The 576,716-nt window shown below is 40.2% G+C and overlaps 9 protein-coding genes and 3 long non-coding RNA genes across 22 annotated transcripts; 6 read left to right on the plus strand and 6 right to left on the minus strand.

Annotated features, from left to right (window-relative positions):
* Window positions 1-1,912: 1,912 nt before the first annotated feature.
* On the minus strand, window positions 1,913-3,048 carry LOC144991904 (uncharacterized). Of its 2 annotated transcripts, none has more exons than XM_078946111.1 (4): window positions 2,939-3,048; window positions 2,783-2,841; window positions 2,566-2,715; window positions 1,913-2,488 (listed from the first exon to the last, which is right to left on the minus strand). In XM_078946111.1, the coding sequence occupies exons 1-4, from the start codon at window positions 2,941-2,943 to the stop codon at window positions 2,043-2,045; spliced, it is 660 nt and encodes a 219-aa protein (XP_078802237.1). In that variant the 5' UTR covers window positions 2,944-3,048; the 3' UTR covers window positions 1,913-2,042. The 2 variants fall into 2 exon arrangements, with proteins under 2 accessions (XP_078802237.1, XP_078802238.1); XM_078946112.1 differs by having other exon boundaries at window positions 2,566-2,728.
* Window positions 3,049-11,885: 8,837 nt separating this feature from the next.
* LOC144991901 (uncharacterized) lies at window positions 11,886-13,054 on the minus strand. Of its 2 annotated transcripts, none has more exons than XM_078946107.1 (4): window positions 12,917-13,054; window positions 12,760-12,818; window positions 12,537-12,686; window positions 11,886-12,460 (listed from the first exon to the last, which is right to left on the minus strand). In XM_078946107.1, the coding sequence occupies exons 1-4, from the start codon at window positions 12,919-12,921 to the stop codon at window positions 12,015-12,017; spliced, it is 660 nt and encodes a 219-aa protein (XP_078802233.1). In that variant the 5' UTR covers window positions 12,922-13,054; the 3' UTR covers window positions 11,886-12,014. The 2 variants fall into 2 exon arrangements, with proteins under 2 accessions (XP_078802233.1, XP_078802232.1); XM_078946106.1 differs by having other exon boundaries at window positions 12,760-12,836; window positions 12,917-12,970.
* A 3,204-nt stretch (window positions 13,055-16,258) lies between these two features.
* On the plus strand, window positions 16,259-17,492 carry LOC144991903 (uncharacterized). The gene is made up of 4 exons (XM_078946110.1): window positions 16,259-16,387; window positions 16,563-16,621; window positions 16,689-16,838; window positions 16,916-17,492. The coding sequence occupies exons 1-4, from the start codon at window positions 16,383-16,385 to the stop codon at window positions 17,359-17,361; spliced, it is 660 nt and encodes a 219-aa protein (XP_078802236.1). The 5' UTR covers window positions 16,259-16,382; the 3' UTR covers window positions 17,362-17,492.
* A 2,488-nt stretch (window positions 17,493-19,980) lies between these two features.
* LOC144991908 (uncharacterized) lies at window positions 19,981-21,202 on the plus strand. Of its 2 annotated transcripts, none has more exons than XM_078946114.1 (4): window positions 19,981-20,118; window positions 20,216-20,274; window positions 20,342-20,491; window positions 20,611-21,202. In XM_078946114.1, the coding sequence occupies exons 1-4, from the start codon at window positions 20,114-20,116 to the stop codon at window positions 21,054-21,056; spliced, it is 660 nt and encodes a 219-aa protein (XP_078802240.1). In that variant the 5' UTR covers window positions 19,981-20,113; the 3' UTR covers window positions 21,057-21,202. The 2 variants fall into 2 exon arrangements, with proteins under 2 accessions (XP_078802240.1, XP_078802241.1); XM_078946115.1 differs by having other exon boundaries at window positions 20,216-20,273; window positions 20,347-20,491.
* Window positions 21,203-31,907: 10,705 nt separating this feature from the next.
* On the plus strand, window positions 31,908-33,122 carry LOC144981369 (uncharacterized). Of its 2 annotated transcripts, none has more exons than XM_078946116.1 (4): window positions 31,908-32,046; window positions 32,148-32,206; window positions 32,277-32,426; window positions 32,548-33,122. In XM_078946116.1, the coding sequence occupies exons 1-4, from the start codon at window positions 32,042-32,044 to the stop codon at window positions 32,991-32,993; spliced, it is 660 nt and encodes a 219-aa protein (XP_078802242.1). In that variant the 5' UTR covers window positions 31,908-32,041; the 3' UTR covers window positions 32,994-33,122. The 2 variants fall into 2 exon arrangements, with proteins under 2 accessions (XP_078802242.1, XP_078802243.1); XM_078946117.1 differs by having other exon boundaries at window positions 32,148-32,205; window positions 32,282-32,426.
* An 882-nt stretch (window positions 33,123-34,004) lies between these two features.
* Window positions 34,005-41,467, plus strand: LOC144991909 (coagulation factor XIII B chain-like). Its single transcript, XM_078946118.1, has 11 exons — window positions 34,005-34,150; window positions 34,616-34,795; window positions 35,512-35,691; window positions 35,878-36,075; window positions 36,820-36,996; window positions 37,591-37,761; window positions 38,860-39,042; window positions 39,118-39,309; window positions 39,382-39,558; window positions 40,463-40,642; window positions 40,993-41,467. The coding sequence occupies exons 1-11, from the start codon at window positions 34,081-34,083 to the stop codon at window positions 41,181-41,183; spliced, it is 1,899 nt and encodes a 632-aa protein (XP_078802244.1). The 5' UTR covers window positions 34,005-34,080; the 3' UTR covers window positions 41,184-41,467.
* A 9,653-nt stretch (window positions 41,468-51,120) lies between these two features.
* LOC144991912 (complement factor H-related protein 1-like) lies at window positions 51,121-68,641 on the minus strand. Of its 2 annotated transcripts, none has more exons than XM_078946128.1 (9): window positions 68,461-68,641; window positions 60,251-60,430; window positions 59,811-60,008; window positions 57,389-57,571; window positions 56,494-56,676; window positions 56,176-56,370; window positions 55,918-56,097; window positions 54,964-55,137; window positions 51,121-51,569 (listed from the first exon to the last, which is right to left on the minus strand). In XM_078946128.1, the coding sequence occupies exons 1-9, from the start codon at window positions 68,528-68,530 to the stop codon at window positions 51,376-51,378; spliced, it is 1,557 nt and encodes a 518-aa protein (XP_078802254.1). In that variant the 5' UTR covers window positions 68,531-68,641; the 3' UTR covers window positions 51,121-51,375. The 2 variants fall into 2 exon arrangements, with proteins under 2 accessions (XP_078802254.1, XP_078802253.1); XM_078946127.1 differs by lacking the exon at window positions 68,461-68,641 and adding an exon at window positions 62,752-62,891.
* Window positions 62,824-308,475, minus strand: LOC144991910 (complement factor H-like). 6 transcript variants are annotated; one of them, XM_078946119.1, is made up of 25 exons: window positions 308,311-308,471; window positions 307,119-307,301; window positions 306,806-307,000; window positions 306,548-306,727; window positions 295,728-295,901; window positions 294,793-294,975; window positions 294,481-294,675; window positions 294,223-294,402; window positions 285,013-285,186; window positions 284,080-284,262; window positions 283,768-283,962; window positions 283,510-283,689; window positions 103,638-103,811; window positions 103,155-103,319; window positions 102,730-102,903; window positions 102,461-102,646; window positions 102,182-102,346; window positions 101,822-102,001; window positions 101,490-101,675; window positions 100,613-100,786; window positions 99,468-99,647; window positions 99,136-99,321; window positions 98,259-98,432; window positions 94,362-94,535; window positions 92,251-92,703 (listed from the first exon to the last, which is right to left on the minus strand). In XM_078946119.1, the coding sequence occupies exons 1-25, from the start codon at window positions 308,378-308,380 to the stop codon at window positions 92,510-92,512; spliced, it is 4,404 nt and encodes a 1,467-aa protein (XP_078802245.1). In that variant the 5' UTR covers window positions 308,381-308,471; the 3' UTR covers window positions 92,251-92,509. The 6 variants fall into 6 exon arrangements, with proteins under 6 accessions (XP_078802249.1, XP_078802248.1, XP_078802245.1 ...); XM_078946121.1 differs by lacking the exons at window positions 103,155-103,319; window positions 103,638-103,811 and adding exons at window positions 281,202-281,366; window positions 281,746-281,919; XM_078946123.1 differs by lacking the exons at window positions 92,251-92,703; window positions 94,362-94,535; window positions 98,259-98,432; window positions 99,136-99,321 and adding exons at window positions 62,824-62,936; window positions 66,690-66,865 and having other exon boundaries at window positions 308,311-308,475.
* LOC110014716 (uncharacterized) lies at window positions 245,011-245,437 on the plus strand. Its single transcript, XR_002289714.3, has 2 exons — window positions 245,011-245,152; window positions 245,231-245,437. It is a non-coding gene; the product is annotated as an uncharacterized LOC110014716 (long non-coding RNA).
* Window positions 249,302-250,236, plus strand: LOC144991913 (uncharacterized). Its single transcript, XR_013655581.1, has 2 exons — window positions 249,302-249,951; window positions 250,030-250,236. It is a non-coding gene; the product is annotated as an uncharacterized LOC144991913 (long non-coding RNA).
* On the minus strand, window positions 262,188-268,434 carry LOC144991914 (uncharacterized). The gene is made up of 2 exons (XR_013655582.1): window positions 267,791-268,434; window positions 262,188-264,606 (listed from the first exon to the last, which is right to left on the minus strand). It is a non-coding gene; the product is annotated as an uncharacterized LOC144991914 (long non-coding RNA).
* A 4,212-nt stretch (window positions 308,476-312,687) lies between the features above and the next one.
* On the minus strand, window positions 312,688-324,139 carry LOC144991911 (complement factor H-like). Its single transcript, XM_078946126.1, has 17 exons — window positions 323,926-324,139; window positions 323,535-323,723; window positions 323,283-323,388; window positions 322,522-322,598; window positions 321,052-321,234; window positions 320,066-320,248; window positions 319,754-319,948; window positions 319,495-319,674; window positions 318,173-318,346; window positions 317,637-317,801; window positions 317,202-317,375; window positions 316,934-317,119; window positions 316,655-316,819; window positions 316,293-316,472; window positions 315,954-316,139; window positions 315,076-315,249; window positions 312,688-313,138 (listed from the first exon to the last, which is right to left on the minus strand). The coding sequence occupies exons 1-17, from the start codon at window positions 323,993-323,995 to the stop codon at window positions 312,945-312,947; spliced, it is 2,781 nt and encodes a 926-aa protein (XP_078802252.1). The 5' UTR covers window positions 323,996-324,139; the 3' UTR covers window positions 312,688-312,944.
* Window positions 324,140-576,716: the final 252,577 nt, after the last annotated feature.

The raw sequence follows: 576,716 nt of genomic DNA on the forward strand, positions 1-576,716 counted from the left end.
TGCGTTTTCTCCGGGATCTCCGGCTTCCTCCCACCATCCAAAAACATGCTTCATAGGTTAATTGGCAACTCTAAATTGTCCATAGGTGTGAGTGTGAGTGTGAGAGTGAATGGATGTGTGATTGAAGACATTCTACCCTGCGACAGACTGGCGACCAGTCCAGGGTATCCCTTGCCTACGCCCAAGTGGCCGGGATAGGCTCCGGCAACCCCGTGACCCCGAAAGGGAATTAACGGTCAAGAAGATGAATGAATGAATGAAAAAAATGAATGATGAATATATTATTTATGAGGATGAATTGCACAACATGCCAATATTGCAGAACATATTTCACTTTTCTTTTTGCAAATAAGTGTTCATTTGAGTTTCTGTTGTAGTTTTTGTTTGATTTTTTTGTTTGTTTCACTGCTGATCGATCAAACGGGTGTTCGTGTAGGCTGTTAATTGTAAGACTTGCTTTGTGAAGTCTTCATGTTATTTCTGAGAGACAGTATTGCCATTTTCACTTTTACGTGTTTCTTCCATCTGCCGACGGCGTCGCCGTTTCTCATTTCACCCGTTTTTGTGCGTACGCCTGGGTCAGAGCTTGCGTGAAGGACCGCACATTTTCCCGTCAAGTTTGCTTTTTATAAATCTCAACTATTGCGTAGAGAGTGGCGTACGCCTTCTTTTGTGCGTATGCAACGTTTATAAATGAGGCCCCTGGTCTTGGTATGAAGCGGCAAGGGGAACCAGCCTTGGCTGAGGCCCTGCTGTGGAGGTGCCCACACTGGGCTGTGCAGCTGACCCTGGTGCAGTGTGGTGTGGCTTAGACCAGTCACACACACACACACACACTGAAGGAGGAAGGTTTGGGGAAGAGAAGGTGGGAGGTAAGAATGTGTGCCCTGTCTAGGCTACCCCACTTTAGTGGGACACAGCCTGGGTATATAGATGGATGGATGGATGGATATATGGATGGTGACAATGGAAAAACTCAGTGTAACAAAACATTTTACAAATATTTAATTTTCTGGTTGATGGTATTAATGCATTTTGGGGGTTTTGTTTATTGAACCAACTCACAAATGTCATCTTAGCAGCATTGTTAGCAGGAACTAGCAGAAGAGAACACATTACTCGTGTGTTTGTTTCACTTCACCGGCTTTCAGTTGAATCAAGTTCAAAATCACCCTGCTAACCTATCAATGGTATGACTCCATCCTATTAAAGACCTCAGTCCCTTACCAAACACTTCACTCACAAAATGCAGAACTGCTGGTGGTTCCCAGAATTTCTAAAAGTACGGTTGGAGGTAGAGCCTATAGCCACCAAACCCATTTTATGGAATAAGCTCCCAGCTCATATAAAAGAGGCAGTCAGTTTCTATAATCAAAGTTAGGCTTAAGACATCCTTTTTGGACAGGCTTATTCCCAGACTAGCCAAGAGAATCTTTAACTTACTAAGATGTTTGAATTTAACTTTACAGTTAGGAGTTAGTAGGCTGCTAGAAGTTTGGAGCTGGGGAAAGTATGGTGCATCAGGGTTCTGTCCTCTATTCTCATCTACTCCTCCTCTCCTCTATTCTTGATCGTTTATCATTTAGGTCTCCATGCTTCATTTTGGTGCAGTGCGATTCATGCATTGTCCCCCTTTCCCACTCTCCTCTGGGGGAGCGGGAGTGATTCCCGTTGTCCCATCCGTGCTCGTGTACTGGACCCTGTCTCTGGCTGGTCTGGCACCCCCAGCCAACCAACAGTTTGGATTGCATTGATGTAAAAAAACAAAACAAAAAAGGCTTAGGCCATTGTGGAAATATTCCAAAATAGTCTAAACTGATGGGACTGAGGCAGTATCCTTTATGCCTTTAGTCTCAACATGTAGATTCTCCTTAAAATTGTAAGGAAAAATTTTTTTAAAAGGAAACAAGTCAACAGTTAAAGATCCCTTTATTTGACATACAGAACCAGCTTTTCTAAAGGTGGCCCTGAGAAGTCAGTGGTTGCCAGCTGCTCCACAGACCACACATGCTAACTTATTGACAGCATCACCACAGGGATCTTCAGTAGCCTCCTTTGACTGGACCTTTGCCATGTTGAGATGTTTTACCCATGTGTGGAAACACTGGTTCCTGAGGCTGCCGTGGTTCTGTTGGGGTGTAGCGGAACTGACTGAACAGCAGCCGCTTCTGGTTGTAGCGAGAACGAGACTTTGAAGCGTACACCTGATCCTCCTCACTCACTGGGGTGAAGACGGGCTCGTCCTCATCCTCGCCATCAGATGAAGAGCTCCAGCTCTCCTGCTCAGCCCCTCCAGTCTGACTGCTCTGTGCACCGTACTGCTGAGAGCCAGAGAAACTGTGGGCTCCCCCAGCAGTGTAGGGGCCACTGTAGCTGCCGTAAGTGCTGGATTGTCCTGTAGGTTTCTGATGGGATGGCTTGGATGGTTCCTGTCCAGAGGACATTGCAGCATACCATGTGGCCTCAGAGCTGCCACTGTCTGAAGGACCTGGAAGTAATCATTTTAGTTTTAAGCATTCATCAGAAGACAGATCTGTTGCAATCATCTTCAGTAAATGTTATCACCTCCAGCAGTGTTGCTGCCATAAGACCAGGGAAAACTGCTGTAACTGTCCAGACCACCAGCTTGTTCAGAGGTTCCCTCATAGACTGGCTTTGATGGAACTTGTCCAGAATATGAGCGTGGAAGCCACATGGGAGAAGGAAAACCACTGCCTGAAGAGAAATGCTTTGATGTTAGAAATTGGCATCAGTTCCTGTGCTTTGAGTAAAGAAATCTTACCTCCTTGTTGAGGAAAGCAGCTGATGCTTCCAATGAGCAGACAAGAAATCCACAACACCCTGCAATGTGACAAAGCAAATTTTCATGTTTTCTCAATCAAACAATCCTCTTGAAATGGAAGTACAACATTAACAAGTTAAAGCTCAACCTACTAACCACATTATGCAGCAGATTACTGGACTGATGTAACTCAAAGCTCAGTGACATTTTTAGAATAGGAGCTGCTTTTAAGAGATTATTCAACCTGAAGTTGATTGTTGAGTGGAATCAGCTGCAACTGATTTAGTCTTCTCTATGGTGACAATGGAATGGAGTGTGAATCAGTTGTTTGCAGATGATACTGTACTAGTGGCTGACTCAGAAGAGAGCTTGGCACGTCTGGTTGAGGAGTATGGAAAGGTTTGCGACAGAAGGAAGTTGTGAGTTAATGTGGAAAAGAGTAAGGTGATGAGGTGTACGAGGTTAAAGGGTGAATGTAGATTGAATGTGGCATTAAATGGTGGAGTTGTTCGAAGAGGTAGAATGTTTTCAGTATTTGGGGTCGTATGTCTGTGTGAATGGTGGAATAGGGGGAGAGGTAGAGTTTAGAATAAACGAAGTACGAAAGATATGGGGGGGAATGAAGAGAGTGTTTGAATGTAGGTCACTGGGAAATGATGCGAAAAGGAGATTGTATGAGGGTGTGGTGGTGCCTGCAGCGTTATATGGGGCTGAAACATGGAGTCTGAAAGTGGTGAAAAAGAGGAAGCTGAATGTAGTTGAGATGAGATGTTTGAGGAGTATGTGTATATATATATATATATATATATATATATATATATGTATGTATGTATGTATGTATGTATGTATGTATGTATGTATGTATGTATGTATGTATGTATGTATGTATGTATGTATGTATGTATGTATGTATGTATGTATGTATGTATGTATGTATGTATGTATGTATGTATGTATGTATGTATGTATGTATGTATGTATGTATGTATGTATGTATGTATGTATGTATGTATGTATGTATGTATGTATGTATGTATGTATGTATGTATGTATGTATGTATGTATGTATGTATGTATGTATGTATGTATGTATGTATGTATGTATGTATGTATGTATGTATGTATGTATGTATGTATGTATGTATGTATGTATGTATGTATGTATGTATGTATGTATGTATGTATGTATGTATGTATGTATGTATGTATGTATGTATGTATGTATGTATATTTAAGACATTTTACTGTTCAAGCAAATTCCAGTAGTTGGCACTCCAAATAATCCTGTAAAAAGGGTCCAATGGAAACGTGACCTTAAATATTAGAGACAGTATTTCAAAAATCTTTGCCCAATAAGGAATGATTTTGTTGCAGTCCCAAAATGTGTGGGACAATGAGGCAGGAACATGTCCACAAGGTTCACATGAAGGGTCCACTCCTGAAAACATTCTTGATCATTTTTTCCTGGACAAGTGCAGTCTGTGTAGGATTTAGAACAGGATTAAACCATGTCGGCTGCACACTGATGAGGAGTGAACTTATTGCTGAGCCTTTATTCACTGTTCTTCCCTAATTGTTGTTTTCAAGTCCAAACTCCAGGCTTCTTTCAGATGATCCAATGTAGCAGTACATTCAGTGTTAAAAAGATTATGATACATTATAGAAATTGAACCCTTTTTCAATGGAAAAAATAAATTTTTAACACATAAAGGATTTTACAAATATTTAATTTTCTGGTTGATGGCATTAATGCATTTTGGGGTTATGTTTATTCAAAAAACTCCCAAATGTCATCTTAGCAGCATTGTTAGCAGGAACTATCAGAAGAGAACACATTACTCCTGTGTTTGTTTCACTTCACCGGCTTTCAGTTGAATCTAGAATAAAGTTCAAAATCCCCCTGCTAACCTATAAATGGTATAACTCCATCCTATATTAAAGATCTCATAGTGCCTTACCAACCAAACAGAACACTTCACTCACAAAATAATTCTAATACCTGTCCTTACTATTAAGATGTTTGAATTAACTTAATAACAAGAACAGTTAGGTGTTAGTAGGCTGCTAGAAGTTTGGAGCTGGGGAAAGTATGGTGCATCAGGGTTCTGTCCTCTATTCTCATCTACTCCTCCTCTCCTCTATTCTTGATCGTTTATTTATCATTTAGGTCTCCATGCTTCATTTTGGTGCAGTGCGATTCATGCATTGTCCCCCTTTCCCACTCTCCTCTGGGGGAGCGGGAGTGATTCCAGATTCCAGTTGTCCCATCCGTACTCCTGTACTTGGATCTGGACCCTGTCTCTGGCTGGTCTCGCGCCCCCACACGTCCCCCAACTTCATCTGGATGAAGCCCATCTGCTGGACCATTCAGATACACAGATGTAGAGTTAGATAAGCTCATTCTTTTTTAGGAGTTCTGGTACATCGCCTGTCCATCCTGGGGAGGATCCCTCCTTCATGTGGGCACCCCTGAGGTTTCTTCTTTTTTATTTTCCTAGAATCCATATTTTAGGAGTTTTTCCTTAACGAAAAGAAGGGTTTAAGGACAGGGATGTCCAGTTAAGTTTAGTCTGTTTATTTGATTTAAGCCAGTATCTATTGAATTCTTTGACTTCATGTTCTTTATGATTTCGTGTTTATTATGCAATTACAGGTATGAAGTTCATTGACACGACTAATGCTGTAATATTGGGCTATATAAATAAAATTGAATTGAATTGAACTAAAGTTATGCTTGAGGTTTTAAGGGTTTACTCTGAGTAAACAGCTTTTTTTTAGATTTCTAGTATTCTTTTTTAAGGTGGTTCTAGTTAGAAAGCTATTCCTGAATATGGACAATGATGAAAAACTGTTAGCTTGTACCCAGTTTACACACAGATTGGATTTCAATGAGAGTCAGGAGTCCAAACTTATCTTTTACAGTTTTACTTGCACAAGGAGTGACAGAGAAATTACTAGGGATGGCCCGTTTGACACGGGGCTTCGGAGCGCGGTTCACCTTCATGAAACAGTGTTTCGGCACAATGTTTCGAAGCGTGTGTCAACCAGCGCAGATCACGTGATTGATGACGTATGACGCGCCAAATGCATCATTCACCTGAACCAGGTTTCAGATCTCAGGTGTGTTTGATCAGAAGGGCGTGCTGTTGTCTATAAATACAGATGAATCCCAAACAACGTTTCCCGACCAGTTCTGTTGTTTCCCGTGTATCGTAAGAATCAACGTCATGGCACCCGGTAAAAAAAACGTTCTGTGGCTTGGGATCATTTCAACTTGATTTCTCCAAATAAGGTAATACACTATTAACGATATTTTATTAGTAGCCATTGCTGATTATGTCAGTTTTATAGGTATGTCAGTTGAAAGGAATCATTTTTATTTTTTCCATTTCTTTTTTAGGTGCAATGTTTGATTTGCAAACATGAATTTGCATATAATGACAGTACATCCTCCATGATGCGACATCTCCGCTCCGTTCATCATGTTGAAACTCCGCAGTCGGCAAATCAAGCCTTCAATCCACCTCATATTGGTAATAAGAATATGTTCAACTAATGGCACACTAAGGAAGAATTAAAACAGATTGTTACGGCGGGTGGTTGGGGGAGTACCCAGGCGCAGAGAGGATGAAGCATAAGGTCAAGGTGGATAGGGGCTTTAATAATAACAAAAGGCTACAAACCAAAAACCACCGCATAAGCAGGCTAGAAAACTCGAAACAGTATAAAACACTCGAAACAGGGGAAGAGCCGAAATATAAACTATGGACCAGCACAGGAGGAAGGGAATGACAAGACTTAAATACATACAGACAAACGAGACACAGGTGAACACAATCAGGCAGGATGGGGAACCAAAGTAAAACTCACAACAAAACAAAACAGGAAACCCTACAAACTAAAACAGGAAGTGAACTGAAAACATCACAGAACAAAAAGGAAACAAACCACAGGGGCAAAGAAACAGAAACCGTAACACAGATAGCTCAGTGGAAAAATCAGTGACATGAGAATGGTGAGGTTGTCTGTTCGAGGCTCAGCTTCTACAATTAATATATTTTTTTTTATCTTCATATGTATATTTTGCAGTGTCAAGAAAGCAAGAACTTGATTCTGTATTGGTGGATATGATTGTAATGGATGCACAACCATTTTCAATTGTTGAAGACAAGGGCTTCAAGGTAAGGTGGCTAAAATTATATAGCATTTACATTATTTATGTTTTTGTGTACATAATATCAGATCAATAAAGTACAAGATCATTCATCAATATGGCCTCCCACTACCTAATATACATGATTTGTAAACATGTAATCTTTCTTCCAGGTGACAGGCCTGGTTACAGACTGTGCTCCCAACATGGTTGCATGTGCTAATACATTACTGCTTCGGCACATAATGTGTTTTGCACATATGCTTAATTTGGTGGTGAAAAAGTCCCTTTCCCAAACCCCAGAACTAGAGGATATCCGAAGTAAGGGGCGTAGGATTGTCGGTCTTTTTAAATCCAGCACCACAGCGAAGGAGAAGCTGTCAGAGATGCAGCGACAGCTGGCCAGGCCAGAGCACAAATTAATACAAGAGGTGAAACATTTTCTTTTTTTTATCTAAGATTTTACATGTTTTTGCAGTTGTTTATTGTATTACTTTCTTCTCTCCTTTAAAACGTGCTTGCTGTCTTATCTTAGGTGGAAACAAGATGGAACAGCACATTTAATATGTTGGAAAGGCTGTTTAACCCTTTATAGGGCAAGTGACTGTTTTTGGTCATTTCCGCACCTGTTACTTATCACGCCCTTCTCCCGTCTCAGTGAGTTCAAGAGTCATGGGATCTTTCCCCATGACTCAGTAAAGATCATCCTCCATTATAGCTTACTCAATTGTGCAACTTGACCAATCAGCAGAGAGCAGGGTCACATCAAATTTCCCTTTTTCTCCAAAATGAGAAAAAGTTGCTTTTGCAGCTCAGTTCACTGGACATTTTCAAAGGAATCGTCAAAAATAACCATGGTAAGTTGATGAAACTCATACATTTTATTGTTGAATAGTTGTGTTAAGTGTTGACATATAAGTTGTTTGGGGAGAATTTATTGAAATGAGTGAAAATACGGCATGAAAAATGCAGGCACCATATTTGATCATATGCCCTTTTCACTAAAAACAAAATTTTACTTGGTATGTCTGTTTTTGGACATATGCCCTATGCATCTAACAAACCATATTAGTGCATTTTCTTTACAAATAAAGAAATACAACTTAGAATATTATTTTTTAATGTTGCCAAATGTTTTATATCACTATACAGTGATTCAGAGAGAATTTAAACACTGTTTTTAGTTTATGAATAGTGATAAAGAGTGATTTTTGTCAGTTTATGATGTTATGACACTTGTTTTATTGCATGTGTTTAATTTTTAGCTTCCATCAATCTTTTATGGCAAGAGGAGGGAGACTGCTGTTGTGCCAGTCCACCCTGACATTAGTGATGATGATGAGGATCAAGATGATGATGTGTCAGACCCCGACTTCGCCCCACCCACCAACAACCAGGACATTCCCAGACACTCACACACAAGTGTCTTCTTTCTCTTTCGGCTTTTCCCATCAGGGGTCGCCACAGCGAATCATCCTTTTCCACCTCACTCTATCATGAACATCTTCTACCCTAACGTTAGCCAACTTCATGTCCTCTGTTAAGACATCCATGTATCTCCTCTTTGGCCGTCCTCTTGCCCTCCTGCCAGGCAGCTCCATCTCCAACATCCTTCTACCAATATATCCACTATCCCTCCTCTGAACATGTCCAAACCATCTCAGTCTGGCTTCTCTGACTTTGTCGCTAACACAGGCAACGTGAGCCGTCCCTCTGATGTACTCGTTCCTTATCCTGTCTAACCTGGTCACTCCTAAGGAGAACCTCAACATCTTCATCTCCGCTACCTCCATCTCAGCCTCTTGTCTCTGTCTGACTGCTACCGTCTCTAACCCATAGAGCAGAGCTGGTCTCACCACTGTCTTGTACACCTTTCCTTTGAGTCTTGCTGGCACTCTTCTGTCACACAACACTCCTGACACTTTCCTCCAACCGCTCCAACCTGCCTGCACTCGCCTCTTCACCTCTTTTCCACAATCCCCATCACACTGAACTGTTGACCCCAAGTACTTAAACTCCTGCACCTTCTTCACCTCAGCCCCCTGTAACCTAACGCTTCTACCTTGATCCCTCTCGTTCAGACACATGTATTCTGTCTTACTACGACTGACCTTCATGCCTCTTCTTTCCAGAGCAAACCTCCACCTCTCTAGCTGTTCCTCCACCTGCTCTCTACTCTCACTGCAAATTACAATGTCATCCGCAAACATCATTGTCCAGGGAGATTCCTGTCTTACCTCGTCTGTCAGCCTGTCCATCAGCATAGCAAACAAAAAAGGACTCAAAGCTGATCCTTGGTGTAGTCCCACTTCCACCTTGAACTCCTCTGTCTGACCTACAGCACATCTCACCACCGTCATACTTCTCTCATACATGTCCTGAACTACTCTGACATACTTCTCTGCCACTCCAGACGACCTCATACAGTACCACAGCTCCTCCCTCGGCACCCTGTCATACGCCTTCTCTAAATCTACGAACACACAATGCAGCTCCTTCATTTTGGGGAAGTGTGTGAGTGTCTATTCAACACTTTTGTTATCAGCACTTTTTGTTATTAGCACTTTTTGTTATTAGCACTTTTATGTTCTAAAAGTGATGTTCAAATGTTCAAATACATAATATGTGTTTTTCTTATATTTATATATATTTGTATGTATACTTATTGGAATTTGTTTTACCACTCATGGGCAAGTGACCAAATATGGTAACTTCATTGGCATTGATTTTCTACATGAAAATAAAAAAATTGAAAAATGTCACCAATGATATGAAGTCTTGTTATGTTCTCCAATAACACTCTAAGGTTGAATTTTAGAGTATTTCATTGAGTGCCCTATAAAGGGTTAAGGAGAGAGAGCCACTGGGGGCAGCTCTGGCCACCCTCCATACGGACCTTCCTCCACTCACCTCAGAGGACTACCAGGCCATACACCACTGCTTGAGCGTTCTTTCACCGTTTCAAGAGGCCACAGTTGAGCTTTCGACAGAAAAACGAGTGTCCGCATCCAAAGTCATTCCCATGGTCAAAATGCTGAAACATTACATCTCAAGGTGTGGTCAGATCACACACCCACTTGGTGAAAAACTGTCCACTAACTTGAAGAACAATCTCCATGAGAGGTTTTCAGCTCTGGAGAAGGTCACTGCTCTGTCAATGGCAACCTTGTTGGACCCAAGGTTTAAAGAGCTGGGGTTCTGCAGCCAAGGCTCTGCCCACACTGCCATAGAGCGACTCACTAAAGAGTGTGCTGCAACAATGCAGGCGCAACTTCCAGAGGCACAGCCACAGTCGCCATCTAGAGAAGGTCCTTCAAGTCAGCAGGAAGATGGTGGTCTCTGGGCCCTGCTGGACAGGCATGTGGGGGTTCAGCAGCAGGTGACCAGCACAACTGCCAGTGCAACAGTGGAGGTTCAGAGGTACAGTAAAGATTAGAATCCTCATCATAACTTCTGCTCATTTTAGACTGGTGCATGACAATTGGCTATTAATGTCCTTCTAGGTACTTAAAAGAACCTCACATCCCAAGGACTCAGGACCCACTGAGATACTGGGTTACCCACAAGGTTTTATACCCACATCTCTACAAGCTGGCAATGAAGTTTTTATGCACACCAGCTTCATCTGTGCCTTGTGAGAGGATCTTCTCCAAGGCTGGCGAAATCGTCAGCCAAAGAGGAAACAGGCTGAAGCCCAGCACAGTGGAGAAAATTCTGTTTTTAAATAAAAATCTATAACATGTATCCCACCCAGTCATGCTAGACCCTGGTTCACAATCACTCATTCTCACTTTATACATGGCATTCAAAATGTAACACAAGCACTTCTCACAAATCTTCAAACATTGTCTTTGTTTTATTTCCACACTGAAGTGTTACAAGGGCAAGGAACTTAGTGGAGTAGATGATATGTCCTGTCTGCCACCAGATGCCGCTGTTCTGTGTGGTTTCAAAGCCCCAAATGCTTCATTCATTTTTCTGGCACATTTACACGAAGCCCCATGAGAGCTTCATGGGGCTTCGATTCCCATCCCTAGAAATTACATTTGCATCTGCCCACTGAAAGTGTTTTTCAAAATCACAACCATAACTGTTCCGCACGCACTCACAAGGAAGGATCCCTCCCACAACTGCATGTTTCCGACTTTGATTCTCCAGTAGTTGGTGTGAGAGCTGGGTTTGTTTTGCAGACACTGCAGTTGGAACAGCAAACTTGCTTCATAAATAAGGTCAGTGTCTGACAGTTCTATAAGCTATAAACTGAGCCGATTAAACCATAGAAACAAAACATTTCCACGAAGATTTGGTACTAGGAATCAATCCAACAAAAAACTTTCGATAAAGGCATACACATTTCATTAACTACCTTAAAGTGGAAATAAATTCACTCGACACAAAGTATAAACAATGAAGCAAACATTTCAGAAAGCAAAGCAAAATTCCAGAAACCAAAAAGGTCAGATAAGATGTTTTAGTTTTGATAAAAAGGGAAAGCAGAGGAAGCGCAAGGGTCTCTTGAGGCAAGACATTGCCACACCCAAGAATCCCTGGTGTAAAAAAAAAAAAAAAAAAAAAAGTGATGTCCCCTAGATACTTTCCGTTTTGCCAGTTTTTATTTTTTTTATTTCTGGAAATTGTTTTAAGTTCCCTTTCAAATTTATTGTTTGAATCGTGCTTTGTTTTTAGGATTTTTTTAAATTTGGTTTGATTTATAATATGCCTTAGTTTTTCAGATATTGTTTGGAGCTTCAGGGTGACTTAATTTTTAGGTTGGATTATATTTGTTAAATGATGTCATTAGGCCATTTGTTGGATTTGTGGAAATATTCAGAAAAAGAAAAATCCTGATCAGATCACAGAAGGAATGTTTGTGGGAACCCATTCAGAGTGTAAAGCAACACTGGTAAAATGCACAAAAAAGACTTGCATTTTTAAAGGAAACAAGTCAAGAACAGTTAAAGACCGCTTTATTTGATTTACAGAAAGAAACAGCTTTTCTGAAGGTGTACCTGGGAAGTCAGTAGTTGCCAGCTTCAACACCAACCAAACAAACTGATGGCAGCATCACCACAGGGATCTTCAGTAGCCTCCTTTGACTGGACCTTTGCCGTGTTGAGATGTTTTACCCGTGTGTGGAAACACTGGCTCCTGAGGCTGTCGTGGTTCTGTTGGGGTGTAGCGGAACTGACTGAACAGCAGTCGTTTCTGGTTGTAGCGAGAACGAGACTTTGAAGCGTACACCTGATCCTCCTCACTCACTGGGGTGAAGACTGGCTCGTCCTCATCCTCGCCATCAGATGAAGAGCTCCAGCTCTCCTGCTCAGCCCCTCCAGACTGACTGCTCTGTGCACCGTACTGCTGAGAGCCAGAGAAACTGTGGGCTCCCCCAGCAGTGTAGGGGCCACTGTAGCTGCCATAAGTGCTGGATTGTCCTGTAGGTTTCTGATGGGATGGCTTGGATGGTTCCTGTCCAGAGGACATTGCAGTATACCATGTGGCCTCAGAGCTATCACTGTCTGAAGGACCTGGAAGAAAGCATTTTAGTTTTAAGCATTCATCAGAATACAGATCCATTGTGATCATCTTCCGTAAATGTTTCACCTCCAGCAGTGCTGCTGCCATAAGACCAGGGAAAACTGCTGTAACTGTCCAGAACACCAGCTTGCTCAGAGGTTCCCTCATAGACTGGCTTTGATGGAGCTTGTCCAGAATATGAGCGTGGAAGCCACATGGGAGAAGGAAAACCACTGCCTGAGGAGAGAGAGACAGTCATGATTCAGTTACAGCTGTACAGTTCCGGTTCTTTGATTAAGAGTCACTTCACCTCCTTGTGGAGGAAAGCAGGTGATGCTTCCAATGAGCAGACAGGAAATCCACAACACCCTGCAGAAATTAAACACACTGAATATATTTTACACAAAAAGTCAGCCTTAGATAACTGTCTATTCTAGACATCCTATAGTACAAGGAGACACCCATACCTCATTCTACACTAGCCCTATAGTCCTGAAGAAGTGCAAAAAAATAAACCTTTGACCCTAAACATAACTTGTAAGATCTGTTTTTAACTGTTCATGGGAGTAACCAAGCTAAATGCTGATTGGAAGCAGCTGCTTCTGAACAGTGCAAACTGTCCACCTGATATCTTCTAAATGTTATTGGGTCTTGGCAAAATGCTGTCTGCAAAATTTTTAACCTCTTCTTTACCTCCACATTTTTTCTTACCAATAAGTACTTTCAAATATTTCAACCCAACCTAAGATCTTTATTTGCCACAGTAAATCTTTTTGAACTGAGTGGAAGCCCCATGGGAGAAGGAACACCACTGCCTGAGGAGAAACAGGCAGGATTCAGTTGCACCTATACAGTTCCCGTGCTTTGAATAAATAAATCTTACGTCATTGTTGAGGAAAGCAGCTGATGCTTTCAATGAGCAGACAGGAAATCCACAACACCCTGCAGACATAAAACATGTTTCATATATTTTTGACAAAAAGTCAACCTTAGACACTTTCTATTCGAGATAATGTCAAAGAAAATGAAACATCAATGTTCACTGATTTGCACAGGGGGTTCGGCAGAGATATTGTAGCGATCTGGGGGTTAGCCCCGCCTTCATTCCCTAAGACTCATGGGAAGTGGGGAGTTTTGGGGTGAAAACCTTGAGTGAGAGGGCTGGAAACATAAGTGACGTCCATCCTGTTTAGGCTGTTTGTGAGTGCTTGCAGAAATGGGCTTGATGCCGAAAAAGAGAATGGACTTATCTGCCTATTGTTTCTCCTTAAGACTCTCCAGAGTTGTTCCTTGTATGGGGCACGGACAGCTCTCCAATAAAGCCACTTCGTTAGCAACTTGACTTTTGATTCCCCGCTAAGTGACGCAGCGGCAGGGTTGTTACAATATTTATGCCAGATGCCTTTCCTGACATAAACATCTTTTTTTTTTTTTTTAAATCCGGGTTGGGGACCGGCACATAGTTAGACAGTAGGGAGGGTCTTGCCCAAGGACTCACACTGGATCAAGCTCATCCCCCTGGGAAGCAAACCCTGGTTTCCAGTCCTACAAGCAACCAACTGAGCTATCCACTTGCTTCAGTGATGTTGCAATAACCCTTGTAAGTCACAGCAGCTATCTTGGCGGTGTGGAGTCAATATCAGTCAATGTCTGAATTTTAAGCTGGAGCAGAAGGCAGTTTGTTCAATGAAAGGCTGGAGAGCTGTACAATGATAAGTGTGTGCAGACTAAAGTCAGGTATGGTGGAGGTTCCTTGATAATTTGGGACTAAGTTTTTTAAAAAGTTGGAGATTTGACCAGGATGAATAACATTCTCAATGCTGAGAAATACAGGCAGTTACTTATCCATCATACAATGCCATTAGGGAGGTGCATGATTGGCCCCAAATTCACTCTGCAGCAGCACAGCAACCCCCAAAAAACACCCAAAACAACAAAAAAAATTAATAGGTACTGGAAGAGATTAATTTAGGGCCCTTCAGAGCCCTGATCTCAGTGTGTCTGCGATTACATAAAAAGAAAAAAAAAATGGGAATCCTTAAATCCACAGATGATCTATGGTAAATCATCCAAGGTTTTAAAAAAAAAAAAATCTGACAGCTGAGTTGCTTCAAAAACAGTGTGCAATTGAAGCTAGAATACTGATGCTACTTTGAAGGCAAAGAGTGGTCACTCCTTATGTTGATTTAATCTTTTGTTCATTCACTGCATTTTGTTAAAATTAAGTCACCATTTCTTTTAGCTACACATAAGGTAAAAGCAAAAATGTTTTCTGTGTCACTGTGACAGTGCTGTGAAAAACTAGGAGTGCACTTTGACTGGTTCAAAGTTTTTTATATAATAAAATACATGAATCTTTTAGCTTTTCTCCAACACGTGTTATTGGGTGTTCCAAAATAACAGTGAATTTGCAAGGAAATTTCATTGCTTGGCTCCATTAGTGGCAGGGATTTTCTAAAGTGACTGTATTGTTTATAAAATGACTGTACAAAAATAATAAATGTATGAACCATACATACACGTGTCGTCTGCATTGAATTATTAGGCAGTTATTGGCAATTTTCATCCATGCCTTGAGCAGTCTGATGGCCTGGGAGAAGTAATTATTGCTAAATCCCCCTCTTGCTCTCTGTGGCACTGTGGTCAAAACATCTAAAAGGCCCTATCTGGTAGCAAATAAACATTCTCTCACTTTGACTTGCTCAGCATAATAAAAAAAATGCTTCATGGATTGTTTCTAAATTGTGTAGCCCTGTGGAGTGTCAAAAATTCACGGTGTATGCTTTGTCCAACATTGTCTGGGATAGGCTCCCCTGACCCCAATATGGTTTAGGGTTAGAAAAATATGAACATGGAGTAGGATCAATTCTGACACTGGTAGGTTTAGAATGTAGGGATTATGACAGTCAATTTAAATGTTTTATTTTATTTTATTTACCAGCCACTAAGAAATCTAAAATATTTGTATTGAGTTGATGCCCCCACTGGGTTTTAAACTATAAATAAAATGATTCAAGCGAGTTTGACATGTTTGAATTTAGACAACCTATGTAAACATTCATGGAAATGGTCAAACACAGTTAGTTTCCATGTGTTCACCCATAGGTTGACCCACCTGTAAATCAGATTTTCTCTTGGACATGTATTCATTTGAAATGCCAAAAAAAAAAAAAAAAGGATTTGGACATATAATGCACCCCAGAGTTTTCTTTAGAACAAAGCAGCAGACATCCTGATTTTAAAACAAAGGTTATTTGCAGTGTCAGGTTGGATTTTTTTTTAACAGGGGAGTCAATGGTAATTTTACCTCCTCCCAAACCTTTTGGTAGTCACCATCCTATTCAAGATCAAAGTTATCAAGACTACAACGTCCTTTCTAACTTCTCTGTTTTTGGACCACTCCGACAATAATACAGATTCTTGAACAGTTTTGGACTTTGTTTTGACAAATTTGATCTTGCTACCGGTATATTTCAAAAAGTAATTCAATTTTGGCCAAACAATGCCATGTGTAAGAAATATGCTTACACGAGAAGAACATATACTTCAATGCACAATTGCAATGCCACATTCACAAAATACTTATAATATAAAGTCGTATTGTAGCCAACAAAAGAACAATCTATGAAATAATATTTTAAAAAATAAACAGAGAGGAAAGTAAGGTACAATTTTATTTTGTCATCAAATTTAACTAATTTGGGATCTTAAACAACAAACCCTAAAAGCATTGATTTGTTCTCGGAAGCATCCCGTCTTTTCTTGTGTATCATTGCTAGTCAGGTCAGGTGGACTGCTTGCATTGTGCAGCAGCAGCTATTTCTAATCAGCAATTAGCTTGGTTAATCCAATGAACAGTTAAAAGCAGCTCCAGCAAGTTGTGGTTAGTTTCTAGTTTCTACACAGTCTGTGAGTGCAGGCAGCTGTTGCGCAATGAGGTATTGATGGCACACTTTCAGAGCCACTATTGGTTCCTATTGACACTTAAGATGCTACTAGAAGTCTCTTGAAAGCTTTTTGCTTTATTTACAAATGGAGGAACAAGGGTTTTTTTTATGCTAGTTTCTGATCTTCATATGCAAAACATTTAAAATGTCAAATTTCTGTGTGCAGGGTGTTGTGGATTTCCTGTTTTTTCATTGGAAGCATCAGCTGCTTTCCTCAACAAGGAGGTAACATGACTAAATCAAAGCACAGAACTGAGTTAAACTGCAACAACATCTGACCAATCTTCCTCAGGCAGTGGTGTTCCTTCTACCATGTGGCTTCCACGCTCATATTCTGGACAAGCTCCATCAAAGCCAGTCTATGAGGGAACCTCTGAGCAAGCTGGTGGTCTGGACAGTTACAGCAGTTTTCCCTGGTCTTATGGCAGCAACACTGCTGGAGGTGATAACATTTACTGAAGATGATTGCAACAGATCTGTCTTCTGATGAATGCTTAAAACTAAAATGATTACTTCCAGGTCCTTCAGACAGTGGCAGCTCTGAGGCCACATGGTATACTGCAATGTCCTCTGGACAGGAACCATCCAAGCCATCCCATCAGAAACCTACAGGACAATCCAGCACTTATGGCAGCTACAGTGGCCCCTACACTGCTGGGGGAGCCCACAGTTTCTCTGGCTCTCAGCAGTACGGAGCACAGAGCAGTCAGTCTGGAGGGGCTGAGCAGGAGAGCTGGAGCTCTTCATCTGATGGAGAGGATGAGGACGAGCCCGTCTTCACCCCAGTGAGTGAGGAGGATCAGGTGTACGCTTCAAAGTCTCGTTCTCGCTACAACCAGAAACGGCTGCTGTTCAGTCAGTTCCGCTACACCCCAACAGAACCACGGCAGCCTCAGGAACCAGTGTTTCCACACACGGGTAAAACATCTCAACACGGCAAAGGTCCAGTAAAAGGAGGCTACTGAAGATCCCTGTGGTGACGCTGTCAATAAGTGAGCATGTGTGTCTGTGGAGCAGCTGGCAACTAATGATTTCTCAGGTTCACCGTCAGAAAAGCTGTCTTTCTGTAAATGAAATAAAGTGGTCTCTAACTGCTCTTGCCTGTTTCCTTTAAAAACACCAGTCTCTTGTGTACATTTTACCAGTGTGGCTTTACACTATGAATGGGTTCCCACAAATTTTCCTTCTGTGAGCTTATAAGGATTTTTTTTTTTTCTCCTATTGCCACAAATCCAAAAAGTTTGTTTCACAATCCAACCTGAGAAGTAGTCAGCCTGAAGGTAAACAATGTCTGGAAAAACTAAAGCATATTAGACTTTGAACCAAATTTCAGAAAATGATTCCTATAAAAAGCTCAATTCCAAAAGAACTTTAAACTAAATTTCCAGGGGGGAAAAACTGAAAGTAGCAATGGGACATCAAAGATTTAACACTAAGGATTCTTTGGCATGGCAATCAAGAGTCTTTTAAGCTTTCCCTTTCAACACTAAAGTCGACTCTTAAAACCAAAAAGCCTGGTTTCCAGAATTTTTCGTTGCTTTTCTGAACAGTTTCCACTTTAGGGTAATTGAAATGTGTATGCCTTTATCCAAAGTTTTTGGTTGGATAGTACCAAATCAGACTGGCTCTCATTGAAATCCATTCTGTGTAACCTGGGTACAAGCCAACAGTTTTTCATCATTGTCCATATTCAGGAAAAGCTTTCTAACTAGAACCTCCGTTAAAAAAATACTAGAAATCTAAAAGCTGTCTACTCAGAGTAAACCCTTAAAACCTCAAGCATGACTTTAGTTTAATTCAATTAATTTCAATTTTATTTATATAGCCCAATATTACAGCAATAGTCGTGTCAATGAACTTCATACCGGTAATTGCATAATAAAGACAATAAAGAACATGAAGTCGAATTCAATAGATACTGGCTTAAATAAAATAGACTAAACTTAACTGGACATCCCTGTCCTTAAACCCTTTTCGGTAAGGAAAAACTCCTAAAATATGGATTCTGGGGGAAAAAAAAGGAAAACCTCAGGGGTGCCCACATGATGAAGGGATCCTCCCCAGGATGGACAGGCAATGTACCAGAACTCCTAAAAAATAATCAGCTTATCTAACTCTACAACTGCATGTCTGAATAGTCCAGCAGATGGGCTTCATCCAGATGAAGTTGGGGGACGGCTGGGGGCGCGAGACCAGCCAGAGACAGGGTCCAGATCCAAGTTCTGGAGCACGGATGGGACAACTGGAATCTGGAATCACTCCCGCTCCCCCAGAGGAGAGTGGGAAAGGGGGACAATGCATGAATCGCACTGCACCAAAATGAAGCATGGAGACCTAAATGATAAATAAACGATCAAGAATAGAGGAGAGGAGGAGTAGATGAGAATAGAGGACAGAACCCTGATGCACCATACTTTCCCCAGCTCCAAACTTCTAGCAGCCTACTAACACCTAACTGTTCTTGTTATTAAGTTAATTCAAACATCTTAATAGTAAGGACAGGTCTTTGAATTATTTTGTGAGTGAAGTGTTCTGTTTGGTTGGTAAGGCACTATGAGATCTTTAATATAGGATGGAGTCATACCATTTGTAGGTTTGCAGGGGGATTTTGAACTTGATTCTAGATTCAACTGAAAGCCGGTGAAGTGAAACAAACACAGGAGTAATGTGTTCTCTTCTGCTAGTTCCTGCTAACAATGCTGCTAAGATGACATTTGGGAGTTTTTTGAATAAACATAACCCCAAAATGCATTTATGCCATCAACCAGAAAATTAAATATTTGTAAAATCCTTTATGTGTTAAAAATTTATTTTTTCCATTGAAAAAGGGTTCAATTTCTATAATATATCATAATCTTTTTAACACTGAATGTACCACTACATTGGATCATCTGAAAGAAGCCTGGAGTTTGGACTTGAAAACAACAATTACGGAAGAACAGTGAATAAAGGCTCAGCAACAAGTTCACTCCTCATCAGTGTGCAGCCGACATGGTTTAATCCTGTTCTAAATCCTACACAGACTGCACTTGTCCAGGAAAAAATGATCAAGAATGTTTTCAGGAGTGGACCCTTCATGTGAACCTTGTGGACATGTTCCCGCCTCATTGTCCCACACATTTTGGGACTGCAACAAAATCATTCCTTATTGGGCAAAGATTTTTGAAATACTGTCTCTAATATTTAAGGTCACGTTTCCATTGGACCCTTTTTACAGGATTATTTGGAGTGCCAACTACTGGAATTTGCTTGAACAGTAAAATGTCTTAAGTTATGTTACCCTATTGGCTAGACGTCTAATCCTACTTAATTGGAAAAGCAAATTTCCCCCAACACATCTTCAATTGGTAAGAGACATAATGCAATACTTAAATTTCGAAAAGATTACATTTTCATTGAGACAGCAAGAAAACCTTTTTTGTTGTTGTTATTTTGATATTGTACTGTTTGTATTTATTGCTGAAAAAAAGAATTATATATATATATATATATATATATATATATATATATATATATATATATATATATATATATATATATATATATATATATATATATATATATATACTTTCCATTGTCACCATAGAGAAGACTAAATCAGTTGCAGCTGATTCCACTCAACAATCAACTTCAGGTTGAATAATCTCTTAAAAGCAGCTCCTATTCTAAAAATGTCACTGAGCTTTGAGCTACATCAGTCCAGTAATCTGCTGCATAATGTGGTTAGTAGTTTGGGCTTTAACTTGTAGATATCGTTCTTCCATTTCAAGAGGATTGCTTAATTGAGAAAACATGTAAATTCGCTTTGTCACATTGCAGGGTGTTGTGGATTTCCTGTCTGTTCATTGGAAGCATCAGCTGCTTTCCTCAACAAGGAGGTAAGATTTCTTTATTCAAAGCAAAGGAACTGATGACAATTTCTAACATGGAACCATTTCTCTACAGGCAGTGGTGTTCCTTCTCCCATGTGGCTTCCACGCTCATATTCTGGACAAGCTCCATCAAAGCCAGTCTATGAGGGAACCTCTGAGCAAGCTGGTGGTCTGGACAGTTACAGCAGTTTTCCCTGGTCTTATGGCAGCAACACTGCTGGAGGTGATGACATTTACTAAATATAAATCACAAACAGATCCGATGATTACACAAACACTTACTATGGATCACAACAGGTCTGTCTTCTGATGAATGCTTAAAACTAAAATGATTACTTCCAGGTCCTTCAGACAGTGGCAGCTCTGAGGCCACATGGTATACTGCAATGTCCTCTGGACAGGAACCATCCAAGCCATCCCATCAGAAACCTACAGGACAATCCAGCACTTATGGCAGCTACAGTGGCCCCTACACTGCTGGGGGAGCCCACAGTTTCTCTGGCTCTCAGCAGTACGGTGCACAGAGCAGTCAGACTGGAGGGGCTGAGCAGGAGAGCTGGAGCTCTTCATCTGATGGCGAGGATGAGGACGAGCCAGTCTTCACCCCAGTGAGTGAGGAGGATCAGGTGTACGCTTCAAAGTCTCGTTCTCGCTACAACCAGAAGCGGCTGCTGTTCAGTCAGTTCCGCTACACCCCAACAGAACCACGGCAGCCTCAGGAGCCAGTGTTTCCACACACGGGTAAAACATCTCAACACGGCAAAGGTCCAGTCAAAGGAGGCTACTGAAGATCCCTGTGGTGACGCTGTCAATAAGTGAGCATGTGTGGTCTGTGGAGCAGCTGGCAACTTATGATTTCTCAGGTTCACCTTCAGAAAAGCTGTTTCTGTAAATCAAATAAAGTGGTCTTTAACTTGACTGTTTCCTCTAAAAACGCCAGTCATTTGTGTGCATTTTACTGGTGTGGCTTTACACTCTGAATCGGTTTCCACAAATGTTCCTTATGTGAGCTGATCAGTTCCCCCCCCCCCCCCCCCCCCTTTTCCTTAAAGAGACTCAGAGCATACCAAACTCCCTCAGTCCCAGCTTTTTTTTTTTATTTTTTTTTATTTTTTTTATTTTTTTTTTTTTCCATCCCACAAATCCAACAAATGGCATGAAATGAAATTTGACACAAATGCAATCCACCCTGAAGCTCAAAACATTGTCCGAAAGACCAAATAAAAGCATTTTAGAATTGGGACCAAATTTCAGAAAATGCTTCCTAAAACCAGATTTCCAAAAAAAGGAAACTTGAAAAGCTATGGAACATCACAGATTAGATGATCAACACCAGGGATTCTTTGGCATGGCAATATGTTGCCTAAAGCTTCCTCTGCGTTCCCTTTTTTTCAAAACATCTAACTCAAACACCTTATAGGTTTCTGGAATTTTGATTTCTGAAATGTAATGTTTGCCTAATTTGTCGCTCTTTATACTTGGCATCAAGTGAATTTCCTTGCACTTTAGGGTAGTGGATGAAATGTATGCCTTTATCCAAAGTTTTAGTATTTGGATTTACTCGGTGACTGTCAAGTGAGCATGTGTGGTCTGTGGAGCTGCTGTCAACTAATGACTTCTCAGTTTGCCTTTCAGAAAAGATGTTTCTGTGTATCAAAAGGGTCTTAACTGGTCTTTACTGTTTCCTTTTAAAAAATAATTTTTTTGCCTTAAGATTTGAAAGAGAATCTACATGTAGGGGAGCAGCCAAAGTGTTTTTTTTTTTTTTATAACTAGAATCATTCATTTGGTGACACAAGCATGAAATTAGGTGTGAATGTGCCAAGTAGGTCATGTTTTAAGAAAGTACTAGCCATCAAGAATTCCAAGATGGCAGCCATTATTTCCAAGATGGCCCCCAGTTAATGGAAAAACAATGTTAAACCATAAAAGTCCTCAATGTTTCACATCTTGGTGCAAAATTGATATATTTGCTTTCTCTGCATAAGGTAGATTTCCTGCACAAATACTATTTGTACGCTTACAGCATCAGGAAGCATTAAACGGTCAGAAATGCCATTGCTTTCTGCCAAAAAAGTCCTCAGAGTAGAAGATTAATGTTAGTAAAAATGATAAATTAAAGTATAATTGTTACCCCTTAAAAGGACTGCTAATGCCGGGGTGGTAAAAAGGATGAGCTCTTATCTAAAATACCCCAACGGCTTGCGAACCATAAAGCCTCTGGCAGTCAAGTCCCACCCTCTCGTGGCAGGGGTGACATCGCAGATAGTGGTGGTGCGTAAGGCGGGTGATGCCGCCTGAAAACCATTTAGCTCTGGGTAGATGAAGCTCAAAAGCCGAGCAAAGGCAATTCTTTAAAGAGGATAACTCAGAAATTAAACCTAGCCTAGAAAATTAATTGGTTCAAGCCAAATAAGTGTATATCGCACACTTCCAGGGCACACTGGTGACAGACACTGCTGTGCAACTCAGCATGGGGTTCAATATCTGCTAAACCTCGGGTTTAGCATCCCAAATGCTATCTAATAAAGCCCCAGAGACATTAGATAGCCGCACCTAAATTGACAGGTTGTGCCAGCGCGGGAGAGCCGAGCCAAGGATAGCAGGGGCATTCAGTGTTATCCAGATGGTGTGCAGATCGGACTGGACTAATGATATTGGATCAACGATCGGGTTAGGTGTAGGGCAATAGCACGAACTGTATCCCATTCAGCAAAGTGGTCAAAAGGTGGTATCATCAATGGCAAAGGGAAAAAGACAGCATGGCAGACATGGGATGTCTTCAATGATGCCTCTGCCACCTTTGCGAAACTTAGCCGCAGGCCATCTGAGATTGAGGAGTCTGACCTTCTTCTTCTTTTGGTTTCATTGGCGGGCGGCACCATCGTAAAGGTGCATTACCGCCACCTACTGCATTGGACTATAGGTCAGAGTGGGGACTACCTAACCAACCATACCGTGAATAAATAAATAAATAAATAAATAAATAAATAAATAAATAAATAAATAAATAAATAATCCCTCACCCATCTCTAGATTCTCCCCCATAACCTAGTTCTCTTCAAAAAACCTATAACCACACCATGTAAATTCTCCTCCCCTCCCAAAAGCTTCTTTAAACTAAGTTGTTCACCCTCTTTCAACCGTACCCTACTTTCCAGTTGTCGTCTTTCCTCCCCATACAGTTCACATTGACATAAAACGTGCTCAACTGACTCTTCCCCTTTTCTACACTCACACAAACCAGTTGGGTGTTTCCCTATGAGATGCAATGTATTATTTAAACCAGTGTGACCCATCCTCAACCGTGATATTATGCCACGATCTCTGGTGTCTACTCTGATATTCAGACTTCTCCCTACTTTGTCCTGAATTCTAAATAAATGTCGACCCTTCCCCTCCCTTTCCCATTGTGTCTGCCATTCGTCCATAATATGCCTCCTAATAATCGCCCTTATTCCTGTTCTAGCTAATGGAATTTCCATCTCCATACCTCGTTTCAACGACCTATTAGCCAGAAAATCAGCCATTTCATTTCCCTCCACCGCCTATGTGCTGGTACCCACATAAATCTAATTTTTATTTTCAATTTTTCCAACCTGAACAAACTCTCATAAATTTCATACAATGAATCTGATCTGCTCTCAGAATAGTAAGACTTCAGAGACATCAAAGCTGACAATGAATCTGAACAAATAATACCATCTCCAACTCTATTCTGTTCTAACCAGCTTAAACTATATGATATTGCCAACATTTCAACTGTAAAAACTGAAAGATCCTTTGGCGTCTTAATTCCCATATATTTCCCCAATGTAGGGATACAGAAAGAAAAAACAGTTCTCATTGTGTCTGGATCTTTAGATCCATCTGTATATATACGGATAAATGAAGCATGGATCGTGTCTAACCTATCTGCTGTTATCTCATCCCAGTTTCCCGTCCCTTTGCTACCCTCCATTGTTCTATGGAGATACAAATCCACTTGTATGGTTGGAAAAACCCAGAAAGGAGTGGTCGGGTACAAAAACGTCTTAACTAGGGTTTTACCATGAATGTTTGCTTTTCTCGCAAAACTAGCTAATTTCCAAGCAATACTTTCTCTTGACCCATTACCACTTTCCCAACAAGGAGCAATAGCTCTCCTAACCATATGTTCTTCATCTACACAACCCTGTATTTTCACCCAATAATTAAGCATCAGTTGTTTGATTCTGAGAGTCAATGGTAATTCCCCCATTTCAACTTGTAATGACACAGCAGGAGTTGACCTCATAGCCCCAGTACATATTCTCAATGCCTGATTTTGGATTACCTCAATCTTATGTAACAGCGTTTTGCAAGCTGTATTATAAACAATGATTCCATAATCTGTGACTGACCTAATCATAGTAAAATATACTTGCTTTAAAGCCTGCGCACTAGCTCCCCACCCAGTACCTTTCAAGCATCTCATTATATTTATGACTTTCTTACATCTCCCTACTATAATATCAATATTCTCTCTCCATTTCAACTTCGTATCAAATATAACTCCCAGATATTTAAAACTATGCACTTGCTCCATTGCTTCTCCATGTAATAATCTAGTCACTGAAAACTTGAACCCCCAATCATATGACCAGTTTTCCACCTCTGTAATAGCGTCTTGTATCTTTCTCTCCACATAACGAATATTCCTTCCCCTCTTCCACAAGGCTCCATCATCTGCAAATAATGCTTTCCCAAATTCGCATCCAATTGAATTAAAGATATCATTAATCATAATTAAAAACAGCACAGGGCTAATCACACTTCCTTGTGGGGTTCCATTATCCACTATATACCTATTAGAAAAAGACTGTCCTAGTATAACTTGTCTATATCTATCAAATAAAAATCCCTTGATCCAATTATAAATTCTTCCACGAAGTCCTAACCTACCTAATTTTATCAATAAACCCTCTTTCCAGACCATATCATGAGCCTTTTCAATGTCAAAAAATACTGCCACTAAATATTCTTTATTTACTTGGGCTTTTCTAATGTCTGCTTCAAGGCAGATTACAGGGTCCATTGTCCCTCGACCTTTCCTAAAACCATTCTGGTATTGGGACAGTAAATTTTTACTTTCCAGGTAGTAAGACAATCTCTCATTTATCATTATTTCCATTACTTTCCCAACATGTGATGTGAGTGCTATGGGCCTGTAGTTTTCTGGGCTGCTCGGATCTTTCCCAGGTTTTAATATAGGAATAACCACAGCCTCTTTCCAATTAGTCGGCAATTTACCTTCACACCAGACCCTATTATACATGTCCAATAATTTCAACTTCATTTTTCTACCTAAATGTTTTAACATAACATAACTTATACCATCCCTACCTGGTGATGTGATTTTAGATTTTTGTAGTGCAAACTCCAACTCAAAGTATGTAAACGGAGCATCCATAGCTGTCAAATAAGTGTCACCATCAAATTCCTGATAGTGCCGTTCCCTAATTTCATCTCTCCTCCCTTTCCTATATCCTGACAAATTCTCATTACTTTGACTTCTCACAAAGGTCTTAGCCAACATTTCAGCTTTATCCGTATCTGTTATCGCCAGGTCATCACCCATATTTAATACTGGATATTGTAACTCTCTCCTTATACCCTTCATTTTCCTAATCATACCCCAAACCGTACTAACCGGAGTTGTTCGACCAATTGTATCACAAAAACCCCTCCAGTACTCCCTTTTCTCCTTTTTAATAATCTTCCTCGCCTGTGCACAAAGCCTCTTATAGTTTAATAGGTTCTCATATGTGTGAGTCTGTTTTAAGAGTCTCAAACCCTTATTCCTATTCTTAACTGCTATCTTGCAGTCTTCAGTCCACCATGGAATATTTCTCCTCATCATAGTCGCTTTACTTCTTGGAATTGTTTTTTCTGCTGCTAAAATTATTACATTACTAATTTTCTTTTCCATTTCTTCAGCAGTGCTCGCCATACTAATGTTTGAATATTCCTCACACATACAAGTAAAGTCATCCCATTTAGCTTTATGAAAAAGCCATCTTCCTTCCTTGTCATTACTTGATGGGTCTCTATTTCCACCAACCCTAGAGAAAACAGGAAAATGGTCACTCCCCATAGTGCTGTTGTGTACATTCCACTCACAACACCCTGCCAGGACACTTGAAACAAAAGTGAGATCTAGTGCTGACATGTTCCCTGTACGAACATCTATTCTTGTTCCTCTCCCATCATTGAGACACACCAAGTGTAATTCATCCATCAAATCCTCCAACACCTCACCATTAGCATCTGTCACCTTCCCACCCCATAATGTGCTATGTGCATTAAAATCCCCACAAACAATGTCTAGATGAATAAGTGATTTAAGAAGACTGAGATCTAACTTTTTGCATGGATTATAGTAATTAACAACATACACTCTCCCCAGACCAATATAAATTTCAATGCCAATACATTCTTCTTGTGTTCCTATTTTAATCACCCTGTAATTGAAATTGTTTTTAATAAAGGTGGCACAACCACCTCCCCCTCCTTCTGCTCTATCACACCGGATTCCCGTATATTGGGAAATTCTAAAATCTAAATTCGGCCTTAACCACGTCTCCTGAATACATATAACATCTGGTTTTTGATCCAAGTCATCTATACACTTTTTAAATTCCTGTCCATTCGCCAATAAGCTCCTTGCATTCCATTGTAGTACAAGAACCATTTACTATCCCACACTTCCCATCTCCTGACTAGAGTGGGCACTGAGGTTGTTCCGAACCTCTTCCCATGTTAACTCATTGATGTCCAAATGATTCGCCGCTGCTTTTACAATGATTTGTATTCTTTCTGTTTTCGACTTAGTTTCCATCGTTGCATTTATAACTCCAGCAACAAACTTTCCCCCCAACATTCCTGTCCTGTATACTATTAGACACCTCGTGTATGACTCCTGCCTGTCTATCAGAACCCTTACCAACCATTTTGACTGCATCTGCATATGAGATTCTATGCAGTACTCTGGTTTTTTGAATATGGACTTCTCTTTTCATGACCTGACAGCCTGCATGTGCAGCACTATGATTCCCCCCACAGTTACAACACTTTGGTTTCGACTTGTTCCCACAGGACTCATACCTATGATCTTCTCCACACCTGGGGCACCTCTGCTTGCCTTTACATACAGCAGCAGTGTGTCCAAACCTCTGGCAGTGAAAACATCTAACAGGTTTAGGAATGTATTCCCTCACAGTATAAGATATGTATCCCAGGGATACTCTGTCCGGCAGGCTCCTTCCTATAAACTCCAATAGTATTCCCTCAGAATCCCTCCTCACACCATCCCGAAAATCACTTAATCTCCTTGCTTCTCTTATTTCTGCCCCTCGTAGGTTAGCTTTAAGTTCTGTAATGGACATCTCCACAGGTATGCCCCAAATCACTCCTCTCGCCCCCTGACCTCCCAGTCCTACCTTGCTCATACTAATAACTTTATGTTTGCCTACTTCTCTCATTTTACAGGCCCTGTCCCTCTGCTCCTCACTCCTACAAACAATCAACAGGTTCCCATCTCTCAGGACTCTAGCAAGTTTAATATCCCCCACTTGATTCTTCAAGATAGTCGTCAGTTTTATCGGGCTCAAAGAACCTAACCCTTGTCCTTCAGAAAATCTCAAAATTACTTTATAGCCATCCCCTCCTTCTTCGTCGCTGTCAGTCGACATCACCCTTCCTTGTTTTCTAGCATCAGCTCCATCAAAACTATTTCCCCTCTTTTCCCTCCCTGTTTCAATCCCAAAGCTCATCTCCATGCTATCCTCACTTTCACATCCCCTGTCATCTCCCCACTCCTTCCCAGTCACAACGCAGCTGTGCCTACCCGCCGCTGCTTTAGCGTCCAGCCTCGATTTAGCCATGTTCCCTGGCTATTTCGAAAAAACACCACCAGAGGGAAAACGCATCCGAGTAGCGATGTTTACGTCCCCTCTTCAACTTTGAATTTCCGCTTTCGAAATCGACCATTCGAACTACGCGCCCAGCCTCTCGAGGAGTCTGATCTACATGTTCTGGAGAAATATGTGGTTCTTATGTATGACCGGTCGAGTACAATATCTTCTGTAGACGAGGCAAGGCTTGATCTCTTTGCGCGAAAGCAGAGGTCATATGACATGATTCCACCAACAAAAAGTGTACTGAAGGAACATGCCAAACGAGCAGCCCACCAAGCAGGTCATATTTGGGGGCAGTGTGTTAATCGTCAGCCAGAACCTCAGTGTCCCTCCAAGTGGGGATGGTCAAAAAACGGTGATGACTGGGAAGTTTTATGGACAATGCTGGAACCCATTTCCAAGAGCTGCCGTGAACTGACAAAGTGTGGATGCAAGACAGAGTGTGGTGGAAGGTGCAATTGTGTAAAGAATGAACTATTCTGTGCTCTACTCTGTAGTTGACCTTGCCAGAATTCCTAGGAAAAAAAAAATGATGAACAATGAATGGACTTTTGGCCAGAGTAGGTTGAGTATTGTTTGAAATATGGACTCTTAGACATTGGCATATGTAGCAAATGACATCATTTGGCGGCCATCTTGTAAAATAATTGCCATATTGGACCCTCAGAATGATTAGTGGTGTTCCCACATCAAACCCAGACAAAGAGAACTCATCAAATATCTGAGTAAGAACTTTAATGGCACATAGTACTGCAATATTCTGCCTTAAAAAGGACCATATGGTGGCCATCTTGGAAAATGGCCACTTGAAATTCCAAGTGGCTAGCACTTTTTTTTCAAAATCTAATGCAAAATAAATAATTATGCCAAGTTTCATGCTTGTATCATCAAATGAACGATTGTTTCACTTATCTGCCCCACTATTGTGAGACTAAAGGCATAAAAAACTGCCTCAGTCCCAGCAGTTTAGACTATTTTGGAATATTTCAACAAAATGGCCTACTAAACACATGAATGATATCCAAACTGAAAAGTATAGTTGACCTGGAGCTCAACACTGGCTGGGAAAAAAAATTAAGCATGACAAAAGCATTTTAGAAATAAAAGCAATATATCAGAAATGTTACTCTAAAAACAAGGCTCAATTCTGAAAGTCTTTTTAAGAAAACCAAAGTAATTTTCAATAAGAGAACTAATAAAACTGAACATTCTTATAAATGGAGATTTCTTTGTCATTGCAATATCTTCAGTCTTTTAAGTGCCATCTGCTTTCCCCTTGTTCAAAACTTAAACATATTTGACTCCTGGAAATCACTTGAGTGTTTTTTTTTTTTTAGAATTTTGATTTCTAAATTGTTTTATACTTTGCATCAAATTAATTGTTTATTTTCACTTTAGGGTAGTTACTGTAATGTACATGTCTTTATCCAAAGTTTTTTTTGTCTGATTCATAGTACCAAATCAGTTCATAGAAATGTTTTGTTTTTAATGTTTAATCAGCTCACGTTATCATAGCTTATAGAACTGTCAAACTCTTTATGAAGCAAGTTTGCTGTCCCAGTAGTGTCTGGAAATCAAACTCAGCTCTCACACCAACTATTGGAGACTCAAGGTCGCAAACATGCAGTTGTGGGAGAGATCCTTTCTTGTGTGTGTGCACGTGAGTCCGTGCAGAACAGTTTTACTGGTTGTGATTTCGAAATACATTTCCAGTGGGCAGACGCAAATGTAATCATTTACCTGGGGGCCACTGAAGGCAGAGTCTAGGTCAGGCTGGGCCGCAACTTCAGCACACACACGCGCAACTTGTGAGTACCTGAGAACCAGTACATTTATTTTGGAACATATACTATACTATTAACTATACTCTATTATTAACTGTGTTCTGTACAAAATGTACTTATAAAACTCTCATTCCAATAAAATAAAATATGTTAATAAAATCAATAAGTAAATAAATCAGTAATACATTTCCGTTTATTAAGTCTTCTATATCTGTTTCCTGATTTAAAAATCCTTATTAACACAGTTCAGTTAACACTGTTGAATTATAACTATTAAACACAAAAGAAGACTCAAATTTTACAGTTCTGTAACCTCCATCAATGGATTCTTCTGAACACGGCTTCTCTTGCCTTCTTCTTACTGCTGGACACTTGGCAGCACTTCCTCCCATACAGCTGAGACCCTCTGTACGGCTTGAAGATGATTGTCTGTAAATCTGGACTGTACTTGGACTTATTGAAATTTAAGGATGAAAGAGAGTTTGTGCTCCCAATTTTGAGTCTGTGATGAATGTTTTTTATGTTTACTATTTAAAACACAAATCAGTAAAGGAGAAACAAAATTTTGTAACCATTTTTGGATTTTCTTTCTTATGACTTCTTGCACATTTAAACCCCGGTCACAAGTTATTGAAGAGCAGCCGGTCAGCCACTCCTATATTTTCATATTGAATTCAAACTGTGGTTTGTAAAAGAACGGGCGCTGTTCACTGGAGATCAGAACATTCGATGCCAATACCTGAGATCAGACAAAGGCTCAAAAATGGATGGAAAGTCATGCTTGCAGCACCAAATATGTGCAGCCAAGATGGACATTAAGCGTGTTTGAGATCACCCAGGTGGACGCAATGTTGCGCAGATCACCTGGTGTGTGACGTATGTTATTGCTCCAACATCGCCTCTCAATCATCGTATAAATATCACGAGTGAGGGGCGGGAGCAAGCCACCAACCTAAGCTAATGCAGCTGCAAATTTAGTACTCCACTGACTGCAAGCCGTCCGAATGACTACAAAACAATGCATTATGGGAAACGTGTCCTGACGGTTTTTGTAATTGAGTGATCAATTAAAATATTTAAAATACCTATTGATGAAAAAAAGGTACCGGTACATACATCACAAAACATTAAAATAAATATAAAATATATCATAACACAGATCATACTAAAGAGGAGAGGCATATTAATACTAAATTGAATGTAAAGGACAACTCCAATTTCCTGTTCTCCTTTAGTCTCGCTGCAGTTGAGCGTTTGCCTTCATCTCCCCTGGAGGGGAGTGGGAAAGGGGGACAATGCATGAATTGTACTGCACCAAACGGAGGCTTGGAGAAGCAAATGATGAATAAATGATCAAGAATAGAGGAGAGCAGAGGAGAAGTAGGTGAGGATAGAGCACAGGACCCTGGTGCACCATACTTTCCCTCAGTTTCAAACGTCTAGCAGCCTACTAACACCTAACTGTTCTTGGTGTCTGCCTCTCTTACATGAGCTGAGAGCTTACTCCATAAGACAAGGGCTGGGTGGCTAAAGGCTCTACCTCCAACTGTACTTTTAGAAATTCTGGGAACCACAAGCAGTTCTGCATTTTGTGAGCAAAGTGTTGTGTTTGGTTGGTAAGGCACTTTGGTTGAGATCTTTAATATAGATAGGATGGGGATATACGATTTAAGGCCTTATAGGTTAGCAGCAGGATTTTGAACTTGATTCTAGATTCAACTGGGAGCCGGTGAAGTGAAACTAACACAGGAGTAATGTGTTCTCTTCTGCTAGTTCCTGCTAACAATGCTGCTAAGATGACATTTGGGAGTTGGTTCAATAAAGAAAAAACCCACAAAAATGCATTAATACCATCAACCAGAAAATTAAATATTTATTAAATGTATGTTTTAAAAATGTAATTTTTCCATTGTCACCATAGACAAGACTAAATCAGTTGCAGCTGATTCCACTCAACAATCAACTTCAGGTTGAATAATCTCTTAAAAGCAGCTCCTATTCTAAAAATGTCACTGAGCTTTGAGTTACATCAGTCCAGTAATCTGTTGCATAATGCGGTTAGTAGGTTGAGCTTTAACTTGTTAAAATAGTTCCTCCATTTCAAGAGGCTTGTTTGTTTGATTGAGAAAACATGTAAATTTGCTTTGTCACTTTGCAGGGTGTTGTGGATTTCCTGTCTACTCATTGGAAGCATCAGCTGCTTTCCTCAACAAGGAGGTAAGATTCCTTTGTTCAAAGCACAGGAACTGATGACGACAATTTCTAACATCAAAGCATTTCTCCTCAGGCAGTGGTGTTCCTTCTCCCATGTGGCTTCCACGCTCATATTCTGGACAAGCTCCATCAAAGCCAGTCTATGAGGGAATCTCTGAGCAAGCTGGTGGTCTGGACAGTTACAGCAGTTTTCCCTGGTCTTATGGCAGCAACACAGCTGGAGGTGAAACATTTACTAAATATAAATCACACACAGATCCAATGATTACACAAACATTTACTGACTATGTCAGTAAATGTTCAGTCTTCTGATGACTGCTTAAAACTAAAATGATTACTTCCAGGTCCTTCAGACAGTGGCAGCTCTGAGGCCACATGGTATACTGCAATGTCCTCTGGACAGGAACCATCCAAGCCATCCCATCAGAAACCTACAGGACAATCCAGCACTTATGGCAGCCACAGTGGCCCCTACACTGCTGGGGGAGCCCACAGTTTCTCTGGCTCTCAGCAGTACGGAGCACAGAGCAGTCAGACTGGAGGGGCTGAGCAGGAGAGCTGGAGCTCTTCATCTGATGGAGAGGATGAGGACGAGCCCGTCTTCACCCCAGTGAGTGAGGAGGATCAGGTGTACGCTTCAAAGTCTCGTTCTCGCTACAACCAGAAACGGCTGCTGTTCAGTCAGTTCCGCTACACCCCAACAGAACCACGGCAGCCTCAGGAGCCAGTGTTTCCACACACGGGTAAAACATCTCAACACGGCAAAGGTCCAGTCAAAGGAGGCTACTGAAGATCCCTGTGGTGATGCTGTCAATAAGTGAGCATGTGTGGTCTGTGGAGCAGCTGGCAACTAATGATTTCTCAGGTTCACCTTCAGAAAAGTTTCTTTCTGTAAATCAAATAAATGGTTTAAAGAACATTTTTGTCTTTACAGTTTTTCTCCAATACTTTGTCCAACACTAACCACATGGCCATTTAACCCTTGTGCTATCCTATGACACCCCCCCCCCCCTCTCTCTATTGAGGTGTTATCCCTACCATGATAAAGGTGGATGCAGGTGAAGAGGATTTCATGTAATCCATGGACACCAGTGAGCACAAATAATGAACAGGTTCAGGACACTATCTTGTGGGGTCTAGATCAGTGGTCTGAACCTTTTTCATGCCACGGACCGGTCTTTCAAATATAGGCGGATGGTTATGTAGCAATACTAGACTGGAGGATCAAATACGTGACAAGACAAACCCTGTGCTTTACATACGTAAAGCTGGCCTGCGATCTACCGTCATGTCCTTGAAGGTCAATCGCAATGGACGTAATAAGCAGCCCTGAATAGACCGATGTACCAGAGAATCGGGCAATTTTTCAAAATAAAACATCTTTCAGATTCTGAAATAAATAAAACAGAAGAAATGCAACTTATTCTTTCTGTGCGGCCCGGTACCAAATGACCCAGGGACCGGTACCGGTCCACGACCCGGGGGTTGGGGACCACTTGTCTAGATGACCCATGTCCCAATGTTAAAGTGCCTAGGACAGCAGAAGGGTTATGGCTCATTAAAGGCTCCCCTGGCCTTATCTAAACCTGTGCTCATGTAAAAACGCAGGTGCTGCCTATGCCAGTTCTAACATTAAGAATTGAAGGGTAAACTCTTGAAAAGTTAAAGTTCAAATGCAGTCTAATTTGTTCCGTTAAATGACGGTTTGCACAAACATTTCACTTGCTAGTAACCAAAGGATGTCAAGGCCAAAGAGACTGGTATGCAAACAATTTCAACTCGATAACTGGTAGCAAAGTCAAACAGTAACCTTCAATGTACACAAATGAAACCTTTGAAAGAGCACAGCCTGAAAGTGGTTCAAGGAAAAACTCAACATGAAACTGCAGCTGATTCTTCTTGTGTTCCATTTTTTGGAAAACGTGCCATTTTCATTATCACTCAATGGTAAGATCAGTGTTCTAAACTCTAATCTGCATTTACAAGTTTTTGCAGACATCAGCAAAAATGTTTTGGGTAATTTCTTTAAGTTGGCACAAGGTTGAGATTTAAGTAAAGGGAATATAAATGATCAAAATTGGTTTTGGAGCATTTTTGCTTGTATCAGATACTTTCTATATTGCATACAAAGACTTTGAAAGTATAAAAAAAACAGTTTTTAAGTGTTTAACCCATTGGTGCATTTTGATGCCATGCATGAAACCCCCTTCTGCTTCAAATGTACCTTGATTTTGCCTCTACTTTAAAGAGAAACATTTTTTTGCTTTTCTGGAAATTAATTTAGGAATTAAAAATTGTGGATGAACTGTTGCCTGTATTCAGCTACTTTCTACAGCTCTTCATAGCTATAAAAATATTGATTGCACAGTATGACTAAATACTTTTCTCTTTTATTTCTGTTCGATCTCACAGCCTGTTCAGAACTTCCAAATGTTCCTCATGCTCATATATCTGAAGCAGACCGGAGAGCAGAGTTCCGGGAAGGCAATTTGATACATTTTGACTGTGAAGCAGGGTATACATCAGATCAGATATCAACATTTGTCTGCACAAGTGAGGGATGGCTAGCAACACGTCGGGGGATGTGTTTCTGTAAGTTTAATGTCTTTTTTTGTTTTACGCTGATGACAGTCAAGAGTGCAAAAAAAAAAAATGAGTTCAAAGTACAAAAAAATAAAATACAGGAGTTTGTCTTTATTTTATCACGGAAATATAATACACTTCTGCACAGAATTTCATGCCACTTTCATTGATTTCAAGTCTGTAGCAGCTTTGGAGTTGATATTATAGAATAAATGATTGTCTGAAATAAAGAAGAGCAAAATTGTGAAAGAGTGATGAAAAGATTAATATTTAAAAAAGGGCATTTTCTAATGTTAGATTGCAAAATCTCTACAAATGATAAAAAAGATTCAAAACAAAGAATATTCCATCCCAGGAAAATTCTCTTTTTGGTGTTTTTTGAATATACAATGGATCCAAATATGATTGGAGTGGGACGTGAATTGGATGTTTGAGGTCTTGACAAATTCAAACATTGACCATTAACATAATTGTTCCAAAGGGTCCAGGAATGTCACAGTTTTATAAACACAATCTGGCAAACTTGCCTCTGCTTTGCTTAAACTTGGACCAGAAGCAAAACAGCTCTTTTTACATTTAAGTTGTTCTATTTTACTTGAAATATTGGCTCATAGGACTTGAAAATCCTCCTGACTTGTATTCTAAACATTTTTATACTAAAAATACCAATTCATTAAGTACATTTTTGCCTTTTTATGTTGCACAGTAATGTTAATATCTCCTAGCATGTTCAGAGCTCCCAGACATTCCTAACGCTTATGTATCAGAGGAGACCAGAAAAGCTGTGTATCAACAAGGAGACATGCTACGATTCACGTGTGATGCTGGTTTTACATCAGATCTGCCCATCACATATGTATGTGGCAGTGAGGGCTGGGTGTCCATCCGCAAGGGATCTTGCTACTGTGAGTTGAACCTCTTTATGATTGTCACTCTCTATATCTACAGCTGTGAGTATTAGACTGTACAACATTAAGATACTTAATGCTGGTGCTGTAAAATCAATAAAAAACATTTTAAATGCAAATCAATTTAAAACAAAATTCTTTCATTGCTTAGTTGCATTCACAGTGTGAGGCTTTGTTTTTCAGCTACTACTATCAGATGTGTGCGTCCTCCTGCGCAAGGGGGGCTTAAAATCAAAGGCTTACCAGACTATAACAGCCCCATACCTCCAGACCATGTCCTCACCTTCAGCTGTGACAGCCCCGATAAAGTGCTTATTGGCAGTTCAGTGCTAATATGTGGAAGAGAAGGAGAATGGAATGATCCAATCCCCTCATGCACAGGTAAAGGCAAACACTTGTTTTTATTTCTGGAAAAAGAAGCTTGTGTAATCTGCTCCAACAACAGTTTGGCATGTGTATCCCATGGAGTTAAGGCAACATGCACGCAAATGTGACATGCAAACACAGCAGACTTTTTGGCATTCAGGTACCCAGAGTACCTGACATCTTTGAAGTTACTCACATTCGTTGTTTCTGCTGATGGACATCTTTCAACAACTTCTTGTTATGTCAAATTAAGCCTGGAGTTCTTTTTAGCTTCTAATGTACAGATAATGTACATTAACAGCTGCCCCATGTTTTAAAGGGGAGTTCTGATGTAAACGGGTCTATAAACAGGACTAAATCCATATTGGGAGATGATTCTACCTACCTACTATCCACACTGCACACTTGCTGCTTTGCACATGCACTAAGTGCACTGTTGAAGTCGGACATACTGTAATTTTTCACGCATGACACAAATGCATTTAAACTCCAATGTATGTAATAGTCTTTTTCTTAATTTGAAGACTCTAGAATGGACTCATTCAGTTGACCCCCGTTTAATGCAATCAAATTTTGGAAATGGCACAAATACTTTTTAATTTCTTTCTCACATAAGCCCCTGATGCAGTTCCCACTTTCAAAGATCAGGGTGTGTAAAACAGAAGCTACAATTTCAAAGAAATATGAAGCCCTTCTTTGTGGTTCTTCATGAATTGTTCACCTATAAGCTATTTATACATTTCTTTTCTTTCATTCTAGAGGTTAAATGCAATGACCGACAGGACAGGTATTTGTATTTTTTTTACGCTCCTTGGGGACGAAGACAAGTCGGCAACCGTGCAAACTATAAATGTATTGAAGGCTACAATAAACCCGCTGGTGTCACTCATGCCACATGTACTAAAGATGGATGGATGCCTGAACTGCTCTGTGAAGGTATGATGACAGTCATAGGAAGAGTTTAAAGTTTGTTCCTCTTTTTCTTAATTTCATGTTGTCATTTTTCAAAACCTTTTGTTGTAATTCATTTTACACTAATACAAACATTTGAGTACCAATGATCATATTAATTGAGAAAAGCAAAATTGTATTACCAGAGATCTCCAACTTAAAATGTTTTAAAATGTTCAAATCATTTATTTGTTGAATGATCTCTGTGGAGAGGACCAGTTTTTTTAAGAGCAAAGAAAGAAAAATTTACAGTTTTAATTATTCATAAATTTTTAATTACAACGTTTGTGTTAAGTAGCTACAGCATGACATAGACAATACAAATTGGCATGAGAGATATCAGTACACCTTAAGAAAACAACAGGACCAATAGTCTGTATGAACTACAGTGCGTTCTCATTGAAAAATCCCAACATCCTGTAGTGGTGGAGCACACTGGCACTATCAGATTGATGAAATATATTTTTTCTGCATATAAAAATAGATATATTACCTCTTACAGCTATGTTGTGAAACTATTTGCACTGTATATTACCCTTTTTTGCTTTTCTTAAGTGCAACCTCTTTTATTTTGTCCAGGAACAAAATGCTTGACACCCGACCTCGACGGGGACGCACAAATTACCACAGGCCAAAAGACTACTTACAACATTGGTGATCGGGTCATATATACATGCAAAAATAATAACAGAAAATCTGTTACCATCACCTGTGAGCGTGGATCATGGACTGGGATTGAAAGTTGTAGAGGTAAGAACAGACAAATGCACTTAAAATAAACAATATGTAATTATGCTGTGTTTTTTGCTAAACAAACATGCCTTGAAAAAAAGTTTTTTGATTGTTGTAAGATTTAATGTTCAAACTGATACATTGTTGTTTCAATATCAATGTATAAAATGAATTCATGCTAAATAAATCCGATCTTTGTGGAAATCAAGCAGACTAAAGCAAAACAAAATAAAAGTTGGATCTGTCGCTGGTAGACAGGAAATAACTCAAGCTCTCCCAAATTTCCTTACTCTTCAACCATTTATGCAATTGACGTAAGTGATTCAGAAGCTGAGAAAGGTGTATTTTGGCGCGAAGCTGCTTTTGTCCTCAGTTGGTTTGTTATTTTCAAAATGTGCAATTTACCTCTGCTAAATATTGCACATCAAGAGAACAATGTCAACACAAAGCTTGTTTTGTAGCTTCAAAATCCGTTGGAATTGCTTTATTACATAAATAGTTGAAAAGGACAGAGATCTGGTTTCAAAGGACCGTGAAATTTGACTTTTTTTGGCATTTGGCGGAGCATATTGCATATAATTTTTATTTTGGAAATAACTATTTGCATATAATTAGGGTGGGGTTAGGGATACGTTTAGGATTTAACTACGATCGGCCAATGTTGCAACGTGCACTTTGGACGCACGTATTATGCTCAACATGAATTTTCATCAGGTTTTGTGCTTGGTCAGATGTAAATACATGCAAAATACATCTGCCTTTTATTTTTATAGACTAAAATGTCTCAAACTGGGCGTTGGTCCTCACATTATGTTAACTGCACTGCTGGCAGTTAATATTACACGACATACTGTAACTCATTTACACGACATTTGTCAATTAAGATAGACTTCTTCAAGTCATCTTAAAACAAAGAAAATCAATGAATTAATTAATAAAGTACATTACTGTATTGGAACTGTGGTTTGGATCTGCTTTAATGCTCCCTAGCTTCATTAGGTGTTAGTCAAACACTTAATGGTATTGATGACACCTAATTGGGATAGATCTATACCCAGATGTAAATCACCTGATCACTTGTGTTATTTAGTAAGAAAAGATGTGTTATTTCTACAGAGGCATCTTGTGCCGCCCCTGTGATTGATCATGGCCGTGTTACTGATGGTCCAAAAGTGTACAGAGAAAATGAAATCCTGAATTATGTTTGTGACAATAAATACAAACCTGCTGATGAAAGAAATCCAAGGTGTTTAAAAGTTGGAGCAGAAGTAGTATGGAGCCCCACACCTCAGTGTACAAGTAAGTGTACAATTTGGAGTTTATGGACTCTGCCTTGTTACAGCAAACTAATTATTGGTTTGTCCCAAAATACAGAAATTACCTGCAAAGTGGATCTGCCTCCAGTTGGAACATCATACAACCAGAATGGCAAAAATGTTTTCTCACCAGGTGACAGATTAACAGTCACATGCGACAGGGATCACTGGATTTTAGATATGAAAACTACCAGAACGGTTGTTACCTGTAATGAGGTTGGAAAATGGGATATCAGACCAGTATGTCAAGGTAAAATATGGAAAAGAGCTGCATTACAAAAAAAAAATATGAACTAATATTTAAATTGTTCTCTCATTCTAGAAGTTACATGTAGCGATCGACAGGACGGGTATTTGCACTCCTTTCACACTTCACAGGGGCGAAGAAAACTAGGCGACCATGCAACCTATGCCTGTGTTCAAGGCTACAAAAAACCCATTGGTATCACACAGGCAACATGTACCAGAGAGGGATGGATGCCTGAAGAACTTTGTGAAGGTATCATGACACAAATAGTTTTCTTGTTTCTGAGCTGTTTTCATGACAATTTGATTACCGTACTTAAATTGTAAAGACATATATTTTAAATAAAGGATTTCTCACTTAAATGTGAAAAATATGTGAAGACAAAGTGATTAATACTTGATAAAAGTCATTATTTTGCACAACTATATATGGCTTGAAGTACTTAGGGTCAACAGAATATGTCGGAGGGACAGCTATTATTGTGATCCCTCGCTATATTGCGATCCACCTTTGTTGGTCTCGCTATTTCACAGATTTTTCCTGTACTTAGTAGGTGGCCCTGAAGTGCAAATCACATCAACACATTGCTCAACGTATAAACATTTTAAAGATTAAAATCATGTCCATATTTTAACCAAAGGTTATCTGACATGAAGTAATTCTGGATTTCATCTTCCAATTGGCGGTGTCCCAAACTTTTTTCCAGTTTCTTGTTGTTCTTGATGTTTCAGTTTTTAACATTTCATATTGGTTTTTTAAAATTACTTTTGTTTTTCTGAAACATTACATTTTTATTTTGTTTCATTTTTTGTTTTTGATTTCTAAAATCTGATGGTTTTGGTGCTGATGTGCTTTGCTCTACAGAGCTACCATAAAATAGAGTCATCGAAATGTAAACATGTATGATAGAACAGGAAACAATTAAAGCATGGTCGGTAAGGATCAGGATAGAGACACACTATTTCAAAAGAAGATTTGTGAATTTAACATTATCCTTGACAACATCTATCATGAACCATCTCTGCTGTTATTAAAACCCTGCTCTGATGCAGTCTGTTATTAACAATGTAAAATTAATGCATAAAAAAAATCACAAAAACATAATTGCAAAGGTGATGCTTAATACATCATAATGACTTTTTTTTGGCCATTCCAGCGGGTGAAGTGGTATGTTCAGCTCCACCAGCCGTTGAAGATGCAGATGTCATTAGAAGTAAAACAGAGTACCAGAATGGCGAAAGTATTCAATATTTTTGTCCACGGTTCTATGTAATGGAAGGGGGGCCATTTAAAACGTGCAGGAACGGTAGATGGACTGGACATCTCAGATGCATCAGTAAGTTCCAGTTTAACATATACAATTCTTTGCACTATAATATAGGTATATAATATAGGTATTTTACTGTATATAAAGTATAAATCATGACATTTCAAAAATTTCTGGTTCTTCAAACATACAAATTAAAAAACAAAACAAAAAAACGATAAGTGTTTCTTTTTAGTGTTGCTGGTTTATTGCCTGAATGGAATATTTTCTTAGTTACTGGTTGATTTTTCCAACTAGAAATATTTTTGTGAAAGGATTTAACTATATATAGGAAACAAATGTCCTTTTACAAATCTGTTTTTAAGTTTTTTAATTTTTTCATTCTATTTTAATAACAAAAACACTTTTGTCTTTTTCAGGACCATGCTCTGTTTCTCCAGAAGAAATGAACCAGCATAATATATTATTTGCAAGAGATGTGCAGAAGACCTTTATAGAGCATGGTGGTTATGTTACCTTCAAATGTAAAGGAGGAAAACTACCTGACGGCCTCTTGGAAATGCATCAACAGTGTGTTGAGGGTGTGATAGACTTGCCCACCTGTGCGTGAACATTTCCATGGAGCTTTTTGAGATTTACCTTGTGTTACTTATGTAATTGAAAGTAAAAAAAAGTAATATAAGTAACTTCAGAATAACAGTTTCAGGAAATACTACACACTTTGAATTACCTTAACTCTTTGAATGTTTACACAATTAGCATAATTCGAACAGATATTGAAAAACAGAAAAGCAGCTTTGTACTAATACACAACACTGAACTGTAAACTGTTGACTGTAAAATCAAGAAAATTAAAAAGAAATAAAGACAGTTGATGGTTGTCTATCAATCTAAACTTTTTTTTTTTCTATATATTTTTTCTGGCTTTTCAAACAATTTTTACCCAGGTGTGCATTACACACACCTGGGTCTTCTGTATTGCTACATCTGAATCCCTCAACCGCTCATTAAGCATTTTCTATGCCTCTAAATAAATTGAAAAACCAGTAAACAAATCTCACTATGCAACTACAGCCAGCACAATACATTGAAAACAACCACATAATTTGGAATATGATTTATTATGATGTTTATCATTTCACTCATCAAAAAATCTGATTATTTGAAGAGAAAATCCATCCTCCTTTCTTGCTTCAAAAACAGCACTATTCTATCTTCCAAATGTGTCTGAATGTGGTGGTTTTTGAATCTACTACTCCCACCTTCTTGGATATCTGCCAGGTTCTTGAATCTTATCCAGATTATGTGAAGGCGACAGAGAAAGAGCTAATGACCTGAACATCTTTTTCAATAGATTTAGCTCTCCTACTGCCCAGGTCCACCCTACCCCCCCTCCGGCATCTTTACAACCACCCACCCCTCATTATACAACCCCCCATCAACCTCCCTCTCCCTCATCTTCCTTTTGCCTACCTGACCAGACTGAAACCACCCCCGAACTTGCAATAACCCCCCCCCCCCCCCCCCCCCCCACTGACTGTGACGACCGACCAGATGAGGAGACAGCTGGAAAAAATCAACCTCCGAAAGGCTCCTGGCCCAGACGGCATCAGCCCCCAGGATACTGAAGTCCTGTGCCGCCCAGCTATCCACTATTTTCCAGCACCTCTTTAACCTGAGCCTCAGTATGATGAAGGTGCCGGGCACCTGGAAAACCGCATGTCTGGTTCCTGTTCCCAAGAAGACCCTCTGGACCCAGTGATTACCGTCCTGTTGCCCTCATGTCCCATGCAGCTAAAGTGCTGGAAAGGATTTTGTTGTCCCACCTGAGACCTCTGGTGAAACCATCTCTGGACCCACTTTAGTTTGCCTACCAGCCACGCATGGGGGTGGAGGATGCTGTTATTTATCTGCTGCAATGTGCTCACTCTCACCTGGATGGAGGGGGGGACACTGTGAGGGTCATATTCTTTGATTTTTCCAGTGCGTTCAACACCATCCAGCCCTGGTTACTGGGTGAGAAGCTGCGGCGGATGGGTGTGGACAGTGCCTTGGTCTCCTGGATCATTGATTACTTGTCAGACGGGCCGCAGTTTGTCCGGCTGGGCAGTGTCCTGTCTGACGTGGTGACAAGCAGTGTGGGGGCCCCACAGGGAACTGTGCTCTCCATTCCTGTTCACTCTGTACACCAGTGACTTCCAGTACAACCCAGAGTCTTGCCATCTTCAGACGTTCTCTAATGACTCTGCTGTTGTTGGCTGCATTAATGGTGGGCGGGAGGAGGAGTACAGAGAACTTGTGGATAAATTTGTGAGATGGTCTGGAGAAAACAACCTGCTGCTGAATGTGGAAAAGACCAGGGAGATGGTGATGGACTTCAGGAAGAAACCACCAGCTTCCCAGCCTCTCAGCATCTTTGGCAGAGAGGTGGCAGAGGTTGAGGAATACAAGTGGGAGTAACCATCGACAACAGACTGAGCTGGAAGAGCAATAGCACTGCTGTGTATAAGGAGGCCAGCAGCAGACTCCACTTCCTGAGGAGGCTAAGGTCCTTCAACGTGTGCAGCAAGATGCTTGAGATTTTTTTTATTTTTTATTAACTTGTCCTGTCCAACAGCTGGGCAGACAGATGAGAGCTGAGGGCCTCTTGTGTTGGACATATTTTACTTTAACAAGAGGGGTTATTAATCTTCAGACAAACCAAAGGTATGTCTGAATAAACCCCTTTTGTAATTGAGGCCAAACTTTATTAATTTCAATCATGTTTGAAAATCTTTGGTGTTGGACCGGACGGAAAAAGAAAGAAGGGAAGAAGAGAGAGGGATGTTAGGGGGGGGGGGGGGGGGGGGGGTGATAGTGAGAGGGGGGGGGGGGTAAGACCATGAAGCAGCATAGAGCAGACAGGTTTACTGGTTGTTTATCATTACGGTAAGGTTCAAATGTAGTACAAAAAGGGCGGGGCCTGTCCACACACACTGAAATGTTATCAACATACCTGCTAGCTGCAAAAATGTCCACATGTCAACATGTAAACAAAACAGATAGTGTTCACACACGCATACCTATGCCTTTAAACCAACTAGTGTGAAATCCTTCATTCATTCAATCATGCAAACTATTAGTGCAAAGGTGAGCTAACACCTGTGCTCATGTGAGTGTTTATGTTCTTCTAAAATGGATGGTGGAATGTAAAAAGAAGGAGGAGGAGCGCCCAGCCACCCCCACACCCAGACCCCCGCCGCAGCGGCAGCCGGAACCCCCAACGCCACACGGCAGCAGGCAGGGAACAACCGCCCCCCGGGCGACCAAATCCGCCACCCAGGCCAGGACCAGCAGGACCGCCGCGAGGCCCCCAGAGCCAGAGAGCAGGGAAGCACAGGGGAAAGAGAGCGGCCCCCCAGCCCAACCAGGAGAGCAGCCCCCCCGCCGCACCGGAAGAGCCCAACGCAGGGCCCCACCCGAGAAGGGCACCCACAGCCCCAGACGAGCACCCCATCACCACCCAGGAGTTCCGGGCATCCCCCGCCCCAACCCCAGGTACGAGCCAGGACCCCCCAAGGGAGACCCACTCCGCACTCCAGGCAGCCACCCACCCGGCCCACGGTTGGTCCAGGGAGGAGCAAGGCAGGGGCCAGCCACCCCCACCCCAGAGGGGAGCACCACGGGGAAAAAGGGGGGCCACAAGGGGTGTTGTAAACATGGCCCGACCAGGCTCGGCCACTGTTGGAAGTTTGGCGGGGCCCAGGGACAAGGACCAGAACCCACCCCCAGGGATACGGACACCCCCCGGCTCAGGTGTAATGTGAACCCCCCCCCCCGAGCGGAGAGAGCACCGCCGGGCCCAGGAGACCGGCACCCAGGGGACACGGCAGCCGTCGCCAAGGAACCCGTACCCCCCACCAGGGAAGGGGTAGGGAACAGATGGTCCTAGGTCTCACCTTCCCTGCAAAATGTGTGTGCGTGTGTTTGTGAGGGTGTGTGTGTGCATGTGTGTGTGTTTTATGTTGGAGTGTATATTTTGAGGGGGGAGGGGTGTGTGTACTAATGGCGTATACTTATATAGCGCCTTTCTTCCTACAAGGACAAAGCGCTTTACAGTCACAGACCCATTCACCCAGTCACACACACATTCACTCACACATTCACACACTGGTGGTCGCTCCGCTGCCAAACACAGGCGCCTGCCTACCACCAGAGGCAAGGTGGGGTTCAGTGTCTTGCCCAAGGACACTTCGACTCATGGGCATGCAAGGCGGGAATCGAACCTACAATCTTATGATCATGGGTGGACTGCCCTACCGCTGCACCACAGCCGCCCCGTACTAAGGGGGGTGCAGTTAAAATTGGCGGGTAGGGCGCTGAGGGGACATCTCCTGATTACTCACAGTGATGTCCACTCACCCTCCCCACCAAGGGCCCCTAAATGTCTAAGGTGCGGTTAAAATTGGCAGGTAGGGTGCTAGGAGGACATCCGCTGCTTACTGGCAGTGATGTCCAAGCACCCCTCCCTGCCAAGGGCCCTACATGTCTAAGGTGCAAATAAAACCGAAAGAGGGGGGGCCCACTCCATACGGCAACCATGGGAGGGGTACCACTGCCAAGTAGCTCCCCCCCAAGGCGCATCGCAGGCTAAACCCCCCACCCCTTCACCCTAATTTGAGGTCTTGAGATTTTTTACCAGTCTGTTGTGGCCAGCACTCAGTTCTTCTCGGTGGTCTGCTGGGGGGGCAGCATATCTGCTAGGGACAGTAACAGACTGAACATACTGATCCGAAGAGCTGGCTCTGTAATTGGTTGTAAAATGGACACATTTGAATCTGTGATGGAGAGGAGGACTTTAAATAAGCTCGTATCCATCATGGATAATCCTGAGCACCCTCTCCATCCTGTTCTGGATGGTCAGAGGAGCTCCTTCTCCAACAGGCTAAGGCAGCTTCGCTGTCACACAAACCGCTTCAGGAGATCTTTCATACCTCACTCCATTGGACTCTATAACTTGTCATCCATGTGCAAAAGATAAAGTCATTTATGGGCTGTCTGTTTTTCTCTCCTGATGTGGCACACAATACAACTGTTCTTTTTCACTGATGTTTCTTTTTGATTGATTGTTCTGGTTCTCTGTTGTCGTCTATTGTGTGCATGTTTGTATCTTGAGCCTAACGCTGACGCTGCAACAACTGAATTTCCCAAGCTGGGATCAATAAAGTATCTTTATCTTTATCTTTATCTTATCTTTTCATAATCTGCTAAAGCCTGCTGTCGTCCTATTTTTGCTGATACATCTTCTACCACATTTTACCCTTCTATTTGGCTTTCCATTGATATGCTAGGTCACAGTGTTTATTTTAGGCAATCAAAACTAAACAAAAAGCTGAAGAAGACAAAAGAAATACATGTTGTTGTAGGTTTATAGCTTGTCACTATGTCTCGGTGGACAAGATCATTCAGACATTTTCCCAGTGTGGTGAGGTTCACTATCTGCAGGAGCTGCATCTGAATGACGGCCGTTTTTCTTATTGTTTAATGTCTCTGTTGCCCAGTTTGAACACTTGCTGTCCCACGATAGTCCAAGGAGACTAAAAATAAGAATACGTTTTATTTATTGTATTATAGAAATGGGAAAAAAAACGATAAAGTTCAAGAGTAGCACAAATGGCAAAGATCAGCTTCTCCTCCTGCAGGTTTTGGACTGCATCTACTAACAACATAATCAACACATCACGGACAAAGCTGACTTTTTGATTGGTTGATGTGGCACAAGTTCTTTGCCAAAGTTCAGATATTTTAACTGTAGAAAGATTTCACGATACCCAAATCACATTGCTGCGAGATAATTGCACTGTGCTCAAAACGGAGAGAAAGCCCTTTGATCTGTACATTGACTCAACATTGAAACTGGACAACGTTGTCAATTACATTTAGTGTGAACATAGCTTAACAAAATAACATGTATTACATGGTAACCGATGAGGGACAAAGAGTTGATAGTTTAAATATTTCACGTTGGTTGCAATAATCACAACTTTGTCAGAAATTTACGCCTTAGTCTATAATGTTTTTTAAACAATCAGTTAAAATTGGTATCTATGTGTATTTATAGTAACTCATGTTCAAAGTTATGTATGACTGTTGCTTGATGTATTTATTTACAGTTAACTTTTCATACTACATTGTCTTCACACTTTGTGGCAAGAAATAGCACCCACTTTAGATTGAGGGGCTGCAAAAAGATCAACAAGATATTAAGACACAATCATTATATTAATTCTTTGGTTTTAAGTAATTTATCAACACAAATAAGTCATTTGTGAGATATTGTTAGGATCCTGGGCTCATCTCCGCACCTGCCACCAATCATCTCATTAGCCTGCAGCCTTTATAAGGAACCACCACCCTACAGCCAATGTCAGTCCGTCTGCTTCACGTGGTTGAGTACTGACTCCTTAAGCCAAGTCTTAAGTTTCGTGCTTTTATGCTAAGTGCATCGTGCTTTCAGAAATATAATCGCCTTTATCTCTGCGTCTGCAGGGGGTACCATCAGCTCGACCTTCACCCTTGGTCAACCCTTTGCAGTTCATTTCGAACATCAAGCCAAGCTCATCCCTTCAGTCATCCGCCCAAGCCAAGAACCGTCACGCCAGAACCCTCCAACGCCACTGGGGACTATACAAAACCATCTTTCCTCATTCATCCTCCCGTCTCTATCCTGCTTCTGGGTCCAGCCTCACTCAACCTAACAGATATCTGAAAAAGCTAATAAAAGTATTTTAAAACATTTTACCAACCAACCAAACAAGCAAAAACCAAGCAACCAAGCCACCAAACCAGCCAGCCAGCAATACTTTATTATTCCACAATAGGTAAAGGGGACATTTACACCCCTAAAACAGGGACTGGGTTGTGGGGCCAGAAAAGATGCCCAGACTTTTTGTTCTCAGAGAGCAACCTAACAGGATACTCCTGGGTCAACTGCATCGGCACCAACAAAAAAAAAAAAAACTTGTCATTTAAAGTTCACGAAAAAATGTTTAAATGTTTTATTCAGCTTTTCTTAAGAGAACATTTTGCTGTATTTGTTGGTTTGGAAATAGCAGCGGCTAAAAGAAACCTTTAAAGAGTGACCACAGCCAGCAAACTGCTGAGAATAAACTTACCAGGCATTGAAAACCATCAACACAGCAGGAGCTTGAAGGGGAACAAATATTGCTGTGAATAAGCAGCCCCTACAATTCTTACTTCACTCTTCTGCTGTTGGGTCACAAATACTGCCCATTTTTACATTTGAAAGTAATGTAAACATTATGTTGTACATATATCTTGTCAAACCAGGGTTTAAAAGCCCCAACAGTATGTCTGTTCTTGAGCCACAATGCACGGTTATTGCTCAACATAAAGAGTTTTATTTATTTATTCAGAGCAATTGACAGAACCAGTGTCAATCTGTCACTCTGTGCCTTAAATCCTGAGGCTTGTGTTTCCTCTTTTATCAGTTCAGTACAAGAGATCCATCCGTGCGATTCAAGCATCAGGCACGGCGCGTCAGTCCAGCAGCAGGGTGTTTTGAGCATCGCCTCTTCCATAAAAGGCCAGGTTCATTCATCATTCACTCAACCGGATGATAATTATTCTCTGTGATTATCTTATTTGGCACATCTGGTCGCTTCTAAATCAGCTGATGTCATTTCTCCATGCAGGGACACAAACTACAGTTACAGTGATTCAGAAACCACTGGAACCAGCAGTTGGAAGTCGACAGGGCGGCCGGATCTTCATCTCCGCCCCCTTCTTCAGATATTCCCGCTGCATCTCAATCAGTGCATGTGAAACCATGAATATTGAAATGGGGATAACCGGAAGAACACTGTATAATGAACATATTTTTAAGATATTGTCATTTTTAAATCTATATAAGTGTGTATACAAGTGTGATTTAAAAAGAATAGCAACATTATAAAAGTAAACTTTAGACACAGCTCAGTGGTGAGTTGTCTTTAGAACAGGCCTGCTGGCGACTTATGTGGCCACTGGAGGTGACCTGGTGCCTGTGGGCACCATATTGGTGGCCCCTGGTCTATACCATGCAATTCTTAAGCCTTTTGTGGGAAAAAATGTCCATGCATGTGATAATATGCTACCTTTGGCACAAAAAAGAACGACTTTTAAAATAAAATTTGGGGAACCGGCTTTTGCTCCATGTAGGTGGCGCCCATTTCATGACATCTGCATTTTGCCCACGAAAACAAACAACATCTAAACTTTTGCAAAGATGGATTTGAATATTGTGCAAATAAAAAGAACGAGTTTTTGCCAACCACCACTAGCTCAGCAGAGAAAGTAAGTTTTTGTGTTAGCCTGGGGGCGGTGCTGGCAGCGCAGACTCTACCTGGAAGGGGCTGTTCTCAGCGGTCTATTTCAGATCATCGGTTCCGGGTTACAGCAGCACGCATGTGTGGCTCTCTGCAGCTATACAACTATCTTCAAATGACTTAAAAAGTAGATTTTCTCCAAAAGAGAGAGCTGACCATGGCCCCCAAGAAAAGCCAGGACTACGAAGGCCTTAAAAAGTCTATTGATGATCTCCAAGCGGCGTTGTATCCATTTATCGAACAAGTGACCGTTAAGCTAACTCCACTGACTGAACTGATGGAAGAGTTCCATAGATTTCGGGCTCAAAACGAGCAACGAGAAAACCGGTATTCTGACATTCTGGAGAAAAGACTGGACGATGTGGAACAACAAGTAAGGATGAATAATGTAATTCTCACTGGAGTACCGATCAAGCCTTGGGCAAAGCTGAACGCAGCTGGAGCTAGCACTGCTAATGCTAGCGCTAGCGTAGCTAGCAGTGCTGAAACCCAGAGCGGTGCAGAGTCTCTGGAACGACAAGTGGAGTCATTTCTCACGTCTAAAGGGATTTCCCTGGATCTCAACACCATCGAGACCTGCCACCCGCTCCCCAGGAGAAAGGAGACGGATAAACCAGCGATCCTCATCAGGTATGTGAATCAAAAACACAAACTAGCTCTGACGAATCAAAGAAGAAATCTGAAAGGACTGCTGCCTATCTGAACGACCATCTGACCAGAAGGAATGCTGAAATCGCCAAACATGCACAGCTTCTCAGGAAGGGTAAGCAGATTGAGAACACTCGGGTTAAAGGCTGCAGGATTTACGTCAAACCACTCGGTCCACCGGACCGGTCCAAGGTTCTGGTTGTGAAGACCATGAAACACTCTTTGATTTATTACACCATGTTGTTTCAGACGTCTGTAATCATATACTTCTCAAAGAGTCATATAAGTTCAAAAATAATACGCCTAGATTCATCGCTCTCTCCATAAGTCTGACGTAACGGGATTAACAGCAGAGTCTGTGAGCTGCAGAAACTTGACCTCAACTTTCACCAAGCTGATATCAGCTGAAAAAGGATATGGACCTGAATCTAATGTCTGCAGACATAACATTGAAGACAACTATAAACTCTGTTTTGAACCCAGAAGATCAGCTGTCATTCAGCAGAAGAAGAAATACCAACCTTGGACAATCGACAGATTATGGACCCTTTTATTTTTCCATTACAACATTACTTTAATATATAATAATAATAATAATAATAATAATAATAATAATAATAATAATAATAATAAAAAAAGTAAAACAAATGATTAATCACTTATTGAAAATGGTTAAATTGATGCACGTTTAATGATATTACTTCACTTGCTCCTAAAATTGATAAATTGATTCAAAAATCTTTCCTAATGTAGCCTAATTTTGCACATGTTTTTAACTTTTGATACTTGATGAAATTTTGATATGAAAATCTCTGAAACAGTGTTGTGTATTTTACTGATATTGTATTATGTTTTAATCATATGAATGGCTTTTAAAAGTAACATAATCTGCATATATTTTAGATAACTGATCTGCATTTAACATGTTGATTTCTAAAATAGTTATTTTTTACATAATAATTAAATAATTCATCTTTGTCATGTGCTTTATCGATACCTTATGATTCTTAATTCTGTCTGATAATAGCTAGGAACCGGATATTGATAAATCATGTAATAAAATGGTTATAATGTAACGGGGTGGGATTATATAAGTTCGCTTCCTTCCACTCCCTTTCAAGCAATATTTATTAATATGTCTAATTAGCCTAAGTTTGATTAGTTACTGTATGAATGTATAACTGATTATTGTATTGCTTTTGTGTATTATTTCTACTTAACTGCTTGAAATAAACCATTTCAAATCAAATCAAAACTTAATTGCTTGAAATAAACCATTTCAAATGAGAACCCGCTCGTTTTTCTGGATTGGGATGAGCTGGTGCTCAGAGTGCAGGTTTTTAGAGGAATACTCAGAAATGCATGAATGGATAAAAGTATTGCTTGTATTGTGAGGAATGAAAATTAAAATACACTTAAAAGCTCAAAAAATTGATTTTACATGGTATAGGCCCTTTAAAAAAAAGAGTAAAAGATCGTTTCTTTAAATATTTGACATCTACTAAATGATTTGCACACAAAATAGACAACACATTTAAGAAAATGCATATTTTAATTCTGTGTATAGGACATTAGAATAGGACATTAGAATATTTGTTGTTACAATACATTTTGATCTTCAATGATAAAATTGATGACCAAAAACAATTAAAATGTGTTAAAAGAATTTTAATAATTTGATTTTTAATCTGAAATAAATGAATCTGCCTACAGAAGTTTAATAATGGCTCATTGAATATTAGGAGCTTGTGAGGCTGGATAAATCATACCAAGCTCTTTGAAAGCCTTTTACACACAGGTGGGTAACTGAATCACACCCTCAATACACTGCTGGCGCATAGCAACCCTACCATCATGTCTTTTTCCAGATTTACATCTGAATGTAAGGTGATGGTTATGTTGTGAATATATTTTGTCCAGCCAATCTTTAAGAATGCGAAGATTATTTATGTCCATCTCTTCTTGAGTCACGGTGCACGGTTCTGGAAAATAAATAAATTGTGTTTTATTATAGTAAAGAATATTTGAAAAATAAAATAACAAACACACACATAACACCAAACATATTTATACATGCATTACTGACACAATAAAATTTTGAGAAATGTATTTATCGAATATACAATACCTTCAAAATTATTATGCAAGTAATTTTTTTAAATAATTTTTTTAATCCTCAGTGCACAGCATAATTTTTATGTTACAAACCTTTAGAGTATACAGTAAATGTTATTGAGCAAACTTCATAACATTATTTTGTTTTTCAAAAAAAGAAAATCTTCAACGTTAGATTCTAAAGAAAGTAAAAATGGTCGTTTGTTGAATTTGCTGCATTAGGAGATCATATTTACTGAAATCAAAATCAAAGACATCTTAATAGGTCAAGTTACACTTTAACATGGGACAGATTCACAGCTGTTGCAGCTTCACAATTCTTGATTCCATATCATAGATATTTTGCTTGAGGATGCTTCAGAGATTCTCAAAAGTATAGAGATCAAAGGACGATAGGGGCCATTCCATCAGTTTATGTCTTTTTATGGTAAATGGCGTATACTTATAAAGCGCTTTCTGCCCTCTTTGGAATTCCCAAAGTCAGTCACAGACCCATTCACCCATGCACACACACATTCACACACTGGTAGCGGCTCCGCTGCCAAACACTGGCGCAAACCTCCCGCCAGAGGCAAGGTGGGATTCAGTGTCTTGCCCAAGGACACTTGCACATGCATGCAAGGCATCAAGGAATCGAACCTGCAATCTTACGATCATGGCTCGACCGCCCTACAGCTGCACCACGGCCGCCCATAGCTGCTCATAGCAGCAAATGATGGAGAGATATCCGTGAGATGGTGCATTATCATGCTTGAAAAATTACCTCTGAAAAGTATGTGGAGTTTCTGATTGACCATTGACCCGTAACAATGGGGTCAATGGTCAATCAGAATCCACATACTTTTCAGAAGGAATTTTTCACACCTACAGGGACGCTCAAGTGGTTGAGCAGCTTTCTCCACATGAATCTGGCCCAAAATCTGACTCTGTCACTTGCTGACCTTAGAACAGTGTTAGGACAGTGTGACCATTCACCAATCACCTTTTCCTCCATCCATCTGGACCATCTAAAGATATATGGGAATCATCATCCGTGAACAAGACTGTTTGAAAATTAGTCCTTATGTATTTCTGGGTCCACTGCCACCATTTCTGCTTGTGAATGTTGTTTAAGGGTGGCCGAATAGAAGGTAAATGTATAACTGCAGGCCTCTGCAGGATCCTACACCTTGATGTTCGTGGAACTCCAGAGACATCAGCACATTCAAATATGGGTTTGCTGCTTTGTAATGGTATTTTAGCAGCTGCTCTCTTAATTTGATGCCCGAACCCATGTGTGCCTGAATCAGCCTCAAATCTCTTAATACTATGATGATCACGTTTAAGTTTCTTGAAATATCCAAGGTTTTTATACCATGTCCAAGGTATTAAACTATTTCACGCTGTTTGGCAGCAGAGAGATCCTTTCTCTCCCATATTACCGTAATTTCCGGACTACAAGCCGCTATTTTTTTTCCTGCGCTCACAGCCCTGCGGCTTTTTTAGTGACGCGGCTAATTTTTAAATGTAATTGACGGCCACCATGTACGTACTTTCGGACTCAGTGAATGATTTGAATTTTTTATATAAAACCAAGCACGAGTCATTTGTTTTTCAATACACTAGACAGCCAAACAGCATGGACCTCACTTCAGGTCTTAGACACTTCAGGCATGGTTCAACAAAACGAAACACGCATGCCCGGCCGCATCCCAGAATCCTTTGTTGCCATTAGACCCAACGTGCACGTGATCGCCGCTACAATATGATGAAGCTTTCAAGTTAAAAACAATCGTTAAAAGGAGCGTGAAAAAATCCACCATCACCAACGGGTTTGGAAAAGCTGGTCAGCTGCGTGACGGAGAGAACAGCGCATGCTCAGGAGTGAATTTACCTCAGAATCATAGTGACTCGGCTGGCTGCACGTAAATATGTGGGAATAACATCAGCCTTTATTTTGTCGGGACACGACTGGAAACACAAATCCACGTGATCGTTTTAACGGTTTCTGAGGACTGACCGGAATTTTGCATTGAAAAGCTCACAGCCTCCGTGTGAGCTGGAGACATTTTCTCTTGCTGCTGCTCGTTCACATAGAGCTGCGGGGCCAATGGCAGTCTGAAGGCTCCCAAACGTAACAACACATCCGCCCCTCATCCACAAAACGTACAGTATTAAGTCCGATTGCTCTGCACAGACACAATTTGCTCCTCCCTGGAGCCGCCCTGGCCAGAGGTGAGAAGATAGGAAGGGGAGCGCAGAGGCGTCCGCGGAGCAACAGCGTTTGTTGTGGAAGGAAACTTCTGACGCACGCGCCGCGCTGAGGCGCTGGTATCGGGCTGAGGCGCGCGCTTTTCAGTCGGCGCTGCTTTATTTTACTGGTGTGTTTTTTTAACCAGCCCTGTTACTCCCACAACGCTGCCGCGACACAAGCGGAAGGAGAGCTGTTCCCGTTCACCCCTCCATCCACTGCTGCTACTTGCTTGCTCATTCTTAAACATGTGCAACAGTGTGGCGAGCCGGGCGTTGGCCCCGCCTTTAGCCCCTTAGACTCATGGGAAATGGGGGATCGCGGATGTAAATTTCCTCATCATAACTGAGGGACGTAATGTTGATTGTATGGTTACTGTTTGTAATTTTATGTATGATACCTAGATTGTCAATAAGTAAAAAAAAAAAAAAAAAAAAAAAAAACATAACTGAGGAACTTGTGAACAGAATAGACGTCCATGCTGTTTGGCAGTTGTGGGTATACTCAAATGCATGAGCCTGAGACAAGGCTGACTCCTCCCAGTGTGGTAATGAATCACACTTACGTACGGAGGCAGGATGTGATTTGTCAGGTTTACTATGTTGCCTAATAAATGCGGCTTTTACTCTGACACGGCTTGTGCATGTTTAAAAGTAGTCAAACACCTGAAAATGGGTGGGTGCGGTTTGTAATCGGGTGCGCTTTGTAGTCTGGAATTTACGGTACTTGAACATGTTCCTAACAATGTTGAATGTTCTTCTTTAGTAGGTTTTCCTTAAATAGAATGTGATGTTTTATAATGCTTTCTAAATTAATGATTCTGTTGGTCATTTTTTTAAGTTACCTGTAATCTTTTTAATAATGTACATTTTTGTGTGACAGTGACGTTTTTAGCATTTTCATGTTGTTTACTCCTTAATAATACACTTGTAATGTGATTTAGAATGTTATCAGAAATATTATTATGCTTGTTTTGAAAAACAAGTGCTGAGGATTCTAAAAAACAAAATAGATGATTAAGTTGAACTTACTGATGCATCTTACACGTCCAGTCCATTGCCCATTCCTGCAGGTTAGTGGCCCTCCTTCCATTGCATAGTGTCTTGGACAAACATATTCAGCTTTCTCACCCTCTCCGTATTCAGGTTTAGTTCTCATTATATCTCCATCTTCAATTGGGGGTGGAGGGGAACATCGGTTTTTAGCTACAAGAATGTGGGAAATTTAAAAAGATTTTTGGTAATGTTTATCAGCTGTAAATAAAAATTCATACTTAATTTTGATGTTAGACTAATTCAAGGTTTCATTTCACAATCTAGGAGAAAGCTACAAGTTAAAAAGAGTACTCGTGAGACACACATGTAAAGATTAGGGTAAGTTATAGTTATGTGTGTCTATTTAGACAAACAGGCAATAGGGTTTGTTTGATTAGATAAATCCCGTGGATGACTTTTTCAATTTCAGTATTTCAACTTTTTGTAAAAATGGATTGACATAAAAAAAGAAAAGAAAACAACCTAGCAAAGATTGGAAAAAATGTAAGACTTTTAATTGCGCTTTATGGTCGTGAAAATACGGGTATGTATCTGTGTTATGATGACCTAAAAATCATTTCTGAAGACACAAACTATCTGTGCAAGTTTGCAAAATATCTGTTACAGCCAAGTATTTTTAACCTATGCAAAAAGGTTTAGCTGCCACAAATCTCTTTAACAAAATAAAAAAATAAAAAACAATATGCAAAAAAAAACAAAAATGTCTGCACTGAAACTTTTTCTTTTTCCCAGATAACAATTATACTGTTGTAACATAGAAATGTCTAAAACCAACAGCAGTTGCTTTGTTTTCTTCTAAGTTTATAAACTTGTTTCATTTTTTATTAAATAAAGAGTCCAATTATTTTATTTTACTCTTTCTTCTACATTAGTAAAGGCCAATTTAAAAAAGAAGGCTACTTAAAAGTAACATCGTGGCTGTCACAATACCTTCACATAGTCGCTCAGGCATCCATCCATCTCTGGTACATATAGCCTGAGTAACACCATCTGGTTTCTCATAGCCAGATTTGCAAGAATAATTTGCACGGCCATTTACTCTACTTTGTTCCAATGGAATATAAAAGGAAAAAAGATATCGGTCTCGCCGGAGTTCATGACATGAAATATCTAGAAAAAGAGAACGCAGTAATAAGGAAAACTTCATTTTTCTGTTGTTTGAAGTTGAACAATTTCTTTTTTTTTTACCTTGGCATTCCGGTCTGATGTCCCATTCTCCATTATCCTTGCAGGTAACAACTCTTCTGGTTGTTTTCATGTCTACAATCCAGCGATCCCCCTCACATGTGACTGTTAACGTGTCACCAGGTGAGAACACGTTTCTGTCATAACGGTTAAATGTTGTTCCCTGGATTGGTGGCAAATTCAATTTACATAGTATTGCTGAATTTAATAAATAAAAAATAAAAAACAAAAAACAGAGCAGATTATTTGTTAGATTGTTGGACCTAGACAGAACTTCAATCAGTTACAAACCTCAAATTTGAAAATTAAGTTTACACTTACGTAAACATTGAGGTGTGGGGCTCCACACTGCTTCAGACCCAACTTTTATGCACCTTGAACGTCTTTCATCAGCAGCTTTGTATTTGTTGTCACAAACAAAATTCAGATAATCATCTTCTTTGTACACTTTAGAACCCTCAGTAACACGGCCGTGAATAATCTGAGGGGTGTCACATGTCACCTCTGTAGAAAGGACACACCAGCATTAATTTAATTTCTTTTATTTTAAAGCAGCAGAGCCGCTTCAAAATCAGAACATTTCAATGTAAGCATGAGCAGATATTGCATTATTAGCAGCAAGTTATAATAAAAAATCAAACATATCAACAGGTGTTCACAAAACACCTTACAGTATTTGTTTACTAAATTCCACTTGTGGGCATTTTAACAATGTACAATACCTTTTTTTTCCTACAAAACTTTTTTCTGCTTTTGGAAACCTTTTATTTCAGAAGGCAGTTATAAAAATATATATATATATATATATATATATATATATATATATATATATATATATATATATATATATATATATATATATATATATATATATATATATATATATATATATATATTACCTTTAACATCCTTCTATTTTGTAAGGCAGACCTAGTCTGTCTTACAAAAACAAAATAAAGTTGGGATTTAAAGATATACAGTTTTTAAAGGCACCGATCCATTTTTCAACAATGATTGTTTCTTGACCAGAGCACCTTATTTTTTTCAGTTATCCTTTTTTTATTTTGTCTTTGTATTCAGTAACTTATTAAATTATTGTTGTTTTTAGTTATTTTTTAGTAGAACACAGATATATCAAATATGTAATTTAACCATAAATATGTCAAAATTATTTGCGGAGATGACTCAATTCTTTGCAGTCACAGCATTACTGTACCTGTGCATTCAGGGACTTCTCCACTCCATTTACCCGACTCATCGCAATAAATCTCAGTCGGTCCTTTTAAAATCTCACTGCGGGATTTGCAGCTGAATAGAAGAGCGTTGCCATACGTTCCATCCTCTGGATCTCCAGTCACCAAGATTTTGTCGTTTACCGTGAGTGATTGGCATTTCACAGCTGAAAAAAACCGACAACAGTGAAACATTGAAATGAATGCTCAAAAAAAAAACTAAATTAGGACAGAAGAAAATTAAGTAAATAAGTAAAGCTATACACTTATAAAACACTAACATTATCAATTATATTTCAACTCACTTTTAAAATAACCTGAAAAAAAAATAAACCGAGTTCCAGCCAGGGTTAAACACTATTATTCACTATAACAGGAATCTCCAACTTTTAACGCTAAAGTGCCATTTGTTTTATTTATTTATTTAACTAAATTAGAGACAGCGAAACATTACATTATCAATAATATTTCAAATCACTTTTAAAATAACCTGAAAAATAAATAAACCGAGCTCCAGCTAGGGTTAAACACTGTTATTCACTAGAACAGGAGTTTGCAACTTTTAACGCTAAAGAGCCATTTGTTCCAGTTCTCTACTGACCAGTTTTATAAACAATTAAAAAAACAAACAATAAAAGAGTATGATTTATGGTTGTATGAAAAAAATATTTAAAAAATAAACTAATTATGAACATAATGTGCCACTGTTACAGTCTGACCAGACCATCCATCCTTTCTCCAGTTCTTCTTTGAGTCCCTGGTATTTCTCCAGTTTCTTCTTCCTGATGTTTCCGTCACTTGGTACTGAAACATCCACCACACCGGCTTTCCTCTGTTCTTTATCTAGTACTACCTAGTGTGGTTGGTTCGCCATTGCCATCCTGTTAGTCTGGATCTGGAAATTCCACAATATATTTGCCCTCTTATTTTCTACCACCTTCAGAGGTGTTTCCAATTTTAATAATAATAATGGATTGGATTTATCTGCGCTTTTCAAGACACTCAAAGCATTTCCATTGTGTCCATTATTCATTCACTCCTCATTCATACTTGGTGATGGTGAGCTACTGTTGTAGCCACAGCTGCCCTGGGGCAGACTGACAGAGGCGTGGCTGCTAGTTCGCACCTATGGCCTCTCTGACCATCACCGGGATCATTCATGCACAACCTGTGGAGCCACACTGGAGGCAAGGAGGGTGAAGTGTCTTGCCCAAGGACACAACAACATTTTGGCTGGGACCGGGGATCGAACCGCCAACCCTTCGATCATTGGACAAACCGCTCAACCACCTGAGCCACTGTCGCCCCACTGGACTGGAAACTTTGGGGTTTCCAGTCAATATTCTGCACACATGTTCGTGTATATTATTCCAGCCACATCATGAGAAGGAATGTTGGAGATGCTTAATGCTTAATCAATTATTGAAGACGGTTAAATTGATGTCTAATGATATTACTTTACTTGCTCCAAAATTTAAAAAAAAATCATGATTTTTCCTAATGAAACATAATTTGCACATATTGTTATCTTTTGATACTTGATCAATTTTTGCTATGAAGATTTTTGAAACAGATTTTTGAAACAGTGTTATGTCTATTTTACTGATATAGTATTATTTTTTAATCTTATACATGATTTTTATAATGAACATACTCTGTATATATTTTAGATAACTGATCTGCATTTACCATGTAGATTTCTAAAATTTTTATTTTTTACATAATCATTTAAGTAATTTATCTTTGTCATGTGCTTTATTGATGCCTAAGAATTCTTAATTCTGTCTGATAAAAGTTAAGAACCGGATAATGATAAATCTTGTAGTAAAACGGTTATGGTAGAACAGAGATGAGGTTATAAATTCGCTTCCTTCCATTCTCTTTCAAGCAATATTTAATTTTATGTTTAATTATCATAAGTATAATACGTCATTGTATGAATGTATAACTGATTATTGTAATTTTTTTGTATATTATTCTTATTTGATTGCTTGAAATAATCCATTTAAAATAAAACATTTTTTATTAGGTTTGACAATAACATGTTAAACCTAAAAATGATATGGGCAATAATATTAACTAAGGTCCAGGTTTGACTGAGCTTTACAGAAGCAATGGTCCAGCTTTAAATAAATGATGTGGTATCACACCAGTTTCATATGTGTTACTAAGGAAGAATGAATCAAATTAGAACAAAACATTGTTTTCCTTTCTAATTTAACAGTTTTGGTTGACTCTCTCGTCTGTATAAATGTTAAGTTCAACTGCGCTTTTTAAATTGTTTTTATGATTACTGAGAAAGACATTGTTCAAATACATCTCATGTTCTCATAATTGTTGCTGTTCTTTGCTTAGAAAATTAGATTAAGATGATTTCAAATCAATTGTACTCTAGTCTGTATTTACCTTCACAAGAGGGTACTGGTTTATTCCACTGTCCGTCTCTGTCACAGATCAACACTGAACTGCCATTTAGACGTTTGTCAGGATCATCACAGCCGAATAGTAGGACATGACCAGGAGGTATTGGACTGTTGTCTTCTGGTAACCCGTTAATTCTGAGCCCTCCATGAGCAGAAGGGTGCTCACAGCTGGCTGTGGATGCTGATAACACAGAATGGATTAAGCAGTTATGAATTTTAAATACAATGCATGTTTATCTCTGAGACTATTTTCAATCTTCTATGAAAGTAAATAATGAAAGAATTACAATAAATACAAACTTGAAATGATCTTGATTATGTGCCTATTTATGTGAACATCTTTGATCAAGTTTTTTAAATGATAATCCTGATGAACTTTTCCATCAAATAGTACATAGAACAATGAAAATATATTTCACTCACAGTAGCAAGATTCCTGACGGAGAGTCACCCAGCCTTCACTGCTGCACACATATTTAATGGGCAGGTCTGATGTGAAACCAGTGTCACATGTGAAGAGTATGGTCTCACCTAGCTGATACACATCTTTTCTGGTCTGTTCTGACACATGTGCATTGAGCACACCAGGGAGCCGTGAACATCCTAAAAGATAAAAAGAAAAGAAAAGAACACACACAATGTTTTCATATTTAACAGGAATATCCTGCAGAAATGAGTATTTGAATTTGTAAGTTCTCCCACTGAGACATCATGGAGAGGTCAGACATTTTCATCTTAGGGTCATGCCCATGAGACAAAATCTAAAAAAAATAATCTAGAAATCACATTGCATGTTTTTTTTAAATATTTTTTTGTATATGCTAGAGGTGTAAATATGTATTTGAACACCTGCCTACACATAAAGACCTGTTAGTCTTCCTTTAAATAGTCCAACTCCACTCCACTTATCATCCAAAAATAGAAGCAACTGCTTGAGGTCATTAGCTGCATAAAGACACCTGTCCACCCGATAGAATCAGTAAGAGTCCAACTGCTAACATAACAAGACCTAGGGGCTGCCCAAAGAGACCTCCACAAGGCTGGAAAGCGCAACAAGGCAATTGCCAAACAGCTTGGTGAAAAAAAAGATCCACTGTTGAAACAATTATTAGAAAATAAAAGAAGCTAAACATGACTATAACTCTCCCTCTGACTGGAGGAGCTGGTCAATCGACCCTTGTGCCATCCTATGGGGTCCAGACGACCCGATCGTGTTCGTTGACGTGTTCTCCCTAGCATGACACAGGTGGATAAAGGTGAGGAGGATTTTGTTTAATCCATTGCTGCTGTTGAAGATCACAAATCATTGAAGAAAAAAGGTTTAGTGCACTGTCTTGGGGGGTCCAGATGACCCCAGTCCCAATGTTAAAGTGCCTAGGATAGCACAAGGGTTAAAAGAGCTGGGACCGCTGTTTCCAAGGTTACTGTTGGTAATACACTAAGACGTCATCATCTGAAATCATGCACAGAAAGTTCCCCTGCTTAAACCAGGACATCTCCAGGCCAGTCTAAAGTCTTTTAAAGTTAAAGTCCCATTATCTGTCAAACACCTAGGTATTCTCCATGTTTGACCCATCCCCTTGGGTTAGCTGCCAACCATTTGGTGGTATAACCCCCAAAATCCAACCCCTTAAGGGTGAGTGTCAAGCAGGGAGGCATTGAGTCCCTCGGCCTGAATTTGAACTCACGACCTTCCGGTCTGACACTCTACCACAAGGCCACTGAGCTGGTCAGTGGTTTTATAATGATAACTGGTTAACATGTGCCTTTAGTATAACTAACAAGTGTAGGATAGAAGAGCGTCTCAACTCTTGAGACTCTGAGAAGGATAATAGTTTCTTTCCATATTGACTTTACATTGATATGCAACATAATACAAATCTTTTTTTCCCTTTTCTTTCTTTTTTCTTTGTTCTGTCCAACAACTGAGCAACTGATTAGAGCTGAAGGCCTTTTGTGTTGGAAAGGTTTTACTATCACAAAAAGAGGTTATATAACTTTGAAAAACCAGAGTGTAAATTTGTATAAATATATATAATATATATAAATAAGTATAAATATATAATTTTTTTTTCTTTGTTGTTGTTCTTTGTTGATAAGAATGACGGTACTGCGATTTAGCTGCAGCTATAACTGTTTCAGGAAAAGTCCCGCCCCTTTAACTCTCTCCGCCAATCATTCTTGAAGGCTTAATCACATGTCATCAGTCTGACCAATCAGAAGTGGTTAAAGTCTTAACTTCCTTGTTCCAATTTAGCTCACAAAGTCACTCAGTTCTAACTAAAATACCAGCCAAAGCTCGTCTTTAGCGGTGTTGCCTTCCACAGAATCCGGGATCAGACCGTGGAACAAATGAACAAAACAATGAAGCTCTGAAAAGCCATCTACGGACGTTTTATGCACTACATCTCCCATGATGCATCCTTTTTAAACGTCTTGAAACAGCAAGAAACACACAGTTTGTAAATTTTCTAACTTAACTTTTATGTCATCTTTTAGAAAAAAAACAGCTGCAACTTCCTGCTTTTTCTGCCACAATTATCACAAAAATGCACGTGAGATTGCAGGGGGGGGGGGGGGTGATAAATACAGGCTATGAGTTTCTGCTTTTTTTCTTCTTCTGGATGCTCAAAAAAGGTTCAAAAACACTGTCCTACTACACAAGCACTTTTTCAACTCATTCAACGAAAATTCCAAATAGATTTTTTACCACTGAAGCTTGCTTAATGAGATCTACAACACTTTTTACTGATGATTACCTGTAAACACCTTGGACAGCTGCAAAAAGTGCTAGAAAAAAGACTGTGTGGTTGAGGATCAACAATAGCAAATGTTAAGCTAAAAAAACAAGACAAATAAACCAAAAAACAAAACAAGAACTGTGAGATTACGAAAATTGATTAGAGATCAGTCGATTTACCTACCATTTTGTGACAAAGAGATCTGCAGAAGATTCAGAAGCTGAAAAGTCAAAAGAGTCAGCCACAGTTTCATGGTGTCAGAGATCTGAGAGTGCTGTTGTTTATGGGACAGTTCAGGAGTTTTTCTTCACTATGGATCCAACTGCACATCACATGGACTGCCCACTGAAATTGCATGATGCATTGCACTGAAATACACCCACAAGGACCGTCTTACTTCAAATATTGACTGCTGCAGAGAACTTTGCTCACAAACAAGTCTTTTGGAACTTGCTATCTTTTTGTGCAAGGCTAGATACATGTTTGAGATCTGAACAAAATGTATGCTGTACTCAAAGTTCTTGAACAGTGTTTTATTTCTAATTAACTCACATTAAGAGTCTGTTGAGTATCACACCTGTCCTCATAGGGCGAGCTATGTTATCAGTACTGTGTAAATGTAATCACATTTAAAATGACAAAAATCTGCTCAGGTCTTAGATAAAAACCTTTTTAAATCATATTTGTTGGAATGAGGTGACATTCTGATCAAGCTACAATGAGGATCAGATGTGGTTTTTGAAGATTTTATTATTTGTCTAACATGTAAACTCCCTTCTGATAATAGTGAGGACTGAAAGAGGTACATCAGTACTAACCACACTTTCTGATTGTTTTTATGATTATCCAACTGACCAAAGTAGGAGAATACATTTGTCTGCTGTTAAGCCAAACTCTACTCAGTTATCTGAATTTAAAAAGTGATATGAAACTAAAATATCTTTGTCTTCACTTGAATAAAAAGAACTATATATTTCTGTGGTCCTATTTATTTTAGAAATTGTGTTTGCTGTAATTTGTGTGTATAACCATGATAGTGGTCTTCTGCCTTAAATGTTTTTAATTCCCAATGAACTGACCATTGGTGGCTGACAGAGTTTACAGGAAATAAGTAAGGGTTAATGGCCGACGAAGTGTGCGTTTATTACTTTTTAACGCACGCCATGGAAGCCTGGTTGCTTCCGCGAAGTGCGTTAAAGAGTAATAAACGCACACTTCGAATGCCATTAACCCGCTTATACCATGATCAGTTACAAAAGCAATACATATTAACCAGGTTTTAGTCCTTAATTCTTGCTTTTTTTTCGATTTGGATAGCTTTTCTCACAAAAAGCGGACTATATGTTACGTGATGCGGCACATGCAAGTAATTTTTTTTTAATAGCCAGTGCACAGACAGCATAATTTCAATTTCAAACCTTTAGAGTATACATTAAGTGTTATTAAGCAAACTTCATAACAGTATTTAAAAAGAGAAAATCAACAACGTTAGATTCCAAATAAACTTAAAATGGTCGTTTGTTGAATTTGTTGCCATAGGAGGTCATATTTAATAAAATTAAAAGCTATTCTTCCATCCTAGCCCCTTACACTTACATGCTTCCCCCTGGGGAATGTCATCAGAAGCCACAACATCAGTTTTCATAGCTATGCTGATTATGCCCAGCTGACACTATGACAGATGACACAAGACCCATAGAACAACTTTTTAACTGTATTTTAGATGTGAAATTTAGTATGGCAATTAATTTTCTGCAGCTCAACCAGGAAAAAACTGAAATTTTAATTATCGGTCTTGAAGCTAAGAGAGAGAAACAGTTTCTGAAGCTACATGAACTTTCATTAAGTCATTCAGAAACAGTCAGAAACCTGGGTGTTATCTTCGACTCTAGGCTAACTTTTATCCCACGTATAAAACTATAAAACAGGTGGTTAAAAAAACATGCGTGTTGGAGATATCCCAAAGAAGTTATGAAATTATTATGGGATGGCCACACGACCTACAGCTTGGTGACCATTTTGTGGCGAACTCTGAAAATGGCGATGTTCGTGTTTTTTGACAATATGGGAAAACGACACTTTTGTTTGAGCGATTTTCACGAAATCGGATACACATGCCGCCAGCTTCATTTTAAAATAACCAAAGAAGTTTTGTTGACTTTTGACCTTGGGAAGAGGTCAAGGTGCTTGAATTTTCAAAAAAAAGCACCTTTAGTCCCACGAACAAACGGAAACTCGTCCTAGGGAGTTCTTGAAACTTCTTGAAATTTCTCGGGCATTAATGGCAAACTACTGTGGACAAAATGTTGGAATTGGAAGTTGTAGATTTTGAAAGGCGTGCACGTGGCGAATTCGCAACTGTTGCGATATTAGCTAGCTCGCACATTTTTTATCAGAATGTCGTGAAAATGAAATATGCAATTCCTTGGCCCACACTGAACAAAACAATGTCACATATGACAACATCAATAAAGGAATGTGGGCGTGGTAAACGAAAAACGATCGCAAAAAAAAGTGCTGATTCGGCTAAAAAAATACATTTCTAATTTTTCTTTAAGATTCAGCTAACAAAACCCAGATAACTTCGTTGGATATATCCAGACAAAGTTTTGAAATCAGGCGGCCATTTTGTGCCAAAATCTGCCATTTTGAGATTTTCGCGTTTTTACACAATATGGAAAAATGAAATTTTTTTGGAGCTACCTTCATGAAATTTGACTCACATGTCCCTAGCGTAAGTCTATAATCACCTCTGGAGTTTAGTCAACCTTTGACCTCGGGAAAAGGCCGCCATCTTGAATTTTCCACAAAACACACCTTTACCACGGATTCAAACTTAACTTGTCGTTGTAATTTTCATTGATCGTCTCAAAACTTTTTGGGCATCAATGGCAAGCTACAATGAAAAAAATGTTGGAATTAGAAGTTGTAGATTTTGAACCGCGTGCGCGTGGCGAGCTAGCAAAGTGGCGCACCGTTGTAACTCCTATATTTTTCATTGGAATACTTTGAAATTTGAATGCATGTCAGGAACTGAACATAATTAAAAACACTGGATATGGACATATAAGGAATGTGGGCGTGGTTAGCAGAAAACCACTGTTGGTAAGGACAACAAAAAGTTTACTTTTTCCGATTCGTCTGAAACTGATGCCGATCTGTTTGTCATCCCAAGGCGACTAAAACATAAAATAGTTGCTATGGAGATAAAATCAACAGAAAAGATGCAATTTTGAAAAAAGTGAAATTATTTATCAACTTCTGACATATAGCCCTCATCAATGGAGCGATGTGTTTTTCTGAGTCAGTTGATGATGGTGATGGCTATCTAGCACTTTTAGCTATGACCATAACTAGCATAGCTAGCATAATTAGCATCTTAAACAATGTTTTTTTCTGAGAGAGTTAATGATATTGATCGCTATGCTAGCACTTTTAGCCACATTAGCATAGTTTGCATAGTTAGCATAATTAGTAAATGCAGCTTTGACTAGCCTTGATCAAAGGTGGCGGCAGTGAGGGCGGCGCTGGTGCGTAGAGTTGGGCGTGGAAGGCGGGTTGCGTCTGCGGGCCATAAAACGCCGCTTGCGGCTTTAATTTTTATTACTTTTATTTATTTATTTACTTATTTATTTATCTATTTATTTATCGATTTTATCTTGATTTATGAACTTGAACTAGATTTTTAACACGTTATTTAATTTACCTTATTTCAATGTTTTATTGTTTTTATCGATATGTTTACTTTTTCCTTCTCATTTTTATTTTCGGTGCTTCTTCAGTTGGGACCTCTCCCTCTGGGTCGGCTGCTGTTCAGCCACTGGGGCTCTGGATGGGAAACTACATCACCACTTAGCTGCGGTGGAGCGGTCCCCGCTTGTCATGCTGCATTTGGCTGTCTATGGAGTGTGGATGTTACAACATGTTATAAATCATTCTTGCAATTTACCAATCTATTGGCCGACAGAATTTTAGACATCTGAGATGTTTTCCCCTTTCTTGGCCTGTTCATTTTAATTAATTAACATTTCATTGCCTGTTAAAACGTAGTAAACAAGTAGCTCTTTTAGGAAAAATAAATCACATTAAACCCATGAAAGTGCACAGAGAATATCATTTACCTCCACATCTTGGAAGTTGATCACTCCAATCTCCACTTTCCAAACATTCAATCTCTGCATTCCCTTGAAGGAATTTTCCTTGTTGACTGCATTCAAACCTTGACTTTTGTCTCTTCCTCCCTCTACAGGTGTCATCAGGTGTAGGATTTGTGGTATGTTTGGCATCTCACAAGTTTCTGTTATAAAGAAGACAATTTTTTTAATTTTTAATCACATGTATCAAGGAAATATTAAAGCATTGTTAAAAATGATTTGCCATTTTAAGTCATCAGAACTATGCAACCAAAATCCATTTTTTCAACCTCCCACAACTTTGAGACAAACATACTTGTGCAAGTTGGGAAGGCTGAACTCCAAAGTCCTGTGTCTAATCATTCAATTTCATTAGCTCCTTCTAGTTCAAACTCAGAGTTGCAGAGTAAACGTATGTTTCCTCCTGATTTCACTTTGGAGATGGATGGATAGGTTTTTGGAATGTTACAAGGAGGACTTGCATTGATTGAAAAAATAAAAAAAGAAATGAATTCCAATTAGTCATTTAAAAATTCAACATTCGTAATGAAGTTTGATTGTTGGAACTAGACAAACTTAATATTTAATAAATAAATTTACACTTAGGTAAACATTGGGCTCCACACTGCTTCAGACCCAACTTGTATGCATCTTGAACGTCTTTCATCTGCAGCTTTGTATTTGTAGTCACAGACAAAAGTCAGATAGTGGTTTTCTTTGTACACTTTAGGACGATCAGTAACACGGCCGTGAGCAATCTGAGGCGTGTCACGTCACCTCTGTAGAAAGGACACACCAGTATTCATTTTCATTTCCTTTTTAAAGCAGCAGAAACCACATCAAAATCAGAATATTTTAATTTAAGCATAAGCAGATATTGCATTAATAGCAGCAGGTTGTCATAAAATAGTATATGTATGCATATGTATGGTCTACTATATTCTACTTGTGGACATTTTAACAGTATACAAATAACTTTTTCTTTTGCCTTCATCACTTTTTTCTGTTTTTTTGGAAACCTATTATTTCAGAAGGCAGTTTTATAATCAATTAAAAACACAATAAAAGGTGTACCCCCAAAAGATATTCCTTAAATATGCATGATACCCACTCAACATCCAGAAAGATTTTGTGTTTCACAATTTACTGCCTGGGAGACTTGTGGCATTGGAACACGTCTGTGTCCTCCAGAAAGAGCTGGTGAAGGTGTTTGGGAAAAGGCAGGTCTGGGAACCCTCATAGAAAGTGCCACTTTTACAGTCTGGACCCCAGACTCAAGTGAAGGATAATGGATGAATTGATGAATGTACTACTGACCACAAACCTGACGCTACGGTAATCAAAAGAATGTAAAAATTGGAGCTAAAGCTCAAGTGTTAAAAGGTCAATTGGATTAAATATGTTTAATTTCACTACCTTCTGTTGTATGCAGTACGTTACACACACTAGTGTGAAGTCAGTTTTTTTTACTGTCTACCATTAGTCTGCTATTGCACCCATATTGTAGTACACAAGGACCTTTCCAACTCATTCATCGTTTTGATTTAGATTAGAAAATTCCAAGATTCTGCTGCTGATTACCTGCTGATCACCTTGGACAGCTGGAAAAAGAGCTAGAAAATAAAACTGTGGCTTATTATGAGGACCAACAATAGCAAAGGTTAAGTTAAGAGAACATAAAAAATATACCAAAAAAAAAAAACACAAAAAGATTGTGGGGTTTTGGAAATTGATAAGACATCAGAATAGATTTTCTTACCATTTTGTGACAAAGAGACCTGCAGAAGATTCAGAAGCTGAAAAGTCAAAAGAGTCAGCCACAGTTTCATGGTGTCAGAGATCTGAGAGTGCTGCTGAATATGGGACAGTTCAGGAGTTTTTCTTCACTACGGATCCCACTGCACATCACATGGACTGCCCACTGAAATTGCATGATGCATTGCACTGAAATACACCCACAAGGACCATTATACTTCAAATATTGACTGCTGCAGAGAACTTTGCTCACAAATAAGTCTTTTGAAACTTGCTATCTTTTTGTGCAGGGCTGGATAAATGTTTGTGACCTGAATAAAATTTATGCTGTAATTAAAGTTCTTTAACAGTGTTTTATTACTGGATAATCAATTAACATTAAGAGTCTCTTGAGTTTTACAGTTATCCTCAGAGGGCGAGCTATTTTATCAGTACTGTGTAAATGTAATCACATTTAAAATGACAAAAAGGGGACCTTTGTCAATTTTTTTATTTACTGGAATGAAGAGACATTCTGAACAAGCCACAATGAGGATCAGATCTGGTTTTTTAAGATTTTATTATTTGTCTAACATGTAATCCTTCTGATAACAGTGAGGACTGAAAAAGGTACACCAGTACTAACCACACTTTCTGATTGTTTTAATGATTATCCAACTGACCAAATTAGGGGAATACAATTGTCTGTTAAGCCAAACTCTACTCAGTTATCTGGATTTAAAAAGTGAACTGAAATTAAAAGTTCTATGTCTTCACTTCAAGAAAAAAGAACTATATATTTCTGTGGTCCTATTTATCTTAAACATTTTGTTTGGTGTAATTTGTGTGTATAATTTGTGTTTTTTGTATTTTTCAACAACTATTACGAAGTTCTGCGACAAAGGACAGGAACATTATAACTCTTGCTTTTTGTTTTTTTTTTTTTTCTCAACTTTTTGAACCGGCCCCGGGGGATCCGTTAGGATACAGCTCCATTGCTTACACTCGAGATCAGCTGTTAGCTCTTGGCCGAGCTAAGATTCTCCTCGCTGGCAAGCCAGATGTTCCTGCTGAAATACGGAGGAAACGACGAAGCTGCAGAGCTGGAGTTAAACGCCGGGAGAGAAGACGGAGGTACAAGCCATGTTTACCATCCGTTACTATGGGAAACGTCCGCTCGCTCTCTAACAAGCTGGACGAGCTAACAGCGCTCATGCGTCCCAGCTGCAGATGTTGTGTGGTGAAACCTTTTCCTGTCATTTTTTGCATGCTTTTGTGTTGAAGTTTGTTTTGATGAAGTCTTCTCTGATTTTTGTTTGCATGCTTTTATGTTGGAGTTGGTTTTTGTGTTTTGTGTTGTTTCACCCCCATGAAGACTGAGTCCCAGATTGGACACACCTGGGTGTCCAATCAGTAAGCTGATGGCCCCACCCATAAAGCTGCACTGGCAGCAGGAGAAAGCAGAGAGAGCAGCTGGTAGCTGTTGAAGGACACAGCACTGGGGCAAACTGTGTGGCTGGAGCTGCAGTCGGTGTAGGAGTCTTCTCCAGGACAGGAGTGCCACAGTGCGACATACACTCATAGGCAGGGTGAGGAGCCCTGCCGGTGTGTGAGTATCCTCTACCCTTCCAGTGGCACTCTCACCCTGCATATAGCCAGGCCTGTTTACCCCACACAGCTGAGATACTCGCAGGATCTATCTTCACTCTGCAGGTAGATGTTGGGAGGAACACCCCACCACGCCTGCGAGGGTGGACAAAGACAAGACTGTGGCTGACTGCAGGACCTGTCTCCCTGGTGCTTCATGGACTATTTCTTTTAACTATTTTAACAATGTTTTTATGAGGTCCCTCTTTAAAGTTTTTTTACTGTTTTTACTACCTTTTTAAACATTTGGTCTTAGTTATTTAGGTTTTAACCGTTTGGGCTTTGTCGTGTTGTGGCTGCATGTTTTTATTGGATTAAATTATTGCAGTTTAAAAAACAATTGTTCCTTGGGTTTTCTGTGTGGCGCTCTTCCCCTGGTCCTGAATCTTTTGGGTGTAGCAATTTAACCGGACCCCCCTATTTGGCAAAGGCGGGGCCCGACATAAATTTTGGCGTTGTCGGCAGGATCCAGGTTTTAAGGGTGCCCACAGTTAACCAAAGGAACATATCATGATGATGCCGGTGTACCCTGGCGCCCCCTGGCTCCCAAAATTTAAAGGGGTTGGTGATGATGTAAAATACTGTGAATGGAAAGAACAAATGTTAGGCCTGTTGGGTTCACAAGACTTATCTGAAAGCCGGAAAGTTGATATTGTATTAGGTGCATTAGTTGGGGAGGCAAAACGACAAATTAGTGTGCTGGAAGATGATGAAAAGGGTACAGTTCGAAAGATTCTTTTATATTTAGATTCTGTATATGGGGATAGAACCCCCATCCCTGTTTTAAGAGCTCAGTTTTTCAGATGCATGCAACAATCCGACGAATCAGTACCCTCATTTATTCTGCGGTTAAAAGAACTGTACTGCAGGTTGCGGCGACATGACCCTGATGATGCCCCCTCAGACGCAGCCTTAAAAGATCAGTTGCTGTTGGGGCTGCAGGAAGGCCCTTTGGCTCAGGCCCTGAGGACTTATGTTCGTCGCAATCCGGACCAGGACTTTTCGTCTATCAGAAATGAAGCGCTGCTGTTGGACGCTGACCGAGGGAACTCACAATCTGAGGTAACATGCACAGCAGTAAGCGGCCCATGTGCACCTCTGTCGTTACAGGATACAAACTGGAGAGAGAAACTGAAACGAGAAATCATGGAGGATGTGAAGATGCAAATGTCAGGCCTAACACAGGAATTGCTTCAGGAGATTAAACCCCTTCTGCAGCCAGGGGTCACCGAAAGACAACTCCCTTCTCAAACCAGAAGGGGTCGGCGACGACCAACATCAGTGATGAATCAATGGGATGAACAAGGTAGACCCATTTGTCGCCTATGTAAACAATCTGGTCACATTTCAAGGTTTTGTAGGACGCCAACCACTTCACAGACGCCGTTAAACTAGACATCCCTGCTGCTGAGGTCCAAGGGGCAGGGGTTGGATCCACGTTGGAAAAAAGGGCCGCAGAGGCTGTCATTGGTGATTGTCCCAACATCTGTGTGAATATTGAAGGAGTGGAGCTGACTGGGCTACTTGATACAGGGTCTCAGGTGACATTAATGCAGCAGAGTCTCTTTGAGCATTTTACCCTAGCTAAGCTAGGTAAAGTCCCTGTGGTGTTTCAGTTGCGGGCAGCCAATGGTCTTGAAATCCCTTACACTAGCTATGCAGTGTTAGATTTTGCGATAGAAGGTATTGAAATACCTGCACGTGGGGTCGTGATTGTCGAAGATAAAAATTGTTCGCACCCCCTCATTATTGGGATGAACGTTGTGACTGCTTGCTGGGACACCCTTTTTAACTGGCCAGCTAGGCATACTGCCTGCCCACCCAAGCTACAAAAACAAAAAGTTTGGAGAGATGCTTTTGTCACATGTCGGAGAGTCAGGGCCACCACGGCGGGCGATGGATGTTTAGGGTTTGTGCGGCTAGCCAGCCGGCACCCCATTAAAATTCCCCCAAGAACTGAATTGTTGGTGCAGGGACGAGCCCAGATGGGCCCAGGAGGGACAGACTACTGTGCTCTAGTTGAAGCAGGGCCTGAACTGCCGAATATTGGTGTGGCTAGGACGCTTGCTGTGGTCAAGAGCGGAAGAGTCCCTGTGAGGCTTCTAAATCCACATTCTCACTCAGTTAGTATAGGTCACTACCAGAAGTTGGCCAAACTCTATCACATTGAAGAAGTGGATGTCCAGGGACCCAGGGATTTAAGTTTGGCTGCTAAATGTGACTCTGTCGTTGAGGTTTGCCTGGTGGACACAGTAGCTGTACAGAGCCAGAAGCCATCCCAAGAGGTGAGTGCTCTCGTTAATCAGCCTCATCTCACAGAAGACCAACGGACGGACCTACAGGCCCTGTTGCAAAAGTGGACAGGGGTATTTGCACAACACGATGAGGATTTTGGGCACACTGATCTGGTACAGCATACCATACATACAGGAGATGCACCCCCCATTAAAGAGCGTTATCGACCCCTGCCTCCTGCAATGTATAAAGAAATGAAGACTCTACTTGCTGACATGCTGGAAAAAGGAGTAATCAGAGACAGTTGTAGCCCTTGGGCTGCCCCTATTGTGTTGGTCCGGAAAAAAGATGGCAGTTTGAGATTTTGTGTGGACTACAGAAAATTAAACGCAGTCACTCACAAAGACGCTTTCCCACTTCCCAGGATTGAGGAGACTTTGACCAACTTGACTCATGCTGAGTGGTTTTCAACTCTCGATTTGGCCAGTGGCTATTGGCAGGTTGCCATGGATGCAAAGGACCGCGAAAAGACTGCTTTTACCACACCCCTGGGCCTCTTTGAGTTTAACCGTATGCCTTTCGGACTCTGTAATGCACCAGCTACCTTCCAGCGGTTGATGCAACAGTGCCTGAGCAGACAACTGTCGGAGTCTTTACTGGTGTACTTGGACGACATTATTATTTACTCACCTGATTTCTCCTCACATTTACAGGATTTGGAAGGAGTTTTTGAAAGACTGAGGCATCATGGCTTAAAGTTGCGCTTGGACAAGTGTAAGTTGCTTCAACAGGAAGTAAAGTTTCTAGGCCACATAGTGGACAAACAAGGAGTCAAGCCGGACCCAGAAAAACTTTCAGCTGTTCAGGACTGGCCACCTCCTACTACCATAAAACAGGTGCGATCATTTCTGGGACTGGCTGGCTATTATCGCCGCTTTGTATCTAACTTTGCAAGGATCGCACGCCCATTAAACCAACTATTGACAGGCATTCCTGCTAACAATAAGTCTGGAACCGGGAGAGTACAGTGGACCACAGATTGCCAAAAAGCCTTTGAGACGCTGAAGACTGCTTTAACTGAAGCACCCGTCTTGGCTTATGCCGACTATTCATTGCCATTCCTTGTTTATACTGATGCCAGTTATCAAGGGTTGGGTGCAGTCCTTGCTCAGGTTCAGGACGGGCGAGAACGGGTGATAGCCTATGCTAGCCGTAGCCTCCATCCAAGCGAACGAAATGATGCCAACTACAGTTCCTTCAAGCTTGAGCTTCTTGCTCTCAAGTGGGCTGTGACTGAGAAATTTAAAGATTATCTGACTGGAGTGAAGTTCACAGTGTTCACAGATAACAACCCAGTTGCCCATCTGCAGACTGCACATCTGGGAGCAACAGAACAACGGTGGGTTGCACAATTGGCTTCATTTGACTACGACATAAAGTACCGTCCAGGGAAGAGCAATGCTAATGCTGATGCACTGTCAAGAAACCCAAGTAGCACCTTGACAACACAGCTCCAGACTGAAGAGATGTGTAGCCCAGTCGAAAATTTGAAAGAAAGAAAAAAGAAATAAATTTTAGACTAGGCCACTGAAAGATTAAAATTTATTTTTTGAAAAAAAAAAAAGTTCAATGGCCACTTGTTTGGGTTTGTTTAACAAGTTTTCTTATTCCATTGGGAATGAAGTTATTTTGGTTTTGTATGTTGTAAAAATTGATTTTGCCCCACAGCCTAACCTGTATGTATTTTTTGTTAAGTCTGAAATTTGATTTGTTATGTTACCTGTCCGTATAATGAGCCATCCATTCAGAGATAAGTGGGTGTGTCTAAGAGGTGCAATCGAAAACAAACGTTTCACTAACGGGCAGAGACAGTCAGACCTTGGTGAGGAGCGGAGCTGACGCTGAAGGCTACGATTTTTTCAAGTTCGACGCAGAGTCAACTTTCTGTTAAAATTGTGGACACTGTTTGTCATGTAAGTAATGAGTTTTTTGATGTGTTTAAACTGCTCGTTTGGCACCATGGCTACATATTACAAAATGCAGCCGAATGCTAATTGCGACTAGCTTTAGCATATTAAGTGTAACGTGGTGGGATAGTTTTTCACTGTGCTAGGTAAAAGTAACCCAAAATGAATTCTCAAAGTTCTAAATGGGACTTTTATGCAATTGACCATAGACGAGTCTTTTTTTGGACCCTGTGGAAGACTGAGCACCTGTGGAGGACCGAGCACCCGTGGAAGATCGAGCACACCCTGCCGGTCGTCTGAGCGATTCCAACCCCCAGGCCTCAGAGATTCCCGCCTCCGCTGTCCTGCTGTGTAGCTGGATGACGCTGAGTTTGCCTGCAGAGCATTTTCGCCCGCCAACAGTTGCCCTAACCATCCGATAAGTGAGTACGTGCACGTTTTTTTTTCTGCTTGCTTAGCAAGTGAAAGGGCCCTCTTCAGTTTTTGGCCACAACGCACCCGAGCATCGATCAGGCCTGCAACAAAAAAAAAAAAAAAAAGTAAAAAGGGGACTATACCAATATTTTGTTGCTGTGTTTTCAGTGTAAGGAACTGATTTTTTTCTTTTTCTTTTTCCCACCTCTTCTTAATTAACGTAAACTGTATTTTTTATTTATTTTAACTGTGTGTGGGGGTTAATTTAAAATAAAGGAAAAAAATAATAAAATAAGGTTGTAATGTTTAAATTCAAATTATTCTTAGTAGGAAAATTCTAATGTTAAATTCCTGTTAAGTGGAGGCACCGCCGATTTCCAGTATTGTTTTTTGTATTAAATTAAGTGATTTTTGTATTTCCTGTTACCCCTAACTAAATCAAATTAGACGAATCCAGGACACCGCCCTTAGTAATACGACTTAATAACAGAGGGTTATTCGTCTAGTTACATGGGATAGGTGTTACACAATTGGAGGCACCGCTGGGATTCAAATAATAAAATTTATATGTCATTGGCTCTTTTGAAAACAAAACAATGGCCTTTAAACAAAATCACAGTGTTCCAAATGTAAGCAACTGGTGTAGAGGTGAAGGTGTGGATACGTCACATGCTCTAATGGCAATGGGTATTTCTGAAGAAACTCCGGTTGACACTGTTGAACTTGCACTCGAAACCATAAAAGCTATTGGCAAAGTGAGAGTACGAGGCAAAATGTTTGATCCAGATAGCAACACAGTAACTGTGCTTTGCGAATGCCGAGAAGAAATAGATTCAACTAAGGTTCCTACCGAACTGGTTGTCGATGAAGGTGTTAAGTGGACTTTAGTTACTGTTGAACGAGAACAGAGTTCTGGTTTATTCTCAGAAAAACTGGTCAAGTTTCTCCAAGATGAAGGAAAATCTCTTGATGATGTAACTCAGCTATGTAGTCCCGTTCTTTCTGCGAACCAAAATGCTGAATCTGTCATTCGTGCATTGAATGATTTAGCACAGTCACCCAAAAACAATGAACATAGTTCCTACAGGCGTCTAAGAACATTTTCTGGAGTCCATCCTACTCCACCTGGAGAAGATAACTTGGATAACTGGATGGAACAAGCTAAGTTCATGGTGGATGAATATGAGTACACAGACAGGGAGAAAAAACGAAGAATCGTTGAAAGTCTCAAAGGACCAGCTTTGGAGATCATCCAAGCTGTGCGCATGTCAAATCCTGACGCAACTCATATGGATTACATTGAAGTCCTCGAGAGTACTTTTGGAACTGTAGAGTCAGGTGAAGAACTGTATTTTACATTCAAAGCTCTTCACCAAAAGCCGAATGAGTGCCTGTCAGATTTCTTGCTCAGATTAGAACGAACATTGAATAAGGTTGTGAAAAGGGGAGGCCTAAACGTCCATGAAGTCAATAAAGCTAGACTAGAGCAACTCATTAAGGGTGCCACTGAGTCTGATATAATGCTACTTAATCTAAATCTTAGAGAGAGGCGAAGTGCCCCCCCATCATTTCTCAGTTTACTCAAAGAGATTCGTGAAGAAGAGGAGCATGAATTAGCCAGACAAAAGCTCAAAAAGCCATCAAAACAGTATGTTCGCAGTGTACAAACCACTGAGTCGGAGCATAAAAAAAATGAGTCAGCTGATCTTCAAACAGAAGTTCAAGAACTTAAGGAAAAATTAAAAGCACTAAATAAACAGTCAACAGCAAGCAAACAAGGGTCCAAAAAAGAAAAAAAATGCAAAGCAGAATCCGATGAAGTGCAAAAACTGAAAAGGGAAGTTAAAGCTCTCCAAAATCAGATAAATGTAATGTCAGTAAAGCCAAAAACATATACAACAGACACGGGTTACTACCCCAGATACAAGACTGAGTGCAGTGCTAAACCTGCTCAGTCAAAACCAAATAATACCAAAGAGTCTGATTATTTTTGTTATCATTGCGGAGAAAACGGACACATTGCTCCAAAATGTACGGCTCCGGAAAACTCGCAAAAAGTGATACAAAAACTCATAAGACAAGCCCGACGTGGTACTGATGCCCCTAGAGAAAGAAAGAAGGATCAAAAAGAGCATATTGCTCATGTCAATAAAACCAGCGTACCCATTCATAACTCCGACATCCCTCCGGGTCTGATTGGTCCATCTTCTATTGCCGAAATCAAAGTCAACAACATTTCCTGCAAAGGTCTTATGGATTCCGGGTCCACAGTGACCATTATCTTTGAGGATTGGTATAAGAGAAATATCTCACACATACCTCTCCAACCAATTTCCAGTCTCGCGATCTGGGGTTTATCTGCAGAGTCATATCCCTACTGTGGCTACGTAGTCGTGGAAATGGAATTTCCTGAAGATGTGACTGGTGTTAAAGGGCCAGTTACTGTTTTAGCCCTCATCTGTCCTGAACCTCCTCAAGGTCATGAAACTCCAGTTGTTGTGGGCACAAATGCTTTTCTTTTCCGCAGGCTCTTTCAGATTTGCAAGGAAAATGACAGTGAATGTAAAATCAGCTCTATGAGAGTTAAAGCTGTTTACGATCAAATAAAAGTTCAGCCACCGCAGTCAAATACAGAAGAAAAACCAATCGGACAAGTTAAATGGCCGGGACCAGGTCCACTTACTCTAGCTCCCGGTGAAAAGTTTAAGGCTACGTGCACCATCGAGCATAGAGCTACAAACTCGCAAGATGTAGTACTGGTTGAAGCTCCCGTTGTTTCTCAACTTCCCTCTGGTGTGTTAGTACAACCAGGTGTTCTTCTGGAGAGTGATATTGATGAGAACAGTTTCACTGTGCTTTTGCAAAATGAGTCAGAGAAGCCCACCTGCATTCAGGTTGGGACTGTTGTTGCAGAAATGCACACTGTTGACATTGTCACAAATCCACAAGCCCTGGAGTCAAAGCATACTGCTTTAGACGCCAACCTTTTTGATTTTGGTGATTCTCCTGTCTCGGAAGAATGGAAAAACAGACTAAGACAAAAGTTAATGGCACGACGCAATGTTTTTTCCCTTGATGAATGGGATGTGGGACTAGCAAAAGATGTTGAACACAAAATCCGATTAAGTGACTCAACCCCTTTCCGAGAAAGGTCGCGACGTTTAGCTCCAGCTGACATTGACGATGTGAGAAAACACTTGCAGCAGTTGATAAAGGCAGGTGTTATCAAAGAGTCTCGCAGCCAATACGCATCACCAATAGTAGTTGTGCGTAAAAAGAACGGTTCGATCAGAATTTGCATTGACTACAGAACCCTAAACAGTCGGACTATACCTGATCAATACACCATTCCGCGTGTAGATGACGCCTTGGATTGCCTTACTGGTAGTAAATGGTTCTCCGTTTTGGATCTCCGAAGTGGTTATTATCAAATAGCCATGTCGGAAGAAGACAAGGAAAAAACTGCATTTATCTGCCCCCTCGGATTTTACCAGTTTGAGCGCATGCCTCAAGGAATTACCGGAGCTCCAGCTACTTTTCAACGGCTGATGGAGAAAGCTGTTGGTGATATGCACCTGCTCCAAGTCATCGTGTATCTGGATGACATCATCGTGTTTGGCAAAACGCTCGAAGAACACGAGCAACGTCTCCTAAAAGTATTAGATCGACTCGAAGAGTATGGTCTCAAAGTGTCCATTGACAAATGTCAGTTTTGTCAGTCTCAAGTAAAATATGTCGGACACATAGTGTCAGAAAAAGGCATTGCGACTGATCCCGAAAAAGTTGCGGTAGTTACAAACTGGCCTGAACCAACAGATCTCAAGACCCTAAGATCTTTTCTTGGTTTCTGCGGGTACTACCGCAGATTTATAGCCAACTACTCAAGCATAGTCCGTCCCCTAACTGAACTCACCAAAGGCTATCCACCTACGCAGAAAAATAAGAAAAACAAACCAAAAGATTCCTCCAAGAGTTATTTCAAACCATCTGAGCCATTCAAAGAACGCTGGGATGAGGCTTGTCACAAAGCGTTCGAAACAATAATCCACCATTTGACAAATGCCCCGGTGTTGGCCTTCGCGGATCCCACCAAACCTTATATTTTGCACGTAGACGCGAGCATGAATGGTTTAGGTGCTGTCCTTAACCAAGAGCACCCTGAAGGTCTTAAACCAGTCGCATTTGCTAGCAGAAAACTAAGCGACTCTGAGCGAAACTACCCGGTACATCAACTTGAATTTTTGGCTTTGAAATGGTCCGTTGTCGATAAATTTCATGATTACCTCTATGGTGCAAAATTCACCGTCAGAACAGACAACAATCCGCTGACTTACGTTCTGACAACGGCCAAACTAAATGCAGTTGGACATCGCTGGCTTGCAGCATTAGCCACGTATGATTTTAACATCCAATATCGGCCCGGTCGTCACAACATCGACGCCGACCTCTTATCACGTCAGTATAGTGATACAAACCAATGGACAGATGTGCCTAAATCAGCAATAAAAGCTATTTGTAAAAAAGAAACCTCAGCCAACTCATCCAGATTTGCTGATCAATTGGGTGTCCCCCCAGCAGCGATCCCAGAAGCTTATGCTTTTCCAGTTAGTTTGAGCGCACAGTTAATTGATCAACTGTCACCCAAAGAGCTCCAAGTTGCTCAAGATCTTGACTTAGTCATTGGTCCTGTCAAACAAGCCATTCATTCAGGCAAACAGGCTGTCGTAACCAAGACGGATTCCCCTGACATAACATTATTATGGCGTGAAAGACCCCGCCTCAAGTTAAACGAAGGACTGCTGTACCGATTGAGAAAAATACCAAACGGTACAGAAAACAAACAGTTGCTTTTGCCAGAACGATATCGAACTAGTGTTATGAAATCACTACATGATGATTGTGGACATCTTGGAGTAGAAAAAACCTCAGAACTGCTCAAAGATCGATTTTATTGGCCACGCATGAATGCAGATGTGGATCAATACATTAAGACATGTGGACGCTGTATTTCACGAAAAACTCTTCCACAACGTTCCTCACCTCTTAATCAAATCACGAGCAATGGTCCATTAGATCTTGTTTGTATTGATTTTCTCCAAATTGAGCCAGACAACAAAGGTATTCAAAATGTGCTTGTAGTAACTGATCATTTCACTCGTTACGCACAGGCGTTTCCAACTAAAGACCAGAAGTCAGTTACTGTCGCAAAAGTACTGTGGGAAAAGTATTTTGTCCACTATGGATTGCCCGCCAGAATACATTCAGATCAAGGTAGAGATTTTGAGAGCCGACTCATTAAAGAGCTACTCTCTATGCTCGGCATTCGAAAATCCCGCACATCTCCTTATCATCCCCAAGGCGATGCGCAACCTGAACGGTTCAACAGAACACTTCTTTCAATGCTGGGAACACTGGAAAACATAAAGAAACATAACTGGAGTCAACATATTGGTCAGTTAGTACATGCGTACAACTGTTCAAAAAATGAATCAACCGGATATTCGCCATACTTTTTAATGTTCGGTCGAAACGCCAGATTGCCCATCGACATCTGTTTTGATGCAGCGTTTGAGAAAAACACAGAAAACTCCCATTTACAATACGTTGAAAAAATGAAAAAAGAACTGAAACATGCCTATCATCTAGCAACAGAGAGTGCAACTAAAAACCATCTTAGAAACAAATCTAGATATGATCAACGTGTGATAGACCAACCACTACAAGAAGGTGACAGAGTTCTTATTAGAAATGTTGGCCTTACTGGAAAACACAAGCTGCAAGACAGATGGAAGCCAATCCCATACGTTGTAGTAAGAAAACTACCAAATCTACCCGTCTATAAAGTCGAACCTGAACAAGGACCAGGAAGTGTCAAAACTTTGCATAGAGATCATCTACTTCCTATTGGTTACCTTGTCAGGATTCCAGAAATTTCAAAAGCAATCAAAAGTGTCAACCCTCCGATCACAAGACAGAGACAAAAATATCGTCAAAGTGAAAGTTACTCCCACTCTGGGATGAGCAACTCTTCTTCAGACTCAGAGTATGCGTGCGAGTACCCCAAAAAGGACCAAGTTCAAAGATTAGTCCAAAGATCTCTAGGATCAGTGTCCGACAAATCGAACTGTGACAAGTCCTCCTCTGGGGGTGAACCAGAACATGAAACAAATGAAAATAATCATAATGAAAGTGAACATTCAGACTTTGAACCTGAAACGAATGAAGAAGAAACAGACACAGACACAAATGTTGAGAGTTCAAAACACAGGAAATCAACTCGAGAAGTGAAGCCAGTCATTCGATTGAGTTATGACAAACCTGGAAAACAAACTGAGGAACCTGTAACCATAGTTCATCATGGTATGGTTATTCAGTTGAACCTTAGTTCGCATGACAATCTTCCCAAACCTAAGAAACACCTTAAATCTTTGTATAGATATTGACATTAGATGAGGACATCTAAACCTTTTAGAACGGGGAGAGTGTAGCCCAGTCGAAAATTTGAAAGAAAGAAAAAAGAAATAAATTTTAGACTAGGCCACTGAAAGATTAAAATTTATTTTTTGAAAAAAAAAAAAGTTCAATGGCCACTTGTTTGGGTTTGTTTAACAAGTTTTCTTATTCCATTGGGAATGAAGTTATTTTGGTTTTGTATGTTGTAAAAATTGATTTTGCCCCACAGCCTAACCTGTATGTATTTTTTGTTAAGTCTGAAATTTGATTTGTTATGTTACCTGTCCGTATAATGAGCCATCCATTCAGAGATAAGTGGGTGTGTCTAAGAGGTGCAATCGAAAACAAACGTTTCACTAACGGGCAGAGACAGTCAGACCTTGGTGAGGAGCGGAGCTGACGCTGAAGGCTACGATTTTTTCAAGTTCGACGCAGAGTCAACTTTCTGTTAAAATTGTGGACACTGTTTGTCATGTAAGTAATGAGTTTTTTGATGTGTTTAAACTGCTCGTTTGGCACCATGGCTACATATTACAAAATGCAGCCGAATGCTAATTGCGACTAGCTTTAGCATATTAAGTGTAACGTGGTGGGATAGTTTTTCACTGTGCTAGGTAAAAGTAACCCAAAATGAATTCTCAAAGTTCTAAATGGGACTTTTATGCAATTGACCATAGACGAGTCTTTTTTTGGACCCTGTGGAAGACTGAGCACCTGTGGAGGACCGAGCACCCGTGGAAGATCGAGCACACCCTGCCGGTCGTCTGAGCGATTCCAACCCCCAGGCCTCAGAGATTCCCGCCTCCGCTGTCCTGCTGTGTAGCTGGATGACGCTGAGTTTGCCTGCAGAGCATTTTCGCCCGCCAACAGTTGCCCTAACCATCCGATAAGTGAGTACGTGCACGTTTTTTTTTCTGCTTGCTTAGCAAGTGAAAGGGCCCTCTTCAGTTTTTGGCCACAACGCACCCGAGCATCGATCAGGCCTGCAACAAAAAAAAAAAAAAAAAAGTAAAAAGGGGACTATACCAATATTTTGTTGCTGTGTTTTCAGTGTAAGGAACTGATTTTTTTCTTTTTCTTTTTCCCACCTCTTCTTAATTAACGTAAACTGTATTTTTTATTTATTTTAACTGTGTGTGGGGGTTAATTTAAAATAAAGGAAAAAAATAATAAAATAAGGTTGTAATGTTTAAATTCAAATTATTCTTAGTAGGAAAATTCTAATGTTAAATTCCTGTTAAGTGGAGGCACCGCCGATTTCCAGTATTGTTTTTTGTATTAAATTAAGTGATTTTTGTATTTCCTGTTACCCCTAACTAAATCAAATTAGACGAATCCAGGACACCGCCCTTAGTAATACGACTTAATAACAGAGGGTTATTCGTCTAGTTACATGGGATAGGTGTTACAGATGGAAATGGCGCCAGTAACGCTGGCGATCGAGTTGGCCCCAGAAGGAAGCGGAGAGGAGGTTGGTGGAACTGAGTGGCAGGAGATCCAGGCTGCGGACGCGGATATACAAACTGTAAAAGGACTTCTGGAGACTCAGACTGTGCCAAGCAAGTCCGAACGTCTGGCATTACCCCTCAGAGCTCGGCAGTTGTTGCAACAACATAAGAGACTCGAGGTGAGGGACAACATACTCTGCCGTCAAGTCATTAATCCTTTTACGCATGAGTCGAGCTTTCAGATCGTGTGCCCAAGTGCTAAGAGTCACGAAGTCTGGAAGAAGATGCACGAGGCCACTGCGCATGCTGGTGTCGACCGAACTCTAGCTGGACTTCGTCAACGGTTCTTTTGGCCCAACATGGAAAGAGAGGTGCGTCAGTTCCATCAGGGTTGTGTCTCTTGTAACCTGCAGAAAGAGCAAGTAAAACCTAGGGCGCCGTTGAATCCAATAGCAGTGTCATACCCACTCGAAATAGTGGGTATTGACTTTTTGTCATTAGGTCGGCCTACAGATATTTATCCAAATATCTTGGTTGCAACTGACCTGTTCACCCGATTTGCCTGGGCTATCCCTACACGGGACCAGACTGCTCAGACTACGGTTAAGGCCCTTTGGACTAATGTTATTCAGCCTTTTGGCTGTCCGGCTAGGTTCCATTCGGATCAAGGACCCAATTTTGAGTCCACACTAATGAAAGAGCTGTGTGAGACGTATGGCATAGCTAAGAGTCGCACTACGCCATACCATCCTGCCGGTAATGGTGGCGTGGAACGGTTTAACCGAACTTTGCTGGGCATGCTCCGTTCGTTGGAGGCCTCAAAACAAAACCGCTGGCATGAGTATTTACCAGAACTATTGCAGGCTTACAATAATACCAGGCATAGTGTGACAGGCTACACCCCGGCTTTCCTTATGTTTGGTCGACATTTAAGACTGCCGGTGGATGTAGTACTCAATGTGGGCCCACAACAGAGAAGCCATGACTTGGGTGGCTGGGTAGTCGATCATCAAAAGAGGCTCTCATTTGCATATAGCCTAGTAAGGAAAAGGGTAGACAAGGCCACATTGCAAAGTAAACAGTCCTATGATAGGAAGGTGAATGCTCTGCCACTGGTGCCTGGGGAACGAGTGTGGCTGCGGGACCGAAATAGGCAAGGCAAAGGTAAACTGTGTTCACGGTGGTCCTCGGACCCATATGTTATTTTGGAGACTGTGGGGGACACCGGGGTAGTGTATCGCGTTCAACCAGAAAAAGGAGGACGGGCATTGACCATACACAGAAACTCTTTGAAGGTGTGTACAGCGCCTCTAGTGGAACCCCCCCATGCAGTACAGGAGGACAGGACACAGACACAAACTTGTACGCCACCACTAATTTATGGGTTTCCTCCTGCATCGGCTGGAACGTCGCACCCTGGGGAAGGATATGGTGGACCACGGCGCTCTACAAGGACGACGTTGGGGAGACCACCCCAGCGATATGGGGACTGAACTATGCGCAGGGACTGCTTATGTTAAAATGAGGGGGGATGTTGTGTGGTGAAACCTTTTCCTGTCATTTTTTGCATGCTTTTGTGTTGAAGTTTGTTTTGATGAAGTCTTCTCTGATTTTTGTTTGCATGCTTTTATGTTGGAGTTGGTTTTTGTGTTTTGTGTTGTTTCACCCCCATGAAGACTGAGTCCCAGATTGGACACACCTGGGTGTCCAATCAGTAAGCTGATGGCCCCACCCATAAAGCTGCACTGGCAGCAGGAGAAAGCAGAGAGAGCAGCTGGTAGCTGTTGAAGGACACAGCACTGGGGCAAACTGTGTGGCTGGAGCTGCAGTCGGTGTAGGAGTCTTCTCCAGGACAGGAGTGCCACAGTGCGACATACACTCATAGGCAGGGTGAGGAGCCCTGCCGGTGTGTGAGTATCCTCTACCCTTCCAGTGGCACTCTCACCCTGCATATAGCCAGGCCTGTTTACCCCACACAGCTGAGATACTCGCAGGATCTATCTTCACTCTGCAGGTAGATGTTGGGAGGAACACCCCACCACGCCTGCGAGGGTGGACAAAGACAAGACTGTGGCTGACTGCAGGACCTGTCTCCCTGGTGCTTCATGGACTATTTCTTTTAACTATTTTAACAATGTTTTTATGAGGTCCCTCTTTAAAGTTTTTTTACTGTTTTTACTACCTTTTTAAACATTTGGTCTTGGTTATTTAGGTTTTAACCGTTTGGGCTTTGTCGTGTTGTGGCTGCATGTTTTTATTGGATTAAATTATTGCAGTTTAAAAAACAATTGTTCCTTGGGTTTTCTGTGTGGCGCTCTTCCCCTGGTCCTGAATCTTTTGGGTGTAGCAATTTAACCGGACCCCCCTATTTGGCAAAGGCGGGGCCCGACACAGACACAACACCCGCAGGCCCTGATCCTCATTTCTGGGGACTTTAACCATGCATGCACCCCCTCTCCGCCACCTTGTCCAACTTCACCCAGTATGTGAACTGTCATACAAGGGACAGGAAAACTCTGGACCTTTTATATGCTAACGTCAAGAATGCATATACTTCTGCCCCCCCTCCCCCCTTTAGGACACTCTAATCACAACCTGGTCCATCTCTCCTCTGCTTACACTCCAATGGTGAAACAGCAGAAACCACAGGTTAAAACAGTGAAGATCTGGACTGAGGAGGTAACAGAGCGAATAAGGGACTGTTTAGGCACCACAGACTGGGACTTTCTCTGCACGGGGAGGATATTGACAGTCTTACTGACTGCATCAAGGAGTATGTGAATTTTTGTGTGGAAAACACAGTGCAAACAAAATCAGTGCAGTGTTTTTCCAACAATAAGCCCTGGGTCACTCCTGAGCTGAAGACCCTCCTAAATGAGAAGAAGAGGGCTTTTCTCTCTGGGGACAAGAAGGAGCTACGCAGAGTACAAAGGGACCTGAAATACAAGATCAGAAGGTGCAAGGACAGCTACAGGAAGAAGCTGGAGAAGCGCCTGGAACAGAACAACATCCGTGATGTGTGGTGAGGTCTGAAACACATCTAGGACATGCTGAGGCTGGAAATGGTCGCTAGGTCACAGGTGACCAAGCCTGAGCAAATGAACTGAATCTGTTCTTTAACAGGTTTGATTCTGCCCAGCCCCCAGTCTCCACCCACACGGCCCCCTCTTCACACCTTTCCAGCTCAGGCGTCTCCTCCCAGCTCCAGCTGTTACCACCTCAGCACCAAGCCGTCCACTCTCCCCTTCTTCCAACAGAAGCAAAAGGACCCCCCCAACGACTCACAGCACCAGACCAGCCACCGCCCACCCACCCTCCAACCCCCCTCTGCCTCACCCTGAATCAGGTTAGGATGGAGTTAAGGAGAACAAAGGCCAGGAAGGCAACAGGCCCTGACAACATCACCTCCAGGCTCCTCAGGGATTGTACAGACCAGCTCTGTGAGGTGATGATGTTCATATTTAATATGAGCCTCAGACTGGAGAAGGTACCAGTCCTCTGGAGGACTTCCTGCCTGGTTCCGGTTCCAAAGGTACCTCGTCCTACGGAACTGAACCACTTCAGACCTGTCGCCTTGACTTCCCACCTGATGAAGGCTATGGAGAGGTCCATCCGCAGCCATCTCCGCACCTAGGTGAGCTCAGCACTGGACCCGCTGCAATTTGCATATGGACCAGGCATCGGGGTGGATGATGCCATCATCTACCTGCAGCATCGGGCCCTGTCTCACCTGGAGGCCCCTGGGAGCACTGTGAGAGTCATGTTTTTTTTTATTTCTCCAGTGCTTTCAACACAATTCAGCCATCACTGCTGAGGAGGAAGCTGGAGGTTGCAGGTGTGGACCAAGATGTCACTGCTTGGACCATCAACTACCTCACAGACAGACCACAGTTTGTGAGGCTGCATGACTGTGTGTCTGATGTGGTGATCTGCAGCATGGGGGCACCTCAAGGGACTGTGCTCTCCCCATTCCTGTTTACCCTGTACACATCAGACTTCATCTACGACTCCCACCACTGTCATCTGCAGAAGTTCTCAGATGACAGTGCCATTGTGGGCTGTGTATCAGGGGGGGACGAGCAGGAGTACAGGGGGGGGGGGGGGGGTCATCTCTGACTTTGTTGGCTGGTGTGAAGTTAACCAACTGCTGCTTAACACCAGCAAGACAAAGGAGCTGATCCTGGACTTCAGGAGGTCCTCACCACCACACTCACCGGTGAACATCCAGGGTTCAGACATTGAGGTCGTGGACACTTTTAAATACCTGGGTGTTCACCTGAACAACAGACTGGACTGGTCCAACAACACGGATGCTCTGTACAGGAGGGGTCAGAGTGGCCTCCATCTGCTGAGGAGACTTAGGTCGTTCGGCATGTGCAGACAGCTGCTGAGGACCTTTTACGACACTGAGGTGGCCTCAGTGGTCCTTTATGGAGTTGTGTGCTGGGCAGGGGGCAGTACAGGCAGAGACATGGGGAGGCTTAACAAACTGGTTAGGAAGGCCGGTTCTGTCTTGGGCTGCACACTTGAGTCCATTGAGGAGGTGGCGGACAGGAGGATGTTAGCTAAGCTGACATCCATCATGGATAACCCCTCCCACCCCCTGCACCAAACTGTAGAGGAGCTGACCAGCTCCTTCAGCACTAGACTGTTACACCCACAGTGCAAGAAGGAGCGCTACCGCAGGTCATTCCTCCCCACAGCCATCAGACTGTACAACACAGTGTTACAGTGACACTCCACGGTCCCAGGGGTGTTTTTTTTCATTCACTCATTTATTTATTTTCTTTTGTTGTAGTTGTTGTTTTTGAATTTTAAATATTTTTTTGTTCCTGAACAGTTGTTTGTTTTTAGTGTGAACTTCATTCATCAAAACTTCACATCTTCATTAATCAAAAAAAAAAAGAAGTTTTTTTTACACATTTTTTACAGTTAATATGTTTTGCAGACCACATGTTTTTTTACACTTTTGCAGCTGTATTTATTTAATATTTAATATTTATTTCTTTATTTGATAAGAATCTCAATTTTGATAATAATTATTCATGATAATTTTAGTAATATTTTTAATTATTTAATATAAATGTCATTTGTGATGTCCTTTATTGATGTTATATTATATAGATTATTTCTGAATCTCGTGTTGCTGCCACAGATAAATGAAATTTCCCCATTGTGGGATTAATAAAGTCATCTATCTATCTAACCATGATGGTGGGCTTCTTCCTTGGTAGAATGTTTTTAATTCCCAATGAACTGACCATTGGTGGCTGAAAGAGTTTACAGGAAACAATGCACAATGACATCATTAGTGGATGACAGTGCATCCTTAAAAATGTGGTTGGAAACAGATAAATGGAAACATCAACAGTATGGCTGCGCACATAAACACAATGAAGCATTTGTAGCAAACTGCTATGATGCTAAGAGGAGGACATGAGACAAACTGCTGGACATCACTGAGAATGACAGTTCCCCCCTGCACACTGTCTTCTTCAACTTGTTGAGTGATAGACAGTTCCTCCCCTGATGGAGAACAAACAGACTCAAGAGCTCCTTTGTCCCACATGCCGTCAAACATTACAACTCCTCACTTAGAGTCTAAAGGAAGTAGAGTATGTAGTACTTTTTAATATTTCTCTATTGCTTGATTTGTAAAATGTGCCATATCTGCTGTCTGTATTTAACCTGAGAATCCACAAGGGATCAATAAAGTCTATGTATTTATTTTCCTTCGTTAAATAGAAAATATTGAATCCTTTGTTACTGTTTTCATCTTTAAATTCTCAGATTTGTGTCAATGTTAAATATAATTTTGCAGTATGTATAGATTTGCAGGGCCTATGTTTTTAGTGTCTGTGTGTTACAGATAATATAAGCTCTTGTAAAACAGTGTTGCAAAACTATAACCACAAAAAAGGACAATATTTTCATTAAAAAAATATAGACTTAGTTTTACTCTATAGAATTTTAAAGACTCATATTGACTCTGAGGTTTACCAAAATTAAAGTAAAAATAAATAACTAAATGAAAAAAAAGAATAATTGATTTAGGCAGAACTTGATGAATAACAAAGTTACATTTTAGGAGTTATTTTTAGATGTACAAATTTCTTATATTTTAACACTCAAAGTATTTTATATATTTTATATATTTTAAGACTTTTCAAGATTTTAGAAAAACATTTATCTACTAGCAATACAATACAATAATTTAAGTTTGACAAATCCTTACCAAGAGAACCAAGAGAACTCATAATCAACACTTGAAAATGTTTTATAGAGGTTATTTATTGTATTCACAACCAAACATTTCTGGGGCAGATGTGGTGCAGAGGTAGAGTAATCAAACCATGACCAAAAAGTTGCAGGTTCAGTTCCTCACCTTGCCTGCCCATGTGTCAGTATCCCTGGGCAGGTCATTTAGCCTACATTTTTTCTGGTGGTTACACGTTGGTGCAAGTGTTAGTGGAACCGCCGTCAGTGTGTGAATGTTTTTGTTGTTGAATGAGACTGTAAAGGGTTTTGGGCCTTCAAGGAAGGTAGGAAAGCGTCATAAGAACACCATCTACCAATTATACAAACTGACAACACATGTAGGATACAGTGAAAACATAGACTCATACACAATGAGGAAGAGGAGCATTTTTTAGCATTTAACTACATAGAGCCCATAACAAGTCACAAGCACATTATTGTGTTCTTGGAAAAAAGACCTAAAAGGTCTTTTTTTCTCTCTCTGTGTTTTTAGATATCTCTGCATGATGCCTGTTCAAACTCTTCCCGGTGTTTGTGATATATTCAGAAAACACTTGGTACATTATATATTTTTTTTAGTTTTCACAGATAGAAAATGAAACTATCAAAGTGTTTTATGAAAAACACCAATACTGCTCATGTCCAGAAAAAGATAAAGATTTCATGTATTTCTAAAGACAGAATCCTGCTATATTTGAGTTCGAACCGGTTATAAGTTTTTAAAGGGCCTATGTCAGGGGTCACGAACCTTTTTGAAACTGAGAGCTACTTCATGGGTACTGAGTCATACGAAGGGCTACCAGTTTGATAGGCTCTCCTGAAATAACTAATTTGCTCGGTGTCCCTTTAGTAATTCACTAACAATGATTAATGTGACTCATAAATGTGAAAAGGTGAATCACTTTAATAATCTCTCACAATAATTATCAATAATGATCATAAGCCAGGAAACAAATATTAATATTCAGCCCTTTATTAAAATCAGTAATTGTTACATTTTCCGATGATAACTTACATCACTACATTTCATAGGAAAACTGTTCAATTTTCACTACATTGCACCATGTTTATCAATAATGTAATGTTAAAGAAAAATCAACTTACATATTTTCAAATCTTTTCACTTTTTGAACTGATGACCAACTACTACTGTCATGAAGACACTTTTATATTGAACACATTTCTTCAACATTTTAATTTCATGCCATGTTTCCACCGACAACATCTGGTATCTTTTGTTGTTAGGTTTAACCCAAGTCTGTTTATGACATCTCTGTACCTTTCTACGACTTTGTCAAATGTCTCAGATGTGGAAGCAATGGTATTTGATGATGCAGTGGTAATGCAGACATTTGGGGAAGTCTGGGTCAGCTTTGACGAGTGAGCGATGTTTTAACGTGCACGCGTGGCTGAATGTCCGTCACTGATCCTCACTCATCTAAAAACCTTCTGAAAAATTTCTGATACTTTGTAAAACATTTATTAAAATTTAAAGAACATGTTATAATTCAACACAGAGTTGTATTTATTTATTCAGAGCAATTGACCAAACCACTCTCATTCGTCATTCATACTGGTTATTGCCAGTATCTTCTTCATCCTATCAGGATATTTTCCAGTTGCTTCTAAATCAGCTGATGTCATTTCTCTGTGCAGGGACCCAAACTACAGTTACAGCGATTCAGGAAACGCTGGAACCAGCTGTTGGAAGTCGACATGCCGGCCTACTCTTCATCTCCGCCCACCCTGCACTTTATCTCCGCCCGCCTTTCTCAGAAATTTGCGCACCATCTCAATTAAAGCATGTGAAACCACAAATATTGAAACAGGAATAAGTGGGGGGAACACTGTATAATGAACATATTTTTAAGATACTGTCATTTTTTAATCTATGCATAGGGTGTATAAAAGTACGATTTAAAAATAATAGTGTAGTGACCGTCACACACCCATTCGTCTGCTGTCAGATCTGGCAGCGCAAAGGATTATGGGATGCAATTTCTTCTGCTGGTTTTGGCCTGATCTGAGTGGGTGTGTGGGTTTAATCTATGTGTTTTATGTCTGACTGTTCTTCCGTTCGGTGTTAGTTATTTTACCCTGGTGGTTTATTTTGTCCTGCATCGTAAGTGAGGAGGGGGGCGAGGAGAATGACCCCACTGCATGTCACGCTGTTCGAGGTCAATAAAAAGAAACCAATTCTGCAAAGTTCCTATCTCTGCCTCGTTCTTCGTAGCGTTGCTACAATAGCAACATAATAATTTAGACTCAGCTCATTGGTGAGTTGTGCTGTTTTTAGAAAAGGCCTGCGGGTGACTTATGTGGCCACGGGGGGGCTACCTGGTGCCAATGGCAACTGTGTTGGTGACCCCTGGTCTATACCATGCAATTCTTAAGCCCGTTGTAGTAAACGATATCCATGCATATGATAATATATTATCTCGGGAACAAAAAAAGAACGACTTTTAAAATGAAATTTGAGTTGATTTCGTAGCTCATTTTTAGAAGTAAGACGACTCCATTTCTTGGGCACCGGCTTTCGTTCCATGTGGGTGCCGCCCATTTCATGACAACTCGATCTCGCCCACAAAAACAGACAACATCTAAACTTTGTGAAGATGGATTTGAATATTGTGGAAATAAAAGGAAAGAGTTTTTGTCAATCACCACTAGCTCAGCAGAGAAAGTAAGTGTTTGTGTTAGCCTGGGGGCGGTGCTGGCAGCGCAGACTCTACCTGGAAGGGGCTGTTCTCAGCGGCCTATGTCAGATCGTGAGAACCCGCTTGTTTTAGTGGAATGGGAGGGGCTGCTGCTAAGAGCACAGATTTTTAAAGGAATACTCAGAAATGTGTGAATGGATCAAAGTATTGCTTCTATTTGTGAGGAATGAAGAGAAATAAACATTGGGGCGACAGTGGCTCAGGTGGTTGAGCAGGTCGTCCAATGATCAAAGGGTTGGCGGTTCGATCCCCACTCCCACCAGCCAAACATCACCGTGTCCTTGGGCAAGACACTTCACCCCCCCTGCCTCCACCGTGGCCTCCACCGTGGCCTCCACCGGTGTGTGAATGTGCATGAATTGGGCCCCTCTGACCACTGATGGTCAGAGGGGCCGTAGGCCAAAATGGCAGCCACACCTCTGTCAGTCTGCCCCAGGGCAGCTGTGGCTACAACAGTAGCCTACCATCACCAAGTATGAATGAGGAATGAATGAATAACAGACACAATGTAAGCACTTTGAGCATCTGGAAAAGCACAGAAAAATCCAGTCCATTATTATTATTACAATACACTTAAAACCTCAAAAAAATTTTACATGGTAGAGGCCCTAAAAAAGATATTTTCTTTAAATGTTTGACATCTACTAAATGATTTGCGCACAAAATAGACAATACATTTGAGAAAATGTATATTTTAATTCTGTGTATAGGACATTAGAAAAGACCAGGACATTTGTTGATACAAGACAGTTTGATCTTCATTGAAAAAAAATGACAATCAAAAACAATTTAAAAGGTGTTGAAAAGCTTTTCGAATAATTTGATTTTGAATCTGAAAGGAATTAATCTGCCTACAAAAGTTTAATATTAATGGCTCATAGCATATTATGAGCTTGTCAGGCTGGAGAAATCATACCAAGCTCTTTGAAAGCCTTTTACACACAGGTGGGTAACTGAATCACACCCTCAATACACTGCTGGCGCATAGCAACCCTACCATCATGTCTTTTTCCAGATTTACATTTGAATGTAAGGTGATCGTTATGTTGTGAATATATTTTGTCCAGCCAATCTTTTTGAAGCACAAGATTATTTCTGTCCATCTCTTCTTGAGTCATGGTGCACGGTTCTGGGAAATAAATAAATTGTGTTATACTATAGTAAAAGATACTTAAAAAACAACAACAAACAAACAAAAACACACACACCCACACAACACCAAACATATGTATACATACATTACTGACACCATTTTTTTTGTAATTAAGATTGCACTCCTTAATAAAATTCTGAGAAATATATACATCTAATACACAATGCGTTGAAAATTGTTTTGCAAGTAATATTTTTTAATGATTCTTTTCAATACTCAGTGCACAGTCAGCATAATTTTCAAGTTAAAAACCTTTAGAGTATACATTATATGTTATTGAGCAAACTTCATAACAGTAATTTTTTTCAAAAAGAAAAAAAGTCCACAAGAAACTAAAAACGATCGTTTTTTGAATTTGGTCATATTTACTGAAATCAAAAGCTATTCTAATCAAAAACATCTTAAAAACAGGTTATATTTTAACATAGGACTCCTACTTTTGGAGCAGCTTCACAATTCAATTGAACTTGTAAGTTTTTGGAGAGTTTCTGCTTAAATCTCTTTGCAGGATGGCAGAATGGGAGAGCTTCTGTTTGGTTGTGAACTGTCTCCCACACTCATAGATATTTTGCTTGCGGATGCTCCAAAGAATCTCAAAAGGGTAGAGGTCAAAGGACGATGGGGGCCATGCCGTCAGTTTATGCCTTTTTATGCTTAAAGCAGCCAATGATGCAGAGATATTCCTAATAGCGTGAGATGGGGCATTATCATGCATGAAGATGGTTTTGTTATCAGTGGTCAATCAGAAACTCCACATACTTTCTAGAAGTAATTTTTCCCACCTACAGGACCAGCTCTCTCCACATGATTCTGGCCCAAAATATGACTCTGCCATTTGCTGACATCAAAACCCTGTTAGGACAGGGTGACCATCCGCCAATCACCTTTTCCTCCATCCATCTGGACCATCCAAAGATATATGGCATTCATCCGTGAACAAGACTGTTTGAAAATTAGTCCTTATGTCTTTCTTGGCCCACTGCCGTCGTTTCTGTTGTGAATGTTGTTTAAGGGTGGCCAAATAGAAGGTTATGTATGCTAATTACTAATAATAACTGCAAGCCTCTGGAGGATCCTACACCTTGATGTGCGTGGACTCCAGAGACATTAGCACATTCAAATATGGGTTTGCTGATATGTAATGGTATTTTAGCAGCTGCTCTCTTAATTTGATGCCCGAACTCTTGTGTGCCAGAATCAGCCTCAAATCTCCTAATACTATGAAGATCACGTTTAAGTTTCTTGAAATATCAAAGGTTTTTATACCATGTCCAAGGTATTTAACTATTTTACGCTGTTTGGCAGCAGAGACATCCTTTTTCTTTCCCATATTGCTTGAACATGTTGGTCTTCCTAACAATGTTAAATGCCATCCTTTAGTAGGTTTTCCTTAAATGGAATGTGATGTTTTATAGTGCTTTCTAAATTAATGAATTTTTTCAGTTAATTTTTTTAATAATGTACATTTTTGTTACCACTAGAACAGTGACGTTTTTAGCATTTTCATGTTGTTTACTCCTTAATAATACACTTGTGATGTGAATTTGATTATCATTAGAAATATTATTATGCTTGTTTTGAAAAACAAGAGCTGAGGATCCTAAAAAAAAAAAAGATTATGAAGTTGAACTTACTGATGCATCTTACACGTCCAGTCCATTGTCCATTCCTGCAGGTTAGTGGCCCTCCTTCCATTATATAGTAACTTGGACAAACATATTCAACTGTCTCACCCTCTTGGTATTCAGGTTTAGTTCTCATTATATCTCCATCTTCAATTGGGGGTGGAGGTGAACATAGACGTTTATCTACAAGAATGTGGGAAATTTAAAAAGATTTTTCAGTAATGTTTATCCGCTGTAAATAAAAATTCATACTTAATTTTGATGTTTGGACTAATTCAAGGTTTCATTTCACAATCTAGGAGAAGGCTACAAGTTAAAAAGAGTACTCGTGAGACACACATGTAAAGATTAGGGTTAGTTATATTGCTGTGTGTATTTAGACAAACAGGCATTACTGTTTGTTTGATAAGATAAATCCCGTGGATGTTTTTTTCTTCAAATTCAGAATTTTGACTTTTGTAAAAATGGATTGACATAAAAAGAAACAAAGAAACCAACCTAGCTAAAACGTCATTGAAAAAGAAATTGGTTTAATGTGAAAATCTGGGTCAGATAATGTTTTTAACAAACGGTTTAATTGAAAGACAGAGTACAGTATGAAAACACTAAAATTTTTTTTTTTTTTTTACTTGTCCTGTCCAACAGCTAGGCAAACAGATGAGAGCTGAGGGCCTCTTGTGTTGGACATATTTTATTTTAACAAGAGGGGTTATTCATCTTCAGACAGACCAAAGGTATGTCTGAATAAACCCCTTTTGTAATTGAGGCCAAACTTTATTAATTTCAATCATGTTTGAAAATCTTTGGTGTTGGACCGGACGGAAAAGGAAAGAGGGGAAGAAGAGAGAGGGACGTTAGAGAGAGGGGGGGGTAGGAGGGTGATAATAGGAGGGGAAGGGGGGTAAGACCATGAAGCAGCATAGAGCAGGCAGGTTTACTGGTTGTTTATCGTTACGGTACGGTTCAAATGTAGTACAAAAAGGGCGGGGCCTGTTCACACACACTCAAATATTATCAACACACCTGCTAGCCGCAAAAATGTCCACATGTCAACATGCACACAAAACAGATAGTGTTCACGAACGCATACCTATGCCTTTAAACCAACTAGTGTGAAATCTTTCATTCAATCATGCAAACTATTAGTGCAAAGGTGAGCTAACACCTGTGCTCAGGTGAGTGTTTATGTTCTTCTAAAATGGATGGTGGAATGTGAAAAGAAGGAGGAGGAGCGCCCAGCCACCCCCACACCCATACCCCCGCCGCAGCAGCAGCGGCAGCCGGAGCCCCCCCAACGCCACACGGGAACAGGCAGGGAACAACCGCCCCCCGGGCGACCAAGACCGCCACCCAGGCCAGGGCCAGCAGGACCGCCGCGAGGCCCCCAGAGCCAGAGAGCAGGGAGGCGCAGAGGGAAAGAGAGCGCCGCCCCAGCCCAGCCAGGAAAGCAGCCCCCCGCCGCGCCGGAAGAGCCCAACGCAGGGCCCCACCGGAGAGGGACGCCCACAGCCCCAGACGAGCACCCCACCACCACCCAGGAGTTCCGGGCATCCCCCCGCCCCGACCCCAGGTACGAGCCAGGACCCCCCAAGGGAGACCCGCTCCGCACTCCAGGCAGCCACCCACCCGGCCCACGGTTGGTCCAGGTAGGAGCAAGGCAGGGGCCCGCCGCCCCCGCCCAGGAGGGGGGAACCCCGGGGAAAAAAGGGCGGCCCACAAGGGATGTTATAAATATGGCCCGACCAGGCTCGGCCATGTTGGAAGTTTGGCGGGGCCCAGCGTCCAGGGGCAAGGACCAGGACCCACCCCCCAGGGACACGAACACCCCCGGCTCAGGTGTAATATGAACCCCCCCACCGTGCGGAGAGAGCACCGCCGGGCCCAGGGAGCCGGCACCCAAGGGACACGGCCGCCATCGCCAAGAGGCCCGCACCCCCCACCAGGGAAGGGGTAGGGGACAGATGGACCCAGGTCCCACCTTCCTTGTAAAATGTGTGTGCGTGTATGGGTGTTTGAGAGGGTGTTTGTGTGCATGTGTGTGTGTTTATGTTTGAATGTATATATTGAAGGGGGAGGGGTGTGTGTACTAAGGGGGGTGCAGTTAAAATTGGCGAGTAGGGCACTAAGGGGACATCTCCTGATTACTCACAGTGATGTCCCCTCACCCTCCACACCAAGGGGCCCTAAATGTCTAAGGTGCGGTTAAAATTGGCGGGTAGGGTGCCAGGAGGACATCTGCTGCTTGCTTGCAGTGATGTCCAAGCACCCCCCCTACCAAGGACCCTACATGTCTAAGGTGCAAATAAAACCGAAAGAGGGGGGGCCCACTCCATACGGCAACCATAGGAGGGGGGCCACTCGCAAGTAGCCCCCCCCCAAGGCGCATCGCAGGCTAGACCCCCCACCCCCTCACCCTAATATGAGGTTATATAAGGAAGGGGGTAAGTTGGGGACAGCTGGTAGACTGTCCCCCGGTGGTCAAACAGCCGTCCCCCAGCCCACCCCCAGCAAAGGGGCCAGGGCCACCCAGCCCAGGGGCCCACCCCCGGAGGCGCCGACACCCCAGGCCCGGCACCACCCACCCCACACAGAGAGAGAGGAGCCAGAAAGCGTCGCCCCCCCCCGGAGCAAGCCCAGGCCCCCACCCCCAGACGCCGGCCCTAGAAGAGCTCTGGTCAGGCCTCGACGGGACCGAGGAGGCCAACCGGCCGAGGCAACCACTGATTGCCTCAGCGGAGACCCTGACCCGCTAGCCCCCCCCGACCCGTACTAATAATGGGCCCCCCCTCCCCCCCAGAACGCCCCCCCACAGGACAGGGCCGACAAGCCCCCCACCCCACCCCACCCCAGACCCCGCAGCCGAAGCGGGTGACACCCAGAGCGACCGGGGGCCCCGAGAGGGTTGTCCCGTCCCGTCCCAGAGCCAGGGAAGGGCTGATCCCAGCCCCAGGTGCAGATGGGCAGCCCATCCGGCGCCGCTGGGCCCCCCCCACCCGAGCAGGGCCCCCCGCCAACCCCCCCCAGCACAGGCAAAGGGACCACCCCCCCAAGCCAAGCCAGACCACCACCCCACCCCCCCACCACGCACCCCCACACCCAAGCCCAGAGGACCACGCAGCGCCCCAGCCCGCCCCACCCAGGCACCGGACCCGACCCCCCGACCAACGGAGCCCCCCACCGCCCCCGCCAGGCACCGGAAGCCCCGACCCCCACCCAAAACCACGGCAGAAGGGCAAGGAGCAGCGACGACCAAACCCTCCACCCCCTAAGTCATGGAGTCAACCACAGGAGACCAGAGAGACTGAATTCTTTCAAAGTTACTTGAGCTTTGGGCTGACATTTTTTCCTACACCTTGATGTGCGTGGACTCCAGAGACATTAGCACATTCAAATATGGGTTTGCTGATATGTAATGGTATTTTAGCAGCTGCTCTCTTAATTTGATGCCCGAACTCTTGTGTGCCAGAATCAGCCTCAAATCTCCTAATACTATGAAGATCACGTTTAAGTTTCTTGAAATATCCAAGGTTTTTATACCATGTCCAAGGTATTTAACTATTTTACGCTGTTTGGCAGCAGAGACATCCTTTTTCTTTCCCATATTGCTTGAACATGTTGGTCTTCCTAACAATGTTAAATGCCATCCTTTAGTAGGTTTTCCTTAAATGGAATGTGATGTTTTATAGTGCTTTCTAAATTAATGAATTTTTTCAGTTAATTTTTTTAATAATGTACATTTTTGTTACCACTAGAACAGTGACGTTTTTAGCATTTTCATGTTGTTTACTCCTTAATAATACACTTGTGATGTGAATTTGATTATCATTAGAAATATTATTATGCTTGTTTTGAAAAACAAGAGCTGAGGATCCTAAAAAAAAAAAAAGATTATGAAGTTGAACTTACTGATGCATCTTACACGTCCAGTCCATTGTCCATTCCTGCAGGTTAGTGGCCCTCCTTCCATTATATAGTAACTTGGACAAACATATTCAACTGTCTCACCCTCTTGGTATTCAGGTTTAGTTCTCATTATATCTCCATCTTCAATTGGGGGTGGAGGTGAACATAGACGTTTATCTACAAGAATGTGGGAAATTTAAAAAGATTTTTCAGTAATGTTTATCCGCTGTAAATAAAAATTCATACTTAATTTTGATGTTTGGACTAATTCAAGGTTTCATTTCACAATCTAGGAGAAGGCTACAAGTTAAAAAGAGTACTCGTGAGACACACATGTAAAGATTAGGGTTAGTTATATTGCTGTGTGTATTTAGACAAACAGGCATTACTGTTTGTTTGATAAGATAAATCCCGTGGATGTTTTTTTCTTCAAATTCAGAATTTTGACTTTTGTAAAAATGGATTGACATAAAAAGAAACAAAGAAACCAACCTAGCTAAAACGTCATTGAAAAAGAAATTGGTTTAATGTGAAAATCTGGGTCAGATAATGTTTTTAACAAACGGTTTAATTGAAAGACAGAGTACAGTATGAAAACACTAAAATTTGATATTTTATTTCTTGATGGTAAGTGTCTAGCAAAAAGTAATTGGGCCCCACTTTTACTCTATGTTATAACCTGCTCTAAATCGTTCTTGCAATTTACCAATCTATAGGCTGACAGAACTGTAGACAGCTGAGATGTTTTCCCCTTTTTTGGCCTGTTCATTTTAACTAATTAACATTTCATTGCCTGTTAAAAGTTGTAGTAAACAAGGAGCTCTATTATGAAAAATAAATCACATTAAACACATGAAAGTACACAGAGAAGATCATTTACCTCCACATCTTGGAGGTTGATCACTCCAATCTCCACTTTCCAAACATTCAATCTCTGCATTCCCTTGAAGGAATTTTCCTCGTTGACTGCATTCAAACCTTAACTTTTTTCCCTTCTTAGCTCTTCCTCCCTCTACAGGTGTCATCAGGCGTAGGATTTGCGGTATGTTTGGCATCTCACAAGTTTCTGTAATAAAGAACACACATTTATTGATTTTTAATGATATATATCAAGGAAATAGTAAAGCATTGTAAAAAGTGATTTGCCATTCTAAGTCATCAGAACTATGCAACCCAAATCCATTTTTTCTCACAACATTGAAACAAACATACTGGTGCATGTTGGGAAGGCTGAACTCCAAAGTCCTGTGTCTAAACATTCGATTTCATTAGCCCCTTCAAGTTCAAACTCAGAGAGGCAGTATAAACTTAATTTTCTTCCTGATTTCACTTTGAAGGTGGTTGGAGAGCTTCTTAGACCTGGGCCCAGTTTTGGAACGTTACAAGGACGACCTGCAGTGATTGAAAAAAATAAATAAAAAAAGAAAAGAATTCCAACCATTCAATTAAAAATGTCACTTTACAGTTATTGTTTATTGTTTTGTAATGCTGCCATAAAATAATGGGTATTAACATGATCAACAGTGCTACAGTCCAAATGTGTGTATGGATAAATATAATAAAAATGCAGCGCCCCAGCCCGCCCCACCCAGGCACCGGACCCGACCCCCCGACCAACGGAGCCCCCCACCGCCCCCGCCAGGCACCGGAAGCCCCGACCCCCACCCAAAACCACGGCAGAAGGGCAAGGAGCAGCGACGACCAAACCCTCCACCCCCTAAGTCATGGAGTCAACCACAGGAGACCAGAGAGACTGAATTCTTTCAAAGTTACTTGAGCTTTGGGCTGACATTTTTTCCTACACCTTGATGTGCGTGGACTCCAGAGACATTAGCACATTCAAATATGGGTTTGCTGATATGTAATGGTATTTTAGCAGCTGCTCTCTTAATTTGATGCCCGAACTCTTGTGTGCCAGAATCAGCCTCAAATCTCCTAATACTATGAAGATCACGTTTAAGTTTCTTGAAATATCAAAGGTTTTTATACCATGTCCAAGGTATTTAACTATTTTACGCTGTTTGGCAGCAGAGACATCCTTTTTCTTTCCCATATTGCTTGAACATGTTGGTCTTCCTAACAATGTTAAATGCCATCCTTTAGTAGGTTTTCCTTAAATGGAATGTGATGTTTTATAGTGCTTTCTAAATTAATGAATTTTTTCAGTTAATTTTTTTAATAATGTACATTTTTGTTACCACTAGAACAGTGACGTTTTTAGCATTTTCATGTTGTTTACTCCTTAATAATACACTTGTGATGTGAATTTGATTATCATTAGAAATATTATTATGCTTGTTTTGAAAAACAAGAGCTGAGGATCCTAAAAAAAAAAAAGATTATGAAGTTGAACTTACTGATGCATCTTACACGTCCAGTCCATTGTCCATTCCTGCAGGTTAGTGGCCCTCCTTCCATTATATAGTAACTTGGACAAACATATTCAACTGTCTCACCCTCTTGGTATTCAGGTTTAGTTCTCATTATATCTCCATCTTCAATTGGGGGTGGAGGTGAACATAGACGTTTATCTACAAGAATGTGGGAAATTTAAAAAGATTTTTCAGTAATGTTTATCCGCTGTAAATAAAAATTCATACTTAATTTTGATGTTTGGACTAATTCAAGGTTTCATTTCACAATCTAGGAGAAGGCTACAAGTTAAAAAGAGTACTCGTGAGACACACATGTAAAGATTAGGGTTAGTTATATTGCTGTGTGTATTTAGACAAACAGGCATTACTGTTTGTTTGATAAGATAAATCCCGTGGATGTTTTTTTCTTCAAATTCAGAATTTTGACTTTTGTAAAAATGGATTGACATAAAAAGAAACAAAGAAACCAACCTAGCTAAAACGTCATTGAAAAAGAAATTGGTTTAATGTGAAAATCTGGGTCAGATAATGTTTTTAACAAACGGTTTAATTGAAAGACAGAGTACAGTATGAAAACACTAAAATTTGATATTTTATTTCTTGATGGTAAGTGTCTAGCAAAAAGTAATTGGGCCCCACTTTTACTCTATGTTATAACCTGCTCTAAATCGTTCTTGCAATTTACCAATCTATAGGCTGACAGAACTGTAGACAGCTGAGATGTTTTCCCCTTTTTTGGCCTGTTCATTTTAACTAATTAACATTTCATTGCCTGTTAAAAGTTGTAGTAAACAAGGAGCTCTATTATGAAAAATAAATCACATTAAACACATGAAAGTGCACAGAGAAGATCATTTACCTCCACATCTTGGAGGTTGATCACTCCAATCTCCACTTTCCAAACATTCAATCTCTGCATTCCCTTGAAGGAATTTTCCTCGTTGACTGCATTCAAACCTTAACTTTTTTCCCTTCTTAGCTCTTCCTCCCTCTACAGGTGTCATCAGGCGTAGGATTTGCGGTATGTTTGGCATCTCACAAGTTTCTGTAATAAAGAACACACATTTATTGATTTTTAATGATATATATCAAGGAAATAGTAAAGCATTGTAAAAAGTGATTTGCCATTCTAAGTCATCAGAACTATGCAACCCAAATCCATTTTTTCTCACAACATTGAAACAAACATACTGGTGCATGTTGGGAAGGCTGAACTCCAAAGTCCTGTGTCTAAACATTCGATTTCATTAGCCCCTTCAAGTTCAAACTCAGAGAGGCAGTATAAACTTAATTTTCTTCCTGATTTCACTTTGAAGGTGGTTGGAGAGCTTCTTAGACCTGGGCCCAGTTTTGGAACGTTACAAGGACGACCTGCAGTGATTGAAAAAAATAAATAAAAAAAGAAAAGAATTCCAACCATTCAATTAAAAATGTCACTTTACAGTTATTGTTTATTGTTTTGTAATGCTGCCATAAAATAATGGGTATTAACATGATCAACAGTGCTACAGTCCAAATGTGTGTATGGATAAATATAATAAAAATGCTTACCTGGACATTGAATCGTTTTATTCCACTTGCCTTCATCACAAGTTGCAGTGCCCTGATTATCCTCATCGTAAGTACACGTATAGTCAATAGTTTCTCCATTCATGTAGCTTTCTTTTATTGACTGCTGGACATTCAAATTGTCATCCTTAAGCTCATCACAAAATGCTGCAGAAACATGTTAGAATCAGTTACTGTTTTAAACATCCCTCTGATGAACTGAAGGCATTTAAGTTCAACATTCGTAAGCCAATTTAATAGATGGCTTTGATGTAAACGTACGGGTGCAGGAAATTCTCTTCTCCTCCCATTGTCCATTAAGACAGGTGATGCTCTTGTCTTGTCCCAACCTGTAATTGTCACGGCATTTGTAAATTACTTGTGAACCAGAAACGTATTCCCTCTGATAAGGTGTTTCAATGACTGCATTCTGAACTTTTGGTGGTGGCTCACAAGGTTCAGAAATGCCTGGAAAAAAAACAATAAAATGTCAAAGAATTATAAAATATTTCACGCAAGAAAAAAAGAAAACCCCAATAGGATAAACTCACGTGTACAAATGTTTGTATAGTTCCTTTCATCCAGATCCCATTCTCCATTGTCACAAGTAATTTCATTAACTTCTGTCTGATATCCTTCGTTGCAATTAATTGTTGCACGTTGGTTGTCTTTAGATTCCACTCTCCCATTAGAAATATCAGGAGTTTCTCCACATTCAGTCATTTCTAAATGTAAAATTAAAATAAAGCAACTATTTAAATAAACTACAAGATAATCTTTCTCCACAACAAAACAGTTCTGAATGAAAAACAATCAAGGATAGAGAAACAAAGTAAAAACTAAAATACCAGACATTGAAAATTTTCAATTTCATTCAAAATGAAAATTAATTTTTAAATATTGTACAAGAAATTTCTGCAAGAAAGATGTCTTTACTCTGAAAACAACCAATGAGAAGAGAATATAAACTCTTTACCTATACATTTTTGAAGTTCTGACCACACCCCTTTATTACATTTGGCCACACCCCACCAGGCTTTAGAGAATAGCTTGTAGTTTTGATTGCAGGAGTAGTACACTGTGTTGTCATATGGCCCAACAGCAAATCCGTTTGGAATTACTGGCTTTACACAGCGCATTTCTGCAAAAAAACACAAAAAAGTTTAGACGGCAGCAGCTTGTTTGATCTTTTTATTTACTTCAAAACACTGCAATTCACCCCACACAAACACACACGTGCACACACACACGTAGTATATATGTATGTATATGGAGGTGTAGTTAATATGCTAATCTTTTAGACAAATTAACCAAGTACAAAGAAATATTTTTTAAAATTGAAACTCTCATAGAATTGTTTTAGCTCAACGTTAAAGAACAAGAGGTCAGTCAAGGTTTAATACATTTTGTTTTACAAAGCATACAACTTTAAAGTTAAACAAATGTTGTGTATTCTTACCCAAACAGCTTTTAATTCCACTCCAAGAACCTCGTTCACAAGTTATAGTAACTGAGATTCTATCATTTGCAGGAACGCATTCATATGTGAGTCTATCTCCATTGTTGTAAGAAGTCTTCTCTCTTGAAGTTATTCGTTCACCATGTTCAAAATCAGGTCTACTGCATGTTGTTCCTAGAGGATAGAAATGAGACATTTATTTACAGATGTGACATAAATTTTAAAATTTCCTTGTACTATTGAATATAAAAAAGCGGAAAAAAACGTAGATTAAAAAATACATTTAAAAAATAAGTCTTTTGTGGGTTGGTCTCCTGTAAAAATAAAATGAATTCAATTACAGGTGTCCCTGGTTTATCGGGGGAGTAATGTTCAAAAAATAACCTATAATAGGTGAAATCTGTAAAGTAGGATTAAAGATGTTTCAAGGCTGTAAAACCCCTCACTACACACTTTTCTCAGATAGACATCAACATTTTCACTCTTTCTTGTTTAAACTCTCAAAGTTCTAACAGTCGTAGAAAAATAAATGCTGTATCACACAATGACAAAAAAGATCTGCCTTCAATCAAATATTTATGCAAAATTTGAAAACAGCACAGAGGAGGTCAACAGCCCATCAGGACGGGGAACATATTGCACTGTAAAAACAAAACAAAAAACAAAGCAAAAAATAAACAAGCAAACAAACAAACAAAAAAAAGAAAAAGAAATTACAAGAAACAGTGCAAGGGACCACTGTATATAATTATTCAGATCCATTTGAAAAATTACTTGTAAGCATAAATATGTATAAAATGAGTACATAAAAAAGGTAATAAATGCACATAAACTATAGTTCTGTATTAACTGTGTAATGGATTTACTTTACGTAGCAAAAACATAAATTGGAATTTCAATTAAAATTAAAGCTACAAGTAGCATTTAGCGGGCCCGAGCACGTGCGACCGCATGGCACGAGCGACCGCCCCGTGAGCAACGCCCTGCTCGAGCCATTCTCGTCGTTTTTTCTTGTCCATTCTGGAGCTCCAAGCTATTGTTAATACGACAGCAGCCTGGGGGGGGGGGGGGGGGGGGGCTGTAATCTGTTGCCTTAAGGGACAAAGACTTTTGCATATAGCATGAAAAAAATTCAAGCAATGATGATAATTGCTATCACTGTCCCTAAGGATGAGAACAATAGAACTCATTCAATTTCCACTACAATGTCTAGATGAGTGTCAGCTATGTCTGATAACTTGGCCAATTAGCTGGACCGGGATCTTGCAAAGTGCAGGTGGTTAACGTCCAGTGTGATGAGTCTGTGGACGGCAACAGTACAGCATAGCTTTTGGTTTCCACAAGAGAAGAACTCCTGACACATCTGCCCTAACAGACAATTACAAGAGGAGTTGAAATGTATAACACGGTGAAGGAGTTTTTGTGCAGAAAAAGGTACAATTAGAAAAGCTGGTAGCAGTGACTGCAGATGGGACTCCTGCTATGATCAATAGACAAACAGGTTTCATCACTCACTGTAAAGCTGACCCAGACTTTCCAAAATGTCTGCATTACTGCTGCGTCATTCACCAGCAGGCCTTATGTGCAGAAGTGATTGGCTCTGGACATATAATGACTCTTATTCTGAAAATCGTAAACAACCTCAGCTGCAAAGCTAAACAGCACAGGATTTTTAAGGTGCTATTGGAGGAGATGTCTGTTGAATATGGTGAATATGAACATTGTGAATCTGAACTTGCATTCTTGACTGACATTACTGGAAAACTAAACCACTTGATCTGCGAGCTGCAAGACAATGGCAAAACTATTTTTTTTTGACCAGCCTGCCTGAGCCAGTGTTTTTCTTGTGGGGATCTTTTCTGCCAGGGCTTGTCAGCTTGGTCAGTGGATGTTGCTGCAGTTGTCTACCTTGCTGGGACAGCTGGAGTTAAACACAGCAGCTCACGGCTCTGAAGTGGACTCCGTTGCTGTCCCAGTCTGGATGGGCACTGTGGCGATGTTCCAATGGCCAGGCTGGCTCCTGGTATAAAGAGATTCCCAAATACCATTTCATAACCGCAGAGCCAAGGATGTGTTTACATGTTTAGGTCAAAAATGTGATGGACAGCTTCATGTTGTCTAAACATGCCACCCTGTTATTAATCCAGTTGATATGGTTCTCCATCTGTGTCTAGGTGATAGAAAAGCATTTTTTTTTATATTTAGAGCTCTAAGCAAACAAACAGTTGTCTATATAAAAGAGCTTTTACAATTGTGCACTTTTAGCAGGTCTCTGAGTTCATGTGACCAATGTATGGTGGATTTTCACAGACCTTGTTTAAAACTGAAGGTGAGAGAGACTTAGAGAAATGGCTTCATTGTTCTGGAGTTCTTTGTTTCATCCACAGAAGAGTAGAATTGGTGATTGATTTTGAAAAGCTGCTGAAAAAAGTATCTTTTTCAAATTGCAATTTCTAACTTGGGTTTTACATTTTGTGTTCCATTTTTTGTGCTTTAATTGGGAAGCATTTGTTATTTGTTTGGTGTTTTTAAGGTTCTGCAAATATACACATCATTTTTTAGAGACATTTGTTATCAGTTGTGTTTGTTGATTTGTAGTTTAATTTCATTGGATGTATAGATGTCGTGTGGGGGGGAGGCTCGAGAGCAGGTAGGACCCAGGCGCAGAGACGGGAGGCAAACGGGTTCAGGGCAAGTGGGTTTATTTAACTAACAAAAAGCGCTGCAGAGCAGGATGACAAAACTAAAAACAAAAACTTACTGTGGCATGGCAAGGGACATGGACGCCAGACAAGAAGACGTGATCAACATGAGCAGAAGTTAATGGACCAGCACAGGAGGAAGGCAGAGACAAGACTTATACACAGACAGGGCAGACAAGACACAGGTGAACACGATTAGGGCAGATGGGGACCAAAGGAAGTAAAACTCAAGAAACATGACAAGACAGGAAACCTTTCAAAATAAAACAGGAAACAGAACCAAACAAGACAGAACAAGAACTAAAGCGGAAAAAAAGACAACAAACTGAAACCATGACAATAGAAAGGAAAAGAAGTTCAAACATTGATTATAAAAAAGGATATAAGAGATAAAAAAAAAAAAGAAAAAGGAAAAGAAAAAAAATAAAATATTGATTTAATTGCATTTTGAATGAATAAAAAACAATGATTAATAGAATCAGAATCAGAATCAGGAATCAGAAAAAGTTTTATTGCCAGGTTCAGTAGAGCGCACTTTACAAAACGAGGAATTTGACTTGGTGTATAGTGCAATTAAGAATAAGTTAAAAATTAAGTTAACAACAACAACACACTATATACAGTAGAGTAAGGTGAATTAAAGTGGGAGCACAGATGGGCTGGGATGGTGGGGCCTGTAAGTGGCACCGACAGTCCTTTGGTGGGCGGGGGGGGGAGGGGGGGTCACCTGGGGGAGTTGGGGTTCTGTTCAGCAGGCTGGCTGCAGTGGGGAAGAAGCTGTTCTTGTGGCGCGAGGTCCTGGTCCTTATGGACCGGAGCCTCTTGCCAGAAGGGAGGGGCAGAAAGAGATTATGTCCTGGATGAGAGGGGTTGGCTACAATCCTGGCTGCCCGCCTCCAGGTCCTGGAGATGTGCAGCTCCTGGAGAGACGGGAGGTGGCAGCCGATCACCTTCTCTGCTGAGTGGATGACGCGTTGCAGCTTGGCCTTGTCTCTGGCCGTGGCCGCAGCGAACCAGACTGTGATGGAGGACGTGAGGGTGGATTCGATGATGGCGGTGTAAAAGTCTACCAGCATCTTTTCAGGGAGGTGAAACTTCTTCAGCTGCCTCAGGAAGTACATCCTCTGCTGGACCTTCTTAGTGATGGAGCTGATGTTCTGCTCCCACTTGAGGTCCTGGCTGATGATGGTTCCCAGGAAGCAGAAGGACTCCACAGAGGTCACCGGGGAGTCACAGAGGATGACAGGGGGGAGGGGGGCTGGGGCCTTCCTGAAGTCCACTGTCATCTCCACTGTCTTCAGAGCATTAAGCTCCAGGTTGTTAGCGCTGCACTATGACACCAGCCTGGCTATTTCACTCCTGTAGGCCGACTCATCTCCGTCAGAGATGAGGCCGATGAGTGTGGTGTCGTCAGCAAACTTCAGGAGTTTGACAGACAGGTGACCAGCTGTGCAGCTGTTTGTGTACAGGGAGAGTAACAGGGGTGAAAGGACACAGCCCTGGGGGGATCCGGTGCTTGTGGTCCGAGTATCTGAGACGAGCTTCCCCAGCCTCACATACTGCTGTCTGTCCGTCAGGAAGTCTGTGATCCACCTGCAGGTGGAGTCAGGCACATTCATCTTGGAGAGTTTTTAATACTAAAGATGTATGAAAGACATACCGAAAAAATATGTCTTTCAGTGTTTAACTGGCTGTCTTTGGATTATGCATGCCTGAATAATGGCCATTCTTACTCCTCATCTCTCTGTTCACTGCTTGCTAATTTACATAGCAGGGGTCCCAGCAGGAGGGGGCGGGGTTGTAACACGACTCCTTCAGCAGAGCCAGGCTGAGAGAGGCTTTGACATGTAAGATGTTAGATGTTAGAATGCCAGATGTTAGAATGACCAGTTCATTTTATATCTATGAAAATATTCAGGGAGCTATGGGACATGTTCAGCTTTAGGTCTGTGAAAATTGGTGTCGATTGTTGAAACATAAGTTACCATAAAAAAATGTTTGTTTGGAGTCTAGACAGATTTAACACAGGTTTTTGGATGAAAAGGATTTTTTATAAATCATCTGTTACACTTTTAAGTCTGAAAAAAATATGGAAGGCAGCAAACACAGATCCCTACCGTTTTTAAATTTTTTGTGCTGATATTTGAAAGATAAGTTATGCAAAAAAATAGGTGTTTGCAGTTTTGCCTAAAAAGACGTTTTCGGACCTTTTTGGATGTAATGCTCTCTAAGATGTCACCTGTAACTTCAATCATTCTGAATTTTTTTAGGAAGCAGTAGCACATAAATGCCTATGAAAGTTGAATTCTTGGTGCTGATAACCTAAACAGAATTTATGCTAAAAATCTTTGTTCAGTCCAAAATTTCATTAAAAAAATCAAGTGATGAAGTTTCTCGTAGACCCTATAGTGTTACATATCAAAGCTGGAGGTTATTAAAGGCATCTAATTCTGAAATCTCAGCTTCCTGAGACAAACGGCTGATTTATAATAAATTTCTATTATTTGGGTGCACATAATCGACCACTTCCTGTTACGCAGGCACCGTCAGGTGTACACCCATGAAACTTTACATGATGAGAGAGGACCCTTCTGAGTATCTCCAGTTTTAATTTCATGCACATCAGACAAAGCAAAGAGAAAATACAGGGCAGAATGTGCCCAATGCAATAACTAGGTGGCGCTATAGAGCTCGTCCAAGATTGTCATATCCATGGGTTCAGAATAGAAGCTTCATCATATCCATTGAATTTCAGTGAGATTGGACAAGGAATGTGCACGTGAGAGCAACTTTTGTGTGCATAGCGAGATGCCCAACTTTGCCGCTCTGTCACGACCACACCCCCGCATTGAAAGTTATGGTTTTTTGTCAGAGTAAACTTCAATGGCTTTTCAACAGGTGGACGTCATTTTCAGGTGTGTCGGCTCATCCTACTCGGAGCAGTGATGCTCCAAGTCAAACATGTCATTTCCTCTTGCCAGCAGGTGGCGCTACACTTTTTCCAGATTCTTTCACTGCAGATGTGTTCAGAGTCAGACTACAATCATGCATATCAATTTTTGATCAGATTGGATTATGCATGGCTGAGTAATGGCCATTTTTCTTTTCATGGCGTGTTTTCGAAACAACGTTGAATTTCTACGCGCCGCCACGGTCACAAACTTCTGTAAAAACTTAAAAGCTTTGCAATTTAACATCGGACATGTGTCTAGTTTACAAAACCAAAGTTTGGAGTCATTATTCACAAATCTCTAGGAGGAGTTCGTTCTAGAAGGAGGCCTGCAAATGTCCAAAATAGAGCAAAAATGACATATTGACATCAATATAGCAGACTTCCTGTGCGACTGACAGCTTGGTACCTACAGACTTTTTTGTAGGTTTCCATCTGATGAACATGCCCTGAAAAAATCAAGCTTGTACGTTAAAGCGTATGCGGGGCGTCGGGACAAAAGTCAGTGTAGGTGGCGCTGTCGAGCCATTTTTGCGCACCCATGCCAATTTCTCATAAAATACGAAATTTTTCGCGACCCCTGATGTGTGTGCCAAATTTGGTGAGTTTTGGGGTATGTTAAAGGCCTCAAAAATGCGATTCTTCCGGCAGAAGAAAAATAATAATAATTAAAGCTACAAGTAGCATTTAGCGGGCCCGAGCACGTGCGACCGCATGGCACGAGCGACCGCCCCGTGAGCAACGCCCTGCTCGAGCCATTCTCGTCGTTTTTTCTTGTCCATTCTGGAGCTCCAAGCTATTGTTAATACGACAGCAGCCTGGGGGGGGGGGGGGGGGGGGGCTGTAATCTGTTGCCTTAAGGGACAAAGACTTTTGCATATAGCATGAAAAAAATTCAAGCAATGATGATAATTGCTATCACTGTCCCTAAGGATGAGAACAATAGAACTCATTCAATTTCCACTACAATGTCTAGATGAGTGTCAGCTATGTCTGATAACTTGGCCAATTAGCTGGACCGGGATCTTGCAAAGTGCAGGTGGTTAACGTCCAGTGTAATGAGTCTGTGGACGGCAACAGTACAGCATAGCTTTTGGTTTCCACAAGAGAAGAACTCCTGACACATCTGCCCTAACAGACAACTACAAGAGGAGTTGAAATGTATAACACGGTGAAGGAGTTTTTGTGCAGAAAAAGGTACAATTAGAAAAGCTGGTAGCAGTGACTGCAGATGGGACTCCTGCTATGATCAATAGACAAACAGGTTTCATCACTCACTGTAAAGCTGACCCAGACTTTCCAAAATGTCTGCATTACTGCTGCGTCATTCACCAGCAGGCCTTATGTGCAGAAGTGATTGGCTCTGGACATATAATGACTCTTATTCTGAAAATCGTAAACAACCTCAGCTGCAAAGCAAAACAGCACAGGATTTTTAAGGTGCTATTGGAGGAGATGTCTGTTGAATATGGTGAATATGAACATTGTGAATCTGAACTTGCATTCTTGACTGACTTCTTCCACTTTCGGCTTCTCCCATCAGGGGTCGCCACAGCGAACAAGTCGCATGGTAAATTTGGCAATGTTTTACGCCGGATGCCCTTCCTGACGCAACCTTCTCAAACCGGGCTTGGAACCGGCAGAGGTAGAGAAGGGAACAGGGAGCAGCCCGGAGTCGAACCCAGGTTTCACGGATGGAAGGCGCCGCAAACCAGCACGAGCTAAACTGGCATTCTTGACTGACATTACTGGAAAACTAAACCACTTGATCTGCGAGCCTCAAGACAATGGCAAAACTATTTTTTTTGACCAGCCTGCCTTAGCCAGTGTTTTTCTTGTGGGGATCTTTTCTGCCAGGGCTTGTCAGCTTGGTCAGTGGATGTTGCTGCAGTTGTCTCCCTTGCTGGGACAGCTGGAGTTAAACACAGCAGCTCACGGCTCTGAAGTGGACCCCGTTGCTGTCCCAGTCTGGATGGGCACTGTGGCGATGTTCCAATGGCCAGGCTGGCTCCTGGTATAAAGAGATTCCCAAATACCATTTCCTAACCACAGAGCCAAGGATGTGTTTACATGTTTAGGTCAAAAATGTGATGGACAGCTTCATGTTGTCTAAACATGCCACCCTGTTATTAATCCAGTTGATATGGTTCTCCATCTGTGTCTAGGTGATAGAAAAGCATTTTTTTTTATATTTACAGCTCTAAGCAAACAAACAGTTGTCTATATAAAAGAGCTTTTACAATTGTGCACTTTTAGCAGGTCTCTGAGTTCATGTGACCAATGTATGGTGGATTTTCACAGACCTTGTTTAAAACTGAAGGTGAGAGAGACTTAGAGAAATGGCTTCATTGTTCTGGAGTTCTTTGTTTCATCCACAGAAGAGTAGAATTGGTGATTGATTTTGAAAAGCTGCTGAAAAAAGTATCTTTTTCAAATTGCAATTTCTAACTTGGGTTTTACATTTTGTGTTCCATTTTTTGTGCTTTATTTGGGAAGCATTTGTTATTTGTTTGGTGTTTTTAAGGTTCTGCAAATATACACATCATTTTTTAGAGACATTTGTTATCAGTTGTGTTTGTTGATTTGTAGTTTAATTTCATTGGATGTATAGATGTCGTGTGGGGGGGAGGCTCGAGAGCAGGTAGGACCCAGGCGCAGAGACGGGAGGCAAACGGGTTCAGGGCAAGTGGGTTTATTTAACTAACAAAAAGCGCTGCAGAGCAGGATGACAAAACTAAAAACAAAAACTTACTGTGGCATGGCAAGGGACATGGACGCCAGACAAGAAGACGTGATCAACATGAGCAGAAGTTAATGGACCAGCACAGGAGGAAGGCAGAGACAAGACTTATATACAGACAGGGCAGACAAGACACAGGTGAACACGATTAGGGCAGATGGGGACCAAAGGAAGTAAAACTCAAGAAACATGACAAGACAGGAAACCTTTCAAAATAAAACAGGAAACAGAACCAAACAAGACAGAACAAGAACTAAAGCGAAAAAAAAGACAACAAACTGAAACCATGACAATAGAAAGGAAAAGAAGTTCAAACATTGATTATAAAAAAGGATATAAGAGATAAAAAAAAGAAAAAGGAAAAGAAAAAAGATAAAATATTGATTTAATTGCATTTTGAATGAATAAAAAACAATGATTAATAGAATCAGAAATCAGAAAAAGTTTTATTGCCAGGTTCAGTAGAGCGCACTTTACAAAACGAGGAATTTGACTTAGTGTATAGTGCAATTAAGAATAAGTTAAAAATTAAGTTAACAACAACAACACACTATATACAGTAGAGTAAGGTGAATTAAAGTGGGAGCACAGATGGGCTGGGATGGTGGGGCCTGTAAGTGGCACCGACAGTCCTTTGGTGGGCGGGGGTGGGTGGGGGAGGGGGGGTCACCTGGGGGAGTTGGGGTTCTGTTCAGCAGGCTGGCTGCAGTGGGGAAGAAGCTGTTCTTGTGGCGCGAGGTCCTGGTCCTGATGGACCGGAGCCTCTTGCCAGAAGGGAGGGGCCGAAAGAGATTATGTCCTGGATGAGAGGGGTTGGCTACAATCCTGGCTGCCCGCCTCCAGGTCCTGGAGATGTGCAGCTCCTGGAGAGACGGGAGGTGGCAGCCGATCACCTTCTCTGCTGAGTGGATGACGCGTTGCAGCTTGGCCTTGTCTCTGGCCGTGGCCGCAGCGAACCAAACTGTGATGGAGGACGTGAGGGTGGATTCGATGATGGCGGTGTAAAAGTCTACCAGCATCTTTTCAGGGAGGTGAAACTTCTTCAGCTGCCTCAGGAAGTACATCCTCTGCTGGACCTTCTTAGTGATGGAGCTGATGTTCTGCTCCCACTTGAGGTCCTGGCTGATGATGGTTCCCAGGAAGCAGAAGGACTCCACAGAGGTCACCGGGGAGTCACAGAGGATGACAGGGGGGAGGGGGGCTGGGGCCTTCCTGAAGTCCACTGTCATCTCCACTGTCTTCAGAGCATTAAGCTCCAGGTTGTTAGCGCTGCACTATGACACCAGCCTGGCTATTTCACTCCTGTAGGCCGACTCATCTCCGTCAGAGATGAGGCCGATGAGTGTGGTGTCGTCAGCAAACTTCAGGAGTTTGACAGACAGGTGACCAGCTGTGCAGCTGTTTGTGTACAGGGAGAGTAACAGGGGTGAAAGGACACAGCCCTGGGGGGATCCGGTGCTTGTGGTCCGAGTATCTGAGACGAGCTTCCCCAGCCTCACATACTGCTGTCTGTCCGTCAGGAAGTCTGTGATCCACCTGCAGGTGGAGTCAGGCACATTCATCTTGGAGAGTTTTTAATACTAAGTCTAGACAGATTTAACACAGGTTTTTGGATGAAAAAGGATTTTTTATAAATCATCTGTTACACTTTTAAGTCTGAAAAAAATATGGAAGGCAGCAAACACAGATCCCTACCGTTTTTAATTTTTTTGTGCTGATATTTGAAAGATAAGTTATGCAAAAAAATAGGTGTTTGCAGTTTTGCCTAAAAAGACGTTTTCGGACCTTTTTGGATGAAATGTTGTCTAAAAGTTCACCTGTAACTTCAATCATTCTGAATTTTTTTAGGAAAACTAAACCACTTCAACTGTGATCTGCAAGGCAATGGTAAAACTATATTTTTTATGGAACAGCCTGCAGTGTTTCTTGTGGGGATCTTTTCTGCCAGGGCTTGCCGGCTTGGTCGGTGGTTGTTGCTGTTACCAATCCAGTTGATATGGTTCTCCATCTGTGTCTAAGTGATATAATCAGAATCAGAATCGTTTATTGTCATTGTACATGGGGATACAATGAAATTGCAGCAGCCTTGGAGTGAAGGAGTTACATAAAATAAAAATAAAAATAGAATAGAAAAAGAAATACTGTATTTACAACTCTTAACAAAAAATGAACAATATGGACAGAAACTGTTAAATATTAAATATTTGTGAATAAAATAGAATGGAATTACATGAGTTGCTGTGAGCACAGCTTAATAAATATCAAATTATTGCACAGTGACCCGGTTAGACAGTCAGGATATTGCACGCATTGTAGTAAAATTAGAGTGAGGTGTGGTTGGTGGACGTATGTGCATTCCGTATGATAATTGCCTGTGGAAAAAAGCTGTTTCTTAGTCTGTTTGTCCTGGTTCTGATGGACCTGTACCTCCTTCCAGAGGGCAGCAGTTCAAACAGAGGGAAAGCAGAATGGGTGGAGTTAGTGGTGATGCTAGTCACTCTGCTGATGCAGCGAGACTGGTAAATGTCCTTCAGTGAGGGGAGGGGGCAGCCGATGATCCTCTGCGCTGTCTTTACCACTCCCTGGAGGCTCTGCCGTTCTGCTTCAGTGCAGTGGGAAAACCACACTTTGATGCCATAGGACAGAATGCTCTCAATGGTTGAGCGGTAGAACGTTACCAGCAGCTCCTGGCTGACGTCGTTCCTCCTAAGTTTTCTCAGGAAGTGCAGGCGTTGCTGGGCCTTCCTGATGACAGTCATGGTGTTGTTAGACCATGTGAGGTCAGCAGAGATGGTGGTGCCCAGGAGGGTGAAGCTGTGGACCCTCTCCACACAGTTTCCATCGATGTAGAGTGGGGGTGGATCTGTTCTGTTTTTTCTGAAGTCCAGGATGATCTCCTTGGTCTTGGTGGTGTTCAGGATGAGGTTATTAGCCTGACACCACCTTGAGAGTTTCAGGACTTCGTCTCTGTAGGCCGTCTCGTCGTCCCCAGAGATCAGCCCCACCACAGTAGTGTCGTCTGCAAACTTCACCACGGTGTTGCTGGTGTGGGCTGGTCTGCAGTCTGCTGTGTACAGTGTATACAGCAGAGGACTCAGCACACATCCCTGTGTGGAGCCTGTGCTCAGCGTCCGGGTGGAGGAGAGGTGGGGGTCAAGTTTGACTGTCTGTGGTCTGTTTGTCAGGAAGTCCTTGATCCACGAGCAGGTGAGTGGGTGGAGTCCTAGTTCAGACAGTTTGTTGACCAGAATGTCAGGAATGATTGTGTTAAAGGCTGAGCTATAGTCCACAAAGAGCATCCTGGCGTAGGTGTCTCTGTGTTCCAGGTGGCTCAGCGCAGTGTGGAGGGTGATGGAAATGGCATCATCCGTTGATCTGTTTGCTTTGTAAGCAAACTGGTGGGGGACGAAGATTGGAGGGAGGGAGTCTTTGATGTGTCCCAGGAGCAGCCGCTCCAGACACTTTGTGATGACAGCAGTGAGTGCAACTGGGCGGAAGTCCGTGAGGAAGGCTGTGGATGAGGACTTTTTGGGTATCGGGATGATAGTGGATGACTTCAGGCAAGCAGGGATGAAAGCCTGAGCTAGCGACAGGTTGAAGATTTTTGTGAAGACCTGGGAGAGTTGATCGGCGCAGGCCCGCAGAACCTTTCCGGGAACTCCATCAGGTCCCGCCGCTTTCCTGGGGTTTACCCTGCTGAACATCCGTGCCATCCGTGCCACGTCCATAAAGGCATTGTTTTTATATTTAGAGCTCTAAGCAACCAAACAGTTGTCTATATAAAAGAGCTTTTACAATTGTGCACTTTTAGCAGGCTGAAAAAATTATCTTTTTAAAATTGCCATTTCAAATTTGGGTTTTAAATTTTGTGTTCCATTTTTCTGTGCTTGTATTGGAAGGATTTGTTATTATTTTGTTTAAAAGTGCTACATATTGTATATACACATAATTTATTTAGAGAAATTTGCTATACGTTGTGTTTTTTGGTTTTGTAGTTTAATTTCATTGGATTTATATTAAGGAAAAGAAGTTGCAGCATTGATTAAAAAAGGATAAAAGAGACATTTACTGTCTAAGTCTTATGTTACATCTGTAGAACTGTACTGAGAGTTGGGTTTTGTTTTGGAGCACATTCATATGTTTTGTTTGTAAAAAAAAAAGATAAAATATTAGGTTAATTGCATTTTACATGACTAGAAAAGCAATGATTATTCATAAAAATCTATGAAAGACATACAAAACAAATGAAAAAGCAGTCTGCCCTCCCTCTTGTGTCTAAACTCTTGTCACCTCACTTCTGGGTTAGTTAGCATATGAATAGGCAGCTGGTGTGTGTGTGTGTGGGGGGGGGGGGGGGGGGGATGAAATTTGACTCCAGCAACAGGGATGATTGAGGAGCAGGCTGCAGCATGAGGAAAAGACTTAAGCATGTAAGAGGAAATGACATCCTACAGTTGACCAGTTCATTTTATATCTGTAAAGAATATTCAAGAAGCATTTAGACATGTTCAGCTATATGCGTGTGAAACTTGGTGTGGATATTTGAAGCATAAGTAATTTTAAAACACACTTGTTTGGAGTCCAGACGGAAAAAGCACAGGTTTTGGGATGAATCAGGATTTTTTTAAAATCATCTGTTTCACCTGGACTTCTGAAAAAAATATGGAAGGCAGCAAACACAGATCCCTACATTTGAAAAAATAAATGGTGTTGATATATGATGATTAAGTTATGAAAAAAAATAGGTGTTTGTAGTTTTGCCTAAAAAGACGTTTTCGGACCTTTTTGGATGTAATGCTCTCTAAGATGTCACCTGTAACTTCAATCATTCTGAATTTTTTTAGGAAGCAGTAGCACATAAATGCCTATGAAAGTTGAATTCTTGGTGCTGATAACCTAAACAGAATTTATGCTAAAAATCTTTGTTCAGTCCAAAATTTCATTAAAGAAATCAAGTGATGAAGTTTCTCGTAGACCCTATAGTGTTACATATCAAAGCTGGAGGTTATTAAAGGCATCTAATTCTGAAATCTCAGCTTCCTTAGACAAACGGCTGATTTATAATAAATTTCTATTATTTGGGTGCACATAATCGACCACTTCCTGTTACGCAGGCACCGTCAGGTGTACACCCATGAAACTTTACATGATGAGAGAGGACCCTTCTGAGTATCTCCAGTTTTAATTTCATGCACATCGGACAAAGCAAAGAGAAAATACAGGGCAGAATGTGCCAAATGCAATAACTAGGTGGCGCTATAGAGCTCGTCCAAGATTGTCATATCCATGGGTTCAGAATAGAAGCTTCATCATATCCATTGAATTTCAGTGAGATTGGACAAGGAATGTGCACGTGAGAGCAACTTTTGTGTGCATAGCGAGATGCCCAACTTTGCCGCTCTGTCACGACCACACCCCCGCATTGAAAGTTATGGTTTTTTGTCAGAGTAAACTTCAATGGCTTTTCAACAGGTGGACGTCATTTTCAGGTGTGTCGGCTCATCCTACTCGGAGCAGTGATGCTCCAAGTCAAACATGTCATTTCCTCTTGCCAGCAGGTGGCGCTACACTTTTTCCAGATTCTTTCACTGCAGATGTGTTCAGAGTCAGACTACAATCATGCATATCAATTTTTGATCAGATTGGATTATGCATGGCTGAGTTATGGCCATTTTTCTTTTCATGGCGTGTTTTCGAAACAACGTCGAATTTCTACGCGCCGCCACGGTCACAAACTTCTGTAAAAACTTAAAAGCTTTGCAATTTAACATCGGACATGTGTCTAGTTTACAAAACCAAAGTTTGGAGTCATTACTCACAAATCTCTAGGAGGAGTTCGTTCTAGAAGGAGGCCTGCAAATGTCCAAAATAGAGCAAAAATGACATATTGACACCAATATAGCAGACTTCCTGTGCGACTGACAGCTTGGTACCTACAGACTTTTTTGTAGGTTTCCATCTGATGAACATGCCCTGAAAAAATCAAGCTTGTACGTTAAAGCGTATGCGGGGCGTCGGGACAAAAGTCAGTGTAGGTGGCGCTGTCGAGCCATTTTTGCGCACCCATGCCAATTTCTCATAAAATACGAAATTTTTCGCGACCCCTGATGTGTGTGCCAAATTTGGTGAGTTTTGGGGTATGTTAAAGGCCTCAAAAATGCGATTCTTCCGGCAGAAGAAAAATAATAATAATAATAATTAAAGCTACAAGTAGCATTTAGCGGGCCCGAGCACGTGCGACCGCATGGCACGAGCGACCGCCCCATGAGCAACGCCCTGCTCGAGCCATTCTCGTCGTTTTTTCTTGTCCATTCTGGAGCTCCAAGCTATTGTTAATACAACAGCAGCCTGGGGGGGGGGGGGGGGCTGTAATCTGTTGCCTTAAGGGACAAAGACTTTTGCATATAGCATGAAAAAAATTCAAGCAATGATGATAATTGCTATCACTGTCCCTAAGGATGAGAACAATAGAACTCATTCAATTTCCACTACAATGTCTAGATGAGTGTCAGCTATGTCTGATAACTTGGCCAATTAGCTGGACCGGGATCTTGCAAAGTGCAGGTGGTTAACGTCCAGTGTGATGAGTCTGTGGACGGCAACAGTACAGCATAGCTTTTGGTTTCCACAAGAGAAGAACTCCTGACACATCTGCCCTAACAGACAACTACAAGAGGAGTTGAAATGTATAACACGGTGAAGGAGTTTTTGTGCAGAAAAAGGTACAATTAGAAAAGCTGGTAGCAGTGACTGCAGATGGGACTCCTGCTATGATCAATAGACAAACAGGTTTCATCACTCACTGTAAAGCTGACCCAGACTTTCCAAAATGTCTGCATTACTGCTGCGTCATTCACCAGCAGGCCTTATGTGCAGAAGTGATTGGCTCTGGACATATAATGACTCTTATTCTGAAAATCGTAAACAACCTCAGCTGCAAAGCAAAACAGCACAGGATTTTTAAGGTGCTGTTGAATATGGTGAATATGAACATTGTGAATCTGAACTTGCATTCTTGACTGACATTACTGGAAAACTAAACCACTTGATCTGCGAGCTGCAAGACAATGGCAAAACTATTTTTTTTTGACCAGCCTGCCTGAGCCAGTGTTTTTCTTGTGGGGATCTTTTCTGCCAGGGCTTGTCAGCTTGGTCAGTGGATGTTGCTGCAGTTGTCTCCCTTGCTGGGACAGCTGGAGTTAAACACAGCAGCTCACGGCTCTGAAGTGGACCCCGTTGCTGTCCCAGTCTGGATGGGCACTGTGGCGATGTTCCAATGGCCAGGCTGGCTCCTGGTATAAAGAGATTCCCAAATACCATTTCCTAACCGCAGAGCCAAGGATGTGTTTACATGTTTAGGTCAAAAATGTGATGGACAGCTTCATGTTGTCTAAACATGCCACCCTGTTATTAATCCAGTTGATATGGTTCTCCATCTGTGTCTAGGTGATAGAAAAGCATTTTTTTTATAGTTAGAGCTCTAAGCAAACAAACAGTTGTCTATATAAAAGAGCTTTTACAATTGTGCACTTTTAGCAGGTCTCTGAGTTCATGTGACCAATGTATGGTGGATTTTCACAGACCTTGTTTAAAACTGAAGGTGAGAGAGACTTAGAGAAATGGCTTCATTGTTCTGGAGTTCTTTGTTTCATCCACAGAAGAGTAGAATTGGTGATTGATTTTGAAAAGCTGCTGAAAAAAGTATCTTTTTCAAATTGCAATTTCTAACTTGGGTTTTACATTTTGTGTTCCATTTTTTGTGCTTTAATTGGGAAGCATTTGTTATTTGTTTGGTGTTTTTAAGGTTCTGCAAATATACACATCATTTTTTAGAGACATTTGTTATCAGTTGTGTTTGTTGATTTGTAGTTTAATTTCATTGGATGTATAGATGTCGTGTGGGGGGGAGGCTCGAGAGCAGGTAGGACCCAGGCGCAGAGACGGGAGGCAAACGGGTTCAGGGCAAGTGGGTTTATTTAACTAACAAAAAGCGCTGCAGAGCAGGATGACAAAACTAAAAACAAAAACTTACTGTGGCATGGCAAGGGACATGGACGCCAGACAAGAAGACGTGATCAACATGAGCAGAAGTTAATGGACCAGCACAGGAGGAAGGCAGAGACAAGACTTATATACAGACAGGGCAGACAAGACACAGGTGAACACGATTAGGGCAGATGGGGACCAAAGGAAGTAAAACTCAAGAAACATGACAAGACAGGAAACCTTTCAAAATAAAACAGGAAACAGAACCAAACAAGACAGAACAAGAACTAAAGCGAAAAAAAAGACAACAAACTGAAACCATGACAATAGAAAGGAAAAGAAGTTCAAACATTGATTATAAAAAAGGATATAAGAGATAAAAAAAAAGAAAAAGGAAAAGAAAAAAGATAAAATATTGATTTAATTGCATTTTGAATGAATAAAAAACAATGATTAATAGAATCAGAATCAGAATCAGGAATCAGAAAAAGTTTTATTGCCAGGTTCAGTAGAGCGCACTTTACAAAACGAGGAATTTGACTTGGTGTATAGTGCAATTAAGAATAAGTTAAAAATTAAGTTAACAACAACAACACACTATATACAGTAGAGTAAGGTGAATTAAAGTGGGAGCACAGATGGGCTGGGATGGTGGGGCCTGTAAGTGGCACCGACAGTCCTTTGGTGGGCGGGGGGGGGAGGGGGGGTCACCTGGGGGAGTTGGGGTTCTGTTCAGCAGGCTGGCTGCAGTGGGGAAGAAGCTGTTCTTGTGGCGCGAGGTCCTGGTCCTGATGGACCGGAGCCTCTTGCCAGAAGGGAGGGGCCGAAAGAGATTATGTCCTGGATGAGAGGGGTTGGCTACAATCCTGGCTGCCCGCCTCCAGGTCCTGGAGATGTGCAGCTCCTGGAGAGACGGGAGGTGGCAGCCGATCACCTTCTCTGCTGAGTGGATGACGCGTTGCAGCTTGGCCTTGTCTCTGGCCGTGGCCGCAGCGAACCAGACTGTGATGGAGGACGTGAGGGTGGATTCGATGATGGCGGTGTAAAAGTCTACCAGCATCTTTTCAGGGAGGTGAAACTTCTTCAGCTGCCTCAGGAAGTACATCCTCTGCTGGACCTTCTTAGTGATGGAGCTGATGTTCTGCTCCCACTTGAGGTCCTGGCTGATGATGGTTCCCAGGAAGCAGAAGGACTCCACAGAGGTCACCGGGGAGTCACAGAGGATGACAGGGGGGAGGGGGGCTGGGGCCTTCCTGAAGTCCACTGTCATCTCCACTGTCTTCAGAGCATTAAGCTCCAGGTTGTTAGCGCTGCACTATGACACCAGCCTGGCTATTTCACTCCTGTAGGCCGACTCATCTCCGTCAGAGATGAGGCCGATGAGTGTGGTGTCGTCAGCAAACTTCAGGAGTTTGACAGACAGGTGACCAGCTGTGCAGCTGTTTGTGTACAGGGAGAGTAACAGGGGTGAAAGGACACAGCCCTGGGGGGATCCGGTGCTTGTGGTCCGAGTATCTGAGACGAGCTTCCCCAGCCTCACATACTGCTGTCTGTCCGTCAGGAAGTCTGTGATCCACCTGCAGGTGGAGTCAGGCACATTCATCTTGGAGAGTTTTTAATACTAAAGATGTATGAAAGACATACCGAAAAAATATGTCTTTCAGTGTTTAACTGGCTGTCTTTGGATTATGCATGCCTGAATAATGGCCATTCTTACTCCTCATCTCTCTGTTCACTGCTTGCTAATTTACATAGCAGGGGTCCCAGCAGGAGGGGGCGGGGTTGTAACACGACTCCTTCAGCAGAGCCAGGCTGAGAGAGGCTTTGACATGTAAGATGTTAGATGTTAGAATGCCAGATGTTAGAATGACCAGTTCATTTTATATCTATGAAAATATACAGGGAGCTATGGGACATGTTCAGCTTTAGGTCTGTGAAAATTGGTGTCGATTGTTGAAACATAAGTTACCATAAAAAAATGTTTGTTTGGAGTCTAGACAGATTTAACACAGGTTTTTGGATGAAAAGGATTTTTTATAAATCATCTGTTACACTTTTAAGTCTGAAAAAAATATGGAAGGCAGCAAACACAGATCCCTACCGTTTTTAATTTTTTTGTGCTGATATTTGAAAGATAAGTTATGCAAAAAAATAGGTGTTTGCAGTTTTGCCTAAAAAGACGTTTTCGGACCTTTTTGGATGAAATGATGTCTAAAAGTTCACCTGTAACTTCAATCATTCTGAATTTTTTTAGGAAGCAGTAGCACATAAATGCCTATGAAAGTTGAATTCTTGGTGCTGATGACCTAAACAGAATTTATGCTAAAAATCTTTGTTCAGTCCAAAATTTCATTAAAAAAATCAAGTGATGAAGTTTCTCGTAGACCCTATAGTGTTACATATCAAAGCTGGAGGTTATTAAAGGCATCTAATTCTGAAATCTCAGCTTCCTGAGACAAACGGCTGATTTATAATAAATTTCTATTATTTGGGTGCACATAATCGACCACTTCCTGTTACGCAGGCACCGTCAGGTGTACACCCATGAAACTTTACATGATGAGAGAGGACCCTTCTGAGTATCTCCAGTTTTAATTTCATGCACATCGGACAAAGCAAAGAGAAAATACAGGGCAGAATGTGCCCAATGCAATAACTAGGTGGCGCTATAGAGCTCGTCCAAGATTGTCATATCCATGGGTTCAGAATAGAAGTTTCATCATATCCATTGAATTTCAGTGAGATTGGACAAGGAATGTGCACGTGAGAGCAACTTTTGTGTGCATAGCGAGATGCCCAACTTTGCCGCTCTGTCACGACCACACCCCCGCATTGAAAGTTATGTTTTTTTGTCAGAGTAAACTTCAATGGCTTTTCAACAGGTGGACGTCATTTTCAGGTGTGTCGGCTCATCCTACTCGGAGTAGTGATGCTCCAAGTAAAACATGTCATTTCCTCTTGCCAGCAGGTGGCGCTACACTTTTTCCAGATTTTTTCACTGCAGATGTGTTCAGAGTCAGACTACAATCATGCACATCAATTTTGGATCAGATTGGATTATGCATGGCTGAGTAATGGCCATTTTTCTTTTCATGGCGTGTTTTCGAAACGACCTCCAATTTTGACGCGCCGCCATGGTCACAAACATCCATAAAAACTTAAAAGCTTTGCAATTTAACATCGAACATGTGTCTAGTTTACAAAACCAAAGTTTGGAGTCATTACTCTCAAATCTCTAGGAGGAGTTCGTTCTAGAGCGAGGCCTGCAAATGACCAAAATACAGCAAAAATGACATATTGTCATCAAAATATCAGACTTCCTGTGCGACTGACAGCTTGGTCCCAAGAGACTTTTTTGTAGGTTTCTATCTGATGAACATGCCCTGTTAAAATCAGGTTTGTACTATAAAGCATATGGAGGTGCTCGCGAAAACAAATTTTGCAGGTGGCGCTATCGAGCCATTTTTGTTTACCTATGCCGTTCTCCTATAAAATATGAAATTTTTCGCGACTCCTGATGTGTATACAAAATTTGGTGAGTTTTGGGGTATGTTAAAGGCCTCAAAAAGGCGACTCTTCCGTCGGAAGAAAAAGAATAATAATAATAATAATTAAAGCTACAAGTAGCATTTAGCGGGCCCGAGCACGTGCGACCGCATGGCACGAGCGACCGCCCCGTGAGCAACGCCCTGCTCGAGCCATTCTCGTCGTTTTTTCTTGTCCATTCTGGAGCTCCAAGCTAATGTTAATACGACAGCAGCCTGGGGGGGGGGGGGGGGGGGGGGGGGGGCTGTAATCTGTTGCCTTAAGGGACAAAGACTTTTGCATATAGCATGAAAAAAATTCAAGCAATGATGATAATTGCTATCACTGTCCCTAAGGATGAGAACAATAGAACTCATTCAATTTCCACTACAATGTCTAGATGAGTGTCAGCTATGTCTGATAACTTGGCCAATTAGCTGGACCGGGATCTTGCAAAGTGCAGGTGGTTAACGTCCAGTGTGATGAGTCTGTGGACGGCAACAGTACAGCATAGCTTTTGGTTTCCACAAGAGAAGAACTCCTGACACATCTGCCCTAACAGACAACTACAAGAGGAGTTGAAATGTATAACACGGTGAAGGAGTTTTTGTGCAGAAAAAGGTACAATTAGAAAAGCTGGTAGCAGTGACTGCAGATGGGACTCCTGCTATGATCAATAGACAAACAGGTTTCATCACTCACTGTAAAGCTGACCCAGACTTTCCAAAATGTCTGCATTACTGCTGCGTCATTCACCAGCAGGCCTTATGTGCAGAAGTGATTGGCTCTGGACATATAATGACTCTTATTCTGAAAATCGTAAACAACCTCAGCTGCAAAGCAAAACAGCACAGGATTTTTAAGGTGCTATTGGAGGAGATGTCTGTTGAATATGGTGAATATGAACATTGTGAATCTGAACTTGCATTCTTGACTGACATTACTGGAAAACTAAACCACTTGATCTGTGAGCTGCAAGACAATGGCAAAACTATTTTTTTTTGACCAGCCTGCCTTAGCCAGTGTTTTTCTTGTGGGGATCTTTTCTGCCAGGGCTTGTCAGCTTGGTCAGTGGATGTTGCTGCAGTTGTCTCCCTTGCTGGGACAGCTGGAGTTAAACACAGCAGCTCACGGCTCTGAAGTGGACCCCGTTGCTGTCCCAGTCTGGATGGGCACTGTGGCGATGTTCCAATGGCCAGGCTGGCTCCTGGTATAAAGAGATTCCCAAATGCCATTTCCTAACCGCAGAGCCAAGGATGTGTTTACATGTTTAGGTCAAAAATGTGATGGACAGCTTCATGTTGTCTATTGATGTAAGTTTAAACCTAAACATGCCACCCTGTTATTAATCCAGTTGATATGGTTCTCCATCTGTGTCTAGGTGATAGAAAAGCATTTTTTTTATATTTAGAGCTCTAAGCAAACAAACAGTTGTCTATATAAAAGAGCTTTTACAATTGTGCACTTTTAGCAGGTCTCTGAGTTCATGTGACCAATGTATGGTGGATTTTCACAGACCTTGTTTAAAACTGAAGGTGAGAGAGACTTAGAGAAATGGCTTCATTGTTCTGGAGTTCTTTGTTTCATCCACAGAAGAGTAGAATTGGTGATTGATTTTGAAAAGCTGCTGAAAAAAGTATCTTTTTCAAATTGCAATTTCTAACTTGGGTTTTACATTTTGTGTTCCATTTTTTGTGCTTTATTTGGGAAGCATTTGTTATTTGTTTGGTGTTTTTAAGGTTCTGCAAATATACACATCATTTTTTAGAGACATTTGTTATCAGTTGTGTTTGTTGATTTGTAGTTTAATTTCATTGAATGTATAGATGTCGTGTGGGGGGGAGGCTCGAGAGCAGGTAGGACCCAGGCGCAGAGACGGGAGGCAAACGGGTTCAGGGCAAGTGGGTTTATTTAACTAACAAAAAGCGCTGCAGAGCAGGATGACAAAACTAAAAACAAAAACTTACTGTGGCATGGCAAGGGACATGGACGCCAGACAAGAAGACGTGATCAACATGAGCAGAAGTTAATGGACCAGCACAGGAGGAAGGCAGAGACAAGACTTATATACAGACAGGGCAGACAAGACACAGGTGAACACGATTAGGGCAGATGGGGACCAAAGGAAGTAAAACTCAAGAAACATGACAAGACAGGAAACCTTTCAAAATAAAACAGGAAACAGAACCAAACAAGACAGAACAAGAACTAAAGCGAAAAACAAGACAACAAACTGAAACCATGACAATAGAAAGGAAAAGAAGTTCGAACATTGATTATAAAAAAGGATATAAGAGATAAAAAAAAAAGAAAAAGGAAAAGAAAAAAGATGGGATGGTGGGGCCTGTAAGTGGCACCGACAGTCCTTTGGTGGGCGGGGGGAGGGTCAGCTGGGGGAGTTGGGGTACTGTTCAGCAGGCTGACTGCAGTGGGGAAGAAGCTGTTCTTGTGGCGCGAGGTCCTGGTCCTGATGGACCGGAGCCTCTTGCCAGAAGGGAGGGGCCGAAAGAGATTATGTCCTGGATGAGAGGGGTTGGCTACAATCCTGGCTGCCCGCCTCCAGGTCCTGGAGATGTGCAGCTCCTGGAGAGACGGGAGGTGGCAGCCGATCACCTTCTCTGCTGAGTGGATGACGCGTTGCAGCTTGGCCTTGTCTCTGGCTGTGGCCGCAGCGAACCAGACTGTGATGGAGGACGTGAGGGTGGATTCGATGATGGCGGTGTAAAAGTCTACCAGCATCTTTTCAGGGAGGTGAAACTTCTTCAGCTGCCTCAGGAAGTACATCCTCTGCTGGACCTTCTTAGTGATGGAGCTGATGTTCTGCTCCCACTTGAGGTCCTGGCTGATGATGGTTCCCAGGAAGCAGAAGGACTCCACAGAGGTCACCGGGGAGTCACAGAGGATGACAGGGGGGAGGGGGGCTGGGGCCTTCCTGAAGTCCACTGTCAGCATTAAGCTCTAGGTTGTTAGCGCTGCACTATGACACCAGCCTGGCTATTTCACTCCTGTAGGCCGACTCATCTCCGTCAGAGATGAGGCCGATGAGTGTGGTGTCGTCAGCAAACTTCAGGAGTTTGACAGACAGGTGACCAGCTGTGCAGCTGTTTGTGTACAGGGAGAGTAACAGGGGTGAAAGGACACAGCCCTGGGGGGATCCGGTGCTTGTGGTCCGAGTATCTGAGACGAGCTTCCCCAGCCTCACATACTGCTGTCTGTCCGTCAGGAAGTCTGTGATCCACCTGCAGGTGGAGTCAGGCACATTCATCTGGGAGAGTTTTTAATACTAAAGATGTATGAAAGACATACCGAAAAAATATGTCTTTCAGTGTTTAACTGGCTGTCTTTGGATTATGCATGCCTGAGTAATGGCCATTCTTACTCCTCATCTCTCTGTTCACTGCTTGCTAATTTACATAGGAGATGGGGTCCCAGCAGGAGGGGGCGGGGTTGTAACACGACTCCTTCAGCAGAGCCAGGCTGAGAGAGGCTTTGACATGTAAGATGTTAGATGTTAGAATGCTAGATGTTATAATGACCAGTTCATTTTATATCTATGAAAATATTCAGGGAGCTATGGGACATGTTCAGCTATAGGTTTGTGAAAATTGGTGTCGATTGTTGAAACATAAGTTACCATAAAAAAATGTTTGTTTGGAGTCTAGACAGATTTAACACAGGTTTTTGGATGAAAAAGGATTTTTTATAAATCATCTGTTACACTTTTAAGTCTGAAAAAAATATGGAAGGCAGCAAACACAGATCCCTACCGTTTTTAATTTTTTTGTGTTGATATTTGAAAGATAAGTTATGCAAAAAAATAGGTGTTTGCAGTTTTGCCTAAAAAGACGTTTTCGGACCTTTTTGGATGAAATGCTGTCTAAAAGTTCACCTGTAACTTCAATCATTCTGAATTTTTTTAGGAAAACTAAACCACTTCAACTGTGATCTGCAAGGCAATGGTAAAACTATATTTTTTATGGAACAGCCTGCAGTGTTTCTTGTGGGGATCTTTTCTGCCAGGGCTTGCCGGCTTGGTCGGTGGTTGTTGCTGTTACCAATCCAGTTGATATGGTTCTCCATCTGTGTCTAAGTGATATAATCAGAATCAGAATCGTTTATTGTCATTGTACATGGGGATACAATGAAATTGCAGCAGCCTTGGAGTGAAGGAGTTACATAAAATAAAAATAAAAATAGAATAGAAAAAGAAATACTGTATTTACAACTCTTAACAAAAAATGAACAATATGGACAGAAACTGTTAAATATTAAATATTTGTGAATAAAATAGAATGGAATTACATGAGTTGCTGTGAGCACAGCTTAATAAATATCAAGTTATTGCACAGTGACCCGGTTAGACAGTCAGGATATTGCACGCATTGTAGTAAAATTAGAGTGAGGTGTGGTTGGTGGACGTATGTGCATTCCGTATGATAATTGCCTGTGGAAAAAAGCTGTTTCTTAGTCTGTTTGTCCTGGTTCTGATGGACCTGTACCTCCTTCCAGAGGGCAGCAGTTCAAACAGAGGGAAAGCAGAATGGGTGGAGTTAGTGGTGATGCTAGTCACTCTGCTGAGGCAGCGAGACTGGTAAATGTCCTTCAGTGAGGGGAGGGGGCAGCCGATGATCCTCTGCGCTGTCTTTACCACTCTCTGGAGACTCTGCCGTTCTGCTTCAGTGCAGTGGGAAAACCACACTGTGATGCCATAGGACAGAATGCTCTCAATGGTTGAGCGGTAGAACGTTACCAGCAGCTCCTGGCTGACGTCGTTCCTCCTAAGTTTTCTCAGGAAGTGCAGGCGTTGCTGGGCCTTCCTGATGACAGTCATGGTGTTGTTAGACCACGTGAGGTCAGCAGAGATGGTGGTGCCCAGGAGGGTGAAGCTGTGGACCCTCTCCACACAGTTTCCATCGATGTAGAGTGGGGGTGGATCTGTTCTGTTTTTTCTGAAGTCCAGGATGATCTCCTTGGTCTTGGTGGTGTTCAGGATGAGGTTATTAGCCTGACACCACCTTGAGAGTTTCAGGACTTCGTCTCTGTAGGCCGTCTCGTCGTCCCCAGAGATCAGCCCCACCACAGTAGTGTCGTCTGCAAACTTCACCACGGTGTTGCTGGTGTGGGCTGGTCTGCAGTCTGCTGTGTACAGTGTGTACAGCAGAGGACTCAGCACACATCCCTGTGTGGAGCCTGTGCTCAGCGTCCGGGTGGAGGAGAGGTGGGGGTCAAGTTTGACTGTCTGTGGTCTGTTTGTCAGGAAGTCCTTGATCCATGTGCAGGTGAGTGGGTGGAGTCCTAGTTCAGACAGTTTGTTGACCAGAATGTCACTAATGATTGTGTTAAAGGCTGAGCTATAGTCCACAAAGAGCATCCTGGCGTAGGTGTCTCTGTGTTCCAGGTGGCTCAGCGCAGTGTGGAGGGTGATGGAAATGGCATCATCCGTTGATCTGTTTGCTTTGTAAGCAAACTGGTGGGGGACGAAGATTGGAGGGAGGGAGTCTTTGATGTGTCCCAGGAGCAGCCGCTCCAGACACTTTGTGATGACAGCAGTGAGTGCAACTGGGCGGAAGTCCGTGAGGAAGGCTGTGGATGAGGACTTTTTGGGTATCGGGATGATAGTGGATGACTTCAGGCAAGCAGGGATGAAAGCCTGAGCTAGCGACAGGTTGAAGATTTTTGTGAAGACCTGGGAGAGTTGATCGGCGCAGGCCCGCAGAACCTTTCCGGGAACTCCATCAGGTCCCGCCGCTTTCCTGGGGTTTACCCTGCTGAACATCCGTGCCATCCGTGCCACGTCCATAAAGGCATTGTTTTTATATTTAGAGCTCTAAGCAACCAAACAGTTGTCTATATAAAAGAGCTTTTACAATTGTGCACTTTTAGCAGGCTGAAAAAATTATCTTTTTAAAATTGCCATTTCAAATTTGGGTTTTAAATTTTGTGTTCCATTTTTCTGTGCTTGTATTGGAAGGATTTGTTATTATTTTGTTTAAAAGTGCTACATATTGTATATACACATAATTTATTTAGAGAAATTTGCTATAGGTTGTGTTTTTTGGTTTTGTAGTTTAATTTCATTGGATTTATATTAAGGAAAAGAAGTAGCAGCATTGATTAAAAAAGGATAAAAGAGACATTTACTGTCTAAGTCTTATGTTACATCTGTAGAACTGTACTGAGAGTTGGGTTTTGTTTTGGAGGACATTCATATGTTTTGTTTGTAAAAAAAAAAAGATAAAATATTAAGTTAATTGCATTTTACATGACTAGAAAAGCAATGATTATTCATAAAAATCTATGAAAGACATACAAAACAAATGAAAAAGCAGTCTGCCCTCCCTCTTGTGTCTAAACTATTGTCACCTCACTTCTGGGTTAGTTAGCATATGAAGAGGCAGCTGGTGTTTGTGTGTACGTGTGTGTGTGTGTGTGTGTGGGGGGGGGGGGGGGGGGGGGGGTGAAATTTGACTCCAGCAACAGGGCAGATTGAGGAGCAGGCTGCAGCATGAGGAAAAGACTGATGCATGTAAGAGGAAATGACATCCTACAGTTGACCAGTTCATTTTATATCTGTAAAGAATATTCAAGAAGCATTTAGACATGTTCAGCTATATGCGTGTGAAACTTGGTGTGGATATTTGAAGCATAAGTAATTTTAAAACACACTTGTTTGGAGTCCAGACGGAAAAAGCACAGGTTTTGGGATGAATCAGGATTTTTTTTAAATCATCTGTTTCACCTGGACTTCTGAAAAAAATATGGAAGGCAGCAAACACAGATCCCTACATTTAAAAAAATAAATGGTGTTGATATATGATGATTAAGTTATGAAAAAAAATAGGTGTTTGTAGTTTTGCCTAAAAAGACGTTTTCGGACCTTTTTGGATGTAATGCTCTCTAAGATGTCACCTGTAACTTCAATCATTCTGAATTTTTTTAGGAAGCAGTAGCACATAAATGCCTATTCTAGTGTAGTCTTTGGTGCTGATAACCTAAACAGAATTTATGCTAAAAATCTTTGTTCAGTCCAAAATTGCATAGGAAAAAAAGAGGTATGAAGTTTCTCATAGACCCTATTGTGTTACATATCAAAGCTGGAGGTTATTAAAGGCATCTAATTCTGAAATCTCAGCTTCCTGAGACAAACGGCTGATTTATAATAAATTTCTATTATTTGGGTGCACATAATCGACCACTTCCTGTTACGCAGGCACCGTCAGGTGTACACCCATGAAACTTCAGATTATGAGAGAGGACCCTTCTGAGTATCTCCAGTTTTAATTTCATGCACATCGGACAAAGCAAAGAGAAAATACAGGGCAGAATGTGCCCAATGCAATAACTAGGTGGCGCTATAGAGCTCGTCCAAGATTGTCATATCCATGGGTTCAGAATAGAAGCCTCATCATATCCATTGAATTTCAGTGAGATTGGACAAGGAATGTGCACGTGAGAGCAACTTTTGTGTGCATGGCGAGACGCCCAACTTTGCCGCTCTGTCACGACCACACCCCCGCATTGAAAGTTATGGTTTTTTGTCAGGGTAAACTTCAATGGCTTTTCAACAGGTGGACGTCATTTTCAGGTGTGTCGGCTCATCCTACTCGGAGCAGTGATGCTCCAAGTAAAACATGTCATTTCCTCTTGCCAGCAGGTGGCGCTACACCTTTTCCAGATTTTTTCACTGCTGATGTGTTCAGAGTCAGACTAAAATCATGCATATCAACTTTGGATCAGATTGGATTTTGCATGGCTGAGTAATGGCCATTTTTCTTTTCATGGCGTGTTTTCAAAATGACCTCCAAGTTCGACGCGCCGCCACGGTCACAAACATCCGTAATACCTTTAAAGCTTCGCAATTTAACATCGGACATGGGTCTAGTTTACAAAATTAAAGTTTGGAGTCATTATTCATAAATCTCTAGGAGGAGTTCGTTCTAGAAGGAGGCCTACAAATGTCCAAAATAGAGCAAAAATGACATATTGACACCAATATAGCAGACTTCCTGTGCGACTGACAGCTTGGTACCAAGAGACTTTTTTGTAGGTTTCTATCTGATGAACATGTCCTGAAAAGATCAAGCTTGTATGTCAAAGCATATGCGGGGGCTCGGGACAAATGTCACTTAAGGTGGCGCTGTCGAGCCGTTTTTTTGCGCCCATGCCAATCTCCTGTAAAATACGAAATTTTTCGCGACTCCTGATGTGTGTGCCAAATTTGGTGAGTTTTGGGGTATGTTAAAGGCCTCAAAAAGGCGACTCTTCCGTCGGAAGAAAAAGAATAATAATAATTAAAGCTACAAGTAGCATTTAGCGGGCCCGAGCACGTGCGACCGCATGGCACGAGCGACCGCCCCGTGAGCAACGCCCTGCTCGAGCCATTCTCGTCGTTTTTTCTTGTCCATTCTGGAGCTCCAAGCTATTGTTAATACGACAGCAGCCTGGGGGGGGGGGGCTGTAATCTGTTGCCTTAAGGGACAAAGACTTTTGCATATAGCATGAAAAAAATTCAAGCAATGATGATAATTGCTATCACTGTCCCTAAGGATGAGAACAATAGAACTCATTCAATTTCCACTACAATGTCTAGATGAGTGTCAGCTATGTCTGATAACTTGGCCAATTAGCTGGACCGGGATCTTGCAAAGTGCAGGTGGTTAACGTCCAGTGTGATGAGTCTGTGGACGGCAACAGTACAGCATAGCTTTTGGTTTCCACAAGAGAAGAACTCCTGACACATCTGCCCTAACAGACAATTACAAGAGGAGTTGAAATGTATAACACGGTGAAGGAGTTTTTGTGCAGAAAAAGGTACAATTAGAAAAGCTGGTAGCAGTGACTGCAGATGGGACTCCTGCTATGATCAATAGACAAACAGGTTTCATCACTCACTGTAAAGCTGACCCAGACTTTCCAAAATGTCTGCATTACTGCTGCGTCATTCACCAGCAGGCCTTATGTGCAGAAGTGATTGGCTCTGGACATATAATGACTCTTATTCTGAAAATCGTAAACAACCTCAGCTGCAAAGCTAAACAGCACAGGATTTTTAAGGTGCTATTGGAGGAGATGTCTGTTGAATATGGTGAATATGAACATTGTGAATCTGAACTTGCATTCTTGACTGACATTACTGGAAAACTAAACCACTTGATCTGCGAGCTGCAAGACAATGGCAAAACTATTTTTTTTTGACCAGCCTGCCTGAGCCAGTGTTTTTCTTGTGGGGATCTTTTCTGCCAGGGCTTGTCAGCTTGGTCAGTGGATGTTGCTGCAGTTGTCTACCTTGCTGGGACAGCTGGAGTTAAACACAGCAGCTCACGGCTCTGAAGTGGACCCCGTTGCTGTCCCAGTCTGGATGGGCACTGTGGCGATGTTCCAATGGCCAGGCTGGCTCCTGGTATAAAGAGATTCCCAAATACCATTTCCTAACCGCAGAGCCAAGGATGTGTTTACATGTTTAGGTCAAAAATGTGATGGACAGCTTCATGTTGTCTAAACATGCCACCCTGTTATTAATCCAGTTGATATGGTTCTCCATCTGTGTCTAGGTGATAGAAAAGCATTTTTTTTTATATTTACAGCTCTAAGCAAACAAACAGTTGTCTATATAAAAGAGCTTTTACAATTGTGCACTTTTAGCAGGTCTCTGAGTTCATGTGACCAATGTATGGTGGATTTTCACAGACCTTGTTTAAAACTGAAGGTGAGAGAGACTTAGAGAAATGGCTTCATTGTTCTGGAGTTCTTTGTTTCATCCACAGAAGAGTAGAATTGGTGATTGATTTTGAAAAGCTGCTGAAAAAAGTATCTTTTTCAAATTGCAATTTCTAACTTGGGTTTTACATTTTGTGTTCCATTTTTTGTGCTTTAATTGGGAAGCATTTGTTATTTGTTTGGTGTTTTTAAGGTTCTGCAAATATACACATCATTTTTTAGAGACATTTGTTATCAGTTGTGTTTGTTGATTTGTAGTTTAATTTCATTGGATGTATAGATGTCGTGTGGGGGGGAGGCTCGAGAGCAGGTAGGACCCAGGCGGAGAGACGGGAGGCAAACGGGTTCAGGGCAAGTGGGTTTATTTAAAAAGCGCTGCAGAGCAGGATGACAAAACTAAAAACAAAAACTTACTGTGGCATGGCAAGGGACATGGACGCCAGACAAGAAGACGTGATCAACATGAGCAGAAGTTAATGGACCAGCACAGGAGGAAGGCAGAGACAAGACTTATATACAGACAGGGCAGACAAGACACAGGTGAACACGATTAGGGCAGATGGGGACCAAAGGAAGTAAAACTCAAGAAACATGACAAGACAGGAAACCTTTCAAAATAAAACAGGAAACAGAACCAAACAAGACAGAACAAGAACTAAAGCGAAAAAAAAGACAACAAACTGAAACCATGACAATAGAAAGGAAAAGAAGTTCAAACATTGATTATAAAAAAGGATATAAGAGATAAAAAAAAAAGAAAAAGGAAAAGAAAAAAGATAAAATATTGATTTAATTGCATTTTGAATGAATAAAAAACAATGATTAATAGAATCAGAATCAGAATCAGGAATCAGAAAAAGTTTTATTGCCAGGTTCAGTAGAGCGCACTTTACAAAACGAGGAATTTGACTTGGTGTATAGTGCAATTAAGAATAAGTTAAAAATTAAGTTAACAACAACAACACACTATATACAGTAGAGTAAGGTGAATTAAAGTGGGAGCACAGATGGGCTGGGATGGTGGGGCCTGTAAGTGGCACCGACAGTCCTTTGGTGGGCGGGGGGGAGGGGGGGTCACCTGGGGGAGTTGGGGTTCTGTTCAGCAGGCTGGCTGCAGTGGGGAAGAAGCTGTTCTTGTGGCGCGAGGTCCTGGTCCTGATGGACCGGAGCCTCTTGCCAGAAGGGAGGGGCCGAAAGAGATTATGTCCTGGATGAGAGGGGTTGGCTACAATCCTGGCTGCCCGCCTCCAGGTCCTGGAGATGTGCAGCTCCTGGAGAGACGGGAGGTGGCAGCCGATCACCTTCTCTGCTGAGTGGATGACGCGCTGCAGCTTGGCCTTGTCTCTGGCCGTGGCCGCAGCGAACCAGACTGTGATGGAGGACGTGAGGGTGGATTCGATGATGGCGGTGTAAAAGTCTACCAGCATCTTTTCAGGGAGGTGAAACTTCTTCAGCTGCCTCAGGAAGTACATCCTCTGCTGGACCTTCTTAGTGATGGAGCTGATGTTCTGCTCCCACTTGAGGTCCTGGCTGATGATGGTTCCCAGGAAGCAGAAGGACTCCACAGAGGTCACCGGGGAGTCACAGAGGATGACAGGGGGGAGGGGGGCTGGGGCCTTCCTGAAGTCCACTGTCATCTCCACTGTCTTCAGAGCATTAAGCTCCAGGTTGTTAGCGCTGCACTATGACACCAGCCTGGCTATTTCACTCCTGTAGGCCGACTCATCTCCGTCAGAGATGAGGCCGATGAGTGTGGTGTCGTCAGCAAACTTCAGGAGTTTGACAGACAGGTGACCAGCTGTGCAGCTGTTTGTGTACAGGGAGAGTAACAGGGGTGAAAGGACACAGCCCTGGGGGGATCCGGTGCTTGTGGTCCGAGTATCTGAGACGAGCTTCCCCAGCCTCACATACTGCTGTCTGTCCGTCAGGAAGTCTGTGATCCACCTGCAGGTGGAGTCAGGCACATTCATCTTGGAGAGTTTTTAATACTAAAGATGTATGAAAGACATACCGAAAAAATATGTCTTTCAGTGTTTAACTGGCTGTCTTTGGATTATGCATGCCTGAGTAATGACCATTCTTACTCCTCATCTCTCTGTTCACTGCTTGCTAATTTACATAGCAGGGGTCCCAGCAGGAGGGGGCGGGGTTGTAACACGACTCCTTCAGCAGAGCCAGGCTGAGAGAGGCTTTGACATGTAAGATGTTAGATGTTAGAATGCCAGATGTTAGAATGACCAGTTCATTTTATATCTATGAAAATATTCAGGGAGCTATGGGACATGTTCAGCTTTAGGTCTGTGAAAATTGGTGTCGATTGTTGAAACATAAGTTACCATAAAAAAATGTTTGTTTGGAGTCTAGACAGATTTAACACAGGTTTTTGGATGAAAAGGATTTTTTATAAATCATCTGTTACACTTTTAAGTCTGAAAAAAATATGGAAGGCAGCAAACACAGATCCCTACCGTTTTTAATTTTTTTGTGCTGATATTTGAAAGATAAGTTATGCAAAAAAATAGGTGTTTGCAGTTTTGCCTAAAAAGACGTTTTCGGACCTTTTTGGATGTAATGCTCTCTAAGATGTCACCTGTAACTTCAATCATTCTGAATTTTTTTAGGAAGCAGTAGCACATAAATTCCTATGAAAGTTGAATTCTTGGTGCTGATAACCTAAACAGAATTTATGCTAAAAATCTTTGTTCAGTCCAAAATTTCATTAAAAAAATCAAGTGATGAAGTTTCTCGTAGACTCTATAGTGTTACATATCAAAGCTGGAGGTTATTAAAGGCATCTAATTCTGAAATCTCAGCTTCCTGAGACAAACGGCTGATTTATAATAAATTTCTATTATTTGGGTGCACATAATCGACCACTTCCTGTTACGCAGGCACCGTCAGGTGTACACCCATGAAACTTTACATGATGAGAGAGGACCCTTCTGAGTATCTCCAGTTTTAATTTCATGCACATCGGACAAAGCAAAGAGAAAATACAGGGCAGAATGTGCCCAATGCAATAACTAGGTGGCGCTATAGAGCTCGTCCAAGATTGTCATATCCATGGGTTCAGAATAGAAGCTTCATCATATCCATTGAATTTCAGTGAGATTGGACAAGGAATGTGCACGTGAGAGCAACTTTTGTGTGCATAGCGAGATGCCCAACTTTGCCGCTCTGTCACGACCACACCCCCGCATTGAAAGTTATGGTTTTTTGTCAGAGTAAACTTCAATGGCTTTTCAACAGGTGGACGTCATTTTCAGGTGTGTCGGCTCATCCTACTCGGAGCAGTGATGCTCCAAGTAAAACATGTCATTTCCTCTTGCCAGCAGGTGGCGCTACACTTTGTCCAGATTTTTTCACTGCAGATGTGTTCAGAGTCAGACTACAATCATGCACATCAATTTTGGATCAGATTGGATTATGCATGGCTGAGTAATGGCCATTTTTCTTTTCATGGCGTGTTTTCGAAACGACCTCCAATTTTGACGCGCCGCCATGGTCACAAACATCTATAAAAACTTAAAAGCTTTGCAATTTAACATCGGACATGTGTTTAGTTTACAAAACCAAAGTTTGGAGTCATTATTCATAAATCTCTAGGAGGAGTTCGTTCTAGAAGGAGGCCTACAAATGTCCAAAATAGAGCAAAAATGACATATTGACACCAATATAGCAGACTTCCTGTGCGACTGACAGCTTGGTACCAAGAGACTTTTTTGTAGGTTTCCATCTGATGAACATGTCCTGTAAAAATCAAGCTTGTATGTTAAAGCATATGCGGGGGCTCGGGACAAATGTCACTGTAGGTGGCGCTGTCGAGCCGTTTTTGTGCGCCCATGCCAATCTCCTGTAAAATACGAAATTTTTCGCGACTCCTGATGTGTGTGCCAAATTTGGTGAGTTTTGGGGTATGTTAAAGGCCTCAAAAAGGCGACTCTTCCGTCGGAAGAAAAAGAATAATAATAATAATAATAATAATAATAATAACTCTAACAGATACAATAGGGTCCTTGCACTCCGTGCTCGGGCCCTAATAACTCTTACAGATACAATAGGGTCCTTGCACTCCGTGCTCGGGCCCTAATAAACCTAACAGATACAATAGGGTCCTTGCACTCCGTGCTCGGGCCCTAATTAAAGCTACAAGTAGCATTTAGCGGGCCCGAGCACGTGCCACCGCCTGGCATGAGCGACCGCCCCGTGAGCAACGCCCTGCTCGAGCCATTCTCGTCGTTTTTTCTTGTCCATTCTGGAGCTCCAAGCTAATGTTAATATGACAGCAGCCTGTGGGGGGGGGGGGGGGTACTTTAATCTGTTGCCTTAAAGGACAAAGACTTATGCATATAGCATGAAAAAAATTCTTAAATCTAAGCCTCGTTTAGACCTGCTCATTTTCTCATCAAGTAGAAGAAGGTTTTTATCAGATTAAGAAACAAGCAATGATGATAATTGCTATCACTGTCCCTAAGGATGAGAACAATAGAACTCATTCAATTTTCACTACAATGTCTAGATGAGTGTCAGCTATGTCTGATAACTTGGCCAATTAGCTGGACCGGGATCTTGCAAAGTGAAGGTGGTTAACGTCCAGTGTGATGAGTCTGTGGACGGCAACAGTACAGCATAGCTTTTGGTTTCCACAAGAGAAGAACTCCTGACACATCTGCCCTTACAGACAACTACAAGAGGAGTTGAAATGTATAACACGGTGAAGGAGTTTTTGTGCAGAAAAAGGTACAATTAGAAAAGCTGGTAGCAGTGACTGCAGATGGGACTCCTGCTATGATCAATAGACAAACAGGTTTCATCACTCACTGTAAAGCTGACCCAGACTTTCCAAAATGTCTGCATTACTGCTGCGTCATTCACCAGCAGGCCTTATGTGCAGAAGTGATTGGCTCTGGACATATAATGACTCTTATTCTGAAAATCGTAAACAACCTCAGCTGCAAAGCAAAACAGCACAGGATTTTTAAGGTGCTATTGGAGGAGATGTCTGTTGAATATGGTGAATATGAACATTGTGAATCTAAACTTGCATTCTTGACTGACATTACTGGAAAACTAAACCACTTGATCTGCGAGCTGCAAGACATTGGCAAAACTATATTTTTTTATTGACCAGCCTGCCTGAGCCAGTGTTTTTCTTGTGGGGATCTTTTCTGCCAGGGCTTGCCAGCTTGGTCAGTGGATGTTGCTGTAGTTGTCTCCCTTGCTGGGACAGCTGGAGTTAAACACAGCAGCCTCACGGCTGTGAAGTGGACCCCGTTGCTGTCCCAGTCTGGATGGGCACTGTGGCGATGTTCCAATGTTCAGGCTGGCTCCTGGTATGAAGAGATTCCCAAGTACCATTTCCTAACCGCAGAGCCAAGGATGTGTTTACATGTTTAGGTCAAAAATGTGATGAACAGCTTCATGTTGTCTATTGATGTAAGTTTAAACCTAAACATGTTTCCCTGTTACTAATCCAGTTGATATGGTTCTCCATCTGTGTCTAGGTGATAGAAAAGCATTTTTTTATATTTAGAGCTCCAAGCAAACAAACAGTTGTCTATATAAGAGCTTTTACAATTGTGGACTTTTAGCAGGTCTCTGAATACATGTGACCAATGTATGGTGGATTTTCACAGACTTTGTGTAAAACTGAAGGTGACAGAGACTTTGGAGAAGTGGCTACATTGCTCTGGACTTCTTTGTTTCATCCACAGAAGAGTAAAATATGTGATTGATTTTGAAAAGCTGCTGAAAAATGTATCTTTTTAAAATTGCAATTTCTAATTTGGGTTTTACATTTTGTGTTCCATTTTTTGTGATTTTATTAGAAAGATTTGTTATTTATTTGGTGTTTAAAGGTGGTACATATTGTATATACACAATCTTCTTAGAGACATTTGCTATATGTTGTGTTTGTTGTCGTTGTAGTTTAATTTCTTTGGATGTATTGAAAGGAAATGAAAAGAAGTTGCAGCATTGATTAAAAAAGCATAAAAGAGACATTTACTGTCTGATGTTACATCTGTAGGAGTGTACTGAGACTGGGTTTTGTTTTGGAGCACATTCATATATTTTGTTTGTAAAAAAAAAAAAAAGATAAAATATAAAGTTAATTGTATTTTGGATGAATAAAAAAGCAATGATTAGTGCTAAGGATGTATAAAAGACAAACAAAACAAAGGAAATTGCTGTATTTTAGTGTTGAACTAGGCTTTCTAACTGTTCTACTTTCTGTCTGCCACTCCTGGCTAATTTACATGTGAGCACACAGCCGGGGGGTGGGGGGGGGCTAACACCACTCCTGCAGCAGGGGAGACTGATGAAAAGCTTGAGGATGTAAGATTGAATAAATAAAATCCTAGAGTTGACCAGTTCATTTTATAAATGTAAATATTTTTTATTTTGGTGCTGATAAACTAAACAGAAGTTATGATAAAAATATTTGCTTGAGTCAAAATGTCCAAAAATTTGCTTTCAGCACAATAGGGTGATTAAGGTGGTTAAATGTTTCTCATACGTATAGTGCTGCTTTTCAAACGTGGAGCTTTGTAAGACACATCTAATTCTGAAATCTCAGCTTCCTGAGACAAACGGCTGATTTCCTATGAAGCTTGATTATATGATCATGCTTCATGATCATTTATGAACATATATAGCTCGTCCAAAATTGTCATATCCATGGGTTCAGAATGGAAGTTTCATCAAATCTATTTAATTTCAGTGAGATCAGACAAGGAATGTGAACGTGAGAGCAACATTTGTGCATGGCGAGATACCCAACTTCGCCGCTCTGTCACGACCACACCCCCGCGTTGAAAGATTTGTTTTTCATCAGAGTAAACTTCAATGGTTTTTCAACAGGTGGACGTCATTTTGAGGTGTGTTTGCTCATCCTACTTGGAGCAGTGATGCTCCAAGTAAAACATGTCATTTCCTGTTGCCAACAGGTGGCGCTACACCTGTTTCGGATTTTTCCACTGCAGATGTGTTCAAAGTCAGACTACAATCATGCACAACAAATTTGGATCAGATTAGATTATTTATGGCTGAGTAATGGCCATTTTTCTTTTCATGGCGTGATTTCGAAACAACCTCAAATTTTGACGCGCCGCCACGGTCACAAACAACCGTAAAAACTTAAAAGCTTCGCAATTTAAGATCGGACATGTGTTTAGTTTACAAAACCAAAGTTTGGAGTCATTGTTCAAAAATCTCTAGGAGGAGTTCGTTCTAGAACGAGGCCTGCAAATGACCAAAATACAGCAAAAATGACATATTGACACCAATATAGCAGACTTCCTGTGCGACTAACAGCTTGGTCCCAAGAGACTTTTTTGTAGGTTTCTATCTGATGAACATGTCCTGTAAAAATCAAGCTTGTATGTTAAAGAACATGGCGGGGCTCTCAAAAACAAACATGGTAGGTGGCGCTATTGAGCCGTTTTTTGTTCACCCATGCAAGTGCTGTGTATCTAAGTTGGAGATATGTAAGAGGCCTCTCATTCTGAAATCTCAGCCTCGTGATACAAACGGCTGATTTTTTATGAATTTTTAATTATCTGACTGCAACGCAATCAACCACTTCCTGTTTGGTGGTGGCTTGCGCAATCATTGTCAGGTGTAAACCCATGAAACTTTAAACGATGAGAGAAAACCCTTGTGAGTATCTCCTGTTGTAATTTTATGAACATCGGACAAAGCACTGAGAAAATACAGGGCAGAATGTGCCCCATGCAATAACTAGGTGGCGCTATAGAGCTCGTCCAAACTTGTCATATCCATGGGTTCAGAATTGAAGCTTCATCATATCCATTTATTTTCAGTGAGATCGGACAAGGAATGTGCACGTGAGAGCAACATTTGTGTGCATGGCGAGACGCCCAACTTCGCCGCTCTGTCACGACCACACCCCCGCTTTGAAAGATTTGGTTTTTTATCAGAGTAAACTTCAATGGATTTTTAACAGGTGGATGTCATTTTGAGGTGCGTTTGCTCATCCTACTTGGAGCAGTGATGCTCCAAGTAAGACATGTCATTTCCTGTTGCCAACAGGTGGCGCTACACTTATTCCATATTTTTCCACTGCAGATTTGTTCAGAGTCAGACTACAATCATGCACATAAATTTTGGATCAGATTAGATTATGCATGGCTGAGTTATGGCCATTCTTCTTTTCATGGCGTGTTTTCGAAACGACCTCCAATTTTGACGCGCAGCCACGGTCACAAACAACCGTAAAAACTTAAAAGCTTCGCAATTTAACATCGGACATGTGTTTAGTTTACAAAACCAAAGTTTGGAGTCATTATTCACAAATTTCTAGGAGGAGTTCGTTCTAGAAGGAGGCCTGCAAATGACCAAAATACACCAAAAATGACATATTGACACCAATATAGCAGACTTCCTGTGCAACTGACAGCTTGGTACCAAGAGACTTTTTTGTAGGTTTTCATCTGATGAACATGTCCTGTAAATATCAAGCTTGTATGTTAAAGAACATGGCGGGGCTCGCGAAAACAAACATTGTAGGTGGCGCTATTGAGCCGTTTTTGTGCACCCGTGCGAGTGCTGTATATCTAAGTTGGAGATATGTATGGGGGAATTTCATTCTGAAATCTCAGCCTCGTCAGAAAAACGGCTGATTTTTTATGAATTTTTAATTATCTGACTGCAACGCAATCAACCACTTCCTGTTTGGCGGTGGCTTGCGCAGGCACCGTCAGGTGTACACCCATGAAACTTTACACAATGAGAGAAAACCCTTGTGAGTATCTCCTGTTGTAATTTTATGAACATCGGACAAAGCACAGAGAAAAGACAGGTCAGAATGTGACATAAAATGTATTTGTCAATATCTAGGTGGCGCTATAGAGCTCGTCCAAGATTGTCATATCCATTGGTTCAGAATGGAAGCCTCATCACCTCCATCGAATTTCAGTGAGATTGGACAAGGAATGTGCACGTGAGAGCAACTTTTGTGTGCACGGCGAGGCGCCCAACTTCGCCGCTCTGTCACGACCACACCCCCGCTTTGAAAGTTATGGCTTTTTATCAGAGTAAACTTCAATGGCTTTTTAACAGGTGGATGTCATTTTGAGGTTTGTCGGCTCATCCTACTTGGAGCAGTGATGCTCCAAGTCAAACATGTCATTTCCTCTTGCCAGCAGGTGGCGCTACACTTTTTCCAGATTCTTTCACTGCAGATGTGTTCAGAGTCAGACTACAATCATGCACATAAATTTTGGATCAGATTAGATTATGCATGGCTGAGTTATGGCCATTCTTCTTTTCATGGCGTGTTTTCGAAACGACCTCCAATTTTGACGCGCAGCCACGGTCACAAACAACCGTAAAAACTTAAAAGCTTCACAATTTAACATCGGACATGTGTTTAGTTTACAAAACCAAAGTTTGGAGTCATTATTCATAAATCTCTAGGAGGAGTTCGTTCTAGAAGGAGGCCTACAAATGTCCAAAATAGAGCAAAAATGACATATTGACACCAATATAGCAGACTTCCTGTGCGACTGACAGCTTGGTACCAAGAGACTTTTTTGTAGGTTTCCATCTGATGAACATGTCCTGAAAAAATCAAGCTTGTATGTTAAAGCATATGCGGGGGCTCGGGACAAATGTCACTGTAGGTGGCGCTGTCGAGCCGTTTTTGTGCGCCCATGCCAATCTCCTGTAAAATACGAAATTTTTCGCGACTCCTGATGTGTGTGCCAAATTTGGTGAGTTTTGGGGTATGTTAAAGGCCTCAAAAAGGCGACTCTTCCGTCGGAAGAAAAAGAATAATAATTAAAGCTACAAGTAGCATTTAGCGGGCCCGAGCACGTGCGACCGCATGGCACGAGCGACCGCCCCGTGAGCAACGCCCTGCTCGAGCCATTCTCGTCGTTTTTTCTTGTCCATTCTGGAGCTCCAAGCTATTGTTAATACGACAGCAGCCTGGGGGGGGGGGGGGCTGTAATCTGTTGCCTTAAGGGACAAAGACTTTTGCATATAGCATGAAAAAAATTCAAGCAATGATGATAATTGCTATCACTGTCCCTAAGGATGAGAACAATAGAACTCATTCAATTTCCACTACAATGTCTAGATGAGTGTCAGCTATGTCTGATAACTTGGCCAATTAGCTGGACCGGGATCTTGCAAAGTGCAGGTGGTTAACGTCCAGTGTGATGAGTCTGTGGACGGCAACAGTACAGCATAGCTTTTGGTTTCCACAAGAGAAGAACTCCTGACACATCTGCCCTAACAGACAATTACAAGAGGAGTTGAAATGTATAACACGGTGAAGGAGTTTTTGTGCAGAAAAAGGTACAATTAGAAAAGCTGGTAGCAGTGACTGCAGATGGGACTCCTGCTATGATCAATAGACAAACAGGTTTCATCACTCACTGTAAAGCTGACCCAGACTTTCCAAAATGTCTGCATTACTGCTGCGTCATTCACCAGCAGGCCTTATGTGCAGAAGTGATTGGCTCTGGACATATAATGACTCTTATTCTGAAAATCGTAAACAACCTCAGCTGCAAAGCTAAACAGCACAGGATTTTTAAGGTGCTATTGGAGGAGATGTCTGTTGAATATGGTGAATATGAACATTGTGAATCTGAACTTGCATTCTTGACTGACATTACTGGAAAACTAAACCACTTGATCTGCGAGCTGCAAGACAATGGCAAAACTATTTTTTTTTGACCAGCCTGCCTGAGCCAGTGTTTTTCTTGTGGGGATCTTTTCTGCCAGGGCTTGTCAGCTTGGTCAGTGGATGTTGCTGCAGTTGTCTACCTTGCTGGGACAGCTGGAGTTAAACACAGCAGCTCACGGCTCTGAAGTGGACCCCGTTGCTGTCCCAGTCTGGATGGGCACTGTGGCGATGTTCCAATGGCCAGGCTGGCTCCTGGTATAAAGAGATTCCCAAATACCATTTCCTAACCGCAGAGCCAAGGATGTGTTTACATGTTTAGGTCAAAAATGTGATGGACAGCTTCATGTTGTCTAAACATGCCACCCTGTTATTAATCCAGTTGATATGGTTCTCCATCTGTGTCTAGGTGATAGAAAAGCATTTTTTTTTATATTTACAGCTCTAAGCAAACAAACAGTTGTCTATATAAAAGAGCTTTTACAATTGTGCACTTTTAGCAGGTCTCTGAGTTCATGTGACCAATGTATGGTGGATTTTCACAGACCTTGTTTAAAACTGAAGGTGAGAGAGACTTAGAGAAATGGCTTCATTGTTCTGGAGTTCTTTGTTTCATCCACAGAAGAGTAGAATTGGTGATTGATTTTGAAAAGCTGCTGAAAAAAGTATCTTTTTCAAATTGCAATTTCTAACTTGGGTTTTACATTTTGTGTTCCATTTTTTGTGCTTTAATTGGGAAGCATTTGTTATTTGTTTGGTGTTTTTAAGGTTCTGCAAATATACACATCATTTTTTAGAGACATTTGTTATCAGTTGTGTTTGTTGATTTGTAGTTTAATTTCATTGGATGTATAGATGTCGTGTGGGGGGGAGGCTCGAGAGCAGGTAGGACCCAGGCGGAGAGACGGGAGGCAAACGGGTTCAGGGCAAGTGGGTTTATTTAAAAAGCGCTGCAGAGCAGGATGACAAAACTAAAAACAAAAACTTACTGTGGCATGGCAAGGGACATGGACGCCAGACAAGAAGACGTGATCAACATGAGCAGAAGTTAATGGACCAGCACAGGAGGAAGGCAGAGACAAGACTTATATACAGACAGGGCAGACAAGACACAGGTGAACACGATTAGGGCAGATGGGGACCAAAGGAAGTAAAACTCAAGAAACATGACAAGACAGGAAACCTTTCAAAATAAAACAGGAAACAGAACCAAACAAGACAGAACAAGAACTAAAGCGAAAAAAAAGACAACAAACTGAAACCATGACAATAGAAAGGAAAAGAAGTTCAAACATTGATTATAAAAAAGGATATAAGAGATAAAAAAAAAAGAAAAAGGAAAAGAAAAAAGATAAAATATTGATTTAATTGCATTTTGAATGAATAAAAAACAATGATTAATAGAATCAGAATCAGAATCAGGAATCAGAAAAAGTTTTATTGCCAGGTTCAGTAGAGCGCACTTTACAAAACGAGGAATTTGACTTGGTGTATAGTGCAATTAAGAATAAGTTAAAAATTAAGTTAACAACAACAACACACTATATACAGTAGAGTAAGGTGAATTAAAGTGGGAGCACAGATGGGCTGGGATGGTGGGGCCTGTAAGTGGCACCGACAGTCCTTTGGTGGGCGGGGGGGAGGGGGGGTCACCTGGGGGAGTTGGGGTTCTGTTCAGCAGGCTGGCTGCAGTGGGGAAGAAGCTGTTCTTGTGGCGCGAGGTCCTGGTCCTGATGGACCGGAGCCTCTTGCCAGAAGGGAGGGGCCGAAAGAGATTATGTCCTGGATGAGAGGGGTTGGCTACAATCCTGGCTGCCCGCCTCCAGGTCCTGGAGATGTGCAGCTCCTGGAGAGACGGGAGGTGGCAGCCGATCACCTTCTCTGCTGAGTGGATGACGCGCTGCAGCTTGGCCTTGTCTCTGGCCGTGGCCGCAGCGAACCAGACTGTGATGGAGGACGTGAGGGTGGATTCGATGATGGCGGTGTAAAAGTCTACCAGCATCTTTTCAGGGAGGTGAAACTTCTTCAGCTGCCTCAGGAAGTACATCCTCTGCTGGACCTTCTTAGTGATGGAGCTGATGTTCTGCTCCCACTTGAGGTCCTGGCTGATGATGGTTCCCAGGAAGCAGAAGGACTCCACAGAGGTCACCGGGGAGTCACAGAGGATGACAGGGGGGAGGGGGGCTGGGGCCTTCCTGAAGTCCACTGTCATCTCCACTGTCTTCAGAGCATTAAGCTCCAGGTTGTTAGCGCTGCACTATGACACCAGCCTGGCTATTTCACTCCTGTAGGCCGACTCATCTCCGTCAGAGATGAGGCCGATGAGTGTGGTGTCGTCAGCAAACTTCAGGAGTTTGACAGACAGGTGACCAGCTGTGCAGCTGTTTGTGTACAGGGAGAGTAACAGGGGTGAAAGGACACAGCCCTGGGGGGATCCGGTGCTTGTGGTCCGAGTATCTGAGACGAGCTTCCCCAGCCTCACATACTGCTGTCTGTCCGTCAGGAAGTCTGTGATCCACCTGCAGGTGGAGTCAGGCACATTCATCTTGGAGAGTTTTTAATACTAAAGATGTATGAAAGACATACCGAAAAAATATGTCTTTCAGTGTTTAACTGGCTGTCTTTGGATTATGCATGCCTGAGTAATGACCATTCTTACTCCTCATCTCTCTGTTCACTGCTTGCTAATTTACATAGCAGGGGTCCCAGCAGGAGGGGGCGGGGTTGTAACACGACTCCTTCAGCAGAGCCAGGCTGAGAGAGGCTTTGACATGTAAGATGTTAGATGTTAGAATGCCAGATGTTAGAATGACCAGTTCATTTTATATCTATGAAAATATTCAGGGAGCTATGGGACATGTTCAGCTTTAGGTCTGTGAAAATTGGTGTCGATTGTTGAAACATAAGTTACCATAAAAAAATGTTTGTTTGGAGTCTAGACAGATTTAACACAGGTTTTTGGATGAAAAGGATTTTTTATAAATCATCTGTTACACTTTTAAGTCTGAAAAAAATATGGAAGGCAGCAAACACAGATCCCTACCGTTTTTAATTTTTTTGTGCTGATATTTGAAAGATAAGTTATGCAAAAAAATAGGTGTTTGCAGTTTTGCCTAAAAAGACGTTTTCGGACCTTTTTGGATGTAATGCTCTCTAAGATGTCACCTGTAACTTCAATCATTCTGAATTTTTTTAGGAAGCAGTAGCACATAAATTCCTATGAAAGTTGAATTCTTGGTGCTGATAACCTAAACAGAATTTATGCTAAAAATCTTTGTTCAGTCCAAAATTTCATTAAAAAAATCAAGTGATGAAGTTTCTCGTAGACTCTATAGTGTTACATATCAAAGCTGGAGGTTATTAAAGGCATCTAATTCTGAAATCTCAGCTTCCTGAGACAAACGGCTGATTTATAATAAATTTCTATTATTTGGGTGCACATAATCGACCACTTCCTGTTACGCAGGCACCGTCAGGTGTACACCCATGAAACTTTACATGATGAGAGAGGACCCTTCTGAGTATCTCCAGTTTTAATTTCATGCACATCGGACAAAGCAAAGAGAAAATACAGGGCAGAATGTGCCCAATGCAATAACTAGGTGGCGCTATAGAGCTCGTCCAAGATTGTCATATCCATGGGTTCAGAATAGAAGCTTCATCATATCCATTGAATTTCAGTGAGATTGGACAAGGAATGTGCACGTGAGAGCAACTTTTGTGTGCATAGCGAGATGCCCAACTTTGCCGCTCTGTCACGACCACACCCCCGCATTGAAAGTTATGGTTTTTTGTCAGAGTAAACTTCAATGGCTTTTCAACAGGTGGACGTCATTTTCAGGTGTGTCGGCTCATCCTACTCGGAGCAGTGATGCTCCAAGTAAAACATGTCATTTCCTCTTGCCAGCAGGTGGCGCTACACTTTGTCCAGATTTTTTCACTGCAGATGTGTTCAGAGTCAGACTACAATCATGCACATCAATTTTGGATCAGATTGGATTATGCATGGCTGAGTAATGGCCATTTTTCTTTTCATGGCGTGTTTTCGAAACGACCTCCAATTTTGACGCGCCGCCATGGTCACAAACATCTATAAAAACTTAAAAGCTTTGCAATTTAACATCGGACATGTGTTTAGTTTACAAAACCAAAGTTTGGAGTCATTATTCATAAATCTCTAGGAGGAGTTCGTTCTAGAAGGAGGCCTACAAATGTCCAAAATAGAGCAAAAATGACATATTGACACCAATATAGCAGACTTCCTGTGCGACTGACAGCTTGGTACCAAGAGACTTTTTTGTAGGTTTCCATCTGATGAACATGTCCTGTAAAAATCAAGCTTGTATGTTAAAGCATATGCGGGGGCTCGGGACAAATGTCACTGTAGGTGGCGCTGTCGAGCCGTTTTTGTGCGCCCATGCCAATCTCCTGTAAAATACGAAATTTTTCGCGACTCCTGATGTGTGTGCCAAATTTGGTGAGTTTTGGGGTATGTTAAAGGCCTCAAAAAGGCGACTCTTCCGTCGGAAGAAAAAGAATAATAATAATAATTAAAGCTACAAGTAGCATTTAGCGGGCCCGAGCACGTGCGACCGCCTGGCACGAGCGACCGCCCCGTGAGCAACGCCCTGCTCGAGCCATTCTCGTCGTTTTTTCTTGTCCATTCTGGAGCTCCAAGCTATTGTTAATACGACAGCAGCCTGGGGGGGGGGGGGGGGGGGGCGGCTGTAATCTGTTGCCTTAAGGGACAAAGACTTTTGCATACAGCATGAAAAAAATTCAAGCAATGATGATAATTGCTATCACTGTCCCTAAGGATGAGAACAATAGAACTCATTCAATTTCCACTACAATGTCTAGATGAGTGTCAGCTATGTCTGATAACTTGGCCAATTAGCTGGACCGGGATCTTGCAAAGTGCAGGTGGTTAACGTCCAGTGTGATGAGTCTGTGGACGGCAACAGTACAGCATAGCTTTTGGTTTCCACAAGAGAAGAACTCCTGACACATCTGCCCTAACAGACAACTACAAGAGGAGTTGAAATGTATAACATGGTGAAGGAGTTTTTGTGCAGAAAAAGGTACAATTAGAAAAGCTGGTAGCAGTGACTGCAGATGGGACTCCTGCTATGATCAATAGACAAACAGGTTTCATCACTCACTGTAAAGCTGACCCAGACTTTCCAAAATGTCTGCATTACTGCTGCGTCATTCACCAGCAGGCCTTATGTGCAGAAGTGATCGGCTCTGGACATATAATGACTCTTATTCTGAAAATCGTAAACAACCTCAGCTGCAAAGCAAAACAGCACAGGATTTTTAAGGTGCTATTGGAGGAGATGTCTGTTGAATATGGTGAATATGAACATTGTGAATCTGAACTTGCATTCTTGACTGACATTACTGGAAAACTAAACCACTTGATCTGCGAGCTGCAAGACAATGGCAAAACTATTTTTTTTTGACCAGCCTGCCTGAGCCAGTGTTTTTCTTGTGGGGATCTTTTCTGCCAGGGCTTGTCAGCTTGGTCAGTGGATGTTGCTGCAGTTGTCTACCTTGCTGGGACAGCTGGAGTTAAACACAGCAGCTCACGGCTCTGAAGTGGACCCCGTTGCTGTCCCAGTCTGGATGGGCACTGTGGCGATGTTCCAATGGCCAGGCTGGCTCCTGGTATAAAGAGATTCCCAAATACCATTTCCTAACCGCAGAGCCAAGGATGTGTTTACATGTTTAGGTCAAAAATGTGATGGACAGCTTCATGTTGTCTAAACATGCCACCCTGTTATTAATCCAGTTGATATGGTTCTCCATCTGTGTCTAGGTGATAGAAAAGCATTTTTTTTTATATTTAGAGCTCTAAGCAAACAAACAGTTGTCTATATAAAAGAGCTTTTACAATTGTGCACTTTTAGCAGGTCTCTGAGTTCATGTGACCAATGTATGGTGGATTTTCACAGACCTTGTTTAAAACTGAAGGTGAGAGAGACTTAGAGAAATGGCTTCATTGTTCTGGAGTTCTTTGTTTCATCCACAGAAGTGTAGAATTGGTGATTGATTTTGAAAAGCTGCTGAAAAAAGTATCTTTTTCAAATTGCAATTTCTAACTTGGGTTTTACATTTTGTGTTCCATTTTTTGTGCTTTAATTGGGAAGCATTTGTTATTTGTTTGGTGTTTTTAAGGTTCTGCAAATATACACATCATTTTTTAGAGACATTTGTTATCAGTTGTGTTTGTTGATTTGTAGTTTAATTTCATTGGATGTATAGATGTCTTGTGGGGGGGAGGCTCGAGAGCAGGTAGGACCCAGGCGCAGAGACGGGAGGCAAACGGGTTCAGGGCAAGTGGGTTTATTTAACTAACAAAAAGCGCTGCAGAGCAGGATGACAAAACTAAAAACAAAAACTTACTGTGGCATGGCAAGGGACATGGACGCCAGACAAGAAGACGTGATCAACATGAGCAGAAGTTAATGGGCCAGCACAGGAGGAAGGCAGAGACAAGACTTATATACAGACAGGGCAGACAAGACACAGGTGAACACGATTAGGGCAGATGGGGACCAAAGGAAGTAAAACTAAAGAAACATGACAAGACAGGAAACCTTTCAAAATAAAACAGGAAACAGAACCAAACAAGACAGAACAAGAACTAAAGCGAAAAAAAAGACAACAAACTGAAACCATGACAATAGAAAGGAAAAGAAGTTCAAACATTGATTATAAAAAAGGATATAAGAGATAAAAAAAAAAGAAAAAGGAAAAGAAAAAAGATAAAATATTGATTTAATTGCATTTTGAATGAATAAAAAACAATGATTAATAGAATCAGAATCAGAATCAGGAATCAGAAAAAGTTTTATTGCCAGGTTCAGTAGAGCGCACTTTACAAAACGAGGAATTTGACTTGGTGTATAGTGCAATTAAGAATAAGTTAAAAATTAAGTTAACAACAACAACACACTATATACAGTAGAGTAAGGTGAATTAAAGTGGGAGCACAGATGGGCTGGGATGGTGGGGCCTGTAAGTGGCACCGACAGTCCTTTGGTGGGCGGGGGGGGAGGGGGGGTCACCTGGGGGAGTTGGGGTTCTGTTCAGCAGGCTGACTGCAGTGGGGAAGAAGCTGTTCTTGTGGCGCGAGGTCCTGGTCCTGATGGACCGGAGCCTCTTGCCAGAAGGGAGGGGCCGAAAGAGATTATGTCCTGGATGAGAGGGGTTGGCTACAATCCTGGCTGCCCGCCTCCAGGTCCTGGAGATGTGCAGCTCCTGGAGAGACGGGAGGTGGCAGCCGATCACCTTCTCTGCTGAGTGGATGACGCGTTGCAGCTTGGCCTTGTCTCTGGCCGTGGCCGCAGCGAACCAGACTGTGATGGAGGACGTGAGGGTGGATTCGATGATGGCGGTGTAAAAGTCTACCAGCATCTTTTCAGGGAGGTGAAACTTCTTCAGCTGCCTCAGGAAGTACATCCTCTGCTGGACCTTCTTAGTGATGGAGCTGATGTTCTGCTCCCACTTGAGGTCCTGGCTGATGATGGTTCCCAGGAAGCAGAAGGACTCCACAGAGGTCACCGGGGAGTCACAGAGGATGACAGGGGGGAGGGGGGCTGGGGCCTTCCTGAAGTCCACTGTCATCTCCACTGTCTTCAGAGCATTAAGCTCCAGGTTGTTAGCGCTGCACTATGACACCAGCCTGGCTATTTCACTCCTGTAGGCCGACTCATCTCCGTCAGAGATGAGGCCGATGAGTGTGGTGTCGTCAGCAAACTTCAGGAGTTTGACAGACAGGTGACCAGCTGTGCAGCTGTTTGTGTACAGGGAGAGTAACAGGGGTGAAAGGACACAGCCCTGGGGGGATCCGGTGCTTGTGGTCCGAGTATCTGAGACGAGCTTCCCCAGCCTCACATACTGCTGTCTGTCCGTCAGGAAGTCTGTGATCCACCTGCAGGTGGAGTCAGGCACATTCATCTTGGAGAGTTTTTAATACTAAAGATGTATGAAAGACATACCGAAAAAATATGTCTTTCAGTGTTTAACTGGCTGTCTTTGGATTATGCATGCCTGAGTAATGACCATTCTTACTCCTCATCTCTCTGTTCACTGCTTGCTAATTTACATAGCAGGGGTCCCAGCAGGAGGGGGCGGGGTTGTAACACGACTCCTTCAGCAGAGCCAGGCTGAGAGAGGCTTTGACATGTAAGATGTTAGATGTTAGAATGCCAGATGTTAGAATGACCAGTTCATTTTATATCTATGAAAATATTCAGGGAGCTATGGGACATGTTCAGCTTTAGGTCTGTGAAAATTGGTGTCGATTGTTGAAACATAAGTTACCATAAAAAAAATGTTTGTTTGGAGTCTAGACAGATTTAACACAGGTTTTTGGATGAAAAGGATTTTTTATAAATCATCTGTTACACTTTTAAGTCTGAAAAAAATATGGAAGGCAGCAAACACAGATCCCTACCGTTTTTAATTTTTTTGTGCTGATATTTGAAAGATAAGTTATGCAAAAAAATAGGTGTTTGCAGTTTTGCCTAAAAAGACGTTTTCGGACCTTTTTGGATGAAATGTTGAATAAAAGTTCACCTGTAACTTCAATCATTCTGAATTTTTTTAGGAAAACTAAACCACTTCAACTGTGATCTGCAAGGCAATGGTAAAACTATATTTTTTATGGAACAGCCTGCAGTGTTTCTTGTGGGGATCTTTTCTGCCAGGGCTTGCCGGCTTGGTCGGTGGTTGTTGCTGTTACCAATCCAGTTGATATGGTTCTCCATCTGTGTCTAAGTGATATAATCAGAATCAGAATCGTTTATTGTCATTGTACATGGGGATACAATGAAATTGCAGCAGCCTTGGAGTGAAGGAGTTACATAAAATAAAAATAAAAATAGAATAGAAAAAGAAATACTGTATTTACAACTCTTAACAAAAAATGAACAATATGGACAGAAACTGTTAAATATTAAATATTTGTGAATAAAATAGAAAGGAATTACATGAGTTGCTGTGAGCACAGCTTAATAAATATCAAGTTATTGCACAGTGACCCGGTTAGACAGTCAGGATATTGCACGCATTGTAGTAAAATTAGAGTGAGGTGTGGTTGGTGGACGTATGTGCATTCCGTATGATAATTGCCTATGGAAAAAAGCTGTTTCTTAGTCTGTTTGTCCTGGTTCTGATGGACCTGTACCTCCTTCCAGAGGGCAGCAGTTCAAACAGAGGGAAAGCAGAATGGGTGGAGTTAGTGGTGATGCTAGTCACTCTGCTGATACAGCGAGACTGGTAAATGTCCTTCAGTGAGGGGAGGGGGCAGCCGATGATCCTCTGCGCTGTCTTTACCACTCTCTGGAGACTCTGCCGTTCTGCTTCAGTGCAGTGGGAAAACCACACTGTGATGCCATAGGACAGAATGCTCTCAATGGTTGAGCGGTAGAACGTTACCAGCAGCTCCTGGCTGACGTCGTTCCTCCTAAGTTTTCTCAGGAAGTGCAGGCGTTGCTGGGCCTTCCTGATGACAGTCATGGTGTTGTTAGACCATGTGAGGTCAGCAGAGATGGTGGTGCCCAGGAGGGTGAAGCTGTGGACCCTCTCCACACAGTTTCCATCGATGTAGAGTGGGGGTGGATCTGTTCTGTTCTGCAAACTGGTGGGGGACGAAGATTGGAGGGAGGGAGTCTTTGATGTGTCCCAGGAGCAGCCGCTCCAGACACTTTGTGATTACAGCAGTGAGTGCAACTGGGCGGAAGTCCGTGAGGAAGGCTGTGGATGAGGACTTTTTGAGTATCGGGATGATAGGGGATGACTTCAGGCAAGCAGGGATGAAAGCCTGAGCTAGCGACAGGTTGAAGATTTTTGTGAAGACCTGGGAGAGTTGATCGGCGCAGGCCCGCAGAACCTTTCCGGGAACTCCATCAGGTCCCGCCGCTTTCCTGGGGTTTACCCTGCTGAACATCCGTGCCATCCGTGCCACGTCCATAAAGGCATTGTTTTTATATTTAGAGCTCTAAGCAACCAAACAGTTGTCTATATAAAAGAGCTTTTACAATTGTGCACTTTTAGCAGGCTGAAAAAATTATCTTTTTAAAATTGCCATTTCAAATTTGGGTTTTAAAATTTGTGTTCCATTTTTCTGTGCTTGTATTGGAAGGATTTGTTATTATTTTGTTTAAAAGTGCTACATATTGTATATACACATAATTTATTTAGAGAAATTTTCTATAGGTTGTGTTTTTTGGTTTTGTAGTTTAATTTCATTGGATTTATATTAAGGAAAAGAAGTTGCAGCATTGATTAAAAAAGGATAAAAGAGACATTTACTGTCTAAGTCTTATGTTACATCTGTAGAACTGTACTGAGAGTTGGGTTTTGTTTTGGAGCACATTCATATGTTTTGTTTGTAAAAAAAAAAAGATAAAATATTAAGTTAATTGCATTTTACATGACTAGAAAAGCAATGATTATTCATAAAAATCTATGAAAGACATACAAAACAAATGAAAAAGAAGTCTGCCCTCCCTCTTGTGTCTAAACTATTGTCACCTCACTTCTGGGTTAGTTAGCATATAAACAGGCAGCTGGTGTGTGTGTGTGGGGGGGGGGGGGGGGGGGTGAAATTTGACTCCAGCAACAGGAAAGATTGAGGAGCAGGCTGCAGCATGAGGAAAAGACTGAACCATGTAAGAGGAAATGACATCCTACAGTTGACCAGTTCATTTTATATCTGTAAAGAATATTCAAGAAGCATTTAGACATGTTCAGCTATATGCGTGTTAAACTTGGTGTGGATATTTGAAGCATAAGTAATTTTAAAACACACTTGTTTGGAGTCCAGACGGAAAAAGCACAGGTTTTGGGATGAAAAAGGATTTTTTTAAAATCATCTGTTTCACCTGGACTTCTGAAAAAAATATGGAAGGCAGCAAACACAGATCCCTACATTTAAAAAAATAAATGGTGTTGATATATGATGATTAAGTTATGAAAAAAAATAGGTGTTTGTAGTTTTGCCTAAAAAGACGTTTTCGGACCTTTTTGGATGAAATGTTGAATAAAAGTTCACCTGTAACTTCAATCATTCTGAATTTTTTTAGGAAGCAGTAGCACATAAATGCCTATGAAAGTTGAATTCTTGGTGCTGATAACCTAAACAGAATTTATGCTAAAAATCTTTGTTCAGTCCAAAATTTCATTAAAAAAATCAAGTGATGAAGTTTCTCGTAGACCCTATAGTGTTACATATCAAAGCTGGAGGTTATTAAAGGCATCTAATTCTGAAATCTCAGCTTCCTGAGACAAACGGCTGATTTATAATAAATTTCTATTATTTGGGTGCACATAATCGACCACTTCCTGTTACGCAGGCACCGTCAGGTGTACACCCATGAAACTTTACATGATGAGAGAGGACCCTTCTGAGTATCTCCAGTTTTAATTTCATGCACATCGGACAAAGCAAAGAGAAAATACAGGGCAGAATGTGCCCAATGCAATAACTAGGTGGCGCTATAGAGCTCGTCCAAGATTGTCATATCCATGGGTTCAGAATAGAAGCTTCATCATATCCATTGAATTTCAGTGAGATTGGACAAGGAATGTGCACGTGAGAGCAACTTTTGTGTGCATAGCGAGATGCCCAACTTTGCCGCTCTGTCACGACCACACCCCCGCATTGAAAGTTATGGTTTTTTGTCAGAGTAAACTTCAATGGCTTTTCAACAGGTGGACGTCATTTTCAGGTGTGTCGGCTCATCCTACTTGGAGCAGTGATGCTCCAAGTCTAACATGTCATTTCCTCTTGCCAGCAGGTGGCGCTACACTTTTTCCAGATTCTTTCACTGCAGATGTGTTCAGAGTCAGACTACAATCATGCATATCAATTTTGGATCAGATTGGATTATGCATGGCTGAGTAATGGCCATTTTTCTTTTCATGGCGTGTTTTCGAAACAACGTCGAATTTCTACGCGCCGCCACGGTCACAAACAACCATAAAAACTTAAAAGCTTCGCAATTTAACATCGGACATGTGTCTAGTTTACAAAACCAAAGTTTGTAGTCATTATTCACAAATCTCTAGGAGGAGTTCGTTCTAGAGCGAGGCCTGCAAATGTCCAAAATAGAGCAAAAATGACATATTGACCTCAATATATCAGACTTCCTGTGCGAGTGACAGGTGGGTCCTTTCAGACTTTTTTGTAAGTCTTCATCTGAAGAACATGCCCTGTAAAAATCAAGCTTGTACGTTAAAGCGTATGCGGGGCGTCGGGACAAACGTCACTGTAGGTGGCGCTATCGAGCCGTTTTTGTGCGCCCATGCCAATCTCCTATAAAATACGAAATTTTTCGCGACTCCTGATGTGTGTGCCAAATTTGGTGAGTTTTGGGGTATGTTAAAGGCCTCAAAAAGGCGACTCTTCCGGTAGAATAATAATAATAATAATAATAAACATTCGAATTACAATAGGGTCCTTGCACTCCGTGCTCGGGCCCTAATAATAATAATAATAATAACTCTAACAGATACAATAGGGTCCTTGCACTCCGTGCTCGGGCCCTAATAATAATAATAATAACTCTAACAGATACAATAGGGTCCTTGCACTCCGTGCTCGGGCCCTAATAATAATAAACCTAACAGATACAATAGGGTCCTTGCACTCCGTGCTCGGGCCCTAATTAAAGCTACAAGTAGCATTTAGCGGGCCCGAGCACGTGCGACCGCATGGCACGAGCGACCGCCCCGTGAGCAACGCCCTGCTCGAGCCATTCTCGTCGTTTTTTCTTGTCCATTCTGGAGCTCCAAGCTATTGTTAATACGACAGCAGCCTGGGGGGGGGGGGGGGGGGGGGCTGTAATCTGTTGCCTTAAGGGACAAAGACTTTTGCATATAGCATGAAAAAAATTCAAGCAATGATGATAATTGCTATCACTGTCCCTAAGGATGAGAACAATAGAACTCACTCATCTAGACATTGTAGTGGAAATTGAATGTCAGCTATGTCTGATAACTTGGCCAATTAGCTGGACCGGGATCTTGCAAAGTGCAGGTGGTTAACGTCCAGTGTGATGAGTCTGTGGACGGCAACAGTACAGCATAGCTTTTGGTTTCCACAAGAGAAGAACTCCTGACACATCTGCCCTAACAGACAATTACAAGAGGAGTTGAAATGTATAACACGGTGAAGGAGTTTTTGTGCAGAAAAAGGTACAATTAGAAAAGCTGGTAGCAGTGACTGCAGATGGGACTCCTGCTATGATCAATAGACAAACAGGTTTCATCACTCACTGTAAAGCTGACCCAGACTTTCCAAAATGTCTGCATTACTGCTGCGTCATTCACCAGCAGGCCTTATGTGCAGAAGTGATTGGCTCTGGACATATAATGACTCTTATTCTGAAAATCGTAAACAACCTCAGCTGCAAAGCTAAACAGCACAGGATTTTTAAGGTGCTATTGGAGGAGATGTCTGTTGAATATGGTGAATATGAACATTGTGAATCTGAACTTGCATTCTTGACTGACATTACTGGAAAACTAAACCACTTGATCTGCGAGCTGCAAGACAATGGCAAAACTATTTTTTTTGACCAGCCTGCCTGAGCCAGTGTTTTTCTTGTGGGGATCTTTTCTGCCAGGGCTTGTCAGCTTGGTCAGTGGATGTTGCTGCAGTTGTCTACCTTGCTGGGACAGCTGGAGTTAAACACAGCAGCTCACGGCTCTGAAGTGGACCCCGTTGCTGTCCCAGTCTGGATGGGCACTGTGGCGATGTTCCAATGTTCAGGCTGGCTCCTGGTATAAAGAGATTCCCAAATACCATTTCCTAACTGCAGAGCCAAGGATGTGTTTACATGTTTAGGTCAAAAATGTGATGGACAGCTTCATGTTGTCTAAACATGCCACCCTGTTATTAATCCAGTTGATATGGTTCTCCATCTGTGTCTAGGTGATAGAAAAGCATTTTTTTTATATTTAGAGCTCTAAGCAAACAAACAGTTGTCTATATAAAAGAGCTTTTACAATTGTGCACTTTTAGCAGGTCTCTGAGTTCATGTGACCAATGTATGGTGGATTTTCACAGACCTTGTTTAAAACTGAAGGTGAGAGAGACTTAGAGAAATGGCTTCATTGTTCTGGAGTTCTTTGTTTCATCCACAGAAGAGTAGAATTGGTGATTGATTTTGAAAAGCTGCTGAAAAAAGTATCTTTTTCAAATTGCAATTTCTAACTTGGGTTTTACATTTTGTGTTCCATTTTTTGTGCTTTAATTGGGAAGCATTTGTTATTTGTTTGGTGTTTTTAAGGTTCTGCAAATATACACATCATTTTTTAGAGGCATTTGTTATCAGTTGTGTTTGTTGATTTGTAGTTTAATTTCATTGGATGTATAGATGTCGTGTGGGGGGGAGGCTCGAGAGCAGGTAGGACCCAGGCGCAGAGACGGGAGGCAAACGGGTTCAGGGCAAGTGGGTTTATTTAACTAACAAAAAGCGCTGCAGAGCAGGATGACAAAACTAAAAACAAAAACTTACTGTGGCATGGCAAGGGACATGGACGCTAGACAAGAAGACGTGATCAACATGAGCAGAAGTTAATGGACCAGCACAGGAGGAAGGCAGAGACAAGACTTATATACAGACAGGGCAGACAAGACACAGGTGAACACGATTAGGGCAGATGGGGACCAAAGGAAGTAAAACTCAAGAAACATGACAAGACAGGAAACCTTTCAAAATAAAACAGGAAACAGAACCAAACAAGACAGAACAAGAACTAAAGCGAAAAAAAAGACAACAAACTGAAACCATGACAATAGAAAGGAAAAGAAGTTCAAACATCGATTATAAAAAAGGATATAAGAGATAAAAAAAAAAAGAAAAAGGAAAAGAAAAAAGATAAAATATTGATTTAATTGCATTTTGAATGAATAAAAAACAATGATTAATAGAATCAGAATCAGAATCAGGAATCAGAAAAAGTTTTATTGCCAGGTTCAGTAGAGCGCACTTTACAAAACGAGGAATTTGACTTGGTGTATAGTGCAATTAAGAATAAGTTAAAAATTAAGTTAACAACAACAACACACTATATACAGTAGAGTAAGGTGAATTAAAGTGGGAGCACAGATGGGCTGGGATGGTGGGGCCTGTAAGTGGCACCGACAGTCTTTTGGTGGGCGGGGGGGGAGGGGGGGTCACCTGGGGGAGTTGGGGTTCTGTTCAGCAGGTTGGCTGCAGTGGGGAAGAAGCTGTTCTTGTGGCGCGAGGTCCTGGTCCTGATGGACCGGAGCCTCTTGCCAGAAGGGAGGGGCCGAAAGAGATTATGTCCTGGATGAGAGGGGTTGGCTACAATCCTGGCTGCCCGCCTCCAGGTCCTGGAGATGTGCAGCTCCTGGAGAGACGGGAGGTGGCAGCCGATCACCTTCTCTGCTGAGTGGATGACGCGTTGCAGCTTGGCCTTGTCTCTGGCCGTGGCCGCAGCGAACCAGACTGTGATGGAGGACGTGAGGGTGGATTCGATGATGGCGGTGTAAAAGTCTACCAGCATCTTTTCAGGGAGGTGAAACTTCTTCAGCTGCCTCAGGAAGTACATCCTCTGCTGGACCTTCTTAGTGATGGAGCTGATGTTCTGCTCCCACTTGAGGTCCTGGCTGATGATGGTTCCCAGGAAGCAGAAGGACTCCACAGAGGTCACCGGGGAGTCACAGAGGATGACAGGGGGGAGGGGGGCTGTGGCCTTCCTGAAGTCCACTGTCATCTCCACTGTCTTCAGAGCATTAAGCTCCAGGTTGTTAGCGCTGCACTATGACACCAGCCTGGCTATTTCACTCCTGTAGGCCGACTCATCTCCGTCAGAGATGAGGCCGATGAGTGTGGTGTCGTCAGCAAACTTCAGGAGTTTGACAGACAGGTGACCAGCTGTGCAGCTGTTTGTGTACAGGGAGAGTAACAGGGGTGAAAGGACACAGCCCTGGGGGGATCCGGTGCTTGTGGTCCGAGTATCTGAGACGAGCTTCCCCAGCCTCACATACTGCTGTCTGTCCGTCAGGAAGTCTGTGATCCACCTGCAGGTGGAGTCAGGCACATTCATCTTGGAGAGTTTTTAATACTAAAGATGTATGAAAGACATACCGAAAAAATATGTCTTTCAATGTTTAACTGGCTGTCTTTGGATTATGCATGCCTGAGTAATGACCATTCTTACTCCTCACCTCTCTGTTCACTGCTTGCTAATTTACATAGCAGGGGTCCCAGCAGGAGGGGGCGGGGTTGTAACACGACTCCTTCAGCAGAGCCAGGCTGAGAGAGGCTTTGACATGTAAGATGTTAGATGTTAGAATGCCAGATGTTAGAATGACCAGTTCATTTTATATCTATGAAAATATTCAGGGAGCTATGGGACATGTTCAGCTTTAGGTCTGTGAAAATTGGTGTCGATTGTTGAAACATAAGTTACCATAAAAAAATGTTTGTTTGGAGTCTAGACAGATTTAACACAGGTTTTTGGATGAAAAGGATTTTTTATAAATCATCTGTTACACTTTTAAGTCTGAAAAAAATATGGAAGGCAGCAAACACAGATCCCTACCGTTTTTAATTTTTTTGTGCTGATATTTGAAAGATAAGTTATGCAAAAAAATAGGTGTTTGCAGTTTTGCCTAAAAAGACGTTTTCGGACCTTTTTGGATGTAATGCTCTCTAAGATGTCACTTGTAACTTCAATCATTCTGAATTTTTTTAGGAAGCAGTAGCACATAAATGCCTATGAAAGTTGAATTCTTGGTGCTGATAACCTAAACAGAATTTATGCTAAAAATCTTTGTTCAGTCCAAAATTTCATTAAAAAAATCAAGTGATGAAGTTTCTCGTAGACCTTATAGTGTTACATATCAAAGCTGGAGGTTATTAAAGGCATCTAATTCTGAAATCTCAGCTTCCTGAGACAAACGGCTGATTTATAATAAATTTCTATTATTTGGGTGCACATAATCGACCACTTCCTGTTACGCAGGCACCGTCAGGTGTACACCCATGAAACTTTACATGATGAGAGAGGACCCTTCTGAGTATCTCCAGTTTTAATTTCATGCACATCGGACAAAGCAAAGAGAAAATACAGGGCAGAATGTGCCCAATGCAATAACTAGGTGGCGCTATAGAGCTCGTCCAAGATTATCATATCCATAGGTTCAGAATAGAAGCTTCATCATATCCATTGAATTTCAGTGAGATTGGACAAGGAATGTGCACGTGAGAGCAACTTTTGTGTGCATAGCGAGATGCCCAACTTTGCCGCTCTGTCACGACCACACCCCCGCATTGAAAGTTATGGTTTTTTGTCAGAGTAAACTTCAATGGCTTTTCAACAGGTGGACGTCATTTTCAGGTGTGTCGGCTCATCCTACTCGGAGCAGTGATGCTCCAAGTAAAACATGTCATTTCCTCTTGCCAGCAGGTGGCGCTACACTTTTTCCAGATTTTTTCACTGCAGATGTGTTCAGAGTCAGACTACAATCATGCACATCAATTTTGGATCAGATTGGATTATGCATGGCTGAGTAATGGCCATTTTTCTTTTCATGGCGTGTTTTCAAAACGACCTCCAATTTTGACGCGCCGCCATGGTCACAAACATCCATAAAAACTTAAAAGCTTTGCAATTTAACATCGGACATGTGTCTAGTTTACAAAACCAAAGTTTGGAGTCATTACTCTCAAATCTCTAGGAGGAGTTCGTTCTAGAGCGAGGCCTGCAAATGACCAAAATACAGCAAAAATGACATATTGTCATCAAAATATCAGACTTCCTGTGCGACTGACAGCTTGGTCCCAAGAGACTTTTTTGTAGGTTTCTATCCGATGAACATGCCCTGTTAAAATCAGGTTTGTACTTTAAAGCATATGGAGGTGCTCGCGAAAACAAATTTTGCAGGTGGCGCTATCGAGCCATTTTTGTTTACCTATGCCGTTCTCCTATAAAATATGAAATTTTTCGCGACTCCTGATGTGTATACAAAATTTGGTGAGTTTTGGGGTATGTTAAAGGCCTCAAAAAGGCGACGGAAAAGTCGGAAGAATAATAATAATTAAAGCTACAAGTAGCATTTAGCGGGCCCGAGCACGTGCCACCGCCTGGCACGAGCGACCGCCCTGTGAGCAACGCCCTGCTCGAGCCATTCTCGTTGTTTTTTCTTGTCCATTCTGGAGCTCCAAGCTAATGTTAATACGACAGCAGCCTGGGGGGGGGGGACTGTAATCTGTTTCCTTAAAGGACAAAGACTTATGCATATAGCATGAAAAAAATTCTTAAATCTAAGCCTCGTTTAGACCTGCTCAATTTCTCATCAAGTAGAAGAAGGTTTTTATCAGATTAAGAAACAAGCAATGATGATAATTGCTATCACTGTTCCTAAGAATGAGAACAATAGAACTCATTCAATTTCCACTACAATGTCTAGATGAGTGTCAGCTATGTCTGATAACTTGGCCAATTAGCTGGACCGGGATCTTGCAAAGTGCAGAGGGTTTACGTCCAGTGTGATGAGTCTGTGGACGGCAACAGTACAGCATAGCCTTTGGTTTCCACAAGAGAAGAACTCCTGACACATCTGCCCTAACAGACAACTACAAGAGGAGTTGAAATGTATAACACGGTGAAGGAGTTTTTGTGCAGAAAAAGGTACCATTAGAAAAGCCAGTAGCAGTGACTGCAGATGGGACTCCTGCTATGATCAATAGACAAACAGGTTTCATCACTCACTGTAAGCTGTAAAGCTGACCCAGACTTTCCAAAATGTCTGCATTACTGCTGCGTCATTCACCAGCAGGCCTTATGTGCAGAAGTGATTGGCTCTGGACACATAATGACTCCTATTGTGAAAATCATAAAAAAACCTCAGCTGCAAAGCAAAACAGAACAGGATTTTTAAGGTGCTATTGGTGGAGATATCTGCTGAATATGGTGAATATGAATATGGTGAATCTGAACTTGTATTCTTGACTGACATTACTGGAAAACTAAACCACTTGATCTGCGAGCTGCAAGACATTGGTAAAACTATATTTTTTTATTGACCAGCCTGCCTGAGCCAGTGTTTTTCTTGTGGGGATCTTTTCTGCCAGGGCTTGCCGGCTTGGTCAGTGGATGTTGCTGCAGTTGTCTCCCTTGCTGGGACAGCTGGAGTTAAACATAGCAGCCTCACGGTTGTGAAGTGGACCCCTTTGCTGTCCCAGTCTGAATGGGCACTGTGGTGATGTTCCAATGTTCAGGCTGGCTCCTGGTATGAAGAGATTCCCAATTACCATTTCCTAACCGCAGAGCCAAGGATGTGTTTACATGTTTAGGTCAAAAATGTGATGAACAGCTTCATGTTGTCTATTGATGTAAGTTTAAACCTAAACATGTTTCCCTGTTACTAATCCAGTTGATGTGGTTCTCCATCTGTGTCTAGGTGATAGAAAAGCATTTTTTTATATTTAGAGCTCCAAGCAAACAAACAGTTGTCTATATAAAAGAGCTTTTACAATTGTGCACTTTTAGCAGGTCTCTGAGTTCATGTGACCAATGTATGGTGTATTTTCACAGACCTTGTTTAAAACTGAAGGTGACAGAGACTTTGGAGAAGTGGCTACATTATTCTGGACTTCTTTGTTTCATCCACAGAAGAGTAAAATATGTGATTGATTTTGAAAAGCTGCTGAAAAATGTATCTTTTTAAAATTGCAATTTCTAATTTGGGTTTTACATTTTGTGTTCCATTTTTTGTGATTTTATTAGAAAGATTTGTTATTTATTTGGTGTTTAAAGGTGGTACATATTGTATATACACAATCTTCTTAGAGACATTTGCCATATATTGTGTTTGTTGTCATTGTAGTTTAATTTTATTGGATGTATTGAAAGGAAATGAAAAGAAGTTGCAGCATTGATTAAAAAAAGCATAAAAGAGACATTTACTGTCTGATGTTACATATGTAGGAGTGTACTGAGGCTGGGTTTTGTTTTGGAGCACATTCATATGTTTTGTTTGTAAAAAAAAAAAAAAAAGATAAAATATAAAGTTAATTGTATTTTGGATGAATAAAAAAGCAATGATTAGTGCTAAGGATGTATAAAAGACAAACAAAACAAAGGAAATTGCTGTATTTTAGTGTTGAACTAGGGTTTCTAACTGTTCTACTTTCTGTCTGCCACTCCTGGCTAATTTACATGTGAGCACACAGCCGGGGGTTGGGGGGGGGGGGGGGGGGGGGGGGGGCTAACTCCACTCCTGCAGCAGGGGAGACTGATGAAAAGCTTGAGGATGTAAAATTGAATAAATAAAATCCTAAAGTTGACCAGTTCATTTTATAAATGTAAATATTTTTTATTTTGGTGCTGATAAACTAAACAGAAGTTATGATAAAAATATTTGCTTGAGTCAAAATGTCCAAAAATTTGCTTTTAGCACAATAGGGTGATTAAGGTGGTTAAATGTTTCTCGTACGTATAGTGCTGCTTTTCAAACGTGGAGCTTTGTAGGACGCATCTAATTCTGAAATCTCAGCTTCCTGAGACAAACGGCTGATTTCCTATAAAGCTTGATTATATGACTGCAACGGAATCGACCACTTCCTGTTTGGCAGTACCTTACGCAGGCACCGTCAGATGTACAGCCATGAAACTTGAGATGATGAGAGAAGAGCCTTCTGAGTATCTCCAGTTTTAATTTCATGCACATCGGAAAAAGCACATAGAAAATACAGGGCAGAATGTGCCCCATGCAATAACTAGGTGGCGCTATAGAGCTCGTCCAAAGTTGTCATATCCATGGGTTCAGAATGGAAGCTTCATCATATCCATTGAAATTCAGTGAGATTGGACAAGGAATGTGCACATGAGAGCAACATTTGTGTGCATGGCGAGACGCCCAACTTTGCCGCTCTGTCAAGACCACACCCCTGCGTTGAAAGATATGTTTTTTATCAGAGTAAACTTCAATGGTTTTTCAACAGGTGGACGTCATTTTGAGGTGTGTCGGCTCATCCTACTTGGAGCAGTGATGCTCCAAGTAAAACATGTCATTTCCTGTTGCCAACAGGTGGCGCTACACCTGTTTCGGATTTTTCGACTGCAGATGTGTTCAAAGTCAGACTACAATCATGCACAACAAATTTGGATCAGATTAGATTATTCATGGCTGAGTAATGGCCATTTTTCTTTTCATGGCGTGATTTCGAAACGACCTTAAATTTTGACGCGCCGCCACGGTCACAAACAACCATAAAAACTTAAAAGCTTCGCAATTTAATATTGGACATGTGTTTAGTTTACAAAACCAAAGTTTGGAGTCATTGTTCAAAAATCTCTAGGAGGAGTTCGTTCTAGAACGAGGCCTGCAGATGACCAAAATACAGCAAAAATGACACATTGACATCAATATAGCAGACTTCCTGTGCAACTGACAGCTTGGTACCAGGAGACTTTTTTGTAGGTCTCCATCTGATGAACATGTCCTGAAAAAATCAAGCTTGTATGTTAAAGAACATGGCGGGGCTCTCAAAAACAAACATGGTAGGTGGCGCTATTGAGCCGTTTTTGTTCACCCATGCAAGTGCTGTATATCTAAGTTGGAGATATTTATGAGGCATCTCATTCTGAAATCTCAGCCTCGTGATACAAACGGCTGATTTTTTATGAATTTTTAATTATCTGACTGCAACGCAATCAACCACTTCCTGTTTGGTGGTGGCTTGCGCAGGCACCGTCAGGTGTACACCCATGAAACTTTAGACGATGAGAGAAGACCCTTATGAGTATCTCCTGCTGTAATTTTATGAATGTCGGACAAAGCACAGAGAAAAGTTAGGTCAGAATGTGACATAAAATGTATTTGTCAATATCTAGGTGGCGCTATGGAGTTCGTCCAAGATTGTCATATCCATTGGTTCAGAATGAAAGCCTCATCACCTCTATTGAATTTCAGTGAGATTGGACAAGGAATGTGCACGAGAGAGCAACTTTTGTGTGCATGGCGAGACGCCCAACTTCGCCGCTCTGTCACGACCACACCCCTGCATTGAAAGTTATGGCTTTTTATCAGAGTAAACATCAATGGCTTTTCAACAGGTGGACATCATTTTGAGGTGTTTCGGCTCATCCTACTCGGAGCAGTGATGCTCCAAGTAAAACATGTCATTTCCTTTTGCCAGCAGGTGGCGCTACACCTGTTCTGGATTTTTCCACTTCTGATGTGGTCAGGGTCAGACTACAATCATGCATATCAATTTTGGATCAGATTGGATTTTGCATGGCTGAGTAATGGCCATTTTTCTTTTCATGGCGTGTTTTCAAAATGACCTCCATTTTCGACGCGCCGCCACGGTCACAAACATCCGTAAAAACTTAAAAGCTTCACAATTTAACATCGGACATGTGTCTAGTTTACAAAACCAAAGTTTGGAGTCATTACTCCAAAATCTCTAGGAGGAGTTCGTTCTAGAGCGAGGCCTGCAAATGTCCAAAATGACGCAAAAATGACATATGGACCTCAATATATCAGACTTCCTGTGCGAGTGACAGGTGGGTCCTTTCAGACTTTTTTGTAGGTCTCCATCTGAAGAACATGCCCTGTAAAAATCAAGCTTGTACGTTAAAGCGTATGCGGGGCGTCGGGACAAAAGTCACTGTAGGTGGCGCTATCGAGCCGTTTTTGTGCGCCCATGCCAATCTCCTATAAAATACGAAATTTTTCGCGACTCCTGATGTGTGTGCTAAATTTGGTGAGTTTTGGGGTATGTTAAAGGCCTCAAAAAGGCGACTCTTCCGGTAGAATAATAATAATAATAATAATTAAAGCTACAAGTAGCATTTAGCGGGCCCGAGCACGTGCGACCGCATGGCACGAGCGACCGCCCCGTGAGCAACGCCCTGCTCGAGCCATTCTCGTCGTTTTTTCTTGTCCATTCTGGAGCTCCAAGCTATTGTTAATACGACAGCAGCCTGGGGGGGGGGGGGGGGGGGCTGTAATCTGTTGCCTTAAGGGACAAAGACTTTTGCATATAGCATGAAAAAAATTCAAGCAATGATGATAATTGCTATCACTGTCCCTAAGGATGAGAACAATAGAACTCATTCAATTTCCACTACAATGTCTAGATGAGTGTCAGCTATGTCTGATAACTTGGCCAATTAGCTGGACCGGGATCTTGCAAAGTGCAGGTGGTTTAACGTCCAGTGTGATGAGTCTGTGGACGGCAACAGTACAGCATAGCTTTTGGTTTCCACAAGAGAAGAACTCCTGACACATCTGCCCTAACAGACAATTACAAGAGGAGTTGAAATGTATAACACGGTGAAGGAGTTTTTGTGCAGAAAAAGGTACAATTAGAAAAGCTGGTAGCAGTGACTGCAGATGGGACTCCTGCTATGATCAATAGACAAACAGGTTTCATCACTCACTGTAAAGCTGACCCAGACTTTCCAAAATGTCTGCATTACTGCTGCGTCATTCACCAGCAGGCCTTATGTGCAGAAGTGATTGGCTCTGGACATATAATGACTCTTATTCTGAAAATCGTAAACAACCTCAGCTGCAAAGCAAAACAGCACAGGATTTTTAAGGTGCTATTGGAGGAGATGTCTGTTGAATATGGTGAATATGAACATTGTGAATCTGAACTTGCATTCTTGACTGACATTACTGGAAAACTAAACCACTTGATCTGCGAGCTGCAAGACAATGGCAAAACTATTTTTTTTTTGACCAGCCTGCCTGAGCCAGTGTTTTTCTTGTGGGGATCTTTTCTGCCAGGGCTTGTCAGCTTGGTCAGTGGATGTTGCTGCAGTTGTCTACCTTGCTGGGACAGCTGGAGTTAAACACAGCAGCTCACGGCTCTGAAGTGGACCCCGTTGCTGTCCCAGTCTGGATGGGCACTGTGGCGATGTTCCAATGGCCAGGCTGGCTCATGGTATAAAGAGATTCCCAAATACCATTTCCTAACCGCAGAGCCAAGGATGTGTTTACATGTTTAGGTCAAAAATGTGATGGACAGCTTCATGTTGTCTAAACATGCCACCCTGTTATTAATCCAGTTGATATGGTTCTCCATCTGTGTCTAGGTGATAGAAAAGCATTTTTTTATATTTAGAGCTCTAAGCAAACAAACAGTTGTCTATATAAAAGAGCTTTTACAATTGTGCACTTTTAGCAGGTCTCTGAGTTCATGTGACCAATGTATGGTGGATTTTCACAGACCTTGTTTAAAACTGAAGGTGAGAGAGACTTAGAGAAATGGCTTCATTGTTCTGGAGTTCTTTGTTTCATCCACAGAAGAGTAGAATTGGTGATTGATTTTGAAAAGCTGCTGAAAAAAGTATCTTTTTCAAATTGCAATTTCTAACTTGGGTTTTACATTTTGTGTTCCATTTTTTGTGCTTTAATTGGGAAGCATTTGTTATTTGTTTGGTGTTTTTAAGGTTCTGCAAATATACACATCATTTTTTAGAGACATTTGTTATCAGTTGTGTTTGTTGATTTGTAGTTTAATTTCATTGGATGTATAGATGTCGTGTGGGGGGGAGGCTCGAGAGCAGGTAGGACCCAGGCGCAGAGACGGGAGGCAAACGGGTTCAGGGCAAGTGGGTTTATTTAACTAACAAAAAGCGCTGCAGAGCAGGATGACAAAACTAAAAACAAAAACTTACTGTGGCATGGCAAGGGACATGGACGCCAGACAAGAAGACGTGATCAACATGAGCAGAAGTTAATGGACCAGCACAGGAGGAAGGCAGAGACAAGACTTATATACAGACAGGGCAGACAAGACACAGGTGAACACGATTAGGGCAGATGGGGACCAAAGGAAGTAAAACTCAAGAAACATGACAAGACAGGAAACCTTTCAAAATAAAACAGGAAACAGAACCAAACAAGACAGAACAAGAACTAAAGCGAAAAAAAAGACAACAAACTGAAACCATGACAATAGAAAGGAAAAGAAGTTCAAACATTGATTATAAAAAAGGATATAAGAGATAAAAAAAAAGAAAAAGGAAAAGAAAAAAGATAAAATATTGATTTAATTGCATTTTGAATGAATAAAAAACAATGATTAATAGAATCAGAATCAGAATCAGAAATCAGAAAAAGTTTTATTGCCAGGTTCAGTAGAGCGCACTTTACAAAACGAGGAATTTGACTTGGTGTATAGTGCAATTAAGAATAAGTTAAAAATTAAGTTAACAACAACAACACACTATATACAGTAGAGTAAGGTGAATTAAAGTGGGAGCACAGATGGGCTGGGATGGTGGGGCCTGTAAGTGGCACCGACAGTCCTTTGGTGGGCGGGGGGTGGAGGGGGGGTCACCTGGGGGAGTTGGGGTTCTGTTCAGCAGGCTGGCTGCAGTGGGGAAGAAGCTGTTCTTGTGGCGCGAGGTCCTGATGGACCGGAGCCTCTTGCCAGAAGGGAGGGGCCGAAAGAGATTATGTCCTGGATGAGAGGGGTTGGCTACAATCCTGGCTGCCCGCCTCCAGGTCCTGGAGATGTGCAGCTCCTGGAGAGACGGGAGGTGGCAGCCGATCACCTTCTCTGCTGAGTGGATGACGCGTTGCAGCTTGGCCTTGTCTCTGGCCGTGGCCGCAGCGAACCAGACTGTGATGGAGGACGTGAGGGTGGATTCGATGATGGCGGTGTAAAAGTCTACCAGCATCTTTTCAGGGAGGTGAAACTTCTTCAGCTGCCTCAGGAAGTACATCCTCTGCTGGACCTTCTTAGTGATGGAGCTGATGTTCTGCTCCCACTTGAGGTCCTGGCTGATGATGGTTCCCAGGAAGCAGAAGGACTCCACAGAGGTCACCGGGGAGTCACAGAGGATGACAGGGGGGAGGGGGGCTGGGGCCTTCCTGAAGTCCACTGTCATCTCCACTGTCTTCAGAGCATTAAGCTCCAGGTTGTTAGCGCTGCACTATGACACCAGCCTGGCTATTTCACTCCTGTAGGCCGACTCATCTCCGTCAGAGATGAGGCCGATGAGTGTGGTGTCGTCAGCAAACTTCAGGAGTTTGACAGACAGGTGACCAGCTGTGCAGCTGTTTGTGTACAGGGAGAGTAACAGGGGTGAAAGGACACAGCCCTGGGGGGATCCGGTGCTTGTGGTCCGAGTATCTGAGACGAGCTTCCCCAGCCTCACATACTGCTGTCTGTCCGTCAGGAAGTCTGTGATCCACCTGCAGGTGGAGTCAGCCACATTCATCTTGGAGAGTTTTTAATACTAAAGATGTATGAAAGACATACCGAAAAAATATGTCTTTCAGTGTTTAACTGGCTGTCTTTGGATTATGCATGCCTGAATAATGGCCATTCTTACTTCTCATCTCTCTGTTCACCGCTTGCTAATTTACATAGCAGGGGTCCCAGCAGGAGGGGGCGGGGTTGTAACACGACTCCTTCAGCAGAGCCAGGCTGAGAGAGGCTTTGACATGTAAGATGTTAGATGTTAGAATGCCAGATGTTAGAATGACCAGTTCATTTTATATCTATGAAAATATTCAGGGAGCTATGGGACATGTTCAGCTTTAGGTCTGTGAAAATTGGTGTCGATTGTTGAAACATAAGTTACCATAAAAAAATGTTTGTTTGGAGTCTAGACAGATTTAACACAGGTTTTTGGATGAAAAGGATTTTTTATAAATCATCTGTTACACTTTTAAGTCTGAAAAAAATATGGAAGGCAGCAAACACAGATCCCTACCGTTTTTAATTTTTTTGTGCTGATATTTGAAAGATAAGTTATGCAAAAAAATAGGTGTTTGCAGTTTTGCCTAAAAAGACGTTTTCGGACCTTTTTGGATGTAATGCTCTCTAAGATGTCACCTGTAACTTCAATCATTCTGAATTTTTTTAGGAAGCAGTAGCACATAAATGCCTATGAAAGTTGAATTCTTGGTGCTGATAACCTAAACAGAATTTATGCTAAAAATCTTTGTTCAGTCCAAAATTTCATTAAAAAAATCAAGTGATTAAGTTTCTCGTAGACCCTATAGTGTTACATATCAAAGCTGGAGGTTATTAAAGGCATCTAATTCTGAAATCTCAGCTTCCTGAGACAAACGGCTGATTTATAATAAATTTCTATTATTTGGGTGCACATAATCGACCACTTCCTGTTACGCAGGCACCGTCAGGTGTACACCCATGAAACTTTACATGATGAGAGAGGACCCTTCTGAGTAACTCCAGTTTTAATTTCATGCACATCGGACAAAGCAAAGAGAAAATACAGGGCAGAATGTGCCCAATGCAATAACTAGGTGGCGCTATAGAGCTCGTCCAAGATTGTCATATCCATGGGTTCAGAATAGAAGCCTCATTACCTCCATTGAATTTCAGTGAGATTGGACAAGGAATGTGCACGTGAGAGCAACTTTTGTGTGCACGGCGAGACGCCCAACTTCGCCGCTCTGTCACGACCACACCCCTGCGTTGAAAGTTATGGCTTTTTATCAGAGTAAACTTCAATGGCTTTTCAACAGGTGGACGTCATTTTGAGGTGTGTCGGCTCATCCTACTTGGAGCAGTGATGCTCCAAGTCAAACATGTCATTTCCTGCTGCCAGCAGGTGGCGCTACACTTGTTCCAGATTCTTCCACTGCAGATGTGTTCAAAGTCAGACTACAATCATGCATATCAACTTTGGATCAGATTGGATTTTGCATGGCTGAGTAATGGCCATTTTTCTTTTCATGGCGTGTTTTCAAAATGACCTCCAAGTTCGACGCGCCGCCACGGTCACAAACATCCGTAATACCTTTAAAGCTTCGCAATTTAACATCGGACATGTGTTTAGTTTACAAAACCAAAGTTTGGAGTCATTATTCATAAATCTCTAGGAGGAGTTCGTTCTAGAACGAGGCCTACAAATGTCCAAAATAGAGCAAAAATGACATATTGACACCAATATAGCAGACTTCCTGTGCGACTGACAGCTTGGTCCCAAGAGACTTTTTTGTAGGTTTCCATCTGATGAACATGTCCTGAAAAAATCAAGCTTGTATGTCAAAGCATATGCGGGGGCTCGGGACAAATGTCACTGTAGGTGGCGCTGTCGAGCTGTTTTTGTGCGCCCATGCCAATCTCCTGTAAAATACGAAATTTTTCGCGACTCCTGATGTGTGTGCCAAATTTGGTGAGTTTTGGGGTATGTTAAAGGCCTCAAAAAGGCGACTCTTCAGTCGGAAGAAAAAGAATAATTAAAGCTACAAGTAGCATTTAGCGGGCCCGAGCACGTGCGACCGCATGGCACGAGCGACCGCCCCGTGAGCAACGCCCTGCTCGAGCCATTCTCGTCGTTTTTTCTTGTCCATTCTGGAGCTCCAAGCTATTGTTAATACGACAGCAGCCTGGGGGGGGCTGTAATCTGTTGCCTTAAGGGACAAAGACTTTTGCATATAGCATGAAAAAAATTCAAGCAATGATGATAATTGCTATCACTGTCCCTAAGGATGAGAACAATAGAACTCATTCAATTTCCACTACAATGTCTAGATGAGTGTCAGCTATGTCTGATAACTTGGCCAATTAGCTGGACCGGGATCTTGCAAAGTGCAGGTGGTTAACGTCCAGTGTGATGAGTCTGTGGACGGCAACAGTACAGCATAGCTTTTGGTTTCCACAAGAGAAGAACTCCTGACACATCTGCCCTAACAGACAACTACAAGAGGAGTTGAAATGTATAACACGGTGAAGGAGTTTTTGTGCAGAAAAAGGTACAATTAGAAAAGCTGGTAGCAGTGACTGCAGATGGGACTCCTGCTATGATCAATAGACAAACAGGTTTCATCACTCACTGTAAAGCTGACCCAGACTTTCCAAAATGTCTGCATTACTGCTGCGTCATTCACCAGCAGGCCTTATGTGCAGAAGTGATTGGCTCTGGACATATAATGACTCTTATTCTGAAAATCGTAAACAACCTCAGCTGCAAAGCAAAACAGCACAGGATTTTTAAGGTGCTATTGGAGGAGATGTCTGTTGAATATGGTGAATATGAATATGGTGAATCTGAACTTGCATTCTTGACTGACATTACTGGAAAACTAAACCACTTGATCTGCGAGCTGCAAGACAATGGCAAAACTATTTTTTTTTGACCAGCCTGCCTGAGCCAGTGTTTTTCTTGTGGGGATCTTTTCTGCCAGGGCTTTTCAGCTTGGTCAGTGGATGTTGCTGCAGTTGTCTCCCTTGCTGGGACAGCTGGAGTTAAACACAGCAGCTCACGGCTCTGAAGTGGACCCCGTTGCTGTCCCAGTCTGGATGGGCACTGTGGCGATGTTCCAATGGCCAGGCTGGCTCCTGGTATAAAGAGATTCCCAAATACCATTTCCTAACCGCAGAGCCAAGGATGTGTTTACATGTTTAGGTCAAAAATGTGATGGACAGCTTCATGTTGTCTAAACATGCCACCCTGTTATTAATCCAGTTGATATGGTTCTCCATCTGTGTCTAGGTGATAGAAAAGCATTTTTTTTATATTTAGAGCTCTAAGCAAACAAACAGTTGTCTATATAAAAGAGCTTTTACAATTGTGCACTTTTAGCAGGTCTCTGAGTTCATGTGACCAATGTATGGTGGATTTTCACAGACCTTGTTTAAAACTGAAGGTGAGAGAGACTTAGAGAAATGGCTTCATTGTTCTGGAGTTCTTTGTTTCATCCACAGAAGAGTAGAATTGGTGATTGATTTTGAAAAGCTGCTGAAAAAAGTATCTTTTTCAAATTGCAATTTCTAACTTGGGTTTTACATTTTGTGTTCCATTTTTTGTGCTTTAATTGGGAAGCATTTGTTATTTGTTTGGTGTTTTTAAGGTTCTGCAAATATACACATCATTTTTTAGAGACATTTGTTATCAGTTGTGTTTGTTGATTTGTAGTTTAATTTCATTGGATGTATAGATGTCGTGTGGGGGGGAGGCTCGAGAGCAGGTAGGACCCAGGCGCAGAGACGGGAGGCAAACGGGTTCAGGGCAAGTGGGTTTATTTAACTAACAAAAAGCGCTGCAGAGCAGGATGACAAAACTAAAAACAAAAACTTACTGTGGCTTGGCAAGGGACATGGACGCCAGACAAGAAGACGTGATCAACATGAGCAGAAGTTAATGGACCAGCACAGGAGGAAGGCAGAGACAAGACTTATATACAGACAGGGCAGACAAGACACAGGTGAACACGATTAGGGCAGATGGGGACCAAAGGAAGTAAAACTCAAGAAACATGACAAGACAGGAAACCTTTCAAAATAAAACAGAACCAAACAAGACAGAACAAGAACTAAAGCGAAAAAAAAAGACAACAAACTGAAACCATGACAATAGAAAGGAAAAGAAGTTCAAACATTGATTATAAAAAAGGATATAAGAGATAAAAAAAAAAGAAAAAGGAAAAGAAAAAAGATAAAATATTGATTTAATTGCATTTTGAATGAATAAAAAACAATGATTAATAGAATCAGAATCAGAATCAGAAATCAGAAAAAGTTTTATTGCCAGGTTCAGTAGAGCGCACTTTACAAAACGAGGAATTTGACTTGGTGTATAGTGCAATTAAGAATAAGTTAAAAATTAAGTTAACAACAACAACACACTATATACAGTAGAGTAAGGTGAATTAAAGTGGGAGCACAGATGGGCTGGGATGGTGGGGCCTGTAAGTGGCACCGACAGTCCTTTGGTGGGCGGGGGGGGAGGGGGGGTCACCTGGGGGAGTTGGGGTACTGTTCAGCAGGCTGACTGCAGTGGGGAAGAAGCTGTTCTTGTGGCGCGAGGTCCTGATGGACCGGAGCCTCTTGCCAGAAGGGAGGGGCCGAAAGAGATTATGTCCTGGATGAGAGGGGTTGGCTACAATCCTGGCTGCCCGCCTCCAGGTCCTGGAGATGTGCAGCTCCTGGAGAGACGGGAGGTGGCAGCCGATCACCTTCTCTGCTGAGTGGATGACGCGTTGCAGCTTGGCCTTGTCTCTGGCCGTGGCCGCAGCGAACCAGACTGTGATGGAGGACGTGAGGGTGGATTCGATGATGGCGGTGTAAAAGTCTACCAGCATCTTTTCAGGGAGGTGAAACTTCTTCAGCTGCCTCAGGAAGTACATCCTCTGCTGGACCTTCTTAGTGATGGAGCTGATGTTCTGCTCCCACTTGAGGTCCTGGCTGATGATGGTTCCCAGGAAGCAGAAGGACTCCACAGAGGTCACCGGGGAGTCACAGAGGATGACAGGGGGGAGGGGGGCTGGGGCCTTCCTGAAGTCCACTGTCATCTCCACTGTCTTCAGAGCATTAAGCTCCAGGTTGTTAGCGCTGCACTATGACACCAGCCTAGCTATTTCACTCCTGTAGGCCGACTCATCTCCGTCAGAGATGAGGCCGATGAGTGTGGTGTCGTCAGCAAACTTCAGGAGTTTGACAGACAGGTGACCAGCTGTGCAGCTGTTTGTGTACAGGGAGAGTAACAGGGGTGAAAGGACACAGCCCTGGGGGGATCGGGTGCTTGTGGTCCGAGTATCTGAGACGAGCTTCCCCAGCCTCACATACTGCTGTCTGTCCGTCAGGAAGTCTGTGATCCACCTGCAGGTGGAGTCAGGCACATTCATCTTGGAGAGTTTTTAATACTAAAGATGTATGAAAGACATACCGAAAAAATATGTCTTTCAGTGTTTAACTGGCTGTCTTTGGATTATGCATGCCTGAGTAATGGCCATTCTTACTCCTCATCTCTCTGTTCACTGCTTGCTAATTTACATAGCAGGGGTCCCAGCAGGAGGGGGCGGGGTTGTAACACGACTCCTTCAGCAGAGCCAGGCTGAGAGAGGCTTTGACATGTAAGATGTTAGATGTTAGAATGCCAGATGTTAGAATGACCAGTTCATTTTATATCTATGAAAATATTCAGGGAGCTATGGGACATGTTCAGCTATAGGTGTGTGAAAATTGGTGTCGATTGTTGAAACATAAGTTCCCATAAAAAAATGTTTGTTTGGAGTCTAGACAGATTTAACACAGGTTTTTGGATGAAAAAGGATTTTTTATAAATCATCTGTTACACTTTTAAGTCTGAAAAAAATATGGAAGGCAGCAAACACAGATCCCTACCGTTTTTAATTTTTTTGTGCTGATATTTGAAAGATAAGTTATGCAAAAAAATAGGTGTTTGCAGTTTTGCCTAAAAAGACGTTTTCGGACCTTTTTGGATCAAATGTTGTCTAAAAGTTCACCTGTAACTTCAATCATTCTGAATTTTTTTAGGAAAACTAAACCACTTCAACTGTGATCTGCAAGGCAATGGTAAAACTATATTTTTTATGGAACAGCCTGCAGTGTTTCTTGTGGGGATCTTTTCTGCCAGGGCTTGCCGGCTTGGTCGGTGGTTGTTGCTGTTACCAATCCAGTTGATATGGTTCTCCATCTGTGTCTAAGTGATAAAATCAGAATCAGAATCGTTTATTGTCATTGTACATGGGGATACAATGAAATTGCAGCAGCCTTGGAGTGAAGGAGTTACATAAAATAAAAATAAAAATAGAATAGAAAAATAAATACTGTATTTACAACTCTTAACAAAAAATGAACAATATGGACAGAAACTGTAAAATATTAAATATTTGTGAATAAAATAGAATGGAATTACATGAGTTGCTGTGAGCACAGCTTAATAAATATCAAGTTATTGCACAGTGACCCGGTTAGACAGTCAGGATATTGCACGCATTGTAGTAAAATTAGAGTGAGGTGTGGTTGGTGGACGTATGTGCATTCCGTATGATAATTGCCTGTGGAAAAAAGCTGTTTCTTAGTCTGTTTGTCCTGGTTCAGATGGACCTGTACCTCCTTCCAGAGGGCAGCAGTTCAAACAGAGGGAAAGCAGAATGGGTGGAGTTAGTGGTGATGCTAGTCACTCTGCTGAGGCAGCGAGACTGGTAAATGTCCTTCAGTGAGGGGAGGGGGCAGCCGATGATCCTCTGCGCTGTCTTTACCATTCTCTGGAGACTCTGCCGTTCTGCTTCAGTGCAGTGGGAAAACCACACTGTGATGCCATAGGACAGAATGCTCTCAATGGTTGAGCGGTAGAACGTTACCAGCAGCTCCTGGCTGACGTCGTTCCTCCTAAGTTTTCTCAGGAAGTGCAGGCGTTGCTGGGCCTTCCTGATGACAGTCATGGTGTTGTTAGACCATGTGAGGTCAGCAGAGATGGTGGTGCCCAGGAGGGTGAAGCTGTGGACCCTCTCCACACAGTTTCCATCGATGTAGAGTGGGGGTGGATCTGTTCTGTTTTTTCTGAAGTCCAGGATGATCTCCTTGGTCTTGGTGGTGTTCAGGATGAGGTTATTAGCCTGACACCACCTTGAGAGTTTCAGGACTTCGTCTCTGTAGGCCGTCTCGTCGTCCCCAGAGATCAGCCCCACCACAGTAGTGTCGTCTGCAAACTTCACCACGGTGTTGCTGGTGTGGGCTGGTCTGCAGTCTGCTGTGTACAGTGTGTACAGCAGAGGACTCAGCACACATCCCTGTGTGGAGCCTGTGCTCAGCGTCCGGGTGGAGGAGAGGTGGGGGTCAAGTTTGACTGTCTGTGGTCTGTTTGTCAGGAAGTCCTTGATCCACGAGCAGGTGAGTGGGTGGAGTCCTAGTTCAGACAGTTTGTTGACCAGAATGTCAGGAATGATTGTGTTAAAGGCTGAGCTATAGTCCACAAAGAGCATCCTGGCGTAGGTGTCTCTGTGTTCCAGGTGGCTCAGCGCAGTGTGGAGGGTGATGGAAATGGCATCATCCGTTGATCTGTTTGCTTTGTAAGCAAACTGGTGGGGGACGAAGATTGGAGGGAGGGAGTCTTTGATGTGTCCCAGGAGCAGCCGCTCCAGACACTTTGTGATGACAGCAGTGAGTGCAACTGGGCGGAAGTCCGTGAGGAAGGCTGTGGATGAGGACTTTTTGGGTATCGGGATGATAGTGGATGACTTCAGGCAAGCAGGGATGAAAGCCTGAGCTAGCGACAGGTTGAAGATTTTTGTGAAGACCTGGGAGAGTTGATCGGCGCAGGCCCGCAGAACCTTTCCGGGAACTCCATCAGGTCCCGCCGCTTTCCTGGGGTTTACCCTGCTGAACATCCGTGCCATCCGTGCCACGTCCATAAAGGCATTGTTTTTATATTTAGAGCTCTAAGCAACCAAACAGTTGTCTATATAAAAGAGCTTTTACAATTGTGCACTTTTAGCAGGCTGAAAAAATTATCTTTTTAAAATTGCCATTTCAAATTTGGGTTTTAAATTTTGTGTTCCATTTTTCTGTGCTTGTATTGGAAGGATTTGTTATTATTTTGTTTAAAAGTGCTACATATTGTATATACACATAATTTATTTAGAGAAATTTGCTATACGTTGTGTTTTTTGGTTTTGTAGTTTAATTTCATTGGATTTATATTAAGGAAAAGAAGTTGCAGCATTGATTAAAAAAGGATAAAAGAGACATTTACTGTCTAAGTCTTATGTTACATCTGTAGAACTGTACTGAGAGTTGGGTTTTGTTTTGGAGCACATTCATATGTTTTGTTTGTAAAAAAAAAAGATAAAATATTAAGTTAATTGCATTTTACATGACTAGAAAAGCAATGATTATTCATAAAAATCTATGAAAGACATACAAAACAAATGAAAAAGCAGTCTGCCCTTCCTCTTGTGTCTAAACTATTGTCACCTCACTTCTGGGTTAGTTAGCATATAAACAGGCAGCTGGTGTGTGTGTGTGGGGGGGGGGGGGGGGGGGGAAATTTGACTCCAGCAACAGAGCAGGCTGAGGAACAAGCTGCAGCATGAGGAAAAGACTGAAGCATGTAAGAGGAAATGACATCCTACAGTTGACCAGTTCATTTTATATCTGTAAAGAATATTCAATAAGCATTTACACATGTTCAGCTATATGCGTGTGAAACTTGGTGTGGATATTTGAAGCATAAGTAATTTTAAAACACACTTGTTTGGAGTCCAGACGGAAAAAGCACAGGTTTTGGGATGAATCAGGATTTTTTTAAAATCATCTGTTTCACCTGGACTTCTGAAAAAAATATGGAAGGCAGCAAACACAGATCCCTACATTTAAAAAAATAAATGGTGTTGATATATGATGATTAAGTTATGAAAAAAAATAGGTGTTTGTAGTTTTGCCTAAAAAGACGTTTTCGGACCTTTTTGGATGAAATGTTGAATAAAAGTTCACCTGTAACTTCAATCATTCTGAATTTTTTTAGGAAGCAGTAGCACATAAATGCCTATGAAAGTTGAATTCTTGGTGCTGATAACCTAAACAGAATTTATGCTAAAAATCTTTGTTCAGTCCAAAATTTCATTAAAAAAATCAAGTGATGAAGTTTCTCGTAGACCCTATAGTGTTACATATCAAAGCTGGAGGTTATTAAAGGCATCTAATTCTGAAATCTCAGCTTCCTGAGACAAACGGCTGATTTATAATAAATTTCTATTATTTGGGTGCACATAATCGACCACTTCCTGTTACGCAGGCACCGTCAGGTGTACACCCATGAAACTTTACATGATGAGAGAGGACCCTTCTGAGTATCTCCAGTTTTAATTTCATGCACATCGGACAAAGCAAAGAGAAAATACAGGGCAGAATGTGCCCAATGCAATAACTAGGTGGCGCTATAGAGCTCGTCCAAGATTGTCATATCCATGGGTTCAGAATAGAAGCTTCATCATATCCATTGAATTTCAGTGAGATTGGACAAGGAATGTGCACGTGAGAGCAACTTTTGTGTGCATAGCGAGATGCCCAACTTTGCCGCTCTGTCACGACCACACCCCCGCATTGAAAGTTATGGTTTTTTTGTCAGAGTAAACTTCAATGGCTTTTCAACAGGTGGATGTCATTTTCAGGTGTGTCGGCTCATCCTACTCGGAGTAGTGATGCTCCAAGTAAAACATGTCATTTCCTCTTGCCAGCAGGTGGCGCTACACTTTTTCCAGATTTTTTCACTGCAGATGTGTTCAGAGTCAGACTACAATCATGCACATCAATTTTGGATCAGATTGGATTATGCATGGCTGAGTAATGGCCATTTTTCTTTTCATGGCGTGATTTTGAAACGACCCCCAATTTTGACGCGCCGCCATGGTCACAAACATCCATAAAAACTTAAAAGCTTTGCAATTTAACATCGGACATGTGTCTAGTTTACAAAACCAAAGTTTGGAGTCATTACTCTCAAATCTCTAGGAGGAGTTCGTTCTAGAGCGAGGCCTGCGAATGACCAAAATACAGCAAAAATGACATATTGTCATCAAAATATCAGACTTCCTGTGCGACTGACAGCTTGGTCCCAAGAGACTTTTTTGTAGGTTTCTATCCGATGAACATGCCCTGTTAAAATCAGGTTTGTACTATAAAGCATATGGAGGTGCTCGCGTAAACAAATTTTGCAGGTGGCGCTATCGAGCCATTTTTGTTTACCTATGCCGTTCTCCTATAAAATATGAAATTTTTCGCGACTCCTGATGTGTATACAAAATTTGGTGAGTTTTGGGGTATGTTAAAGGCCTCAAAAAGGCGACTCTTCCGTCGGAAGAAAAAGAATAATAATAATTAAAGCTACAAGTAGCATTTAGCGGGCCCGAGCACGTGCGACCGCCTGGCACGAGCGACCGCCCCGTGAGCAAGGCCCTGCTCGAGCCATTCTCGTCGTTCTTTCTTGTCCATTCTGGAGCTCCAAGCTAATGTTAATATGAAAGCAGCCTGTGGGGGGTGTGGGAGGGGGGGACTGTAATCTGTTGCCTTAAGGGACAAAGACTTTTGCATATAGCATGAACGAGTGAGTGAATGAACAATGCCCTGCTCGAGCCGTTTTGTGTCGTTCTTCCTTCTGCATTCTGGCGCTGCAAGCTACATTTAACATGACAGCAGCCTTTCGGCGGAAGGTGGGGGTGGGGGGGGGCTGTAATCTGTTTCCTTGAAGGACTGATATTTTTGCATATATTGTGAAAAAAAATTCAAACAAAGCTTTGTTTAGTCCTGCTCATTTTCTCATCCAGAAGGCCTTTTCAGATTAAAAAGTTGTCAATCAAGCAATGATGATAATCACTAACACTGTACCTAAAGATGTGAAGAATAGAAGTGATCTAATTTTCACTACAATGTCTCGACATGTGTCAGCTATGTTTGATAAATTGGCTGATCAGGTGGAATGGGATCTTGCAAAGCGCATGTTGTTTTGCATCCAGTTTGAAGATTCTCTAGACAGCAGCAGTGCAGCGCAGCTGTGTGTTTGTTTGTTTTTTTTGTTTTTCTTTACATCAAGAGAAGAACTCTTGACAGAACTGCACTTACAAACAAATATAGGAGGAGTTGAAATGTATAACACGGTAAAGGAGTTTTTGTGCAGAAAAAGGTACCATTAGAAAAGCTGGTAGCAGTGACTGCAGACGGGGCTCCTGCTATGATCAATAGACAAACAGGTTTCATCACTCACTGTAAAGCTGACCCAGACTTTCCAAAATGTCTGCATTACTGCTGCTTCATTCACCAGTAGGCCTTAAGTGTAAAAGTGATTGGCTCTGGACACTAAGTTGGAGATATGTAGGAGGCATCTCATTCTGAAATCTCAGCCTTGTGATACAAACGGCTGATTTTTTATGAATTTTTAATTATCTGACTGTAACGCAATCAACAACTTCCTGTTTGGCGGTGGCTTGCGCAGGCACCGTCAAATATACACCCATGAAACTTTAAACGATGAGAGAAGACCCTTGTGAGTATCTCCTGTTGTAATTTTATGAACATCGGACAAAGCACTGAGAAAATACAGGGCAGAATGTGCCCCATGCAATAACTAGGTGGCGCTATAGAGCTCGTCCAAACTTGTCATATCCATGGGTTCAGAATTGAAGCTTCATCATATACATTTATTTTCAGTGAGATCGGACAAGGAATGTGCACGTGAGAGCAACATTTGTGTGCATGGCGAGACGCCCAACTTTGCCGCTCTGTCACGACCACAGCCCCGCTTTGAAAGATATGGCTTTTTATCAGAGTAAACTGCAATGGCTTTTCAACAGGTGGATGTCATTTTGAGGTGTGTTTGCTCATCCTAGTTGGAGCAGTGATGCTCCAAGTAAAACATGTCATTTCCTGTTGCCAGCTGGTGGGGCTACACTTTGTCCGGATTCTTACACGGCCACTGTGTTCAAAGTCAGACTACAATCATGCACATAAATTTTGGATCAGATTAGATTATGCATGGTTGAGTAATGGCTATTTTTCTTTTCATGGCGTGTTTTCGAAACAACCTCCAATTTTGACGTGCCGCCACGGTCACAAACAACCGTAAAAACTTAAAAGCGTCGCAATTTAACATCGGACATGTGTTTAGTTTACAAAACCAAAGTTTGGAGTCATTATTCACAAATCTCTAGGAGGAGTTCATTCTAAAAGGAGGCCTGCAAATGACCAAAATACAGAAAAAATGACATATTGACACCAATATAGCAGACTTCCTGTGCAACTGACAGCTTGGTACCAGGATACTTTTTTGTAGTTTTGCATTTGATGAACATGTCCTGTAAATATCAAGCTTGTATGTTAAAGAACATGGCGGGGCTCGCGAAAACAAACATTGTAGGTGGCGCTATTGAGCCGTTTTTATGCACCCATGCGAGTGCTGTATATCTAAAATGGAGATATGTAAGAGGCATCTTATTCTGAAATCTCAGCGTCGTGATACAAACGGCTGATTTTTTATGAATTTTTAATTATCTGACTGCAACGCAATCAACCACTTCCTGTTTGGTGGTGGCTTGCGCAATCATTGTCAGGTGTAAACCCATGAAACTTTAAACGATGAGAGAAGACCCTTGTGAGTATCTCCTGTTGTAATTTTATGAACATCGGACAAAGCACTGAGAAAATACAGGGCAGAATGTGCCCCATGCAATAACTAGGTGGTGCTATAGAGCTCGTCCAAACTTGTCATATCCATGGGTTCAGAATTGAAGCTTCATCATATCCATTTATTTTCAGTGAGATCGGACAAGGAATGTGCACGTGAGAGCAACATTTGTGTGCATGGCGAGACGCCCAACTTCGCCGCTCTGTCACGACCACACCCCCGCTTTGAAAGATTTGGTTTTTTATCAGAGTAAACTTCAATGGATTTTTAACAGGTGGATGTCATTTTGAGGTGCGTTTGCTCATCCTACTTGGAGCAGTGATGCTCCAAGTAACACATGTCATTTCCTGTTGCCAACAGGTGGCGCTACACTTATTCCATATTTTTCCACTGCAGATTTGTTCAGAGTCAGACTACAATCATGCACATAAATTTTGGATCAGATTAGATTATGCATGGCTGAGTTATGGCCATTCTTCTTTACATGGCGTGTTTTCGAAACGACCTCCAATTTTGACGCGCAGCCACGGTCACAAACAACCGTAAAAACTTAAAAGCTTCGCAATTTAACATCGGACATGTGTTTAGTTTACAAAACCAAAGTTTGGAGTCATTATTCACAAATCTCTAGGAGGAGTTCGTTCTAGAAGGAGGCCTGCAAATGACCAAAATACACCAAAAATGACATATTGACACCAATATAGCAGACTTCCTGTGCAACTGACAGCTTGGTACCAAGAGACTTTTTTGTAGGTTTTCATCTGATGAACATGTCCTGTAAATATCAAGCTTGTATGTTAAAGAACATGGCGGGGCTCGCGAAAACAAACATTGTAGGTGGCGCTATTGAGCCGTTTTTGTGCACCCGTGCGAGTGCTGTATATATAAGTTGGAGATATGTATGGGGGAATTTCATTCTGAAATCTCAGCCTCGTCAGAAAAACGGCTGATTTTTTATGAATTTTTAATTATCTGACTGCAACGCAATCAACCACTTCCTGTTTGGCGGTGGCTTGCGCAGGCACCGTCAGGTGTACACCCATGAAACTTTACACAATGAGAGAAAACCCTTGTGAGTATCTCCTGTTGTAATTTTATGAACATCGGACAAAGCACAGAGAAAAGACAGGTCAGAATGTGACATAAAATGTATTTGTCAATATCTAGGTGGCGCTATAGAGCTCGTCCAAGATTGTCATATCCATTGGTTCAGAATGGAAGCTTCATCATCTCCATCGAATTTCAGTGAGATTGGACAAGGAATGTGCACGTGAGAGCAACTTTTGTGTGCACGGCGAGGCGCCCAACTTCGCCGCTCTGTCACGACCACACCCCCGCATTGAAAGTTATGGCTTTTTATCAGAGTAAACTTCAATGGCTTTTCAACAGGTGGACATAATTTGGAGGTTTGTCGGCTCATCCTACTTGGAGCAGTGATGCTCCAAGTCAAACATGTCATTTCCTCTTGCCAGCAGGTGGCGCTACACTTTTTCCAGATTCTTTCACTGCAGATGTGTTCAGAGTCAGACTAAAATCATGCATATCAATTTTGGATCAGATTGGATTATACATGGCTGAGTAATGGCCATTTTCCGTTTCATGGCGTGTTTTCGAAATGACCTCCAAGTTCGACGCGCCGCCACGGTCACAAACATCCGTAAAAACTTAAAAGCTTCGCAATTTAACATCAGACATGGGTCTAGTTTACAAAACCAAAGTTTGGAGTCATTATTCATAAATCTCTAGGAGGAGTTCGTTCTAGAAGGAGGCCTACAAATGCCCAAAATAGAGCAAAAATGACATATTGACACCAATATAGCAGACTTCCTGTGCGACTGACAGCTTGGTACCAAGAGACTTTTTTGTAGGTTTCCATCTGATGAACATGTCCTGAAAAAATCAAGCTTGTATGTTAAAGCATATGCGGGGGCTCGGGACAAATGTCACTGTAGGTGGCGCTGTCGAGCCGTTTTTGTGCGCCCATGCCAATCTCCTGTAAAATACGAAATTTTTCGCGACTCCTGATGTGTGTGCCAAATTTGGTGAGTTTTGGGGTATGTTAAAGGCCTCAAAAAGGCGACTCTTCCGTCGGAAGAAAAAGAATAATAATAATAATAATAATAATAATAATAACTCTAACAGATACAATAGGGTCCTTGCACTCCGTGCTCGGGCCCTAATAATTAAAGCTACAAGTAGCATTTATCGGGCCCGAGCACGTGCCACCGCCTGGCACGAGCGACCGCCCCGTGAGCAACGCCCTGCTCGAGCCATTCTCATTGTTTTTTCTTGTCCATTCTGGAGCTCCAAGCTAATGTTAATATGACAGCAGCCTGTGGGGGGGGGGGGGGGGTAGACTGCAATCTGTTGCCTTAAAGGACAAAGACTTATGCATATAGCATGAAAAAAATTCTTAAATCTAAGCCTCGTTTAGACCTGCTCATTTTCTCATCAAGTAGAAGAAGGTTTTATCAGATTAAGAAACAAGCAATGATAATTCCTATCACTGTCCCTAAGGATGAGAACAATAGAACTCATTCAATTTCCACTACAATGTCTAGATGAGTGTCAGCTATGTCTGATAACTTGGCGAATTAGCTGGACCGGGATCTTGCAAAGTGCAGGTGGTTAACGTCCAGTGTGATGAGTCTGTGGACGGCAACAGTACAGCATAGCTTTTGGTTTCCACAAGAGAAGAATTCCTGACACATCTGCCCTAACAGACAACTACAAGAGGAGTTGAAATGTATAACATGGTGAAGGAGTTTTTGTGCAGAAAAAGGTACCATTAGAAAAGCTGGTAGCCATACCTTCAGACGGGGCTCCTGCTATGATTGACCGACAAACAGGTTTCATCACTCACTGTAAAGCTGACCCAGACTTTCCAAAATGTCTGCATTACTGCTGCTTCTTTCACCAGTAGGCTTTATGTGCAGAAGTGATTGGCTCTGGACACATAATGACTCCTATTGTGAAAAGCATAAAAAACCTCAGCTGCAAAGCAAAACAGAACAGGATTTTTAAGGTGCTATTGGTGGAGATATCTGCTGAATATGGTGAATCTGAACTTGTATTCTTGACTGACATTACTGGAAAACTAAACCACTTGATCTGCGAGCTGCAAGACATTGGCAAAACTATATTTTTTTATTGACCAGCCTGCCTGAGCCAGTGTTTTTCTTGTAGGGATCTTTTCTGCCAGGGCTTGCCGGCTTGGTCAGTGGATGTTGCTGCAGTTGTCTCCCTTGCTGGGACAGCTGGAGTTAAACATAGCAGCCTCATGGCTGTGAAGTGGACCCCGTTGCTGTCCCAGTCTGGATGGGCACTGTGGTGATGTTCCAATGTTCAGGCTGGCTCCTGGTATAAAGAGATTCCCAAATACCATTTCCTAACCGCAGAGCCAAGGATGTGTTTACATGTTTAGGTCAAAAATGTGATGAACAGCTTCATGTTGTCTATTGATGTAAGTTTAAACCTAAACATGCCACCCTGTTACTAATCCAGTTGATGTGGTTCTCCATCTGTGTCTAGGTGATAAAAAGCATTTTTTTATATTTAGAGCTCTAAGCAAACAAACAGTTGTCTATATAAAAGAGCTTTTACAATTGTGCACTTTTAGCAGGTCTCTGAATACATGTGACCAATGTATAATGGATTTTCACAGACTTTGTTTAAAACTGAAGGTGACAGAGACTTTGGAGAAGTGGCTACATTATTCTGGACTTCTTTGTTTCATCCACAGAAGAGTAAAATATGTGATTGATTTTGAAAAGCTGCTGAAAAATGTATCTTTTTAAAATTGCAATTTCTAATTTGGGTTTTACATTTTGTGTTCCATTTTTTGTGATTTTATTAGAAAGATTTGTTATTTCTTTGGTGTTTAAAGGTGGTGCATATTGTATATATGCAATCTTCTTAGAGACATTTGCTATATGTTGTGTTTGTTGTCGTTGTAGTTTAATTTCATTGGATGTATAGAAAGGAAATGAAAAGAAGTTGCAGCATTGATTAAAAAAGCATAAAAGAGACATTTACTGTCTGATGTTACATCTGTAGGAGTGTACTGAGGCTGGGTTTTGTTTTGGAGCACATTCATATGTTTTGTTTGTAAAAAAAAAAAAGATAAAATATAAAGTTAATTGTATTTTGGATGAATAAAAAAGCAATGATTAGTGCTAAGGATGTATAAAAGACAAACAAAACAAAGGAAAATGCTGTATTTTAGTGTTGAACTAGGCTTTCTAACTGTTCTACTTTCTGTCTGCCACTCCTGGCTAATATACATGTGAGCACACAGCCGGGGGTTGGGGGGGGGCTAACTCCACTCCTGCAGCAGGGGAGACTGATGAAAAGCTTGAGGATGTAAGATTGAATAAATAAAATCCTAGAGTTGACCAGTTCATTTTATAAATGTAAATATTTTTTTATTTTGGTGCTGATAAACTAAACAGAAGTTATAATAAAAATATTTGCTTAAGTCAAAATGTCCAAAAATTTGCTTTCAGCACAATAGGGTGATTAAGGTGGTTAAATGTTTCTCATACGTATAGTGCTGCTTCTCAAACGTGGGGCTTTGTAAGACGCATCTAATTCTGAAATCTCAGCTTCCTGAGACAAACGGCTGATTTCCTATCAAGCTTTTTCTATGACTGCAACACAATCGACCACTTCCTGTTTGGCAGTGCCTTACGCAGGCACCGTCAGATGTGCAGCCATGAAACTTTAGATGATGAGAGAGGACCCTTCTGAGTATCTCCAGTTTTAATTTCATGCACATCAGACAAAGCGCAGAGAAAATACAGGGCAGAACGTGCCCTATGCAATAACTAGGAGGCGCTATAGAGCTCGTCCAAAGTTGTCATATCCATGGGTTCAGAATGGAAGCTTCATCATATCCATTGAAATTCAGTAAGATTGGACAAGGAATGTGCACGTGAGAGCAACATTTGTGCATGGCGAGACGCCCAACTTTGCCGCTCTGTCACGACCACACCCCTGCGTTGAAAGATATGGTTTTTTATCAGAATAAACTTCAATTGCTTTTCAACAGGTGGACGTCATTTTGAGGTGTGTTTGCTCATCCTACTTGGAGCAGTGATGCTCCAAGTAAAACATGTCATTTCCTGTTGCCAACAGGTGGCGCTACACCTGTTTCGGATATTTCCACTGCAGATGTGTTCAGAGTCAGACTACAATCATGCACAACAAATTTGGATCAGATTAGAATATTTATGGCTGAGTAATGGCCATTTTTCTTTTCATGGCATGATTTCGAAATGACCTCAAATTTTGACGCGCCGCCACGGTCACAAACAACCGTAAAAACTTTAAAGCTTCGCAATTTAAGATCGGACATGTGTTTAGTTTACAAAACCAAAGTTTGGAGTCATTGTTCAAAAATCTCTAGGAGGAGTTCGTTCTAGAACGAGGCCTGCAAATGACCAAAATTCAGCAAAAATGACATATTGACACCAATATAGCAGACTTCCTGTGCAACTGACAGCTTGGTACCAAGAGACTTTTTTGTAGGTCTCCATCTGATGAACATGTCCTGTAAAAATCAAGCTTGTATGTTAAAGAACATGGCGGGGCTCTCAAAAACAAACATGGTAGGTGGCGCTATTGAGCCGTTTTTGTTCACCCATGCAAGTGCTGTGTATCTAAGTTGGAGATATGTAAGAGGCCTCTCATTCTGAAATCTCAGCCTCGTGATACAAACGGCTGATTTTTTATGAATTGTTAATTATCTGACTGCAACGCAATCAACCACTTCCTGTTTGGTGGTGGCTTGCGAAGGCACCGTCAGGTGTACACCCATGAAACTTTAGACGATGAGAGAAGACCCTTATGAGTATCTCCTGTTGTAATTTTATGAATGTCGGACAAAGTACAGAGAAAAGATAGGTCAGAATGTGACATAAAATGTATTTGTCAATATCTAGGTGGCGCTATGGAGTTCGTCCAAGATTGTCATATCCATGGGTTCAGAATGTAAGCTTCATCACCTCTATTGAATTTCAGTGAGATTGGACAAGGAATGTGCACGTGAGAGCAACTTTTGTGTGCATGGCGAGACGCCCAACTTCGCCGCTCTGTCACGACCACACCCCTGCATTGAAAGTTATGGCTTTTTATCAGAGTAAACTTCAATGGCTTTTTAACAGGTGGACATCATTTTGAGGTGTGTCGGCTCATCCTACTTGGAGCAGTGATGCTCCAAATAAAACATGTCATTTCCTTTTGCCAGCAGGTGGCGCTACACCTGTTCTGGATTTTTCCACTTCTGATGTGGTCAGAGTCAGACTACAATCATGCATATCAATTTTGGATCAGATTGGATTTTGCATGGCTGAGTAATGGCCATTTTTCTTTTCATGGCGTGTTTTCAAAATGACCTCCATTTTCGGCGCGCCGCCACGGTTACAAACAACCGTAAAAACTTAAAAGCTTCGCAATTTAACATCGGACATGTGTCTAGTTTACAAAACCAAAGTTTGGAGTCATTACTCCAAAATCTCTAGGAGGAGTTCGTTCTAGAGCGAGGCCTGCAAATGTCCAAAATTAAGCAAAAATGACATATTGACCTCAATATATCAGACTTCCTGTGCGAGTGACAGGTGGGTCCTTTCAGACTTTTTTGTAGGTCTCCATCTGAAGAACATGCCCTGTAAAAATCAAGCTTGTACGTTGAAGCCTATGCGGGGCGTCGGGACAAAAGTCACTGTAGGTGGCGCTATCGAGCCGTTTTTGTGCGCCCATGCCAATCTCCTATAAAATACGAAATTTTTCGCGACTTTTGATGTGTGTGCCAAATTTGGTGAGTTTTGGGGTATGTTAAAGGCCTCAAAAAGGCGACTCTTCCGGTAGAATAATAATAATAATAATAATTAAAGCTACAAGTAGCATTTAGCGGGCCCGAGCACGTGCGACCGCATGGCACGAGCGACCGCCCCGTGAGCAACGCCCTGCTCGAGCCATTCTCGTCGTTTTTTCTTGTCCATTCTGGAGCTCCAAGCTAATGTTAATACGACAGCAGCCTGGGGGGGGGGGGGGGGGGGGGGGGGCTGTAATCTGTTGCCTTAAGGGACAAAGACTTTTGCATATAGCATGAAAAAAATTCAAGCAATGATGATAATTGCTATCACTGTCCCTAAGGATGAGAACAATAGAACTCATTCAATTTCCACTACAATGTCTAGATGAGTGTCAGCTATGTCTGATAACTTGGCCAATTAGCTGGACCGGGATCTTGCAAAGTGCAGGTGGTTAACGTCCAGTGTGATGAGTCTGTGGACGGCAACAGTACAGCATAGCTTTTGGTTTCCACAAGAGAAGAACTCCTGACACATCTGCCCTAACAGACAACTACAAGAGGAGTTGAAATGTATAACACGGTGAAGGAGTTTTTGTGCAGAAAAAGGTACAATTAGAAAAGCTGGTAGCAGTGACTGCAGATGGGACTCCTGCTATGATCAATAGACAAACAGGTTTCATCACTCACTGTAAAGCTGACCCAGACTTTCCAAAATGTCTGCATTACTGCTGCGTCATTCACCAGCAGGCCTTATGTGCAGAAGTGATTGGCTCTGGACATATAATGACTCTTATTCTGAAAATCGTAAACAACCTCAGCTGCAAAGCAAAACAGCACAGGATTTTTAAGGTGCTATTGGAGGAGATGTCTGTTGAATATGGTGAATATGAACATTGTGAATCTGAACTTGCATTCTTGACTGACATTACTGGAAAACTAAACCACTTGATCTGCGAGCTGCAAGACAATGGCAAAACTATTTTTTTTTGACCAGCCTGCCTGAGCCAGTGTTTTTCTTGTGGGGATCTTTTCTGCCAGGGCTTGTCAGCTTGGTCAGTGGATGTTGCTGCAGTTGTCTCCCTTGCTGGGACAGCTGGAGTTAAACACAGCAGCTCACGGCTCTGAAGTGGACCCCGTTGCTGTCCCAGTCTGGATGGGCACTGTGGCGATGTTCCAATGGCCAGGCTGGCTCCTGGTATAAAGAGATTCTCAAATACCATTTCCTAACCGCAGAGCCAAGGATGTGTTTACATGTTTAGGTCAAAAATGTGATGGACAGCTTCATGTTGTCTAAACATGCCACCCTGTTATTAATCCAGTTGATATGGTTCTCCATCTGTGTCTAGGTGATAGAAAAGCATTTTTTTTTATATTTAGAGCTCTAAGCAAACAAACAGTTGTCTATATAAAAGAGCTTTTACAATTGTGCACTTTTAGCAGGTCTCTGAGTTCATGTGACCAATGTATGGTGGATTTTCACAGACCTTGTTTAAAACTGAAGGTGAGAGAGACTTAGAGAAATGGCTTCATTGTTCTGGAGTACTTTGTTTCATCCACAGAAGAGTAGAATTGGTGATTGATTTTGAAAAGCTGCTGAAAAAAGTATCTTTTTCAAATTGCAATTTCTAACTTGGGTTTTACATTTTGTGTTCCATTTTTTGTGCTTTAATTGGGAAGCATTTGTTATTTGTTTGGTGTTTTTAAGGTTCTGCAAATATACACATCATTTTTTAGAGACATTTGTTATCAGTTGTGTTTGTTGATTTGTAGTTTAATTTCATTGGATGTATAGATGTCGTGTGGGGGGGAGGCTCGAGAGCAGGTAGGACCCAGGCGCAGAGACGGGAGGCAAACGGGTTCAGGGCAAGTGGGTTTATTTAACTAACAAAAAGCGCTGCAGAGCAGGATGACAAAACTAAAAACAAAAACTTACTGTGGCATGGCAAGGGACATGGACGCCAGACAAGAAGACGTGATCAACATGAGCAGAAGTTAATGGACCAGCACAGGAGGAAGGCAGAGACAAGACTTATATACAGACAGGGCAGACAAGACACAGGTGAACACGATTAGGGCAGATGGGGACCAAAGGAAGTAAAACTCAAGAAACATGACAAGACAGGAAACCTTTCAAAATAAAACAGGAAACAGAACCAAACAAGACAGAACAAGAACTAAAGCGAAAAAAAAGACAACAAACTGAAACCATGACAATAGAAAGGAAAAGAAGTTCAAACATTGATTATAAAAAAGGATATAAGAGATAAAAAAAAAAGAAAAAGGAAAAGAAAAAAGATAAAATATTGATTTAATTGCATTTTGAATGAATAAAAAACAATGATTAATAGAATCAGAATCAGAAATCAGAAAAAGTTTTATTGCCAGGTTCAGTAGAGCGCACTTTACAAAACGAGGAATTTGACTTGGTGTATAGTGCAATTAAGAATAAGTTAAAAATTAAGTTAACAACAACAACACACTATATACAGTAGAGTAAGGTGAATTAAAGTGGGAGCACAGATGGGCTGGGATGGTGGGGCCTGTAAGTGGCACCGACAGTCCTTTGGTGGGCGGGGGGGGGAGGGGGGGTCACCTGGGGGAGTTGGGGTACTGTACAGCAGGCTGACTGCAGTGGGGAAGAAGATGTTCTTGTGGCGCGAGGTCCTGGTCCTGATGGACCGGAGCCTCTTGCCAGAAGGGAGGGGCCGAAAGAGATTATGTCCTGGATGAGAGGGGTTGGCTACAATCCTGGCTGCCCACCTCCAGGTCCTGGAGATGTGCAGCTCCTGGAGAGACGGGAGGTGGCAGCCGATCACCTTCTCTGCTGAGTGGATGACGCGTTGCAGCTTGGCCTTGTCTCTGGCCGTAGCCGCAGCGAACCAGACTGTGATGGAGAACGTGAGGGTGGATTCGATGATGGCGGTGTAAAAGTCTACCAGCATCTTTTCAGGGAGGTGAAACTTCTTCAGCTGCCTCAGGAAGTACATCCTCTGCTGGACCTTCTTAGTGATGGAGCTGATGTTCTGCTCCCACTTGAGGTCCTGGCTGATGATGGTTCCCAGGAAGCAGAAGGACTCCACAGAGGTCACCGGGGAGTCACAGAGGATGACAGGGGGGAGGGGGGCTGGGGCCTTCCTGAAGTCCACTGTCATCTCCACTGTCTTCAGAGCATTAAGCTCCAGGTTGTTAGCGCTGCACTATGACACCAGCCTGGCTATTTCACTCCTGTAGGCCGACTCATCTCCGTCAGAGATGAGGCCGATGAGTGTGGTGTCGTCAGCAAACTTCAGGAGTTTGACAGACAGGTGACCAGCTGTGCAGCTGTTTGTGTACAGGGAGAGTAACAGGGGTGAAAGGACACAGCCCTGGGGGGATCCGGTGCTTGTGGTCCGAGTATCTGAGACGAGCTTCCCCAGCCTCACATACTGCTGTCTGTCCGTCAGGAAGTCTGTGATCCACCTGCAGGTGGAGTAAAATTAGAGTGAGGTGTGGTTGGTGGACGTATGTGCATTCCGTATGATAATTGCCTGTGGAAAAAAGCTGTTTCTTAGTCTGTTTGTCCTGGTTCTGATGGACCTGTACCTCCTTCCAGAGGGCAGCAGTTCAAACAGATGGAAAGCAGAATGGGTGGAGTTAGTGGTGATGCTAGTCACTCTGCTGAGGCAGCGAGACTGGTAAATGTCCTTCAGTGAGGGGAGGGGGCAGCCGATGATCCTCTGCGCTGTCTTTACCACTCTCTGGAGACTCTGCCGTTCTGCTTCAGTGCAGTGGGAAAACCACACTGTGATGCCATAGGACAGAATGCTCTCAATGGTTGAGCGGTAGAACGTTACCAGCAGCTCCTGGCTGACGTCGTTCCTCCTAAGTTTTCTCAGGAAGTGCAGGCGTTGCTGGGCCTTCCTGATGACAGTCATGGTGTTGTTAGACCATGTGAGGTCAGCAGAGATGGTGGTGCCCAGGAGGGTGAAGCTGTGGACCCTCTCCACACAGTTTCCATCGATGTAGAGTGGGGGTGGATCTGTTCTGTTTTTTCTGAAGTCCAGGATGATCTCCTTGGTCTTGGTGGTGTTCAGGATGAGGTTATTAGCCTGACACCACCTTGAGAGTTTCAGGACTTCGTCTCTGTAGGCCGTCTCGTCGTCCCCAGAGATCAGCCCCACCACAGTAGTGTCGTCTGCAAACTTCACCACGGTGTTGCTGGTGTGGGCTGGTCTGCAGTCTGCTGTGTACAGTGTGTACAGCAGAGGACTCAGCACACATCCCTGTGTGGAGCCTGTGCTCAGCGTCCGGGTGGAGGAGAGGTGGGGGTCAAGTTTGACTGTCTGTGGTCTGTTTGTCAGGAAGTCCTTGATCCACGAGCAGGTGAGTGGGTGGAGTCCTAGTTCAGACAGTTTGTTGACCAGAATGTCAGGAATGATTGTGTTAAAGGCTGAGCTATAGTCCACAAAGAGCATCCTGGCGTAGGTGTCTCTGTGTTCCAGGTGGCTCAGCGCAGTGTGGAGGGTGATGGAAATGGCATCATCCGTTGATCTGTTTGCTTTGTAAGCAAACTGGTGGGGGACGAAGATTGGAGGGAGGGAGTCTTTGATGTGTCCCAGGAGCAGCCGCTCCAGACACTTTGTGATGACAGCAGTGAGTGCAACTGGGCGGAAGTCCGTGAGGAAGGCTGTGGATGAGGACTTTTTGGGTATCGGGATGATAGTGGATGACTTCAGGCAAGCAGGGATGAAAGCCTGAGCTAGCGACAGGTTGAAGATTTTTGTGAAGACCTGGGAGAGTTGATCGGCGCAGGCCCGCAGAACCTTTCCGGGAACTCCATCAGGTCCCGCCGCTTTCCTGGGGTTTACCCTGCTGAACATCCGTGCCATCCGTGCCACGTCCATAAAGGCATTGTTTTTATATTTAGAGCTCTAAGCAACCAAACAGTTGTCTATATAAAAGAGCTTTTACAATTGTGCACTTTTAGCAGGCTGAAAAAATTATCTTTTTAAAATTGCCATTTCAAATTTGGGTTTTAAATTTTGTGTTCCATTTTTCTGTGCTTGTATTGGAAGGATTTGTTATTATTTTGTTTAAAAGTGCTACATATTGTATATACACATAATTTATTTAGAGAAATTTGCTATACGTTGTGTTTTTTGGTTTTGTAGTTTAATTTCATTGGATTTATATTAAGGAAAAGAAGTTGCAGCATTGATTAAAAAAGGATAAAAGAGACATTTACTGTCTAAGTCTTATGTTACATCTGTAGAACTGTACTGAGAGTTGGGTTTTGTTTTGGAGCACATTCATATGTTTTGTTTGTAAAAAAAAAAAGATAAAATATTAAGTTAATTGCATTTTACATGACTAGAAAAGCAATGATTATTCATAAAAATCTATGAAAGACATACAAAACAAATGAAAAAGCAGTCTGCCCTCCCTCTTGTGTCTAAACTATTGTCACCTCACTTCTGGGTTAGTTAGCATATAAACAGGCAGCTGGTGTGTGTGTGTGTGGGGGGGGGGGGGGGGGGTGAAATTTGACTCCAGCAACAGGGCGGATTGAGGAGCAGGCTCCAGCATGAGGAAAAGACTGAACCATGTAAGAGGAAATGACATCCTACAGTTGACCAGTTCATTTTATATCTGTAAAGAATATTCAAGAAGCATTTAAACATGTTCAGCTATATGCGTGTGAAACTTGGTGTGGATATTTGAAGCATAAGTAATTTTAAAACACACTTGTTTGGAGTCCAGACGGAAAAAGCACAGGTTTTGGGATGAATCAGGATTTTTTAAAAATCATCTGTTTCACCTGGACTTCTGAAAAAAATATGGAAGGCAGCAAACACAGATCCCTACATTTAAAAAAATAAATGGTGTTGATATATGATGATTAAGTTATGAAAAAAAATAGGTGTTTGTAGTTTTGCCTAAAAAGACGTTTTCGGACCTTTTTGGATGTAATGCTCTCTAAGATGTCACCTGTAACTTCAATCATTCTGAATTTTTTTAGGAAGCAGTAGCACATAAATGCCTATGAAAGTTGAATTCTTGGTGCTGATAACCTAAACAGAATTTATGCTAAAAATCTTTGTTCAGTCCAAAATTTCATTAAAAAAATCAAGTGATGAAGTTTCTCGTAGACCCTATAGTGTTACATATCAAAGCTGGAGGTTATTAAAGGCATCTAATTCTGAAATCTCAGCTTCCTGAGACAAACGGCTGATTTATAATAAATTTCTATTATTTGGGTGCACATAATCGACCACTTCCTGTTACGCAGGCACCGTCAGGTGTACACCCATGAAACTTTACATGATGAGAGAGGACCCTTCTGAGTATCTCCAGTTTTAATTTCATGCACATCGGACAAAGCAAAGAGAAAATACAGGGCAGAATGTGCCCAATGCAATAACTAGGTGGCGCTATAGAGCTCGTCCAAGATTGTCATATCCATGGGTTCAGAATAGAAGCTTCATCATATCCATTGAATTTCAGTGAGATTGGACAAGGAATGTGCACGTGAGAGCAACTTTTGTGTGCATAGCGAGATGCCCAACTTTGCCGCTCTGTTACGACCACACCCCCGCATTGAAAGTTATGGTTTTTTGTCAGAGTAAACTTCAATGGCTTTTCAACAGGTGGATGTCATTTTCAGGTGTGTCGGCTCATCCTACTCAGAGCAGTGATGCTCCAAGTAAAACATGTCATTTCATCTTGCCAGCAGGTGGCGCTACACTTTTTCCGGATTCTTTCACTGCAGATGTGTTCAGAGTCAGACTACAATCATGCATATCAATTTTGGATCAGATTGGAATATGCATGGCTGAGTTATGGCCATTTTTCTTTTCATGGCGTGTTTTCAAAACAACGTCAAATTTCTATGCGCCGCCACGGCCACAAACTTCTGTAAAAACTTAAAAGCTTTGCAATTTAACATCGGACATGTGTCTAGTTTACAAAACCAAAGTTTGGAGTCATTACTCTCAAATCTCTAGGAGGAGTTCGTTCTAGAAGGAGGCCTGCAAATGTCCAAAATAGAGCAAAAATGACATATTGACCTCAATATATCAGACTTCCTGTGCGAGTGACAGGTGGGTCCTTTCAGACTTTTTTGTAGGTCTCCATCTGAAGAACATGCCCTGTAAAAATCAAGCTTGTACGTTAAAGCGTATGCGGGGCGTCGGGACAAAAGTCACTGTAGGTGGCGCTGTCGAGCCATTTTTGCGCACCCATGCCAATTTCCCATAAAATACGAAATTTTTCGCGACTCCTGATGTGTGTGCCAAATTTGGTGAGTTTTGGGGTATGTTAAAGGCCTCAAAAATGCGATTCTTCCGGCAGAAGAAAAATAATAATAATAATTAAAGCTACAAGTAGCATTTAGCGGGCCCGAGCACGTGCGACCGCATGGCACGAGCGACCGCCCCGTGAGCAACGCCCTGCTCGAGCCATTCTCGTCGTTTTTTCTTGTCCATTCTGGAGCTCCAAGCTATTGTTAACACGACAGCAGCCTGGGGGGGGGGGGGGGGGGGGCTGTAATCTGTTGCCTTAAGGGACAAAGACTTTTGCATATAGCATGAAAAAAATTCAAGCAATGATGATAATTGCTATCACTGTCCCTAAGGATGAGAACAATAGAACTCATTCAATTTCCACTACAATGTCTAGATGAGTGTCAGCTATGTCTGATAACTTGGCCAATTAGCTGGACCGGGATCTTGCAAAGTGCAGGTGGTTAACGTCCAGTGTGATGAGTCTGTGGACGGCAACAGTACAGCATAGCTTTTGGTTTCCACAAGAGAAGAACTCCTGACACATCTGCCCTAACAGACAACTACAAGAGGAGTTGAAATGTATAACACGGTGAAGGAGTTTTTGTGCAGAAAAAGGTACAATTAGAAAAGCTGGTAGCAGTGACTGCAGATGGGACTCCTGCTATGATCAATAGACAAACAGGTTTCATCACTCACTGTAAAGCTGACCCAGACTTTCCAAAATGTCTGCATTACTGCTGCGTCATTCACCAGCAGGCCTTATGTGCAGAAGTGATTGGCTCTGGACATATAATGACTCTTATTCTGAAAATCGTAAACAACCTCAGCTGCAAAGCAAAACAGCACAGGATTTTTAAGGTGCTATTGGAGGAGATGTCTGTTGAATATGGTGAATATGAACATTGTGAATCTGAACTTGCATTCTTGACTGACATTACTGGAAAACTAAACCACTTGATCTGCGAGCTGCAACACAATGGCAAAACTATTTTTTTTTGACCAGCCTGCCTGAGCCAGTGTTTTTCTTGTGGGGATCTTTTCTGCCAGGGCTTGTCAGCTTGGTCAGTGGATGTTGCTGCAGTTGTCTCCCTTGCTGGGACAGCTGGAGTTAAACACAGCAGCTCACGGCTCTGAAGTGGACCCCGTTGCTGTCCCAGTCTGGATGGGCACTGTGGCGATGTTCCAATGGCCAGGCTGGCTCCTGGTATAAAGAGATTCCCAAATACCATTTCCTAACCGCAGAGCCAAGGATGTGTTTACATGTTTAGGTCAAAAATGTGATGGACAGCTTCATGTTGTCTAAACATGCCACCCTGTTATTAATCCAGTTGATATGGTTCTCCATCTGTGTCTAGGTGATAGAAAAGCATTTTTTTTTTATATTTAGAGCTCTAAGCAAACAAACAGTTGTCTATATAAAAGAGCTTTTACAATTGTGCACTTTTAGCAGGTCTCTGAGTTCATGTGACCAATGTATGGTGGATTTTCACAGACCTTGTTTAAAACTGAAGGTGAGAGAGACTTAGAGAAATGGCTTCATTGTTCTGGAGTTCTTTGTTTCATCCACAGAAGAGTAGAATTGGTGATTGATTTTGAAAAGCTGCTGAAAAAAGTATCTTTTTCAAATTGCAATTTCTAACTTGGGTTTTACATTTTGTGTTCCATTTTTTGTGCTTTAATTGGGAAGCATTTGTTATTTGTTTGGTGTTTTTAAGGTTCTGCAAATATACACATCATTTTTTAGAGACATTTGTTATCAGTTGTGTTTGTTGATTTGTAGTTTAATTTCATTGGATGTATAGATGTCGTGTGGGGGGGAGGCTCGAGAGCAGGTAGGACCCAGGCGCAGAGACGGGAGGCAAACGGGTTCAGGGCAAGTGGGTTTATTTAACTAACAAAAAGCGCTGCAGAGCAGGATGACAAAACTAAAAACAAAAACTTACTGTGGCATGGCAAGGGACATGGACGCCAGACAAGAAGACGTGATCAACATGAGCAGAAGTTAATGGACCAGCACAGGAGGAAGGCAGAGACAAGACTTATATACAGACAGGGCAGACAAGACACAGGTGAACACGATTAGGGCAGATGGGGACCAAAGGAAGTAAAACTCAAGAAACATGACAAGACAGGAAACCTTTCAAAATAAAACAGGAAACAGAACCAAACAAGACAGAACAAGAACTAAAGCAAAAAAAAAGACAACAAACTGAAACCATGACAATAGAAAGGAAAAGAAGTTCAAACATTGATTATAAAAAAGGATATAAGAGATAAAAAAAAAAGAAAAAGGAAAAGAAAAAAGATAAAATATTGATTTAATTGCATTTTGAATGAATAAAAAACAATGATTAATAGAATCAGAATCAGAATCAGGAATCAGAAAAAGTTTTATTGCCAGGTTCAGTAGAGCGCACTTTACAAAACGAGGAATTTGACTTGGTGTATAGTGCAATTAAGAATAAGTTAAAAATTAAGTTAACAACAACAACACACTATATACAGTAGAGTAAGGTGAATTAAAGTGGGAGCACAGATGGGCTGGGATGGTGGGGCCTGTAAGTGGCACCGACAGTCCTTTGGTGGGCGGGGGGGGGAGGGGGGGTCACCTGGGGGAGTTGGGGTTCTGTTCAGCAGGCTGGCTGCAGTGGGGAAGAAGCTGTTCTTGTGGCGCGAGGTCCTGGTCCTGATGGACCGGAGCCTCTTGCCAGAAGGGAGGGGCCGAAAGAGATTATGTCCTGGATGAGAGGGGTTGGCTACAATCCTGGCTGCCCGCCTCCAGGTCCTGGAGATGTGCAGCTCCTGGAGAGACGGGAGGTGGCAGCCGATCACCTTCTCTGCTGAGTGGATGACGCGTTACAGCTTGGCCTTGTCTCTGGCCGTGGCCGCAGCGAACCAGACTGTGATGGAGGACGTGAGGGTGGATTCGATGATGGCGGTGTAAAAGTCTACCAGCATCTTTTCAGGGAGGTGAAACTTCTTCAGCTGCCTCAGGAAGTACATCCTCTGCTGGACCTTCTTAGTGATGGAGCTGATGTTCTGCTCCCACTTGAGGTCCTGGCTGATGATGGTTCCCAGGAAGCAGAAGGACTCCACAGAGGTCACCGGGGAGTCACAGAGGATGACAGGGGGGAGGGGGGCTGGGGCCTTCCTCAAGTCCACTGTCATCTCCACTGTCTTCAGAGCATTAAGCTCCAGGTTGTTAGCGCTGCACTATGACACCAGCCTGGCTATTTCACTCCTGTAGGCCGACTCATCTCCGTCAGAGATGAGGCCGATGAGTGTGGTGTCGTCAGCAAACTTCAGGAGTTTGACAGACAGGTGACCAGCTGTGCAGCTGTTTGTGTACAGGGAGAGTAACAGGGGTGAAAGGACACAGCCCTGGGGGGATCCGGTGCTTGTGGTCCGAGTATCTGAGACGAGCTTCCCCAGCCTCACATACTGCTGTCTGTCCGTCAGGAAGTCTGTGATCCACCTGCAGGTGGAGTCAGGCACATTCATCTTGGAGAGTTTTTAATACTAAAGATGTATGAAAGACATACCGAAAAAATATGTCTTTCAGTGTTTAACTGGCTGTCTTTGGATTATGCATGCCTGAATAATGGTCATTCTTACTCCTCATCTCTCTGTTCACTGCTTGCTAATTTACATATCAGGGGTCCCAGCAGGAGGGGGCGGGGTTGTAACACGACTCCTTCAGCAGAGCCAGGCTGAGAGAGGCTTTGACATGTAAGATGTTAGATGTTAGAATGCCAGATGTTAGAATGACCAGTTCATTTTATATCTATGAAAATATTCAGGTAGCTATGGGACATGTTCAGCTATAGGTGTGTGAAAATTGGTGTCGATTGTTGAAACATAAGTTACCATAAAAAAATGTTTGTTTGGAGTCTAGACAGATTTAACACAGGTTTTTGGATGAAAAAGGATTTTTTATAAATCATCTGTTACACTTTTAAGTCTGAAAAAAATATGGAAGGCAGCAAACACAGATCCCTACCGTTTTTAATTTTTTTGTGCTGATATTTGAAAGATAAGTTATGCAAAAAAATAGGTGTTTGCAGTTTTGCCTAAAAAGACGTTTTCGGACCTTTTTGGATCAAATGTTGTCTAAAAGTTCACCTGTAACTTCAATCATTCTGAATTTTTTTAGGAAAACTAAACCACTTCAACTGTGATCTGCAAGGCAATGGTAAAACTATATTTTTTATGGAACAGCCTGCAGGGTTTCTTGTGGGGATCTTTTCTGCCAGGGCTTGCCGGCTTGGTCGGTGGTTGTTGCTGTTACCAATCCAGTTGATATGGTTCTCCATCTGTGTCTAAGTGATATAATCAGAATCAGAATCGTTTATTGTCATTGTACATGGGGATACAATGAAATTGCAGCAGCCTTGGAGTGAAGGAGTTACATAAAATAAAAATAAAAATAGAATAGAAAAAGAAATACTGTATTTACAACTCTTAACAAAAAATGAACAATATGGACAGAAACTGTTAAATATTAAATATTTGTGAATAAAATAGAAAGGAATTACATGAGTTGCTGTGAGCACAGCTTAATAAATATCAAGTTATTGCACAGTGACCCGGTTAGACAGTCAGGATATTGCACGCATTGTAGTAAAATTAGAGTGAGGTGTGGTTGGTGGACGTATGTGCATTCCGTATGATAATTGCCTATGGAAAAAAGCTGTTTCTTAGTCTGTTTGTCCTGGTTCTGATGGACCTGTACCTCCTTCCAGAGGGCAGCAGTTCAAACAGAGGGAAAGCAGAATGGGTGGAGTTAGTGGTGATGCTAGTCACTCTGCTGAGGCAGCGAGACTGGTAAATGTCCTTCAGTGAGGGGAGGGGGCAGCCGATGATCCTCTGCGCTGTCTTTACCACTCTCTGGAGACTCTGCCGTTCTGCTTCAGTGCAGTGGGAAAACCACACTGTGATGCCATAGGACAGAATGCTCTCAATGGTTGAGCGGTAGAACGTTACCAGCAGCTCCTGGCTGACGTCGTTCCTCCTAAGTTTTCTCAGGAAGTGCAGGCGTTGCTGGGCCTTCCTGATGACAGTCATGGTGTTGTTAGACCATGTGAGGTCAGCAGAGATGGTGGTGCCCAGGAGGGTGAAGCTGTGGACCCTCTCCACACAGTTTCCATCGATGTAGAGTGGGGGTGGATCTGTTCTGTTTTTTCTGAAGTCCAGGATGATCTCCTTGGTCTTGGTGGTGTTCAGGATGAGGTTATTAGCCTGACACCACCTTGAGAGTTTCAGGACTTCGTCTCTGTAGGCCGTCTCGTCGTCCCCAGAGATCAGCCCCACCACAGTAGTGTCGTCTGCAAACTTCACCACGGTGTTGCTGGTGTGGGCTGGTCTGCAGTCTGCTGTGTACAGTGTATACAGCAGAGGACTCAGCACACATCCCTGTGTGGAGCCTGTGCTCAGCGTCCGGGTGGAGGAGAGGTGGGGGTCAAGTTTGACTGTCTGTGGTCTGTTTGTCAGGAAGTCCTTGATCCACGAGCAGGTGAGTGGGTGGAGTCCTAGTTCAGACAGTTTGTTGACCAGAATGTCAGGAATGATTGTGTTAAAGGCTGAGCTATAGTCCACAAAGAGCATCCTGGCGTAGGTGTCTCTGTGTTCCAGGTGGCTCAGCGCAGTGTGGAGGGTGATGGAAATGGCATCATCCGTTGATCTGTTTGCTTTGTAAGCAAACTGGTGGGGGACGAAGATTGGAGGGAGGGAGTCTTTGATGTGTCCCAGGAGCAGCCGCTCCAGACACTTTGTGATGACAGCAGTGAGTGCAACTGGGCGGAAGTCCGTGAGGAAGGCTGTGGATGAGGACTTTTTGGGTATCGGGATGATAGTGGATGACTTCAGGCAAGCAGGGATGAAAGCCTGAGCTAGCGACAGGTTGAAGATTTTTGTGAAGACCTGGGAGAGTTGATCGGCGCAGGCCCGCAGAACCTTTCCGGGAACTCCATCAGGTCCCGCCGCTTTCCTGGGGTTTACCCTGCTGAACATCCGTGCCATCCGTGCCACGTCCATAAAGGCATTGTTTTTATATTTAGAGCTCTAAGCAACCAAACAGTTGTCTATATAAAAGAGCTTTTACAATTGTGCACTTTTAGCAGGCTGAAAAAATTATCTTTTTAAAATTGCCATTTCAAATTTGGGTTTTAAATTTTGTGTTCCATTTTTCTGTGCTTGTATTGGAAGGATTTGTTATTATTTTGTTTAAAAGTGCTACATATTGTATATACACATAATTTATTTAGAGAAATTTGCTATACGTTGTGTTTTTTGGTTTTGTAGTTTAATTTCATTGGATTTATATTAAGGAAAAGAAGTTGCAGCATTGATTAAAAAAGGATAAAAGAGACATTTACTGTCTAAGTCTTATGTTACATCTGTAGAACTGTACTGAGAGTTGGGTTTTGTTTTGGAGCACATTCATATGTTTTGTTTGTAAAAAAAAAAAGATAAAATATTAAGTTAATTGCATTTTACATGACTAGAAAAGCAATGATTATTCATAAAAATCTATGAAAGACATACAAAACAAATGAAAAAGCAGTCTGCCCTCCCTCTTGTGTCTAAACTATTGTCACCTCACTTCTGGGTTAGTTAGCATATAAACAGGCAGCTGGTGTGTGTGTGTGTGGGGGGGGGGGGGGGGGGTGAAATTTGACTCCAGCAACAGGGCGGATTGAGGAGCAGGCTCCAGCATGAGGAAAAGACTGAACCATGTAAGAGGAAATGACATCCTACAGTTGACCAGTTCATTTTATATCTGTAAAGAATATTCAAGAAGCATTTAAACATGTTCAGCTATATGCGTGTGAAACTTGGTGTGGATATTTGAAGCATAAGTAATTTTAAAACACACTTGTTTGGAGTCCAGACGGAAAAAGCACAGGTTTTGGGATGAATCAGGATTTTTTAAAAATCATCTGTTTCACCTGGACTTCTGAAAAAAATATGGAAGGCAGCAAACACAGATCCCTACATTTAAAAAAATAAATGGTGTTGATATATGATGATTAAGTTATGAAAAAAAATAGGTGTTTGTAGTTTTGCCTAAAAAGACGTTTTCGGACCTTTTTGGATGTAATGCTCTCTAAGATGTCACCTGTAACTTCAATCATTCTGAATTTTTTTAGGAAGCAGTAGCACATAAATGCCTATGAAAGTTGAATTCTTGGTGCTGATAACCTAAACAGAATTTATGCTAAAAATCTTTGTTCAGTCCAAAATTTCATTAAAAAAATCAAGTGATGAAGTTTCTCGTAGACCCTATAGTGTTACATATCAAAGCTGGAGGTTATTAAAGGCATCTAATTCTGAAATCTCAGCTTCCTGAGACAAACGGCTGATTTATAATAAATTTCTATTATTTGGGTGCACATAATCGACCACTTCCTGTTACGCAGGCACCGTCAGGTGTACACCCATGAAACTTTACATGATGAGAGAGGACCCTTCTGAGTATCTCCAGTTTTAATTTCATGCACATCGGACAAAGCAAAGAGAAAATACAGGGCAGAATGTGCCCAATGCAATAACTAGGTGGCGCTATAGAGCTCGTCCAAGATTGTCATATCCATGGGTTCAGAATAGAAGCTTCATCATATCCATTGAATTTCAGTGAGATTGGACAAGGAATGTGCACGTGAGAGCAACTTTTGTGTGCATAGCGAGATGCCCAACTTTGCCGCTCTGTTACGACCACACCCCCGCATTGAAAGTTATGGTTTTTTGTCAGAGTAAACTTCAATGGCTTTTCAACAGGTGGATGTCATTTTCAGGTGTGTCGGCTCATCCTACTCAGAGCAGTGATGCTCCAAGTAAAACATGTCATTTCATCTTGCCAGCAGGTGGCGCTACACTTTTTCCGGATTCTTTCACTGCAGATGTGTTCAGAGTCAGACTACAATCATGCATATCAATTTTGGATCAGATTGGAATATGCATGGCTGAGTTATGGCCATTTTTCTTTTCATGGCGTGTTTTCAAAACAACGTCAAATTTCTATGCGCCGCCACGGCCACAAACTTCTGTAAAAACTTAAAAGCTTTGCAATTTAACATCGGACATGTGTCTAGTTTACAAAACCAAAGTTTGGAGTCATTACTCTCAAATCTCTAGGAGGAGTTCGTTCTAGAAGGAGGCCTGCAAATGTCCAAAATAGAGCAAAAATGACATATTGACCTCAATATATCAGACTTCCTGTGCGAGTGACAGGTGGGTCCTTTCAGACTTTTTTGTAGGTCTCCATCTGAAGAACATGCCCTGTAAAAATCAAGCTTGTACGTTAAAGCGTATGCGGGGCGTCGGGACAAAAGTCACTGTAGGTGGCGCTGTCGAGCCATTTTTGCGCACCCATGCCAATTTCCCATAAAATACGAAATTTTTCGCGACTCCTGATGTGTGTGCCAAATTTGGTGAGTTTTGGGGTATGTTAAAGGCCTCAAAAATGCGATTCTTCCGGCAGAAGAAAAATAATAATAATAATTAAAGCTACAAGTAGCATTTAGCGGGCCCGAGCACGTGCGACCGCATGGCACGAGCGACCGCCCCGTGAGCAACGCCCTGCTCGAGCCATTCTCGTCGTTTTTTCTTGTCCATTCTGGAGCTCCAAGCTATTGTTAACACGACAGCAGCCTGGGGGGGGGGGGGGGGGGGGCTGTAATCTGTTGCCTTAAGGGACAAAGACTTTTGCATATAGCATGAAAAAAATTCAAGCAATGATGATAATTGCTATCACTGTCCCTAAGGATGAGAACAATAGAACTCATTCAATTTCCACTACAATGTCTAGATGAGTGTCAGCTATGTCTGATAACTTGGCCAATTAGCTGGACCGGGATCTTGCAAAGTGCAGGTGGTTAACGTCCAGTGTGATGAGTCTGTGGACGGCAACAGTACAGCATAGCTTTTGGTTTCCACAAGAGAAGAACTCCTGACACATCTGCCCTAACAGACAACTACAAGAGGAGTTGAAATGTATAACACGGTGAAGGAGTTTTTGTGCAGAAAAAGGTACAATTAGAAAAGCTGGTAGCAGTGACTGCAGATGGGACTCCTGCTATGATCAATAGACAAACAGGTTTCATCACTCACTGTAAAGCTGACCCAGACTTTCCAAAATGTCTGCATTACTGCTGCGTCATTCACCAGCAGGCCTTATGTGCAGAAGTGATTGGCTCTGGACATATAATGACTCTTATTCTGAAAATCGTAAACAACCTCAGCTGCAAAGCAAAACAGCACAGGATTTTTAAGGTGCTATTGGAGGAGATGTCTGTTGAATATGGTGAATATGAACATTGTGAATCTGAACTTGCATTCTTGACTGACATTACTGGAAAACTAAACCACTTGATCTGCGAGCTGCAACACAATGGCAAAACTATTTTTTTTTGACCAGCCTGCCTGAGCCAGTGTTTTTCTTGTGGGGATCTTTTCTGCCAGGGCTTGTCAGCTTGGTCAGTGGATGTTGCTGCAGTTGTCTCCCTTGCTGGGACAGCTGGAGTTAAACACAGCAGCTCACGGCTCTGAAGTGGACCCCGTTGCTGTCCCAGTCTGGATGGGCACTGTGGCGATGTTCCAATGGCCAGGCTGGCTCCTGGTATAAAGAGATTCCCAAATACCATTTCCTAACCGCAGAGCCAAGGATGTGTTTACATGTTTAGGTCAAAAATGTGATGGACAGCTTCATGTTGTCTAAACATGCCACCCTGTTATTAATCCAGTTGATATGGTTCTCCATCTGTGTCTAGGTGATAGAAAAGCATTTTTTTTTTATATTTAGAGCTCTAAGCAAACAAACAGTTGTCTATATAAAAGAGCTTTTACAATTGTGCACTTTTAGCAGGTCTCTGAGTTCATGTGACCAATGTATGGTGGATTTTCACAGACCTTGTTTAAAACTGAAGGTGAGAGAGACTTAGAGAAATGGCTTCATTGTTCTGGAGTTCTTTGTTTCATCCACAGAAGAGTAGAATTGGTGATTGATTTTGAAAAGCTGCTGAAAAAAGTATCTTTTTCAAATTGCAATTTCTAACTTGGGTTTTACATTTTGTGTTCCATTTTTTGTGCTTTAATTGGGAAGCATTTGTTATTTGTTTGGTGTTTTTAAGGTTCTGCAAATATACACATCATTTTTTAGAGACATTTGTTATCAGTTGTGTTTGTTGATTTGTAGTTTAATTTCATTGGATGTATAGATGTCGTGTGGGGGGGAGGCTCGAGAGCAGGTAGGACCCAGGCGCAGAGACGGGAGGCAAACGGGTTCAGGGCAAGTGGGTTTATTTAACTAACAAAAAGCGCTGCAGAGCAGGATGACAAAACTAAAAACAAAAACTTACTGTGGCATGGCAAGGGACATGGACGCCAGACAAGAAGACGTGATCAACATGAGCAGAAGTTAATGGACCAGCACAGGAGGAAGGCAGAGACAAGACTTATATACAGACAGGGCAGACAAGACACAGGTGAACACGATTAGGGCAGATGGGGACCAAAGGAAGTAAAACTCAAGAAACATGACAAGACAGGAAACCTTTCAAAATAAAACAGGAAACAGAACCAAACAAGACAGAACAAGAACTAAAGCAAAAAAAAAGACAACAAACTGAAACCATGACAATAGAAAGGAAAAGAAGTTCAAACATTGATTATAAAAAAGGATATAAGAGATAAAAAAAAAAGAAAAAGGAAAAGAAAAAAGATAAAATATTGATTTAATTGCATTTTGAATGAATAAAAAACAATGATTAATAGAATCAGAATCAGAATCAGGAATCAGAAAAAGTTTTATTGCCAGGTTCAGTAGAGCGCACTTTACAAAACGAGGAATTTGACTTGGTGTATAGTGCAATTAAGAATAAGTTAAAAATTAAGTTAACAACAACAACACACTATATACAGTAGAGTAAGGTGAATTAAAGTGGGAGCACAGATGGGCTGGGATGGTGGGGCCTGTAAGTGGCACCGACAGTCCTTTGGTGGGCGGGGGGGGGAGGGGGGGTCACCTGGGGGAGTTGGGGTTCTGTTCAGCAGGCTGGCTGCAGTGGGGAAGAAGCTGTTCTTGTGGCGCGAGGTCCTGGTCCTGATGGACCGGAGCCTCTTGCCAGAAGGGAGGGGCCGAAAGAGATTATGTCCTGGATGAGAGGGGTTGGCTACAATCCTGGCTGCCCGCCTCCAGGTCCTGGAGATGTGCAGCTCCTGGAGAGACGGGAGGTGGCAGCCGATCACCTTCTCTGCTGAGTGGATGACGCGTTACAGCTTGGCCTTGTCTCTGGCCGTGGCCGCAGCGAACCAGACTGTGATGGAGGACGTGAGGGTGGATTCGATGATGGCGGTGTAAAAGTCTACCAGCATCTTTTCAGGGAGGTGAAACTTCTTCAGCTGCCTCAGGAAGTACATCCTCTGCTGGACCTTCTTAGTGATGGAGCTGATGTTCTGCTCCCACTTGAGGTCCTGGCTGATGATGGTTCCCAGGAAGCAGAAGGACTCCACAGAGGTCACCGGGGAGTCACAGAGGATGACAGGGGGGAGGGGGGCTGGGGCCTTCCTCAAGTCCACTGTCATCTCCACTGTCTTCAGAGCATTAAGCTCCAGGTTGTTAGCGCTGCACTATGACACCAGCCTGGCTATTTCACTCCTGTAGGCCGACTCATCTCCGTCAGAGATGAGGCCGATGAGTGTGGTGTCGTCAGCAAACTTCAGGAGTTTGACAGACAGGTGACCAGCTGTGCAGCTGTTTGTGTACAGGGAGAGTAACAGGGGTGAAAGGACACAGCCCTGGGGGGATCCGGTGCTTGTGGTCCGAGTATCTGAGACGAGCTTCCCCAGCCTCACATACTGCTGTCTGTCCGTCAGGAAGTCTGTGATCCACCTGCAGGTGGAGTCAGGCACATTCATCTTGGAGAGTTTTTAATACTAAAGATGTATGAAAGACATACCGAAAAAATATGTCTTTCAGTGTTTAACTGGCTGTCTTTGGATTATGCATGCCTGAATAATGGTCATTCTTACTCCTCATCTCTCTGTTCACTGCTTGCTAATTTACATATCAGGGGTCCCAGCAGGAGGGGGCGGGGTTGTAACACGACTCCTTCAGCAGAGCCAGGCTGAGAGAGGCTTTGACATGTAAGATGTTAGATGTTAGAATGCCAGATGTTAGAATGACCAGTTCATTTTATATCTATGAAAATATTCAGGTAGCTATGGGACATGTTCAGCTATAGGTGTGTGAAAATTGGTGTCGATTGTTGAAACATAAGTTACCATAAAAAAATGTTTGTTTGGAGTCTAGACAGATTTAACACAGGTTTTTGGATGAAAAAGGATTTTTTATAAATCATCTGTTACACTTTTAAGTCTGAAAAAAATATGGAAGGCAGCAAACACAGATCCCTACCGTTTTTAATTTTTTTGTGCTGATATTTGAAAGATAAGTTATGCAAAAAAATAGGTGTTTGCAGTTTTGCCTAAAAAGACGTTTTCGGACCTTTTTGGATCAAATGTTGTCTAAAAGTTCACCTGTAACTTCAATCATTCTGAATTTTTTTAGGAAAACTAAACCACTTCAACTGTGATCTGCAAGGCAATGGTAAAACTATATTTTTTATGGAACAGCCTGCAGGGTTTCTTGTGGGGATCTTTTCTGCCAGGGCTTGCCGGCTTGGTCGGTGGTTGTTGCTGTTACCAATCCAGTTGATATGGTTCTCCATCTGTGTCTAAGTGATATAATCAGAATCAGAATCGTTTATTGTCATTGTACATGGGGATACAATGAAATTGCAGCAGCCTTGGAGTGAAGGAGTTACATAAAATAAAAATAAAAATAGAATAGAAAAAGAAATACTGTATTTACAACTCTTAACAAAAAATGAACAATATGGACAGAAACTGTTAAATATTAAATATTTGTGAATAAAATAGAAAGGAATTACATGAGTTGCTGTGAGCACAGCTTAATAAATATCAAGTTATTGCACAGTGACCCGGTTAGACAGTCAGGATATTGCACGCATTGTAGTAAAATTAGAGTGAGGTGTGGTTGGTGGACGTATGTGCATTCCGTATGATAATTGCCTATGGAAAAAAGCTGTTTCTTAGTCTGTTTGTCCTGGTTCTGATGGACCTGTACCTCCTTCCAGAGGGCAGCAGTTCAAACAGAGGGAAAGCAGAATGGGTGGAGTTAGTGGTGATGCTAGTCACTCTGCTGAGGCAGCGAGACTGGTAAATGTCCTTCAGTGAGGGGAGGGGGCAGCCGATGATCCTCTGCGCTGTCTTTACCACTCTCTGGAGACTCTGCCGTTCTGCTTCAGTGCAGTGGGAAAACCACACTGTGATGCCATAGGACAGAATGCTCTCAATGGTTGAGCGGTAGAACGTTACCAGCAGCTCCTGGCTGACGTCGTTCCTCCTAAGTTTTCTCAGGAAGTGCAGGCGTTGCTGGGCCTTCCTGATGACAGTCATGGTGTTGTTAGACCATGTGAGGTCAGCAGAGATGGTGGTGCCCAGGAGGGTGAAGCTGTGGACCCTCTCCACACAGTTTCCATCGATGTAGAGTGGGGGTGGATCTGTTCTGTTTTTTCTGAAGTCCAGGATGATCTCCTTGGTCTTGGTGGTGTTCAGGATGAGGTTATTAGCCTGACACCACCTTGAGAGTTTCAGGACTTCGTCTCTGTAGGCCGTCTCGTCGTCCCCAGAGATCAGCCCCACCACAGTAGTGTCGTCTGCAAACTTCACCACGGTGTTGCTGGTGTGGGCTGGTCTGCAGTCTGCTGTGTACAGTGTATACAGCAGAGGACTCAGCACACATCCCTGTGTGGAGCCTGTGCTCAGCGTCCGGGTGGAGGAGAGGTGGGGGTCAAGTTTGACTGTCTGTGGTCTGTTTGTCAGGAAGTCCTTGATCCACGAGCAGGTGAGTGGGTGGAGTCCTAGTTCAGACAGTTTGTTGACCAGAATGTCAGGAATGATTGTGTTAAAGGCTGAGCTATAGTCCACAAAGAGCATCCTGGCGTAGGTGTCTCTGTGTTCCAGGTGGCTCAGCGCAGTGTGGAGGGTGATGGAAATGGCATCATCCGTTGATCTGTTTGCTTTGTAAGCAAACTGGTGGGGGACGAAGATTGGAGGGAGGGAGTCTTTGATGTGTCCCAGGAGCAGCCGCTCCAGACACTTTGTGATGACAGCAGTGAGTGCAACTGGGCGGAAGTCCGTGAGGAAGGCTGTGGATGAGGACTTTTTGGGTATCGGGATGATAGTGGATGACTTCAGGCAAGCAGGGATGAAAGCCTGAGCTAGCGACAGGTTGAAGATTTTTGTGAAGACCTGGGAGAGTTGATCGGCGCAGGCCCGCAGAACCTTTCCGGGAACTCCATCAGGTCCCGCCGCTTTCCTGGGGTTTACCCTGCTGAACATCCGTGCCATCCGTGCCACGTCCATAAAGGCATTGTTTTTATATTTAGAGCTCTAAGCAACCAAACAGTTGTCTATATAAAAGAGCTTTTACAATTGTGCACTTTTAGCAGGCTGAAAAAATTATCTTTTTAAAATTGCCATTTCAAATTTGGGTTTTAAATTTTGTGTTCCATTTTTCTGTGCTTGTATTGGAAGGATTTGTTATTATTTTGTTTAAAAGTGCTACATATTGTATATACACATAATTTATTTAGAGAAATTTGCCATAGGTTGTGTTTTTTGGTTTTGTAGTTTAATTTCATTGGATTTATATTAAGGAAAAGAAGTTGCAGCATTGATTAAAAAAGGATAAAAGAGACATTTACTGTCTAAGTCTTATGTTACATCTGTAGAACTGTACTGAGAGTTGGGTTTTGTTTTGGAGCACATTCATATGTTTTGTTTGTAAAAAAAAAAAGATAAAATATTAAGTTAATTGCATTTTACATGACTAGAAAAGCAATGATTATTCATAAAAATCTATGAAAGACATACAAAACAAATGAAAAAGCAGTCTGCCCTCCCTCTTGTGTCTAAACTCTTGTCACCTCACTTCTGGGTTAGTTAGCATATAAACAGGCAGCTGGTGTGTGTGTGTGGGGGGGGGGGGGGGTGAAATTTGACTCCAGCAACAGGGCGGATTGAGGAGCAGGCTGCAGCATGAGGAAAAGACTGAAACATGTAAGAGGAAATGACATCCTACAGTTGACCAGTTCATTTTATATCTGTAAAGAATATTCAAGAAGCATTTAGACATGTTCAGCTATATGCGTGTGAAACTTGGTGTGGATATTTGAAGCATAAGTAATTTTAAAACACACTTGTTTGGAGTCCAGACGGAAAAAGCACAGGTTTTGGGATGAATCAGGATTTTTTTAAAATCATCTGTTTCACCTGGACTTCTGAAAAAAATATGGAAGGCAGCAAACACAGATCCCTACATTTAAAAAAATAAATGGTGTTGATATATGATGATTAAGTTATGAAAAAAAATAGGTGTTTGTAGTTTTGCCTAAAAAGACGTTTTCGGACCTTTTTGGATGTAATGCTCTCTAAGATGTCACCTGTAACTTCAATCATTCTGAATTTTTTTAGGAAGCAGTAGCACATAAATGCCTATGAAAGTTGAATTCTTGGTGCTGATAACCTAAACAGAATTTATGCTAAAAATCTTTGTTCAGTCCAAAATTTCATTAAAAAAATCAAGTGATGAAGTTTCTCGTAGACCCTATAGTGTTACATATCAAAGCTGGAGGTTATTAAAGGCATCTAATTCTGAAATCTCAGCTTCCTGAGACAAACGGCTGATTTATAATAAATTTCTATTATTTGGGTGCACATAATCGACCACTTCCTGTTACGCAGGCACCGTCAGGTGTACACCCATGAAACTTTACATGATGAGAGAGGACCCTTCTGAGTATCTCCAGTTTTAATTTCATGCACATCGGACAAAGCAAAGAGAAAATACAGGGCAGAATGTGCCCAATGCAATAACTAGGTGGCGCTATAGAGCTCGTCCAAGATTGTCATATCCATGGGTTCAGAATAGAAGCTTCATCATATCCATTGAATTTCAGTGAGATTGGACAAGGAATGTGCACGTGAGAGCAACTTTTGTGTGCATAGCGAGATGCCCAACTTTGCCGCTCTGTCACGACCACACCCCCGCATTGAAAGTTATGGTTTTTTGTCAGAGTAAACTTCAATGGCTTTTCAACAGGTGGACGTCATTTTCAGGTGTGTCGGCTCATCCTACTCAGAGCAGTGATGCTCCAAGTAAAACATGTCATTTCCTCTTGCCAGCAGGTGGCGCTACACTTTTTCCAGATTTTTTCACTGCAGATGTGTTCAGAGTCAGACTACAATCATGCACAACAATTTTGGATCAGATTGGATTATGCATGGCTGAGTAATGGCCATTTTTCTTTTCATGGCGTGTTTTCGAAACGACCTCCAATTTTGACGCGCCGCCATGGTCACAAACATCCATAAAAACTTAAAAGCTTTGCAATTTAACATCGGACATGTGTCTAGTTTACAAAATCAAAGTTTGGAGTCATTACTCTCAAATCTCTAGGAGGAGTTCGTTCTAGAGCGAGGCCTGCAAATGACCAAAATACAGCAAAAATGACATATTGTCATCAAAATATCAGACTTCCTGTGCGACTGACAGCTTGGTCCCAAGAGACTTTTTTGTAGGTTTCTATCCGATGAACATGCCCTGTTAAAATCAGGTTTGTACTATAAAGCATATGGAGGTGCTCGCGAAAACAAATTTTGCAGGTGGCGCTATCGAGCCATTTTTGTTTACCTATGCCGTTCTCCTATAAAATATGAAATTTTTCGCGACTCCTGATGTGTATACAAAATTTGGTGAGTTTTGGGGTATGTTAAAGGCCTCAAAAAGGCGACGGAAAAGTCGGAAGAATAATAATAATTAAAGCTACAAGTAGCATTTAGCGGGCCCGAGCACGTGCGACCGCATGGCACGAGCGACCGCCCCGTGAGCAACGCCCTGCTCGAGCCATTCTCGTCGTTTTTTCTTGTCCATTCTGGAGCTCCAAGCTAATGTTAATACGACAGCAGCCTGGGGGGGGGGGGGGGGGGGGGGGCTGTAATCTGTTGCCTTAAGGGACAAAGACTTTTGCATATAGCATGAAAAAAATTCAAGCAATGATGATAATTGCTATCACTGTCCCTAAGGATGAGAACAATAGAACTCATTCAATTTCCACTACAATGTCTAGATGAGTGTCAGCTATGTCTGATAACTTGGCCAATTAGCTGGACCGGGATCTTGCAAAGTGCAGGTGGTTAACGTCCAGTGTGATGAGTCTGTGGACGGCAACAGTACAGCATAGCTTTTGGTTTCCACAAGAGAAGAACTCCTGACACATCTGCCCTAACAGACAACTACAAGAGGAGTTGAAATGTATAACACGGTGAAGGAGTTTTTGTGCAGAAAAAGGTACAATTAGAAAAGCTGGTAGCAGTGACTGCAGATGGGACTCCTGCTATGATCAATAGACAAACAGGTTTCATCACTCACTGTAAAGCTGACCCAGACTTTCCAAAATGTCTGCATTACTGCTGCGTCATTCACCAGCAGGCCTTATGTGCAGAAGTGATTGGCTCTGGACATATAATGACTCTTATTCTGAAAATCGTAAACAACCTCAGCTGCAAAGCAAAACAGCACAGGATTTTTAAGGTGCTATTGGAGGAGATGTCTGTTGAATATGGTGAATATGAACATTGTGAATCTGAACTTGCATTCTTGACTGACATTACTGGAAAACTAAACCACTTGATCTGCGAGCTGCAAGACAATGGCAAAACTATTTTTTTTTGACCAGCCTGCCTGAGCCAGTGTTTTTCTTGTGGGGATCTTTTCTGCCAGGGCTTGTCAGCTTGGTCAGTGGATGTTGCTGCAGTTGTTTCCCTTGCTGGGACAGCTGGAGTTAAACACAGCAGCTCACGGCTCTGAAGTGGACCCCGTTGCTGTCCCAGTCTGGATGGGCACTGTGGCGATGTTCCAATGGCCAGGCTGGCTCCTGGTATAAAGAGATTCCCAAATACCATTTCCTAACCGCAGAGCCAAGGATGTGTTTACATGTTTAGGTCAAAAATGTGATGGACAGCTTCATGTTGTCTTTTGATGTAAGTTTAAACCTAAACATGCCACCCTGTTATTAATCCAGTTGATATGGTTCTCCATCTGTGTCTAGGTGATAGAAAAGCATTTTTTTTTATATTTAGAGCTCTAAGCAAACAAACAGTTGTCTATATAAAAGAGCTTTTACAATTGTGCACTTTTAGCAGGTCTCTGAGTTCATGTGACCAATGTATGGTGGATTTTCACAGACCTTGTTTAAAACTGAAGGTGAGAGAGACTTAGAGAAATGGCTTCATTGTTCTGGAGTTCTTTGTTTCATCCACAGAAGAGTAGAATTGGTGATTGATTTTGAAAAGCTGCTGAAAAAAGTATCTTTTTCAAATTGCAATTTCTAACTTGGGTTTTACATTTTGTGTTCCATTTTTTGTGCTTTAATTGGGAAGCATTTGTTATTTGTTTGGTGTTTTTAAGGTTCTGCAAATATACACATCATTTTTTAGAGACATTTGTTATCAGTTGTGTTTGTTGATTTGTAGTTTAATTTCATTGGATGTATAGATGTCGTGTGGGGGGGAGGCTCGAGATCAGGTAGGACCCAGGCGCAGAGACGGGAGGCAAACGGGTTCAGGGCAAGTGGGTTTATTTAACTAACAAAAAGCGCTGCAGAGCAGGATGACAAAACTAAAAACAAAAACTTACTGTGGCATGGCAAGGGACATGGACGCCAGACAAGAAGACGTGATCAACATGAGCAGAAGTTAATGGACCAGCACAGGAGGAAGGGAGAGACAAGACTTATATACAGACAGGGCAGACAAGACACAGGTGAACACGATTAGGGCAGATGGGGACCAAAGGAAGTAAAACTCAAGAAACATGACAAGACAGGAAACCTTTCAAAATAAAACAGGAAACAGAACCAAACAAGACAAAACAAGAACTAAAGCGAAAAACAAGACAACAAACTGAAACCATGACAATAGAAAGGAAAAGAAGTTCAAACATTGATTATAAAAAAGGATATAAGAGATAAAAAAAAAGAAAAAGGAAAAGAAAAAAGATAAAATATTGATTTAATTGCATTTTGAATGAATAAAAAACAATGATTAATAGAATCAGAATCAGAATCAGAAATCAGAAAAAGTTTTATTGCCAGGTTCAGTAGAGCGCACTTTACAAAACGAGGAATTTGACTTGGTGTATAGTGCAATTAAGAATAAGTTAAAAATTAAGTTAACAACAACAACACACTATATACAGTAGAGTAAGGTGACTTAAAGTGGGAGCACAGATGGGCTGGGATGGTGGGGCCTGTAAGTGGCACCGACAGTCCTTTGGTGGGCGGGGGGGGAGGGGGGGTCACCTGGGGGAGTTGGGGTACTGTTCAGCAGGCTGACTGCAGTGGGGAAGAAGCTGTTCTTGTGGCGCGAGGTCCTGGTCCTGATGGACCGGAGCCTCTTGCCAGAAGGGAGGGGCCGAAAGAGATTATGTCCTGGATGAGAGGGGTTGGCTACAATCCTGGCTGCCCGCCTCCAGGTCCTGGAGATGTGCAGCTCCTGGAGAGACGGGAGGTGGCAGCCGATCACCTTCTCTGCTGAGTGGATGACGCGTTGCAGCTTGGCCTTGTCTCTGGCCGTGGCCGCAGCGAACCAGACTGTGATGGAGGACGTGAGGGTGGATTCGATGATGGCATCGTAGAAGTCTACCAGCATCTTTTCAGGGAGGTGAAACTTCTTCAGCTGCCTCAGGAAGTACATCCTCTGCTGGACCTTCTTAGTGATGGAGCTGATGTTCTGCTCCCACTTGAGGTCCTGGCTGATGATGGTTCCCAGGAAGCAGAAGGACTCCACAGAGGTCACCGGGGAGTCACAGAGGATGACAGGGGGGAGGGGGGCTGGGGCCTTCCTGAAGTCCACTGTCATCTCCACTGTCTTCAGAGCATTAAGCTCCAGGTTGTTAGCGCTGCACTATGACACCAGCCTGGCTATTTCACTCCTGTAGGCCAACTCATCTCCGTCAGAAATGAGGCCGATGAGTGTGGTGTCGTCAGCAAACTTCAGGAGTTTGACAGACAGGTGACCAGCTGTGCAGCTGTTTGTGTACAGGGAGAGTAACAGGGGTGAAAGGACACAGCCCTGGGGGGATCCGGTGCTTGTGGTCCGAGTATCTGAGACGAGCTTCCCCAGCCTCACATACTGCTGTCTGTCCGTCAGGAAGTCTGTGATCCACCTGCAGGTGGAGTCAGGCACATTCATCTTGGAGAGTTTTTAATACTAAAGATGTATGAAAGACATACCGAAAAATATGTCTTTCAGTGTTTAACTGGCTGTCTTTGGATTATGCATGCCTGAGTAATGGCCATTCTTACTCCTCATCTCTCTGTTCACTGCTTGCTAATTTACATAGCAGGGGTCCCAGCAGGAGGGGGCGGGGTTGTAACACGACTCCTTCAGCAGAGCCAGGCTGAGAGAGGCTTTGACATGTAAGATGTTAGATGTTAGAATGCTAGATGTTAGAATGACCAGTTCATTGTATATCTATGAAAATATTCAGGGAGCTATGGGACATGTTCAGCTATAGGTGTGTGAAAATTGGTGTCGATTGTTGAAACATAAGTTACCATAAAAAAATGTTTGTTTGGAGTCTAGACAGATTTAACACAGGTTTTTGGATGAAAAAGGATTTTTTATAAATCATCTGTTACACTTTTAAGTCTGAAAAAAATATGGAAGGCAGCAAACACAGATCTCTACCGTTTTTAATTTTTTTGTGCTGATATTTGAAAGATAAGTTATGCAAAAAAATAGGTGTTTGCAGTTTTGCCTAAAAAGACGTTTTCGGACCTTTTTGGATCAAATGTTGTCTAAAAGTTCACCTGTAACTTCAATCATTCTGAATTTTTTTAGGAAAACTAAACCACTTCAACTGTGATCTGCAAGGCAATGGTAAAACTATATTTTTTATGGAACAGCCTGCAGTGTTTCTTGTGGGGATCTTTTCTGCCAGGGCTTGCCGGCTTGGTCGGTGGTTGTTGCTGTTACCAATCCAGTTGATATGGTTCTCCATCTGTGTCTAAGTGATATAATCAGAATCAGAATCGTTTATTGTCATTGTACATGGGGATACAATGAAATTGCAGCAGCCTTGGAGTGAAGGAGTTACATAAAATAAAAATAAAAATAGAATAGAAAAAGAAATACTGTATTTACAACTCTTAACAAAAAATGAACAATATGGACAGAAACTGTTAAATATTAAATATTTGTGAATAAAATAGAAAGGAATTACATGAGTTGCTGTGAGCACAGCTTAATAAATATCAAGTTATTGCACAGTGACCCGGTTAGACAGTCAGGATATTGCACGCATTGTAGTAAAATTAGAGTGAGGTGTGGTTGGTGGACGTATGTGCATTCCGTATGATAATTGCCTATGGAAAAAAGCTGTTTCTTAGTCTGTTTGTCCTGGTTCTGATGGACCTGTACCTCCTTCCAGAGGGCAGCAGTTCAAACAGAGGGAAAGCAGAATGGGTGGAGTTAGTGGTGATGCTAGTCACTCTGCTGATGCAGCGAGACTGGTAAATGTCCTTCAGTGAGGGGAGGGGGCAGCCGATGATCCTCTGCGCTGTCTTTACCACTCTCTGGAGACTCTGCCGTTCTGCTTCAGTGCAGTGGGAAAACCACACTGTGATGCCATAGGACAGAATGCTCTCAATGGTTGAGCGGTAGAACGTTACCAGCAGCTCCTGGCTGACGTCGTTCCTCCTAAGTTTTCTCAGGAAGTGCAGGCGTTGCTGGGCCTTCCTGATGACAGTCATGGTGTTGTTAGACCATGTGAGGTCAGCAGAGATGGTGGTGCCCAGGAGGGTGAAGCTGTGGACCCTCTCCACACAGTTTCCATCGATGTAGAGTGGGGGTGGATCTGTTCTGTTCTGCAAACTGGTGGGGGACGAAGATTGGAGGGAGGGAGTCTTTGATGTGTCCCAGGAGCAGCCGCTCCAGACACTTTGTGATTACAGCAGTGAGTGCAACTGGGCGGAAGTCCGTGAGGAAGGCTGTGGATGAGGACTTTTTGGGTATCGGGATGATAGTGGATGACTTCAGGCAAGCAGGGATGAAAGCCTGAGCTAGCGACAGGTTGAAGATTTTTGTGAAGACCTGGGAGAGTTGATCGGCGCAGGCCCGCAGAACCTTTCCGGGAACTCCATCAGGTCCCGCCGCTTTCCTGGGGTTTACCCTGCTGAACATCCGTGCCATCCGTGCCACGTCCATAAAGGCATTGTTTTTATATTTAGAGCTCTAAGCAACCAAACAGTTGTCTATATAAAAGAGCTTTTACAATTGTGCACTTTTAGCAGGCTGAAAAAATTATCTTTTTAAAATTGCCATTTCAAATTTGGGTTTTAAATTTTGTGTTCCATTTTTCTGTGCTTGTATTGGAAGGATTTGTTATTATTTTGTTTAAAAGTGCTACATATTGTATATACACATAATTTATTTAGAGAAATTTGCTATAGGTTGTGTTTTTTGGTTTTGTAGTTTAATTTCATTGGATTTATATTAAGGAAAAGAAGTTGCAGCATTGATTAAAAAAGGATAAAAGAGACATTTACTGTCTAAGTCTTATGTTACATCTGTAGAACTGTACTGAGAGTTGGGTTTTGTTTTGGAGCACATTCATATGTTTTGTTTGTAAAAAAAAAAAGATAAAATATTAAGTTAATTGCATTTTACATGACTAGAAAAGCAATGATTATTCATAAAAATCTATGAAAGACATACAAAACAAATGAAAAAGCAGTCTGCCCTCCCTCTTGTGTCTAAACTATTGTCACCTCACTTCTGGGTTAGTTAGCATATAAACAGGCAGCTGGTGTGTGTGGGGGGGGGGGGGGGGTGAAATTTGACTCCAGCAACAGGAAAGATTGAGGAGCAGGCTGCAGCATGAGAAAAAGACTGAACCATGTAAGAGGAAATGACATCCTACAGTTGACCAGTTCATTTTATATCTGTAAAGAATATTCAATAAGCATTTACACATGTTCAGCTATATGCGTGTGAAACTTGGTGTGGATATTTGAAGCATAAGTAATTTTAAAACACACTTGTTTGGAGTCCAGACGGAAAAAGCACAGGTTTTGGGATGAATCAGGATTTTTTTAAAATCATCTGTTTCACCTGGACTTCTGAAAAAAATATGGAAGGCAGCAAACACAGATCCCTACATTTAAAAAAATAAATGGTGTTGATATATGATGATTAAGTTATGAAAAAAAATAGGTGTTTGTAGTTTTGCCTAAAAAGACGTTTTCGGACCTTTTTGGATGAAATGTTGAATAAAAGTTCACCTGTAACTTCAATCATTCTGAATTTTTTTAGGAAGCAGTAGCACATAAATGCCTATGAAAGTTGAATTCTTGGTGCTGATAACCTAAACAGAATTTATGCTAAAAATCTTTGTTCAGTCCAAAATTTCATTAAAAAAATCAAGTGATGAAGTTTCTCGTAGACCCTATAGTGTTACATATCAAAGCTGGAGGTTATTAAAGGCATCTAATTCTGAAATCTCAGCTTCCTGAGACAAACGGCTGATTTATAATAAATTTCTATTATTTGGGTGCACATAATCGACCACTTCCTGTTACGCAGGCACCGTCAGGTGTACACCCATGAAACTTTACATGATGAGAGAGGACCCTTCTGAGTATCTCCAGTTTTAATTTCATGCACATCGGACAAAGCAAAGAGAAAATACAGGGCAGAATGTGCCCAATGCAATAACTAGGTGGCGCTATAGAGCTCGTCCAAGATTGTCATATCCATGGGTTCAGAATAGAAGCTTCATCATATCCATTGAATTTCAGTGAGATTGGACAAGGAATGTGCACGTGAGAGCAACTTTTGTGTGCATAGCGAGATGCCCAACTTTGCCGCTCTGTCACGACCACACCCCCGCATTGAAAGTTATGGTTTTTTGTCAGAGTAAACTTCAATGGCTTTTCAACAGGTGGACGTCATTTTCAGGTGTGTCGGCTCATCCTACTCGGAGTAGTGATGCTCCAAGTAAAACATGTCATTTCCTCTTGCCAGCAGGTGGCGCTACACTTTTTCCAGGTTTTTTCACTGCAGATGTGTTCAGAGTCAGACTACAATCATGCACATCAATTTTGGATCAGATTGGATTATGCATGGCTGAGTAATGGCCATTTTTCTTTTCATGGCGTGTTTTCGAAACGACCTCCAATTTTGACGCGCCGCCATGGTCACAAACATCCATAAAAACTTAAAAGCTTTGCAATTTAACATCGGACATGTGTATAGTTTACAAAACCAAAGTTTGGAGTCATTACTCTCAAATCTCTAGGAGGAGTTCGTTCTAGAGCGAGGCCTGCGAATGACCAAAATACAGCAAAAATGACATATTGTCATCAAAATATCAGACTTCCTGTGCGACTGACAGCTTGGTCCCAAGAGACTTTTTTGTAGGTTTCTATCCGATGAACATGCCCTGTTAAAATCAGGTTTGTACTATAAAGCATATGGAGGTGCTCGCGAAAACAAATTTTGCAGGTGGCGCTATCGAGCCATTTTTGTTTACCTATGCCGTTCTCCATAAAATATGAAATTTTTCGCGACTCCTGATGTGTATACAAAATTTGGTGAGTTTTGGGGTATGTTAAAGGCCTCAAAAAGGCGACGGAAAAGTCGGAAGAATAATAATAATAATAATTAAAGCTACAAGTAGCATTTAGCGGGCCCGAGCACGTGCGACCGCATGGCACGAGCGACCGCCCCGTGAGCAACGCCCTGCTCGAGCCATTCTCGTCGTTTTTTCTTGTCCATTCTGGAGCTCCAAGCTATTGTTAATACGACAGCAGCCGGGGGGGGGGGGGGGGGGGGGGGGGGGGGGGCTGTAATCTGTTGCCTTAAGGGACAAAGACTTTGGCATATAGCATGAAAAAAATTCAAGCAATGATGATAATTGCTATCACTGTCCCTAAGGATGAGAACAATAGAACTCATTCAATTTCCACTACAATGTCTAGATGAGTGTCAGCTATGTCTGATAACTTGGCCAATTAGCTGGACCGGGATCTTGCAAAGTGCAGGTGGTTAACGTCCAGTGTGATGAGTCTGTGGACGGCAACAGTACAGCATAGCTTTTGGTTTCCACAAGAGAAGAACTCCTGACACATCTGCCCTAACAGACAACTACAAGAGGAGTTGAAATGTATAACACGGTGAAGGAGTTTTTGTGCAGAAAAAGGTACAATTAGAAAAGCTGGTAGCAGTGACTGCAGATGGGACTCCTGCTATGATCAATAGACAAACAGGTTTCATCACTCACTGTAAAGCTGACCCAGACTTTCCAAAATGTCTGCATTACTGCTGCGTCATTCACCAGCAGGCCTTATGTGCAGAAGTGATTGGCTCTGGACATATAATGACTCTTATTCTGAAAATCGTAAACAACCTCAGCTGCAAAGCAAAACAGCACAGGATTTTTAAGGTGCTATTGGAGGAGATGTCTGTTGAATATGGTGAATATGAACATTGTGAATCTGAACTTGCATTCTTGACTGACATTACTGGAAAACTAAACCACTTGATCTGCGAGCTGCAAGACAATGGCAAAACTATTTTTTTTTGACCAGCCTGCCTTAGCCAGTGTTTTTCTTGTGGGGATCTTTTCTGCCAGGGCTTGTCAGCTTGGTCAGTGGATGTTGCTGCAGTTGTCTCCCTTGCTGGGACAGCTGGAGTTAAACACAGCAGCTCACGGCTCTGAAGTGGACCCCGTTGCTGTCCCAGTCTGGATGGGCACTGTGGCGATGTTCCAATGGCCAGGCTGGCTCCTGGTATAAAGAGATTCCCAAATACCATTTCCTAACCGCAGAGCCAAGGATGTGTTTACATGTTTAGGTCAAAAATGTGATGGACATCTTTATGTTGTCTATTGATGTAAGTTTAAACCTAAACATGCCACCCTGTTATTAATCCAGTTGATATGGTTCTCCATCTGTGTCTAGGTGATAGAAAAGCATTTTTTTTTATATTTAGAGCTCTAAGCAAACAAACAGTTGTCTATATAAAAGAGCTTTTACAATTGTGCACTTTTAGCAGGTCTCTGAGTTCATGTGACCAATGTATGGTGGATTTTCACAGACCTTGTTTAAAACTGAAGGTGAGAGAGACTTAGAGAAATGGCTTCATTGTTCTGGAGTTCTTTGTTTCATCCACAGAAGAGTAGAATTGGTGATTGATTTTGAAAAGCTGCTGAAAAAGTATCTTTATCAAATTGCAATTTCTAACTTGGGTTTTACATTTTGTGTTCCATTTTTTGTGCTTTATTTGGGAAGCATTTGTTATTTGTTTGGTGTTTTTAAGGTTCTGCAAATATACACATCATTTTTTAGAGACATTTGTTATCAGTTGTGTTTGTTGATTTGTAGTTTAATTTCATTGGATGTATAGATGTCGTGTGGGGGGGAGGCTCGAGAGCAGGTAGGACCCAGGCGCAGAGACGGGAGGCAAACGGGTTCAGGGCAAGTGGGTTTATTTAACTAACAAAAAGCGCTGCAGAGCAGGATGACAAAACTAAAAACAAAAACTTACTGTGGCATGGCAAGGGACATGGACGCCAGACAAGAAGACGTGATCAACATGAGCAGAAGTTAATGGACCAGCACAGGAGGAAGGCAGAGACAAGACTTATATACAGACAGGGCAGACAAGACACAGGTGAACACGATTAGGGCAGATGGGGACCAAAGGAAGTAAAACTCAAGAAACATGACAAGATAGGAAACCTTTCAAAATAAAACAGGAAACAGAACCAAACAAGACAGAACAAGAACTAAAGCGAAAAACAAGACAACAAACTGAAACCATGACAATAGAAAGGAAAAGAAGTTCAAACATTGATTATAAAAAAGGATATAAGAGATAAAAAAAAAAGAAAAAGGAAAAGAAAAAATATAAAATATTGATTTAATTGCATTTTGAATGAATAAAAAACAATGATTAATAGAATCAGAATCAGAATCAGAAATCAGAAAAAGTTTTATTGCCAGGTTCAGTAGAGCGCACTTTACAAAACGAGGAATTTGACTTGGTGTATAGTGCAATTAAGAATAAGTTAAAAATTAAGTTAACAACAACAACACACTATATACAGTAGAGTAAGGTGAATTAAAGTGGGAGCACAGATGGGCTGGGATGGTGGGGCCTGTAAGTGGCACCGACAGTCCTTTGGTGGGCGGGGGGGGGGGGGTCACCTGGGGGAGTTGGGGTACTGTTCAGCAGGCTGACTGCAGTGGGGAAGAAGCTGTTCTTGTGGCGCGAGGTCCTGATGGACCGGAGCCTCTTGCCAGAAGGGAGGGGCCGAAAGAGATTATGTCCTGGATGAGAGGGGTTGGCTACAATCCTGGCTGCCCGCCTCCAGGTCCTGGAGATGTGCAGCTCCTGGAGAGACGGGAGGTGGCAGCCGATCACCTTCTCTGCTGAGTGGATGACGCGTTGCAGCTTGGCCTTGTCTCAGAAACTGTTAAATATTAAATATTTGTGAATAAAATAGAATGGAATTACATGAGTTGCTGTGAGCACAGCTTAATAAATATCAAGTTATTGCACAGTGACCCGGTTAGACAGTCAGGATATTGCACGCATTGTAGTAAAATTAGAGTGAGGTGTGGTTGGTGGACGTATGTGCATTCCGTATGATAATTGCCTGTGGAAAAAAGCTGTTTCTTAGTCTGTTTGTCCTGGTTCTGATGGACCTGTACCTCCTTCCAGAGGGCAGCAGTTCAAACAGAGGGAAAGCAGAATGGGTGGAGTTAGTGGTGATGCTAGTCACTCTGCTGAGGCAGCGAGACTGGTAAATGTCCTTCAGTGAGGGGAGGGGGCAGCCGATGATCCTCTGCGCTGTCTTTACCACTCTCTGGAGACTCTGCCGTTCTGCTTCAGTGCAGTGGGAAAACCACACTGTGATGCCATAGGACAGAATGCTCTCAATGGTTGAGCGGTAGAACGTTACCAGCAGCTCCTGGCTGACGTCGTTCCTCCTAAGTTTTCTCAGGAAGTGCAGGCGTTGCTGGGCCTTCCTGATGACAGTCATGGTGTTGTTAGACCATGTGAGGTCAGCAGAGATGGTGGTGCCCAGGAGGGTGAAGCTGTGGACCCTCTCCACACAGTTTCCATCGATGTAGAGTGGGGGTGGATCTGTTCTGTTTTTTCTGAAGTCCAGGATGATCTCCTTGGTCTTGGTGGTGTTCAGGATGAGGTTATTAGCCTGACACCACCTTGAGAGTTTCAGGACTTCGTCTCTGTAGGCCGTCTCGTCGTCCCCAGAGATCAGCCCCACCACAGTAGTGTCGTCTGCAAACTTCACCACGGTGTTGCTGGTGTGGGCTGGTCTGCAGTCTGCTGTGTACAGTGTATACAGCAGAGGACTCAGCACACATCCCTGTGTGGAGCCTGTGCTCAGCGTCCGGGTGGAGGAGAGGTGGGGGTCAAGTTTGACTGTCTGTGGTCTGTTTGTCAGGAAGTCCTTGATCCACGAGCAGGTGAGTGGGTGGAGTCCTAGTTCAGACAGTTTGTTGACCAGAATGTCAGGAATGATTGTGTTAAAGGCTGAGCTATAGTCCACAAAGAGCATCCTGGCGTAGGTGTCTCTGTGTTCCAGGTGGCTCAGCGCAGTGTGGAGGGTGATGGAAATGGCATCATCCGTTGATCTGTTTGCTTTGTAAGCAAACTGGTGGGGGACGAAGATTGGAGGGAGGGAGTCTTTGATGTGTCCCAGGAGCAGCCGCTCCAGACACTTTGTGATGACAGCAGTGAGTGCAACTGGGCGGAAGTCCGTGAGGAAGGCTGTGGATGAGGACTTTTTGGGTATCGGGATGACAGTGGATGACTTCAGGCAAGCAGGGATGAAAGCCTGAGCTAGCGACAGGTTGAAGATTTTTGTGAAGACCTGGGAGAGTTGATCGGCGCAGGCCCGCAGAACCTTTCCGGGAACTCCATCAGGTCCCGCCGCTTTCCTGGGGTTTACCCTGCTGAACATCCGTGCCATCCGTGCCACGTCCATAAAGGCATTGTTTTTATATTTAGAGCTCTAAGCAACCAAACAGTTGTCTATATAAAAGAGCTTTTACAAATGTGCACTTTTAGCAGGCTGAAAAAATTATCTTTTTAAAATTGCCATTTCAAATTTGGGTTTTAAATTTTGTGTTCCATTTTTCTGTGCTTGTATTGGAAGGATTTGTTATTATTTTGTTTAAAAGTGCTACATATTGTATATACACATAATTTATTTAGAGAAATTTGCTATACGTTGTGTTTTTTGGTTTTGTAGTTTAATTTCATTGGATTTATATTAAGGAAAAGAAGTTGCAGCATTGATTAAAAAAGGATAAAAGAGACATTTACTGTCTAAGTCTTATGTTACATCTGTAGAACTGTACTGAGAGTTGGGTTTTGTTTTGGAGCACATTCATATGTTTTGTTTGTAAAAAAAAAAGATAAAATATTAGGTTAATTGCATTTTACATGACTAGAAAAGCAATGATTATTCATAAAAATCTATGAAAGACATACAAAACAAATGAAAAAGCAGTCTGCCCTCCCTCTTGTGTCTAAACTCTTGTCACCTCACTTCTGGGTTAGTTAGCATATGAACTGGCAGCTGGTGTGTGTGTGTGTGGGGGGGGGGGGGGGTGAAATTTGACTCCAGCAACAGGGATGATTGAGGAGCAGGCTGCAGCATGAGGAAAAGACTTAAGCATGTAAGAGGAAATGACATCCTACAGTTGACCAGTTCATTTTATATCTGTAAAGAATATTCAAGAAGCATTTAGACATGTTCAGCTATATGCGTGTGAAACTTGGTGTGGATATTTGAAGCATAAGTAATTTTAAAACACACTTGTTTGGAGTCCAGACGGAAAAAGCACAGGTTTTGGGATGAATCAGGATTTTTTTAAAATCATCTGTTTCACCTGGACTTCTGAAAAAAATATGGAAGGCAGCAAACACAGATCCCTACATTTAAAAAAATAAATGGTGTTGATATATGATGATTAAGTTATGAAAAAAAATAGGTGTTTGTAGTTTTGCCTAAAAAGACGTTTTCGGACCTTTTTGGATGTAATGCTCTCTAAGATGTCACCTGTAACTTCAATCATTCTGAATTTTTTTAGGAAGCAGTAGCACATAAATGCCTATGAAAGTTGAATTCTTGGTGCTGATAACCTAAACAGAATTTATGCTAAAAATCTTTGTTCAGTCCAAAATTTCATTAAAAAAATCAAGTGATGAAGTTTCTCGTAGACCCTATAGTGTTACATATCAAAGCTGGAGGTTATTAAAGGCATCTAATTCTGAAATCTCAGCTTCCTGAGACAAACGGCTGATTTATAATAAATTTCTATTATTTGGGTGCACATAATCGACCACTTCCTGTTACGCAGGCACCGTCAGGTGTACACCCATGAAACTTCAGATTATGAGAGAGGACCCTTCTGAGTATCTCCAGTTTTAATTTCATGCACATCGGACAAAGCAAAGAGAAAATATAGGGCAGAATGTGCCCAATGCAATAACTAGGTGGCGCTATAGAGCTCGTCCAAGATTGTCATATCCATGGGTTCAGAATAGAAGCTTCATCATATCCATTGAATTTCAGTGAGATTGGACAAGGAATGTGCACGTGAGAGCAACTTTTGTGTGCATGGCGAGATGCCCAACTTTGCCGCTCTGTCACGACCACACCCCCGCATTGAAAGTTATGGTTTTTTGTCAGAGTAAACTTCAATGGCTTTTCAACAGGTGGATGTCATTTTCAGGTGTGTCGGCTCATCCTACTCAGAGCAGTGATGCTCCAAGTAAAACATGTCATTTCATCTTGCCAGCAGGTGGCGCTACACTTTTTCCAGATTCTTTCACTGCAGATGTGTTCAGAGTCAGACTACAATCATGCATATCAATTTTGGATCAGATTGGAATATGCATGGCTGAGTTATGGCCATTTTTCTTTTCATGGCGTGTTTTCGAAACAACGTCAAATTTCTACGCGCCGCCACGGCCACAAACTTCTGTAAAAACTTAAAAGCTTTGCAATTTAACATCGGACATGTGTTTAGTTTACAAAACCAAAGTTTGGAGTCATTATTCACAAATCTCTAGGAGGAGTTCGTTCTAGAAGGAGGCCTGCAAATGTCCAAAATAGAGCAAAAATGACATATTGACCTCAAAATATCAGACTTCCTGTGCGAGTGACAGGTGGGTCCTTTCAGACTTTTTTGTAGGTCTCCATCTGAAGAACATGCCCTGTAAAAATCAAGCTTGTACGTTAAAGCGTATGCGGGGCGTCGGGACAAAAGTCACTGTAGGTGGCGCTGTCGAGCCATTTTTGCGCACCCATGCCAATTTCCCATAAAATACGAAATTTTTCGCGACTCCTGATGTGTGTGCCAAATTTGGTGAGTTTTGGGGTATGTTAAAGGCCTCAAAAATGCGATTCTTCCGGCAGAAGAAAAATAATAATAATAATTAAAGCTACAAGTAGCATTTAGCGGGCCCGAGCACGTGCGACCGCATGGCACGAGCGACCGCCCCGTGAGCAACGCCCTGCTCGAGCCATTCTCGTCGTTTTTTCTTGTCCATTCTGGAGCTCCAAGCTATTGTTAATACGACAGCAGCCTGGGGGGGGGGGGGGGGGGGCTGTAATCTGTTGCCTTAAGGGACAAAGACTTTTGCATATAGCATGAAAAAAATTCAAGCAATGATGATAATTGCTATCACTGTCCCTAAGGATGAGAACAATAGAACTCATTCAATTTCCACTACAATGTCTAGATGAGTGTCAGCTATGTCTGATAACTTGGCCAATTAGCTGGACCGGGATCTTGCAAAGTGCAGGTGGTTAACGTCCAGTGTAATGAGTCTGTGGACGGCAACAGTACAGCATAGCTTTTGGTTTCCACAAGAGAAGAACTCCTGACACATCTGCCCTAACAGACAACTACAAGAGGAGTTGAAATGTATAACACGGTGAAGGAGTTTTTGTGCAGAAAAAGGTACAATTAGAAAAGCTGGTAGCAGTGACTGCAGATGGGACTCCTGCTATGATCAATAGACAAACAGGTTTCATCACTCACTGTAAAGCTGACCCAGACTTTCCAAAATGTCTGCATTACTGCTGCGTCATTCACCAGCAGGCCTTATGTGCAGAAGTGATTGGCTCTGGACATATAATGACTCTTATTCTGAAAATCGTAAACAACCTCAGCTGCAAAGCAAAACAGCACAGGATTTTTAAGGTGCTATTGGAGGAGATGTCTGTTGAATATGGTGAATATGAACATTGTGAATCTGAACTTGCATTCTTGACTGACATTACTGGAAAACTAAACCACTTGATCTGCGAGCTGCAAGACAATGGCAAAACTATTTTTTTTTGACCAGCCTGCCTGAGCCAGTGTTTTTCTTGTGGAGATCTTTTCTGCCAGGGCTTGTCAGCTTGGTCAGTGGATGTTGCTGCAGTTGTCTCCCTTGCTGGGACAGCTGGAGTTAAACACAGCAGCTCACGGCTCTGAAGTGGACCCCGTTGCTGTCCCAGTCTGGATGGGCACTGTGGCGATGTTCCAATGGCCAGGCTGGCTCCTGGTATAAAGAGATTCCCAAATACCATTTCCTAACCGCAGAGCCAAGGATGTGTTTACATGTTTAGGTCAAAAATGTGATGGACAGCTTCATGTTGTCTAAACATGCCACCCTGTTATTAATCCAGTTGATATGGTTCTCCATCTGTGTCTAGGTGATAGAAAAGCATTATTTTTTATATTTACAGCTCTAAGCAAACAAACAGTTGTCTATATAAAAGAGCTTTTACAATTGTGCACTTTTAGCAGGTCTCTGAGTTCATGTGACCAATGTATGGTGGATTTTCACAGACCTTGTTTAAAACTGAAGGTGAGAGAGACTTAGAGAAATGGCTTCATTGTTCTGGAGTTCTTTGTTTCATCCACAGAAGAGTAGAATTGGTGATTGATTTTGAAAAGCTGCTGAAAAAAGTATCTTTTCAAATTGCAATTTCTAACTTGGGTTTTACATTTTGTGTTCCATTTTTTGTGCTTTATTTGGGAAGCATTTGTTATTTGTTTGGTGTTTTTAAGGTTCTGCAAATATACACATCATTTTTTAGAGACATTTGTTATCAGTTGTGTTTGTTGATTTGTAGTTTAATTTCATTGGATGTATAGATGTCGTGTGGGGGGGAGGCTCGACAGCAGGTAGGACCCAGGCGCAGAGACGGGAGGCAAACGGGTTCAGGGCAAGTGGGTTTATTTAACTAACAAAAAGCGCTGCAGAGCAGGATGACAAAACTAAAAACAAAAACTTACTGTGGCATGGCAAGGGACATGGACGCCAGACAAGAAGACGTGATCAACATGAGCAGAAGTTAATGGACCAGCACAGGAGGAAGGCAGAGACAAGACTTATATACAGACAGGGCAGACAAGACACAGGTGAACACGATTAGGGCAGATGGGGACCAAAGGAAGTAAAACTCAAAAACATGACAAGACAGGAAACCTTTCAAAATAAAACAGGAAACAGAACCAAACAAGACAGAACAAGAACTAAAGCGAAAAAAAAGACAACAAACTGAAACCATGACAATAGAAAGGAAAAGAAGTTCAAACATTGATTATAAAAAAGGATATAAGAGATAAAAAAAAAGAAAAAGGAAAAGAAAAAAGATAAAATATTGATTTAATTGCATTTTGAATGAATAAAAAACAATGATTAATAGAATCAGAAATCAGAAAAAGTTTTATTGCCAGGTTCAGTAGAGCGCACTTTACAAAACGAGGAATTTGACTTGGTGTATAGTGCAATTAAGAATAAGTTAAAAATTAAGTTAACAACAACAACACACTATATACAGTAGAGTAAGGTGAATTAAAGTGGGAGCACAGATGGGCTGGGATGGTGGGGCCTGTAAGTGGCACCGACAGTCCTTTGGTGGGCGGGGGGGGGGGGGAGGGGGGGTCACCTGGGGGAGTTGGGGTACTGTTCAGCAGGCTGACTGCAGTGGGGAAGAAGCTGTTCTTGTGGCGCGAGGTCCTGGTCCTGATGGACCGGAGCCTCTTGCCAGAAGGGAGGGGCCGAAAGAGATTATGTCCTGGATGAGAGGGGTTGGCTACAATCCTGGCTGCCCGCCTCCAGGTCCTGGAGATGTGCAGCTCCTGGAGAGACGGGAGGTGGCAGCCGATCACCTTCTCTGCTGAGTGGATGACGCGTTGCAGCTTGGCCTTGTCTCTGGCCGTGGCCGCAGCGAACCAGACTGTGATGGAGGACGTGAGGGTGGATTCGATGATGGCGGTGTAAAAGTCTACCAGCATCTTTTCAGGGAGGTGAAACTTCTTCAGCTGCCTCAGGAAGTACATCCTCTGCTGGACCTTCTTAGTGATGGAGCTGATGTTCTGCTCCCACTTGAGGTCCTGGCTGATGATGGTTCCCAGGAAGCAGAAGGACTCCACAGAGGTCACCGGGGAGTCACAGAGGATGACAGGGGGGAGGGGGGCTGGGGCCTTCCTGAAGTCCACTGTCATCTCCACTGTCTTCAGAGCATTAAGCTCCAGGTTGTTAGCGCTGCACTATGACACCAGCCTGGCTATTTCACTCCTGTAGGCCGACTCATCTCCGTCAGAGATGAGGCCGATGAGTGTGGTGTCGTCAGCAAACTTCAGGAGTTTGACAGACAGGTGACCAGCTGTGCAGCTGTTTGTGTACAGGGAGAGTAACAGGGGTGAAAGGACACAGCCCTGGGGGGATCCGGTGCTTGTGGTCCGAGTATCTGAGACGAGCTTCCCCAGCCTCACATACTGCTGTCTGTCCGTCAGGAAGTCTGTGATCCACCTGCAGGTGGAGTCAGGCACATTCATCTTGGAGAGTTTTTAATACTAAGTCTAGACAGATTTAACACAGGTTTTTGGATGAAAAAGGATTTTTTATAAATCATCTGTTACACTTTTAAGTCTGAAAAAAATATGGAAGGCAGCAAACACAGATCCCTACCGTTTTTAATTTTTTTGTGCTGATATTTGAAAGATAAGTTATGCAAAAAAATAGGTGTTTGCAGTTTTGCCTAAAAAGACGTTTTCGGACCTTTTTGGATCAAATGTTGTCTAAAAGTTCACCTGTAACTTCAATCATTCTGAATTTTTTTAGGAAAACTAAACCACTTCAACTGTGATCTGCAAGGCAATGGTAAAACTATATTTTTTATGGAACAGCCTGCAGTGTTTCTTGTGGGGATCTTTTCTGCCAGGGCTTGCCGGCTTGGTCGGTGGTTGTTGCTGTTACCAATCCAGTTGATATGGTTCTCCATCTGTGTCTAAGTGATATAATCAGAATCAGAATCGTTTATTGTCATTGTACATGGGGATACAATGAAATTGCAGCAGCCTTGGAGTGAAGGAGTTACATAAAATAAAAATAGAATAGAAAAAGAAATACTGTATTTACAACTCTTAACAAAAAATGAACAATATGGACAGAAACTGTTAAATATTAAATATTTGTGAATAAAATAGAATGGAATTACATGAGTTGCTGTGAGCACAGCTTAATAAATATCAAGTTATTGCACAGTGACCCGGTTAGACAGTCAGGATATTGCACGCATTGTAGTAAAATTAGAGTGAGGTGTGGTTGGTGGACGTATGTGCATTCCGTATGATAATTGCCTGTGGAAAAAAGCTGTTTCTTAGTCTGTTTGTCCTGGTTCTGATGGACCTGTACCTCCTTCCAGAGGGCAGCAGTTCAAACAGAGGGAAAGCAGAATGGGTGGAGTTAGTGGTGATGCTAGTCACTCTGCTGAGGCAGCGAGACTGGTAAATGTCCTTCAGTGAGGGGAGGGGGCAGCCGATGATCCTCTGCGCTGTCTTTACCACTCTCTGGAGACTCTGCCGTTCTGCTTCAGTGCAGTGGGAAAACCACACTGTGATGCCATAGGACAGAATGCTCTCAATGGTTGAGCGGTAGAACGTTACCAGCAGCTCCTGGCTGACGTCGTTCCTCCTAAGTTTTCTCAGGAAGTGCAGGCGTTGCTGGGCCTTCCTGATGACAGTCATGGTGTTGTTAGACCATGTGAGGTCAGCAGAGATGGTGGTGCCCAGGAGGGTGAAGCTGTGGACCCTCTCCACACAGTTTCCATCGATGTAGAGTGGGGGTGGATCTGTTCTGTTTTTTCTGAAGTCCAGGATGATCTCCTTGGTCTTGGTGGTGTTCAGGATGAGGTTATTAGCCTGACACCACCTTGAGAGTTTCAGGACTTCGTCTCTGTAGGCCGTCTCGTCGTCCCCAGAGATCAGCCCCACCACAGTAGTGTCGTCTGCAAACTTCACCACGGTGTTGCTGGTGTGGGCTGGTCTGCAGTCTGCTGTGTACAGTGTATACAGCAGAGGACTCAGCACACATCCCTGTGTGGAGCCTGTGCTCAGCGTCCGGGTGGAGGAGAGGTGGGGGTCAAGTTTGACTGTCTGTGGTCTGTTTGTCAGGAAGTCCTTGATCCACGAGCAGGTGAGTGGGTGGAGTCCTAGTTCAGACAGTTTGTTGACCAGAATGTCAGGAATGATTGTGTTAAAGGCTGAGCTATAGTCCACAAAGAGCATCCTGGCGTAGGTGTCTCTGTGTTCCAGGTGGCTCAGCGCAGTGTGGAGGGTGATGGAAATGGCATCATCCGTTGATCTGTTTGCTTTGTAAGCAAACTGGTGGGGGACGAAGATTGGAGGGAGGGAGTCTTTGATGTGTCCCAGGAGCAGCCGCTCCAGACACTTTGTGATGACAGCAGTGAGTGCAACTGGGCGGAAGTCCGTGAGGAAGGCTGTGGATGAGGACTTTTTGGGTATCGGGATGATAGTGGATGACTTCAGGCAAGCAGGGATGAAAGCCTGAGCTAGCGACAGGTTGAAGATTTTTGTGAAGACCTGGGAGAGTTGATCGGCGCAGGCGCGCAGAACCTTTCCGGGAACTCCATCAGGTCCCGCCGCTTTCCTGGGGTTTACCCTGCTGAACATCCGTGCCATCCGTGCCACGTCCATAAAGGCATTGTTTTTATATTTAGAGCTCTAAGCAACCAAACAGTTGTCTATATAAAAGAGCTTTTACAATTGTGCACTTTTAGCAGGCTGAAAAAATTATCTTTTTAAAATTGCCATTTCAAATTTGGGTTTTAAATTTTGTGTTCCATTTTTCTGTGCTTGTATTGGAAGGATTTGTTATTATTTTGTTTAAAAGTGCTACATATTGTATATACACATAATTTATTTAGAGAAATTTGCTATACGTTGTGTTTTTTGGTTTTGTAGTTTAATTTCATTGGATTTATATTAAGGAAAAGAAGTTGCAGCATTGATTAAAAAAGGATAAAAGAGACATTTACTGTCTAAGTCTTATGTTACATCTGTAGAACTGTACTGAGAGTTGGGTTTTGTTTTGGAGCACATTCATATGTTTTGTTTGTAAAAAAAAAAGATAAAATATTAGGTTAATTGCATTTTACATGACTAGAAAAGCAATGATTATTCATAAAAATCTATGAAAGACATACAAAACAAATGAAAAAGCAGTCTGCCCTCCCTCTTGTGTCTAAACTCTTGTCACCTCACTTCTGGGTTAGTTAGCATATGAACTGGCAGCTGGTGTGTGTGTGTGTGTGTGGGGGGGGGGGGGGTGAAATTTGACTCCAGCAACAGGGATGATTGAGGAGCAGGCTGCAGCATGAGGAAAAGACTTAAGCATGTAAGAGGAAATGACATCCTACAGTTGACCAGTTCATTTTATATCTGTAAAGAATATTCAAGAAGCATTTAGACATGTTCAGCTATATGCGTGTGAAACTTGGTGTGGATATTTGAAGCATAAGTAATTTTAAAACACACTTGTTTGGAGTCCAGACGGAAAAAGCACAGGTTTTGGGATGAATCAGGATTTTTTTAAAATCATCTGTTTCACCTGGACTTCTGAAAAAAATATGGAAGGCAGCAAACACAGATCCCTACATTTGAAAAAATAAATGGTGTTGATATATGATGATTAAGTTATGAAAAAAAATAGGTGTTTGTAGTTTTGCCTAAAAAGACGTTTTCGGACCTTTTTGGATGTAATGCTCTCTAAGATGTCACCTGTAACTTCAATCATTCTGAATTTTTTTAGGAAGCAGTAGCACATAAATGCCTATGAAAGTTGAATTCTTGGTGCTGATAACCTAAACAGAATTTATGCTAAAAATCTTTGTTCAGTCCAAAATTTCATTAAAAAAATCAAGTGATGAAGTTTCTCGTAGACCCTATAGTGTTACATATCAAAGCTGGAGGTTATTAAAGGCATCTAATTCTGAAATCTCAGCTTCCTGAGACAAACGGCTGATTTATAATAAATTTCTATTATTTGGGTGCACATAATCGACCACTTCCTGTTACGCAGGCACCGTCAGGTGTACACCCATGAAACTTTACATGATGAGAGAGGACCCTTCTGAGTATCTCCAGTTTTAATTTCATGCACATCGGACAAAGCAAAGAGAAAATACAGGGCAGAATGTGCCCAATGCAATAACTAGGTGGCGCTATAGAGCTCGTCCAAGATTGTCATATCCATGGGTTCAGAATAGAAGCTTCATCATATCCATTGAATTTCAGTGAGATTGGACAAGGAATGTGCACGTGAGAGCAACTTTTGTGTGCATAGCGAGATGCCCAACTTTGCCGCTCTGTCACGACCACACCCCCGCATTGAAAGTTATGGTTTTTTGTCAGAGTAAACTTCAATGGCTTTTCAACAGGTGGATGTCATTTTCAGGTGTGTCGGCTCATCCTACTCGGAGCAGTGATGCTCCAAGTCAAACATGTCATTTCCTCTTGCCAGCAGGTGGCGCTACACTTTTTCCAGATTCTTTCACTGCAGATGTGTTCAGAGTCAGACTACAATCATGCATATCAATTTTTGATCAGATTGGATTATGCATGGCTGAGTTATGGCCATTTTTCTTTTCATGGCGTGTTTTCGAAACAACGTCGAATTTCTACGCGCCGCCACGGTCACAAACTTCTGTAAAAACTTAAAAGCTTTGCAATTTAACATCGGACATGTGTCTAGTTTACAAAACCAAAGTTTGGAGTCATTATTCACAAATCTCTAGGAGGAGTTCGTTCTAGAAGGAGGCCTGCAAATGTCCAAAATAGAGCAAAAATGACATATTGACATCAATATAGCAGACTTCCTGTGCGACTGACAGCTTGGTACCTACAGACTTTTTTGTAGGTTTCCATCTGATGAACATGCCCTGAAAAAATCAAGCTTGTACGTTAAAGCGTATGCGGGGCGTCGGGACAAAAGTCAGTGTAGGTGGCGCTGTCGAGCCATTTTTGCGCACCCATGCCAATTTCTCATAAAATACGAAATTTTTCGCGACCCCTGATGTGTGTGCCAAATTTGGTGAGTTTTGGGGTATGTTAAAGGCCTCAAAAATGCGATTCTTCCGGCAGAAGAAAAATAATAATAATAATTAAAGCTACAAGTAGCATTTAGCGGGCCCGAGCACGTGCGACCGCATGGCACGAGCGACCGCCCCGTGAGCAACGCCCTGCTCGAGCCATTCTCGTCGTTTTTTCTTGTCCATTCTGGAGCTCCAAGCTATTGTTAATACGACAGCAGCCTGGGGGGGGGGGGGCTGTAATCTGTTGCCTTAAGGGACAAAGACTTTTGCATATAGCATGAAAAAAATTCAAGCAATGATGATAATTGCTATCACTGTCCCTAAGGATGAGAACAATAGAACTCATTCAATTTCCACTACAATGTCTAGATGAGTGTCAGCTATGTCTGATAACTTGGCCAATTAGCTGGACCGGGATCTTGCAAAGTGCAGGTGGTTAACGTCCAGTGTGATGAGTCTGTGGACGGCAACAGTACAGCATAGCTTTTGGTTTCCACAAGAGAAGAACTCCTGACACATCTGCCCTAACAGACAATTACAAGAGGAGTTGAAATGTATAACACGGTGAAGGAGTTTTTGTGCAGAAAAAGGTACAATTAGAAAAGCTGGTAGCAGTGACTGCAGATGGGACTCCTGCTATGATCAATAGACAAACAGGTTTCATCACTCACTGTAAAGCTGACCCAGACTTTCCAAAATGTCTGCATTACTGCTGCGTCATTCACCAGCAGGCCTTATGTGCAGAAGTGATTGGCTCTGGACATATAATGACTCTTATTCTGAAAATCGTAAACAACCTCAGCTGCAAAGCTAAACAGCACAGGATTTTTAAGGTGCTATTGGAGGAGATGTCTGTTGAATATGGTGAATATGAACATTGTGAATCTGAACTTGCATTCTTGACTGACATTACTGGAAAACTAAACCACTTGATCTGCGAGCTGCAAGACAATGGCAAAACTATTTTTTTTTGACCAGCCTGCCTGAGCCAGTGTTTTTCTTGTGGGGATCTTTTCTGCCAGGGCTTGTCAGCTTGGTCAGTGGATGTTGCTGCAGTTGTCTACCTTGCTGGGACAGCTGGAGTTAAACACAGCAGCTCACGGCTCTGAAGTGGACCCCGTTGCTGTCCCAGTCTGGATGGGCACTGTGGCGATGTTCCAATGGCCAGGCTGGCTCCTGGTATAAAGAGATTCCCAAATACCATTTCCTAACCGCAGAGCCAAGGATGTGTTTACATGTTTAGGTCAAAAATGTGATGGACAGCTTCATGTTGTCTAAACATGCCACCCTGTTATTAATCCAGTTGATATGGTTCTCCATCTGTGTCTAGGTGATAGAAAAGCATTTTTTTTTATATTTACAGCTCTAAGCAAACAAACAGTTGTCTATATAAAAGAGCTTTTACAATTGTGCACTTTTAGCAGGTCTCTGAGTTCATGTGACCAATGTATGGTGGATTTTCACAGACCTTGTTTAAAACTGAAGGTGAGAGAGACTTAGAGAAATGGCTTCATTGTTCTGGAGTTCTTTGTTTCATCCACAGAAGAGTAGAATTGGTGATTGATTTTGAAAAGCTGCTGAAAAAAGTATCTTTTTCAAATTGCAATTTCTAACTTGGGTTTTACATTTTGTGTTCCATTTTTTGTGCTTTAATTGGGAAGCATTTGTTATTTGTTTGGTGTTTTTAAGGTTCTGCAAATATACACATCATTTTTTAGAGACATTTGTTATCAGTTGTGTTTGTTGATTTGTAGTTTAATTTCATTGGATGTATAGATGTCGTGTGGGGGGGAGGCTCGAGAGCAGGTAGGACCCAGGCGGAGAGACGGGAGGCAAACGGGTTCAGGGCAAGTGGGTTTATTTAAAAAGCGCTGCAGAGCAGGATGACAAAACTAAAAACAAAAACTTACTGTGGCATGGCAAGGGACATGGACGCCAGACAAGAAGACGTGATCAACATGAGCAGAAGTTAATGGACCAGCACAGGAGGAAGGCAGAGACAAGACTTATATACAGACAGGGCAGACAAGACACAGGTGAACACGATTAGGGCAGATGGGGACCAAAGGAAGTAAAACTCAAGAAACATGACAAGACAGGAAACCTTTCAAAATAAAACAGGAAACAGAACCAAACAAGACAGAACAAGAACTAAAGCGAAAAAAAAGACAACAAACTGAAACCATGACAATAGAAAGGAAAAGAAGTTCAAACATTGATTATAAAAAAGGATATAAGAGATAAAAAAAAAAGAAAAAGGAAAAGAAAAAAGATAAAATATTGATTTAATTGCATTTTGAATGAATAAAAAACAATGATTAATAGAATCAGAATCAGAATCAGGAATCAGAAAAAGTTTTATTGCCAGGTTCAGTAGAGCGCACTTTACAAAACGAGGAATTTGACTTGGTGTATAGTGCAATTAAGAATAAGTTAAAAATTAAGTTAACAACAACAACACACTATATACAGTAGAGTAAGGTGAATTAAAGTGGGAGCACAGATGGGCTGGGATGGTGGGGCCTGTAAGTGGCACCGACAGTCCTTTGGTGGGCGGGGGGGAGGGGGGGTCACCTGGGGGAGTTGGGGTTCTGTTCAGCAGGCTGGCTGCAGTGGGGAAGAAGCTGTTCTTGTGGCGCGAGGTCCTGGTCCTGATGGACCGGAGCCTCTTGCCAGAAGGGAGGGGCCGAAAGAGATTATGTCCTGGATGAGAGGGGTTGGCTACAATCCTGGCTGCCCGCCTCCAGGTCCTGGAGATGTGCAGCTCCTGGAGAGACGGGAGGTGGCAGCCGATCACCTTCTCTGCTGAGTGGATGACGCGCTGCAGCTTGGCCTTGTCTCTGGCCGTGGCCGCAGCGAACCAGACTGTGATGGAGGACGTGAGGGTGGATTCGATGATGGCGGTGTAAAAGTCTACCAGCATCTTTTCAGGGAGGTGAAACTTCTTCAGCTGCCTCAGGAAGTACATCCTCTGCTGGACCTTCTTAGTGATGGAGCTGATGTTCTGCTCCCACTTGAGGTCCTGGCTGATGATGGTTCCCAGGAAGCAGAAGGACTCCACAGAGGTCACCGGGGAGTCACAGAGGATGACAGGGGGGAGGGGGGCTGGGGCCTTCCTGAAGTCCACTGTCATCTCCACTGTCTTCAGAGCATTAAGCTCCAGGTTGTTAGCGCTGCACTATGACACCAGCCTGGCTATTTCACTCCTGTAGGCCGACTCATCTCCGTCAGAGATGAGGCCGATGAGTGTGGTGTCGTCAGCAAACTTCAGGAGTTTGACAGACAGGTGACCAGCTGTGCAGCTGTTTGTGTACAGGGAGAGTAACAGGGGTGAAAGGACACAGCCCTGGGGGGATCCGGTGCTTGTGGTCCGAGTATCTGAGACGAGCTTCCCCAGCCTCACATACTGCTGTCTGTCCGTCAGGAAGTCTGTGATCCACCTGCAGGTGGAGTCAGGCACATTCATCTTGGAGAGTTTTTAATACTAAAGATGTATGAAAGACATACCGAAAAAATATGTCTTTCAGTGTTTAACTGGCTGTCTTTGGATTATGCATGCCTGAGTAATGACCATTCTTACTCCTCATCTCTCTGTTCACTGCTTGCTAATTTACATAGCAGGGGTCCCAGCAGGAGGGGGCGGGGTTGTAACACGACTCCTTCAGCAGAGCCAGGCTGAGAGAGGCTTTGACATGTAAGATGTTAGATGTTAGAATGCCAGATGTTAGAATGACCAGTTCATTTTATATCTATGAAAATATTCAGGGAGCTATGGGACATGTTCAGCTTTAGGTCTGTGAAAATTGGTGTCGATTGTTGAAACATAAGTTACCATAAAAAAATGTTTGTTTGGAGTCTAGACAGATTTAACACAGGTTTTTGGATGAAAAGGATTTTTTATAAATCATCTGTTACACTTTTAAGTCTGAAAAAAATATGGAAGGCAGCAAACACAGATCCCTACCGTTTTTAATTTTTTTGTGCTGATATTTGAAAGATAAGTTATGCAAAAAAATAGGTGTTTGCAGTTTTGCCTAAAAAGACGTTTTCGGACCTTTTTGGATGTAATGCTCTCTAAGATGTCACCTGTAACTTCAATCATTCTGAATTTTTTTAGGAAGCAGTAGCACATAAATTCCTATGAAAGTTGAATTCTTGGTGCTGATAACCTAAACAGAATTTATGCTAAAAATCTTTGTTCAGTCCAAAATTTCATTAAAAAAATCAAGTGATGAAGTTTCTCGTAGACTCTATAGTGTTACATATCAAAGCTGGAGGTTATTAAAGGCATCTAATTCTGAAATCTCAGCTTCCTGAGACAAACGGCTGATTTATAATAAATTTCTATTATTTGGGTGCACATAATCGACCACTTCCTGTTACGCAGGCACCGTCAGGTGTACACCCATGAAACTTTACATGATGAGAGAGGACCCTTCTGAGTATCTCCAGTTTTAATTTCATGCACATCGGACAAAGCAAAGAGAAAATACAGGGCAGAATGTGCCCAATGCAATAACTAGGTGGCGCTATAGAGCTCGTCCAAGATTGTCATATCCATGGGTTCAGAATAGAAGCTTCATCATATCCATTGAATTTCAGTGAGATTGGACAAGGAATGTGCACGTGAGAGCAACTTTTGTGTGCATAGCGAGATGCCCAACTTTGCCGCTCTGTCACGACCACACCCCCGCATTGAAAGTTATGGTTTTTTGTCAGAGTAAACTTCAATGGCTTTTCAACAGGTGGACGTCATTTTCAGGTGTGTCGGCTCATCCTACTCGGAGCAGTGATGCTCCAAGTAAAACATGTCATTTCCTCTTGCCAGCAGGTGGCGCTACACTTTGTCCAGATTTTTTCACTGCAGATGTGTTCAGAGTCAGACTACAATCATGCACATCAATTTTGGATCAGATTGGATTATGCATGGCTGAGTAATGGCCATTTTTCTTTTCATGGCGTGTTTTCGAAACGACCTCCAATTTTGACGCGCCGCCATGGTCACAAACATCTATAAAAACTTAAAAGCTTTGCAATTTAACATCGGACATGTGTTTAGTTTACAAAACCAAAGTTTGGAGTCATTATTCATAAATCTCTAGGAGGAGTTCGTTCTAGAAGGAGGCCTACAAATGTCCAAAATAGAGCAAAAATGACATATTGACACCAATATAGCAGACTTCCTGTGCGACTGACAGCTTGGTACCAAGAGACTTTTTTGTAGGTTTCCATCTGATGAACATGTCCTGTAAAAATCAAGCTTGTATGTTAAAGCATATGCGGGGGCTCGGGACAAATGTCACTGTAGGTGGCGCTGTCGAGCCGTTTTTGTGCGCCCATGCCAATCTCCTGTAAAATACGAAATTTTTCGCGACTCCTGATGTGTGTGCCAAATTTGGTGAGTTTTGGGGTATGTTAAAGGCCTCAAAAAGGCGACTCTTCCGTCGGAAGAAAAAGAATAATAATAATAATAATAATAATAATAATAACTCTAACAGATACAATAGGGTCCTTGCACTCCGTGCTCGGGCCCTAATAATAAACCTAACAGATACAATAGGGTCCTTGCACTCCGTGCTCGGGCCCTAATAATAAACCTAACAGATACAATAGGGTCCTTGCACTCCGTGCTCGGGCCCTAATAATAAACCTAACAGATACAATAGGGTCCTTGCACTCCGTGCTCGGGCCCTAATAATAATAAACCTAACAGATACAATAGGGTCCTTGCACTCCGTGCTCGGGCCCTAATAATAAACCTAACAGATACAATAGGGTCCTTGCACTCCGTGCTCGGGCCCTAATAATAATAATAAACATTCGAATTACAATAGGGTCCTTGCACTCCGTGCTCGGGCCCTAATAATAATAACTCTAACAGATACAATAGGGTCCTTGCACTCCGTGCTCGGGCCCTAATAATAATAACTCTTACAGATACAATAGGGTCCTTGCACTCCGTGCTCGGGCCCTAATAATAAACCTAACAGATACAATAGGGTCCTTGCACTCCGTGCTCGGGCCCTAATAAAGCTGCATGGTGGTTATATGGAACACTCAGTGAGAAGACACTGGTTCATGTCCAGACTGCGAGCTTTCTGTGTGGAGTTACTGAATGTGTCTTCCTAAAACCTCATTAGGTTGTTGAAAGTCAATATTTCTTTCTCCAGTGAGGTCTTATGTTGCCATCAGTGTTTGGGAGGATTTTTAATGTTGTTTGCCTGAATATTGTGTACAAACATCATGAAATCTGAATAATCAATCAGCACCCATAAACCATGTTGCCTCTACCTATTTAGACAACAAAATGTCGTGCTGTTATAATTACAGCTCTTTATTCGACTTATGTGTTACAGTGCTGCATGAAAAAAGGTGTTACAATATTATGAAACTAGTTAATTATTAATCTAGATTTTTCTTTTTTTACGTTATTCATTATTAAAATTTGGGATTACTTTTTACTCTCAGTCTATTATAAGAAACTTGCCATTATGACTACAGCAACTGAACCATAAGAAAATGGTTCTTTCTGTCAGTCAGACGTCATTCATTGTTGCTCATTGTTAGACTTATGATTGACTAAAATTTCTAAACATAGCAATGTCAGCAAGAAACAAGCCCCTTAACTATTATTATTATTTTGTGTTAGTATTTCATTTTACATTATCTTTGCAAAATGATTAAGCTATCCATTTTCTTTTCTTGTATAAAATGCAAGCATGATTATAAAAACAAGAATTTTAGCCCTTTGGGACTTAAATGTTTTTGTTTACTTTTCGGTTTATCCTTTCAGGGGTCGCCACAGCGAATCAGCTGTCACTGATTTTAGCAGGTGGTTTAAAGAATGATAAGATCTTGTAGTAAAAAGTTTTAACTACAGTGTTGGTCTTTTCACCTTTGCGTGTACATTTGTAGAAAAACATATATAAATATCTGTGTTATGATGACCTAAATACCATTACTAAACTTCTCAGTGTGCGAGAAACCTGGGTGTCATTTTTTGACTCTGAGATGAATTTTATCCCACAAATTAAAAATATCACGAAAACTGGATTTTATCATCTAAGAAATACAGCCAGAGTCCGCCCATTTCTCTGTCTTGCCAGCACAGAGGTGCTAATGCATGCTTTTATTACCAGCAGATTAGATTATTGTAATGCCTTGCTCTCTGGTTTTCCCAGAAAAAGGATAGCAAACCTTCAACTGCTGCAAAATTCAGCAGCACGCGTGTTGACGAGGACCAGGGGGCGGGAACACATTACAGCGATTTTAAAATCACTGCATTGGCTCCCTGTGCAATTCAGAATTCATTTTAAAGTTCTTTTATTGGTTTATAAATGTTTTTATGGTCTCGGGCCTTCATATTTAAAAGTATGAGCCCCCGCGGACCCTGAGGTCCTCTGGTGTGGCCTTTTGGCTATTCCAAAAGTTAGAACTAAAACATACGGTGAGGCCTCATTCAGCTTTTACGGACCTCTCCTGTGGAACAGCCTCCCAGAGAGCCTCAGGGCTGCAGAGACTCTTCATGTTTTTAAAGGAAGGCTTAAGACCTACCTTTCTAATTTAGCTTTTAGTTGAATTTTAAGAATTTATTTGATATGTTAATTATTTATTTTCTCTTTTTACTATAGTTTTATATGTGTATGTATATACATTTTTTATTTGTATTTATTTTATTTATTTATTTTTAATTTTTTAGTCACACTTATAATTTCATAATTCTATTAACGTTTATGTAATTATTTGTTTCTTGTTCATGTTTTAACTAATTTTAATCTTAATTTTATTCCTTTTACATTTTATTTGTAACTCCAGTGTTTTCCTTTGAGGGATCCTCCACATCGATGACTGACCCTTCTCAGTGAACGGGGTAGCTGCAGCGGGATCTCCCGGGTCTGACTCTTTTGATCGGAACTGGGGGGTCCTGTGGTAGTGTTCTCCGTGAACTTGGGTGGGGGGTTCACTGATGTGGACATGTCCCCAAAATATCGTTTCCCCACTTCAGGACAAAGCCAGGTCTCTACATTCCATCATTTTATCACTCTTTTATCATGGTGTGCGTACGTGTGTGTGTGTGTGTGTGTGTGTGCGTGTGTTGGGGGGGGGGGGGGGGGGGGGTTGTCGCACTCTTAGTCTTGTCATCTTGTTTTTATTGTATTTTATGCACAGCACTTTGAGTGACATGTTGTAAAAGTGCTACTATATAAATAAAGGTTGATTTGATTTGATTTGATTTCTGAATACACAAACTATCTGTGCAAGTTTGCAAAATATCTGATACAGCCAAGTATTTTTAACGGATGCAAAAGTTTTGCAGCCACAAATTTATTTTACAAAAGAACAAAATAAAAAAAATATGCAATATGCAAAAGAAATACTTTTCTGCACTCATACATTGTCTTTTTCCCAGATAAAAAGTATACTGTTCTTACATAGAAATGTCTAAAACCAACAGCATTTGCTTTGTAAGTCTTTAAGTTTATAACATTGTTTCATTTTTCTATAAACAAAGAGTCCAATCTGACATGGTGCCTCTGTCAGACTCCTCCCCCCTTCCTCCTCTGCTCCATTCCTGACGGTGACCAGCTGACTTCACTCATCTCATCAAGCCACTTCTACTTAAGGAGATCCACTGCCTCTCTTCTACGCCAGTTCGTTGTTCCTCAACGGTGCTTAGTCTGGTCAAATCTAGTATCATGTTCCATGTTAATCTGCCTCTCGATAATCTTGCTACGCCTCACTTACAGGATTACACATCCACGGGTGCTCACCTGGTCACCGAAGTTTTCCCTGGTTCCACGTCCCGCCGTCCGCAACTGCCTTGCTGTTCTGGAAACGTCCTGCCGAAACCCTCCGGCCACGCCGCACCTTCAAGCCAAGGACTCTAGCTCATTCCTCCATATTTCGAACTTTCAAGCTATATTCCTTACCAATTATAAAATACCTCTCTCTTACCTCTCGCCTCCTCGGTTTTCTTCCGGGTTCCAGCATCTGGGTCCATCAAGTTAAGACATACCATGACAGAACGAACTGGCCCGACGCCCGACCCAGCTGATCCGGAAGGACTCCGCTTCGCCATATCGCAGCAAGGAATGATTCTTAGTCATGAAGCGGATGCTCTCGCCCAGATGTCCTCGGCTCAACAGGACCTTCTTCATCGCCTAGACGGTATTACACAAACCTTTTTGGAACTAACCGAAAAAGTCTCTACCCCCGCAGCGCTTACTCAGCCGCCGTCTTCCGGCAACACTCCTACTTCCGCCACGTCATCAGAAAACTTCCGCCTCCAACCAGAACCCTTCTACGGGGATGTCAAAGCCTGCGGCGGATTTTTACTACAGTGTAATCTCATTTTTCAACAAGCACCAAGGTATTACCAAACTGACCATAGCAAAATCACCCTGATAGTCACTGCATTACGGAATAAAGCTCTCCAGTGGGCTCAAGCATTTCTGGCCAGCCATCCCATCACTCACCTGCCTTTTGACCGTTTTATTGAGGAGTTCCGTCTTGTGTTTGATCAACCTCGTAAACAGGAGGAAGCTATCCGACGGTTGCTTAGCCTCCAACAACGCAACCGCTTGGTTTGTGATCATGTCGTTGATTTTAGGATCCTGGCAGTGGAGGCAGGCTGGCCCGACACTGCACTCAAAGGGATCTTTTACCAATCACTGAACGAAACTATAAAAGACCATCTTTGCTCACAGCCTGAAACAAATAGTTTCGAAGAACTCGTCTCTGCAGCCCTCCGGTCTGACATTTGGCTCAGAGCCCGTCGAAATGAAAGAAATCAACAGAACTGTAAGCAAACTTACAACACACCCATCCATACCCCTATGGGGAATGTTTCCTCTCGTTCTAGTCCCGAACCTTGTGTAAACGTCACTGAGGAACCCATGCAAGTGGGTCATTCCAAGTTGACAGCAGAAGAGAGACAAAAACGCAAGTACGAGGGTTTATGTTTTTATTGTGGACATTCAAATCACATGGTCTCGCAGTGCCCGCTCCGTAAACCTCTGAGTACCCCATTAGGCGACAGGTCACAGGGGAAGGACTCTTTTTACACTAAAGAAAACGTCTTTCTGTTTGTGCCTGTCAAAATATCCCATAATGGGCTAGTTCATGATTGCAGCACCTTGTCAAACAATTTTCTTTGCCCACTGAACCACTTAGCAATCCTATTACTGCGGCCGGGTTGGGCGGCAAACAGCTTTCCCGTATCACTCACCGAAATAAACCCATTTTAGCTCTTACTTCCGGTAACCATCGTGAATACATAAGATTTTTTGTTACCCAATCGCCACAAACTCCTATCATTCTGGGGTTTTCATGGTTACATCTGCACAACCCCCACATCGATTGGTCTACCCTCCGCATTACTAACTGGAGCACTTACTGTATGGCCAATTGTTTACACTCTGCTATTCCGCCGACTACTACCACCTCCTCTGGCGAGATAAATAATGTCGACCTGTCCAAAGTCCCCTCTTGCTATCATGATCTCAAGCCCGTGTTTTGTAAAGCTAAAGCTAGCGCGTTACCTCCCCACAGGCCGTATGATTGCTCCATTGAGCTCCTTAGTGGTGCCACCCTCCCTAAGGGAAGACTGTTTAACCTGTCCGGTCCTGAAAAAACAGCCATGGAGCAATATATTCAAGAAGCCCTCTCCTCTGGTCACATCCGCCCCTCGTCTTCTCCTGCCGGTGCAGGGTTTTTCTTTGTTGAAAAAAAAGACAAGTCTCTGCGGCCCTGCATCGACTATCGAGAACTTAACCAAATCACGGTCAAGGATAAATACTCCCTTCCCTTAATTAACTCCGTTTTTGACTCTGTCCGGGAGGCTCGTATCTTCACTAAACTAGACCTCCGCAATGCTTACCACCTGGTCCGCATCAGAGAAGGCGACGAGTGGAAAACTGCCTTTAAAACACCGCTAGGCCATTATGAGTACCTCGTCATGCCGTTCGGCCTCACCAATGCCCCTGCGGTATTCCAAAGACTGGTAAATGACGTTTTACGTGATTTTCTCAACCGCTTTGTCTTTGTCTACCTAGACGATATCCTCATTTACTCCACCAACCCTACCGAACACGAACATCATGTCCGCCTCGTCCTGGAAAGACTGCTGGAAAATCAACTGTATGTTAAGTCCGAAAAATGTGAATTTCATGTACCTACTGTCACCTTTCTGGGATACATTATTGAGGCCGGTAGCATTAGGCCGGACCCATCCAAAATCGAGGCCGTCGCCAAATGGGAGATTCCCGAGACACGCAAAAAACTGCAACAATTTTTGGGTTTCGCTAACTTTTACAGACGCTTTATTCGAAACTACAGTAGCATTGCTTCACCCCTCACCCAACTCACATCTGTCAATAAGCCCTATGTTTGGAGTCCTGCCGCTGACAAAGCTTTCGCCAAGCTCAAGGAACTTTTCGTCTCAGCTCCCATCCTAATTCAACCCGACGTTAAGAAACAATTCATTGTCGAAGTTGACGCATCAGATTCTGGGGTAGGGGCAGTCCTCTCCCAACGTGAGGATCACTCCGGCAAACTCAAGCCTTGTGCATTTTACTCCCGAAAGCTATCTCCCGCTGAGCAAAATTATGATGTCGGAAATCGTGAACTTTTGGCAATTAAACTGGCATTAGAAGAATGGCGTCATTGGCTGGAGGGGGCAGAATTACCGTTTATCGTCTGGACGGACCATAAGAACCTGGCATACCTTCGATCCGCTAAACGACTCAACTCCCGTCAGGCCCGTTGGTGTCTGTTTTTGGACCGGTTCAACTTTACAATCACCTACCGTCCAGGCAGTCGTAACATCAAACCGGACGCTCTCTCCAGGAAGTATAGCTCCATCGAAACCACTACTGACTCTCCCATTATTCCCACCACCTGTTTTGTGGGTAACCTCACCTGGGATATTGAAACAAAGGTCCAGCAGGCCCAAGGTGAGAAACCTGATCATGTAACTTGCCCCCCTGGAACTCTCTTTGTACCCTGTTCTCTTAGATCCGACGTACTCACATGGGGACATGCTTCTCGCATTGCCTGCCATGGAGGGGTTCACAGAACCTTTAACCTCCTCAAGAAACGTTTTTTCTGGCCCTCCATGATGAAGGATGTTCGCGAGTATGTGGCTGCCTGCACAACCTGCGCTCGTTCCAAGACCTCAAACTCCCCGCCTGCTGGTCATCTGCTACCTCTCCACACTCCCAGCCGACCCTGGTCCCACATCGCCGTGGACTTCGTAACTGGACTACCACCGTCTCAAGGCAATACCGTCATCTTTACCGTTATTGATCGCTTCTCTAAGGCTGTTCAATTTATTCCCCTTCCTCAGCTACCCACCGCCTCCGAAACAGCTGACATCCTTGTCAACCAAGTATTCCGCCATCACGGCATCCCCACCGACATCGTCTCTGACCGGGGTCCCCAGTTCACGTCCCACGTTTGGAAATCATTCTGCTCCGCCCTCGGAGCCTCTGTAAGCCTCACTTATGGATACCACCCACAGTCCAATGGGCAGGCTGAGAGGGCCAACCAGGAGCTGGAGGCGGCTCTTAGGTGTCTGGTCGCCCAGAACAGTGCTGACTGGTCCAAGTTCCTGATATGGGTGGAGTATGCCCACAATACGCACCCTTCTTCGGCTACGGGTATGTCCCCCTTCAAAGCCTCCTTAGGGTACTCACCACCTCTGTTTCCATCACAGGAACTCGATCTGGCAGTGCCCTCGGTTCAACTACACCTCCAGCGGTGCCAAAGTATTTGGCACCAGGCCAGGGCAGCTCTCCTCCGCACCAAGAAGAGCAACTGCCAGATCGCCAATCGTCACAGGGTGGTGGGGCCCAACTACCAACCTGGCCAGAAGGTATGGCTGTCATCTCAGAACATTCCCATCCAGGCTACATCCCGTAAGTTGGCACCTCGCTATATTGGTCCCTATGTCATAGACCGTGTCATCAACCCCTCTTGTGTCCGATTACGCCTGCCAGCAGCACTCAAGGTCCACCCTTCTTTTCACATTTCCCAAATTAAACCTGTTCATGAAAGCCCTTTGTGCCCGCCGTCCACTTCCCCGCCGCCCGCCCGTATCATCGACGGCGCTCCTGCCTTCACGGTTAGTCGGGTGTTGGATGTTCGGCGCCGTGGCCGTGGCTGGCAGTTCCTGGTGGACTGGGAGGGTTATGGTCCAGAGGAACGCTCGTGGGTCTCCCGTTCCCTCATCCTGGACCATACCCTCATTGATGACTTCTACCGTGCCCACCCGGATCGGCGTCCTGGACCGCCAGGTGGCGGTCGTTGAGGGGGGGGTACTGACATGGTGCCTCTGTCAGACTCCTCCCCCCTTCCTCCTCTGCTCCATTCCTGACGGTGACCAGCTGACTTCACTCATCTCATCAAGCCACTTCTACTTAAGGAGATCCACTGCCTCTCTTCTACGCCAGTTCGTTGTTCCTCAACGGTGCTTAGTCTGGTCAAATCTAGTATCATGTTCCATGTTAATCTGCCTCTCGATAATCTTGCTACGCCTCACTTACAGGATTACACATCCACGGGTGCTCACCTGGTCACCGAAGTTTTCCCTGGTTCCACGTCCCGCCGTCCGCAACTGCCTTGCTGTTCTGGAAACGTCCTGCCGAAACCCTCCGGCCACGCCGCACCTTCAAGCCAAGGACTCTAGCTCATTCCTCCATATTTCGAACTTTCAAGCTATATTCCTTACCAATTATAAAATACCTCTCTCTTACCTCTCGCCTCCTCGGTTTTCTTCCGGGTTCCAGCATCTGGGTCCATCAAGTTAAGACATACCATGACACAATCAGTGCTATTTTATTTTACTCTTTTTTTTTCCAAATTAGTAAAGGCAAATTTCTCTAACAAAAGGCTACTTAAAAGTAACATTGTGGCTGTCACAATACCTTCACATAGTCGCTCAGGCATCCATCCATCTCTGGTACATATAGCATGAGTAACACCACGTGGTTTGTCATAGCCACGTTCGCAAGAATAAGTTGCATGGCCATTTATTTTCCTTTGTCCCCATGGAACATAAAAGGAAGACAGATATCGGTCTCGCCGGTCTTCATGACATGTAATATCTAGAATAAGAGAATGCAATGATTAGGAAAACTTCATTTTTCTGTTGCTTGAAGTTGAATAATTTCTTTACTTTACCTCTGCATTCCGGTGTGATGTCCCATTCTCCATTACCCTTGCAGGTAACAAGTGTTCTGGTTGTTTTCATGTCTACAATCCAGCGATCCCCCTCACATGTGACTGTTAACGTGTCACCAGGTGAGAACACGTTTCTGTCATAACGGTTAAATGTTGTTCCCTGGATTGGTGGCAAATTCACTTTACATTGTATAACTGGATTTCATAAATAAAAAATAAAAACAAAAAACAGAGCAGATTATTTGTTAGAATGTTGGAACTAGACAGAATTTATCAGTTACAAACCTCAAATTTGATAAATAAGTTTACACTTACGTAAACATTGAGGTGTGGGGCTCCACACCGCTTCAGACCCAACTTTTAAGCACTTTGAACGTCTTTCATCAGCAGCTTTGTAGTTTTTGTCACAAACAAAAGTCAGATAATCGTCTTCTTTGTACACTTTAGGACAATGAGTAACACGGCCGTGAGCAATCTGAGGCATGTCACATGTCACCTCTGTAGAAAGGACGCACCAGCATTCATTTTCTTTTCTTTTTTAAAGCAGCAGAGCCGCTTCAAAATCAGAACATTTTAATTTAAGCGTGAGCAGATATTGCATTAATAGCAGCAAGTTATAATAAAAAAATCAACTATTGTAACATGTGTTCACAAAATATATTACAGTATTTTTATGGTCTATTATTCTACTTGTGGACATTTTAACAATATACAAATACCTTTTGTTTTTCCTACAAAACTTTTTTCTGCTTTTGGAAATCTTTTATTTCAGAAGGCACTTCTAATCATTAAAATATATATATAAGGGGATGATTTTAGGGTGTAATCAAAAAACAAAAACAAAAAAAACATAATTAAAGTGTTTGGGAGAAGGCGAGTTTGGGAGCCCGCATTATGTGCCACTTTTGAAGTCTTGACCCCAGACTGAAGTGAAAGATAATGGTTGCATTGATTTTAATTATTCTTTCGACCACATACCTTTATACTCATACAAATTTATATTCGATTACCTTTAACATCCCACTATTCTGTATCTAATATTGGAAAAAATGGAAGTCTGTCTTACAAAAATAAAATACAGTTAGAGTTTAAAGATAGACAGTATATAAAGGCACCAATCCATTTTTCAACAAGTGATTGAACAGAGCACTTCATTTTTTTTCAGTTATTCTTTTTTCATATTTTGTCTTTGTATTTGATAACTTTGATAACTGACCAGTTTTATAAACAATTAAAAAAACAAACAATAAAAGAGTATGATTTAACCCTTGTGCTATCTTAGATGACCCCACCCTTGCATTGACGTGTTCTCCCTATGACAAAGGTGGATAAAGGTGGAAAGATTTCATGTAATGCATGGACACCAGTGAAAATTACAAGTCATTGAAGAAAAAAGGTTTAGCGCACTGTCTAGTGGGTCTAGATAACCCAACTCCCAATGTTAAAGTGCCTAGGATAGCACAAGGGTTAATTTGTATGAAATTTTAAAAAAAAAAATTAACTAATTATGAGGTGTAACCCTCACTATGTGCCACTTTTGCAGTCTTGACCCCAGCCTCAAGTGAAAGATAATGGTTGCATTATATTTAAAATCACTAGTACATCACAGTTAAAAAGGAATTGCCATTCTAAGTAATCAGAACTATGCAACCCAAATCCATTTTTTAAATCTCCCGCAGCATTGAAACCAACATACTGGTGCATGTTGGGAAGGCTGAAGTCCTGTGTCTAAACATTCAATTTGCAATTGCAAACACAGTTTGGAAGCCACAACTTGGCATTGCAAAAACACTACTTTGCGCTAGTAGGCTACATTTTTTCCCCCCAGATATATATATAGATATATATCTATATATATATATGTATATATATATATATATATATATATATATATATATATATATATATATATATATATATATATATATATATATATATATATGTACATATGTGTATATAAAACAAAATATTGTTTTCCTTTCTGATTTTTGGTTGACTCTCTCGTCTGTCTAAATGTTAAGTTCAACTGCGCTTTTTAAATTGTTTTTATGATTTAAGAGAAAGACATTGTTCAAATACATCTCTTAGAAAATTAAATTAAGATGATTTCAAATCAATTGTACTCTAGTCTGTATTTACCTTCACAAGAGGGTACTGGTTTATTCCACTGTCCATCTCTGTCACAGATCAACACTGAACTGCCATTTAGACGTTTGTCAGGATCATCACAGCCGAATATTAGGACATGACCAGGAGGTATTGGACTGTTGTCTTCTGGTAACCCGTTAATTCTGAGCCCTCCATGAGCAGATGGGTGCTCACAGCTGGCTGTGGATGCTGATAACATAGTATTGATTAAGCAGTTATGAATTTTAAATACAATGCATGTTTATCTCTGAGACTATTTTTATTTTCTACGAAAGTTTTTAAATTATAAAAGAATTAGTGTACAATAAATACAAACTTGAAATGATCCTGATTGTGCATGTGCCTGCTGAACATCTTAGCTCGAGTTTTTTAAATGATAATCCTGATGAATTTTTTGATCAAATAGTACATAGAACAATGAAAATATATTTCACTCACAGTAGCAACATTCTTGACGGAGAGTCACCCAGCCTTCACTGCTGCACACATATTTAATGGGCAGGTCTGATGTGAAACCAGTGTCACATGTGAAGACTATGGTCTCTCCTAGCTGATACACATCTTTTCTGGTCTGTTCTGACACATGTGCATTGAGCACACCAGGGAGCCGTGAACATTCTAAAAGATAAAAAGAAAAGAAAAGAACACACACACAATGTTTTCATATTCATCAGGAATATCCTGTACAAATGAGTATTTGAATACCCTGTGATTTTGCAAGTTCTCCCACTGAGACATCATGGAGAGGTCAGACATTTTCCAATTTTTTTTAATTTTGCCCACTGTGAGAGACACAATTTAAAAAAAAAAATCTATAAATCACATTGCATGTTTTTTTTTTAATATTTTTTTATATGCTACAGGTGCAAATATGTATTTGAACACCTGCCTATCATACACTTAAAGACCTGTTAGTCTGCCTTTAAATAGTCCAACTCCACTCCACTTATCATCCGAAATTAGAAGCAACTGCTTGAGGTCATTAGGTGCATGAAGACAACTGTCCACCATATAGAATCAGTAAGACTCCAACTGCTAACTTGGCCAAGACCTAGGGGCTGCCCAAAGGCACCTCCACAAGGCTGGAAAGCGCAACAGGGCAATTGCCAAACAGCTTGGTGAAAAAAAGGTCCAGTGTTGAACCAATAATTAGAAAATGAAAGAAGCTAAACATGACTATAAATCTCCCTCTGACTGGAACTCTATGCAAGATCTCATCTTGTGGGATCTCAATGATCTTAGCCCTTGTGCTTTCCTAGGCACTTTAACATTGGGAGTTGGGTCATCTAGACACACTAGACAGTGCGCTAAACCTTTTTTCTTCAATGATTTGTGATCTTCAGTGGTGTCCATGGATTACCGTCCACCTTTATCCACCTTTGTCATGGTAGTTAGAACACGTCAGTGTAAGGGTGGGGTCATCTAAGACAGCACAAGGGTTAGATGCAGATGACCCCACTCCCTATGTTAAAGTGCCTAGGATAGCACAAGGGTTATATAAAGCTGGGACCACTGTTTCCAAGGTTACTGTTGATAATATACTAAGACGTCATAGTCTGAAATCATGTACAGAAGGTTCCCCTGCTTAAACCAGGACATGTCCAGGCCCGTCTAAAGTCTTTTAAAGTTAAAGTGTTCTCCATGTTTTACCCATCCCCTTGGGTTGGCTGCAGATTCAGGAACCATTAGGTGGTTTAACCCCCAAAATTCCAACCACTTAAGGGTGAGTGTCAAGCAGGGAGGCATTGGGTCCCTCTGCCTGGATTTGAACTCAAGACCTTCCAGTCTGACACTCTCCCACAAGGCCACTGAGCTGGTCAGTGGTTTTATAATGATAACTACCGTAATTTCCGGACTACAAGCCGCTACTTTTTCCTGCGCTTACAGCCCTGCGGCTTATTCAGTGACGCGGCTAATTTATGGATTTAATTGGCGGCCGCCATGTACGTACTTTCAGACTCAGTGAATGGTTTGAATTCTTTATCTAACACCAAGCACAAGTCATTTGTTATTCAACACTAGTGATGGGACGAGCGACACTGGTGCATCAGCACAGTGCCGAGAGCTCAAGAGGGAAACCTCGTATCTGTGCGTGTATTGCTTTAAGAAAGAATCACGTGACCGATACAGGAACTGTATCGTTTGGATGTGCTGCGCCAAAGTGTGTTCATAAGGAAACAAACTGTATCAACATGTCGTGGGTTTGTCGGATGGAGTTTTGCTTGATCATGGATCGTCCTAGGAAGTTTTCCCCGGTGTGGAATAATTTTGATCTCGTGACGCCAAACAAGGTAAATCTTTTTCTCCTTTATATACTATTTTTTAAGGTGGCGCATTGCACTCACTTTATCAGTTTATCAAGTGAAGGACCTGTGATACATATGATAGTCAGTTAAAGAGCCTTACAGTTGCTTTATTCATGTTATCATGTAATTATGAGATCCTGATCTCGTAATCATGAGATGGGCTGTCTATTTTTTTTAATGCAATGTTCTGGTAAGAGGTTTGAATTGTTTTCAGATAAATTAACTTTTTATGTTATTGTAGGTGAGGTGTCGTCTCTGCTCCACAGAGCTATCTTATATCAATAAGAGCACTTCATCAATGCTGAGGCATTATAGAGCTCGGCATGGCAATGAAGAATTGGCAACTTCTCGTGAGAGTACCCCAGGTATGTTGAAATTCTCTCTAAAAATTGTGCTAAAAAAAAAACATGCATGCAAACAGACAGGCTCAAGGCTTGGTATCGAACCTCCGACCCTCTTGCTGTGATGCGACAGTGCTAACCACTAAACCACCATGTCGTCTTATGTCTATTTGATATTGTTTGAAAAAATTACAGTCCTTTTATTAAGCTTTTGACAAAATATTTCCTTTTGGCTTGCAGTTCCTAACAAGCAAGCAGTGGATGAGGCAGTGGTCAATATGATCAAAGATTGTCAGCCACTCAGCTTTGTTGAAAATGAGGGATTCAGGGAGCTCCTGTATCACCTGTTTATTATTATGTGATAATAAAGTAATGATTAACTATTTTTTTAGGGAACAATCTCTGGAAAACGTTAGATATGGAGGTTGCAGAGACCCAGAAGAGGAGGAACGCAACAGCTGACTCCATTATTGAAGTCCAACGCTACCTGGCAGAAACACACCCAGAAACCAAGATTCTTTGCAATATTGGAAATTGATCCAGGAAATATACCCACATCTTTATCAACTTGCACTTAAAACTCTCTGCTCATCATCATCGTCTGTACCACGCAAAAGAGTATTTTCCAAGGCTGGGGAGCTGGTGTGTAAGAGGAGAAATCGCCTTGGAGCAAAGACACTGCAAAAACTTTTGTTCCTCAAAAAAAAATCATGAACTAATCACTTTTTTGTCTTTTATTTCATATGATTTAACAGTCAAGTTGACAAATGTGCACATACTGGAGGAGCCACAGTACTGCTGTGTACAAGAAGGCCTGCAGCAGACTCTACTTCCTAAGGAAGCTGAGGTCCTTCAACGTGTGCAGCAAGATGCTGGAGATCTTCTAGCAGTCTGTGATGGCCAGCACTTTGTTCTCCTCCGTGGTCTGCTGGGGAAGCAGCATTGCAGTCAGTGACACCAACAGACTGAACAAGCTGATCAGGAAGGCGGGTTCTGTCATTGGCTGCAAACAGGACACATTTGAAACAGTGATGGAGAGGAGGTCACTGAACAGACTCCTTTCAATCATGGACAACCCAGAGCATCCTCTCCACCCTGTTCTGGACAAACAGCGGAGCTCCTTCTCTAGAAGGCTCAGACAGCTCCGCTCCAAAACTGCCCGGTACCAGAAATCCTTCCTGCCCAATACTATAACCCTGTTCAATAACTCACAATGCAGAAGATAACCTTTGCACATTTTTTTTCTCTTTATTTTGCACATCTCTTTACCTGCACTGTTTCGTAAATAGCTCTTTAAATTATACCACATTTTCCTTGTTCTTGTTTTTTATTTATATTATACTTAGTCTTTTTTTCCCTGTCAATTGTTATGGTAACGAACAAATATCCCACGTGTGGGATCAATAAAGTATTTCTGATTCTGATAAAGAGTTAAAGAAATTGTAACTCGGAATTTTTACTCTAATTTGCTATATTTTACATACCATCTCAGTTTTAGCATTTACACGAACAAGGAATTTCTTTACCTGCAATGATTTTATAACTACTGCAGGGGTCACTATTGGGTGACCAACACAGTATCAATACAGTTTGTTTAGTGTGTCAATACACTCCTTGAGGTATCATCGTCCCATCACTATTCAACACACCTCTAGGCAGCCAAACAGCATGGACCTCACTTCAGGTCTTAGACACTTCAGTCATGGTTCAACAAAACGAAACACGCATGCCCGGCCGCATCCCAGAATCCTTTGGTGCCATTAGACCCAACGTGCACGTGATCGCCGCTACAATATGATGAAGCTTTCAAGTTAAAAGCAATCGTTAAAAGCAGCGTGAAAAAAATCCACCATCACCAACGGGTTTGGAAAAGCTGGTCAGCTGCGTGACGGAGAGAACAGCGCATGCTCAGGAGGGAATTTACCTCTGAGTCATAGTGACTCGGCTGGCTGCACGTATATATGTGGGAATAACAACAGCCTTTATTTTGTCGGGACACGACTGGAAACACAAATCCACGTGATCGTTTTTACGGTTCTAAGGACTGACCGGAATTTTGCATTGAAAAGCTCACAACCTCCGTGTGAGCTGGAGACATGTTCTCCTGCTGCTCGTTCACATAGCGCTGCGGGGCAGATGGCAGTCTGATGGCTCCCACACGTAACAACGCATCCGCCCCTCATCCACAAAACGTATTAAGTCAGATTGCTCTGCACAGACACGATTTGCTCCTCCCTGGAGCCGCCCTGGCCAAAGGTGTCGGAGAAGATAGGAAGGGGAACGCGCGGGGCAAGCGCGGAGCGCAGAGGCGTCCCCGGAGCAACAGTGTTTGTTGTGGAAGGACACTTCTGACGCGCGCGCTTTTCAGTCGCCGCTGCTTTATTTTACTGGTGTGTTTTTTTAACCAGCCCTGTTACTCCCATAACGCTGCCACGACACAAGCGGGAGGAGATCTGTTCCCGTTCACCCCTCCAGCCACTGCTGCTACTTGCTCATTCTTAAACACGTACACCAGTGTGGCGAGTCGGGCATTGGCCCCGCCTTTAGCCCCTAAGACTCATGGGAAATGAGGGATCGCGGATGTAAATTTCCTCATCATAACTGAGAGATGTAATGTTGATTATTTGGTTACTGTTTGTAATTTTATGTATGATACCTAGATTGTCAATAAGTAAAAAAAACTAAAAAAATAAATAAATAAATTAAAAACCATAACTGAGGAACTTTTGAACAGCATAGAGGTCCATGCTGTTTGGCAGATGTGGGTGTCTTTAAATGCATGAGCCTGAGGCAAGGCTGTCTTCTCCCGCAATGTGGTAACGAATCACACTTACTCTGGAAGTCAGAACATGATTTGTCAGGTTTTCCGTGTTGCCTAATACATGCGGCTTTTACTCCGACTCGGCTTGTGTATGTTCAAAGAAGTAAAGCACGTGAAAATAGGTGGGTGCGGCTTGTTATCGGGTGCGCTTTGTAGTTTGGAATTTATGGTAGTTAACATATTCCTTTATTATAACTAACAACTGTAGGATAGAAGAGAGTCTTAACTCTTGAGACTCTGAGAAGGAAAAACGTTTCTTTTCATATTGACTTTGCATTGATATGCAACATAATACAAATTTTTTTTTGTCTTTCTTTTATTTTTATTTTTTTTCTTGTTCTTTCCAACAACTGAGGAAAAAGATTAGAGCTGTGTTGGACAGGTTAAACTATCACAAAAAGAGGTTATATAACTTCAAAAACCAGAGTGTAAATTTGTATAAACCCCTTTTTGTTACTTTATTATTTATTATTTCTTTGTTAAATTCAGTGTGTGTGGGGAGGGAGAGGGGAATATTTAATGCAAATCTAAAGTGTTGCATATCAGTGGAAAGCTGCAATTATTCGCTTCATAGTCCTCTGGAACAGTTACTGTGGTCAAATAATCTCAAAACTGGAGCTGAATTTAAAAAAAGGTCAAAGAAGTAAAAGGTCTGTGAGAGACAGAATTTGTTGATGCTAAACAATCCATTAACATTAACACATTATTTAAATCAAATAAATCATTTTGTGAAAAGTATAAATTCCTAAAACTCATATTTGTTCATTCAGTCTCTCAATTGAAGTATACATATAACAATAATAATAACAATTGATACTTTATTTATCCCACAATGTGGAAATTCTTCTCCGCATCCTGGCCCATCCTGGGGGGGGTCCGGTGGGCTGCAAGCTGGCCGCGCTCATGGGGGTGACGGATGGCTGGGTAGAGCAGGGATTAATCCCCCAACCCTTTGGATGTTGGATGACCTGCTCTACTGCCTGAGCTAAACTGCCGCCCCATATGCTGCACTCTAGAGACCTCTCACATTTTTTTGTGGGACAACTTGCAGAATATGTGACTGACAAATTCTTGTGACAGTACTTTTTAGTTAGACCTGATTTTGTCTTTGGCGTTTTTTCGTGTGCTTCATTAACCATGGTTATACTGTAAACTCTTGAAAAGCATCTGCATGGTTAAAATAATACTTTAGTTGGAGGTGCACATAAGTTACTCCACTCATTCAACAACATTTCAAGACTGGGCAAGACAAGTCAAAGTAAAAGTGTGGTTGAATTTACAAATGGGTTAACCCATCAGTCAGACAGTAAAAAAACACATAAAGCTCAAAATTTCCTCTATGGTCTTAATGAAAATTAATTATGAATTAATATTATTTTCTGTCTTATTTTCTTTATTTAACCTTTATTTATCCAGGCAGGAAAGATTATGAAAAAAAAAACAAAAAACATTATTTTCAACTTCGGCCTGACAAAAGGCAAGTGTTTCCATATGAGACATTAAAGGTTAAAAGAAACTTCCATTAAATGACAAGTTATTCATATTCATAAATCACAAATAAAAGTAAAAAGAAACCAGACTGTTTACTGTGGTGCAACAATGTTTACAGTATGTTTTTTACTGTGTTTCAATATGGAAAGAAGGTTACTTTTTTAACCCTTTAACACCTGAGAAGTCATTGGCAACATCTAAATAAAACAGGCTTTTTGATATACCCTAGCTACTTGACCACTAACAAGCTCAACGTGAATAAGCTGCAGCTTTTTATATCAGCTTTGCACTGATATGCAACACATTACTAATATAAAGTCTTACATATCGCCCCAAAGCCACTCTTTTCCATGCTAGAATTAGTTTATTTACGTTGATTGGGTAAGCACTTTACTGCTGTGCAGTACTACGTATCAACTTTCCCCTGTTTCAGAGTCTGCTGAAATTTCGTAAACGACTGAAGTTACAGTGGTAGAAAGAATGTACAAATTGGAGTTAAAGCTCCAGTGTTAAAAGTTTAATTGGATTGAATATGTTTCAACTATCCTGTCTGTTGTATGCCGTACGGTTACACACACTAGTCTGAAGTTATTGTTTTTTTTCCCTTTTGACTGTACCATTAGTCCGCTCTTGCACCCATATTCGTCTAGTACACAAGCACTTTTCCAACTCATTTAACGTTTTGATTTAGATCTGAAAATTCCAAGTAGATTTTTCCACTAAAGCTTGCTTTATGAAATCTACAATGCTTTTTACTGATGATTACCTGTAAGTACCTTGAACAGCTGCAAAAAGTGCTAGAATAAAAGACTGTGGCTTATTATGATTATCAACAACAGCAAATGTCAAGCAAAAAAACCCCAAAACAAATAAACCAAAAAACAAAACAAAAACTGTGGTGTTCCGAAAGTTGATAAGAGATCAGTTGATTTACTTACCATTTTGTGACAAAGAGATCTGCAGAAGATTCAAAAGCTGAAAAGTAAAAAGAGTCAGCCACGGTTTCATGGTGTCAGAGATCTGAGATAGTGCTGCTGTTTATGGGACAGTTCAGGAGTTTTTCTTCACTATGGATCCCACTGCACATCACATGGACTGTCCACTGAAATTGTATGATGCATGGTACTTAAATACACCTACAAGAACCATTTTACTTCAAATATTGACTGCTGCAGAGAACTTTGCTCACAAACAAGTCTTTTGAAACTTGCTATCTTTTTGTGCAAGGCTGGATAAATGTTTGTGACCTCACCAAAGTGTATGCTGTAATTTAAAGTTCTTGAACAGCGTTAATGACCAGTTCCCGGCAGAAATCCTCCGTAGAAGGAAGATCCTGTTCCCGCTGAGGAGGAAGCATCTTGCTGCTGGTTCGAGAGCGATTGTGGCCGTTGACAAACTTTACGTGGACGGCCGGCTGTTCCGGGACCCGGAGATCACCCCCTGGCTGTGCTGAAGGCTTGCAGATCCGCACTGAGAACATCTGCGCTGCCCAGAAGAAACCCGCTAAACTAACTTCAATGAATGGAAAACCGGATCATCAATAATCCACACCTCGATCGCAGGAAAACAGTCTTTTTTCTTCACCTCAGTCCCACTCATGCTTCTATTGTTGTTTCGTTGTTGTTTTCGTTTTCCCTTCTATCTCTTTTTTTCTTTCCTTTACTCCCCCCCCCCTCTCCCCCCTTATCATATGTAAATCACCTGGAAGCAACTCATCCTCGGTAAGTATTTATTTATGCACGGAACGGGCGCGCGCGCACACACGGGCGTGCACATGCGATCCCGCACACACACGCCGACATACTGCAAACACCTCACACAGGCTCTCATAGGACGCACGCGACACGCAGCTCACATAGCCAGAAAACGTTCACGCGCACAGCGCTTCTCAATGCGGGCACGCGCACACGGACTGGTACACAAGCACTACTTAGCTTTACACCTTTTCAGTCAGAGCAGTTATGAACAGTCTTAACATCGTTAGCTGGAATGTGCGTGGACTTGGCTCTGAGCCAAAGAGACTGAAAGTGTTAAATCACCTGGATGGTCTAAAAGCAGATATAGCTCTTGTCAGATAAATGCATCTAGACATTAAAGAAAAACACAATTATAAACAACAAACCACAACAAGAATCAAGTTTCTCATGCACAAGGGAGAGGAGCAAGAGTGACAGAAAACGTCTACCACGCTTCTCTTCTCAAAGGTTCTGCCTCTCCCTGTGCACCTTTTATTAAGAACACAAGAAGGAGGTAACAGTTTCAAAACAAAGAGGAAAAGTTCATTAGGGGGTGTTGTATAATGACCCATTTGGTGGATTCTAACTTCAAACAGTATCCCTTATCAGCTCAGGACAGTGTGTCGTAAACCCCTCATCCTGGGTGGGAGATGAGAAGCAGATGAACAAACACACAACTGTTTTCAGAAGAGGTAAAAAGGTCAATCTGAGTTAACATTTAAACATACATTTAACCAAATACATTTAAGCAATGATAATAATAAAACAAATTCCTTCACATACTCCCTCCTTTTTATCATTGATAAATGTTAAAATCTCACATCCAATATCACATCTCTTTTCAGTTTTCTGTGACATCTTCATTTTCATAAAACTTTCAATTTACACACAGATGAGAAGTTTTTTTTTGTTTGTTTTTTCTCAAGTCTTTTCAATTTCAAAATCATTACAGTCATCTTGTTCTCCCTTTAATAACAAGTTGTATTCTTGACTCAGAAGAACACTCTGTACTCCACCATTCACTGCTCTGGAAATCATAGATTGAATACAAGGAAAAATGCACATAGTGAACACACAACATATGATCAGTACCATAAGAATAGGTGTCACTATTTTTAACAAAAGTTGCCACCAGGAACCAAAAGCAAACCAGGAGAAGAAATCCCAAGATTGGGGTTTCCTGTCATCCTGCATTGCCTGCTGAACCTTTTCAAGCTGATGTAATGCTTCAGTGACGCTGTGACCTTCATCGGTGTTGTCAGGAATAAATGTACAACAGGTATCATTTAACATTTTACAAACACCTCCCTCCTGAGCAACCAATAAGTCCAAAACCAATCTGTTCTGTAGAACCATAAGTCTCATGCTTGACATTTCTTCACTATAGCCTTTAAATGCTTTAATTGTAGCGTTCAAAAATAAACCTAATCGATAATCAATGGTCTCAATTCTGAGAGCGTTTTTAGCATTTCCCACCTAGGGAAACAATGCCATAGTTACCTTTTCCCCAGTATTCCAGTGTTCATGGTCTTCAGGATCATCTGATCCCCAAATGGAATCATGTGGCTTGACATCAATAAGGTTACGTCTATGGCGGAGGTGAGGCTCATGGACTGCAGAAACTATGAAAGTGTGACCTGTGACCTTTACAGAAACACAAATCCCACTCCAGTCTCTAGGCAGACTGAGGTAGAGGGCCTGCCCACATAACCAAAACATTTGATCAACCACATAAGTACCATTGTTACCTGGCATCAAATCTGGATTAGATCCAACACAACGTCCTCCAGGGCAGGGAACTGCATAACCATGGGAAACTCTGTCATTGATTATCTGGACTGTGAAGGGAACAAGAAGTTCATGACACATCTTTGTCGGCAAAGTTCCTAAAAACTCTGTGCCATTGTTAGTTACGCAATGTGGAAACACAGTTCCTGGTTCCACACTAGCATATGGAGCTAATGATTTTGTCAATTTCAGTTTTTTAAACTGATACAAACTCTTGCAACTCGGTCTTACAAGCGTACCATTTGAAGTGGTGACGGCTCCAGTACTAATATACCCTCTGGTACTATATTTGATTTGATTTGATTTATTGATTTATTTCAAGCATTGTAGTCAAAAAAAAAATTTACACATATTTATCAAACTCATTACAGAAATGATGAAATGCATAGATTAAAAAGACAGAAAACAAAACAAAAATGTCATTTAAATCACATTTGCTTAATTAAATACAGTGATCATTAACTGAAGTATAAGTAGAGTTTGATTTATTGCTTGAAAAGGAGTGGGAAGAAGCAAGCTTATATAATCCCACCCCTACTATTCAATAACACAGTCGCTCTTCCACTCAGAAAATTGCTTTGCCTGCAAATTAGGATGTAGGGATGAAGCTGGAATTACAGAACAAACATAGCAATCAGATCTATTCCTTTCTTTAGCCAGTAACATAACATACCTATACCAAGAATTTGTCATATACAGGTGAGTTATGTTCATTTTTGGACTATTCAAAACATCATGTTCATCAATACTCAGCCATCGTCGAGAAACATTTAGTCTTTCCTCGTTGGTGGTTCTTCTTGCAGGTGGATAATGATTCTAAAAGAACCAAATCCATGTGGTTGCTCCTGTCAGGAATAGCAGGAACAGTAAACAAAATAAACTTTCTCTTAGCCCAGTTGGACACGCCATGGTGGATATGTACCTATCTTCGGGAGGGAGAGGTTACTAGCACATCACCTCCTCAAGTCCTCTAACAGTGTAGGATCTGTGTAGTGCAAAAGAGTTCTGGTGTGCTTTCTTCCCTAAGACTAGGTGGATTCCCCTGCTTCGCTGACGTTGAGACAAGCAGCTTCTATACAGCTGCCTCCCTTTGTAGTCAGACTTCCCCACCTAGCAGTTGGAATTAGCCTCACCCAGATGCTTTTTCTTGCAGTGTGACAGGTGGATCCAAGACGTCCTTTCAGCAATCTTGACAGCTGTTGGTGTAGTCAGCAGGACTTGGAATGGCCCTTCCCACCGTGGGCTGGACCAACACTTCCTTTTTATGGCCTTCACAAACACCCAGTCACCAACCTGCACTGGTGAAGTGTCCTGTGGAGATAAAAAGGAATCTGGCACTTGATTTGTCCTTTGCACATCTTTAGTGGTAAACATTTTTCTCAAATAATCCACTAAATTTGCATCATCATCTGGAGAATGTTGCTGTGTAGGATCAAGGTCTGGTAACCTATAAGAACGTCCATAAAACCTTTCAAAAGGCGTTAAAGGTTGACCTGCTGTGCGTGTGATACGCATGCTTAGTTGAACTAAGTCTATGCAGTCAGGCCACTGTCTGTTTGTCTCTTCCATGCATTTCTTTAACTTTGATTTGATAGTGCTATTAGTTCTCTCAACTAATCCTGCACTCTGTGGGTGATAACTACAATGTCTCTTTAAATCGATACAAAGATGTTGAGCCATTTTGTCTATCACTTGATTTACAAAATGTGTACCATTATCACTTCTTATCACTTGTGGTATGCCAAAAGTTGGGATTATTCTTTTACAAATAGCTTTAGCTACTGTAATAGCATCTTGTGTTGCACATGGAAAAATTTCAACCCATTTGGAAAATGCATCAATAATCACTAAACAATATTTCAATCCTTTGCTTTTATTCAATTCAATAAAATCCATATGGATTGTATGGAAAGGAAAAGGTGTTTCAGGAAATTTTCCTCTCTTAGGTCTAACATTGCCTTGGGGATTATGACGCATACATGTTACACATTGTTTACCAAATTTTTTTGAATAGAGAATAAATCCATAAGTTGTATAATATTTCTCTAATAAGTTCATCATCCCCCCTGTTGAGACATGGCAAGGCCCATGACTCAAAATTGCTGCCCATTTGTACATGGATTTTGGTAAAATAGGTTTACCTTCTGTGCTGATATAAAGACCTTGTTCCAACTTTGCTTCCTTTTTCAACCATAAATCTTTTTCTTGTTTCGGTGCGCTGTGTTGCATTTCCTTTAAAACATCAGCGGTTGCATCTGCAGTCACATCCTCATTTGTGCATATTTCTACATCTTTTGTTGCAGCTTGCTTTGCTGTTGCATCTGCAAAGGCATTTCCTTTAGAAATATGATCTGTTCTTCCTGTGTGTCCCTCGCATTTACATATTGCCACTTTAGATGGTAACATTACAGCAGTCAATAATTCTTTCAGTAAGTCTACGTGCGTTACTGGTTTTCCTGTTGACGTTTTAAACCCTCTGTTCTTCCACTGTTGACAAAATAAATGCACTATAGCAAACGCATATTGGCTATCATTGTAGAATGTAACTGGCTTATCTTTAAACAGTTTGCATGCTTCAGTTAAAGCTGTCAACTCTGCTGATTGTGGTGAGTAATTTCCACACAGGGGTCCTGCCCTCAGAACCTTATCTTGAGTTACAACAGCAAAACCCACTTTGTTTCTGCCTGTTCAAAGTATAAGTCACTTCCTGCACATGTTCTTTCATTTCTCCTTCAGTGAGATCTAAAAATTCATCACTAACTGGTTGAATTTCTAGTTCTGATTCATCTTTTATCTTGTCATTTCTTTTACCATCTAATCAATCTGATTTCTTCCTTTCAGGACAATCTCTCTCTCCCAATGATCTCTCTGTCCACAAATCCAACATCCATCATCAACTTGCTCTGACCCTCTGTTGCTACTTCCTCTAGACCTTCTTCTAAAATTTCCTTTAAAATTTCCTTTCCCACGACCACGATTTCTTCCTCTCTTCACATTCCTTCCAAAAAAACACATCACTACTTTCCTCCTGCCAAAATGTATCTACACTTTGATTCCTAAATTTCTTTCTATTCACCATCACCTTTTCTGCATGAACAGCAAAATTCACAAACTGTTGTAGTGCTCCTGTAGGCAGATCTATGTAAAGTGTCCTTATCTAGTCTGCAATCTCTGGTCTCATAGCTTGCAGTAAAACTTGTTTCAGCTGCTGTATATAGGGACCATCATCATTATCATCATCTCTGAGTCCACTGTTAGCTTTAAAACTTCTTCAAATCTGACTCTAAAATCAGACACTAACTCTCCATCTTTTTGTTTAGTTTGACCAATCTTTCCATAATCAGGTCTCATTGGAAAGGCTTCTCTAATTCTTTGTCCTAAAAGTGTAAGACTTTGAATTAACTCTTAGACTGTAATGCGGAAAAGGTCTGGGTGGATCGTCATCATTCATAGGATTCCTTTTTCCTCCTAACATTATTTTTCCTTTATTTGGTTTATTTCAATCAGTCACTGGTGGGTTAAAACCCGTCAACAGAGGAGCATTTGTCCCCTGGTAGGGAGGAGGTGAGAAATCAGCTGGTTTCTGCTCTCCCCCTTTCATCCTGCTCCTGCTCGGTCTGCAGCCTGCTGCAGCCTGCTGTTGCAGGGGTCTGAGTCGCACATCTGATTTATCTCTAGTTTTACTTTTCTGAATGCCATTCTTTATTTTTCGTTGCTTCATTTAAGCACAGTTTTGCACAAATTAATTCTTCACTATTTTTTTGTTTCGTTTTTTATTCTTTATTTTGTTGTTAATTTGTAACCTATGAACTAATTCAGTACATTCCCCTTAAAATTGTAGTTTTTATCCCATTTTACCAAGAATGTAGTTGAACCTGGATGAACCTCATTCCATATATTTTCAATCACATGTTAATTCAACTTTTTTATTTGAATTCCCCATTTTTTATTTTTCCTAATTTTTTTTGTAGTTACGTTAGTCACAGAGTGTGATCAGAACCAACAGAGAATTTCTCTCAGGACCGAATTTCACTCCCCATGCAACAAGCTTCTAGGTCAGACCTATTGTCTGATCCGGTCACACGTTTAGGGTCCTCCCAGGAGCAAAACCCATTTTAGACTCTGGGTCCTTTTCACCTAAAGCCTAATGAGATGAAATCTTGTTCTACATGAACAAGCAGCCTTGTGTTAACACCGCAATGTTTCCAGCTGCTCACTGCTTCGAACAAGTTCACTCCTTACACACATGCACACACATTCACACCAAAAAAAACGTTATTTTTTATTTATTTTTAAAGTTTTATAGGCCTTTTAGGGACTTGAACCCTCTTACGCGTTTTAGGCTGCAGGACTCGAACCTACACCTTTATTCAGAATTCTGGACTTTTCGGGGACTCCAAACCCACACGTGTTTTAGGCAACAGGACTTGAACCTGTCCCTCAGAATTCTGGGCCACTTCGGGGACTTGAACCCCTGAAAAAGCGCTGTACTTGCCTTGTCGTTGTGGTCTGACTGGTTAACGAATAACGTCAATCCGGACCCAGGGATCAGACCAGTCGATTGGCCGGCGTAGAATTCACTACGACGGACTTTCCTCCGGAGACCTAGTCTCACGGGCTGTGCACAGACTTCAATCGGCATGGTCCTCCCCCAAGGACGCAGATATGTTGACATCCGGCTCGAATGGACCAAAGAATGTCAGATAAATGCATCTAGACATTAAAGAAAAACACAATTATAAACAACAAACCACAACAAGAATCAAGTTTCTCATGCACAAGGGAGAGGAGCAAGAGTGACAGAAAACGTCTACCACGCTTCTCTTCTCAAAGGTTCTGCCTCTCCCTGTGCACCTTTTATTAAGAACACAAGAAGGAGGTAACAGTTTCAAAACAAAGAGGAAAAGTTCATTAGGGGGTGTTGTATAATGACCCATTTGGTGGATTCTAACTTCAAACAGTATCCCTTATCAGCTCAGGACAGTGTGTCGTAAACCCCTCATCCTGGGTGGGAGATGAGAAGCAGATGAACAAACACACAACTGTTTTCAGAAGAGGTAAAAAGGTCAATCTGAGTTAACATTTAAACATACATTTAACCAAATACATTTAAGCAATGATAATAATAAAACAAATTCCTTCACAGCTCTACTGCAGGAGACCCATTTATCGAATTCTTTGAATCGACCTTATGTGCTGCTTACAATTTCCAGTTATATACTCTGCCAGTTACAACTCCAAACAACGAGGAGTTGCTGTTTTAATTAATAAAAATCTTAATTTTACTCATAAGGATACAGTTACTGACCCAGAAGGCAGATTTGTAATCATTAATATATCCATTCAGAATAAGGACTTTTGTATAGCGAGTGTTTATGGCCCTAATGTTGACGACTCTTCCTTCTTTCACAGATTCTTCACCTCACTCTCAGTTCACTCTGACTCCACAATCATTATAGGAGGAGATGTAAACCTTGTTTTGGACCCTGAACTTGACAGACTCAGCACAGCAGCAACCCAGCGTACATGGTGGTCTGCAAGTATTCTAAAGCAGTACATGAATGATTTGGGTCTCTGCGACGTATGGCGCTCATGTCACCCAAACACTAAAGGGTTCACCTTTTTCTCTCCAGTTCACCACTCACACTCCCGTTTAGACTATTTATTAATCAGTAACTCTCTTTTAAAAAATATTCAAAGCTCCAATATCCATCCAATTATTATCAGTGATCATGCACCAGTCTCTGTAAACATTTCTAGGGAAAAATCCACACCCTCTGGTACAACCTGGAGGTTTAATACATCTCTGTTAAAGGACCAGGAATTTCTTGAATACTTTAAAAAAGAGTGGGCAACCTTCTTAGAATTCAACAATACTCCAGACATCCCACCGTGCATTCTTTGGGAAACAGCAAAGGCAGTCATGAGAGGGAAAATCATTTCTTATTCAACGCACAAAAAACGCAAAGAGAAAGTAGATTTATTAGAATTAGAAAATAAAATCAAAACCCTGGAGACTGCTTATGCCGCTTCTGCACAGGAACACATTCTGGGAGATCTGAAAAATTTAAAGCTGAAGTTAAATGACATCATTAATAAACGAACACAATTTCAAATACAAAGGCTACGACTTGAAAGATTTGAAAACTCTAATAAATCTGGCAAATTTCTGGCTAATCAGCTTAAAATTTCAACAATCACCTCTATTACGGACCAAACAGGAAATGTCACTCATGACCCGGTCAAGATTAATAACGCATTTGAAAACTTTTATAAAAACCTGTACACACTGCAGATCAATCCGTCAGAGCAAAGTATTGACTCATTTCTTAATAATGTAAACCTACCCAGGCTAAATGAGGATCAAATCACAAACTTAGACTCCCCGCTCTCACTGTCTGAACTTCATGAAGCTCTGTTACTCATGCCCAATGGTAAAGCACCAGGGCCTGACGGCTTTCCTGCTGAGTTTTATAAAGAATTCCGGGAACAACTGGCACCAACATTTTATAAAACGGTCACATCTATTAATGAGAGCCAATCAATGCCACCTAACATGAACTCAGCCAACATAATTCTTCTTCTAAAACCAGACAAAGATCCCACTAGCCCTTCAAGCTATCGCCCTATTTCTCTAATCAATGCAGATGTAAAAATTATCTGCAAAGCACTAGCACAAAGAATAGAAAAAATCACTCCTCACATAATTCACTTCGACCAAACTGGATTCATCAAAGGCAGACACTCGGATGATAATGTCCGTAGACTAGTTAATATAATAGACTTTGCCACCATTGAAAACCAGGAAATGACGGTACTATCGCTGGGGGTCGGGGCCTCCAGGGCCTGGCGGGGGTGGTGGGGGCTCCGTTGGTCGGGGGGTCGAGTCCGGTGCCTGGGTGGGGCGGGCTGGGGCGCTGTGTGGTCCTCTGGGCTTGGGTGTGGGGGTGTGTGGTGGGGGGTGGGGTGGTGGTCTGGCTTGGCTTGGGGGGGTGGTCCCTTTGCCTGTGCTGGGGGGGGTTGGCAGGGGGGCCCTGCTCGGGTGGGGGGGGCCCGGCGGCGCCGGATGGGCTGCCCATCTGCACCTGGGGCTGGGATCGGCCCTTCCCTGGCTCTGGGACGGGACAGGACAACCCTCTCGGGGCCCCCGGTCGCTCTGGGTGTCACCCGCTTCGGCTGCGGGGTCTGGGTTGGGGTGGGGTGGGGGGCTTGTCGGCCCTGTCCTGTGGGGGGGAGGGGGGGCCCATTATTGGTACGGGTCGGGGGGGCTAACGGGTCGGGGTCTCCGCTGAGGCAATCAGTGGTTGCCTCGGCCGGTTGGCCTCCTCGGTCCCGTCGAGGCCTGACCAGAGCTCCTCTAGGGCTGGCGTCTGGGGGTGGGGGCCTGGGCTTGCTCCGGGGGGGGCGACGCTTTCTGGCTCCTCTCTCTCTGTGTGGGGTGGGTGGTGCCGGGCCTGGGGTGTCGGCGCCTCCGGGGGTGGGGCCCCTGGGCTGGGTGGCCCTGGCCCCTTTGCTGGGGGGGGGGGGGCTGGGGGACAGCTGTTTGACCCCTGGGGACAGTCTACCAGCTGTCCCCAACTTACCCCCTTCCTCATATAACCCCATATTAGGGTGAGGGGGTGGGGGGTCTAGCCTGCGATGCGCCTTGGGGGGGGTCTACTTGGCAGTGGCCCCCCCTCCTATGGTTGCCGTATGGAGTGGGCCCCCCCTCTTTCGGTTTTATTTGCACCTTAGACATGTAGGGTCCTTGGTAGGGGGGGTGCTTGGATATCACTGCAAGCAAGCAGCAGATGTCCTTCTGGCACCCTACTCGCCAATTTTAACCGCACCTTAGACATTTAGGGCCCCTTGGTGGGGAGGGTGAGGGGACATCACTGTGAGTAATCAGGAGATGTCCCCTTAGTGCCCTACTCGCCAATTTTAACTGCACCCCCCTTAGTACACACACCCCTCCTCCTTCAATATATACATTCCAACATAAACACACACACATGCACACACACATCCTCTCAAACACACATACACGCACATGCATTTTGCAAGGAAGGTGGGACCTGGGTCCATCTGTCCCCTACCCCTTCCCTGGTGGGGGATGCGGGCCTCTTGGCGATGGCGGCCGTGTCCCTTGGGTGCCGGCTCCCTGGGCCCGGCGGTGCTCTCTCCGCACGGTGGGGGAGTTCATATTACACCTGAGCCGGGGGTGTTCGTGTCCCTGGGGGGTGGGTCCTGGTCCTTGCCCCTGAGCGCTGGGCCCCGCCAAACTTCCAACATGGCCGAGCCTGGTCGGGCCATATTTATAACACCCCTTGTGGGCCACCCTTTTTTCCCTGGGGTTCCCCCCTCCTGGGCGGGGGCGGCGGGCCCCTGCCTTGCTCCTCCCTGGACCAACCGTGGGCCGGGTGGGTGGCTGCCTGGAGTGCGGAGCGGGTCTCCCTTTGGGAGTCCTGGCTCATACCTGGGGTTGGGGCGGGGGGATGCCCGGAACTCCTGGGTGGTGGTGGGGTGCTCGTCTGGGGCTGTGGGCGTCCTTCTCCGGTGGGGCCCTGCGTTGGGCTCTTCCGGCGCGGCGGGGGGGCTGCTTTCCTGGTTGGGCTGGGGCGGCGCTCTCTTTCCCTCCGCGCCTCCCTGCTCTCTGGCTCTGGGGGCCTCGCGGCGGTCCTGCTGGCCCTGGCCTGGGTGGGGCTCTTGGTCGCCCGGGGGGCGGTTGTTCCCTGCCTGTTCCTGTGTGGCGTTGGGGGAATTCCGGCTGCCGCTGCTGCTGCGGCGGGGGTCTGGGTGTGGGGGTGGCTGGGCGCTCCTCCTCCTTCTTTTCACATTCCACCATCCATTTTAGAAGAACATAAACACTCATCTGAGCACAGGTGTTAGCTTACCTTTGCACTTATAGTTTGCATGATTGAATGAATGAAAGATTTCACACTAGTTGGTTTAAAGGCATAGGTATGCGTTCGTGAACACTATCTGTTTTGTGTACATGTTGACATGTGAACATTTTTTGCAGCTAGCAGGTTTGTTGATAATATTTGAGTGTGTGTGAACAGGCCCCGCCCTTTTTGTACTACATTTGAACTGTACCGTAATGATAAACAACCAGTAAACCTGTCTGCTCTATGCTGCTTCATGGTCTTACCCCCCCTCTCACCATCACCCCCCCCCCCCCCCCCCCCCCTCTGACATCCCTCCCTCTTCTTCCCTTCTTTCCTTTTCCGTCCGGTCCAACACCAAAGATTTTCAATCATGGTTGAAATGAATAAAGTTTGGCCTCAATTACAAAAGGGGTTTATTCAGTCATACCTTTGGTTTGTCTGAAGATTAATAACCCCTCTTGTTAAAGTAAAATATGTCCAACACAAGAGGCCCTCAGCTCTCATCTGCCTGCCTAGCTGTTGGACAGGACAAGTTATAAAAAAAAATAAAAATAAAAAAAAAAATAAAGTTCTTGAACAGTGTTTTATTTCTGGATAATCAACTCATATTAAAGGTCTATTGAGTATTACAGCTGTCCTCAGAGGGCGAGCTATGTTATCAGTACTGTGTAAATGTAATCACATTTAAAATTACAAAAATCTGCTCAGGTCTTAGATAAGAACCTTTTTTAATTTTTTTATTTACTGGAATGAAGAGACATTCTGAACAAGCTACAATGAGGATCATATGTGGTTTTTGAAGATTTTATTATGTGTCTAACATGTAAACTTCCTTCTGATAACAGTGAGGATTAAAAGAGGTACATCAGTACTAACCACACTTGATTATAACTATGATGGTGGTCTTCTGCCTTGGTATAATGTTTTTAATTCTCAATGAACTTACCATTGGTGGCTGAAAGAGTTTACAGGAAATAATGCTTAATAACATCATTAGTGGATGACAGTGCATCCTTAAAAATGTGGTTGGAAACAGATAAAAGGAAACATCAACATTATGGCTGCACATGTAAACACATTGAAGCATTTGTAGCAAACTGCTATGGCAGCACATCCAGGCTGGACAGCCTAATTGGTCTGAACTGGACTGTCTGGTGATGCTGAGAGGAGGACATGGGACAAACTGCTGGACATAACTGAGAATGACAGTTCCCCCCTGCACACCGTCTTCTTCAACTTGTTCAGTGATAGAAAGCTCCTCTCCAGATGGAGAACAAACAGACTCAAGAACTCATTTGTCCCACATGCCATCAAACGTCACAACTCCTCACTTAGAGTCTAAAGCAAATAGAGCATGAAGTACTTTTTAATATTTCTCCATTGCTTGATTTGTAAAATGTGACATCTGCTGTCTGTATTAAACCTGCTGATCCACGAGGGATCAATAAAGTCAATGTATTTATTTTCATTAATTAAATAGAAAATATTGAATCCTTTGTTACTGTTTTCATCCTTAAATTCTCAGATTTGTGTCAATGTTAAATATAATTTTGCATGATGTATAGATTTGCAGGGCCCATGGTTTTAGTGTCTGTGTGTTGTAAATCTATAACCAGAAAAAAGGATAATATGTTTAATTAAAAAAAAATAGACTTAGTTTTACTCTAAAGAATAATTAACAAACATATTGACTATGTGATTTACTACAATTAAAGTAATAAATAAATAACTAAATGAAAAAAAAAGAATAATTGATTTTGCAAGAACTTGATGAATAACAAAGTTACACTACGAGTTATTTTTAGATGTATGGATTTCTTATATTTTAATACTCAAAGTATCTTATATATTTTATATATTTTAAGACAAGAAAAAGTTTTGGAAACACATTTTTCTTCTAGCAGAATACAATAATTCAAGTTTGACAAATCCTTACCAAGAGAACTCATAATCAACACTTGAAAATGTTTTATAGAGGTTATTTATTGTATTCACCACTAAAAATTTCTGGGGCAGATGTGGTGCAGAGGTAGAGTGATCAAACCATGACCAAAAAGTTGCAGGTTCAGTTCCTCACCTTGCCTGCCCATGCATCATTTAGCCCTACATTTTTTCTGGTGGTTACACGTTAGGCAGTGGAACCGCCATCAGTGTGTGAATGTGTTTGTTGTTGAATGAGACTGTAAAGTGCTTTGGGCCTTCAAGGAAGGTAGGAAAGTGCCATATAATGGAAACCCCATCTACCATTTGTACAACTGACAACACATGTAGGATACAGTGATAACACAGACTCATACACAATGAGGAAGAGGAGCATTCTTCAGCATTTGACTACATAGAGCCCATAACAAGCCACAAGCACATTATTGTGTTCTTGGAGAAGGACCTAAAAGGAGACTTCATCATCATCTCATACTAGCCGATTGTTTTCAGCTTATTTGGTTGTATGTGAGTATTAATATCTTTTCAAAAATGTCTTCTAGCAATGCAGCAAACAAATTTACAGACACAATTTTTCTCTTTTTCCATATCAGTGTTTTCAGATGTCTCTATATGATGCCTGTTTAAACTCTTCCCGATGTTTGTGATATATTCAGAAAACACTTGGTACATTATATATTTTTTTAGTTTTCACAGATATAAAATTAAACTATCAAACTGTTTTATGCAAAACACCAATAATGCTCATATCCAGAAAAAGTAAAAGATTTCATGAATTTATAAATACAGAATCCTGCTATATTTGGGTTCCAACCAGTTATGAGTTTTTAAAGGGCCTATTTCAGGGGTCACCAACCTTTTTGAAACTCAGAGCTACTTCATGGTTACTGAGTCATACGAGGGGCTACCAGTTTGATAGGCTCTCCTGAAATAACTAATTTGCTCGGTGTCCCATTAGTAATTCACTAACAATGATTAATGTGACTCATAAATGTGAAAAGATGAATCACTTTAATAATCTCTCACAATAATTATCAACAATGACCATGAGGTGGGAAACAGATATCAATAGTCATCCCTTTATTAAACTCAGTAATGGTTACTTTTTCCGATGATCACTTACATCACTACATTTTATAGAAAAAATTTCCCATTTTCACTACATTGCACCATGTTTATCAATAATGTAATGTTAAAGAAAAATCAACTTACATATTTTTAAATCTTGTCACATTTTGAACTGATGACAAACTACTACTGTCATGAACACAGCTTTATACTGAACACATTTCTTCAACATTTTAATTTAACTTTGCCATGGCACTGCCATGTTTTCACTGACAACATCTGGTTTCTTTTTTTGTTAGTTTTAGCCAAAGTCTGTTGATGACTTCTCAGCACCTTTCTGCAGGGACACAAACTACAGTTACAGTGATTCAGGAAACGCTGGAACCAGCTGTTGGAAGTCGACATGCCGGCCTACTCTTAATCTCCGCCCACCCTGCTCTTCATCTCCGGCCGCCTTTCTCAGAAATTCGCGCAGCATCTCAATCAAAGCATGTGAAACCACAAATATTGAAACAGGAATAAGTGGGGGAACACTGTATAATGAACATATTTTTAAGATACTGTCCTGCATCTGATAATATATTATCTTTGGAACAAAAAAAAGAACGACTTTTAAAATGAAATTTGAGTTGATTTCGTAGCTCATTTTCCGAATAAGTAAGATGACTCCATTTCTTGGGCATCGGCTTTCGCTCCCTGTGGGTGCTGCCCATTTCATGACATATGGATCTCGCCCACAAAAACAGACATCTAAACTTTGTGAAGATGGATTTGAATATTGTGCACATCAAAGGAAAGAGTCTTTGCCAAACACCACTAGCTCAGCAGAGAAGTAAGTGTTTGTGTTAGCCTGGGGGCGGTGCTGGCAGCGCAGACTCTACCTGGAAGGGGCTGTTCTCAGCGTCCTTTGTCAGATTGTGAGAACCCGCTTGCTTTAGTGGAATGGGAGGGACTGCTGCTAAGAGCGCAGGTTTTTAAAGGAATACTCAGAAATGTGTGAATGGATCAAAGTATTGCTTCTTTTTGTGAGGAATGAACATTACAATACACTTAAAAGCTCAAAAAATTGATTTTACATGGAAGAGGCCCTTTTAAAGTATAGAGTAAAAGATTGTTTCTTTAAATATTTGACATCTACTAAATGACTTGCACACAAAATAGACAATACATTTGAGAAAATGTATATTTTAATTCTGTGTATAGGACATTAGAAAAGACCAGGACATTTGTTGATACAAGACATTTTGATCTTCAATGAAAAAAATGACAATCAATAACAATTTAAAAGGTGTTAAAAAGCTTTTTGAATAATTTGATTTTGAATCTGAAAGGAATTAATCTGCCTACAAAAGTTTAATATTAATGGCTTATAGCATATTAGGAGCTTGTGAGGCTGGATAAATCATACCAAGCTCTTAGAAAGCGCTTTACACACAGGTGGGTAACTGAATCACACCTTCAACGCACCGCTGGCGCATATCCAACCTATCATCATGTCTTTTTCCAGATTTACATTTGAATGTAAGGTGATCCTTATGTTCTGAATATATTTTGTCCATCCAATCTTTAGGAAGCACAAGATTATTTCTGTCCATCTCTTCTTGAGTCACGGTGCACGGTTCTGGAAAATAAGTAAATTGTGTTTTACTATGGTAAAAGATACTTGAAAAAAACTAACAAACACACACAAAAACACACAAAACGAAACATATTTATACATACATTACTGACCATTATTTTTGTAATTACTGTAAGATGACACTCTTAATAAAATTCTGAGAAATATGTACATCTAATACACAATGCGTTGAAAATTATTATGCAAGTAATTTTTTTAATGATTCTTTTTAATACTCAGTGCACAGTCAGGATAATTTTCAAGTTACAAACCTTTAGAGTATACATTATATGTTATTGAGCAAACTTCATAACAGCAATTTTTTTCAAAAAGAAAAAAAGTCCACAAGAAACTAAAAATTATCGTTTGTTGAATTTGCTGCATTAGGAGATCATATTTACTGAAATCAAAATCAAAGACCTCTTAATAGGTCAAGTTACACTTTAACATGGGACAGATTCACAGCTGTTGCAGCTTCACAATTCTTGAATCCATATCATAGATATTTTGCTTGAGGATGCTTCAGAGATTCTCAAAATTATTTACTGAAATCAAAAGCTATTCTAATCAAAAACATCTCAATAGGTCAGGTTATATTTTAACATAGGACTCCTAATTTTGTAGCAGCTTCACAATTCAATTGAAATTGTAAGTTTTTGGAGAGTCTCTGCTTAAATCTCTTTCCATGATGTCAGAATAGCAGAGCTGCTGTTTGGTTGTGAACTGTCTCCCACCCTCATAGATATTTTGCTTGCGGATGCTCCAAAGAATCTCAATAGGGTAGAGGTCAAAGGACGATGGGGGCCATGCCGTCAGTTTATGCCTTTTTAAGCTCAAAGCAGCCAATGATGCAGAGATATTCCTAGTAGCGTGAGATGATCCATTATCATGCATGAAGATGGTTTTGTTATGGGTCAGTGGTCAATCAGAAACTCTAGATACTTTCTAGAAGTAATTTTTCACAACTACAGGACCAGCTCTCTCCACATGATTCTTGCCCAAAATCTGACTCTGCCATTTGCTGACATTAAAACCGTGTTAGGACAGGGTGGTCAACCGCCAATCACCTTTTCCTCCATCCATCTGGACCATCCAAAGATATATGGCACTCATCCGTGAGCAAGACTGTTTGAGAATTAGTCCTTATGTATTTCTGGGCCCACTGATGCAGTTTCTGCCCTTAATGTTGTTTAGGGGTGGCCGAATAGAAGGTTAATGTATGCTAATAACTAATAATAACTGCAAGCCTCTGGAGGATCCTACACCTTGATGTTCGTGGAACTCCAAAGACATCAGCACATTCAAATATGGGTTTACTGCTTTGTAATGGTATTTTAGCAGCTGCTCTCTTAATTTGATGTATTTGTTTGTCTGTCAAAAACCTTCCTCATTCTGGCTTTATGTGCACAAACCCATGTGTGCCTGAATCAGCCTCAAATCTCTTAATACTATGATGATCACGTTTAAGTTTCTTGAAATATCCAGGGTTTTTATACCATGTCCAAGGTATTTAACTATTTCACACTGTTTGGCAGCAGAGAGATCCTTTTTCTTTCCCACATTGCTTGAACATGTTGGTCTTCCTAACAATGTTGAATGTCCTTCTTTAGTATGTTTTCCTTAAATGGAATGTGATGTTTTACAGTAACCTTTCTAAATCAATGATTCTGCTGGTCTTTTTTTTTAAGTTAATTTTTTTAATGATGTACATTTTTGTTACCACTAGAACAGTAACCTTTTTAGTATTTTCATGTTGTTTACTTCTTAATATTACGCTTGTAATGTGATTTAGATTATCATCAGAAATATTATTATGCTTTTTTAAAAAACAAGAGCTGAGGATCCTTAAAAAAAATAGATGATTAAGTTGAACTTACTGATGCATCGTACACGTCCAGTCCATTGTCCATTCCTGCAGGTTAGTCGTGGTCCTCCTTCCATTACATAGTATCTTGGACAAACATATTCAACTGTCTCACCCTCTTGGTATTCAGGTTTAGTTCTCATTATATCTCCATCTTCAATTGGGGGTGGAGGTGAACATAAGCGTTTATCTACAAAAATGTGGGAAATGTAAAAAGATTTTTCAGTAATGTTTATCCGCTGTAAATAAAAATTCATACTTAATTTTGATGTTGGATTAATTCAAGGTTTCATTTCACAATCTAGTAGAAGGTTAAAATTCAATAATAGTACCTGTGAGACACACATGTAAAGAATAGGGTTAGTTACAGTGTTGTGTGTATTTAGACAAACAGGCATTACTGTTTGTTTGATTAGATAAATCCCGTGGAATTTTTTTTTACAAATTCAGAATTTTTACTTTTGTAAAAATGGATTGACATAAAAAGAAACAAAGAAAACAACCTAGCTAAAAAGTCATTGAAAAAGAAATTGGTTTAATGTGAACGTCTGGGTCAGTAAATGTTTTTAAGAAACAGAATGCATTATAAAAAACACTTTTGATATTTTATTTTTTTTAATGCTAGGTGTTCAGCAAAATGTCACTGTGTCCCACTTTTACTCTATGTCACAACCTGTTCTGTTGCAATTTATCAATCTATTGGCTGACAGAATTCTAAACATCTGAGATGTTTTCCCCTTTTTTGGCCTGTTCATTTTAATTAATCAACATTTCATTGCCTGTTAAAACTTGCAGTAAACAAGGCGCTCTTTTAGGAAAAATAAATCACCTCAAACACATGAAAGTGCACAGAGAACATCATTTACCTCCACATTTTGGAAGTTGATCACTCCAACCTCCACTTTCCAAACATTCAATCTCTGCATTCCCTTGAAGGAATTTTCCTCGTTGACTGCATTCAAACCTTAACTTTTGACCCTTCTTAGCTCTTCCTCCCTCTACAGGTGTCATCAGGCGCAGGATTTGTGGTATGTTTGGCATCTCACAAGTTTCTGTAATAAAGAACACACATTTATTGATATTTAATGACATATATCAAGGAAATAGTAAAGCATTGTAAAAAGTGATTTGCCATTCTAAGTCATCAGAACTATGCAACCCAAATCCATTTTTTTTTATCTCCCACAACATTGAAACAAACATACTGGTGCATGTTGGGAAGGCTGAACTCCAATCTCCTGTGTCTAAACATTCAATTTCATTAGCCCCTTCAAGTTCAAACTCAGAGAGGCAGTATAAACTTAATTTTCCTCCTGATTTCACTTTGGAGATGGTTGGTGAGCTTCTTAGACCTAGGCCCAGTTTTGGAACGTTACAAGGACGACCTGCAGTGATTGAAAAAAATACATTTAAAAAAAGAAAAGAATTCCAAACAGTCATTTAAAGATTCCACTATAAAGTTATTGTTTATTGTTTTGTAATGCTGATATAAAATAATAGGTATTAACATGATCAACAGTGCTACAGTCAAAATATGTGTATGGATAAATATAAAAAAAATGCTTACCTGGACATTTAGTTGTTTTATTCCACTTGCCTTCATCACAAGTTGCAGTGCCCTGATTATCCTCATCGTAAGTACACGTATAGTCAATAGTTTCTCCATTCGTGTAGCTGTCTTTTATTGACTGCTGGACATTCAAATTGTCATCCTTAAGCTCATTACAGAATGCTGCAGAAATATGTTAGAATCAGTTTCTGTTTTAAACATCTCACTGATGAACTGAAGGCATTTAGGTTCAACATTTGTAAGCCAATTTAATAGATGGCTTTGATGTAAACCTACGGGTGCAGGAAATTCTCTTCTCCTCCCATTGTCCATTGAGACATGTGATGGTCTTGTCTTGTCCCAACCTGTAATTGTCACGGCATTTGTAAATTACTTGTGAACCAGAAACGTATTCCCTCTGATAAGGTGTTTCAATGACTGCATTCTGAACTTTTGGTGGTGGCTCACAAGGTTCAGAAATGCCTGTAAAAAAACAATAAAATGTCAAAGAATTATAAAATATTTCACCCAAGAAAAAAAGAAAACCCCAATAGGAGAAACTCACGTGAACAAATGTTTGTATAGTTCCTTTCATCCAGATCCCATTCTCCATTGTCACAAGTAATCTCATTAACTTCTGTCTGATATCCTTCGTTGCAATTAATTGTTGCACGTTGGTTGTCTTTAGATTCCACTCTCCCATTAGTAATATCAGGAGTTTCTCCACATTTAGTCATTTCTAAATGAGAAAATGAAGCAACTATTTAAATAAACTACAAGATGATCTGTCTCCACAATAAAACAGTTCTAAATTAAAAACAATCAAGGATAGAGAAACAAATTAAAAACCAAAATACCCGGCATTGAAAATGACGCAACCTTCTTTTCCTTAAAATGAAAATTAATCTTCAAATATTGTACAAGAAATTTCTGCAAGAAATATTGACAGGTGTCTTTACTCTGGAAACAACCAATGAGAAGACAATATAAACTCTTTACCTATACATTTTTGGAGTTCTGACCACACCCCCTTATTACATTTGGCCACACCCCACCAGGCTTTAGAGAAAAGCTTGTAGTTTTGATTGCAGGAGTAGTACACTGTGTTGTCATATGGCCCAACAGAAAATCCATTTGGAATTACTGGCTTTACACAGGCCAAATCTGCAATAAAAAAACAAAATGTTTAGACAGCACCAGCTTGTTGGATCTTTTATTTACTTAAAAACACTGCAATTCACCCCACACACACACACAGACACACACACACATACAGTATATATGTATGTGTATGGAGGTGTAGTTAATATACAATTTTTTTTAAACAAATTAACCAAGTACAAATAAATATTTTTTTAAATGCTACATATTACTAGTTTAGATGTTAGTCAATAATCAGTACAGTCAAAATAAAATATCACAAAAAACTCTGATAGAATTATTTTGGCTTAACATTAAAGAACAAGAGGGCAGTCAAGGATAAAAAAATGTTGTTTTACAAAGCACACAACTTAAAGGTTAAACACATGTTGTGTATTCTTACCCAAACAGCTTTTAATTCCACTCCAAGAACCTCGATCACAAGTTATAGTAACAGAGATTCTATCATTTGGAGGAACGCATTCATATGTGAGTCTATCTCCATTGTTGTAAAAAGTCCTCTCTCTTGAAGTTATTTGTTCACCGTGTTCAAAATCAGGTCGACTGCATGTTGTTCCTAGAGGATAGAAATGAGACATTTATTTACAGATGTGACATAAATTTTAAAATTTCCTTCTACTATTTTATATAAACAGGGGGAAAAATGTGGATTAAAAAATGACTTCAAAAAGGAAGCCTTTTGTGGGTTGGTCTCCTATAAAAATAAAAATAAATTCAATTACAGGTATCCCTGGTTTATCGGGGGAGTAATGTTCTAAAAATAACCTATGATAAGTGAAATCTGTAAAGTACGATTACAGATGTTTCAAGGCTGTAAAACCCCTCAATACACACTTTTGTCAGATAGACATCAACATTTTCACTCTTTCTTTCTTGTTTAAACTCTCAATGTTCCAACAGTCGTAGAAAAATAAATCCTGTATCACACAATGACAAAAAAAAAAAAAAAAAAAAAAAAAGATCTCCTCGTAATCAAATATTTATGCAAAATTTGAAAGCTGAACTCATTCTGTACAAAAAACAGCATAGAGGAGGTCAACAGACAATCAGGACCCGGAACATAGTGCACTGTAAAAAAACAAACAAAGCAAAAAATAAATAAACAAAAAAATAAAGAATGAAATATTACATGAAACACTGCGAGCGCCCACTGTATATAATAATCCAGACGCATTTGAAAAATTACTTGTAAGCAAAAAATGTACAAAATGGGCATATAAAAAAGGTAATAAATGCACATTAACTATAGTTCTGCATTAACTGTGTAATGGATTTACTTCAGAAAAACATAACTTGGAATTTCAATTAAAATAAAGCTGCATGGTGGTTATATGGAACACTTAGCAAGAAGGCACTGGTTCAAGTCCTGACTGTGACCTGTGACCTACTGAATGTGTCTTCCTAAAACTTCATTAGGTTGTTGAAACTCAAAATTTCTTTCTCCGGTAAGGTTTTATGTTTTTATGTTGCCATCTGTGTTTGGGAGGATTGTTAATATTGTTTGCCTGAATATTGTGTAAAAACATCATGTAATCTGAATAATCAATCAGCACCCATAAACCATGTTGCCTTTACCTATTTAGACAACAAAATGTCATGCTGTTAAAATTACAGCTCTTTGTTTGACTTTTGTGTTACAGTGCTGCATGAATAAAGGTGTTACAATATAATGAAACTAGTTAATTATTTATATAGATTTTTCTTTTATTTTACGTTATTCATTATTAAAACTCTACATGGTGGCACAGTGGTAAAACTTGGGATTACTTTTTACTCTTAGTCTATTTTGAGAAACTTGCCATTATGACTGCAGTAACTGAACCATAAGAAAATGGTTCTGTCAGTCAGACGTCATTCATTGTTGCTCATAGTTAGACTTATGATTGACTGAAATTTGTAAACATAGCAATGTCAGCAAGAAACAAGCTCCTTAAATACTGTTGCGACATACAAATGTCTAAAACCAACAGCATTTGCTTTGTGATCTTCTACGTTTATAAACTTGTTTCATTTTTCATTAAATAAAGAGTCCTATTATATTATATTTTATTATAGTGCTATTTTATTTTACTCTTTTTTTACATTAGTAAAGGCAAATTTCTCTAAAAACGGCTACTTAAAAGTAACATCGTGGCTGTCACAATACCTTCACATAGTCGCTCAGGCATCCATCCATCTCTGGTACATATAGCATGAGTAACACCACGTGGTTTCTCATAGCCACGTCTGCAAGAATAAGTTGCGCGGCCACTTGGTTTTCCTTCTTCCCATTGAGGATAAAAGGAATACAGATATCGGTCTCGCCGGTCTTCATGACATCTAACATCTAGAATAAGATAATGCCATAATCAGGTAAACTTCTTTTTCTGTTGTTTGAAGTTCAATAATTTCCTTTTTTCTTCACCTTTGCATTCCGGTCTGATGTCCCATTCTCCATTATCCTTGCAGGTAACAGCTGTTCTGGTTGTTTTCATGTCTACAATCCAGCGATCCCCCTCACATGTGACTGTTAACGTGTCACCAGGTGAGAACATGTTTCTGTCATAACGGTTAAATGTTGTTCCCTGGATTGGTGGCAAATTCACTTTACATTGTATAACTGGATTTCATAAATAACAAATAAAAACAAAAAACAGAGCAGATTATTTGTTAGATTGTTGGAAATAGACAGAACTTAGTTAGAAATCTCAAATTTGATAAATAAGTTTACACTTACGTAAACATTGAGGTGTGGGGCTCCACACTGCTTCAGACCCAACTTTAAAGCACCTTGAACGTCTTTCATCAGCAGGTTTGTAGTTGTCGTCACAAACAAAAGTCAGATATTCGTCTTCTTTGTACACTTTAGGACGATCAGTAACACGGCCGTGAGCAATCTGAGGCGGGTCACATGTCACCTCTGTAGAAAGGACACAGCAGTATTCATTTTCTTTTCTTCTTTAATGCAGCAGAAGCCGCATCAAAATCCGAACATTTTAATTTAAGCATGAGCAGATATTGCATTAATAGCAGCAAGTTATAAAAACAAAATCAACTATTGTAACGTGTTCACAAAATATCTTACAGTATTACAATATAATTTATATTCGATTACCTTTAACGTCCCACTATTTTGTAAGGCAGACCTAGTCTGTCTTACAACAACAATATACAGTTGGGATTTAAAGATATACAGTTTTTAAAGGCACCAGTCCATTTTTCAATAATGATTGTTTCTTGACCAGAGCACATTAGTTTTCTTCAGCTATCCTTTTTTATATTTTGTCTTTGTATTTGGTTACTTAATTAACTTATTGTTGTTTTTAGTTACTTTTTAGTAGAAAAGAGGTATATCAAAAATGTAATTTGTAAGTTTTTTTCTTTTTTTTAATTTCACCATAAATATGTCAAAATTATTTGCAGAGATGACTTGATTCTTTGCTGTAACAGCATTACTGTACCTTGGCATTCAGGGAATTTTTTAAAATGCTACCTATTACTAGTTTAGATGTTAGTCAATAATCAGTACAGTTAAAATAAAATATCACAAAAAACTCTCATAGAATTGTTTTAGCTTAACATTAAAGAACAAGAGGGCAGTCAAGGATAAAAAAATGTTGTTTTACAAAGCACACAACTTAAAGGTTAAACACATGTTGTGTATTCTTACCCAAACAGCTTTTAATTCCACTCCAAGAACCTCGATCACAAGTTATAGTAACAGAGATTCTATCATTTGGATAAACGCATTCATATGTGAGTCTATCTCCATTGCTGTAAAAAGTCCTCTCTCTTGAAGTTATTTGTTCACCGTGTTCAAAATCAGGTCGACTGCATGTTGTTCCTAGAGGATAGAAATGAGACATTTATTTACAGATGTGACGTAAATTTTAAAATTTCCTTCTACTATTAAATAAAAAAAGGGGGAAAAATGTAGATTAAAAAATGACTTCAAAAATGAAGTTTTTTGTGGGTTGGTCTCCTATAAAAATAATAATAAAAACTCAATTCAATTCAATTCAATTTTATTTGTATAGCCCAAAATCACAACAACAGTCGTCTCGATGGGCTTCGAAGTAAAACATGAACTCAAAAGGATCACGAATACAAAGAGTTCAATAGGAAAATACTAAAATGAACTAACAAACTGACTAAGCTATACTGGCATCCCTGCCCTTAGACCCCCCTTCGCGGTAAGGAAAAACTCCCAAAAAAAACGGATTCCGGAAAAAACAAAGAAACCTCAGGGGTGCCCACATGAAGGAGGGATCCTCCCCCAGGACGGACAGGCGATGTACCAGAACTCTGAGAGAAGAATTAACTTATCTAAATCTACAACTGCATATATAAAAGTCCAGCAGACGAGCTTCATCCAGTCGTGGTTGTGGGGACAGTCAAAGGCGCGAGTCGAGCCGGAGACAGGAACCACAGCCAGGAGCAGGAGCAGAGACGAGGTACTCGGTCAGGAACAGAGCAGAGACGAGCCAGAGATGAGTCAGAGACAGGAACCACAGCCAGGTGTAGGAGTGGAGCAAAGGCGAGGTAGACGGTCAGGAACTGGAGCACGGATGAGCCAACTGGAGTCTGGAAGCACTCCTACTCCCCAGGAGGGGAGAGGAAAAGAGGGACAATACATGAATCCCACTGCACCAAACAGAGGCATGGAGAACTAAATGATAAATTATGATCAGGAATTGAGGAGAGGAAGGGTAGAAGTAGAAAAGAAAAGAAGACAGAACCCCAGTGCACCATAGTTACCCCAGCTTCAACTTCTAGCAGCCTTTTAAAAGAAATAGTTATTAAGTTTAATTTAAACAACTTAACATTAAGTTAAATAATCTCTGAATACTAACTAGTCTGACAATAAGCCTGTCCGGTTTCCTGTGACGTCATTTCCGGGTGAGCTATTCCCAGTGCTAGTCGTGTGTGACTGCTGTCCTCTTGTTTGGCATTAGCCTTACTACTATTGCTTACTCTAAGGGTTATCTGGGTTAATATTCACATCTAGTACCTTTTATTAACGAATTCACCACTGTTAAACCGCTTGCTGTTCACTTTCTCATTTTGCTAAATAGACCACTTCTCTTTACCTAAACACCGCTAGCCTTAGCTTAAAACCTTGCATGGCCACCACTCCTTCCGCCTCTCCTCCTCTCTCCTGCCCCATGTGCCATATGTTTAGTGATGATCCTGCCTCCTTTAGTGAAAATAGCGGTAGGTGTGTTAAGTGTAGTCTTGTGTTAGACTTGGAGGCCAGGCTGGAGCAGTTAGAAGCGCGGCTCCGCACAGTGGAAGCTAAGCCGGCTAGCCAGGTCGTTACTCGTAGCGCGGGCCGCGCTACCAGGGCTAACTTAGCTAGCACCCCAGCGCCCTCCCAACAGCCGGGAGACAGTCAGGGGTTTGTACCGGTTGGGAGGAAACATAGTGCTAAACGCAAAAACTTAGAGCACCCGAGACTCCACGTTAGTAATAGGTTCTCCCCCCTCGGCGACACACCCGCTGAACACTCAACTCTGGTTAAAGGGTCTTCTGAAGTTAGGTGTTATCCGGGGGCCAGAGTTGGTGACATCGAGGGGAACCTTAGGATGTTAGCTCAGAATAAGTCCAGGTTCCGTCGAGTCGTGATTCACGCAGGCGGTAATGATGCCCGACGGAGACAGTCAGAGGTGGTTAAGTTAAACGTAACTTCGGTGTGTAAACTGGCTAAGACGATGTCCGACACTGTAATTTTCTCTGGTCCCCTGCCGAACTTAGTCAGTGATGAAATGTACAGCCGCTTTTCATCATTTAACCGCTGGCTTTCTAGATGGTGCCCAGAAAACGGCGTTGGTTTTGTGGATAACTGGAGCGCGTTTTGGGGGAAGCCCGGTCTCATGCGGAGAGACGGCGTCCATCCCACCCCGGATGGTGCCGCTCTTCTTTCTAGAAACATTTCTGCTAGCCTTAGTCTGTTAACCTGACAATCCAGAGACGAGACCCGGGCACAGAGCAGCAGTGTAAAATGCTCCTCTGAGCCTCCCTTAGGGTTAGTGCCGGTGCAAAACCCATGCAGGGAAAGTCAAGCAGGTTCGAGCTTTAGCTTATGTGCTGAAAGACAAATGAAAGGAGCGCGTCTTAGAAACCTTAAAGTGACAGACAGCAGTTCTCACAAGCAGAATTATGATGTAATTAAATGCGGTTTATTAAACATTCGATCCATTTCCTCCAAGTCCCTCTTAGTCAATGAGTTAATCATTGATAACAACCTTAGTCTTTTAGCCTTAACAGAAACCTAGCTCCAACAGGATGACTATGTTAGATTGAATGAAGCAACCCCCCACTTATGCTAACTATCAGAAATCCAGGATTTCAGGGAAAGGAGGTGGTTTGGCAGTAATATCACAGTCTAGCTTACTTCTCAGCCCTAAAGTTAAAAATGCTTATAATTCATTTGAAAACATCATATTGTCTTTAAGTCACCCAAACAGGAAAACTCCAAAACCTGTTTTACTCATAATTATTTATCGCCCCCCCGGCCCATATTCAGAATTTTTAACTGAGTTTTCCGACTTCCTATCGACTATTGTCTTAGATTCTGATCAAACTATAATATTAGGGGATTTTAATATTCACGTTGATGACCCCATGTGACTGCCTAGGAAAGGCTTTTGCAGCTTTATTAGATGATGTTGGTTTCACCCAAAGTGTGAATGAACCCACTCACTGTCAAAAGCACACCCTGGACCTTGTTCTAACCCATGGGATAGAGATCAGCCAGCTGAGTGTCCTTCCTCTTAACCCCATCATTTCTGATCACTTTATGATTACCTTCCAGCTTACACTGGAACATCCTTCTGCACCAGTGAATAAGAAACAGCTTAGAAGAACCTTAACTGACCGTTTTGTGTCTGAGTTCAAACACACAGTTCAGCCAGTACTTAGTGATATTCTGAGAAAATACTCTGAGACCAGCTCCCATAGTATCAGTCCTAATATAAATGACCACTTTGTTAATGATGCCTTACAAGCCCTCAGGAGTACACTCGATGTTGTTGCCCCCTTGAAACCTAAGTTCGTCAGACAAAACCGAGTAGCACCGTGGTTTAACGCTGAAACTCGTTCTCTTAAACAAGAAACCCGTAAGTTGGAAAGAGAATGGCGCCGCTCCGGTTCAGAGCAGTCTCTGGATATCTGGAAACATAGCCTATTACATTATAAAAAAGCTCTGCGTAGAGCTAGAAGCCAGTACTATTCAACCTTAATATCAGAGAATGGAAATAATCCAAGATTTCTTTTTAGCACTATAGCTAAATTAACTCGCAGTCAGAGCTCAGTAGAACCACATGTTCCTGTTTCTCTCAGCTCTGATGATTTTCTTACATTTTTCGACAGTAAAATCTCAAATATTAGACATAAGTTAAATCAAGTTATTCCTACTATCAGCCCAGAACAGGCTGAAGCGGTAGAAATGGAGGCATCCATAGAAACCTCTGTAACATTGGACTGCTTCACTGCTGTGGATCAAGCGGAAATAACATCAATTATTACGTCCTCCAAATCCTCAACGTGTCTGTTAGACCCAATTCCCACTAGACTTTTTAAAGAAACTTTTCCCCTAATTAATGATCCCATATTAACAATGATAAATGCCTCTCTGGAAACGGGTTACGTGCCACAGTCTTTTAAATATGCAGTTGTTAAACCTCTTCTGAAAAAGCCCAGTTTGGATCCTAGCATCTTGGCCAACTATAGACCGATATCAAACCTGCCCTTTATTTCTAAAATCCTAGAAAGAGTTGTAGTTAAGCAGCTTTACTGCCACCTACAGGACAACAGCCACTTTGAAGACTTTCAGTCGGGGTTTAGACCTCACCACAGTACGGAAACTGCACTAGTTAGAGTCTCTAATGACTTGTTATTGGCCTCAGAAAAGGGACTACTTTCTATTCTGGTCCTGTTGGACCTCATTGCAGCCTTTGACACTATCGACCACGGTATTTTACTCCATAGACTAGAGCAGGACATAGGGATCAGAGGATCTGCTCTCCAGTGGTTTAAATCCTATCTGTCCGATAGGTATCAGTTCGTTAATGTAAATGGCCATTCCTCTCAGTGCACTCGAGTCAACTATGGAGTCCCACAGGGCTCAGTCTTGGGACCCATCCTGTTTACGCTTTATATGCTACCCCTAGGAAACATAATCAGGAAACACAGCATTAATTTTCATTGTTATGCTGACGATACGCAGTTGTATTTATCCATGAAGCCTGACCAGAATGACCAGATAGAGAAACTGAACGCCTGTATCAGAGACATCAAGACTTGGATGACAATTAATTACCTCCTCTTGAACCCAGAAAAAACTGAGGTCATTATACTTGGTCCTAAAAACCTCAGAGATACTCTGTCTGCTCAGATAGTCTCCCTGGATGGCATAAGTATAGCCCCCAATTCCACAGTTAGAAACCTTGGGGTTTTACTTGACCAGGATTTATCATTTAAGGCTCACATATCTCAGGCGTGCAGAACTGCCTTTTTTCACCTGCGGAATATTGCTAAGATCAGAAATATACTTTCTAAGAGTGATGCTGAAAAACTCATCCATGCATTTGTTTCGTCGAGGCTGGATTACTGTAACTCCTTGTTAGCAGCGTGTCCTAAGAGTTCCTTAAGAAGTCTCCAGCTTGTTCAGAACGCAGCAGCTAGATTGTTAGCTGGAACTAGCAGAAGAGATCACATCACTCCTGTGTTAGTTTCGCTCCATTGGCTCCCAGTTGATTCCAGAATCAAGTTCAAGATCCTCCTGTTAACCTATAAGGCCTTACATGGAATGGCCCCGTCCTATATTAAGGACCTCATAGTCCCTTACCATCCAATGAGAACACTTCGCTCGCAAAATGCAGGACTGCTTGTGGTTCCTAAAATTAGTCAAAGTACGGTTGGAGGTTGAGCGTTTAGTCACCAAGCCCCTGTCTTATGGAATAAACTCCCAGCTCATGTAAGAGAGGCCGACTCAGTTTCTACATTCAAAGCTAGACTGAAAACATTTTTAGTTACTGATTTTAAAAGAAATCTTGGATTGTTTCCATTCTCTGATATTAAGGTTGAATAGTACTGGCTTCTAGCTCTACACAGAGCTTTTTTATAATTTAATAGGCTATGTTTCCAGATATCCAGAGACTGCTCTGAACCGGAGCGGCGCCATTCTCTTTCCAACTTACGGGTTTCTTGTTTAAGAGAACGAGTTTCAGCGTTAAACCACGGTGCTACTCGGTTTTGTCTGACGAACTTAGGTTTCAAGGGGGCAACAACATCGAGTGTACTCCTGAGGGCTTGTAAGGCATCATTAACAAAGTGGTCATTTATACTAGGACTGATACTATGGGAGCTGGTCTCAGAGTATTTTCTCAGAATATCACTAAGTACTGGCTGAACTGTGTGTTTAAACTCAGACACAGAACGGTCAGTTAAGGTTCTTCTAAGCTGTTTCTTATTCACTGGGGCAGAAGGATGTTCCAGTGTAAACTGGAAGGTAATCATAAAGTGATCAGAAATGATGGGGCTAAGAGGAAGGACACTCAGCTGGCTGGGTGTGCTTGTGACAGTGAGTGGGTTCATTCACACTTTGGGTGAAACCAACATCATCTAATAAAGCTGCAAAAGCCTTTCCTAGGCAATCACTGGGGTCATCAACATGAATATTAAAATCCCCTAAAATTATAATTTGATCAGAATCTAAGACAATAGTCGATAGGAAGTCGGAAAACTCAGTTAAAAATTCTGAATATGGGCCGGGGGGGGCGATAAATAATTATGAGTAAAACAGGTTTTGGAGTTTTCCTGTTTGGGTGACTTAAAGACAATATGATGTTTTCAAATGAATTATAAGCATTTTTAACTTTAGGGCTGAGAAGTAAGCTAGACTGTGATATTACTGCCAAACCACCTCCTTTCCCTGAAATCCTGGATTTCTGATAGTTAGCATAAGTGGGGGGGGGGGGGGGGGTCGCTTCATTCAATCTAACATAGTCATCCTGTTGGAGCCAGGTTTCTGTTAAGGCTAAAAGACTAAGGTTGTTATCAATGATTAACTCATTGACTAAGAGGGACTTGGAGGAAATGGATCGAATGTTTAATAAACCGCATTTAATTACATCATAATTCTGCTTGTGAGAACTGCCGTCTGTCACTTTAAGGTTTCTAAGACGCGCTCCTTTCATTTGTCTTTCAGCACATAAGCTAACGCTTGAACCTGCTTGACTTTCCCCTCATGGGTTTTGCACCGGCACTAACCCTAAGGGAGGCTCAGAGGAGCGTTTTACACTGCTGCTCTGTGCCCGGGTCTCGTCTCTGGATTGTCAGGTTAACAGACTAAGGCTAGCAGAAATGTTTCTAGAAAGAAGAGCGGCACCGTCCCAGGTGGGATGGACGCCGTCTCTCCGAATGAGACCGGGCTTCCCCCAAAACGCGCTCCAGTTATCCACAAAACCAACGCCGTTTTCTGGGCACCATCTAGAAAGCCAGCGGTTAAATGATGAAAAGCGGCTGTACATTTCATCATTGACTAAGTTCGGCAGGGGACCAGAGAAAATTACAGTGTCGGACATCATCTTAGCCAGTTTACACACCGAAGTTACGTTTAACTTAACCACCTCTGACTGTCTCCGTCGGGCATCATAACCGCCTGCGTGAATCACGACTCGACGGAACCTGGACTTACTCTGAGCTAACATCCTAAGGTTCCCCTCGATTTCACCAACTCTGGCCCCCGGATAACACCTGACCGTAGCCGCTGGGAGCTCCACGTTTCTAACTTCAGAAGAGCCTATAACAAGAGTTGAGTGTTCAGCGGGTGTTTCGCTGAGGGGAGAGAACCTATTACTAACGTGGAGTCTCGGGTGCTCTAAGTTTTTGCGTTTAGCACTATGTTTCCTCCCAACCGGTACAAACCCCTGACTGTCTCCCGGCTGTTGGGAGGGCGCTGGGGTGCTAACTAAGTTAGCCCTGGTACCGCGGCCCGCGCTACGAGTAACGACCTGGCTAGCCGGCTTAGCTTCCACTGTGAGGAGCCGCGCTTCTAACTGCTCCAGCCTGGCCTCCAAGTCTAACACAAGACTACACTTAACACACCTACCGCTATCTTCACTAAAGGAGGCAGGGTCATCACTAAACATATGGCACATGGGGCAGGAGAGAGGAGGAGAGGCGGAAGGAGTGGTGGCCATGCTAGGTTTTAAGCTAAGGCTAGCGGTGTTTAGGTAAAGAGAAGTGGTCTATTTAGCAATATAAGAAAGTGAACAGCAAGCGGTTTTACAGTGGTGAATTCGCTAATAAAAGGTACTAGATGTGAATATTAACCCAGATAACCCTTAGAGTAAGCAATAGTAGTCAGGCTAATGCCAAACAAGAGGACAGCAGTCACACACGACTAGCACTGGGAATAGCTCACCCGGAAATGACGTCATAGGAAACCCTCAATTACAGGTGTCCCTGGTTTATCGGGGGAGTAATGTTCTAAAAATAACCTAAGATAAGTGAAGTCTGTGAAGTACGATTACAGATGTTTCAAGGCTGTAAAACCCCTCACTACAAACTTTTGTCAGAAAGACATCAACATTTTCTCTCTTTCTTTCTTGTTTAAACTCTCAAAGTTCCAACAGTCGTAGAAAAATAATTCCTGTATCACACAATGACAAAAAAAATAAAAAGATCTGCTCGTAATCAAATATTTATGCAAAATTTGAAAGCTGAACTCATTCTGTACAAAAAACAGCATAGAGGTGGTCAACAGACAATCAGGACCCGGAACATAGTGCACTGTAAAAAAACCAAACAAAGCAAAAAATAAACAAAAAAAAATAAAGAATGAAACATTACATGAAACAGTGCGAGGGACCACTGTATATAATTATCCAGACGCATTTGAAAAATTACTAGTAAGCATAAAATGTACAAAATGGGCATATAAAAAAGGTAATAAATGCACATTAACTATAGTTCTGCATTAACTGTGTAATGGATTTACTTCAGAAAAACATAACTTGGAAATTAAATTAAAATAAAGCTGCATGGTGGTTATATGGAACACTTAGCAAGAAGGCACTGGTTCAAGTCCTGACTGTGACCTTTCTGCCTGGGGTTACTGAATGTGTCTTCCTAAAACTTCATTAGGTTGTTGAAACTCAAAATTTCTTTCTCCAGTAAGGTTTTATGTCTTTATGTTGCCATCTGTGTTTGGGAGGATTGTTAATATTGTTTGCCTGAATATTGTGTAAAAACATCATGTAATCTGAATAATCAATCAGCACCCATAAACCATGTTGCCTTTACCTATTTAGACAACAAAATGTCATGCTGTTAAAATTACAGCTCTTTGTTTGACTTTTGTGTTACAGTGCTGCATGAATAAAGGTGTTACAATGTAATGAAACTAGTTAATTATTTATATAGATTTTTCTTTTATTTTACGTTATTCATTATTAAAACTCTACATGGTGGCACAGTGGTAAAACTTGGGATTACTTTTTACTGTCAGTCTATTTTGAGAAACTTGCCATTATGACTGCAGTAACTGAACCATAAGAAAATGGTTCTGTCAGTCAGACGTCATTCATTGTTGCTCATAGTTAGACTTATGATTGACTGAAATTTGTAAACATAGCAATGTCAGCAAGAAACAAGCTCCTTAAATACTGTTGCAACATACAAATGTCTAAAACCAACAGCATTTGCTTTGTGATCTTCTACGTTTATAAACTTGTTTCATTTTTCATTAAATAAAGAGTCCTATTATATTATATTTTATTATAGTGCTATTTTATTTTACTCTTTTTTTACATTAGTAAAGGCAAATTTCTCTGAAAACGGCTACTTAAAAGTAACATCGTGGCTGTCACAATACCTTCACATAGTCGCTCAGGCATCCATCCATCTCTGGTACATATAGCATGAGTAACACCACGTGGTTTCTCATAGCCACGTCTGCAAGAATAAGTTGCGCGGCCACTTGGTTTTCCTGCTTCCCATTGAGGATCAAAGGAATACAGATATCGGTCTCGCCGGTCTTCATGACATCTAACATCTAGAATAAGATAATGCCATAATCAGGTAAACTTCTTTTTCTGTTGTTTGAAGTTCAATAATTTCCTTTTTTCTTCACCTTTGCATTCCGGTCTGATGTCCCATTCTCCATTATCCTTGCAGGTAACAGCTGTTCTGGTTGTTTTCATGTCTACAATCCAGCGATCCCCCTCACATGTGACTGTTAACGTGTCACCAGGTGAGAACATGTTTCTGTCATAACGGTTAAATGTTGTTCCCTGGATTGGTGGCAAATTCACTTTACATTGTATAACTGGATTTCATAAATAACAAATAAAAACAAAAAACAGAGCAGATTATTTGTTAGATTGTTGAAAATAGACAGAACTTAGTTACAAATCTCAAATTTGATAAATAAGTTTACACTTACGTAAACATTGAGGTGTGGGGCTCCACACTGCTTCAGACCCAACTTTAAAGCACCTTGAACGTCTTTCATCAGCAGGTTTGTAGTTGTCGTCACAAACAAAAGTCAGATATTCGTCTTCTTTGTACACTTTAGGACGATCAGTAACACGGCCGTGAGCAATCTGAGGCGGGTCACATGTCACCTCTGGAGAAAGGACACACCAGCATTAATTTTCTTTTCTTTTTTAATGCAGCAGAAGCCGCATCAAAATCCGAACATTTTAATTTAAGCATGAGCAGATATTGCATTAATAGCAGCAAGTTATAAAAACAAAATCAACTATTGTAACATGTGTTCACAAAATATCTTACAGTATTACAATATAATTTATATTCAATTACCTTTAACGTCCCACTATTTTGTAAGGCAGACCTAGTCTGTCTTACAACAACAATATACAGTTGGGATTTAAAGATATACAGTTTTTAAAGGCACCAGTCCATTTTTCAATAATGATTGTTTCTTGACCAGAGCACATTAGTTTTCTTCAGCTATCCTTTTTTATATTTTGTCTTTGTATTCGGTTACTTAGTTAACTTATTGTTGTTTTTAGTTACTTTTTAGTAGAACAGAGGTATATCAAAAATGTAATTTGTAAGTTTTTTTCTTTTTTTTAATTTCACCATAAATATGTCAAAATTATTTGCAGAGATGACTTGATTCTTTGCTGTAACAGCATTACTGTACCTTGGCATTCAGGGAATTTTTTAAAATGCTACCTATTACTAGTTTAGATGTTAGTCAATAATCAGTACAGTTAAAATAAAATATCACAAAAAACTCTCATAGAATTGTTTTAGCTTAACATTAAAGAACAAGAGGGCAGTCAAGGATAAAAAAATGTTGTTTTACAAAGCACACAACTTAAAGGTTAAACACATGTTGTGTATTCTTACCCAAACAGCTTTTAATTCCACTCCAAGAACCTCGATCACAAGTTATAGTAACAGAGATTCTATCATTTGGATAAACGCATTCATATGTGAGTCTATCTCCATTGCTGTAAGAAGTCCTCTCTCCTGAAGTTATTTGTTCACCGTGTTCAAAATCAGGTCGACTGCATGTTGTTCCTAGAGGATAGAAATGAGACATTTATTTACAGATGTGACATAAATTTTAAAATTTCCTTCTACCATTTAATATAAAAACGGGGAAAACATAGATTAAAAAATGAATCTATTCTAAAAAATAACCTATAATAGGTGAAATCTGTAAAGTAGGATTAAAGATGTTTCAAGGCTGTAAAACCCCTCACTACACACTTTTCTCAGATAGACATCAACATTTTCACTCTTTCTTTCTTGTTTAAACTCTCAAAGTTCTAACAGTTGTAGAAAAATAAATGCTGTATCACACAATGACAAAAAAGATCTGGGGCCTCATTTATAAAACTTTGCGTAGGATTTGCGTCAGAAGTGGCGTACGGATAAAGATAAGATAAGATATTCCTTTATTCGTCCCACGATGGGGAAATTTCCTTTTTTGAAACATAGGACGTGCGTACGCACAGAAATATTCGGATTTATAAACACAACCGATTCTAAATGCAGCTTTTGCGTCTTCATGACACGCCCATAGTTGCCCATAACTAATCCGTGAAACGCCCACAAATGAATATTCATTGATTGCGAAACCATGGCAAACACCGAGAGGAAATCAAAAAAACGTACAGTATCGTAGAAGTTATCGTTGGCGAGGTGGAAAAGAGGAGAAAAATGTTGTTTGGAGGACACAGTGTGGGCATTACTAATGCCAAAAAGGCACGTGAGCGGCAAACGGTGGCAGACGCCTCACAACCTCAGCCACGGTCCGAGGTTGTGAGGCTACAGCGCTCCATCGGGGGGGGGGGGGGGGGGGCAGATGCATGCACTGGGTGACACCCGAGGTTCCTCCGCGAGGTTCCTCCGAGTGCTCCTCTGTATCGCCGGGCCCAAAATTCCGCAGAGGTCCAAAAGGACGGCTCGAGGGAGTCGGAACCGCCTCATAAGCCATTCGTCCTCGCTTGTCAGCAAGTCTTCTTGCTGTCTAAAGATGCGTTCACTCCGAATTCTTCCATTTGCCACATCTTCTAAGAGCGCAAGATCAGCCATTGTGCGTCATTACGCATTGTTATGGGGCATTTTATTTCCCTCCATTTAATTGCATCTGACAAGCTACAGATGTCGGTAATAATCCACGTGGAAATGGGAAATTGTTCCGCGCAAATGTAATTTCTTGTTGCTTTCTGAATGGTTGAGACATACGCCATACATTGTTTTATCAAAAATAAAACAAACTAAAGGCATATGCATGAATACCATAATTCTGTAGCTTATGAATAAATGTTTTAATATGAAGACAACTTTCCCCAGTGGACAATTAGTACATCTGTCCGTCCGTCCGCACGCCCGCACCTATATCTGCTCCGCCAGACGGACACACTAACGAGAATATCAGTTTTGTACATTATTTCGTTCTGTTAACTCCGGTTTAGCTCGTGCTGGTTTGCGGCGCCTTCCGTCCGTGAAACCAGGGTTCGAATCCGGGCTGCTCCCTGTTCCCTTCTCTACTTCTGTGCCGGTCCCAAGCCCGGTTGCTTTGAGAGGGTTGCGTCAGCAAGGGCATCCGGCGTAAAACACATTGCCAAGTTTACCGTGCGACACGTTCGCTGTGGCGACCCCTGATGGGAAAAGCCGAAAGAGAAACAACATTTCGTTCTGTTAACTATATTATTTATGAGGATGAATTGCACAACATGCCAATATTGCAGATCATATTTCACTTTTCTTTTTCCGAATATGTGTTCATTTGTTGTTGTGTTGTAATTTTCGTTTGATCTTTTTTTGTTTGTTTCACTGTTGATCGATCAAACGGGTGTTCGTGTAGGCTGTAATTGTAAGACTTGCTTTGTGAAGTCTTCATGTTATTTATGAGAGGCAGTATTGTCATTTTCACTTTCACGTGTTTCTTCCATCTGCCGACAGTGTCGCCATTTCTCATTTCACCCGTTTTTGTACGTACGCCTGGGTCAGAGCTTGCGTGAAGGACAGCACATTTTCCCGTCAAGTTTGCTTTTTATAAATCTCAACTATTGCGTAGAGAGTGGCGTACGCCTTCTTTTGTGCGTACGCAACGTTTATAAATGAGGCCCCTGCTCTCAATCAAATAGGTATGCTAAATTTGAAAGCTGAACCCATCCTGTACAAAAAACAGCTAGAGGAGGTCAACAGCCAATCAGGACCCGGAACATAGTGCACTGTAAAAACAAAAAATACACAAACAAAAAAAATACAAGAAAAATTACACAAAACAGTGAAAATAGCGAGGGACCACTGTATATAATTATTCAGATCCATTTGAAGAATTACTTGTAGGCATAAATATGTATGAAATGAGTACATAAAAAAAGTAATAAATGCACAACAACTATAGTTCTGTATTAACTGTGTAATGGATTTACTTCACAAAAACATAAATTGGAATTTCAATTAGAATTAAAGCCGCAAGCGGCGTTGTATGGCCCGCAGACGCAACCCGCCTTCCACGCCCAACTCTACGCACCACCGCCTCCCTCACTGCCCTCACTGCCCACTTTTGATAAAGGCTAGACAAAACAGCATTTGCTAATTATGCTAACTATGCTAGCTATGCTGATTTGGCTTAAAGTGCTAGCATAGCGATCAGCATCATCAACTGACTCAGAAAAACACATTACCTAAAATGCTAATTATGCTAACTATGCTAGCTATGCTAATGTGGTTAAAGGTGCTAGCATAGCGATCAGCATCATCAACTGACTCAAAAAAACACATTATCTAAAATGCTAATTATGCTAACAACGCTAGCTATGCTAATGTGGCTAAAAGTGCTAGCATAGCGATCAGCATCATCAACTGACTCAGAAAAACACATTCTTCAAGATGCTAATTATGCTAACTATGCTAGTTATGCTAACATAGCTAAAAGTGCTAGCATAGCGATAAGCATCATCAATCGACTCAGTAAAACACATTCCTCCATTGGTGAGAGCTAAGTTGATAAAAAACCCACTTTTCCCAAAATGGCGGCTTTTCTGTTGATTTTATCGCCATAGCAACCATTTTATGTTTTGGTCCCCTCGGGAGGACGAACAGATTGACGTCAGTTTCGGACAAATCGGTAAAAGTAAACTTTTTGTTGTCCTTAGCAACAGTGGTTTAATGCTAACCACGCCCACATTCCTTATATATACATATTCAGTGTTTTTCAATGTATTCTGTTTCAGGCATGAATGCATGCATTCAATTTTCACTGTACAGTGATCCCTCGCTATAATGCGGTTTACTTTTCACGGTTTCGCTACTTCACGGATTTGCATCGTGCATTGTGTTCTGCATTCTGATTGGCTAAAAAGTCACTCCACTTCTTCTCTACCTGTGCGTCAATAATGTTGCAGTTTAATATGTACACCTTTGGAAAACAGCTTGCCAAATTTACAACACGTACGTGCAAATCATCTTGCAATTTCGAGTTTCTCTAAAACCCATAGAAAAAGAGCGACAACAACTGTAAATCACCATGTTCTTCTCCCGATCAAACACAGCTGCACCGCGGGCTTCAAAAGAAGAAAACACTGCAGAGCGGAGTCAGGATGCAGCGGCTCAGTCTGAAGAGCAGTGAAATACACCTGAGTCACTATTTGTCCCACTGTACTTTGTATTTTTTTCATAATCATTTTAAATTTTCTCCCGTTTAATCCAATTACTCGGGTGGCGGTGGGCGGGGCTAATCTCCGCGATTTGAAACCTTCCGTTCACATTGATGATTATGTGCAATTTCCCCATTGTTTTTTTGCCGAGTCAGCACCTTTTTTTGCGATTGTTTTTTGTTTACCACGGCCACATTCCTTTATCGATTTTGTCGTATGTGACATCGTTTTGTTCAGTGTGGGTCAGGGAATCGCATATTTCAGTTTCAAGTCATTCCGATAAAATATGTGCGAGCTAGCTAAAATGGCGACAGTTGCGAATTTGCCATGTGCACGCGTTTCAAATTCTACAACTTCTAATTCCAACATTTTGTCCACAGTAGCTTGCCATTGATGCCCGAGAAGTTTCAAAAAGATCGATAAAAATCCCTAGGACGAGTTTTCGTTTGTATCCGTTCCTAAAGGTGCTTTAGTACCTTTAGTAAGCCACCCCTTCCCAAGGTCAAAGGTCAACGAAACTTCTCTGGTAGTTGTAGAATCAAGCTGGTGCCATGTGTGTGCAATTTCGTGAAAATCGCTCAAACAAAAGTGTCGTTTTCCCATATTGTCAAAAAACACGAAAATCGCCATTTCTCTGTGTTCGCCACAAAATGGCCACCAAGCCGTAAGTCGTGTGGCCATCCCATAACGATTTCAAAACTTCTTTGGGATATCTCCAATACCCGTGTTTTGGTTCGGTAACTGTATTTCGAAATTTTTTTTTTTGGCCCCATAAGCGATTTTCGGCCCATTCATTTTTTTTACAGGAACGCACGCTGTGATGTCATCGACTTCGGGGGGGTGACGTTCTCTTTGCCGAAAATTAATTTTATATTTATCCGAGGTGTGTGCCAATTTTGGTGAGTTATCGGGTATGTGGCGGGGGTCAAATTTGAGCTCAAAGACGCCGTTAGCAAGAAGAAGAAGAATATTAAAGCCGCAAGCGGCGTTGTATGGCCCACAGACGCAACCCGCCTTCCACGCCCAACTCTACGCACCACCGCCGCTCTCACCGCCCACAAATTAAAAGGTAGTCAAGGCTGCGTTTGCTAATTTTGCTAACAATGCTAACGTGCTAAAAGTGATAGTATTGCGATCAGCATCATCAACTGACTCAAAAAAACACATTATCTAAAATGCTAATTATGCTAACAACGCTAGCTATGCTAATGTGGCTAAAATTGCTAGCATAGCGATCAGCATCATCAACTGACTCAGAAAAACACATTCCTCAACATGCTTATTATGCTAACTATGCTAGCTATGCTAATGTGGCTAAAATTGCTAGCACAGCGATCAGCACTATCAACTGACTCAAAAAAACACATTATCTAAAATGCTAATTATGCTAACAACGCTAGCTATGCTAATGTGGCTAAAATTGCTAGCATAGCGATCAGCATCATCAACTGACTCAGAAAAACACATTCCTCAACATGCTTATTATGCTAACTATGCTAGCTATGCTAATGTGGCTAAAATTGCTAGCACAGCGATCAGCACTATCAACTGACTCAGAAAAACACATTCCTCTAGATGATAATTATGCTAACTATGCTAGCTATGCTTATATGGCTAAAAGTGCTAGCATAGCGATCAGCATCATCAACTGACTCAGAAAAACACATTGCTCCATTGATGAGAGCTACATGTCATAAGTTGATAAAAAAAAAAACATTTTTTCAAAATAGCGGCTTTTCTGTTGATTTTATCTCCATAGCAACCATTCTGTGTATTGGTCGCCTTTTGATGACGAACAGATCGATGTTAGTTTCAGACGAATCGGCAAAAGTAAACTTTTTGTTGTCCTTAGCAACAGTGGTGTCATGCTAACCACGCCCACATTCCTTACATGTCCATATCCAGTGTTTTTAATTGTGTTCAGTTCCTGCTATGGATGCATGCATTCAATTTTCTCTGTATTCCAATGAAAAGCATGGGAGTTACAACAGTGCGCCACTTTGCTAGTTTGCCATGCGCACACCGTTTAAAATCTATAACTTCTAATTCCAAAATTCATTTGCAATTTATCCCAGGTGTGTGCACGTTTTGGTGACTTTTCGAGCATGCGGCGGGGGTCACATTCTCGCTGAAAGGCGGCGAAGTCGTCGTTCCAACTGCGAAAACAATATGGTCTTTGCAGTCAGTGACTGCTGCTGCGGGCCATAATAAGGAATGAGGAATAGCAGTGCGCGACTTTGCGAGCTCGCCACGCGGACGCCGTTCAAAATCTACAACTTCTGATTGCAACATTTCTTCCAGAGTAGCTTGCCATTGATGCCGGAAAAAGTTTCGAGACAATCGCTGAAAATTCCAATGACAAGTTTACGATTGAATCCAGCGGTAAAGGTGTTTTTTTATAGAAAATTCAAGAAGGCGGCCTTTTCCCGAAGTCAAAGGTCGACGAAACTCCAGAGGTAGTTGTGGCCTCGCTCTAGCAACATGTGAGTGAAATTTTGTGAAAATCCCTGAAAAAAAAGTTCATTTTTTCATATTGTGTAAAAACGCGAAAATGGGGAAATTGCAGATTTTGGCACAAAATGGCCGCCAAACCGTAGGTCGTGTCGACCATCCCGTAACGATTTCAAAACTTCCTTCTGATATCGCGAACAAGGGTAGATTGGTTTCGTTTGGCGATTCTCAAAAAAAAAAGTTCCGAATTTTTTCGTTTTTGCCGAGTCGGCACATTTTTTTGCGACGGTTTTTTGCTTACCACGCCCACATTCCTTTATCAATCTTGTTGTGCGTGACATTGTTTTGTTCAGCGCGGGCCAGGGAATTGCATATTTCCTCTTCACGACATTCCCATGAAAAATGTGCGAGCTAGCTAAGACGGCAATGGTTGCGAGCTCGCCACGTGCACGCCGTTCAAATTCTACAACTTCTAATTCCAACATTTTGTCCAGAGTAGCTGGCCGTTGATGCCCGAAAAGTTACGAGACGATTGATGAGAATTCCAACGACGAGTTTTCGTTTGTATCTGGTGCTAAAGGTGCTTTTTTGAGAAAATTACAGATGGCAGCCTTTTCCCAAGGTCAAAGGTCAATGACACTTCTGTAGTGTTTGTAGACTGGAGCTGGCAGCAAGTGTTTGCAATTACGTGAAAATCGCTCAAACAAAAGTGTCATTTCCCCATATCGTGGGAAAACACGAAAATCGCCAATTCTCAGAGTTCGCCACAAAATGGCCACCAAGCCGTAGGTCGTGTGGCCACCCCGTAATGATTTTAAAACTTCTTTGGGATATCCCCGACACGTGTGTTTTGGTTTCGCGACTGTATTTGGAAGTACATTTTGTCGGGCCCCATACGCGATTTTCGGCCCATTCATTTTTTTGACGGGATCGCTGGCCGTGATGTCATCGTCTTCAGGGGGGTGACGTTGACTTTGTGGAAAATTCATTTGCAATTTATCCCAGGTGTGTGCACGTTTTCGAGCATGCAGCGGGGGTCACATTCTCGCTGAAAGGCGGCGAAGTCGTCGTTCCAACTGCGAAAACAATATGGTCCTTGCAGTCAGTGACTGCTGCTGCGGGCCATCAAAAAAAACATTCGAAAAACAATATAGAAGTTTTTTCAGTCAGGTGGCCTATATATTTCAATACGGCCTGTCTTTTACTATAGGCTGTGCATGTGTTTTTGGCTTTAAACCCTTCTTTTGAGGGCTTTTTGGGGCTTTTTTTGGCTTTTTCGTGTTTTTGTCGTCATTTTTGCGACTACAATTTTGTCGTCTGTGTGGGGGATGTTGTGCGTGTGTGTGTCTGTTTTTGTTGCGTTACACAATTTTCGTGTCGTTGTGTGCTTTGGGCGACTTTTGACCCCATTTTTTGGCGTTTTGACGCGTTTTTTTGACGTTTTGGACCTTTTTGAGTGTTCGACCCTCGTAGCAGTTACAATATGGTCCTTGCACTCTGTGAGTCCTGCGGGCCATAATAAGGCTGCATGGTTGTTAAATGAAACACTCAGTGAGAAGACACTTGTTCAAGTCCTGACGGGGACCTTTCTGCGTGGAGTTGACATGTTCTCCTTTTGCATGCAAGGCCTTTCTCCAGGCACTCCAACATTCTCCCACAGCCAAAAAAATGCCTCTTAGTTTGAGTGATGACTGCAATACTGAATGTGTCTTCCTAAAACTTCATGAATTTGTTAAAACTCAATGTTTATTTTCCTGTAAGTTTTTTTTTTTTAATGTTGCTGTGTTTGCGATGTATTTAGTAGTTATTTAGTGTTTGCCTGAATATTATGTAAAAACATAATGTAATCTGAATAATCAATCAGCACCTTTCCCCAGTCAGCACCCTTCAACCATGTTGCTTCTACCTATTCAGAAAACAAAATGTCGTGCAGTTAAAATTACAGCTCTTTGTTTGACTTTTGAGTTCCAGTGCTGCATGAATAAAGGTGTTACAATATTATTAAACTACCTAATTCTATATATAGATTTTTCTTCTTTTTTACGTTATTTATTATTAAAACTTGGATTACTTTTTACTCTGTCTTTTTTGAGAAACTTGCCATTATGACTGCAGTAACTGAACCATGAGAAAATGGTTCTGTCAGTCAGACGTCATTCTTTGTTGCTCATAGTTAGACTTATGATTGACTGAAATTTCTAAACATAGCAATGTCAGCAAGAAACGAGCCCTTTAATTATTTTTATTTATGTTAGTTTTTCATTTTACATTATGTTTCCAAACTGTATAAGCTAACCATTTTCTTTTCTAGTATAAAATACAAGCATTATTTTAAAAACAAGAATTTAAGCCCATTGGGACTCAAAGATTGTTGTTCATTTTTTGGCTTATCCCTTTAGGGGTTGCCACAGTGAATCAACTGTCACTGATTTTAGAAAAATGGCTTATTAAAAAAAATAAGGATTAGATTTATCTGCATTTTTCCATACGCTAAAAGTGTTTACAATCTGTCCATTTATGCATTCACTCCTCATTCATACTTGGTGATGACAGAGGCGTGGCTACCACTTCTTGCCTACGGTCCCTCTGACCATCACCAGGGGCCTTATTTATAAATGTTGCGTACGCACAAAAGAAGGCGTACACCGCTCTCTATGCAATGGTTGATATTTATAAAAAGCAAACTTGATGGGAAAATGTGCGGTCCTTCACGCAAGCTCTGACCCAGGCGTACGCACAAAAACGGGTGAAATGAGAAACGGCGACACCGTCGGCAGATGGAAGAAACACGTGAAAGTGACAGTGTGTGCCAAATCGTGCTGGCATGTGCTGTGCTACACAATGTGGCACAGCTTAAAAACGTGCCTCTACCCCTGGCGCCGATTGCTGTGTTGGCCCCGACCCTGAACCCCATCCCCACGCATTTGAGCCAAATGCTGCTGCTGTGCGCCAGCGTTTGGAAGTGATGCGTCGCTTGTAAAGAACAACAAAAGGTGTGGAAAATATTATTTATTTAAGAATTCCCTCATCGTGCAGTTTATTTCAGTCAGTCTTGATTTCGCCCAACTCCTTGGCCACCTCTCTGATTGAATTAATGACTTCCACTGCTGGAGGGTTGAGAGCCGCGTGCTCCGTGGAGACGCTGGGTCCAGACGGCTGCTCAGCTGCAGCATCGTAACCACTGTCCCCGCTGGAACACCCAGCAACTAAAATAAAATTGTTCTATATTAATAAACTGTAATTGTGTAGCCTGCATACATGTGACTTGACTGCATTCATTTTAATTATTTCTCTTACCTGTGTTACTCGGTGCATCTGGCGCATCAGTGTTCCCCTCCGCCTCAGTGACCACTCCTCTTAAGGGATTCCCCAATAATAGTCTCTCATCAAGAGGGGTCAGCTCCGGTGTTCCCTGTCCCTCAACAGTGGCAGACACACTCTGGCTATGCAGCGCTAGACGTCTTTTCGCCTCGACTTTGATGTCCGACCATTTCTTTTTTATTTCGGCCACGGTCCGAGGTTGTGAGGCTACAGCATTTACGGCGTCTGCCACCTATCAAGTGCCTTTTTGGCATTAGTAATGCCCACACTGTGCCCTCCAAACAACATTTTTCTCCTCTTTTCCACCTCGCCAACGATAACTTCTACTTCACATTGAGTTAAGTTACGTTTTTTTGATTACCTCTCTGTGTTTGCCATGATTTTCCAATAAATGAATATTTATTTGTGGGCTTTTCGCGGACTATTTATGGGCAACTATGGGCGTGTCATGAAGCCACAAAGCCGAGCTACATATTAGAATTGGTTGTGATTTATTAAGGGAAAGATGCGTTGGATGTGTGTGCGAACGGTTTTAGAAATCCGAATATTTCTGTGTGTACGCACGTCCTATGTTTCATCCGTACGCCACTTCTGACGCAAATCCTACGCAAAGTTTTATAAATGAGGCCCCAGGACATTCACACACCAGTGGAGCCACACTGGAAGCAGGGAGGGTGAGGTGGACACAACGATGGTTGACTGGGGGGAGTGGCTCGAACCGCCAATCCTTCGATCATTGGATGACCTGCTCATCCAGCTGCTTCCCTGGTTTTAAGGATGATAAGATCTTGCAGTCAAAAGTTTTAACTACAGTGTTTGTCTTTTAACCTTTGTGTGTGCATTGGTAGAAAAAAATATATCTATATATATTTCTATGTATTATGATGACATAAAAAACATTTCTAAAGACACAAACATTTATGCAAGTTTGTAAAATATTTGTTACAGCTGAGTATTTTTTAACCCATGCTTTTGCAGCTACAAATATGTTTAACAAAAGAACAGAAAAAACCGTATGCAAAATATGCAAAAAAAAAATCTATTCTGCACTCATACATTGTCTTTTTCCCAAATAAAAAGCATACTGTTGTGATGTTCAAATGTCTAAAACCAACAGCATTTGCTTTGTAATCTTTTAAATGTATAAACTTGTTTAATCTTTCAGTAAACAAAGAGTCCATCAGTGTTATTTTATTTTACTCCTTTTTCCCAAAATTAGTAAAGCCTAATTTCTCTAAAAACCGCTACTTAAAAGTAATATCGTGGCTGTCACAATACCTTCACATAGTCGCTCAGGCATCCATCCATCTCTGGTACATATAGCATGAGTAACACCACGTGGTTTCTCATAGCCATGTCTGCAAGAATAAGTTGCACGGCCATTTATTTTCCTTTGTCCCCATGGAACATAAAAGGAATACAGATATCGGTCTCGCCGGTCTTCATGACATCTAATATCTAGAATCAGAGAATGCAATAATCTGGTAAACTTTTATTTTCTGTTGTTTGAAGTTCAATAATTTCCTTTTTTTTTACCTTGGCATTCCGGAGTGATGTCCCATTCTCCATTATCCTTGCAGGTAACAGCTGTTCTGGTTGTTTTCATGTCTACAATCCAGCGATCCCCCTCACATGTGACTGTTAACGTGTCACCAGGTGAGAACATGTTTCTGTCATAACGGTTAAATGTTGTTCCCTGGATTGGTGGCAAATTCACTTTACATAGTATTGCTGGATTTGATGAATAAAAAATCAAAATAAAAAAACAGAGCAGATTATTTGTTAGATTGTTGGAAATAGACAGAACTTAGTTACAAATCTCAAATTTGTTAAATAAGTTTACACTTACGTAAACATTGAGGTGTGGGGCTCCACACTGCTTCAGACCCAACTTTTATGCATCTTGAACGTCTTTCATCAGCAGGTTTGTAGTTTGTGTCACAAACAAAAGTCAGATAATGGTTTTCTTTGTACACTTTAGGACGATCAGTAACACGGCCGTGAGTAATCTGAGGCGGGTCACATGTCACCTCTGTAGAAAGGACACACCAGCATTAATTTTCTTTTCTTTTTTAAAGCAGTAGAAACCGCATAAAAATCAGAACATTTCAATTTAAGCATGAGCAGATATTGCATTAATAGCAGCAGGTTGTCATAAAAAAATCAACTATTGTAATATGTGTTTATGAAACATCTAACAGTATATGTATGGTCTACTATATTCTACTTGTGGATATTTTAACAATGTACAAATACCTTTTCTTTTGCCTTCATCACTTTTTTCTGTTTTTTTGGAAACCTATTATTTCAGAAGGCAGTTTTATAATCAATTAAAAACACTATAAAAGGTGTACCCCCAAAAGATATTCCTTAAATATGCATGATACCCACTCAACATCCAGCAAGATTTTGTGTTTCACAATATACTGCCTGGGAGACTTGTGGCATTGGAACACGTCTGTGTCCTCCAGAAAGAGCTGGTGAAGGTGTTTGGGAAAAGGCAGGTCTGGGAACCCTCATAGAAAGTGCCACTTTTACAGTCTGGACCCCAGACTCAAGTGAAGGATAATGGATGAATTGATGAATGTACTACTGACCACAAACCTGACGCTACGGTAATCAAAAGAATGTAAAAATTGGAGCTAAAGCTCAAGTGTTAAACGGTCAATTGGATTAAATGTGTTTAATTTCACTACCTTCTGTTGTATGCAGTACGTTACACACACTAGTGTGAAGTCAGTTTTTTTTTACTGTCTACCATTAGTCTGCTATTGCACCCATATTGTAGTACACAAGGACCTTTCCAACTCATTCATCGTTTTGATTTAGATTAGAAAATTCCAAGATTCTGCTGCTGATTACCTGCTGATCACCTTGGACAGCTGGAAAAAAAGCTAGAAAATAAAACTGTGGCTTATTATGAGGACCAGCAATAGCAAAGGTTAAGTTAAGAGAACATAAAAAATATACCAACAAAAAAAAACCCACAAAAAGATAGTGGGGTTTTTGATAATTGATAAGAAATCAGTCGATTTTCTTACCATTTTGTGACAAAGAGACCTGCAGAAGATTAAGAAGCTGAAAAGTCAAAAGAGTCAGCCACAGTTTCATGGTGTCAGAGATCTGAGAGTGCTGCTGTTTATGGGACAGTTCAGGAGGTTTTCTTCACTATGAATCCCACTGCACATCACATGGACTGCCCACTGAAATTGCATGATGCATGGCACTGAAATACACCCACAAGGACCGTCTTACTTCAAATATTGACTGCTGCAGAGAACTTTGCTCACAAATAAGTCTTTTGAAACTTGCTATCTTTTTGTGCAAGGCTGGATAAATGTTTGTGACCTGAATAAAATTTATGCTGTAATTAAAGTTCTTGAACAGTGTTTTATTTCTGGATAATCAACTAACATTAAGAGTCTCTTGAGTTTTACAGTTGTCCTCAAAGGGCGAGCTATGTTATCAGTACTGTGTAAATGTAATCACATTTAAAATGACAAAAAGGGGACCTTTGTCAATTTTTTTATTTACTGGAATGAAGAGACATTCTGAACAAGCCACAATGAGGATCAGATCTGGTTTTTTAAGATTTTATTATTTGTCTAACATGTAATCCTTCTGATAATAGTGAGGACTGAAAGAGGTACACCAGTACTAACCACACTTTCTGATTGTTTTAATTGTTTAACTGACCAAATTAGGGGAATACAATTGTCTGTTAAGCCAAACTCTACTCAGTTATCTGGATTTAAAAAGTTAACTGAAAATGAAAGTTTTATATTACTTCAAGAAAAAAGAACTATATATTTCTGTGGTCCTATTTATCTTAAACATTTTGTTTGTTGTAATTTGTGTGTATAATTTGTGTTTTTTGTATTTTTCAACAACTGTTACGAAGTTCTGCGACAAAGGACAGGAACATTATAACTTTTGCTTTTTGTTTTTTTATTTTTTCTCAACTTTTTGAACCGGCCTCGGGGGATCCGTTAGGATACAGCTCCATTGTTTACACTCGAGATCAGCTGTTAGCTCTTGGCCGAGCTAAGATTCTCCTCGCTGGCAAGCCAGATGTTCCTGCTGAAATACGGAGGAAACGACAAAGCTGCAGAGCTGGAGTTAAACGCCGGGAGAGAAGACGGAGGTACAAGTCATGTTTACCATCCGCTACTATGGGAAACGTCCGCTCGCTCTCTAACAAGCTGGACGAGCTAACAGCGCTCATGCGTCCCAGCTGCAGACACAACACCCGCAGGCCCTGATCCTCATTTCTGGGGACTTTAACCATGCCTGCACCCCCCTCTCCGCCACCTTGTCCAACTTCACCCAGTATGTGAACTGTCATACAAGGGACAGGAAAACTCTGGACCTTTTATATGTACGTCAGGAATGCATATACTTCTGCCCCCCCCCCCCCCCCCCCCCCCTTTAGGACACTCTGATCACAACCTGGTCCATCTCTCCTCTGCTTACACTCCAGTGGTGAAACAGCAGAAACCACAGATTAAAACGGTGAAGATCTGGACTGAGGAGGTAACAGAGCGACTAAGGGACTGTTTAAGCACCACAGATTGGGACGTTCTCTGCACGGGGAGGATATTGACAGTCTTACTGACTGCATCACGGAGTATGTGAATTTTTGTGTGGAAAACACAGTGCAAACAAAATCAGTGCAGTGTTTTTCCAACAATAAGCCCTGGGTGACTCCTGAGCTGAAGACCCTCCTAAATGAGAAGAAGAGGGCTTTTCTCTCTGGGGACAAGAAGGAGCTACGCAGAGTACAAAGGGACCTGAAATACAAGATCAGAAGGTGCAAGAACAGCTACAGGAAGAAGCTGGAGCAGCGCCTGGAACAGAACAACATCCGTGATGTGTGGTGAGGTCTGAAACACATCTCAGGACATGCTGAGGCTGGAAATGGTTGCCTGGTCACAGGTGACCAAGCCTGGGCAAATGAACTGAATCTGTTCTTTAACAGATTTGATTCTGCCCAGCCCCCAGTCTCCAACCACACGGCCCCCTCTTCACACCTTTCCAGCTCAGGCGTCTCCTCCCAGCTCCAGCTGTTACCACCTCAGCACCAAGCCGTCCACTCTCCCCTTCATCCAACAGAAGCAAAAGGACCCCCCCAACAACTCACAGCACCAGACCAGCCACCGCCCACCCACCCTCCAACCCCCCTCTGCCTCACCCTGAATCAGGTTAGGATGGAGTTAAGGAGAACAAAGGCCAGGAAGGCAGCAGGCCCTGACAACATCACCTCCAGGCTCCTGAGGGATATGCAGACCTGGGGCCTCATTTATAAAACTTTGCGTAGAATTTGCGTCAGAAGTGGCGTACGGATGAAACATAGGACGTGCGTACACACAGAAATATTCGGATTTATAAAACCGTGCGCAAGCACATCCTACGCATCTTTGCCTTAATAAATCACAACCGATTCTAAATGCAGCGCAGCTTTTGCGGCTTCATGACACGCCCATAGTTGCCCATAAATAGTCCGTGAAACGCCCACAAATGAATATTCATTGATTGCGAAACCATGGCACACACCGAGAGGAAATCAAAAAAACGTAACTTCACTCAAAGTGAAGTAGAAGTTATCGTTGGCGAGGTGGAAAAGAGGAGAAAAGTGTTGTTTGGAGGGCACAGTGTGGGCATTACTAATGCCAAAAAGGCACTTGAGTGGCAAACGGTGGCAGACGGCGTAAATTCTGTAGCCTCACAACCTCGGACCGTGGCCGGTGCCGTTTCTCATTTCACTCGTTTTTGTGCGTACGCCTGGGTCAGAGCTTGCGTGAAGGACTGCAATATACACTGTAATGTTAAAGAAAAATCAACTTACATATTTTCAAATCTTTTCACTTTTTGAACTGATGACCAACTACTACTGTCATGAACACACTTTTATATTGAACACATTTCTTCAACATTTTAATTCCATGCCATGTTTCCACTGACAACATCTGGTATCTTTTGTTGTTAGTTTTAGCCCAAGTCTGTTTATGACATCTCTGTACCTTTCTACGACTTTGTCAAATGTCTCAGATGCGGAAGCTATGTCTTTTGATGATGCAGTGGTAATGCAGACATTTGGGGAAGTCTGGGTCAGCTTTGACGAGTGAGCGACGTTTTAACGTGCACGCGCGGCTGAATGTCCGTCACTGATCCTCACTCATCTGAAAACCTTCTGAAACCTTTCTGATACTTTCTTAAAACATTTATTAAAATTTAAAGAACATGTTATAATTCAACACAGAGTTTTATTTAGTTATTCAGAGCAATTGACCGAACCACTCTCATTCGTCATTCATTCTTTTGAATGATGGTTATTGCCAGTATCTTCTTCATCCTATCAGGATATTTTCCAGTTGCTTCTAAATCAGCTGATGTCATTTCTCTGTGCAGGGACCCAAACTACAGCTATGCGGTTCAGTAAACACTGGAACCAGCTGTTGGAAGTCGACATGCCGGCCTACTCATCTCTGCCCACGCTGCTCTTCATCTCCGCCCGCCTTTCTCAGAAATTTGCGCACCATCTCAATCAAAGCATGTGAAACCACAAATATTGAAACAGGAATAAGTGGGGGAGCACTGTATAATGAACATATTTTTAAGATATTGTCATTTTTTAATCTATACATAGGGTGTATAAAAGTACGATTTAAAAATAATAGCAACATAATAAATTGGTGAATTATGCTGTTTTTAGAAAAGGCCTGTGGCCACTGGGGGGCTACCTGGTGCCAATGGCAACTGTGTTGGTGACCCCTGGTCTATACCATGCAATTCTTAAGCCCGTTGTAGTAAACAATATCCATGCATATGATAATATTCTATCTTTGGAACAAAAAAGAACGACTTTTAAAATGAAATTTGAGTTGATTTCATGGCTCATTTTCCGAAGTAAAGACGACTCCATCTCTTGGGCATTGGCTTTCGTTCCATGTGGGTGCCGCCCATTTCATGACATATGGATCTCGCCCACAAAAACAGACATCTAAACTTTGTAAAGATGGTTTTGAATATTGTGCAAATCAAAGGAAAGAGTCTTTGCCAAACACTACTAGCTCAGCAGAGAAGTAAGTGTTTGTGTTAGCCTGGGGGAGGCGTTGGCAGTGGAGACTCTACCTGGAAGGGGCTGTTCTCAGCGTCCTATGTCAGATTGTGAGAACCCGTTTGTTTTAGTGGAATGGGAGGGGCTGCTGCTAAGAGCGCAGGTTTTTAAAGGAATACTCAGAAATGTGTGAATGGATCAAAGTATTGCTTCTTTTTGTGAGGAATGAACATTACAATACACTTAAAAGCTCAAAAATTGATTTAACATGGTAGAGGCCCTTTTAAAGTATAGAGTAAAAGATTGTTTCTTTATATAGTTGAAATCTACTAAATGATTTGCACACAAAATAGACAATACATATGAGAAAATGTATATTTTATTCTGTGTATAGGACATTAGAAAAGACCAGGACATTTGTTGATACAAGACATTTTGATCTTCATTGAAAAAAATGACAATCAAAAACAATTTAAAAGGTGTTAAAAAGCTTTTTGAATACATTCATTTTGAATCTGAAAGGAATTAATCTGCCTGCAAAAGTTTTATATTAATGGCTCATCCTATATTATGAGCTTGTGAGGCTGGAGAAATCATACCAAGCTCTTTGAAAGCCTTTTACACACAGTTGGGTAACTGAATCACACCCTCAATACACTGCTGGCGCATAGCAACCCTACCATCACTTATTTTTCCAGATTTACATTTGAATGTAAGGTGATCCTTATGTTCTGAATATATTTTGTCCATCCAATCTTTAAGAAGCACAAGATTATTTCTGTCCATCTCTTCTTGAGTCACGGTGCACGGTTCTGGAAAATAAGTAAATTGTGTTTTACTATGGTAAAAGATACCTAAAAAAAAAAAAAAACTAACAAACACACACACACCCACACACAACACCAAACATATTTATACATGCATTACTGACCATTTTTTTTTTTGTAATTACTGTAAGATGGCGCTCTTAATAAAATTCTGAAAAATATGTACATCTAATACATAATGCGTTGAAAATTATTGTGCAAGTAATTTTTTAATGATTCTTTTTAATACTCAGTGCACAGTCAGCATAATTTTCAAGTTACAAACCTTTAGAGTATACATTATATGTTACTGAGCAAACTTCATAACAGTAATTTTTTTCAAAAAGAAAAAACGTCCACAAGAAACTAAAAATTATCATTTGTTGAATTTGCTGCATTAGGAGATCATATTTACTGAAATCAAAATCAAAAACCTCTTAATAGGTCAAGTTGCACTTTAACATGGCCTGGGCAGCTTCACAATTCTTGCATCCATATCATAGATCTTTTGCTTGAGGATGCTTCAGAGATTCTCAAAATTATTTACTAAAATCAAAAGCTATTCTAATCAAAAACATCTTGATAGGTCAGGTTATATTTTAACATAGGACTCCTAATTTTGTAGCAGCTTCACAATTCAATTGAACTTGTAAGTTTTTGGAGAGTTTCTGCTTAAATCTCTTTGCATGATGTCAGAATAGCAGAGCTGCTGTTTGGTTGTGAACTGTCTCCCACCCTCATAGATATTTTTGCTTGCGGATGCTCAGTGGTCAAGAGCTAAGAGCTCAGGTTTTAAATGAATACTCAGAAATGTTTGAATGGATCAAAGTATTGCGTTATTTTGCATAGATATTGCATAGATATTTTGCTTGCGGATGCTCAAAAGAATCTCAATAGAGTAGAGGTCAAAGGACAATGGGGGCCATGCCGTCAGTTTATGCCTTTTTAAGCTCAAAGCAGCCAATGATGCAGAGATATTCCTAGCAGTGTGAGATGGTGCATTATCATGCATGAAGATGGTTTTGTTATGGGTCAGTGGTCAATCAGAAACTCCATATACTTTCTAGGAGTAATTTTTCACAACTACAGGACCAGCTCTCTCCACATAATTCTTGTCCAAAATCTGACTCTGCCATTTGCTGACATCAAAACCGTGTTAGGACAGGGTGGTCAACCGCCAATCACCTTTTCCTCCATCCATCTGGACCATCCAAAGATATATGGCATTCATCCGTGAAAAAGACTGTTTGAAAATTAGTCCTTATGTATTTCTGGGCCCACTGCCACCATTTCTGCTTGTGAATGTTGTTTAGGGGTGGCCGAATAGAAGGTTAATGTATAACTGCAGGCCTCTGCAGGATCCTACACCTTGATGTTTGTGGAACTCCAGAGACATTAGCACATTCAAATATGGGTTCGCTGCTTTGTAATGGTATTTTAGCAGCTGCTCTCTTAATTTGATGCCCGAACACATGTGTGCCTGAATCAGCCACAAATCTCTTAATACTATGATGATCACAATTAAGTTGCTTAAAATATCCAAGGTTTTTATAAGGTTTATAAGGTTTCTGTCCAAGGTGTTTAACTACTTCACGCTGTTTGGCAGCAGAGAGATCCTTTTTCTTTCCCATATTACTTGAACATGTTCCCAACAATGTTGAATGTCGTTCTTTAGTAGGTTTTCCTTAAATGGAATGTGATGTTTTATAATGCTTTCTAAATCAATGATTCTGTTGGTCATTTTTTTTAAGTTATTTTTTTTAATGATGTACATTTTTGTTACCACTGAAAAGTGACCTTTTTAGTATTTTCATGTTGTTTACTTCTTAATATTATGCTTGTAATGTGATTTTAGATTATCATCAGAAATATTATTATGCTTGTTTTGAAAAACAAGAGCTGAGGATCCTAAAAAAAAAAAAAGATTATGAAGTTGAACTTACTGATGCATCTTACACGTCCAGTCCATTGTCCATTCCTGCAGGTTAGTGGCCCTCCTTCCGTTATATAGTAACTTGGACAAACATATTCAACTGTCTCACCCTCTTGGTATTCAGGTTTAGTTCTCATTATATCTCCATCTTCAATTGGGGGTGGAGGGGAACATAAGTGTTTATCTACAAAAATGTGGGAGATGTAAAAAGATTTTTCAGTAATGTTTATAAGCTGTAAATAAAAATTCATACTTAATTTTGATGTTTGGACTAATTCAAGGTTTCATTTCACAATCTAGTAGAAGGCTACAACTTAAAAAGAGTACTTGTGAGAAACACATGTAAAGATTAGGGTTAGTTACAGTGCTGTGTGCATTTAGACAAACATGCATTACTGTTTGTTTGATAAGATAAATCCCGTGGATGATTTGTTTTTTCAAATTCAGAATTTTAACTTTTGTAAAAATGGATTTACATAAAAAGAAACAAAGAAACCAACCTAGCTAAAACGTCATTGAAAAAGAAATTGGTTTAATGTGAAAGTCTGGGTCAGTAAATGTTTTTAAGAAACGATTTAATTGAAAGACAGAATACAGTATGAAAACACTAAAATTTGATATTTTATTTCTTGATGGTAAGTGTCTAGCAAAAAGTAATTGGGCCCCACTTTTACTCTATGTTATGACCTGTTCTAAATCATTCTTGCAATTTACCAATCTATAGGCTGACAGAACTCTAGACAACTGAGATGTTTTCCCCTTTTTTGGCCTGTTCATTTTAACTAATTAACATTTCATTGCCTGTTAAAAGTTGTAGTAAACAAGGAGCTCTTTTATGAAAAATAAATCACATTAAACACATGAAAGTACACAGAGAAGATCATATACCTCCACATTTTGGAAGTTGATCACTCCAACCTCCACGTTCCAAACATTCAATCTCTGCATTCCCTTGAAGGAATTTTCCTCGTTGACTGCATTCAAACCTTAACTTTTTTCCCTTCTTAGCTCTTCCTCCCTCTACAGGTGTCATCAAGCGTAGCATTTGTGGAATGTTTGGCATCTCACAAGTTTCTGTAATAAAGAACACACATTTATTGATTTTTAACGACATATATCAAGGAAATAGTAAAGCATTGTAAAAAGTGATTTGCCATTCTAAGTCATCAGAACTATGCAACCCAAATCCATTTTTTTTTATCTCCCACAACATTGAAACAAACATACTGGTGCAAGTTGGGAAGGCTGAACTCCAATCTCCTGTGTCTAAACATTTAATTTCATTAGCCCCTTCAAGTTCAAACTCAGAGAGGCAGTATAAACTTAATTTTCCTCCTGATTTCACTTTGGAGATGGTTGGTGAGCTTCTTAGACCTGGGCCCAGTTTTGGAACGTTACAAGGACGACCTGCAGTGATTGAAAAAAATATATTTAAAAAAAGAAAAGAATTCCAAACAGTCATTTAAAGATTCCACTATAAAGTTATTGTTTATTGTTTTGTAATGCTGATATAAAATAATAGGTATTAACATGATCAACAGTGCTACAGTCAAAATATGTGTATGGATAAATATAAAAAAAATGCTTACCTGGACATTTAGTTGTTTTATTCCACTTGCCTTCATCACAAGTTGCAGTGCCCTGATTATCCTCATCGTAAGTACACGTATAGTGAATAGTTTCTCCATTCGTGTAGCTTTGTTTTATTGACTGCTGGACATTCAAATTGTCATCCTTAAGCTCATTACAGAATGCTGCAGAAACATGTTAGAATCAGTTTCTGTTTTAAACATCTCACTGATGAACTGAAGGCATTTAGGTTCAACATTTGTAAGCCAATTTAATAGATGGCTTTGATGTAAACGTACGGGTGCAGGAAATTCTCTTCTCCTCCCATTGTCCATTGAGACATGTGATGGTCTTGTCTTGTCCCAACTTGTAATTGTCACGGCATTTGTAAATTACTTGTGAACCAGAAACGTATTCCCTCTGATAAGGTGTTTCAATGACTGCATTCTGAACTTTTGGTGGTGGCTCACAAGGCTCAGAAATGCCTGTAAAAAAACAATAAAATGTCAAAGAATTATAAAATATTTCACCCAAGAAAAAAAGAAAACCCCAATAGGAGAAACTCACGTGAACAAATGTTTGTATAGTTCCTTTCATCCAGATCCCATTCTCCATTGTCACAAGTAATCTCATTAACTTCTGTCTGATATCCTTCGTTGCAATTAATTGTTGCACGTTGGTTGTCGTTAGATTCCACTCTCCCATTAGTAATATCAGGAGTTTCTCCACATTTAGTCATTTCTAAATGAGAAAATGAAGCAACTATTTAAATAAACTACAAGATGATCTGTCTCCACAATAAAACAGTTCTAAATTAAAAACAATCAAGGATAGAGAAACAGATTAAAAACCCAAAAAACCAGGCATTGAAAATGACGCAACCTTCTTTTCCTTAAAATGAAAATTAATCTTCAAATATTGTACAAGAAATTTCTGCAAGAAATATTGACAGGTGTCTTTACTCTGGAAACAACCAATGAGAAGACAATATAAAGTCTTTACCTATACATTTTTGGAGTTCTGACCACACCCCCTTATTACATTTGGCCACACCCCACCAGGCTGTAGAGAAAAGCTTGTAGTTTTGATTGCAGGAGTAGTACACTGTGTTGTCATATGGCCCAACAGCAAATCCATTGGGAATTACTGGCTTTACACAGGCCGTTTCTGCAATAAAAAACCAAAATGTTTAGACAGCACCAGCTTGTTGGATCTTTTATTTACTTAAAAACACTGCAATCCCCCCCCCCCCCCCCCCCCCCCCACGCACACACACATACAGTATATATGTATGTGTGGAGCAAATATACAAATCTTTTAGACAAATTAACCAAGTACAAAGAAATACTTTTTAAATTGCTACCTATTACTAGTTTAGATGTTAGTCAATAATCATTACAGTTAAAATAAAACAACAAAAAACTCTCATAGAATTATTTTAGCTTAACATTAGAGAACAAGAGGGCAGTGAAGGATAAAAATATGTTGTTTTACAAAGCACACAACTTAAAGGTTAAACACATGTTGTGTATTCTTACCCAAACAGCTTTTAATTCCACTCCAAGAACCTCGTTCACAAGTTATAGTAACTGAGATTCTATCATTTGGAGGAACGCATTCATATGTGAGTCTATCTCCATTGCTGTAAGAAGTCCTCTCTCCTGAAGTTATTTGTTCACCGTGTTCAAAATCAGGTCGACTGCATGTTGTTCCTAGAGGATAGAAATGAAACATTTATTTACAGATGTGACATGAATTTTAAAATTTCCTTCAACTATTTAATATAAAAAAGGGGGAAAAATGTAGATTAAAAAATGACTTAAAAAAGGAAGTCTTTTGTGGGTTGGTCTCTTGTAAAAATAAAAAAAAACTCAATTACAGGTGTCCCTGGTTTATCGGGGGAGTAACGTTCTAAAAATAACATATAATAGGTGAAATCTGTAAAGTTGGATTACAGATGTTTCAAGGCTGTAAAACCCCTCACTACACACTTTTCTCAGATAGACATCAACATTTTCACTCTTTCTTTGCTGTTTAAACTCTCAAAGTTCTAACAGTCGTAGAAAAATAAATCCTGTATCACACAATGACAATGGAACGTTAATGTGTCAACATTTTACATGGAACATTGTTGTTAGGTGTCTTCCTAAAACTTCATTAGGTTGTTGAAACTCAAAATTTCTTTCTCCAGTAAGGTTTTATGTTTTTATGTTGCCATCTGTGTTTGGGAGGATTGTTAATATTGTTTGCCTGAATATTGTGTAAAAACATAATGTAAACTGAATAATCAATCAGCACCCATAAACCATGTTGCCTCTACCTATTTAGACAACAAAATGTCGTGCTGTTATAATTACAGCTCTTTATTCGACTTATGTGTTACAGTGCTGCATGAAAAAAGGTGTTATAATATTATGAAACTAGTTAATTATTTATACGTTGTTCATTATTAAAACTCTACATGGTGGCACAGTGGTAAAACTTGGGATTTCTTTTTACTGTCAGTCTATTATGAGAAACTTGCCATTATGACTGCAGTAACTGAACCATAAGAAAATGGTTCTTTCTGTCAGTCAGACTCCATTCATTGTTGCTCATAGTTAGACTTATGATTGACTGAAATTTGTAAACATAGCAATGTCAGCAAGAAACAAGCTCCTTGAATACTGTTGCGACATACAAATGTCTAAAACCAACAGCATTTGCTTTGTGATCTTCTAAGTTTATAAACTTGTTTCATTTTTCATTAAATAAAGAGTCCAGTCAGTGCTATTTTATTTTACTCTTTTTTTTTACATTAGTAAAGGCAAATTTCTCTTAAAAAGTCTACTTAAAAGTAACATTGTGGCTATCATAATACCTTCACATAGTCGCTCAGGCATCCATCCATCTCTGGTACATATAGCATGAGTAACACCACGTGGTTTCTCATAGCCACGTCTGCAAGAATAAGTTGCACGGCCACTTGGTTTTTCTTCTTCCCATTGTGGATCAAAGGAATACAGATATCGGTCTCGCCGGTTTTCATGACATCTAACATCTAGAATCAGAGAATGCAATAATCAGGTAAACCTTTTTTTTCTGTTGTTTGAAGTTCAATAATTTCCTTTTTTCTTTACCTCTGCATTCCGGTGTGATGTTCCATTCTCCATTATCCTTGCAGGTAACAGCTGTTCTGGTTGTTTTCATGTCTACAATCCAGCGATCCCCCTCACATGTGACTGTTAACGTGTCACCAGGTGAGAACATGTTTCTGTCATAACGGTTAAATGTTGTTCCCTGGGTTGGTGGCAAATTCACTTTACATTGTATAACTGGATTTCATAAATAACAAATAAAAACAAAAAACAGAGCAGATTATTTGTTAGATTGTTGAAAATAGACAGAACTTAGTTACAAATCTCAAATTTGATAAATAAGTTTACACTTACGTAAACATTGAGGTGTTGGGCTCCACACTGCTTCAGACCCAACTTTTAAGCACCTTGAACGTCTTTCATCAGCAGGTTTGTAGTTGTCGTCACAAACAAAAGTCAGATATTCGTCTTCTTTGTACACTTTAGGACGATCAGTAACACGGCCGTGAGCAATCTGAGGCGGGTCACATGTCACCTCTGCAGAAAGGACACACCAGCATTCATTTTCTTTTCTCTTTTAAAGCAACAGAAACCGCATGAAAATCAGAACATTTCAATTTAAGCATGAGCAGATATTGCATTAATAGCAGCAAGTTATATTATATTATATTGTAACATGTGTTCACAAATAACTTACAGTATTTGTATTGTCTATTATTCTACTTGTGGACATTTGAACAATATACAAATACCTTTCCTTTTTCCTACAAATCTTTTTTCTGCTTTTGGAAACCTATTATTTCAGAAGGCACTTATAATAAAAAAAAATAAAAAATAAACAAAAGGGGATGATTCTAGGGTGTATCCAAAAAAACAAACACATAGTCAAAGTGTTTGGGAGAAGGCAAGTCTGGGAACCCTCATAATGTGCCACTTTTGCAGTCTTGACCCCAGACTGAAGTGAAAGATAATGGTTGCATTGATTTTAATTGTACTTTTGACCACATACCTCTATACTACAAATTTATATTCAATTACCTTTAACATCCCACTATTTTGTAAGGCAGACTTAGTCTGTCTTACAAGAACAATATACAATTAGGATTTAAAGATATGCAGTTTTTAAAGGGAACCAGTCAATTTTCAACAAGTGATCCTTTTTCACATTTTGTCTTTGTATTCGGTTACTTAATTAACATTTTGTTGTTTTTAGTTACTTTTTAGTAGAACAGAGGTATATCAAATGTGTAATTTGTAAGTATTTTTTTTAATTTCACCAAAAATATGTCAAAAATTATTTGAGATGACTCGATTCTTTGCAAGTCACAGCATTACTGTACCTCTGCATTCAGGGACTTCTCCACTCCATTCACCCGACTCATCGCAATAAATCTCAGTCGATCCTTTTAAAATCTCACTGCGGGATTTGCAGCTGAATCGAATAACGTTGCCATACGTTCCATCCTCTGGATCTCCAGTCACCAAGATTTTGTCGTTTACCGAGAGTGATTGGCATTTCACAGCTGAAAAAAAAACGACAAAAGTGAAACTTTGAAATAAATGCTCAAAAAAAACTAAATTAGGACAGCAAAAAAATTACAGAGTAAAGCTATACACTTATCATGATCAATTATATTTCAACTTTTAAAATAACCTGAAAAATAAATAAACCGAGTTCAGCCAGGGTTAAACACTGTTATTCACTAGAACAGGAGTCTGCAACTTTTAACGTTAAAGAGCCTTTTGTTCCAGTTCTCTACTGACCAGAACCAAGCGAGAGCCACACAATTTCACCTCACCATTTAGAAAACTGATGCTTGTGAAACTGTTAAGCCATTCATTTTTAAAACTTAACTTTTAAGCATTGAATTGTGACAAGTCTTAAAACTTTCTATAGATAACAACTTGAACTTCAGCAGTGGCACATTCACATTCCTTTCAAAATAAAATAACCCCGTGTTAAATAAGCTCCTCCTGCTGCAACAAAGTTAACTTGCAATTATTTACTTGTAAGAACTTTGCCAATAAACAAGAAAACACTATTGCGCAGTTGTAGACAAGAATATGTGCTTTAAACCTAGTCTTATAACAAACAAGTCTGACATTATATTAAACCTTAAACCGTCATTTCACTTGATTATGAAATTTACATTTTGGATGATTTGTAAAGAACACAAGGCCTCTTAATTTAGTGTAATGTCAGCGGTGGTTAAGGTTTAAAATGGGTTGATATTTACTAAGTGCAGTAAACTGCGGGAGAACCACAATTGCTATTCAAGGATTTTGGAACCTCTCACTGCTGTATGGAGCTGCAGTGAGGGGTTATTGTTAGTCAGATGCAGTAAAAAATGATCACGTACCAAAGTTTTCCTGTTCTCATTAATGAAAATCTATAAATATAAGTGCTGAATGTGATGTTGTTGAACAGGCATTGCCTTATATAGCTTGAAGGCCCTGGTTCAAATCCTAGGACCTTTCTGTGCGGAGTTTGCATTTTCTCTCCTTGCTTGTCTGGGTTTACTCTGGGCACTCCAGCTTCCACCCACAGTGTCTCTAAATTGCCTCTAGGTGTGCATGTGTAAGTGTAAAATCGGGGCCCTGTAACAGATAGGCAACCTGTTCAGGGTGTAGCCCTTGTTTGTCCAACAGCTGCAAGGTTCCCTCCAGCAGCCCTGTGAACCCGAAAGGGATTTCATTGGGTTCTGAAGATGGATAAATGGATGGATGGGAGTCTGACATTTTTATAATACCACCATAAAATGGTAGTACTTTTACTTCTGGGTAAACTGACAGGTGACTTCCTTTCACACCTTCACATGTTGGGATATGACCGTCCCAACCGTCTGCCATGCAACGGCGCCGGTTTGATCGACTGACCATTCGATACCTGAAATGAGTAAATGAGAACATACATTTTTAAACAATTTCAAATGAGAAATTTGAAGAAAAAAAGGTTGCGTAGTTTATACATTGCTTGTGATTCAAATATAGAGGTGTGATGGTAAAAGGTATAATGTATAAAGGTAAAATCTTATTCTTACTATTACGTTTTTTTTCCTCTTTTGTAAATTATCATTATTTAAGAATTTGGCAATTCAAAGAAATGTGGACACTATGTTTGTGTGTGTGTATGCTTTGGCTTAAGAGGAAAGAAAATTAAAGAACAAAGTTCTAAGTTCAAAGTTCAATTTCAGAAAATAGTTGGTGCAGACTGCTTTTTTTTACTTTGATCAACACAATGCAACACAAAAAAGAAAGTGTGTATATTCGATGGTTCTAACTGCTGCTATTTTGTTACATCTTGGTAAATATCCTAACATGTCAGAAATTTATAAAAAAGTATCAGCAGTCTTGAAAGTGTTAAACATGCAGTTAATATTTCTGGTGACTGTAAAAAGGAAATGCAATGTTTTAACATTAAATTGTTGATATTTAAACCATTTTTAAACATTCTGGAATTAGAAAAGTGTGTATAAATAGATACAAATATGAATAGAATAAGGGAAGATTCTATTAATAACATAAGACCTTAAATTGTTTTAAAATGACCTTAAACTGAGCTTTGGCATACCCTTTGTGGCAGGTGTAAACCACTGTTGATCCAAAAACAAAGTCATCTCCAGTCTCAAGTTGAAAATCTGCATACTGGGCATCACCAGGATGACCACAGGATTTTGCTTGAAAAATACGTTCATAAGGCAAAAATAATAAATAGTCTTTAAGTGCATTTTTTCTTTTTTTGGCAAATCATTTAAATTAAGTGTAATTTAAAAAATTGGGTTACAGATGATTTCTTCTTTAAAGTGCTGAAGAAAAAAGGTACCTTGGCACGGTGAGCCTACAGTTTTCCATCCATTTTCAGTACAAGTCAGCTTGAAAAATCCAGCATAGCCAATACTGCATGGCACCCGGACTTGTCTTTTAAGCGGATATGTTGCCTCCAAGACACTTGTGTCAAAATGTCTGTCATAGTCTGAACTTTCTACGAACTGCTGCCGTGTACACTCTGTGACTACAAAGAAAAGGAAAAAAAATGCATTTAGATTTTCCTTTAAGGTTGGTGTATCCAAGCAATAAATTACCAAAGAAAAAAGTTAAGTGCAAATAGAAAAAGACACTTATTGTTAGAAATGCTGCATTTTTTAATTGGAAAACATAAAAAAGCAAATTACAGAGAAAATACTTAAAACAGTTTTTGTATTATTTGAACCTACCTTGGCATTTTACAGAGATCAGGGCCTGCAGTGATAAAACAATGATGCAGATTGTAGTTATCCTGTGCATTTTTTCTTCCTAACCCCGAACAACCAAACAGAAGAAAAAGGGAGAAACTGACACAGTTATAGAAAAAAAGAAGCTTTAGCAATAGAAAAAAAAAGATTGCTCAACAATTGCACAAGTCTTTGAATCCACCAATCCCAGGCTAGATCAGCAATAGCAGAACAAAATGGAGGAAAAAATAGGTGGACACCATATCTAATTCATTTTATAAAAGAAAAAAAAACCTCCTCAAGTAGCATCAATGTTTATCACATAAAATATATTTTTATTTTGCTTTGTTGTAATATATAAAACTAAATTATCTTAACACAAATTTGTGTGCAACCATTCCTGTAAAATTGTATTTGTGTGTTATACTTCCTGGTAATCATTTGCAGAAATCAATTAAACAAACAAACTGCATTGCATTACTGCAAGTGAGCTCCAGTTGCTCTGATTTTGGGTAAAATGTAATAAAACAAGAACATTCAGTCATATCCAATGCTGATTTTGAAATAAACTAATCACGGTAAACTACATTACAGCAAAAATATAGATGCTTGTTGTTTTGAAGATGTTGCCAAAAAAACAGGTAAACAGTCTGAAAAACAATCTTGCCTGTTAGGCAATGCTGGATTTGCCTTCATTTCCTAATACCTAATGCCAATGTTCTCAGTCTGAACAAATGCTTTATGTCTACACAGTTGGAGTGCCACCCACACAAACATGTTCCCAAGGTCATCTTACACAGTTTTCAAAGGAATCTGGAATTCAGCTGAGGAATCTAGACAGCATTCTTAAGAAAAAAAAAAGAAAGAAAAAAAGTAAAGAACAGGCTGAATGTCTTTTTTTCACACTTGCATCCACAAACAAATTTAAAAGAAACTTTTTTTATTTTGTGATGCATAAGTTTTGCTTGGCACTTTGGAGTTTCTTTCTTCTTTTCATTGTAGGAGAGCTTTATGCTTTGCAACACAACCCTCAGTTGCAGCCTGCTCAAAAAAGATAAACAGTGTGTGTGTTAATGTTTGACTAATGCTGATTTGTGAAGCAGAAAACTTTTTTACGCTATGCTCAATTTCACAAAAATCCGATTTTTTTGTTGGAATTTATTGTGAAAATAGGCCTTAATATTAAAAAATTAATCAATCTTTTCGGGGTTTAAATAAAAATGAATTGTCATATATAAAATCATATCTAAAAAAGTTGCAACTCTGGAGCATTACATAGTACATGTCAGATTTGCAACAAAACTAAAAAATAAAATAAAGATTTAAGTTAATATTAAAGCATATTCATGTCGTAATGGTATACTTTACACATTTTTTTTCAATTGCAAGTTTGTACGTGTTTAGCATTACTTATTTTCGATGTCTACAGATTTGAAGTATCAGAGTAATAAAAAGTATTTTCTTTGATTTATTTCAATGAAAGAAATGTTGGGGCAGAGGAGGTCATATCTCTGTCTTTGCCACTGTTGGTTTCACCAGAGTGATTCCTTAGGCCAGGGGTCTGCAACCCGAGGCGCTGGAGGCCCATGTGACTCCTTTATCCCCCTATTGTGGCTCTTTGGCTTTAAAGAAAAATGCTAATGTTTAAAATGAATAATCGATAAATAAAGTTTTGTCATTTATGTTTGTTTATATGTTTGAACTGAGATGATCTTATATTAGTAAAATACATTAGTAATTTATTTTTTTCAAACCACTGCTGACATATCGCTGCTATCGAGAGGTCATGTGATTTTCCACTCCTCAAAAATTCAAACATGTCAGATAACTGAGCAAAATGATGGTACAATGTTTACTGTCAGAGCTGTTCATTATTGGAAAAAAAATTTTTTAAATATAAAGCACAACAGTATCTACTTGCTGCTCAGAGGCAAATATTGAAAATCAATAAATGCATTTATTGATTTTTTAATTTAATTAGATTCTACACCAATGTTACCATAACTACATTCAATATTAAAAGGAGAATAAAGTTATAATCATAGAAAACACCATGTTTAACATGACTGTTTTCCTAATTCAAGTAAATCTGCTGCAGGGACTATTTTATTTTGAAAGGAACTTATATGCTGTCTAAATTGAAATAAATTAAATTTGTTTTATGCAGAAAAATATAACACTTCAGATTTCAGATATCCTAAATATTTGAAAGCTAAATTTTAGAAATCCATCCATCCATCCATCCATCCATCCATCCATCCATCCATCCATCCATCCATCCATTTTTTAAAACCTGCACTCCCTTTCGGGGTCCCGGCTATTGTTGGGTGAAGGCAGCGTACACTCTGGACAGGTTGCTTGTCAGTTGCAGAGTATATTTCATAGAGGAATGGCTTAATTGCTGCAAAAACATAAATAAAGTTGGACTTTGGAGCTCTCTCTGAGTTTTAGTCAGTAAGAAACTGGACCAAATGGCTCTTTTGCCGTCAAAGGTTGCAGACCACTGCTTTAGGCCAAGTTCCTCTGAGGTAAACCAAAAAGATAAAGATAATTACGTCATCGTCAAAAGCATGCATGCGCTCATTTAGAATTAACAAAACTTTACACTGTTCAGAGAACAAAAAAAAGGAGCTTGTAATAATAAATTCTGTTACAAGACATAATTTAGGGCTACCATGCACTTTGTTAACCATTGAACTTGGGATCAGATAACAAATGCTATGTGTCAATAGTTTCAGACAGCTGCAAAGGGGAAGAAAATGGTTGCCTCGTCTTGTGTTTTTTTTTTTTCTGGGATTGTTTTAGAACTGCTGTGGAGGTCAAAAGTGGATTCTTGTGCAATTGTTTTGTGCTGATTTTAAAAAGTGGAATCTAACCTTGCTCAATGGTAGTCATGGTTAGTCTGGTTATTAGATTGTATTTATTTATTTACTTTTTTACTAGCTGCTTTTTCAGAAATTTTGCCAGATTAAACTGCCATGCATATTTTGACACAATCTAAATAAAACACATAGATTGATATAATTTTAGCAATAATAATGCACATTACTACCTGTGAAGACAAGTAAAATGATGTTAGTACAGTTAAATATCTGTTTATATGCTACTAAATGTAAAAATGAAAACCAAATGGACGTGCCATCAGGAAAGCAAACAGCAAAATCTTGCAAGAGGAAGTCAGCTATACTAACAGAATGGAACAAAGCTTTATGATAAAGGCAAACACATAAAGCCAAAAGGTAACAAAACCCTTATTTTATTTTCCTGAAGTCAGAAGAATTCCTATACTTGAACAGTAACTTTATAAGAGAAATAAAAAACACTGACCAATGCAGTCCTTGCTTTTTTTAAAGTCTCCAGCAGATCTTTCCACCCCACCAACAGGACTAATTCATTATTCACACAATAAAGGATGATGAAATTACAGGTAGTGCAGAGTTCAGCCCTTTAGTACTTGAAGAGCAAGTTTCATCCATCAATGCTCTAAAAATCAATGAAAACCTGAGAAAACATTGAAACATGGATTTGAGCCAGATATTATTAAAGTCCATTGAAAAATAATATAAATAGCCATGTTTTGGCTTGTACAGTGCTGAAGGTAAGTTTCTTTTCTTATTGTACATTTGCACAGACTGGCAAAAAACAAAATCCTTATACTTTATGTTTAAAGTTCAACTCCATGTTTCCATAATTACTGGGTTTAATTTATTTTCCGAAAAACTAATTATTAGACTTTTTGGTTTTGTAAAACAATCTCCTCTTAATAATATCCTTCTAACAAGTATTGTAAAAAGAAAGATGCAAGAAATTGAACAACTTTTTGAGAACGTAACTTTAGCTAATTTTGCACTAACACTTAATATATGTATAAGATTGTACAGTTAGATAAAAGGTTAATGAGCGTTTTTGCAATGTTATTGAGGCCAATGCAGTGAATAAATGACTGTCCAAGATCTATCAATTTATTCATTCCCCCATTTAATAAGTAGAAAAACATGATAAGTAATAAAATGGAACCAGAGGTAGAAACATAAGAAGTGATGAAAAACTTGAGGTCTTTAACAGCAGTAAAAAAAAATCAATTGAATTTTTTTTTTTAATTGATATACATTTTTTGTGGTGTTATCGAAATAGGGTCACGTATCAATGATCCAGCCTAAAAATTTTTAAATAATCATCAACTGTGCCATAAATGTACACTAGTATGATCTTTGAGAATTCACTGCATATAATATTTGGGTGCTGGTCTTGCAAAATTATCAGACCCAGTAATGATTAAACTGTTTCACTTCTTTGGCAAGTTTTGGTTAAACATTAACCAAGATGTTATGCTGCATATAAACAGCAAAATCTACCTTGTTTTTTTTTCTTGTACGTTGTATTGGTTCTTCTTACAGGAGCTCTTTTTAATAATTTCAAGGCTGTAGTCTGCCATCATGAGGTTAGTTGTGTTATGTTGCAGTTTGGGTAACACAACCCAAAAAAAACTGTGGGACCAGTGTTAATATATCTGCAATCAACATTCAAATCTTTCATGATCAGAAAGGAAACACCACAAGTAACGCACCAGCCTACAAACATTTTGGCCTTATTTGCTTGTGGACATTTAAGCATACTAGGGATCAGTAAAACCTAAAAGTTTAACAAATTGTTTGTTGTAGCTTGTTAATGATTGGCATGTTCAGGCAAACAGACCTGTCACTTCCAGTCAGAATAGGCTTCCACTGCCAAATGGGAAGGACACCAAGAAACTCTGAAACTGTTCATCCTCCTCAACCTGCATGTGACCTAAAGTCTGTAACATAGAGAAACATTGAAAAGTCCAACAAAAATCAAGAGAGGTTAAAATTTTGGCAAATTAACCACTGGAATAGTATTTCAGACAAAAAAAAAAAAAAAAGCTATAATGATTTTCTAAACCTGTTTAATTCTTTTCAGCTGCCGGACCCTATTCCAGCTGGGGTACTCCCTGCATGGGTCACCAGCTTGAAGCAGGGCATGGAAATACAATTTAGAAATGAAATTATAATTTTTGCCGATGCAGCCTTTAATTGCTTCTCCTGGGTTTCTTGCCACAACATATCACAGTTGTCAATAAATTAGAGCCATAAACCTAATAAAATGTTGGTATTTTTGTTTTCATTTACATTTTTTTATTGCTCAACCTTTTGCTGAGTTAGGAAAATACATTTTCTAGGCCATTATTTTTTTCTGAGTAGAACCAATAAAAAATTTTAAACTAATTGAAGTCACACTAATTGCAGCAATAGTAAAGACAAAGATCTACTGTAGTCTTGTCTGTACCAGAAGTAGCCAAATGCCGCAAAGTGAATACTGCTTGGAACACCAACTTCAAATACCCCCAGAAGCAGTTTACAGCAGTGATATCACTGTAATATTTGTAGGAAAGGCCCATTTTTCAACCGGCTGTGGACTAATCAGCCAATATTAGCTGCTGGCCAGATCTGCATGCCACAGAAACATGACAATAAATCACCAGTAATCCATTACCAAAAACTATGGGGACTAGATTCTGTATTCTAGGGATGCACGAATAACAGCCCACATGTAGCCCAGGAGTAACTTCTGAGTGCACTTGAGTAACTTCTCAAGCACTAAAATCTCTGGTTGAACCGGTATTGATAAAGGCCATTTATTAATCATTCGCTAGTTGTGGTGATACTCAACCAGAATCCAATGTGATCTTATGTTTCAAACTAGTAAAAAAACAACTATGTAATATCAATCTTTATTGGAAAAGATAATGTATCGGCCAACATTTACCATTTAGTTTCTAAACTTTTAGAGGCAACAATGTTTTATAGCATTAAAACTTAAACAGCGACAAAAATGAATCTGCTTCTTTCCAAAACTAGGTCATTAATTTTAAGAATACAGGTCTAAAATTTTATCCCTACATTTTTATTCCTGATTTTTGAGCCACCTCTACAATGGAGGAATTTTACAAATTAAAAAATGGAAGTTTAATAAATCAAGTTGAAACTTTAGAAAAAACAGACACCAAAGCACAGACAGAATAAACACAGGACCCAATACACCAATTTATTTCTATATTTCTATTTTTTTAATAATTATTTTTACAAACAGACATAATGTTTTTGATTAACAACCAATATAGAAAATAAAATGTCGAAACACATGTGGAACCAAAATATAGCCTTTAACAAGCTTTTTATATAATTTGGGTGTGATGAAATGGAAAGTAATAGTACAGTTTCAGCCCTTCTCACACAAAGACCAAGCATAACTCACCTGACTATTTTGCGAGAAATGAGCCAGATGTCATTGAATTCTTAATGTTAAACCTCACACTCATCCCACCGGCAGTCTATGGAAACACATTCTATACAAGACCTTCACTATGAACAACATGCAGGTCTTTCAGTCATTTCTTAATAGCAAAACCTTTTTCTCTGCAAGATGACAATGGAGCATCAATCTTTGAGCTGTAATGACTTATTGATTATTACAGGTCTGTAATGACAAGATCACGCCTTTGAGCGTAACACCAAGATAAAGCACAAACAAAAGCTAAAGCTGTAAGTAATTTTAAAGCAGGGGTCACTTGTTCTTAAGCATGCAAATATGAGATTAAATAGTAAGTCAGAAAGCACACTGAATTGCTTCTGGAACTAAACTAATCCCCAGTGCAGTCAATTAACTTTTTTTTTTCTCCATCAGGAAGGCTGTAGTTGTAATTTCTTGTGGTCAATTAACCACAGTAATGTCCCTGCGTCAATTTGGGCAGGACGAACCAGCACACCTCCACCACAGCACCTAACCCCAGATCCGCTAACAGGTGGTGTTGTATCAGTTTGGCCACATAATGGCAATTTGGGCAAAATTAATCAAGCAAATAAACACTGTTTTGTAACCAGAGTCAGTTAACAGAAAATGCTATTAAAATTAGTATTAAAAAAACAGCATAAATTGTGTGATTGATTGAAATCATCCCAACAAAAAGAAATCAAGACAAAAAAGGAACATTTTCAATATAACTCAAAATTCTTTATTTTGAATTTCAATGTGTCAGAAAGTATATGCTGTCTATTTAATAAACTTTTTGTTTTATTAAGGCCATGGTTCTTGTCATATGCCTAGCAACTCCAAAGGTAGACAAAGGATTGCAATCCTTGATTGATCTGCAAGGCTTGTCAACCCCAGTTATTAAGAGTCACAACCTTCCCTGTTTTCCAGCTCACTTTGAAAAGCTTGCTGCTGATTAGCTGAGTCAAGAGATTTTACATCCTGATTGACTGAACATACCTGCATCAAGCAGTCCAGGAAGACGTGAAAGACTTGCAGGGTTGTGGCTCCTGAGGACCAGGGTTAGCCAGCCCTACTTCAGAGGATGTCGAAATTGATGTTGATTATCAATTTGATGTCTTAAAGTTGAGTCATGGAATCTGGACTGATGCTCCGTTCACACCGCCCTCAGCAACGCAGGTTCAAGGGGCCATTTCCCAAATAAATCTAATGTAAATGCAGGTTTTGGGCTGCATAGTAATGCAAGTTTCTACATCTGTTTTAGGGCTCTATGTAAAAAACGCACAGCCATTAAACATGCGTTGAAAGTTAAACCATGCTTATTCGGGCGACAAAAAGGCAATGCAAATGCTTAAGTGAGAAAAACAACACAAAGCATTGAATTTGTATTTTGATATTGCATCACTGGTGTTAAAATGATCTTTGAGTGAACCACTACATGTTTAATACTGTGACAATCTGAAATGAGCTCTTTTCAGAAATTACAAATATAAACTTTTCTTGTTTTTTTTTGCATGAATTCAGTCGGTTGACTGTAGTGTACAGATTTAGCCTTGATGCTATGAAGTGTGTACATATGTATCCAGTTGTCTTTTTTTCTGTGTATGAATAATTGATCTGATGCTTTTAAGAGATCCCCAGGCCTACATTTGACGGCGTGGTTTGGCACAGCACCCCTACAGCTAACGCTGGCATTTTATCTTCTGACCTTTGATGTTCTTTTTTTTTTTCTTCTGATGTTCTTTCTTAAAACTCAAAAAAGTAAACCACCCCAAGGGTTTGTTACTGTCAGCTAAACCCAACCTGTGCTATCTCAGAGTCTTTGTTGTCACTCTTCATCTGCTTTCGCGCTGCTGGTGATCAGTGGAGTAGGGTTAAGCAAGTCTCTGCCAGATCAAATTTGCTGAACCTGCAAGGCACTGAAAGACACAGAGAACTATGGAAAAATACACAGTTCTCCTGTAATGATTCGGATTTTACATGCCATTATGCTACAAACACTAATATGTCTAGATTTAGAACTTAATTTTTTTAAAATTAAGAACTTATTTAGAACATTAATCTAGATTTGTATGTGGTGTTCAGTTTATGAACTACTTTTTTCTTTTTGCTTCGAATGTATAATAATCTGTATGAAATAATAATGCCTTGTCCTGTCATATTCTGGTTTGTTCAACCTTTTTGGATGGGTTTATGTACAACTTGGTTTAATGAACTTGGCACTGTTTATTAGTGAAGAGGATTTTCATTTCGGAGAGACAAGAGATGGACTTTATAATTGTGTCGCTCATCAACTACATTGTCTTTGTAGAAGCTTTGATCTCATTTTTACCTGACAACCCCAGCAGAAAGTGAGCCACACTCTTCATCTGCAGCTTGTTCTGGGTGCCAGCAATCTGGTAAAACCACCTACTGTATGCATCTTACCTTCAGTCACAAGACCTTTCTCTGCTTTCCTGCTTCTTCTTTTTGGCTCTTCCTGTGTCTGTCTTTGAGCTCTTTAACAATTAACCTGAGATTAATTAAACACTTAACCTCCTAATCTTTGGTTGGGGTCATTTTGGGTTTGTCTATAAATAAAATTATATTTCATAGTTAACAAGGACTTTAAGTCTCCCGTGTGTGGAAATCTCAGGTTTAGCTTTGACCAATATTTTTTTGGGTGATTTAGTTTGAAGCTGGTTCCTAAAGAGCTTAAAGTGCACTAACCTCATACAGAAGAGATACTCTGTGCTTTCTCCTTAAGAATCCTTAAGTTTTCAGCTATTTTCTTTACCAATTGATAATCTTTCCCCACTGATTTTTTAATACCTGGACACAGTAGATGTTTTGGACACATTACTGTTTTTACAAAACCCCAGTATTTCATCGTATCTTCACATCACTCTCCCTTTCCTTACAGAAACTTTGAAAATGGCACACAGAGTGTGTTAACAAGTTTCCATAAGGCCCAGTGGAAGAAACGACTGAACTCATCTCTCTAGAACTTAAACAAGAGTTTATGTTTTTTTCTCTGTTGATTCCTAAAGAAGTTTATCAAAGCCTGTGGAGTCTGACACCAACATTTTGGCTGAGTTGTTAAGTTCTTTAAAGATTTCTTTGGCTGCTGACAGGGTTTTATCAAGATGGCACTGTAGCATGTGTTTTATCCAGGATTATCTAATCAGATCAAAAAAGTGGCTGGCTACAGTGGAAGATGAATGGATTGATTTACTTGATAATATCTCACACATGGCAAAAATTTGGATTTTAGAGACATTATAAATTCATTTGTGTGACTTCAAATTAGTCCAGAAATGAACACACAACATGTAGTATACTAACATCTCTAACACTATTTAAGACTATAAAAAATAAACATATTTGACTTCCCACACACACCACTAGAAAGATTTTGCTGCTGCCCCATGCGTCTCAAGGCGTAAAAGGCAGTAAGAAGAAGAAGAACACACCACTAGAAGGAAATTGCTTCTAACAAAATGTATAAGGAAATGAATTACAATTTACTGTTATTTAACTTGTGCTTTTATTTCGGGGTCTATTTTAGGTTTGTTTCAACCTTAACCTCCTCTGGATTTGACATGTAGCTTTGTTTTTGATTTTTTAGGGAATAGATCCAAATGCACTTCAAAATAGACAAGTAAATGTGCCTCTGTCATTGACTTTAGTTTGCTATTATGCCAGTATTATCCATTTTTTCTTTTAATTTTCATTTTAATTGTGTGTTCAGCACCATTAGAAGGTTAGGATAAATATATCATATACAAGTATTGAAGCTCCTATTGTTCTTATTGGAATTTTTCTAATAATCTGCTTTATTCTTGTTCTTGTCCTGTGGTAAATTTTCTATAAAATGGTTTCTTTTCTTTGTCTTTTTCTTTTTTTCTTTTCTTTTTTTCAGTCAATTTTATTTCAGTTTATTTCTGGTTTGTATCATTGCACCTGGTCTTGATCTTGGACAACCAAAAAACTCATATGATTGCTTAAAAAACAAAACAAAACAAATGTCTAGAATTTTTAATATTTTAAAATGCTTTATTTTCCATTTCAGTGATATAATTCAGATCTGGTGGGTTGAAATGGATTTCTCTCCCTTCAGCTCTGTATTTCAAATTTTGATCCTGACATCTTTAAACCGATTTTCTTAGAAAGATAAATACAAAAATCTGTTCTCTTTTTTTTTTAAAGACAAGAAATCTGTGCATTAAATAGAGATCAGAAGAAAAACCTCAAATATTGGGTAGTTGAAAAGAAACCTTGCAGGTAATCCGAGGCCCTTGAAGCTTGAAGTTATATTCACAGTCAGGCCTCGAAGAATTGTTATTAAAATGAAAGTAGTAAAAGTCACCCACTTTAAAAGAGGAAGTGGGGGTTGAGGTACGGCAGAAAGACGGAGTGCTGGACCGGTCCTAGAGGGTTAGGTTTCATTGGGAGGGAATGAAAGGGCTAAGTTTTAGAATAGATGAGCTTCGTTGTGATCAAGATAGGATCAGTTTTCTTTTTTTTTCACTTCATTATCAGCGTCTCCTTTTTGCTTTTTGCAAAAGAGATGAAGAACAATGAAGACTTGTTGAGATGGTATTCAATTTGTTTTCAGGGCTACAAACATCTGAGGGGCAATTTAATTTTCATTAGAGGCCCTGATGCTCATCAAAAAATCCAATATATTTGTGGAGTTTTGCTGGGATCCAATGGATCTCGCTGGCACCTTTCAAAATAAACCACAAGTGTTTGTTTCACAGTCATCTCTGATTAAAATAACCTTCATTCATTGCTTGTTGATTAAAATCTCAACATCATTAGCATTTGACTTTTAATAAGTCTACATGGTTTTAGGGACAAAAAAAAAAACTAAAACAAAAAAACTGAAGGCTACAGGTAGTCTTTGTCATCAAAAGGAAAAATATTACACACTTCTACTTCAGAGAGAGAAATGTCTGCATTTCTTCCGCTACGGTTTTTGATGATCTCAGTAGCAAAATCTGAGAAAAGAGAAAGAAATTAGGTTGAAATAAAGAGAAAATGATAAAACATAATGGAGAAGTCGAACTGTGGCTTTTAGAGAAATATCTGCTAATTAACATTCTGGTTTGAGGCCAGAACCCGATTCGTTGTTATGCAACTCATTTCTTGAAATAAAAAACAAAAACAAAAAAACTTTTGTTTAAAAAAAAACAGGGCTTTTTCAAAAGAAATTTGTTGAATTCAGGCTACAAAATCCCCTGAATAATTCGACACTGTTGGGGAATATAACTCCAGTTATTTGAAAATAAATTAAATTGCATACATTTTACTCTGACAAGAAAAAAAGTTCCAATGAAAAATAAATACTTATTTAAATCATAACTCCCCACCAAACCAATCAGGTGGAGTGTCGCTACAGATACCAGCGCATGTACTCAGAGTTGGAAGAAGCTACCTATACTATAGTATTGGTAGTTGGAAGAAGCTTGGTGTGGAATGTTAACGTGGTGCAAACCTTTCAAATCTTGCTTCAGCCTTTTTCTTTCACAGCTCTTTTTTGATAGATACAAGATTTGGTGTCATTTCAGTCCAGCCGGGCACAATTATCAATTTCTACTTCATGGTCAATTTGCAGACAGTTGGTTTTTCCGTGTTTTGAAAAGGATAGAACCTATACGTCACTACCACATTCTGAGTCCCTGATTGGTGGTTGCACTTTTTAAACTTAGAGCCCAAACCAGACTTAAAAATGTGCATAGCAACACACGAACGCCAAAGTTGAATGTACAACCTGAAGATCAGTAAAGCATTTTTCCAAATTTAAGGAAAACCTTTACACATGTTTAAAAAACTCCGTTTTTGAATACAACAATCCCATCTCTTGCATTATGACTCAAGGGCCTGATCATAACACTGCAGTCAGTAACAATGAAATAGATTGAATGGGTCATTCATATATGGCCTTATATGTATGCACTAAGCATTTTATTCAACAAAACAGGTAGAACAACAAGAAACCGATTTTGTCCACCTCTTATTGCAATTAAGATCCTTTCCATGTTGAAGTTTATTAAGTTTTTTTATGACCATTAAAACAAAGATAATATACACCAGTTATGGCTTCTTTTCATTCTTTTGAAATGTTGAGTACAAAGTAGTTTCAGACCAGCTGATTGGAACAACAGTCTGAAGATGTGTATTGATTAATCACAGTAAGACACGCATATGCAGTAAACTGCAGCCTGTGTTATTGATTGCGAGTGGGAACTGTATTTAAACCAATTAAACACATCTTTCTATCAGGAAAACTGATGCGAATATTATGCTGGAAGGAACCAATTTGAAAGAGAAAAAGATGTATTTTAGATCCACAGATCAAAATGCATCAATATCAATGCTGAGGGAGTGGAGGCTTCCATGCCCTGCGGGGATTTGAAGAGACTCTATAAGTAGGAAAAAAAAACATCCATTTTTCAAAGACGGTGGTGCATCACATGCTAAAAACCAATGTCATTTTTTTAGTGCATGAATGACAAAGAAATGTGCCCAAATACTTCCATGATACTATAAAATAAGTTGAAACTATTTTTGAATAAGCACATGGCAAGAAATTTGGCAAGATATTGGCTGCAGATTTTGGAGTCTAAGAAAGCGCCCTGCACATAATCCAACAATAAAACTAAAGGAATCTGCTAATCAATACAGCAACAAATCTTTTACTGCTGGAAAGCCCAACTTTTCTTTCTTAAATAGTGCCCCTTTTGGATGAGCAGCAAAGCTGATTGTGTCAATAAATAATTTGCCAATTCTTTCTGCCAGTGAAACACTTTATATTGCTGTTCATTCTTATTTTGGTAGCCAAAGGCATCTGTGAGTACTGGCCTTGCACTAACAGGACCAGCAGGTTTCTGTTTCAAAAATGGGCATGCTCAAACACTTTTTTTGGGTATACAATAATTAGGGCCCGAGCACGGAGTGCAAGGACCCTATTGTAATTCGAATGTTTATTATTATTATTATTAGGGCCCGAGCACGGAGTGCAAGGACCCTATTGTATCTGTTAGAGTTATTATTATTAGGGCCCGAGCACGTAGTGCAAGGACCCTATTGTATTTACTCGGATTATTATTAGGGCCCGAGCACGGAGTGCAAGGACCCTATTGTAATTCGAATGTTTATTATTATTATTATTATTATTATTATTATTCTACCGGAAGAGTCGCCTTTTTGAGGCCTTTAACATACCCCAAAACTCACCAAATTTGGCACACACATCAGGAGTCGCGAAAAATTTCGTATTTTATAGGAGATTGGCATGGGCGCAGAAAAACGGCTCGATAGCGCCACCTACAGTGACTTTTGTCCCGACGCCCCGCATACGCTTTAACGTACAAGCTTGATTTTTACAGGGCATGTTCTTCAGATGGAGACCTACAAAAAAGTCTGAAAGGACCCACCTGTCACTCGCACAGGAAGTCTGATATATTGAGGTCAATATGTCATTTTTGCTCCATTTTGGACATTTGCAGGCCTCGCTCTAGAACGAACTCCTCCTAGAGATTTGTGAATAATGACTCCAAACTTTGGTTTTGTAAACTAAACACATGTCCGATGTTAAATTGCGAAGCTTTTAAGTTTTTACGGATGTTTGTGACCGTGGCGGCGCGTCGAAAATGGAGGTCATTTTGAAAACACGCCATGAAAAGAAAAATGGCCATTACTCAGCCATGCAAAATCCAATCTGATCCAAAATTGATATGCATGATTGTAGTCTGACTCTGAACACATCAGAAGTGGAAAAATCCAGAACAGGTGTAGCGCCACCTGCTGGTAAAAGGAAATGACATGTTTTACTTGGAGCATCACTGCTCCAAGTAGGATGAGCCGACACACCTCAAAATGATGTCCACCTGTTGAAAAGCCATTGATGTTTACTCTGATAAAAAGCCATAACTTTCAATGCGGGGGTGTGGTCGTGACAGAGCGGCGAAGTTGGGCGTCTCGCCATGCACACAAAAGTTGCTCTCACGTGCACATTCCTTGTCCAATCTCACTGAAATTCAATAGAGGTGATGAGGCTTCCATTCTGAACCAATGGATATGACAATCTTGGACGAGCTCCATAGCGCCACCTAGATATTGACAAATACATTTTATGTCACATTCTGACCTATCTTTTCTCTGTGCTTTGTCCGACATTCATAAAATTACAACAGGAGATACTCATAAGGGTCTTCTCTCATCGTCTAAAGTTTCATGGGTGTACACCTGACGGTGCCTGCGCAAGCCACCACCAAACAGGAAGTGGTTGATTGCGTTGCAGTCAGATAATTAAAAATTCATAAAAAATCAGCCGTTTGTATCACGAGGCTGAGATTTCAGAATGAGAGGCCTCTTACATATCTCCAACTTAGATACACAGCACTTGCATGGGTGAACAAAAAACGGCTCAATAGCGCCACCTACCATGTTTGTTTTTGAGAGCCCCGCCATGTTCTTTAACATACAAGCTTGATTTTTACAGGACATGTTCATCAGATGGAAACCTACAAAAAAGTCTCTTGGGACCAAGCTGTCAGTTGCACAGGAAGTCTGCTATATTGGTGTCAATATGTCATTTTTGCTGTATTTTGGTCATTTGCAGGCCTCGTTCTAGAACGAACTCCTCCTAGAGATTTTTGAACAATGACTCCAAACTTTGGTTTTGTAAACTAAACACATGTCCGATCTTAAATTGCGAAGCTTTTAAGTTTTTACGGTTGTTTGTGACCGTGGCGGCGCGTCAAAATTTGAGGTCGTTTCGAAATCACGCCATGAAAAGAAAAATGGCCATTACTCAGCCATAAATAATCTAATCTGATCCAAATTTGTTGTGCATGATTGTAGTCTGACTTTGAACACATCTGCAGTGGAAAAATCCGAAACAGGTGTAGCGCCACCTGTTGGCAACAGGAAATGACATGTTTTACTTGGAGCATCACTGCTCCAAGTAGGATGAGCAAACACACCTCAAAATGACGTCCACCTGTTGAAAAACCATTGAAGTTTACTCTGATGAAAAACAAATCTTTCAACGCGGGGGTGTGGTCGTGACAGAGCGGCGAAGTTGGGTATCTCGCCATGCACAAATGTTGCTCTCACGTTCACATTCCTTGTCTGATCTCACTGAAATTAAATAGATTTGATGAAACTTCCATTCTGAACCCATGGATATGACAATTTTGGACGAGCTATATATGTTCATAAATGATCATGAAGCATGATCATATAATCAAGCTTCATAGGAAATCAGCCGTTTGTCTCAGGAAGCTGAGATTTCAGAATTAGATGCGTCCTACAAAGCTCCACGTTTGAAAAGCAGCACTATACGTACGAGAAACATTTAACCACCTTAATCACCCTATTGTGCTGAAAGCAAATTTTTGGACATTTTGACTCAAGCAAATATTTTTATCATAACATCTGTTTAGTTTATCAGCACCAAAATAAAAAATATTTACATTTATAAAATGAACTGGTCAACTCTAGGATTTTATTTATTCAATCTTACATCCTCAAGCTTTTCATCAGTCTCCCCTGCTGCAGGAGTGGAGTTAGCCCCCCCCCCCCCCCCCCCCCAACCCCCGGCTGTGTGCTCACATGTAAATTAGCCAGGAGTGGCAGACAGAAAGTAGAACAGTTAGAAAGCCTAGTTCAACACTAAAATACAGCAATTTCCTTTGTTTTGTTTGTCTTTTATACATCCTTAGCACTAATCATTGCTTTTTTATTCATCCAAAATACAATTAACTTTATATTTTATCTTTTTTTTTTTTACAAACAAAATATATGAATGTGCTCCAAAACAAAACCCAGCCTCAGTACACTCCTACAGATGTAACATCAGACAGTAAATGTCTCTTTTATGCTTTTTTAATCAATGCTGCAACTTCTTTTCATTTCCTTTCAATACATCCAAAGAAATTAAACTACAACGACAACAAACACAACACATAGCAAATGTCTCTAAGAAGATTATGTATATACATTATGTACCACCTTTAAACACCAAATAAATAACAAATCTTTCTAATACAATCACAAAAAATGGAACACAAAATGTAAAACCCAAATTAGAAATTGCAATTTTAAAAAGATACATTTTTCAGCAGCTTTTCAAAATCAATCACATATTTTACTCTTCTGTGGATGAAACAAAGAAGTCCAGAGCAATGTAGCCACTTCTCCAAAGTCTCTGTCACCTTCAGTTTTACACAAAGTCTGTGAAAATCCACCATACATTGGTCACATGTATTCAGAGACCTGCTAAAAGTCCACAATTGTAAAAGCTCTTTTATATAGACAACTGTTTGTTTGCTTGGAGCTCTAAATATAAAAAAATGCTTTTCTATCACCTAGACACAGGTGGAGAACCACATCAACTGGATTAGTAACAGGGAAACATGTTTAGGTTTAAACTTACATCAATAGACAACATGAAGCTGTTCATCACATTTTTGACCTAAACATGTAAACACATCCTTGGCTCTGCGGTTAGGAAATGGTATTTGGGAATCTCTTTATACCAGGAGCCAGCCTGGCCATTGGAACATCGCCACAGTGCCCATCCAGACTGGGACAGCAACGGGGTCCACTTCACAGCTGTGAGGCTGCTGTGTTTAACTCCAGCTGTCCCAGCAAGGGAGACAACTGCAGCAACATCCACTGACCAAGCTGGAAAGCCCTGGCAGAAAAGATCCCCACAAGAAAAACACTGGCTCAGGCAGGCTGGTCAAAAAAAAATAGTTTTGCCATTGTCTTGCAGCTCGCAGATCAAGTGGTTTAGTTTTCCAGTAATGTCAGTCAAGAATACAAGTTCAGATTCACCATATTCATATTCACCATATTCAGCAGACATCTCCTCCAATAGCACCTTAAAAATCCTGTGCTGTTTTGCTTTGCAGCTGAGGTTTTTTATGATTTTCACAATAGGAGTCATTATATGTCCAGAGCCAATCACTTCTGCACATAAGGCCTGCTGGTGAATGACGCAGCAGTAATGCAGACATTTTGGAAAGTCTTGGTCAGCTTTACAGTGAGTGATGAAACCTGTTTGTCGGTCAATCATAGCAGGAGTCCCGTCTGCAGGTATGGCTACCAGCTTTTCTAATGGTACCTTTTTCTGCACAAAAACTCCTTCACCGTGTTATACATTTCAACTCCTCTTGTAATTGTCTGTTAGGGCAGATGTGTCAGGAATTCTTCTCTTGTGGAAACCAAAAGCTATGCTGTACTGTTGCCGTCCACAGACTCATCACACTGGACGTTAAACCACCTGCACGTTGTAAGATCCCGGTCCAGCTAATTGGCCAAGTTATCAGACATAGCTGACACTCATCTAGACATTGTAGTGGAAATTGAATGAGTTCTATTGTTCTCATCCTTAGGAACAGTGATAGCAATTATCATCATTGCTTGTTTCTTAATCTGATAAAAACCTTCTTCTACTTGATGAGAAAATGAGCAGGTCTAAACGAGGCTTAGATTTAAGAATTTTTTTCATGCTATATGCAAAAGTCTTTGTCCTTTAAGGCAACAGATTATAGTCCCCCCCCCCCCCCCCCCCCCCACAGGCTGCTGTCATATTAACATTAGCTTGGAGCTCCAGAATGGACAAGAAAAAACGACGAGAATGGCTCGAGCAGGGCGTTGCTCACGGGGCGGTCGCTCGTGCCAGGCGGTGGCACGTGCTCGGGCCCGCTAAATGCTACTTGTAGCTTTAATTATTATTATTTTTCTTCCGACGGAACAGTCGCCTTTTTGAGGCCTTTAACATACCCCAAAACTCACCAAATTTCGCACACACATCAGGAGTCGCGAAAAATTTTATATTTTATGGGAGACTGACATGGGTGCACAAAAATGGCTCGATAGCGCCACCTACAAAATTTGTTTTGGCGAGCCCCGCCACATGCTTTGACATACAAGCTTGATTTTTTCAAGGAATGTCCATCAGATGGAAACCTACAAAAAAGTCTCTTGGGACCAAGCTGTCAGTTGCACAGGAAGTCTGCTATATTGATGTCAATATGTCATTTTTGCTGCATTTTGGACATTTGCAGGTCTCGTTCTAGAACGAACTCCTCCTAGAGATTTATGAATAATGACTTCAAACTTTGGTTTTGTAAACTACACCCATGTCCGATGTTAAATTGCGAAGCTTTTAAGTTTTTACGGTTGTTTGTGACCGTGGCGGCGCGTCAAAATTCGAGGTCATTTTGAAAACACGCCATGAAAAGAAAAATGGCCATTATTCAGCCATGCATAATCCAATTTGATCCAAAATTTATGTGCATGATTGCAGTCTGACTCTGAACACATCTGCAGTGGAAGAATCCGGAACAGGTGTAGCGCCACCTGCTGGCAAGAGGAAATGACATGTTTGACTTGGAGCATCACTGCTCCAAGTAGGATGAGCCGACACACCTCAAAATGATATCCACCTGTTAAAAAGCCATTGAAGTTTACTCTGACAAAAAGCCATAACTTTCAATGCGGGGGTGTGGTCGTGACAGAGCGGCGAAGTTGGGCGTCTCGCCATGCACACAAAAGTTGCTCTCACGTGCACATTCCTTGTACGATCTCACTTAAATTCGATGGAGATGATGATGCTTCCATTCTGAAACCATGGATATGACAATCTTGGACGAGCTCCATAGCGCCACCTAGATATAAACAAATACATTTTTTGTCACATTTTGACCTATCTTTTCTCTGTGCTTTGTCAGACGTTCATAAAATTACAACAGCAGATACTCACAAGGGTCTTCTCTCATTGTTTAAAGTTTCATGGGCGTACACCTGACGGTGCTTGCGCAAGCCACCGCCAAACAGGAAGTGGTTGATTGCGTTGCAGTCAGATAATTAAAAATTCATAAAAAATCAACCGTTTGTATCACGAGGCTGAGATTTCAGAATGAGATGTCTCTTACATATCTCCACCTTAGATATACAGCTCTCGCATGGGTGCACAAAAATGACTCAATAGCGCCACCTACAATGTTTGTTTTCGCGAGCCCCGCCATGTTCTTTAACATACAAGCTTGATATTTACAGGACATGTTCATCAGATGGAAACCTACAAAAAAGTCTCTTGGGACCAAGCTGTCAGTTGCACAGGAAGTCTGCTATATTGATGTCAATATGTCATTTTTGCTGTGTTTTGGTCATTTGCAGGCCTCGTTCTAGAACGAACTCCTCCTAGAGATTTGTGAACAATGACTCCAAACTTTGGTTTTGTAAACTAAACACATGTTTGATGTTAAATTGCGAAGCTTTTAAGTTTTTATGGTTGTTTGTGACCGTGGCGGCACGTCAAAATTCGAAGGCGTTTCGAAATCACGCCATGAAAAGAAAAATGGCCATTACTCAGCCATGCATAATCCAATTTGATCCCAAATTGGTATGCATGATTGTAGTCTGACTCTGAACACATCTGGAGTGGAAGAATACGGAAAAGGTGTAGCGCCACCTGCTGACAACAGGAAATGACATGTTTTACTTGGAGCATCACTGCTCCAAGTAGGATGGGCCGACACACCTCAAAATGACGTCCACCTGTTGAAAAACCATTGAAGTTTACTCTGATAAAAAACATATCTTTCAACGCAGGGGTGTGGTCTTGACAGAGCGGCAAAGTTGGGCGTCTCGCCATGCACACAAATGTTGCTCTCATGTGCCCATTCCTTGTCCAATCTCACTGAATTTCAATGGATATGATGAAGCTTCCATTCTGAACCCATGGATATGACAACTTTGGACGAGCTCTATAGCGCCACCTAGTTATTGTATGGGGCACATTCTGCCCTGTATTTTCTCTTTGCTTTGTCCGATGTGCATGAAATTAAAACTGGAGATACTCAGAAGGGTCCTCTCTCATAATCTGAAGTTTCATGGGTGTACACCTGACGGTGCCTGCGTAACAGGAAGTGGTCGATTATGTGCACCCAAATAATAGAAATTTATTATAAATCAGCCGTTTGTCTCAGGAAGCTGAGATATCAGAATTAGATGCCTTTAATAACCTCCAGCTTTGATATGTAACACAATAGGGTCTATGAGAAACTTCATACCTCTTTTTTTCCTATACAATTTTGGACTGAACAAAGATTTTTAGCATAAATTCTGTTTAGGTTATCAGCACCAAGAATTCAACTTTCATAGGCATTTATGTGCTACTGCTTCCTAAAAAAATTCAGAATGATTGAAGTTACAGGTGAACTTTTAGAGAACATTTCATCCAAAAAGGTCCGAAAACGTCTTTTTAGGCAAAACTGCAAACACCTATTTTTTTGCATAACTTATCTTTCAAATATCAGCACAAAAAAAATAAAAACGGTAGGGATCTGTGTTTGCTGCCTTCCATATTTTTTTCAGACTTAAAAGTGTAACAGATGATTTATAAAAAATCCTTTTCATCCAAAAACCCGTGTTAAATCTGTCTAGACTCCAAACAAACATTTTTTTATGGTAACTTATGTTTCAACAATCGACACCAATTTTCACAGACCTAAAGCTGAACATGTCCCATAGCTCCCTGAATATTTTCATAGATATAAAATGAACTGCTCATTCTAACATCTGGCATTCTAACATCTAACATCTTACATGTCAAAGCCTCTCTCAGCCTGGCTCTGCTGAAGGAGTCGTGTTACAACCCCGCCCCCTCCTGCTGGGACCCCTGCTATGTAAATTAGCAAGCAGTGAACAGAGAGATGAGGAGTAAGAATGGTCATTACTCAGGCATGCATAATCCAAAGACAGCCAGTTAAACACTGAAAGACATATTTTTTCGGTATGTCTTTCATACATCTTTAGTATTAAAAACTCTCCAAGATGAATGTGCCTGACTCCACCTGCAGGTGGATCACAGACTTCCTGACGGACAGACAGCAGTATGTGAGGCTGGGGAAGCTCGTCTCAGATACTCGGACCACAAGCACCGGATCCCCCCAGGGCTGTGTCCTTTCACCCCTGTTACTCTCCCTGTACACAAACAGCTGCACAGCTGGTCACCTGTCTGTCAAACTCCTGAAGTTTGCTGACGACACCACACTCATCGGCCTCATCTCTGACGGAGATGAGTCGGCCTACAGGAGTGAAATAGCCAGGCTGGTGTCATAGTGCAGCGCTAACAACCTGGAGCTTAATGCTCTGAAGACAGTGGAGATGACAGTGGACTTCAGGAAGGCCCCAGCCCCCCTCCCCCCTGTCATCCTCTGTGACTCCCCGGTGACCTCTGTGGAGTCCTTCTGCTTCCTGGGAACCATCATCAGCCAGGACCTCAAGTGGGAGCAGAACATCAGCTCCATCACTAAGAAGGTCCAGCAGAGGATGTACTTCCTGAGGCAGCTGAAGAAGTTTCACCTCCCTGAAAAGATGCTGGTAGACTTTTACACCGCCATCATCGAATCCACCCTCACGTCCTCCATCACAGTCTGGTTCGCTGCGGCCACGGCCAGAGACAAGGCCAAGCTGCAACGCGTCATCCACTCAGCAGAGAAGGTGATCGGCTGCCACCTCCCGTCTCTCCAGGAGCTGCACATCTCCAGGACCTGGAGGCGGGACCTCGCGCCACAAGAACAGCTTCTTCCCCACTGCAGCCAGCCTGCTGAACAGAACCCCAACTCCCCCAGGTGACCCCCCCTCCCCCCCCGCCCACCAAAGGACTGTCGGTGCCACTTACAGGCCCCACCATCCCAGCCCATCTGTGCTCCCACTTTAATTCACCTTACTCTACTGTATATAGTGTGTTGTTGTTGTTAACTTAATTTTTAACTTATTCTTAATTGCACTATACACCAAGTCAAATTCCTCGTTTTGTAAAGTGCGCTCTACTGAACCTGGCAATAAAACTTTTTCTGATTTCTGATTCTATTAATCATTGTTTTTTATTCATTCAAAATGCAATTAAATCAATATTTTATCTTTTTTCTTTTCCTTTTTCTTTTTTTTATCTCTTATATCCTTTTTTATAATCAATGTTTGAACTTCTTTTCCTTTCTATTGTCATGGTTTCAGTTTGTTGTCTTGTTTTTCGCTTTAGTTCTTGTTCTGCCTTGTTTGGTTCTGTTTCCTGTTTTATTTTGAAAGGTTTCCTGTCTTGTCATGTTTCTTGAGTTTTACTTCCTTTGGTCCCCATCTGCCCTAATCGTGTTCACCTGTGTCTTGTCTGCCCTGTCTGTATATAAGTCTTGTCTCTGCCTTCCTCCTGTGCTGGTCCATTAACTTCTGCTCATGTTGATCACGTCTTCTTGTCTGGCGTCCATGTCCCTTGCCATGCCACAGTAAGTTTTTGTTTTTAGTTTTGTCATCCTGCTCTGCAGCGCTTTTTGTTAGTTAAATAAACCCACTTGCCCTGAACCCGTTTGCCTCCCGTCTCTGCGCCTGGGTCCTACCTGCTCTCGAGCCTCCCCCCCACACGACATCTATACATCCAATGAAATTAAACTACAAATCAACAAACACAACTGATAACAAATGTCTCTAAAAAATGATATGTATATTTGCAGAACCTTAAAAACACCAAACAAATAACAAATGCTTCCCAATTAAAGCACAAAAAATGGAACACAAAATGTAAAACCCAAGTTAGAAATTGCAATTTGAAAAAGATACTTTTTTCAGCAGCTTTTCAAAATCAATCACCAATTCTACTCTTCTGTGGATGAAACAAAGAACTCCAGAACAATGAAGCCATTTCTCTAAGTCTCTCTCACCTTCAGTTTTAAACAAGGTCTGTGAAAATCCACCATACATTGGTCACATGAACTCAGAGACCTGCTAAAAGTGCACAATTGTAAAAGCTCTTTTATATAGACAACTGTTTGTTTGCTTAGAGCTCTAAATATAAAAAAAAAATGCTTTTCTATCACCTAGACACAGATGGAGAACCATATCAACTGGATTAATAACAGGGTGGCATGTTTAGACAACATGAAGCTGTCCATCACATTTTTGACCTAAACATGTAAACACATCCTTGGCTCTGCGGTTATGAAATGGTATTTGGGAATCTCTTTATACCAGGAGCCAGCCTGGCCATTGGAACATCGCCACAGTGCCCATCCAGACTGGGACAGCAACGGAGTCCACTTCAGAGCCGTGAGCTGCTGTGTTTAACTCCAGCTGTCCCAGCAAGGTAGACAACTGCAGCAACATCCACTGACCAAGCTGACAAGCCCTGGCAGAAAAGATCCCCACAAGAAAAACACTGGCTCAGGCAGGCTGGTCAAAAAAAAATAGTTTTGCCATTGTCTTGCAGCTCGCAGATCAAGTGGTTTAGTTTTCCAGTAATGTCAGTCAAGAATGCAAGTTCAGATTCACAATGTTCATATTCACCATATTCAACAGACATCTCCTCCAATAGCACCTTAAAAATCCTGTGCTGTTTTGCTTTGCAGCTGAGGTTGTTTACGATTTTCAGAATAAGAGTCATTATATGTCCAGAGCCAATCACTTCTGCACATAAGGCCTGCTGGTGAATGACGCAGCAGTAATGCAGACATTTTGGAAAGTCTGGGTCAGCTTTACAGTGAGTGATGAAACCTGTTTGTCTATTGATCATAGCAGGAGTCCCATCTGCAGTCACTGCTACCAGCTTTTCTAATTGTACCTTTTTCTGCACAAAAACTCCTTCACCGTGTTATACATTTCAACTCCTCTTGTAATTGTCTGTTAGGGCAGATGTGTCAGGAGTTCTTCTCTTGTGGAAACCAAAAGCTATGCTGTACTGTTGCCGTCCACAGACTCATCACACTGGACGTTAACCACCTGCACTTTGCAAGATCCCGGTCCAGCTGATTGGCCAAGTTATCAGACATAGCTGACACTCATCTAGACATTGTAGTGGAAATTGAATGAGTTCTATTGTTCTCATCCTTAGGGACAGTGATAGCAATTATCACCATTGCTTGAATTTTTTTCATGCTATATGCAAAAGTCTTTGTCCCTTAAGGCAACAGATTACAGCCCCCCCCCCCCCCCCCCCCCCAGGCTGCTGTCGTATTAACAATAGCTTGGAGCTCCAGAATGGACAAGAAAAAACGACGAGAATGGCTCGAGCAGGGCGTTGCTCACGGGGCGGTCGCTCGTGCCATGCGGTCGCACGTGCTCGGGCCCGCTAAATGCTACTTGTAGCTTTAATTATTATTATTATTATTCTTTTTCTTCCGACGGAAGAGTCGCCTTTTTGAGGCCTTTAACATACCCCAAAACTCACCAAATTTTGTATACACATCAGGAGTCGCGAAAAATTTCATATTTTATAGGAGAACGGCATAGGTAAACAAAAATGGCTCGATAGCGCCACCTGCAAAATTTGTTTTCGCGAGCACCTCCATATGCTTTATAGTACAAACCTGATTTTAACAGGGCATGTTCATCGGATAGAAACCTACAAAAAAGTCTCTTGGGACCAAGCTGTCAGTCGCACAGGAAGTCTGATATTTTGATGACAATATGTCATTTTTGCTGTATTTTGGTCATTCGCAGGCCTCGCTCTAGAACGAACTCCTCCTAGAGATTTGAGAGTAATGACTCCAAACTTTGGTTTTGTAAACTAGACACATGTCCGATGTTAAATTGCAAAGCTTTTAAGTTTTTATGGATGTTTGTGACCATGGCGGCGCGTCAAAATTGGAGGTCGTTTCGAAAACACGCCATGAAAAGAAAAATGGCCATTACTCAGCCATGCATAATCCAATCTGATCCAAAATTGATGTGCATGATTGTAGTCTGACTCTGAACACATCTGCAGTGAAAAAATCTGGAAAAAGTGTAGCGCCACCTGCTGGCAAGAGGAAATGACATGTTTTACTTGGAGCATCACTACTCCGAGTAGGATGAGCCGACACACCTGAAAATGACGTCCACCTGTTGAAAAGCCATTGAAGTTTACTCTGACAAAAAACCATAACTTTCAATGCGGGGGTGTGGTCGTGACAGAGCGGCAAAGTTGGGCATCTCGCTATGCACACAAAAGTTGCTCTCACGTGCACATTCCTTGTCCAATCTCACTGAAATTCAATGGATATGATGAAGCTTCTATTCTGAACCCATGGATATGACAATCTTGGACGAGCTCTATAGCGCCACCTAGTTATTGCATTGGGCACATTCTGCCCTGTATTTTCTCTTTGCTTTGTCCGATGTGCATGAAATTAAAACTGGAGATACTCAGAAGGGTCCTCTCTCATCATGTAAAGTTTCATGGGTGTACACCTGACGGTGCCTGCGTAACAGGAAGTGGTCGATTATGTGCACCCAAATAATAGAAATTTATTATAAATCAGCCGTTTGTCTCAGGAAGCTGAGATTTCAGAATTAGATGCCTTTAATAACCTCCAGCTTTGATATGTAACACTATAGGGTCTACGAGAAACTTCATCACTTGATTTTTTTAATGAAATTTTGGACTGAACAAAGATTTTTAGCATAAATTCTGTTTAGGTTATCAGCACCAAGAATTCAACTTTCATAGGCATTTATGTGCTACTGCTTCCTAAAAAAATTCAGAATGATTGAAGTTACAGGTGACATCTTAGAGAGCATTACATCCAAAAAGGTCCGAAAACGTCTTTTTAGGCAAAACTACAAACACCTATTTTTTTTCATAACTTAATCATCATATATCAACACCATTTATTTTTTTAAATGTAGGGATCTGTGTTTGCTGCCTTCCATATTTTTTTCAGAAGTCCAGGTGAAACAGATGATTTTAAAAAAATCCTGATTCATCCCAAAACCTGTGCTTTTTCCGTCTGGACTCCAAACAAGTGTGTTTTAAAATTACTTATGCTTCAAATATCCACACCAAGTTTCACACGCATATAGCTGAACATGTCTAAATGCTTCTTGAATATTCTTTACAGATATAAAATGAACTGGTCAACTGTAGGATGTCATTTCCTCTTACATGCTTAAGTCTTTTCCTCATGCTGCAGCCTGCTCCTCAATCATCCCTGTTGCTGGAGTCAAATTTCACCCCCCCCCCCCCCCCCCCCCCCACACACACACACACACCAGCTGCCAGTTCATATGCTAACTAACCCAGAAGTGAGGTGACAAGAGTTTAGACACAAGAGGGAGGGCAGACTGCTTTTTCATTTGTTTTGTATGTCTTTCATAGATTTTTATGAATAATCATTGCTTTTCTAGTCATGTAAAATGCAATTAACCTAATATTTTATCTTTTTTTTTTAAAAACAAAACATATGAATGTGCTCCAAAACAAAACCAAACTCTCAGTACAGTTCTACAGATGTAACATAAGACTTAGACAGTAAATGTCTCTTTTATCCTTTTTTAATCAATGCTGCAACTTCTTTTCCTTAATATAAATCCAATGAAATTAAACTACAAAACCAAAAAACACAACGTATAGCAAATTTCTCTAAATAAATTATGTGTATATACAATATGTAGCACTTTTAAACAAAATAATAACAAATCCTTCCAATACAAGCACAGAAAAATGGAACACAAAATTTAAAACCCAAATTTGAAATGGCAATTTTAAAAAGATAATTTTTTCAGCCTGCTAAAAGTGCACAATTGTAAAAGCTCTTTTATATAGACAACTGTTTGGTTGCTTAGAGCTCTAAATATAAAAACAATGCCTTTATGGACGTGGCACGGATGGCACGGATGTTCAGCAGGGTAAACCCCAGGAAAGCGGCGGGACCTGATGGAGTTCCCGGAAAGGTTCTGCGGGCCTGCGCCGATCAACTCTCCCAGGTCTTCACAAAAATCTTCAACCTGTCGCTAGCTCAGGCTTTCATCCCTGCTTGCCTGAAGTCATCCACTATCATCCCGATACCCAAAAAGTCCTCATCCACAGCCTTCCTCACGGACTTCCGCCCAGTTGCACTCACTGCTGTCATCACAAAGTGTCTGGAGCGGCTGCTCCTGGGACACATCAAAGACTCCCTCCCTCCAATCTTCGTCCCCCACCAGTTTGCTTACAAAGCAAACAGATCAACGGATGATGCCATTTCCATCACCCTCCACACTGCGCTGAGCCACCTGGAACACAGAGACACCTACGCCAGGATGCTCTTTGTGGACTATAGCTCAGCCTTTAACACAATCATTCCTGACATTCTGGTCAACAAACTGTCTGAACTAGGACTCCACCCACTCACCTGCTCGTGGATCAAGGACTTCCTGACAAACAGACCACAGACAGTCAAACTTGACCCCCACCTCTCCTCCACCCGGACGCTGAGCACAGGCTCCACACAGGGATGTGTGCTGAGTCCTCTGCTGTATACACTGTACACAGCAGACTGCAGACCAGCCCACACCAGCAACACCGTGGTGAAGTTTGCAGACGACACTACTGTGGTGGGGCTGATCTCTGGGGACGACGAGACGGCCTACAGAGACGAAGTCCTGAAACTCTCAAGGTGGTGTCAGGCTAATAACCTCATCCTGAACACCACCAAGACCAAGGAGATCATCCTGGACTTCAGAAAAAACAGAACAGATCCACCCCCACTCTACATCGATGGAAACTGTGTGGAGAGGGTCCACAGCTTCACCCTCCTGGGCACCACCATCTCTGCTGACCTCACATGGTCTAACAACACCATGACTGTCATCAGGAAGGCCCAGCAACGCCTGCACTTCCTGAGAAAACTTAGGAGGAACGACGTCAGCCAGGAGCTGCTGGTAACGTTCTACCGCTCAACCATTGAGAGCATTCTGTCCTATGGCATCACAGTGTGGTTTTCCCACTGCACTGAAGCAGAACGGCAGAGTCTCCAGAGAGTGGTAAAGACAGCGCAGAGGATCATCGGCTGCCCCCTCCCCTCACTGAAGGACATTTACCAGTCTCGCTGCCTCAGCAGAGTGACTAGCATCACCACTAACTCCACCCATTCTGCTTTCCCTCTGTTTGAACTGCTGCCCTCTGGAAGGAGGTACAGGTCCATCAGAACCAGGACAAACAGACTAAGAAACAGCTTTTTTCCACAGGCAATTATCATACGGAATGCACATACGTCCACCAACCACACCTCACTCTAATTTTACTACAATGCGTGCAATATCCTGACTGTCTAACCGGGTCACTGTGCAATAACTTGATATTTATTAAGCTGTGCTCACAGCAACTCATGTAATTCCATTCTATTTTATTCACAAATATTTAATATTTAACAGTTTCTGTCCATATTGTTCATTTTTTGTTAAGAGTTGTAAATACAGTATTTCTTTTTCTATTCTATTTTTATTTTTATTTTATGTAACTCCTTCACTCCAAGGCTGCTGCAATTTCATTGTATCCCCATGTACAATGACAATAAACGATTCTGATTCTGATTATATCACTTAGACACAGATGGAGAACCATATCAACTGGATTGGTAACAGCAACAACCACCGACCAAGCCGGCAAGCCCTGGCAGAAAAGATCCCCACAAGAAACACTGCAGGCTGTTCCATAAAAAATATAGTTTTACCATTGCCTTGCAGATCACAGTTGAAGTGGTTTAGTTTTCCTAAAAAAATTCAGAATGATTGAAGTTACAGGTGAACTTTTAGACAACATTTGATCCAAAAAGGTCCGAAAACGTCTTTTTAGGCAAAACTGCAAACACCTATTTTTTTGCATAACTTATCTTTCAAATATCAGCACAAAAAAATTAAAAACGGTAGGGATCTGTGTTTGCTGCCTTCCATATTTTTTTCAGACTTAAAAGTGTAACAGATGATTTATAAAAAATCCTTTTTCATCCAAAAACCTGTGTTAAATCTGTCTAGACTTAGTATTAAAAACTCTCCAAGATGAATGTGCCTGACTCCACCTGCAGGTGGATCACAGACTTCCTGACGGACAGACAGCAGTATGTGAGGCTGGGGAAGCTCGTCTCAGATACTCGGACCACAAGCACCGGATCCCCCCAGGGCTGTGTCCTTTCACCCCTGTTACTCTCCCTGTACACAAACAGCTGCACAGCTGGTCACCTGTCTGTCAAACTCCTGAAGTTTGCTGACGACACCACACTCATCGGCCTCATCTCTGACGGAGATGAGTCGGCCTACAGGAGTGAAATAGCCAGGCTGGTGTCATAGTGCAGCGCTAACAACCTGGAGCTTAATGCTCTGAAGACAGTGGAGATGACAGTGGACTTCAGGAAGGCCCCAGCCCCCCCCCCCCCCCCTGTCATCCTCTGTGACTCCCCGGTGACCTCTGTGGAGTCCTTCTGCTTCCTGGGAACCATCATCAGCCAGGACCTCAAGTGGGAGCAGAACATCAGCTCCATCACTAAGAAGGTCCAGCAGAGGATGTACTTCCTGAGGCAGCTGAAGAAGTTTCACCTCCCTGAAAAGATGCTGGTAGACTTTTACACCGCCATCATCGAATCCACCCTCACGTCCTCCATCACAGTCTGGTTCGCTGCGGCCACGGCCAGAGACAAGGCCAAGCTGCAACGCGTCATCCACTCAGCAGAGAAGGTGATCGGCTGCCACCTCCCGTCTCTCCAGGAGCTGCACATCTCCAGGACCTGGAGGCGGGCAGCCAGGATTGTAGCCAACCCCTCTCATCCAGGACATAATCTCTTTCGGCCCCTCCCTCCTGGCAAGAGGCTCCGGTCCATCAGGACCAGGACCTCGCGCCACAAGAACAGCTTATTCCCCACTGCAGTCAGCCTGCTGAACAGTACCCCAACTCCCCCAGGTGACCCCCCCTCCCCCCCCCCCCCCCCCCCGCCCACCAAAGGACTGTCGGTGCCACTTACAGGCCCCACCATCCCAGCCCATCTGTGCTCCCACTTTAATTCACCTTACTCTACTGTATATAGTGTGTTGTTGTTGTTAACTTAATTTTTAACTTATTCTTAATTGCACTATACACCAAGTCAAATTCCTCGTTTTGTAAAGTGCGCTCTACTGAACCTGGCAATAAAACTTTTTCTGATTTCTGATTCTATTAATCATTGTTTTTTATTCATTCAAAATGCAATTAAATCAATATTTTATCTTTTTTCTTTTCCTTTTTCTTTTTTTTTATCTCTTATATCCTTTTTTATAATCAATGTTTGAACTTCTTTTCCTTTCTATTGTCATGGTTTCAGTTTGTTGTCTTTTTTTTTCGCTTTAGTTCTTGTTCTGTCTTGTTTGGTTCTGTTTCCTGTTTTATTTTGAAAGGTTTCCTGTCTTGTCATGTTTCTTGAGTTTTACTTCCTTTGGTCCCCATCTGCCCTAATCGTGTTCACCTGTGTCTTGTCTGCCCTGTCTGTATATAAGTCTTGTCTCTGACTTCCTCCTGTGCTGGTCCATTAACTTCTGCTCATGTTGATCACGTCTTCTTGTCTGGCGTCCATGTCCCTTGCCATGCCACAGTAAGTTTTTGTTTTTAGTTTTGTCATCCTGCTCTGCAGCACTTTTTGTTAGTTAAATAAACCCACTTGCCCTGAACCCGTTTGCCACCCGTCTTTGCGCCTGGGTCCTACCTGCTCTCGAGCCTCCCCCCCACACGACATCTATACATCCAATGAAATTAAACTACAAATCAACAAACACAACTGATAACAAATGTCTCTAAAAAATGATGTGTATATTTGCAGAACCTTAAAAACACCAAACAAATAACAAATGCTTCCCAATTAAAGCACAAAAAATGGAACACAAAATGTAAAACCCAAGTTAGAAATTGCAATTTGAAAAAGATACTTTTTTCAGCAGCTTTTCAAAATCAATCACCAATTCTACTCTTCTGTGGATGAAACAAAGTACTCCAGAACAATGAAGCCATTTCTCTAAGTCTCTCTCACCTTCAGTTTTAAACAAGGTCTGTGAAAATCCACCATACATTGGTCACATGAACTCAGAGACCTGCTAAAAGTGCACAATTGTAAAAGCTCTTTTATATAGACAACTGTTTGTTTGCTTAGAGCTCTAAATATAAAAAAAATGCTTTTCTATCACCTAGACACAGATGGAGAACCATATCAACTGGATTAATAACAGGGTGGCATGTTTAGACAACATGAAGCTGTCCATCACATTTTTGACCTAAACATGTAAACACATCCTTGGCTCTGCGGTTAGGAAATGGTATTTGGGAATCTCTTTATACCAGGAGCCAGCCTGGCCATTGGAACATCGCCACAGTGCCCATCCAGACTGGGACAGCAACGGGGTCCACTTCAGAGCCGTGAGCTGCTGTGTTTAACTCCAGCTGTCCCAGCAAGGGAGACAACTGCAGCAACATCCACTGACCAAGCTGACAAGCCCTGGCAGAAAAGATCCCCACAAGAAAAACACTGGCTAAGGCAGGCTGGTCAAAAAAAAAATAGTTTTGCCATTGTCTTGCAGCTCGCAGATCAAGTGGTTTAGTTTTCCAGTAATGTCAGTCAAGAATGCAAGTTCAGATTCACAATGTTCATATTCACCATATTCAACAGACATCTCCTCCAATAGCACCTTAAAAATCCTGTGCTGTTTTGCTTTGCAGCTGAGGTTGTTTACGATTTTCAGAATAAGAGTCATTATATGTCCAGAGCCAATCACTTCTGCACATAAGGCCTGCTGGTGAATGACGCAACAGTAATGCAGACATTTTGGAAAGTCTGGGTCAGCTTTACAGTGAGTGATGAAACCTGTTTGTCTATTGATCATAGCAGGAGTCCCATCTGCAGTCACTGCTACCAGCTTTTCTAATTGTACCTTTTTCTGCACAAAAACTCCTTCACCGTGTTATACATTTCAACTCCTCTTGTAGTTGTCTGTTAGGGCAGATGTGTCAGGAGTTCTTCTCTTGTGGAAACCAAAAGCTATGCTGTACTGTTGCCGTCCACAGACTCATCACACTGGACGTTAACCACCTGCACTTTGCAAGATCCCGGTCCAGCTAATTGGCCAAGTTATCAGACATAGCTGACACTCATCTAGACATTGTAGTGGAAATTGAATGAGTTCTATTGTTCTCATCCTTAGGGACAGTGATAGCAATTATCATCATTGCTTGAATTTTTTTCATGCTATATGCAAAAGTCTTTGTCCCTTAAGGCAACAGATTACAGCCCCCCCCCCAGGCTGCTGTCGTATTAACAATAGCTTGGAGCTCCAGAATGGACAAGAAAAAACGACGAGAATGGCTCGAGCAGGGCGTTGCTCACGGGGCGGTCGCTCGTGCCGTGCGGTCGCACGTGCTCGGGCCCGCTAAATGCTACTTGTAGCTTTTTAGGGCCCGAGCACGGAGTGCAAGGACCCTATTGTATCTGTTAGAGTTATTATTATTATTATTATTATTATTCTTTTTCTTCCGACGGAAGAGTCGCCTTTTTGAGGCCTTTAACATACCCCAAAACTCACCAAATTTTGTATACACATCAGGAGTCGCGAAAAATTTCATATTTTATAGGAGAACGGCATAGGTAAACAAAAATGGCTCGATAGCGCCACCTGCAAAATTTGTTTTCGCGAGCACCTCCATATGCTTTATAGTACAAACCTGATTTTAACAGGGCATGTTCATCGGATAGAAACCTACAAAAAAGTCTCTTGGGACCAAGCTGTCAGTCGCACAGGAAGTCTGATATTTTGATGACAATATGTCATTTTTGCTGTATTTTGGTCATTCGCAGGCCTCGCTCTAGAACGAACTCCTCCTAGAGATTTGAGAGTAATGACTCCAAACTTTGGTTTTGTAAACTAGACACATGTCCGATGTTAAATTGCAAAGCTTTTAAGTTTTTATGGATGTTTGTGACCATGGCGGCGCGTCAAAATTGGAGGTCGTTTCGAAAACACGCCATGAAAAGAAAAATGGCCATTACTCAGCCATGCATAATCCAATCTGATCCAAAATTGATGTGCATGATTGTAGTCTGACTCTGAACACATCTGCAGTGAAAAAATCTGGAAAAAGTGTAGCGCCACCTGCTGGCAAGAGGAAATGACATGTTTTACTTGGAGCATCACTACTCCGAGTAGGATGAGCCGACACACCTGAAAATGACGTCCACCTGTTGAAAAGCCATTGAAGTTTACTCTGACAAAAAACCATAACTTTCAATGCGGGGGTGTGGTCGTGACAGAGCGGCAAAGTTGGGCATCTCGCTATGCACACAAAAGTTGCTCTCACGTGCACATTCCTTGTCCAATCTCACTGAAATTCAATGGATATGATGAAGCTTCTATTCTGAACCCATGGATATGACAATCTTGGACGAGCTCTATAGCGCCACCTAGTTATTGCATTGGGCACATTCTGCCCTGTATTTTCTCTTTGCTTTGTCCGATGTGCATGAAATTAAAACTGGAGATACTCAGAAGGGTCCTCTCTCATCATGTAAAGTTTCATGGGTGTACACCTGACGGTGCCTGCGTAACAGGAAGTGGTCGATTATGTGCACCCAAATAATAGAAATTTATTATAAATCAGCCGTTTGTCTCAGGAAGCTGAGATTTCAGAATTAGATGCCTTTAATAACCTCCAGCTTTGATATGTAACACTATAGGGTCTACGAGAAACTTCATCACTTGATTTTTTTAATGAAATTTTGGACTGAACAAAGATTTTTAGCATAAATTCTGTTTAGGTTATCAGCACCAAGAATTCAACTTTCATAGGCATTTATGTGCTACTGCTTCCTAAAAAAATTCAGAATGATTGAAGTTACAGGTGACATCTTAGAGAGCATTACATCCAAAAAGGTCCGAAAACGTCTTTTTAGGCAAAACTACAAACACCTATTTTTTTTCATAACTTAATCATCATATATCAACACCATTTATTTTTTTAAATGTAGGGATCTGTGTTTGCTGCCTTCCATATTTTTTTCAGAAGTCCAGGTGAAACAGATGATTTTAAAAAAATCCTGATTCATCCCAAAACCTGTGCTTTTTCCGTCTGGACTCCAAACAAGTGTGTTTTAAAATTACTTATGCTTCAAATATCCACACCAAGTTTCACACGCATATAGCTGAACATGTCTAAATGCTTCTTGAATATTCTTTACAGATATAAAATGAACTGGTCAACTGTAGGATGTCATTTCCTCTTACATGCTTAAGTCTTTTCCTCATGCTGCAGCCTGCTCCTCAATCATCCCTGTTGCTGGAGTCAAATTTCACCCCCCCCCCCCCCCCCCCCCCCACACACACACACCAGCTGCCAGTTCATATGCTAACTAACCCAGAAGTGAGGTGACAAGAGTTTAGACACAAGAGGGAGGGCAGACTGCTTTTTCATTTGTTTTGTATGTCTTTCATAGATTTTTATGAATAATCATTGCTTTTCTAGTCATGTAAAATGCAATTAACCTAATATTTTATCTTTTTTTTTTAAAAACAAAACATATGAATGTGCTCCAAAACAAAACCAAACTCTCAGTACAGTTCTACAGATGTAACATAAGACTTAGACAGTAAATGTCTCTTTTATCCTTTTTTAATCAATGCTGCAACTTCTTTTCCTTAATATAAATCCAATGAAATTAAACTACAAAACCAAAAAACACAACGTATAGCAAATTTCTCTAAATAAATTATGTGTATATACAATATGTAGCACTTTTAAACAAAATAATAACAAATCCTTCCAATACAAGCACAGAAAAATGGAACACAAAATTTAAAACCCAAATTTGAAATGGCAATTTTAAAAAGATAATTTTTTCAGCCTGCTAAAAGTGCACAATTGTAAAAGCTCTTTTATATAGACAACTGTTTGGTTGCTTAGAGCTCTAAATATAAAAACAATGCCTTTATGGACGTGGCACGGATGGCACGGATGTTCAGCAGGGTAAACCCCAGGAAAGCGGCGGGACCTGATGGAGTTCCCGGAAAGGTTCTGCGGGCCTGCGCCGATCAACTCTCCCAGGTCTTCACAAAAATCTTCAACCTGTCGCTAGCTCAGGCTTTCATCCCTGCTTGCCTGAAGTCATCCACTATCATCCCGATACCCAAAAAGTCCTCATCCACAGCCTTCCTCACGGACTTCCGCCCAGTTGCACTCACTGCTGTCATCACAAAGTGTCTGGAGCGGCTGCTCCTGGGACACATCAAAGACTCCCTCCCTCCAATCTTCGTCCCCCACCAGTTTGCTTACAAAGCAAACAGATCAACGGATGATGCCATTTCCATCACCCTCCACACTGCGCTGAGCCACCTGGAACACAGAGACACCTACGCCAGGATGCTCTTTGTGGACTATAGCTCAGCCTTTAACACAATCATTCCTGACATTCTGGTCAACAAACTGTCTGAACTAGGACTCCACCCACTCACCTGCTCGTGGATCAAGGACTTCCTGACAAACAGACCACAGACAGTCAAACTTGACCCCCACCTCTCCTCCACCCGGACGCTGAGCACAGGCTCCACACAGGGATGTGTGCTGAGTCCTCTGCTGTATACACTGTACACAGCAGACTGCAGACCAGCCCACACCAGCAACACCGTGGTGAAGTTTGCAGACGACACTACTGTGGTGGGGCTGATCTCTGGGGACGACGAGACGGCCTACAGAGACGAAGTCCTGAAACTCTCAAGGTGGTGTCAGGCTAATAACCTCATCCTGAACACCACCAAGACCAAGGAGATCATCCTGGACTTCAGAAAAAACAGAACAGATCCACCCCCACTCTACATCGATGGAAACTGTGTGGAGAGGGTCCACAGCTTCACCCTCCTGGGCACCACCATCTCTGCTGACCTCACATGGTCTAACAACACCATGACTGTCATCAGGAAGGCCCAGCAACGCCTGCACTTCCTGAGAAAACTTAGGAGGAACGACGTCAGCCAGGAGCTGCTGGTAACGTTCTACCGCTCAACCATTGAGAGCATTCTGTCCTATGGCATCACAGTGTGGTTTTCCCACTGCACTGAAGCAGAACGGCAGAGTCTCCAGAGAGTGGTAAAGACAGCGCAGAGGATCATCGGCTGCCCCCTCCCCTCACTGAAGGACATTTACCAGTCTCGCTGCCTCAGCAGAGTGACTAGCATCACCACTAACTCCACCCATTCTGCTTTCCCTCTGTTTGAACTGCTGCCCTCTGGAAGGAGGTACAGGTCCATCAGAACCAGGACAAACAGACTAAGAAACAGCTTTTTTCCACAGGCAATTATCATACGGAATGCACATACGTCCACCAACCACACCTCACTCTAATTTTACTACAATGCGTGCAATATCCTGACTGTCTAACCGGGTCACTGTGCAATAACTTGATATTTATTAAGCTGTGCTCACAGCAACTCATGTAATTCCATTCTATTTTATTCACAAATATTTAATATTTAACAGTTTCTGTCCATATTGTTCATTTTTTGTTAAGAGTTGTAAATACAGTATTTCTTTTTCTATTCTATTTTTATTTTTATTTTATGTAACTCCTTCACTCCAAGGCTGCTGCAATTTCATTGTATCCCCATGTACAATGACAATAAACGATTCTGATTCTGATTATATCACTTAGACACAGATGGAGAACCATATCAACTGGATTGGTAACAGCAACAACCACCGACCAAGCCGGCAAGCCCTGGCAGAAAAGATCCCCACAAGAAACACTGCAGGCTGTTCCATAAAAAATATAGTTTTACCATTGCCTTGCAGATCACAGTTGAAGTGGTTTAGTTTTCCTAAAAAAATTCAGAATGATTGAAGTTACAGGTGAACTTTTAGACAACATTTGATCCAAAAAGGTCCGAAAACGTCTTTTTAGGCAAAACTGCAAACACCTATTTTTTTGCATAACTTATCTTTCAAATATCAGCACAAAAAAATTAAAAACGGTAGGGATCTGTGTTTGCTGCCTTCCATATTTTTTTCAGACTTAAAAGTGTAACAGATGATTTATAAAAAATCCTTTTTCATCCAAAAACCTGTGTTAAATCTGTCTAGACTTAGTATTAAAAACTCTCCAAGATGAATGTGCCTGACTCCACCTGCAGGTGGATCACAGACTTCCTGACGGACAGACAGCAGTATGTGAGGCTGGGGAAGCTCGTCTCAGATACTCGGACCACAAGCACCGGATCCCCCCAGGGCTGTGTCCTTTCACCCCTGTTACTCTCCCTGTACACAAACAGCTGCACAGCTGGTCACCTGTCTGTCAAACTCCTGAAGTTTGCTGACGACACCACACTCATCGGCCTCATCTCTGACGGAGATGAGTCGGCCTACAGGAGTGAAATAGCCAGGCTGGTGTCATAGTGCAGCGCTAACAACCTGGAGCTTAATGCTCTGAAGACAGTGGAGATGACAGTGGACTTCAGGAAGGCCCCAGCCCCCCCCCCCCCCCTGTCATCCTCTGTGACTCCCCGGTGACCTCTGTGGAGTCCTTCTGCTTCCTGGGAACCATCATCAGCCAGGACCTCAAGTGGGAGCAGAACATCAGCTCCATCACTAAGAAGGTCCAGCAGAGGATGTACTTCCTGAGGCAGCTGAAGAAGTTTCACCTCCCTGAAAAGATGCTGGTAGACTTTTACACCGCCATCATCGAATCCACCCTCACGTCCTCCATCACAGTCTGGTTCGCTGCGGCCACGGCCAGAGACAAGGCCAAGCTGCAACGCGTCATCCACTCAGCAGAGAAGGTGATCGGCTGCCACCTCCCGTCTCTCCAGGAGCTGCACATCTCCAGGACCTGGAGGCGGGCAGCCAGGATTGTAGCCAACCCCTCTCATCCAGGACATAATCTCTTTCGGCCCCTCCCTCCTGGCAAGAGGCTCCGGTCCATCAGGACCAGGACCTCGCGCCACAAGAACAGCTTATTCCCCACTGCAGTCAGCCTGCTGAACAGTACCCCAACTCCCCCAGGTGACCCCCCCTCCCCCCCCCCCCCCCCCCCCCGCCCACCAAAGGACTGTCGGTGCCACTTACAGGCCCCACCATCCCAGCCCATCTGTGCTCCCACTTTAATTCACCTTACTCTACTGTATATAGTGTGTTGTTGTTGTTAACTTAATTTTTAACTTATTCTTAATTGCACTATACACCAAGTCAAATTCCTCGTTTTGTAAAGTGCGCTCTACTGAACCTGGCAATAAAACTTTTTCTGATTTCTGATTCTATTAATCATTGTTTTTTATTCATTCAAAATGCAATTAAATCAATATTTTATCTTTTTTCTTTTCCTTTTTCTTTTTTTTTATCTCTTATATCCTTTTTTATAATCAATGTTTGAACTTCTTTTCCTTTCTATTGTCATGGTTTCAGTTTGTTGTCTTTTTTTTTCGCTTTAGTTCTTGTTCTGTCTTGTTTGGTTCTGTTTCCTGTTTTATTTTGAAAGGTTTCCTGTCTTGTCATGTTTCTTGAGTTTTACTTCCTTTGGTCCCCATCTGCCCTAATCGTGTTCACCTGTGTCTTGTCTGCCCTGTCTGTATATAAGTCTTGTCTCTGACTTCCTCCTGTGCTGGTCCATTAACTTCTGCTCATGTTGATCACGTCTTCTTGTCTGGCGTCCATGTCCCTTGCCATGCCACAGTAAGTTTTTGTTTTTAGTTTTGTCATCCTGCTCTGCAGCACTTTTTGTTAGTTAAATAAACCCACTTGCCCTGAACCCGTTTGCCACCCGTCTTTGCGCCTGGGTCCTACCTGCTCTCGAGCCTCCCCCCCACACGACATCTATACATCCAATGAAATTAAACTACAAATCAACAAACACAACTGATAACAAATGTCTCTAAAAAATGATGTGTATATTTGCAGAACCTTAAAAACACCAAACAAATAACAAATGCTTCCCAATTAAAGCACAAAAAATGGAACACAAAATGTAAAACCCAAGTTAGAAATTGCAATTTGAAAAAGATACTTTTTTCAGCAGCTTTTCAAAATCAATCACCAATTCTACTCTTCTGTGGATGAAACAAAGTACTCCAGAACAATGAAGCCATTTCTCTAAGTCTCTCTCACCTTCAGTTTTAAACAAGGTCTGTGAAAATCCACCATACATTGGTCACATGAACTCAGAGACCTGCTAAAAGTGCACAATTGTAAAAGCTCTTTTATATAGACAACTGTTTGTTTGCTTAGAGCTCTAAATATAAAAAAAATGCTTTTCTATCACCTAGACACAGATGGAGAACCATATCAACTGGATTAATAACAGGGTGGCATGTTTAGACAACATGAAGCTGTCCATCACATTTTTGACCTAAACATGTAAACACATCCTTGGCTCTGCGGTTAGGAAATGGTATTTGGGAATCTCTTTATACCAGGAGCCAGCCTGGCCATTGGAACATCGCCACAGTGCCCATCCAGACTGGGACAGCAACGGGGTCCACTTCAGAGCCGTGAGCTGCTGTGTTTAACTCCAGCTGTCCCAGCAAGGGAGACAACTGCAGCAACATCCACTGACCAAGCTGACAAGCCCTGGCAGAAAAGATCCCCACAAGAAAAACACTGGCTAAGGCAGGCTGGTCAAAAAAAAAATAGTTTTGCCATTGTCTTGCAGCTCGCAGATCAAGTGGTTTAGTTTTCCAGTAATGTCAGTCAAGAATGCAAGTTCAGATTCACAATGTTCATATTCACCATATTCAACAGACATCTCCTCCAATAGCACCTTAAAAATCCTGTGCTGTTTTGCTTTGCAGCTGAGGTTGTTTACGATTTTCAGAATAAGAGTCATTATATGTCCAGAGCCAATCACTTCTGCACATAAGGCCTGCTGGTGAATGACGCAACAGTAATGCAGACATTTTGGAAAGTCTGGGTCAGCTTTACAGTGAGTGATGAAACCTGTTTGTCTATTGATCATAGCAGGAGTCCCATCTGCAGTCACTGCTACCAGCTTTTCTAATTGTACCTTTTTCTGCACAAAAACTCCTTCACCGTGTTATACATTTCAACTCCTCTTGTAGTTGTCTGTTAGGGCAGATGTGTCAGGAGTTCTTCTCTTGTGGAAACCAAAAGCTATGCTGTACTGTTGCCGTCCACAGACTCATCACACTGGACGTTAACCACCTGCACTTTGCAAGATCCCGGTCCAGCTAATTGGCCAAGTTATCAGACATAGCTGACACTCATCTAGACATTGTAGTGGAAATTGAATGAGTTCTATTGTTCTCATCCTTAGGGACAGTGATAGCAATTATCATCATTGCTTGAATTTTTTTCATGCTATATGCAAAAGTCTTTGTCCCTTAAGGCAACAGATTACAGCCCCCCCCCCAGGCTGCTGTCGTATTAACAATAGCTTGGAGCTCCAGAATGGACAAGAAAAAACGACGAGAATGGCTCGAGCAGGGCGTTGCTCACGGGGCGGTCGCTCGTGCCGTGCGGTCGCACGTGCTCGGGCCCGCTAAATGCTACTTGTAGCTTTAATTAGGGCCCGAGCACGGAGTGCAAGGACCCTATTGTAATTCGAATGTTTATTATTAGGGCCCGAGCACGGAGTGCAAGGACCCTATTGTAATTCGAATGTTTATTATTATTATTATTATTATTATTATTATTCTACCGGAAGAGTCGCCTTTTTGAGGCCTTTAACATACCCCAAAACTCACCAAATTTGGCACACACATCAGGAGTCGCGAAAAATTTCGTATTTTATAGGAGATTGGCATGGGCGCAGAAAAACGGCTCGATAGCGCCACCTACAGTGACTTTTGTCCCGACGCCCCGCATACGCTTTAACGTACAAGCTTGATTTTTACAGGGCATGTTCTTCAGATGGAGACCTACAAAAAAGTCTGAAAGGACCCACCTGTCACTCGCACAGGAAGTCTGATATATTGAGGTCAATATGTCATTTTTGCTCCATTTTGGACATTTGTAGGCCTCGCTCTAGAACGAACTCCTCCTAGAGATTTGTGAATAATGACTCCAAACTTTGGTTTTGTAAACTAAACACATGTCCGATGTTAAATTGCGAAGCTTTTAAGTTTTTACGGATGTTTGTGACCGTGGCGGCGCGTCGAAAATGGAGGTCATTTTGAAAACACGCCATGAAAAGAAAAATGGCCATTACTCAGCCATGCAAAATCCAATCTGATCCAAAATTGATATGCATGATTGTAGTCTGACTCTGAACACATCAGAAGTGGAAAAATCCAGAACAGGTGTAGCGCCACCTGCTGGTAAAAGGAAATGACATGTTTTACTTGGAGCATCACTGCTCCAAGTAGGATGAGCCGACACACCTCAAAATGATGTCCACCTGTTGAAAAGCCATTGATGTTTACTCTGATAAAAAGCCATAACTTTCAATGCGGGGGTGTGGTCGTGACAGAGCGGCGAAGTTGGGCGTCTCGCCATGCACACAAAAGTTGCTCTCACGTGCACATTCCTTGTCCAATCTCACTGAAATTCAATAGAGGTGATGAGGCTTCCATTCTGAACCAATGGATATGACAATCTTGGACGAGCTCCATAGCGCCACCTAGATATTGACAAATACATTTTATGTCACATTCTGACCTATCTTTTCTCTGTGCTTTGTCCGACATTCATAAAATTACAACAGGAGATACTCATAAGGGTCTTCTCTCATCGTCTAAAGTTTCATGGGTGTACACCTGACGGTGCCTGCGCAAGCCACCACCAAACAGGAAGTGGTTGATTGCGTTGCAGTCAGATAATTAAAAATTCATAAAAAATCAGCCGTTTGTATCACGAGGCTGAGATTTCAGAATGAGAGGCCTCTTACATATCTCCAACTTAGATACACAGCACTTGCATGGGTGAACAAAAAACGGCTCAATAGCGCCACCTACCATGTTTGTTTTTGAGAGCCCCGCCATGTTCTTTAACATACAAGCTTGATTTTTACAGGACATGTTCATCAGATAGAAACCTACAAAAAAGTCTCTTGGTACCAAGCTGTCAGTCGCACAGGAAGTCTGCTATATTGGTGTCAATATGTCATTTTTGCTGTATTTTGGTCATTTGCAGGCCTCGTTCTAGAACGAACTCCTCCTAGAGATTTTTGAACAATGACTCCAAACTTTGGTTTTGTAAACTAAACACATGTCCGATCTTAAATTGCGAAGCTTTTAAGTTTTTACGGTTGTTTGTGACCGTGGCGGCGCGTCAAAATTTGAGGTCGTTTCGAAATCACGCCATGAAAAGAAAAATGGCCATTCCTCAGCCATAAATAATCTAATCTGATCCAAATTTGTTGTGCATGACTGTAGTCTGACTTTGAACACATCTGCAGTGGAAAAATCCGAAACAGGTGTAGCGCCACCTGTTGGCAATGGGAAATGACATGTTTTACTTGGAGCATCACTGCTCCAAGTAGGATGAGCAAACACACCTCAAAATGACGTCCACCTGTTGAAAAACCATTGAAGTTTACTCTGATGAAAAACAAATCTTTCAACGCGGGGGTGTGGTCGTGACAGAGCGGCGAAGTTGGGTATCTCGCCATGCACAAATGTTGCTCTCACGTTCACATTCCTTGTCTGATCTCACTGAAATTAAATAGATTTGATGAAACTTCCATTCTGAACCCATGGATATGACAATTTTGGACGAGCTATATATGTTCATAAATGATCATGAAGCATGATCATATAATCAAGCTTCATAGGAAATCAGCCGTTTGTCTCAGGAAGCTGAGATTTCAGAATTAGATGCGTCCTACAAAGCTCCATGTTTGAAAAGCAGCACTATACGTACGAGAAACATTTAACCACCTTAATCACCCTATTGTGCTGAAAGCAAATTTTTGGACATTTTGACTCAAGCAAATATTTTTATCATAACTTCTGTTTAGTTTATCAGCACCAAAATAAAAAATATTTACATTTATAAAATGAACTGGTCAACTCTAGGATTTTATTTATTCAATCTTACATCCTCAAGCTTTTCATCAGTCTCCCCTGCTGCAGGAGTGGAGTTACCCCCCCCCCCCCCCCCAACCCCCGGCTGTGTGCTCACATGTAAATTAGCCAGGAGTGGCAGACAGAAAGTAGAACAGTTAGAAAGCCTAGTTCAACACTAAATTACAGCAATTTCCTTTGTTTTGTTTGTCTTTTATACATCCTTAGCACTAATCATTGCTTTTTTATTCATCCAAAATACAATTAACTTTATATTTTATCTTTTTTTTTTTTACAAACAAAATATATGAATGTGCTCCAAAACAAAACCCAGTCTCAGTACACTCCTACAGATGTAACATCAGACAGTAAATGTCTCTTTTGTGCTTTTTTAATCAATGCTGCAACTTCTTTTCATTTCCTTTCAATACATCCAAAGAAATTAAACTACAACGACAACAAACACAACACATAGCAAATGTCTCTAAGAAGATTGTGTATATACATTATGTACCACCTTTAAACACCAAATAAATAACAAATCTTTCTAATACAATCACAAAAAATGGAACACAAAATGTAAAACCCAAATTAGAAATTGCAATTTTAAAAAGATACATTTTTCAGCAGCTTTTCAAAATCAATCACATATTTTACTCTTCTGTGGATGAAACAAAGAAGTCCAGAGCAATGTAGCCACTTCTCCAAAGTCTCTGTCACCTTCAGTTTTACACAAAGTCTGTGAAAATCCACCATACATTGGTCACATGTATTCAGAGACCTGCTAAAAGTCCACAATTGTAAAAGCTCTTATATAGACAACTGTTTGTTTGCTTGGAGCTCTAAATATAAAAAAATGCTTTTCTATCACCTAGACACAGATGGAGAACCATATCAACTGGATTAGTAACAGGGAAACATGTTTAGGTTTAAACTTACATCAATAGACAACATGAAGCTGTTCATCACATTTTTGACCTAAACATGTAAACACATCCTTGGCTCTGCGGTTAGGAAATGGTACTTGGGAATCTCTTCATACCAGGAGCCAGCCTGAACATTGGAACATCACCACAGTGCCCATCCAGACTGGGACAGCAACGGGGTCCACTTCACAGCCGTGAGCTGCTGTGTTTAACTCCAGCTGTCCCAGCAAGGGAGACAACTGCAGCAACATCCACTGACCAAGCTGGCAAGCCCTGGCAGAAAAGATCCCCACAAGAAAAACACTGGCTCAGGCAGGCTGGTCAATAAAAAAAAATAGTTTTGCCAATGTCTTGCAGCTCGCAGATCAAGTGGTTTAGTTTTCCAGTAATGTCAGTCAAGAATACAAGTTCAGATTCACCATATTCATATTCACCATATTCAGCAGATATCTCCACCAATAGCACCTTAAAAATCCTGTTCTGTTTTGCTTTGCAGCTGAGGTTTTTTATGATTTTCACAATAGGAGTCATTATATGTCCAGAGCCAATCACTTCTGCACATAAGGCCTACTGGTGAAAGAAGCAGCAGTAATGCAGACATTTTGGAAAGTCTTGGTCAGCTTTACAGTGAGTGATGAAACCTGTTTGTCGGTCAATCATAGCAGGAGCCCCGTCTGCAGGTATGGCTACCAGCTTTTCTAATGGTACCTTTTTCTGCACAAAAACTCCTTCACCGTGTTATACATTTCAACTCCTCTTGTAGTTGTCTGTTAGGGCAGATGTGTCAGGAATTCTTCTCTTGTGGAAACCAAAAGCTATGCTGTACTGTTGCCGTCCACAGACTCATCACACTGGACGTTAAACCACCTGCACGTTGTAAGATCCCGGTCCAGCTAATTGGCCAAGTTATCAGACATAGCTGACACTCATCTAGACATTGTAGTGAAAATTGAATGAGTTCTATTGTTCTCATCCTTAGGGACAGTGATAGCAATTATCATCATTGCTTGTTTCTTAATCTGATAAAAACCTTCTTCTACTTGATGAGAAAATGAGCAGGTCTAAACGAGGCTTAGATTTAAGAATTTTTTTCATGCTATATGCAAAAGTCTTTGTCCTTTAAGGCAACAGATTATAGTCCCCCCCCCCCCCCCCCCCCCCACAGGCTGCTGTCATATTAACATTAGCTTGGAGCTCCAGAATGGACAAGAAAAAACGACGAGAATGGCTTGAGCAGGGCGTTGCTCACGGGGCGGTCGCTCGTGCCAGGCGGTGGCACGTGCTCGGGCCCGCTAAATGCTACTTGTAGCTTTAATTATTATTATTATTATTATTATTATTATTATTCTACCGGAAGAGTCGCCTTTTTGAGGCCTTTAACATACCCCAAAACTCACCAAATTTGGCACACACATCAGGAGTCGCGAAAAATTTCGTATTTTATAGGAGATTGGCATGGGCGCAGAAAAACGGCTCGATAGCGCCACCTACAGTGACTTTTGTCCCGACGCCCCGCATACGCTTTAACGTACAAGCTTGATTTTTACAGGGCATGTTCTTCAGATGGAGACCTACAAAAAAGTCTGAAAGGACCCACCTGTCACTCGCACAGGAAGTCTGATATATTGAGGTCAATATGTCATTTTTGCTCCATTTTGGACATTTGCAGGCCTCGCTCTAGAACGAACTCCTCCTAGAGATTTGTGAATAATGACTCCAAACTTTGGTTTTGTAAACTAAACACATGTCCGATGTTAAATTGCGAAGCTTTTAAGTTTTTACGGATGTTTGTGACCGTGGCGGCGCGTCGAAAATGGAGGTCATTTTGAAAACACGCCATGAAAAGAAAAATGGCCATTACTCAGCCATGCAAAATCCAATCTGATCCAAAATTGATATGCATGATTGTAGTCTGACTCTGAACACATCTGGAGTGGAAAAATCCAGAACAGGTGTAGCGCCACCTGCTGGTAAAAGGAAATGACATGTTTTACTTGGAGCATCACTGCTCCAAGTAGGATGAGCCGACACACCTCAAAATGATGTCCACCTGTTGAAAAGCCATTGATGTTTACTCTGATAAAAAGCCATAACTTTCAATGCGGGGGTGTGATCGTGACAGAGCGGCGAAGTTGGGCGTCTCGCCATGCACACAAAAGTTGCTCTCACGTGCACATTCCTTGTCCAATCTCACTGAAATTCAATAGAGGTGATGAGGCTTCCATTCTGAACCCATGGATATGACAATCTTGGACGAGCTCCATAGCGCCACCTAGATATTGACAAATACATTTTATGTCACATTCTGACCTATCTTTTCTCTGTGCTTTGTCCGACATTCATAAAATTACAACAGGAGATACTCATAAGGGTCTTCTCTCATCGTCTAAAGTTTCATGGGTGTACACCTGACGGTGCCTGCGCAAGCCACCACCAAACAGGAAGTGGTTGATTGCGTTGCAGTCAGATAATTAAAAATTCATAAAAAATCAGCCGTTTGTATCACGAGGCTGAGATTTCAGAATGAGAGGCCTCTTACATATCTCCAACTTAGATACACAGCACTTGCATGGGTGAACAAAAAACGGCTCAATAGCGCCACCTACCATGTTTGTTTTTGAGAGCCCCGCCATGTTCTTTAACATACAAGCTTGATTTTTACAGGACATGTTCATCAGATAGAAACCTACAAAAAAGTCTCTTGGTACCAAGCTGTCAGTCGCACAGGAAGTCTGCTATATTGGTGTCAATATGTCATTTTTGCTGTATTTTGGTCCTTTGCAGGCCTCGTTCTAGAACGAACTCCTCCTAGAGATTTTTGAACAATGACTCCAAACTTTGGTTTTGTAAACTAGACACATGTCCGATCTTAAATTGCGAAGCTTTTAAGTTTTTACGGTTGTTTGTGACCGTGGCGGCGCGTCAAAATTTGAGGTCGTTTCGAAATCACGCCATGAAAAGAAAAATGGCCATTACTCAGCCATAAATAATCTAATCTGATCCAAATTTGTTGTGCATGATTGTAGTCTGACTTTGAACACATCTGCAGTGGAAAAATCCGAAACAGGTGTAGCGCCACCTGTTGGCAACAGGAAATGACATGTTTTACTTGGAGCATCACTGCTCCAAGTAGGATGAGCAAACACACCTCAAAATGACGTCCACCTGTTGAAAAACCATTGAAGTTTACTCTGATGAAAAACAAATCTTTCAACGCGGGGGTGTGGTCGTGACAGAGCGGCGAAGTTGGGTATCTCGCCATGCACAAATGTTGCTCTCACGTTCACATTCCTTGTCTGATCTCACTGAAATTAAATAGATTTGATGAAACTTCCATTCTGAACCCATGGATATGACAATTTTGGACGAGCTATATATGTTCATAAATGATCATGAAGCATGATCATATAATCAAGCTTCATAGGAAATCAGCCGTTTGTCTCAGGAAGCTGAGATTTCAGAATTAGATGCGTCCTACAAAGCTCCATGTTTGAAAAGCAGCACTATACGTACGAGAAACATTTAACCACCTTAATCACCCTATTGTGCTGAAAGCAAATTTTTGGACATTTTGACTCAAGCAAATATTTTTATCATAACTTCTGTTTAGTTTATCAGCACCAAAATAAAAAATATTTACATTTATAAAATGAACTGGTCAACTCTAGGATTTTATTTATTCAATCTTACATCCTCAAGCTTTTCATCAGTCTCCCCTGCTGCAGGAGTGGAGTTAGCCCCCCCCCCCCCCCCCCCCCCCAACCCCCGGCTGTGTGCTCACATGTAAATTAGCCAGGAGTGGCAGACAGAAAGTAGAACAGTTAGAAAGCCTAGTTCAACACTAAATTACAGCAATTTCCTTTGTTTTGTTTGTCTTTTATACATCCTTAGCACTAATCATTGCTTTTTTATTCATCCAAAATACAATTAACTTTATATTTTATCTTTTTTTTTTTTACAAACAAAATATATGAATGTGCTCCAAAACAAAACCCAGTCTCAGTACACTCCTACAGATGTAACATCAGACAGTAAATGTCTCTTTTATGCTTTTTTAATCAATGCTGCAACTTCTTTTCATTTCCTTTCAATACATCCAAAGAAATTAAACTACAACGACAACAAACACAACACATAGCAAATGTCTCTAAGAAGATTGTGTATATACATTATGTACCACCTTTAAACACCAAATAAATAACAAATCTTTCTAATACAATCACAAAAAATGGAACACAAAATGTAAAACCCAAATTAGAAATTGCAATTTTAAAAAGATACATTTTTCAGCAGCTTTTCAAAATCAATCATATATTTTACTCTTCTGTGGATGAAACAAAGAAGTCCAGAGCAATGTAGCCACTTCTCCAAAGTCTCTGTCACCTTCAGTTTTAAACAAAGTCTGTGAAAATCCACCATACATTGGTCACATGTATTCAGAGACCGGCTAAAAGTCCACAATTGTAAAAGCTCTTATATAGACAACTGTTTGTTTGCTTGGAGCTCTAAATATAAAAAAATGCTTTTCTATCACCTAGACACAGATGGAGAACCACATCAACTGGATTAGTAACAGGGAAACATGTTTAGGTTTAAACTTACATCAATAGACAACATGAAGCTGTTCATCACATTTTTGACCTAAACATGTAAACACATCCTTGGCTCTGCGGTTAGGAAATGGTACTTGGGAATCTCTTTATACCAGGAGCCAGCCTGAACATTGGAACATCACCACAGTGCCCATCCAGACTGGGACAGCAACGGGGTCCACTTCACAGCTGTGAGGCTGCTGTGTTTAACTCCAGCTGTCCCAGCAAGGGAGACAACTGCAGCAACATCCACTGACCAAGCTGGCAAGCCCTGGCAGAAAAGATCCCCACAAGAAAAACACTGGCTCAGGCAGGCTGGTCAATAAAAAAATATAGTTTTACCAATGTCTTGCAGCTCGCAGATCAAGTGGTTTAGTTTTCCAGTAATGTCAGTCAAGAATACAAGTTCAGATTCACCATATTCATATTCACCATATTCAGCAGATATCTCCACCAATAGCACCTTAAAAATCCTGTTCTGTTTTGCTTTGCAGCTGAGGTTTTTTATGATTTTCACAATAGGAGTCATTATATGTCCAGAGCCAATCACTTCTGCACATAAGGCCTACTGGTGAATGACGCAGCAGTAATGCAGACATTTTGGAAAGTCTTGGTCAGCTTTACAGTGAGTGATGAAACCTGTTTGTCGGTCAATCATAGCAGGAGTCCCGTCTGCAGGTATGGCTACCAGCTTTTCTAATTGTACCTTTTTCTGCACAAAAACTCCTTCACCGTGTTATACATTTCAACTCCTCTTGTAGTTGTCTGTTAGGGCAGATGTGTCAGGAATTCTTCTCTTGTGGAAACCAAAAGCTATGCTGTACTGTTGCCGTCCACAGACTCATCACACTGGACGTTAAACCACCTGCACGTTGTAAGATCCCGGTCCAGCTAATTGGCCAAGTTATCAGACATAGCTGACACTCATCTAGACATTGTAGTGGAAATTGAATGAGTTCTATTGTTCTCATCCTTAGGGACAGTGATAGCAATTATCATCATTGCTTGTTTCTTAATCTGATAAAAACCTTCTTCTACTTGATGAGAAAATGAGCAGGTCTAAACGAGGCTTAGATTTAAGAATTTTTTTCATGCTATATGCAAAAGTCTTTGTCCTTTAAGGCAACAGATTATAGTTCCCCCCCCCCCCCCCCCCCCCCACAGGCTGCTGTCATATTAACATTAGCTTGGAGCTCCAGAATGGACAAGAAAAAACGACGAGAATGGCTCGAGCAGGGCGTTGCTCACGGGGCGGTCGCTCGTGCCAGGCGGTGGCATGTGCTCGGGCCCGCTAAATGCTACTTGTAGCTTTAAATATTATTATTATTATTATTCTACCGGAAGAGTCGCCTTTTTGAGGCCTTTAACATACCCCAAAACTCACCAAATTTGGCACACACATCAGGAGTCGCGAAAAATTTCGTATTTTATAGGAGATTGGCTTGGGCGCAGAAAAACGGCTCGATAGCGCCACCTACAGTGACTTTTGTCCCGACGCCCCGCATACGCTTTAACGTACAAGCTTGATTTTTACAGGGCATGTTCTTCAGATGGAGACCTAAAAAAAAGTCTGTAAGGACCCACCTGTCACTCGCACAGGAAGTCTGATATATTGAGGTCAATATGTCATTTTTGCTTCATTTTGGACATTTGCAGGCCTCACTCTAGAGCGAACTCCTCCTAGAGATTTGTGAATAATGACTCCAAACTTTGGTTTTGTAAACTAAACACATGTCCGATGTTAAATTGCGAAGCTTTTAAGTTTTTACGGATGTTTGTGACCGTGGCGGCGCGTCGAAAATGGAGGTCATTTTGAAAACACGCCATGAAAAGAAAAATGGCCATTACTCAGCCATGCAAAATCCAATATGATCCAAAGTTGATATGCATGATTGTAGTCTGACTTTGAACACATCTGCAGTGGAAGAATCTGGAATAGGTGTAGCGCCACCTGCTGGTAAAAGGAAATGACATGTTTTACTTGGAGCATCACTGCTCCAAGTAGGATGAGCCGACACACCTCAAAATGATGTCCACCTGTTGAAAAGCCATTGATGTTTACTCTGATAAAAAGCCATAACTTTCAATGCGGGGGTGTGGTCGTGACAGAGCGGCGAAGTTGGGCGTCTCGCCATGCACACAAAAGTTGCTCTCACGTGCACATTCCTTGTCCAATCTCACTGAAATTCAATAGAGGTGATGAGGCTTCCATTCTGAACCAATGGATATGACAATCTTGGACGAGCTCCACAGCGCCACCTAGATATTGACAAATACATTTTATGTCACATTCTGACCTATCTTTTCTCTGTGCTTTGTCCGACATTCATAAAATTACAACAGGAGATACTCATAAGGGTCTTCTCTCATTGTTTAAAGTTTCATGGGCGTACACCTGACGGTGCCTGCGCAAGCCACCGCCAAACAGGAAGTGGTTGATTGCGTTGCAGTCAGATAATTAAAAATTCATAAAAAATCAGCCGTTTGTATCACGAGGCTGAGATTTCAGAATGAGAGGCCTCTTACATATCTCCAACTTAGATACACAGCACTTGCATGGGTGAACAAAAAACGGCTCAATAGCGCCACCTACCATGTTTGTTTTTGAGAGCCCCGCCATGTTCTTTAACATACAAGCTTGATATTTACAGGACATGTTCATCAGATGGAGACCTACAAAAAAGTCTCTTGGGACCAAGCTGTCAGTCGCACAGGAAGTCTGCTATATTGATGTCAATATGTCAGTTTTGCTCTATTTTGGTCCTTTGCAGGCCTCGTTCTAGAACGAACTCCTCCTAGAGATTTTTGAACAATGACTCCAAACTTTGGTTTTGTAAACTAAACACATGTCCGATCTTAAATTGCGAAGCTTTTAAGTTTTTACGGTTGTTTGTGACCGTGGCGGCGCGTCAAAATTTGAGGTCGTTTCGAAATCACGCCATGAAAAGAAAAATGGCCATTACTCAGCCATAAATAATCTAATCTGATCCAAATTTGTTGTGCATGATTGTAGTCTGACTTTGAACACATCTGCAGTGGAAAATTCCGAAACAGGTGTAGCGCCACCTGTTGGCAACAGGAAATGACATGTTTTACTTGGAGCATCACTGCTCCAAGTAGGATGAGCAAACACACCTCAAAATGACGTCCACCTGTTGAAAAACCATTGAAGTTTACTCTGATGAAAAACAAATCTTTCAACGCGGGGGTGTGGTCGTGACAGAGCGGCGAAGTTGGGTATCTCGCCATGCACAAATGTTGCTCTCACGTTCACATTCCTTGTCTGATCTCACTGAAATTAAATAGATTTGATGAAACTTCCATTCTGAACCCATGGATATGACAATTTTGGACGAGCTATATATGTTCATAAATGATCATGAAGCATGATCATATAATCAAGCTTCATAGGAAATCAGCCGTTTGTCTCAGGAAGCTGAGATTTCAGAATTAGATGCGTCCTACAAAGCTCCACGTTTGAAAAGCAGCACTATACATACGAGAAACATTTAACCACCTTAATCACCCTATTGTGCTGAAAGCAAATTTTTGGACATTTTGACTCAAGCAAATATTTTTATCATAACATCTGTTTAGTTTATCAGCACCAAAATAAAAAATATTTACATTTATAAAATGAACTGGTCAACTCTAGGATTTTATTTATTCAATCTTACATCCTCAAGCTTTTCATCAGTCTCCTCTGCTGCAGGAGTGGAGTTAGCCCCCCCCCCAGCTGTGTGCTCACATGTAAATTAGCCAGGAGTGGCAGACAGAAAGTAGAACAGTTAGAAACCCTAGTTCAACACTAAAATACAGCAATTTCCTTTGTTTTGTTTGTCTTTTATACATCCTTAGCACTAATCATTGCTTTTTTATTCATCCAAAATACAATTAACTTTATATTTTATCTTTTTTTTTTTTTTTTTTTTTTTTAAATATATGAATGTGCTCCAAAACAAAACCCAGCCTCAGTACACTCCTACAGATGTAACATCAGACAGTAAATGTCTCTTTTATGCTTTTTTAATCAATGCTGCAACTTCTTTTCATTTCCTTTCAATACATCCAAAGAAATTAAACTACAACGACAACAAACACAACATATAGCAAATGTCTCTAAGAAGATTGTGTATATACATTATGTACCACCTTTAAACACCAAATAAATAACAAATCTTTCTAATACAATCACAAAAAATGGAGCACAAAATGTAAAACCCAAATTAGAAATTGCAATTTTAAAAAGATACATTTTTCAGCAGCTTTTCAAAATCAATCACATATTTTACTCTTCTGTGGATGAAACAAAGAAGTCCAGAGCAATGTAGCCACTTTTTTATTCATTCAAAATGCAATTAAATCAATATTTTATCTTTTTTCTTTTCCTTTTTCTTTTTTTTTATCTCTTATATCCTTTTTTATAATCAATGTTTCAACTTCTTTTCCTTTCTATTGTCATGGTTTCAGTTTGTTGTCTTTTTTTTCGCTTTAGTTCTTGTTCTGTCTTGTTTGGTTCTGTTTCCTGTTTTATTTTGAAAGGTTTCCTGTCTTGTCATGTTTCTTGAGTTTTACTTCCTTTGGTCCCCATCTGCCCTAATCGTGTTCACCTGTGTCTTGTCTGCCCTGTCTGTATATAAGTCTTGTCTCTGCCTTCCTCCTGTGCTGGTCCATTAACTTCTGCTCATGTTGATCACGTCTTCTTGTCTGGCGTCCATGTCCCTTGCCATGCCACAGTAAGTTTTTGTTTTTAGTTTTGTCATCCTGCTCTGCAGCGCTTTTTGTTAGTTAAATAAACCCACTTGCCCTGAACCCGTTTGCCTCCCGTCTCTGCGCCTGGGTCCTACCTGCTCTTGAGCCTCCCCCCCACACGACATCTATACATCCAATGAAATTAAACTACAAATCAACAAACACAACTGATAACAAATGTCTCTAAAAAATGATGTGTATATTTGCAGAACCTTAAAAACACCAAACAAATAACTAATGCTTCCCAAATAAAGCACAAAAAATGGAACACAAAATGTAAAACCCAAGTTAGAAATTGCAATTTGAAAAAGATACTTTTTTCAGCAGCTTTTCAAAATCATTCACCAATTATACTCTTCTGTGGATGAAACAAAGAACTCCAGAACAATGAAGCCATTTCTCTAAGTCTCTCACCTTCAGTTTTAAACAAGGTCTGTGAAAATCCACCATACATTGGTCACATGAACTCAGAGACCTGCTAAAAGTGCACAATTGTAAAAGCTCTTTTATATAGACAACTGTTTGTTTGCTCAGAGCTCTAAATATAAAAAAAAATGCTTTTCTATCACCTAGACACAGATGGAGAACCATATCAACTGGATTAATAACAGGGTGGCATGTTTAGGTTTAAACTTACATCAATAGACAACATGAAGCTGTCCATCACATTTTTGACCTAAACATGTAAACACATCCTTGGCTCTGCGGTTAGGAAATGGTATTTGGGAATCTCTTTATACCAGGAGCCAGCCTGGCCATTGGAACATCGCCACAGTGCCCATCCAGACTGGGACAGCAACGGGGTCCACTTCAGAGCCGTGAGCTGCTGTGTTTAACTCCAGCTGTCCCAGCAAGGGAGACAACTGCAGCAACATCCACTGACCAAGCTGACAAGCCCTGGCAGAAAAGATCCCCACAAGAAAAACACTGGCTAAGGCAGGCTGGTCAAAAAAAAATAGTTTTGCCATTGTCTTGCAGCTCGCAGATCAAGTGGTTTAGTTTTCCAGTAATGTCAGTCAAGAATGCAAGTTCAGATTCACAATGTTCATATTCACCATATTCAACAGACATCTCCTCCAATAGCACCTTAAAAATCCTGTGCTGTTTTGCTTTGCAGCTGAGGTTGTTTACGATTTTCAGAATAAGAGTCATTATATGTCCAGAGCCAATCACTTCTGCACATAAGGCCTGCTGGTGAATGACGCAGCAGTAATGCAGACATTTTGGAAAGTCTGGGTCAGCTTTACAGTGAGTGATGAAACCTGTTTGTCTATTGATCATAGCAGGAGTCCCATCTGCAGTCACTGCTACCAGCTTTTCTAATTGTACCTTTTTCTGCACAAAAACTCCTTCACCGTGTTATACATTTCAACTCCTCTTGTAGTTGTCTGTTAGGGCAGATGTGTCAGGAGTTCTCTTGTGGAAACCAAAAGCTATGCTGTACTGTTGCCGTCCACAGACTCATCACACTGGACGTTAACCACCTGCACTTTGCAAGATCCCGGTCCAGCTAATTGGCCAAGTTATCAGACATAGCTGACACTCATCTAGACATTGTAGTGGAAATTGAATGAGTTCTATTGTTCTCATCCTTAGGGACAGTGATAGCAATTATCATCATTGCTTGAATTTTTTTCATGCTATATGCAAAAGTTTTTGTCCCTTAAGGCAACAGATTACAGCCCCCCCCCCCCCCCCCCCCCCCAGGCTGCTGTCATATTAACATTAGCTTGGAGCTCCAGAATGGACAAGAAAAAACGACGAGAATGGCTCGAGCGGGGCGTTGCTCACGGGGCGGTCGCTCGTGCCATGCGGTCGCACGTGCTCGGGCCCGCTAAATGCTACTTGTAGCTTTAATTGTGATTAGATTTTTCAGTCATTTTTCCACAATCTTGTCATTCATCTAAATGTAAAATACTTTTGCTACATGGTACAGTAGTTAGCAATTTCACATCACAGCACAACACTCTGGTTCAAATCCCAGCTGGTTCCTTTCAGAGTGGAGTTTTTGTGTTCTCCCCGTGCATGCGTGGGTTTTCTTTGAGCACTCCGGCTTCCTCCCACAGTCCAAAGACATACTTTATTGTTTCATTGGTGATTCTGAATTTTGGGTGACTGCGTGGTTGTTTGTATCTGTGTGGGCCTGTGACAGACTGAAGAGAAGTCCAGGGAGTACACATTCGCCTAAAACGAGCTGAGTAGGTGTTGACCTCAAAGTGAAAATAGCGGATACAGAAGTTTTGTTTTGATTTGTTTGCAATTTCTTTTTCAAGCATTACAATAATGGAATAATGCAAAAAAACAAAAAAAAAAAAGATATGTCAAACCCATTTCAGACATCAAGTAGAAAATAAAGAAAATTTTCCGAAGCTGTCAAAGGTGATGCTATTTTCTTGACAGTTAATCACTCATAATCATAAATAGACATTGAAGCTAATTTATATAATCCACTCCTGAACTTTAATTTGGTTCTTCAGTGGTGTTTTTGGTCATCTGCCAACTTTATGTTAATCATTCACAGCTGTTTTCATTTCTGTTAATTGTCCTGCGCCTATATAAGTGTCTGGTTTTGAGTTGGGCATTGTCAGGTCAACTGCTTTGTCACCTTATTGTTAGAACATGAACAGAACCAGGAACTATAATTGACAAATCCGGAAGCACAATCCTCACAGGTCATATCAGATCAAGTGCAGTTTTTATCGGGATGGATGGATGTTTCAATTCTGCAGCTGTTACGAAGAAAAGTAACTTAAATATAACTTAATATAGGAGTTATGTTATGAGGTGTAATTCAAGGACAGCAATGTTGCAAGCAATGGGCTTACTTTTAAATTAGCAATGTTGTGTCGTGTTTTACTTTTTGGAACCAGCACAACACTGCATAACAGATGTGGATGGGGGAGTGGCCATGCCAATTATTGATGGACTAAAACCAAAAATGTTTTTATTTTTTTATGGTAAGTGGGGTAAACTATCTTGTTAGAAGGTCCAGAGTCCTTTACAGTCACAGTCCCATTCACCCACACACATTCACACACACTGCAGCCTATGACACTGGCGCTAACCTAGAACCACCAGGAGCACCAGTGTCTAGCCCAAGGATACTTTGACATATAGGCAGGCAGGGCGGCAACCAAACCTTCAGTGTTGCAATCAGAGGTTGACTATACCTCCAGAAGCTTGTTGTGATAAGAATGGGATGGTCTGCCAGCAGCCCCGACCTCAAACTAATTGAATATATGAGAGGTGTGAATGGGTTCGATTTTACACACTAATCAGGCTTTTAAGTGTTACATAAAAGCAATTAACCTACCAAAATATTGTGTTTCTCTAAAATGAAATAGTCCAAAACATCAAACAAGAGTCAGTCGCAGAATGGGATACAGGGAAATCATCTACCAAACACTGATTTCTTTTCTTTGGGTGCTCAGCTTTTAGCATTAAAGCTTGTTAAAATGCATCATAAGGTTTTTATTTGCCATAATGTCACATCAACATGCCATACAAATATAAGCTATTAGCAGGCAACTGCTTAGATTTGTGTATCCAGGTTTCTGCTCTTCCTAACAGGCAAACGGCTTCTGTCTGACAGAATGAAAACAAAATCCTCACAGACTGATAAACTGTCCTAAAGCACAGTGTGACGTTGTGCTGCAGTTTTACTAAAAACAGACACCCAAAACCACACAGTTAATTAAATCACTCCGCCAAATGTATTTAGGAGTGGCTCAATGATACCTGCAATAAATGAAATCAGCAGGAGCTCTTATTGGCAGATGTTGCATAATAGGTAAATGGAGAAAATAAAAGGTTTTTCTTTCCTTTTTCTGCCTTTTATGACTCAGAATTTTGAATTATTATCAAAAGTGCCTATTTAATTAGGGTGACCATAATCTACGTGTTTTAGGCTTTTGGTGTGTGTAAAAGAAAATGTTAAATAGTTTAAATTTTAGATTTTAAAAGGCTGAATCTCTCCTAGAGGTAGAATCATTGGGTAATATCTTCTAAAGTCGCTCATGAGACAGCGATGACTTGTCACTTTCTCTTTGCCTGGGCACAATGCAGCCACAGTGCTGTCAGATATGACTGGAGTAAAGACCTAAATTACTTAAACACAGTGAAACATCAAAACACTTGGCTAATGAGAATGCTCACAGGTACAAAAGCACTATGAGGTCATTTTTCATGTGATTATACAGTAGCATTTAAATTCCCAGCTTCAAAAGCTCTGGTCCCTCCAGTAGTTCTCCATCTGGCAACCGCACAGCAAAGCAGCCAGTCACAATTAGTGTATGAATCGTTGGACTGACGAAAGTGAGCGTTTCATCTTGTTCGGCTGTCACTGTAATGTGAAATTTCCCCCCCTTTTAAAATGCCAACTTTAACTGGGGTTTTAGCTTGACGAGATGCTAATAAGCACAAGATGCCTTTTTGGGGGATTTTTGGATAAGCATTAGGCCCTGCATTTTCTCTGTGTCTCAACAACTTTGCTCTTCTTTCATGAGAGAAACAGTTGTTCTAATGGGAGCCAAAATGGGCCGATGGTTAATGCATGAGAGGATGTAGTTCTGGCTAATGGCTGCTGCTAAGCACAAACCTGGGCTAGATGATGAGGAGCAATGAGGGGCCAAAAAGCAAGGAAGAAAACAGGGCAGTGGACAGCAGGAACGATTATGCTGGCTGGTTAAAAGATGAATTAAAACATTTTCGTTTTTTACCAAATCAAATTATTTTTGGCCAGTCTTGTTCAGACCTTTGATAGTAGCACAAGGGGACACAAATTTTCCATTTTTCAGACTCCCCTGCTCAGAGATTATCTTTGCTGTGGCTTAAGATCCATAGCTCCACTTTGTACCTGCAGCTCACAGCTTGATCTAAAATATCATAGAATCACTAGAGTTCTCTACTAACATCCACTATACAAGATTCTGGAAGAAACAAACCTCAAGAGCTCTCTGTTCTATGCTACCTTATTAATAAGTCATGTTTTTTTTTTTTTTTTTTTTCAAAAGCAAAGCACTCCTGCCCTAATACGAAGTGCAAATCACATCAACAAATCACTCGACTCAAAAACATTTTAAAGATAAAAACGAACATTTAAAAGGAAAAAAAAAAAACACAGCATTTTAATTTAGAAAACAAAACAGTATTTCAGAAGGCAAAACATAAAACCCAAAAACGAAAAATCAATTCAGAAAACAAGATTTTTCCTGAAAAATAAATGAAATGTTAAAAAAACAAAGATACATTTTGGAAAACAAATTGATTTCTAGATGACACAAAGAAATGTAATGCGGAGTCTTTGTGCGCTAATGTCAATGGTTGCGTGGCTCACTCTATCAATTATTGTCATTTTCCAGGGAAGAATCAATTCTATGATCTTATTTCTGGAGGTCAAGTTTCTAGACGCAAAGTTCCAGAAAAGTTTGTGCTGTGCCAGAAGAACAGATGCAGCTCTACATGGGACTACAAAGAAGACTAAAGTAATTTCACCATGCAGTATACAAGCAAATCACTATGATGGATTTAACAGCTTTAAGAGCAACATAATCATTAAAAAAATTCGAGATCAAGGTCAAATATTATTTAAATTTGAGATGAAAAGTCATTAAATTCTCGTCCTGTTCCATAAGCCTGATTGGTTTTAACCCTTGTGCTATCTTAGATGACCCCACCCTTACATTGACGTGTTCTCCCTACCATGACAAAGGTGGATAAAGGTGGAAAGATTTCATGTAATCCATGGACACCAGTGAGGTTCACAAATCATTGAAGAAAAAAAGGTTCAGAGCACTGTCTAGTGGGTCTAGATGACCCAACTCCCAATGTTAAAGTGCCTAGGTTAGCACAAAGATTACAGGAAGTCTTGGTGAGTGGAAGAGGAGCGATGATTCCTGCCTTAAGTGTCGGGCTGATGACCTGGAAAACAACATCAATGAGGAATTACATCAAATACTTGTATAACTCCAAGAGCCAGTTAATGGTCATTTAATCAAAACTGCAGTTTAAAATGTTCATATTACACTTGCTTTATTTAGGGATTGGTCTATAGTGGGTCCATGTTTACCATTTTGAGTTTTAAGGCTTTATTAACAAAGTTGATGTTGACATTTTTAAAGCCATTTAGAAATGTTTCTTTGCTGGTGAAAAAACAGAATGCTGACTTTAATAATGGATATAAATATAAATATTTGCAGCTGAGTTGATTGTATGCCCTTTTTCTGCTCAGTTTTGGAGTAAATTTGGTTATTTGATCTCTTTTATTGTCTTTTTCAATAAATGTCAAGTTACATCACATAAGAAGAAGTTCACAGTAGACTAACATACTAGAGTTTTCTGGTTGCCTTCTAGCTGGGCCCAAGTCATCAAAGCCAACCTATTTGCTCATCTTCTATCTGAAGGCTATAAGAGAGATAGAGATGCATGATCTCCATCCACACCAATTTCCTAGATGTGTTCTTACAAGAGGTTTCATATGTCTTAGTACTAGCACTTACGCTGTGGACATTTATTGAAGTGGCAGATAATCAGTAGGCAACCCACTTAAAAACCATGTTTTAGCCGTGTAGTCAGAAAATGAGTGAATGTGATAGGTGTGTATGGGGGTGTGCAGGAAAGGAGGAAATATTCATGACTCACAAACCAAATGATGTTGAAGAAACCTTTTCACACAGCAGCATTTATCAAGTCATAATGAACCGCTGAAAGGGTACAAATGCAAATGCAAGGACTCTGGGAAAAAAGGGTGAGACAGAAAGATGGAGAGATGGAATGTGATGAAGAGGGTGGAAAAGGGAGAGGGAGTGTACTGTCATCGCTGTGATGAATGGGAGTGGTGGCAGAAGCCCCGTGGCCATCAGTCAGTCACTGAGGCAGATTCTGGGTCCAGAACTTCATTACCATGACTTAGCCACATATGCAGTCTTCCCAGAAAAAAAACAGTGTCAGACTCCTGTGAAGCGGACCATAAACTTAGAACATTTTGAGGGCTTCAGTTTTGAGCCCTGTCACAGGTTTTGATTTGAGATTGAATCAAATTATTAGTAATTTAGCAATTTGGCTTTATTTTCATTTTTTAAAAACATAATGTACAAATTGTCAAAAATTAAAATAAATTATTATCCAAAATATTGCTAGTTTGCAAATGATCTGTCACGGGGGGGAGGCTCGAGAGCCGGTAGGGCCCAGACGCAGAGACGGGAGGCCAACGGGTTCCGGACTAGAGGGTTTTAATAACAAAAAGCGCTGCGGAGCAGGAATGACAAAACAAAACAAAAACTCACTGTGGCGTGGCATGAAACATGGAACATGGCATGAAGGGACGATGAGGCAAGAAGACGTTAATGGACCAGTACAAGAGGAAGGGCAAGACACAGGTGAACATGATCAGGACAGATAGGGACCAGGAAGTAAAACTCAAAAACATGACACAACAGGAAACCTTTCAAAATAAAACAGGAAACAGAACTCAAACAAGACAGAATAAGATATAAAGGAAAAACCAACACTAAAGAAACTCAAACCATGACATGATCTAAGCACCTCCTCATTAAAAAAATGAAAATGACGAGTAGGTTTTCAAATAAATTAATACATTTGTCACTTTTTCCAAATATAAATGATGATCATTATCCCAATGATAGCATAGGTGTGGTATATTATGTTCATAAGAATACTTGTGCTTAAAAAAAACAGATGCTGGATGCAAATGACATCTTGATGCTGCACTTTAAACAGTTATTTCACACACAGAAAGGATCTTTGTTGAATCTTATTTCAATTTTTGACACTCTGAACATTAACGCAATAATAAAGGTCACTAAAGAGCAGAATACACTGTTTTGATATTTTTTTAATAAAAATGTCAAATGATGGATAGAGTTATGAAGCATTGATCATCCTCACATCATTAATCACTTGATGGCTTGAGATGGAATGGGACTGAATTAATTCAACGTATGAACATTTACACAATTTACACTCTCAATATAAGAAGGATTGGGAAAAAATAAATAAATTGAGATGAGCATCAGCTTGAGCTTTTTTTTTTTGTCTAATTTGTTTCCATTGTACTGAAAGTGGCAGTATATTATGGGGCAGTACCACTGTTAGTAAAATGCATCAATTCTTTAGACGCGGATGTGGTTGTTCCTCATCCTGCTTTGGTCATGTCTTTCTATTGTCACCAGTGGCAGGTCTTGTTTCAAGGTTTTGGTTTTTATTTATTTATTTATTTACTCACTCACTCACTCACTCACTCACTCACTCACTCACTCACTCACTCACTCACTCACTCACTCACTCACTCACTCACTCACTCACTCACTCACTCACTCACTTACTGACTTATTAAAGATTTTCTTTGTTTGGTTTGCCTTTAACCAAAACGCAAAAGAAAGATAATCGAGATTTTCTGTACGGCTCACATGTGTAATAACCACCAACCAAAAGAATGTAGGTTTTTTATCAGCTGACCTTTGCACATAAAGCAGATCTGACAAAAAATAAAAATAAAAAACTGCTAATAAATACAGATTGGATTTTTTTTAAACCTTTATTTCTTGTCATTTTGATGATGATGCCACATAAGTAAAAAATGTCTAAAATTTAGTCTCAGAAAATTTCAGTATCCCCGTCAGACCCAACCAAAAAAGGATGCTTTTAGTGACATTTTCAGACTTCTGAAAACTATATTCATTTCTGTGACACAATGCTTTCTTGAGCCTCCTTTTGCATGAATTACTGCATCAATGCACTGTGGTATGCAATCAGCATGTGACACTGGATAGGTGTCATTGAAGCCCAAGTTTCTTTGACAGCTATCATCACCTGCCTTCTGATCATTTGCATTGTGGGTTTGGTGTCTCCAGTCTTTCTCTTTCTCTTTTTATATCTTTTTTTCAGGTTCAGGTCAGACAAGTTTGCAAGGCCAATCAAGCACAGTAACAGTCTGGTCAAAAAGCAGTTTTTGGCATTGTGGGTGAGTGCCATGTTCTGCTGGAAAATAAAATCAGCTTTTCCATACATGTAGAGGTCAGCAGATGACAGCATAGAGTGCTTTGGAGATTCTTGGTAAATGGCTACAAATGACTTTTGAAAAAATGGTAGACCAACACCATGCAGGTAATATCCCAGTCCAAATCATAGCAGGCTGTGGAAACTTTTTATTGTATGTCAAGTAATGTGGATTCTTTACTCTAAAATAATAAATAAAATAGACTTTTCTTTTTCTGAATTGATTTCACTTGACACTCTCATCAATACTGTGGTTTTTTTTATGTGGCACTTCTTCCTTCCACACATTTGCGTTCTATTCATTTGGACACAGCACTCAGTCAACCACCAGCTTGTTTAGCAATAACCTTTTATGACTTGCCTTGTTTTAAAAGTATGTTGATGAATGTCTTCTTGACAAATTTTTTGGTAAAAAGTTAGTTTTAACAGCAAAACCTTTTACAGCAGAAAAAGCTGTAAAAGTTTGTTTGATACTAAAAGGCCCAGCAGACACATTTACATGTTTCTTCAGGTGAAGTAAAAGACAAAAGTTTTTTGTGGAGTGCTAAGATTTTTAAACTTTGAGAGACTCGTGACATCAGGGGTTTAATAGGATCTACACGAAAAATTTAGCCTAATAAAAGCAAGATCTCTTGAGGAAGTTGGGGAAGGAAAACAGATTGACCCATGTTTAGTTTTAATATGCAACAGTATGGCAAAGTATTAAACTGTGCTATCTTAAATTAAAAAAAAGGGGCCACATCAAATCACTAATGGATAAATGATCCTTTGAGCATTATGGACACTGACCTCTATAGCTTTAACAGCAGAACATGTGAACTTCCATGCAAAATAATTTCCCTACAAATCCTTTCAAAAAGTCAGTAATAATAAGCACGGTGATATTTTCAGCCCATGTATTTATCATAGCTGAAACTCATATATGGTTTAGCCCCAATCATTTCATCTTTGTCAATTTGATCTGTTGGTTAATTTTGCCTTACATTGATTCCCATCCTCCAGAGCGATTTGCAGCAATTTGTGTTTGATTACTCTCAGTTTGATGGATGAGGTGCGGTACCCTCCTACAACTTTGGGCCGCCGCTGAAAGCAACATGACAGTGCCTCACGGAATTTAAATCAGGGCCCCTCTTTTCAGCGCAACCACAAAGTTTGAATTTTCTCGGGGCCAGACAACATGGTTAATTTGACCAACAGGGATTTCTTAGTAAGGCTTTCAAAGGGTAATCGAAGGGAAACATAGTCTTACTAATGATTTGTGTTGCTTGTTTTTATGGGAAGCAAAACAAACAAAAATATAACCGAGGGAATAGTTTCCATGGTAGATAGCTACACTGTGACTCGTGAGCACAGAGATGCATTTACAGTTAATTGAAATGTGGGAGGTTGGGCTATAAAAGGTCCTCATCAAATATTTATGCTGTGAATTATTCTCCTTTCAAATGTGAATGTGAACATTACATAAAAAATGCATGAGTAGATAGGTCATTAAAAACTTACTATTTTTATCACTCTGTGGAAAAAAAAAACTGTAAAGGATGCAATTGAGGAGACAAATTGTGTTCCACGCAAAAAATCATAAATCTGAAAAGCAAAGTTGACTTACCAACTTCTTAATAAGCTTTCATTTGTTGTGTTTGTTGTTTGCATGGTGGAGCAATTGTTCACATATTTTTCCTAAGTGCAAAAAAGTGCAGTTTTGTTATTATTATTATTATTTTTTTTTGTCTAACAGATCAGTACAGGCTTTCTGAAGAAAAAAAATCTTTCAATTACAAGGCAGACAGCTGTAGAATTGATAATGGTTACTTTTGGGTTATGCTTTAATAAACTGCACCTTAGACAGTTAGGGCCCCTTGGTGGGGAGGGTGTTTGGACATCACTGTGAGTAATCAGGAGATGTTCCCTCAGTGCCCTGCCCGCCAATTTTAACTGCATCCTTTAGTACACACACCCTTTACCCCTCAAAACTATACACTCCAACACACACACTTGTACACTCACACACTCACAAACACACATACATTATACAAGGAAGGTGGGACCTCTGACCATCTGACCCCTACCCTATCCCTGGCAGGGGGTGCCAGGCCCTTGGCAACGGCGGCTGTATCCCTTGGGTGCTGGCTTCCTGGGTCCAGCGGCCCTCTCTCCACTCAGGGAGAAGGATCACTGTGCTCTCTGGAAAGACCATGAGCCGGGGATCGCATCACATCTGAGCCTGGGGGTGTACGTGTCCCTGTGGTGTGGGTTCTGGTCCTTCTCCAAAGTTCCAACTGTGGGTAAGCCTAGCCAGGCCATGTTTACAACACTCCTTGTGGACCCCACACCACTCTTGAGCGTCTTTCTCCTGGGCAGGGGTGGCTGGCCCCTGCCTCGCTCTCCTCTGGACCAACTGTGGGCTGGGCGGATGGCGGCCTGGAGCAGGGGCAGGTCTCCCTTGGGGAACCCTGGCCCGTGCCTGTGGTCGGGGTGGAGGGATGCTCAGAATTCCTGGGTGTAGTCAGTTGCTCATCTGAGGCTGGGGGTGCTCTCATGGGGCCGGGCCCCGCATTGGGAAAGGCGGAGGGGCTGCTCTTCTGGTTGGGCTGGAGGTTACACTCTCTGTCCCCCTGTGCCTTCCTGCTCTCTGGCTTTGGGGGCCTCTGTGGCGGTCCTGCTGGCCCTGGCCTGGGTGGCGGATGTGATTGCCGGTGAGCGGTTTTTCTCTATCTGCTACCGTGCAGGTGTTGGGGGGGTCCTGGCTGCCGCACCTACTGCAGCGGGGGTCTTGGTGTGGGGATGACTGGGCACTCTCCCTCCTTCTTTTTACATTCCATAATCCACCTTAGAAGAATATAAACACTCACTCGAGCACAGGTGCCATCTTACCTTTGCACAAATAGTTTGCGTGACTGAATGATCTGTTTCCCATGGGTTGGTCTGAAGGCATAATTATGTGTGTGTGAATATTAGTTGTATTATGTACATGTTGACATGTTTGTGTGTGAACATTTTTTGGAGCCAACAAGTACGTTTATAACATTTGTGTGTGTGTGCACAGGCCCTGCCTTTTCTAGATTTGTATTACATCTGAACCTCACTGTAATGATTATAAACATCCAGCAACTTGTTGCTTTATGCTGCTTCATGGTTTTACCACCCTTCTATAATCACTCTCCTACCACCCCCTCTAACATCCCTCTCTCTTCTTCCCTCCTTTAGTTTTCTGTCTGGTCCATCAAAAAATTGTTACAAACTTAAGTAAGATGAATAAAGTTTAGCTTAAATTACAAAAGGGGTTAATTCAAATATACACCTAGTGTGTCAAAAGATTCATAACCCCTGTTGTAATAGTAAAAGATATCTAACACAAGAGGCTTTCAGCTCTCATTTGTCTGCTCAGCTGTTGGACAGGACTGCAATAGCATTACCAGTAAAATGTTGGTGTATGAACAGTACACCACTATTGTGATTGTTGTAATCAAATATGTTGATTCATCTCTTTTCTAGCACTGCAAATTGTGTTCTCAATGATTTACAGCTCTTTCCAAAGATTGAGGACAAGTGGCTGCAGTGGTATCTTACATTAGGAGCTATAATCTTAAAAGTATGTTGGTATGTTTGCATTTCAGCGGTTGGTTTAAAGTTGTCCATTCCCTTGATCAGCTACATAATGGAAACTGTTTTTGGTTTTGACTTCAATCACGTAAATTCTGAATCTGTTTTGACTTCTTTGTGATAGTGTCCTATGTGAGCTTGTTGTTATCCAGGATACTTATAGGGTGGATAGTTAGCGGCTGGTTGGCTATGTTGGCTCTGTGTAGGACTGGCACATGGGAAACCAGAGTTTGTTTGCCAGGGGGTGCAATGAGCTTCTTTCAGTGTGGGTCCTTGGCAAGACCCTTGGCACCACTTCTGTACTATGTAGCCACAAAGGGGCCCAAGTCTGGGTCCCCCTGTGCCGGACCCTTGCACAGGGAAAATACAGAGTTGTGTCAGGAAGGGTATCCAATCTCTGTCAAACCTCCTGTGCTAAAGCTGATTTGCTGTAGCAACTCTTGAAGGTAAAGGCTGAAAGGTGAATCAAACCTTTAGGGAGGACATCTATCTATCACTCTTTACATCCATCTTTCATTACTGGTTGGTTCTGTGCAGGGTCATAGGGGTCCCAGGTTCTGGAGGCAGGGTACATCCTGCCTCCAGGCAGGATGAATGGCATCTATTGATGCCATTCCATCAATAGACTCCATGTAAATAGAAAAAACACGCAGCTAAGGGACAATTTAGAGTCACCAACTAACCTATGAAGCATGTTTTGGGATAATGGGAGGACGCCGGTGTGCCCAGAGCACACACAGGGAGAACATGCAAACAGCAAAAAGAAAATTCCAAGTCGGAATTTAAACCAGGGCCTTCCCACTGTGAGGCAATATTTCTAACCATCATACCCCCTTGCAGCAACTGTGGAGGTCATGAAATATATAAAAAGATAGGATTGTTTGGTTTTTGTTTTATGCATTTATTTGGACGTGGCTCATAACAAATCCTTCAGTTAGAATATGATTTATGTAACAGTTGGCTGATATAATTTTTTTTGACACATCTAGCAAGTTATCATTAATGCTTCTGTGCACATCTATCTCACTCATGAGCAGACTATTTTAGCCTACCTGTCACCCGTAGGACAACCTTAGACATAATTACTCCAAGGGACTGTTATGCAGGCTTTTCACGGTCCAATCCTGTTGTTCAGCATACCAAAATGACAGGGAGAAACTCAGCTTTAAGGACAAAGTAAGACTTGTAACCAATACAAAAAAAAACATGAAATTCCAAGGAATACCCCCATTTGTAAACATATTGTTGCTGTGGAACAAAACTTATGGAGTGAAAAGAAAATGCTTGGGGTGTTTCTGTCCATGTCTGTCTCATGGCTGTATAATAACAGTTGGGCAAGTTATAAACCAACAAAGATGCTGAAAAAAATACCAGTAATCAACCAGGTTCTACCTTTCATGCACATTGTTTGTCTAAAGGCATGCTCCGTGCAACAGGTCACAATGAACACTTAAACATTCTACAGGTCTACTACGAGCACCTATGTATCATACGCACATCCCATATGTGTATCATTTGCATATTCCAGTACAAAATAAAAGCTGAAAGTCCATAAGGAATCCTCCTTGAGTGTTAAGTGTCATCAAACTGCAACTAACGTGATGTCTACTAAAGTCAGCAGCTGTAAAAAGGGACAGATTCAGTGCAGGAGTAAACAGGAATGCGTGTGACATGGACCACCAGCTTGTTTGATCACCATTTGGTGCTCTACCCACCTCCACTGTCCTCTGATGGGCCAACAGACCCATTATACTTTTAAAAATTAACTGTTAAAGTGCTATCTGTTTTAATGAATATATTTCCACAGGAAAAGCTACAAAGAATTTGCAAGAAAAGGAATGCAAGTGGGAATAACTATAAAAGCATGTCTCAGACTTGACAAATGTAAAAATGTTTGCTGTTCTTCAAAACCAAAAGTAAAGTCAACATATTTTTCTGTAGTGGGAAAGCACGAGTAAAATTGTTTTAACTTCCTATTTTTTACCAAAAACAGAAGCAGGACCATATGAGATTTGAATATGTTAATAGATCTCTAATCTGAACTCTCAAATACTACCTGCTTTTGATGCTTCCCACATATAAAATAATCTACTGCATGTCTCTATGAAAGTGAACAGTTGGAGGAATAAATAATCATTTTCTTGCAAAGCTACAAATATGAATTAATAATTTGTGTCATGGAAAAAGAAAGTTAAACCATGTTCAAAACAATTGTCTGGTTACTATTTTAGTGTTATATAGATTTAATACATGCAATAGCATAATATGTTTAAATATTTTTTTTTGCTTTGTTTATTTTTAAATCATTTTGACCAGTTGAACACGCAACTATTTCAGGTTTGTTGTTTATATTCTGGGTTTTAAGCACAATCTCCACTCAATCAGGTGTTGTAGTTTGTGGGGCATAAATCAATGCTGCTCAGCAGCCATTAAACTCACAATCCCAAGAGACCTTTGTCTATCTGATGTGGCTAAAAGTCCTTTATTACAGAAAGCAACTGACATCTTTCAATTACACTGACAAAAAGCCTCCAAATGCAGTAAGTGGAGGCTTTTCACCATGGCTCCCAGTGCTACGGATCACATGGAATTGCAAACCTGTAGAGTCAAGAGCTAAATGACAGCTGAGTGGCCATCAATTTCTTTTCAACTATCTCGGCCTTAGTTACCCTTCTGTAATCTAAATAGAATAAAATGCTTAAAGGATTTAACATTTAATTTTATCTGATAGAAAGAATTATCTATACCGAAGGAGGACTTGTTAGAATGATTTGACTGAACTGTCATTTCAGTTTGGGGAATTTTAAAGACAACAAAAACTATGTATGCTCTGCAAGTAATTTCAGTTCTATATATTCAAATTTAGTTGTCAGAAAACCGATTCATACAAGCTAAGAGTCCAAAAATTTCTTTAAAAATAGTTTATATCCAGGACAATGGATTAAAAGGAAATTTTGCAGTCACTGACTCAGCATTTTTTCTCACATTTTTTTACAATTACAGGTTCATTTGTTAATGTTAGTCAAAGCATAACTAAGCACAAATTATATATTAAATAAAGTGTTACCAACTGCTTTTATGCATTACTACGTATTATTATTGAACCTCTCTAAATGCATTATGTAAGGGATAATGGCCATCAAATTATGGATTATCACTTTTTAACGCATGCCGTGGAAGCCTGAACTTACGGGAAGTGCGTTAAAAAGTGATGATGCATACTTCGAAGGCCATTAACCCGCTTATATCATGGTCACTTAAAAAATTAATAAATATTAGCCAGTTTTTAGTCCTTAATTCTTGTTTTTTTGTCATGGTAACGTGACAAGGCGCCGCACCACCGCTGCAGTCAAGATTTGGCAATAAAAAACAATATATATATATGCTGATCGTCCCCATGGGTTGAATAAAGCATCAGTTCAGAGAGAAAGTTCACCTCTCACCGCTTGTTTTCTCCAGATGATGAAGCTAAAGGTTGTTTTAAAGAAGCTGGCACAGTGATACACGAGATTTAAGATAGGTGACCAGAACTTGTTTTTGGGGCGTGCAGTTATCACTGTGCATCACTTTTAAATGCAAAGCTATTTGCAAGCTATGTGCCAATTTACTGTTCATTGTTAGTTACGATTTGTTAAAGAATAAGATATAGACACACCAGCTGCAACCCGAGTTATTAGTTTAGGCTTTAGGTTCTTGTCAAGGTCCTCCTGGTTTTAAAGTTTGCTCTGTTAGTTAAATGTAGCAAAGTGAAACTTGTTCTCTTCATCTGGAGCTTCTAATGCTCCGTATACAATTTTAAGGAGGTGTCAGTATTGCTGATGTGCAAACAGATTATTTTCAGTGAGTTTAATCACGTGGCTTTTTCCTTCTTGTGCTTCCTGCATAATTTCTGTCATACTTTTATCTCTTTTGACATTTAACTCGTCTTCTTTTGCTCTGATTGATTGCTGTCTTGCTTGGTAGCTCTGTAGACTGTCAGCACTTTGTAAATACCTGACACCCAAGATAGTTGATAACTGTTTGATCAATGCCAGCCTGTGATAGACTAATCTCCATATCACATACATAACAAGGTTACATACATGATCATCAGAAAACTATGCAATCTGCCGGATTAAGATGAGAGTGTGGAAATAGGAGGTCAGTGAAATGCCACAGTAAACAAAGAACAGATCTTTACAGTAATATTTTTAGAGTCTAATTCAAATCAATTCACTTTCTTTATAAAACACCAGCTTACGCCTGTGGTTGTCTCATGGCCCTATAAAGCCCACACACATCAAATAATTGATATGTTTAAATAATTATAAATGTTATAATCAAATTCAGTAAAATTATTGTACAGTGGCCCCTCACTTGTGGCATTGCAGTTACATAGGCTGCACAAAATGATATAAAGGCATCTTTTTTTTTCTTATTCTTTTTATTTATTTACGGGGTGGGATTATATAAGTTCGCTTCTTTCCACTCCCTTTCAAGCAATTTTTATTAATTATGTCTAATTATCCTAAGTTTGATTAGTTACTGTATGAATGTATAACTGATGATTATATTGCTTTTGTGTGTATTACTCCTATTTGATTGCTTGAAATAAACCATTTCAAATCAAAAAAATCAAATCAAATCAAATTTGGTTGTAGACAAGGGCACACATAGGACAGTTTTTAGATCCTGATTGCTGGTAAGTTAATTGGTGATCTTTACTTTAATGTTCAGTAACCTTTATATGTTAGGTCATCTTTTAACCAACACAACTAATTTCAACAAACCGTTGTTTTCAACGGGTGTGAAAAGATATTCGATCACTAATTTATAACGAAAAAACTGTGGTTCCCATTAAAAAAGGCACTTTGTTCACTTACTAATCCCCTTTGGTGCTTTTTACCATTGTGTAAATGCACATATGTAGTAAGGAGGAGCATCATTAATATGTGATGATCAGACAACTAGCATTTTTAATTTTCTTTCTTCTTTGTGCTTTTATTACCAATTCTAGTCAGAACATTTTTGGGCGATTTGACCTCCACATAATCAACTGTTGCAACTTTGCAATTCTTTTTCAGTCAGTTTGGTTCATCTTTGGATCGCTCTTGGGAGTGTGTATAAGCAAACCAGATCTTAAGAAAACACAATTTCTCACCATTCTTTACCCATTTGGACAGACTATGCCAGTGTGAAAGCGACCTTTGTCTCTGCCAACCATTGTCTAAGTTTTCTGCAATGAATCTGGCGACTTGACATCCTTAGAAGGGCGTGCTTCTGACAAGGTATAGCTGAACCTATGGTGAGGTTATATTTACATGACTGACAGTCGCTCTCTAAAAAGAGAAGTGCTCACTAAACATTTTATCACTTCACCTGTCAGTACTTTTCATGCTGTGTGTGAGAGCCGCATGGTTGTGAACAACAAGACCCTTCATCATGGTGGACTCAGTAAAAGAAACCACAGCTATTTTCTAAAGGCATTACATACTGGTGCAGAACAGTGCACAGCAGACACAGAAAGTGTCTCTTTTATTTAATTATTTACTTTTGCAATTTATTGTCAGCAGTGCTTCAGCTGCTGGAAACACATTTCTGTCAAAGGCCTCTGAAGCAAGCCCGGCTTACCACACAGAAACATAAATCCCCCTTAAACCTTGCAACAAGACAGGGAGAACCAGCAAGATGTTTTCTCATTTTCTTTCCTTTTGACAGTGGCAGGAACACATTCACAACTCTGCAGGAACATTGCGTGCTACTGCACTTTTTATCTCCTCGTGAAAGGGTCTGTGCGTCAGTCGATGCTTCTCTGACAGCTGACATAAACCTGTTTTCCGTTGTTTGAGGGGGGAAAAAACAGCAACTATGCACAAATATAGTCAGATCAGCAGAGCCACTGATCATCTGAAAGAAAAAGAAAAGAGAGGCTCCACAACATGTTTTGAGGTTTTCCAATGCATGAGAATATAAAGAGGGTAACACCACACATCACTAGTTGTCCTTGTGTTTTTGTTTGTGCTTTTCAATACCAAACTTTGGGGGGGAAAAGGTGGAGAGGAAAGGATATTGCGTTGTCTTTCTTTATCTCAATTCAAGGGATACCTTGGTTGCAGTGCTCTCTCTAAGGAATATTAGTCTCCTTTGATTTTCAAGTTTTTGCTGAATGTAATAAGTTTATCCTGAGTAACTTAAGTAAGGACAAGAGACACAGTTACGCCTGATGACTTGTCTTTCTACAGTGCATCTCCCTCGCGTTTCATAGGGAATCTACCGTTCTAGAGGAGTGGTTTGTCCTGTCACCCCTTCGTTCCGTTCTCTTTGCTCATGACCGTCTTTTCTTGAAGCTGCTTTGCAAATGAATCTCCGTCTTTTTCCTGATCAATTTGTGCAAAATCTTGTCTTTTCAACCTCCAAAATAACACCCAAAGCAATCGGGCCCCATGCCGTCTCCTCACTGAGTCTTTGTAAAATGCATGTTTTGTGTAATTTGTACTTCCAAAATTATACTTTCCCCATCATGGCGAAAATGGACTCTGGTGTTTTCTGCAGTGTTAAAGTGCTATATCGTGTGGACACATCACCATGAATATAAGATAAAATTTTGAAACTTGGATCTGTTTCTTGTTTCCCAAAGTTTTGCTACAAACTTGACGCGTCAACGGACTGGAAATGGAATTCCTGGATAAAGCTTACAATGTGCTGCAGAGGGACCAACATCAGACACAGACATGACGAAGGTGATGTAAAAATTACGATTGATTAATGAACGTTCCATTTTTTTGTGTCAACCCAATGCAACAGAGACGCACTGCAAATGGACCAGTGTAAATCCGGCATTAGAGCCAAACCCTTAAGGAAAAAGCTGAATCGGTCAAAGTTAAAAAATGTTAACAGATAAAATAAAACTTGCAAAAAAAATTCAAATAAAGAAAAGCTGCCTTTTGAGCCATGCTTTATTTCTTAAGCTATATTTATGTAATATAGATACATTCACAGACAAGCAGTACAAGTGTCCAAAAATGTACTGATTTGTCAAAATATTTACAATTGTTGCCCCTTGTCATCTTCTTACTCCAAACTCTTTTTAAATCAAAATCAAAGGCAATGTTGATGGAAAAGCTGAAAAATAAAATTGGAGTCCTTGTTACAGTATAACCTCTAAAAATAAAATACAAAGCCAAAAAGGAACAAGAAAAGGATAAATGGGATTGAAATCTTTAAGCAGCCTGGCAACAATTGAACCAGTGTCACAAACTGCTTTGTTCTCTAGTGACAGTTAGATTTACACTGGCATTACAATGACACCTAAACTCTATTGGTTTATTTTTAATGAAACACAAACATTTTTTGATTTTTGCTCATCAGCACTGAAATCCATCCTCCATATTTTTTTCCACTGGCATTCATAACTCTGTCCGCCTTTTACAGTCTGAAGGCTGGGCAAATAAACTCTTTAATCCTTGGAGCCTCATCTCTATGAAATAAAATACCCCCCCCCCCCCCCCTTTCTTTTAAAAACTTGCTTTAGTCTGTGTTCACTCATTTTATTTACCAGAAACCTGACGTTATTCATAAACAAAAAGAATAAAATGGTATAATGGTTCTCTCTATAGTGAACCGTCAGGGTGTTCCCTGCCTCCACCCTTCAGTAGCTGGGCTGGCTTTAGCACGTCCATGACCCCGTAAAGGAATAAACAGATAAACAAAACAGATGGATGGGTTCTTGCTTTACTCTAATCCAGTTCAGTATTCATTAAGTCTCCTTTCATCTTTTTGGAGTTGTGGGTTCAAGCAAAACCTTAGAAAGACAAATATTTTCTTACCAAATAGGCATAACTTCTAATGACTTTCTTTGTAATAGATTTTCTTTCCTAAATTTGGTGCCTCTAACTGCTGCCTCTTCTTCTGTATCCCGTAGGTGAGTTCAAATGTGTTCTTTTTTTTAAAATAAAAATAAAGTCTGTCTTTAAGGTCAACAATAGTAGGTGTGCAATTAAAAAGTCTGTAAAATACGTTTCCAAAAACGAGGCTTAAGAAATTTGCTTACTGATTCTTATGCATCTTCCTATAGTTTTATACTCAGGCAACAACTTGCCTGCCCTGCAGAGAGTACAGCAGAGACCCCCCCCCCACACACACACCTTTCTCTTTGTTGGGAATTTTGAAGACGCCAGGTGCTAGATCCAAATTCCCTATACTTCAAATATATCTAGGATAGAAGCACACTTCATTAGAGGATGCTAAATTCCATGTTAATATGAAAATTAAAAAGTCATGGCAACAACCTTTTAGTAATCGACAATGTATTTCAAATTAAAAGTTGATGTTTATTTGTTATGAATTAACTTAACCTTCAAACATAATGATAAAAAAAGGTAATAGTATTAAAAATGTATAAATATGGAGCACACAACAAAATATTTTGCTTGAAATATATTGCTATTTTCTCAGAAATGTATGTTTGTTCCTTTTTTTTCTTTAGAGACAAATTTGGAACTTGCAATCTTGTCCATAGTTCCTTCGAGGTTGGGTATGCTTCAGTCCATCATATAAGAATCAACCATCTATATTATTTTATAGCCAATTTCAGTTTTTGGTTGCAAACTTCTTACCTTGAAGTAAATTTAGCTAGAGTTTATACTCTTCTGTCAACATAATGAATGGAGAGGAAAGACATTCAGCCTATTGAACATTATATTTAAAGGAAAGACATCATGAATGAAGAATTCAAGATATTTTTAAATGCTTTTGCTTTAAAAAAAACTGTAGATCTCATAGTTAATTAGATAACACCTAAAATGTTTTATTTTTACCTTTAAAATCCTAACCTTTCGAAATCCTTTCTTGGACAAACATAAGCAGGCATATAATTAAATATTTCAAATGAGACTTTTTTTGAATAAGCTGCATAATTTTAATGTATAAAGTTGTACTCAGTTGCAGATCTTTATTCCATGATTTTCTTTATTATATTAGATAAAATTGCTAATTGTGATTGTGCTCTTAAGTTAAACCAATTTCCTCTTCATAACTGTTCATTAGTGGTATTTAAAAAAAAAAAACAGGGCAAAACAATTTAATCAAATTTAACCTCAAAGTCAATTTTATGTGAAGGGCTGCATTTATTTAGCTGCATTATGTAATTCCTTTTGATTTTGCGCTTTTTTGGCTATGTGTGATCAAGTCATGAGAGTATATTGATGAAAATGAGAAGTCCTACAGGACAGCAGGAGTTTGGGAGATTCTCTTTTAACAAGACTGACAGACTTTGAAGTGATGTTTTCAGTGAAAAGCCCGGAGGCTCTTTCTTTTTCATTAAAAGTACGGGACATCTATTTTTAATGTTACCAGAATGCCGTCAACATACAAGTCTTATGATGAGGAAAAGGTCTTCTTTTCCAAAAAGCCCAACTCCTTGCAAAAATCTTAGAGAATGTATAAATTGAATTTTTGCTGATAAAGTGTAAAGCAGAAGTTTCACTAGTGCATACAGAGGAAACACCAAAACAGAACAATGTAATATAATATATAAATGTCTCAGAGATTTAGAGCAGAAATGCTGATTTACTCATGATTTTTAGATATTCAAGTGTTTGGACAATTACAACAAAAAACAGGGCAGCAAAAGAACAGAACGTTAAGTGCTCTGCTCTAAATATTACATCATTTCTTAAATGACAGAGAACAATTAATCCAAACCACTGCACCACAGTGGTATTTTGACTCCGACATCTACTGTATGTTTTTCTTTTTATACAGAAACATGTCTCTTAATCTCGAAATACCTGTAAGGTAGAGAATTGCCACTAGTCTATGAGTATCCATGATCTTGTTGGAAGAAAAAAAAAACAAAGACAACTTCTTTTGTCACAGATAAAACTTCATGAGAAGTGGAGAAAGGCACAATTTTAAACCACTCAAGAAGATACTCAGATGAGTGGCCAAACATCTTTTTTGAGTCCAGCTGACAGAATTCTGCAAAAACACGACAAGCATGACTCAGAATCCTCACAAACAAGAGAGTCTTAAAGACGATGTTTTAAAAAGCTGAAAACGACATAAACATTTACGAGAACGAAGGATCATTTTGTTTCATGCGTTTTTTTGTTGTGCAGAATGTTGTGTATCTCTTGACTGGTTCAGCTGTTGACGCGTTAACATTTTAATTTTTTTATTTTATTTTTGTTTTTACAAAAATTGCATGTAAATAGAAACCCAAAGTATTTGAGTCTGAGAAAGAGTGGGTTAATACGGACAAAGTGTTGGAGAACTTTTTATGAACACCTCTATCCAATGGAGTTTTGTAACAAATATTTAGCAAGCTGGCAAAGCACTATACAACTGCAGTTGTCACGGTGCCTCCAACTGCTACCCCTCCCCTCCCTGCTCCTTCATTGGAACCAGCTGACCTGCATCATCTCATCACCTGGCAGACCTTCCTAAGGAGATCCATCCCAGCATACTACGCCAGTCCGTTATACTCACTCCGGTGCTTACGTCTGGCCTCAGGTCTAGTAACTTCGCTCTAGCAAATTCGAAGCCTTGTACTTACCCTTGTCTCATGCCTTCAGGTCTTCTCACCACTGGTCACGCTGGTTCCCCGTCTTGTTCCTGTTTCACCGTCCTCGGCTCCACCTCACGCTCCAAGCTGTGCTCGCCGTCCTCGGCGATCCACCTCATCACAGGCCTTCTACGCCGTCCTCGGCTCCACCTCTCACTCCAAGCTGTGCTCGCCGTCCTCGGCGCTTCACCTCGTCACAGGCTGTCTACTCCGTCCTCGGCTCCACCACTCGCTCCAGACTGTGCTCGCCGTCCTCGGCGCTACACCTCGTCACAGGCTGTGTACGCCGTCCTCGGCGCTCCTCTTCGTCCACGACTCTCATCCCCTCTCAGATTAAAACTTCTGACTCTGCCTCGTCTCCTGAGTTTCTTCCGGGTTCCAGCATCTGGGTCTCCATAGGGTTCGATCATGACAGCAGTTTGAGAAACATGTTTAAACCAGCAATGGACAAAAGCCTTTCATTGGTTAAACACGTCAAAATTCAATTTCAATATCAGTTTTAGTTTTATTAACATAGCCCATTATTAGATTAATAGTCTTCTTACGGGGCTTCATACAGGTAATTGTATAATTAACATGTAATTATTAAGATGACGTCATAAAATGTAATAGTTGATGGCTAAACTAAAGGCTAACTGGGAACCCCTGCCCTCAGACTCTCCTTCTCATTAAGGAAAAACTTAAAGAAGCTCTTTCAAGTGCTGAAGACTATCTTTGTTTTTATCCAGTCACCTTGGAATGACCTCCTGAAGCCTTCTTCGTGTTTAATTGGCAGGAGGCAACAACGTCAAGGTGGATTACTGCCACCTACTGTGTATAGGTGTGTGATGCTGAGTAGGGGGACTACCTAACTAATCTAAAAAAATAAATTAAAAAAACCCTCCTGAAGCCTTCCTTAAAACTTCCCTATGCTGACAAGAACACTCCCTTCAACCTTCAAATTTTCCAGCAGCCAATCAAGACAGAACACAAGAAAGACAGGACCTGCAAATGTATTGAGAAATTGAATACTCTGAAACAAAGAATAAAAATGGAGGTGAAAAAAAAACATTCCAACAAAAGAACAATTCCTTTCAATAAGTTAAAAACCCAAGTTCAAAACAGGAGGAAGAAAAAGAAAAAAACAAACAAACCAAAAAAACATTACGTTTTTTCCTTGCAGTTATGTTCTGGGATCAGGTTTATTTGTGGTCCTCCATGTTTTCAGTTCAGTCAGTCATTCTCAGTATATTTAAGTGTCTTGTTTTAAATTCACCTTTGTGAGACTTTCTGATTTGTCTCATTTTTTAAATCTTTCTTTGGATTTGTTTGTTTCTCCTGCATTTTGGGTCCTGCACAGTTTCTTTCATGTCTTCCTGACAGAATAACTAAAGCTGCTAACAAGAAAACCTGCAGTTTTAGAGCTTAAAATTATCTTCTTTTTTAAAAAGAAATGTAAACGTAAGAAAAAGTGTTAGGAAGACTGCAATTTTTCATATTTGATCTCAAATAATTTAGGTCTTTGTTTAAAAATATACTATGATTACAATAACTTAACATCTAATATTACAGTAAATTTTGCCTAATTCAAGAACTGCTTAGATTCTTTGTGTTTTGTAAACTCCTAAACAAAATGGAATCACAAAAAACTGCATTAACAATGCAGGGCTACAACACTTGAGAACAGCAGAACTATTTCAGAATCAATAATGTGCATGTAGCAAAAAGTGCTTTACTAGTGATTGACCTACAATATGGTGAAGTGTAATTTAATTCTGTTGTGTAAATCCCCATGCAATTGACACAAAAACAATAGTTCCCATTGACATATTTTGGTCTGCCATCTCCTCTGCTGCCATACTCAGACTACCTTAAAAAGAGAACATGGAAAACCTGAAAAATAACATTTTCTGCATGCACAAACACAATAAATTTTTAATCCTCTGCTGCGGCTGATCTTAAAAGGCTGCAGATTAAAATCTGTAAGCAGCAAACTCACAACCCTTACTCTTCAGATCTATTTCTCAGTAATATTTCTGATTTGCTTTAATGAAATACAATTTTCTTTTATCTTTTTTTCATGACATGACACTTGCCAAATTTCCTTTCATCCTCATTTTATTCAGCCAGTTTCAAAACCATAGTCAATAATTTATTCCTCCCTACATTGTGTGGGAGATCTCCTCTCTTCTTATTAAGTTTCCCCCCTTATAGATCAGATATTTAGAGAAATATTCCCTCTGAATAGAGCAGCCAAAAGACTGTGATGGGCAAAGAATATGGGTGTTGCATTGTAAGTTGACAGGGCAGGAGAGAGGATATTTCTAAGTGCTTGCCATTATTACAGAAAAATGAGCTTGAATCTGGCAGTGTGCAAGCGGCAAGGTTACACAGAGGTTCCCATAAAATGTTCATTCAAACACAATTTTGAAAGCCCCTCCTGTGACTAATCCATGAAATCAGAAAGATCCAGACAATCTCCAAACTGTGACAAAGGAGAAGGTTTGAGCAAATGTGGTTATTTTTGTGCATGTGAGACAGTGAACACAATTCTGTGGCGGAAGAAAAGAAAAAAAAAAAGGATTTTAGACATTTACTGGACGCTGTGAATTCAGCTTTACTGGCAAACAAGTGGATTTGTGTGTCGCCGAGGCCATTATTTTGTTCTCACATACAGTACTTGGCAGATTCACAGTCTCCCACTATTATATCTCAAACTGCCTCTGCTGTTCCTTTTCCGACAAAAATGGAAAAATGAGACATTTTATCTTCAATGTTTAACAGGTAAAAAGCTGGTAAACTTCAGACAAAGGATGAGAATAATAGCAATAATATTTCCTTTTTTTATTTTATTTCCAAAAAGTGCTTCTTTTGAGCTAGCAGTGCCCCCCTCCCTCAAAAAAAAAGAAAGTGTAATAAATAAATCTGAAATTTGTTCGAATACTGTTTTTGAATGTTCTCCCGGATCTATAGCTGTTAGCAAATTTCAAAGAGTTGTGCAGCATTAACCAAGTCCTTATTTAATTAACCTGTAATTAACCTCAAACTTCTCTTCAGAAATTTGACGATATTTTCCCTCTGTTAAAGACCTTCTTCGATAAAAATAATGTTTTTTGAGTTTTTGACAAGTAATTGTGGTATTTTTTCTAATAAAAGAGAACAAATGTAATAAAAAACATCCCATTTTGCATTTCTGAGTATTTCTCCTTTTGAATTGCTGTCAATCTAACTGTTGCATAGACACCCTGTTTAAATTAATGATGTCACAACAGCCCAGGAGCGCATTCCCTTTGCACAAGCTCCCTGATCTGCCCCGTCCAGCGTGCACAAGCTGGGGCAGGAGAAGAGAAGATGGCATATTGCTGCATTGCTTGCACACATTTTAAGTGCCTCCGAGGCCACATGTTGTTGGATGCACATATTTAAAATTAAAGTTAAAGTCCCAAATGTGTTCTCTGCATTTGTCTTCTCTCTGTGACCAAGTTTGAAGGCTTGCTGTCCCGGATTAACCAGAGAGGGTAAAAGTAAAAACTATAATAAAATCAGGGGATCTTTTTTTATTATTGCCTCCATGAAAATAAGAAAAAAATCATAAAATTCAGGAGCCTAAAGTAGGCTTGCTTCCCATCCCATCCCATCCGGCCGCCAGCTCGCCTCCCGGGAGCCGGCATAGTGATCGCTTCAGGTCTGTCGGCCCTGTGACGGACTGTCCAGGGTGTACCCGCCTTTGCCCAAAAGTCAATTCAATTCAATTCAATTTTATTATATAGCCCAATATTTACAACAATAGTCATCTCAATGGACTCCATGCCAGTGATTGTGTAATAAACATGAATCATAAAGAACATAAAGTCATAGAATACAATAGCTGATTGCTAAACAAAACTAAATAGACTACCGGTAAACTAAACTGGGCATCCCTGCCCTTAGACCCTCCTTCGCCGTCGACCAGACGGCCCCATTTGGTTCAGGCGGGTACCAAATGCTGCCAGGGCTTTGCGCCGACGCCGTTGCACAAGTTTCCCTGTTAGACCTCAGATCGCATCTGTACCATTGACTTAACATTGAAATTGGCCGCCTCAACTGTGTAAATTGCGTTTGGTGTGAACGCAATTTAACCGTTCCTCTATGTCAGTGCGGCCAAGAAAAAAGTTCAACTCTGGTCTTGCGTATTTGGACAATTACGTGCGAATAATCACTTTCTTTCCGGCATATCATTTTATTTGATGTGCAAGTTAATGCAACAATTTTCACCGTTTCTGTGACTTTCATTCTGTGTTTTTTGTACCCCCCCCTTGTGTCTAACTCATGCAAGATGCCATTTGCAGAAAGGGGGGATCAAGGGTGGAGCTACCTAGCTCAGCGCCAATGGCCACACGTTTGTCGAGGAGATTTTGGCAACAGAGGCTTTAGAGAGACAAGAAATATGCCGTCTTAAGAAATAAGAGGTTGTGGAATGTTAGTTAAAAACTTCATATTCATAATTAAAACACCACTGGGAGTGTTTTAAAAAAAACTGTCATAGGGCGACTATATTACAGAAACATGGTACAGAAATCTTGTAGTGATCAAGTAGAGCTTTGACTTTATAGAGTATTACTTTTGCAGCATGAATATTGGTTAAAAAAAACTTATGGGACAAAAAGAAGAAAAAAGGAAGGAAAATCATTAAATTCCATTGTTGTTGACGATTTTGCTTTGTAAACAAGCAAAAACATATATATTTTTTCTTTTTCCTGTTTTCATTCATTCATCTTCTTCCGTTTATTCCGTTTCGGGGTCACGGGGCTGCCGGAGCCTATCCCGGCTACTGTTTTTTATTTGGAAAGAAAACACAACACACAATTCACAACAATTCTCTTTTGTGTTATGCAAGAAAGGATCTATTAAAAAAACATTTCAAAAAAATTTTCTAAGCCATACTCAAAAAGGTTTTTTTAACCCTGTTGCAGTTTCAAAGTGTTGCCTTCTACACCTTACTGCCAAACAGTCTAATATAATAAGGTCTAAAGTAAAGACAAGGTGACTCATGCAATGGTAAAAGGAGCAGGGGCCTTTTGCTGCATTTAAGGCAGTTTTACAGGCTGATTTAATACACTTTTAACTACCTGGCATTTGTTGTTTGGATTTGATCAAAAATATTTGAAAATCCTTCAAACTGAGTCCTGTGCAAAAAAATCAAGAAGTCTTTGAAAATACCTTAGAAAAATGTGGGGACTTCTAATTTTCTAGCGAGAAACTATCAACAGTGCAGCCAAGCATTTCATATTTTGTATCTAGACTAGCAGAAGAACAGGCCAGATCATAGTCCTACAACAATTTTCCATTTATGTTTGGGAATTAAAATGCCATACTATATTGTAAAAGCATGAACCATTATTTTCGAAAACACTGGCTGTTGACTGCAGCCTTTGTTCATAAGGTAAGAGACAGGTTGCTTCTATAGCCGTAGCATCGTTTCCAAATTTTCCCTGAATACATGACATTTTTGTTTAGGCATGTCTATTGGTGTGGAGTTGATGGAATGTTTCTTGGTAACAAGCAGTGAAAACCATCAATTTGGTGGTGGGAAATTAAAAAAAACACATGCACCACTTCACTATATGCCATGTACCTGTGGCAGGGCAGGGGCCCCTGGAGTTTTATGTCACTATGCACAAATAAAATCCTGACAGAAGAAGAAACTGATCTCGTTCTGGCAAATGAGGATAAGGCATATCTTTAAGATGATAATTGTAGCATGACATTTAAATTAAAGGTTTAGGAAAAGCTGTTTTCACAGTGTCGGTTTCTGTGGCCTATCAATACAAAATTGAAAGAACCTTATACCTTAATAATAATGATATCTTTAAGCAAAATATTTTTCCAATTTTTTTTAAAATTAAAAAGCTCATCTAGCTCAGTTTTCAAGTGAGAATAGTTAAACTTTCTTTTAAGATATTAAAAATTATATTTTCTCAGTTTTTTTTTGTCAGTATAACAGTTCTTCCGAAGAATGAAAAGAGTTTACTGTGTTGTTAAAGTGTGAAATGTTACAGACATTGAATTAAATAAGAAGACAAGGTGCAAGCAGCTGTTGTTTTTGTTGTGATGATGCCTTTGTGGTGACAAAGGGGTGGTAATTAATTCTAAGTATGGTTTTGACTCGACATAAACAAAAATCCTCCAGATTCTTTTCGTAAGTTATCTGAAAAAAAAGAAAAAAAAAAGAGAAGAAAAACAGATCTCTTGATAATAAGTCCTTGAAACAGATCAGTGGAGCATGCAGACTGCAGAGAGGTGAATGGTAAGTGGATGATAGACAGGAGACAGTGTTGACCTAAGACCCCTGGTTATCAAGGTGTGAGTGTCTTGGACAGTCAACAGTGATTAGGGTAGCCCTCATGCTGGTTGTGCAGGGAGTTTAACCCCCAACTGCATTTTATGCTCAGCTTGAAGTTTGCTGGTTTACTCTTTGCCGCTCCTCTAAAAGACATTAAAGAGTGGCAATTGTTGTTCAAGGCTTTGAGCCCCCGCTGGTGCTTTGTGAATGCTCTCGCTTACTCTAGTCTTTTTTAAATTTCTCTTTGGATTAAGGTCCTTAGGTTGATTAATTTGGACTCTCCTGTGCTATTTATTCAAATTTGTTTTGTTAATAATTCTGCATACCATGCCTTTTGTTCCTCATTCTGATGATGCATAAATATATTCTGTCTCTCAGAGTTGAAATGTACGTATGATTAAACCTTACAGACCTCTCTAATCTCTTTGAGAAAGACAATTTACTGAATTGGTGACTGAAAAATACATTTTTTGCCCCAATGGATAAATATATGTTTAAGACATAAAGATAGAAATGTGAACACTTAGAGTGCTTGGTGCAGCAGTCATAACACAAGCCCTAGAAAACAGCTATGTTTTAGGTTTTGTTTTTATCTTACTTAAAGTTAAGCTACTTAAACTAGAGGGAAGCTGAATAAACTTAGGTGCAGCTTAGTGCAGCTTTACATTGTCTTGTTCTGTCAAACTTTCTACCATCATGCTACGTTCACACCAGGCTCGGAAATGCTAGTTCGAGCAACCAATTCCAATGAAAAATCTATACAACAAATTACAACAGTAACCAGAATAAAGAACCCTAGAAGATGTTAATTCTCCGTGCCTCAGTGTGCGAAAGGGATACTACATTATTGTATGGCTCTTTCGAAATTACATTTGTAAATATGTGGCGTTTATGGCTCTCTCGGCCAAAAAGGTTCCCGACCCCTGGTGTATAGGAATTGAACTTTGACATTTCGCAGCAAATCGCTTCCAAGTGTTAGTACATGCCCAAATATCTGGTAGTAACAGTCCAGTGTGAACACCATATGCTAAAAGCGTGTTCAAAAATGCACGTCCAGCGTGTTTGTAAACACACCACACTTGCATGGTGTGTCCATTGCATCAGTCAACACAAAAATAAAGTCTGTTGAAAACCGATTGCCAGCAAAAGAACATGACAACAAAACTTGAATAAGTTTTATGTCTCTAACATTTCTTGGAAAACCATCCATCCATCCATCTTCCTCCGCTTATCCGGGACCGGGTCGCGGGGGCAGCAGACTGAGCAGAGATGCCCAGACTTCCCTCACCCCAGCCACTTCCTCCAGCTCCTCTGGGGGGACCCCGAGACGTTCCCAGGCCAGCCGAGAGACGTAGTCTCTCCAGCGTGTCCTGGGTCTTCCCCGGGGCCTCCGCCCAGTGGGACATGCCCGGAACACCTCTCCAGGGAGGCGTCCAGGAGGCATCCGAACTAGATGCCCGAGCCACCTCAACTGGCTCCTTTCGATGTGGAGGAGAAGCGGTTCTACTCCGAGCTCTCCGCGGGTGACCAAGCTTCTCACCCTATCTCTAAGGGAGCGCCCAGCCACCCTGCGGAGGAAGCTCATTTCAGCCGCTTGTATTCGGGACCTTGTTCTTTCGGTCATGACCCATAGCTCATGACCATAGGTGAGTACTGGAACGTAGATCGACCGGTAAATTGAGAGCTTTGCTTTTCGGCTCAGCTCTCTCTTCACCACGACGGACCGATAGAGCGACCGCATAACTACGGACGCTGCTCCGATCCGCCTGTCAATCTCACGCTCCGATCTTCCCTCACTCGTGAACAAGACCCCAAGGTATTTAAACTCCTCCACCTGGGGCAGGGACACTCCACCGACCGAGAGATGGCAAACTACCTTTCTCCGGAAAACCATTAAATGGTAAAATGTTGTTTCTGAGTTAAAAGTTTTCATTTTTAAGTTCAGACAGCTTTTGTCTATATATATAACATTTAGAGTAGCTGAAATCATTTACTTTCTGCTTTGGTGAGAGATCACCCCAAGAACTTTATTGTTGGAACATAAACATAAAATGTTCTGAGATCAATTCATTTTTCCCACTTTTTCTTGTGGAAGGTTCTAATGCAATGATGCCAAACATGTTTTTAACTCTGTGTGCATTTTTAAAATGACTGAAGCTGGAAACATTTATGGAGATATTCTGGAGAAAAATGTAAGGCTTCTTTGAAAATTGGTCCAATGAATTAAAAACACTGCTAGACTTTCTCATATTTAGTCTTATAACTAACCCCTATGTTCAGAATTTCTGAAGGTTTGTGATCTTAATTTCCTCCAGGGTTTTTCTTTTCATTAAAACAGGATTAGGAACATAGCATGTCAGGAAACAAGATATTTTCCAGTTGTTAAATCTCTCAATACTGAGCTTTGTGCTTGAAATCGTCCTGGCTTGCTGCCACTTGCAATTTAGATGTCAGGATGTAACATGAAGTCTTTAAGAAAATAATCACACATTTTTCTGCGGAATGCCAAAAAACAAAACAAAAAAACATTACACTGTCCTCTGGCTTGGCTTACTTTCACACTGCTCTCTTGAGAGTGGACCCAACTGTCTGGAAATGTAAGTGGTTACAATTAATCAGGAGGAAAAGAAGAAAAGGTAGAAGAAAACCTATTTACCCCTGACACTCCTGTTAAATGATTTACAAGGGCCTGCATTTCCTCACTACATTATGTTTCTAGAAGCGTAATTTTCAATTTGGACCAGTTTTCTTACTCAGAGATTAAGTGGGCTTTTACAGTGGAGAAAATCAGTATTCGATCCCTTGCTAATTTGGCAAGTTGGTTACTTAAAAAGAAATTGGCAGTCAGTCATCCTAATGGTAGATTCACTTCAACAGTTAGAGATAGAAAAATTCCAAAGAAAACCAAGAAATCGACAAGCACAGAGGTAAGATATTTATTGTGGTTGATGTTCAGGTTTCTGCACATATCAGGAGGAATATTGATCCAGTCTTCTTTGCAAATGACATCAAAATCCTACAGACCTGTTGGCTGTCACTGGGCAACTCTGAGTTTCGGCTCTCTCCATTGGTTTTCTATAGGATCGTTGTCCAGAGTTTGGCTGGGCCACTCCATGACCCTAATATGCTTCGTTCTCAGCCATTCCTTGCTTGCCTTGGCTGTATGGTTTGGGTCATTATTCTGTCGGAAGACCCATACATGACCCATTTTGAAGCAGTGAAAACCACAAATTTGCTGGTGGGAAATGAAAAAACTCACACATGCACCACTTCACTCTGTGTCACATGTGTCAAACTCAGGCCCACGGGCCAAATCTGGCCCGCAGTGTAATTATAATTGGCCCGCAAGACCATATCAAATGTGCATTAGAGATGGTCCACTCTATACACTGTACCGGTAATACTACACATCCCACAATGCTTTGCTAGTAAGTTAGCATGCAGTCAAAACCTGCAAGCGCTCCTTTTTTCTGTTGACGGTCATTGACAGCCATGCTCCAGTCACATTTGACAAATTAATTTCACCCTCCACAAAAACGGCCAAACGAAAGATGGACAACAGGAGCTTTCAAGACAGGTAGGAGGCAGATTATCTGTTCACGAATATGAGGGCAGACCTATGTGCCTTGTGTGAGGAGCTTACGTGGCTGTAACGAAAGAATTTAAAATAACAAGTCACTATATGAAGAAGTTAAACATTACATATCAGTTGCAGTAAATTTTCAATGAATATTGAGTTTGGCCCGTGACTTTACTTTACTGCTTAATTTTAGCCCACTGTAAATTTGAGTTTGACACCCCTACTCTATGCCATGTGCCTGTGGCAGGACAAAGCATTGGTGGAGGATGAGAAGTTCTCACTCAAGATCTGATGGTTCATGGCTCCGTCTATCTTCGACACACTGAAGTGGCCCTGTGCAGAAAACCACCTCCTAAGCATAATGTTTCCACATTTGGGATTCTGTTCTTGGGGTCACAGGCAGCATTTATTTCTCTTACTCCAAACATGATGAGTTGAGTTGATTGCCAAAGAGCACAATTTTAGTTTCATCTGACCACAGCCCTTTTACTCTTGAAATCATGAAGGTGTTCACTGGCAAATGTCACATGGGCCTGCACATGTACCTTCTCAAGCAGGAGTACCTTGCAAACACTGCATGATGTTTAACCACTGCAGCATAAAGTATTACCAACGGTTTTCTTGGTGACTGTGGTTCTGGCTGCTTTGAAATCATCAACTAACTCCTGCAGAGATGTTTTAGGTTGATCTCTCACTGTTCCCATGATCATGGAAACCTCAACAGGGGAGATCTTGTTTGGAGCCCCAGACCTGTAGGTGGATTGATGGTCATGTTCCACTAACAGTTGTCACCTTAATTTCCAGCTTCTTGTTGCTGGTTCTGTAGTCCATTCTAGTCTTGTGCTGGTCTACAATCTTCTCCCTTAAATCCACTGAAAGCTCTTTAGTTTATCCCATGATAGAGAGTTTGGAGTCTGACTGACTGATTCTGTGAACAGGTGTCTCTCATACAGGTGATTAGTTCAAAGATGTGTCTTCAAAATTCAGGTGACAGGTTGATTAGGCCTGTGTGAAACAGAGCTCTTAACAGGGAATCACATACTTAATTTCCTCATTGAAATGCAAATAAATGTATTGAAATTCTTTAAAGTTGCTTTCTTGATTTTCTTTATGATTTCCTAAACTCTATGTGCTAAAAGCATGTTCAAAAATGCATGTTCAGCATGTTTGTAATGCACGCCACACATGCCCGGTGTGTCCGTTACGTCAGTCAACACTCTCTTTCAAGGAACCCAAGGACACTGTACAAAACAAAGGTCAAAAATAAACATTAAAAGCATAATAAATAGAAACTGACAGAAAATCAAAAGTGAATCAAGATGAGAAGGAAGATTTAAACAGAGTAGTTTTGAGTTTTTATTTGAAAGTTTGTAAAGAGTCTACAGTATGTTACGGAGATCAGGAGGGAGGGAATTCCAGAGTTTGGGAGCTGAGCAGCTGAAGGCTCAGCTTCCCATGGTAACAAGTTGGGCCGGACGAACAAAGAGTTTTGATATGAAGTAGGTAGGAAAGATATGGAGGAGCCAGGTTATGGAGGGCCTTAAAGGTAAACAGGATGAGTTTGCGATAACATACTGACATTTTTTTAAGTAGGCAAAACTAAAAAATCTGCATGGGATCAAATACTTATTTCCTCCACTGTAAATCTCACAAAATAATCTTCCCTTCTGAGAAAATGAAGTATGGTGCTGAACAAACAGCCATAGAGGAAATGTGCTTTAATTTCAGACCAACTACTTTTTTAAACATCCACCAGTTATGGGATTTGCCATAGATATCCTGACAATGAAGACTAGTTTTAATTTAACTATTAAGCCTTATTTTTATTGCTTCATAACAACCTAATTGTATTGAATACATTTAGTCTTTTCACACGTCTGTTGATTTTGATTTAATTAATAATTCAATTTTCTGATGATCAAAATCCCCCAAATTCAAGCAAATTGAAATCCTAAACCTTGGTGTGAATATAGAGTGTTATTAACTATTCCAGTGGGGATTAAGGGAGTAATTTCACTAATCTTCCTGTCTTTGTTCACCCATTTGTTTTTCATAAGTTCATAAACACCTAAGCAGACACAGACAAATCCTGAGAGTGTTTGCCAGATAACAACAGCTTTTGTTTGCTAAGTAACCACAGAGCAAAATTAATCCAGACAGGAGTTGTTTATAACAAACTGTATTCACACATGAGGCACAGCTAAAGGTGGATACCCACTGTAATATAAGTTGGCTTCAGAGAATCCTATCAGTGTTATGAGAAATTGACGTCTACTTGACAGCAAGTCTTGCCTGAGGGAGTCGTTCCCATCAAGCTCATTTTGAATGGCATCTGTCGGCTTTCCAGTGAGCTCAGCCATACTGTAGAGGACGACATTTAAATAATGAGAAATTCGCCACGTTCATCCGACACCGGGAAGGAAAAGCAAAAGCTTCTCAGGAGTTCAAGAGGCCCTGACAGCTTCCTCTCCTTCTGGAGAGTTTTGTAGACCACCGGAGAGCCAGAAAAGAAGAAGGATGCCAAGAAAAGCGGCTGACATGTATACATCTCTGGAGGAGAGCGCACTGCAGTTAATTGCTAATGAAGGAAGGACTCAGGGATTTTCAACCTCAAGGTCAACCAAATGTGAGAAAGAAACAAAAATGAGGAGAAAAAAACACACAACCCCAGAGGAAATATTAGCTTCCAATTAAACCAAACATAATGAAGGTAATATTATTGATTTAATTAAGATAATGCTAAATTAAATACAGCATGTGGACTGTAGAGGTCTATGTAAAATCATTAATAAAATTAATATTTTCATGCTGCCCTTGCTCATGTTCTTAGTTCAAGTGCAACTCACACTCTCAATTAAACATGCAGGTCAATGCTTGGGAAGAATTATGTCAAAAAAGCTGCACAGCAGGACGGTTCTATGCGTTACTCAGTCTGCACACTAAAATGTTTGTTAATTAATGAATATTATTAACTAGTTATGTTAAAATATTTAAAAGAATCAAATATTGACCAGATTTCCACTAAACAAGGAAAATTTCTAAAATGTTACTTGACTAAACATTTTGTACAAAATATGAAGGGTTCAATTTTAAATACCAATGAAACATAAAACTTCACATTACGTTAATCTGCAAGAAAACCCTGCCCTTTTTTATTAAATAGAAGTCACCAAACAAAAACATCCTAGCATTGGCCAGAATTTTTAAAACATTTTTCTTGTTTCCTGAAAAAAATGAATTCTTTTTCAGATAGGAGGTTTTACCACGTTGGCTATCATTATGCTCAAGATGGTGAAAAATTAAGCTACAAAAATAAAATTGATTAAAGAAAACTTTAAAATATTTTTTCTGGAAGTATGAAATTTTTATGACCCTCATTTACAAATGCCTTTCGACCGAATTAAAGCCTCAAGTGAAAAAGAAAATTTCAATGCTCACTAGTTTCTTTTTTGGTATTTCAGCTATTTTTTTAATTAAATACTAGACTCTGCCAAATAAGAGTTAAAAATGATGACTATATGAATTTTTCATGAAAATAAAGTGGTTTGAAGAGAAAAACCCACCAGAACTTGCTAGATGTTTGCTAAATATACCAGTGGATTGTCATAATCTATTTTTCTTAATTTATCCACCCACTACAATTAATATTTAGATTTTCTGAAAATGTATGTTTTTTTCTTGTTAATCCAGAAAGTCACAACTCTCACTGCTTGTTGGATTACAAATAGAAAACACATTTTTTCTTAGCCTTTTTAAGATCTGAAAGAATCAAAAACATTATATAACTAAATAGTAACACACTAGACATATAATACCTCTGACATGAATCTACTCACACTGAGGTTTTCCCTAATCCTTGTTACACAGAGTGTTTGAGCTGTGTGAAACAAGGAAAAAATACACTGGCAAAGTAGGGGAAACAGTTGGTGTAGAAGTCCATCTTCATCCTTGCAGTCTCAACATGACCACTGACCATCTGAGGCCTGTGCAATATTAGCACAAAAGATTAAACTTCTGTCGCAAATGAGAAAAGAAAAAGCTCCCACAGCCTCTGGGATTTTCAAATGAGACGGATCGAGTTTCCTCCTTCTAAATGAGGCTTCTCCAATTTCCTTTCTGAATTTTGGGTTTCAGAGATATCACTGGAAATCTTTCATTTTAATTTTCAACTGTTTTGTTCTCATCAGTTATCCGCTCACTCAAACTGCATGATTTAATAGGTTTAGTCTTTCAGATGTGCTCTTGGAATGGAAAAGATTCTCATTAGATGATCAGTTAAATGACATACACCATAAGTTTAAAAAAGACGCTTAGAGCCACAAAATGTTATGTGAAAAAATGGAAGAAAAACTACCTCAACTGAAAGCAGATCTCCGAGCCTGACTTTTTAAAATGTGACAGTGTTGTCACATTACCATGAGAGACTGCACTGGATCCGAAAGTAATCCATTTGGTGAAAAGGCCTCACTGTTAATGAAAGATGATGAGAATCACAATCTGAAGGGTGTTATCTGCCTTCTATGATTTGTTCTCATTATTTCATGACACTTATTCACATCACAGGAGATGATCTCTAGTTTTTTGTGTTACGATGAAGTGATTAATACCAGCTTCTTCCTTTGAATTACAACATGTTTTATTTCTAAAGAAAAACTTTGCTTTCTTCTGACAGCTCTGAATTGATATCCAACATGTGAATATGTTTTGTATAAATTTTACATCTGTTAAGGCTCTGGTGAACCGACATTGCTTCTTTGGTGTGTTTTTGTGTCTCTTTGAGGTGTATGTGACCAGTTGGACAAGCAGTTTGACAAGCACGATTCTGCATGCTGCCTGCCACTGCCCTCTGTAGCTTAAAGATGAAGCGTCCCTCAAACTGACCAATGACAGCAGTCTTGGAATGTCTGAGAAGAGCAGACAGCACCCTGTAGCAGCATTGACTCATTTTCCGACCGTGAACCGCCGACCGAAGACTCTTTTAAATAGGGAACCACAAAGAATTATGTTTAGGATTGCAACTCGAGTTTCTTTAATATTTTTATTGCCACAGTGTTTATAGTGTGCTAACTTATACTAAATTGATTATTCACTATTTTCACTCTATTGGTTATTTGAACAACTAAACTGGGTTGCAGTTTCACAGGTTTCTCTCTTTTCGTTGTTTCCCTTTCCATCCCGTCCTTGACTTAAGTGGGGGCTTGTCCGGGATACTAGTTTGAAGCAGTTTATTATTTGTTCTTCCTTTAAGCAATTGAGTTTGTGTCACAACATTGATTTTGAACCCTTACCAGGTCAGTGTATCTAACAAAATAAAGAAGGTCAAACTTAAAGATTTATTAGTGAGGAAGTAGGTGGAATAGAAAATAATTTGTAATCCGGTTGGTCACAAGCTGGCTGGACCAGAAAAAGAAGCTGCAGCTGGGAGTTGCCACGACAAAGCGCTTCCCGTGCTTGAAGCAGCTGCTGATGAAGCAAACAAGAGAAGTGAGCAGATGAAAACTCCCTCCAACCACACCAGCTACTATCCACTCTCTTCTGTGTGTCTAAGAAGAGACCCAGCTGAAATTCCAGCTTTCTTATCTTCGGCTGAAACTTTCATCATTCCTCTTAATTTTCTTATTAGTTCTTTACTTTTTTTTCAATTTAAATAGAATATTTATTTGAAGAAACCAGTCCAGTATGAACATGCAGACCTCTAATGTTTCACGTCAGCCATTAACCTTTCATACTCTTTTTTTCATACCCTTTACCCTTTTGGTCCCAGGTACTTATGTGACACATGCACCTCAGCAAAAGGAAATAATAAACACTGTATAGGAATGACTGCACAATGAATAACATTGAGAATAGCACAACTTTGTGCCTTTGCACAAGAATCCATTGGAATTTCCTTAATTGCATGAATGGTCGAAGAGTTACAGTAGTTCAGTCCGGTGTTTAAGGTTAAATAGTCTGTGTCAGCTGAAGATGGGTTGACATCTATTATTGTAAGTTATGTGTTTTCTCTAACAAAAGTGCTAGGGCAGGAGACTGAGGTTATAGCAAAGAACAATCAGCAGGTGGACAGCAGTCAATGCCCACATAAGAGGAATAAAACATTGAGTGCAGGCGGGGATAAAGGCTTTCAATAACAGCTGTCTTACAGTTACCAGACTTTGGAGAGGGTAGTAGGAGAAGATTGTGCATAACGTCTAGAGTACAAATGTAAAATTAAAAAAAGAGGATAAATAGAAAGACATATTAATAAAACATAAAATATATTACATTCTATATTATTAATATTACAATTTTAATTAACATGACCATCTCATAAGTTACTATTATTGAAGCTCCAAAATTGCAATGCTAGATTAAAAAAAACAAAAAAAACAACATCTCTTAGTATTCCTCTACAATTCTAAAGTATTCACTTCTATTTTTTTGTCTCTTTTTATTGTATCAACATCACCTTGAAATACTGACTAATGTGTCTACCTGAAAAGTTGTGACAGGATACTTGCATTCATTCATCTTCTGAACCCGTTTTTGTCCCTTTCGAGGTCACGGGGCAGCCGGAGCCTATCCCAGCCACTGGTGGGCAAGGGAGGGTACACCAGGTCACCAGTGTGACGCTCGGCCACATTTACACACCCATACACACTCGCATTCACACCTAGGGACACTTTAGAGTAACCAATTAACCTATGAAGCATGTTTTTGGACGTGGGAGGAAGCCTGAGTCCTCGGAGGAAACCCTTGTGTGCACGGGAGAACGTGCATGTCCCCCCAGCAGCATGCATTTGCCTTTGAAATTAGAAAATTATAAACATAGTAGCCCAAAATCCTGTTTCACATTTGATGAACCACATTTGAAGTTTATCAAATTGTAATCTATTTGCATTATTCCTCCCAGTATTTATGCATACTACCATTTTGTGTTGTATATATTAGCTGATCATGCACACTATTTTCCTTGTTAAACAGAGATATTTTACTTAAATCAAGTGTGTTGTATAGAGCTGGTGTCAGGCCTCGGGGTCGTCCCCGCACACCTGCTTGAGGATCCGGTCTCGCACACCTGTTCAGCATCCAATCAGGGAACCTATTTTAGTCCATCTTGCCCTCCAGCCAGTGTCGGTTCGTCTGCTCTAATGAAGGACTCGCCGATCCAAGCCAAAGCCTACGCTAAAGCCTACACTGAAGCCTACGCCAAAGCCAACGCCAAAGCCAAAGTCTATGCTAAAGTCTATGCTAAAGCCTACGCCAAAGCCTACGCCCAGCCAAAGCCAAGCCAAGCCAAAGCCGATGCCCAAAGCCAACACCAAGCCAAAGCTGACGCCCCAAGCCAACGCCAAAGCCAACACCAACGTCCACACCAAAGCCACCAGAACCCAAGCCACAAGAACAAAAGCCTCCAGAACCCAAGCCTCCTGATCAAAAGCCACAACAAACTCTGAATCCACCTCCACAGAACAAAAACCCAAAGAAGACCAACACCAAAGATCCAACGCCCAACCCCATCTTTTCATCCTCCAATAAAACTCACTAAATCATACCAAGTCCCTGTCTGCCTTTTTGGGTCAAGCAACTCCAAACCTAACAGCTGGTATACTTTTTTTTTTTTTAAATCTTTAGTCAAATGGTCAAAAACAAAAAGATTAGGTATTCTTCTGTTTCACTTTTCTATGCCAAAAAACATGATTCCACTGTCAACATGTTTTTCATTAGTTTAAGGATTGTAACCGATCCTTTGTCAATAGTTACTAATACAACCGACTGCATACAATTCTATGCATTTAAAAAGAATCATAATTGATTTATTTTAATTAATGGACCGAACAGGGCGTTAAAAGAGAGGAGGTTGTTAATTAGCAGTTCCTGGACTGAAGGGCCTGATTCATTTCCTGCAGTAAATTCCTCTCTGTCTTCTTCCTTCTTACACATTTTTTTTATAGAGACATTATAAAGATTTTCTGCATTTAGTTGCCAACAATGTTTAACAACGGACATATCAAAAAATGGAAAACATTAATCTGAAAATGATTTCTAGAAAGGTTTGCATGTGATTAATCAACACAATTAATTTATTTATTTTTTTGGATTGCGTATTTCTTTCTTTTTGCATAGTGACTTTAGACAATCTTGATTGTGCTTTAGTGGTATATAAATAAATACATTAAATTGGATAGTATTTATAATAAAAACAAGATAAACAACCATCATATTAAACAAAATGCATGAACTGTAAATCTGTAGACTGTTTAGCGTACTTCGGAGATATTTAGATATATTTTTCTAAATATGGGGGGTCCTGGCTCGTACCTGGCTCGTACCTGGGGTTGGGGCGGGGGGATGCCCGGAACTCCTGGGTGGTGGTGGGGTGCTCGTTTGGGGCTGTGGGCGTCCTTCTCCGGTGGGGCCCTGCGTTGGGTTCTCCCGGCGCGGCGGGGGGGCTGCTCTCCTGGTTGGGCTGGGGCGGCGCTCTCTTTCCCTCCGTGCCTCCCTGGCCTCTGGCTCTGGGGGCCTTGCGGCGGCCCTGCTGGCCCTGGCCTGGGTGGCGGGCTTGGTCGCCCGGGCGGCGGTTGTTCCCTGCCGGTTCCCGTGTGGCGTTGGGGGGATTCCGGCTGCCGCTGCTGCTGCTGCGGTGGGGGTCTTGGGGTGGGGATGGCTGGGCACTCTCCCTCCTTCTTTTCACGTTCCACCATCCATTTTAGAAGAACATAAACACTCACCTGAGCACAGGTGTTAGCTCACCTTTGCACTAACAGTTTGCGTGACTGAATGACTGAAATAATTCACACTAGTTGGTTTTAAGGCATAAGTATGCGTGTGAACACTATCTGTTTTGTGTACATGTCGACAGGTGGACATTTTTGCAGCTAGCAGGTGTGTTTATAACATTTGAGTGTGTGTGTGGACAGGCCCCGCCCTTTTTATACTACATTTGAACCTTACCATAATGATTAACAACCAGTAAACTTGTTGCTTTATGCTGCTTCATGGTCTTACCCCCCTTCCCCTCCTATTATCACCCCCTACCCCCCCTCTCTCTAACGTCCCTCTCTCTTCTTCCCCTCTTTCCTTTTCCGTCCGGTCCAACACCAAAGATTTTCAGACATGATTGAAATCAATAAAGTTTGGCCTCAATTACAAAAGGGGTTTATTCAGACATACCTTTGGTCTGTCTGAAGATTAATAACCCCTCTTGTTAAAGTAAAATATGTCCAACACAAGAGGCCCTCAGCTCTCATCTGTCTGCCCAGCTGTTGGACAAGACAAGTTAAAAAAAGAAGAATAAAAAAAAAGAAAAATATTTTTCTAAATATAATGTTCTTGTTGTTTGTTTCTACAGTGGATCAAGAGGTGGATAATCTTAACATTATAGGGAATAGAAAGATACTTCAAAAAATACAGAGTACCTGTTGTTCAAAAGTAATTCCTTGACGTTAAAGTTTACTGTTTTAGAATTGTAATGGTTTACATGACTTCTTTATTACTTTTGAGTTAGTTTCTTTGGAAGAACTGTAAAAGTAGAAAACAACAGTCTCTAAAGTGATAAGGAACCACAATAACCAAGTGTTTTACATTTATATGGGGGATGATACAATTACCGTATTTTCCGGACTATAAGTCACACTTTTTTTCATAGTTTGGCAAGGGGTGCGACTTATACTCCGCAGCGACTTATATTAGAAATAAATTGAAATAAATACATTGTTAACCCTCCTGTTATGTTCATTTGTGAGGAACAGAGATGATGTTCCTGGGTCAATTTGATGTATGAGGTATGTTAAGTGTTAAGAGGATGTTAAGTGACTCAGAGAATCAGCAAACTTTTTTTTACAGTAAGATCTTGAAGGCTAACAACATAATATTCTATTTTCCAATGATTTCATAAATTCAGAAATGCAATAAAAGTGAAAACTGTTTCTACAAATACAGGATGAAAACAGAGTATTAGTTAGCCAATGATGCTTCATGAAAAGAATAAATAAATAAGTTTGAGAAAAAATTACTGTGAAATTATTAGATAAACAGTCTGCTATGATTGTGTCATATAAGGTTGTGAAAGTTAAAATGCGACTTATAGTCCAGTGCGACTTATCTGTGTTTTTTTCTACTTTATAATGCATTTTTGGGCTGGTGCGACTTATACTCCGGTGCGACTCATAGTCCGGAAAATACGGTATGTATAAGCAGACCAACTGTTTAGTTTTAAAAAGTTTTGACCATAAAAAAGAAAAATATTTGCCATCAATTGAACTACAATCATGTTGGATTTACTCACTTGGAGTTAGGTTTAAAGAACCACTGAAGTCTCTGTATCTGCTTTTCTCAATTAACACAACATAATTATTTATTCAGAGACTTTTTGTATGACTGACAATGCTTTTACACACTTAACCCTTGTATTGTTTTTGTGAGGTATAGGAGCCAGGGTGAGAATGGGTTTTGTTTCAGCTTTTATTTTGTTACTTCCTGTATCTCACATGTCCTCTCATTTCAGTTGTCTTGACCTTCCCTCAGTGTGTTCACCTGTCCTCCCTGATGTGCGCACCTGTTTGTAATTGTTTAATCTATCCTCATGCTTATAGTCTGCGTCTCCCCTGCACTTGTTGCCAGATTGTTTTGTGCTGTTCACTTAGTTACATGACTCTTTTGGCTTAAGAGTAACTTGACTATTAAATTCGAGTTCTCATTGGAAGATCCTGCGTCCTGCAATTTTGTGTCTACCTCAAACCCTGACAGTTTTGGGTCAAAATTGACCTATTTTCAATTCAAATTTCCCCCAAACACATTATAAGAGATTAAATATAGATGTGATGTTCCTCTATGATGATAATTAGGATTTTAATATATTGTGTTTGTGCATGTGCAGTATTATATATTTAGAAAAAGCAAATCTTTAATGGATTTTAGTAGTGAAAAAATAAATAAAAGGAAAATAAACAGCAAAACAAATTCATCCCAGTCATCTAGTCCAATCTTTACTCAGCTGAACCTTTTTAAGCATGTGCAACTGAATAAACAGAGAAGTACTAACTACATCAAGACAAACTGATAAAAAAATTTTAAAGTCACTGCTCTGGTAACTGGCAAATACTGTAATATTTCATGAAACCGTGATATTTAAGCCACAACGTTAAAATGAGTTGTATTTATTTACATTTAGATGACTGTGTTAAACTACCAAATTGAATTGATACCTTCAGTTTCATACTTTATTGAAGAGCAGCAAAACATGTAAATCCCATCTGAAAAACTATAAACTATGTTACATCTCAAGGGTAAAGGAAAGTTGGTCAGTATTTTAGAGAAATTAAAAAAAAATAAATAAATAAATTTGAAGCCTCCAAACCCTAACCATGTACCTTCTCAGCCAAAGAATCAGTGTACGTTTTGTGGGTTGGCATTTTACATTAGCTGTGAAGTAATTCATGAATTTTCTTTCAAACTGCAGCATTAATCATCTTGTTGAAATGAAAAGACGAAGGAAAAAATGTCATTAATCTTATCTGTTACCACCAGAAATCACAGACAGTTAATCTCCTGTGTTGAATTCCTCACATCGCGGCCCATTCATTCACAGCTCCAGCAACCTTTTTTTTTCTTTATTTGGATATGATGCAAGGATTATGTGAAAGCTGTCAGATGGAATCAGGTTAGCCACAAGCCAGTTCACAGCCAAAGATGTGCCGCCTTGATACTGCATCACAGACGGCTCACTTTGCAGTCCCACCACACACTACGGGGAGCCTCAGTGCTGATCCAAAACTTTTTTTTCAAACTCATCTTGCCACAAAATCTCACGGAGCGGAGCTTTTTTTGTTTCACCACTTCAGTGTAAGAAATGGCTATAAACACTCCTAGATGTCAAATCTGAGCATACAATTTATCTTATTGTTCATTAATTCTGATCAACCCCTAAAGAGCCTTATATTAATGCTTAGTCACATGCATGTCAAAGTGCTAACCAACAACCTTCAAACGATTACCACGGATCTTAGTAAAATTTAAATCAGACTATCTGCCCTTTATTTTTGAGTTAGCTGACAAGGTAAGGTTGAAGGAATGAAAGACATCATATTAAACAGGTGACAACACTGAAAAAGGTCAGGCTTCATGTTATATCTAAGTTCCAAAATAAAGAACTTGTTTATTACCAGATAATGATGTAAATAATGCGCTGACCAGCATTATACTGATGGGTCCTGAGAATCATTATGCTCTAATGTGTCAATATTTCAACAAAGAACGTGATGTTTTAGGTCTATATCACCAGCTTTATAAGCTTTATATCGTGATCTTAAAATAGCAAACTATAAAATGCAGTATTTGTGCTCTGGCTTGATTCATTGAGTAGGCCAGGAACATTGGCTGCATATGAGAACTGGACCGAATGAGTGTGATGTCACACATTATAAATGGCTTACTTCCGGCTCCAACCAAATTAAATCAATTCAGTCGCAATTTTTTCGTAACATGAACGTCGCCATATTGGAGCCAGAAAACATTAGTATGGCACATGTGTAACCGGTCGCTTCCTGCGTTGTGCTGGTTATTATATGGTGTGACACAGTGTTACCTCTTGGAGAGAAGCCTCCCTTTATTCTGGTAATAAAACAAACAGAAAAACAATACACTGTGTGATCCTGCCCACTCCAGTTCCTCTCTGACAGGAGGTCATACAAAAGGGCTATGCCGCACGCGGCATGCTAGCTTAAAACCTTATACAGGCTCTGTAACACATTTTCCACTCACATTTTTCTCATACATACCTGGTAATAAAACAAACAGAAAACAATACACTGTGTGATCCTGCCCACTCCAGTTCCTATACAAACAAAACAAACCGACATTTAAGCTTTAACAGTGAATCCCCAAAATATCTCTCCTAAACCATCAATCCCTTTTAATCATCACATCACAAGTTAGAAACAAACATTGCTGTAGTTATACAAATGAAAATTAAACCCAAAAGGGCAATAAACAATAGGATGTATTGGGATTATAAAAGGATTTTAGGATGATGGCACCCACTTCTCTGACAGGAGGTCATACAAAAGGGGGTGGGGAACAGTAGCCTTTGGAATATATAGGGGAGTCAAAAGAAGTAGAAGAAGAAGAAGAAGAAGAAAGGAAGGAGGGGCTATGACTAGTAGTGTAATGCAGTAGTTTGTTGGAGATCCCTCAGGTATGGTAACCCTTGAACAGATTTTGTGCTATTATAAAATAAGATAAAGGCTGTCCCGGTTACACATGATAAATGGCGTATTGTTATATTGCTCTTTAGTACCTTCTTAGAAGGCTTGAATTTCTTTACAGTCACTGTCCCATTCACCCACTCACACACTGATGGGGGCTCCACTGCCAAACATTGGCGCCAACCTAAAATCACCAAGACCAATGTGGGGTTTGTCGTCTTGCGTAAGGACACTTCAACAGATGGGTGGGCAAGGTGAGACCAAGCCTGCAATCTTCTGACCAGAGGTAGAGGTAGTGGTCCGAGTCAATCTGATTTAATGTGTCTGTGGAAATGACCCTCACCAATCCGGAGTAAGCTTGTTGGAAATCACACCCCTTCGACTGAAAGCAGACTCTGGAAAATCTGTCCATCAAACTTTTCAAACATTACATGTGAGAGGCGGCGGGCACCACATGGTTTTATTGAGACATCTGACTGATCATTTTATAGCTTGAACAACAAGCTATACAAAAAAAAAATAGGATTAGAAACAATATGTTTGAAAAAGGTACTTCAGTAAGAACGTTTATTCTGACAAATTTAATGACTAACTATAAACATTTTTTTAAACTCATCATATCCAAACAAGACCTAATGTCAAGTCTCGTCAGTCTTATGTTAAGTCTTGAGTTGTGCACTTTTAGTCAATGCCTGTCACATGTGTTGTCTTGTGTAGCACTTCCTAATTTTCTTTTGAAACTCTAACTCTTGCCTCGTTTCAGGCCTTGTTACTTTCTGCCCTGCTTTGTTTCCCTACAGGTGTGACTGTCTAATCTTCCCTGATTGTTTCCACCTGTGATTCCCTCCCTGAAGTCTTAAACAGTCTGAGTCTCCCTTTGTCTTGTGCAAGTGTGTTTGGTTGTATCCTGTGCCACAGCAATTGCCATTCTCTGAGATTAAAAGCTGTAAAAGCATCTGAGTCCAGCCCAGAGTTTTGTCCTGACACCTATTTGGGATTTATACCTGAATTTATTATTATGCATTTTTAGTTCTAACTCCTAAGCAATAAGTGCAACAACAAACAAGTAAATAGCTCTAATTCTGAGAAAAACAGTAATACCAGTTTCTCGTCTTGAACAAAAAACGGTATCTGCTCAAATGACCTTTTACCAAAATAGTGTTTTCGGCTGGATTTCACGTGGAAACAAATGTTGCTGAAAAGCATTGCTTCATTCAAATACGCATGTATTTGCAACATGATTTGAAGGGATTTCAAATACTAGAAACTAAGCAACAGAAACTCATCCTAATTTGATAAATGATAGGTTTCAATCATAATCATAAACTTTTCTTGTTTCTGCATGTACAATCAAAACTATGTTTTATATTGCGAGCATGGTTTGCATGGAAATATAACAGGTTTTACGTAACAGCAAAAAAAAAAAATAGAAATAGTCAGAAAAGAAATAAAATCATGGTTTCGTGCTGGTCATGATCCAATATACAAGTTGAAACATCTATTTTCTGTTTCAAGAAAAAAGATAAACAAAACAAGGTAAAGACTTTACTTAACCACACGGATGTGTCAGATTGAATAAAATGGGTGGGAAACCTTGGACAACAGGGCTTCCAGAGGATTTAAGGTGCTTCTAATTAAATGCTCATACATGGTGCTGAGTCAACATTCATGACCAGAGCCATCCATCCAATAATAAGCTCTTGGTGCATAACAAATGAGTCCAGATTATACAAGGGATGTTGTGTTTGACACTTGAAGGAGTGTCTCACTGTTTCTCAGCGCTAATTGTCTCTTATTAGTATGAAACGCATGACAACGTGCGGTTTAATCAGTAAGACAGTGAAGCAGATTGGAGATAGTTGAGCTCCATCTTTTTCTTGTTTTGGTACGTATACCCCCCTCCTATCCACACACACTCAAACACTTAACACACTCACACATCTTTTTACACTTCTTTCTATTGGATTTGGTAAATTGAAAATGAGAATATTTTGAATTCTCGACTTATAAATCCTTGGAATCTATGGCGAACATAAAACTTCAAGTGAGAAAGTAAGTGGAGTTTTCTCCAATCAACTTACCAGTGTCCTGGAAACCATTTACCCATTGGTCAATCCACCTACTGGTGTTGGGCTTACTTTGAAGATGTGTCTAAATTGTCTCACCCCATTACACTATGGCTTGTCTTCAAAAAACGGCAATAAGAGCAAATGTGACAAGCAGCAGAGCTGAAGATAAGAACAAAGGTAGCAAGAAAAAGTAGACCAAAGTTTTCAAATAAATATAGACAACTGAAAGATTTAAATTTCACGTTTTTATAGGTGTTTATAGACAATTGGCCTCACAGAGAGAAAGTCATCTCCAGATCAATTGAAGCTTTTTTCATAGATTTGTATGGTGGTTTGTTCAGGGTCACAAGCAGCCAGATAATACAGAGTGAAAGAAACAGCTAAAAATATCAGAGGACAAAAGATGGAAGAGGAACATGAGAACATTGCATTAAACATAGCAGAAAATAGACATATCTCATGGATGGACTCTGCAAACTCAGAAACTTTATGTGGGGAAAAGACAGTCATGTTTCTTTGATGTATTCAACACTCCCCGCATTCTGGAGTATAGGAAGAACTTTGTCCTCAAAGAAATCTTAGTATTTCAGTCATTCAGCTGTACGACTTCAAGACCTTACCCTTAGAACCTCAAGCGTAGAATAAACTCACAATGCTGTCAAATTTTGTAATCAATCCTACATCCATCCATTTTCTGACTTTGCTTAATAGGGGCACGGGGTTGCTGGAGCCTGTCCCAGCTACTGCAATGTGAAGGCTTGTCTGCCTGTTGAAGATGGAGGTTTGTTTTAAGCTAAAGCCTTAAGCTGCAGCGACACTTCATGAATTTTAACAAGCTTTGATGACATAATAATTATTTGAATAAAAACTTAGAGTAGCATTAACTGCAGCTATCCAAGACTGAAGACTACAATCATAAAACAGTAATAGGGAATGAGTTAGCCATTGTGGGCTACAACTATCTGCTAATTGATGCTTCAATAAAATAAAAACAAAACAAAAAAACTAAAATAAGAAAAACAACAAAACCAAACACAAAATCTTCTACCAAGGTTATGACTTAAATTAACTATTTTTTTTATGTGTAAGCCTTACTACACCTTACTTGTATGTTCGTGGGGGTTGTCCCACTTAATCTACATTTGTTTTGAGGATTTGGAGAGACATGATTCTGCAAAATACATACATACATTCTGCAAAATCCTGCAAAATCCTGAGGTCCTGGGGGACCTCAGGATTTTGCAGTTGATATTCTGTTGGTTTTCACCTATAACCCTTGTGCTATCCTATGACCCCACCCTTACATTGGCGTGTTCTCCCTACCATGACAAAGGTGGATAAAGGTGGAAAGATTTCATGTAATCCATGGAAACCTGTAAAGATAACAAATCATTGAAGAAAAAAGGTTCAGAGCGCTGTCTAGTGGGTGTACATGACCCAACTCCCAACGTTAAAGTGTCTATGATAGCACAAGGGTTATATGGTTTCAAACATTGTGAAGTCTAAAAGGGAGGAGGAGGATAGAGTGACAGATTGATTCATGCAGAAGGCGCAGTAATGCAATCACTGCAAAGCTACATTCACTCCGGGTTTGGAAACGACCATTTCAATGAAAGGTTTGTGTAAATGCGCATATATGCCCGTTTCAAGCTTACGCGTTCAAAACTCACATGTTTACATGTCGCTACGCAAGTTTTTAGGTCAGTTTTTGGGTCCCTCCATACACAATGTGTAGCCATTGAACATACATTGAAAGTATGTCGACAGTCCAAGGTACCGGTACTTGTTGTCTCTTAGCTTGTCTTGGAAATCCACTGACAGGTAGCTCTGTCTATTAGACTGAAGCCCCCGTGACCAAGGATGGTGGGAGAAGATGGATTGTTTTTTAACATGACTCCTATTAAACCTATTTAGAGTAATATGACTGCTGAATGTAGTTCAAGTTCAGTTTTTAAGATGTCTTCGCAGTCATAGAAAAGAAGTCAATGCTTCTTGATTTCACGCAGAAACCCCACCTCTGACCTAGTTTCTTTGCAGATTCTACAACAACCTGTGTGTTTAATATCCTGTAGTCAATGTGTTGTTTTTTTTAATGGTTTTAAATTAATGCTGGTCCCTAGAAAGTTCTGTTTCTAAGCAAAATCCCTGCAGCCTAAATTGGTGTGTAATATTTAAACAATGGCAGACAGCGAAACTTGAACATGAAGAGTCTGTATTTGCAGCAGAACATTAAAATGCAAAAAATGTGTTTGTCGTTTTCCACTCTGTAAGTCATGCAAGGCTTCATGGCTCATAAACAGGAATAATTTTGAATAAATATGCATTATACCCTGGAGAACAGTTACTACAGAATATTCATGTGCCATAGTTAAATACCTTTTTATTACCTTCTCTGCTTATGTTGAACACATCTATCAGATCTGGAGGGGTTAGAGAATAAAAACTAGTGTGCATGAAAAGCTAAAATATTTCTTTTTGATTTGAAATAGAAGATAAAGATTTTTCCAATGTTTTTTTCACCAACACATTCAAAATTCTGAAAAAATGTGTGCAGAAATTAAACAGGGACTTTATTTACATTAACAGCCCTTGGAACTCTGTGAACCACTTTGTGAAGTTGTAATACTACTAATTGCTCTTTTCATACAAAAATGTACACACACCAATGATCGGTCCTACTTTGAAGTTACTCCACGCTATCTAAGAGTGTCACACCTGAATAGGACTGAAATCGTACAATAAATATGTTTTTTCGTTTTAAAACTAGAATATTGAGCAGCTCCATCAATAACAGAACTAAAAACAGGCTAAAGTAGCTCTAAAACTTAAGACAGAAAACAGAAAAGACTAAAGACAAATCAGACACAGCATCCCAGTTTCATCCAGTAAAACTCCTGTGGAGTTTGTTGCTATTCAGGTTGAGTCGGGGGATCTCTGCAACCCGACCACCCACCAAATACAGAATACTGATGAGGAATATGTTTTCTTTCTCAATTTGAGGAAAAGGAAAATCAGTTTTGATAACTTGCATCGCCATTAGTTATTTAACTTTTTTTCTAAAATATGTACATAAATAAATCCATTTTAGAATTTAGTTAGATTTTAAAGACAATTGTTGCCTAAAAAAACCTCTAATAATCATTAACCAAAGGCAATGGAGACAAAAAAATGACATAATTACAAGGTTGAAGGACAGAATGTAAACTTAAGCAGATATTCATATGGTATTATGTACAATTGTTTTCAAAAATGTATATAAAAACATTTATATTTGAAAGCTACAGTCCTTTTTGAGAGCTCAAAAAATAATGTTTTTTTTCTTTTTCCTTTTTGTTATCTTTTTCATTAAAAACTTAAAGGAAGTAAATCATGTGAAATGGGACAGAAATCCAGCTGCTGAGGCAGCAACACCAAGTTTTGTGGCCCAGCAGGTTTGACAGGCTGAACCATTTACGATGTGAATAAATCAGGCATACAGGCAGAAACACTTTTACATGGAAGTCTGCACTCATTATTTTATGGTGTTTTGAAACTGTAAGGAATTTATTAATTTACTACTCCAGTCTGATCACTTAATGTATTAACTGCAGGGGGTCTTTTCCTGTCAGTGCAACAAAACAGCATGCAATACAGACTAAGTATTTAACATATACAAATTATTGTCTATAAGAAAGTTATTTTCACTTTAAATGTCAGGAGAAAAAAAAGCATTTGTAAAAAATGGGAGCTACCATACTGTGTTTAGTTTCAAAATGCACCACATAATAAAATTGCATCTACAAAAAATAGAAATAGAATTAAAACATCTTAAATTTGAATTTATTGTTAAAGTCAATGTCTTTTTTTGTTACTTTTTCTAGATTCAGTATTCAAAAGGAAATTAAGCAATGTTTTTTAATTCCTTTAAATAATTAAAATTTACTGTATTTCATGTAACTGATTTTCCTCAACCTGCAGAACACAACAGAAATACATACCAATGTATAAAAAAAGCATTAAAATATAAAGAATATTCAGATAATGCAACTCAATGGAAAAATACAGTCCTGGGATTAAGTTTCAAAAAAGGATTTAAAGCAAAATATTTTTTTTCTTAACTTCCAGGTTTAATGTAATGGCAGTGTTGGTTCAGCACAAAGAAAAGATGCTTTATTCGAAGAATCCAGTCTTTCTTAGTATCCGCTTTAATCTACTTTCTTTTTTCTTTTTTTTTTTTTTTTTTTTTTTTTTTTCTCCTAACTTGTCCTGTCCAACAGCTAGGCAGACAGATGAGAGCTGAGGGCCTCTTGGGTTGGACATATTTTACTTTAACAAGAGGGGTTATTAATCTTCAGACAAACCAAAGGTATGTCTGAATAAACCCCTTTTGTAATTGAGGCCAAACTTTATTAATTTCAAACATGTCTGAAAATCTTTGGTGTTGGACCGGACGGAAAAGGAAAGAGGGGAAGAAGAGAGAGGGACGTTAGAGAGAGGGGGGGTAGGGGGTGATAATAGGAGGGGAAGGGGGATAAGACCATGAAGCAGCATAAAGCAGCAAGTTTACTGGTTGTTAATCATTATGGTAAGGTTCAAATGAAAAAAAAAAAAAACAAAAAAAAAAAGGGCGGAGCCTGTCCACACACACACTCAAATGTTATAAACACACCTGTTAGTTGCAAAAATGTCCACCTGTCGACATGTACACAAAACAGATAGTGTTCACACGCATACTTATGCCTTAAAACCAACTAGTGTGAAATATTTCAGTCATTCAGTCTGTTGAGCTAACACCTGTGCTCAGGTGAGTGTTTATGTTCTTCTAAAATGGATGGTGGAACGTGAAAAGAAGGAGGGAGAGTGCCCAGCCATCCCCACCCCAAGACCCCCACCGCACCAGCAGCGGCAGCCGGAATCCCCCCAACGCCACACGGGAACCGGCAGGGAACAACCGCCGCCCGGGCGACCAAGCCCGCCACCCAGGCCAGGGCCAGCAGGGCCGCCGCAAGGCCCCCAGAGCCAGAGAGCAGGGAGGCACGGAGGGAAAGAGGGCGCCGCCCCAGCCCAACCAGGAGAGCAGCCCCCCCGCCGCGCCGGGAGAACCCAACGCAGGGCCCCACCGGAGAAGGACGCCCACAGCCCCAGACGAGCACCCCACCACCACCCAGGAGTTCCGGGCATCCCCCCGCCCCAACCCCAGGTACGAGCCAGGACCCCCCAAGGGAGACCCACTCCGCACTCCAGGCAGCCATCCGCCCGGCCCACGGTTGGTCCAGGGAGGAGCGAGGCAGGGGCCCGCCGCCCCCGCCCAGAAGGGGGGAACCCCGGGGAAAAAAGAGGGCCCACCAGGGGTGTTGTAAATATGGCCCGACCAGGCTCGGCCACAGTTGGAAATTTGGCGGGGCCCAGCACTCAGGAGCAAGGACCAGAACCCACCCCCCAGGGACACGAACACCCCCGGCTCAGATGTAATGTGAACCCCCCCACCGCGCGGAGAGAGCACCGCCGGGCCCAGGAGGCCAGCACCCCGGGGACACAGCCGCCGTTGCAAAGGGGCCCGTACCCCCCACCAGGGAAGAGGCAGGGGACAGATGGTCCCAGGTCCCACCTTCCTTGCAAAATGTGTGTGCGTGTATGTGTGTTTGAGAGAGTGTGTGTGTGCATGTGTGTGTGTTTATGTTGGGATGTATATATTGAGGGGGGAGGGGTGTGTGTACTAAGGGGGGTGCGGTTAAAATTGGCGGGTAGGGCACTAAGGGGACGTCTCCTGATTACTCACAGTGACGTCCCCTCACCCTCCCCACCAAGGGGCCCTAAATGTCTAAGGTGCGGTTAAAATTGGCGGGTAGGGTGCTAGGAGGACATCCGCTGCTTGCTGGCAGTGATGTCCAAGCACCCCCCCTACCAAGGGCCCTACATGTCTAAGGTGCAAATAAAACCGAAAGAGGGGGGGCCCACTCCATACGGCAACCACAGGAGGGGGGTCACTGCCTAGTAAACCCCCCCCCCAAGGCTCATCGCAGGCTAAGCCCCCCACCCCCTCACCCTATTATGAGGTTATATGAGGAAGGGGGTAAGTTGGGGACAGATGATAGACTGTCCCCCGGTGGTCAAACAGCCGTCCCCCGGCCCCCCCCCCAGCAAGGGGGCCAGGCCCACCCAGCCCCGGGGCCCCACCCCCGGAGGCGCAGACACCCCAGGCCCAGCACCACCACCCCCACACAGAGAGAGGGGAGCCAGAAAGCGCCGGCCCCCCCCCCGGAGCAAGCCCAGGCCCCCACCCCCAAACGCCGGCCCTAGAAGAGCTCTGGTCGGGCCTCGACGGGACCGAGGCAGCCAACCGGCCGGGGAAACCGCCGATGGCCTCAGCGGAGACCCCGACCCGTCAACCCCCCCTGCCCCGTACCAATAGTGCCCCCCCCCCCCCCCCTCCCCCAGAATGCCCCCCCACAGGACAGGGCCGACAAGACCCCCACCCCACCCCACCCCCAGACCCCGCAGCCGAAGCGGATGACACCCAGAGCGACCGGGGGCCCCAAGAGGGTTGTCCCGTCCCGCCCCAGAGCCAGGGAAGGGCCGATCCCAGCCCCAGGTGTAGACGGGAAGCCCATCCAGCGCCGCTGGGCCCCCCCCCCCGAGCAGCGCCCCCCGCCAACCCCCCCCAGCACAGGCAAAGGGACCACCCCCCCAAGCCAAGCCAGACCACCACCCCACCCCCCACCACGCACCCCCACACCCAAGCCCAGAGGACCACGCAGCGCCCCAGGCCGCCCCACCCAGGCGCCGGACCCGACCCCCCGACCAACGGAGCCCCCACCACCCCCGGCCAGGCACCGGAGGCCCCGACCCCCACCCCGGCCCACGGCAGAAGGGCAAGGAGCAGCGACGACCATGCCCCCCCCCACCCCCTAAGTCACGGAGTTAGCTATGGGAGACCAGAGAGACCGAATTCTTTCAAAGTTACTTGAACTTTGGGCTGACATTTTTTCCAAGCTGATATGATCAAGCAGCAGATTTCTGTGTTGACTTATAATTATATTTTTTTTGCTTTTCCAATTTATTAAAATAGTTTTTTTAGCAATGCAAAGAGTTATGAAAATGATAGATGCTAATCCTCCTTCTACATCGATGGCACTCATGTCACCAAGCACACAAAGTGACGGTGAAGCTGTGATTGAAACCTTAAGCCAGACTGATAGATCGGCACATACCTGCTGCCAGAGAGCCTGGACAGGCGTGCAGAACCATAGTGCATGCATGTAATTGTCGGGTAGATTACTGTCACAGTGCTGACAAATGTCTGAGTTACTGAGACCCATCTTGAACATCCTCTGTCCAGTGTAGTAAATTCTGTGAAGAGTTTTGAAATGGATTAGCTGCAGATTTGGATTTTTTGTCATTTTAAATGTTTTTAGACAAAGTTCTGACCAAAAACTTTCATCTGTGCTGATGCTCAAATCCGCATCCCATTTTGTTGTCGGAAGTGAAATATTGTTATCTAAATTACATAAAAGTTTGTATATTTTGGAGAGAGTTTTATTCATTGAGAAATTGATCAGAGTGGTAACTACATCTGGTAGCTTTAAATCGTTGTCTCTGTATTTAAACTTTTTAGTAATAATTGATTTAAGTTGCTGATATTCCAAGAAGTTATATATTCCGTGTTTGTCTTGAAGTTCCTGGGGAGTTATGAATCTTCTATTAATAATTATGTGCTCTAGTTGTTTTATGCCCCCTGCTTGCCAAGCTGGGAAGTGGATAATTTTTTTGTTTATGAGGATGTCTGGGTTGTTCCAGATGGGTGTCATTTTGCACGGTTGAATTGATGATTTTGATATTTTGAGAAATTCCCACCAGGCTGTTAAAGTGGCATTTATATTAATACTTTTGAAACAATCCTGTCTTTTAACTATTTGACTAATAAATGGAAGATCTGACAGGTTGATCTTTCCACATAACGCCTGTTCCAAGTCTAACCATGAGTTGGTTTCTGGATTATTTTTTAACCATTTTAAGATGTATTGTAATCTATTTGCAAGAAAGTAATTGTGGAAGTTAGGTAATTCTAATCCTCCACAGCTTTTTGCAGATTTTAAAGTTTTTAGACTAATTCTTGCAGGTTTATTGTTCCATAGAAAGCTTGATATGGATGAGTCTAATGTTTTGAACCATTTTAATGGCGGTTGTGTGGGAATCATTGAGAAGAGATAATTAACTTTGGGTAAGATTTTCATTTTAACCGTGGCTACCTTGCCCATAAGGGACAAAGGCAGGTTGGTCCAGCGTGTTAGATCGTCCTGTATGTTTTTCAGTAATGGGGTGTAGTTTAGCAGCACCAGTTCTGATATTTTGGGGGAAAAATAAATACCTAGATATTTTACATTGCCTGATTTAACTGGTATTGTGAGTCCTTGCTCCGCATTACTGTTCAGTGGTAATAAAACAGATTTATTCCAATTAATGGAATAGTCTGATATAGAAGAGAATTCATTAATGATTGTTGCCGTTTCATTTACAGAATGTATATTACTTAAAAACAGTAATATGTCATCTGCATAGAGACTAATTTTATGATGGCTGTGTTTGGTTTTAATTCCTTTAATACTCTCATTCTGTCTTATTGCTGCAGCTAGAGGCTCGATAAATATTGCAAAAAGAGAGGGGGAGAGTGGGCAACCCTGTCTAGTTCCTCTTCCAAGAAAAAACCTGTTGGAAGTCTGTTTATTAGTTCTAACTGATGCATTGGGGTTGTGATATAATATTTTGATCCAATTGATGAATGATTCTCCAAACCCAAACTTATGGAGGGCAGCAATGAGGAACTTCCAGTTTACTCTATCAAAGGCTTTTTCAGCATCCAGTGATAGTATAGTCATTTCCTGGTTTTTGATGGTGGCAAAGTCTATTATGTTAACGAGTCTGCGGACATTGTCATCCGAGTGTCTGCCTTTGATGAATCCAGTTTGATCAAAGTCAATTATGTGAGGAGTGACTTTTTCTATTCTCTGTGCTAGTGCTTTGCAGATAATTTTTACATCTGCATTAATTAAAGAAATGGGGCGATAGCTTGAAGGACTCGTGGGGTCTTTGTCTGGTTTTAGAAGAAGGATAATGTTGGCTGAGTTCATGTTAGGTGGTAGAGATTGGCTTTCATTGATAAATTTTACCGTTTTATAAAACGTTGGTGCCAGTTGTTCCCAGAATTCCTTATAAAACTCTGCAGGAAAGCCGTCAGGCCCTGGTGCTTTACCATTAGGCATAAGTGACAGAGCTTCAATCTACTTTCGATCACAAAATAGAAAGAAAAGAAAAAAAATCAATGTGTAAAGCCACCTACAGCAATGCTGGATCATGAGAAGAAAGCTGCACTGTAGAAACAAAGCCAGTTTAAGTAAACTGGACTTTCAGTTTTTTTTTTTTTTTTTAGTTCATTACAGCATTTAATTACATTGGACTTATTGTTTTTAAAATGTTAAGATCTGTGCATTTTGTCTGCAAAACAAAACATAAGCATTTGTAATTGTTAAATGCTCTTTTTACACCAAATTACCGTTTAAATACTTACTTCTTTTTGTTTTAGACAAATAAAGTTATCCATCGAAATATATTATAGATATTTTAATTTAAATCAAACAATAGGAGATAAAAAAAAAACATTTTACTGTATGCAATAATATTTATTGACCATCTTTCTACTCATTTTAAAACTTCTGTATGCAAAACAGTTCCCAGTTTGTTGGATTTTTCTCAAATCCAGAAGTTATACACTCAGCAGTAACACCTTTTAGAAGCTGTAATTTACGTGTTAACAGCTGTATCCAGTTTACAAAGGGAAGTGCAAAGTGACAAGTTGAAAAATTGTGTGTCATGAACACAAAAGCATGAGTCGTGAAGGGAGTGACATTTGCACTGCGCTCAGTAAAGGCACAGCAGGATCCTGCTGCAGCTCAACACGGTTTTCTGTTGCGCTTCGCAGTGCAAATCTTTCAGCGATCTCCCAGCAGAGCCATAGACAGTTTAACCACCAATCCTGAATGGTGCTCTGCTTTTCATGCTTTGTTTGTGATCGCAGTTTGACTCCATTGCTGTACAGTGACTCTGTTTAGCTTCCATCTTTGCTGCATAAAAATATTCTCTGAAACATCCATTCTTATCAATTTCATCAGCTCAATCAACAATATTACTTTTATTTTTCACTAACTCAAGCACTTAGAAAGACATTGGTTTTTATTTACTTTAAGATGTTAAAGTCAGTATAAATTCTTACTATAATTACTGATTGCTTGTTCAAATATCCACCTTCACTTCTTCTGCCTCCACACATGTCCTTCATAATCAGTTCTTTCTCTTCTGTCCTCCAGCAAGAATGAACATGACAGCCCCATGACCCACACACCTATAAACCAGTCAAGCAATCTATTTTATTCCTGCTTGCAAGGTGCTTTTGAGTGGCTGCAGGAGAGCCGGAAATTCCAAGATAGTATCTGGTTGATGATATCAGTGAGATGCTGCCACACCCCCCCACACACACACCCACGTACACACACGTACACGCACACACAAAGTAGTCCAGTAAGTCACCTTGTTGCACAGATGGCTGGGCTGCAGATCTGTGTCACTCTTAACCTGTGGCAATTCAGGCAACATAAAAACATGTTGACAGCTGGGAGGCCTTTACAAATGCTTTCTCTCCTTAACGCATTCATATGAAATCATCAACTGTGCACACATGATATAATTATCTCTGAAAGACACTTTTTTGTTGTTTGTTTTTTTTTTAATCTCACCTTGTATGTGTTATTAGATTTAGCTTCTACGAAGCCATATCAGTATCAAGCAGATACGCCTGTGGTGCTTGAGTACCTCGAAATAAAACCATCAACCAGAAAATCACCTACTTAAAGAAGAAGAAATGCTAAATCCTAGCACACTTTGTCGATGTGAAAGAAGGGAGAAGGCAAACACACCCTCAGTTCATCTCCTCACGTCTCTGTTCCTCCCACCAGAAGTGTGAACAGAGGAGACAATGAGCTGAGGTTGCAGACATTTATCAGATTTAGACATCTAAACTGAAAAGGCAGCAAGACGCAGGGGTCTCTTCTCAGCTTCATCTAATCTTTTGTTTTGTTGCATGTGCATTAAAAGTGGTCCCATATCAAAATGTCAGTATGTAATCGGGGCAATCACGGCAAACAAACGGAACAATGGAACATTGTTTCCTGAAACTTCTCCTGGGATTTTAAGAGAAGCGAGGAAAAAGGCCAGATTTCATTGAGATCTCCTGGGGTAAAAAAATCAGAACTTTTGTTGGCATTTCCACAAAAAGAGCAAACTAAATCCAACCGGTTTCCAGGAATTTTCCTGAATAAATGTCGTACGGATTTGTCACAATTTGTGCACATGTCCTGTGGCTCTGCACATACATGTGACTCATCCCTAACATGCTGAGGTCGGTTTGCATGTACCACTGCACCACTCTGAGGTAAAACCTGTTTAAAAATTTGTTTTCCCAATTCTTTTTACATACCTTTGAATATAAATGTCCAATTGTAGAATATATCTATAAAATATAAATGTATAAAACTACCCTAATTAATGGGGGGGAAAAGGTTGGAGAATAATATTTCTGTCACATGAATAGAATGCATTACATAAAAGCTTTAAATAAAAAGTAGGAGATTAGGCTAGTAAAACTGAAGAAATCTTTTAACTGAGTGCATTTTACTGCTGTCCAACACTTACATGAACATTAAATGGAAAAATCAGACATGGTTTCTAAGACAAATATTTCTCATTAACTTGGACAGCATAATTTTAAAACTTTTTAAGAGAATTGCTTTATGTTTAGAGGGCTTTTAGCTTATATGTTCTCAAAAACCACACAATTGTGTGTTTATGATTATCTTTCTTTGAAAGATGTAGGTGGACTAAACAAAAATTGCCATTTTATTCCCCCTTTGTTTCTTCCCAATATCTTATTTTCTGAATGTTTTGTTGCATCTTTCAAATTGTGTCAAAAAAAAGACAAATTGCAAGTCATTATACAGACATTTTTTAAAATATTTTTCAATTTTTTTTAAATATCACATGTGGCATTCAGTAAAATGTTTGGTTATAAAATGTGGTTGCATCAGCTATAAAAAGGCAAATAAAACGGACAGCGGAAACATAAATTCCTAAATTTTGACTCCAAAAATTATAATTTTTAATACATTTTCTTGCAACTTCTTTCTCATGAAATCCTAAAATAAGTGTTTCCCCACAACCTATTGTGATTTCAGTACCTCTTCTATGTACTGATTGGTTGATGCCTAATTCATTATATTTAACTATTTCTGTAATAAAGAAATGAAAATAACTGCAATAACTAATGAGTCTGATGTCACCATTGTCACCTTTGTGTGTGTGCCAAATTTGACCCAAAAAAATTCAAAATAGATATTTCAAAGATTTGAGTTTAAATAACCATCTCTTTTAGCAGCGAGGTCCATTATTTTTAGAAGTCTAATTGATCATTGATATTACTTTTTTCTTAACATATTTAGTTTTAACATGTCTTGTCTTTAAAAACACCTTAAAATTGTATATTTCTACTGATGCTTTGATGGAATGGCTAAGCTGTGATTATAATTGGTTCTTGCCTGGTTTTTAATTTCCAGAGATTTGATGTAATTAGTCAACATTACCCATTTGTCATCTGTGCATCTTTCAAGAGCATCAACTGTATGAGCAGCTTTTGGGAGTCTGTTTGCTGTAGATAATGCATTTCCAAACAGTGTTGTGAGCTGTTTGGCACCTTACACAACACAACCCTTCAGTGGAGGACAAAAAGGACTTCATCAAAAAACAAAAACAAAAGGCTGTAGTGCATACATAATTCAAAACTTTAATTACTGAATCTGAAAGAATAAAAAAGATCCAAAAAGAAGTGCAGAAATACATTCATAGCAAAATGTAAACTTTGTTTGTCTGACCAAAAATGTGTTCTTCCGTTTTTATTTTTCTGACCATATGCAATTATGAGATTTACCACCATAAGTTTCCAAGAAAATAAAAGTCTTGCATACCTAGAGGTTTATGTCCTAACTTTTTTGGCACCTTAAAATGTGGCTTGTGAAAGCAGGAAAGGCAGTGAGCACAACCACAGATCTATTTTTGGTAACGGGGTGAATCTACCCCTCAGCAATGTCGCCGAAACAGCTCGTTTGCGGGATGTATGTCCTCATTCATCTGTGTGTGTTGAAAATGTGATTTTGTTTGGTGTTGTTTTTTGTTTTTTTCTTTGACAAGCTAGTACCGAAGTAGGGTGAAGGGTTCATAATTATCTGCTTCAGCACTTTAGCAAGGCAAAATTGAAGGAAACAGCACGAAGGAGAAAGAAGTGCAACATTTAAGATCAAGCTCGATTGAGAAAGAGCTGAAGACAAGCAAAGCTGCAAATACCACACTGTACACTAAAAAATATAAATATGCTAAAATTTGTAGTCACTATACTTCCAAAGGCACTATGTTGTTGTTTAATTTTCCTCAAATGCTTTTTGTGGCTTGTGGTATCTTACCACAGTTTTTAAGGGTTTGGACTTTAGTCCACACGCTTACAACTCAAGCGAAGCAGCTGATAAGTTACATTTCTGGGTACCAATCACCCTTAAAAGTGAGTAAAAAACAAGATTATTCCATCTTCTTATCCACATTTGCTGAAAGAAAAAAAAAACTGATAAATGCAATTTGTTACAAGCTGTCAGTCTGAGAAATGGGTTGGCGTGGAGAAGACATGACAGTTCCTACAAGTGGTTCTAATTGCTTTAACTTGACATTGTTTTGTGGTTAACTGGTAGAAAATCAATGTCTTTTTTGAGTTTTATCAGCTCTGGGTTTTATCAAAAGAATAAAAAAGCATAAAGCAAAAATAATGGTGATGAAGGTTTTTGCTGGATAAGAAACAGAATTGATGAGAATAGCTGGAAGCTGCAAGCAGCTGTGATTTGGTCACCACCGGTTTCCCTACAACTAAGGATTGTTGTGTTGAAAGGTTGAAAACTTGTCTTTTGACTTTTGTGTCAAACATGGGAGGGTTAATCAATGAAAGCAACAGAAGCAAATGTAACAAAACGAGACAATATATAAGAATAGTTATGTTTTAGCAGGTGTAAAGATGTAAACAAAGAAGGTTTTCAGAAAAAAATTATAAAAGAGACTTAAAATCTTTTATAAATTTTTGAAATTTATAAAATGCAAAGAGAGCAAACCAGAGAAAAATCTAAATCAAATCAATAGTTGGTGATACCTTTTGTCTTTAAAAATGCACCAATACTTATAGGTACACTTGAACTAGTCAGGGATTTTACAGGGTTGAAACCAGGTCAATGATCAACCTAATATACCAAACAGATGCTAATGATAATCAATGTCACACAGTCATGAACTAAAGCTAAAATATCTACGGAGGAGGTCTAACCCTTCAACTCTAGGGCTTTGCCTCCAGTGCTGACATTCTTTCAACTATCGTAACTCTTCCACTGTTTAATCAATGACAGTACTGTACAGTATGAAAATGCTTATGTAACCAACATAAATCAGCGGATTTAGTCGTGGAGAAAAGTGGCTTTGGGCTGTGCTTTTCTCCATGTCAGAATCAAGTTGTTCATGGCCAAATGTTCTGCTAGGTCAATGAGCATGTGTTCTCTAGGTGTTGCTGGCGACATCTCTGATGTCTGGTTAAGACTGAGTGAAGAGCAGTCAAACTGAGCTACAAAGGCACGGTTGTTAAAAACAGTTTAATGTAAAATTTATTAAGAATTGTCTTCGGTGTAAAGAAGAACAAAAACAAATGGAACTGATGGCATGGCTCCTACACAGCTCTGATAGCAACATTAAAATGTGTCTGGGATCACATCAATTGACAGACAGATGTGAGAAAGTCCACAGCCACAAAACAAATAAAAAAATAAATAAATACCTAGAGAACATACATACATACATAGATACATACATACATGCATGAATACAAACACACACATATACACATACATACATAAATAAACTGTAATTAGTTATCCAAGATTTTAGGAATACCTTCCTTGCCAAGTCCATTCCAAAACTGTGTACACCTAGAAGAAATTATGCTATTTTTAAGACTAGAACTAAAACAAAGAACGAAATACAGTCACTTGATATACAAAGTGTTTAACACATAAAGATAGTTAAATATTATCAGATGATGCCATCTTCTAGCCAAAAGCCATGTTTACCCTATGAGATAACTCAAGTGGTTACCTTATTTGTTCCCAAAACTTTGCATCACTTCATATCGCGGGACTGCTCTTAAATCATGTAAATACAGTCTTTAAAAGACGCGTTAAAATCAAGTGGATTAAACTACTATGTAAATCATCCTTTGTTATTATCAGTCTTGAAATTGCTCTTTGTGCTGTTACAGTTCTGTATAAGTAAATCTGACCAGAAATCGTTTGCATTTTCTGCTTGACACACTAATACATGAACATCAATACTATAAATTACTTCACTTTCTCTTCCAAAGTTAACTTTTATGAGGTTGACAGAACAGTTTGTTCTCTAAATGAAACTCCGTGATCCGACACACACATCCAGGGCCCGTAAAGCCAATCATACAGGGTTGTTTGCTGGCTTTGGCCACACGGCAGAAAATTTATCATGAAAAATCAATACTAAAGTATTTTCCAATCCCTACCACTGCAGAAGATGGATCAGGCAGAGGAGTTCTTTGTGTAATGGCTTTGTCCACATGGTTCATGCTGATGGACAATCACCAACTGTGATGACGTGCATTAATGGCCCCACCCATCAAAGTAGCGTGCTATCTATTCAGGGAATGTGTCGCAACAGTGGAGCCGCTCTGCAAGACAGCCACTTTCTAGCCTGCAGCCAAAGATAGCACCATTCAACAAACAAAATGAGATTTGGAGAAAAAAAATGGGTAAGATTCCAAATGGCCCAAAGATAAAATGTGCCTGTTGTTCACAGTAATGCTTTTTGCCACAGTGATGAGGCCCGGAGAGGAAAAGGGCAGAAAAGACGCGCTTTAATAAAAATAAAAAATAAATCTTATGGCACTGCTATTTATGTTGTCACCTGCAAATGCAGCCATGTAGTGAGTTTTTTCCCCCCCTAATGATTTAAATAATGCAGGTTTTTAGTCCGTGGCTAAGCCCTGGAGAGCCACGTTGACGCACAGAGATAAAACTTTCAAAGGTGCAGAAGCAGAACAGGCCTGGGAGGGGGGTGGTACTGCAAAGTAGGCCACAAATACAGATGAATGTCACATGGGTAAACCCTGGAATATGTTCAAACAGTCAGACTTCAGTAGTTGGCACAGTATAAAAATTGAATGAGAGTGAAATGATGCGGCAGATAAACTGCAGATAGAAACAACAACAACAAAATAAGGATCTGTATGTCCTTCTCTTCTGCTAGTAAGCAGCATATAAACTTAAACTGGACTTTAAGCTGCCTTTCATGGTAGTCTTGCTGTCAAAGTCAAGGATTTTCAGTTAACGCAGTTTTCTTTTCACTGTCACCTCTGCACTAGACGACATATTGTCAGCAAACAAAGACAGTGAAGACAGTTCCCGATAACATTTGAGTGTGTGTGTGGACAGGCCCCGCCCTTTTTGTACTACATTTGAACCTTACCGTAATGATAAACAACCAGTAAACTTGTTGCTTTATGCTGCTTCATGGTCTTACCCCCCCCTCCTATTATCACCCTCTTACCCCCCCCCCCTCTCTCTAACATCCCTCTCTCTTCTTCCCTTCTTTCCTTTTCCGTCCGGTCCAATACCAAAGATTTTCAAACATGATTGAAATGAATAAAGTTTGGCCTCAATTACAAAAGGGGTTTATTCAGACATACTTTTGGTTTGTCTGAAGATTAATAACCCCTCTTGTTAAAGTAAAATATGCCCAACACAAGAGGCCCTCAGCTCTCATCTGCCTGCCCAGCTGTTGGACAGGACAAGTTAAAAAAAAAAAAGAAAGTTTCCGGAAACATATCTGGGCAGAATCTGTTTCTGTTGAATTGTGGATCTGTGCTTTGACCAGTTTTTTTACAGTATACCAAGATGCAACAGTTTCTTATATTTATCTCTAGGTTTAGCTTTAACACCAGATTTGATGCAATATTTGAATTAATAAATGGGCAATTCACTGTTTTTTTTTCTTGTTGTCTAATGTAAATCTGAAATTATTTACCTCAAAATGTTGTCTTTAAAGCAATAAATAAGGGAAGGATTAATTATAACACAATGATGACTTAATGTAGGTGCAGGTAACTTAAATGTCTGTTTCTTGATCATCAGCAAACGGTTCAACACAGTTAAACGGCAGAATGAGTCATACATCTTAATCTAAAATATGTTTAATTCATAGTGATTGTCTGAAACTGATAAATAAAAAACATATACACCATTATTGAGCACATGGCAGCTTTTTGAAGTACTGCTAATACATTCGTGTCTAAATAGTCAGAAAAAATTTAAAAAGAAAGGTGAATCCAGTATTTTAATTCCCTTCTGGATGTCCTGTAAATTTGCAAAATATTTGTTATGAAATAATAAAATTATCATATTTAATAGAGGCACAACATTTTTCAAATAAAAATGCAATTTTTTTTAAAAGATTTGGATAAATCATGTGGCTTTGGGGCCTTTTCTTCAGCTTCATGTTGGTATAGGGCCGTCTTTTCACCTTTTCCTTGTAACCAGCATCCTATGTAGTTGGTAACTATTGTGTAACTAAATGATAATCATTGCTCAGTTCATAATTGTGTCTCAAAAGGTTTTCAAAAAGCTAAATCCTTTTTGCGTGGTTCTAGCTCATTTATAGAATAACAAGACCTTCAGATAATTGCAATAACGTGAAAGATAACCTACTTGATATTGACATCTGTAAAGAAAATCTAGTTCCAATTTGATAATTCCATCCTTCAATGGTTAGACATAGATTTAAGCTAATTTAGGATACACAGACCAAGATCAGCACAAGCTGCAACAGAATTGCTTGTTTTTCATTGGTCGTATGAACATTATGTCTACAAAAAAAAATAAAAAATACTCCACAACATAAAAAAATACAGGAGAAAAAAAAACACAAAAACCACATGGACACTGGCATATAAAAGAATGTATATACTTGTAATTGGATCAGGATCCAACAGGAGACTTAGCAGTGGGCATCTATTTATGGTAGAGACCTGTACCCCTTTGACAGGGCTTCTTCACCTGCCTCTGTACCCTGCCCAATTATTCCTGCTGCTGTACTGCATCCTTCCCCAGTGCCTCTAATTTGTCCCAGTAACACCTGTCTTACAACCTCCTTTGTTAGCTCTTGGGCATACAGCTTTAGCTGAACTCTGGGGTTAATTCTTTTGTCAGTTGCTTTTATGAAAGCCACAAATCAGTAGATATTTCTGTCATATTTTCTTTTTAAATGGGATAAAAAAACATCAATGTCCATATTTGCTTTTCTCTTTGATTTTGCCTTAGTGTTAGGATTTAATCCTACTTTTCTCCTCTTTGCTACATTTTTTTTAAAGAAGATGATAAAAAAGCAAGACTGGCAAAGAATATTTTTGATAAATTCCATACAGTTAGTTTGCTTGAATTCAAACATTAAACATTGTATTCGTTTGTTTATTAATACATCAATAGAATGCTTTGAATATGCAAATTTGCACAATTAGTCTGAAAGCTTGAATTTAATAATAAATAATTTATTTGCTAATTCCCGAAGAAACATTGTTTTTTTTTATGTTTTTCTCTTTTGCAGTGTTTTTCCCTTTTTAATTTGATGCAAAACCATCAGACGTATTTGGAACAGGGCAGCAACCTCTTCTTCCATTTGCTGTAAAATCTGTCATCGAGAGAGATCACATCACCACTGGCCCATGCTGAAGTCTGGGGTCCACTGCCGTGGCATACCTTTGCAAGGCGGGTCAGAGGCCAGTGCCCAGGGAAAACACCAGAGTGATGCAGCTATACCGAAAGAGCACAACACTACTGTTTTGTGTTTTGTTTCATTGTTTCAGTCTGCTTATGAAATTAATTACAAAATAAACCCTGCAACTACATATTTTTTTGTGACGTGATTCTGTCATTGAGTTTTAAGAGACACAAACGGAAAATCAAGCAAAAAACCTTGAAAAATAAAATAAATGTTCAGATGGTGGTGAGGTAGCTCACCTATAAAGAACAAAAAAAAAAGACAAACAAAAAAACCACCTAATAGGGTATGCAGTGCCGGACGTCTGCTATCACACATGTGACCTTTCTGTGGCAGGCTGGCTAGGTGGATGGAGAGAACTAATTTATTGGCAAGCGCTTGGATGGAGAAACAAAATCAGCCATCTTAAGACCTCCCACCCAGAACAAGCCCTCATTCCTGCACAGATATTTACACGTCCAAACCCCTCTGGCCTTTCTGTGTGTCCGCCATTTCCATTCAGGACATGTCCTCACCCTCGGCACCGATCTACACCATGTGCATGTAGGTGTTAGTCATGCCTGTCATTACTCTGTGTGGATGTTTTATCTGGATGTGGTTCCTTCCCTGCAGGCAGGAGAGCTCTTGTTCATTGTGGGCTGCAGTCTATGCTCAGAGAGAGTTGATTTTTTTTAAAGTCAACCTTGAGCATCGTGCTATCTAGTTTTTTTTTCTTTGGTTTTTCCTGTGGATTAGTTAGGGATATGAAGGATCCTTGTGTTAGCGATATGATTAAAAAGTGATAATCAACAGTGACAATGTACACCTAGAAAAGAAGTTCCTGTCACATAGCCTAAATGTTCTATATAACGGCGCTGGCTTCTTTAAAACAACCTTTTGTTTCATCATCCGGACATAAACAAGCGGTGAGAGGTGAACTTTCTCTCTGAACTGATGCTCTTTTTCAACTGGTGTGCCGCGGCACACTAGTGTGCCATGATATGGTCAGGTGTGCCGTGGGAAATTACCCATTTTCACTGATCTAAAAACATTTACCATATCCATGATATCAGCTCTGTGTTCATCCAAACAGGCCCTGATAAAACACTGAGGAATTTGAAAGATCATTAAATACTTTTTTCTTTCTGTTTATCTGACTATTAAAGACACTTTGATCAGAATGAGGGCACCGCGATTTAGCCATAGCTAGCTTTGTTTTCGGAAAAATCCCGCCCCTTGAACTGTCTCCACCAATCATTCTTGGACCCCTAATCATACGTCATTAGTCTGACCAATCAGAAGTGGTGAAAGTGCTCACTTCCTTGTTCTGATTCACCTCGTGAAGTCTCTCAGTTCCAAAAAAAAAAAAAGAAAAAAACAGCCAAACTTGCCTTTGGCGGTGTAGCTTTCTGAGGGATCCGGTATCAAACCTTGGAGCAAATGATCAAAGTAATGAAGCTCAGACATCCAAACATCCCAGTGTTCAGTCCAAGTCATCTTTCTAACTGAAACACTTTTCTAATAACGTCTTGTCCTTCAATCTAACGGATTGAAGGACAAATTCGCTTTCAGACTTCTTAGGCAGAGGTAATAGTAGAAGTTAAAGTAATAACAACATTTAAGAAACAGGATTAAGGTGAAGTGGCTATCAAACATATTTGAACTTTTAAACACTTTTTATACACATTTAATATAAATTGAAACAATTTAATCATCTAAAAAGAAATAAAACATTTTTGTTAAAGTTTTTATAGAATTCATTTTTGATTAAGACAACAGAAAAGCTAATAAAACCTCAACATGTTTACTTTTTGTGTAGCTACAGCAAACATAAATATAATGTTATTTTTTGTGTGTAAATTTATCAAACATTGTGAGCATATTGTTCAAAAATTACAGTTTCCTTTGCACCAACATATGAAAAATATAAAAAATAAATAAATCACTATTTAGAAAGATTTTGTTGGTTCTTGTGAGGTTACATAAAATTGCATATTGATAAACTGGAGGAAAAATTTCAAATAATTTTGTTGAAAATTATTACAGAAAACTAACTCAACTTTTATTACATCTTTTAAAAAAAACAGCTACAACTTCCAGGTTTTTCTGCCACAATAATCACAAAAATGCATGTTAGATTTCAGAGGGACTGCGCATCAATAAAGACATTGGTTATTGGTCATTGGTTTTCGTGTGTGTACCTGTGTTTATTATGACATATATGCGCCTTAAAATGTAAATATTGACTCTATGAGAGTATCTGTATTTTTCTTTTTTTCGGTGGGTTTTAAAAGATATGACAATTATTTGTAGATCCTCTTTGTTTTTCAAAAATTTGTCTGCAGCTGCTACAAAGATGTATGACTGATCACGTGCAGGCAAAACAAAAAATCTAGTAAAAACACAATTAATAATGTTTGCATTGAACTACAACAAAATGAAAAATCCACCTGCTTTTGCACACTTTCAATAGCACGAGTGATATGGTTCTGAGGTAAGTCTGCATTGCTTTGTGAAATGCAGGTTTGAAAAGAACGTGGGCATTTATCCTGAAGCTAAAGCAAGTTTAACATCTCTTTCTGGACTAGTCACAGTCAATACAGTTGGATCAAATGTGAGATGTTTCTGCAGCTGTATTAATCTTTAGAATTTTTTTTGGTTTTGTTTGTTTGCTTTTCATCCACCCACTACCATCATGGAATCCCCATGAGGCCACTCGACTGACAGCAACATAAGTCACACAGCTGCATTAAAAACACATTAGGCTAGCGGAGGAAATTAGGGTTAGGCCTATCTGATGGAGAATACCTGTTCTGGAATGAACTAAGTGCAGGTTTCTTCATGCATCACTATCGCCACTCTGACAATGCTGTGACTTATGAACCTGCTGAATGCACTTCTAAGCACTTTTAGACTCTAGGCAGTATAAATGTATTGAATTTATGCAACCTCAATGGACCACAACATGCTCTTCCCACTGTTGCAGGAGGAAATTAAAAAGACATAGACAAAGAAGATATATATATATATATATATATATATATATATATATATATATATATATATATATATATATATATATATATATATACAACAAAACATAAGCTATGACATTTATGACATCCATCAGCTATGATGGATTAAAGAACAAATGACTGATCATTTCTCTGCCAGTCTATCATTAAGCATGTCATAGTCTGGAAAGTTCTCCAACCAGAACAAACATGTCTTCAGTGGGGATGTGACAGTGCTTTTAACTACTTCTTTAGGACAGGGTTACAAGAGAAATGAATAAGAAAGTATTAAATGCATCAAAAATGTTTGATTTTGAACATGCCAAAAAAAAGTTGATGTTGCGATTCAAAGGATTAGAAGTTTTCAAACATTATCATATGGCATTGAAAAGAAAATCCAGTTTTTAGAAATCCAGTTAGAAAAAAGGGCTTGCAAGGTCAAAAAAATAAAAATAATTTAAATGTCATATAGCAGAATTAAAAACCTAGTATGAAAGTGACAAAACAAGACAAAACAGAACAAAACCTGAACAGAAAACTAAGAATGACTTTAACAGAACAGCAAACTGAAATGGCATTTGGCATTTGTGGGAATGCAAAAGTCTATAGCATAAAGCAAAACTGTAATACTTTTTTTAAAATGAGCAAACAAACCACAAACTTGTATAGTTAGTTTGATTGTGTAATAACAATTATGCAATCAAATGATGCCAATTATAATTTTTTCTGCAACTTATGGCTTTTCTGAAATGTAACATAATTGCAGCATTACAATGGAAAAGCTTTTCTGCAGCTTTACACTTATAGCTCCAAATCTTCTGCAGTTTAGGCCAGGGGTCGGCAACCTTTTTTACTCAAAGAGCCATTTGGGACCGCCCCTAATAAAAAAGAAAGCACCCGGAGCCACAACCCGTTTTGACATCATTATAAATATTATGCATGTGTATATTATTCAAAGGTGCTCATTACGTCGATCGCGATCGACTGGGTGATCTTCAATGACATAAGTGTAGATCTCGGGCCAGAAAAGATTTAAAAAAAAATTTACTTCTTTAAAATCCACCAGCCAATCAAAATCCTCACTGAGAAGTACGGGACTTGAATGACATGTAGATTGGCCAATCGGACATCGTCTGAAGCATACGTCGCTGCAAATGGACATTATGTTCTTTAAAGGATGATACCGCGGCCGCGTGTGGGTGGAGCTACTAGTTCTGGTCTGATCGCTGCTGCATGGAGCGATGTTTTTGTCAATGCATGGTAGACACTGAGAATGTGGAGAGATCAGGTTTATTATTTTGAACAGTTCTACTTGGTAATCATGTTTCCATGTTTGGGTTTTTAAAATCATCCCAGGGAAAGTCTCTGCTTCAACTCCCGCAGGGAAAGCTGCATCTCAATCTGACGCCCGTGTTTGTATCTCTCTGACAGAGTTTGAAGCCAAAGCCCCTCCTCCGCCTCTTTACCTGCTTTTCCTCTCTACCTGTTCACCTGTTCACATCCTCTGCAGCTGAGATTCGTTTCCCCGCGCTCCTCAGTGTGTCCTACACAGAGAGCGCAAAATACAGTCATCATAGGTTGACGCGATAGTCAGGGCGCTCCAGCGCCGCACAAGGATGAAAGAGCCGGACGCAGGTTATAGCGGGGACAGAGCGGGTTAAGCAAATGAATGGAAGAAGGCGGCCCGCTGAAGAAATATTCAATATTGTACACATTTTATTATTAGTCAGAACTATCTTTTATTTAGAAAAATCTTTTATTTTATCAGTCCAGTACGAAAAGAAAACATCAACAAAAGCTGTGTTGGGCGGTTTTTGGCTGGGTCTGGCGGTTTTCAGATGACTTTTGGACTGGAAAACTGTGACTCTATCTGGCAACATTGGCGCAAACTCTCTGTCATCAGCGAATTGCTCTCACGTCAAGTTCCCGGCAGAAGATCGGAGTGTTTATTGAAGCCGCCCCGCGTGCCTCTCCCTGCTGTCAGCTCTGCAGTTCTCGAGCTCATTACGAAGCTGTTTTTTACGTGGCACTCGCTTCGTGCGGAGCCAGCAGCGCCTTTGAAATGGCATGAAAAATGAACAAACTAAAATAAAATGTAATTATTATAAAATACTCATTATTTTCCAAAGTCACAGGGAGCCACAACAGATGGATGAAAGAGCCACATGTGGCTCCGGAGCCATGGGTTGCCGACCCCTGGTTTAGGCAAACAGCTTCTGCAATTTATTCAGCCTTTTTCCTTCCAATAAACTTCAGCTTCTCCTGCAAAAAATAATACAATTAAGCAGTTTAAATCAACCACCTTCAGGAATCACGCAATCAGATGTGTTTCCGCAGGAAATGCAACTTCTCTAGTTTTACATTTTAAATCAACAATCCTTTTGAACTCCTCTGTAAGTAAATCTTTAAAAAAAAGTCTGCATAGGCCATTTATTCATCTCAACATTAAAAAAATTTGCAGACTAAAAAAAGACATAAGAAAGCAATAAGAGATGGGTAAGAAACAGTGCAAGTCTTGAGTGAGCAGAGTAAAGCCTATCTGGAGCTGTAATTTGATTTCTTGTGGCTTTTGGTGCTCTGCAGTGCAAAGGAAAGGTCGTAACAGCAGCCAGACATCCATTGTTACCACTCTGCAGTTTGTGGTGTGTTCAGCCTGGATGATCACATATCTACCACGCTTAGCCTTCCACCTTTTTTCATACATAACATATAGAACACAATATAGATGCCGACATTGAGGTTGGCTGTAGGTTAAGGGCAGATCCCGTCTGAGGGGTTCGCACATCAGAGACTCTTCATACTGCGGGTTAAATCATCGGTAAGGTTAAGCTGTTTGGATGACCCTTTAATAATACAAGTCAGAGCTGCACTACAGCACTTGGTAAAGGAATATCCCCTTATTATTTTCCTTTGATTTGAAAAACTTGCAGCTCTCCTCTCAAAATGTTAAGAGAGTTGCATAAAGTCTGACTGTCAGACTTCATAATTAACTTGAGTTCCAGCCAGATGTACTAATAAATAAGAAAAAGCATCAGTAGTCATCTCAAATCACTAAAAAGAAATCTGACCTGTAAGGCTGTTTTAACACATTTGGTTTTATTAAATCAAGCTTTGCAGTGCTTGTGCAATGGATAGTTGATGCAATCAGCAGAAGGGAAACACTCCAGGAACCCATCATTTATCTGCTGACACAGCCTCCGTTTGCAGAATAACCATTTGGGGGCTTTTATTGAGCGTGGCACACATCGGGATACCACACATCAAAATGAAAACTGTAGTTTTCTGAGCTTGTCACAGCTTGAATACAGATCAATTATTAAAGAAGCTAGATCAAAGCTGAATGATCAGTCAGTGTTTGCAATGTCATATTTAGCATTTCTGCTTTTCAACACTCAATGCAACTAAATAAATTAATTTTTGAAATTAGAAGATTCAATGTTAACATGTTTTCTTTTTTTCTGTACAAATATACAGGACTTTTTTTTTTTTTTTGCAGTTGACTAGGTTTTGACCTTTTAATCCAGATTAGATGTTTAAAATGAGAATGCATTCAATAAGTAAACCAGAATAAAAACATCCTTGCTGGTGTGAAATGTCCATAACTTCCTCAGCATGTGCGATCACACCCCTGTACATTGAGACTGTGTAAAAGGCATAAAAGTCTGCATATCTTTCCATGTGGCAGGGCTTTCCCGAGGCTCCAAAACATAGCTCTTTAGTTTCCATGGTATTAGGTTCGAGTACATCTCCTGCAAACGTTTTAACCAGGTTGTTGACCTCCTGTCGGTATTGAGTGATGGTGTATGTCGTGTGTGCCTCCAGGGTCTTGAGATGGTTTGGAATATTCTGAGGGTTATACTTAAATCAGATAGAAGCTGTGGATAGATGGTATTTGGATGTTATCATTAAACATTGAGGAACGGGAACAAGATCCATCTTTTTTCCAAAAGAAAAAAAAACAATTTTTTCTTTTTAACAAACAAAAAGCTAAAAATGAGTCAGACAACAAAAACGAATCACACACAACTGATGACAGACGCAGACACATCTGTTTGAATGAGGAGAAGCTGTGCAAAGGAAACAACTTGCAAGCGGGTCAGTGTGAATGCCCATGCATTACACATATTTACTGACTCCATGTTTCAATTGCACAAAGATTCAGGACAGCCTAAAGGTAGACCATGAGCTTTTGTGACAAACTAGTCACCACAGTTGTTCCAGATGACTATTCCAGCTAAAACAACGGGACAGTTTGCAGATTTCCTGTGTCCATTAGAAAGTATTGACTTTGCCTTTTCGAGTGTTGTAAATGTTGATTGCAAATGACACATTGTTTTGCAGACTTAGCTGCAAGATGCCAAGCACAATTCTACCGCTTGCTAGTTTTTTCAACCCAACAAAAGGCTAATGAGGATATGATAAACAAGCCCAACAAACAGAGCATGTAATTAGGAGGCTTCTTAATCCGACAAAACTCAATACATCCACAAGACAGACAGCAAACCCCCTTACTGCCGCTCCAATTTAAGTGAAACATTTTCATCCTCAAAAAGGATTTACGTTTTTTCAATTTCCAACACAAAATGAAAATAAACACATGAGTTTGAAATAGACAGATAAAACAAGAAAACAGTGTGCTTGAAATGGAGTGGGTAGAAAAAAAAATCGAGTATGATCCCACCCCTTTTTACAACACCTTTTATTTTTGAAATATACATTTTTTTGCAACAAGAAACTTCATGGCAGCATACAAGAACAGGGCTTAGAGAAAGTTTTAGATTAGGAGTAAAAGGACACATAAATATTAACAGAAGTAATCTTTTTCATTAAGGGACCTTTCTATAATCCTGATTTTGAAAAAAAAAAATTTTTTTTCAGCATTTGTTTTCCCCAGCAATGTATACCAAGTATATAAATTATAATTTTCTGATGATTTCCAGGCAGGAGATGGAAATTTGGTTGTAGAGACAACAAAGTCCCACTCTGATCATCTTTTGATCTATTTTTAAAGTGTTCCCAGTGGTCTTTTAATTATGATTTTTAACATTTTTAGCCAAAGTTAAAAGAAACTGTCATTTTCAAGGATATACAGTAGTTTCTCCAGAGCAGTAGGAGTTCATTTCAAATTTGCCTTGAAGTAGTGGGTGGGACCGTTGCTACGGAGCAAGCCCCCACTACTTCCCATTAACCATCTTTTTACACTCATTGCCGTTGCCTAACAGCTCCTCAAACTCCAACGAGCATGATATTGATGATATATATTATAGATATTGTCGCTTCTATGTCACAACTGCAATATATATATATATATATATATATACACACACACACACACACACACACACGCAAAAACGCACCCACGCACACACTGAAGGAGGAGGGTTTGGGGAAGAGAAGGAGGGAGGTAAGAATGTGTGCCCTGTCTAGGCTACCCCACCTTGGTGGGACACAGCCTGGGTATATATATATAAAAAAAAAAAAAAAACGCCCCTCTCACCCTCCGCGGGTGGTTTGTCCTCCAAGTTCGGGTCCTCTACCAGAGGCCTGGGAGCTTGAGGGTCCTACGCAGTATCTTAGCTGTTCCTAGCACTGCGCTTTTCTGGACTGAGAGGTCTGAGGTCTTTCCAGGTATCTGTTGTAGCCACTCCTCCAGCTTGGGGGTTACTGCCCCGAGTGCTCCAATTACCACAGGCACCACTGTCACCTTCACTTTCCAGGCTTTCTCCAGTTCTTCTCTGAGTCCCTGGTATTTCTCCAGTTTCTCATGTTCCTTCTTCCTGATGTTCCCATCGCTTGGCACTGCCACATCCACCACAACGGCTTTCCTCTGTTCTTTATCCACCACTACAATGTCTGGTTGGTTCGCCATTACCATCCTATCAGTCTGGATCTGGAAGTCCCACAGGATCTTTGCCCTCTCATTCTCTTCAACCTTCGGAGGTGTTTCCCATTTTGACCTTGGGGTTTCCAGTTCACAATCTGCACACATGTTCCTGTATATTATTCCAGCCACTTGATTGTGGCGCTCCATGTATGCTTTCCCTGCCAGCATCTTACATCCTGCAGTTATGTGCTGGATTGTTTCAGGCGCTTCTTTGCACAGCCTACACCTTGGGTCTTGTCTGGTGTGGTAGATCTGAGCCTCTATTGCTCTGGTGCTCAGGGCTTGTTCCTGAGCTGCCAGGATGAGCGCTTCAGTGCTGTCCTGTAGGCCAGCCCTTTCTAGCCATTGGTAGGACTTCTTGATATCAGCCACTTCAGTTATGGTCCGGTGGTACATCCCATGCAGGGGTTTGTCCTCCCATGAGGATCTGTCCTCCAGCACTGTGTCCTCTGCTCTCCATTGCCTGAGACATTCACTGAGCACACTGTCAGTTGGGGCCTTGAGCTTGATGTATTCATGGATCTTGGATGTTTCATCCTGGATAGTGGCTTCTACGCTCACTAGTCCTCTGCCTCCTTCCTTGCGGCTAGCATACAGTCTCAGGGTGCTGGATTTGGGATGGAACCCTCCATGCATGGTGAGGAGCTTTCGTGTTTTCACATCCGTGGTCTGTATCTCTTCCTTTGGCCATCTTATTATTCCTGCAGGGTATCTGATGACGGGCAGTGCGTAGCTGTTTATTGCCCGGGTCTTATTTTTGCCATTGAGCTGGCTTCTCAGGACTTGCCTTACTCGTTGGAGGTATTTAGCTGTTGCAGCTTTCCTTGTTGCCTGCTCGAGGTTGCCATTTGCCTGTGGGATTCCAAGGTACTTGTAACTGTCCTCAATGTCTGCTATTGTTCCTTAAATGGAAATGGACTAGATGTGAGAACAAGGTTCTGTTAGAATATATATATATATATATATATGTATATATATATATATATATATATGTATATATATATATATATATATGTATATATATATATATATATATATATATATATATATATATATATATATATATATATATATATATATATATATGTATATATGTATAATGCTTCTCCTTATAAGAGCTTTGACTTCTACTGTACAAACTTTTGCATTCTCACTCTGATGTGTCAGTGTATTAACTGATTAGAAAGGATGGATTCTCTGCCATTAAACGTGGCAGCAGCAGGGTAAAACCTTGCCTATGGTAAATGAGATTCAGTTATTTTGTGCGGAATCAATGACAAAATGCAACAAGGTGGTTCCTGCTGAAGATAAAGCATTTGTTATGCAGATTCCTTCAAATGTGGGGTCTTTGACTTTGAAAACACCAAAAAGTTTATATCTCTTTGTTCTTGGATCCTTTAACTTTTTTTTTCATTTCATGAGCACCTTTTGATGCAATCAGAAAACAAGTGTGGAGCAACCCAAAGGTCAAGAAAAAAAAAATCACAATTCAAAGGAATAGCTCCAAACCAATGATCTGGAGGGTACAAATTAGATAAATACGTAAATACAAAAATAAATAACAAAAGCCAAAACTATCAAACAATTCAAGGAATATGACTACTACAATTGGAACCATCTATTACAGGTTTTAATTCTGCTGTGTAATTGGCAGAGAAAGTATTATACGCCCACAAATTATGATATGAATTGAATCGTTGTTAAAATAATTAATACACCCCAATGATTAAGTCACAAGATTTTCTATTTGTGAAACTAGCTAAATTGCCAAGTAAGATGGTAAATCTGTAGCAAAATATTCCCGAAAGGTAAGGGAGCTACTCACATACAGTATGTGTACACACATGGACACATTTTACCTTCCACTGTCCAAAAGCTGAGCAGTTATACTTCCAAAATTTGTAAAACTCAGCTGAAATGCTTTTACATGAGTGACTTTTTTTCGAAACACCAATCCTTCATGTCTGTCCTGATGCCAGAGCAAAGACTTGTCCCATGTCTTAATAAAATGAAAACATGACAAACAGAAAGCAGTGACCTAGGAGATGAAAAGAAGGAGTGATCTGTAAAATAGAAACATCCAGCGCAAGATAATGAGGGTTTAAAGGTAGTTTACGGGAGGTGGAATCTCACCACAGTGGTACAGCACTGGTGAAGTATCAAACAGAGAGTACAACATCTGTGGAGAGAGCAATCAAACCGTAATGGTGCCATGTTGCGCGTCAAGACCCTTTTACACCAGACATGACAACTAAAATATGTGTAGAAGTCCTACTTCTGTGTCCTAGATTTGGATATGTGACTATATAAAGTATCATCCTTGGTATCAAAGAACCTAAGTTCAAAATGTGAGGAGCTGTCAGCAATCAGAGGAGCTGTCACTGGTTATTTATATCTGCTGGGTCTCAGGGTTAAGTAGGGGGCTTCAGTAACTTCCAAGCTTCCAATAACTGGGATGAACATGATTAGTATTCAGAGAGAACTTTGCTTATCTTCAAGATTCTGCAGCAGAACAAATTGCCATCTGATGCAAGTATTTTACAGTATGTAACAAGCCACCACATCAGCACAATGTTAAATTTCTTTCGTATTGCAGATGCACAATTAGGGCTATTTCCTTATGATATACATCTATATACATACTAAGTAAAGCTTAAACATTAAAGCAGTAAAGGTTCCAAGCAATTTGATGTTAGGACATTAAAAATTCTAGTTTCAGGTTTAAAATACACGACAAACAAGCCCTTTTCATGTAGACAGAAACACCGGCCACTTTGATGCCCGAGGCGCACATTCATCCATGTAACACTGTTTTCCAAAGAGCTTCCCTTCTCCTCTCATCATGCACTCAGGCACTCATGTGATTACTCAGGTGACACAAGTTTAAGTCCATTATGGTTTGGAGCTATGCATTTAGGCAGGATGAAAATGTGCCTAAATCTAAAAATGAACCACATCCACTTGACAGCCAAGTCACAAGGGCATATATTTCCCTTTATCCTCCCAAACTATGTTCACTTTATTTATAGATCCAATTTTTTCTTGAATGATCGGACTTTACTTAAGGTTATCCATTGTTTTTGTAAGACAGTGCATACTACTGGAAGCTACCAGGGCTAATGCAAAAATTTGGAAATTATTTAAGTATAAAAAAAAAGAAAATAGTTGCATCGGCAACGTTTAAAAAAACAAGACAACTAATATTGTTTCTTAAGTTAAAAATCATTACTATGCAACAAATATGGACTGGAATGGACTGGTAAAGTGTACTTTGCTTTTGCCCTGAAGTAGATAGGCTCCAGCAACCTTCATAACTTTGCACAAAACCAAGTGGGAGTAGAGGATGAATGGATGGTGTCAGAAAACAGCAGTTTAGGACCCATAATGCAGGAGACTGGGCTTGGTGGCAAAAGCTTAACCATTTAATAAATAAACCGGCATGACAAAATCAACGGTGCCACAAAACTGAAGACAAAGCAGAACAATAAGGAACTAAAAAGAAAAAGACTTAGGTTGTGTCATGGTTTGGGTTACTTTCTATTGGTTTTTGCTTTCCATCTTGTTTCTGTCATGTTTAAGTTCTGTTTCCTGTTTTTATTTTGTAAGGTTTCCTGTTTTGTCATGCTCTTTAGTTTTACTTCCCTGGTCCCAATCTCTCCTGATCATGTTCACCTGTGTCTTGTCTGTCCCGTCAGTATTTAAGTCTTGTCTCTGCTTTCCTCTTCTGCTGGTCCATTAACGTCTCTCTCGGCTCTTCCCTTCTGCCATGTGTTCATGTTTTGCCCACATTGAGTTTATTTTTTTTTCCTGCTCTGCAGCACTTTTTGTTAGTTTAATAAAAACCTTGCCCTGGAACCGTATGCCTCCGTGTCTGCATTTTGGGTCCTTCATGCTCACCAGTCCTCCCCTCCCAGACAGGTTGTGTCCGAATTCCCACCCTAACCCCCAACTACTAAAAAACGATATAGTGCAGAACGCTAAACAGATAAATTTAGTGTCAGACCTGTAGTTAGGAAGCGATGAACTTAAAATAATAATAAATACTGTTCATTTATTTTGAAATTCCCTCAGTGTTTTATTTTGTGCTTAGTACCCCACTTCCTGACCCTGCACAATCTGCTCTGTGTCAATTGATGTGCCGATCAGATGTCTGCCTAAATTAGAAACAAACTACTTGACTAATGTGTGTTTTTCTGACATATGAACCATATTTAAGCTCGTTCATTCAGTGGAATTCCGATTTAAAGTATCCACTAAAACATTCACCAACTGTTCAATTTCACTTCAAACAATCTTTCACAGAATAAAACAAAAAACTATTTCAGAGTTAAGGACCAGTTGACCAAAACTCTCAGATTCAAGCTGCTTCACTGTCACTTTGTCTCTTCAGTTCTCCATGGGGCAGTAGCTTCTCTTGCTGTCCCTGGCTGTCCATAACTCTCTCTGTTGGCTCTGAGTCCGAGCGGAACCGCAAAGACAGAAGCAGCACCCCAGGATTACAAGAAAATGGGTTCGATGAGGGTGTTTGCAGCCACATTTCTTCTTTTATCTTTCTTGTATCTAACAGAAATTCAGTAATGTTAAAACAAAACAAACAACAAAAAACAGAAAAAAAGAGGGAATTAGGGGACTTTTTATTACAAGGCAAAAAGGGGGGGGTAATCTAGCACCGCTAAGGCCCTATGAGTGCACGTGCCTTCTGGTGTGACTAACAAAGGGAAAACAGCAACCAGAACATTACTAAAACCAAAAAAACGCAACTGAAAAACCATGTTAAACCACTCAATCCTCACACATGGAAGCTTTAGCAATGATGCAAAGTGAAATGTAATTTGTCTAGCTCAGACAATCCCCTCTTAATTTTGCTGAAAGGAGTGGATCTGTGATTTTCTGCTTTCCAAGACATGCATTTATATAAATGACAACACAGTGGTTTACGAAGTGAATACACTTAAAATGCTTCCGGCATAAAAACATCAATTTGAGTGAACAATCAAAAAGTTAACTTTATCTGTGTGTGCATTGAGTATTGAAGTGTTTTAGACTCAATCCTTGTTTGCATCCTTTTCTTATTTTTTGCACAAATCTCCTTTTTGTCTTTTATTCATTAACTCCCAAGCTAAATATTCAATGTATCAAAACACACTTCTGGCTGCATGTTCAGGTTTAGATCCCATTTAGAGATAAACACCCCTCAGTGAGAAATCAACTCCTGATTTTGTGACCTGTGTCATCAACTGTGCCAAATGTTTTGCCACTTAACGGAGTGTGCCAGCAATAAACAGTCACCCAGGTGAATTTGTGCTATTAAAAAGTACTTTCTGCTGGCAGGTGAACTGCAATGACAGATGATCTGTGAACTAAAAAAAATAGAAAGGAAATGTTAGAAGAGCATGGCTCTTGACAATATATTATGAACCCACAAATTTGTTTTAACATAAAGTTTTCTAGGAGGCATGCACGGAAGCGCGCCCACATGAAAACTTTTCAGGGCTTGCATCTAATGTGATGCGTGTTTCAGGTGCATCACAGTTGCTGCCCACGCCCTGTGCGCTCTCTCATGGATGCTCGTTATCTTCCCACCACCTTCTTCACCCAGACGCACAATTAAAACTTTATTGCAGAATAATCGCTTTACTGAGAGCTGGGGTTTGATGACAGGAGGTGTCGCATAGCAAATGAAGTCTCAGGAGCAGAATTGCTCCTCCACCACCTGGACTCTGATCACAGGCCCTTTTTTTCAGGGAGTCAGAAGTAAAGAACAGCTTGCTCAGACTGTCAGATCTCTGAAGAAAATAATTACTACATTATGGTATGTACGCTTTTTCTTTTTTTAAGAGAAAAGCACTACTATGAGGATCATTTTAAGAAAGGCCGTCTTATCATGTGAAATATCAACGGTAAAGCTGCTACTCAGGTCCTCAAGGTTGCTTGATTTATTTCACATACTGTTTCTTGATGTATTGTTGCAGGTTTTCACAGTTGCACATTAAGTGCATACATCACTATGTCCTAAGCTTGTCTCCCTAATTCTATTTGATAGTGTTTATGTACCATCTGTACAGACAGCAACATATAAAATTGTCCCATAACCTGCAAAACAGAAATAATTACCACATCATTCTTTCTGAAATTCTTTGATTTGCATAGTTTGTGTTTTAGAAATTGTGCTATTTTTCAAGGCATACATGATGTTTCAGCATATCCCTTCAGTGAATCGACTTTCACTGATTCACATAGGTGGTCTGGCAGAAATTTTTACCCTGGATGGCATCCTTGGATGCCCTTCCTGACACAACCCTGTATTTTAACCGGGCTGGGGACCGGCACAGGGAGACCCAGACTTAGGGCGTCTTGCAGCTACATTGTTGAGCGGTAGTATGAAGGTTCTTGCCCAAGAACCCAAAATGAATGAAGCTCATTCTGCCATCTGGGAAACAAACCCAGTTTCCCATACAATAGTCCTACACGGAGCCAACTGAGTTTCATGGCATTCATGATAAGGAAAAACATATTAGACAATAAATTAGATTCTCGTGTCCAAGTCGTCCACTCTTTCTGTGTATCCTGTTGTCTCTTTATTCATTCTGGACTCAGAGTTCCCTGATCTCTTCAGCTAGCTCCCATAAAGTAGCTGGGATATAGGCTCTAGTGACCCCTGCGACCATACACAGATCTTAGCAGGAATGGAAGCTAAATGCATATTTCAAATCAGATTACACAAAGCCTGCATCTGAATTATTTCTTGAGATTATAAAAAAAACAAAAAAATCTGTCATTCAGTTAGCCTTTAGAAACAACACGACCTTACAAGTGGAACTGAGCTGCTAATACAGTCACAGAGACAGATCCACTTTTGTGTTGACATTACACACTTGTAAATTGTGAAAAGGTAGATGCTTTTTGAATTTCAATTAATAATCTTTGAGTTTATATTTGTCAGATCTGCTCATCTCATTATGTAAGTCACAACTTGAGGTCTTGAAAGTTAATGCTTTCTCTTCTTCTCCAGATATCAAAGAGAATGCTAAGCAGACAGGATTTGCAGCCATGTCTGGTCAAATATTAACACAGGGCTTCTGTTGCTACACTGTGACTGCGCTAAATTACTTTGCACACTACAAAGTAAATCAAAGTAAAGCCTGAGAAGAGATTGTCATACTGACCATCTAAGTTTCTGAGAAACTTTTGAAATAATTTACATAGTGTTTTTCCAGTCTGGACTGTGAAGGTAAACTATTCAACACTGACATCTGAATTTGCATTCCATTTCACAACCATAATTTTTCCTAATTATGGACACACAGAACTTACACATTCAAATCTAACCATTAAACAATTGCCATAAAATATGTTTTATTTTATTTATATTTTTAGGTCTTTTCATAATAAGTGTTCCTAAGTGTTGTCACAATTTTGTTTTACTGCTTGTTAAACTTAAAAAAAAGTAATAAAATAGAATAGAAGAGAAGAGGATGGATTTTTATTGATCCCGCAAAGGAGACAATCTATGTTGGATGGGAAATATACATGGGAAAATAAACATTTTAAAAGAATATACATCTATACATCCATTGTCTTAACCCGCTGTATCCCTTTTGGAATCATAGGGATGCTGGAGCCTGTCCCTGCTACTGTTGGACAAAGGCGGGGTAAACCCTGGACGGGTCGCCGGTCCGTCGCAGGGCAAGAATCGACATATCAATATAAAACTGGAAAACAATTAAACCACCACAGTTAAGATAAAACATTTAGATTCAGAATATATCAACTTAGAGGTAGAGAGAAGAGGCATCTTTGCTCTGACTGCTGCCCCTGCGACCCCGCCCCAGATGAGCAGAAAAATGTATGGATAGATGGATGGATGGATGGATATCGACTTATGACTGGGGAACCCAAAAAGAAAAAAAAATGCAAGATCATTTTAACACTAAAACCCTAAGACTTTAGGTCATTGTAATGAAACCTCCAAGGGGAAAAAAACGAAATTGACAAAAGGAAAATGGAAAATGACATACTGTCTTTACAGGTTAAAGCTACTCAGAATTTAGGCCAACTGCTTGTTTGATTTTTTTTAACATATAAGGGAAATTAAAGCAGCAAAGAGGGGATTAATTTCCACTGATGAAAAGACGATAATGTGGACAAGTAGACAATTAGAACTAATCAATCAAGGGCTTCTAAAGAATAGCAGTGACTTCAACAATAAAGGAAAGAAAGAAAATAGGGATAAAATAATATATAGCAATAACATTTGATATTCACATTATGCTTAACATACAACACCATTTTAGACTTTCTATTGGGTTCTCTTTTATGAGTTTTGTATCACTTTTCCTTGACTTTCCTAAACTTTCAAGTGAAAGAAAAAAGGAACTTCTGAAAGATAACAACAAATGCATTGTATAGTAGTTGAAATGTTTTGTCTTTCATTTTATTGTCACCTTGAAACAGCAAAAACTAAAATAAAATAAAACTTGATCCCTTTAAACAGTGTTAAAAAGGTTGTTAGTTTTAATAGTTGTTAAAAATTAAATATTCACTGGAACCTTTATGACCGGAATACAGTGTTCCCTCGTTTATCGCAAGAGTTAAGGACTTAAGTCCGGAAACTAGAATTGTAGATATTTTAAGTTTGTAAAGCCCCCGTTTATACACGTTTTTCTGAGGACATACATGGACATTTTTACACTTTTCTGTCTTTTTTAAAGTTTAAATCTTTGTAGAAAAAATAAGTCAGGTTTTGTAGAATGAAAACAAAGAACTAATTGCAGATGTACAGTAGAGACCAAAAGTTTGGACACATCTTCTCATTCAAAGAGTTTTCTTTATTTTTATGACTCTGAAAATTGCAGATTCACACTGAAGGCATCAAAACTGTGAATTAACACATGTGGAATTACAAACACAACAAAAATGTGTGAAACCACTGAAAATATGTCATATTGTAGGTTCTTCATAGTAGCCACATTTTGATTACTCCTTTGCACACTCTTGGCATTCTCTTGATGAGCTTCAAGAGGTAGTCACCTGAAATGTTTTTCACTTCCCAGGTGTGCCCTGTCAGGGTTAATGAGTGTGATTTCTTGCCTTATAAATGGGGTTGGGACCATCAGTTGTGTTGTGCAGAAATCAGGTGGATACACAGCTGATAGTCCTACTGAATATACTGTTAGAATTTGTATTATGGCAAGAAAAAAACAGCTAAGTACAGAAAAATGAGTGGCCATCATTACTTTAAGAAATGAAGGTCAGTCAGTCCGAAAAATTGGGAAAACTTTGAAAGTGTCCCCAAGTGCAGTCACAAAAACCATCAAGTGCTACAAAGAAACGGGCTCACATGTGGACCGCCCCAGGAAAGGAAGACCAAGTGTCACCTCTGCTGCAGAGGATAAATTCATCCGAGTCACCAGTCTCAGAAATCCCAGTTTAACAGCAGCTCAGATGAGAGAATCAGGCCTTCATGGTAGAATATCTGTTAGGAAACCAGTGCAAAAGAAAGGCAACAAGCAGAAGAGACTTGTTTGGGCTAAAGAACACAAGGAATGGAGATTAGACCAGTGGAAATCTGTGCTTTGGTCTGATGAGTCCATGTTTGAGATTTTTGGTTCCAACCACCGTGTCTTTGTGCGATGCAGAAAAGGTGAACAGATGGACTCTACATGCCTGGTTCCCACCGTGAAGCATGGAGGAGGAGGTGTGGTGGTGTGGGGATGCTTTGCTGACAATGTTGGGGATTTATTCAGAATTGAAGGCATACTGAACCAGCATGGCTACCACAGCATCTTGCAGCAGCGTGCTATTCCATCCGGTTTGCGTTTAGTTGGACAATCATTTGTTTTTTAACAGGACCATGACCCCAAACACACCTCCAGGCTGTGTAAGGGCTATTTGACCAAGAAGGAGAGTGATGGGGCGTCAGATGACCTGGCCTCCACAGTCACCAGACCTGAACCCAATCGTGATGGTTTGGGGTGAGCTGGACCGCAGGGTGAAGGTAAAAGGGCCAACAAGTCCTAAGCATCTCTGGGAACTCCTTCAAGACTGTTGGAAGACCATTTCAGGTGACTACCTCTTGAAGCTCATCTAGAGAATGTCAAGAGTGTGCAAAGCAGTGATCAAAGCAAAAGATGGCTACTTTGAAGAACCTACAATATGACATATTTTCAGTTGTTTCACACGTTTTTGTTATGTTTATAATTCCACATGTGTTAATTCACAGTTTTGATGCCTTCAGTGTGAAACTACAACTTTCATAGTCATGAGAATAAAGAAAACTCTTTGAATGAGAAGGTGTGTCCAAACTTTTGGTCTGTACTGTAAATTTATGTAGATTTGGCTACCTGACAGCATTCTCTATAAGAGATATGGGACAAAGGATTGACAGTAGTCTACAACCAATCTGAAGGCAGTACACAGTGCATGAAACAGCGGGACAACAAAAGGTGAACCGCAATATCTCTAAGGAACTCTGTATATCCGCAATTTTCAGTATTTCCCTGTAGCAAAATGAAAATTTGTAGTCAGTACGCATCACCTTAAACATAAATGTATCATTGGATAATAAACAGGTTCACGTGTGATAAAAAAGACTCACATAATACTTTTTGTATTGGTGTTGTGTGGTTTAGAACTCAATAAAAAAAAAAAAAGAGTAGTGCGAAAGTAGCCAAGTTTGGGATCAGAGGTGAGAGATGAATTTTCCTTAAGAAAAATTTAAGTTTTGTATCTCAGCAGCACAAGACTGTTTACATGAAAGCATGAAAGTCTTTCATGACACTTTCCAAAATGTCTTTAAATGTTTGTGGCTTGCTTCTCCAAATTTTTTTTTATTTCGGCAAAATATATCTCTAATAGCCCCAAAGTGGTTTCACACCTCTTTTTCTTCACAAGATCAATCCATCAGACATTGTGTTCTCATTTGGTTTGCGTTCCTCATCTGGTTTGCTTTCTTTGGACAACCGTTTTCATAGAATGCACATGCCACCAGTAATGGAATTTTTTTCCTTGCAGCATAGCACATTTACTCTCAAGGATAGCTTCACCCCTCAGCCATTATTTTCAGGAGAGAATGGATAATAGCTTGGACTCTGTCCGACTACACATGGGATGTGAACCAGACACCTCCGTATTACTCTTGCTGTGTCTCTGGAGGTCCTTTTCTCTCTCGGCTGTCCAGTTTAATTACAGACTGTGTGGTGAGGAAATGCAGGGAAATGTTGTTGTGCCCTGAGTCACAGACAAAACATTCTTGGGTCAGCAAGTCTCCCTACTATTTACATTTGTGCACAATGGGTGGCTTCATTAATGCACATCTCAGAGATGATCTTAAAAGCCTCATTACATTTCCCTCCTAGAACTACTGTAAAAATAAAACCCAATTTAATAGAGCATGTAATCTAAACATCAGTGTCATACATCCCCTTCAGCAAAAGTATTTAGATCAGACTGCAGGAGACATCAGAGGCACACATCCCTAATAAAACATGATCAGAGCTGCAAAAAGCATGCCACAGGAGTTTGATCAGTCCCCAGAAGTGCTGCATGTATCAGTAAATCTTCAGGAATCATCTACAAACTGATCTTACTGATCAGATCTGTATTTCTTTTTATAAAAGGCTGAGCTGTGATATAGAATAGTGATAGTTCCAGCTTCACACATTTCAAAATAACACATCTAAAGTTTCCCACTGGCGTATATTTACTATTTTATAAATGATTGCTGATCAAAAGTAAATCAATAAGTCAGGGAAACCAATATTAGCATACTCTGTGAACTGTTAATCATGTTTACTACCTCTTCCTGTCTGGAGGAGGGGGGGGCCCTGAGGACCAACTGCATGGGTCAACAGAGTTCAGGGAGTCCGGGGGACGGCCGGGAGGCCGCGCAGTCCGGTGTGGAGGTTCAGGAGGACGGCCCGGAGACCGCTCTGTCCGGCGTGGAGGTTCAGGAGGACGGCCCGGAGACCGCTCTGTCCGGCGTGGAGGTTCAGGAGGACGGCCCGGAGACCGCTCTGTCCGGCGAGACGGGTCCGGAGGACGGCCGGACAGCCACGGAGTCAGGCGGGGCGGGTCCGGGGGACGGCCGTGAGGCCGCTCTGTCCGCCGAGGCGGGTCCGGAGGGCAGCCAGGAGCACGCGCCATCCGGCCTAGATTGTCCGACCAGCAAACGGCTAGCAGCTCAGGCTCGGGGTCCGCGGCAGGCGGCTCGGGCTCGGGGACCGCGGCAGGCGGCTCGGGGACCGCGGCAGGCGGCTCGGGCTCGGGGACCGCGGCAGGCGGCTCGGGCCAGACGTCCGGGGCAGGGGGCTCGGGCCAGACGTCCGGGGCAGGGGGCTCGGGCCAGACGTCCGGGGCAGGGGGCTTGGGCCAGACGTCCGGGGCAGGGGGCTCGGGCCAGACGTCCGGGGCAGGGGGCTCGGGCCAGACGTCCGGGGCAGGGGGCTCGGGCCAGACGTCTGGTGCAGGAAGGGGTTGAGGCGTTTCCAGTTCCCTCCGGTCTGCCTTCCCACTCAGCAGGAGCCTCCTGGGAGCAGGAACGGGTCGCGGTGGGTCCGGCACCCTCCTGGACGCAGGAACGGGTCGCGGTGGGTCCGGCACCCTCCTGGACGCAGGAACGGGTCGTGGTGCTTCCAGGTCCACCTCCGGAACTAAAACGGGGCGTCGAGAGGGGTGGTGGCGACGACGGCGGCCCCTCCTCACAGCCAGTCGACTCCCGTTGAAGATGGAGGCGGGGAGCTGAAAACACTCTGAAGTCCACTGGGTCGCGACCCCCTCCTCCAGAAACATGGTCCAGGGGGTCCAGGAAGGACCTATGCCGGAGAACGTCCTGCTCCATCCAGGAAACAGGGGAGGACTCAGAATGGGGGCGGCGGTGATGACGACGACCCCCTCTTACGGCCAGGCGACTCCCCTTAAAGTCCTTGTAGACCTGGGAAGACCCAGGGGTCCACCAGAGACAGGTCCCCTCTGCTGGGTACTGGTATGGCTGGTCCATAATGTTACGGGGAGAGGAAGAGGGAGTACCCAGGCGCAGAGAGGAGAGGAGGCAGGAGGTTGCCTCTGGGCTTTAATAATAACAAATGACTACAAACCAAAATCCACTGCTTAGCAGGCTAGAAACTCGAAACTTGAAAATACACAACGCTCGAAACCAGGGAACAGCACAATATGGACCAGCACAGGAGGAAGGGAAAGACAAGACTTAAATACATACAAGGGAACAAGACACAGGTGGAAACACTCAGGACTGATTGGGAAAGGTAAAACTTGAGACAACAACAAAAAAGGAAATGCTACAAAATAAAACAGGAAGTAACTCAAACAGGCCGGAACATAAAACAACTAGAACATAAAGGCAAAGAACCTAAAACCGTGACAGCTTGATAGATGTAGTCTCCCATTACCGAACTTGATTTTTAAATGGTTTATTCCAACTTCAAGCCCACCTGATGAATCCTCAACTTTTCAAATCTAAAGTATGGTTTTCATAGTACAACGAAGTTTTAGGGCCACCAAAAATAAAAATAAAAAAGGAAATTACGAGATTTTAAGTCGTGAATTTATAAGAAAAAACTCGAAAATTTACGAGAAAAAAACTTAAATTTACGAGTCATTTTTAATGTGTGGATTAAAAGCATCTATTAAGACTTAATAAGCCCTCCATCCTATCATCTTTTTTTAAATAATCATTTTATATTAACAACATTCCTATGCCTATTTTTGTATTCAGTTTTAAAGGTTTGAAATAACTAGTGTATTGGTACAAAAAACATATTTTAAAGTTTTCATTATGCTACACACACTTTCAACATGTGACTACGTGTAGGTGATAGGTCTGCGACTAAAAGGCTCTGAAGGTTGTGGTCTCCTTGTAAAAAAAAACTAATGAAGACTAAAGTTTAAAAGATCCATTTTTGTGACTCAGTTTCACAAAAAATAAAATAAATAATGAAAAAATAGAGATGTTTTCTTGAGTTCAGGCAAAATTTGTTTTGGTGAGCTGTTCAGTGAACCTGTTAACAACACGAAAAAGCATTGAGTTCTTAGCGAGAATACTGCAAGCTTAAGTGTCGTGGGCTGTATTGATCTGGCGCTGCAGCAAATGGTAAAAGCCACCACGTACCTCCGGGGAGTCCAACTTCTTCAACTATATGTTCTCTGCCTGATAACACATGTTGTCATTGTGTCAAAACAAATAGAGGACCTCCTGAAGATGGCTGAGTCATACACGCAGAGAGAAGCGGTGGCGAGCTTTGACGGCATCCTGAATCTGTAGGTCAGAGTTTATTTATATGCTGGGAATAAGCTCAGTTCCTTCATCCTCAAAGGTCAGTCTCATTAAACCCTCTCTGGAGAGCAGAGAAGAACACATTTCCTCTGACGTGGTAATGCACACAATTATGCTTTTAGTGACTTAATGGCATGAAATAACCAAGCATAGCAAAATATTTCTATACATGGTTATTTCCTCCTATTATATTTAAGGTCAAGCCCAGCCTTCTTAGCTGCTTTTTGCACAGCTAGATTAATTTACACTCCACAAATGTTCAATAAATTATGGTTGTAGCATATTTAAAAAAGCATCACTGAATGGCAAATTTTGCATCACATTAACGATGCATTAAACAAAAATCCACTATCCTAGTTACCTAAGAAATAGTGGATTTCTCGCCTTATAACAACACCTGCAAAGCAAACACGATTTTTAAGACTGTATCTCCACCAGGTGACGATTCATGATGAAAACTGGATGAAGCCACAGAAAATTGAGGTTTTAAAGAAACAACATAAATTAAATAGGCAAACGATCTTCAAAGTTATTTTCCTTCTTTAGACAAGAAAGATTGATCATACTCTATGCATAAAAAGACAGATCTTTCTTATTTTCTTTAATGCAAATTTAAAAAAAACATTTTACTTTTCTTCAAAGCTTTTTTCACTTTTCTATTTAAAGTGTTAAGTAGCAAAATAGACTGAAAAATTATAAAAGTAGGAATGTTTTCTTTAAAAACAACAACAAAACAGTCCCAAGTTAAATAAAAGTGAAGTATTTCAGAAATATAAACTGCACTGATTCAAAAAAAGAGAGGACAAAACAATTGCTATATTTATTTGTTCAAGTTTTTGCATTTTTTTCCACAATAAAAATATATAGTGCCATACAAGGAGTTTTGATTCCTCATCAAAACACTTTTCAACCATGGACGTGCAGTCAGGGGAAGCACCAAACACATCATCATACTCGCCACCACGAGCAGCTAATAATAAAATAAATGTGTCCACTAATTTGGTCGACAATTACAATTTATATTTATCAATTAAATCCTTTTTTTCCCCCTAAAATCTGTGTGTTTTGCGTATTTTTTGTTCAGTTAGAGAGCGGGCTATGAGATGAAGCAGTGCATGGAAAGGAGCACTCATTGTGGTCAAATTTCTGCCTTTTGCTTACTCAGCATATGCTGATAATGTAATGCTTTCTTATTTTTTAATACATTGTTCATATTTTCTATTACATTTAGTGTTCAGATCTGGCATAAAGCTGCACTGAAAAGACATGGACACTTTTTGAGCTTTTTGTGGTAAAGAAAAAAATAGATCATTTGTTTATAAACATGTCAAAGTTTTTGGGAGGATTTTTACTGTTGGTGTGGCACAAATTAGGAAATAGAAATTAGGAAGACCAACCGCTCTTTAATGTGTTTCACAAGAACACAAAACGGGTTTAAAAGATGAATGAATACATTTTTGTTTTTACACCTTTCCCTCTTTTCTTCCCCTGATTGTTCTTAATGTATAAGAAAAAAAAGAAGGGGAGGCGGTTTCGTAAACTCACCTTTGATCTCCTGGGTTAAAGAAGCTCAAAGGGAGTCCACTATTTTTTTGGGACATGCAGCAGCAAATACAGTCGATTTTAAGTAATTTGACGAGATAAGTACCAAGAAGAAAAAAAAACAACAACATAATTACTGTATTTAAAAAACATTTACAATAAGGTAAGAAAGCATAAGTATTTTTTTGTCAAATGCTTGGCAAATTCACAACAGACGCAACTCTAAAGGTTTACATATTTTGAACAGGGGCAGATTAGTTTGCTTTATGAACTGAACCAAACTCACATGTTTTATCATCAGTGAAAGTGCAAGAAACATCATGCATAATGACAGATATGTTCACACCTTTGATTCTGACTAATTTAGAAGTCATTGCTCTGTACAAAAAAGTGACACTGTGGCCCAGAAGTGTCAGCTTACACCTGATTACTCTGACAACCAGGAAGCTGGAACTTGTTGACACAAATAAAAGCAGATTTTCCCTTTTTTTTTTCTACAACTAGGATACTGCATCCATGAAATAGACACTGCATGAATGATGAGGATTTAATTGAAATGGCATCGTCTATATGATTCTGTACATACACCAGCTTGTTCAAAATGTTCATATAATTGTTTTGTCACCGATTAGAGAAGAACTGCCAGGTCGGCTGAGAGGTTTTCTTGGCCAATATCAAACACGTGACACACTTTTTTAGTGTTTGATGTTGTTTAGGAGGCAGGTTGGACCGCCAGACTGGCTATGACAGATCTGAAAAATAGGTCAAACTGCCTCAAACTGAAACTGAACCTTCACAGCTGAGTATTTCAACTTAAAATAAATGTTCGTGTTCTTCAGACGTCTACTGCATCAAATGTGCTTTTTTTTTCTTGTGTGTGTTCAGGGTGAAATGTGGCAGTTCATAGGTTGAGTCATTCTAAAAAAAATCATCTTCTGACTCCTATGACATCTCAAGGGACGGAGGGGCCACTGTGTTTTGTAAAATGTTTTTAACTGTTTTGAAATGTTTTTAAGTGTCACTAACATAATGGTAAACTATTTTTTGTTGTCTTGACTTTAGACACAGCCTTCTACAGTTCATTTGAATAATTATAAAAAAATAGTATAAACTATTTCAATTTGCAAATATGGCTGCTTTACTTAAAACACAAATAAATCTGAGCTACTCCTCTGTTGAACTTGAAATATTCCTAAATAGACTTATGTCTGCTTTATGAATAAATATTCTGTAATTTATTAAGAGTAGGATTAAGAAAGAGAGGACTAAAAGATCATTGCAAAAGTTTAAGGGAGAAAGTTACGTCTGTTCTGCCAGAAAAATTGGCTTTTGTGAGAAAAAAGAAGGTAAATTGTTTGGTAGCACATGTGACTAAATGAAGTCATACAGCCATGAAAATGTTTAAAAATAGACTTTGAAAATTCTTGAAGAGTGTTTGTTTAGGACCATGATAATCATTTGAAAATAACATCTAAATCGGAATAATTAATTTTTATTTATGTATTTATCTAATTATTTTTAACCTGTGGTTCATTGGTTTGGAGCTATTCCTTTGAATTGTGATTTATTTTTTCTTGACCTTTCTAGGATGTCCTCTGCCTCAGCCCACGAGTGGCAAGTATAGGCTCCAGCAGCCCTGTGACCTGTGCCCTGTGGTTGCTCCACACCTGTTTTCTGATTTATTTATCCCGCTGCTTTGGTCCCGCCACACACCTGTTTTGTATTAACCATTTCACTCTGGCTGCACGGACACCTTTAATTTATTCATTCTGGTTGCAGAACCCTGTTTTCTCTGGTGGTTAGTGTTGCACCTACTGCACAGTGACCTTCATATAGATTTATTTTTTTTTATTTTTTTTTACGTCAACGTGTATTTGTGTGTCTGTGTGTTCTTTCCCCCCCCAATTATTTATTTTATTATTCTCCCTATGTTAACTAAGTTGAATCCAGTGGACTTCATGTCTGCAAAGGCTGAAGGGGTAGCAAAAGCCCCTCTCCAGAACATTTGTTGATGAGCATGTTGATTTAAAAAAAAAAGGAAGGTTTAAGGTAAATACACATACATTCAAAATGTGAACCTTTACTAGCTCCCAGAGGATTTTTATATGCATTAGTTGGTTTATTTTTTAAATGTGAATGTCCTGAAATAAAAAAGTAAAAAAAAAAAAAAAACTCTCCTTTTTAAGCAAACCTTCTTAGTGTCATCTTTTTTTAAAAATTGTGGCTGTAGAATGACCAACTGCAACACGCTGCCAGAACATCTTGCAGCGCCTCAAATGGAATTAGAGTGAAAAAGTAAAGCATGTTTTCATCATCATGTGTCTTTCTTCTGTCATCACGTCATTTTGCTCCCCTCGCCGCCTGACGGGAGAGTCTCCCGAGGTTGTGTTCTACTTTTACTTTCACAATCAAGAAGTGTTACATGGCGATAAAAGGATCCTTAAGAAGAGCAAGTCCTATGAATACAGATTTTGATATCTGGGACAAAGTGCATGAGAGATTTCTTTTTCCTTCTTTATGCTTGCAGGTAAAGTACTATAGGATTCAAGCTGAAGGGCAAATGCTGTGAGGCCCTGCTGTAAGCTCCCTCAAACCCAGATATGACAGCTGAGTCTCTTAGTCAAAGCTAAGCCGCTCCAAAAGTATTTACCTCAAAAATGTGTTCTGACAGTACCTGTTGCTTTGTAACAATTTCTGATGTAAAACAATGTTTGTATGTATTAAATGTGTTGTCACCTTTTAAACATATTTAACCGTTTTATTGTAAGCACTGAAACACTCAAAATGCAATCCTGCAAGAAAAGAAAGCGGGACCTTTTCAAAGCCCACTCCAATATAAATGGTGTTTTTGGTGTTTTTAACATGTTCTTGTGGCATATTATGGAGGGCATGCATAAAGAAGAAAAAAAAAAGTGCTTACGTGTGATGTAGAAAATACGATGGGTGGGTCACAAGCTCCCTCCTCCACTCCAGTCTGATGCGTTCACTTGCAGATAAATAGATCCATGGACGCCTTGGATATTTATAAAAAGCAAACTTGACGGGAAAATGTGCGGTCCTTCACGCAAGCTCTGACCCAGGCGTACGCACAAAAACGGGTGAAATGAGAAACGGCGACACCGTCGGCAGATGGAAGAAACACGTGAAAGTGAAAATGACAATACTGCCTCTCATAAATAACATGAAGACTTCACAAAGCAAGTCTTACAATTAACAGCCTACACGAACACCCGTTTGATCGATCAGCAGTGAAACAAACAAAATAAATCAAACGAAAATTACAACAGAAATTCAAATGAACACTTATTTGCAAAAAGAAAAGTGAAATATGTTCTGCAATATTGGCATGTTGTGCAATTCATCCTCATAAATAATATAGTTAACAGAACGAAATAATGTACAAAACTGACATTCCCGTCAATGTGTCCGTCTGGCGGAGCAGATATAGGTGCAGGCGTGCGGACGGACGGACAGACGTACTAATTGTCCACTGGGGAAAGTTGTTTTCATATTTAAACATTTCTTCATAAGCTATGGAATTATGGTATTCATACATATGCCTTTAGTTTGTTTTATCTTTGATTAAACAATGTATGGCGTATTTTTCAACCATTCACAAAGCAACAAAAAATTACATTTGCGCTGAACAATTTCCCATTTCCACGTCAATTATTACCGACATCTGTAGCTTGTCAGATGGAACTAAAAGGAGGGAAACAAAATGCCCCATCACAATGCGTAATGACGCACAATGGCTGATCTTGCGCTCTTAGGAGATGTGGCAAATGGAAGAATTCGGAGTGAACGCATCTTTAGACAGCAAGAAGACTTGTTGGCAAACGAGGACGAGTGGCTTATGAGCCGGTTCCGACTTCCTCGAGCTGTCCTGTTGGACCTCTGCGGGCTTTTGGGCCCGGCGTTACAGAGGAGCACTCGGAGGAACCACGCGTGTCACCCGGTGCATCTGGCGCTCCGGTGCCCCCCCCCCGGTGGCAGAGACAGAGGTTTTTTTGCCTCGACTTTGATGTCCGACCATTTCTTTTTCATTTCGGCTAAGGTCCGAGGTTGTGAGGCTACAGCATTTTCGGCGTCTGCCACCGTTCGCCACTCAAGTGCCTTTTTGGCATTAGTAATGCCCACACTGGGCCCTCCAAACAACATTTTTCTCCTCTTTTCCACCTCGCCAACGATAACTTCTACTTCACATTGAGTGAAGTTACGTTTTTTTGATTTCCTCTCTGTGTTTGTCATGATCTCGCAAGACATGAATATTAATTTGTGGGCGTTTCACGGACTATTTATGGGCAACTATGGGCGTGTCATGAAGCCGCAAAATCTGCGCAGCATTTAGAATTGGTTGTGATTTATTAAGGGAAAGATGCGTAGGATGTGCGTGCGCACGGTTTTATAAATCCGAATATTTCTGTGCGTACGCACATCCTATGTTTCATCCGTACGCCACTTCTGACGCAAATCCTACGCAAAGTTTTATAAATGAGGCCCCTGGTATCTAGCTCAAAACCGTACAACTGGATAGCTAGAATATTGCTCACCATTTTTGTTGCACCCGTATCGTTGGGAATGAACTTTAAGCTAGCAAGAGCGCAAATGAACAGATGGATGACAGGAAGGGGGGCACCAACAGTCCCACCCATGACTCAGTGAGAAATTTCGAATGAACGTTTTTCAGAAACTATGTCTTAGAAAACAACACCGTTTTTTTTTCTTTTTTGGCTAAAAGCAGCATAATCATGATTAAACGACCACTGGGAATGCTTACAATAGATAAAGATGATCGGAGTTGGACTTTAAGCCTCTGCAACTTAAATGGTCTTGTCATTGATTGTCTAAAATAATTGAAGCTGATCCAAAATGTTAACAGCTATAGCTGGAAAGTTTACCTCAAGGGCCTTGGTCATTTGAAGACAGCTCAAGTAAACTGCAGTTTGATACACATTACTATGATATGATAGAATGAATGAGAATACAAAATGTGCTTCTCAAATGTTTAGCCTTTTGCTTGTTAAGGATGGTGATTATCATTTCAATTGGCATGCATCTATCCCATTAAATATTCAGCTCTCTGCGAGAGCATCCTCACTGTATAATATCAGTCATGTTGTGAATAGTTTGAAAAAATTTCATCCTGTACAATCCATCCAATTTTCACACTTACAGTTGCATAATTTTGTGAGAAAAAAGTACACCTCATAGACGGTGCTATAATAAAAAAAGGGGCGAGATTTGCTGAAATTAGCCTTTCTTTTGCTACTCTGTCGTTTAAACAGGTTGCAGATTGAGATTTCTCTTTGCATATTGGCAAATATCACACCACATGGTGTTAACCTCACTTTTTCCATAACCAAAATTATGAGACAAGAATTAATTTAACAGGAGAAAGTTAATATGGTTTAATAAAAATCACAGACAATTTTGCCTAATTTAACTTAAACTAAAAAACTTTGATCACGATGCCACTCTATTGTACTGTTGGAATTTAATAATTTTACAGAAGAAATACTTTTTTCATCCTAAAATTATTAGTCATTTTTTAATTCTCTTTTCAATTTTTAGAAGTTAGTTTGTTCAATTTTATTTTTTCTGTTTTTATGTTTTCATGTAGGTTTTTTTAATCATTTTTTTAAACGTAATTATTTTTTGAAGAGCTTTGAAGAAACACTTTTCGGCTCTTATTATTTTTACAATGATGGTGTCTTACACCTTAGCAAAAATATTTACAACTTTGCCTTGCTTTAGTGTTTATGAGTTCATATTTACTCTTGTTGCATCCCACAGAAAAGCAAGTAAATAAATCACTTAATGCTCAAAATACCTAAACGTGAAAAAAATAAAAAACTGGATCAACGTATGGTACATTTTTTTACCTGAAAAAAAAAAGAAATGTTTGTCTGTATGCAACTAGAATGATTATTTGCTATGGTGAATAGTGTTTTTCAAAATGATTTTTTTCTTCTGTCAAATATCTTCAGATATTTTTATTAACTCATTTAATTAATGAAAACATCCTTATTGTGTTTATAATGACATTGCTATCAGAAGGGAACAGAATGCCTCCTCACACAAAAAGCAGAGACTGCAAAATAGAAAAAAGTATCGGAATGACTAATTACATTTTAGCTTATGTTCCAATTTGTACCTCGGCTTTAATCCTGCGAGCAAAGAACAATGTTTGAAACTCCCCCACAGCCCAATGGATTTCTTTACACGATGCAAATTAGTGAGATTTTTAGTTTTTCCTCTGCTCTGTTCTCTCTGTAAGGCAGGCAAAGTTTGCAAATAAAACATGTTAATTATTGTGAAAAAGAGAAAGCTTTGTGTTGTCATTCCAAACATGCATCACAGGAAGAACAGGAATGGAAAGGTGGTTTCCAGGACAGCTGTCAAGACGGAATTGAATCACAGCTTGACAGAAGAAAAAAACAAAGTCTCATGATATCAAATGAGACTCGTGGTCATATCTTCATTAAAATGTTTGACAGACCAGAAAAGCTAATGAACCAAAAATGTATCCGTGCTTTATAAAAGCTTTTTATAAGTGACAAGTAATGTTGATTGCATTTTAAAAATTTGACCAAAAGAGAGGGACTTTGCATGAAGCACAGGTCTCAAGAGATGCAGGACCTTAGACAGATTTCATACGTCAGCTGCTACAATCAAACACAGTATGAACGGTGTTAAGTAGTAATTTCGATTTTTTTCACAATCATTCTGACCAGCAAATTACAGCTAAAGAACTTTAAAACAGTTTATTTGTTAAAATTAGCCAAAGGTAAAAAAATGTTAATGCATGGATAAAAATACAGCATAAAAACTGAAAAATGCAAAAAAGAAGAAAAAAAAAAGAGCACTGAAAAATTACAGTAAGGGTGCAAGATTGTTAATTACAGCATTTGCAAAGCCTCTCTGATGAATTTGGCTGTTCTTTTTAATAAGACTTCTGGTTAGACTGATGTTGGGAGGTAAAACATTTTTTTTTCTTCTATACACAAACACCCCACTTGTCCGGTGCCACCTTTTTGTGTTCTTATTGTATCTGTGATTCTGTCTTTTGTTTTGTCCTGTTTTATGTTTCCTGCCTAAGGACTTCGGATCAAAATTAGCATCATTGCTATAATCCAGCATGTTTACGCCTATCATTGTTTGATAGATGTTCATTAAAGTGCACTGTCCCTATTAAATAAAGCTTAAATAAATAAATAAATAAAATAAAGATCGAAAAGGAGCAATCCCATTAATCCTTCCATAAATGATCCTCACTCTGTAGTTTTGGTTGTTGGTTGTTGGGGAAGGGAGGCTCAGGGATTAAGCAACTTCCTCTCTCCCACTTTCTCCAGCTGCTTCAGGTGACATTCTTACCTTAAGTCCCAGCTCTGAGTTTTTCCCAAATGGCTGATATTATTTCATGGCATGGTTACTTTTTGAACAATTCCCATTGTTGATATGAAGCGAGGTAAAACAAAGCAACCATCGGCCCCTTAAAACATGTTTTTTATTGTTGATCTCAATTTAATTTTAACATTTTGAATATCTTAGTAATAAAAAAAAGAATAAAAGTTAATCCAGTTAATAATGTTTGAATATTTCCTCAAGGAAGCTTTAAGGAATAAAATAATCTTGACTTAATTTTTGCTTTCAGCAAATCTCTGAAGTGAGAAGAGCGATATTATTAGTCACTGTGTCCTGACTGTCGTCATGCATCATCTAAACTTAGCTGTCAGATCTGACCTGACACCTCACCCCTGCATCTTTTCACCGACCTCTTTTGCATCCTCCCTGGACTGTAGTCCGCAGTCTGTCTGCAAATGTCAGCCCTTGGAGCTCTTTTAATTAAACAGGGAGACAAGTGATCTCTGCCACTACCTCAGAAACAGGAAAAGAGAAGACGCCACATGATATTATCTGGAGAAAGAGGTGGTGATTAATCACATTGACAGTGCTTTACATGTAAACATGGCTAATTTAGAACATTTTTTTTAATTTTCTGAGAATCCACACAGGTACTCAAAGTACCTCACTGACAGTGACAGGCTTAAATTGCCCTTCAGCAAAGGGGCATGCAGCCAAAGACTATTGCTGTTTGATCTAAATAGAGTTTGACATCCTGATTAAGTGAATCTTTACTAGAGATCAGCACAGAATGCTCCAGCCAGTTTATAGGTCCTCAAATTAAATGTAGAAAAAATGTTTGATTGCATTTACAATCTGTTTTTAGGGGTTTGATTTCACAGAGATCTGTGTTGTAGATCCAAGGGCTGTGGGATGAAGAACTGTTGACATCATTGTCTCAAGGAGGTTTTTAACCGTCTAACCATGTCTCAAATAAAACCCATTTTTACTTCTTCTTTGCGTCAACTAAAAAAATATGTGTTTTATCTAAATAAATATTTCATGACATTTTACTTCTTCAATTGGACAGAACAATCAACATCTGTCTTAGGGTGGGTTTTGTGGACATTTGATTTGGGGGTTTAAACTTCTGCTCCAAAGGGATTGGTCACATACAGCGAACCAATTTTACACAACTAGGTGTGTGACACTTGAAACTGTGAAACTTATGGGATTCTAAATTTCACAAATGCCCCAATTCAAAGATTTATTTTACCTTTACTGGTGTTATTTTTCATCACAATTATCAAGACCAAAACATGCACTATCCATACATCTGCAAAACATGAACGTTTGTTTTGATTCCATTCCACAAAAACTGAACTGAAAAGCATATATTCAACAGCAGTGCGCACAATATATCTATTCGAGGCATATCATATTCTATTATTTCCTGACCTTAGTCTCGTCTAGATTATTTATTGTTTGAGAACGTGCAAACACATTCATCATAGCTGAACTCAACACAAAAAGTGTGCATAGTCTAAATGTCTGCCATTATAGTTGGCATTGTTTATCTGCATAAAAAAAAGAAAGAAAATTAAATGTCACCATTGATTTTGCTGCATAACCTTTTGCAAATTCCAACTGAACATTTGTGGCTTTTAGGGAAAAAAGGAAAACAAGTGACAGTACTGACTGGCCTCTAAGGTGGTGACAGTGAACACAAAGCATTCTCTATTTAGATACCATCATAGTATTTTATTGTTTTACCTTTAAAACATCGGACTAGAATTTTTAATAGCTTTTAGTAGGTGTTAACCATTGATGTGCAGGGAGGTTCACGACTGGTGAGACATTGATGTCATCAGTGGGATTTACAAACAAATGAACCCTACAGGGTAGCTTATTCACCATTTGATTAGCAACAATTTACGTATGTTGTTTAAAATTTCAACATGTTACTTCCATTTACAAATTGTAGTATTGAAAAAAAAAATTACCAAAATTTTATTATCGACTTACTTTAACTTTTAAATGAAGTCTATTTCTGAAGAAACACATGCCTAACCTGTTTGCAGAAGTGTTCCTTTTCTTTCTTCAGTTTTAAAAGTCTCTCTGTCTCAATGGAGATCACTGCCAGTTACGTTTCTAAACACACAGAATTAGAAACGTTTCTTTGGAACAGGTTTAGTAAGGAGCTTAAACAATGTTCAAATATCCTACAATTAAATAAAATGTATAAAGAAACTCTAATTTCATGATATGAAGATAAGATGACTTAAAGATCAACAGGTGTTTAAACAATTCCAAATACATGTGTGAACTTGATTGTGGTAAATTAATCCAAGCTCTTGTAACCCTTGTGCTATCCTAGGCATTTTAACATTGGGAGTTGGGTCATCTAGACCCACTAGACAGGGCGCTGAACCTTTTTTCTTCAATGATTTGGTATCTTCACTGGTGTCCATGGATTACATGAAATCTTTCCACCTTTATCCACCTTTGTTATGGTAGGGAGAACATGTCAGTGTAAGGGTGGGGTCATCTGAAATAGCACAAGGGTTAATTACAATAAATGGGTATTACATCATTAATATTTACTGAAAAGATGTAATAATTCTTTGAGACAGTATTAAATAGGCACTTGTTTTGTTTTATGATAACTTGATCTGCAAGGATATCTGGATAAATATGAAATTGTATTATGATTATAATCAATGAGTATTTCACATATGTTACATTATGTGGGATTGACGTTACTGTTTACTTGATTTTGTAACTTGATAAGAATCTATCTGATCAGAACCAGATTACAAAAACTATGCAGAACTATAAAATGAAATAACTTAGTAGGGATGGGATTATATAAGATCGCTTCTTCCCACTCCCTTTCAAGCAATAAATCAAGATCTACTTGACTTTAGTTAATGACCGCTATATTTAATGAAGCAAATGTGAATGAAGTGTGTCTTTAATTTTGTTTCTCAGTTTTATTTTTTTTATCAATGCATTTCACCATTTCTGTAATGAGTTAGATAAATCTGTGTGATGTTTTTTATTTTTTTGGTATCTTCTACAATTAATAGTTGAAAAAAAAAAATCAAACCGGTAGTGTCATGGTTGGGGTTTGTAGTGTCTTGTTTTTCGTTTTAGTTCTTGTTCTGTCTTGTTTTCTGTTTCCTGTTTTATTTTGAAAGGTCCTGTCTTGTCTTGTTTCTTGAGTTTTACTTCCTTTGGTCCCCATCAGCCCTGATCGTGTCCACCTGTGTCTTGTCTGCCCTGTCTGTATTTAAGTCTTGTCTTTGCCTTCCTCCTGTGCTGGTTCATTACCTCTGTTATGGTGTTCATGCTGTCTAGTTCCATGTTCCTCGCCACGTTCTCGTTTTATGTTCCTCGCCACATCAAGTAAGTTTTGTTTTGTTCCGAAAACCTGCTCTGCAGCGCTTTGTGTTTGGTTTTTGTTTTGCATTAAACCCCCTTGTCCCTGAACCGTCTGCCTCCGCCTCTGCTACTGGGTCCAACCGGCTCTCAAGCCACCCCGCACATGACAGGTAGTTGTGTAACAAAACAAATTATTAAGAAAATAAAGTCATAGAATTCTATAGGTACTGGCCAAACTACACAAAACAGACTAACCTAAACAGGACAGACCGTCCTTTGTGGTTAGTTTTTAGTCAAACAAGCAAACAAAAACCCACCAAATAAAGAAAAAAACACAACATTTTTCTTCACATCAGTTTTCAAATTGTCATACTATAAATAGATGTGCATGTGTAATCCCTGCTGTTTGAATTATTTCATACGAAAACATTTTCTATATTTTACTTAGAGAAAGTCTGCTGCTATCTGAGGTGAGCCCCTGCAGCATTAAAGGTTTTGAGGTGAGAAAAAAATTGATTTGGGCTCAGCCATCAATCATTTGACAGGACTGGCTCATAGTCCATTCATAAAGAGTTAAGAATACAGTGCCAATAAAAACTGCTCAGCTCCAGCATTTTTTTTTTTTTATTATTTCCTTTTTTATCATCTCTAAAACAAAGACTTTTGACCAGAGGGTTCGCAGACTCAGTTATCTAGGAATTGCAGGGACTGGGGGGATGTCTGGCAGGGCAAGGGCTTTATTTTTCTGTCAATTTTTTTTAAGAATGTGGAATCATTTTTAATAAAATGTGAACTTTGTAAACTAATTGTTCATTTTTTACAGGTCTTTTGGACTGTCTAAAAAAATATAGTCTGCCTGAAGAGAGCTCAAACATTTTATTATTGAGGAGAAAATTCTATCCATTATTGAGCAGTTGAGTTATCCAGTCTCTTTGAGATCAATGGTTTTGAAGTACTTAACACAATTATTGCTTTAGCTTTGTATTTTTCTCAGATTTTCAAGAGCTCGCTGTTTCACAGTCAACTGTGAGAGCAGTAGCTCCATAGAGTATATGGTTCAGAAAGAAGAGTGATTTTATCCTAAAGACTTTTTTCACAATCCTGCTTTTTTCTCACTCAAATACTTAACATATTAATAGGATTTTGCTATATTTATATCAAAACTTTGCAGCAGTATCCTATTTCATGGGATCATAACCCTATTGCCCTTGACAGTCAATACAAAAAATAATTGGTTGGATGTTAACAGGAAAATGTGTAGACCTTTGTGACATAACTGGGTAAATATTGAAACTTTGTGAGGTATATCAAGAACAGTTTTGAATCTCATTGTTTAAAGTGTTTGGCTACTTCACCAAATATTACGTAGAACTACATAAATGTAACTTTATTTTGTCAGTGGCACTTTGAATTTGATTTCTGATTAAATATCTCATAAGAATGCTGCAGTTGCAGTAATGAAGTCACGATCAACAACAGTTACTCATCAAATGCATGTTCATTAATATTTCTGGATCTATAGCCTCATTGTGTATAACATATATTGGTAAGTAAACAGACAACAATTAGTCAGTAAAAATATTTTTTATAAATATAGGTTATATTTTTACAAATACAATATGGAATTCACTTGAGAGAGATCTGCTACGTTGCCTAGACTGATGCCACCAGGGCTTTCATTGGAGCTGAGTCTAGGGTTTGAGCTTGTGGGAAGGGCCTGGTGAACGGGCTTCAAGGCTACATGGGATTGCCTTCCAATAGGCAGGTCTCAGGAGCCAGAAACCCGGCCCTATTTGCTGATTATCTGGATCAGGTGTGTTTTGCTAATGAAATGCTACACATGGCAGGTTAGTTGGAAAACATGTAGAACACTGGCCCTCGAGGCTCATAATTTGATACCTCTGCCATAGGATCACTACCAGCAGGAAAGACAATAGGGGCTGTGCCATGTGGTTTGGGTGGCGGTCAACTCTGGATTCCTCAATGGCCCTATCTGCTGAGATGGACTCCAACATAAAATGTCGTTTCGTTGAGTGGAACGAGACAGAGTTTGTACTGGAGGCTGAGCAGTTTTTCATAAAGATGATCAGGCTTGACTCCATGAACAGTTGAGGCTCTGAAACCCAGTGACTATAATAGGGTTAGACTGTCCTCCACTCTGGAGTTGGTTGTGAGATGCAGTGAGCTGGTGAGGGTCCAACTACAGGAATGACTTGGCCTCCATAAGAAAGTTTGCTTCTGGGTGCTGAACAAAATAATTCAGCACAAAGGGGGAACTGGTGTTGCCTGACATAAATATAGAAATGTTAAGCCAATATTGAATCAAAAAAATAAAGGAGTTTCTTTATTAATACATTACAGTCAACAAATCTTCAAATTTATCCTTGTTTTTTTTTCTTCCACAACGTATAAACTTGGTGTTTTTTTTCATGTATAACCTTCCCTTAAGCTCATTGCTTTAAAATTATATTAATGATGATGCACCTCATACTGTGAATTGAGAGTTTAAAACTAAGAAGAAGTAATAGATGACTCATCGTCTCTTGAGGATTCCCCCCAAGTATTGGAGCATCTCCTCTGAGGGGGTCAGTAGGTGACAGCCAGGAATGTCCTCAGTAGCATCAGGCAGTTCTGCAAGAACAGTTTGAATTATGAGCCTCAAGAGCAAAGCTGGAAACTGCTTCTCTCCAAGGAATAGGTCAACTCTCTTAGAAGTGTGCTTTCATTTCCTCTGGACTTTAAAGAAACTATTGGTAGTTTTTTCTTTTTAGTTGTATGTGTAAATTGCTGGAATTCAACTGTGGTGATGATTCTTGCGTGACAGGGCCTCAGAAGTAAAAGGTTTTGCTTTAGCCTGTGTAGAACAGAAAAACCCACACACTGGCTAACTTAAGAGGCTGCAGCAACCCAGATGGTCAAGAGGTCAGTCATAGCGGGATAATGTTTTGTAAGCTTTCTTCATGCAGGTCAGGACCCTGCAAAATAAGACAAGTCCCAAAGTGGAGATAAGTGTTGATGCAATTTGCAAAAATTACTATCAGGGTTCCCTGTGGACTGCTGCTGATTATGCATATAAAGCACTAGTTGTCAGAAGTTCTCACAACTATGTGTTCCAATTTTCTTCTAGTTTATTCAATCATACAGCATAAAACAACAGTTATAATCATTCCTGTCAGGTAAAACAAAAATATTCCACTGTGCCTATGGCATTTTTATTTCCTCTACAATTATGAAAAGTAAATTTTGATTATTAAATTTTGACCACTATGAAATACACTCACTGGCAACTTCAGGTACACCGTGGCAGTACCAAGTTGGATCCCATTTTGCCTTCAAAACTGTGATTCCTTCGTGACATATATTCAACAAGGTACTGAGAACATTCCTTAGAGAGTTTGGTCCATATTGACGTGATAGCATCACGCAGTTGCTGAAGAGCTGAACATCCATGATGCCAATTTCTTTTGTCCAGTTTTGGTGAACTTTGTGAATTGTAACCTCAGTTTCCGGTTCTTAGCTGGCAGGAGTGGAACCCGGTGTGGCCTCCTGCTGCTGTAGCCCACTGGCTTTAACTTTGGACATGTTGTGCATTCAGAGATGCTCTTCTGCAGACCTCGGTAATAACCAGTGGTTAATTGGGTTACTGTTGTCTTTCAATCAGCTGGAACCAATCTGGCCATCTTTCTCTGACCTCTGACATTAACAAGGCATTTCCACCAACAGAACTGCCGCTCACTGGATATTTTGTGTTTTTTGGACCATTCTCCGTAAACCGTTGAGAAGGTTGTGGGTAGAAATCCCAGTAGATCATCAGTTTCTGAAATACTCCAGCCTGTCTGGCACCAACAACCATGCCACGTTCAAAGTTATTTGGATCATATTTCTTCCTCATTCTGATCCTCAGTTTGAACTGCAGCAGATCATTTTGGCCATGTCTGCATGTCGAAATGCATTGAGTAGCTGCCACATGATTGGCTGATTAGCAAAGGTGTACCTAAAAAAGTGGCCAGTGAATGTATTTAGATTGTACTTCTGCAATGCAAAACATCAATGCTTCTCTTAGTTAGAACACACTTAACTCTGCATCAGGCTTCCATTGTGGCGGTTCCAGACTATTCAATGCAATCCTCAGTGTTGCAGTGTATCCTATTGTTATAGTTCTTACTAACAGTTACCCTTCCGCAGTCCCTCCCAGGGGGGCAATGGGTGGTCTGCTAAATGTGACACACAATTATTTGGAAAAAAGGCAAGTCAATTTTTGTGGGAAGCATTTGTTCAGTTACACATAATTTAATTCAACTACCTTCAAAAGTTTTGTGTAAATTATTGAAAAAGATTAGACTTTTCAGAAACATTGAGAAAGTAAATGTTATTGTATTGAAATAATGGTGTAAATATATGGTGTATTTTTAGATGTAAATCTTTTAAATTACCTTTTTGAAACTTGATAAATTTTTACTACAAAATGTTGTTAAGTTAATTTTGATGCTGCTTATTTTGCTCTTCAATACAGTTATTATTTGTAGAAATATTGTGATCTGAAAAAGGAAAATTATGTTTTTGAAGAAACAAAGTCCTGGGGAGGGACTGATAGAAATGTCTGACTTGGCATGCGGTGCTCTCGCTGCTTCTTGCCAGCGGCACTCACAGTCCAAACATCATTTGAGAAAAAAAAAGATATAAACACAGAGCTATTGGCCATCTCCATTTACTTTTACTGTTTTGGCCACTGCGGCACAGGAAGCACTTTACCACCCCCCCTATCATGTGTCTGCGCCCGTGGTGGCAGCCACAACTGCAGTCGCCCTCTATTCATCACTGCAGACAGTTTAAAGATCTGCTGATTTGAGGAGCGCTGCGAAGCCAGTGCGGTGGGGAGGAGAGTCTAAGGGTGAGCTTCAGATGGAGAAGGCCAGACCACGAGTGCAACCAGAGCACTGACCTCCTCCACAGCTGACAGCTTCATCTCGCAGTGCTGGAGATACATGACTTGCTGCTGCCATTGTTGGACTATGCAAATGATGTGTATAAAAAAAGTACCTAAGCCTCTTGAGGCAGAGTAATATGGTTACCTTAAATTAAAATGTAAACTATAATCTCTGACAGAAGTAATCAGATTGTGTAAAGAAGCTTTCAAACTGTTCCTGTCTTAATGTTCAGTGTAATTAGTTGCAAAGGAGGATTTTTTCTTTTCTTTTTGTTATTGGTGATGTTTCTAGATGCCTTAAAAACCAACACGCTATAAAACAAGTTATTGTTTTCACAAAAACAAATATCTAATACCCATGTTTGTTAAAACAGTCAATTATCTTACGTGACAAACATAAAAATATTATAAAATGTAATGACTCAGTAGAAATGGGATTATACAAGTTTGCTTCTTCCTTCTTTTCAATCAATAAGTCAAATTCTACTTGACTAGTACCTGAATGGATCCCAAGTACCCCACACATTCTTTATTCTAAAATGTGAAATATTTGTAGAGCATAATTGACATTGTCATATCTAATAAACACAGGCTCTGATGGACACAATGCATGGTACTGTAAAAGAAAGCGTTACCTTTTATTTTTACATGTTTAGAATGAAAACTCCAAACCCTTTTTTCTTTTTTGCATATTTATTGTCTGTCTACTTTGAAAGTCACAATGGTCGCCGGAGTTAATAGTCAGAACCATTTTTTTTTCTTTTTTCTTTGTATCAAAGACAGTGTTTCTTCATCTCAGTCAATGCAGAAGAGGCGTAGAGGCGCTTCAGCTGCTCGGGAAGTCTACCTTGAATGCTAAAGTCATTGGAGGGAAACAGATCGAACAGATAACATGACAGATTGCAACACGACTGACTGCAGCTTCAAACTGCAAGACGTGCTCTCATGAATCTGCAGCTATTTTAGGATGAACGGTAACTCCCCTAGTTCTGTCGTGTACAATGGAGATTTATTTGATGGACTTTTGCTGCCTCTAGGCTCATAATTCTTTTAATAAAGTTTGTTTCCTTTTTATTAATTTAGGTATTTGACATAAAAAGCTTGATCTTTCTGAGAGATCTGCTGCTTCAAACTGCAACTGCAAGAGTTTCACCTTGAACCAAACCACACAAGGATGGGAAAATAATTATTCACAGTGGGAAATGTAGAAGAGGGCATGTGTGTACCTAGTTAGAGGGCTGTCACATCACTTATCCTGTGCCGAAATTCCTACCTCTCACGGCTCACCAAGCTCCGCTGACAGCCAGGCATGTCGGGGGAGGCTCAAGATGCCAATGAGTCTGATCAAAGAGCTTGTTACAAATTTATTCACGCCCCATGGTCACTTTGTTACCAAGCCAATTAAATCAAAGCTAAATGTTTAGGCAGTGAGAGGGCTGGAAAGCACTTTTCTTGTTTTGCATGGTTGTCTGCCTTTATCTCTCTTCAAATCTTCCAGTTTTTCTTTTTTTGGGATTTTTTCTAAATTTTATTTAAGAAGAAAAATACCCTGCTCTTGATTCAATTCAAAGTGAGTTTTTGGGTTATTTGTCCCTATTTAGGAAAATAAATATTCATATAATACAAATAAAAATGAAGCTAATTAGTTGCAGTGATGCTTCCTGAATGTCATTTGCATGTTTACAGAGACGTTGCTCCTCTGATCCATAGCTGTCTCTGTTCAGTGTTTACTTCAGGAGACTCTGCAGACTTCCAGGTGTTCATAAGAAAGGCCCATGTATATAATATGGTAATGCTGCAAATGTGGTTTTATTCATACATGCCAAATTGATTTCATGAATTTTGAATCATACAGACACGTATTATTCAACACAATAAATGAATATAAGACTTCAATATCACAGACATTTTTTTCGATTGTAGATATAAAATTAAAAGAAAGGTTCTCTTGAAAGCATAGTAGGTATTTGTGTATGTTTATTCAAAATTAATCTAGAATATTTATTTTGAAATTTTAGAGACAGACTACTGGTTTGGGGGCCGGTTTAGCCCTTGTTGGTTTGCGGTGCCTTCCGTCCGTGAAACCAGGGTTCAATTCCGGGCTGCTCCCTATTCCCTTCTCTGCTGCTCTGCTGGTCCCAAGCCCGGCTGGATTGAGAGGGTTGCGTCAGGAAGGGCATCCGGCGTAAAACATTGTAAAACAGAGGCGATTCCTGATGGGTTGAAGCCAAAAGTGAAAGAAGTAGACTAGTTCTTTTTGCACAGGAAAAAAGGATATTTAGGATGTCAAAATCTCTACAATAATTCCCTGTTCTTTTTTTGTTGCTGTTTCTGTAGTAATGAGAACATAAGATAAGTACATAAAAAGAGGAATAGTTCAGACAGCCGAAAATTTGCTTTCTACAGATATTTGCCAGTGTCCTTTGACACATTTTCCCAAAGAAAAGAAAATATAGTTTATACCTAATTCAAGTTATATAAATAATTAGGATGAAAATCAGTTAATCTTGTTCCCCCTCACCCTTTTTCCTTTTTTTTCTTAATTAGTAAATCATATCCCATTTTATTTTTTATTTTCTTCATATTAGCATCACATGCTGTGGCCATGACGGTGTTTTAGCCTAGCCAAGCAAAACACAATGAGGCAATAATGAGGTGAAGAGAGAAGTTTATTTACAGAATGTTCTCATCATTTTAGCATGCAGCTCTTCAACATCTAGCCTTGCATTCTAGAACTCCCAACTTGTGCAGCCAAATTTCTTTATCACAAAAGGAAAGCCTGTTGTCATTAACACACATTGTTATTTTTGTCAGACTAATGTAAAGATAATTGATATAATTTGTCTTAAAATCCTTCAATTACTGGTCTGCAGTTCTCAGAAAGTTTCCCACCATCATGAAATATCAACCTCAGTTTTTTGTGATGGTTGTGAGCCACTGGAGAAACCTGTCATGTCTATTTAAATGACATGTTGTATTTACCATCTATGTGGTAAAAATGTGAAATGAAGTTTCAGCAATTATAGGAAGTCATTTATCACAACCTAAATATCTACCTGCTTGATCCACTGGAAGCAATTGGCTGTATTTGGCCTTTATTCGTTATATTCTTGCATGTCTTTGCTTCCATCTCATCTTGGAAAACAAAAAAAAATAAATAAAAGATTATAAAAACTGATGCGAACAAAAGCTACATTTGGATTAAATGTTGTGTTAAGCTCATGTTCTTCAATTACCATCCATCTACAGACAGACTAGTTTAGTTGGCATCCCCCAAAGAGTTTTTATTATATATATATATATTTTTGTAATCTAACAACAAAATTTCATTTTGCGGGCAAACAGGTTGACAAGTTCCAAGCCAGGCGATGTGAAGCACCATGCTCTGACCTAATCAATGCTTCACATATCCAGCGTTATCCTGGACCACCATGTGTTGAGCTCCGAGCATCTGGCACACACTGCACTGTACACAGCTGGCTGGCAGGCTTCAGAGGAAAAATCCTGACTGTTGGGTGTGTTTTGGAGACAGCCCAACTCCTCCATCAGATTTTAGATGTGTGCCGTTCAGCTGATTGCATCAGGGAAGAGGATTAAAGTGTTATTTTTCAACATTATTTTTGTCATAGCTGAGCATTTCTGAGAAAGATTGCATTCATTTCTCTGAAAGCACAGTTAATAACGTGCAATTTATTTCAAACTGCAGGACTGTTCTGTTGAATAAAGGCTTGAACGGTTGGAAGATTACAAACAGTCTCCTATTCATCATCACTACTGTCTGACAAAGACCAGATATCTTGATCGTTTGGCGCATTACCTTCCTTATATTGCTGTTGGCAGATGTCATTATCCTCAGTGTGTAGAGAAAAAAAGTTTTTTGAGAGTGGATTTAAGGACATCAGTTTACTTTTTTTATGGAACAAAACTTCCAATTTAGTGACACACGGAAACTGAGAAGAATGCAATTTACAGCGATAGTTTCCTGGACTATAAGCATGAAAAAAAATATACTGAATGCAATGGGAACAAAGAAAAATCAAATCAGGTAAAACAGGAAGACATTCTGGCATTCAAGAGAAGGATAATGATGACTGATGACAGAGTTTAAAAATGGTGAATGGCATAAACTGTTGTGGAAAGTAACTACTTAGGACACTGCCCTTACAGATGGATACAGCTGTCTGCGGGTGAAAAATTGTCAAATCTGTGCATGGCACACAGGTGGCCAGCAGGAACTATCAAAGTCATAGACCACTCGGTGAGCCCGTAGAGGGACCATTTTTATGCACAGTTTTCTATGGGCATACTGCGGGCAACAAGTTTTAGCAAACATTTAATATGCAGGGGTAAGAAAGGGGTGAAGTAAGTGAGACACAGACATCAAACGGGTTTTAAAAAATGTTTTGAGCTCCCCCAAATCCTGCACACTGTGTGAGGAGCCCATTAGTGCTGTTCACGTAAACAGCCCGCGCTCCTTGCGCACTGCCTAACTAACGTAGTTTGTGTGGAGATCCTACAAGCACTCGTGTATGGCCTGCATACCCCCTGCGTGTAGCATTTGGGTGCAGTCAGTAAAAAGCCATTATGCGCACCTCAATAACAACTAGAATGTGGCCTAAGGGTACAGTACAGCTGTACCCATATGTCATAAGTGAATGTAACTTACATTAACCTTACAAAAACTTCATGACACAACATAAAATAATGGTGCATTCCGTTTTCATGACGTCTCTGGAAATGGCTGTACGAGCCTCAAGGGAACAGCAAGACACACCTGTGCTCCCCTTAAGAGGCATCTGCTCTTGTCTATGACTCTCTACAGTCCTGGACAACCCAAAAACCAATAATATCCATACTGGTCAAGCACCCATATATGTGCAAATCATCATTTTGTGTCTAAGGCTTTAACAAAAGCCTAAGAAACTTATGATGTTACATTATTGGTGACATTTCTATCTTGTAAGAAATGGGGGAAAGAAACACGGGATATTAAACAAACAGTTCCCTTTGCTTAGAAAGGCTTGTGCATATCAGAGCTGATGAATTTCTTCATCCATCTATGGCAGTCTATAAGTTATATTGTACAACATTTATTGTGTTTTTTGTCTGGAGCATTCAGACTTTATATAAGTAAGCCATGTGTGTGCCATTCCTTATTTAAACCTGTTTGGTTGGCTAAACCCAGATGGTATGTCATTGTAACTTAAAGCAAATGTGCTGTAGATACTTACGTAGAACAGGTTCATATGGCACAATGGAATGAGCTAGCAAGCCTTTACAAAGCCAAACTGACAGGACAGTTGAAAGGTCAGCTTCTACAGTCACTTACCTCATGCACCTGTCCACCTGCCAACATTCAATCATGGAGCTACGAGGCAGACATGACAAGTTCGCAGCTGTCACCTCCAATGTCTATCTCTGGGTCCATTATTGACCACGAATACACACATAGAAATATTCAGAAACAGAAATTTTCCATTCTGACAGTTTTTTTTTCAGAGCAAGTGCAGAGACATTATTGCACGCTTTTATTGGATGTAAAAATCAGCATATTGTCTCGTCTTTCTGTCTCCAAACCAAGAAAAACTTCCACTAACATTTTTACCCTTTTAGTTTGAAAAAACACACACAAATCCCTGCACTAAATGTCTGCCTATGAACTTTTGTGCTCACTTTTAAGATTTGGTTGATTTTTTTTTTTTTTTTTATAAACTTCATTGAGAAGTCTTAGATTGTTAAATGCTGGCTTTTTAAGGATTCAAGTCTGTGTAATAGGGATTTGTGGTCAGGTGAGGCAGTGCCTTACCCAGCTGACATCCTCCTCACCTGCCATCACAAGATACTATACCAAAAATAGAATATGTATCCATCAATCTGTGCTAAAAATGATATTTTCATGTACAATTCTAATCATTTTAATAATTTGTATACTTAAAATCTCTGTATTTTGCATATTTCCTGTTTAATTACAGCATAGTCTAGAAGGCACCAAGCTCCACATCAAGTTAGATGGCACAATCACATATAAGCTGGGTTGAGTGCTTGTCTTTACCTTTACAGATCACCAATCTGTCGCAGTGCCTTATTCAGTGTATGCTAATTATAATGGTTTATTAAAAATATATATATATATATATATATACATCATAGACATATTTATTACTAGTCATCATTTTCCATTTAATAGGTAATGTTTTTCATGTTTTTTTCCCATTGCACATTTAGTGTTAGGATTTGACATAAAGCTGCACTCAAAAGATAGAAGGTGAGGCAGGCAGAAGCTTTGCCTCAATGAAGAGGACACTCTCGAGCTCACAGTTGTTCCTTAGTTGTTGCTAATAAGATTTAAAAGGAGTCTACTCTTTTATGGTTTGCTCTGACTGGAAAAATGATGAATATCTTATTATTATTGCTTTTATGTTTTACTTGTCTTGTGCAACAGCTGAGCAAACAGATGAGAGCTGAAGGCATCTTCTGTTGGACATATTTTACTATTACAACAGAGGGTTATAAATCTTCTGACACACAAGGTGTATATTTGAATAAACACCGTTTGTAATTTAGACTAAACTACATATATATTAATTATTTTTGTTGGACTGGACACAAAAGAAAAGGAGGGAAGAAGTTGCCAAAGGATTATAATCATTACTGTCAGGTGTAGATGTATAATAAACCTAAAAGGGGCGGGGCCTGTCAACACACTCAAATATAACAAACATTCCTGTTAGACTTTTAATCAAAATGTAAAATATTAAAGATCGGATGACCAATACAGTAACAACATATCATAATTAAGACTGAGAGACTTCCAAAGCAAAGAAAAGATAAGGACTTTTATGCAAAAGTCACAGTAAAGGTTAGACCAGCATGTGTGAATCCTAGTGCTGTCTATCTTCTAGTCTGTCATTAGCATCCACTTTGGTGTTCTTTGGAGCCATACTGAGTCACAACACATTTCTACATTCTTCCTTAGCCCAATATGAACCTGACATGTTTTTAAAAACAATATGAATCAGAGGTTTGTTTTGTATTTTTAAATATTTGCCAAATTGTTATTACTCCATCACTTCTATTTTTAGAAATATTGTCTTTAACCACAGATTTTAACATGATCACAGTAATCAAAAGACATTTTTGTATTTCTTATTTTGTTGGATTTCCTGTTATTATTTCAAACATATCATGATATAATTACTAGTAGAAATGGTGGAATCACTCATTTAATGCTTTTTTTTACATGTATCTACAGGGAGTCCTTCTGTGGTTAAGGTTATTTGGTGGGTAGCATGTCCTCACCTCTGCTACTCATTTTTTTGTATTTGTAGTAATTATATGTATCACCCTGATTTTTTTAATTACTTGTGGTACATGGGTGTAAAAAAATGTTTTTTTTCTTGTCCATAATAATTCCAAGGAAGGTGCGTACATTTTTTTCATTTGTAGTCTGATACAGCACTAATCAGTTTTTTTCTTTTTCTTTTTCTTTTTTTTTTTTACTTGTCCTGTCCAACATCTAGGCAGGCAGATGAGAGCTGAGGGCCTCTTGTGTTGGACAGGTTTACTGGTTGTTTATCATTACGGTACAGTTCAAATGTAGTACAAAAAGGGCGGGGCCTGTCCACACACACTCAAATGTTATCAACACACCTGCTTGCTGCAAAAAATGTCCACATGTCAACATGTACACAAAAAAGATAGTGTTCACTAATGCATATTTATGCCTTTAAACCAACTAGTGTGAAATCTTTCATTCATTCAATCATGCAAACTATTAGTGCAAAGGTGAGCTAACACCTGTGCTCAGGTGAGTGTTTATGTTCTTCTAAAATGGATGGTGGAATGTGAAAAGAAGGAGGAGGAGCGCCCAGCCACCCCCACACCCAGACCCCCGCCGCAGCAGCAGCGGCAGCCGGAATCCCCCCAACGCCACATGGGAACAGGCAGGGAACAACCGCCCCCCGGGCGACCAAGACCGCCACCCAGGCCAGGGCCAGCAGGACCGCCGCGAGGCCCCCAGAGCCAGAGAGCAGGGAGGCGCGGAGGGAAAGAGAGCGCCCCCCCCGCCCCGTACCCAGTGGCGGTTTTTGATATGGGCGATTTGGGCGGTCGCCCAGGGCGGCACTTCATAGGGGGCGGCATTGGCCGTGTCCGATGAGTAATGTGCTACATACAATATTCAAAGAGGTAGCTTGAAGTTTTAATTTGAAATTACTTCAGCAGCCGACACTTAATACTTTTATTTTGACACATCAGACTCTTAATAATGTCTTCCTCCTGTTTCCTCTTCACACTTATGGTGCAAAAAAAAAAAAACAAAAAAAAAAAGAATAATTTAGAGTGAAACAACGTAAAACAGGCACATGAAAAGGATTTAGGCAGAACAAACATCCGTGCTCAACCCAATTTCGACAAAAGCAGGCAATGGGGATTATTTCCCACAATTCTTTGCTCCGACACAGCAGACCCGATGCGCACGTGACCACCGCCCTCTGCTGCAAGACGCTTGCGGCCACACCTCTTTGCGGTAGTCTTTGGAACATAAGTAAAAAAAACTCGAGAGGGGAGCGCAACTCGCCGGTGGCTGGCTGAATCACACTAACAGGTGATTGGGAGTCTTTTTCTATCTGACAATCAACTCTGGGCCGCAGCTGCGCCTCCCGTCATAGAGACGGAGCCGCGTGTGAGAGGGAAGGGGGGGGAGGGGGGTGAGCGCAGACCATTTTATATGGATTGAGGTTTTTTGGAGGATTTCTACTGTTGGTGTTGCACAAATTTAGGGAAATGCCAAATATTTTTGGAGTAATCCCACTGATGAGTTCTATCTATCTTTAATGTTTTATAACACCTAAACATATTAATCACAATAAGTTTTATTTTTTAGATCTAATCCCTCTGATATGTTTCACAAAGACACACACAGGACGTCACACATTAAGAAATTATTGCTAAAAATGAAGCAGGAGTCCAGCTCTAAAAAAAATGCTCTAAAGAAGGATGAAAGAGCATAAAAAATGGAATTATTTGATATGTAATTTCTTATTAATATTTCCAGGCTTTCTTTTTTTGTCCTGCAGCATGTTCATATTTGTATAATTTTGACAGAATATATTTCTATGGAGAACAAAATATTGCAAGTTATTTAAGGTTTAACTTGAGTTATTCTGGATTAATGTTCCTGTTTTTATTCATATTTATGTTCAAAAAGTTCAGTTTAAAAGGTTTAAAAGTTTAGCTTTAGTGTGTTCAGTAAATGTTTATCTTCTTCAGGCAAAACCTTAAGCGTGTTTTTAACTTAAGCCCCTGTGTGACTGAGTTTGACCCCCCTGTAATATGAGTCTAGAAAATCCATGCATTTTTTGAGTAAAATGGCTAAATAGAAGATAGGGAACACAACAGGATGTTGTCAAATTTTGTATGTGTGCGGGGGGGGGGGGGGGGGGGGGGGGGGGGGCGCTGGTGGGGTTACTCGCCCAGGGAGTAAGTTAGTGTAGAACCGCCACTGCCCGTACCAATTACCCCCCCCCCCCCCCCCCCCCCACAGAACGCCCCCCCACAGGACAGGGCTTGTCGGCCTGAGAATAATACAGGTGTTTTTAAACTTGAGTTTAAAAACAATATTTATATTTTTAAAAACAATATTCTGTGGCAAGCATTTTAGTTTTGTCTTTAGATTCTCTAACTACATGGTCCAGTAAAGTTTTTTTTTTTTACCAATTGACCTCAAGGTTTTCATAACACATCATTTTCTTTTAGTATTCTCTTATTTTACATAGTTCCAAAAACGTTTCATTTAGATCACAACACAAAGAATACAGCGGGTTTGTTTGTTGTTTAAGGTTAGTTCAAAATGCAGAAACCTTCAGGAATTCAGGCAGTGTCCATAACTTATTAGTAAAAAAAAAATAAACAGAAAAATTGAGAGAATTTAAACTACTTGAGCAGAGGTACCATCAGTTAATCTACTTAAAACGTAGATTAACGCGATTCGAGGTTTGAGCTATACTAACGGGAAATATCTTAAGGTTTGAAAAGTGCAAAGACATCAAAGGCACAAGGGAAGGCACACTTGAACTGTCCTGCAGCAGATACCTGATTCAAATGTGACAGCACAACATGTTCAAATGGTAGATTAAAGGAGGGATGCGGTAAAAGCTGTGAAGAAGACAATACTGTCAAGAAAATAAGGTCACAGCTCACAAAAAAGGATTATGCAGTTCTTTTAACCCTTTAGAAGTTATTATATGAAAGGAGCATGACATTGTTTATTTAGGTTTTGTAAAGACAAATTCTATAATGCAGGATTTAAAGTAATTTTAACCATTTGTCTTTGAATTATCTGCCAATTCAAGATTAAACAGATGTTTTAAATATAATATGTTTTCTTAAATTTACTTAATTTTTAAGTTTGCATCTGGCTAATAGTCCAGCAGACACAATGTTAGATTCACAGATGTAGAACATTCTCTACCCAATGTGAAACCTGCTATTATTCAACTGATGAATTTAAGGTTTATTTTTAGGCTGTTGTCGTCTTTCTTCTAAAAAAAAAAAGGACATGATGTGCGTCGTATTATACTTGTATTATATTTTCTTTTCTGCTGGTTACTAGCAGATCTCTATGGACCACATGACCTGACATGGGTAAATAAATAAATAAATAAATAAAAAATTCCCACGAATTAGGGTTTTATTACCAAAACAAAGTATTTTGTTCCCACAAAATAGTAATTCGTTCCTAGGAAATGATTAAATTGCATCTTCAAAATATTAATTTGTTCGAACGAAGACGTATTTAAAATAAAGAAACTCAACTAAAAGCAGACATTTTTTTGCACGAACCAGAAGAATTCATTTGTTGGGTAATCTCTTTTCTGGCTAGCCCAGATTTTGTGGACAATGAAGCAAATCTTCTTATTTATTTGTTAGATTGCCAAGTTTTTCATACAAAAAAATTGAATCCTGTGTAAAGTAAAACCGTTTTGTTGCATTTTGTCAAAAAAAAAGAACTAAATCAAATTGCTTGTGCCTCAGTGGTTAGTGCCACTTCTGATAATTGAAACGTTGTCTTTTTCAAGTAGCATTACTTCATGGCCACGCGTCTTCAGTGTCCTCCGTGAGCAAAGTTTAACTAAAACACTCATCATACTGAGGCTAAAATCCAGGTCTGAAAGACTTTAACAGGCAGAACACACACAAACAATATAATAATAAGTAGCGCAAGCACTGAGGGAAGACAGGTCATTTTCTGGTGAAGAGATGATGGTAAAGCAGTTGGTAAAGTGATTAAATAGATTAGTGGGCAGGCAGAGAAGGTGCTTAAATCCTGACGTGCAGCAATGACAGATATCTTTGAACCCAGTTGTTATTCTTTTCTGTTTCTAAAACGGCACTTTCAGCTTTTCAAAAAACAGCTTTTCAAAATTCTGTTTGATACCGTTTAACTTTCCATCTGGCAAATGCTGTCAGCCTTAAATATACCTGCATGTGACTAACATGACTAGATTCACAAATTGCCTTGATTGAATCAATATCATTCAAATGTAAACACAGCCATTTGCCTTTCTAAAAATGTGATAAAATTCAATCTGCTTGTGATGTTTGTGCAACAAACAGGAAAATTTGGAGCCATAATTAGACCCCAGAGGAACAGCGGCAGGCCTCTTACCCTGCACCCCCATCCACACCTGCTCCATTGTTATAATTTCCTATCTAACACATAACTTGTGTTTTGGTGTTTGTGCGGAGTTCAGTAGATCAGCCGTCCTGAATGACCCTCGCTGATGATGGTGGTCATGGTGATTAGCTTGAGTTTGAGGGTGTGCCGCAGAACAGATGGACAGAAATCACCAGCTCCATGTTGTATAGCTGAACAAATGTGAGCTCTTGGCGCGCAGCGCAATTGTTGTAGCTCAATTTTCACGGTCCAGGCATTCACACAGGTCCACCAAGAGAGAAGAGATTTTCTTGCACCCAAGCAGAAATAATTTCTCCTTGGCTAATGAGAGGCAAAAATCCCTGCAAAGCCCCATCGGCAACCTAAACTGGGGAAATAATCCAAATGATTAATGCTCTAAATGGAACTGGTGAGTTTCTGCTTTCTTGATAACCTTCCTCGCATTCATCGAAGACCCAATTGTCTAATGATACTGTAGCGTCTGTAGTGGAGGGTCCATATTCCGCAGAAAAAAAGTGTCATTTATTTGCATCTCAAAACAAGAAAATGGGTCAGAGGTGTTTATGTTTAATGAGATAAACACACTTTTAATCAATTAAGGAATCTTCATTTAAGAGAGCCAATGAATCCCTTTACACTTTATTCTCCGGAAAGCAAATTTCTTTATGACTCAAAATAATAAACAAACAATTCTGGCAATGAGCCTGCAATAAATAAAACCTCAAGACGTTGCTCTTAATGTTGTTTATCCATTAAGCATGTTTTGCAGATGATCATCCTTCTTGGTGCTCGTAATGTAAACCTTTGAGTGAAAACAATCTATATTTGCTGCTATCAGGGAATGTGATTGTTTGGAAGAATTAAAAAAGAAAAGAATTTAAAAAAACAAATCTGGTAGACAAATGTCAACTTGTTAACCAATAAATTTAACTTTGTTTACCACTTCAAACAAAATTTCCCTTAAATTTTATTCTATTTCTTTTAAAAGTAGTTCTAAAAAGTTTTTTTTTGAGAATTTTGAGGTCGTACCAAATTGTTTTTTTTTTACTTTAAAAAGGTCAGTTATTGTTTTAATAAGCCTATTGTGAACATCGTGGAATAAACAAGAACTCATTTTGCCTAAGAAGCAATTAGTGAGTCAACTGTGTATTTTGTTTGTTTTATTCCCTTTGTATTGTTACTCTTTAAATTAAATCAGCAAACAGCATTTCCCTCATTTCCCCGCTTTATGCTATGTTCAAAGCTGTGAGCTTAGTGAGGTTTTTCATTTTTTTCTACTATTTCATTTATTCAAGAAAGCTTTGGAACTTAAATAGGACATATTTTCCTCCTAACATCTGACACATGGAATGCTAAGCCATGCTTTTGTTGTAAGGCAACATTTTTTTTTCTTTTTTTAGAAGTTGCACATTTGAATTCTTTTTATGCTTCATTAAAATAATTCCACACCATTACATTGTCTAACAGTGGAAATTACTGTTGCAAAAACAATTTTGAGCAGGCATAAAAAACCAACAACAACGTAACAACAAAAGAGACCAGAGTTGCTGCTAAATAACTATCCCTAATTACTGACTTTAAGTTGTTCTTAAACTAGTTTAAATTCATAGAATTCATCACATTTTCTGGCATTCAGCTGCTTCAGACTTTTAGCAGAATAACATGTAACATACACGTATTTATAGGACTGTCTAGACAGAAACATTGATTGTCTCCCCCTCTGGTCACTGTAGGGAGCAGTTTTCATAGTAGGGGTAATAGAAAAATCAATTCGGCAATATATCGCGATAGTTCAGTTGGCGATACTTGTATCGATTCAAAATACTGTCAGGACGATATTTATTTAATTATTTATAAGCGTCCTTCATTGTCTGACTCTTGTTTTCCACTTCAACCTGCAACCGCTAGTTGTAGCCTCTTTAAGCAGCTCTACACCACACAAAACAACAGGAAGACCTCAGATAGAGGCAGCTTTTTTCGTAGTTATGAGACATGAACTTCAGTTTTTACTTGGGATGGGAACCGAACCAAAACTCTGTGCCATGTTGCTACCTGTAACATATAAGAATGCAGATTGCAGTGCCTTTTAGAGGCTAAGATAAGAATGAGTGAAGCACTGCAGCTGCACAGCGGCTAATAGGCTAATGCACTTAGCATCGGCCAAAATGCTATTGGGAAAGCGGGCCAAAGTTCTGCAGAACCTCCAAGCAATAGATTCTAGTTTAGCAACCAGATTGATCTGACTGATATGTACAACGCTCTGAAAAAAGGCCAACATCGTGGCGATGACCGTTACTAGTTTACGCCTGTGAGAAAGCGTGGCTGCAACGGTGCAGCAGAGCAGACTGAAGTAAACGAAACATCTTTACAACATTAATGCGCTCTCCTTCATCCTGTCTTGCTGCTTGATCATCACACTTTATTGTTTCTAGAAAGAATTAGTGGGTTCCCCCCCCCCTTTACTTTTGAAGTACCATTTAGGCTCCTGAACTGTTTAAAAGTACTGGAGAAGCTAAATTAAGCAATATTAAAAATAAACAACACTTTATTAACTTAATCATACTTTTAGAACCTTATTGGTTAGGGTACATTCATTCCATTTTCTTTCTTATACTAAAATATGTTTTGTTGTGAAATCAGACGATGTTGACTGTTCCCTCTTAGTTTTAAGTTACCAAGATAAAATCTGAAATATGAATAATGAATTTGCCTGAGTAAAAGCAACTTATGAGATACAGTTGCCAAGCTTAACATTGTGATCATTAAATAAACTGAATTTGACCATTTTATTACAATGGAAAACGCATTGAAATTCAGGTAGATTTTTTTCTAAGTCATATATTTTTTTTTAAATTAGAAAGAAAATGTGTTCCGGTACAATATGGGGATAAGTATCGTATCGTGGGGCTCATATCAGGGTAGGTATCGTTTGCCACACTCTTGCCAATACACACCCCTACTCCAAAGTACTAAATGAACTTCATCCCCCACGGGATGAAGTGCATTGTGCATCGCACTGTACTGAGCATCACTCAGTGCAAGTGATTGTTTGTGCCACCCTGATTTAATTACCAAGCCTTGTACCTAAATTTGATCTTCTGTTTCCCGACTCCGTTTTGGACTCTGTTTGCCTCCTGCCTGTACAGACTCTTGCCTGACTAGGTCACCTTCTTATATCCCTCCATTGGGTTTAATAATGTTGATATTAAAATGGGAAATAAGAAACAACACATGATTCATTTTTGTATGATTACACTGACATCATGGTGGAAGTAAAGCATCAAGTTACTTAAAGAGGAAAAAGCAAAAATGGCAGAAAAAGCAAAATACTCCATAACTAAATCTTGTATGACATTGTCACATTAGATTTTAAAACAAAAATGAATTTATTATTCAATTGGCTTAAAAGGCAGCATCAGCGATGCAGACTTGGCATAAAATGTATATACATAAAGAATATGCATAAAAAAGAGTTAAATGTAAATAATATAAAATCTGCATATATCTTACCTTACAATAGAATGGTGAACTGTCAAGAGTGTACCTCACATTCACCCTTAGGTTGCAAGGATTGGCTCCAGCGATCCCCATGACCCTGCATTAATAAATCAAGCAGGAATAGAAGATTTATTGATGCATTCATTTCAAACAAAATTGGGCATTGTTGTATTTTTAATTTTACTGCCTGTAGTCCGTATGTAAACTGTTGGAATAAAACAAACCATTTTTAAAATATCTTTTCTTCACTTTTTTTCACCAGTTTTTTTTTTTTTTTTAATTAACAAAATATTTCTGGACAATTTTTTGATTAAGTCTGTTTTTACCACTGAAAAGTACAAATTGTCCCTGCAAAGTTTAAAATATACAATTTTTTGTCAACCTCAAGTTATTTGCTTCTGATGGTTCCATTTGAAGGAGGTCTTGTCTTTTTATTTATTTATTTTACAACACTCCCAAAACCGAAAACATTAAAAGTTATTGATTACATCAAGGCTATATGGGATTCTCTTTGAAATAGTGTAATTACTTCAAAGAACCAAAAACTTGGATGGCAGAGCACAAGTGAGGATTAGGGTTCATTTAAAGTTCACATTTGGATACGATATTTGATCAAAAGAAAAAATTTCTGGAAGCAAAAGAGAGGACGCAAAAATAATACCCAATACTTGTTTAAGGAGTGTTGGGAGCCGGTTTAGCTCGTGCTGGTTTGCAGCGCCTTCCGTCCGTGGAACCAGGGTTCGCTCCCTGTTCCCTTCTCTACTTCTGTGCCGGTCCCAAGCCTGGTTGCTTTGAGAGGGTTGCATCAGGAAGGGCATCCAGTGTAAAACATTGCAGAATTTACCATGCGACTCGTTCGCTGTGGCGACCCCTGATGGGAAATGCCAATAGAGAAACAACAACTTGGTTAAGGAGTGTTGAATTTTAATCATTTGGCAGGGTTGTGCAAGTTACTTTCAAACTGTGCCGATAACATGCCGTTTAAAAGTTATCTCTTACCTACAATAATACCATCTCAGAATAAAAATGATTCATAAATTATTTTCAGGGATGGTGATCAAATAATGCTAAATATATTAATATCTTTGAAAAGGGAAAGCTCTAGACAAACAATTGGATAAGTGACCTTCAGTTTCAGTCAGTTTACTCCAGAGGGATAAAAATCTATGTCCTCTACTTTAAAAAAAGGGAAAAAAGAGACTCATGTAACACTTAGGTTATTTCTTCAAACCAGTTCTTAAATTATTTTTGAATTATTCGTGTTGGAAAATATTTTTTGGATGTATTTTGTAGCTATACATATTTTTAGGGTTGTTGTTCAATTGTGTCAAATGAACCCAATTTATGTTTTTATCCAGCTTTAAGTTAAATTATCCAGAAAAAAGTTAGTCCCTTTTTATCCTCGGAGTTGGGTTAAAAACTACCCAATTTAGGATTGTATTTTCTCAATGGAGTTTTTAGTGTGTACCAAAAAATAAATAAAGTTCAAGGTTAAAATGAATTCACTAAAAACAGCCAGCTAATAGATGTTTGAAAAAATTGGATCAAACATGTCAGTTATACAAAAAAATAAAATTAAAGTGTTAGGTCTTCGAAGCCTAACAGAAAGTCTGGCTTATTAAGCGTTTTTCTTTTTCTTTTTCTTTCTTTGAGTTGAAAAGAATAAAAAAAAATGTTTTGAATTGATTCCCAAAAAGCAGGGGAAAAAAAGGGTTTTATGTCTTTTATTTTTATTTGTTATGGTCTCATGACCTTGCTGCTTTAAACTGTGCCATTTTAGGGTGGTCATTCTGTTGTAATTCCCTTATCACTGCAGATATGCTACTGTAAAAAATTACTAACAATGACATTGGATAAGAAACGAAAACAATTTGCTTGAGATTAAATACTGCATTTCACAGTCAAATTGTATGATCATATTTATTTTTTGAGCTTTAACAAAGCTGATCTACTTTGTTTTATCAATAGCCTTTTACCTTTCTAATAAACTATCACATAACAATGTTTCCAATTCAATTCAATTTTCCTTATTTCAAACACAAATAAAAATGAATACAAGAGTCTCAAAAGACAGATAAAACAAGAGAGTGTGCTTGAAAAGGAGTGGGTTGAAGAGAAATCTTGTGAGATCCGACCCCTTTTTTACAACACGTAATGATCTGCATATTTCTATTTACAGTTTGGTACATGTTATACATTCACATTATATTCTGCATTTAGTCAGATTGTGAGCCTTGCCATTTAAAAAAAAAAAAAAAAAAACTTTTAAGTGCCAGTTCACCCAATTCTCGAGACACTTTGAACACATGAATTATTGCTTCCACTCTGCTGGAGCTTTACTTGGTGTGCAACAGCATCGTCTTTGTATATAAAACCAATGCACTGCAGCTCGTTAGTGGAAAGCTGCAGGCAACATTCTTTAAATGGACAAATAGGCTGTTATCACCTAAAACAAAAACAGTTTTCTTCTAGAATGCACAAATTACAACAAAACACTTCAAGGCTTCGTCTTTGACATGTTCCATAGTAGGGGGTCACCACGGGGGGAGCTTCACTTGTTTGCCCTCTGAAAGACAGGAACAGGTATGGTTTAGATATGAAAATAGAAATTACACCACTCCTCTGCAGTTTAATGAACATTTATTCTACGGAACACATTATAGAGTTTTTATTTACAGTACAGACCAAACGTTTGGACACACCTTCTCATTCACAGAGTTTTCTTTATTTTCATGACTATGAAAATTGTAGATTCACACTGAAGGCATCAAAACTGTGAATTAACACATGTGGATTTATCCATTGTGCTATCCCATGACCCCACCCTTACAATAACGTGGTATCCCTACCAAGACAAAGGTGGATAAAGGTGAAGAAGATTTAATGTAATCCATGGACACCAGTGAAGATCACAAATCATTGAAGAAAAAAGGTTTGGTGCACTTTCTTGTGGGGTCTAGATTACCCAACTCCCAATGTTAAAGTGCCTAAGATAGCACAAGGGTTATATATTAAAATATGTCATATTGAAGGTTCTTCATAGTAGCAACCTTTTGATTTGATTACTGCTTTGCAAACTCTTGGCATTCTCTTGATGAGCTTCAAGAGGTAGTCACCTGAAATGTTTTCCACTTTTGAGGTGTGCCCTGACAGGGTTAATGAGTGTGATTTCTTACCTAGTAATGGGGTTCGGGACCATCAGTTGTGTTGTGCAGAAGTCAGGTGGATACACAGCTGATAGTCCTACTGAATAGACTGTTAGAATTTGTATTATGGCAAGAAAAAAGCAGCTAAGTACAGAAAAACGAGTGGCCATCATTACTTTAAGAAATGAAGGTCAGTCAGTCTGAAAAATTGGGAAAACTTTGAAAGTGTCACCAAGCGCAGTCACAAAACCATCAAGCGCTACAAAAAAACTGGCTCACATGCAGACCGCCCCAGGAAAGGAAGACCAAGTGTCACCTCTGCTGCGAAGGATAAGTTCATCTGAGTCACCAGTCTCAGAAATCCCAGGTTAACAACAACTCAGATTAGAGACTAGGTCAATGGCACACAGAGTTCTAGCAGCAGACACATCTCTACAACAACTGTTAAAAGTAGACTGTGTGAATCAGGCCTTCATGGTACAATATCTGCTGGAAAACCACTGCTAAAGAAAGTTAACAAGCAGAAGAGACTTGTTTGGGCTAAAGAACACAAGGAATGGACATTAGACCAGTGGAAATCTGTGCTTTGGTCTGATGAGTCCAAATTTGAGATTTTTGGTTCCAACCACCGTGTCTCTGTGCGACGCAGAAAAGGTGAACAGATGGACTCTACATGCCTAGTTCCCACTGTGAAGCATGGAGGAGAAGGTGTGATGGTGGGGGGGGTGCTTTGCTGGTGACACTGTTGGGGATTTATTCCAAATTGAAGGCATTATATATATATTTATATATATAAACGCCCCTCTCACCCTTCTGCGGGTGGTTACTCACACAAGCTTGGGTCCTCACTCACACGGGCTCGGGTCCTCTACCAGAGGCCTGGGAGCTTGAGGGTCCTGCGCAGTATCTTAGCTGTTCCTAACACTGCGTTGGACTAAGAGGTCTGAGGTCTTTCCAGGTATCTGTTGTAGCCACTCCTCCAGCTTGGGGGTTACTGCCCCGAGTGCTCCAATTACCACAGGCACCACTGTCACCTTCACTTTCCAGGCGTTCTCCAGTTCTTCTCTGAGTCCTTGGTATTTCTCCAGTTTCTCATGTTCCTTCTTCCTGATTTTCCCATCGCTTGGCACTGCCACATCCACCACAACGGCTTTCCTCTGTTCTTTGTCCACCACTACAATGTCTGGTTGGTTCGCCATTACCATCCTATCAGTCTGGTTCTGGAAGTCCCACAGGATCTTTGCCCTCTCATTCTCTACCACCTTCGGAGGTGTTTCCCATTTTGATCTTGGGGTTTCCAGTCCATATTCTGCACACATGCTCCTGTATATTATTCCAGCCACTTGATTGTGGTGCTCCATGTATGCTTTCCCTGCCAACATCTTACACCCTGCAGTTATGTGTTGGATTGTTTCAGGCGCCTCTTTGCACAGCCTACACCTTGGGTCTTGTCTGGTGTGGTAGATCTGAGCCTCTATTGCTCTGGTGCTCAGGGCTTGTTCCTGAGCCGCCAGGATGAGTGCTTCAGTGCTGTCCTATAGGTCAGCCCTTTTTAGCCATGGGTAGAACTATTTATACATATATATATATATATATATATATATATATATATATATATATATATATATATATATATATATATATATATATATGTGTGTGTGTGTGTTTTGATGATGCAATATTCTTTCCTTAAGCCTGTGGTACTGTTTTAAATAGAACATTTCTCATAATTAGAAATACAAATTTGATATCTTCTGCTTTTAACATTAATTTTGATAAAAAAGAAAGTCTCAGTTATTCAATAATATGACATAACTTTCTCGTGCAATATGCTTTACTTTTTTTTTTCCTCTCCAAACTTTAGGCACAGATGGAAGCAGGAACCTGAAGCTTCAATACAAAGGAGGCCAATGTGAATTCTTCAGTGCAGACTCTGATACCGGCAACATAAAATATGGTTGGACTTCAGAGGCTTTTGTTGGAAACCTGACTTGAAAACGAAAGTTAGGGATTTGTATTTCAAGCTATGTCCAGGCTGTACGGCTGGTGGTGAGCGGAATAATGAGACTACCGACTATGCATTTCCCCAGCCATGGAATCCTTTTGTGATCATGAAATGAGCATTTATGAATAATTCATGCATTCATTTTACTCTGCTCTTCCTTGAGGTTTGACTGAAATGAACAAAATTGCAAACAAATTAGTGTCTGAGGGTTTATTACATCAGGATTTGTTGGAACTTTTCGGATGTTAAAGGTGGGACCCTGAATGAGAAGTGACCTAACCCTGAGAAGTTTCACGTTACCTCCAGAGAGATTAAAATATGAACACAAACTAGATTAACTGTTCCCCTAAAATAACAAAGTTAAAACTGATTTAACCCTTGTGCTATCTTGTGGGTTCCAGATGATCCCACTCCCAACATTAACGTGTCTTTTAGCAAAAGCATTTTGAGTGCTCAGCAGTGCACTGTTTGCAAAAATGAATCAAGTAAAGCGTTGCCCCCCAATTTATAATGTGGGGGGCAATCTCTAGGATAAAACTTTTACTCCCCACTCTACTCATTACCATGTCTTCATTTTGAATCAATATTTGAATTGCCCTTGTTTCTCCTAATCACAAGCTTTTTTTCCCCTTTAAATTCATGTATACCTATTAACTTAATTCCAGATAGTTTGTCATCCCTCCTCCACCTAGGTATTAACCAGGACTGAAGTTTATGCACAATCCGGCCCCACCAACATCAGCATCTGTTAGGGGTTTACTCAGTCCGAGCTTTTAGCACACATGCAAGAGGTCATCGGCAGTGCCTAACTGCCAACCACATAATTCTTCTTGTGCATTCTTCTGTTTTACGATTAAATCATTACTCATTTTCTTAAAATCTTTTCTCATTGAAAGAACTTATTCTACAACCTAAGAATTTATAGGTCTTTATTTTAAAAATTCCTTTTCTTTCTTCCAGATAACATCTTTTGAATCTTTGAGGACTTTAAGCCCATACATCCCATTTCCAAATCTGATAATTCCCTTTTTGTAACGGTTTCAGTTTCTTTGTGTTTGGTTCCTTTATTTCCTGTATAGGTTTGAGTTACTTCCTCTTTTATTTTGTAGTTCCTGTTTTGTTGTTGTTTCAAGTTTTACCTTTCCCCATCAGTCCTGAGTGTTTCCACCTGTGTCTTGTTGCCTTGTATGTATTTAAGTCTTGTCTTTCCCTTCCTCCTGTGCTGGTCCATATTCTGCTCTTCCCCAGTTTTTGAGTATAATGAGTGTTTTGAGTTTTGAGTTTTGGTTAGCCTGCTTTAGCAGTGGTTTTGGTTTGTATTATTAAAAGCCCTTGTTCCTGGAACTCCTGCCTCCTCTGCGCCTGGGTGCTTCAACCTTCCCCCCCATCGTGACACTTTTGTGGTCATGGGGTTATTGGTGCCAATCCCAGCTCCTGCTGGGGTTCAACAAAAATGCAAAACAAGAACAACAAAAAAATGACACAAATTATTGATATTATCACCACCTGAAAATGTATTAATCATCAGCATGTCAGAATCGCATCAAAATAGATAAATACCCAGGCATCCATTACAATTATTATGGTGCTCAGACATCATCAAAAGGTTGGAAGTTATTTTATTGTAAATTTAGTCTAGTTAGAGAATGAAAAGCACATCAACACATGACAATCTGACAACCAGCAGGAGATAGAGGAGATAGAGGAGTTCACCTTTAATCTGAAGATTGCAGGTTTGGTTTCCACCCTGCCTGCCCACCCTGCCTGCCCATGTGTTAAAGTGTCTTTGGGCCAGACACTGAACCCCACAATGATCCGGGATGTTAGAGGTTGGCGCCATTGTTAGGCAGAAGAGCTGCCATCAGTGTAAGAATGTGGGATTTACCCCTTATTACTAGTTTGCACTCATTTTCTGCAAAACTGCTTCTAAATAAGCAGCTAAGGTGAGCTAGATGATCTGTGTGCTTTGGTTAGCTCGGTGTTAAAGCATACCAAACCAGACAAATGGTTGAAAACTATTAAATATTCTTCCTCAATTCCTACACAGTCTGCTGGACTCTCCTTTTGTGAAAACACTCTGAGTCACAAGACACCTAACCAGCCAGTAAACATTAGCAGAAACTGTAATGAAGTTTTAAATGTACGAATCTAGGAGCCTCTGTTTGATATACTGACTGCCAGATGTTAAAGACTCCAAAAAGGTAATAATGAACATTTTGATCAGGGTGACCAAAGCCTTGCATTCCAGGAATGAGTCACTCATGTAAAAAAAAAGAAAACACGCCAATCCTTGTTTGCATGTAATAGGTTGATTGCATAAAATACATATTTTTAATGAAAACAGGATGATAAAATTGTCCCTTTAGAACATAGAAAAATGTAATAAAAAAGAAAAAAAGAAAACAACAATGGACAAATTAAGAAGCTAGATATAGAGCCAAAAACAGTTAGATCCATCTCCCTGTTTATCCATGGAAGGGAAGATTCAGGGAACAAAGTCTCCAGCGTCTTGTGCTGGCCTAGATAGGACTCTAATCAAAGGGAGGCAGTGCAGGGAGCCCATCCGCTTTGTTGCAAACAGAATGAGTAAATGTTTCTCTCCTCACGCTCCTCTCTGAGTCAAGACAGAAAGCAGTGCTGTGCCAGCTCTCCAGTTCCAGAGTCTGGCTCTCACTTCATGGATGTCTGCTCTAATGAGAAGGGAGTGTAAAGACATTGACAAAGATGTGTGCAAGAAGAAAGTGCAGGAAATGAAGCGAGTGCTGAAAATGTGTCTGATGCTCCTCGCTTTTTTTAATCAGAGCAGTGTGTCCGTGGCAAAGTGTTCCCAAACGCTGGACACAGTAGAGTGACTCTGGTTTAAAAATAACAACTTTAAAAATGCAACACACGGAACAAACTCGTTCAGTCTTCCTCGACTTTGGGCTTGGAATGCACTGTCATCTGAATGAAAAAGCTGCAGAGGTTTGGGCACAGATGCGACCCGCAGAAACAGGTGTTTGATTTATTGCCACATATGGTGATTGTCGGGGGAGACAGTGGTGCACGAGGCTTTGTAGAAAGCTGCAGCTCCAGTCATCACAGAAAACAGCATCAACAAGTGTAAACACAGAGAAGAAAGAAATACTTGACCTCTTCAGATTGTGCATTTCTCTTGTTTCTGAGGAAATGTATAGTTTCAGCTTATTAACAATAGCTAGTGCACAATATAAAAGGTGTTGGTGAACAGATTTCTCAAGACTAGGCAAGATTTCCTCGAAAATTAGGCCTACTCCGATCATATTATGATCTGTTTTAAAAGTGTTCCCATGTGGTCTTTTAATTATGATGTTCTTAGACAAAATTAAAAAAAAACTGTTCTTTTTTCCAGGACATGGTTTTGGCAGAGCAACAGGAGTTCATTTGAAATTTGCCTCTGTGTTTTAGGTGGAACTGTTGGCGTGGAGCAACCCCAGCCCCTCTTCCTGTTACCCTTACTTGAGCTGTCTGTTTTCTACCGTTAACTTACAGCCCCTGACACGTCAAACCCCCAAACCAATATTACCAATGCAACATATATAGGTGGCAAGCAATATTGGAGCGGTACAGTTTTGGGCCAAATGCCAGCTTGGAGGAGGAAAACGAAGACATTAATCTAGTTGTCCATTAGAATGGAGCAGGGAGCTTGTGGCCTGATCATTCTATTTTCTACATCAGTGGTTCCCAACCCTCTGGTCAGAGACTGGTACTGATCCGCGGGCTACTTGGTACAAAAAAATCGTACGTTAACTTTGAAGTTCCGTTTTGTTAATTTTCTGATAACTGTCAGAAAATTCCTTAACCCTTGTGCTATCTTAGATGACCCCACCCTTGCATTGACGTGTTCTCCCTACCATGACAAAGGTGGATAAAGGTGGAAAGATTTCATGTTATCCATGGACACCAGTGAGGTTCACAAATCATTGAAGAAAAAAGGTTTAACGCACTCTGTAGTGGGTCTAGATGACCCAACTCCCAATGTCAAAGTGCCTAGGATAATACAAGGGTTACTTAAAGGAAGTATGATTTTGGAAAACTAGCGGATTCTGTTAAGCACATCCATCTGTCCTGACACGTCACATGACTTTAAGCAGCTGCTCAAATTGCAATGTTGGTAGTTAAACACTTGAAAACGAACAAAAAACCAAACAATAACACGTATTTGGAAGGTTTTTTTTGGAGTTTCTTTTAGAGTGACAGATTATACTGTATATAAAGTTAGGCTAAAAATTTCAAAGTTATAAATACCAAAGGCAAAAAACACATAAAATAAAGGTAAAAGACGTAAATATAAAACCAAATGAAGGCTTGAAACTCCAAATATTCTTTAAATTTTGTCCCACCAGCTCCTCGAAAGCGTCAAAATTGTCTTTATTTATATTGAATTATTACTAGGCCGATTAAGTTTGACATTATTACAGCATTTATTACCAAGCAGCCAGCATGTTTTAGTCTAAACCAAACAGAAAAACTGTACGCAATACAAGATATTTAAAAGTTTGTTCTGAAAGCTCCCAAAATGTTGTACAATTTTTCCTCTGTTTTAATAAAATCAGTGGCACCGTTTTTGGCTTGATGATTGTTGACAACTTGGCAACAACCACAACCCTGGATCAATCCAAGTGCCAAATTGTGAAATTTAAATACAATCATGAAAATCTGCATATAAAAAAAAGAAAATGAGATGAGACTACAGCCCAATGATGTGTGACGCTGGAGTGGTTAACACTGTCTCCCCAGTATGAGAAGTCCTGGCTCAAATCCCAGCTGAATCCTTTCACTGTGAACTTTGCTAGTACTTGCTGAGCATGTGTGGGTATTTTTTTTTTTTTTTGTTCTGTGGGCATTTCAGCTTCCTCCCACTTCCTCCCACAGTCCTTGAACATGGGTCATTGTTTATGTTTCATTTTTTTACTTAAAAAACCAGAAACCTCCCGGAAGTATGTCTGGTTATCTTTCTGTGAATGTGGTCCTGCGAAAGACTGGCAACCTGTTCAGGGCGTGTGCTGCTTTGTTCAAAGATAACTGGGACAGCCTCCAGCAACCCAAATGATGTGAATTAGGATGAAGCAGATATACAACATGTGTCAGAATTCCTTCACAAGTTAGTGGACTATATAGTGCTTTTGCCACAATTCCAAAAGCTAGTGCCCTATAAATTGCCCAAAAGTCTCTATGAAAAACAAATGTGCATCAATAATCACTAGACTGGTAAATATATACCACAATGCATTGCCTTTGAATGAAGAAAAAAAATTTGAAAAAATATGTATATTTTAACTGTTTTTTATAAACCATTCAAGTTTTTGTCTTCAAAACACAGTGGATTCATAGTATTTCAAAAATGTTCATATTTATTAAGTTTAGAATTCAGTGACTTTATATTTGTCGTTTAAAAAAGAAACAAACACAAAAAAAGAAGTAGTGAGCACGGTCCCAAGTGGCCGGGATAGGCTCCGGCAACCCCGTGACCCCGAAAGGGAATAAACGGTTAAGAAGAAGAAGAAGATGAATGAGCACGGTGTCCGAATTGCTGTTGAAATCCAGGGCACTAGATATTCCCGCACTATATTTTTTAGTGGTTAGGGAGAGAATTTGGACAAAGCCATAGTCTGTGGATTAGGCGGATTTTAAATTTGCAAAAGTCAAAGTGAGGCGCTGTAGTAAGAACACATTTAAATTTTCTAAAACCTTTCTAAAAACGTTTTTTTTTTTTGTTATTTCACCTACTGACTTCTGTTGTGGCTGTCGGTATCTGGAGGCACAAATTACCGGTATTAAAGTTTTTGCATCAATTAAACGCTTTTTTTCTAAAGCCCTTTCCATGATGTAAATGGAAAGTTTTTGTCTAGGGTCGTGACTTGAGGGAACCGGTCCCGTCCAGGTTATATCAACAGTCGAAAGTGTAGATGCTACAGCAAGACCTATGAGCAGATTCGTCCCAAAGGTGTTTGGTCTAACTTGTGCAATCTGAAAAATTGTTTGCCTTAGAACAACATGATCTGTGGATCCTGAAGCACAATTCCAGCTGGAGTTGACCGCACTTGCAGGTTCTGTTTGCTTTGGATGTGATATACAGTGTTTTCCATGCAAGAATCTTCGTTTTAGTCCGTTTGTCATTATATGTTAAGAATGAAGATAAAACAGCCTAAAGTGCTCAAAACTAGACAGAAAAAATATATGTAAAGTATTGTTTGAACATATGCTAACATGCCAGACTCTTTGAACTCTCCCCCTCTCTCTAAAAAAGAACCATGAAAGATTGCTGCCTCTGTGGTGGAAGAACTGATTGTATTTTTCCCCACCAGGGGAAATGAAGCAAAAATGAGTTCAGTCTAAACCTCGAAAAATTGCTCTTATCTGTCTCCATTTGCACATGACTCTGACTCCAATAATTCGATTTTCTTCCTTTTGCAAGTCTCCCTGAAGCTTTTCTTATGAGGAATCTTTTCACTGTGAAGACTCATTTCGCCGTATTAAACCTGATCCCACTAATGGTACACTGTTTGGAACTGCAGTTAACATCAAACATCTCGAGGAAGATAGCAAATCTGCCGCTGGCGGAAAGTTTGTTAGATCGATTCTGCTCGACTCACCTTAGGAAGCTCAGGTTCAGACGGAGCAGCCAGTCCCAATGTTTTAATTGTGATAAAGCAGCTGTCCCTGGCAGATCTGATTTGGATTACCTTCTTTCTTTGTAACCATGACAGCCCAAATGAAGAAGCATTTAGCATCTGTCCTCAGGTGGCATCTGTGTTGTGATTTCTAAGCTGCTAAATATTAATTAATTATGCCACAATAACAGACAGCAAACTCTTTTAATTGGAGAAAAGAAAGGACTTTGTTTACCTAGAATGTTTGAATCCATTCTCTCCTGCTGCTTTTTTTCTCCAACAACCATTAGTGATTCTTCCTCTAACACTGACTCATGAAGACTGAGCACCATGAAGCGTGGCAGCAGATCAAGAATTAATGCATTTGCCTCGAGTGAAAGTTATTGATAAAAGTATGCTCATTAGGTCTCCCTTTATGCCGTGCAGAGGCCAAGGGAAGCAGACGGAGCGGTGGGAGGAGGTTGGCGAGGTCATTATCTGCCCTATAGCTGTACTCGGAACTTCAAAGCAGGCTTGCTTCAGCTACCATCTCTGCTCCGTACAGCTCGGATGGACTTTTGACAGCAGCAACACTGATTCTTTAGGCTTGATTAAAACAGAGGGCTTTAACAACGTTCCTTCCGTCTGTATTCCAGCCAACTTGTTGCCTTTCTTTTTACACATAAAACACTGGTCTGGTCTGTTCCTGAGCCATGCCCCTCTGACATCCCATAATGTGGACTTCCTGAAAACGTTAAGTTGAACAATGGTTCATTCACTTTTTCATCATCTCAGTGGGGTTTTCCTTGATCCCCTCAGCAACATTTTCTGTTTTTTTCCTCACCTCACTTTTCACTGGTCCTGCAGGTGCTTGTCTCCTTTGTCTCCCTCCTTTAATGACCATAAAACAGGATAAAGTGCAACTCCTGACATCGTCTTGAATGATGATTAATTAAAATAAATAATGTGTTGCTCTGTTGACTGCAAGTGACAGCAGAGAGAGAGAGAAATGCTTGACTGAGCATCTGTTTTGTAAGAGTTTGTGTGTGTGTGTGTGTGTGTGTGTGTGTGTGTGTGTGTGTGTAGGGCAGTTCATACTGTTACCTGCAAATGTTTGAACATGGGGCAGGACAACACTTTGTTAATATTTCATTCCTAAACTCTTTTACGGTCATTTTCAGTGATAAATTTGAACTGTGGAACAAAATTTCTCAGGATTTTTTCAGAGGATCTTCTGACCCACTGGAGATTTTCAAAGTGAAAATCTATTCCTCTAAATAAAATGATCATTTATAAGCAAGCATGTTTACTTTAATGGCTCTAACACTACAATAAAAAGAGATGTAATTGTGCAGGGTGGTGTAAGAGCATCTTTCAGTGAAACCGCACAAGATGTCTTAGATGCGAGCTGCTTCACATCCACGTTCTATCAGCATTTGGTGGAACCTTAGATTTTTTTTTCTGTCAGTTGACAAATCTTCTACTTCCCTGCCTGTCAGGTTGTCTATAAATGAAAAAAAAGCCAATTAAAAGAAAACTACCAGAAAAGTCATTCACTTGTCTAGTGGCTAATGAGACGAGACTCAACAAGGATGAAGAGGGAGGAAAAGGGGGATAGGAAAGAATCAGACAGCAATATAAGTTTATTGAACCAAAACAAAAAGGAACGCTTAGGAATTAAGATTAGTTTTCCCGAAAATCTGAGATGGTCTCTGATTGGAATAAAAAGGAAAAAAAAAAAAAAAAAAACATTTACTGGTGTGTGCTCAGCCGTTAAGTTAGACATTTCTGAAAGATTTACAGGTTCTGCAATTTATTAACGCATGTTAAACTCTAAGGTCTTTTCCCGTTCCAGGAGCTGACAACACAACCAGTCATAGCATATTGATTTTAGTAGAATGAGTCTGTTGGTAAATATTACATTATTCAACGTTTTATACGTTAAAGCAACAGAGGAGCTCATCTTTTACTATAAATATTTGAAAACAAGAGTTTTAACATATTTGTCAGCAACTTTCTTAAGCTTATTTATGTTAAAAAATTGTGACAAAATTCAGAAACAATACCTTATGCTATACTAACATGTTATAACTGAATTGCATGGATCATTCTACTTAATATAACTATTATTGATACAATTTAATAATTAATAACATATGTACTCAATTAGCATGTTAATTGAAGGAATAATTTAAGTCATTTTACACAACCAAAAAAGGTAGTTTTACTACATTTTGATGAAAATAGCTTATTTGTGTTTCTGCCAAAACCCCTAGTTTTTCAATGTTGCAATGACAATTATATTCAGTGTAAACATAAAAGTAACTGAAAGTATAAGACGAGGCAACATTTTTGCAGGGCACATTTCTGAAGATATTCAAAGAGCTTCACAAAGACTCAATGGGAAGCTGGTTCCATCTGTGGAGATTGCAGATGGACTTAAGGTTCTACCCGCTGACTGCTTCTTGCAGATCTTACAGCTCTCTACTTGGTTCCTCTGTAACATGAAGAGCTTTTTTATTTGAAGTGATTATTAAGATACGGGCCACTTTTAAATCAAATCTTTCAGTGATAACTAGCTTTATTCTGAGCTGTTTATCAGCACATTATTAGGTTGTGAGTCAAAGCTATTTTTTTCAAATTGTTTACCATGTTTTTTTCAAAATATAGCAAAGTTTACATAGTCTGGATCGGTTTGGGCAAACTTTTTGACTCGTAGGTTCTAAAAGTGTTCAGAATTTGACAAAGGGGCCAGACAAGAGAGAGAAATGTTATATCTATATGGTGTTGGAATAATCACACACATGAAATACACATGAACTTCAGAAAAACATCAAAATCTGCCAACACCACATGAAAGCCAAATAACTTTCTGTACCCAAACAAAGGTCCATATATTTCTAAAGTGCACTATCTATGGGTAGACACCAGAATTACAGGGACAATAAAACATTAGTGATCAATATAATTTATTCCAGTTTGGTGGGCCACATTAAATAGTTTACTGGGATGCAAATGGCTTCCGGACTAGCTTTCGCAGGCCTGATAGATATATAATGATATGATTAAAAACAATGTTGGATAAAACTAGAGGTATTAGATATGAATGTAAATAAAATATAATTGTCTTTAAATGAAAAAATGATGTTGTTTTTCTAGCCTTTTTTTGCTGTGGTGTAGTCTTTTCTGTGTATGAAGAGTGTGAAATAAGTGTGCTCAACATTGACATTACACTCATTAGCCGTTTGCATGGTTTGAAAAACATACCGTTTGTTGTTTTCCCTTTATAGCATGAAGTAACATATTAGCACAGTACTTGTCTATTCACCCTCCATTTTGGGATCTATTAAAGAAAAGATAAATAACTGTTAAAATATTCACACACCCTTAACATCAACCCTTTAATAAATTGGACTCCTAAAATAAACTGTAAACTTCTAAAATAATTAATATTATGTATTGGAATTCAGATCTGTGGGACTGTTATAGAAAATTTCTCACAAAAAAATTGCCATGCTAATGCATAAAATCTGTAATATTGATAATAACGTAAGGTAACACCTGTATAAGAAATGTTTTTTTAATAGAAGCTCCACTTAGTAAAGACTGGCTCTATGCTAGAGCATTCTGTGCTGAATAAGTATTAAAAATGAAAAGCAACAAAGGGTTGGCATGGGAAATGGATGACAACGAAAAATAAATACTAAGAGCATTAGAATGCCTAACATGGAAAGATTATCATTTGCTAGAATCAGCCATTGGGATTTCAGCTCCCACAACAGTGCATTGGAGCCACGATTTGCAAGAAAAACAGGGGGATGGAACAACCAAAAGTAAACTATACTGAAAGTCTGTGTTTTCACAGGCTTGCCCATTGCATCACTCCCAGATCTCCTCTGTCCAGCATGCACAAGATCGGGTGCGAGTGAAGAGAAGATGGCACATCGATGCATTGCCCGCACGTAATTTAAGTGCCTACAATGATGTCAAAGGGAAAACGTTTCATCACAAAGTCTAAGTTTAAACCAGAGGCAAACATTTTACAGAGAATAAAGATTGAATCAAATGGAGTTGCTGATTTGTGGAAACTTGTAAAAAGGTCATTAATGATTTTTTTTCCTACATAATTATTCGGGCATCTCTTAAGAAACGTTAGCACAGAAAATGTTACTCTGTGTTAGAAAATGCACAATACATCAGGATTTATGTAAAAAGAAAATATGACGAGTTGTTTTACCCTAAAAGATGATCTGAGACTGGGTTGAGTTTTCAGTGTTACAATGATATTCTATAAAAATAAATAACTAAATAGATAAATAAACTGTAATGTTGCTTTTATTGAATTCTTCACAAATCAGAAACAACTTCTACATATCAACAACTTTGTTTGATTAAATCTCTGTCCTCTGTAAAAATAAAATAAAAAAAATATTTTCATCACTCCTGTTCTTATAATGATTTTCAGTATAATATAGACATAGCTGCTTTTAGCTGTTATGCTACAAAAGTGGAACCACAACAAGTTTAAATATACATAGTTTTCGTTTTCCTAAAAAACGGCAACACCTGCACTCTTACTGTTAAATTTTGGATGTATTTCCTTTTCTACTGAAGTTCCAGAGGTGGAGTGGTCAACCTCTTATTAACAGGTTGCTGTCACGATTCCCACCTGATCAGCACATCTGTCAAAGTGCCATTTGGCAAGATGCTGAACCCCACATTGCTCCAGGTGATCTGACTGCTTCCTTGCATGGCAATTTTGCCCCCATCAGTATTAGAAGTTTGGGTGCATGGCTGGATGGGACCTGTGACATTAAAATGATTTGGGTCCTAATAAAGATAGAAAAGCGTTATATAAGTATCTGTCATTTACCATTTCGTTATTTAGCTTTAACAGTTCAAAGAATTTGTATTGCCTCCATGCGTAAATGATGGTCTTATAATGTGCTCAAAACAAGCAAAATGATGATTATTTTAATGCAATACTATATGGTTTTAAGCCAGACCTACACAAACATTTTTGTGAAGAATTTAGCTTCATTTTACATTCCCTGGGAATTAAGATTTTTTTTTGTTATTGATAGAATAACAACAAATTGCATATAAAATATATTTGAAGGATTCACCAATGTAAAGAAAAATAATTTTACATCCCGAAAAGTCAATCTTTTTTGTCTAAAGGTGGCCATTGAGTGCTTCAGGAGCACAGGAGAGGTTGACAACAACTGTGCTGCACATTAGTGAAAAACATTAATTTAGTGTGTAACACTTTACCCTTCATTTAGAGTATCACAATCGTCATGAGTTGACTTTTGATCATTAATAATTAAATCCAGATCTACTCTTTTATCCCCGCACAGGTGTATTTCTATTCACATCCCATTAACCACCACTCACGATATTTAATTTCATATGTCCGTTCATGTATTTACAATGGCACCCTATGTGTCCGTCTAGCGTCCTCCGCCTGTGAATGCGGAATCAGCTCCAACTCAAGATCTCCTCCACAAAGTCAAAAGACAAACTGAAATGGTCTCACCCAGCCCCTCGGGTTAATGTCAGGGAGATCACTCTGATCTTGGTCTCTTTCCAGCCCCGTCCATCCCCGAAGAAAATAAATAAAAGAATCCCAGCGGCAAAATAATGAAAGGTCTGAGTCAGATCACCCTCCATAACTCCCGTTGGCTTGTTTTCCGGGTGTAACTCCATTGGTTGTTGTTTCTTGGAAGGGCTTTCTTAGTCTCCTTTTCCGTTTTTTGGAGTTTCTCTCTTTTTAGGAGAACCCACCTTTTCTGATGGTCTTTTTCTCTTCTATTTCCAAACCGGAAGCGCTTGCCGTAAGTACACACATCCCAGCTGATTGCATCCTGCTGTTAAATGTGTATACAAAAATACACGTATACAGAAATAAAAAGAAAACATGCTTCCTTTTGAAGGACCTTTTCACTTTACAGGGCTTCATACAGAAGAACATGGGAAACCTTTATGTGCCCGTGTCACAAGAGCACCTGGGTTGGGAATCCAAGGGCACTGGGGCATTTTATAATGCGAATTTATGTTTCAAGATACACGTATTAGTAGAGCACTGCTTGAATTATTGAATGTATTTCATAGTTCAATCTGTGGCTTGAGACATGCATGTGTGCAACTGTTATTGCCGCACCACCTGCTCCCGACTTTAATGAAAAGAAGAAAAAAACAAAGATCATGACTTTTAGCGCATCAGTCCTGCAAAATAGCAGAACAGCACTTCTAATCAGGATGCATTCCCCATTCAACCTCAGAAAAAAAGGTGATACTCAGCAACTAGTGAGGGGCTCATTACTTCAGCCCGAGTGTTCGTAGGCTCTGGGATGAATAATGAGGCTATTATGGAGATATCCTGCAAGAAAAGCTGAAGAGGTCTCTGCTCCTGGAGCTAAAGTAGACCACAGAGTCTTATGTCCAGCCATAAAACAAGCAATTTTTGTATATTTACAAGATTTAAATGTGTACCTTTTTTTAGCTTTTGCTGCCATTTGCATTGCAATAAATGAAAAAAATGTGATCATTACCACATGGAGATGGATGTAATGAAGTATTGATTGTGGTTTGGGAGTTTCTTAAAAGGAAATTGGTCGTTAAATGGGTTGATCTAGACAAGGTTGAAAAAAAGATTGCATATTTATTCTGAATACTATCAGAAAGAAAAAAACACAATTTAGAAAGCTTCCTTCTTGACTGTCATGTTGCACACATCTCTCTTGTCCCACCCTCTCCAAGTCTGGTTACTTTTATTTTCAAGATTAAGAAAATGGTGTATTGCAGTTGTAGGCCAAGCTTGACTCTCCTGAGAGAGAACCCTCATTACCTAAAAAGCTGCTTTCACTCCACCAGTTTGCTCATTACAGATGGCGAAGCAAAAAGAAAGATAGTTGCCATGTGCCACCTCTCTGAGCTTCTTGATTCACGGTTTTCTCACAAAAACTCTGGTAGTGTTGGATTTATTTTCCTACTTGACTAAGCACATACACAGTTTTGCTGTCTTTATCAAAATGTTGAAAAAATCTGTTTTTAAATAGTAAACAAAAACAACAGTTATTTAATGGATACTCACCTCATAAATATGCTGTTGCATCTACGAGTTTGTATACCCGCAGGGGTCCCAAAATCCCAGCTTGGGGACTACTTCTTGATCTCACGCCACTTAAATGTGGCCCCCATACTCAATTTCAAAGAAATCATATAATTAGTCCCCAAAGGAAACGTCTTCTTAGCGAGAACCCCTACTTGTGACAAATTCCATGGGCATAACTCTCAAAACTATATTTTTAAAGGGCCTATACCATGCCATTCTTAAGCTTTTTATAGCAACAATTTCCATTTATATGATAATGTACTACCTTTAGCATACAAAAGAACACTTTTTTTTTATTAGAAATTAGTTTTTTTCCTGAGTTCGTTACCAACCTTGAATTCAATTCAATTCAATTTTATTTGTATAGCCCAAAATCACAACAACAGTCGTCTCGATGGGCTTCGAAGTAAAACATGAAATCAAAAGGATCACGAATACAAAGAGTTCAATAGAAAAATACTAAAATGAACTAACAAACTGACTAAGCTATACTGGCATCCCTGCCCTTAGACCCCCCTTCGCGGTAAGGAAAAACTCCCAAAAAAAACGGATTCCGGAAAAAACGAAGAAACCTCAGGGGTGCCCACATGAAGGAGGGATCCTCCCCCAGGACGGACAGGCGATTTACCAGAAATCTTAGAGAAGAATTAACTTATCTAAATCTACAACTACATATATAAAAGTCCAGCAGACGAGCTTCATCCAGCCGTGGTTGTGGGGACAGTCAAAGGCGCGAGTCGAGCCGGAGACAGGAACCACAGCCAGGTGTAGGAGCAGGAGCAGAGACGAGGTACTCGGTCAGGTACAGAGCAGAGACGAGCCAGAGATGAGCCAGAGGCAGGATCCACAGCCAGGTGTAGGAGCAGGAGCAAAGGCGAGGTAAACGGTCAGGAACTGGAGCACGGATGAGCCAACTGGAGTCTGGAAGCACTCCCACTCCCCAGGAGGGGAGAGGAAAAGAGGGACAATACATGAATCGCACTGCACCAAACAGAGGCATGGAGAACTAAATGATAAATTATGATCAAGAATAGAGGAGAGGAAGGGTAGAAGTAAAAAAGGAAAGAGGACAGAACCCCAGTGCACCATAGTTACCCCAGCTTCAACTTCTAGCAGCCTTTTAAAAGAAATAGTTATTATTAAGTTTAATTTAAACAAACTAACATTAAGTTAAATAATCTCTGAATACTAGCTAGTCTGACAATAAGCCTGTCCAAAGAGGAATGTTTTCAGTCTAGCTTTGAATGTAGAAACTGAGTCGGCCTCTCTTACATGAGCTGGGAGTTTATTCCATAAGACAGGGGCTTGGTGGCTAAACGCTCTACCTCCAACCGTACTTTTACTAATTCTAGGAACCACAAGCAGTCCTGCATTTTGCGAGCGAAGTGTTCTGATTGGTTGGTAAGGGACTATGAGGTCCTTAATATAGGACGGGGCCATTCCATGTAAGGCCTTATAGGTTAACAGGAGGATCTTGAACTTAATTCTAGAATCAACTGGGAGCCAATGGAGCGAAACTAACACAGGAGTGATGTGATCTCTTCTGCTGGTTCCAGCTAACAATCTAGCAGCTGCGTTCTGAACAAGCTGGAGACTTCTTAAGGAACTCTTAGGACACGCTGCTAACAAGGAGTTACAGTAATCCAGCATCGACGTAACAAATGCATGGATGAGTTTTTCAGCATCACTCTTAGAAAGTATATTTCTGATCTTAGCAATATTTCGCAGGTGAAAAAAGGCAGTTCTACATGCCTGAGATATGTGAGCCTTAAATGATAAATCCTGGTCAAGTAAAACCCCAAGGTTTCTAACTGTGGAATTGGGGGTTATACTTATACCATCCAGGGAGACTATCTGAGCAGACAGAGCATCTCTGAGGTTTTTAGGACCAAGTATAATGACCTCAGTTTTTTCTGGGTTCAAGAGGAGGTAATTAATTGTCATCCAGGTCTTGATGTCACTGATGCAGGCGTTCAGTTTCTCTATCTGGTCATTCTGGTCAGGCTTCATGGATAAATACAACTGCGTATCGTCGGCATAACAATGAAAATTAATGCTGTGTTTCCTGATTATGTTTCCTAGGGGTAACATATAAAGCGTAAACAGGATCGGTCCCAAGACTGAGCCCTGTGGGACTCCATAGTTGACTCGAGTGCACTGAGAGGAATGGCCATTTACATTAACGAACTGATACCTATCAGACAGATAGGATTTAAACCACTGGAGAGCAGATCCTCTGATCCCTATGTCCTGCTCTAATCTATGGAGTAAAATACCGTGGTCGATAGTGTCAAAGGCAGCACTGAGGTCCAACAGGACCAGAATAGAAAGTAGTCCCTTTTCTGAGGCCAATAACAAGTCATTAGAGACTCTAACTAGTGCAGTTTCCGTACTGTGGTGAGGTCTAAACCCCGACTGAAAGTCTTCAAAGTGGCTGTTGTCCTGTAGGTGGCAGTAAAGCTGCTTAACTACAACTCTTTCTAGGATTTTAGAAATAAAGGGCAGGTTTGATATCGGTCTATAGTTGGCCAAGATGCTAGGATCCAAACTGGGCTTTTTCAGAAGAGGTTTAACAACTGCATATTTAAAAGACTGTGGCACGTAACCCGTTTCCAGAGAGGTATTTATCATTGTTAATATGGGATCATTAATTAGGGGAAAAGTTTCTTTAAAAAGTCTAGTGGGAATTGGGTCTAACAGACACGTTGAGGATTTGGAGGACGTAATAATTGATGTTATTTCCGCTTGATCCACAGCAGTGAAGCAGTCTAATGTTACAGAGGTTTCTATGGATGCCTCCATTTCTACCGCTTCAGCCTGTTCTGGGCTGATAATAGGAATAACTTGATTTAACTTATGTCTAATATTTGAGATTTTACTATCGAAAAATGTAAGAAAATCATCAGAGCTGAGAGAAACAGGAACATGTGGTTCTACTGAGCTCTGACTGCGAGTTAATTTAGCTATAGTGCTAAAAAGAAATCTTGGATTGTTTCCATTCTCTGATATTAAGGTTGAATAGTACTGGTTTCTAGCTCTACGCAGAGCTTTTTTATAATTTAATAGGCTATGTTTCCAGATATCCAGAGACTGCTCTGAACCGGAGCGGCGCCATTCTCTTTCCAACTTACGGGTTTCTCGTTTAAGAGAACGAGTTTCAGCGTTAAACCACGGTGCTACTCGGTTTTGTCTGACGAACTTAGGTTTCAAGGGGGCAACAACATCGAGTGTACTCCTGAGGGCTTGTAAGGCATCATTAACAAAGTGGTCATTTATACTAGGACTGATACTATGGGAGCTGGTCTCAGAGTATTTTCTCAGAATATCACTAAGTACTGGCTGAACTGTGTGTTTAAACTCAGACACAGAACGGTCAGTTAAGGTTCTTCTAAGTTGTTTCTTATTCACTGGGGCAGAAGGATGTTCCAGTGTAAACTGGAAGGTAATCAGAAAGTGATCAGAAATGATGGGGTTAAGAGGAAGGACACTCAGCTGGCTGATCTCTATCCCATGGGTTAGAACAAGGTCCAGGGTGTGCTTATGACAGTGAGTGGGTTCATTCACACTTTGGGTGAAACCAACATCATCTAATAAAGCTGCAAAAGCCTTTCCTAGGCAGTCACTGGGGTCATCAACATGAATATTAAAATCCCCTAATATTATAATTTGATCAGAATCTAAGACAATAGTCGATAGGAAGTCGGAAAACTCAGTTAAAAATTCTGAATATGGGCCGGGGGGGCGATAAATAATTATGAGTAAAACAGGTTTTCGAGTTTTCCTGTTTGGGTGACTTAAAGACAATATGATGCTTTCAAATGAATTATAAGCATTTTTAACTTTAGGGCTGAGAAGTAAGCTAGACTGTGATATTACTGCCAAACCACCTCCTTTCCCTGAAATCCTGGATTTCTGATAGTTAGCATAAGTGGGGGGGGTTGCTTCATTCAATCTAACATAGTCATCCTGATGGAGCCAAGTTTCTGTTAAGGCTAAAAGACTAAGATTGTTATCAGTAATTAACTCGTTGACTAAGAGGGACTTGGAGGAAATGGATCGAATGTTTAATAAACCGCATTTAATGACATAATTCTGCTTGTGAGAACTGCTGTCTGTCACTTTAAGGTTTCTATGACGCGCTCCTTTCATTTGTCTTTCAGCACATAAGCTAAAGCTCGGACCTGCTTGACTTTCCCTGCATGGGTTTTGCACCGGCACTAACCCTAAGGGAGGCTCAGAGGAGCGTTTTACACTGCTGCTCTGCGCCCGGGTCTCGTCTCTGGATTGTCAGGTTAACAGACTAAGGCTAGCAGAAATGTTTCTAGAAAGAAGAGCGGCACCGTCCCGGGTGGGATGGACGCCGTCTCTCCGCATGAGACCGGGCTTCCCCCAAAACGCGCTCCAGTTATCCACAAAAACAACGCCGTTTTCTGGGCACCATCTAGAAAGCCAGCGGTTAAATGATGAAAAGCGGCTGTACATTTCATCACTGACTAAGTTCGGCAGGGGACCAGAGAAAATTACAGTGTCGGACATCGTCTTAGCCAGTTTACACACCGAAGTTACGTTTAACTTAACCACCTCTTGAAGTAAGACGGCTTGATTCCAGAGGCACCTGCTTTTCATGACATCCACCTAGAGAAGGGGTCGGCAACATTTACCACTCAAAGAGTCATTTGGATCAGTTTACCAGAGAAATTAAAACACAGGGAGCTGCAACAGCATTTGGAAAACCCTGTGTTTCTACTGAATGGCATAATTTGCACTTATTTTTAAAGTTCGTGAAGAGATTTTCATTTCTTTTCTTTATCCTCTGTCATATAATGGGTTCTGATGAGAATTATTTCCCAAAAGGACCACAAAACTAGAAATGTAAGTACTTACAATGTAACACCCTAATGCTGCAGATCTTTTTTATTGCTGACTTTGGGAGCATTTCTTTTCCACCATCCGGAAACTGTCTCCAAATTGTTTATTTTAGAAGATCAAAAGGTTTGCCTGCAAAAACAGATATGACAGCAGCAACCGATGATACCACAGGCATCATAAAAAGGAAGCTTTTCAGAGAAATATCTGATGGCAGAAAAAATAGAACACATAAAGGTGCACAATGGAAACAATTCGCTATGGTTACAAATGACAAAAAGATCAAATAATGCTGCACATAAAATTGGAGCCATTTCTTCAGAAGTATAAGGTAATGGGGAAAAAATAAAATGATTAGGAAAACAAAGTGCAGCATATGCTATTACACTACACAACTTGAAAAGCAACAGGATTTCGTGTCGAATCCCTGGGCAATTCCTCAGCATGCTGTTACTCATATCTGCTTTTTTCATCTCATACGGAGAAATCTGTGGAAAATGAGGAGTGATACTTCTCGCGCAACAGGGGATTATTGAGTAAAGAGAATAAATCAGGAAGGAACCTTGAGCAATTTAAGAAACCTGAGAGTAAGAATAAAAAAATAAAATAATAAAAAGGCAATTTGCTCTTTCTACTTTGCAATTATCAATGTGTGAGGCACGGTGGCAAGCAGCCACAGCAAAGCCAAGCAATGTTTCACTCTGGCATTTGGATAATTGGCTAGGGAAATCGTTTACTGCAATTAACAAATTAAAGGATTGTTATGCTGCGCCTACCCTCTTGTGCTCAGGAAGAGCAGACACCTTCACTGCCGCTGACCATTTTAGTGGCATTTCTCTGTAGGTGCTGACGGACAAACATGTCACCAAATCTAATTGTCAGTATAATGTTCTTTTTGCTAAAATACGATTTCTCGTGCTGACTTTCAATATTTAAAAAAGCATCGATTAGACCAAACTCAACCATGAGAAAGATGTCACACTCCCTCACTGAAAGGCAAATACTTTATGTTCTTTACAGTGCTGCAACAAATCGATTCGGTGCAGTCAGAGTTCAAGATGAAGTCAGGTGAAAAAGGGGCCAAAGAAGAGAGGTGTGTATTTAAATCTCAACTCTTCTGCTAACTTTTGCAGGTACATTTAAAGGAAAAATCTGATAAAGGCTCGTAAAACCCTTAGTTTCTATATCAGGCTCCCTTTCTACCCATCACACCCAGATAAGGATCTTGTGAAAGTCGTTTGAGGCACCGAATTGGTATTCTCTGACTGATTTCAGGGTGTGGTGTGACGCCCCAGAGAGAGCACATGAGGGTTTTTCTAATGATTCTCTTCATGCTACATTTTAGCTCACTAATGAAGTAGATCAGTATGATATTTTTCTCCCAAAACCTTCAGTCCAATCACAATCACTTAGCCACCAATCTGGGGTAATAGAAAACACCTTTCCCCCTTTTTTTGAGCAAAAACCTAATTCTTGATTGTATTTTATATTTCAACTCAAATTTGTGTTCACATAAAGGTTTTTTTTACATTAACCTTATCTTTTGACCCTGTTAAAAAGGGTAGAAAAAAATAATGTTTTTTTTATAGAATATTTGAAAATTACACAAAGTAAAATCTATAAACACAGACAGAAAATAATTAGTTTTGGTGACATGTTTGTCCTTGAGTCTGATGCGTATTGTATTTTTATGTAGTCAGAAATATATTTATCCAATTTACATAACAAAAAAATTAAAACAGTTTCTTCTAATCTACTCTTTTGCTTCGATATATCTTAAAAATGCCTGACATTTTTTAATGTCTGATAGATGTCTCAAGCAGAAAAATGACATGAATAACTGCAGCCAAGGCATGAATTCTTGAAAATCTGAAGGGACAGCGAAAAAGATGGTTGGCAAAATACAACTAAAAGAAGTGTTATCGAACTTTTGCAAAGTAGAATTTACCAACAAAAGCACTGTTATTGTTTGTTTTGGCAAAAATGGGAGCCTAAAACAAAATACGAAAATAGCGCACCACTTGTGTTTTTTTTTGTTTTTTTGTTTTTAACTTTTACTTGTTTCCATTCCCATCATATATTTAACAAAAAAATAATTATTTTATACTGCACAAAAATTATAATTAGATTACAAACTAAAAAACAATATTTAAGTTGCAGGGATGGTTAAGATGGACTACTGTGGGTATATTAAGGTTTTAAATAGAAATTTAATAGAAATTAAAAGGAAAAAATTTATGTTTTGCATTGTAGTCATTTATAAAATGACACGATCACTTGCAATTTTACAATTTTGCATGTTTTGTGTTTTACAAATTTGCTTTTTTGTAATACTACCGCCAAACTTTTATAAGACACCCCCCCGCCCTTAAATAAACTTTTAATTTTTTTTATTTGTATTTAAGGGATTTTATAATCAATGTGTCACATAAACCAAACCTAAGAAGATTTTTTTTCAACCCACATGATCTAACATATTGCAATTAGGGGTGTAACGGGAAAAACTAAAATCGCAATTTGATTCGGTTCAGAATTTTATCGGGGCTCGGTTCAATACATTTTCGGTATTTTTTCGGTACAAAAAAGGAAGAAAAAAAATTCTTGCAAAATGCATTTATTGGTATTATATAACAATATTGAAATAAACGTATGTAGGTGATCTGCCATATAAAATAATACAACTATTAACTGTCAAGAAACAAAAACTTTGGATACTTAACACTGGCCTGAAAAAAAAAAATTTACTTGCACATTTTTTTTCTTGTATTCCTGATTTTTACAGTCGGGTGAGCTGTTTTAAGTGCAAAAACAGATTAGATGTGTTACTGTGGCATATGCTATCTTCCTGTATAAATAAAATGTCGAAACACAGCATTCGACTTATCCAATTGTCTTTTCCTTTCATCCAAACAAATCCAAGGTGTTCCCACACATGAGAGTTGAGAAGATGGGGGGGGGGTTCCTCCAGCTCTGGCCTTGCGTCCGCATGATACTGTTGACATGCTCACTGTCACCTCCTTCATCTAATAGCTGTTGAACCTCCTGCAATGAGCTTTCTGACCGTGGTCGGGATACGCAGGGCAGATCCTCTCCAGGGCTGAGGTGGATCTTCTTTCGGGGTTCATTTCCCCGTTCGGACCCTCAGAGCCTCCAGAGCGGGTTAATAAAAGAACCAGTCACCATTCTTTTAGAGGAAACCCTTTTTTTTTTTTACTGTTTTGGCAAACTGAGCAGCACACCCTGAACGTTCCCTCACACACACACTATTAAGCTGCGCGCTGCCATGCCCCCCCCAGCGGAAAGGAAATGCATTCAAGGCCAAAATTGCCGTACCGAAACGGTTCTGTCCAACTATGTGTACCGCTACACCCCTAATTGCAATGTTATAAATGTTTGCATTGGAAGTGTCGGTGTGCTATTAATATACAGTGTGGAAGTGAGTCGGATTGTGGAAAGATATGTGAGAAGTATAAGGGTGAATAGAGCAAGAAAAAAATTCTGTGAACCGATTGCACAAAACCATTGGAGGGGAGTACACTAACATAATAAAATTCAGATTACTTTAATGGCCAAAAGTCATGCAAGGTGTCACTGCTGTTTACTTAAAAAAAGCATGTCTCTAATGAAATGTAAACATGTTTAAAATAATGATAGTAAAATAAAAACAAGTAGTCTTGTGTGAATGTTTTCAAGTTCCCAAATTCTTAAAAAAGTATTAAATTCTACCTGGGTTGGACTGTGAGCAAAGATAAAGAGTTAATTGGGCTTTTGCTCTCCAACTGCAATTCTTCATGGGAACTGTGAAGCACTGACTGAGCCAATCAGTCACATTCGACTAATTGCTGGACTGACACATCTATAATGCAGCTCTGCTGGGGGTGAATGAAAATTGCATGTTTGCTTGACATCCCATGCAATCATGTCTGCTGTGCCAAGCAGCAAAGCCAGAGTCCGCAGGCAGTGTCAGCCGGAATGTCAGCCTCTTGAAAAGCCTCTGGCACATTCACAAAACAGCATGTTTAATCTTACCTGTCACCTTGCCTGTCATGACACCACTGCTGCTGTTTGTGTTTTAAAATATGTGCACTTTTAGTCTCTGATAAAGGCGCATGACATAAAAGTACAAGAAAAAAGTGAAACTAAAGGAACTTACTGGTGCTGTAATTGATAAAACTGTCAACTTTGATGTGTAAGACTTTTGCAACTGGTAATTTTAGTTAAAAGAGCTGGCATTGGTAAATGGTAAGGTAAATTTGAATTGTTTTTTCCCCATTGATTAAAACTAAGCAATTTTGATTTATATTAGTTCAAATCTGTGTATTTTATCTGTGTTTTGTTCTTCCTTTTTCTTTTTAAGACAGGTTGGCAAACACATAAGGAATTTCTCAAAGCTCCTATCACTGTGTCCCACCTAATGGTCCATTGTTGGAACACAGCTGAGCTGGAATGTTGTTAAGTTGCAGCCAAACTATCAGAGGCATGTTAGCCAGAGACGGTCATCATCACTGATTCAGGGGATAAAAAGATTAAAATACCTAATTTTTCTTACACAACGACTTAGATACATCTGTTAAGATACATTCACACTGCCCTCGGCAACGTGTTTTGAACCCACCATTTCCAACGAAACGCATAAATGCACATTTCGGGCTCGCACATTCAAAACTCTCACCTTCCTGTGTAGCTACACAAGTTTTCATGACTATATTTAGGCTCTACTAAATATGTGTCCATTGAAGGTAAGTTGAAAGTTGCACCAGGTCAAACTTTGACCAATCAGGGACTCGGATTAGGTAGTTATGTTTGGATGGGGTTCTTTGTAATTCAGGAAAGTGCCAGCCATTTGAAAATTGACCATTGGGGAAACCCAAATAATTGCAGTTTCCTGTTTTGCATTAAAAAAAATTACCAACAATATTTAAAACAAACTCAGACCAGCTGTAGGTCTAGTTTTAATACCTTTACCATACTTTTTTTTTCATCACTTCACCAAAGCTAATGTGAAAGCTAGAAAGAGTCAAAAAAAATTGACTGAAATCTACTGTCAGGCAAATGTCAGTTGGCGGATGACAATTTTTTTTTGACACTTTACATGTAAGACATCTTGTATCAGGTTGACCACGAATTTAACAGACCAAAATTGCAGTACCTCACACTCTTTGGATTTCTCATGTATACTTTTAACAAGATGTTGCATCAGGTGAACAAGACATTTAGACAAGAGGATACAAAAATAAACCAAGGAAGAGGCGTCATGTTTTTTTTTATTTGACTTAGTGTTAATCGGTAATTGTTCACAATGAATGATTCATTATAAATGAATAAAATAATGCGTCTTGCAGCAGTCTGTCTAAAATCCACTGGTTTAACCAAAACTCACCATAAGCATTACATCTGTAGATAACTTGTAACTTGAACTTGGTGTGACTTACATGAAGAAAAAGAAAAAAAAAACATGAGAAGGAACTAAGAAAACCATACCAAGGACAATTCGAAAAGGTGAGAAGGGTCCTTTAATGTACCTTAAAACATTTATGTGAATATCAGTCATGCAGTTTGGAGGTCTGGCTTCAGCTGATTTTCCCTCAAAAGTCCCCACTTTAACTCTGGATTTAAAGTGCAATTTTCAGCAGAAAACTGGTAGAAAATGATATGGGGTCATAGAGGGGTAACCAAAGCTTCATATAAATTTGACTGCATACGTAATGTGTATTAATTTTGCACTTCGTATGCAGTAAATGAGTACAAGAAGGAAAATACAGTTGTCAAAGTCCACACATTAACTATGGTGGCCATTTCTGACCCATTAGGAGCAGTAATTGTGCCATTACGCAGCTCATTATGGAAAGACGGCTGCATGGTCTCCCACAGGACTGCAGTCACTACTCAATTCCATTAAACACTGTTTCCTGCCTTAGAATCATCCTTACTCGCCACTCTTAATGATGGACCGCTTGTAGATTCAGAAGCTGCCTCCTCTGACATGGAGGTTCTTACTGGAAGCATGCCAGCTTTGGCCTTTGAGACTGTATTTTTCTCAAGCCAGCTACAAGTAGATTATGGATGGAGCAGAAATTAACACATTCACTTGCCTGTGAAGGGACTTAAACCGGTGACAGCTCACAGCAGTCGACTACACAGCCAAAAAGCTGATGAAGATATCTTGTGGTCCTAAAACAGAAGAGAAACTCAGTACAAGGTAATCATGGTTTAGCAGTAGATAAATACAAATGAAACTTTGAAAAATGGGACTAAAGTGTGAAAAATATTTTCTGTAGAAGCTGTTGAAGTTATCTTAATTCGTTTGGGAGTAACTGATTACAACAGTAATATACTATAGATACATTTTTTTTTTCTGCAATAAAGTAGTGTGATACATCAGGAATCAATTTAAGAAATATTTAAATACTACAGGGCTGCACAGTGGTGTGGTGGGCTGCACAGTGGTCAGCACTCTTACCTCACGGAGAGAAGGCCCTGGTACAAATCCCAGCTGGGTCATTTATGCATGGAGTATTTTCTGTCTGTGTTCAGTCACTTTAAGCTTTAATTTAGTTATTTGGATTTAAACTGCAAAGCTAGAATGGCCATGGCCCTGATATGTCCCTTGGGTCCCTAGACATCTCTTTGGTGTAGACATAGCATTTTGACTTTTTAAGGGGTCTTTTACACAGATAATCAGATGCCATACAGGTAACAAGGGGGTGATCAGGAACTTCTTAAATGAGAAGTATTAGGTCTGTGAGGGACTGTCCCTTACAGTTAAAGTGCATCTATGTTTAACATTCCAGATGTATTCAATCTTTTAATGTGGAACAACTTGCAGGATTAGTGATTGATAAATCCTTTTGTGTCCCCCATTGTATAACACAGACACAGACAAGTTAAAAAGTAACATTCATTACTCATCACTGTAAGTAATCAGGAGATGTCCTCTCAGTACCCTACCCGCCAATTTTAACTGCACCCCCTTAGTACACACACCCTTTACCCCTCAAAATATACACTCCAACACAAACACACGTACATCCACACACACACCCTCACAAGCACACACGTGTTTCACAAGGAAGGTGGGTCCTCGGACCATCTGTCCCCTACCCCATACCTTGGCAACAGCGGCCGTGTTCCTTGGGGGCTGGCTTCCTGGGCCTAGCAGCCCTCTCTCCGAGCAGGGAGAGGGATCCCTGAGTTCTCTGGCAAGACCAAGAGCCGGGGATCGAATCACATCTGAGCTTGGGGGTGTCTGTTTCTCTGTGGTGTGGATTCTCGTCCTTGCCTCTGGGCCTCGCCAAATTTCCAACTGTGGGCGAGCTTGGTCGGGCCATATTTACAACACTTCTTGTGGACCCCCTCTTCCCCTGGGTGTCCTCCTCCTGAGTAGGGGTGGCTGGCCCCTGCCTTGCTCTCTCCTGGACCAACTGTGGGCCAGGTGGGTGGCTGCCTGGAGCGCGGGGCGGAGTCTCCCTTGGGGGGGTCCTCGTACCTTGGGTTGGGGTGGGGGGATGCCCAGAACTCCTGGGTGGTTGTGGGGTGCTTGTCTGGGTCTGTGGGCCCTCTTCTGAGGCGGAGCCCGCGTTGGGCCCTCCCGGCGTGGCGGGGAGGCTGCTTTCCTGGTTGGGCTGGAGCTTGCACTCGCTCTCCCCCAATGCCTCCCTGCTCTGGCTTTGGGGGGCCCAATGGCGGTCCTGCTGCTCCTGGCCTGGGTGGCGGATGTGATCACTCGTGGGCGGCTGTTCTCTATCTGCTACCATGCGGGTGTTGGGGGGTTCTGGCTGCCGCTGCTGTGGGGGTCTTGATGTGGGGATGACTGGGCACTCTCCCTCTTTTTTTTACATTCCATCATCCATTTTAGAGGAAAATAAACACTCACTTGAGCACAGGTGTTGGCTCACCTTGCACAAATACTTTGCGTGATTGAATGAAATATTTCAGACTAGTTGGTTTGCGTGTGAGAACATTATTTGTGTTGTGTACATGTTGACAGGTGAACATTATTTGGAACCAACAGGTATGTTTGTGACATTTGGGTGTGTGTGCGGACAGTCCCCGCCCTTTTAGACTTGTAGTACATCTGAACCTCACTGTAATGATTATAACCACCAACTTGTTGCTTTATTCTGCTTCATGGTTTTGCCCCCCCTCCCTCTATAATTACCCTCCTGCCCCCCCTCTCTAACATCCCTCTCTCTTCTTTCGTCCTTTCCCTTTCCGTCCAGTCCAACACAAAAGATTTTCATATATGATTAAAATGAATAAAGTTTGGCCTCAATTACAAAAGGGGTTTATTCAGACATACCTTTGGTTTGTGAGAAGATTCATAACCCCTGTTGTTAAAGTAAAATATGTCCAACACAAGCTCTCATCTGTTTGCCCAGCTGTTGGACAGGACAAGATTAAAAAAATAAATAAATAAAAATAACATTCACATAGAATTTTGATGTAGTATTTAACCTTACCTTTTTTTTTGCAATTTAATTACATTTAATTTAAACTGAAGTAACCCAGAGAACCATAAGGGTAACAAAACATACTAAAATCATTTTTTATTAACCAACCAAAGTATGCATTACATGGTAATTGATCATAAATAAAGTATTTTACCTCATACCGTAAATTCCGGATATAAAGCGCACACGATTACAAGCCGCACCCACCCATTTTCACGTGTATAACTATTTTTATACATACACAAGCCCGTCGAAGTATTAGCCGCATGTATTAGGTAACATTGTCATCCTGACATATCACGTCCTGACTCCCAGAGTAAGTGTGACTCACTACCACACTGTGGGTGGAGTCAACTTTACCTCAGGCTCATGTATTTATGCATATCTATATCTGCCAAACATCATGGACCTCTATTCTGTTCACAAGTTCCTCAGTTATGGTTTTTTATTTTATTTATTTTTATTTTTTTTACTTATTGACAATCTAGGTATCATACATAAAATTACAAACAATAACCATATAGTCAACATTACATCCCTCAGTTATGATGAGGAAATTTACATCCGCGATTCCCCATTTCCCATGAGTCTTAGGGGCTAAAGACGGGGCCAATGCCCGGCTCGCCACACTGTTGCACGTGTTTAAGAATGAGCAAGTATCAGCAGTGCATGGAGGGGTGAACGGGAACAGCTCTCCTTCCGCTTGTGTCGCGGCAGCGTTATGGGAGTAACAGGGCTGGTTGAAAAAACACACCAGTAAAATAATGCAGCGGCGACTGAAAAGCGCGCGCCTCCGCGCGGCGCGTGCGTTAGAAGTTTCCTTCCACAACAAACACTGTTGCTCCGTGGACGCAGACTTAATACTGAACGTTTTGTGGATGAGGGGCGGATGCGTTGTTATGTGTGGGAGCCATCAGACTGCTATCGGCCCCGCAGCTCACACGCAGTCTCCAGCTCACACAGAGGCTGTGAGCGTTTCAATGCAAAACTCCGCTCAGTCCTTAGAAAAACCATTAAAACGGCCACGTCAATTTGTGTTTCCAGTCGTGTCCCGACAAAATAAAGGCTGATGTTATTCCCACATATTTACGTTCAGCCAGCCGAGTCACTATGACTCAGAGGTAAATTCACTCCATGCGCTGTTCTCTCTGTCACGCAGCTGACCGGCTTTTCCAAACCCGTTGGTGATGGTGGATTTTTTTACGCTGCTTTTAACGATTGCTTTAAACTTGAAAGCTTCATCATATTGTAGTGGCGATCACGTGCACGTTGGGTCTAATGGCACCAAAGGATTCTGGGATGCGGCCGGGCATGCTTGTTTCGTTTTGTTGAACCATGACTGAACTGTCTAAGACCTGGGGCCTGTTTCAGAAAGGAGGTTAAGTGTAAACTCTGAGTGCATTAACCCTGAAAACAGGGAAACCCTGGGTTTTCGTTTCAGAATGAGAGGTTTGTTAAACCAGAGAAAGCAGAGTAAGTCAAACCCGTTTCTGAAAGAGAGGTAACTTATACTCGGAGTCAGTGTCCATGGTTACATATGCTGTGAACCTAACCTGGTCGGGAGCAGGTTTTATTCCCTAAACTCAAGGTTTCTGCCGGTCCCCTCCCCTTTTTAAAGACAAAGCGGTATTTGTCGCTTTAACCTTCATTGCCCACATTTCCGTCACACAGAGACGGTCTAAGTGACAAGAATGGCTTGTCCTTTTTTGGAGGACCCAATAGACGAGGAGGCTGCATTAATTCATAGAGAATTACATTTACGTCGTGCGAGGATTTTGAGACCTAGACTCGATTTTTTGTCATTTCCCCATACGTTTTTGTTTGAGCGTTACCGTTTTTCGTTGCAGTCAATTACATATATACAATGAAAACAACATTAGATATGTATTGCTATGTAGATGTTTCATATGTCAAATATTGTCAACAAAGCCTACATCCATGACATGCTTAAATTTTACCTGATTGAATCATGTTTTTATGCTTCATTTTAGCTGCTGCCATGTTCTTTTAATTCCTGCAGGATTGCATCTACATGAAAATGAAATCAGGGACATTGGATTAGATTAATGTAACAATTACTTTTGGGAAACACAATTTGCTAGTACTGCTTACTTTCTTAATCCCATATAAACCTATACCACTTGATCAATACAAGGGTAGACAAAAGTTCACTTTTAAAAACACAATTCTGTAGCAGCCCATGCAGTGTCTCATGTTCATGCATTTACTACTGCAGTTACGGTAGTGGGACTGTAGGGGGCATGTGTTCTGCTGTGCAAGATTTATAATAAAGAGACCTGTGGAGTGAACAGACGTGTGTGTCTGAGTGCCATAATTTCATTCACATCTACCGACACCGAACCCTGTGAGGCCGGCTACAATTGCATGTATTGATATTAAACTGACCAAAGTTTGCAAGAGGGGAAGGTTAACAAAAAAGTCCTCTAAACATTACCGACGTTAAATGCATTTTCCCCCCGATTGGTTCTGTACACTGTGCAGCATTTCATGCAATTACACCAGGAATAACACTTCAAAAGTACACCTAAATATCGCCATTTTTTATTTCACACCTTACGCTATTTAAAAAGTTATTACAGCCGATATTTTATAACAATGATTTAAATGCAAACTTACGCATTAACTTGAGCAGCTATGTTTTCCCACGCTAACTGTCTCTGTTTTGCAGATGCAGCGGTGTTGCTTTTCTTCTGGAATATGTGCTCATATTCACTGTAACTCTGCAGCAGCACGTCAAGTTCAGCTGGCGAAAAATACGCAGACCTCTTTTTTTCACGGTTGCCATGGTGACTCGTGATATCTGCGCTCCATTGATAATGGCTTCTTATAGTCGCGGTGCTCACGCTCACCTCCGAATCAGTCCACTCAGAATTGATTGACCTAACTCCGATCAGCTTCTCTGAAACAGAAAACTCAGAGTTGTTAATCTCTCGATTGACCAACTCAGAGTTCAAGTTTAACCTCAGAGTTGGTTGAACCTCCTTTCTGAAACAGGCCCCTGAAGTCAAGTCCATGCTGTTTGGCTGCTTAGAGGTGTGTTGAAAAACAAATGACTTGTGTTTGGTGTTAGATAGAGAATTCGAACCGTACACCGAGTCCGAAAGTACATACATGGCGGCCGCCAATTAAATCCATAAATTAGCCGCGTCACTGAATAAGCCGCAGGGCTGTAAGCGCAGGAAAAAAGTAGCGGCTTATAGTCCGGAAATTACGGTACTAATAAGGTTACTAGCGTTTTTTTGTTTTTTTTTAAATTATTATTATTATTTTTTTTCAATTGATTAGGTTGTTATAGTTTGTACTTAATTTTGAAAAAATGTTAGCAAACCCAAGCTCCATCCATCTATTTTCCAAACCTGATTCATTTCGGGGTCACAGGGATGCTGAAGCCTAGACCTGCCTCTGTTGGGCCAAGGCAGGATACAGCCAGAAGATCCAAGAGTCCATCACGGGGACTAAATCAAATTTACTGAATTCTATTTCACAATAATGTTTTATGCAAACAAATTTGGGTAAATAGAACTTTTTTCTTTTTTTTAAAGAGATGGTTCTTTAGACGATAGAGGAAAACAGCTTCATTTGTGCTATTAGCCATGACAACGTGTCTGTGCCACAAAACTGACATATGGAATGAGCCTACGTACTTAAGAACACACAGGTACAGTGAGCACCTGGCTAATTTGCATGGCTTCTTTCATTTAATTTACTCACAGAATGTGTGGGAAATTAGCATCTCATTTACTAATCCAGCAGGTAATTATGCAGTCAGTGACTGGGGTAGCTCTCATGTGGTGTAGCTGAGAGGAGAAAATTGTGGGTGGTAAAAGTGAGCTCAGAAAATAAATGAACGCTGTTCTAAAATGAAATTGCATGTATGATGTTCCAAATGACAGCACCCCCACACCTGTTTTCAGAGGCACAGCGCTGACCGTTGCAAATTAGTAACACCTCCTGTTTTATTTCTTTAGCTGCCCTGCAAATGTACAAAATAATAAAATCAAAGCCTTAAGTTAGATTCTTTAAAATACTGTATCTTAATTCAGCTCTGCAACTTTAAAAATATCCATATCCTGTTACACTCTACCTTCAACATTCTGGGCTACGCCCATGATTTGCACTAACTCATTATATTTCTGCATGAGTGTGGGTTCACACAAAAAAGCAAGACTTATCTCCAAGAGAAAAATCCAATTTTGAAAATCTGCCAAAGATAATAAAATATTTACCCTAAATGTTACGAATGCTTTCGCTTCCTCTCCTTTTCTTCTTCATTTCAACTTCAAACTTTAGAGCATTTCATCCTCCCGCTGTCTCCCAGCAGAGCGACAGTTCAGTTTGCCTTTCAGAACTGTTCTCTTTGAATAACCACTGTCTCCCGGTACCTTCACATCTGCACACCCTACTGCTCTCCTGTTCTCCTGCCCGCTCATGTTGCAACCCGTACCATGTGCAGAATTTTGATGGAAAGCTATGCAAGGACGGAGCCTTCACTGCAGCCTCAGAGCATTTCCAAGTCTTTAAAACTAGATTTAGAGAAATTAAGAAAGGACAGATCAGACACCCTTGAAAAAAATAATGTTCAAACTGCCTTCTGAGGCTTGCAGACGATAACAAAAACAGGTCAGAGAACGGTTGTTTCCTTTCACTAAAACGTATAAAGAGGCTTTAGGGAGATGAAGGTCAGAGACAAATTAGACAACTTTGGATGTTTGTGTGTGTGTGTGTGTGTGTGTGTGTGTGTACACATCAATGAAGTGGTTACAGGACTTTGTGTTACAGAGTTTGAAAAGTGCTATATAAAAAAAGACTGATTGATTGTTACATTTTTACATAACTATTTTTAAAATAAGACCCATGATTAAGTTATACTTTATATATAAAATAACATTTTTATTCCGTGCAAGCAGCAGGTCTATGTGGGTTTGCTGTTTTGTACATACGATTAGTTCTCATTGAAAATGATCTCATCTTTGTGAGGAGCCATTTGCATTTGCAGGTAAGGTGTTTCAAGTTTTTCTGAGGCATTTTTTTAAAGGAAAATGTGGTTACTGCAGTTCTGTGTTTACCTTTTTCTTCAAAAAAGACACCAGATTAAAGCTGAAGCAGTGCAGATTTGTCTTGCAGGTTCAGGCAAAATTCTCTTTTTTTTCTCTCTCTCTTTGCCAAAGCTTCCAAACCTTTCTTCAATCATCGTATTAAGCACAGCCCAAAAATCTGCGGAGAACTAAATTGCTTGTTTACCCAACTCAACAATGGCTATAAATGAACCTTATAAGCGAGAAGCGTGGAATAGTTGTGAAAGCAATCGCAGTCTGCCAAGAAGATGAGCCCCAAGCATATGCATGTATCCCTGGATTTGTTATTTAGCTTCAGTTACATGAAAAGAAAAGAAAAAGGGAATTTTGTGGTGGGGGAGAAGAGATGCAAAAAAGAGATTGGTTCATGTCTGACTGAAAGCAGGGTAGCAGACAGACTGACAAAATGCTTTGGATACAGAGGCTGGCGGTCCTGGAGAGATGACGGAGATTGGAAATGGGTCATGAAGAAGGCAAAGTATCTTCTCCCTCAGAGACAAAGTTCGAATTAGATTTTTTTTTTTCAGGTACTTAAATATTCCTCTTGATCCAGAAACTCAAAAACATCCCAGACTCAGTTCACGAGAGGTGAGAAATAAGACTTCCCGTTTGATACTGTTCCTCAAATAGTTCCTTCTGGTCTTTCAGAAGCTGTAAAGTCTATCTGTCGTTCACAAAGTATTCAATTATAAGTAGTGAAAAGAACTGAAACCCAATGAAAAGGCATCAGATTTCAAATTAAACGAGAAGAAGCCATTTTTTTATATATATTGTTCAGCTGTTTCTGTAATTTCACTGCTTGAATATGTGTCTCTTCAAAAATTGAGCAAACAGCATCATGCGTGGAGAAAAAAGAATGAGGAGTAATTAGGAGTAGATCAGATTGAAATTAAAAGTATGAGCTCCTTTTCTTTTTCAAATCCAGTTGAGCAGAATGTTATTTGCAATCAACGATGAAAAGAAAGAAAAAAAAAAAAACTAGGTGTAGAAATAATGCTTCAAGTATTTAATCTGTAGCTTTTTTGCCACTAGCTCACAACCCTCTTCTTACCTTTAGACAAACACCAAAAAACCTAATCTCTCTTGTGGAGATAAAGCCTGCATTGCTGAGGAGTCAGCCATGCACACATCTGTGTCCAAAGCTATTACCAAGGAGCACGGGCACTCCCCACCCACCAGCGATGCTTGTTACCCGTTTGGGATGAATGTTACATTTTACCGTCTGGAGCAAGATGTGCTGAATCGAATTCACTGACTGAGAACAAAAAAAAAAAGGAAAAAGGGAAATGCAAGGAAATAAAAAGAGCAAATTGTCTATGTTAAGCTGCAAAGAGTGGAAAGACGAAAAACAGGTGCTTTTGCATCTTAATTCCTTTTGTGCTTTGGCGCTCTTTAAAGATCCACATCAAAAAGAGCAGGAAGAAATATGAGTACTCTTGTGAGATAACAGTGGTGCTGTCCAATTTGAAACAATCTGAATGAAATCAAACAGACAGAACATCTGTAATTTTTGCAAAATTCTGTTGGCAGAAGTAAAAACAATACTTTTTTGTGTCTCTTATACCTACGATCCATCCATCTATACATCTATTTTCTGTTTCCTCTCCTCCACTAGTCTATCTCCATGTCTTCTTGCCTCAGCGCTGACCACCACCGTGAATGTTTTTATTTTAAATCCATAATTTACAATTTGTTCACTAATTTGAAAGACAAATCAAAAGGGGGTAATTTTCTTGAGATTAACTCAATGTGAAGGTGGTGGAATACACCACATGTTTCTGTTTTCCAATACGTCTACTGGGGTTTTTCATTAAGCTAGGATCAAAAATAAATGGAATTCAAGATTCTTTGAAGACTTTTAAATCTGGAATAATTTCTAGTTAAAAACTAAAAAAAAAAAAAAACAATATTTGCAGAATTGCATGTATGAAATCAAGAGAAGCATCAAATAATGTAAAAGATTCGTTTAGATGAGTTGAGACTACAACTTATAAATACGTGTACACATTTGCAATGTGCAAAACCTTTGATTTATCTCCTATCATTTATGAGCTAAACTCAAAGATCTAAAATAGAATTAACATAGCCTACATGAACTACTATTTAAATCACCAACAATGACCCTAATTATGTGGGTTATTTTTAGTTTTTTGTGTCTTTTATTTCATTTTGGTTTATTTGGAAGGTGGCATCCAACATTTAAAGTGCATTTATTTTACCTATACTCCACAGGACTGTGAGTCGGAGTGGGAGCTGAAGGTAGGGTAGATCCTGACCAGGGCCCCATTCTGTTGCTGGGCCACAAAGTCATAGGGTCAATTTAGAATCACCAACTAATCTATAAAGTTTGTTTATAGACTTTGGGAGGAAGCTGGACTGCCTATACAGAACAAAAAGGGAGAACATGCAAACATTAGAAAAGTCCCAGCTGGGTTTCCACCAGCGCCTTTTTGCTGTAAGACGAGAGCACTAACAGTTACACCAATGCGCAGCCTAATAGACTTTTAACAACCAAGCTGTTCCTTTCATCTAACTTTAGATTACTTCTGCTTTTTCAAGACAGAAGAGTCACAAAACAAGTGTGGCACATCAAGACTAATCAGACAGCATGATTATTAAACAGGTGTGTCTTAAGATGGCACAACTGAAGAGCCACCTTGAGCACAAAATTCTGTGCTGGAATGAGGAATTTAAAAACTCTTAAAACCTCACAGCGATGATGGCATCACAAGGGAACAAAAATACAGAAAGAATGACCTGAAAACACTTGAAGTTGTGAAACCCCCACCATTATGAATTTAATTTTCAGCCGTTCTTCTTGCTTTTGTAGACATATTATTAGGGTATGATTGCATTGTGGCTTTTCAAATGTGTAGCATCTTCAGAACCTATGTTTGGTTTCTCCATACCTTCTTTTCTTTGCTTCAAAAGTGACTGACCCTGTTCTCTGACTGACAAATACCGGTATGTTTGATGTGGCGGAAGGAAAACACCCTTCAATTCACACACCAGACACATACTTAGAAAACATCCATTTTCTGCCCAGTGTGAGTGCACTTCATTCTTGTTATGGTAGTAAGGGGGTAAAGTCTGAGCCAACTGTCATCGGATGAGAGGTAGCTTACGCCCCGGACAGCCCACCAGTCCATCACAGAGCCTTGAAAGGACAGCTAAAATGCATGCTCAATTATTCACAAATAAACCTAACATGCGTGGGTTTAGACCGTCAGTGAAGCATGCACCATACTTGAATAGGTCATGGGGAAATGTGTCTCTTAAATAGGAAAAAAAAATTGCAGTTTCCAGCAAAATAATAAAAAATAAAAAAAGATAAGAGAGATTAGCAGTAGAGAAGCATTTGAGATTATCTTTTAAGGTACATTTTATGAAAATGAATAAATAACACAAGAAAAAAAATAATGTTAATTGGCTAAGATTGGCTTGCTGTTTTCAAAAATAAATAAACCCTTTCAACGTCAAAGACAATTTTCTACCTTTACAGATTAAAGAATAGCAATAATATTTGTAAAAAGATTCTGCTGTTTTTTGGCTAAATCTATTTTAGTCTTGAATTTCTTTATGTGAGCTTAAATATTTACATCAATCACAGATGCTTTCACGTAATGCATTCTGAGCGAGTGTGACATTTCATGTAATGCAGATTTCACTTCTGGCTGTCTTTTAATTAGCTTAATGTTGACAGGTTTAATCCACTGTCAGTTTCCAGACACACAAACACACAAAAGAAGATTTGTAAACACACACATACAAACTCACACACACACACACTTGTTTGAAATGAAATGGTCTAAAAGTTTTGAATGAAACTTTTCCTGTTTTGTGAACTTTGCAACATTCAGATACAAGGTCTATGGTGCTGTACTTATAAATTTTGCATTATAGACGAAAATATGACAGGACATGTCTTCTTCAAACATTCTTTTTTTTTTTTTTAAATTAAAATCCACTTTAAATAAAGAAAAAAAATATGGTTCCAAGCAAAAATGAACAGGGTTTAAAATAAATCCACACTATTTTACACACATTTATGCAAACACAATTTCTGAAAAACATAGAAACAACACACAAACAAACTGGTTGAAGCTTCTAAATTCTTCTTTGCTAAAATTACCTTAAAAGGAACTTTTTTTAGACAACAGTTTTCCATAAACAACAACAGCTTCTTAGGAAAAAAAATCCTTACTGCTTCCCCTCATAATTTAGAGGAATAACATAAACAAAACAAAAACAAAAAAAAACTACTCAACGTTTATTATTTATTATTATTTTACCTATAACAGTTATTGAGCATCTTGATCTTTTCAAAAGTCAATGTATAAATTCACATCAACAGCTCAGAAGTTTATTTATTTTGGTTAGTACAACCATCTATTCAAATTGGTGCTGCAAAGTACCCTAAACACTAAATATGATAAGAGATTTTTAATGCATGATCACAGGATGAAGCTTTACCTAGTTATTATGCAATGGAGTACTATTTCTTCTACTGTTTCCAAAACTCTCACCACCATAAAATACTGGAATCATTGTTAATATATGCAATAAAACTTAGCTTTTTCTTTTTTTGCTTTACAAAATTGTTCTGTAAGTACTAGATAAATAGTAATGATAGAAGAAAATAATGTTTTTATTGTATGGAGAAGTTTGGCTGACAGTGCTGTGGATGATTTGCAGAATTAAGTGTCTTGCTTTTTTGATGGACTGCTAATCAAACTCATTTAATTTGGTCCTGTCTGCAAGGGACTACACCCCTTGCTGTCAACTTAAAAAAGCTGCTTTGAGCCTCACTGCTCTGTAACCTCAGTGCTGATGAAACGTTCAAATTATTCTCTCAGGCACCAGCTTTTAACTAAGAGCACCATTGCCTCCAAACTTAGCTTTTCCAGCCCTGCAAATCCATCCTCAAGTTCAGTGTAGGAAACTGCACTCTTTAATATGTTTAACTGGTTTTCATGTTGGCCCACATCCACCAGAACAACTTCACAGGATGAGGTCTTTACGAAGACAATGAACCTACTTGCAGACCTTGCAACTTTTCACTGTCTTGTAGAAGTTAAAAAAGTAAGTGACTTATGTCCTTTTGTGATCAGGATGTATTATAAAAACAGTAGTTTTAGTACTCTGATGTAGACTTTCTGTTTCTATATCATTATCATTAAAATCCCATTAGTTGTCACGCACCAATGTGTGTGAAATTTGTTCTCTGCGTTTGACCAATCTCCTGGGGGAGCAGTGAGCTCCAGACACATTTGCGCACGGTTAACTTTTGGTGGTCTATCATTTAGGTCACCAACTTAATTTTATTAGTTGTACCCAGCAATTGTAAAATAGTTAAACAAAGTAATTAAGATGTAGATCTTTTGTATGTACTCCATTACCATTTATGCCATCCACCTCTTATTGCAGAGTATCAACAACATTTTGACACACAAGTACACCATAATTACAAAATAATCATGCCTACACAGTAGCCTATAAATGAGTTAAAATGTTGGCTGTGTTTCTTTTTTGTTTTTTATTTCCCCCAAAAAATGGCAAAACTGATTCTTTTTAAAGAATGTATTTGTTTACATATTTTTAAACATGTATCATCATTATTTAGAAACATGCAGAAAAATAGTAGTTGTATGTAGCACTAACTTTCACTTTTACAGTGCCTTCCTGCTGCTCTCACCTTCCAGGTACAGCATTATTGACTTTAAAAAACAAGCAAACAAAAAACATATGACCGTCTCCTATGTGTAAATGGAGAGACTTAAATAGTTCGCCAGTTCCTTATTGTTCCTCATTATGAAATCTAAAGTGCATTTTTATGTTTCATTATTTGAGAAGTGAGAAATATTTGTGAAACAACACTATTGAATGCTTTTTTAAGTCCTGCTTCAGCAGAATGTTTTTTGAGTTCCCATTCTAAACTATTTTTTTAATTTTTTTGTTTTTTTTATCTCCAAGCAGGCACGCCACATGACCGAAAACTAACATTATATGTTTAAATACAGTGATTAGAAAACATGAAAAAATTGTAACAAAGAACAATTCCCTGTGAAAATAGAAATCATGCCCATAAAAATGAAACCAAGTATCTAAGCTGAACTTACAGTTTTCCTTCCTGCAGCTGCTGTCTTCCATCCACGGTATCTGACACTCACTTCCTAAAGGCTTCACAAAGAGATTGGAGCTCATTTCTACACAGCGCCCCTCTAGTCTTGCTGAAAGCACCTCTACAAAGTCGCATTTCCCTCATTCACATTTACACAACATCTCTCACAGCTGTTGAATATACTTTCTTTGTAGTCTGTGAATTGCATTATTTCCAGTCTCACAATGACGTAGAGGGAATGTAAAGTTCAGTGTTTTGCTTAAGGTCACGTCAGCATGTGAAATTAAGTCACTTATCCTGCAACTATCAGATGACTTCTCCATTTGCTGAGTCACCCCTGCCCTAAAGTGTGTAATGAAATTCTCAAGGAAGGCCAACAACTACTAAATAAGATTTGAGGTGAGCAAAGACTCCGGGTGATTGTTGTCTATGCCTATGCCTAGACATAAAGTACAACAGAAGGACCTGACCATGGATCTCAGGAAGATATTTTCCAGAAAGCGATGTGAATGTATGGGATTTGATTGTGTTTGAATGTATCTTATTGGGTTAGGGGCCAAATACATCTATGCTTTGATATGGTGTGGCTGAATCTGTCTAGGGTCAGTTTAGGGTCAATCTTCCCAAAAAAACTTCCAATATTTCAACCTTTTTTTAATGGGTCTAAGCTGTTCAGAAATGTTGTCTGTCATGTTTTTAACCATCGTTAAATAACTAAACAGCTTCTTTTTCTGGGAGTGGTAATTTGTTTTTCCAACTCCAAGTTAAATTTCGGGTATTTGAAATATATGTCATAAGTATGAATTAAATATGGCTATAACACCAAGTCAGCTCAAGTTGCACCATTCTAATCCTAGTTTTACAAAGCTTGGCATGGTCATTGGAAAAATCAGCTAGGGATAAAACACACACAAAATCTTATAGATGGCACATTTGCAACAGTTTCTGTTGACTTGAAACTTATTTAGAGTGTTAAGTAATGACCTCAGTATTATTAAGACTACTCTTGTATTTCCTTGTTTTTAGTACATTTGTGGTGATGCTGAAGCAGTAAATCGGTATCACTTTATAGCTATGTTATTTGTTTTACCAACTTTTTTTGGGGATCTCCTTAATATGAGGCTTTAAACATGATGCTGAACTTTTCCCAGAAGGACTCAATAGTTGAACTTGGACTTTGTTTTAGATTATTGAGAATAAGGGATCTGTGTGCATTTATGTGTTACAACCTCCATCTCCAATTTGTCCAACTTTTACATGCAACCTTTTAACTATGTGTGTTACCATTTAAGTATTTGAAGTGAAAATGAAAAAATAGCAGCGTCTTGGTGACACAAATGTTTACAAGGGAAAATTGACAAGAAAACAAGCCGACAAGATGTCACTGAATTTATTCTTTATTTAAAAAGGGGCCTGTTTACAGTTATATCAAGTGAAAATTACTTTTCAAAAAAGCTAGTCGTTTGTTGTTGTTTTTTTTAATTGAACATGGCTGTCCACGCCAGTTAAAAACAAGAATTTTGAATGTTTTATATTATGTTTTATATTATATGTCAATATATATATTTTTTTTATATATCCCACCTGACAAAAGGCAGGAATTTTCATTTTCAAAAGTGTAGCAGATCTACATCTGAAAACACCAGCCTATTTTGGGTTGAAGACAAAGTTAAGACATTTAGACAATTTGAATTTTGTTCTCAATTCAGAGCTAATTCCCTCTATTTGTTTTGAGAGAAAATTGCCTTTTATATTCACATTGCTAAACGGTCGACAGTTGTTATCGTGGCCTTAGTGGCCGATGATTTGGATTTTTTTTTTTTTGCACCAAGTCTTTTTATTGATTTTGTTTTTTGGAAACAGTACAAAACAGACAACATGAAACAACCCCCCCCCCACCACCCCCCACCCTCCCTCCCACTCTCATTGTACCATTCAGTCTCAAGTCTTACAGAAGCTTAGACACCTGGCGGGACACAATTTAAAAAAAAAAAAAAAAAAAAAAAAAAAAAAAACACCTGTTCACATTACAAGACCAGTCACAGACATTTTTTGGCAACCATGACATGCAAGTCTCTCAGATGCTCTAATATAGGATTCCATGTTAGATAGAACCTCTGCACCGATCCCTTCATAGAGGATCGAATTTTCTCCAGCACCAAAAAGTGCAGAAGGTCTTTCAGCCACATGTTGAAGGTTGGAGGGTATTTTTCTTTCCATTTGAGCAGTATGAGTCTCCTGGCAATCAGTGTCCCAAAGGATATGATGGTTTGTGCTCTATGGTCCAGGTTTACAGGTAAAACACCAAATAATACAGAAAAAACAGAGGGTTGTAAAGGCGTACGCAGCACATCAGAGAAAAAAGTGAATATAGATTCCCAGAAGTGATCTAACTTGGAACAGGACCAGAACATATGGGACAGGGTGGCTACGGAACAGCTACATCGGTCACATGTGGGATCTATATTGTGGACGAACTTGGAAAGTTTAGCTTTGGACCAGTGGAGTCGGTGTACGATCTTAAACTGGATAACCTGATGACGCAAACAGATTGATGAGAAATGTATATTATCTAACGCTTCACTCCAAATACTGTCAGGAATATTCAAGTGTAGTTCTTCTTCCCAGTGAGATTTGAGTGTTGTCAAGGGCTCTAAATCATGTGTGTTTAACAAGGAGTAGATTTTGCCAATTGTTCCCCTGGAGCCAACATTAATTTTCAAAGTGGATTCTAATAGTGAATCAGGTGGATGGGATGGGAAACAGGGATATGACTTAAAAACAAAGCTACGAAGCTGCAGATATCTAAAAAAATGAGAGCGAGGGATGTTGAACTTAACCAGAAGTTGATCAAAAGATGCAAACGTGTTGTCAATAAACAGGTCATCAATTAAACAAACTCCTCTCCTGCTCCATTCATGAAAAGCTTCGTCTGAGGTTGAAGGTATGAACTGATGATTTCTAAAAACAGGAGCCAACTTTGACAGATCTTTAAGGGAAAACACTCTTCTAAATTGTGCCCAAATTTTAAGAGAATATTGCACTACAGGATTGGAGGTGTACTTCGAGAGAGGCTCAGGATATGGAAGTTTGGAACAGAGTAATGAAAAGGGGGAGGTACAAAGACAAGAAGAGTTTTCCATACATAGCCATGCTGGAGGTGTTAAAGTGGGGGAGTGTATGACTTTCCAGTGTAACATGGCTCTTATGTTGGCAGCCCAATAGTAGAGCTGAAAATTAGGGAGAGATAGTCCACCATGTTTTCGGTGTTGTTGAAGGACGCTTTTCCTAATCCTGGGGTTCTTTTTATTCCATAAGAATCCAGATATCAATTTGTCAACATCTGTAAAAAATGATTTAGATATGTATATGGGGACACATTGAAATATATATAAAAATTTTGGGAGAGTATTCATTTTAATAGTGTTTATTTTCCCACCCAATGAAAGCGGTAAAAGACTCCAGCGTTCTAGATCCTTTTTAAGTTGGGCTAGCAGGGGCAAGAAGTTGGATTTAAAGATATCTTTAAAGGAGTGTGTCACAGAAATTCCTAAATATTTTATTTTATGTAGACTGGCCTTAAAAGGGAACTGGGCAAAATTAATTTTTCTAGCTTCTGCATTCACTGGCATGATCTCGCTTTTCTGAAGGTTAACCTTGTATCCTGATACTCTACCAAATTCCTCTAGTAGATTCAAAGTTACTGGTAAGCTTCGTAGGGGGTTGGACAAGAACAGAAGCATGTCGTCAGCGTAAAGGGATACCTTATTTGAAAAATTATATCTATTTATTCCAATAATGTTAATTTCCTGGCGTATTGCTATGGCCAATGGTTCAATCACGATGGCGAATAGCAGCGGGGATAGGGGGCAGCCCTGGCGGGTCCCGCGCTTGAGGGAAAAATAGGGGGAGCGATTATTATTCGTACAAACAGCTGCTAATGGGGAAGAATACAGAATCTTTATCCAAGAAATGAAATATTCACTAAAGCCGAATTGTTTTAAAGTGTAGAGCATGTAATCCCACTCCACTCGGTCAAAAGCCTTCTCTGCATCCAGAGACAGGAGAACTTCTGGGACATCAGGTGAAGCGGGACCATAAAGAATATTGAATAAGCGTCTAACATTATAAAATGATTGGCGACCTTTGATGAAGCCGGTCTGATCATCTGCAATAATTGAGGGCAAAACAGTCTCCAAACGCCCGGCTAGCATCTTTGAAAGAATCTTGTTATCTACATTTAAAAGGGAGATAGGACGATATGACCCACATTCATGAGGATTCTTATCTGGTTTTGGGATAAGGGAGATGACCGCCTGACGCATTGTTGGAGGAAGAGTGCCTGTGGCAAGAGACTCTTCAAAAACTGAGAGCAGAAATGGAGAGAGTTGGTTAGAAAATTTCTTAAAAAAATCAACAGAAAATCCGTCAGGTCCTGGGCATTTTCCATTTTGCATGGATTTAATTGTGTTCATAACTTCTTGGACAGAGAAGGGTTTGTCCAATACCCGAGACAAGTTATTTTCAATTAAGGGGACATTTATTTTCTTAAAGAATGCATCAAATAGAGTTGGATCACCACATGATTCTGTATCATACAGGGTCGAGTAGTATTTATAAAAACAGGAGTTTATTTCTAAGTGGTCTCTGTGTTTATTACCTGACTGATCTTTTATTTCAATTATAGCTCTGCTGGCAGCTTTTTGATGAAGCTGGTGGGCTAAGATTTTTCCAGCCTTCTCACCATGTTCATATTTCCGGCATTGTGCTTTGTTTATTAGGTTTTCTATATATCCAGTAGATAACAAATTGAACTCTGTTTGAAGATTAAGACGTAATTTAAACAAATCTTCGGATGGAGTGACTGAAAGCATTGTGTCTAATTTAAAGATATCTTTAGTCAGATTATCGAGTTTTTGATTATTACTTTTCTTTTGTTGGGCACAATAGGAGATGATCTGTCCTCTCAGGTACGCCTTCAATGATTCCCAAACAGTAGAAAGGGATATTCCAGGGGTCAAATTACATTTAAAGAAGAATGTTATTTCGGATGAGATGAATTTAGTAAACTTTTCGTCAGAGAGTAATGTGTTGTTAAATCGCCAGGGTCGATAACTGTTGCAGGAAGTTGGTATACGTAAAGTCATAAGTAAAGGGGCGTGATCTGAAATAACTATGGCTTGGTATTCACATTTGCGAACAAGAGAGAGGAGTCGTTTATCTATGAAAATATTATCAATACGAGAATATGTTCTGTGGACAGGAGAGAAAAAGGAGTAATGTTTGGACGTGGGATTCAAAAACCTCCAAATATCAATAACACCGTTTGTGCTAAGAAAGCACTGTAATTGTAGAGCCGAACTGGTCAAGGGTGCTGGTCGAGACGAGCTGCGATCCAAACTCGGTGACAAGACACAGTTCATGTCTCCTCCAAATATTAAATGGTGAGTGTTCATATTTGGTATCTTGGGAAAAAAATTAGGGAAAAATGAGCTATCTTCCCAATGAGGTGCATAAACATTAACCAATACTACGGGTGTGTTGAGCAACCTGCCGGTGACAATTACATAACGTCCTGAAGAGTCTGTTTCCACTGAGGACATGTCGAAGGGGACGTTCTTATTAATGAGAATGGCTACACCTCGAGACTTAGAGTGGAAATTAGAGTGGTATGATTGCCCGATCCACCCTCCCCTGAGTCGAAAGTGATCAAAGGTCCGAAGGTGAGTTTCCTGGAGAAAAACTATTCCTGCTTTTAACTTGTTTAAGTGGTTCAATACTTTTTTTCGCTTTACAGGGGTGTTTAAGGATTTTACATTCCAAGTAATAAAATGAACATCGTGGCCAGCTGGCCCAAATGAAAAGTTTGAATCAGTTGGTGTCCTGGTCATCAGTAGAGAAAATAATTTCTATGTTGCTCATAATAGGGCTTGTAACAACGTTGTGGAGGTCTTTACAAAAAGAGATAAGCAAATGCAGACTGAGATAAAATACTACAAGGTCAAACCAGAACTCAAAGTGTGGTACAATGAAACCCACCCCATCACCAACCAGAACACGGTGATTACCCAAACCCATAGAAAGATAACTGCACATTTAAGTGCTTTGGGAAGAACACTAGCTCTCAGGAGATCAGGCTCCGTTCCAGAACAGGCACATGTGTCACATATAGGATAAGTAAAACTCCAACTTAAAACAAGTGAACATAACAGAAGGACTGCAGCAGCAACTCTTGGGAGTCCGCGAGTCAATGCGACCATAAAATAAGAGAAAACGGATGTCTGTATTTTAACTGACCTCGTTCAGATCCGCTCTCAGTTCAAATCATTTTGTGGACGCGCTCCCCGCGATCGTGGATTTCACGTAAGCCGTCGCCTCCTCCGCGTTTTGGAACCATTTTTCAGTCCCATTGTGCGTAATCCGGAGTCGCGCCGGGTACATGAGCCCGTATTTCACTCCCTCCCGGCCCCGGAGGAGCCGTCGCACCTCGCCGAAGGCAGCTCTCGCCTGCGCCACACTTGGAGGGTAATCGGGGAAGATGGAGATGTCGGCGCCCTTCCAGCGCAGCGGGCCGGACTCCCGGGCGCGCCGGAGGATTTCCATGCAATCTTGATGGTAGTGGAGCTGGGCTATGATGACCCGCGGTCTGCCGGTCCGGTTCCTCGCCGGTCCTCCTCGGTGAGAGCGGTCGATGAGGATGTCTTTATCCATCTGCAGGACATCCCGTAGGAGCTTGGAAACCGCTGTGGGTGAGCTGGAGCCCGCGGATTCGGGGATGTTAATGATGCGGATGTTTGAGCGTCTCATCCGCCCCTCCATGTCGAGGCATTTCTCCCGCAGGCCGTTCACTTCTGATTCCAATTTATCCACTCTGTTTTGGAGAGAGGTCACCTCGTCAGACTGAGAGGAGAGAGCTTGCCCCATGTCCGCCATTGTAATCTTCATCGCCTCCACCTCGGACCGCATTGTAGCCGTGTTGTTAGCTAGCTCCGTCTTTAGCATATGTAACTCGGTTTTAATGGCCTCGAAGTCGTCCGAGAGCGCAGTCTTCAGCTCCTGTCGGAACATTGCAGCTATGTCCGCCTTCAGAGAGGAAAGAATTTCGGCTTTCATAGCCGAGGAGTCAGCTTGGGCCGCGGATGGTGGGCTGCTAGAGCCGGGCTCTCTGGGGCCGGCCGACGGAGCGGATCCGGTGAACTTGAACTTTCGCAAATTATTGGCCATTAAAATAGTTTTAGCTAACAAATATGAAAGATGGCACAATAATTACACAGTTCCTGATGGAGTTTTACAGTTTTTATAAAAATAAAATGCCTTAAAAGATTAGTTTAAACCTATTTTCAACGGAGCCTGTCTTTCGTGCTGCCTACTCCATTGCCTGCTCCGCACTTCCTCCGATGATTTGGATTTTAAGCTCACAATCTGCCATTAGATAAACTAGAGTTTTAGCATTTCAGTTCACTTTAAAAACAAACAAGAGGATTTAAAACCGAACTGATATTTCTTCAACACCACAATGAGAAAGCAAATAAAGCAACACACATACTCTCTGTATAACTTTATTTAGCAACCCCAATAAAAATAAGTGTGTAGCTTCCAATACAAGAATTCAGAACACAACTTTGCAAAAAATATGATGACAGGGTTTGGATCAGAATGAAGCCAGACCATAATTCTCTGGTTTGATTAAACAACCCACTAAGTGACTCATCATATCAGAGACCAGCAGATTAACCGGCATGAAAAAAACGGCCAGCAGATGCTCTGCTGCAAATCGAGAACCCTGACAGGTTTAGGGGCACAGATGTCAGATTCCACTGATATACAGAGGTGCACAGAATCTATGGAAGGTATAATTACGGTATTATTGATTTAGATGAAATCCGTTTGCAGCCAGGAGTAACTTAAATCTTTTGTGCCACAACAGTGCAGTGATTGAGCTCCCTGTGGACGGTAGGCACCTTGGCTCTTACTGTAATTGAAAGTTGTACAACTCCTAGCCACTACTGCTTTCAGAGCTCCAGTACGTCCCTCTGTCTTGTTCCCTGATTGGACTTATATCGGAAAGCCACAGCTGAGAGCAAATCTTTCTGATATGTCTCCATCTATCCTACAAATATGTCCCACCTGATTCTACAGAGGAGTCGGATCAGAAACACAAAACTACTTACTGAGCATTACATACACAGGTACAATAAAGTTATAAAAACACAGGTTTTAAACAGATTACTGACTCTTAACTCTGAGCAGAAGTGTTGATTTCTTTTTCCTGAATATGGTTTTTCATGTTTATAGTGAGAACAGCTAATTTCTAATTTTCTAATTTCATATGCAGAATGCATTGAAAATTAAAGAAGCCCTGTTTTTTCTTGTTTTGTTTTTCCACCCAGCTGTTAAATTAAAAGTCTCCTTTCCAACAGCTTATACTAATCTGTTACTGTTGGTTGAGGTTGGACTTATGAGGTTGAACTTATTAAACTTTTCCATTTAGTGTTGATTTCAGGCTTGGCTCTTAAATTCTAAACACTACTTGTTCTGTGCTTTGTTCTTATGCCAACTTGCTCTCTGTACTCCCAATGCTATCAGCCTACTTCCTAACTTAAATCTTAAACATCCCAACCCATCACTCTGACCTTCTAACTCCTCACTACAGGTCCAAAAGCAGTACAGCCTCTTGAAAGACTCTTCGGTTATGTGAATTTTATTTTTTTGGTTTTGTTTACAATTTCTGAAAATGTTTCTGTCTCTCAGCAGGTTGTTTGAGATGTATCTGGGATGCAGTTTTTGTGTGTTTGGTACAAATTTCAATGGTGGACCCTAACCCCCTTAGAATTTCGAACGTGTTATGATTGAAAAGGCTGATTTTTGTGCAGAAACACAAAGTATTTGACTTTCAGCAGGGAGAATGCAAGCTCCTGGCTTGCTTGGGGTCCAAACATGTGTTGTAAAAATTTACTAAGGCAGATAGGTCTATTTAAAAAAGGAAAAAAAAAAAGAAAAACACCCATCGCTTAAAAGCCAGAAAAAACAACCGAACGCTTAATTAAACTCTGCAAAGGCTTAATAAATTACATAGTTAAGTGCAGTTGTTTTTTTGTTTTTTTTTACATAGGATTAGTAGCATTGTGTGACAAAAACTAAACTTGGCCTTAACTGAGTTTATTTTCTGCAGGCTGTCTAAGCTGCATGGCTAGAGGTCAAGGTTAAAGCATCCAATAATTGCATTCACGCACAGCAATTTCTACATAAGTTAAAAAATGACTTTAGGTGAAAAGTGATTTGGCGAAAGACAGCTAATAAAACCATTAGTGAATTTTGTTCCTGTTCTTAAGTGCATACTGTAGACCTCAAATGGCACTCAGTCTCACACTTCAAGAAAGCTGCTGTCTCTACTTGATGCTAGTCTTTATTGAAAAAAGGTCTCCCTGCAAGCACAGAAGTTAGAAATTAAATGTTGACAACATTTTATCTTTTCAATGTCAAAAAGGTCCACTTCTCTAAAAAAAAAGATGCCTCCACTTTTAAATGAATTCACTTTTTTCACACATCTCTGCCAGACTTCAAACCAGCCTTGCACACTGCTTCTCACCTTTTTTTTTTAATACCTCCTCTTCTATTAATGTGGTCCTATTTCTACTGTGCTGTCTGACCCCAAGCCTCAAGCAGTCCACCCCCCCAACCCATCAGCCTTGTGTCCAATGCTTTGAAATGGCAGACGAGTGCTGTCAATAACATTTCACCACCTGCTCCTTCCCAGAGATTGGCCCTCTAATTGACGTCCAAATTAAGATGCACATTTACAGAGAAGGTGTTGAGTGAGGGAGAATCTGAAGGGAGGATGAATTTGACGGCAACGAGCTGATAGTCTCATCAATAACTTTAGTGGGAGACAGTGTGGAGGGGAAGGTCAAAGATGGCAGAAGGCAATTACTTAGTCCAGATTTAAGGTTACAAAAAAATAAAAAAATAAAAAACACCAACAAAATTCTCAAGAAAAAAATTAAGGTTGGCAGTATGTCAATCAATAGACCGATTTTCTTCCCAACCACTTTAAAGCTGCGTCAAGGACAGCATACCAATTAAATACTGTATAGATGTCAGGGTGAAACTGAAGCTCATCTACACAGCCTGTTGAGCACCATCTTCCCTCATTTGGCAACAACAATTCTTTGTTTTGTCACAGTGGGGGTGGTACAAGGGTCCTTCAAAAGGCTCCAAGCAAAAACGTTTTTAAATGTCAAATTCTCTTTTTTTTTTTTAAACAAAAACGCTTACTAGTGTCCTCTTGAAAAATAAAAATAAAGATCGAAAAGAGAAAAAGGCACAGATGCTTCTTTTGATGCAAAAAAACAACTTCAGCAATGATCCTGAGAGTGAAAATACCATGACCGTGCATAACAATGATACATTAAAGGTATTACTTTGAAATGCTTTATTACACCTCTTGAACTACTGAAAAGCACATTTAACAAACTGCAAACCACCTGCTGTATTTTACTAGCTATTATTTGCAACTTTTATTTCATTCTTTTTTTTTTTTTTTACAAGAGAATGGTTTAACACACAGTGCATAAGTTCAAACTGCCTTTATAGACCAACTCAACAGCAGCAACCCCCCCCCCCCCACACACACACACACACACACACATCCCTCCATTGAGTTCTATGTCATAAAGCAGTGTGTAGATTCCAGAGTGCACTTGGAATGACATTTTTTTTTCCAGTATACTACACAAGCTAGGAATATTACATTAAACATGCTGGTATATTGCTGAATCCAGCCTATATTATTATGGCTGTATATTTTTCAGACTCTAGACTAAAGGGTGAATTCTAGACCATTTAAATTGTTACAGAAGTGCAAATTGAACCAACATATCACTCAATACATAAACATGTCAAAGATCCACTTTGATGAAAATGGTGTTTTTGTCTTTTTTAACATGCTCATCCATCATGCTTTTTTTTATGATGAAGGACATTTAAAGAGAAAATGATTCTTAAAATTGCATTTGTTCTTTTTGCTTTGTCTTGTTTTGTTTTTATAAACCAAAACATAATTCCAAAAAAAAAAGAAAAGACAAAGAAACAAATTAGGTTTTGTAAAAGGTTTTGTAAAATTAAGGTTTTGTAAAACTAAAGTAATTTCCAGTAAATCAAAATGAGATGTTGAAACATGAACATGTTATAGTTTCTGGAGTTGTGTTTTTTGTTTTAAAAAGGTGATGTTGCCTTTTTTTCGTCTTGCTTTCTCAATTGTCATTGCAATCTTGAATACATTTTTGTGTTGAATGACATGTGTTGAGTGTTATTATATATATATATATATATATATATATATATATATATATATATATATATATATATATATATATATATATATATATATATATATATATATATATATATATATATATATATATATATATATATAAATCTCAGACTATAACAAGGTACTTCTGTATTTTTTGTTTAAATTAAAACCATGAACAACATCAGCTGTTGTTTCATTTCAACACAGTTTCTTCTTTAATTGACAGATGGATTTTAAAGGCTGGCGAAGAAAGTGAGGGCAGGATAAAGCTTATCTGTCCCGTAGTACCCGGCAGCTTGTAAAACAGCTCTGGAACAAGTGCAATCTCTGTGGTGATAGATTACAGCCTTGCTGTTAGCTCAGCATTCACGCTAGCCAAGCAAGACAATGAGATTGCTCTCAGGCGTATCATGGATGCCTCGCACACAAAACATTCACCTTTCATCATAACCATAGAGACATATTGTCGTCTTTTTAAGGGAATGAATCAGTGGGGATTCTGAATTTCACCCTGGTATATTTTCTAAATTTTTGCCTCCGTTACTGCTGTAAAATTTGGTTTTAACAGTATTTCAGGCAGTATGCTTTCCGAGTGCCCCCAATACACCCCATTTTTTTTCTGTGCAGGCAAATCCCCAGAACACATTAGGAGTAAAACGATCCTCTCAGGGTCATTTGTGTGCAAGGCATCACTTGACAATGCTGACCTTGTATTTAAGCATGGGCCTTTTATAAAACTCATTCTGCTGTGGAATGCAGCTTGTCACTGCATATGATTATTGTACTATAAACCATTTTAACTACATTATTCTCTGCACTAACTTTCCCATTTGAATTTAAAGTGCTGCTCAGTAACATGAGTATGCTTAAAGTATGTTTCAGTCATTATTTAAATGAGCCTTATCAATGCTTAAATGTCTGCTTAAAGTAGTTCCATCGTCCGCTCTAATTAAATAATTGTAAAAACTAAATAAGAAGATTGCTGTTGGATGAATGTAGCATGGTGATCGGTCTAAAGTTTAGGAATAATGCATGTACTGTGTCCTTTGTCATGCTGCCTTAAACTGAAGAAATTATTATGATTGTATATTAATTTGATGTGATAAACATGTTTGAGTTTTAATTTAACAAATGCACACATTGACACATTAAAACCTTTTTTTTAAAGGAATTGGATCATTTTAACACCCTCTACCTTTATTCTATAGAATAGATTCTACACCACCTTTTATAAGTTACATTATTGTCAAATGTGTGATGCCCTTAGTAAGGATGCCCATTTGTGTAATTACTACTAAAATTATCAGTAAATCTAAAGTCTGTTTGAAGAAAACAGGTCTCAAAATGGTAATATGTAAAGTGACAACAGAAGTTATTTTTTTCCAACCAACATTTGTTTTACTATTTTATTTCTGGGGAATGCGGTGGCTGCTTTTCAGTTCCTGGCTTATTATGAACCTTTTGAAAAATGATTTAATAAAAAAAAAATACATAATATTAATATAATAATATTTCTGACAACCTAATTTTAAAACACAAGTAATATTTCAATGATTGCAAGGGTTTCAATAATTAAGATGAATTTCAGGAAGGAAATGATCTTGGCTGAGGTATATTGGCGGTAATTAAAAGAAAAATGTGTGCATTTTCACTCTGCCTCACGTGTTTTAACACAAAAGTCAGCCAGCTCCGATGGTTCCGAGTAATTCAGGCCAGGATCAAAACAAAAAGAGTCCAGTAATAACAAATATATTTATAATTTGGAAATGGGTGAAAAAAAGGTTTACAAAAATCTAAAACCTTTTTTTTTATTTAAAAAAACAAAGTTTGGCTTTGGTTGTCTGTAACATCATTTTCTATAATTAGGCTGCATATGCTTCTTTTGGTCTAAAAAAATAAAAAAAAGGAAAAGAAAAGGGGAGTAAGTGCATTTAGCAAAAGTGAACTGAAGTAATAATAATTTCATGGTGATTTACACTTTTGTTGTTAAAATGAATCAACATGTATTTGCAATAGATATTAGTAATTTTCCTGTTTTTAAAAATGTATGTTATCTTTATAAGGCAAATTAGAATTAAATAAAAAAATTCAAATTTATTCACAAAAACATTGTCACAAACATTTTATATTCCTGTTTGATTGTGGGCTGAGATTTAGAGAGTTCGAAAAATGAGCCTAAAGTCTTCATATTTTAAACAAAAAGACAAAAAAAAAACTGTTTTCAAGTTTAGCTACTGACCTAATTGCACCAGCAAAGCTAGTTTCGTTTCCTGTTTCTGGTAAATAAATCCAACTTTACTTTCAGCATTTGACATAAAATCACAATATATTTAGATTAGGCTAAACGTGTCTTTTTTTTTAGCAAGTTTTTATTTTATTGTTCTTGTTTCATATGGAAAAATATGGCCAGAAAATTAAAAAGACATACAAACAAACATGACATACAAACATCAAACAATCAAAATAAATATAGACAAAGTTCACAAGTACCTTACATCATTGGAGTCTTTTTTGGCCAACGTGTTAGTGGGGCAAGGTCTATTTTTAAACTAACTTGCAGTCACTTCATCCTCTTCCAACAAGCAAACCTCTTAAATGTATGGGCCTCTTTTAAAGTCTGAAGGTTCTCATTTGAAACCAGAAAAAGGCTAAACATGCATGGAAATTAAAGAACATTTGAGCTTCTCCGAATTCTTTCTTGAAGAAAGGCTGCTTTAGAACATCGAGGATGGTACCACTGGCCTTGAAAGCCAGATTGAAGCGAGAGATCTCTTTGAATTCTTATTAGATGGATGCTTTATTGAAAACCTTGTACTGTCCACTAACAATTTAGACCTTAGGGTTTAGAAAGGCATATGGTATTGAGATTGATGAAAAATGACTTCCATTGCAAATGTTCGGCAGTATGTGCTGTGTTTTGTAAGCAAAATGTGACTGATCTTTTTCAGTTGAAAAGAGATTTTTTGATCAAGCAGTTGTTGAGTGAAATTAAATTCATAGATAAAACATAAAATTCTTAGTAAAATATCTTGCAGCGATTATCTGCATGTTTTTTTTTTTAGTGAAGACGAGATGAAATCTTGTTGATCAACGCTACAAGCCAAGATGATTACACTTTGCAGTTGTCTTATTTTGTTTATACTGCTTAGACCCTGGCTATACAAATAAGAGCAAACAAATCTGCACCTATGAAAAAAAAAAAAATAGACTACCACTACAAGAAAAAAATGGTAAACATTTGGTTCCAGTGCTCATCTCTTTTGTGCCCTATTATAAAATGACACAATGGCATTTTTGACTTGCGTAAACCTCTTTCTTTCTTTCTCGCCATTTCTTACTGGAGTATGCTGGGCTGTACCATGTCTAATCACAGGAATTCATTTGTGGGAGAGCCTGGCTGCATTAAATGATCTGAGCTGCCTGAGAGGATCAGATAAATCCCTGTGTTCAATAAACCAAAGCGCCTTTCCTGAGCGCAATCATTCTTAACGGGCACACGAGTGCTGATCCTAATCCTGAATATTTGCAGTGCCTTAAGCTAGAAATTCTGCCTCGCAGCCGAGCACATCTGCTCTTGAAAATGTATTTCATAACCGTATGGATAACATCCATGTTGGAAATCATAAATTTATATTAAAAAAACAAACACACAGATCTTTGCATATTTTCTGAAAAGCCTGTTTGGAATTTCACAATGAAGTTACTCCAATTAATATTTTCATTTAAACTGTCACATGAACAGTGTCAGGAGGAATAATAACTTCACAGACAGAAATATCTTCATAGCAGAACCTTGAAGGGTTTTATTGTTTTTAGCCCATTTTCTCAGCTTTCAGGAACTCACTCTCACCCTTCACACCTCCAACAGTTAAAAAACATGCGCTTAACCCCACTAATATGTATCACGACAGTACATCTCATTAGCAAAAAGTTGCTGACAGCAACATTTAGCAGCAAAGGAGCCAACACTTAAGTAAAGAATAGATTTCTTCTTTTTTGGTATACCTATGTTTAGAAGTTTAAAAACAGTATAGACTCACACACCTTGTTTATAGTGCAGTATGTATTTATTTGATATTAACCGTTTTTTTAGTTAATTTGAGGGGGCTTTAGTGTATTTACTTTCCTATTTATTGCACTCTATTGTAATACTTATCAGTCTGAATTCTTAATTATTTACTTTAAAAAATTACCCTACTTCCCTACAAGTACTCAGAGAAAAGAAAACACATTTCACAGTTATAGACTTTCTGCAACTGTCTTCTTGTCCCACGCAAAATACATATAAACAACACATTAGCGCCCCAATCATCTGCTTCCACAGTACATCAATAATCTTTCCCCATTAGAGTGAGCACCACCTACACACCTATACACAGACACACACACGCAGGCACGCACACTTTAACTCACAGGCACAAATACTTCTCAAAGCTTCACATCAAATGCATTGCTACTGTGTAACTGTTGGCAATTTACTGGACTTAGCTTTCAAATCAGGCATCTATCTCTTTATTTGATTATTGCAATGCTTTTCAAATGGGACTATGAGTATTAAAAGTAAAAATCTCTATAGATGATCCATATGCTGCTAAGCATCTCACCTTTTGTTAAAAGACAAAAAAAGACAAATCACACATCTGATCAGGTCTCCGCACTGGCTTCCTTTGGCTGCCAACGTCAATTTCAAAACCCTGACAGCGATAGGTGGACAGCTTTAACATCACCTTCCCACCTGAACTCCCTCCTTCAGGGCTGCACTCTGCAAACGAACAATGACTGGTGGTTTCTGCACCATGCAGCAAAAGATCACAAGCTAAACTTTAGCTCTCTGATCCTACAACCGTGAGAAAAGGTGTCCAACTCTGCATACGCACCTTTCCCACTTTTAAAATACACTAAATCTTATCCTTTTTTTTTGTGCATGCAGTAGACAGACCCCACTTCTGAACAATAAACTAATATAAAAGTTGCCATTAAACCAATGCAAATAACAGTTTAATATACAGATTTATATGATTAAGATAAATAAAACTTAATGATATGGCTTCTAAAAGCAAAATATTCCCAGTAACTTCCACTGTCCTTTTGTCCAAGGCAACGTGGCTGGCTACATCCCCTCACAGAAGTGTGTTTGCCAGATAGACACAGCCCCTCCTACTCCCACCCTTGTTAAGAGGTAATTACAACATCTGTCAAGTTATCCTATTATATTTATGAAATCTGACAGCTGAATGCCTCTGGAGGTCTGACAGGGGTCTTACCATTGTGTCACGAGAGAGCTGTTAGATAAATGGATGTCAAATACAGGTGAAATCATATCAGTGAAGACACAGAAATAAGAGCCTTTCCAAAGCGGACTGTTAAAAATCTTTCAGTGACTCACTGGTTGGCGCTTTAGGGCTTTGTCATTGCATGATTAGTTTTAAAGCCGGAAAGCCCTCACTACAAGCTGTGTGTTGCTGTTTATTCACATAAACACAACTTTTATTCCCAGAAATGATCAACAAAGAGCATGCAATTATTTTTGACATAAGTTGGGGTGTATTTCAACTTAATTGATTTATAGTCCAACCTGATTGATCTGTCTGAGGTAAGTAGTTAATCAAATTAATCCATACCAATAAAAGATCATTTTAAAATGAAATAAATCAATGATATCTGTATTGGGAAATACCATTTGGATTGCAGCACGGTAGGTTTATTTTACTATAGAATAGAAATCAACAAAGTGTCATCCCAGTGCACAATGCACATGATGGCAGCAAAAAATGATCAAGCCATTATTACAGTCCAAAGGGCGGAAACACGATGAATTTTGCAAAGACATGCGGCCATACAGTGAGGTACAATGTTCTAATGATGTACTGTTTGTAATATTTTAATGTAGATAAAGAACAATGGGCTAAACTTTAAAAAAAAATAGATAGATAGATAGATAGATAGATAGATAGATAGATAGATAGATAGATAGATAGATAGATAGATAGATAGATAGATAGATAGATAGATAGATAGATAGATAGATAGATAGATAGATAGATAGATAGATAGATAGATAGATAGATAGATAGATAGATAGATAGATAGAAGCTATTGCTGATTAAAGGTCCGCACTTAGCGCAACTTAAACAGTGAAAAGGGAGGGGGGGAATTGAGAAACTATATTGAGAAATACTAAAAATACACTAGAATCAGATGGCAAATGAATGGAAATGTGAAAGAGAACAGATGTGAAAGACAGAATGAGTTGAAGCGAGAGAAGTAGTGAGGAAGAGGAAGGTTTCTAAATTAAAATCACAGATGCTTGTGTTCTGGGAGTCTTTCCTCTGACCTCATCTGGGTGACAACATTTCCCCCGGCCAAACAGATGTTTCTCTCTGAGGACTTTTACTCCATCACGTCAGGACTCACTGGCAGCTCCTTATGCTGACACAGCCAGAGCTCATCTCTTAAATGACCTGAGACAACGCCATCAGAAAACCTCTGCTGCACACTTACGTTATTACATCTTTTCATTATCCCTCTGGTTTATGAACCTTTTCTCCAGGCTTTTCCATCTTTAATTCCCTTTGTCGCTCCCTAATTTGACTGCGCCGACAATAAGAACGGATTTCCAAAGGTTGTACTCGGGTCTTGGGTAAATTAACTAAAGGAGATTAAAAATACTCGCCTGTCTGTCACAGACAGTCATTTGTCACCTTACTCAAGTGACTCCCCCGGTCAGATTTGATTCATCTAGTGGCTACAACATCAGTCAAACTCTAATACGTTCCCTTTTTTTAATCCGCCCTCCAGAGAAATTGTGGCTGGCTTCTTCTTAACCAGATGTGAATTCATGTCATCAGAGGTTATTTCTGGGCCTGGCTAGTCCATCTTCCTGTCCGTTTTCTAATTTCAAGGCTCCCTGTGGGAAACTGGGCTAGGCTACTTCTGATGACATGTATGTCAGAGAGCTTTGAATAAAGAGCACGCATTGCAGCTGTAATCAACTTGGCTAAAAGAAAAAAAAAAAAAAAAGGACGCTTAACCATTTCTGCATTTTAGACCCAATTGTTCTGCAGCTGCCTGGAAATGCTGCCAGCTGCCCCATGGAGGCAGCTAACTGGGAGCAAAAAAATAGTTAGTCACACTTTAAATTAGTTTCAATCCAGCTTTTTTATGAATCCTTTCACTAAAAGATTTAACATTAAATTATGCCCTTAAATGTATTAAGGAAGTGAGCTCTTTGGACTAACTCAATTGCCCCCAGTAGGTAGAAGTAATAGCCTGGTCAAGAAGTGAGAGAGGCAATAAGGAAAGGAGAAGCATTCAAACAGAGAGATGAAAAACTCTAAGAAGTCTTTAGTCCAGTAGTCACAGCCTAGACAGAAGAGTTACAAGGGAAAGGAAATGACATAATTGGGTTATTGCATTTTAAATATTGTCAAATTAACTAACTTTTGAGTTAAAGTATCGCAAATGATGTATGTATTTCTGGAAGAAGGATACTTTTTGAGGAAGCTGTAGAGATATTTATTTATTTTTTATATATTAAAAAAAAACTTTCCTTTTAACTTATATAATCCAGACCCATTTTTACTTAAAAATAAAATTGTGTCAAATATAACACAACATAAACCATGTAGACCACAGAACACATGTCTGATATTTTTTCTGTTACACTGATGTCACCATGGGTTTTTATGGGTTAAAGTATAAGTCCAAAATAAAATATTGTCATCGTCATCATCACATTCAGAGTCCTAAAGAAGATAGAGGGAACACAAAAGTCCTTCGCTTTTAAAAATCAGGACAACAATTTGAGAATTGTACAGATAAAGACAAGCTCTGCCCCGATGTATTTTTCCTTTAAGTTACTGTGGCAGACCTGGATCATCTCAACATTAATGGAAACTAATGTGTACTGTGAAAAAGCTGCAACACACATCTTTACTAAACAGTTAAGCAGCAACGTAATAATCTTAGCAAACACATAAAATGAACAAAATATGCTATACTATGAAATCACTGATGAGTGAAAATATCATTTTCTCTCTTTGGTGGATGGGAAACTTATTCTGATTTCTGACTCTTTATTTCTGCTTGTAACCCTTGTGCCATCCTAGGCACTTTAACATTGGGAGTGGGGTCATCTGGACCCCAGAAGACAGTGCGCCATACCTTTTTTCTTCAATGAAATGTGATCTTCATGGATTACATGAAACCTTTTTCACATTTATCCACCTTTGTCATGGTAGGGAGAACACGTCAATGTAAGGATCGGGTCATCTGGACCCCATAGGATAGCCCAAGGGAAAAGGACACATTTACTCCTTTAAATGTAGGGGTAGTTCAAAGCCCCCAATTTCCATTCCTTCACAAGCCTGGGAGTACCAAATAAATAGATAAAGATTAATTAATTAATTGAGTGATTGCAGTTCATTCAATTTCAGTTCAATTTTATGAGGACTACAAGGTCCAATTGAACTATTTACCTGAAGAGGCACAGCAAATAACAAAACATTTAAACATTTTTTTTTATCCCTGTGGTAACTTTTAACCAAATATCTCAATCCCTTTTCCTTAACAAAAACATACATACGGATTTCAAAAATGTCTCTTTAAGGGGGTTTAAAGAACAAAATGTTGAATTTCAAAATACATAAAAAATAAAATAAAAATAAAAACACATTTGCAGCATGTGACTTAAAAGTTCCGCCAGTGAGTCCTGATACTCATAATGCAATAAACTATTAATTATTTATGTGTTAACACCATTCCTCTTTGGCTGATGTGCTATTTGTCAGTACAACCACCCAGGCAGCTTCTTTGGTTTTTAGTCAGCCTTGAAACATGGTAATTAAGGTAATTGATTCGGTTGAAATGCTTTCATTTCCCTCTCAGAAGGCCAGTGGTCATTCAGTCCATAAGCACAGGTAAGACCTAAATGAAAATATTCAATATCTAGGTCTCAATATCTCATGATGCTGTGGAAGAGAACTCAGAGAGCATGTGTAGCCCTAAACATGCTTCTAAATATTCAATGGAAGCTTTAAATAGAATCATTTTCTACATTTTCTACAGAGACATGGATTTTTTGATGAAATCCTTATTTCTTTTAAAGAAGCAAGCCTTTGTAAAGGGTTTCCAGACAAGAGTCTTAGTTAAGCCTAATGTCTCAGCAAACTCATATTTCTCTTATAGACTTGGAGTTTAAACAGGTCCCAATTGGGCAGCTTTAGGGTCTCAGAGCATGGCCTGGGGGCATTGGAAAGCTTCATCATGTTGGCAGAAACTGACACCTCGGGCGTTTGTCAGGCCACCAGCCACACTAGAATCTCCCTGGGTGGGCAATTATGTGAGAATTGCAAGCTTTGTGTCATTCCTTATGGCTCTAATACCACTTCCTCTTCATTGAACATCTGAGAAAGAGAATGAGAACAGTGGCGGCTGTCATCGACTGCCTGTGAACCCTCTTTTAATTAGCCCAGACTCCCTATTACAAGAATTTAAAAAAAAAGAAGATGGATTCTTTGGAAGCATTTACAAAAATTCCTCTTTTTATCCTTTTTTGTCTTCCTATTGATTTACAGCTGTGTTTAAAGTGTCACAAGTATGAACTTTTCTAATTGGTTGAATCAAAACACAGTTTGGTGCTGTTAAGGAAATATCATTAAACCTTCTTAATATGCTGTTTTGGATGTTGTTAATGGCTGAAAACCATTGCTTGCATTTTATTTTATGACATTGAAAGAGCAGATGGCAAACTTGCCTAATTTTAATTAGTTTTTTCTAATAAAAAAGAAAGAATGTTGAGGGATTTGTGTGCAAATGTTCGTACCACCCTCACGGGTATTTCCATACAGTAATTAATCAGAACCTGCCTTGGATCTAAAACTTCTTGTATGCATCCGAGTGAGATGATGTTCCGATTCCTTCCATCTGCTGCTGATGCAGATGATTTATTCTAACATGAAATTCTTGGACAGGATGCTAATGTGCTGCTGAGATGTGGAGTCAATGACACTTGAATGATTTCTTCTGTATTCGAACAATGAAACTTTCCTTTTGCACGTGGTGTGACCTTTAGTTAGCGGATGTAGGAGCTGAACCAGTTTGGAATGAAAATCAGCCAATGTGTTCCCGCATAAAGGTTAATAATGAGTTAAAACATTGGTTAGCCTTATCTTTTACTACAGACTTTTGGCCAAGTGGGAAATAGGTAGGTTCAAGTTAAATGTAGAAGGTATAAACAATATTGGCTATCAATATGTGAGCTATAGAAAACTTAAAATAACACATAATTTGATATAATTTTTTATTAATATGTTTTTCCAATTATCCAGATATAATAACAGTAACAAACACGCAACAAAACGGTATTTAAAAACAAATAAAAGGGGATTGCACATAAAAAGGAATGTACTTTCTTAAACTGAACTGCTATGAAGTGAGTAGAGTTTTTATCTGTAGCAATCCTATTTCATGGCGTAAGGCTTTACCTGTTTGCCATTTGGGTTCACTGATGTGAATAATCCTCCAGACTTCTAACAGTAAACCAAGAAACCGAGAAAACCAACTCCTAATTTTCTTTTCTTATGACAAAATCTGCTTATTTTTTCTGTGCCTTACCAAAGTCAGGGCTAAAAATAAAATTAATCTGAAGTAAGATTTTTAACTTTTTTTGTGAAGACATGCAGAGATACCCGGTGAGAAACTGCCGTCAGACAGAATACTTAAGGTTACAAACAATTGTATTATTGTGGCACATAAAAAAGGGAATGTCAAAAAAAGCACCAAAGGTGTCAAATGAAGGGAGGCAAAAAACATCACTTGACTTAAACAAATGAATGAACTGACTTCCTGTTCTGCAAAACTGGTCTGGAGGCTCCTCAAAGAAATGATTGGAACAGGTCAGGTCACTCAGTAATTACTAACAATGGTTACTAAATGATACAGAAGTATTGTAGTCTTGTTGGTGTGCAAAAAGTCAAACCTCAAGTCAAATGACCGATTTTTAATCACATTTTCTAAAGTTACTGGTTAATCCTCAAAGGAGTGTGAGCTTTATGCAATAAATCTCTTAACGAGCAACTTAGTTTAAAACCAAGGGTCTGATAACACTCTACATACAACAAGGTGACAGCTGTTGTGAGTGATTATCACCCAAATTTAAGTGTAGCAATTTCGGGAACAAACCATCAAAGAAAACATGGTGGGAAGTAAATCAAGCAAAACACAGGGCGATGCAAAAAGTAAAACAGGAAGATACACCAACAGACCAGCCATTGAAGTCAGAGAACTATTCAGATTCATCTCAGCTGTGTCCACTCACCTTATCACCCACCAGACCTTCATAAGGAGATCCAGAACCAGCAGTCATCGCCAGTTCATTGCCCCAGATGGTGCATAACCTGGGGCCTCATTTATAAACGTTGCGTACGCACAAAAAAAGGCCACTCTCTACGCAACAATTGATATTTATAAAAAGCAAACTTGACGGGAGAATGTGCGGTGATTCATGCAAGCTCTGACCCAGAGACGTACATACAAAAATGGGTGAAATGAGAAATGGTGACACCGTCGGCAGATGGAAGAAACACGTGAAAGTGAAAATGACAATCCTGCCTCTCATAAATAACATGAAGACTTCACAAAGCAAGTCTTACGATTAACAGCCTACACGAACACCCGTTTGATCGATCAGCAGTGAAACAAACAAAAAAAAATCAAACAAAAATTACAACAGAAATTCAAATGAACACATATTTGCAAAAAGAAAAGTGAAATATGTTCTGCAATATTGGCATGTTGTGCAATTCATCCTCATAAATAATAGAGTTAACAGAAGGAAATAATGTACAAAACTGATATTCTCGTCAATGTGTCAGTCTGGCGGAGCAGATATCGGTGCAATTGGATGGATGGATGGATAGATAGATAGATAGATAGATAGATAGATAGATAGATAGATAGATAGATAGATAGATAGATAGATAGATAGATAGATGGATGGATACTTTATTAATCCCAAGGGAGATTAGGTTTCCAATACAACTCGAACAGGAGCAGACGTACAACAACAGGGAAACACACACATTTCGAAGTTGACTGAGGTTGTTTTGCTGCCTTGACGGCGGCTCATGCCGTGACGTAGGCGCAAACCTTGGTTAGTGTGCAGATGGTCCATGGGTGGGGGGGGGGGTCTTTGGTGACAAAAAAAAGTCGTATCTAAACACTGTGTACAATGTGTGTTTGCGCTGAACAATTTCCCATTTCCACTTCGATTATTACCGACATCTGCAGCTTGTCAGATGCGATTAAATGGGTGGAAATAAAATGCCCCATCACAATGCGTAATGACGCACAATGGCTGATCTTGCGCTCTTAGAAGATGTGGCAAATGGAAGAATTCGGAGTGAACACATCTTTAGACAGCAAGAAGACTTGCTGGCAAACGAGGACGAGTGGCTTATGAGCCGGTTCCGACTTCCTCGAGCTGTCCTGTTGGACCTCTGCGGGCTTTTGGGCCCGGCGTTACAGAGGAGCACTCGGAAGAACCACGCCGTGCCAGTCCCACTTCAAGAGGGGTCAGCCCCGGTGTCCCCTTTCCCCCACCCGTGGCAGACACACTCTGGCGATGCAGCGCTAGACGTTTTTTTGCCTCGACTTTGATGTCCGACCATTTCTTCCATTTCTTTTTTATTTCGGCCACGGTCCGAGGTTGTGAGGCTACAGCATTTACGGCGTCTGCCACCGTTTGCCACTCAAGTGCCTTTTTGGCATTAGTAATGCCCATACTGTGCCCTCCAAACAATATTTTTCTCCTTTTTTTCCACCTCGCCAACGATAACTTCTACTTTACATTGAGTGAAGTTACATTTTTTTGATTACCTCTCTGTGTTTGCCATGATTTCACAATCAATGAATATTAACCTGTGTGTATGACTATTTATGGGCAACTATGGGCGTGTCATGAAGCCGCAAAAGCTGCGCTACATTCAAAATTTATTCTGATTTATTAAGGGAAAAATCCGTAGGATGTGCGTGCGCACGGTTTTATAAATCCGAATATTGCTGTGCGTACGCACGTCAAATGTTTCATCCGTACGCCACTTCTGACGCAAATCCTACGCAAAGTTTTATAAATGAGGCCCCTGGTCTCATGTCTAGTCCAAGTGTAAATGTTCTTGTCTGACGTTGTTATTGCCTCGCTTTCAGGACATTCTGACCACGAGTGGACACCTGAGTCACCTGTTTACCTGAGCCACAGAACCTCACGGAACATCAAGAGCCTCCAGCCTCGCCACGAGTCAACTCCGACCTCCAGCCTCACCACACGAGCCATAGCAACTTCTAGCTACTTCACCTGCTGCGCTTCAGCCTCCACCCACATCAAGATCCCAAGTTATTCCGAATCAATTGAAACTCTTTACTTACCATCTTACTCACCTGTGTTTTCCTTCCGGGTTCCAGCGTCTGTCTTGCCTAGCTTGCCATGACAAGAACCTGAAAAAAATAGAATTCCCCCCCTCAGAAAAAGCATAAAGGAAAAAAGGAGAACAGCACTAAACAAACAAAAACTATTAACAAGGCAGTTAAGAAGTTAACCATCTTGGATGAAGACCAAGTTTTGTAGAAGCTGCTCAGAGACACTAAAGCCTTTTTTTCATATTTTTCTTTTTTGTAATATTACACATTTTTCTAACATAGCTGATAATCCTGTTGGTGCTGTCAGCTGCAAACTGTGGAAGTGTGCACTTCATTTTTTATTTTATTTTTTCTATTTATTTTAAAAACACTGGCAGGATAAACAGACACCCCATTAATTATCTTTTTTCACATAAAGAACACCGACTTATAACTCATTGCCTGGTGCAGTATTTTTAAAAAGACCAGATAATGTCACTAAGGTGACATAATTATAGAACAATACTTTCCATTATTTGTTCAGTAAATATGATCACAGGCACACCAACTCACCAAGTAATCAAGAAACAGAATTCCCTTTAGCCTTTGCATATCCTCAGAATCACAAGCCAAGAATCCATTCTAACCCTGCCTGATGTGTTTCTTAATGTATAGTAGCTGGAGAGCAAAACATACACATTTGCTTGTTCAGAAATTTGAGAGTCTATCACATTACCTTGCAGCTGGGAAGGTTACGCCGTTGAGTCTTTTTTGCAAGTTTTCCGACTGCAACCTGCGATTCGTAAATGTGAAAGGACACGTGAAGGGATTTTCTGTTGGTCGGTGCCAGGATGTGAATTGAACACAAATAAAGCCAGAAGAATACACTCTAAATGCACCGTGAGGTGGTCAGATGTTACGAAAACGGAATAATATGCCCCTTGATGTACATTTGCAGGGACGAGGTTGGAAATGCCTACAATTTTCTCCCTGTGGTTAAGTGCACTCTCATCTGTTACCTCACAAAAAGAACCTCAATCTATTTTCGGGCCTCCCAGTAGCTGAGCACTCAATTGATTGGAAGTGAAAGAAAAGGCTGATTGACTGGCTTAAGTGATGTTTGCTTGATGCTGTCTTTCAGGGTGGCTCCTGGAGGGAGACGGACTTCAGTTGAAAACAAAGTGCAAGTGCATCGCCAGCAGCTTGACTCTGCATAACATGGTATTTGGCGCAACCTTTGGTTGAAAACGTACAGCCGTTTACCCGTTCAAGTAAAATTTTTATTTTTTATTTTTTTTGGGCGGCAATGGCTCAGGCGGTTGAGGTGTCCTTGGGCAAGACACTTCACCCTCCTCGCCTCGAGTGTGGCTCCACTGGTGTGTGATTGTGTATGAATATCCCGGTGATGGTCAGAGAGGCCGTAGCCGTGAACTGGCAGCCACGCCTCTGTCAGTCTGCCCCAGGCAGCTGTGGCTACAACAGTAGCTTACCATCACCAAGTATACTTTTCTCTGAATTAAAAAGGTGTCACACTTATATAGAAGCTGTATACAGTTACACAATTATACAACTTAAATTCAAATTCATGTTTTTTCTTTAAAAACAAAGGTTGAATTCATTTGATACAAAAATTTAAGAAAAAACTGCTCCGCTATTTTTCATGGTTGCACAAACATTTAACAAAATCATTCATCGTCAAACTTATTGTTTAATGAATGTCTTTATTATCTGCTCCACATTCTATATTTTTTTTTTCAATTTTTTTACTGATTTCCATTTTTACTTCTAACGGTTTCTGAAAAAACAAATAAACGAATTATATATATACACACACAACCTGACCATATGCTTTCATTTTATTGACCTTCCCTTGTTAGGAAGTCAGGCAGCTTTGCTAAATTGTATACAAAGGTTTAAGGAATGTTTCCTTTAAGCTCTTTAAAAACAACAAAAATTGACAAGTTAATGGACAATCTAATACTTAATTTTCTATTTTTTTAACCCTTTTTATGCCATCCATTTGCTTGCATGAGACCGTCACTATGCTGTCAGGAGGTGACCTTTCCAGCCTGGGAACATTGTGCTTTACCTTGACCTTTTGGGCCTTATATGGATATATTGACTTATTGCAGTAGAGGTCAATGAACATTTTGGGGAAATTGACATTAACTCTGTTTCCTCTACATGATTTTTCCATTTCTTAGCTGAACTTTTGCAGTTTAAAGCAAAACAATAACGAAGTACTACAATAAACCTTATTGTCTCTGTCATACCAAACTTTAAATGATGACACTGAAGGAGGGAAGTGCAGAAAAAATATTTTTGATTTATGGGCAAAAATAATGCGCTTCATTGTATTATTTGCATTCAAATTTCACCTAATTTTTTTTTTTTTCTTACCCAGAGGAAATCATTTTTGTAACTCATTTCATTTACATTTCTAAAACACTATATGCCATTCACGTAAAATCTTGCACTGTCTTTAAAGCATCTTTGCTCCAGTAAACATCCAAAAATGACCTAAGACTGGGGCTCCAATCCATTTTGCTTTAAACCACTCTCAAACTGTTGGAAATGTTTTATGAGAGCACTGTAAAGGAAATCTTTGGGGCAATTTTTGTAGTTTTGTTGAGGGAAGAGTATTGATTTCACAACAAGAAAAAAATAAGATAAAAATCAGGGGTGCAGCTTATGTTTGAACCTTTAGAAAAATAACCAACCCAGCTACCCTTTAGCTATGTTTCAAGCTAAATGATGTGCAGAGACATAAAAACAAAGGAAAAAGGAAAAGCTGCAGTACTATCAAATAATTTGAAGGCACGTTGGCACCACCATTCCAAGTGTTTAGTTCGCATGGCGTGCACCCCTTAGGTGACATGAGTTAATTACACCCATCAACAAGAGAACCCAAAGTTGTTTGGTCACGTTACATTAACTTGATGGTTTTTTGGGGAAAAGGGTTGCAGCAGCATAATGAAGGTGCCCTATTTGTGGCTCTCATTTATTGAGAGAAATCAAAATGGGAAGTGACAGTGCCTACATTGAATGTAAACACTTCATTCTTCAAGCAGCTCCTTCAGGAAAGAGTATTGCCACTAAGAATTTTCTGCATGACCAGCAAAAAGAGAGAGAAGTGATTTGAACACGTCCAACATTGCAATGAGGTGGAGGAGAAGCATATCCCTAATGCTGACAGGGTGTGCAGTCAGCAGAGTCACCTTCCGGAAATTTGGCAGCCAATCCTCAAAGGAGACAAACCGGCTTCTTTTTTTTTTTCTCTACTGTGTTCTGCGTTTGGACAGAACACACACGTGGAGAGGGATACACGGATGGTGTGAAAACGGTGCCACATTACCACACCTCTGGGCCTCAAGGGGAATCCAGCTGGCAGCTCCAAACCAGAATTCTATGGTCTAATGTTGCCATGGGAACGGGGGTATGTGATGAGCTTAATGGACACAGACGTCTTACCACATGGGTTTTCGTTCTTCAGAATACATTTTTTTGTGTTCTAGAAAAGGTGGAAAAAGAAGGAACACTTCCCCCCACATACTACATGCACCTGAATATTCTGCTCCTCAGACACAGAAATCAGAACAAAAATTGGTGAAGCTGAAGAGCAAGACAGGTTAAAAATATCAGACAACGAAAACAAACATCCCAACTCGAATATCCAGGTTTTTTTTTTTTTTTTTGGAAATCCTTACTGAAATGTCTCTCCCGCCTCGGTTTATTTATTTATTTATTTATTTTATTTTTTTATCATGTCACAGGATCACAGTGCACAAAACTAGCTGTTTGTTCTGGCCCGGCGCTGTGCTGTACCACATACTGTTCATCAGCACTTGTCAAAAGCTTTCTGAACAACATCAGTGTTCTCAGCAGCCGGCTGAGCTAACGAAGGCTGGAATCAATAGTTGCGTGGAGTTTCCGGATGAAGACGGGCATGACAGAGGCACTCAGGGGGATAAAATAACAGAGCAGTAGGAACCCACAGACAGCAACCAATGATCCGGGCTGTCAATGTGATTTATTGACCGCGTTGCTCAGACTTAGTGATGCAAAGGAAACCTGAAGTAAAGTACATTTAGTTTTTTTGACCTTTTCAGCCGTCCCATTCACGTGGTCTGCGGTGGGAAAAGGAATGTCAAAATTTTGGAGCTCTGCACCTGCTAAACTTTATGAAATATTTGGATCCAATAGTTGTGGGAACTACTTGGCATTGCTGTTTAAAGTTGGAGTAGTCCCTCTTTTATCGTGGGGGATACGTTCTAAAAATAACCCCTCATTGATTAGATCCACGAAGACGAAACTTGTTTCAGACAAACATGAATATTTTCACTCTTTATTGTTTAATCTATCAACGTTTTAACCCTAGAAAAATAATTATAGAATGAAAAAACAAAATCTGCTTGTAATTGAAAATGTATATAGATTTAGGAAGCTGAATGCAAGAGACACTGCACACATGAGCTTGATTGACAAGGTCAACAGCCAATCAGGACAAAGACCAGAGTGTGCTTAAAAATAAGAAAAAAAACAACAACAAAAACTTGCAAAATGGCACCAAAAATAATCTGTAAAACAGCAAGATCGCGCAAGACAAACCGTGAAATACCGAGGTACCACTGTAAATCAAACGTTTTGGTATCCAGATAGACAATAAATGCACTTAAAAACAGACAGAAGCCCAGGATTTAGGAGGTTAAAAAAATAATAAATTGAAAAAGTTTTTAAAAATTGAGGACAAGACAAGAATAGAGTATTTCAAATATTGTTAGGTAATTTTGCACTTTTACTTTAGTGGGAATCTTTACCTGTGCTTGTGAAACTACTTTCTTCTGCTTTTAAACTTTATCTTTTTTTAGCAACAAGAATAGCACATTTAAAAATCGTGAAATGTTAAGATTACTTTCTGAAATTTACCTTGAACATCAGGTCTGAAAACTGTCATTTCTGTTACAAAGAACATTTATTGAAAAATTCTGTTGACGCTTCGATGCCCTCTTGTTTCTTCTTGCATGAAACAGCATGAGATGGTAATTCAATATTTTTTTTACTAAGCAAAAAACCCTTACCAGCATATTTAATGTTTAGATTAAATTTGTTGATGGCTTTTTAACATTCATTTTTTATTCAAACAAAAACAAGACAAGAATGTCCCTGTGACAGAACCAGTTAAAACATAAAGCAAACCTTAGTAGAAATACAGAGGTTGGTTGATTTTCTATTATTTTTAGCACAAAATTAATACATAGAATGTTTGATAGGTTAACAGAATCACATTATCTCAGTTCAAGGGGTTTTTAGATTACATTTATCATTTAAAAATGCATTTGAACATTTACTGGAATGTTGCATTTGCTTTCATTGCTATACTGATTATATGAAACTACCCGATAAAGCCAGGTGGTATTGGATACTATTGGCTTTTATGATATCTTGTATGTTTTATATAAGGAAAACTTATGCATGCAAACAGCAAAGCTGTCTGCATGGTCTGAAATACTCAACATGTAACATTTCACTAAAATAGAATGGCTTGTTCTGAGAAAAAACAACTTCTTAAAAAATAAAAATGGGAAACAATTAAAATGTACTATGTTTAATACATTTTGTCCCCAAAGAGATCAATCTTTTGTTGAAATTGTATCATATCAAGTGTGAAAAGTAAATTTGACTAAAAATTATGGTTGAAATGCTTTAGAGATTGTGACGTGTGCATGTTTGTCTTTCCTGGCCTGCATTTACCACAGCACTGACCCATCTCTTTTAAGTTTCAGTTGTATAATAGAAGACAATTTAGACACGGTATTACGCTTTTGGAAAATATGTGTTTAAAAAAGGGGGGAAAAGAATAAACAAACAACAGACTTTTGTGAAAAAGGACATTATTCAATAGACATTTTGGACAGAATGTAAATTATGCTCATGTATCTGCAGTTTAGCTTTATAGAATTGCCATTACCTTGATAAATGAGAATCTTTACCTGGTGCATCACTTGACATAAGACTTGACATAAGATTATGATCACTAGTATTACTTTAGCCAGCTGGTGGCTGAATATTATATATTTCGCTGAAAATATCAGATGTAATAGAGTGAAACATCAGAAGCTGTTTTTTCCCCTTTTCATCTAAAATGTGTAGCAGAATTTCAAATGTGCAGGACCAATGCTGTAGAAACAAAAGTAAACATGACTACGAGAAAGAGTGAGAAGTAATACAAGAAAATGACATTTTTTCCTCTTTTTTTCAGAGCAATAACCTACACTGTATCAAGGCTGCGGGGTCCTCTGGGTCTGCTTATGAGAGCATCACAGCTTTAATATCCTTGAGAATGTGCCGATCCTAGCTGCAGATAACAATAACCAGGAGTTTTTGTAGATATATTTCCTGAGTGTGACTACCACACAAATTTGACTTAAGGGAGCAGAAAAAGTCTCAAAGCTGTGCCTTTAAGTTAACTCCTCACTTCCGTTGTCATACACATTCATTTAGAGTGATTTCCAGAAATCAAAAAACTCATAAGAACATATGGGTACTGTCTTTGTGATTTTTAAAGTTTTGCAGACAAAAAAAATATTAAACATCAGAAATATTTAGTGGTGGTTGAAGAAAAAAATATCAAGACATAACAAATAAATACAAAGTTAGGAGGTGTGCTAATATGATAATAGCAGAAACATTACAATAGATATAAACACAACATCACTTCGCTTGCTTGTGATATTGCTTAGCTCATTTGAAAAATGTCATTAGATGCAGCATACTTTTTTTTAGAGATATTGATGCAGTACAGGTTTAAATTTGATGATATTTTTTGCATTTGAGAAGTCCAACTGCAATAATTAGACCTATTGATGGAACGTGATAAGAAATGTCCTCCACTTAGAGATCCAAGAGAATGAAAGTCAACTTTTTTTGCAGAGAATGCATGAATCAGAGACATCAACAGAAAGAAAAAGAGAAGAAGAAACTAGCATACTTAGAATTGTGCTGAGGGAAGTTAGAAACGTGCATAGCCGAATATCAAATCTAGGAAAAACAAGACAACAGAACATTTGGAAAAAAGGATACTGTTAAAGTTAATGGTGCACATCAGGTGCAAATTGAAAAAAAACACTTTGGGTTTTTGACAAATGCATACCTTTAAGCTTCTAAAAATGTGCATGCTGCAAAAAAAAAAAAAAAATACATGAAAAAGAGAAATACACAACATAAATAGAAAGTAAATAGAAATGAACAAAAAGACACTGGAAGGCATCTGGAATAAGATCTGTCCTCAACAGCAATCTCACATTTGGACTCTGAGCTCAAACACTTTCCACATTTAAAAAGTCAATTTTAAATGGGTCTTAGCTCACAGGAAAAAAATGTGTTTCTGGGTCATTTTCAAATATGTCTTGCTTTATGCAGCCAAGAGCGGTAAATGGCATCTGATGACATCGCAGGTTGTGCTCATTGGCGGTCTTCAGCCTTGTCCCCAGCGTGGAGAGATTTCTTTCATTTCTCTCAATCTTTTGATAAAGTACTGGGTTGTGCAGTCTTTGCACTTTGACTGACTGAATTCAAGTCTCTTCTATGATTATTTATTGAAGGATTATTTTATTGAAAACCTTAGTTTATATATATATATATATATATATAAACTAAGGTTTTCAATAAAATAATCCTTCAATAAATAATCATAGAAGAGACTTGAATTCAGTTCATGTATGTTTTTCTGGCTGATACTTTTCTTTCTATTTCCTCTTTTTCTAACCCTTTTATCCCTGTTTAACCTTGTTCCAACTATTTTTTTAACTAAATAAGACATAAAATTTGCAATGAATAAAAGAAAAAAAAAATGGGTCACAATTTCTTAGTTTTTACATTGGTTTTGTTATCAGTTTTTATCTGTAAATCCTAAATTTTAAATGAGCAGAATTTTTAAGTTCTCCTTTGAGACCCACAACAAAAATGTGAAACATATCTTGAGTGAGCTGCTGTATTCTGTACATACGTACGGCACAGATCAGTTAAAAAAAAACAAAAATAAATACCCTTCTTAATCAATTCTAAAAGCTGCAGCAGGTGCTGCTGGGAGCTCCATTTTTAGTCTGAGGACAAGAAAACATCTCATGCGTTAGCAACAAGAATGGAGGCAAACGCAACAGATGAGTCGGAGAGCAAATGCATCAGCTCAATCTGTCGCTTGAGCTGTGATAGCTTGGCTTCCGGTGTATCATCCTGAGTGCTCAGGTGCCGCCCTACTTCCCAGCAGGGCAGTAAAATGAATGAAAGGGTCATTTGGCCAACTCAACGAGGCAACAGCAAAACATGGCAACAAATGGGTGCACTAATAGAATTATTTTCGACTGATGGTAGCACAGCCTGTAAATCTTTTTTATGAGTCAGCATGAAGAGAACTCTGCTCCAGAAGCACGGGGTCTTATCTAATATGGCACAACAAGAGATTTCCCAAGGCGCCAGTTGAAAAGAAAGGCTAGAAGGTGAAACAATCAATAATCAATGCTGGCACATGCCTGGGTTGACCTGGTCAAAGAGGACAAAAGTGAAGCTCTGAAATGAAACCAACTGAAAAAG

This window comes from Oryzias latipes, chromosome 4 (genome assembly GCF_053564925.1).
Source record: "Oryzias latipes strain Hd-rR chromosome 4, Olatipes_Hd-rR_3.1".
In the NCBI taxonomy this organism is placed as follows: Eukaryota; Metazoa; Chordata; class Actinopteri; order Beloniformes; family Adrianichthyidae; genus Oryzias; species Oryzias latipes.

Excerpts from the sequence above, each read along its gene's own strand:
- LOC144991904 (XM_078946111.1), bottom strand. Across the intron at positions 2,716-2,782 it reads CTGCTTTCCTCAACAAGGAG|GCAGTGGTTTTCCTTCTCCC; the intron begins GTAAGATTTCTT and ends ATTTCTCTTCAG. Across the intron at positions 2,489-2,565 it reads TGGCAGCAACACTGCTGGAG|GTCCTTCAGACAGTGGCAGC; the intron begins GTGATAACATTT and ends GATTACTTCCAG.
- LOC144991901 (XM_078946106.1), bottom strand. Across the intron at positions 12,687-12,759 it reads CTGCTTTCCTCCACAAGGAG|GCAGTGGTTTTCCTTCTCCC; the intron begins GTGAAGTGACTC and ends CTCTCTCCTCAG. Across the intron at positions 12,461-12,536 it reads TGGCAGCAGCACTGCTGGAG|GTCCTTCAGACAGTGATAGC; the intron begins GTGAAACATTTA and ends GCTTTCTTCCAG.
- LOC144991903 (XM_078946110.1), top strand. Across the intron at positions 16,622-16,688 it reads CTGCTTTCCTCAACAAGGAG|GCAGTGGTGTTCCTTCTACC; the intron begins GTAACATGACTA and ends AATCTTCCTCAG. Across the intron at positions 16,839-16,915 it reads TGGCAGCAACACTGCTGGAG|GTCCTTCAGACAGTGGCAGC; the intron begins GTGATAACATTT and ends GATTACTTCCAG.
- LOC144991908 (XM_078946114.1), top strand. Across the intron at positions 20,275-20,341 it reads CTGCTTTCCTCAACAAGGAG|GCAGTGGTGTTCCTTCTCCC; the intron begins GTAAGATTTCTT and ends ATTTCTCTACAG. Across the intron at positions 20,492-20,610 it reads TGGCAGCAACACTGCTGGAG|GTCCTTCAGACAGTGGCAGC; the intron begins GTGATGACATTT and ends GATTACTTCCAG.
- LOC144981369 (XM_078946116.1), top strand. Across the intron at positions 32,207-32,276 it reads CTGCTTTCCTCAACAAGGAG|GCAGTGGTGTTCCTTCTCCC; the intron begins GTAAGATTCCTT and ends ATTTCTCCTCAG. Across the intron at positions 32,427-32,547 it reads TGGCAGCAACACAGCTGGAG|GTCCTTCAGACAGTGGCAGC; the intron begins GTGAAACATTTA and ends GATTACTTCCAG.
- LOC144991909 (XM_078946118.1), top strand. The coding sequence starts at position 34,081 with ATGAAACTGCAGCTGATTCTTCTTGTGTTCCATTTTTTGGAAAACGTG. Across the intron at positions 34,796-35,511 it reads ACGTCGGGGGATGTGTTTCT|CATGTTCAGAGCTCCCAGAC; the intron begins GTAAGTTTAATG and ends AATATCTCCTAG. Across the intron at positions 37,762-38,859 it reads TGGGATTGAAAGTTGTAGAG|AGGCATCTTGTGCCGCCCCT; the intron begins GTAAGAACAGAC and ends TTATTTCTACAG.
- LOC144991912 (XM_078946128.1), bottom strand. The coding sequence starts at position 68,530 with ATGAAACTGTGGCTGACTCTTTTGACTTTTCAGCTTCTGAATCTTCTG. Across the intron at positions 60,431-68,460 it reads GGTCTCTTTGTCACAAAATG|GATGTTCACGGCTCCCTGGT; the intron begins GTAAGAAAATCT and ends TTTATCTTTTAG. Across the intron at positions 56,677-57,388 it reads AGAAGTCCCTGAATGCACAG|AGGTGACATGTGACACCCCT; the intron begins GTACAGTAATGC and ends TCCTTTCTACAG.
- LOC144991910 (XM_078946119.1), bottom strand. The coding sequence starts at position 308,380 with ATGAAACTGTGGCTGACTCTTTTGACTTTTCAGCTTCTTAATCTTCTG. Across the intron at positions 306,728-306,805 it reads CATCACTCCGGAATGCCAAG|ATATTAGATGTCATGAAGAC; the intron begins GTAAAAAAAAAG and ends CTCTGATTCTAG. Across the intron at positions 102,647-102,729 it reads CTATACAAACATTTGTACAC|GCATTTCTGAACCTTGTGAG; the intron begins GTGAGTTTATCC and ends TTTTTTTTCCAG.
- LOC144991911 (XM_078946126.1), bottom strand. The coding sequence starts at position 323,995 with ATGCACAGGATAACTACAATCTGCATCATTGTTTTATCACTGCAGGCC. Across the intron at positions 319,949-320,065 it reads CCCAACACCTCAATGTTTAC|TTATACAATGTAAAGTGAAT; the intron begins GTAAGTGTAAAC and ends TATGAAATCCAG. Across the intron at positions 318,347-319,494 it reads GCCTGAGCGACTATGTGAAG|GAACAACATGCAGTCGACCT; the intron begins GTATTATGATAG and ends TCTATCCTCTAG.